This window comes from Schistocerca serialis, chromosome 6, assembly GCF_023864345.2.
Source record: "Schistocerca serialis cubense isolate TAMUIC-IGC-003099 chromosome 6, iqSchSeri2.2, whole genome shotgun sequence".
Classification (NCBI taxonomy): domain Eukaryota; kingdom Metazoa; phylum Arthropoda; class Insecta; order Orthoptera; family Acrididae; genus Schistocerca; species Schistocerca serialis.
In genome coordinates, this window is record NC_064643.1 from 762,371,926 (window position 1) to 762,948,641 (window position 576,716).

The 576,716-nt window shown below is 41.8% G+C and overlaps 2 non-coding genes across 2 annotated transcripts; both read left to right on the forward strand.

Moving 5' to 3' along the window:
- Positions 1-236,936: 236,936 nt before the first annotated feature.
- On the forward strand, positions 236,937-237,011 carry Trnar-gcg (transfer RNA arginine (anticodon GCG)). Its single transcript has one exon. It is a non-coding gene; the product is annotated as a tRNA-Arg (tRNA).
- Positions 237,012-420,137: 183,126 nt separating this feature from the next.
- On the forward strand, positions 420,138-420,212 carry Trnai-uau (transfer RNA isoleucine (anticodon UAU)). Its single transcript has one exon. It is a non-coding gene; the product is annotated as a tRNA-Ile (tRNA).
- Positions 420,213-576,716: the final 156,504 nt, after the last annotated feature.

Consider the following 576,716-nt stretch of genomic DNA (forward strand, 5'->3'; position numbering starts at 1 on the left):
TACCCCATCCCACTGGTGCACAAGAGCAGTGTGGAAGCCGAAATAAGTAGGATGCTGGAGCAGGGTATAATAGAGCGAGCTAGGAGTTCATACAACTCGCCATTACTCGTTGTGCCAAAGCGGGACAAGTCCGTGCGTTTGGTGTTGGACTCGCGGCAAATAAATACGGTAATCATGTCTGAGACAGATAGGCCAGAAGGATTGGAGGAACTGCTGCAAAGGTTTCATGGCGTGAAAGTTTTGTCATCCGTTGACCTCCGTAACAGCTATTGGCAAATTATGCTCGATTCGTCTTGCAGGCAATACACTGCCTTCCTCTGCTATGGGAGCTGCTACCAGTTTAAACGTCTCCCTTTCGGGTTGAATGTTTCTTCAGCCGCCTTCATAAGAGGCCTGAATAGCATACTACCTGACGACCTAAGAGCGCGCGTAACTGTGTATGTGGACGACATTCTAATTGCAGAGAAGTCATGGGAGGAACAACCGGGTTCTAAATCGATTGCTCGAAGTATTCGAGAAAGCGGGGGTGACCGTGAATCTGGACAAATCCCAGTTCGGGCGTGAAAGCATAAAGTTTCTGGGTCATATTGTGTCGGCGGATGGAATTCATCCGGATCCCGAAAAAATTTCAGCAATTGCGGAGTGCGCAACGCCCACGTCAAAGCGTCAGCTCAGGGGTTATTTGGGGCTTTGCAATTTCTACAAGAGATTTATAAATCTCAATGTGTTGTCCACCCCTCGTTTATGTGCACTGACGGGTAAGAACACCGTTTGGATGTGGGACGAACAAGCACAGAGCGAATTTGACGAATTAAAGAATGCACTCGTTAACGCTCCATTGCTCGCCCATCCGGATTTGAATCAGGAGTTTTGCCTGATGACAGATAGTTCGCTGACGGGGCTGGGAGCGGTGTTGTTCCAGACGGATGGTGGACAGGACCCGTCCACCTGGAAAACTATCTCGTTCGCCAGCCGTGTGCTCTCGCGGAGTGAACGGAACTACTCTGTCACGGAGCTTGAAGCCCTGGCGATTGTCTGGGCATTCAAGAAATTCCGTTACTATTTGTTCGGGCGCACGACCAGGGTGTACAGTGACCACCGAGCACTACAATTCCTAATGAGCGCCAAAATCAATCACGGTAGACTCGGACGGTGGACGGTGTTCCTCCAGGAATACCACTTCACGATAGAGTACATTCCGGGGCACAAGAACATCATTGCTGATGCTCTATCTCGGATGCTTATCGGGCTCACCCATGCTGAGGATAACGCTATTGATGAAACAATTTCAGTGTGTTATACCTTCAAAATGTGGCATTCGAGAACTATGTCACTACGTCACTAGGCAATATCGGGGCGGAACAAGACAAGGACGAAGTCTTGCGTGACATCAAAGAGAAATGGCATGCTAAATCCCACGCGGCCATCAGGCAGTATTATATTATCCGGAATGGCATCCTATTTAAGAGGCGAGCTCTGGATGACTCCAGGTGGCTGTTAGCGATTCCGGAGGAACTGGTGAACAAGCTCGTGTGGTACGTGCATTTGAGCTACGGTCACTTTGGTGCGAGGAAATGCTTGGAGAAGCTGCGGGAAACCTGTTACTTTAATAATATGCTTCGGCGTATACGTAAAGTAATTAGGGTATGCAAGCCCTGTCAGCAAGCCAAGCCGCCCACTGTGTCGTTTGCCGCACCAATACACCCGATCGTTCCCAATAAACTCAGGGATCTCGCAGCAGTAGATCTATTCGGTCCGCTAGTGCGTTCTAGGAACGGATTTGCGTACATTTTTGTGGCAGTAGAGCTGACGTCAAAATTCGTCTGCCTCACCCCGCTGCGTAGGGCCACCGGGAAGGCAGTAGCTGCCGCATTCGCAAATCACTTCTTACGGGAGGTTGGCACTGTGAAGCGTGTGATTTCGGACAACGGGCCACAATTCAGGTCACGTCACTGGGAGTATATGCTTCGGAGAAAGCGAGTGAAACCGATCTTTATCTCCCTATTCTGCCCTTCAGCAAATCCTTGTGAAAGGTGGATGAAGGAGATTGGAAAATTGTGTAGGTTATACTGCCACCGTGACCACCGGACGTGGGACACGAAACTAGCCGGTTTCCAGAACATACTAAATGAGTTGCCAAATTCCACGACGACATTGCCACCGATTCTGGTCCTGAAAAACAAGGAGCCTCCGAGTAAAATAAAAGAGGTGGTTACCTGGCCAGTAGAACCCAGGTTACGAAGATCTGCAATTGTGGAGCTTGCCCTGAAAAATATAAAGAGTGCCGCCGAGGCTCGGATAAGAACCTACAAAAAGAAGGTGCGGAATATAACTTTTCACGTGGGCCAGAAAGTACTTGTACGCTCGCACAAGCTCTCTAATAAACGGGCTGGGTTGTCTTCTTATTCAACGGGCCGTACAGAATCAAGCGGATTCCACATCCGAATGCGCTTGAAGTAGAAACACTCCGCTCTCGAAAGTCGAAGGGCCTGCACCACATCTCCAACGTAAAACCTTACATTGAATAAGAAGCAGAAGATCTTGCCCCTCGGAGGTCGGAATGACGTATTGCCCATATGCTTTTTCGCACTCATTCTTTTGTGAGTAAAATTACAGTGCATATTTTCCAATGTTTTGATTCACACTGGTGTGATTAAAATTAAAGTGTATATTTTCTGTGTATTGTAAAGGGTCCCCCAATATGTGTGTAGTTATTTCTTCTTGTCAGCAGAAAGGAGTAGTGTTGTGCAGTTTCAAAACATCTGAATGTGAATGATTATGAGGCTCATATGAAGCGTTTCCTATTACAGTAAGATGGCTTTCGTTCTTTGATGACTAAAAAGGTATCGGGTGTGTTGGCGTGGCGAGTCAATGGTCGTAAGGTAATTCTTGATAATAAATTGCAGTTTTAGTGTTCTTCTTCCCCTTAGGTGAGCATGATTCAGTGAGATTTTTCAAATGTACTGCGATGTTGATGAAGCGACTTGGTGACTTGTAGGTGAAGGATTTGTGTATGAAAGGAGATTAATAGTGTTTGATTTTCAGAGGTGCCATCTTATAAGACATTTGGAAAGTGTAACTTGCCGCCACATACTACTAGGTACGGTTGAGGGCACCAGGATGTGAAACCCCAGAAGATGTATATGGAAACAGCTTATAAACTCAAGCAGCTTGATATTTAATAGAGAATCAATGCGACTACCTCCAAGCTAAAATAACATGACGGTAGGTGAGGACCCCTGGGGACATGTGGTGAGTAAGTGTGTAATCATTATGAGTATCTTATGATAGCAGTAAGTTGGGTACTCATGGCCCTGGACAATGGATTTCTTTTGACAGTATTTTTTTAGGTACTTATAGGACGAAGTGTTTATGTGTTTGCTAATAGGATAGGATGATTTTTATTTTCATTTTTATGCCCACTGACCTTTTGCATTAGTCTGATGAATAGATGTTGAAACATTTACCATGCCAGATGTGACTTGAATGAACCTTCTGTGTCTCATTAATCATAACTTTTATTATGCAATGTCCATAGAAAAGAAGTCACGGAAATTTTTCACAGATCAGCAAACATGTTCTGCAAACCTTGGAGGAGCAGTCAATGAACAACGATGTGGGTATTGGTGTTGAAAGGAATATTTTGTTTATATGTGGGAATTGTAGTCGGGCTATATGGTGATGGTGACTAGTACGAGCTGTGTAGATTGTGTGTGAGAGCGTAGTTAGGAGCAGGTAGAGTTTTGTGTCTGTAGCTAGCAGCGGCGCCAAATCCTATCCAAATCCTGACCAAACCTTGTACAAGATCTACCCTGAATGATTGACAGCAGATGTAATGCTGGAACTATATTTTATAAAAAGGATTTTTTGTTTGTTTGAATATTGGTTATTTAATTTTCTTCATTGTTTTTTTTATTAGTAATGTTAAGAAGGCCCTTTTTGTCAAGTTAATTTTGGGCACTACTCCATGTATTGATCAGGAGCGAGAAACTCCGAAGATTTTGTGGTAATCTGTACACATGATATTTTGTAACCATCCCTGTGAGCGCAGTTCTTAAGTGGGTGCAAGGCCGCCTAGGGAGCCTCCGCATCAGAAAGCACAGGGCTTGGTCCACCGGCAGGCGTTGCCGAACCCTGGTATCAACGGCGAAGCAGTGATGCGGCGAGCGGTCGCAGCTGTTTCCCCGTCAGAGGGGAGGGGATGCTGGTTTTCCCCCAGGCGCAGGCTCACACCGGAGCCCGCAGGCGTGTCACCACGGCAACGCCAGCTGATGGCCGGCGTTCCACCCCATGCGCTAGTCATCTGACAAGCGAAAGGGAAAGTACGACGCACACCAGGCGAGGCCGCCGATCCCTGAGCGCCGCTAGTCCAGACGGCTGATGCGGTGAGGTAACGCCCACTGCCCGGAGGGACGCGGGTCCCACCACTGACGCATCAGCTGAGACGGTGCAAAGAGGTGATAAGCGGGTCTCAAGCCCGACACCCGCACGAGTTTACGTCGACCTCGATGCGACGCAGAAGAGCGTGTGTCTCCCCATTGACACGACAGGAGACGGGGGCGTGTGTCGGTAAAACACATTCCTCCACAACACACGGACGACGACCGCCAAGCCGCCTTCTCGATGATGAGGCAGGGCCCACAAGTGGCGATGTCCTGCAAATCTGCAACGCCGAACCATCCCAAAGTATGGACGCAGAGGGTGGAAACGGGCACGAGGCAACGTCGCGGGGTGCTGTCTAGGATGAACAACCTGGGTTACAACGGACGTTACAATCAACGCCGCTGCGAACTCCCCAGTTCAGTGTTGTGGTCCCCTAGTAGCTTATCCTCCAAGTCGCCTTTAGAAGAGACGCCCACCCCAGCACCTAAAGCGAATACCCAGTGAAACAACCATGTGGCGAAACTGAAAAATGACAGCGTGTCAACGAGTTGATTTCTGGATGTGTTTTTGTACTCATGTCTTATTTTCCATAGGTGATTATTTACCAGCTGTCATACCATTGGGTTCATTAATGATTTTGTATCACTGTATTTGTTGTGAATATTGTATTTTCCACTTTCACTTGCATGTTTTTATATATGTCAGCACCAGATGCTGCTGCTTTGGTTCGTGATAATGATTTTGCATCATTGTATTTGTTTATATATTTATATATATTATGTACCTGTTAACCTATGTCTCTATGTTAACTTTTGATAGTTGGTTAAAGCAATTTTAAAATAATATCTCATGGTTGTGGTCGTAGTAGGTCAGATGACATGATGTTAGCGTAGTATAGCCCGCTTAATTTAATTTGTTCTGTTTGCTTTGCGGACCGCATGACGTCACAATTATTGACTAAGGTCAGATAAAGCTCACTTGGATATAAGAGATTAATCAACTCCTTTGTGCTGCTGTTTACTGTTGCAATTGTTACTCGTTAGGGTATGTTTGTTTCGAAGACTGTTGGCGAATCTCCTAGCATGGCGAGAAAATTCGCGGCACAGTCTTCTCCGGGACGTTTTGGGTGATGAAAGGGTCCTGTAGCCACCTTTCATTGCCAACTCTCGTAGTGGTCAAGTCGGCAAAGAGGTTTCCGCTACTTGTGAGAAATCCACCTGCGTTAGGTTGGTGGCGGAAATGGCATCCTGGGGTTTTCCGGTCCACGCGGAGCGTGGAAGAGGCTGGAGAAGCGGGAGGCAGTCTGCCGCCGGTACGGGAAGCGTACACAGCTGTGCTCCAGTTGAAGAAGGGTGAGTTGGACTGACCGCGTGGCGCGTTGTCACATAGAGAGGGGAGCTTTTAGCTTTTGGTCTCGAATTTCGTCTTATAAAGATTTACTTGCTGGGTTGCAGCAGGGAATGCAAGGCTTTTGTAGACTTTCAGTTTGATTCCCAATGCAGTCTTGACTTTGATCCGTGAGAGGAACACAGCACAAAGGAGTTGCATATGTTGAAGTGCCCTCGGTTCAGTGTGAATGTTTATGTGCCTACAACTGTGTGTGTATGCTTCTAATCTTTTCCGGATCTTGGTAATTTTTGTGTATTTGTGAATTTTCTTTGTCTCATGTGATTAAAATTTGGCCACGGTCCATAGAAATTGTCTCCGCGGACCGAGTGGGCACGCGAGTCTGTTATGAAACGTATAGTATTTCACAAGCAATTGTACATAGTTAGCATGCAACAGCAGTCTATAGATGCACTACATCAATGTTTTAAGTAATAAATAATTTTGCCTTCAATCTTATCTTGTGTACCGATGTTACGTCGCCGTTACCTTCGCCATTTACCTTGTAGTTTTCCTTGTTGGCCCACCTATAGCGTTTCCATGTGCACAGGTGTAGTGATTACTGTCCCTTTTTTTATGTGAAACAAATGCTCTGGAATAGATCGTGTTTTCACGAATCTTGCTGCAGGCTGCACTTACGCATGGTGTTCACGACCTATTTACTTTACTCAATATTTGATTCACGGGAAGAATGCCTGGATCATATTAATAACTACATCCCATTCTCTATCAATGACTTTACAATGAATGTTCTTTTGTGAGTTTTTCTTATTAATAAATTAAGTAATTTTCCGACTCAGTGCTACTTCTTCTTTGTCGTGTGGCTAGAGTTGGTGGCGACCCTATCTTTTATATTGATTTCAGTGTCAAGTAGTTTTCTTATTCTAAGTGCGCGTGGCTCTTTTAGCTATCAGGATACATTCAAAGGGCGCTTCATGCTTCTTGCACATAGCGTCCTTTTATCCACGCTACTTACAAGCTTTATTCGCACTATCGCCTCGACCGTGGTACGCCGGTCTTCGAGCACCATAGCCTCCTGTCTTCATGCGATTCCCGGTTCTTCGTTCCTCGTTATTCAGACTTTTATTACTACACTGGAAGCGACTGCGGCACCTAAACACTGGGGTATTATTGAACGGCACTTCCAAACTCAGTATGGATAGTTGCAGCTTTGCAGCCTTTAAAGGCCTAGAGAAAATACACTCTAGGACTCCCCCCCCTCCTCGCCACCCCAAAAAGAACAGCTACACAGCACGAAGGAATTATCCGAATGCGATGCAAATCGATAGATGTGATGAAGATTTACGGACTTTTTCAAAAAAGCTGGATGATTCAGTCAACAGAAAAGCCTTCACAAACTGATTAAGTCAATAACATTGTAGTTCACCTGTGGGCCTCATGCAAGCAGTTATTCGGCTTGGCACTCATTGACAGAGTTGTTGCATGTCCACCTGAGGGATACCGTACTACATTCTGTTCAATTGGTGCGTTAGATCGTCAAAGTACCGAGGTGCTCGGAGGGCCCTGCCCATAATGCTCCAAATATTCTCAGTTGGGGAAAGATTCGGCAAAAGTTACTGGCAAAGACAGTGTTTGGAAAGTGGGAAGGAAATCAGTAGAAAATCTTGCCGTGTATGGGAGGGAATCAGTAAGCCTGGCGGGCTACAGTCAGATTGGAAAGCCACTGCTGTCCGGTGCATCTCCATAGACATCTGTGGCCTGGAATCTCATTGACTTGATTAGCATTGTGTTCAGGGTTGAGCCCCGCTTCGAACTAAGTCCCGATGACCAACGAAGACGCGTTCGGAAACGCCCCAGACAACGGTGGAGTACGTACCTGACTGCCGGCCGCAGGAGTGACGGTCTGGGATGAAAATCACAGCAGAACACCTTTGGTCGTCATCCGCGACACACCTCACAGCGGTACGTCGACAAAATTCTAGGCCTCTTTTTGCTGGCCTTCATGGCAAGCCGTCCTGGGTTTGCATTTCAGCAATATAATGCCCGACTGCACACGACAAGAGTTTCTGCTGCTTGTCTTCATGCTTGCCAAACCGTACGTTAGCCAGCGAGGTGTCCAGGTATCTCTCGAACGTTTGGAGCATTGTGGGCGGGGCCCAACAACCAGCTGGGGATTTTGAGGATCTAACGGGACAATTTGACAGAATTCGGCGCGATGTACCTCAGTAGGACAGCCAACAAATCTCTTAATGAGTACCAAGCCGAGTAATTGCTTGCTCAACGGCTAGGCGTGGACCAATGCATTATTGACTTGCTCAATTTGTGAAGATCATTGTCTTGAATAAAATCACCCATTTTTTTCCGCAATTGTAGTCATTTGTTTATCTGCACATGTACATCATGTCTACCAATTTCCGTCCAATTCGAACAATTCCTTCGTGGTGCATTGTTTCTTTTGACCTGTAGCGTAAATATACTCTACTTTATTAATAGACTGTTGTACTTTATTTTGGCTCATATAGCAGCGTCCTATGGCATTGAATCATAAGGATTTCACTGTGTAGCCGCACTACAAACATGCTTGTAACACAAAAAAACACTGTGGTTTGTAGTTTCACTCAAATTAGGTAGTTTAATAACCTGATTATTCTTGTAACACATGACTTCCTACAACATACATTATTTGGTTAGCAAGGCGTAGAAACAGCGGAAGCGACTACTACAGAAAAACTGATGAGCACCTATTACGCAAAATGTATGTAGTGTGTGTCTGTAAGGGCTATTACAAACATTTCTCTGAGAATAGTGCAGAGCAGTGTTTATACTGATGGTGTTGCTTTTGAGTGTCAGATGAGTTAGTGCGCTATCTTTACGTAACAGCCGACACACAAGCAACGTCGACGAAGTATGCAGGCTGCGCCGTTTCGTTCTACCTGTGGCAAAAGTGGGGGCCAAGCCGGCAATCATTTGGAACACTTGCGGCCCGAATATCAATTTAAAATACATGTGAAACACTTAGCACTGAATGCGGCGTGATAAAATCGACGGTAAAGCAGGGGGTCTGGGGTGCTTAAAAATGATTTACGGTAATTATCCCGGGTGCCGGGTCCGCCGGCTGCGCAGGTGGGGGGCAGCGGCGGCGGCAGAGGCAGAGGCAGGCGCAGGCAGGAGCGCGCTGCCGGCTCCCGGCGGGCCGCATTCCTCACTGCCGCAGCGGCGACGCGCGCTCAAACTAGGAAATTCAATTTGCGGCCTAAAATGAAAAAGGAAGGCGGGGCGCGCATTCCTCGGCCTCTGCCCCTGCCTCGTGCCGGCCTATCCACTGCTGCCGCGCTGTTTTGTATTCAGCGTCGTTTATACGGCGTCGCCGTCCCCGGGTCGGCTCGCGTCGTGACGCCGGCTGCTGTCGGCCGATACATCGAACAGGCGGCGCGCGCGGCCGCGGAGAGACGGTGCGGCTGTAAGTCCAGTTTAGGAACGATCCGGGGAGCGACGCCGTCTGTTTGCAGCGTTTCCGCCCACGGCTGAGCCTCTAGGCGGCTCGTATTTCAGCCAGAACCTCTGCATTTCGCTCTCCCTGCTCCTGACGTCACTGCCGGTGTTCGTCTAGAGCAGAATAAACGTCCCACGTCTGGCTAGAGAGAGTGAAAACTGGTGGCGTCCCGGTGAGACCATTCGCGTGTATTTGCTGGCGGCCTATCAGAAACCGTTATCTATTGGGACAAGGTAAACATACACTGAAGTGCCGAAAACATTGGTATAGGCACGCATATTAGTAAACAGAGATATGTAAACAGGCAGAATACGGCGCTGCGGTCGGCAACGACTATGTGAGACAGCAAGTGTCTGGTGCAGTTCTTAGATCGGCTACTGCTGCTGTAATGGCAGTTTGTCAGGATTCAAGTGAGTTTCAAAGTGGTGTTGTACTCGGCGCACGAGCGATGGGACACAGAATACCCGAGGTGGCCGATGAAGTCGGGATTTTCCCGTACGATCATTTCACGAGTGTACTTTGAATATCAGGAATCCAGTCAAACATCAAATCTCTGACATCGCTGCGGCTGGAAAAAGAACAGACCATCGACGACTGAAGAGAATCGTTCAAAGTGACACAAGTGCAAACCTCCCGCAAATTGCTGTAGATTTCAATGTTGGGACAACAACAAGAGTCAGCGTGCGAACCATTCAACGAAACGTCATCTATAGGGGCCTTCGGAGCGAAGGCCCAGTCGTGCACCTTCGATGGCTCTAAGACACAAAGATTTACGCCTCGCTTGGGCCCGTCAACACCGAATTTGCACTGTTGATGACTGTAAACGTGTTACCTGGCCGGACGGGTCTACGTTCAAATTGTATCGAGCGGATGGACGTGTACGGGTACGGAGATAACCTCACGAAACCAATGACCCTGCGTATCAGCAGGGGGCTGTTCAAGCTGGTGGAGGCTTGTGTGGGGCGTGTGCAGTTGGAGTCATATGGAAGCTCTGATACGTCTAGGTACCATTCTGACAGGTTACACGTACGTAAGCATCCTGTCTTATCACCGGCATCCATTCATGTCCTTTGATTATTCCGACGGACTTACGTACTTCCAGCGGGACAATGCGATACCCCACACGTCCAGAATTGCTATAGAATGGCTCCAGGAACACTTTCGCTGCCATAAAACTCACCAGACATAAACATTATTGAGCATATCTAGGATGCCTTGCAACGTGCTGTTCAGAAGAGATGTCCACCCCCTCCTACTCTTACGGATTTACGGACAGCCCTGCATGATTGATGTTGTCAATTCCCTCCAGCACTAATTCGGGCATTACTGGAGTCCATGCCACGTCGTGTTGCGGCACTTCTGCGTGCTCGTGGGGACCTACACGATATCAGGCAAATGCACCAGTTTCCTTGGCTCTTTAGTGTACCTCTGCCCCAAACAGAAACACCTTTTGTAGCCATGATGTTTTCTCGTTTGTGTTCATACGAATAGTTCAGCTGACGTAATGCAACTGCCATCGTTATCTGCGGAATATTTTGATTTTACCATATTTTGAAATGTCATTTGGTTTTATGTAGGTGTTTGAATCCTTACTTCAGTGCGTTATTAGATTTTTTATTCAATTTTCTTTCAGTGCATGAATATGAGTCGAGGTTTCAATACTAGAATGTGTACAAATCAGGCATTTAGGGCGACTTTTGCTTGTTTCTAGTGACTGCTTGTGTAGTCGACCGTTGGGCCACGTGTAATGCTTATACGGATAGCTCTTATTGTAAGAAACAGCTCTCAGCTCCTTAGAATAATTAACGCAAGCTAACGCGCTTCACGCTGAAGTTAAACAGTCAGACTCTTCATGGATTTGTACGATTGCTGGGCAAAGTGTAACACAGTCTAATTACACTGCATGAGGATAAAACACTAGAAAAGTTTTTGTTTATTCAAATCGTATATACAGTGCGAACTATTGTGTACTTTCTATCAGGGTTTATTCGTTTCCTCAGATAATCTGCCGGCATCCACAATACCAGCTGTGGAATAGGATCTTCTATCGTGAGTAACAATTAATCGTATGCAATAGTAGGAGATGTTTAAACTCGCCGTTTTCTGAGACATAACAGTTTTCGGGAACTTACAACTTACTTCTGCTGGTGTGGTAGTGTTTCTCTGCCCTCGTGTCGTAGTATCGCATGCCAACGAACTAGAATGAAGTGAGTGTGCCGAATGGCTCAATAAATACACGTGCCTGTGTCCAATTTTTCGTATGCTCATTGTACCGGTACCCCGACAACGGTCGCGGAACTCACCGAGTTCATGTACAGAATTCATAACGTGTTCCTTTCACATACGCGACTTTGTGTTACGGTTAATTACAGGCGACGACCAGTTTTGTTTTGTTTAATGCGTGTATTAATGGGCTAATGCATTCTGTCGATTCAAGAATGGATGAACCCCAGGTATGGGTTCACAATAAGCTTTGAACTCTAATTCACAATTTTCCAATCCAGTCACTATCCCAGTTTAGTAATTTAAGTATGGACCTCCAGGTCATTTGAATACATTTGATTTTGCTACAGTAAAGCTGATGTATTCATACCGACAATCATCCAAGTGAATTCTCAGTGAGCAGCCTTCGGAAACCATGAGGTAGTACGGACCATTTCCATTGTAGGCCTCACTCAAATCCCCATCCTCGATTGCCTGCTCAAGCAGTCCTCTCGTCCATATGCAATAGAAAGTAACTTAAATGGAAACTGAAATACATGTGCAGCTATAGTACGTCCCCCTCTCACTAAACATGGCCGTATTTTCTGCTTGGCCTTTTTTTTTTTTTTTTTTGCTGTCTTGATGATGTAGAATACGTCCACCGGGACGAATGAGGCTTGGCTTCAATGCCGTTTCGCTAATTCCTTTGAAACAAGTTGGTCAATTAGAGTCTGTCAGTCAACTGACTGACTGGTTTCATATTATGCTTCTTACGCTGATAGAGAAACAATGAGAACAGTCATGAGAAATGACAGAAGCAGTTGCACTAGGTCGATGAATAGTTCCTTACAGCATCCCATTTACCATGTAGTTTAGACACATCTCTGCGGAGCAGTGGTTGAGAAAATGTAATCGTTCATAAAGTAAACAGTTTATTGCTCTCATGTAACATTTTCGTATGGTCACTTCCTGACTGTGTGGAGCCGCTTTCCTTCTTTTCAGACCAGTCGAAAACAGTGTGTGTGTGTGTGTGGGGGGGGGGGGGGGGGCGCTTTGCCTCCTGTGCACGAAAGATTGGTTACGCCTCCAGGCTTGAGGGACTGACGCTATAGAAATACGACGACTTTCGCGGCGGGTGCGGCGAGTCGGCGCCACGATGGCGCGAGAAACGTCTTCCCGTTCGTTATGTCTGCCCGGGAACAAGTCAGCTACAAATCTAGGAGCCGCTTTTGTAATACAGCCAGAGAGACGTGCTTGCTTGGGCTCGCGCTGATCGGAAGAGCAGGAAATGTGGCTCTTGTTCTCTGGGTAAACCTGTTCTTCACGACCTATTTATCAGAATGTCACCCTGGCGCCGACCAGATTCCAACCACACCTCCACAAGCAACGGCCTTGCGGTGCGACGTAGCCGGTAGTCACATTCCTTTGTTCTCATAATAGTCACTTCCGTGAAAGACTGGTCCATACAGTTCGGTTATAAACAAACTTTTCCTCTAGTTGTTGTTTTTGTGGTCGTCAGTCCACAGACTGGTTTGATGCTGCTCTCCATCCTACTCCATCCTGTGTAAGCCTCTTCATCTACGAGTAACTACTGTGACCTACACCCTTCGGAATCTGCTTAGTGTATTCATCTCTTAGTCTCCCTCTACGAATCTTACTCTCCATGCTTCCCTCAAATACTAAATTGGTGATCCCTTGATGCCTTGGAACGTGTCCTACCAACCGATCCCTTCCTCTAGTCAAGTTGTGCCACAAATTCCTCTTCGCCACAGTTCTATTCAGTACCTCTTCACTAGTTACTTGATTTATCCATCTGATCTTCAGCATTCTTTCGTAGCACCACATTTCGAAAGCTTCTATTCTCTTCTTGTCTAAACTATTTATCGTCTATGTTTCACCTCCATATATGGCTACAGTCCATATAAATATTTTCACAAATGACTTCCTGACACTTAAATCTATAGTCGGTGTTAACAAATTTGTGCCGGCCGGAGTGGCTGTGCGGTTCTAGGCGCTACAGTCTGGAACCGAGCGACCGCTACGGTCGCAGGTTCGAATCTTGCCTCGGGCATGGATGTGTGTGATGTCCTTAGGTTAGTTAGGTTTAATTAGTTCCAAGTTCTAGGCGACTGATGACCTCAGAAGTTAAGTCGCATAGTGCTCAGAGCCATTTGAGCCAACAAATTTGTCTTCTTCAGAAAAGCTTTTCTTGCCATTGCCAGTCTCTCTACTTCGACCACCATCCATTATTTTGCTTCTCAAAATAGTGAAACTCATTTACTACATTAAGTGTCTTATTTACTAATCTGATTCTATCAGCATCATATGATTTAATTCGACTATATTCCATTATCCTTGTTTCGCTTTTGTTGATGTTCATCTTACAACTTCCTTTCAAGACACTGTCCATTCCATTCAACTCATGTTCTAAATCTTTTGCTGTCACTGACAGTACTCAATGTCGTCGGCAAACCTCAAAGTCTTTATTTCTTCTCCCTGGATTTTAATTTCTTCCAAATTATTTATTTTCCTTTACTTGTTGCTCAGTATAAAAACTGAATAACATTGGGATAAGCTGCAACCCTGTCTCACTCCCTTCTCAACCACTGCTTCCTTTTCATGCCCCTCAACTCTTATAACTGTTACGTGGTTTCTGTAAAAGTTGTAAATAGCTTTTCGCTCCATGTATTTTACCTCTGCCACCTTCAGAATTTGAAAGACTATTCCAGTCAACGTAGTGAAAAACTTTCTCCAAGTCTACAAATGCAAGAAACGTACGTTTGTCTTTCCTTAATCTATCTTCCAAGGTAAGTAGTAAGGTCAGTATTATCTCGCGTGTTCCAACATTTCTACGGAATCCCAACTGATCTTCCTCGAGGTCAGCTACTACCAGCTATTCCATTCGTCTGTAAAGAATTCGTGTTAGTATTTTGCAGTCGTGGCTTATTAAACTGATAGTTAGGTAATTTTCACAGCTGTCAACATCTGCTTTCTTTGAGATTGGAATTACTACACTCTTCTTGAAGTATGAGGGTATTTCCCCTGTCTCATACATCTTGCTCACCATATCTATTGTGATACTTATGAGAAATATTAAATAATTTAATGTATCCGAGGCGTACAGTTGCTATTAAGTAGTTAAAATGAGAAAAAAGACCGCTTTCACCATGTTTCATCGGCTGTTTCGATACGTACGATCGGTAGGTGCGCTCGAAAACTTCATTAACTTTTATTCTTCGTAATTTTGTTCGAAATTCAATAATTTTGGAATAAATTTTGCTGCGGCAGGTTTAATACCCAAAAACATTCGAAAAAAATTCACGGGCTAAGCCAGTATGTACGTCAAAATCACCAGCGTCTTCACCGATCGTGATTTGGTGACCGTTTACGATCATTTCTCCCACTTTTTCTACGATTTCATAGGTTGATCCTGTGCTAGGGCATCTTCAGCGTCTTCACGACCTTCTTCGAAACTCTTATACTGTTGGGAACCACTTCATTTTCTCTTAATACAATAATGAAAAGCAATATTTAGTATTTTTAAACTTTCTGAATTTTATACCGTTGTTACAGCAAAATTTAACACAAATTCTCTGAGCAATTTTTACGCAAAAGCCTCTTCCACTTTTGTCTGTCCATAGGCAGTCTTTTCATTTCTGAATATCTGTCTCCTTTTATACCATCCAGCATTTGACATCTTCTTTTTCCTCTTCCCCTTTTTCCCTCCACCATTCCTTCTATTCCTTCCTTCAATAAGCGGTCCCTCCTCGAACAATGTCCAATCCAGTTTCGTTTTCTCTTTCTGATAACTTTAAGCATGTTTCTTTCTTCTCCAGCTCTTCTTAATATTTCATTCCTTACTCGGTCTTCCCATTTCACTTTTTCCATTCTTCTCCATACGCACATTTCTAGTGCCTCGAATCTTCTATCGTCTTCCTTCCTCAATGTCCAGGTCTCCGTAGCATACAGTGCAGCGCTCCAGATGTAACACTTGGCAAGTCTTTTCCTCAGATCTTTGTTTAGTGGACCACAAAGTAATTTCTGTTTCCTATTGATCTTTCTTTTGCCACTGCAATACTTTTCCTAATTTCTGTTGAGCAATACATTTCATCCGTTATTACACTTCCCAAGTAACTGAAGTTATTCACTTGGGCTATTTCCTCTCCCCCTATTTTCGTACGGCATTTTCTCCCCTTTCCTCCAATTACCATGCTTTTCGTTTTCTTCTTATTAATCTTCATTCCATGTTTTTCTAATTTTGTGTTTAGACCATCTAACGTTTGTTCCATCTCTCTTGCACTCTTTGCCATCACAACCATGTCCTCTGCAAGTCTTATACACTCCACTCCACTCCACTCTCCACTCTTTAGTTGCCCGGTTAAGTGTTGCTGTGTATGTTTAAATCTATCAGACTTGATTGCTGTTTCTTGTTCGGCCTTGTATCGGCAGTGGTTGACGCGTTGCTGTTCTGCTGGTCCAGGATAGCGACGCGTTTTCCATCCGCTTCGGCGGCTTTCCCGTCGTCGCACGAGTCCTACTTGTTGGCAGGTCATACGCAGTTCTGCGGATCTCCCGTTCCAGCCTCAAATTGAGTAGTATACTGTCATTCGTTTGGTGTCGTGCCGCGGCGGGCGATTCGCCGGATTAGGATTTAGCTTAATGATTTTGGGGAAGTAATTGCCCCAGTGTTTCTATTATTGTAAGGTCCTAGTGGCGTGTGATGAAATCATTTGGGCAAACTGAGCACTGAGTTTCTTGATTTCTCTAAAAAAAGGTTTGTCATTACCATTTGAACAATGTTTTAGGGGCCCGGTAATTTATTTATGTACCTAACTTGATTTAAGTGTAACAGTCTTGTGGCTAATCAGTGAAGTATTACTGTTTGCTTAGCATTTGGCCAGGTTGGCCGTTCCTTGTCTATGTGGAAGAACAATAACATTCTTATGACACCAAATTATCGTTATTTGTCTTACGCTCCCTAGTATTGTTAATGAAAGGAACATTTAGCGTGACTGTGTACCTACTAATGGAGAAGTGGCTAATGGACTTTGGATACCTACATTATATGTACTTGGGCGTAATTTCTGCCCAGGAGTATGCCTGGAGCTTATTGTTGCGGTGGAGATGTATGCATTTCAATGTCGTTTATTTAACATCTGTTCAACTTACATTGAAGTCCTTGTGGGGTTACCCCACAGTTGTCATGCTAGTCGCGCGGGCAGACTGCCGCCGCAGGTTTATTTAATCAATTAACTGTTTGTAATCAGGTCACCATTGTACTGCACAGTCGACATGTTCTTCGGGCACCATTTGTAATTTTATGTATAGTGGAAACGTCCTTATTCGTTGTGGTATTAATTTAAAAACTTTAACTATTTGTATGAATTTGTCAAGAATCTTGATAACTGTAAGTTGCCTTATGATAACATTGTTATTAATAAAAAATATTGGTTTGCGAATGGTAAATGGCTCTGAGCACTATGCGACTTAATTTATGAGATCATCAGTCGCCTAGAACTTAGAACTAATTAAACCTAGCTAACCTAAGGACATCACACACATCCATGCCCGAGACAGGATTCGAACCTGCGACCGTCGCGGCCGCCCGGTTCCAGACTGTAGCGCCTAGAACCGCACGGGCACTCCGGCCGGCGAATGGCAAATGACGGATCAAGTTGGGCCACCCTTTCACGTGTTTTCCTTATATTAACACCGATCCTTGTGGAGGATCTTACATAGTTGTGACATAGCAGTCACGTTCTGTGACTACGTACACTGTCCCGGCGCATTAAACGAAAATATTCTTCCAGGGCGTGCAGCCGGATCGCGTAATCACCTGAACACAATATTTCGCGATCCACCTTGCCGCCATCTTCAAGTGAGAATGCTGTATTCTAAAGTTCCGGCTAGATTAGCATACAGCGTTCTCAGCTGAAGTCGCGGCCGGTCGGCCCTCGAAAATTTTGTGATCAGATGACTGCGCGATCCGGCTGCAGACCCGATGAGAATATCATTAGTTACGCTCTCTTTAAACAGTGTATTGCCTGTGAGCACCTGAATCACGACCCGCTTTCATATTGACTCTCTGCTTTCAGGACTCTGCCGCTCGGTGGTAGCAACAGTGCCATGGTTATTTCTTGATCTTCAAAGAGCCTCCGACAAGACAGGAAGTTCAGATAAATGTTATTTAAAATTGAAATATACTACCAGTGTTTCAGCGACTTTTTTTTTTAAATTTACCTATCACCAAGCTCCTTCCTCCACTTTCCTAATCCACATGGGTACTCGTCCTAACAGGACACTGGACATCTGCTGACAGAGTTGTTGGACATGTATAAGCCTATATCTTGATGGGCGTGTGGTTCGATTCTCAACAGACGACACGTAATAAATGGAATCTGGCAGAAAACGCAACAGTTAAGTGAATGCTGACTCGAGCCATGCTGCTTCGAGATAGTAGGTCCCCTGCTGTACAGTATTGTGGAAAATTTGGAATTTTTAAATTTTGTGCGTCTTAGTTGCGTGAATATACCATGTAATGCCACAGTGGTTACCGGTTTCATTCTGACTCTACATCTACATCTACATCTATACTCCGCGAGCCACCTTACGGTGTGTGGCGGAGGGTACTTATTGTACCACTATCTAATCCCCCCTTCCCTGTTCCATTCACGAATTGTGCGTGGGAAGAACGACTGCTTGTAAGTCTCCGTATTTGCTCTAATTTCTCGGATCTTTTCGTTGTGATCATTACGCGAGATATATGTGGGCGGTAGTAATATGTTGCCCATCTCTTCCCGGAATGTGCTCTCTCGTAATTTCGATAATAAACCTCTCCGTATTGCGTAACGCCTTTCTTGAAGTGTCCGCCACTGGAGCTTGTTCAGCATCTCCGTAACGCTCTCGCGCTGACTAAATGTCCCCATGACGAATCGCGCTGCTTTTCGCTGGATCATGTCTATCTCTTCTATTAATCCAACCTGGTACGGGTCCCATACTGATGAGCAATACTCAAGAATCGGACGAACAAGCGTTTTGTAAGCTACTTCTTTCGTCGATGAGTCACATTTTCTTAGAATTCTTCCTATGAATCTCAACCTGGCGCCTGCTTTTCCCACTATTTGTTTTATGTGATCATTCCACTTCAGATCGCTCCGGATAGTAACTCCTAAGTATTTTACGGTCGTTACCGCTTCCAATGATTTACCACCTATGGCATAATCGTACTGGAATGGATTTCTGCCCCTATGTATGCGCATTATATTACATTTATCTACGTTTAGGGAAAGCTGCCAGCTGTCGCACCATGCATTAATCCTCTGCAGGTCCTCCTGGAGTACGTACGAGTCTTCTGATGTTGCTACTTTCTTGTAGACAACCGTGTCATCTGCAAATAGCCTCACGGAGCTACCGATGTTGTCAACTAAGTCATTTATGTATATTGTAAACAATAAAGGTCCTATCACGCTTCCCTGCGGTACTCCCGAAATTACCTCTACATCTGCAGATTTTGAACCGTTAAGAATGACATGTTGTGTTCTTTCTTCTAGGAAATCCTGAATCCAATCACAAACCTGGTCCGATATTCCGTAAGCTCGTATTTTTTTCACTAAACGTAAGTGCGGAACCGTATCAAATGCCTTCCTGAAGTCCAGGAATACGGCATCAATCTGCTCGCCAGTGTCTACGGCACTGTGAATTTCTTGGGCAAATAGGGCGAGCTGAGTTTCACATGATCTCTGTTTGCGGAATCCATGTTGGTTATGATGAAGGAGATTTGTATTATCTAAGAACGTCATAATACGAGAACACAAAACATGTTCCATTATTCTACAACAGATTGACGTAAGCGAAATAGGCCTATAATTATTCGCATCTGATTTATGACCCTTCTTGAAAATGGGAACGATCTGTGCTTTCTTCCAGTCGCTAGGTACTTTACGTTCTTCCAGCGATCTACGATAAATTGCTGTTAGAAAGGGGGCAAGTTCTTTAGCATAATCACTGTAGAATCTTAAGGGTATCTCGTCTGGTCCGGATGCTTTTCCGCTACTAAGTGATAGCAGTTGTTTTTCAATTCCGATATCGTTTATTTCAATATTTTCCATTTTGGCGTCCGTGCGACGGCTGAAGTCAGGGACCGTGTTACGATTTTCCGCAGTGAAACAGTTTCGGAACACTGAATTCAGTATTTCTGCCTTTCTTCGGTCGTCCTCTGTTTCGGTGCCATCGTGGTCAACGAGTGACTGAATAGGGGATTTAGATCCGCTTACCGATTTTACATATGACCAAAACTTTTTAGGGTTCTTGTTTAGATTGTTTGCCAATGTTTTATGTTCGAATTCGTTGAATGCTTCTCTCATTGCTCTCTTTACGCTCTTTTTCGCTTCGTTCAGCTTTTCCTTATCAGCCATGATTCGACTACTCTTAAACCTATGATGAAGCTTTCTTTGTTTCCGTAGTACCTTTCGTACATGATTGTTATACCACGGTGGATCTTTCCCCTCGCTTTGGACCTTAGTCGGTACGAACTTATCTAAGGCGTACTGGACGATGTTTCTGAATTTTTTCCATTTTTGTTCCACATCCTCTTCCTCAGAAATGAACGTTTGATGGTGGTCACTCGCCCATTCTCAAACGCCACACCCGTAAAAATTACGAAGTACACGTCGTACAGAAATATTTACATACAATATGAGTATGTGTAGGCCTTTTACAAGTACTCATACGATTACAGACATACATGGTTTTCTACTGTAACTAGTTATACTCGTACATCACGGTGCCGAAAGGCACGAGTAGCTTTGTGCAGGGAAGTCAGACTGCGAACAACAAATACTCTCGTGATAAGACAGCCTATGCATCAACTGTTATACGAGAACGACACAACCAGTCTGAGAAATAGAATTTTTAGTCGTGGACAGTGCGCCTTAGCAGGTATCGGCCTCGCACATATGCACATGCCCACATGGCTACCTATTACTTTGCTATGCTGCTGTTACACCAACTGTCTTTTACTGATAACGTTTGTGTAACATAGGAAACTATCAGTCTTTTCATTACAAGAAATTTAACAATTTTATTTGAAAAATGACGTATCGCCTAAATTAAATATACAAAAATAGAAGGTGACGTCTATCGCGTGCTCCCTTATACGACCCTGTATTTTCATTGCAAGGTTCAATATTTCTACCAATCTCTTGAGATAATAACACAGTATCAAAAACTGCTACTTCCACACAGGAAGCCAGTGATAAAAAGTTATGTTATTCATACATGTGTTTCTCCGGACAGTATATGAATAAGATGTAATTTTTAGCATTTAATTGCTGTATGGAATGTCGAAATTTTTGAAACTGTATTGTTATGAACTATGGACCTTGCCGTTGATGGGGAGGCTTGCGTGCCTCAACGATACAGATAGCCGTACCGTAGGTGCAACCACAACGGAGGGGTATCTGTTGAGAGGCCAGACAAACATGTGGTTCCTGAAGAGGGGCAGCAGCCTTTTTAGTAGTTGCAGGGGCAACAGTCTGGATGATTGACTGAAGTGGGCTTGTAACATCATCTAAAGCAGCATTGCTGTGCTGCTACTGCGAACGGCTGAAAGCAAGGGAAAACTGTAGCCGAATTTTTCCCGAGGGCACGCAGCTTTACTTTATGGGTAAATAATGATGGCGGTCTCTTGGGTAAAATATTTCGGAGGTAAAATGATCCCCCATTCGGAACTTTGGACGGGGGCTACTCAAGTGGACGTCGTTATCAGGAGAAACAAAACTGGTGTTCTGCGATTCGGAGTGTGGAACGTCAGATTCCTTTATCGGGTAGATTGGTAAGAAAATGTAAATAGGGACATGCATAGGATGAACTTATATGTAGTGGGAATTAGTGAAGTTCAGTGGCAGGAGGAATAGGACTTCTGGTAAGACGAATACAGAGTTATAAATACAAAATCAAACAGGACTAATGCAGGAGCAGGTTCAATAATGAATACAAAAAATAGGAACACGGATATATTACTACGATTAGCATAGTCAACGCACTATTATAGCCAAGATGAAGCCCACGCCTAGCACGATGGTACAAGTCTATATACCAACTAACTCCACAAATGACAAAGAGATTGAAGAAATGTACGATGAGATTAAAAAAAAAATATTCAGGTAGTTAAGGGAGACGAAACTTTAATAGCCATGGGGGACTGGAATTCGATAGTAGGAAGAGGAAGAGAAGGAAATGTAATAGGAGAATACATAATGGGGGTAAGGAATGAAAGAGGAAGCACTTGACTTAAGAATCATGAAAGAATGCTACATACATGGAAGAATCCTGGAGACACCGAAAGGTATCAGCTTATATAAGGGTGAGACAGATTAAGGAATGAGGTTTCAGGGGCAGATGTGGCCTCCATCCAGTTTATTGGTTATGAACTGTAGAATAAAAAGGCGCTTCAGTCTGGAGCCAAGTGACCGCTCCGGTCGCAGGTTCGAATCCTGCCTCGGGCATGGATGTGTGTGATGTTCTTAGGTTAGTTAGGTTTAATTAGTTATAAGTTCTAGGCAACAGATGACCTCAGAAGTTAAGTCGCATAGTGCTCAGAGCCATTTGAACCATTTGTAGAATAAAATTGAAGAAACTGCAAAAAGTTAAGAATTTAAGGAGAAGAAGCTTGGATAAACTGAAAGAAACAGAGGTAGTAGATCGTTTCAGAGGGAGCACTAGGGAATCATTGACTAGAACAGGGGGAAAGAATACAGGGAACGATTTCCAAGAACTGGGTAAAGAAATACAGTAGAAGAAGAATGGGTAGCTCTGTGAGATGAAATAGTGAAGGCAGCAGAGGATCATTTAAGTAAGAAGACGAGGGCTAATAGAAATCCATGGGTAACACAAGATATATAGAATATGAAACGAGAAAATATAAAAATACAGTAAATGAATCAGTTGAAAAGGAATACAATCATCTCAAAAATAAGATCGACGGGAAGTGCAAAATGGCTAAGCAGGAATGGCTAGAGGACAAACGTAAGGATGTAGAAGCACATATCACTAGGAGTATGATAGATGCTACCTATAGCAAAATTAAAGAGAGCTTTGGAGGAAAGAGAACCACCTGCACGAATATCGATTCCTCAGACGGAAAACCAGTCCTAAGCAAGTAAGAGACGGCAGAAATGTGGAAGGAGTATATAGAGGGTCTGTACGACGACGACGTACTTGAGGCCAATATTATGCAAGTGGAAGAGGAAGTAGAATTAAGATGAGAAAGGAGGTATGGCACTGCGTGATGAATTTGGCAGAGCACTGAAAGACCTAAGTTGAAGCAAGTACCCGGGAGTAGACAACATGCTGTTATAACTACTGTAAATTCTGGGAGAGCCAGTCATGATAGAACTCTTCCTTCTGATGAGGAAGTGTGCTGACAGGTGTGAATTACCGAACTGTCAGTTTAATGAGTCACCGTTGCAGACTACTAACATGAATTCTTTACGGGCGATTGAGAAAAGTGGTAGAAGCCGACGCTGGGGAAGATCAATTTGGATTCCTTAGAAATTAAGGACCACGTGAGGCAGTACTAATCCTATGATTTGTCTTAGAAGATAGGTTAAGGAAAGGCAAACCTACGTTTATAGCACATGTAGACTTAGAGAACGCTTTTGACGATGTTGACTGGAATGCTCTCTTTCAAATTCTGAAGATGGCAGGGGTAAAATACAGGGAGCGAAAGGGTATTTACGATTTGTTCATAAACCAGATGACAGTTATAAGTGTCGAGGGGCACGAAAGGGAAGCAGTGGTTGCGAAGGGAATGAGACAGTGTTGCATCCTATCCCCGATGTTACTGGATCTATATATTGAGCAAGCAGAAAAGGAAACGAAAGAAAAATTTGGAGTAGGAATTAAAATCCAGGGAGTAGAAATAAAAACGATAAGATTTGCCGATGGTATTATAATTCTATCAGAGGCAGCAAAGGGCTTGGAAGAGCAGTTGAACGGAATGAACAGTGTTTTGAAAATATAGGATATAAGATTAACAATAAAAGCGGAACGACGGTAATGGAATGTAGGTGATGCTGAGGGAATTAGATTCGGAAATGAGACGCTTAAAATAGTAGATGAGATTTGCTATTTGGGCAGCAAAATGACTGACGATGATGAAGTAGAGAGGATGTAAAATGTAGACTGGCAATGGCAAGGAAAGCTTTTCTAAAGTAGAGAAATTTATTAACATCGAGTATAGGTTTAAGTGTCGGGAAGTCTTTTTTAGAAGTATTTGTATGGAGTGTGGCCATGTATGGAACTGAAACGTGGACGATAGACAGTTTATACAGGAAAAGCGTGGAAGAGTTTGAATTTGCAGCTATAGAAGAATGCTAAGGATTAGGTGGGTAGAGCACGTAACTATTGAGGGGGTACTGAGTGGAACTGGGGAGAGGAGGAATTTGTGGCAGAACTTTACTAGAAGAAGGGATCGGTTTGTAGGACACATTCTGAGGCATCAAGGAATCGCCAGTTTAGTATTGGTGGGAAGCATGGAAGGCAGAGGGAGACCAAGGGATGAATGCAGTAAGCAGATTCAGAACGATGTAGGTTGCAGCAGTTACTCGGAGATGAAGATGCTTGCACAGGATAGAATAGCATCTAGAGCTGCATCAAACCAGTCTCAGGACTGAAGACCACAACAACAACAACAACAACAACAACATTATTATTATTTTAGATTTTAATACTAACTTGATATATGGAGTGTAGCTATTTCTGGTACTGTGTTATCTCAAGGGATAGGTAGAAAAATTGTACCTTACAATGAAAATACATGGTTGTGTACGGGAGGATGCTCTAGTTGTCACATCATGGCTTTGTATGTTTAGTTTAGATGCTACTTTATTTTTAAAACAAAATAGCTAAAATTTCATATAATGAAGATAATTGGAAATTGCCCACAAACAATTGCTTTGGAGCATATAAAGTAGGGATATGCATGATATCGTGGGGGACAGCACTAAGATCTTCCAGTTTCCTGATGATCTAATTATTTATGCAACAGGACATATCTAATAGTTTTTTCATAATGTGGGGCCAGTCATAATATATTTCTTTAAAGTCAGTACCGCCATTAGACTGTTTTTTATTTGCAGTGTTACATTTACAAGATCATGATCCCGGCTTCAAAGTGCCATTATCAAGTGTTTTAAATATAAAAAAAACCAGTGTAATGGCGGTACTTACTTTATAGAAGGACAAACATTAAATCAGTGCAATTATAAATTAGGGCAATTAATGGCGAATTTCTGATCTTGGCTGCTAAACAATTCCTTTGAAACATCTGCTAGTGAGACCTCGGTTTGCGTATTCTCTAGACACAGATGTGCAGGCATGAATCCAATAAAACGAGGTCCATAACCCTTTCATTCACGAAAACTGTCAAGTGATTATGCTTGGAAAATTACCAAAAACTGACATGAAGCCAACATATTGGAAGAATAACACAAAAATGTGAAATAGCAATAAACATTCTACGAGCAGTTACGGAAATAGTATGCGGAAGCAGACCCGAATGTTGATGTAAGCATTTATTGAGCAGCTATTCCTCCCTCTCTGTACTATGCCTGCGTCTGCTATGGATCTAGAAGCAAGTCCACCATATTTAAACTGGACAAGAAACTGTGTAATGCGCTAGACGTCTGAGTCGGTGTGATGAAACCGACGCCAAAAGATGCATAGTTATGGGAGACATTAGGACCACTACTACATCTCCGACGGCATTATCTCGCATCGAACATCATGCTAAAACATAGTTACGAGGTCGCTGGTTACGCAGAATATCCTGGCGGTGGCGACTGGCTTTCTTTCCGGACGCTAATGGATCAACAAACAGTCGCCCACATATGTTCCAGATCACTTTGAAATAGGGCAACTCCAGCACAGAGTGATGTGCGACACATCTCTGCTGTGTTACGGCAACTGGTATCACGTGTGCCTCACACAAAGCAAAGTGAACTATCTGAATCGTACCGACAATAAACCCTTCACAGTATGTGATGACGATAGAACAAATCTTAGAACATATAACGGGTGACAAAATATTGTATGCAGACGTTGCCAAAAATGGAAATGGGATCGGATGTGCATAGAATAGTCAACTCATACTTGGGGATAATTACCTATAGAAATGTCTACTATGGTAGCAGAGCTAGTAGTCATTTTAAAAGAACTTAAGTACGCAGGAAACTGCAGTGTGGGCAAAACAGACTCCTAGAGAGGACATATGAGCTTGAAAAACCATTATACACAGCGACACAAGAACCAATTGCTTACGAAACTATGTAGTAAGGCCGTAGGCCCACATGATCTTGAAAAACCATTATACACAGCGACACAACAACCAATTGCTTACGAAACTATGTAGAAAGGCCGTAGGCTATGAAATTAACAAAAAAGTCACATCAGTATGGGTCAGAGCCCACAGCGGCATATGTGGCTGCGAACAGACCGAGAAATTACCTAAACAAGGCGCAGCTTCAGGAGCGCCATGTCAAAAATGGCTGTAATGGCTCCGAACACTATGGGACTTAACACCTGAGGTAATCAGTCCCCTAGAACTTAGAACTACTTAAACCTAACTAACCTAAGGACATCACACAAATCCATACCCGAGGCAGGATTCGAACCTGCGACCGTAGCGGTCGTGCGGTTCCAGTCTGAAGCGCATAAAACCGCTCGGCCTCAGCGGCCGGCAGTGCTGTACCAATTCTTACACTACGTGTCCGTTGCTCGTTTCAGTCGGCATTGTTGTTAACATAGGACTGATCGCTTCTCCCATTTTCTATAATAACGCAGTATTTCAGAGCAATGCATATGTTACGAATAAAACTTACATGTTCTTTAAAACGAAAAAAATTTAGCCCTGCTGCTATGGCTAATCGATATTTTTTTTTTTTACCGGGTTATTGGTAAAAAAGAAAAACACCTTTTATGACCGATACCAAACAAATCCCGATTATTCAGAACTAAATTGCCGGTATCGTTTTTATGCGGCCTGTTTTTCCCACCCCTGGTGCAACGGCCCTCTACGTTACCACTCTTTTGGGAACAACAGTCGTTAGGGTATATTAACTTCTATACACAACTCTCAGGCAATGACGGTGTCCGTATAACCACCCAAGTCAGAACCCAAATTCTGCGAGTACGGCAGTGAGGCAGCGGTAACACGATTCCATACACGAGACCCCACTTCGAGGGGCAGAGGACAAACGGAGTGAATTGCGTGGAGAATATACCACAGTTACCCACTACATTAGCAACTAAACGGTACACATGAAGAGAAGTGTATTTCTATACATTTATTTATTTACCAATAGTACGTCTTTTGTTGTAACTAACTTGGATTTAAATTTAGTACATAGCTAAGCGTATTTTACGCATACATATTTTATAAAAATTACACTTCTTGTAGTATGAATGGATTTAAATTTGGACATAGGTAATAGGTAAAACAGACAGTTGTTACTGATATGTACATACTATGGTTGCTTATATGGTCATAAAACCAAAGGTTAATAAATAAACAATAAGATACACAGTACTGCAAAATAATTACGTTTTGGAAGACTTCTTGTTCTCTAGCAACGTTTTTAAAGCAATAAACATGGTCCGCTGTTTAGGTGGCTATATTGGTTTATAGCTGTACCACTGCTTAAATGGAATGAAGAGAAGGGTGGAAGCTATGTGTATCTCACGCTGTCTTCACTCCATAGCTACAGCGCAGAGAGAAGTTCGCGCCCTTGATTCAAATCCTGAAAGTCTCTCCTAGACAGCCGTTTCGTAACGTTCCTGTTGACTTTTTATTTGCAGCTCATCTGTCAAGAATGGAAGCACTGAAGACAGGAAACTCATAATGGGGTTTGAATTTTTCATCTTTTGTCCATCTGCACATCTACCACCCGTCGGAAACTTTCGGCATTTAACTTTCAATTAAATGCGTAGGAGACGTGACAGTTATTCCACAAAGACAGTTTACAATTCTGACAGCTCGCTGCCGGCAGGGGACAGCAGGAACTGACAGGCGATGTTCCCTTAAAACGACTCCTGCCGCTAGGGACGCAGTGCGCGCGAAGCACTGGTTCTGACGAGAGCTTTTTGTATTCTGTGCTTCTTTGTTCCTGCGTGCTGAGCTTTACAGTGAACAGAACGTACAGTTATTTTATTGGCGACGTTCATGGGAGTGCGCGAAACTTCACCGAGGAATGGGCGAGTTTCAAAAACTGCCATTCTTTGTATTACTGATTCGATGTGTCTGAGAACAAATAGTCCTCCAACAGCTAAATTTGACAGTAATTATGCCAACTTATTTTACTTCAGATGACCTACAGGCATCCACACAACATTTGTAGGAAAAATGCTTTGACACCGTACTACTAACAATATTTAGTTAGTACATTCGAAATACACATTTATACTATTAATAGGAACATAAAATTCATCAGTTTGATTCAAAGATCTGTAAGTGAGTCCTTATCCTTAAATTCTGTGTATTCAACTGGTTAATTATTAGAAAACTTGTAATTCATAAGCCAATAACGTCAGTTTTTCACTGTAAATTAAAACAAAGAAATAGATAAAATTCACTACAATAGAGAAAATACTGTTGGGTAGCAACGAAAACTATCAGGAAGGTATAGCAGATAAGTACTCCTCAAAGTGGAAAAACAAAAACAATCTTTTAAAAAACGACACTATTTCCCATTGTGCTCGGCAATGCTAAATCAGCGACAGTCATTGCTAAAAACAATTGAGAATTTTTCAGTAAATACACAGGTATTGCGCAACACTTAAGGAAGAAAATAACTTTCGCATGGTGTGTCGCTGCCAAGTAAAATATCTCGATGAAATTTGGACGATACGTAGCAAGAAGTGTAGCAGTAAAGTACAGAACAGTAGAGTAGGTGACGGAAAGAAGTACGCAATGACAAAAACAGAAATAACACTTTAATTGAAAGACAGTAATTACGCTGAAGTCACAGTAATTCATGACAGTCTTCTGGAGGTTACGAAAAGCGGGAAATGTAATAATTCTAATTCCAAAGAAAGTAGGTGCTGCCAGGTGTAAATATTACCCAACTACCAGTTTGATAAGTCATGTTTGCAAAATTATGACACGAACGTTGTACTGAAGAATGGAAAACTAGTAGAAGCCTACCACAGTAAAGCTCAGTTTGGATTCGGGATCAATGTTGGGATATGCGAAGCAATACTGACCACACAGTTTCTCTTAGAAGGTACATTAAGGAAAGAAAAACATTCGTTTATAGTATTTACTGATTTAGAGAAAGCTTTTGACAGTCTTGTTTGGAAAGCATTCTTTCGCATTCTGAGGGTAGGAGGGGTAAAAAAAAGGGAGCAAAAAGGTTATTTATAACTTGTGTAGAAACCCGAGTGCAGATATAAGAGGGAAAGAACATGAAAAGGAACAAGTTGTTGACAAGGTAGTGTGACGGGTTTGTAGCTTATCCACGATGTTAGTTACTCTGAACGTTGAGTAAGCTGAGAATGCAAGCAAGGAAAAAAAAAAATGGTTCAAATGGCTCTGAGCACTATGGGACTCAACTGCTGAGGTCATAAGGCCCGTAGAACTTAGAACTACTTGAACCTAACTAACCTAAGGACAACACACACATCCATGCCCGAGGCAGGATTAGAACCTGCGACCGTAGCGGTCGCGCGGTTCCAGACTGTAGCGCCAGAACCGCTCGGCCACCGGCAGCCGGTCAAGCAAGGAAAAATTTGAAAAGGGAATTAAAGTTCATGGAGAAGAAATCGAACCTTTGAGATTTGCAGATGACACAGCAGTTCTGGCAGAGACAGCAAAGGACTTGGAACAGCAGTTGAAAGGAATCGATAGTCTCGAAAGGGGGATGTTAGATGAACGATAGAAAAGCGAAACACGGATGATGGAATGTAAGCGAAATAAATCAGACGATGCTGAGGAATGGGACACTAAAGGTGGTATATGAGTTCTGATATTTGCTCTATAAAATAACTTACCATGGCCGAAGTAAAGACGATATGGGACGTAGAGTGGCAGTGGCAAAAAAAGCATTTCTGAAGAAGAGAAATTTGTAGACATAGAATACAAATTTAAGAGTTAGGAAGTCTTTTCTGAATTGTAGAGATCGCCCCCCCCCTGCCCACTATAAAATTCTTCCACCTGAAATGAAGCACTTCATTTAGACATGCCTTAGTTTCACTTTAAGATCCTAATCGGGTTATCACTCACTATTACGGGACCAGTTAATTTGGCAATTAATGGTGCTGCACGATAAGGTGCCTATCTTAAAAGCTACTGACAATGGTTGGTTTCTGGGTCTGGCTGGTGGGTGATGGCATTTTGCTGATCGTAATATAGTTTGCTGGAAATAGCCGTGGGTCGAACATAGGTATTTTGCCTCACTATGGGGAGAAAAGTATTTAAAAACCCCTAGAGCAGGTGGCGGAGCTTCTGCAGCCAGGTTCTGGAACGCCGTAGACCGCACATTCTAAAAGCAGCAGGATTGCGAGCACGCCTCTACGTCTGGCACAGTATGAGGACTGCATTAGCATCGTGTGAAGTTATTCTGTTCTGCTGGAAGGAGTTTGTCAAACTGAGCCTGAGACGTCGGCAGAGAGTCGGTTGTGAAATTTCATGCTCTGAACATACGGTGAACACGCCAGAAGTGAAACTGCGACGTCAAGTCCCATGTCTTTAGCTGGGCGACTGCTAATGAGAAAAAAAAATCTCTGCTAAAAGAAAAGTGAATGCAGGTTAGAGAGCTCTGTGGCGTCCGCCGTGGGAACTGTCTGCTAGAAGAATGTTTAGGATACCTTCGGCTCACGCCAGCGTCTCTCTGAAAAAATACAGACGGGACGCCTGCGATTGGGTACGCACTATGCTATGTTAGAAACGATGCTTCAAAATTTTATGGAGGAGGATTTTCTGAAGACAGACTGCGCGCAATTGGCTCACAGATGCGGAACAACGCTCGCATTGGTGTTCTAAAATATTTTTCTGACTGCTCCAAATTTACGGAGCGAGCATGGAGCACGGACACTTCGCCTGTGGGCGCGCGCATTAAAGGCAGTACGGCCATGGGGCATGGAGAGTGAGGACTTGGCCCGTGGGCAACATAGAAAAAGGGGACTTCCATCAGCAGACACGTCGACTACAGATGCTGCCTACTGGAGGATACTTGGGCAGGTTCCGGAACAGCCGGCTGTCCGTTCGAGATTACTTCAGAGACAACGTACCGCCCATTGTATCAGCTATTTTCCAGCTTGACTTGGGTGCAGGTGAGGTCCTCGCAGCTTAAGAGGATTAATTTCACACGGGAGTTAGTTCACGCATATGGTTGAGCCGTTTTAACACCGAGAGCCGTAGAACCTGAAAGTTCAGCGGCCACCAACCAGTCAGGTTCAATAATTTTCACTTTTGCATTAATTCGTTAGATTCCATTATCTGTCCAGTTCATTAACGGGAAGACACGGCAATAATACCTCCACCTCCTCCACTTTGCCAATCCTAATTAATTTTACTCAGTGTATGCTTGTTAATTTCATCAATCAATATACTTGTCACAACCCAAACTTGTCTTGGATTCGAAATAAAGATTTTTGTGGTCCTTCGTGCGGTCTATAATTCAATTTGACAGTATCGTCGTATTATTCTTTTTGAGATGTCATGTTGTCGGGGTAAATAATTTGATTTATTTAATAATTAGAAATAGGAGAGAGATGTAAAGTAATCCAATCAGCGTGCCTGGTCATATAAAAATTTGCATTTAATTCCATTGCGTGGAGATTACAGGTCATTGTTTGGAGGTTGTTTTTTTGTGCCGATGTAAATTCCGGGGTAGAAATTTATAGTACGTACCCAATGCCCCATTTTAAACACCACACATCGACACCTTTCATCTTTCCCTTCTTTGCTTAGTACTGGTTTGCCACCTGAGCTTATTTATCCAAACGACTCTTTATATTTTACTGTAGTCTGTATCAATCTTTCACCTAATTATGTATGCTTCTATAGATTTACATTTGTCTTCTAGCCACTCCTGCTTAACAGTTTTTCACTTCCCGTCAATCTCATTTGAGACTTTTGTATTCCCGTTTGCCTGCTTCATTTGGTGTATTTTTATATTTCTTCCTTTCGTCAATTAAATTCACCATCTCCTGTGATATGCTAGAACCTATACAAGGCCTTGTATTTTTACTTGTTTGAGATTCTGTTGCCTTCATCTCTCAAACGTATCTATTCGTCTCTTACTGTGTTCCCTTCTCGTGTTTCACTCAATCATTGCCTAATGCTCCCTTTGAACGACTCTGGTTCTTTCAACTCCTCCAGGTCCTATCTCCTTAATTGCCTTTATTTTTGCAAATTCTTTAATCTTAATGAGTTCACACACTTCCAACAAGCTGGATGGCAAAAGGCAGCAACTCACTACGTTTAAGTGAAATTAAGACAGTCCAATGCTGCATGCAGTAAAGCCACGTAGCATTGGACTGCAGTGCGCAAATAGTACCTCGCGGTTAGCCAGTGATAAAAGCAATGTGGCCAGCGTACATACAGTGTGGTAGCACTTACGTGGAAGGCTTGATAATGGACTGAGGTTCCCATTTAAATAGAAAGAAACTCCTGTGCAACCTTGACGGTTTCGTAATTTCTCTGAATCAACATCTCATAATGAATACATTATTGTCAGACTCTACATCTGCCCCTAGAAATGTTTTACAGTTTAAAATCTGGTTCAAAAATCGCTGTCTTACAGTCATATAATCATTCCAGTGTCTCAGGTCTCTTCCATATCCACAGCCTTGTTTCATGTTCCTTAAACCATGCGTTAGAGATGATTAAATTATGCACTATGTAGTAGTCTTCCTTTTTAATTAATTTCCGCCCCGTCCACATTTTTCTACCGCTCCTCCGCTTCATCTTTCTACTACAGAATTCCAGGCGCGCATGTCAATTTTTCTTCAGCTTTAAACATCTGAATAATTTCTTGTATCTCATCACACATTCTATTAGTCTCTTCAGTATCTGCGGATCTAGTTGACACATAAACTTGTACTGTTGTGGTGGATGTTGGCTTTGTGTCTGTATTGTGTATGGTAATACGTTGGCTGTGCTACTCGTAGTAGCTCAGCCGCTTTGTTATTTTCTCACTCATTGTTAGACCTACTGCAGCACTGCCTCTATTTGATTTTGTATTTCTAATCCCGCCCATGAACCATGCACCTAGCTATCGGTGGGTGGCTCATTGATAGAAACAGCCGTACCGTAGGTGCAACAACAACTGAGGGGCATCTGTTGAGAGTCCCGACAAACTCGTGGTTTCGAGAGGGGCAGCAGCCTTTTCAGTAGTTGCAGGGGCAACAGTATGGATGATTGACTGATCTGGCCTTGTAACATCAACCGAAAAGCCCTTGCTATGCTGGTACTGCGATCGGCGGAAGGCAAGGGGAAACTACAGCCGTAGTTTTTCCCGAAGACATGCAGCTGTACTGTATGGTTAAACGGTGATGGTTTCCTCTTAGGTAAAATGTTCCGGAGGTAAAATAGTCCCGCATTCGGATCTCTGGGCGGGGACTACTCAGGAGGGCTTCATCATCAGGAGAAACAAGACAGGCATTCTACAAGAATGACACTCTACAGGTCGGCGCATGGGATGTTGGATCCCTTAATCTGGTAAGTAGGTTAGACAATTGAAATGGATAGGTTGAAGTTAGATATAGTGGGTATTAGTGGACTTCGGTGGCAGGAGGAACAGGACTTCTGATCAGATTAATACAGGGTTATAAGTACTGATCAGGTGAACACAGGGTTACGAGTACAAACCATATAGGGGTAATGCAGGGGTGGGTTTAAGCATGAATAAAAAAACAGGAATGCGGGTATGCTACTGTGAATAGCATCGTGAATGCATTATCGTTGCCGAAATAGACACAAGGCCGATGCCTACCACAGTGGTACAAGTCTACATGTCAAATAACTCCGCAGGTGATGAAGAGATCGAAAAAATGTATGATGAGACAAAATAAATTATGTAGAAAGTTAAAGGAGTCAAATTTAGTTGTGATGGGGGACAAACTCGATAGTGGGAAAAGGAAGAGGAGGAAAAAGAGTAGCTAAAAGGAATGAAAAAGGCAGCCACCTGTTAGAATTTTGCGCAGAGCGTAACTTAATCATCGCTAATACTTGGTTTAAGAATCGTAAAAGAAGGTTGTGTAAGTGGAAGAGACTTGGAGACACTGGAAGGGTGCAGATTGATTGTGTACTCGTAAGACAGAGATTTAGGAACCGGATTATAAATTGTAAGACATTTGCAGTGGTAGATGTGAACTCTGAACACGATTTTTTCGTTGTGAACTGTAGATTAGAATTTAAGAAACTCGAAAAAGGCAGGAAATCAAGGAGATTGGATTTGGGCAAGTTGACAGAACCAGAGGTTATTGTGAGTTTCAGAGGGAGATTAGACAACGGTTGACTAGAACAAGGGAAGGAATACAGTAGAAGACGGATGGGTAATTTAATAGATGAAATAGTGAAGGCATCACAGCTATTAAAATGGTTCAAATAGCTCTGAGCACTATAGGACTTAACATCTGAGGTCATCAGGGAGATTTAGAACTATTTAAACCTAACTAACCTAAGGACAGCACACACATCCATGCCCGAGACAGGATTCGAACCTGCGACCGTAGCAGCAGCGCGGTTCCGGACTGAAGCGCCTAGAACCGCTCGGCCATAACGGCCGGCCAGGATCAAATAGATAGAAATGCTTGGAAACACAAGAAGCATTGAATTTAATTAATGAAAGGAGAAAATATAAAATTGGAGGAAATGGAGCAAGCGAAAGGGAATACAAACGTTTTAGAAATGAGACTGTCAGGAAGTGCAAAATGGCTAAGCAGGAACTGCTAGAGGACAAACGTGAGGATTCAGAAGCATATTTTACTACGGGAAATGTAGGTAACACTTACATGAAATAAAAGAAGCCTTTGGGAAAAGAGAAGATGGTGTATGAAAATCAAGGGCTCATATGGGAAGCAACTACTAACAAAAGAAGGGAAAGCTAAACGTGGAAGTAGTATAGAGGATCTATACAAAGGAGATAAACTAGAAGGTAAGAATATAGTAATGGAAGTGGGCATAGATGAAGATGGGAATAGAGATATGATACTGCAAGAAGAATTTAACAGTGCTCTGAGAGACGTAAGTCGAAACAAGGCCCCGCGAGTAGACAACATACCGTTAGACCTACTGATAGCCTTAGGAGAGCCGCCCATGACAAATGTTTTCCATCTGGTGTGCTAGATGTATGTGAAAGGCGAAATACCCTCAGATTTCAAGAACAATGTAGTAAATCCAATTGAAAAGAGACCAGTGGATGACAGGTGTGAAAATTACAGAACTGTCAGTTTAATAAGTCGTGGTTGCAAAGCACTTACACGAACTCCCTGAAGAAGAATTGAAAACTGGTAGGAGTCGCCCTCGGGGAATATCAGTTTGGATTCCGAAGAAATGCAGGAACGCACGAGGCAATACTGACTCTGGGACTTATCTTAGGAAATATGTTAACGAAAGGCAAACCTACGTTTATAGGATTTGTAGACACAGAGAAAGCTTTTGACACCATCGACTGGAAAACTATCTTTGAAATTCTGATGGTAGCAGAGGTAAAATACTAGGAGCGAAAGACTATTTACGGTATGTATAGAAACCAAGAATCAAGGGGCGTGAAGGGGAAGCAGTAGTTGAGAAGGGAATGAGACAGGGTTGTAGCCTATCTTAGATGTTATTCAGTCTGTACACTGAAGAAGCGTTAAAGGGCAGCAAAGAAAAATTTGGTGTGGGAATTCAAGTTCAGGGAAAAGAAATAAAAACCCTGAAGTTTGCCGATGGCGTTGCAGTTCTGTCAGAGACAGCAAAGGACCTGGAAGAGCAGTACAACGGAATGGACATTGTCTTGAAAGGAGGATGTAAGATGAACAACAACGAAAGCTAAACAAGGATAATTGAATATCGTCCAATTAAATCAGGCGATGCTAAGGGAATTAGATCAGGAAACGAGTCACTGAAAATAGTAACCGTGTTTTGCTATTTAAGCATCAAAATAACTGATGATGTCCCAGGTATAGAGGATATAATGTTTAGATTGGCAATGGCAAGAAAAAAATTTCTGAAGAAGAGAAATGTGTTAAAATCGAATATTGATTTAAGTGTTAGGAAGTTTTTCCTGAAATAATTTGTCTGGAGTGTAGCCCTGTATGGAAGTGAAACATGGACGATAAACAGTTTAGACAAAATGAGAACAGAAGCTTTCGAAATGTGGCGCTACAGAAGAATGTTGAAGACCAGATGGGTAGACCACGTGACTAATGAGGAGGTACTGAACAGAATTGGCGAGACAAGAAATTTGTTATACAACTTGACCAAAGGAAGGGATCGGTTGATGGGACACTTTCTGAGACACCAAACGATCACCAATTTAATTTGGAGGGAAGTGTGTGTGTGTGTGTGTGTGTGTGTGTTGTGTTTGGGGGGGGGGGAGGGGTAAAAATCGTAGAGGGAGTCCAAGAGATGAATACAGCGAGCAGATGCAGAAAAGATGTAGGCTGCAGTAGTTATTGTGAGATGAGTCTCGCTCAGGATAGAAAAGAATGGAGAGCTGCATCAAACCAATCTTAGGACTGCAGACCACAGGAACAACAAAATTTACAGTCTTGTACTCGTCTGACCAGAAGTTCTGCTCATCCTGCCACCGAACTCTACTGATCCCCACTATAGCTAAATTCAACCTATCGATCTCCCTTCACAAATTTTCTAACCTATACTCTAGATTATGGAATTTAATATTTTATCCTCTCGTCCACTGAATGCCTGTTTTGATTTCCCTTACGATGACAACCTCCTGAGTATTCCCCACACGGTGATCTGAATGGATGACTAATTACCAATTTATTTCTGGAATATTTTATCCAACATGTTGCTACCATTCTTAAGCCCTATAATAGAGCTAAATGTCTCCGGGAAAAGAAATGGCTGTATTTTTCTCCTATTTTCAGCTGTTACAGTACGAGCACAGCAAGGTCAGATTAGTAAATCATCCTGATAGTTGCTCCTGCAACTGATCAGGAGGCACATGTCTGTCTGACCTCTTCAGAGATGCGTCTCTTTTGTTGTTGCACCTACGATATGGCTGTCAGTATCATTGAGGCACGAATGCCATACCACGTCGGGAATGTCAGTGGTTCATGGGATGCTGATCAGAAATAAGATAAGACAGAAACTGATAAATGTGGAGGGAACTTCCATGACAACAGCCAGTGAAATTCGTCTACGATGGATTCCAGAAGACAAGGAAAGACCGAGACAAAAATCCGATGATGCAAGGTGGAGAGACGACACTAGGAAACGTGCGGTAGCGCATGGAAGAGAGTGGAGGACGCCCTTACCTCGTCCACGGGCGTAAGGTGGTTGGTGTTGACACAGAAGGCGTCAACTGAAAATGATTATAAGGCACATATTTTGGTAAATTTCATCTTTAAAGGAGTACAAAGAAATGATTGTTTAAGTGGATCATAGGGCGACAGAGTTAGACAGTGGGAACAGATAAGGACACGCGCCAAGCTAATTTGCAAATTATACTGTAAATACAAGGTGTAGAACTTTGCTTCCGCCGTTTGCCCATAGGTGGCGATAACGGCAAGTAGCGGTCGAGAGAAACGGATCGCAGACGTCAGGCATTTAGCTTGGACCTCGGTCAACACAACCTCATTCAAACATTAGTTGATTTGTGTCCTCATCATAAAGTTGTTCTTGATTGAAAATGTCGGTTTACGAGCCTAATTCTCGTCATTTGCCGAAAGTGTTATTGTTTTGTTTCAATACGAAAAAAACATCGGTTGAATCTCATCGAATGCTCTCAGTTACGTATGGTAAGGACGCTATTCGTAAAAGAACGTGTCGTGAGTGGTTTCAAAGCTTCAAGAACGGTGATTTTAATGTCGTAGACCGGCATAGTCGTGGAAGAGAGAATGTTTACAAGATGCAGAATTGAAGACATTGCTGAGTCGAAACTCGCGTCAAATCAAGACGAATTGGCAAGATTAGTGGGAGTGACACAGCAAGCCATTTCAAAACATCTCAAGGCTATGGGCATGGTTCAGAAAGAAGGAACTTGGGTCCCGTGTGAGCTGAAACCAAGACACGTTGAACGGTGTTTGTGAACAGTTGCTTCAGAGCCAAAAACGGAAGGGATTTCCGCATAGCATTGTGACAGGGGAGGAAAAATGGATTCATTACGATAACCCTAAACGCAAAAAATCATGGGGATATCCCGGCCATGCTTCCAAACCGAGTATTCACGGCACCAAGCTCAAGCTCTGCATTTGGTGGGACCAGCTCGGCGTCGTGTACTACGAGGTGTTGAAACCAAGTGGAACAATCACAGGCGCTCGTTACCGAACGCAGTTAATGCGTTTGAGCAGAGCATTAAAAGACAAACGGCCGCAATACAGCGAGAGGCTCGATAAAGTGGTTTTGCAGCACGACAACGCTCGACCCCAGGTTGCAAAACAGGTCAAAACGTACTTGGAAACGTTAAAATGGGAAGTCCTACCCCACCCGCCGTATTCTCCAGACATTGGTCCCTCTGACTATCACCTGTTTAGATCAATGGCGCATGACCTGGCTGACCAACACTTACGATCTCATGAAGAAGTCACAGATTGGATCGATTCGTGGATCGCTTCAAAAGATGAAAAATTTTTTCGACGCGGGATTCGTACACTGCCCGAAAGATGAGAGAAAGTAGTGGCCAGCGATGGAAAATACTTTGAATGATACATGTGTAACCAATTTGTTTCCTTAAAGTCTCAAATGTCGGGGAAAACACGGTGTAAGCAAAGTTGTACACCTTGTACTTTCAGACATTGTTCCTCAGTTCCTGCTTCAGTGATATTTATAATGTAGATAATAAAATTATCTCTTCTTTTCAACATAATTTTTATTATTCTTTTAACAAACTTGTTCAACCTAATCGTATCAGGGATATTCAATGCTGTACAAGGAAGCTAAGGAAATGATTGTTTAACTACTAATATTTTGTTTCGAGTTATATAGTGCTCTCTGGCGGCACATTTATGTCATCTTAATATTTAGACTATTTAGTAATACAGGAATGTGTTTTAGCACTTAATGTTGTATCTCTAAGATTTTTTGCGCTACCTCTTAGCGGTTGAGTAACACTCAAGCAGATTAACAAAATGTTAAATGCATGTCACGATTTCACATTTCACCTTGGTGATTGTGCACTACGTTTGGACAAGACAAGCTGATACGTTAACAGAGCGACCTTGTGAACAGTAGAGAGTATCACTGGACTGGAATTATGTGAGCGAGAGTGGAGGATGTGTAGGTGGTATGGTAGTGAAATTACGGTTCTATTCGTGTGTGTTTCTTATTTGTGATTGTTCAATTTGACTTTTTTCTTTTTAATTTCGATCACTGAGCATATTTTCATTTGTATTTATGTTCTACGTAGAGTACACCACCTAGAGAGTGAGCATTCCCATTCTCTGTGGTGAGACCAGCGTGTCGGTCTCCAGCTGAGATTAATTAATTGCACATGGCTCGTTGATTACTTCGACCGACTATGCCTGTGTGAGTAGTTGAAATAAATGGGTAAATCACGCCTCTGAAAGCGGAACCGTTCACGTGAATCGCAATAGAGCTGCTCTGGGTCGGATAACATCAGTTCGGTTGTTCTTGCAAGGATGGGCAGCAATAATGTGAGCATTCCAGAACTGCATGATGGCTGGCGGCAGCTGTACACAATTAATTCTTTGGGCTGATCATACAAAAGAATTTAAGAGCGCAGGAATCCCAGAAAAAACTACATATATTCTTAATGACTTTGAATGCAGAGTTTACGATGAGAAGAGCGGAGAATAATCCATTATGGGTGGGAGAAATCAAATGTATAATTTCACCAGGGTTTTTCTACGCACAGAGAGTTCATCTGCGTACTGCGACGTGATTTGCTGGGGAGACCGCTCCAGATGGAAAGCAGAGGCCCTTCCTTCACGGAGTCGACCGTGTGGCGCGTTCCCTCTCTAACACTGTCCGTCCAGAGGCGACCTTCTGGCGAACCGTGGAAACCAGAGGCCTCTCACAGGTTCATGGCTTCAGTAAGTCTCCCGCACGTGTTCCTTGCGTGTTGCCAACCCAATTAGTCTTACAGTGATGATCCTCCAACAGAAAAGATAGAAGCATAAGTCTCTGTTAAGTTTACAGGTACGGCCAGTTTTGCACGAAGCCTGTGACTGACATTATCTTAGCATTCTCCTCCAAATTTGAAAGTAACGGTCTCGACTGTATGGATAAATATATATTATTGGCTCATTAGGTTTGCGCTAACGAACCAAAATGTCCATATTACTATCTTTTATTGTTATTACTACCCTATCTGTATTCATGCTAGGTGTGGTGGCGATTGTCTCATTTAATCTGTTCTGAATATGCGGAGGCCTTATACTCGATCTTCAGTTGCCTCGTGTGTGTGTTGTGTCCAATATTAGAGTCATTCGAATAATTTTGGCGTAGCTGCTGTCACAAATTAATTTATATACGCAAGAGCTATTATACTTTTCTGTTTCTTTCCCCACTGCATCTGGTTTATTTTGAACTGAGCTGTTTGCCTTCGAAATTATTTTAATTTAGGAATATACATGACATTGTCAGAATTGGAGAAAGTGATCGTAAGCACGTAATTAAATGAGAAACTATAGATAATTTAAAACTTTGTATAAAACTTTCTATAGTCTGAATCGCACTCGATATTAACATATTTTTTACAGAGTGACCAGATTCTGTATTTTAACTACCATCTTCAAGTGAGGGAAACGACAAACCTGAAGAAAAATTACCTTAAGTAACAAAGGTATATAAAATTGCTGTTGCTTACTTTCAAAAAAATTACTGGGAACTAATATACCACATGTAGTATTGAAACGTCCCCTTTGAAAAATTGTACATGACTGTGCTTAAACTGACACACAATATTTTTTAGCGCAACGCAATCTGACTTTCAAAAATCCCTACAAAGGAATGGCCCTGACTAACATTAACCTATACCTTTCAAAAATCACTTACCTCACAAAAATCTTCGTTACTCGAACTACTGCAATACAGCGAGCGCCACTACTGCCAGCTAAATAAAAGATTCAAACTACAGAAGGCACTAACTACTGATAGGCATAGTTAGCAAATGAAAGATTTTAATAGAGAACAAAGAATGTATTTACCTTAATAGTCATAATATATATAGCAGTTCATGATATCCAGTCTTACAAATTTCAAATCTCCGCCATCTCTCTCCCCATATCTTTCACTGCTGGCGGCTCACCTCCAACTACGCAATGCTACACCAACAGCCCAACACTACAATGGCAGACAACAATGCAAACTAGCCACAGACTGCACACAGCACAGCCAGTGATTCTCATACAGAGCGCTACGTAACGTTGCCAATAAGAAAACATAAACAGCCTACTTACATAGCCCCCATGACCCCACAAAAAAATTTACAAATTGTTTTGGGCAGTGGCCAATAATGATTTGATAAAATTTTTCATAATCACAATAACAAAGATATCAAATGCACACACTTATTGATACAATGTTGGTTAAAACTAAAATTTTCTCAGAGTCCATAAAGACAGTCCTGATCATTCATTACAGTAAAATTGCAGTGTTTTTTTTCTCAAAGTCTGAGCAGTAAAAGAGAATGCACACGGTAGTAGTGTATTTCCATGCAGTCTTGAAGAAGTAGTGTTGTCCTTCCAACGGTAAGACAGTGCTGACTCTTGACATGCAGACAGGTAATGGGCCACAACAGAGCAAACCCACAGCAGAGTCAGTCGAAGTTTTGAAGAATATTGGTAGGTAGGTCATCACAGAGCAGACCACTGTAGTCTTGTTAGAGATTACAGTATTGGTGGGCCACCAGAGGTGCAGACCCACTGCAGTACTTGTAGAAATAATGGTATTGGTGGGCCATCAAAGACGCAGACCCACTGTAGTCCTTGTAGAAATAATGGTATTGGTGGGTCATCAAAGGTGCAGACCCACTGTAGTCCTTGTAGAGACGGCCAGCAGCCATCTGTCGCAACTTTGCAGGTGCACAATCACCATCAAAGAGTCTTGCGGACAGTATAGCAAGTCCATAAACCACCACTTGTGCACAAAGTTTTTAGAATTGTCCTTTGAACCAGCAATGCTGTTATCCAGTCCCCTGCTGAATTATTAACACACGTGCAAACACCAGCAGTCCCTACTTCTCACATATTGTCCATATACTATGACCAACAGAAACGTGTGCAGTGAAATGGAACTTACAAGTTAATAATATGATGAACTGGTGTCAATTACAATTTTATAACATAAGAATGCAATTACAAAGGTACAAAATACATCATTAAAGAACATAACAATACAGATAACATTTGTAGTACAAGCTTTACAAAAGAATAGAAATAAACATATACATCAGTTTTACTGGAATTATGACATAAGTAAATACATAAAAGATCAGAATAACTTTTGAAACATCAACTTCACACATAAGCATTAAAACAAAACAGAATAAATAATGTCTAAGCACCTTTACAAAGAAAATAACGTATTATTAGAAAAAATTCCACAACATAACTCATATCAGCTAAACACATAAAGACAGGAAAAACACAAATATACAAGAGTACACAAACACATAGCAGAATAATACAAAAGGAAAGACATGGTTCGTTTTCAGTGTAACATTTGGTACAGCAGTCCAACCCTAAACTTCATTCCATAGATCTTTTCTCTTATTTCAACATTTGTTTCCACCAAAAAAATCCTATCCAAGCATGCTTTCTGTATTTATATGTTCACATATTTCTTACCTCACTATTTTTTTTCCATTATCTTACCTCATCATTTATTTCCAAGAAAATCCTACCTAAACCTGTTGTCCTTAAACCTTACTTTTTTGTTCATATCCTCTTTCAAAATACTTTTTGGTGAAACCATTTTTTTATAGCTTCTCAATGCATTTCTTCCAATTCATCACAACTTGTTCTCTTATGTAGCCTACCTCATCTTAAGCTAACTTAAATCTACTGAGCTCAGATGCTAAACAAAGGGACGAGGCAATGCAGCTGCACAAAACATTTAACACAAACAGCAATGACAAACAATTCAAATTGGCAAAGCAAGCAGCAATATTACAACTAATATAAGGCAATGAGCAGCAAACAAGAAAAATAAATCAGTAGTAAAACTGGCTTAACAGAGTAATACAAAGTGACGTTCAGTAGCACTATGCATGGCAAACAGCAGCAGCAAATGCTATAACTAATACCTAAGCATGGCATAGCTCAAACAGAAAAAATATTACAGTAAAAATGGCCAAGTTTAATACCTATGTCACATCTTAACACTAGAGTGATGCATCACAAAAACTTACTCTGCAAGAAAGTTACCAAGTCATTAAAAAAATTATTTATGCAATTCCTGTGAAGGGAAATGTCTATTTGTGCTCTCTTTTCTAGGAAAGTACATCATAAACACATTCTTTACTGGGTCTGTAGACAGAAAATAGTGATATTAGTACATCTATTAAATTTTATAATAATCAATGCTGAGTGCAGCTAGAAACTAGATATTAAAGAAAATGAGCAAATATGTACAAAAGAAGGCACGAAACATCATTCATTAGCTATATGGCATTTCATAAGGTAGTAAAAAAATCTCTCAACTAGAAAGACAGTAGTCATAATCAGGTGTATAGACATAAAAATATTTCTCGTCATTTCATTAGGCATTTCAGTAAATATCATAAATTAAGAGCTCCACAGTGTTATTATTTGTTTTCAAGTTTGAGCATGTCGTATTTGCAATGCTTTCTACAAAGGAATGTCAATAGCGAGGATAATGGCCCCCTTTTTTTTTTCTCCATCTGTGCCTCTGAAAGGCACACACTAATGGCTTTTTTTCCAGGTGACTGTCGCACAGCTGGGTGCCCACGACTCATTACGTGAAGGTGGTCACTTAACTTTCTTACTGAAATATTTATGACACCAGTTTGCATTACAGTGACAGTCTCATATAAAAAAATTTCACAGGTCGAGAATTTGCGTTGCAAATGTGTAGAAACAAAATCCTATGAATATAACAGTGTTCAAAAAGTTTTCGTCGGCATTGTGATACATTCGCACATTTACACACATTTCATAACTCTTAAAGTACGATTCATGGTTTCCAACATCCTTTTCCACAAATCAGAATCCCTAACCACTACTCATTATTCATATACGTATTCGTCGACACTTCTTCAATATTTCATCAAAATAAATACGTAGCATAAACAAATTCCTCATTTACAGTAGCATCATCTTATTGATCATAAACGTACCTCAACAGCATAATACACATCGACGTCGTAAAAATAACATCATAACACCTCAGTCAGATCTCGAAAACGTCGTAGCTTTCTGCAATAATGTCAAAATCTAAAAAAAAAATTCTCTGCTCATTTCAATAGTGTCATCTACCTCAAACGTACTTTAAAATCATGCTCCCTTACCAAATACATCATTCAAAGCTCTCATAGTATCACAATGATTCCGAAAAAATATGAACAGTTCACAAAGTACAGACAAAATACAATTTCATAAGTGTGAAGTTACCCAACTGTGTAATTGCGTAAACATGTGTCACTGATGTAGTAAAAAAAAATGTTCATATCTCAGTTAAATGATCAGATAGCTGTGTAATTTGTGTGTTAGAGAAATATGGTACCAATGTGTAAAGTTGTATAAGCAAATACCATATTAGCTAGGGCTCCTTGTGCTTGCCAAACACATGGTACACAAAGTAAGCGTGTACCCCCCTGAGGATTAATGTAATTATACCCTCAGGTGTTACAGATTACAGCAATGGAATGAAATGTATCATGGAAAACTTTCTTTGTAATTCAAAAATCTTTAAAAGTAAATGTTTTAAGTACAAAATTAATCACTCAAATGCGTGTCCTGTAGCGCTAAACTGTGCTCTTGTTGTAAGATAATCTCTGTGCAAGTGTTGTAGTTATCGTCCTCTGAAAGCTATATTCTGCAGAAGTCAATGTACTTACCTCATGATAAACAAAAGCGAAATGCTTTGCGTATAGATATCGTAGTTATTACGTACCTTACCGTGATCAAGAAAGTACTATAATGTAACGTATTGTTGTGCTACAGAAAAGGCTGTCTCATTGTAGCTATACCACAAAAGTTACTACTAAAACATGTTTTACTTTCCAGAATAATTCAGAAAAACTGTGCAGATGTAAAACAGAAACACCGCAAAAGCAACATTGTAAATTGTCACTCATTAGAAGCATCGTTATAAAACCGTGTAGCTGTCACATAAGCTAACCACTGTGTCATCTGGTATCTCACAGAAAGTACTTTAAATCCAGAAAGTATTTTCAAGTAAACCAAAATGTTGCATTAAAATCTCATTAGCAGTACTGGTAAATGTTCTAAGTATGTGAGCCATATAGTCGTTACATAATCGTGCAACTAACAATCAAGAATGTACACACACAATAACACTGTGTCGTCTGTTCACAATAACAATGCATTCATAATTTCTGTTTAAATAAGTTCTCTTGGTTCTTGACTGGATATTCAACTTCAAACACTGTTGCATGTTAACTGATTCTAAGTCTGACAAAGCATACTAGTAATGTAAAGTGCAAAATTTTATAGCAAAGACCAAGTTAAAAAAGCAGATTATCTCTCAATAAACGGTTTTACATGTGAAATGTGGTGCAATCCTTTACTCTTCGTAGTACTCAGAGTTTCAACTTGAACACAATTATCATGCGGTATACGTCGGTAAAGAATATTGGAATTTTTCTCAAGGTTAGCGTCTATGTTATTTTTCTCTGAGCCAGCCGGCGCACGTGGCTGCCTGCTGTGCAAGTCATTGTCTGTCTCTTCGTTGGCGCGCGTCGTTATTGGGATTTGGAGACCCAATTTCTACAAATTCACCTTGTCGAGAGTGCCCTACTCTGTTTGAATCCCGCCAGTTCTGATAAAATTCAGGTCTGTCGTTACGATCATATCGTCTGTAGTCATGTCGGTAATTTCTGTAATTAATTTCTTGTCAGTCACGTGGAGGAGAATTTCTCCCTGAATTATCACTGCACGGTGGACTGTTGTGTCTGAAGTTATTTTGTCTCCCGTAATAATAATTATTTTGGTTCCCATATTGTCTGTTTCTATGGTAATCTCTGTCACATTCATTACTATGGAAATGCGATCTTTCTCTGTAACTATTATTATTCTGCCAGTGGTTGTCATATGGGTGGTGTCTGTTTTGGTTACGATTAGTGTTGTGAGAATAGCCTTGTCGTGTCCAGTTATTATTTCTGTCATTGCGGAATTGTGACGTATGTGACCTGTAATTGTTGTGCTTCTGTTGTCGCGTTCCGCGATTCTCAGTGTCAATTTCTAATTGTTGTAACAGTCCCTGAAAGGCTTCAATGTGGTCTTTGCAGCGTCATGCTAAAATAATATGTTGTAAATGTTCAGGCAATTTGATTAGACAAATGCGGATGAGATCTGAGGGGCTGTATGGGTTTGAAAGATACTGATTCTTATGCAACATGTCTTCAAAATATTTCATAAGACTGAAAAATTCAAATTGTTCGAAACATTTCATCATTACAATGCTATGTTTTACTCGGTCTTGTGTAGCTTGAGACCAATACGCTGAGAGGAAGGCATGATAAAATTCTCCTTCACTGTGACAATCGTGAATGACCGATCGCATTCTTACAGCAGGTTCATTCTCTAAGTAGCCACACATAAATTCTAATCTGAGCTCTAATGTCCAACTGGGAGGAAAACAATGAGAGAATTGATGAAGCCATGATTGTGGATGAATGTCGTTGTCAGAATTCTTAAATGTTTTGAATTTACGTGTAGTAACGAACAGCTTACAGTCAAAATCATCGTGTCGGCGAGTCGCACATCGCTCATTGTTACTTCGTTTCGGCGGATCCATCTCAAAATCCAATGCGGCTTGCCAATTTCTTTCATAATTTCCGAAGTGTCCTGTGTTATTATTTTGTGGTTGTTCCGTATTTCTATGTCCCTCTCCCCGTATTGGAGCGTGAGTGTCCTCTGAAATATGTAACTCTTGTATTACTTGTGCCAACTGATCTTGTACTTCCCGGATTTCTCTTTTGTACTGTGTATTGATTTGATTTTGATTTTGTTTGAATTTTCAAATTTCTTCATACTCTTCAGTGTCCGTGAAGGCTACAGGTCTTGTGTTATTCAGATCATCATCTACCTTTGTAAATAAGTTAGTGAACTGATCTGAAAGTTCGGCTACTTTATCAGTTAGTGAAATTATTTCCTCTGTGTGTTTTTCTGAACCAAGTTTCAGAGTGTCCATTTGTGTAAAAATCGTATCTACTGTGTCCTTTAAGTTTTCCTGAGTTTTTGCAAGTTGCGTAACCAAATTGGTAGATGCAACTGAGTCAATTTTAGCTTGCAAGGTGTTGTGATTTTCATGAACAATAGTTTGCAGTTCTTTTATGGTTGCTTTGTGATTCTGTAATGCATTTTCATGACGCGAAAAAATAGGCTGGAAATGCTCACAAATTTGTGTTTTTACATCATTACAGACTTTTTGACATTTCGATTCAATGTTATGTAACTCAGAAGTTAAATCTTCACGTGTTTGTTCAAGTGTGGTGTCTAACTTCCGAAGATTTTGTTCCATTGTGTGTAACTTTTGCAGCTTTTGTCCCATTTGTTGCATTAATTGTAATAACAATGCACTGGTGTCTGAAACATGTTGGTCAGTGCTTTTCGGCAGTGAATTTGTACCGGCAACATTCACATTTTGACAAGTGGAAAATGCGTCTTGACTCATTTGAGAAAACGGTGAGAACCCAAAACCTGAGTCTACATTATTTGCAATGTTGTGTTCTGTCATTCCCGATTCCTGAGGCGAGCTGTTGCCGACCGATCGACCGATAATGCTTCCCTGTTCACTACCTGTTTCACTGTCTACACCATTATTTGACGCCCGCTCCATTTCCCTATGCACAGTTACCAAATTACTACTTTGAATGTCTGTTAATTCATTACACAGTGGTGTTGGTAAGCTATGCTGGCCATCACTGTTATTTCTCAGTTTGCTTTGGAGCCTAGTGTTACGTTTTTCACATGCCATTATTGTCACAATATTTCACACAATAACACAGAAAAGCACAATTTGAAGAGCAAAAATAAGAGAACACATTAACATAGCGCTGAAAATAATATCTAGTTAATTGAAAGCGCAGCTGCGAAATACTTGGTGCAAATCTACATGCATGCCACAACTGTTTTACTGTACAACAGTGAAAGACTGCAACTACAAAGGAGATTCTCTCTACAATTACACACTAGCAATAAACAAAAGCTACACTAATTACACAAACTACAAGAAAAAAATCAGAAGATTCCAGTGAGGTATCCTGGCAGGGTCGCCATATGAAACGTCCCCTTTAAAAAATTATACATGACTGTGCTTAAACTGACACACAATATTTTTTAGCGCAACGCAATCTGACTTTCAATAATCCCTACAAAAGAATGGCCCTGACTAACACTAACCTATACCTTTCATAAATCACTTACCTCACAAAAATCTTCGTTACTCGAACTACTGCAATACAGCGAGTGCCACTACTGCCAGCTAAATAAAAGATTCAAACTACGGAAGGCACTAACTACTGATAGGCATAGTTAGCAAATGAAAGATTTTAATAGAGAACAAAGAATGTATTTACCTTAATCGTCATAATATATATAGCAGTTCATGACATCCAGTCTTACAAATTTCAAAACTCCGCCATCTCTCTCCCCATATCCACCACTGCTGGCGGCTCACCTCCAACTACGTAATGCTACACCAACAGCCCAACACTACAATGGCAGACAACAATGCAAACTAGCCACAGACTGCACACAGCACAGCCAGTGATTCTCATACAGAGCGCTACGTAACGTTGCCAATAAGAAAACCTAAACAGCCTACTTACAGTATTATAAATGCTCTGGCAGTGTGCAACACTGCTGCATTGAGCACGATGTTCTTATATTGAATCTTCAGGTAAAATGTGCTATGTACAGCAACGTAAGGGCAAATGTGCTGATAATCTAATAGCAAGAGTTACGTAATTATTTAGAGGCAAGTCTAGTCCGTTGAACATACCACACTATCTGTGACAGCCGGCACGGTAGCTCAGCGTGTTCGGTCAGCGGGCTGTGTGATCTCTGTAATAAAAATAACTGAGTCAAGGAATCAACGATCAACTTAAACGGATGTCTTGTGACGTCCGCCTAGACCAAACGCAACGAACTATATCGAACAAAATGCACAAAAAAAAGAACAACCCTGTACAGCGTCATAAAAATTTTTATACAGTGAAACGTCCATATAATTATTTTCGTTACAGTTAGTTACTGCAAGCAGTTGCCTATGAAAAGGAAGAGGCAAGTCACGAATGTTTGCTTTTAGTTAACAGGGCATAAGTGATATAACTCAAAATAGTGAAGTACTCGTAGTGAAACGTATCATGTAAGCTGTATATGAAGTTAAAAGTAAAACATAAAATATTTATACGAAATCGTCACACTGTGTAACTTGTCCGAACAGTAAAGATTTATGTACAGCAAGGGACATTCAAAGTTATAGCAAAACCTAAAATTTTGTTAATCCGCAAAACACAATTTACCAATTACAGAAACTGCTGGTAGATGTCGTTTTGGTATATGAGCGATAAATGTTAAAAAAATATTTTTCTTTTCCTTTTATTTTAATTTAGTCCAATGGCATTTATAATCTTGCTAAAACGCAAAGTTTGTAAAGCAGTTTCAATTTATTTATCTATTGTAATATACATTAACATAATTTTATTTTAATTACTTTCGGGTTTTAAAAAAGATTGGAAATAAAAATATTTTCCCATATTTATCGCTTATACAGCAAAACGTTAACTATCAACACTCTCTATAATTCTTAACTTGTCTTTGCATGTAAAAGCAACGTTCGGTATTGCCGTAACTTTGAGAAGGTGGGGTTCTATGTCCCTGCTGTCATATCTTTACTGTTGAGGAAAGTTACCCAATGTGACGAAATTTTTTTCATGTTTTACTCTTGACTTCAAGTACAGCTTACGTAGTATATTTTACTACTAATATTTTACTGTTTTAAATAATCGTATTACTTTTATGCACTGTTAGGTAAAAGCAGACATTTGTAACCTGCCCCTTCTTTTCATAGACAAATCTCAGCTTGCAGTTACTGACAGGTCTTTTCTGTAAATAATTGTTTCTTATTCTTATTAATTTACCCTTATGTTCGTTTGAGGCTGTACATAACACAATTTACCTGAAGATTTAAAATAAGAATGTTATGAACGATGCAACTGTGTTGTACGAGTGGTAACTTTTTCATTTAAATGGTTCTATGACGGAGCCGTGCGCGGCTGGTGTTCATGCCGTTTCTTGCTTGACAGCTTCGCTTTACGGAACTGTCGCCTCGTTTCTTATTCCATTTACTGGCGTCACTAAGTTTCTGGCTTGCCTGCCCGTGAGTGCCAGCAGCAGCGCGTATCGAGAAGAGCACTGTCGTATTATGTTTGAAGCGACCGCTAGTATTTCCAGCTCGTCGTGTGTCGGGGGTTCAGTCGGGACGGAGCGCCAGTGAGGTCTGGACAGCCAGTACTCGCCGACCGCTTGCGACACACACACACACTGTCCGCCGGAAGGAGACCGCAGCGGGAACGACCGTCGGTTGGTCGTTCGGGCGGTCGTCTCATCAGTCGACGTGTATTTGGTCTTTTCACCGTTTCTGGGCCTCGTCAGTTGGTCATCTTGCCGGACGTGAGTCGGTTCCTTCCTGTGCAGAGATGTCGGGTGGCTAATGGGCAAGATTTACCTCTGCATGGTTGGGTCCTAGCCAATGTTCCCAGGTCGCCGTGTCTCCGAGTTCCGAACGGACAGCAGTTGAGTCGGGATGGAGCTGCAGTGAGGTCCGGACAGACAAAACTCGCCCCACTGTTGCTGACACATGACTTGAGTGGGATAACCGCAGCCATGGTCTCCGAGCTGGTAGTCCATGCTGCTCCAAACGTCGTCGAACTGTTCGTGCAGATGGTTGTTGTCTTGCAAACGTCCCCATCTGTTGACTCAGGAATCGAGACATGTCTGCACGATCCGTTACAGCCATGCGGATAAGATGCCTGTCATCTCGACTGCTAGTGATACGAGGCCGTTTGGATCCAGCACGGCGTTCCGTATTACCCTCCTGAACCCACCGATTCCATATTCAGCTAACAGTCAATGGCTCTCGACCAACGCGAGCAGCAATGTCGCGATACGATAAACCGCAATCGCGATAGGCTACAATCCGACCTCTATCAAAGCCGGAAACGTGATGGTACGCATTTCTCCTCCTTACACGAGGCATCACAACAACGTTTTACCAGGCAACGCCGGTCAACTGCTGTTTGTGTATGAGAAATCGGTTGGAAACTTTCCTCATGTCAGCACATTGTAGGTGTCGCCACCGGCGCCAACCTTGTGTGAATGCTCTGAAAAGCTAATCATTTGCATATCACAGCATCTTCTTCCTGTCGGTTAAATTTCGCGTCTGTAGCAAGTCATCTTCGTGGTGTAGCAATTTTAATGTCCACTAGTGTAGTGCTGCTGGTATCTTCGTCCTCGCTGATATTTTCCGTTGTCGGGCCGTTGGTCGGCTGGAAGGGAATTGTTTAGGTTGTTGGTCGGTCGTTCAGCCGTCCCTGGGTCGGGTTGCCACCCGATTATTTAATCTTACATTTGGCTGCCTGTCTCACCTAAACTTATGTTAGAGTTACCTCCTCAGGCCGACCCTTGGAACACTTCTGAGCACCACTGTTCCGTTGTTTTTAGATTCTGATTTTGTCTTAAGTACTCTGCGAGGCCTTCAGCCGTCTATTAATTTAGTCTTTTTTAAATTTTAAAGTAAGGCCTTCAGTCGACTTAAATTAAGGTTTCAAGATTGAATTGTTTAAAACTTATTTTAAAAAAGGAGATTTTTCTCTATTTCTAATCTTTCTCATTCAGGCGTTAAGCCTTCAGTTCTTTAATGTTCAGTATGTGGCCTTCAGCCGAGCTTTTATGTAAAATTTTTTGTAACGAAGGCCTTCAGCCATGTGTATTCCTTAAGGCAATTTTAATAAATGATAAATCGACACTCTAGCTGCAAACAGAAGCTGATATACATCATTGCGGACATGTTGAAAATGTGTGCGCCGACCGGGACTCAAACCCGGGATCTCCTGCTTACATCTATTGGGCGCACTACGAATGTAGTGGTGTGGACATGTTGAGAATGTGGGTCCCACGAGGAGAGTGCAAGGGATAAGTCCCTGCAGGCACACTGCCCTCTGTGCCCTCGGTGATTCAGATGGGAGCCGGCACGGTAGTTCAGCGTGTTCGGCCAGAGAGCTGGTTGGCCTCTGTAATAAAAAACTGAGTGGAAGGATCAACAAACGAACTTGATTGGATGTCATGTGACGTCCACAACGACCAAATAACGATCAACAATGAACAAAATGGAAAAAAGAGGATAGATCGTCTGCCATGTAAACAGGAGATCCCGGGTTCGAGTTCCGGTCGGGGCACACATTTTCAACGTCCCCAATCATGTATATCAACGCCTGTTTGCAGCTGGGGCGTCGATTTAATTATTTCATTTTAGAGAAGCTGCACGGTCATCAATGGTATCTGTTCTTTCGGGAACAGAGACTACCTTCATATACACAATTTTAATAAGTTGTGTTCGGGCCTTCAGCCGTATTGTTTTGAACGACTAAGTGTTTTTAGGAAAATAAAGTTGTGTGTGTTTTGTGCAACTAACGGTAACTGATTTTGGCCCTTTTCCACAACCACAACCTGATCTGCTCTGACCTGCGGAACCCTGATTTAAATGATTGTAATTTTAATTTTGGATTGGAGTGCATTTATAACACTATATGTGGTACGTCAATTCCCAGTAAATTCTTTAAAGGTAAACCAATAGCAATTTTCACATAACTTTGCTGGTTAAGTGAATTTTTTTTGTTTACCTGTTCTCAGATCTGAAGATGATATTTAAGCTACCGAAACTGGTCATCACTCTGTAAAAAGATTTGTGATGTTCAGTGGAAAATTTCTGAAAGTTTTAAAAGATTTATGGAAAATTTTTGAAACTTTTTATGTTACATTTGATTATTTTAATTTCATATCTTTTTCTGAAGACGTTGATAATTATGGGTGAGCATAGCGTAAAAATAGAAGAGGGACTTAAGTTAGAACTACTATACTACAGTACAATTGTCCTCTTCTATCATGTTTAACTCTCAGTCACTGTGACTGTTTTGTAGCTTTGCTACTGCACTCGATGACAGTTTCTCTGCACCTGGTACCAACAGCTATTCAGTTATCCGAACAATTATTCAGATAAAATAACTTATTATTTGTAATGTAAAAGAAGGAAATATTTCAGATCACCTAGCTACAGATGAAATACTTTGTGACATTGGAAACTGCTAATAATAAAACTTACCATCTACAAAGTAGATTCATATAAAATAACGTTTTGAGAACTTGTTTGTTCAACAAATGTCAGAGAGTTGCCAGCTAAATGTAGTACGATGTGTATACAATCTCCCATCAGGAAAGTGTCTCAAGAGGGTCGACTGACGAACTGAACGAGGCAGCCTGCTTTCTTTACCCAGATATGTCTGATATAAATCAGTTAGTTACAAAAATATGCGGAAATTACCATAAGCAGTATTAGAGGAAAGTGAGTAATTTTTTTTATCATCTTACACACCACCAATAATGGAGGTTTCAAAGAGGAGTAAATAACTTAAGTAATGAATTATGAACCCAACGATAATCAGACAGTTACCGCAGCTAGATTAATACTTTTTGGGTTTCCCTCACTTGCAATCATTCTCACATATAACCTTTAGGTCACAGCATCCAGTACTTATTTGTCCCGAGATAGAGAGGAAAAGTAGGTGGGTGGCACACAGTAAACGAGTGAGAAAACGTGCAGCTCTACAAAGAAGCTGGAACTGTTCCAGTGGCTTACAGTAATCTCATAAGGGGTGTTGAAGGCGCGGCAGAAAATACCACTCCAGTAAAGAAACATTTGTGCTTCACTAGAAGAGCCGTTGACCCGTGGCATTTCCACACGGTACAACGGTCTGTCCAGCTGAAAAACTGAGTACATTGACGGGACTTTAAGTACTAATCTGTATCAAATTTTCAAAGTAACTATTAACCACAACTGTGGGACGCCTTTCTTAACAGAAAAAAAATGGGCAGAAATGAACATTTGGCAATATTTGAAAAAATAAAATAAAATAAAAGATATATCACTAAACACACAATACGGTAATGACTGTACAGGCCATTTCGATGGAAATGTCACTGCTTAATAGACCGTGACACAGGGGATCAGTACCTTACTAAAGAGTGACGTTACACAGTGGATTGGGTAGTGTATTCAAGAATGACTTGACCCAGTGGATCGGGTTGGTTACCAGAGTTCAGAAGACTCAAATAAGAAACATGACAAAAGTTTGATCTATAGACAAGATTTACGATCTGCATTGTGATTTAGCTTTTTCATCTGTAATTAATCCAATTTTCCAAGTAATTCGTAAATGAAGTTAGTGATAAGACTCTGTATTGTTTAGAGAGGCAGAAGTATCGTTATTTTTGACGTATGTGGATAGAAAGAAATATAACCTATTTAGTAATACCTAGATATGAAATTAGAAATTTTATTATTTCTATATTGAAAGCCAAATTATGAAAATAATATGATCCATTACAGTTACCTAGTTAGCCAAAATATAACTGTAAAGATGAAGTTAACAATGTCACACTTTAAATAAAGAAACTGATTTAAAAACCACTTATCGTAAAGGAATAATAGAGTTATGTAGGGGGTATCTAAATGTTATAGAGCAACCTAATATTCAAACATTATACTGTATTCAATGTTTTTGGTTTTGGCACGAACATTGGTTGGGCACATGTTTTTACAATGTAATGCTGGTGTTGACACTAATGTGAGTTGTGTGAGCGTGTGGGTGTTATTCTGTCATTCTGCACAACGGTTTAATCTGAGATGTACCCTTTACCTGTGGCTCCTGCAAGATGCAATTTCCACCCCCACACTACTACAGAAGTCAGGCAGACGCTCCTAACGTTCTAAAGAGAAATGCCTGAAAAACTTCCAGCAATAAATAACTTCTGGAGTCGTCCGCTGTAAGGAAATGACACAAAAATTCACAAAATTTCTTACGTAACTAGTGGGATGCTTGGGTACTGGAGTAGTACTAGTTAGTGTAAGAAAAACATGAAACTATCGAAAATTATTATTTTTTTTTGCAAAAATTCTGAGAAATCACAATGGCACTTTTAGTTATGAACTGAACAAGTTATTTCCGGGTTCTTTTCAGAATGTGAAGTTGCCTCTTAAGGACAGGATTCGCTAATGAAATTCATATACAAAGTTTAAGATTGTTATTGATTTGGCAGAATGGCTGAGAGCTGCGCCAACTCAATTTGAATAATTATCCGTTAGAATGTTGCTAGGTACGGTCGAGGCTGTCGCGTGTGAAATTCAGTGAAATATACTGATGTGGAGGAAATATGGGGCTCGCAAGAGCTGTAGCGCACAATACCGTAAGCTGCGATGACTGCTGTCTGCACCGCTCGCTGCTGACAAATAAGATAACTCTCGTTCTATCTGGATTGACCTTCGCCAATCAAACTCTCCCTATGCCTTGATGAAGTCAAGGACTGCTATTCGCGCCTGGTGTCTAACTATTGGCGTGGTACACCGGTCAGATAACCAGACCACTGCGATGCCACTCAAAAATTCCCTCGCAGGCGTTTAACTATAACTCTGTCCATTCACACCGCACAATGAGTGTGGTGGCCAACACAGTGAACAACGCTTAATCGCAAGGACTCAATATAGAGTCGCACTCTGATTCGCTCTCGAGAGAGGTGCTCTCCCAGTGAAGTACTGAGGAGAGACTTGTTCCTTGCTCTTTGAGTACACATACGAGCGCATACGCTCTCATTACGTGTTCTCACTCCAAGAGCGACAACAGAACAGCCCCTTTCCACCCCAGACGTGAAGGGGTATATCTTTCATTCTCTCCTTCAGCTCAAGACGTCAGGAATATCGTCTGCCAATCAGCATTGCTCTTCTAAAACGGGAGAATGACGTTTCGTTTAAGGCGACCAATCCGTAAATCTGTAGCATCGGCGTTTGGCGTGTGCTGTCTCCCTGTGAAAACCTCTGAAACTGCGTGCTATGTTTGTAAAGAATGCGTAGGGTGGGCGCTCCCACACAATGTAGCGGAATTTGCTTTTAAGCCAAACACGTGGTCATTCTTCCTTTCACTTGGGCAAACGCTGTCTGCTCTACGGGTGGTCGCTGGCCAATATAGATAGGTTGTCTCGTCATCTGAAGGGGCCGGCCACCAGAGTGCGGTTTGCCTCTTCCAAACTAAAAGCCCCTGCGACCGTCGTCTCTTGAATGTTTGTGTGTACGCCAGCCTCGAGTATTTCAATCTCGGTGTGCACTTTCGATTTACTAGTTAATTGCACATCGTTTACATGAATTCATACAATGTTGACTTTATCTTATCGAGTTTGGGTTCGAATGAAGCGTCTTGATGTGCAGAATATGATTGTGAGTGTGGAATATGTAAGGAATGAAGGTCAGGAGACCACGATGTCTTCCAGTTGTTTTGAAGGGAGGTATCTGCCGCATGTCAAGTCATGTTGGTCATAGCAAAGACTAATAGTCTGAAAAGCTTATTCACTGAACATTTGTCTGGAATATCTATGAGAGATGAATATGTATTAGAAATATTAATGTGGCATGGAAACCAAGATGGACACCGAATCTATTTCAGCATCAAGATTTGTTACACCATGGAAAGCTCAACATACACTGTGGGAATACTGCACGTATTACAAGCTAAATATTCCATCTTCGAATAATTTCTCTTACCAATATAGGTGATACAATTTGTATTCATATGTGGTTTTATGCTCGCGTTTGCTGCAGGGAAAAAAATCTAGTTCCTTTGAAAACTTGGAACCCTCAGTAAATAGCACTGATATTATTTTGAACTAAAACGATGCGATCCAATTTCGAGGATATGCCTGGGCTACAATGAACTCCTGAGGTAGCGCCGTCTTTCCTGCCACATTGTAATGCTGCAGCTGAGTATGTGTGTTATGTGAAGGTTCATGATGAGTGGTGGTAAAGTGTAATATGAATGACTTTAGTAATTAAGAGTAGATCTTCTTGAATGAAATTTTCACTCTGCAGGGGAGTGTTATGAAACTTCCTGGCAGATTAAAACTGTGTGCCGGACCGAGACTCGAACTCGGGACCTGTGCCTTCCGCGGGGAAGTGCTGTACCATCTGAGCTACCCAAGCATGACTCACTAACCGTCCTCACAGCTTCACTTCCACTAGTACCTCGTCTCCTACATTCCAAACTTCACGGCAGCTCTCCTGCGAACCCCGCAGAAGCAAAACTCCTGGAAGAAACTTAGCCACAGCCAAGGGAATATTTTCAGCAATGGTCCCGAGTTCGAGTCTCGGTCTGGCACACAGTTTTAGTCTGCTAGGAAGTTTCAGTGAACCTTCTTGTTGCCGGGAAGTCTGCTGCCGACAAAGACCATCAAAGAGTCTGTCGAGCAGAACATTTTCGTCTTACAGGGGGATCGTCATGATTACTGTCACATGACCTCACTCCATATGACACTGCGGAGTGATTTGGGCATCAATCTGGAATAGCGAACAGTGAATAATTCTTAACGAAAATATATTCCACCTGAATTCGAGCTGACTGTCTCTGGGTCTGGCAGCTAGCTTTGTGTCAGCATATAATGAAATCAGGTCTGAAGATGCTAAACTATCCAATTAAACATTTAACTCAGAACCATATTGAAGCAACATTTATGCACTCAAGAACTGAAAAACCCGTTATTGTAAAAGTCACGATCACAATTCGTAAGTGAAACCCAGAAAAATACCATGAACACGTTTATAAGAAACAAGCGAATACTGTCCATGAATTCTAAAAGTTGGGAAACGGCTGTCAGATCTAAAATTCCCGCCATGTTTAGACCCTGCACCAGTTAGAAAGAAGCTACCTCATTCAGACGAATTGAAACAAATGAGCCCTTGGTCACAATTTTTTAGTCTTATTTACCAGGTTTCAACACTTCTGAAAGTGCCTTCATCAGAATTTAAAGTGGTCTATCACATAATTACAAATTTATGGGAAGAGAAAAAATTTTTTATTATAAAAAGTGTAAGTACTGACTAACAATAGAAGAGGGAGACAGTACTTACATGTCACGTATAAAATAAATAACAGGCCAGAAGGGCTTTACTCACAAAATATTTAACAGGAATGTGTGAAGACGAGCCTCTAAGGGCTGCTCATACCTGTACAGCCACAGGTTGCAGCGGACTGAGGCGCCCGCGTTATCAAGCGCGGCAGGTGAACATGACATTGCAGCGAGAGCGCCATCTAGAAGCCGCGGGTACAACTCGGCTACTTAACATTCAAATGTACACAGGAGAAAATTATAATGAATATTGTTCAGTACATAATGTAAAAGGCATTTTGTTTAACAGTGCAGATAAAGTAACATTTTGTCTACGTCAGATCTTAGAAGTACAGTTTGAAGCACAAAAACGTCATTATAGAAAAGACAGAAAGGGATGAATGACAAAGCCTGTAGAAAACGATATAACATGAAATACAGCCAATATACCTTTTAATAAACGAGAAATTATGAGATGACTTAGATGGAAAAAGACATTTCTGTGAACTGCACGAGGAGACCCGAAATCAAATGTCAAGTAACGGCTTTACAAAAATGGTTCAAATGGCTCTGAGCACTATGGGACTTAACATCTATGGTCATCAGTCCCCTAGAACTTAGAACTACTTAAACCTAACTAACCTAAGGACATCACACAACACCCAGTCATCACGAGGCAGAGAAAATCCCTGACCCCGCCGGGAATCGAACCCGGGAACCCGGGCGCGGGAAGCGAGAACGCTACCACACGCGGCTTTACACCGTTGAAGAATTTTTTCTTAAGCAACTGCAGCTGATCATTGAAAATGAGGCTAATTTCGAGAAATATGTTTAAAAATCTCTAATTCTTCAATAAAATATAGTCTACGCTCTTTCTCCTCGGTGTGCAAGATGTTGATATCGGAAATAGCTTTAGGCGCATGGCCTGTAAGGTCAGAAGGTGGTCGGAAAAAGACGAATTTTGAGGGCTAGTGCCGCTTTTTCTTAAAAGGTGTTCTTTATATCTGATTGTAAAGGTACGTCCTGTTTGTCCTATGTAGCAGGTATCGCAGAAAATTCTATAGATGCCAGAACTTTCTAAAGGGGAACGAATCGATTTTAAATTATGAATGTTCTTTTTTTTTTTCAAGTTACTATTGGTAGAAAAGGCAACATGCAGTTGTATTTATTACGCAGAAGACGTTGGATCTGATAGGAAATGGGCCCCAAGAACGGAACAGAAAAATATTTTTTTGGGTTAGATTCAGTGAAAGAGATGCTGAGGGTAGTAACTCTTTTCACAGTTTTCTTTCCGAGGATGACATCTATGATGCCAGGTTCTACTCGTTATTAACTGCTATCGTTTTGAGTAAATTGATTTCGTCGTTGAACTTTTATTTCGAAAGTGGAATGGAAGTAGCTCGGCGAATAGCAGAGTGAAAGAAGGCGTTTTTATATGAGACTGTAGATGTATAGAAGACGCAGGAACGATCTGATCAGTGTATGTCTCTTTACGAAAAACATTGAATCAGATTTGATTTTTTTCTGTTGTACGCGTCAAGTCAAGACTGTTTAATTGGCGGGGCTCGTTTTCATGTTCGTTCGTGAAAGGTATTTTCTCATGACGTTCGTTGAAGAGATTATAAATACCGTCAGTGCCATCAGCAGATCCCTTGTAGATGACTAAAATATAATCAACGTATCTTAGACAGGAGAAAATTCCTTGTTATGTAGCTGAAAAAAAGTTAAAAAACTTTTCTTCTAGAGAGTTGATGAAAATATCGGCAAGAATACCAGCTAAGTGATTTCCCTTAGCAAGACCGTCGGATTGCTGGTACAATTGTTCATTAAATTCAAAGTAGCTGTACTTGACTACGACTGTGATGAGATTCATGCAGTGATTTGTTCGTCTGACAAATCTTTTTTGAAATGACGTAAATTTTTCTCTAAGATTGTAAGCGTCTCCTGTACACGGACATTAGTATAAAGATTTATGATGTCTTATGAAAACAACTTAGTGTCTGAACTATAATCTAATTCTTTTATGGACTAAGGCGTGACTATTGGGAATGGAATAATTGTTCTCCAAAGCGAATGTTTTTTTCAGAGTTTCATGTGGAAATTTGGCCAAATCATGGTACGCGCTATTCATACTATTAGATATCGGGCGTATCGGATGCTTAGGTTTATGGATTTTAAATTGAGACCGCAGTTTTGGGGGCTGAGGGTTGATGTTAATAAGCATTTTCTTCTGAAAAGGTTTGATTAGGAATTTTGCGTTATTGATAGCTGACCTGACTTCTTTTTGTAATCGAGGAGTCGGATCCTGATGCAGTTCCGAAAAATTATTTTCGCTAAGAAAATTTAAGGTTTGGGAAATATTGCTTACAATTCTGAATATATTTTCAAAATTTTTCTGAAGAGGGATGGATACACATTGCATTCTGAAAAGTTTGACAGCTTGTTTTTTTACATCAAAGATCATAGTCTAGTAAAGAATATACGTAATTCAACTCATTTTTGTAATTTGTGGGATATACTGAAACGTTTCACTGCACCCCCATTTATTCACATTTGGTTGTGCTCATGTGTTCGATAAACAAAAACTATTTGCAATATAACAACTAACTATGGCACCAGCAGCAGCGAGTACTGTTTGTATAAAGCGTTTTTGTACTTATTTGCTGCGCTTAGCTTTTAAATAGTTTTTCTGGAAAAACCTAGCGTAGTTTTCGCGTCTCGTATTTCAGTGAGTGTTTCTTGATTATCAGAGTAGCTCATCAGAAGATTATCTTGGGAATTTGTCACCGTATGGAGTAGGGTAAACATAGTCATGTGTAGGGACTGTGGTTGTTGTGAGCGGACGCAAGGAGAATTGGCCACTCTTCGGGGGCAGGTGGAGGCTTTGTCTGTTAGGCTCATCGAGCTCGAGGCGCAGGCGTCGGCTCGTAGTGGCGTTGGGGCAACTGTGGTGAGACCTATGCCTACTTCGGTGGCCTTGGAATCACATGGAACCCCTGATGTCGCTGCGTCTTCCGGCAGTGAGCATCTTACCGGTCAGCCATCACTCCAGGGTGAATGGCGGACAGTGGTGGGCTCGCGCGTGCCTGGCCGAAAGGCGAAGGTGGGATCTGGCCGCGTGGCAGCTGCCTTACCCCTTTCCAACAGGTACGGGGTGCTTCCTAGTGGTGATGACATCGTTTCCGAGCCACCACAGGATGCCTCGCCTGTTGGGCCAGTGGCCGATTCTCCGGCAAGGTCCCGACAGTCACAGAGGGCGGGCCTATTAGTTATAGGGAGCTCCAACGTTAGGCGGGTTATGGAGTCCCTCAGGAAAATAGCGGGTAGGTCGGGGAAGAATGCCAGTGTGCTCTCGGTGTGCTTGCCGGGGGGTCTCGTCCGTAATGTGGAGGAGGCCCTTCCGGCAGCTATTGAACGCACTGGGTGTGACCGGCTGCAGATAGTAGCACATGTCGGAACGAATGACGCCTGCCGCTTGGGTTCTGAGGCCATCCTTGGTTCCTTCCTGCGGCTGGCTGATTTGGTGAAGACAACCAGCATCGCACGCGGAGTGCAAGCTGAGCTTAATATCTGCAGCATAGTGCCCAGAGTCGATCGCGGTCCTCTGGTTTGGAGCCGTGTGGAGGGTCTAAACCAGAGGCTCAGACGACTCTGCGACTATAATGGTTGCAAATTCATCGACCTCCGTTATTGGGTGGAGAACTGTAGGGCCCCCCTAGACAGGTCAGGCGTGCACTACACACCGGAAGCAGCTACTAGGGTAGCAGAGTACGTGTGGCGTGCACACGGGGGTTTTTTAGGTTAGAGGGACCCCCCCTTGGGCGAAACGATAAAATACCTGACGGCTTACCAGAGAGGACATTATCATCGTTGATAAAGAACGTCCGTCCTCAGAGACCAAAAGCAGGAAAAGTTAACGTAATATTGGTAAACTGCAGGAGTATCCAGGGCAAGGTTCCTGAATTAGTATCTCTTATTGAAGGAAATAGTGCGCATATAGTATTAGGAACGGAAAGTTGGTTAAAACCGGAAGTGAACAGTAACGAAATCCTAGACACAGAATGGAATATATACCGCAAGGATAGGATAAACGCCAATGGTGGAGGAGTATTTATAGCAGTAAATAATTCAATAATATCCAGTGAAGTTATTAGCGAATGCGAATGTGAAATAATCTGGGTTAAGTTAAATATCAAAGGTGGGTCAGATATGATAGTCGGATGGTTCTATAGACCACCTGCATCAGCAACCGTAGTAGTTGAGCGCCTCAGAGAGAACCTGCAGAACGTCGTGAAGAAGTTTCGTGATCATACTGTTGTAATAGGGGGAGACTTCAATCTACCAGGTATAGAATGGGATAGTCACACAATCAGAACTGGAGCCAGGGACAGAGACTCTTGTGACATTATCCTGACTGCCTTGTCCGAGAATTACTTCGAGCAGATAGTTAGAGAACCAACTCGTGAAGCTAACGTTTTAGACCTCATAGCAACAAATAGACCGGAACTTTTCGACTCCGTGAATGTAGAAGAGGGTATCAGTGATCATAAGTCAGTGGTTGCATCAATGACTACAAGTGTAATAAGAAATGCCAAGAAAGGAAGGAAAATATATTTGCTTAACAAGAGTGATAGGGCACAAATCGCAGAATATCTGAGTGACCACCATCAAACGTTCATTTCTGAGGAAGAGGATGTGGAACAAAAATGGAAAAAATTCAGAAACATCGTCCAGTACGCCTTAGATAAGTTCGTACCGACTAAGGTCCAAAGCGAGGGGAAAGATCCACCGTGGTATAACAATCGTGTACGAAAGGTACTACGGAAACAAAGAAAGCTTCATCATAGGTTTAAGAGTAGTCGAATCATAGCTGATAAGGAAAAGCTGAACGAAGCGAAAAAGAGCGTAAAGAGAGCAATGAGAGAAGCATTCAACGAATTCGAACATAAAACATTGGCAAACAATCTAAACAAGAACCCTAAAAGGTTTTGGTCATATGTAAAATCGGTAAGCGGATCTAAATCCCCTATTCAGTCACTCGTTGACCACGATGGCACCGAAACAGAGGACGACCGAAGAAAGGCAGAAATACTGAATTCAGTGTTCCGAAACTGTTTCACTGCGGAAAATCGTAACACGGTCCCTGACTTCAGCCGTCGCACGGACGCCAAAATGGAAAATATTGAAATAAACGATATCGGAATTGAAAAACAACTGCTATCACTTAGTAGCGGAAAAGCATCCGGACCAGACGAGATACCCTTAAGATTCTACAGTGATTATGCTAAAGAACTTGCCCCCTTTCTATCAGCAATTTATCGTAGATCGCTGGAAGAACGTAAAGTACCTAGCGACTGGAAGAAAGCGCAGGTCGTTCCCATTTTCAAGAAGGGTCATAAATCAGATGCGAATAATTATAGGCCTATTTCGCTTACGTCAATCTGTTGTAGAATAATGGAACATGTTTTGTGTTCTCGTATTATGACGTTCTTAGATAATACAAATCTCCTTCATCATAACCAACATGGATTCCGCAAACAGAGATCATGTGAAACTCAGCTCGCCCTATTTGCCCAAGAAATTCACAGTGCCGTAGACACTGGCGAGCAGATTGATGCCGTATTCCTGGACTTCAGGAAGGCATTTGATACGGTTCCGCACTTACGTTTAGTGAAAAAAATACGAGCTTACGGAATATCGGACCAGGTTTGTGATTGGATTCAGGATTTCCTAGAAGAAAGAACACAACATGTCATTCTTAACGGTTCAAAATCTGCAGATGTAGAGGTAATTTCGGGAGTACCGCAGGGAAGCGTGATAGGACCTTTATTGTTTACAATATACATAAATGACTTAGTTGACAACATCGGTAGCTCAGTGAGGCTATTTGCAGATGACACGGTTGTCTACAAGAAAGTAGCAACATCAGAAGACTCGTACGTACTCCAGGAGGACCTGCAGAGGATTAATGCATGGTGCGACAGCTGGCAGCTTTCCCTAAACGTAGATAAATGTAATATAATGCGCATACATAGGGGCAGAAATCCATTCCAGTACGATTATGCCATAGGTGGTAAATCATTGGAAGCGGTAACGACCGTAAAATACTTAGGAGTTACTATCCGGAGCGATCTGAAGTGGAATGATCACATAAAACAAATAGTGGGAAAAGCAGGCGCCAGGTTGAGATTCATAGGAAGAATTCTAAGAAAATGTGACTCATCGACGAAAGAAGTAGCTTACAAAACGCTTGTTCATCCGATTCTTGAGTATTGCTCATCAGTATGGGACCCTTACCAGGTTGGATTAATAGAAGAGATAGACATGATCCAGCGAAAAGCAGCGCGATTCGTCATGGGGACATTTAGTCAGCGCGAGAGCGTTACGGAGATGCTGAACAAGCTCCAGTGGCGGACACTTCAAGAAAGGCGTTACGCAATACGGAGAGGTTTATTATCGAAATTACGAGAGAGCACATTCCGGGAAGAGATGGGCAACATATTACTACCGCCCACATATATCTCGCGTAATGATCACAACGAAAAGATCCGAGAAATTAGAGCAAATACGGAGACTTACAAGCAGTCGTTCTTCCCACGCACAATTCGTGAATGGAACAGGGAAGGGGGGATCAGATAGTGGTACAATAAGTACCCTCCGCCACACACCGTAAGGTGGCTCGCGGAGTATAGATGTAGATGTAGATGTAGATGTAGATTAATGCTACTTACCGTGTTTGTATTTGACGTAATGTTGTTCTCGGATATATAACACAATATTCTATCATACCACCAGGAAAATTGCACAGGCGAAGACATTAATAAACGTCAAAATTTACTTTCCATTGCTAAAACAAATACTCTGATACAATGAAGGTGCGCTATGGCAGCCAATTACAAACTGGATCAACAGCAGCTAAATGTCTCCAGTCTTCGTCACGTGGAGCGCCACTAGTTAAGTCTCGATATTAAGAAAAGAAAAAATGGTCTTGTTTCTCTGTGTCCCATGTTTGACTATGGCCCATCTTCCACTACATGTAAAATAGATTGTAGTAGTTGCGAAGTGTAGTATGTGGACCTGAAAATGTTTGCGAGAAACAGAAAGAGGTGGAACACAACATCAAGTTAGTCGTAGCACTGACTGTGTTTCTGTTTGAATGATTCATTACCTTGAAGGTGAAAGCGAAGCAGCAGAGATACACGAAGATATTGAAGCAGCTCCGGCCTTACGTCAACTGATAAAATATGGCTAGGGTGGTCACTGGTATTACTCAAAGCTGATGGGGTTAGGACCATGTTTATGGATATGTTTCGACAATGCAGCAATCGATTTTACAATTCTGACTGAGTCAGTGGTACTCATTTGGACAACCAATGGGAGTTTCTGTGAGAGACTAAAAGGGTTTTCAGTGGTTCTTAGAGTGTTTTTGAAGTTAGCATACAATTTTATAATTATAGACTGAGTGTTTGAACTAAGGCTCTGACGAATTCGATTAAATTCTTTAATACACTGAGACCTATTCCAGTTACTGCTGAGTTTATACTTTCAGCGATTCTATATAAAATGAGACAATGACTTGGAAATTTGGCACTCTTTATCACGAACCACAAAATTCTGCTGTTTGGTTACTGATGGAGAAAGAACGATTACTAATTGGTTTGGCTGGAAAAGAACATTTCCTTTGTTCCTTATTTCTGAAGTTCAGTATATTCATTTTGTGTGTGTTTCTGGAAAAGGGGAGGGGAATAGGGTTATGTACTTTCGAGCACATCATGAAGTTGTTGATGAGGTTTTTGGTGAACGAAGACCTCGGAGAACAACATTATTTACTTACAGTAAACATTTGCGAATCACTCCTGGTTATCATCCAAATCTAAGAGATCAGTACAAGAGAATTAGGAGATCAGTAAAAAGCAATGAGAATTGTTGACGAGAGTCAGTTTGTGCAAGTATGGAATTCTGTGCGTTAAACTCCTGTACAGAAAACGGAAACTATAAAGATTCTATATAGTATAAAGGTCATTAGTAAACTAGATAATGCATTTTAAACGTATGCTACAACGAAGTGCAAAAATGTGAATACATTTTTTTGCCAGATATTATTGACACACTGTAGCTCTAAATTTTTCTCCCTGATGTACCCAGGAGTGAAGGGTGATGATTTAAGCAGTGAACAGCAAAGTACATTCTTCTGCCCTTTGCTTTTTTGTTTCAATTAATTTGAATATTTGGCTATTTCGTTAATCGTAAACTCATGGAACATGTCAGCATTTTTGAAAATATTGCACATTTTCTCGTTGAAAATGTGAATGCATGTGGACCAGTTACATAATTGGGTTTTTAAACTTAATCTACTCTCTAATTATACTTTCCTTGATAGTGACAATCTTGGGACAAGGTATTTTATATCAGTGTACACCGCTCTGAGGGAACGCAAGTGTGTGTTGCATTGCTACATTGATCTTAGCCGTCCTAAAAATTTCGACGAGCGTTCTAACGCTGAGTGGGACTAAATTTAATACGCAACGTAGGAATTTTATTGGGTTCGTTTTTAGCCTGCAGAGATATTTTGACGTACGTCGCAAGTGTACTGGCACGATACTATTATAAATCGACGAGGTCAGGTCCCGCTTACAACTTTCATTGCGACGCAGGTGGTGAATAAATTCCTCTGTGTGTATACATATTTGCAATTTTCAAGCGTGTGTATACACAGCAAACGGTCCAGACCAGTATAAAGTCGATATATCGGTCGACTCTAATTGAAAACAAACTTTACCCACAAAAGCAAAACCAGACACGAGCGTAAAAAGCGGAAAAAGGAAGTCTACTGCTTGTATTTGTCTATTTGTACACTTTCAGATTAATTGACGGGTTTCGATGGATATTTTCACGTCGCTGCAGAGACTCTGAGGCTCCAAAGCGGCTGTTAATCGTTGGTTTTAGATGCTATGTAACATTAATGGAAACATTTACATGTCCAAAATTATCAGCAGAGATATTACGAACTTCTATTAAAATTCGTGCAGTATAATCCCGCATATTAAGAGCACGCTACATATGAGAAGAAATAAAAGACAGTAGAATAAAAAGCAACAAAGTAATTCCAAGAGTAAAATAATATGCAACTGGCCAATATCCATCCATCTCTTGCAGAGATCGAACACAGTAGAGAGGTACGCTATGATTGTTATCGTTCGTGATTACTGTGTATGTTAACAGTGTGATTAAAAGTGAGAGTGACGAGGATTTAGTTACTACGAATGCAGATCTATGGGGCACAAAAACGTGCCAGAGCTCTTAATGAACGTCCACTGTTAAACAGAGATTTAACGCTCTGTTTACAGATTGGAATGATATGAGCTTCAGCGCTCTGTGGCGCTGTCCACATCTGAGAATAAAATACTCCATTGATATCAGCGAACAGTTATTGTGAATAAAAATTTAGAAAACAGTGATTTATTTAAATGATAGACATATTGACTAACTGGCTTCACCGTTTGTTAACTATACAACAAACTTACTGAAAACCAAAACCAAAAGCAGAAATCTTTCATTTCTAAATTGAAGACAAAGTAACGCCAAACTTCTGAATTGTATCTTATGATATGCTGTAAGGTACTGAAGTCAATAGAATTAATAAGTTATCAACTGAAAAATGTATGGAAGAAAAGTAGCTAATCCTGTTTAAAAGAACGTGTTTACACGACACACATACGCCCGATAGCAACTGACTCGAATAATGATAGCTAAAGGCACTAATTAACGTCATCATCAATCATCAGTACTCCGTCTTTCAAGTCTTCGAATCCGGGTCCCACTAGTTCAGCCATGAAGACTTCCCATAACATATTCTCCATGGATGTTGAATAGAAGTGGTGATAGGTTGCACCCCTGACAAAGTAGTCACAACAACGAAGGGAAATGTTAATGTGACGAATGCAGTTGTAGTACTACAGTCTCAACGTAATTTTAACTAATTGTGGAAGGTGCAAAACGGTATAATTAAACTGACCATCCGCTGCATGGTAGATACTTAGAATGGAAATTTAATTTTCGATAATTCAAGTTCTATGCGCCGTTAAGCTATGGAAACATCTCTTCGGCTGTAATACTGCAGAAAAATACTGCTCGCTAAGTGCATTACTAAATATGTTGAGAAAGACAAATATGAGTTACTAACAGTGCAGAAAGTTCTATTAACACCGGGTCTTCCAGTTACCAACTGGACGCAGTGAAAATCTCTGTCAATTGTATATCTCTGGCTTCCACTACCACGAAATAAATGGGTGTGAAGTTTTATAATTATGGGAAAATTTCACTTGCACATTAGATTTGACCTTCAAAATCTGTTAAGTAAATACATCGCACAGAAAGCTAATACCGCTGTGTGTCTTCTTTCAATTATACGACATACTTTAGTATGTGATAATGTAATTCAGAAAACCAGCAACCGGAATAAACGGTGTCGAGTGGAGAACGGCACTTCAAAAAGTAATGAGAAACTGAGTTTACACTTGCTCTGCGGAAAAGCCCAGAACTCGTGCACAAACAAAAGCCCTTCTTTCCTAGAATCTCTGAATGGCTACTCAATAGCAGATAGTTTCTTCAAGGAAGCCATCTGAGAGGTTTGTTTCAAAGCTTGCACGATGTGTTCCAGTAAATGAAGTTTCATAGCTGAGGAGTGTACTGAATATATCGAAGAAGTGAAGCAGAGTACCTCGAAGGAGTCCTGTCTTAACATTTACACGACAGAATTCGTACATCTGGAATACATTAGTTAAACAGTGACCACCTTTTTTTAAAAAAATAAGCACACAATTGTAACAGAGGTGATAGAAGTTTAAACTATCGGTTATTCGGTCGCAAAGTGGAAAAAAGGTTCAAATGGTTCAAATGGCTCTGAGCACTATGGGAGATAGCATCTGAGGTCATCAGTCCCCTCGAACTTAGAACTACTTAAACCTAACTAACCTAAGAACATCACACACATCCATGCCCGAGGCAGGATTCGTACCTGCGACCGTAGCGGTCGGCGGTTCCAGACTGAAGCGCCTAGAACCGCTCGGCCACACCGGCCGGCCTGAAAGTGGAGGAGTGATGTTTAAGGACTATGATCACAAAAGTATGCTTTCACTTCATCTATCCACTGTGTGTGATGAATTGTAAATGTGATTTAAACAAGCGGAGGAAGTTGATGTCATACGCAACAACTCGATTTTGAATTTCGTAAATTTGTTTTTGAGTCCTCAATCTTCTGTATGGTTTTATGCGGCCCGCCATGAAGGAATTGGGGTAAAGTGGATTCGAGTGCACTTTTGATATCATATTCATTTGCTAATTAATTCAATAGATTAATTAAACAATCCCCTCCCATCCTCCTGCCTTAATCTGTTGTACTGTCAAGTGGTTTATGCCTTTTGGCTTGATGTATGACTCCCTGGAAATGATCTGTCCTTCTGGAAACCGCCAACCCTCCCCCTCCACCTCCTCCTGTCCCACCTCTCTGAGCAAAGGGACACACTGTTTTATCGCCACTCCCCAGTTCAGCTCTGAGCCGCTTTTCCCCTGCTGGGAAATTCCCCTACTCTCCTGTCCATTTCCCACTTCCCCCCCTCCCCACACCCATCCTGAAATTAGCAGGAAAAGGGTTAGTCTGTGCTGAGCTGCTAGAGGGGAAGGATCTCACGACACGAAATTGGTATCAGTGTCAATTGAGATAATAATATAGTGTTCAGTTCAATTTACATATTCTTTATTTAATCAGTTTGCAGGAGAGAGTGCTCCTGCCTGGTGGGAAACAGCTCAATTGCGGCATCTTCACTCTTATTTCACCTCACATCCTGTTCGTGGATACAGGTTCAGTTAGGTAAAAATCCTTGCTGCATCGATCCCACAACCCTGCGGTTCCCCAGAAATATTACGGCACTTTTGATTAATCACTACAGCTCGTTTGCATATTTGGCGGGAAATATCTCATCCAATTGAAGGATTGTGAGGAATATTGAATTTTTGGGAAAAGAGCTTGCGTAAAACACTCACCATCACCCATATCAGGCAAAAAAAAAAAGAAAAAAATCTATGAAATACGCCTTTCGCCAACTACAGGTGTGCCAAGAACCGCTCAATCCGGGCATCACTTCTTCGTGCAGACGCTAGTGTGCAGCGTGCACATGTGCTGACCCTCCTGATATTTGCCTGTCCATCTATCATAAGCTCTTTGCAAGACCACCGCTTGCCAGGAGTTGTTTGAACGCAGCATTCTTCTCTATCAGTCTAAGGACGTTATCCTACAGCACCTGACATACGCCCTGCAAGTTTCTCTCCGACACACTATAGCGACAAACTTCAGGGTGATAAAGCGATTACGTCGAAAACGAAAGAAAACACCAGTTCTATGATACGAGGCATTGCTGTGTGTCGCTAGTCCACAATACCACTTGTAACTGTCTTACAACCGATGCTGTAAGAATTTTCTGGAAAACTGAACTGACAGTTACACTACAGCCCCGGTGCTTCAAATACGCACAGATCATGGTTCAACGCACACTACCGCAAGTATCAGAAAATACATTTTTTCTTCCCAATTTCTGTAACTGCCGTTTTCAGAGACGTCCATTCCTCTTCAACTCAACTGACTGCTGAGTTATTCACTATCGCAGTATCAATAGCCTCAGAGAACTTCAAGCTTCCTGTTCATTCCTTAGTACTTCCGTATCGCACTTCTTTGCGAATTTATTCTTCCTGAGTAGTCTCTTAAACTTCAGCCTACTTTCCACCATTAGTAAATTTTGATATGAGGCTATAATTGCTGCTAGGTATGCCTTACAATCCAACATCTGACTGCGGAATCTCCGTTTGATCGTTATGTAAACTAACCGGAATCTTCCCGTATCTCCCGGCCTTTTCCAAGTGTACCTCCTCCTCTTGTGATTCTTGAGTAGAGTATTCGCTGTTACTAGCTGAAATTTATTGCAGAACTCAACTAGTCTTTCCTCTCTCTCGTTCCTAGTACCAAGCTCATAATCTCCCGCAATCCCTTCTTCTACTCCTTCCCCTACAACAGAATTCCAATCCTGCATGACTATCAGATTTTCTTAGATTCTCTTCTCCCTTTACGTACTGAATTACCCGTTCGATATCCTCACATACGTTCTCTATCTGTTCATCTTTCGCTTTTGGCGTCGGTGTGTATGCCTAACTATTGTTTTCGATGTTCGTTTGCTATCGATTCTGATGAGGACAACCCTGTTACTTAACTTCTCACATAACTTACTCCCTGTCCTACCTTCCTGTCCACTACGAATCCTTCTCGAGTAACATTTTATTCTGGTGTTAATATTTCCCTGTACTCTTCTGACCAGAAATCCCTGCCTTTTATTCCCATTTCACTTCACTGACACCCACTGTACCTAGATTGAGTTTTGCATTTTCCTTTCCAGATTTTCTGGCTTCCCTACTACGGTCAAACTTCGGGCGTTCCACGATGTGACTCCTAGAACGTTACCTTTTCGTTGATTATTCAATCTTTATCTCATGTTTACGTTCCCCTTGGCAGTCCCATCACGGAAATTCGAAGGGGGTATTAGTACGGAATCTTTTGCGAACGGAGAGATCATCCTATCTCTTTTCAGCTTCAGACTACATGTCTGATGGATACACATTGTTTCTTTAATGCAGTGCTTCACATTGCTTTCTACGTCCCCATGCTATTTTTCATTGCTAATTCTTTTGCCTTTTAGGGGTAGTTTCCCACCCCAGGGGAAAGAACCTGTGTCCGCTCCTCCAGCCTCTGTTGGCAGAACAGGGGTGACTTTTCCATTGGAAGTCCTCGGCCACACCATTGATGATGAATTTTATTCAAAATCTGAGCTGTGGCGAGGTTCGAATGCATGACCAAGAACGTTTTGTTTACTAGTCGGAGACACAACTCTTAGACCACTGGTAAGAAGCCACGATTTACCATTGACGTAGTTTTCATGTCACTAGCCTTATCATCAGATCTTAGTTCTGTACACCACGTGCAGCTAGACGAAAGGCGTGTGATCCCGATACAAATGACTGATATTTAAGGAAATGTGTATTATGAGACGAAAACAGCAGTATGTTTTGAGATATACTTACATTTTACTGTGTTGTGTGAACAAATTCCTTACGGTAATGTATATCTGTTGTGGGTACCACGAGATAGTGCAATGTACAGAGGTTGGACCAAAATATAGAAACACCTCTCGAAATGCATGCTTGAACATAAATAAAGATACCAGCTAAGTCCGCAGGTTGAGCTGCCGTAGTTGTCCACGAACGGCCCTTGTACAGAGTCCTCACTATGTTTTAAGTGTCATTCGTGGTTGAGACAGTGTTCTGTGTAAATGTGAGTGCATTATGTAAGAGCTAAGATTTATACCGCATCCAGGGATAATAGAAAAATATCATCCACTAAGTCACAACGCGGACGAAAGTGTGTGTTGAGTGATCGCGACAGAGGGTCGTTGAAGGGGATTGTGACCAAAACTAAACGCACGTCAGCTCCGGAAGTCACTGCTCAACTGAATGCCGCCCTCGCGGACCCTGTCAGCAGCAAAACAACACGAATGGAGCTCCATAAGCAGGGCGAGCTGGAAATCCAAAACCATGCAACTGCCCGTTACAAGAAAACGTGGTGCCGATGCCATACAACCTGGACTATACAGATACCTAAGAAAATTATTTGGTCTTATGAGTCTTGCTTCTCACTGTTTCCAACTTCTCGCCGAGTTGATGTTCCAAGAGTGAAACATGGCGAGATGTCGGTGATGTTTTGGACAGCCATATCGTGATATTCCATGGGCAGTACTGCCAAGTATTATGTGACCATTCTGGGTGATCAAGCCTATTGCGAGGTACAAAGTTTATTCCCCAGTGGTGATACTAGGTTCCAAGGCGACGGAGCACCTGTTGACACTGCTCCATCGTCCAGGACTGGTTTTGCGAACTCAAAGATGAATTGTCGCATCTCCCCATGCCAGAAAAGTCTCACTGTTATTGAGCCTTAGTCGTCTCCTTTGGAGAGAAAGATGTGTGATCGCTGTCCATTTCCATCATAGTTACCAGAACGTGCTAATATTATACAGGAACAACGGTATGAAAAGCATGCAGGACGTGTATTTATGCTGAGGAGTGGAAGCTGTTTTAGGTCTCAGAGTATTCCCTACATAGCATCACGCACGGTAATGTGTTGTGTTAGGTGTTATCATATTTTTGAGGAACTGCTGTAAATGTCTTAAAACCTTTTAAACATTTTCGTTTCGTAAGCTTTTCGTTAACTACACTACCTGACCAAAAAAGTCAAGAATCCAGAAGACACGGTTGAGTGTCACTGAAGTTCGTGCACGCACGCACCACGGCTGGTGACTAAACGATAGCAGTTGCAGTTATCTGCGACAGATAGGACAATCACCAGAGTTTATTAACGTTGTTCGTATTTAGTGTTGTTACCAGTCCTGTTAGGTTGTATAAAAGGAGAGAACGGCGTCAGAAGTTGAGTGACCACTGTGAAGGACAAGGGGCTGCAGCGTACTCGCGGAAGACAGCGTTGTAAGTACACACATCAAAAAAAGTTTTGCATCACCTCGGTTAAGAGAGTTCCATAACCCGTACAGAAAACTGGAATAGAGAAAAATATAAACATCACTTCCGGCCTGTTTATTGCCCATCAAAACAACACATTACATGTTCTACCATCATACAGCGAGACCTTGAAAAGTGGTGGTCCAAAATGGCTCTGAGCACTATGCGACTTAACTTCTGAGGTCATCAGTCGCCTACAACTTAGAACTAGTTAAACCTAACTAACCTAAGGACATCACACACATCCATGCCCGAGGGTGGTGGTCCAGATTGCTGTACACACCGGTACCTCTATTACCCAACAGCACGTCCTCCTGCATTGATGCATGCCTGTATTCGTCGTGGTGTACTATCCACAAGTTCATCAAGGCAATGTTGGTCCAGATTGTCCCACTGCTCAATGGTGATTTGGCGTAGGTCTCTCAGAGTGATCGGTGGGCCACGCTGTCCATAAACAGCCCTTTTCAAACCACCCCAGGAATGTTCGATAGGGTTCATGTCTGCGGACATGCTTGGCACACTAATAGAGCGATATCGTCATCCTGAATGGCGTCATTCACAAGATGTGCACGATAGGGGCGCGAATTGTCGTCCATGATGTCGAATGCCTTGCCAATATTCTTATGCTGCCGATATGGTTGCTCTATCGTTCGGAGGATGGCATTCACGTATCGTACAGCCGTTATGGTGCCTTCCAGAATCACCAGCGGTGTACGTCGGCCCACCGCAAAACATCAGGGAACCTCCACCTTGCTGCTCCCACTGCACAGTATGTCTAACGCGTTCAGCCTGATCGGGTTGCCTCCAAACACGTCTCCGACGATACGACACTCATAGGTGAAGAGAACGTGATGCCAATCCTGAGCGGTCCATTCGGCATGTTGTTGGGCCCATCTGTACCACGCAGCATGGTGTCGTAGCTGCAAAGATGGACCTCGCCATGGACGTCGCGAGTGAAGGTGGGCATCGTGTAGCCTATTCCGCACAGTTTGACTCGTAACACGGCGTCCTGTGGCTGCACAGAAAGCATTATTCAACATGGTGGCGCTGCTGTGAGGCTTCCTCCGAGCCATAGTCCGTAGGTAGCGGTCACCCACTGCAGTAGTAGCCCCTGGGCGGCCTGAGCGAGGCACGTCATCGACAGTTTCTGTCTCTCTGTATCTCCTCCATGTCCGAACAACTTCACTTTGGTTCACTCCGAGACGCCTGGACATTTCCCTTGTGGAGAGCCCTTCCTAGGACAAAAGAACCGCTGTACTGATCGTCTAGGCATGGTTGACCTACAGACAACACGAGGCGTGTACCTCCTTCCTGGTGGAATGACTGGAACAGATGGCTGTCGGATTCCCTCCGTCTATTAGGCGTTGCTCATGCATTGTTGTTTACATCTTTGGGCCGGTTTAGTGACATCTCTGAACAGTCAAAGGGACTGTGTCTGTGATACAATATCCACAGTCGACTTCTGTCTTCAGGAGTTCTGGGAACCGGGGTGATGCAAAACTTTCTTTGATATGTGTACATTGCAGGAGTTGGATGGGGCCTTATTATGAGTCTCAATTTGAACGGGTGGTTTAATCGTCTACGTCCAGATTTGCGGGGATTTCGAATGTGACTGTGGGCCGATGTTGGACTGCATGAGATGATATATTTGTCGTCAAGGATCCAGCCTACCACGTCTGAGAAACATAAGCGACGATCGCCGTACTGTGGGCCAAACACGGCGAAAGTATTTCACACTGGAGAACAAGTAATGGCCATGCTGCTGTCACAACGCAGCTCTGGTCGGGGGCTGGCAGCAGCGGCACCAGGGACTACGGTCACATGCGCAGGCTGCCGTTAACAGACGGCTGCGTTTGAGGGGGTGCCATGGCTGGCAAGCATGGACTACTGAGCAATGGCGTCGCTTTGCGTCGAGCACCGAGTCGCGGCTCTGCACTTACACTGGTTGTCGACAAATTTGGCCGCGACCTATGGAAAGGTCCCATTCTTCCCAAGTTCTAGATAGATACAGCGGTGCTACTCCTAGCGCCATGGCATCGGGAGCCATCTGGTATGATTTCAGGTCATAGCTGTTAGTGATCGAGGTATCTCTGACGGTACCGACGTACGTCTCGGACGTGCTGTGTCCTTGTGGGTTACCAGTAGCATGGTGTCATTCTTGTATTGAAGAATACCCGTCCGCACGTGGCACGTATCTCTATGAACGGTCTGTGTGATGTTGAGGTTCTCCAACGGCCTGACAGATCGGCATACCTTCCCCCGATGGAGCGTGTTTGAGATCTGCCGGGCGTCACCTTCATTCCAGTGCCTGCACAAAGGCTGTCACTACCCAGTCGTGGACCAGCCTGTCTCAGGATACAACGGCTGTATGACACGCTTCACAACTGAATCAGTGTGCATTCGTCGAGGTAGAGAGGGTACAAGGTCATACTGATAACCGGTTGACTGTACTAAGTACATGGAAGATTTGACTCTATGATGTAATCACACACATCGTATATCATCTCAACTCCTGAAGTTCCGTTTCGTTTCCTGCTCCCCTTTCAAGTGCTTCACTGTCTAGTCAGGCATTGTACGAGGGTTGGAACATTAATAGTACCAACTATTTATTTATAACGCGTAGAAAATAGAAACGCGTTTCAAAGTTTTACTGACCTTCCAGTGATGTGGAAGTCGTAGGACACTCTTAGCAGTGCTAGTAGTGTTGACAGTTCGAGCGGCGCGGTCTATTGCCCGACGAATTTGTAGCAGTTCTGAAGCGAATGCCGTGAAGTGTTTCCTTCAGTTTAGAAATCTAGTTGAACTTACGAAGGCCTAAGTCTGGGGAGTGCAGTAGGTGGTATAGCACTTAGCAGCCCCATCAGTGAAAAAAATCAGTATCAGCTTGCACTGTACGTGCTTGAGCATTGTCCTGCAAAATGATGGCCAGGTCCTGCAGAAAGTGTCATCACTTCTGTCTATGCTGTTCATTTTTGGAATATAACGAACGACCAGCTAGGAGTATCTTACAACTTCCACATCGCTGGCAACGGCCTATACACAATGCTTGTGACTACTTTGAAGGTCAGTATAACTATGAAACACGTATCTAATTTGTACGAGCTGTAAATAAATAGGTGCCACCATTAAAGTTCCAACCCTGGTATATGACCAACTTGTACACAAATCAGGGAAATCAGCTGAGTGATGTGATGCAACGCAAAGAATCTGTGGCAGCCAGTGGGTTTTAACGAAATTTTGGCTTTGTTTAATGTCTTTCTCTACCTTTATGTGTGTTTATCGTTTAGGCACGTCTGTGTTGCTAACCGAAAATATAAGGTAACAAAAGTCATTGAAACAGGTATAGGTAACGTTAATTGCTGATAAATATTGTATGAAGACGACGTACACCTTAAGAGTGGTTAGCTGATTTCACATCCTTCTATCCAAATTAAAAATTTAACTACGAAAGGATAGATAACAAATAAACATACAGTTTTCTTCACGCGCCGAAACTTAAACTCTCTACTATTTCTTATCGCGATGATAGTGTTCCATAGCCAATTACCAATATTATTTGGTTTTAATCATTGCTTAGTCCTGTACACATAAAATGACTTTTAATCATTAATTTATTCGAATGCCCATGCCTCCTTTTAGCTGCGCGGCAGACAGTATTTCATGCGTTACTTGCTGGTTCACTGTTCTTGTTACTGATGGAACGTGCATAAAATTATGTCATTAGATGGAAAGTGATCTTTTCCAAGAATAAGCATAAAATGACAGTTGACTTGGAACGAAGAAACTTGACAAATAATAAGCCATAGATTCGAAGAGCCATGATGTCGTGCGAAAACCTATGGAAAGTTGCGTATATGCAGCATGCCCTGCTTGATGGGGTGGGGGGGGGGTGGGGGGGGGGGAAATAATTCGGTCAGACTTTCAGTCTGTAGAGTGCTTGTAAGTGCGTCAATTGCTGGTACAGAGTCTACAGAAGTAGGCCTTCATAGAAACGTTCTGAAGCACACCTAATATGGGATACTTATCCAAAGATTAAGGGGATGATATTTTCTCCAAATTCACTATTAGTGTAGCATAAAGTTTTCCCTCTGACTTTATGTGATGGGTACTGACCAATACTTTGTTAAGTTAGATGCTGGACACTAACTACAAAGTGATCAATGGCTGTAGACCGTGCTGAACCTGTCACACAGTTCTACTGAACTCGGCATTTTCATAAATGTAAGATCGACACCATGCGCCTGTAAAAGTCAGAAATCCAGCTTGTTGCTCTCAGCACGCATTTTGACAGTCTTAAAAGTGTTCGCGCCTATCTATAGGTGCTTTCGTAAGAAGACGTCACTCAACTGCGGAACTGTGAAACTGCGCAGTAAGACAGTTGCGGCAGTGCGCCTCCATGAGGGCTCCGTCACCTGTGCTAGCACAGGAACGATCTGGCACGCGACACATCGTGCGCAACTGGGAAAACGAAACGACGGAGCGAGCAAGATGAGGGGCGAGCCTCGACTGTTACCGAGCAGCCCAGCGGGACGCATTTGACAAGACTTGTGGTAGCCGTGGTCTAGTCGGCAGTCAATAAGAAGGGCGTGCTGTCGGAAGTGTGGAAGTACGGCATGCCTGGCTCTGATCGCTATAGAGCAGACTGTTCTTGACGGTTCCTGGAAAGCACGAATTGGGGCAGCGTCTTGAGCCATGCGAGTGTATTGTCATACAGCTCTTCCGTCGTTCTCGCGCAAGTTTTCGGTTAGATTTTTCCCTTATATGACGAGGATCATGTTTGTAGAAAGAGCGGGCTGTGTTACTGGCGTGTACGTAAGTTATTAGTTTGTGCATGGGTGACTATTATTGTGTGGCTGTTAAGCAGTTTTACAGTCGATTAGCCCTAATTCTAGTGTTGCTGAATTATAGGTCTTGTTCCTTTTACGATGAGTGAGTTATGAACCTTACGTTTTCTTGTTAATGTTGTTGCCCATGACGTCGATTTTGAGTACAAGGCCTGGCAGTATTTCGGTAACTTATTTCGGACCTTTTTCTTATGTTGTTGCAATTTTGAATTGTAACGAAATTTGTTATTTCTTGTTTCATTTTTTATCTCTTGTCACTGTGTTATTTGCAGAGATACGTCACCTGATAATTGAATGTCAAATAATGACAGGGCTAGAAACATTAACACAACTATTAACTGTATTGGTTAAAAACAGTCTTGGTTGCAATTTTAGTTTTTTACTTTTCAACGATGCGTTTCGCCTTATTTAGGCATCTTCAGGTCATCTTTTCTAGATGGACGCGAGAGGCACCAAGATCTGCATCACGCGTTCCCGTTCACAGAGCGGGTAACATCTAGAAGAGATAGCCTGAAGATGCCTAAATAAGGCGAAACGCATCTTTGAAAAATAAAAAACTAAAATTGTAACCAAGACTGTTTTTAACCAATCCTGTTAAGCACTGGTTTGCTGTATGCCACATATGGATTGGAAGAATTCCCAGCTATTAACTGTCCAAGTAGTCTCCTACCACTGACAACTGAGTGCACTGGCATGGAGCTAGTCTGACTCGAGAACGTTTGCATACGAAGGAGAAGATGCAAGAAGAGAGTGGACGAGACCTCGCTGGCAGCGGACCGACGTATTCGTATTTGTTGGCTGGGGCACTGGCTGCGGGCGACAGTGGCGCGTTTGCTTGGCGCTCCGCTGCTGTCGCACAGATATACTGTAGTGGTTGATTGCATGTGGGCGTCAATACGTCCCTTCCCTCTGCGGAGCCGCTACCACAGGCGCTAGCACTCAGGAAAGAGGACCACGTCCGTCAAATTGCTGCTGGCGTGTTGACACGAGCAAGGAAGCTATCCAATCCGCCAAGGAGACCCGACGACGACTACAGCGGTGCAGTAATGGCCGTGGCGGAACAGCAGCTGCACGGACACAGGATTGGCTTCTATCGGCTCATCCACATGCGAAGATCCATCGCCCTCACAGAGAGTGGCCGTCAGCTGCCTCCAGCCTGCGGGGATGTTCAGGCGGAAGTGGCCCAGACGGTGGGGCCTCTGTGGACCATGCAGCTGCAAGACAGGGCGACGTCCACCCCAGGTGGCGCCTGGGCAGCCTCCGTCAGACGGGCAAGGGCGGGTATCGATTCCATCTCGATATCGTCGACGTCCGCCGGCACATCAAGGGAAGGAGCCTCCACAGTGCCTGGTGTCTGGGAGGGGCAGGGCCTGCAGGATGGCCCTCCAACGGCGTCCGCTGTGGCTGCAGCGGATCATCGCTCCACAGTGGGCGTAAATGACTCAGATGGCATCAAGTGTGATTCCCTGAATTGTAGCTGTGGTACAGAACGGAGCAGATGTAGCAGCGTCCGCTTGTCGGCCATGAAACCTGAGCTGGGCTATGGCTATTCATCAGGGTGGTCCTGTAGGTTCTTAGGGTCAATATCTTATCAGTTGGGGAGTCCATCAAGCACTATGCTGACTGTGTCTTAAATGTATGCACCATGTGCTGCATCTCCGCATTTGACTTGGGTGAAATGGTGCTGACATGAAATCAGTGACATCATTTCGCATGCAGAAATCGCGACACAATGCCGAGGAAAACTGTGGGCCGTTGTTGGAGACAATTGTCCATGGCAATACTTTGATTGCAAAAATCTGCATTGGAGTCTCAGTTTCTCTTGAGTTGGAGCGCATGCACGTGACATATGGGTAGATCGATAGTGCATTCACCACAACTTACCAAATGAAACTATGGAAAGACCCACAGAATCGATATGGACGCGGTTCCACCTGTTATTGGGAGTGGGCCTTGCAGCAAACAGTCCTGAGGGTGCTCCCTGATGCTTGGCACACTGTTTGCACCTGCAGGCAAGCTTCTCAATGACCAAATCAACGCTGGGTCAGTAGACAAATGCCTGACAAGCATTTTCATGCAGGTTATGCCCCAGTGGAAGCCGAGAGCAAGAATCCAGGATTACAAGTACTGTGGCATGACACTGGAGACTTCTTCCTAATCCATACTACCGAGTAGTGTTTCATCAAGCACCTCCAACTGATTGCGGTGAAGGAAAACATTTGTGGAGGAGGCCTGACTCCTTAGAGGGTACCCATTTGGGCCTCCCTTTAGACACGAAATGAGATACCTGATTTAGCACTGGATCCTGTAGAGGGGCTAGCTCTATGAACTTTGCTGTGACTGGGAGCATATGCAACGCGTACTGCAGATGACCATCGATATGGAAACACACAACTTCTGTTTTGTCGAATATTGGCTCAGGGCCAGTGGGTAAACGTGAGAGCGCATCTGCATTGGCATGATAAGCAGTGGAATGATAACGAGTGTCATACTAATACGAACTCAAAAGGAGAGCCCATCACTGAAGTGTTTGTTGGGTTCTGTCAGGAAGTCGAGAAAGGGGGACGAAAAGCACACAAGTTATTAACGGTCGACGATGAGACGGAATTTGTTTCCATCCAAGGAAATGTCGAACTTGCGGCCTGTGGAGACGACTGCCAACGCTTCCTGCTCTATTTGTGAATAATTACATTGAGCAGCTGGTTGGTTGGTTGTGTCGGGGAAGGAGACCAGACAGCGAGGTCATCGGTCTCATCGGATTAGGGAAGGACGGGGAAGGAAGTCGGCCGTGCCCTTTGAAAGGAACCATCCCGGCATTTGCCTGGAGCGATTTAGGGAAATCACGGAAAACCTAAATCTGGATGGCCGGACGCGGGATTGAACCGTCGTCCTCCCGAATGCGAGTCCAGTGTCTAACCACTGCGCCACCTCGCTCGGTCCATTGAGCAGCTGTCAACGTCTTTGTGGCACATAGCAGAGATTGTTCAGCTCCATCAGTGTCCCTGTGAAACAAAACCATCCCAATTCCATGCTGGGAAATGTTGTTACAAGAAGCAGCTGTTTACACAGTGTTAAGGTACTGAAGCATAGTGAAGAAATTAGCAACAATCTGATATGGGCGAACAATTTGTCGCAGTCTACCGGCCAAATAAAGGGAACACTTTTCTTCCATAAGTTGTTTAAAGGACGAATGACATCTGCCACACTGGGGATGTATTTTGAATCGTAACTGACTTTTCCCTAAAATCCTTGGAGTTCTTTCGGGTTTCGTCACTTACGGTTGGCAGTACCTGCTAGATGATGCTGCTTAGGAGGTACGACATACGTCGAAAGAAAATTACCCAATGTTCTTCTTCTGCTTGAAAAAACCTTGACTTCCCAAGTTGAACTTAAGGCCTGTCTGTTGCACTTTAGTGAAAAGAGTCTAAAAGTTACCAAGACGGTAGTGTCGTGAGGACCCGTGGACGATAATGTCATGAAGATGATTTGCACAACAAGACATTGAATGTTAACTGTTCTAAGAATCGGTAAAAAATGTCGGGGCACTTGTGATGTCAAACGGCAAGTGCGTGTAACAGTGTAATCAGAGTGGGGTGTTGATAACCATAATCTCGTGTTAAGCAGAATCCAGATGAAGCTGTAGATATACCTCCGCCATATCAATTTTCTAAAAATATTCCCCTCCCACCAGTCTTGCGAGGATTTCGTCGGTCCATGGAATCGTATAATAATCCGCTACCAACTCAGCATAATGGTGGATTTGAAATCTTCACAAAAACGAAGCGCCCCTGAAGGTTTGCGAATTACAACGAATGACATGATCCATTGGCTGAGGTGACCATTTCAGTGATACAGAGGCCCTGAAACCTGTCAGGTTCCTCCTTGACTGCCGATCTCAGGATGAAGAGGAGTGGCCGATCACGACAAAATTTAGGTATGGCCATTGGGTTCAAAAATGGCTCTGAGCACTATGGGACTTAACATCTGCGGTCATCAGTCCCCTAGAACTTAGAACTACTTAAACCTAACTAACGTACGGACATCACACACACCCATGCCCGAAGCAGGATTCGAACCTGCGACCGTAGCGGTCACGCGGTTCCAGACTGAAGCGCCTAGAACCGCACGGCCACACCGGCTGGCTATGGCCATTGGGTTGAGGATAATGTGTGCCTCGAAATCATTTGCCATCCCCACACCTGGCGAAAACAGGGTACCAAACACGTGTTGGGTGTCATTTCCTGGAATGGAACAGAGTCGGAAACAAGATATGCTCGTCCTGGATTTGAAACTCGAAGACTGCGATGCACCAAGAGCAAAAATGCTCTCCACCGTCGCACTGTCTACTGCGAGAAACGCGATCGCCCTCATGACGAGTAGTTAGTCGAAGTGCCGGCCGGAGTGGCCGAGCGGTTCTAGGCGCTACAGTCCGGAACCGCGCGACCGCCACGGTCGCAGGTTCGAATCCTGCCTCCGGCATGGATGTGTGTGATGTCCTTGGGTTAGTTAGGTTTAAGTAGTTCTAAGTTCTGGGGGACTGATGACCTCAGACGTTAAGTCCCACAGTGCTCAGAGCCATTTGAACCATTTTTTTAGTCGAAGTCGATCGTGAACTCTCCTTGAACAGGAATGAACTGCTTTGCATAACCGACCAAACGACTATTTGTGGATGACTGGTCAGGTCGTCACAGACGACAATATATTTGCAGGTTCATGAAGGAAACAGAGAATCCAATGTCGATCTGGAAAGGGATCGTTTACTGCTGAATCAATGGCGTAATGTAAATCTTGCTCGGGAGACGAGCTCGTGGCCATAGACTAGCGTAACAATATGCCCCTTTGTGAACTGCACAGCCGTGTCTAAGGCCCGGCTGCGCGGTAACCTAAGACAGGCCGTGGCCACATGACCTCGTTTAACGCAAGCTACACGCACGGTTCGCAGCGCTGTGAATGTACAGGGAAACGGTCAGGAAACGACGGGAATCCGCGGCAGGAATCAGCGACATGCGATAGCGACCCCAATGAATTAGAGGAACAAATCGAGGGCGTCAGGGAATGCCGCCGATGTTCCTGATGCGACGTCCATTACATCCTAAAACACTTCAGATGCCGTTTGTGATACTTCGTAAGCCTTAGCGACAGCCAAAACTCCTGCAACCTTTGAATCTTCTTGATATGGCGTAAAGTCAAGCGCCGGCACGGCAGTCGGGAACGACAGAGTAGAGAAGACTGTGAGAAGGGGTCAGCCAATCACACGCTGACCGACCCCATTCAGGACGACAATGCGACAGCAGCGGCCCCCATGTGAAGAGGAAATAAGCGCCGCGACCGAATGGTGGTGACCCAGTTCGATAGCAGCTTCAAGATTAGACACTTGGATAGCAGCATCAACGTTAGGCACTTCGTAGCAGTTCAGGAACGACTTTTGCCAGAGATCAGCAGCCACTGCAAAGGCAGATTATTTCGTACGTCGCCCTTTGTTTTCAACCCATCTGTGAAACTGCCAAAGTATTGTATCTTTCCTTATTGTAATGAAACTCATTAATCCGAGTTGTTTGATTGTTTGTCTAGCCAACCGAGTATGCAGGCTTCCTAGACGCTACAAGATTGACGACGAGACTGAGCAAAACACTTCTAAACGTAACGCACCCCGAAGAACTCTCTGTCTGGGGTAGAAGCAACAATGACATTGCGAACCAGAGTGTACATAAATTTACACTTCCTACTTAGCCCACAGAGATTGGCTATCCATCCTTGATAGGAACAGCCTGGTTGCTTCTGCTGCTGATGAACTCAGCACAGCAAACCATCACGTGAGTTTTATTAAGATAATAATCTCTAAGTAAGTCATACGTTTCAGAATATTTCAATGCCAATGGGTCTTTCAAAGGTGCAAGTTTTCGGAACAGATGAAATTATTCAAATGTAATCCATGGGAATAAACAAGCTTTACGCAATGACTGATACTTTAACTCAAATGCTGCTGCAGATGTCGCACAAGGAGGGGGGGGGGGGGCAGCAGTGGCTGAGTGTGGGCAGGTGCTACCAGGGAATTTGTAAATAACTCACAAAACAGGTCTAACTGCAGCTGCTCAACGTGCTGCTGCTGTTGCTGTAGGAACTGAGCCAATGCTGAATCCATTTCACTGACAAAAGACACGTGCAGAGCGAACTGCCTCATCCACACTCTTCATTAACGATCACTATATATGCAAAAATTACGAGGCGTATTCGGAAAGTAAGGTCCGATAAGGCACGGGATGGAAACCACTGTGAGAAACCGATGGAACTTCGCACAGATGTGTTGGGCAGTGTCTTTAGTGGGCCTTCCGATCGCTTCACATCGCTCTTTTCAGTTCAGAGTGCAAAGTGATCACGTAGAAATGCCTAAAACAACAGTGTCTCCCGCCAAGTGTGTGGGATCTGCTGAGACACTTCGCCTGAAGCTATGCAGCCCACATAACACAGATGTCACGCATTTCTTACTTCAAGACAATTTTCAGCCGCATTCTGCAGGGGCGATGAAGATGCTCCTGCAGCGTTTTCGATGGTGTGTGTTCGATCACCCACAATACAGCCCTTAATTGATTCCTTCCATAGTTCATTTCTTCTCACATAAACTGCTGGCTACGAAGACAACATTTTGGCACAAACAACGAAGGGCAGACCAGCTTAGAGAATTGGCGGAAAGCACAGGTGGGTGCTTTCTGAGATGACGGTACTGGAAAGTTTGTACAACGCTACGACAAATGTCTAAGTGGGAGCGGAGATTATTTAGAGAGATAGCTGGAAGGTGTGGCTAACTGCTGCGAATAAAAAGTTTTTGAATTTCATTGCGGTTTTCGTTTCGCGCCCGATCGTATCTTATATTCAGAATTGCCCTCGTACATTGGCTGATAACAGGACGCCGAATAATGATAAGGTTAGAGAAACATAAACACAATTATTCACTGTCCGAGTACAGAGTCCTGTCAGTGATAACTGAATGCACACCAGCAAGGAGCTTGACTGACTGGAGAACGTTTGCATATGGCGGGGAAAATGCAAGTGGACGAGGCCCAGCTGGATGGCAGCGGACCGACGTTTCCGCACGTGCCGGCTGGGGCGCTGCCTGCGGCCGACGGTGGCGCTCTTGCTTCGCGCGACTGCCGCCGGCGCCAGAGACAATCACTGCAGTGGCGGGCTGGATGGACACACCACCATAGCTTTGTCTTCCCCAGCCACTTGTGCTAAGGTTATGCTTTAGAGTTATAATCCCATGTCCGTTTGTGAATGGTTCCTTTCAGTATATCTGTGCGTATTTCTTATCTTCGAAGATACTAAACGTAATTGAATGAATTTTATCCATAGTGGATGCTGTTGAACACCGTGACTATTCCTTTACAGGGTGTAGAAAAATTTCCGCTACCAGTCACAATAAAAGGTTAATTATTTGTCACACGACAGGTTTCGGGCTTATATCCATTTTCAGGTGTTTATACATTTGTGTACATGTTTATATGCTGGCTATCAATAAAGCTGAAGCAAAATTATTATGTGGAAAAACGGTCACCACAGCGTAACTATAACAATGATGCTTCAGCTTTATTGATTTCCAGCATATAAACATGTACACGAATGTATAAACACCTGAAGATGGGCATAAGCCCGAAACCGGTCGTGTGACAAATAAATAACCTTTTATTGTGACTGGTAGCGGAAATTTTTCTACACCCTAAATGTAATTGTTATAGCAACCATTTGCTTTCCATTCATAGCTAGAAAATTCTTCCTCCCATTAATATATCTGAGTGTTGTGGTACCCATTATTTCATGCTTAATTGGGCTATCGCTATTAAAACTGGTTTAAATAAGACGTTTCTCTTGTATGTCAGTGTCTTTGTGTTAAATTAATTTGCATGATCATTTGTGGTGATTCTTCACTTTCTTTGTCACCAGAGTTTGGTCTCCGGAGCCAGGATTCCGAACGCTGACAGTTTTGTGACACACGTAAATATCTTTTGAGCACGAAACGAGGATAATTGCCAGTAAAACTCAGCGCCGGCCAGTGCGACGCTGTCGGTGTTGGACTACTGGTTATTCTTCGAGTTTTACTGTACCTGTTAATACATACTGAATTGATATTATTCCATTTCCTAATTTTAAAAGAGATACGTCTTGATAAAACGAATATCACACTAGAGTAATTTGGGACCTGTCCAAAAGAACAGGAACGATTCGTGATCCTGCAATCTTACATATACATGATGAAATGAAATGGAATAATTTCTGACTCGGTTCTATCGAATGGGCACTTAAAATTCCGCTTTAAAAATCATTCTGTTCGTAACTGCAAACAAACCAACGATTTCAGTCGATACGGCGTCGGACGAAAAATTTGACGAGGAGTATTTCTTTGAGAATACTCCAACTATACACTGCAAAAACTAAATATCAAGTACCTGCTGTTACACCAGAGAGAATGCGCGTGTCGTTTAGTAGTCATCTAGTAGGAGGGACACAGTGTATGTGTGTGCGTGTGTGTGTGTGTGTGTGTGTATGTGTGTGTGTGTGTGTGTGTGTGCGCGTGTGTGTCCTCTCTTGCGTAGCAACTCTAACGACATTTGGCAGCATGTTCTGGGTTCGTATGTCCACTAATACCCATTTCGTCCGTATGAATATGCCCTAAGCTACCACATGATGAAAATTCGCGAAAGAGCGAAAATAGCAGAAGAAACTGTCGGCCACCGAGTCATGAAACAGTAATGCTCCATGAAAATGATTACGACTGACAAACGGCTTTGTTGTAACTTAACTGTTATACTACATGCAACTTATAGCTATTCTTGAAAGGCACAAGAACGTGATTTCTCAAATGAGATCCAACTATTACATTTTTTCCACCAGCAACTGCTTTGAGACCACGTCATTGTAATCTGAAGTAATATTAAAATAGTTATTATTACTTGCAAATAGTTGTGAGACTGACGCGGACTTTCGTCCTCTTGCGCTGCCATAAGTGGAGAATTATAGCCCCATTCCTTGTGGCCAGCGACACTTTTCTGGTTTCTGGGCCTCTGCAGACGGAGGCCGCATTCTTGGCAAATACTTCACATCGCTTCGTGCCGATTGTTATTGCCCCGCCATCGCTTCGAACGAATTCCGACTGCGGATGTGGCCTCACAGATGGCTGAGAAACCATCCGATTGAACGAAGGTACAAGGAGCAGGAAAGGGGAACTAAAAGGGGCAGTTCCATAATCATTTCTGTGATTATAACACGGTTTCTAAGACTTTCTTACATCAATGAGTTCGTAGAAAATGGAGCCATCGGAAAGTGAAATTGCATTACGAAATCAGATTCCTGTCTTCTTTTTTGTGATCGATTGCTCACTCTACGACTCTGAACTACAGAATATTCTAACCACTTTAGTAATTAACGTTGTAGCTGAGTGGGAACCAGTAAAATCCGAAAACGTATTAAGAGAACGGAATGTTTTTGTCTTCTGAAGCATGTTAACTAAGGCACATCCAATTAACTGTGAAGTTGGTATCGATTATATGCTTTTATTTAATTATTCCCTATTAAGTTATCCACTAAAATGCTATGACATATTTGTCTTCCTGCTGTTGCCATATGACAGGCAATTTCTGTTGTTGAAAGACAAGGTAAAAAAATCTCGCAAATGAATACTATTCATCTACATCTAAATAGACACCCCACAAGCCACCGTACGGTGGATGGTGGAGGGTAACATGTACCACTATTAGTTATATTCTTTCCTGTACCATTCGCAAATAGAGCGAGGAAAAATGACCGTCTATTTGCCTCCGTATGAGCCCTAGTTTCTCGTATCTTATCTTCGTGGTCCTTACGCACAACGTATGTTGGTTTCAGTTGAATCGTTCGCCAGTCAGCTTCAAATTCCGGTTCTCTAAATTTTCTCGGTAGTGTTTCTCGAAAAGAACGTCGCATTCCCTCAACGGATTCTCATTTGAGTTGCCGAAGCATGTCCGTAGCATTTATGTTTTGTTCGAACCTACCGGTAACAAATCTAGCAGCCCGCCTCTGAATTTCCCCGACCTCTTCCTTCAATCAGACCTGGTACGGATCCAAGCACTCGAGCAGTACTCAAGAATAGGTCGCACCAGCGTCCTATATGCGGTGTCCTTTACAGGTGAACCACTCTTTCCTAAAATTCTCCCGATAAACAGACCATTCGCCCTCCCTATCACAGTTATCATATGCTCGTTCCACCTTATAGACTATAGCTTTGCAACGTTACGCCCAGACATTTAAACGACTTGACTGTGTCAAGCTTGACACTAGTAATACAGTATCCGAACATTATGTGTTTCTTCTTCCTACTCATCCGCATAAACTTCCATTTTTCCACATTTAGGGCTAGCCGCTATTCATCACATCAACTGAAAATTCTGTCTAAGCCGTCTTGTGTCTTCCTACAGTAACTCAACTTCGACACCTTACTGTGCACCACAGCATCATCAGCAAACAACCGCAGACTGCTGCTCACCATGTCCGCCAAATCACTTATGTATGCAGAGAACAACAGCGGGCCAGTCACACTTCCCTGGCGCACTCCTGACGATACCCTTGTCTCTGATGAACACTCGCCGTCGAGGACAGCATACTACTGGGATCTATTATTTAAGAAGTGTTCGAGCCACTCACATATCTGTGAACTTATTACATAACCTCGTACTTTAGTTAATAGCCTGCAAAGAGGCATCTTGTCACACGATTTTCAGAAATCTGAAATATGGAATCTGCCTGTTGGTTAAAATGGTTCAAATGGTTCTGAGCACTATGGGACTTAACATCTGTGGTCATCAATCCCCTAGAACTTAGAACTACTTAAACCTAACTAACCTAAGGACATCACACACATCCATGCCCGAGGCAGGATTCGAACCTCACTTATCGACCTTAATGACAGTGAAAAATTAAACCGCGTGTACCTAATGGAAATTTGGGAAAATCAATCGTCACCGAAGTTAACCTGTCGGTAAAGAGGAAGGAAAGGGTTACATCTCAATGAAAGGAAGAATGCAAATGAAACTGGTGGAAATTAATTTTGAAAAGTGGTAAAGTTAATAAAGAAAGTAAATGTGCGGCTGTTACGTTAACAATTAACTAGTGGTAATTAGATATTTGAGATTTGGGGGAAATTACGGTCGCCAGTCCTGTGGACAATCACTATAGTAACTGAAAAAGGAAGGTTATTACACATATAATTAGCACTAGAAGCGTGGCAACTGAAGGTTGACACGTGTAGTGTGAAAACTGAATGTTTGTCAGAAGTAATAAATTTCGCTACACTCTGACTTAATTTAGCAAAAGAATTAATAAAACCGGAAAATTGAAAGTTAGTTTAGTGACTGAAATTAATAGTGAACTTTGTTTCTGAAGCACATCGAAATTCAGTAAAATACGGTTGGTCTTGAGCTACCTCAACAATCATTTCAAAAGCTACTTGAATCTACCCAATTTTGAAATAAGAGATTTAACTTTGAACTTGAATTAAATGACTCTGAACAATTAACAATAGTAAAATTTAGTACGTACCAAGCTGAGCTGCAGTCACAGGTAAGCTAAAATACGGTAACAAAACTCGCACTCTTAATTTGTGCTTGTGTAATCTAAATATCGTAGCCAGCTATGAATACCTTAACTGAACTTTGAAATTAAAGCAGTGAAATCGAATGATATTACTTTAATGCTGGCATTTGAATTTCAACATCACTCGGGTTCATTCCGGAAAAGGAAGAGACCCTGCTTGGTAATGCAAATGGGACAACGAGCAACAAAGGTTCATGCTATGTTGCTGTAATTTAGTGAGAAAAATTTAACAGTTTGAAAAGCTGAGGTCTGCCATACAGTTCTAAAACTTTACGTGCTACAAGTCTTCCTTGTTGGTTGATTGAAGGTTTGAAGTCGTCGATCGAGGAGGTGGCGACAGTCACTCATTGTCGGCCGTCGATGTTGCAGAAGCTGGATGTTGGCGCGCCTTCTTCTCGACACAGTCACCAGGTGAAACGGGCTCTTGATGTGTGCAAGCTAACGCTCCCGTCCGCAACACCATGTCAGAAACTGAACCACTGCCCTCCTCCAGCCAGACTCTCTCTGCTCTGCCCGCGCTCAACGCGGCAGAGTTAACACTACCAAAGATCCTAAACACTTTGGTTCTCCACACGACCTATCGATGTATTCGTTCGATAGCATAGTTTTCCCTAGGCAAGACCCAGCGTAAAATACAAATAATATTTACAAAACAAACCAATTATACATCGACATAAATGCATAAATATACAAATAGTAAAACAATTACAATATATAAAGACACAGAAATGTCATATATTCAGGTAACAAAATAAGGAAAAAATTTATAGTACAATAGATGGAAATAGGAGGATATGCATTTCCGGCGTTACACGGTATATTTGTACAATTCTCCTACGAGAACGATTTCTTAAACGTGAAATTTAAAACGCCGGCTTTCGTTTTGCTGTCTTCAAGTGCCACACCTGACTAACCAACAAAGGACTGACTGGAAGTCTTGAACCCGCTTAGCGATTTTACATACCACCAAAATTTTCTCGGGTCCTCTGCCAGATCTTTTGCTAATGCTTGGCACATAGATTTTCACAGACGCACAAGTCTCTATTAACCTTCACTTGCAGTCTCTTATGCGTTCCCTTTTGAATCTGGAGTGTAACAGCCTCTGCTTTCTCAGAATCCACCAAGTTTCGTTATTAAACCACGGTGGATATTTTCCTTCCTTTATCCACTTACTAGGCACGTAACTCTCCCTACCACGATTTACAGTTTGCTTAAACTTTGCCCATAATTCCTCTAAACTTATATTACTGGAACTAATTTGATGCCAATTCACTGTCTAAGTAAGGTGTTAATAACTGCTTATCTTCTCCGTCTAACAGAAACACTCTTCTAGCCCTCTGGATTAATTTATAAACTGTCGTTCAAAATGGTTCAAATGGCTCTGAGCACTATGGGACTTAACTTCTGAGGTCATCAGTGCCCTAGAACTTAGATCTACTTAAACCAATCAAACCTAAGGACATCACACACATCCATGGGCGAGGCAGGATTCGAACCTGCGACCGTAGTGGTCGCGCGGTTCCAGGCTGTAGCGCCTAGAACCGGTCGGCCACATGGGCCGGCTTAACTGTCGTAATCGTCGTTGCTAGTAATGGCGCCATGATCGTCAATCCCATGAATTCTGCCCCCTATTTCCTCGCCATGTCCATTTCCGTCATTCCTCTGATTCCATGCTATCCTGTCATTCTGATAGTTTCTGCCGTTCCTATCCTCGGCTCTGTCTGACCCATGAGTCGTATCTCCATTCACGATGTTGCTCTCATTACCCAGTTCCTGTAACAAGTGCTGAAATGACCCAGAATCGTCTAAGTCTCTGCCTGCTATCGCTATATCTCTGCGCAATTTCACTGTCAACTTCGTTTTACAGATCCTAATGACCCCCACAGGTTCGTATGGCACATCCAAATACTGATTTCGTCTCAGCGTTTCCTGATAGCACGCCACTGGATCTCTTGTACCAACTTCGTTACAATTTGGTATCCTCAATATGCTTTGCTTAACCTGGTCCTGCTTACTTTTCGACCAGAATTCATTTAAAAACTTGTCATAAAATATCTTGTAGCTACTACAGTCTTTAATAACTTCCTGGAAAGAGGAAACAGCACTACTGCGGCTCGGGGCCCTGTGCACGCTACGGCACATATTCATCGAAGTGTAATGAATCCCCTGAGGTCAATTACACGCTACAAATAAATTTTAGTTTCTGCGTTACAGGCAATGCCAGTGAAAATTCGAAAGCAAATTGTTGTATCCATGCCAATTCTGGTTTCTGCACTACAGGCCAAGCTGATGAAAATAAAAAAAAAATAAATTGTCGTATCCATTCGAAAGAGTGAATCTGTGTTCTGTCATTATTAAATACTTTAAATTTTCTCACTGATAGAAAGTGCTTGTAATCAAAATTATCGTCTCTGTATGTCTGAACAGGTTCAGGATTGTATGAGAATCTAACTCACGTACTCTTTGTAAATTACCTAAATTATACTGGCTGTGTAAGTCTGACAAATGTTCGCAAAGTGGCGTATGCTGTGATGTGTTAAAGGCTGAAATATTTTTCATCTCTGTCACTTCGTGCTGTAAAGATGACAATTTTCTACGTAATATATTATTGGACGAACCTATCTCACTGATCGTCTGCTGTAAATTTTGGAATTCAGGTGTTTGATTAAACAAAATCGGTGAAGTATCGTCCGATTTGCAGTCATTATTACTTTCGATAACGTCAATACGACTGGCCGATTCATCATATTTTTCAGTCAGTATTTTCACCTGATCATCGTTTTTAGTATCGCAAGCATTAATTTGTTCTTGTATTTTACGTGTGGTTTTGTTTAATTTCTTAACGTCTGCTTTGATGGCATCGGGATCCTGAATTAGTTCTAATTGTTCAAGTCTGTCGGTCACTGTCTGAAAGTCTACTGTGTGTGTGTCTGTTTTTGCTTTGAGATCGGAGATCATCATGCAATTCGGTGTTCAACTGTTTGATAGTATTAATTTCGTCTCATACTGTACCAATATTGTTGTCTACGTATGTTTTTGCTTTCATAAACAATTTACGTTTATCTTCCTGTCTCTGTGCAGTAATTGTTTCCATGACTTGTCGCTTTACTTTATTCTGTTCCTGTATAAATGTACGATAACGCGTTTCACTGTTTTGTAGGTGGTGATGAAAACGTTCGTCAATTTGACTGTTCTGTTGGTCAAATTTCGCGTCTACTTTTGCATCCAGTGTGCGTGAAAGTTCTGCTGACATTAATTTAAACTCGTCGCGTATCTGTGTTGCGTTTTCAGAGCATTGTTTAGCGACTGCACTAATTTCGTCTCTAAGTAATTCAGTTGTGGCTGCATGTGTATTACTTAATTCTTGAGCCACAGATCTAATTTCTTCACTACTGCTCCTAGCACAAGCCTTAATTTCCTCACGTAATTGTTCTTTAGTATCATGACATTGCTCGGCAACGGCTGTAATCTGTTCATTAAGTAGTTTGAAATTGTTGTCTTGTTTTTCATTGTTTTCAGTAAGTTGTTGTTTGATATTTTCACTAAGTTGTTTGTTTGATTCATTAATTTGTTGTTTGAAATTGTCGTCTTGTTCTTTCTTCGACTGTTTGAAATTTTCATTAAGTTGTAGCAATAATGCCATAACTTGATCCATGCCAATACTACCTACTCTATTCTCTGTGTTGTTTAGTAGCGTACCTGCAATTGTCACGTTTTGTGTAACCATTTGGTCATTCTTGAAAAGGTTTGCCAATCGGACGTGCACTGTTGGTCACTACACCGGAATCAAATAAATCTGACATATTCTGACTACACTGTTCATTTTCGTTAAAAACATTTATCTGTTCGTAATTCAAATTTTGCAAACCGGGTGTGTCAAACTGGGCAGCGTTCATTGTATCAGAACGTGCCGCGTCATCAATTGTCGTTAAATTAACAGAGCACACAACTGAATTCGTTTGCTCATCATTAGCATTAAAATCATTACTAGTGGTCGGTACGCACTGATTGTCTGTAAATGGAGGATTATCATTATTACACTGAGTGTCGCAAGTATTATCGGTCAAATTATTCGAGCCGGATATTTCACTCATTGCACATCGCGATGTACTGTTAACAGTTTTTCGCGGCATTTTTCACAAATCAAAATTAAGCACAAAAATGAAACAAAGTCAAAGCAAAAATGGAACAAACACAATTACAACAAAGAGCAATAAATTGCCGATGATCTGTGAAAGAAAGAGTGACAAATTAGTAAATGCGTTGCGCCAGATGCATACTACATTTAAGTAAATAAGAGCAGATATATGACTACCACTCAGAGATTCACAAAGAAATACGATCCTGGCCGGATGTCGCCAAGTGTAACCTCCCCACAAAAAATTGTAATTTAAATATTATTTGGTTAATGATTCTAATTTTTGTGTAACCTCAGAACAAAACTGGTTCCCATTCAATGTACCCACAACATTCTTTTCTCATTTAATACAAGCTCGAAACAGAAAAATTCCTGAACCTCGTAATAAAAAATAAATTCAGTAACCTGATAAAATTTGGACGACAGCAGTGCTGCGTCATGGCCTTGTAAGATCATTCTGAATAAAAAACAAAAATTCTCACCACGATAAAGTCGGCAACTATCTGCTCTTACAATAGCTCTTTTCCGGCACAGCTCTATGCAATGCTGGCCTATACATTTGATATTTATGAAAGGAAGTAAATGATTTTTCTTTTGCAGCAATCGGAATGATCGTGCATTGAAAAAAAATATCAAATTCTTTAAATTTAAATGAATCATTGTTATTATTAGGACATTTTTAAAAGATATAAATGGGAGTTTACATAATATTACTAGATATGCGCGAGGCTGCTTTTTTTGCCTTATACAATAATACACAGGGTCCGGCATCGCTGCACCGCGACCGGCCCAGCCAACATGATACACCAGACCAGACCAGACCAGACACACACACTAACAACAACTTATTGCTACTGCTACACAGTTCGTACAGTCATCACTGCTCTCTGGTCAGCGATTCTCTTATACCTTGCATATCGCAGGCAGCGCATGAGCAATACATCATCTGCTCGGACCTCTTACATAAAATTACATCTGAATTGCATCTGCTCGGACCTCTTACAATATGACAAAAAATACGTACATACACCACTCTGTCGACTCCTGTTCATGACTCATTCGACCAGTCTATTCCGTCATACTTCCTGACATCCTACCTGAAAATTCTTATGTTCGTTTTGACCCTGCACAACGTTACACGCCACAAAGAAATACACTGACTATCTACCATAACTTGCCTACTTTCAATCTATCCTTAACTTTTCCATAATTTGATGTTAGAAATGTGATGAAGCCCACGCGATCGTTTTCCCTTGATCGCCTCAGTCAGTACAGCATTTTTATGGACAATCCGTTTCACTCTGAATGGTTCACTGTACACAGTAAAGAATTTGCTAGTTAGGGATCTGTGCTCACATGAAAATTAAATATGTGCAGAGAATATACAAGCTGGGAGAGATGGGACATCCCAAGTGTTAGAAACTTTGGTGCTAGTGGCCTCTTTCCCTAACACCAGATTCCGAACAATCATACACAGCACTTCATTATAACTGTCACCACGACTATGACATACTATAAATCAGATGGCATCTAATTTAAAAACTTCGATCACATTACTGATGTTACCTGTAACAGCAGTATAAATGTACCCCATGCCATACAGATCACAATGTTGACTTTTTACATTACGCGTTAAGTACCTGCAATAGTCAAATCGCACTAATTAAACTGGACTCATTGGCATTATTGCATAATATTTTTAGCAACTGGTTTGTTTTGAGGAAATAGTCCTTTTACTTTAGTGTTCGAAATAAAAATTTGCAGACTTTGCTCTGAGAGACCAGCCTAACAGATGCCATTACTGGTGCTTTATTCTCTGATCAGAAGTATGGTATTTGCATTCCTACATACCAGCAGAGTATGTCTGCTACACAGACAATTTTCAGTGCCAGCGGCATGTATTTTAAGGCAAGATGCTAAGGGCCGATTTGTTGGATTAGTTTCTCCTACCCATCTATCTACTACGACAAGAAAGAAATGCCAGGATTCCATGCTCTCCTGTCATTCTGATAGTTTCTGCCGTTCCTATCCTCGACACTATCTGACCTATGAGTCGTGTCGCCGTTCACGATGTTGCTCTCATTACCCAATTCTTGTAACAAGTGCTGAAATGACGCAGAATCGTCTAAGCCTCTGCCTGCTATCGCTATATCTCTGCGCAATTTCACTGTCAACTTCGTTATACAGATCCTAATGAGCTCCCCAGGTTCGTATGGCACATCCAAATACTGATTTCGTCTCAGCGTTTCCTGATAGCACGCCACTGGATCTCTTGTACCAACTTCGTTACAATTTGGTATCCTCAATATGCTTTGCTTAACCTGGTCCTGCTTACTTTTCGACCAGAATTCATTTAAAAACTTGTCATAAAATATCTTGTAGCTACTACAGTCTTTAATAACTTCCTGCATTTTCACTCTAGCCTCGTCCCTCAAATGGTTACACACAAACTTCATTTTGAGAAGCGGTCCCCACGATGAAGGTAATGAATCTTGAAATTGAGACAGCCACAGGCATGGATGTTGGTAGTTATCAGGATCCAGAAACAAGTGTACGTTTGTACCGACACGAAGTGCCTCCTACATTTTTCTTCCGCAATGTTTTCCGACCTTGGACTATACCCAGTTGGGTTTGCCACTTGTTTATCCGACACAACCGTTCTTCTAACTCTCTGAGTTCGTCTTCCTGTTTCTGCCTATTTTCTTTTTTCGAATTTATCTCTCTCCCTCCGCAATCTACCTGGTACTGTGTCACCTTCGCTACTGCACGCTAACTGCAACTGTGCTAGTTCTTCCTTATCGTTCCTACTTATTCCTAATTGCCCCTCTTTAAGCTGTAATGGTGATTGTATCTCCTCCTGGTCGGCATAAACCTCTCGCTGCGCACTGTCAGAGCCTGTCTCGTCTCTTATACTGATCTTATTCATTCTGACCAATACCTCCGCAACTTCATTCCTGTGTTTATTTAGCACCACTTCCTGCCGGGTGACTTGAGCTTCCACGCTGTCTAATGCCCTTTGTTTAACTGCAAGCAAGTCCTCCACTACCTCTTCGATTCGCTCATCCAGCAACACGTCCCTAGGTTCTGTAATATCACTCTCTATCGCAGTTATTCGAACCTCCAAATTATTGGTTTTTTCTTTCACGGCGTCACATACTTGCTTCAACGCATCCAGGTTCTTCTCCCCCTCATCTAACCGATTATTACCTGTGGGCAGACGCTCATCGATAACTGAGAGTAGCTTCCTCATTGCCTGTTTATTTCCCTTATCCATTGCCTCCAATCTTTCCTTACTATCTTTATCCATCGCTTCCAATCTTTCCTTATTTGCTTGCAATCTTTCCTTAGTCTCCCTATCTCTTTCCTTATTATCTTTATCCATCGCTTCCAATCTTTCCGTATTATCTCTATCCATCGCTTCCAATCTTTCCTTATTATCTCTATTCATCCTCTGTAAAAACTGCAGTTGCACATTGTCATTTGCTACTTTCGGTGCACTCACCTCGTTCGCCTGAGAAACCATAGCATCGCTAAGGGTAGCTACACTTTCACTGCATATCTGACCTAGTCCCGGCTCGCCCGCGTCGTCGGGAAAAGCCACAGTTTGTGGACAAAGCCCGCCGCCTAACGAATCACCTAGCCGTGGTCCGCTGACCATTTCAGCCCCTTCTGAATGTTCGCTGTTCTCGCTCATCAACCCAAGGTCGACAACTACTTCCTGCTCCACTATGCTGCCTGCTACATTCACCCCAGAATCACCCTTCTCCATGGTGACTACACTTTTCGACTGCGACCTAGTTACTACGGACATTACACAAAAAAAAATTATACAACGATCTTCCATCCTTGGACGATATAGCAATTAATTACATAACAAGATAAAAGATCTTCACCAATCCAGAAAGAAATTGCAAACAAAAAATTTTACTTCTTAGCGCTATCACAATATACGTAAAAATCTTGGCAAATCCCATCAAACAAATAAAAAGAAAAAATTTTAACAGCAATCTCTAACAGCACAATCCTGGCAGGGTCGAAATTATGAGAGGCACCTGCATGCCTTTACTCATACTGTGGCATCAAGCAGTTAGGCCTGCAAGATGAGTGGTCTGCCAAGCGAGTGGACTCATTCTTATTTATCGAGTAACATGAACTCTAGTACTCACGATTAAGCTACAAGTTATTCTCCTGTTTGAATATTATGCAACGGAAACGGAAACGCATTTCTGACTATTAGCAATTTACACAACTCTGACAGTTGACTATGCACTGACAATACCACATTTTATTTCTTATTTAACGGCTTTGATCAACACGTGGCCATCACACTGAATATGAATGACACACACATTATAAATTCTGGATATCATGACAACATACTACTCGAAGGAAAAGACCACCAAACTTTTTCTTTTCACCATCTTTTTTATTCCGATAAATTCTATAACCTAAACACACAATTACATTTTCTACAACAATTGCATATGAGAAACTCCACCCAGTGGGCATGGCTTTACATTGGTGATTCCCTATCTTATGGTCTAGTAGTTATCTAATACTACAGTGCACTTTCTGGATAGGATGGTGTATGTTTTGCTATATCTCACACTTCGACTCTCACACACCCATTATTACGAAAATTTCCTCCAGACCGAGGGGTACAAAAAGGAACATGCATAACCGACTGCCTCTGAACCTATCTTGCTACTCTCCCATGCAAACCACACATACTTATATTACATGAAATACATCACACTGGCAACATACAATACAACACCAAGAATAGTCACAACGTTATAACCACATCACTTTCAGCTTTCCCACTTCAATTAATATTTATCCCCGTTTCACACGACACTGCCCACTTCGTAACTTTTCTTTCCTACTATGAACTCTGGAGGATATTTGCACGTCTTCCTGTGCAATGGAAGCCAAGTGGCGTTGCTGGATAGACGGCTGACTCACTTTGCTTCACTCTCAGAGTATTATAGTTTGAATCAATCGTCACACGGAAACATAACACGCAAAGTAATATTAAGAACATATTCGTCACACACGTGAGTCCTCAACTGATATCATGGACGAGTACTTCTCTTTATCCTTTACCTCACACACAGATTGAGACTCACACAGTACTCACCACGTGGAAGTACTCGTCTCTAGTTTCAAGTCCTGCACACGCCATTTCTTAAATATTTCCAAATTATAGTACACATGCCAGTAATTCAGCTTAACTTTAACACTCGGAAGTATTTCAACTTATTGCTACATGTGGTTTCATTGTGACCGTTGGTCACTTCTGAAGATTACTACGATCCCCTTAGTATTACCTGCCTGACGTTTAATTCTCCCCACAAAAGTTCCTGAAATAGAGAAATTATTATTCTAACCTACTCTTAAGTATTCCACATGTCTCCACTCTTTTGTCCTTACGGAGCACGCCTAAGACAGGCCTTACCAACACTAGATCCAGCAGCAGAGTGCTGAAACATGGCCGTTCTTCAGGTCATCTAGCACCTCTGCCGAAGTGGGGGAGCACCTTGCTACTGAATTGGTCAGCCACATTTCAGGCGCTCAAAGCTCCGGTAAATTTCATCTCTTTGGTTCCACCAAAGGTGACCAAAGGACCGCCTCAAAGATGATCATATATTCACATTCACTATCTGTGGTTAGCAGACGACCATACATTCATTCATTTCACAGATCTCACCAAATTGGATGTAGGGATTTATTTTGTGGGAGTGCACGTGTGATCATTTAAATAAATAAATTATCCTTCTTTCCTACACTGGTATCCGGCTTCGGTGTATTAAGTGAAATTGAGTAATTATTACAAAAAAATATTTTGTTATGACAAGAATAACGATGAATATTGTACTTATTTTCAATGTCGGGCCGTACTGTACCCTTTCACAATAATACTACCAAACATAAAACAGGTGGGCCTTCATGAGGGGATAGGGTTGTTTGGGGGAGGAGACCAAACTGCGCAGTCATCGATCGCCTTTTCAAAGGAACCATCCCGGGATTTACCTGAAGCGATTTAGGGAAATCACGGAAAACCTAAAGCAGGATGGCTGGATGCAGGATTGAACCGTCATCCTCTCGAATGTGAGTCCAGTGTCCTAAACACAGCGCCACCTACCTCGGTGGCCTTCATGAGTAACTGCTTCAAATGAGTAAACTAGAGTTTGAATTTCCTCCTCGCAAGAGGTGCATCAGAAGGCTTATACGCAAGGAACACAAGATTACATCATATAGGAAGACCAGAAAAGGTACAAGACCCAAGGCCCTTTTTTGTTGGGTACAGACCGGATAAAGAAATATTAACTCGGAAGGCTTAATTACGTGAAGGCAACAATAACTATTCAAACGATATATCCGCGCCACTTCAAGATACCGCCTCTACAACGACGGCGAAACGCCCAAAAGAAAACTAGGCTGTCCAACCCAATTACACAGCCGCAGAAATTGCAAATTTTGAGATCCAGACACCTCCTAAGTCAATATAATTAACAGAGCGATGACGTCTGCAATAACCGAAGTTATCTCGAAACCGGCACCTGGCCGTATTGCGGGAGAAAGGTACTTATCTGGTATTCGAAGACGTTTTGCATGGAGGTCAGCTAAAACCCAACTACCTAGGTGTTGTGTGATGTCAGGGGATTCCGGCCACAGCATAGAAGAAACACATTATCGATCCGGGTCAAGAAATACCATCCGCTGAAATGGTTCAAATGGCTCTAAGCACTATGGGACTTAACAGCTGAGGTCATGTCCCCTAGACTTAGAACTACTTAACCCTAACTAAACTAAGAACATCACGCACATCCATGCCCGGGGCAGGATTCGAACCTGCGACCGTAGCAGCAGTGCGGTTCCGGACTGAAGCGCCTAGAACCACTCAGCATCACGGTCGACTACCATCAACTCACACACTTTAAGATATCCTGTTAGCAAACAACCAAGACCAGTATCGGCTCAGGAAAGGCAAACAGTAGCCGCAATTCAAGGAACCAATTGTTGGTGAAATAGAGTAGCTAAGAAATTTCAATGGTCGCAGTAGACCTATAGGTATCTTTAAGACTTCAAAATCCAAAACAACTAAGTTCATGAGTCGAAGCTGAAGCTTGCCGTTTGAAAAGGCAGCCCAGAATTGAGCACAGCGGAACTGGCTTCAACTCTCTCATCGGCGTGCCACGTCCCAGAGCTGGCTGGCCAGGCCACGCACGAAAACAACACTCGAAGTCAGCCACGGATTCAAATCGGCCCACAAATATGCCCGGCAGCCACTCACCGGACTCCGTGCCCAAGACGCTCGCACAGGTGCTTGTCTTACTCGCCGGGCGGGCCTCTCACACCAGACCTCGCTCCAGTACAACTCCCCAACTCGGCACGCCACAACATGCCCTGTCGCCATCAACAACCTCGAGCTAAGACCTTAGTGGCCTCAGACTAGAGGGACATCTCGTGACAGATCGAGCTAGTGGCGCCAGGAATTAGAGAGGCAACGCCAGCAACCCAGCTACCGTTCAACCTGCCCCCCCCCCTCCCTGCTCAAACCAACGAACCCTGTATCATCCGACAGAAAAAGTGGGATGGAGGTTAATTAATGGGCTTACGTTGATTAAGATACACTCTGAGGATTTTACCAGTGGCCCAGAGTTTTGATGATAGATCATGGGCCTGTGAAACGAGGAGTGAACTTCCCGAGCTTGACACCACCCACACCCGACCGGCACAGTTTTTCGCGAAAATATCTCCTACGTTGTCTGGAAAGGGGCGTCTATTCCTATTATATCGTCATCCCTGGAGGCGGTGGGCTAACCTAATGTTATTCCTGGCCCGCTTCCAATTTTCCCTAAGATCTTCCGGAGTAACGGACGGAGGCAGGAGGTCGTTGATATTCCACAAGTTGGATAGAGGGGAACTGATGGGATATGCAAACGAGAGAAGGGCAGGAACTGCCTTGGATTCTTTGTGCTGCCCAGTTTAAATGCAAAATTGATCCAAAGTAAGATGGTATCCTACTTATTCGGAGGCTTATGATGGTAAATGATCAAAGCCGACTTAAGGTTGCTATCCACTCTCCTGGCAAAAGATGGCTGGGTATAATATGACGTTGTGGTCAGTTGCTTATGAAGGTAAAATAGCTTAAACCGTTCGGAAACAAACGCCGTAGCCTTGTCGCCAACAAGAGCCTTAGGAGGTCCAAACCAGCTGAAGATGTTGGCCAGATGTGTAATAGTAATGAGCACCGTGACCTCATGATTATGGGTTAACCATACAAATATAGAAAACGCGCCAACAACCACCACTGGGGAACTTCAGCTGAAACCGTACACACAACCGGGTGACACTCACTGACGCCCTCATCGTCGACAGCACCCTCCTCCTGAAGCATGCGACAGGACGTTGCCGACTTGGTTGTCAGATCCTTTTATGTGTCGCACCTTGAAATGAAACGCGGAGATGCGGACTGCCCGCCAGGCAATCCTACCAGTTTTCCTGGGTCGAGCCAACACCCATTTGGGTAGTCCTCGAAACCCTCACGCCATGAAAAATAAGAATCGTGACAGAATAGTGCAGTGAGCGTCTGAGACACTGCACTGACGATCAACAGCCGCATTCAGTTAAAAATGAGCTCACGAACTGCGATTATTGGTCCCGCATGAGCTTTAGAATATTTTCGAAGAAATGAAAATTCGTACTGGACCGGGACTCGAATCCGGATTTCCCACCTGTCGCCAGTGTTCGTCTTAATAACTTTTTTTTGCAGAGGGAGGGGGGGGGGGGAATTGAATCAAAAAATTTTTGTTTGTTTGATAGAAAAATTAATTCAGTTTACTTTCACACATGCCATTTCAAGGGAAGGACATCTTTCAAATGATTTTACTGAAACTAGAGGCAGAGATTTTTCTCATATGCAAGAAATTTCATTTTCCTTCTTCTGATAGTTACATCAACATTTAAACATGAATAAAAGAAAATAAGAGGCTCCTTTATGCTGCAGTGTACAGAATGAGATTAACAATTAATTTCTCTGAAAAGTTACCAGTGCAACAAATAACGAGACTGACATGAAATTAACATTGTAATGAATTAGTATACGTACTTTGAAAGAAACCTCAGAAATCTAAAAACACAAAGAAAGTTTCCAAAGAAAAAAAATTACGTGCCCAACTACACTTAAAATTTTAATGAATATCTTTCACGTATCATACTAAAAAATTAAATCAAATTCAGTTACGCGGATAACAGTTAAGTAAACTTAAATTTCAGTAACAACCCCTTCATTGTCCTACTACAAATAATACTTCCGTATTACTTGAAAGATATACTAACTTGAGACTATCATCGCATAACATTAGAAAAAAAAAACACGCAGCATAATGAAGAATCTCATTTACAATCCCCCGCAGCTGTATCTTACAGGTATTTCTTCTCGTATGTGAATGACAATCACCGAGTCTTATTTTCCGTTCATTCTTTCATCGCAGTGATAATTAACTTCTCCTAACCTGGAAGTTCCAGCTACTTGGGGGGGGGGGGGGTTTAAATTTATTCCGTAAAAAGTTACAGAAATACTGTCGGTATTTCGGATTTAACACGATGTTCATATGACGTTCCTGTAAAAAGGTGCAAAAGTCCAGCAAGTTCTTCGGGCGATCTCTGAACAAAAAGAGCACCATCTGCCCCGAATTCACATTACTACATTCGTTTCAGTACGGGGTAGTACGTCCCGTCCAGGAAGTATGCAGTCCCTAGTCCAATGTCGTGTTCCATTCGAAGGAAGAAAGCGATCGTTTGTGTCATCAAGCGCCGCCGATAAGCAGTAACATCAAGTCCAGCAAAACACTTAAGATTAGGTACACTAATTGCACCACTATGCACCCTGACAAAATCTCCTGTAAAACAACCATTACCATGAGTGTAATATTTAGACTAAAATTCAAACTACTACCAACAAAAAGAGATAGATCATCAAGTACAACATCTGCAGCCACTCATTCAATAGGTATTTTATTCTTCTTATCGCCATATGTGGTAGTCAGCTCAGTATTGCCTATAGACTTTTACGCTGTATGCCTTGAACGACGACGAAATCTTCTCCGAGGAGGCGTGTTGGCATTCAGTTGCAGTTGCCCGATTCAATATTGAGCTGACTATTACACCCTCAAACAACTTAAAATGGTAGCTCGAACACTCTGACAGTTCTTAATTAAAGCCCCACATGGTCAATAGTTTCCGGTCCGACACGGCGGTCAGAAGGCTTAAATTTAAGTCCTTATTTGTTGTCGCCCGCGATCTTGTCACATACAATGTCATTGATATGTCTGACATAGACCACACTGCTTGTGATAAAGAAGTGGATTCCAGTCATATCCTGAGGTTAAATTTTAATCTGTTCTCGTGTAACTCGTTCAACTTCAAATACCCTTGGTAGTGCAAGTTCATTATTAAAGCTGATCTTGACGGTAAACTGTCAGTACGAATGAGTCATTGTAGCTCTAAGCACTATCGAAGACTACCAGGAAGTAGACGAAGCTCTGCTGCAGGGGAGTAAACAGGCGTCTGTGTCACCCCACTGCCGAAAGCAGACTTGGCCACTTCGGCTAGCCGAGCAATCTTCTACCAGCGACGGAAATCTGCATTTGTACTGGTCTGTACACTACAGAATAAACGCGCTTTTTCTTGGTGCTGGAAACTATACACAGACCTCACTTACGTCTAATCTGGCCATTTCCCTTCGTCGTGTGCTCACGTGCATAACTCAACCAGGAGCGCCGAATCGCGTCTTGTCTATGACTAGCCCTGTACCAGCCTACACAGGTTACGTGTTGCAATCAACTAGGAAACTGTACCGTGTACTGTCACAGTATTCCAAGAATCCCACGAAGAGGAGTGTCTCGGACTTGGAAAGAAGCCACTGATGAGGATATTATCTAGATGATTTAATGCCGGCCGCGGTGGTCTAGCGGTTCAGGCGCTGCAGTCCGGAACCGCGGGACTGCTACGGTCGCAGGTTCGAATCCTGCCTCGGGCATTGGTGTGTGTGATGTCCTTAGGTTAGTTAGGTTTAAGTAGTTCTAAGTTCTAGGGGACTTATGACCTAAGATGTTGAGTCCCATAGTGCTCAGAGCCATTTTTTGATGATTTAAAATTATTAAATGGTAAATTACTTAACTGATAATATGAATTTTATTTTAATCAATCCCTTTACTTTCAAACCGTTGAAGACGCGCTTCAGTGGAACTTAAGGAGGTGGCCAGGAGGAATTTTTTTCTTCGCTTTCAAGGTACAGAATGTTTTCCAAAAATCTCTCTCTGAAATACAAGCATAAACGGTCTGTTAAACATGCACGTTTTTTTTAGAGGAGTTGCGAAGGAATTTATTGAAGTTTTCACGATATATTTTCGTTAAAGCTTTAGGGCTGCAAGGCTTTGGTCGATGCATAAAACTATTCGCTAAAGTTTCGTCCCTATTTTCGGACATTTTTAGAGATGAAGCTTTGGATACTGCACACCGGCGACTGTGAAACTCTATATTGAATACAACATATGCTGTATAGTTAGCAGTTTATGGCTGAGTTTCATAAAAACGTTGATATACAATAGATGTAGTTCTACAATGCTTTTATCTTTCTCGCAATTCCTCTAAATATACTGTTCGAAATACATTTCTGCACTGCAACCGACTTGTTGGTGGCGATGTGTTATCTCTGCGTTACCTCATGGGATAGGAACATCTGCGGAATGAGCACAGTGTACTGTTCATATCACTGTCATGAAATCGGAACTGTCACGTGACTTCAGTATAACACTGTTCTCGTTTTCAGTTCAGATGGAGTTCTAAATAATACAATTGCCTGCCTGCCTATTCATTTATTAGTAACAGTAATGATGAATTATTGTTGATATGAAAGATGAAAAATGGAATACTTCAACGGTGAAAAGGTTACTTTTACTTCTTACTACCACTAACACTAGGAAGACGCGCTTTACGTGCTGGAAAATATTGAGATGCAGTTGAAAATGACATAAGTGGTAATTTAGTGAGTGTATGATCATATTGTTTGTTAGATAAATTCGTTTGTGTGTGTGTGTGTGTGTGTGTGTGTGTGTGTGTGTGTGTGTGTGTGTGTGTGTGTGGGTGTGTGTTGGAAAAGGGGGAGGGGGGAGCTGCCGGTCAATCCGCTCAGTGGTCACGTGGTCAGCGTACACACTTCGAGCAGTTTTCATTTCCGGGTCATATGGGTCTCCAAACCGTTCTGCTTATTGGAAACAAGGCGCAAGGGGAAATCGTAGGACTAGTACGTAAACAACAGAGGGTCTGTGTATAATAGCGATTTAATGACATTCAAAACCTGCAGAGCGCTTATGGGAACGCCTTACGCTGTTCTTTAACCAGCTGATCTTGGGGGCAATCTATGCTGCGACTGTGAAAGCTCACTCCGTAGATATTCTTACTCTATGAGTTATCCTCGAAGATCATGGTGTGAAATATACCTTTCTCCTTCCGGATGTAATATTTTCTAGTGCTACGGCCCCATTCCGTGCTCGCACTGTGTATTCCAGTACGCTATCCGCTCTTCCCTGCATGATATCCTTTTGTGTCACTGGCTTCCCCCATTCGCTTCACTGTCATAGTAGCGTTTAATAAAACTTCAATTTTTTTTTAAAGGAGTCTCGATTGCAAAATGGTTTTTTATTAATGCCTATTACGTCTTTAGCCCTTTTGTCGCATGATCAACTTATCTGAAGAGAATAGAATAAATTTTTTTTATTGTAACAAACGGTAACGTAATGAAGCATGATTCTAAATTGTGCAGCCTTGGGTACATGGATAATAAAATATTAATAATTTTTTTGTGGGGGTCCACAGCCTCAACGTGTTACGGGAATGAAAACACGGTACAAGTAGGCTGTAGTCTGTCAATTATCAGTGCAATTTGCCAGTGTCAACCGAGGGTCATTTTGAAGAAAGTATTTTAAGCTTTGTGCTTCGATTCACACATTTTACTACATCGCTGGTACAAATGGACAAATGGCTCTGAGCACTATGGGACTTAACTGCTGTGGTCATCAGTCCCCTAGAATGTAGAACTACTTATACCTAACTAACCTAAGAACATCACACACATCCATGCCCGAGGCAGGATTCGAACCTGCGACCGTAGCTGTCGCGGGGTTCCAGACTGTAGCGCCTAGAACCGCTCGGCCACTCCGGCCGTAACAAGCGGACAGATTTGCATCGTATTTCTGTGTGTATGTGTCGGCTAATGGATGCAATGAAGTACAATACTGTACTGTTCAAATAACTAACGGGTTTGCTGTCGGGTGGCGTCGAACACCGCCGATATTTCGACAGGAGCACACCCTGCACTTCTCAAGGCACAAATGCAAGGAAGAAGAAATGCGCAAGCAAATTTAATACCTCAGTTCACAGAGGAGAAACAAGGAAGACACCACACACAGAACAAGTGTCAACACAAACAAAGATAACCAACATCAGAAATATCGATAGTTACAATTAATCAACAGGTGAGGTAGCACTAATTCTGTCCCTCTGTTTTTTGATGGGAGACAGAGCTGGATTCCAAGCAGCAGTTAAACAAAATCCACCATCTCTGTTAATAAGGTTGCTTGATAGTCTGATTTCAACAGCTTCCTTAATAACACTATCCCAATAGCTGGACGTGCAAGCCAGAATCTCCGCGCTGTTGTATTCCATAGGATGGCCGGTGTCAAGGCAATGTTACGCAATAGCAGATTTGCTTGGCTGTTGTAAGCGTGTGTGACTCTTATGTTCAATACACCGGTCTTCCACAGTCCTGATTGTCTGACCAATATATGACATGCCACAACTGCAAGGAATACCATACACCACCACCTTACGCAAACCAAGATCATCTTTTACGGACGCCAACAGGGCCTTAATCTAAGGTGGTCGAAAAACACATTTCACATCATAGTTCCGCAATATACGGCCAATCCTGTTGGAAATGCTTCCTGCGTAAGGCAAAAAGGCCGTAGACTTAGGTGCCACTTCGTTGCTATCGTCACTGACCCGTTGCACAAAAGGCTGATGGCGCAACGCACGTTTGATCTGCCTCTCACTATAACCATTCTGACTTCGAGATGTGCTAGCTCAGCTGCCAAACTTTCAGAGTCTGAGGTAACGTGGGCCCTGTGAACCAAAGTGTGAAGTACTCTTTCACGCTGAGCTGGATGGTGACAACAATCAGCTCGCAGATACAAGTCAGTGTGGGTAGGATTCCTATAAACAGAATGTCCCAAGTTACCATCAGTCTTTCTCTTGACCAACACATCAAGGAAGGGAAGGCATCATTTCTTTTCCACCTCCATAGTGAACTGAATATTAGGGCGGACTGAATTGAGGTGTTCCAAAAACCGATTTAAATTCTCACTGCCATGAGGCCAAACAACAAAAGTATCGTCTATATATCTGAAAAAACACTAAGGTTTCAAAGTCGCTGACTCCAAAGCACGTTCCTCAAAGTCGTCCATAAACAGTCACAATAGATGAATTAGTAGACTATGAACGCGGATTGGTAGCTGGAGCTACTCGCATGGGATATTCCATTTCGGAAATTATCATGGAATTCAACATTCCGAGAGCCACAGTATCACGAGTGTGTCGAGAATACCAAATTTCCGGCATTACCTCTCACCACGGACAACGCACTGACGGACGGCCTTCACTTAATGACGCAGAGCAGCGGCGTTTGAGTAGAGTTCTCAGTGCTAAGCAGACAAGCAGCACTGCGATAAGTAACTGCTGAAATCAATTGGGACGTATCTGTTAGGACAGTGCGGTGAACTTTGGCTTTAATGGTCTACGGCAGCAGACGACCGACGCGATTGCCTTTGCTAACAGCACATTTCCTGCAGTGCCTGTCTGGGCTCGTGACCCTACCTGTTGGACCCTGAACGACTGGAAAAAAGTGCCCTGATCAGATCAGTCCCGATTTCAGTTGATGATAGATGATGGTAGGATTAGAGTGTGGCGTAGATCCCACGAAGCTATGGACCTAAATTGTAAACAAGGCATCGTGCATACTGGTAGTGGCTATGTAATAGTGCCGGCTGTGTTTACATGGAGTGGATCAGGTCCTCTGGTTAAACTGAACCGATCGTTGACTGGAAATGGTTATTTTAGGCTACGGGGAGACCTTCTGTATCCATGAATGGACTTCATGTTCCGAACCAAAGACGGAATATTTATGGATGACAATGCACCACAAACCTCTGCATTTTCAGTTAATCATGTCCGCCTTATAGCATCTTTTCTTCAATATCGACCTACATATGTCACAATCAACCGTGGCTGCTCCCGCATATTTCACTCCGGTGCAAGAATGCCTCAAGGCTCTGTGCTTTTACCTCACTATTGCATCCTGTACACTGCAGACATTCCCGAATCGCCTCCCACAACGTACCTCCTGAAATATGCTGACGATACCGCTTACCTAGCCATTCATCACACTCTTCAGCTCTCCCGTGCGTCGCTGCAACGCCACGTGAATCTCCTAGTCGATTGGTGTAATGCATAGAAACTTCAAGTGAGTCCACAGAAAAGCCAAGGCAACATCTTTGTCACACAACTCAGTGTTGCCGTCGTTTAGATTTCCATCTCTCCATGTGCAACTAACCCATTCCCCTGACTAACATAATTATTTACGACTAACTCTCAACAGAAAACTAACATGGAACACACATCTCCTTACAATCCGACAGAGCCCGAAACCGACTAAAACTACTGGTAGGCTGTATCTACCGTCTACATTCTTCTACCGTTATCCTCACCTATAAATCACTCATCCTCCCTATCCTAACCTATGATAGCGTTGCCTGGATCTCTGCTTCATCTAAATTCTATAAATCCCTTGAAATCCTGAAAGACATGGACTTCTCATCGCCTTCCGCATCCACCTACCTTTCCCAATTCGCATCCTATATCAACTCATCCAGTTCCCACACCTTCATCTCTTCCTAGAGCACTTTCGGATCCGATACATTGATCGCAAAACCCAGTCCCACCACCGAGTTTCACACCCACTAATTACCAATATCGGTACCCTACTGCGACCCTATATCCATATCCCACCTTCCATGCACTTCTATGCCTTATCCATCCTCTCCCGCCAGTATTTCAACCAACTCCCACTACCCAACGATGAAATCCGTCCCGAGACATGCGTCTCTTTCCAGCCCTAATCACAACGCTCTAGCTCACACCATCCTTCAATTTACTCTGCTCCCTTCATACAGCTTGTTGAGAGCTATTTGCTACGTGCCTTTCTACAGGGCCCCATACTCATACTTATCCTACCTCCATCAATTGTTACCTAGCATCAAAAAAAAAATGGTTCAAATGGCTCTGAGCACTATGGGACTCAACTGCTGCGGTCATTAGTCCCCTAGAACTTAGAACTAGTTAAACCTAACTAACCTAAGAACATCACAAACATCCATGCCCGAGGCAGGATTCGAACCTGCGACCGTAGCGGTCTTGCGGTTCCAGACTGCAGTGCCTTTAACCGCACGGCCACTTCGGCCGGCTACCTAGCATCACCATTATACCATGGCATCATACACGTTCTTCAGTGACTTTATTTTAACTGTTATATAAAATAGTCAAACTAGTTTTAAAACTATCACTATTTTCTATCTACGTGTATTTTAGAAAATCCTCATATACTGTAATATGTGTATATGTAAAAACTGTCGATATCGTCCACCTATGTACTTTTTACAAAATCATCTTTTGTATTTTGTGCAGGTTTAAAAATATTTTTGTGACGTTTGGCTGAAGAGCGGTCTTATCCGCCGCTAGCCAGCCCTTGTGAAAAAAAAAGAGACGTCCACTACAATCAGGCTTAGGCCCTGACGACGATGACAGAGGCAGTCACAGAAAGCTTGGTGCTTTATCCAGTTCTGACGCGGCTGGGAACCGGAAAAATTTTTGTGGAATTATTCATTCGGTTTCGTGCTACGTTTATTAAAGCACTGACCAACATAGCAGGCCGAGGGTAAAAAGTTACTGATTTATCCAAACATCGAAACAGAGACCGGCAACAGGCGGTATAGTGTGTCCAACAAACTGTTGCCACACAAAGGACGATTTCTCGGAGTACACGCCCGATGCTAGGGATGGCGCTGCAAGCAACGCTGGATAGAGAGCGCCAACAAAATCTGTCGACGTAATGGGAGCCACCTCAGTAAGCGCCATTTCAGTGCTTTCATCATGAAGTAATCCAGCCAATCAGACGTCGTCGTCTGGGTATAAATGTGGGAGCCTCGGCAGTTCACGACTCTCAACGCAACTTCAACCAAATCCCTCTGCTGGAGAGTGAGATCCGCTATGATATTAATCCCTCCTACCAACTTTAACTCTTCCTCACGTATCCCACACCACATCAGGAAACTTCTCTCCTTTTCTCTCTGCATCCATCCCTAACGCTTTCCTCTTGGAACCTTACCATCCCCACACTACACTGCTCCTCACCTAACCTTCGCCGCGAGGGTTTGGCCGAGCGGTCTAAGGCGCTACAGTCGTGGACTGTGCGGCTAGTCCCGGCGGAGGTTCGAGGCCTCCCTCGGGCATGGGTGTGTGTGTTTGTCCTTAGGATAATTTAGGTTAAGTAGTGTGTAAGCTTAGGGACTGATTACCTTAGCAGTTAAGTCCCATAAGATTTCACACACATTTGAACATTTTGAACCTAACCTTCCCACTGCTTGCATTGCTAACTGTCCTCTCCATCGTTTCCCTACCTAAGTAGCCCCTATCTCTTTACCCACACTCTTCATCCCTATAGAACATATTCTCTCCTCCGACAATACTTCTCACCGAGTGCAGGTCGTTCAGATTTTACACGAAATTGTACTTCTTCAGTTTTTTTTCTATCAGAAGAGTTTCACCTTTCTCTGATGTGTAAGAAAGCCTGCAAAACAAAAGGTTTATTGCCCAGATAGCAGTTGATAAGTATCATGGTTATCAATTTCGGCAAAGCTATACTTCTACTTCAGCTCATAGGATACGTGAATCATAAAGCCACTACATGTGGTACATTGCCATCTATGGCAAAGTCACAGAAAAGACACTCCCGTGCAACAATAAGTACAGTAAAATAAAAGCCGTAACTATATCAGCAAGGCACTGAGATATCAGATACGTCAAACACAGCACATAAACTGCTGTCAGATGTGTACATGTTGACAACCGGCTCCGTAAGTGGTAGCTAAGAATTTAAGGCTTGGGCACTTGTGTTAAAAAGAGAAACCTTCTCCCGCCTCCTTGAAACACATACACACGAAACTTAGCAAAAAATGGTTCAAATGGCTTTGAGCACTATGGGACTTAACATCTGAGGTCATCAGTCCCCTAGATCTTAGAACTACTTAAACCTAACTAACCTAAGGACATCACACACATCCATGCCCGAGGCAGGATTCGAACCTGCGACCGTAGCGGTCGCGCGGTTCCAGAATAAAGCCCCTACAACCGCTCGGCCACACCGGCCGCCGAAACTTAGCAGAACTGTCAATAAAAACCCAATGAAATCCATTAAAAATAACTGTAAGATTTTTCTACGGTACCCCCTCTGAAATAGAATCCTTTCTTCAGCATGTTTACTGTCGTTTTATCTTCCACGTATTGACATTTCGACACAACTGTTGCGTGTAACTGATTTAATCAGGGCAAGCTGATTTGCTTAGAATCGGCGCTGGTGTGAAAGCTTATTGCTGCTCATCTCGGAACGACTTGAAGCAGCGTCTCGAGATAACCGAGGATCGCTTCGAGCACTTGGCTGGAATCCACGGCGCGCTGTGACCGATCCCGTTAATGGAAAACTGGAGTCAGCTCCTCGCGGCCTGTTGCAGTCGGCGGCGCATTCAATATGCGCGAGCTGGAAAAGCGCCAGACCGTCCCAAGTTGCAGAGCCCGGCCCGGCGCCGAGCAGCGCAGCCAGCCGGTTTAATACTGCGGGAGGCGCGGCGCGGCTGTGTGTCGGGAGCGCGAGCAAACACGACGCCCGCCGCTCGCCTGCAGACTTGGCAGCGGTCGAGCGAGCCTCCCCTGCCGCATCTGCCACTCGCCTCACAGCCGTGCTCTCTGGGTGGCCCGGCAGCAGGCACAAGTGCTTGTACGGAGAGGGTCGCATTGTCATATGTGGCGTTTCCTTCTTTTATATCTGCATACGTTCTGTGCAAGCCACTGTGTAATGCATAGTGAAGAGTACCTGACCTTCCTCTATTGCGAATGGACCTCGGTAAAAGACTACCCCATACGCCAAATTTTATGTGTTTTTATAGGGCTTGTAAAGTAAGGAGGATATCCTAGTTTTAATAACACTAACTACGCCCTATAAAATACGGTCAATATGTGATTTATGCAACAAATATAATAAATTTGTACCCTGTTCACGTAAACGAGCAAAAGTATCACAACAAATTTGTAATGATGTTGTTGATGTAATATCTTCAGTCAGACTGGTTTGATGCATAATTGATAAATATTCGAAATAATATACGCATGCTATACTTATTCAGACTGATGAAAATGAAACACAATGAAAGAGCCTGAAACCAATCAAATTTGCAACAAATGGTGAAAGAATTTTGGACTTCTTTAGCTACGTTTTTGACACACTGTTGGCTCATTCATAAACTGGAAAATGATGACAACAGTTCTTTTTCAGAATTATTGTGGAATACTGCCCTAGCTAAGAGTCGCATCTAATGTGTAAAGAGCTATACGTTAAAGAAGTTTCGGATATCGAGATCAACTATCTATTGCCACATCTACATGCATACCTTGTTTTCATCTTTGCTACATAGTCTCTGTTATTCCTCACTTTTTGCTTGAAGTGCACTACGTCCTTGTCTGATTTTAGGGAGTCAAACCACAAATTTTAAAGTTTCACCTTCAAAGCATTAAGAAGACGACCGTTAATTCAGATTTAGCAAAACGTCACAATCTATGGGTGCAGTATGAAAGGTCTACGATTCTAGTGCCCAAAACGATTTAACCTGTTGGTACAAATCACCTGCGCGGACTGGGTGACAGCGTTTAGGCGTTCATTGATCAAGGCAGAACAGATCTTAGTACTCGTCTCTTTAGTTTAATTTCGCTTCCGAAATTATTTGACACTATAATTTAGATGTTATTGACGTTCTTATTTACGGTGTTCGTTGGAACTTGTGTTACTCACATTTCATTAGGGTTTGGTCAGTTTGACTGACACTACTGCATGGACATTCGTGAAAGAAATTCATCCTTTATAACCAATGGAAATATAGTCTCTTTTGAGATGGGGAAACTAATCACTGGCAGTAATACATAAGCAAGGGGATTGTTTATTTTCACAAACATTTTAATTCGCTCTAACACGAAGAGTGGGCGACAACAACATGAAGTACTTGGGGTACTAGCACATGGAGGATCTACACAAGCGAAGAGGTCGTTGCGGCAGTGTAGCGTACATTGACTGACCAAGATAAATGGCAGCACCATGAAGGAGTTACCAGAGAAGACAGGCATAGCCGAAGTAAGGTTCCAAACTAACGCCAGTTACAGAAAAAAAATCGACTAGCAACTGAAAAATCAATAGAATAAAAAGTGTTGATTAAAATGTATGTGAAGTGTAACAGAAAACGTATCTTTTAGCTTTGTTGTTTCGAAAATAATGTCAGTTGCTTTGAAAAACTCTCTCTTCATTTCTGTACAACATCGATGATCGTGGACTTTGTCTCTCTTGGTAAGCTCTGTGGTTGCCTGTCGGATATATTATTGAGGTTTTCAGTATCAGATTTTACGGTACACCGGAACAGTAGTCACAAGACGATAAATAAAGGAAGTGAAGGAGGATTTTCTTTGAGAGGAAAAATGGGGGATAAACGTGTTACAATGCCGTAACTGCGTCTTACTTATCCATAGCCTTCATATTTAGGAAAGCAAAGTAGGCACATTCCGAGAAAATTTCAGCAGTCTACCGCAATTCCAACGTAATTATGAAAACAACTACAGTTGTACATGTTAACTGCTACACTGATAAGGAAATTATCAAGAAAATACTTTTTACGTTCGCTTTATCACCACCAGCTGTCTCAAGATCCTACCCATTGATTAAAATCTTTATCGGTAAAAAAAAGTGTTTACCATATTATGACTCGTAACTTGAATACGACGCTACTCCAGAGCTACAAACATTTTGTGTCAGTGTGACAGAGTAAGAGTTTTAGAAGAGAAAATTATTCAGCATAAAAGTGATCTTCATTCGACAATCATTCCATGCAAATTAAAGGGAATAAATCGATGGATGCAGCAACACATGAACTAACGAATATGTGTTTATAGGGTACAGTTTAATGTGCCTAACGCTTTCTGTTGATGGGAAAACAAACATAATGTTATGTAGCCCGCAGGTTTTACGTCGAACTATCGAATCTGAGATATGTTTGACATTATTTGGGATATTAGTTACCGTTATGACTATATTTTACAAAACTGCTGTTGTTGTGGACAAAAACGCGACCTCAAACTTTGTTCTCATGGCTCGCTTTAAGTCAGATGGAGCCGGCCGCGGACCATCACTTTCGAGCCAAAAATCTTTAACATAAAAATACTCATCGAACCTTCAAATAGTAGATACAAAACGTTAGCCAACTGCAATAAAATTACAAATAAAATTTTTAACAAAAATGGGTGGGGTAATAATGTAGGCTGAACCAGTCAGTTAAAAGTTCAGTTCCAATGAACATTTGTAAAATGAATATGCACGTTTACGTGAGTGGTGGCCTCACATACATTTATGGGTCAAAAAATGATAAAGCAGTTGAACAATAATTAACTAAATAGTAAAAACTGTAGTTGTGTAGTACAAGCAGAAGATTTAAACAGAGTAGCATGTTCGAATAAAATCCATACAACAGTACATTAATTTTCGAAAATAAACAGCAACTGCTTAAGTTTCGACATCACAAAAATCTAGCTACGAAAAGTAAAGCTTGTTAATCTCAATCACTATGACAACAAAACTTCTAGGATATTGCTCGCACTGTTATAAGTAATAAGTCTAAAGAAATGTTACATTCACAGCTGTGTGAAATTGTTCTAAGTCCAGTCAGGATATAGAGTCCGATTCCCACACTCACAAAATTATTCATTTAGCATCTTCAAGACATTTCTAAGGTTCAAGGCACTCTGCCCACACAGGAGCTCACCAACCTCCCATAGCAAGTGATTTCAACAAAAGACACTGCATGCTAACCGTTGCAAATATCTGCAGTATACTATAGTCTAGACATGATTTGTGACATTTAAAGATCGACACGGCAGCACTCCTGCCGCTTGTTCAATTGTCATTACGGCCAAATCAAATGAAAAAGCAAAGGATACGCCTAAAAGATTGATGACACCAGTTGATTTTAGGTGAAACTTTTGGGAATGTGACATATGTAGCATGTAGGTGAGTGATCACCATTACACACGATGCACCTAACACACAGCTCCACATGCAGTCATCAGAAAAGTTTACTTCGCAAAAAATGGATTGAGCGTCATAAATGTCTTGATTGTATTTTCCAGCAGCGAAGTCTAAATCACTCAGGTTGCCATTAACGAGTGGTGTGGACAGTTCATCTATCTGTGATTCATCTGAACTATCTTCTTGTTTTATCGTCCATTTCCATTTGAATTTTTTTTCCTGACCCTTCACTTTCTTGAATGAAATTTCACACACTTTCTGAAACAACATTTTATTTCTGACAGCCTTTCGTCTGGGAAGGTCAACACAAATTCTTTCTTCAGTAGCACCCTTTTGTAGCACTGTTTCGCAAGGTGGATCTGTTTGGTTGAGGTTAACGAATTAAAGGAGCTGACACGACGGATACTTCCAACGTCGGACTGTTCGAAGTGGATGAAGTCTCTTGAGAACGTTGTCCCAATTAATTTTATCTGCTGACTGCTTAATTACCTTGCTGATATCTGTTTCATTCCATTTCTTTCTTTTCCACTGCAGAATATATTTTGGCTTCAGAACGAAGAATCTTGCTTTGTTCTCGGCATTCTAGAACGAAAACGCCACAGGGTATATGGAGAAAATCGTCCAAAATCTGGGTATAGACAAAGTTCAGACCAAACGTAACAGTTTTAGACCATTACCACTAACTAAGTTTTAAGATACTAGCAAAACAAGGACAAATAGTAGTTACTAAAATTATAGGTATTCTGAAAGCTGTAATTCCCCTTAACGTGTTATACTAGAGAGGAGGCTGTTCGTAAACGCAGAAGTCTGCGTGTAAAATAATGAGTGCACACCTTATAATGCCACAACGAAGCATAGCCAAGGCGCAGCAGTTGAATAAGTGAACGCTCATGAAATCTGTTGGAAAGTCGTGCAAACAAAAGCACAGGTGCTTCTGCCTGGCGGCAGTCAAATGAAATAGCGCTACGAGTAAGACAGTATCTGAATAATGCTGCGCTTGGATGACGAAATAAAGAAGCGTTAAACTAGGATAATATTATTACATATAGTAAAAATATTAATTTAATATTAGTTTTATATATATATATATATATATATATATATATATATATATAAAATGACTAATTGAATATGGTAATGTTATGGTATGTCCGTTTGTAAATAGAGAACTTGGCATAGAGTAAATTAATGTTTAAATGTGAGGGAAATCCCCGAGAACGCGGACAATGCAGGTTGGCACGTGAATTTGGCAGTAGAGAGAGATGTGTTATGGAACTGTTCAGATGCAGAACAGAGATTACGCGGCGCGAAAGTGACGGTTTTAGTACGGTATGGTAACGTTGCTTATAGACAGTTAAAAGTGAGCTTACAACAAACACGAACTGGATTTATGGTGTGTCAGCAAGTCAAATGGACAATAAGGCTTGCAGGATGCAACATTTCGACGGAAACGGCTTGTGAGCGATATAGTTGCTGTTCCCGCTCAAAAAGCACATGGCACGCCTTGTGGAAGTCTGCGTAATTTACGACGGACTGCAGCGACCAGCAGCAAGGTATGAAGTGACCAGTGTGTGCAGCTAATGTTGCAATGTGATCTTACTACCATATGAGATCCATTGATGAGCCCACGCCAGCCCAAGCAACGAACTAATAGTTATCGTACGACAATGTTTTTATGAACAGTGCCTTTTATACCACCGCCATAGCAAGTACATTTATCCGTAGCGAACCAGTTTATGTATTTATCAAGTCAAGTTCTCTACAGTGTAATGTCTGAGTGAAACAATAAGTTTGTGATTCAAAGTGCATTCCACGAGTGTCATCAATTATTTACAGAAAATAGTTCATTATTATCCCTAATCCATCACTGTATGTGCAGCAATACCAGTAAAACGGCTATATTACGTGAGTATCGGCGTATTAATGCAACGAGAGGATATAATCGGAGTTAACGCCTAAAATTTCCAACAAACGCCGGGTTATACAACTGGCAGAAGACGCCAGGTACTGTGCCACGCTAATTACAGTTCAACTCGATGTGGTGGCTTTTCAGTACATTATCAACGTAAAAACTCATTGAGTTTCATCAGAACAAAATGATTCTAAAGTAATGTTTTTAACATCTCTAGTAAGCATCAGTTCTACAGTGTTCATTGATTATTCAATTAAAGTATTTATTGCCACCACAGTACTCATTGTACCTTCAGTACAATGCAAATTCAGTAACACTAAAACCATTACTAACAGTTGGTGTGGATCAATCTAACTTACAGCAAGGTCAAGTGTTTATCATATGTGTGTGTATATTGTGTTACATAAATGTCGTTCGCCTGCTAGGCGTGATTAACGTACACCAGTTAGTGCATTCTGTTCAGTCACTTCAAAGAGGCACTTCCGTGTAGTAGTCTGAACTACATAGCAATGCTATTCAGGCTTATTGCACGCGATAGCCGCTTTCCAGACGTCCGATGCCGCATGGTCTAAAAATATTACAGTACGTTCGGATAGTGGCATCGCAACATGCAGAAGTTTTGTGATTGTGTTGACTACAATCGCATGCGATAATGGACAATCGTGGCAGCTTTACAGAATAACTGAAGCAGCCTAAAGCTATGATTTACATTCTTTTCGCTAGGCTACAGAATATGCCATATTTAGACATTGCGATCATACGTTAGTCACTTAGATCTGGGCAACAAGAGAATGGAAACAAAAGGTATTATCTCCAGGAATCGTGTCTGAATCTGCTTTTACCAAATGCAGAAATGACTATATAGAATACGCTGTGAGAGGCGATCTAATCAGGTCTTCAAGGGAACTAAGATAATTCAGTCGCAAGTCACGAAAGCATAAAACTAAGGACACCTTTAAAATAGCACTTATCAAATTAAATGGCACTGTGAAGACTTTAAAATCAGTCGATGCCTCGTCCATCAACAGCCTTCGACGTTCGGTTCAAACCAAACCCCGAGGCGAAGCTGCGCTTACCGTCCACATTGAGCTGTGTCCGGGAAGGCAGGCTGTTGAGCACCAGGATCTCCGCCATTCCGCTGTGGAGAGTCTGCATCTCTCCCGTTTGACCATACAGTAGCGTGTCTGAATTTTTGTCCGGTCTTCCTAGAGTGCCGAATAACTTTGCTTTCTCTTCCTGCTGGCGTCCCCGTGAACAAAAATGCGCGCCTTACCCTCACACCAGCCAATCACAGACGTGTCTAGTTGTTGCCCTATGAAACCAGAAAAAATTCTACATCTAAATCAACATCTATACGCTGCAAACCGCCGTGAAGTGCATGGCAGATGATACGTCCCACTGTACCAGTTAAAACGGTTATTTTCAGTACCATTCACATATGGAGCGATGGGAGAACGATGGTCTGAATGCCTCTGTGCGTGCAGTAATTATTCTAATCTTGTCCGGATGATCCCAATGTGAGCGATAGTGGGTTGTAGTATATTTATAGAGTCATCATTTAAAACGGTTCTTGAAACTTTGGTGATAGACTTTCTCAGGATGGTTTATGTCTGTCTTCAAAAGTCTTACAGTTCAGTTCCTTCAGTATCTCAGTGATACGCTCCCACAGGTAAACCCAACCAGTGATCGTTCGTACTGCCCTTCTCTGTACACGTTCAGTATCCCCTGTTACTTCTATATGGTTACGGGTCCCACACACTTGAGCAATATTTTAGAACCGAACGCACCAGTTCACATCCCTACAAAGTGTTACACCCAGTTATTTGTATGAGTTGGCTGATCCAAACAGTGATTCACTGATATTAAAGTCATAGGACATTACGTTTTTTCGTTGTGTGAAATACACATTTTACGTTTCTGAACACATAAACCAAGTTGCCAATCTTTGCACCACTTTGAAATCTTATCAATAACTGCCTGAATTTTTATGCAGTTTCTTCTCTCAGATAACATCTCCAAAAAGTTCTGAGGTTACTATAAATATTTCCTGTATGGTCTTTAATACGCAGCATGAACACACTTCCGTAGGGCACACCTGAAATTTCTTCTACATCTGACGACGACTCTCCATTGAAGATAACACGCTGTGTCCTCCGTACCAAAAAGTCCTCAGTCTTGTCACAAGTTTCACTGCATCTACCTGAGTGCCTTGATCCAAAGCTTTCACCATATCTTGTGAGAAAAGTGCGAATTGTGTTTCACATGATCAATGTTTTCGGAACCCATGTTGGTTGGCACTGAGGAGGTCATTCGATTCAAGATACCCCATTACGTTTGAGCTCAGAATATGTTATAAGCTTCTACAACAAGATTCTACAGCAGATCGATGTGAGGGACACTGGATGGTAGTTTTGTGGATCATTTCTACTACCCTTTCTGTAGAGGGGTGTGAACTGTGGTTCTTTCCAAGAACTGGGCACAGTTTTTTGTTCGCGGAATCTACGATAGATTATAATTAGAAGAGGAGTAAATTCAGCCGCAAATTCAATATAGAATACAACACGAACTCCATCGCATCGTGGAGATTTCTTCGATTTTAAAAATTTCGGCTGTTTCTCAACTCCACTGACACCAATACATTTTTCATTCATCTTTTCGATGGTAAGAGAATTAAAGTGGGCAATTCTCCTGGGTGTTTTTTGTAAAGGAACACTTGAAAGCAGAGTAAAGCATTTCAGCCTTTGGTTTGCTACCCTCAGTTTCAGTTCCTGTCTCATTCGCTAAGGGCTGGACACTAACTGTGGTGCCACTAACAGCCTTTACATACGGCAATAACTTCTTTGGGTTTTGTGGAATATCATTTGATAATATTCTACTGCGGCAGTAACTGAAGCAACGCGCATTGCTCTCTTGTCAGCCAAACGCCTTTCATTAAGCACCTCTCTGTGTACAGACCAAAGCTTTGTTTTACACCTTTTATGCAGTAATCTCTGTTTCTTTAGAAATATCTTTACAGGGACTGTATACCTTGGACGTTCCCTCCCATTATGAATTATTTAACTGGCTACACATCGATCCAATGCATGGTCCAACAATTCTTTTAAACTTGAGCCATAGTTCCTTTACATGCTCCTTCCCTGTGCCGAAAGTTTCAGTTTCCTCATTGAGATTTGACACTACTGATTTTTTTTATCTAATTTACATAGTTTACAGAAGATGATCCCAGAAGACTGGAAGAAGGCATTATTTGTCCCGATCTTTAAGAAGGGAAATAGAAAATGGTGCAAGAATTATCGGGGGGATAACATTGATGAGTCACTGTGCAAAGATTATTGAGAAAATTTTGGAAGCACGAATTCGTGCAAAATTAGAAGGAAGAATGAGGGACGAGCAACATGGCTTTATAACAGGAAGGTCAACGGTGGATCTAATTTTTGAGAGTCAACGAATATATTGCTTCCTGCTACGCAGATCTCGTGAAAACACTGCGAAGGTAGAGTAGGAAAGTTTCGAGCATACACGGAGACTTACCAGCAATCGTTCTTCTCGCTGACTACTCGCGACTCCAGCAGGGAAAGAGGGAATTAACAGTGGAACGCAGATTACCCCCCGTCACACACGGTAAGTTGCCTTATGGATTATATATGTAGATTCTGAGCAGATGTGGACAGCTTTCATAACGCATAAAATGAGAAAAAACTATTTATTGTTTAACTGTGGCTTATTCCGCGACTGATTTGTTGTGTAAAATGTTTTCACTGAACTCGGTGCTTCACTTGCACAAAAATTCCATGATTGAAACAGCCCTCGATTGTATCGGTTGCTGTGTCATTGGTCTCATCACGACGTAAAATACAATGCATACCATTATGCAGTTCTCTCGTTATCAAGAATCTACTTCAACGAACCGATCAATGCGTAGGCTGGATGTCTATTCAACCTCTTAATGTGAATTGTAATTTCCACAGCCTCTTCGGGAAGCCAGGTCCAAAGTATTTTCAGAGAAGATAGTCAGCTTATAAGAAAGGCTGTCGACTGGCACAGTAGAATTTTCTAGAAGGTATTGACGAATTTTTCAACCTCTCAAAAATAATAATGATGCTATTAGTTCTTTTCATCCTCGAGATCTGCTGAAAGAAGTATTTTTACGGGTCCTGCACTGTAAACATTGAATATCTTTGTTAAAATTTCAGTTCTGATAATGTATAGAATGGCCCTATAAAAGTCTGTGACCTAAATATCACTATTCGTTTTTAATCATAGACGGTCTTGGATTTTCTCCGGCTCCTAGCACAGGTAAGTATCGAGAAAACAGCTAATATGCCGTTCATGTTAGAGAACAAATTTTAAATGTAGCTTTCCGTATATTTTCTCCAGCAAACAGTCTGAATGGAAACCGTGACAGTCACTGTGCTTCTCTTTCCATTTTACAATATTAGATTCAAGTTCTCAGAATCTCTAGTTAAAGCGCAAAGTTGTTACGCTGACGCAATCTTCCTATTGTCAAGAAGCTCTGACGAAGTAGTTTTGAATTTACATTTATATAACAGAGCTACCGCCCTGGGACTGACGGGGCATGCTTCACACGAGTGCTCTCCATTTGTCACGCAGCTTACTTGCTTATTTTCCTCAGCGTTACAATTTCATTCCTTTTGCTATTGCCTTCTGTCTGAAAAGTAAACGTAGGAACACAGGTGTATCTCTGTACAGCCGAATAAAACCACGTATTTGAAAAACAAACTGTGTCCTTCATGAAGAACTCAAAACATTTTGATTATAAAGTTATTTTGACGCTGTCTTATCAAACATATTTCATAACGCAGACGAGTCGTCACAAATAACACAACTTCTTTTTGTTGCCTTAAGGCAAATACGGTAAGCGATGAATTTACTTTTAGAAGATATAGTAATCATGCATTTGCTTCGCCGACTGAAAAAATGAAACTGTTTCTCAACGATCACCCTAACAGAATATCACCTGCTATAGTGACTTAATCGCGAAACAACAACCAATAGCTTACAAATGTCTAGAGATTGACCACGTAGGCTAGTGAAACTGGCTCACGTAAATAAATTGCGTTAAAGAATGGTATTCATATTCATCTGGAGGTGATTATTCTTCATGCAAGTTCTTTCTTTTTTCTGCTGATGTTTGTTTTAAGAATAAGTGCGCTTTGAAAAAATTTTCTACAGAAAAACAATTTCTTCTTTTTACATCCGTACTATGTGTTTCGGTGATAATTCGCCATTTCCAGTAGATTTCATTTCATTTTTATGTCGGAAAACAGTTGAACGTTACATGGGAGTATATAAAGTTTTGGCATTGTGGTCATTACATCCAAAAATTTTGAACAAAATACTTTGTCGAGTCGCATTAACATGACCGATTGTTAAAAGCCTGAGTATCCTCCACCTTCTCCATCGCAGACTGCCGCGAGACGTGCAAGAACGGAGTGAATGAGCTCTGGAAAGTACCGACAAAGATGTGCAACCCTGGGGACACGAGCGCCGTGGCCAGGTGCGCTAGGTTCCTCGGTTGTGGATCCGTAGCGCGAACAGACCACCGCGCGGAGTGGCCGCGCTGTTTGAGGCGCCATGTAGTGGATTGCGCGTCACCTCCTGCCGGAGGTTCGAGTCCTCCCTCGGCCATGGGTGTGTGTGTCGTTCTTAGCGTACGTTATTTTAAGCAGTGTGTAAGTCTAGGGACCGATGACCTCACCTTTTGGTCCCCTAGCAATTCACACATATTTGATCATTGGCGTATACAGGGTGTTACAAAAAGGTACGGCCAAACTTTCAGGAAACATTCCTCACACACAAATAAAGAAAAGATGTTATGTGGACATGTGTCCGGAAACGCTTAATTTCCATGTTAGAGCTCATTTTAGTTTCGTCAGTATGTACTGTATTTCCTCGATTCACCACCAGTTGCCCCAATTGAAGGAAGTGTTGACATGCGACTCATTGCTCTACAGTACTAGCATCAAGCACATCAGTACGTAGCATCAACAGGTTAGTATTCATCACGAACGTGGTTTTGCAGTCAGTGCAATGATCACAAATGCGGAGTTGGCAGATGCCCATTTGATGTATGGATTAGCACGGGGCAATAGCCGTGGCGCGGTACGTTTGTATCGAGACAGATTTCCAGAACGAAGGTGTCCCGACAGGAAGACGTTCGAAGCAATTGATCGGCGTCTTAGAGAGCACGGAACATTCCAGCCTATGACTCGCGACTGGGGAAGACCAAGAACGACGAGGACACCTGCAATGGACGAGGCAATTCTTCGTGCAGTTGACGATATCCCTAATGTCAGCGTCAGAGAAGTTGCTGCTGTACAAGGTAACGTTGACCACGTCACTGTGTGGAGAGAGCTACGGGAGAACCAGATATTTCCGTACCATGTACAGCGTGTGCAGGCACTAGCAGCAGCTGATTGGCCTCCACGGGTGCACTACTGCGAATGGTTCATCCAATAATGTCTCAATCCTCATTTCAGTGCAAATGTTCTCTTTACGGATGAGGCTTCATTCCAACGTGATCAAATAGTAAATTTTCACAGTCAACATGTGTGGGCTGAGGAGAATCCGCACGCAATTGTGCAATCATGTCGTCAACACAGATTTTCTGTGAACGTTTGGGCAGGCGTTGTTGGTGATGTCTCGATTGGGCCCCATGTTCTTCCACCTACGCTCAATGGAGCACATTATAATGACTTCATGCGGGACACTCTACCTGTGCTGCTAGAACATGTGCCTTTACAAGTACGATACAACATGTGGTTCATGCACGATGGATCTCCTGCACATTTCAGTCGAAGTGTTCGTACGCTTCTCAACAACAGATTCGGTGACCGATGGATTGGTAGAGGCGGACCAATTCCGTGGCCTCCACGCTCTCCTGACCTCAACCCTCTTGACTTTCATTAATGGGGACATTTGAAAGCTCTTGTCTACGCAACCCCGGTACCAAATGTAGAGACTCTTCGTGCTCGTATTGTGGACGGCTGTGATACAATACGCCATTCTCCGGGGCTGCATCAGCGCATCAGGGATTCCATGCGACGGAGAGTGGATGAATGTATCCTCGCTAAAGGAGGACATTTTGAACATTTCCTGTAACAAAGTGTTTGAAGTCACTCTGGTACGTTCTGTCGCTGTGTGTTTCCATTCCATGATTAATGTGATTTGAAGAGAAGTAATAAAATGAGCTCTAACATTGAAAGTAAGCGTTTCCGGACATATGTCCACATAACATATTTTCTTTATTTGTGTGTGAGGAATGTTTCCTGAAAGTTTGGCCATACCTTTTTGTAACACCCTGTAGATCGATCGAGATGGTCTCACAAATTCTCGATTGGGCTTAAATCCGGAAAGTTTGGTGGCCAGGAGGTTACGCTAAACTCATCCTAGTGCTCTTAGAATGATGCACGTACACAATGATCTGTGTGACGGTTCGCATTGTTCTGCTGGTAGATGCCATTGCATCGATGAGAAACTGTAGTAGACAAGCTTACCAAGGCTGAAGGCACTCTTTTGCTGATCCACTGTGTCTTCAGAATGACGGCGTTACCTAGGGAATCCAGGAAAACATTCCCCAGACCATAACGCTCTTCACGATTGTTGCAGGGTGTTTGCTTTCAGACGTTTCACGGCGAACACGCCAAAGGCCAGCTTCCTGAAGGCCCATAAAACGAGATTCATCTGAAAAGGTTACTTGTCTTCGCCAAGTGGCCGTCCAGTTGCGGTACTGGCGTGCAAATCCCAGCCTTCGTCGTCGATGGACAGCAGTGAGCGTGGGCGCACGAACCAGCCGCCTGCTGTGGAGGCCAATACGCAGCAGCTTTCGCCAAACGGTCGTTGAGGACACGCTGTTGGTAGCCCCTTGGCTCAACTGGGCGGTCAGTTGCTCAACTGTTGCATGTCTGTTCGCGCGTACACATCTCCGCAGCCTTCTTTTTTTTCTTTTTCTTTATTGTTGTTTTAAACACCTTGTACAAAGGTGGGCTGTCAGCAGCATAGTAGGCTGCTCTTCAGCCGCGAGTGGTACAATATAAGACATAAAGGAGGTACATATGATACAATACAAATGGCGGGTAAAAAACTGTAGACACGGAAAACAATACACACGAAGCCGTTCACGCTGGACAAGAAGAAACACTAAAACCTGTTGACACGGCGCACAAAACACGGACGACTGCGACGGCACAGGTGAACGGTGGGGCGTGACGGCGAAAGAACACTAAACATAAACACGAAGGTACACACACGAGACACAGATGGCGATGATCTCCGTCGCGCGAATGTCCACTGAGCGTGTACGAGTCCGGGGACCTGCCAAGAGAGGAGGAGGGGGGGGGGGGGGGTTCCGCAGCCTTCGTTCAGCCCCGTCTTTTATGTCTCGTGGTGCACCACAGCTACGTCGGCGCTCGTTTTGGATAACGCCGTTTCGACATTAGTGCTGCAAGCGAGCTATTTACGAACTTGGCCATTTCGGTAATACTTCCACCAAGGCCAATTATCATTGCCTTTGCGCTTCAGATAAATCGCTACGTTTCCACATAACAACAACGACTGCACTGTTTTCCGCGTCCCCATGACTCGCCTTTATACCCTCCTCTGCTAGTGCTGCCACCTGCGGTCTGCGAGTACTTAGTGCCCGTTGACGTCGAACATACGCAGCGGTCACGTTAATGTGACTGAACGGTGTATTTGGGACTGCACTGCAGTTTCGGCATTTACTTTACAGCCAATGGAAACCTCCACAAAACCTCGGTCTAATCCAGAGAACAAGAATTATTTTAATTGCAATTTTTGGACAATGTGTCACAAAGTAAAAATGTGAAACCCTAGTGTGACGCTAGACACCAATTCCTGTTGCATCGAAGTGAAAGGGCGGAGGAAAGGTCGGGCTGAACGTCATCCGCGAAACTGATATCAAAACAGCATTTATTAATGCCGGAAGGCATATAGTATAGTAGATTAATAGCCAATATATGATGGTCGGCTGAAACAGATAAACATTTACTCGAAGGTGAAACATGAAAATAATTTAATTGGACAGTTTAAGGAAGTTCATTTCAAAAGTATCATCTTACTGCTTATTAAAACATAAAATTGGTTTGAAACATTAATAACATTTAGTTACATCCAAAATGTAAGATCCAGTCATCTCAGCAGAGGGTTCTAAAATAACATTGACGAACTTCACCCAAGTTATATATTAGAAAGACAAGGTGTCCAGAGCTTAAATTTAACGAATCCTGGTCAATAGAATTTGAACAACTCCAGTTGGATTGACAATACGAGATACTTAGCCCACAGTGCTCGCCACCACTGGCCCAAATTCAGGAGTTAACAAATCGGAGGCCTCAGAATACCGGCTCTCGCCTCTTAAAACGCACCAAGAAGACACATGTGGCTACGCAGATACATAATATAATTTACAATTACACAGGTTGAAATCAGTGGGAGGGAAAGACAGGGGAGGCTGTGTCAGAAAGCACTAAAAGTCTCAAGGCAACTATGACGGGAGACTGACATGATAACTGCAAATTTAGAAAATTTACCCGTTTTAGAATCGTGGCAAGGAACTATCTGTGAACACCACCAAGATTAATAATAATAAATAAATAAAGGACAGCGATGCACTTAGAGTAATTTCTAATAAGAAACTATGCAACCGAGGTAACGAATCTAGCAGATAAGATCCTGCAGACCGAAATAAGTTCTGATGCCAAATGTTAATCAAGTACTGCATCCTTGGCTCCCTTGTCACGGTACCGGAACAAATCCACGTGACGGCACGCAGAACAGCCTTAACTCGCGCGCTTAAAAACTACCGAAAGACTGTGTGATAGAACTTGCTCCTAGCTGCGACAGAAAGCTTTTAAGGCGGGCGGTAGTAATTAGTGGTTCACCAAACTACTATATAATGCCTCGAGATTTATTGCCACATGTCACTCCCGTCTGAGAATCATACCAAGAATTCAATAGTAATACATTACACTTCAGTAAACGGGAAGGAATAAAAATAGCTTGTCAGACTTCAAGGCAAATGAGACGCTAGTGTGGCCCACCGGAAGGCGGATAGAAGCGACGGGCGTGGTAACGCGGACCGGACCGTTGCTATCAAATCTGGAGACAGTCCGTGGGCGGCCACCACTCAGTTTTAAACCAGGAGGCTGAGCTGAAGCAAGAACCGGAAGGCAACGCACCTCGGCATCTCAAGTCACAGAGCAGAAAGCAAAACAGAGTCTCTTAATGCAACAGGGACACTAATAGCACCAAACACTGAGACACGGGCACCACTGAGAAATAACCCCTGCTTCTTTAAAATTAGCCCCGACAAATACCAGGCTTCACAATCGTGCTCGCCGCGAAGATCTTGCGAGATGTCAGCAGATAGATAACTCTTGGTGTCGCCCAAAGCTGGGGTGTTGCAGCAAACAGCCTCCTCCCGCTTGGTCCCCTCAGAGATCCCCTGGGTTGCCTTCCACGTCTTCCTCAGAAACACGCCAGGCCTGTTTAGGAGACAAATCAGCGACGAACCGAGAACCCGCAACACGTGGCTCCACCACCAGCACACGCGCCGAACTCAAATCTGACTCTTCTGCCGCGCCTCGTTGCGAGCTCAGTTCTCGCCACCCAATACGAGTCGCTCGCCTCGTGGCTTCGCCTTCCGCGCGGCCCGCACTCCAACGATAAGCCTGTACGGGACGTAGCGTGATCTATCGATTCGCACAACGTTTCACGTAGCGTATACGTCAGTATATTTGTTTCTGTGCAGCTGGTTTGCAAGACGTGGGCGGTGTAGGTACGTCGCTGCTGATCCTCATACAAAGGGAACCTTTATGGAGTGGGCATGTCGCAAACATGAAATGGTAGATGTTACCTGACTTTGTATTTTGAACCAAGAGCTGAACTTTAGTATTAATACTGCATGAGCAGTTTTATGCATTTATTTCTTTAGTGAATGATTGTTGCTACTACGGATGCCACCCGAAGTATGGGAAAACAGAAGGGTTTGTCACTTTTCGTAGGAAAGTACTTTAGTATCCAACAGTGACTCAGATTTCTCGTCCAGGACAGAATAGGTATATTCGGGCTACGTACTCCGACCGCAGGGGTTGCTGCCGCAGCGATGGGAGTTTCACCTGTGACCGTTCACTGACGCAAGAGTGCCGATGAATACCGCAGCCACACGCTTATCAGTTACCTCTCACTGTCCTATGTAGCCCTCGATTCGTATCATTACTAGTACAGTGATTTATCTTGCCTGTGTTACGTTTTCATTCGGACGATTCCCTGGGATATTTGTGCCCGCTTACAACTACATTCGCTACGTTCTGGATTTCGACACCTAGGGTACTTTACTTTTATCGACAATAGGAGCCACCCGCTCTTTCCACCGGTCACCGATATTTCAGTCACTGCCAGCACAAATTACCGCACTATGCTCTTCCTATGCGTGGGATACAAAAAAGTTTGACTGACACACGGCCTAGGAAGTAATGCGTTCTGTTCTGAGCATCTGCATGCTCCCTCCATAGATGTCTCTGCTGTAAGCTGATTGCAGACAGTGAACATCCCCTTTGGAAAATTATAAATTACTGTCCTGGTAAACCCCTTACGTTATTTGATTTTCAAACAGCTGGGTAAAACTCAACGTACTCAAACAGTTTTCTCTCTTTACTTATTCTGATCATCACTAAACTGACACACAATATTTTTAGCGCAACGCAATCTGACTTTTAATAATCCCTACAAAAGAACGGCCCTGACTAACAATAACCTATACCTTTCATGAATCACTTACCCCACAAAAAATCTTCGTTACTCGAACTACTGCAATACAGCGAGCGCCAATACTGCCAGCTAAATAAAAGATTCTAACTACTGAAGGCACTAACTACCGATAGGCATAGTTAGCAAATGAAAGATTTTGATAGAGAACAAACAATGTATTTACCTTAATAATGTTCAAAAGTCATCATATATATATCGTCCGCTCTCAAAACTGCTGGCGGCTCACCTCCAACTGCACAATCCTACGCGCAGTTCACACCAAACTGCCCAACACTACAATAGTGAATATTCCAACAATGCCATCCAGCCACAGACTGCACGCATCACAATCAGTGATTTTCATACAGAGCGCTACGTGGCGTTACCAACATAAATACCTAAACAGCCTTCTTACAACAGTTCAGAGTCTCAAAGAAGTGATGTCATGCAGTTACAGACATTCGGGAGGTCCGGGATTCAGATCGCCATTCGGTCATCCAGACGCAGGTCCTCTTCCTTAAATCGATTAACGAGAATATCCAAATGAATCCTCCAACGGTCTTGTTCTCTCTGAACTTCGTCTCTAATATCTTCACCATCTACAGGACGTTAAACCCTGATCTTTTTTCTTCCAATCTCGCCACATCTTGGCGGAAAAATTCTAAGCATACATAGAGGTAGAGAACAGATGTATGTGAAATAAAATGTATGACAGTATTGAAAAAAACTAAAATGTAAATGTTAATGAAATGTATTCTGTTATGGTAACCTTTCGGAATCGAACTTTTTGCTTCAGTTGAATGTTACTGTCACCTGACCAAGTATTCATCTTATCCATCGGACACCAAGCGTACGCCTGGAGTTCGGTTCACATTCGAAGTCAACGGAACGGGACATGCCGAAAATTCATTTATCTGTCGTCTCCTGTAGCAGAAGACTCTTGAAAAAAACACCCAAGTTGTCGTGAGACGTCTGCAGTGGGCCGCAACAACAAAGGGAAATAATAAAATAAAGACTAAAGACTAAAAAGGCAAACAAAGCACTGAATCCACTGTTGCAACGTGAGTGAGTGTGCTGAAAATTGTTCAGCTTCCGATGTTAGCAGGCGGCCACTCCATCTTCTCCCCCCCCCCCCCCCCCTCCCTCTCCAACAAAAGCCAAAACTTTCTTGCTGAGAGTTCTTCTCGCCGACGTCCCGTCCGTCAAATGTGAATCGACTTAATAAGTTCGCTCACAACGCACTGGTTGTTCCGCGTATTCGCTATTATTTTGTACGTTTTGTTTCTTAAAAGTTTCATTCTGGCCTGAATGTCACGTCATTGTCACAAAGTTTGCGAGATACTTTCATGGTGTCGTAACTTGACAAACAGTCAACTCTACGGAGATAGTTTAAATTTCAAATTAGTGTATACTGCTCCGACAGTTTACTCCAAAAGAATAGCCCATTCTCCAGAAATCACCACTTGCTTAATTTCTGTTTTCAAGTTTTATTTTGTGAGTCACTTACAGATACTGAGAACACAGGCTTCATATTTTAATATGCTTGGAAGTTCCAAAATAGTGCTCGCTATGCTGCAAAGTGAAAGATTCATTCTAGAGACACATTTATTTGAAAGGGTTCTGGGGAAATGCAGTGAATTTTTTTAAGGAAAATGCAATACAATGCTGGGGCTGTTCCAGGGTTTGCGGACCTTGCTAAGAAGGCATGACAACAGGTATCGAATTCAGAGACATGCTTCTGAGATCGTAACAGCTCAGCTTAGCCCGTTCCAAATTCTAACAGAAATGCATGGGGAGCTTAAATGGGAATCCTTGGAAGGAAAGTGACTTACTTCTTGTGAAACCCTGTTTGGTAAATTTAGAAAATCTCTATTCCATTAGGAATAATGGGATCATTCTGCTGCCGCTGACATATATCTAGACTAGGAAAGGATAAAGTAAGAGAGATTAGAGTGCTTACCTAAACGTATAAGCAGCCATTTTACCTTCACTCAGCACGCGAATGGATTAGGACAGAAATAGCTAATATGGATATTATCCACTGCACAATGACTTACAGAGTATGTTTGCAGGTTTAAAAATACATAATATATATCTTTCCGTGATTCCTCTCTTCGCCCTCTCTCTCTCTCTCTCTCTCTCTCTCTCTCTCTCTCTCTCTCTCTCCTCAGCTACTAACCCTACTTACTCCATTTTCAGATGCAGAAACGACTGTCGGTATGCCTCCACGTGGCCAGAATTTACTGAATTTACCGTCGTAGTCGTTACGACACGTGCATTTGCAGAGGCATAATGTGTTTATTGACTTGATTGCTCTCAGGATTTTGAGTGTAGCCTTTTTTGTGATACGCAAAGTCTGCACGTTTATGCGTTCAACTCTTCTGCGATGCTCTCACATTAACTAGCAAGCTCGTCACGAGCCACGTATCGCTGTTCCACTATTTATTTCTTACTTTAACTGGGCTATTAACGATTCTAGACTGGTGAAATGTTCAAGAATTCGTTGATATCCTGTTTTTTAAGCTACTTGTTTCGAAACTAAACTTTATTTGCATTCTTGAAATAACTCAGCGTATGGCATATTGCTGTTCAACTTAAATAACACGACGAAATAACATTAATGATTTTTTGACATTTGTTTGACGAATTAATTTCATGTCTGGATGACGGCTAACAATGATATTCTTAATATTTTTCTGTCCACATATTGTGCTTAGGATAAATTGTGTAATAGATACACTGTTGACAGCCGCCATTAATGAATTTCCAATTCAACTAAAGTTCTGGGAATTACCACGACGCTATCGTCGACAGAATTTATCCGATTTGTGTCAGAAAGTTTAATGCTTATTTCAGAATACAGTCTGATTAAAAGGTATGTAGTGGTTTTATTTGGCGAGACACAACTTCGTCATTACGATGTCCTACTGCATCTCATCTAATAGATCTTACGGACTGATGCAGAATAGATCTATAGTCAGAACCTACACCCACGGTCACAAGTCTTTCGAGAAGTACTAGCATTCTCTTACGAGCTCTTTTATATCTACGCCCACGTATTGGACACCATAATTCACTTTTCATCAAGATATCTGTAGTTGCACACGAAGGGATTCCAGGCGATCTACGGAGATCAGTTAATAACTTCTTCAGAAATTCCGGCTTCTGAGGTTACTTGCAACATCATCGCCTAGTAGACTAGCAGATTCTACAGAAAGCTGTGCGACGAACACAAGCAAACTGCTAGTGTTGGTACACTGAGATAGGCTGTAAAAATAATAACAAACTGTGCTAGCCGTACAAACGGAACGTATCTACCCGAGGATTAGTTTCAAGTCTCAAGTAAAGAACCTTTCCAAGATTGAACCGTAAATAACATTTTAATTTACTAATTAATCTGCAGAGTCTTTCCAAATCAAACCTGCAGAGTTATAGATTTTAGCAGACTCTTTTTTCCTTTGACTTCAAATAAGACCTGTATTAATTAGTCACTTTGGTAGAGAGATGTATTGTAAAACAAAATATAAATGTCGATGAACTACTTTCAATAGCTACACAGCAACAATTCTAAATAAATGCGGATTGTGAGTAATTCCATTCGTTATAAGGAGACGGTTTATTCAAACAAAGTCGGTCTTTTCACTTACTTACGCCGACTACATTATATTTCCTTAATGCAGTTTCGAGGAAACTATATTCCATTCTACTTCTAAAAGATTGTTAGTTTAGTTACACATCCAGTTAAATATACCTCAGTTATGTTCGTAAGATATTTTCAGTATTCATATAGGCATCTGATAGCGTCTGTCGAACAAAGGTCTGGGAAGCACGAGAAAAGAAAGGAATGGAAAAGAGGCAATAGGCAGAGTGATGGACATGTACTGTGGAAGTCTGAGTTACGTGAAAGCAGCATATAAAAGGACGGATTGCTTCCAGAAAAAAAAGAAAAAAAAACCATGGCAGTGCATTGTCACCTCCCCTCTTCATTGTGGTCTTGGATGGATAAGATAATGTTGAAGGTGGCAGGAAAACTGGAGAAGACGATATGAAGTCAATGATGTTTGGAGATGACCTGATTATCTGGGGAAAAGGGAAGGAGGAGATTGAGGAACAGCAGGATGCTTGGGAAGTAACTGTGAGACAGAATGTCATGAAAGTGAATGTAAAAAGAAAGTGAGATCCTGATTACAACTAGAAAGAAAAATAGACCAACTGGCGGAATAAGGACTGGAGGTGAATAACTGAAGAAGATGGAATGTGGTAAGTATTTGGGACGTGTGATAGAGGAAAATGGTAAAAATAAGGAAGAAATAAGTGAACATGGCAGATATGCGGAGGCATTCCTGCAGAGTGTTAGGAACCTGGTTTCGAACAGAGACTTCCCCAAAACAGCAAAGGAGTCATGGACAGAAGTAACTGTGGTGTCACCGCCAGACACCACACTTGCTAGGTGGTAGCTTAAATCGGCCGCGGTCCATTTAGTACATGTCGGACCCGCGTGTCACCACTGTGTGATCGCAGACCGAGCGCCACCACAAGGCAGGTCTCGAGATACGATATAGCACTCGCCCCAGTTGTACGACGACTTTGCTAGCGACTACACGGACGAAGCCTTGCTCTCATTTGCCGAGAGACAGTTAGAATAGCCTTCAGCTAAGTCCATGGCTACGACCTAGCAAGGCGCCATTAGCCTTACATAGTTTGATATCGTATGAAATGTCTCATCAAGAACGTTGTAAACCAAAGGACGATATAAAAGTTAAGTATAGCAGCTACGTACTTTTCTTACTACCATTCACTACTTATCCTGTTCCAGAATTCACGCCCGTCTGCGTTAGATAGCGTGCATTTCGGCCTCCTCTATCTACAAGGTGTTGGCACATTTGCCAACACATCAGTAACCACATCCCAATATTAACCTATGCATCTGAAACATGTGTAATGACGAAAAGAGATGTAAACAGATTACAGGCATGTGAAATGAAGTTCCTTAGAAGTAGGATAGGAGTAAAAAGAGATAGCTGGGAATGAAAGCGTAAGGGAAATAGTGAAAGAGGAACCTTTGCAAAGTGGGATACAAACATGAAGGCTAAGATGATGTGAACACCTAAAGAGAATGGAAAACAAGAGGATTCCCAAGAAGATACACGAAATGGAGATGAGAAGGAAACGACAAAGAGGAAGACCAAGGGTTCCAAACACACCTAGCCCGGGGCTGGATCTGTTCAAGATGATGATATAGTTATAAGTAACGATTTACGTGAAACTGGAGCTAGTGGCACGTAGGCTTGCCTGTTCAGCAAAGAATTAGATAGGTAAAAAGTTAAGGATTGTGGCACGGACAGCGACTAAAGAAATGAATGGAGAGTTAATGCGCGACCTTGTGCGATCCCTCCGGGAAGATGGCGACTGCTGCGCGAGGGAGATAAAGCACAGCTCGACGAGAGCAGGCAGGCCATCAGCTTCCAGCTTCGGGACGGCGTTCCGCCTGACTGAGGCAGCGGGGGAAGGAGAGCGACCGCCTGACACTGCGCCTGCTCTAAGTCCAGTCGCCGAGGCCGGCAGACCTGGCGCGCTTAACTTCCAGTTAGGTATTCCGTCTGTCCCGGGAGCACTGCCCCTGGCAGAGCGGCAGCCTCACGCACAAGGCCACAGCGTTTGCAGGCAGCGTTAAACTGTTCGCTCGCAAATGCCGTGTTGATGCTTCGTCCTTGTTCATGTACGCTGCGCTATCCAGGCCCGTGATCTTTTCTTCTTTGCTGTTATATCTACATCTACATCTACATCTACATTTATACTCCGCAAGCCACCCAACAGTATGTGGCGGAGGGCAGTTAACGTGCCACTGTCATTACCTCCCTTTTCTGTTCCAGTCGCGTATGGTTCGCGGGAAGAACGACTGCCGGAAAGCCTCCGTGCGTGCTCGAATCTCTCTAATTTTACATTCGTGATCTCCTTGGTAGGTATAAGTAGGGGGAAGCAATATATTCGATACCTCATCCAGAAAAGCACCCTCTCGAAACCTGGCGAGCAAGCTACACCGCGATGCAGAGCGCCTCTCTTGCAGAGTCTGCCACTTTGAGTTTGCTAATCATATTCATAACGCTATCACGGTTACCAAATAACACTGTGACGAAAAGCGCCGCTCTTCTTTGGATCTTCTCTATCTCCTCCGTCAACCCGATGTGGTACGGATCCCAAACTGACGAGCAATACTCAAGTATAGGTCGAACGAGTGTTGTGTAAGCCACCTCCTTTGTTGATGGACTACATTTTCTAAGGACTCTCCCAATGAATCTCAACCTGGTACCCGCCTTACCAACAGTTAATTTTATATGATTATTCCACACGCATACTCCCAGATATTTTACAGAAGTAACTGCTACCAGTGTTTGTTCCGCTATCATATAATCATACAATAAAGGATCCTTCTTTCTATGTATTCGCAATACATTACATTTGTCTATGCTAAGGGTCAGTTGCCACTCCCTGCACCAAGTGCCTATCCTCTGCAGATCTTCCTGCATTTCGCTACAATTTTCTAATGCTGCAGCTTCTCTGTATACTACAGCATCATCCGCGAAAACCGCATGGAACTTCCGACACTATCTACTTGGTAATTTACATATATTGTGAAAAGCAATGGTCCCGTAACACTCCCCTGTGGCACGCCAGAGGTTACTTTAACGTCTGTAGACGTCTCTCCATTGATAACACCATGCCGCTCGCACCATAAGGGCCGGAGATTGCCTACCAGCGGAACAACATCCCACTCTTCCGCCAAAAGCTTTAAAATATACACAGAGACGTTACAGACATAACTGAACCGGTGAATGTTAAAGGGCAGTAGTCCACTAGGGCCAACTTGCAGCAAAATGAACAAAACTGTCTCATTCCGGAAATACTGGCAAATTGATCTATTAGGAGGTAGTGTCTATGGAACCAACATTTGGGAGAGATACTTGATGCGAAATATAATTTTAATTCAGGTACTCTACATTAGACCCGTTTTCAAGGGTCGGGGACTACTGCCACGAAGAAATAAAAACAATTTTCTTTGGTTTTTCCGATGAATTATGGAAAAGCAAAGGTTTTTATGACAAATCAACATTTCTCTAGTGAAATGGGCGTTTATTATGTGAAAAGACAACTGAAAGTATGACAGAGAGAGCTCAAGACAAACATAAAAGTTCAATAAACAGCATCATTGTTTTGGCCTAAAGTGGGCCATCGAAAGGCGATTTCCTCAGATAGTTCTCTGTCTTCCTCTGTGATGTACTCCAGGATTTTTATAAATCTTCATCAGGGTGTATACGACCTGGGACAACCGGGAAATCCGGGAAAAACCCGGGAATTTTTTCATCCAGGAGAAAACCGGGAAAAACCCGGGAATTTTTCGGAATTCTGGGAATTTTTCATTGTTTTAACTTTCAGTTAAATTTTTGTAATTTTGACTGCGGAGTTGATTCTCTAGCGAAGAATGTTATTGTATCCTGCTACTGGAGAATGATACTGCAGCAATAAAATATAAACGAGAGGGAAAAAAATAAAACTTTAGTTGCAAAGGAAATGTGCAATTTACGACAACAAAACACCGTGCACGCACAAGCGTCTGCAGATAGTAAAAATATGTCAAAGGCCGTAGGGCGCAGACTGTAATTCTTCGTAACGATAAACTGCTTGCTATGAGCATGACGTCGCAACTGTTCACATTATGTTCGTTTGACCAATTGCCAGCGGTCTGTTGCGCATGCGCATGTGACTCGTGTATAAGCAGTACCTTCTCCCGCTACTTGAAGTTTGGCTATTAGCTGTGTCGGTAGTAGCAGCAAGCAGCCAGATGCAAACGACAAAAATTTTTCTCGCGCGCCCTAGCTGCCAGATTCACGCTTGCACAGAGTTGAGGGGAGGGGTTAACCTCCACGTGACCCGGGTTTACGTTAAGTGATTTCGCTGCTTGCATTCGTGTACAGCTCCCACGTCAAATGAAAACAAAACGGATTTCTGTGGCCGGGAGCTATCAAGTGAATTAAAATACATTCACATAATTACGGACGGGAAAAATATATTTTAAATTTCAGTTTTCTGATTTTATTTTATTTCCAAGTTAGTAGCAGTCAAGCATTAATCGCCCTGCAGAACAGTGAAGTTATTTTTGCAAGTTTGCTAAAGAAAATTGGCTTTGTTAATCTTATCGCCGAGGCAATCATTTTATTTGAAACTAAGTGTTTCATTCTACAGTATTGGCTAGTTCCAACTGTTCGCTGAATTTCAAGTTCACGTTATCATCTTCTGCCATATATGGCATTATGCCGTAATAAAGAACCAAAAATGAGATCGTAGAGTACTGGTACTCCAAGAAAATTTATATCCCAAAAACCACACTGAAAAGCTTAATATCAGATGGGACCTACTTCATTGTGAATCTGAAAAAAGCCAATTTGCACTTCAAGCTGAATTATGCATTTTAGTATGGTTTACGAAGTTCCTATGCTCTTTGGAGTATCCTCTGATGCCCTGTTTCTTTTATGGTGTAATGTAAACTCTCTTAGTGCTTTATACACACGAACATACGGGCTTCCTACACCACTGCAGTTGCACAGGCACAATAATGGCTGTTTTTCTGGCGCTCTCTGGCAACTGGTAAATCGAACCTATTTCTAACAGTCTCCGGATAGTATTGAGAACGGTGGTTAGAAAAGTGTTACTTTCAAAGTAAATTTGTTTTTGCGCAAGACGAATTATGTTACGTGTGAGAAAGTGGAATGGATATCTAAATCACAGAGCGTTCGAAACTGAACAGTTTGAGGACCAGCCCCTTATAAGAGTTTCGAGGCGAGACATTTATGTCATAATTTTAAATTTACTGGCACATTTATGTTATGTGTCTTAAAGTATGACACACGTAGAAAAGATCAATATTACATGTGAAAGCTTAGCCTCTGTTGTAGCGTGTTAATCTTAGAGACTAATATTATATGTGAAAGCTTAGCTTTTCTTGTAGATATACGGTACTGTGTACATTAATATAAACCGTTAACTTTTCCTCTTGCGTGATCGCGCTATGTAACCAGTGATCTTGATATTGGCTGATTATAACACGTGTCCTATGCTCTGAATAGCTGCTGTCATCAGCTTACGAGATCTCATGGCTTGAGATATGACTCGCTTACAAAAGGACATCGCAACCTCGGTTTCAACGCTCCGGAAACTGACGCGCTGTGTTTGGTGCAATTCGAATTTATACTTTCGTAATACGAAAATTTGGAGCGTATATGTTGCTGCAAATCAAAGGTCTTTCCAAAACTTCTCTCCTTTTTTTTTTAATTAAAAGTCTCTCCAAAACTTCTTTGCCCCGTCTTTTCTTTCTTTTTCCGGGAAGTTCTACGCGATTGTATGAAACGTTAACCATTCAAAGGATTGATAAGTTTTACAGTTCCGAGGGAAAATCTAACGAAAACCTACTGTCACTTAGCACAGAAAAAGTGTATTTTCGCCCGGGAAAAAGCATATTTTTTAAACGGGATATCCGGGAGAAATCCGAGAATAATCCGTGAATTTATTTTCCTTGTCCCCGTATACACCCTGTTCATGTATTTATGTGTTTATCGGGACTTTTCCAGTGGGGTGTGCTACACCAGTAGGTAAGATGATCGATGTGGTTGCTGGGAGTCTTTTTGGTGAGGATGAAGTTGTGTTTTCATATGAATACGGATTTGAAGGCTTCAGAAAACACTTTCTTAGTTAGCCCTTCCTGTGGCTACAGACTGTCGAACTGAACGTCAAATAACTTTGACTCTGGAGAGGAGCGCATGAGGTACGTACTAGCTAGAGACAAATGAAGTCTGCACAAACATGCAACGACCTCTAGGAGTTCATGAACTGACGTACTGCCAGGTGACCGCGTCGTCTCTCGGTGTGTCAAAGGGGCGTTGTCCAAGCTACTGTACTTTTAACTTGCTAACCTCGGAAACTCGTACTTATTAGCCACCGCTACGTCTAAAAAAAGTGACAGGCAATGGTCCTTTCAGCACGAAACGACGCAGCTGCCCATGTCAAACCCTAAAATGCAAACAAATGAAAATCTTATAAACGTGGGCTATTGCCCTGTTAACAACCACCAATTCAATTTAAGTATGAAAAATTAAGAAAAAGTTTTTAAAATGTACATAAAACATAAATTTTTAATGTTATTTACATAAAACTACCCTGCCGTTCTTTGTTAAAATTTAAAATTAAAAAAAAGTTAAGGATAAAAATAAATTTTAAAATACGTTGAAAAACTGGTGAAATTCCTTGAAGAGGAGTACTACAGTTTCTCAAAAAAGTTGGATCAGAACTGGAAAAAAGTGGTTTTGGGTAAGGGAAACATTTGGTGTTCTGTCGCTTGAGAACTGGGATATAAATATAGGGATCCATTTGGTGATACATGTGGGAATGAAGACAGGTGTCGGGGTGAACATTGAAGAAGACAAAAAGGGAGACGGAATTTATCGATAAATTCATGTGTGTATTAAAAACTTATCACTGTGAAATCATCGCACTTATAATGCTTCGTTGTCGTATGATGACAACACTGGATTTTTATCTATCACAGAAACATGGAAAATGTAGTAAAGACCTGTAAAACGCATTTTATGAATGACGCTTTCTTAGAGGCACATTAGTTTTTTTTTAAAATGGTAGTGGAAGATTCAACTCATTAACGTTTAAAAACAAAGGTTTTCACAATTTTAATATTTGTGTATTCGAACAAGGGCATGAAAGCTAAGAATGTCAGTGATGCAGTGACCAGGGAGGGAAGAGCGCTAGAGCCTACACGAGGTGATATGTCTTTCTAACTGTGCGACTATGTAGAAGCATTATTCAATCGCTTAAGGAAATGTTTGGCTTAGCTATAAAAGTATACGTCACATTGCTTTTCACTTCAAATTCGGCGTTTCAAGATGTTCGTCTTGCAGTTCACTAACTGACAATATTATTTACGTCTTACACCACTCTGAATCGCCAATGTATAGATCTACAGCACTGACTCTAGTTAATACAATGACTGCTATCCTCAAACAATGAGGTATTTCTTTACTTCCACTGCATTTACTCGTATGTAAGGTTTAATTGCATCCGTTTCTATAAACGTTAATATTCTGGAAGTCTTCAGAAATTGATACTGTGCTCCAAGTTATTTGCTGTAAGTAAAAGATAGGAAACAACCAAAATTCCTGCATCCTGCAAGTCGTACCTGTTCATTTAAATGGCGGAGGTTCAACATACACTCCTGGAAATGGAAAAAAGAACACATTGACACCGGTGTGTCAGACCCACCATACTTGCTCCGGACACTGCGAGAGGGCTGTACAAGCAATGATCACACGCACGGCACAGCGGACACACCAGGAACCGCGGTGTTGGCCGTCGAATGGCGCTAGCTGCGCAGCATTTGTGCACCGCCGCCGTCAGTGTCAGCCAGTTTGCCGTGGCATACGGAGCTCCATCGCAGTCTTTAACACTGGTAGCATGCCGCGACAGCGTGGACGTGAACCGTATGCGCAGTTGACGGACTTTGAGCGAGGGCGTATAGTGGGCATGCGGGAGGCCGGGTGGACGTACCGCCGAATTGCTCAACACGTGGGGCGTGAGGTCTCCACAGTACATCGATGTTGTCGCCAGTGGTCGGCGGAAGGTGCACGTGCCCGTCGACCTGGGACCGGACCGCAGCGACGCACGGATGCACGCCAAGACCGTAGGATCCTACGCAGTGCCGTAGGGGACCGCACCGCCACTTCCCAGCAAATTAGGGACACTGTTGCTCCTGGGGTATCGGCGAGGACCATTCGCAACCGTCTCCATGAAGCTGGGCTACGGTCCCGCACACCGTTAGGCCGTCTTCCGCTCACGCCCCAACATCGTGCAGCCCGCCTCCAGTGGTGTCGCGACAGGCGTGAATGGAGGGACGAATGGAGACGTGTCGTCTTCAGCGATGAGAGTCGCTTCTGCCTTGGTGCCAATGATGGTCGTATGCGTGTTTGGCGCCGTGCAGGTGAGCGCCACAATCAGGACTGCATACGACCGAGGCACACAGGGCCAACACCCGGCATCATGGTGTGGGGAGCGATCTCCTACACTGGCCGTACACCACTGGTGATCGTCGAGGGGACACTGAATAGTGCGCGGTACATCCAAACCGTCATCGAACCCATCGTTCTACCATTCCTAGACCGGCAAGGGAACTTGCTGTTCCAACAGGACAATGCACGTCCGCATGTATCCCGTGCCACCCAACGTGCTCTAGAATGTGTAAGTCAACTACCTTGGCCAGCAAGATCTCCGGATCTGTCCCCCATTGAGCATGTTTGGGACTGGATGAAGCGTCGTCTCACGCGGTCTGCACGTCCAGCACGAACGCTGGTCCAACTGAGGCGCCAGGGGGAAATGGCATGGCAAGCCGTTCCACAGAACTACATCCAGCATCTCTACGATCGTCTCCATGGGAGAATAGCAGCCTGCATTGCTGCGAAAGGTGGATATACACTGTACTAGTGCCGACATTGTGCATGCTCTGTTGCCTGTGTCTATGTGCCTGTGGTTCTGTCAGTGTGATCATGTGACGTATCTGACCCCAGGAATGTGTCAATAAAGTTTCCCCTTCCTGGGACAATGAATTCACGGTGTTCTTATTTCAATTTCCAGGAGTGTAGTTCCATCGGTAATTCCGTGCCACTGCGGATGCACTATTCAGTAAATACGAATTAGAACAGACTATCACTTAATTCGTGTTTTTATTTCTATGTAATAGGCGAACCATATGTTCTCCTGTTGGTCAAGAGTGCAACAAGGATTATTACATTGACTGCACCAGTATTCGACAACATGTCCACAAATATGGACACAGAAAAGTAGTGTCATGTAGCTGGAAAAGATCTGGGACTAACAGACCACTTCTAGCAAATAACACTAAAACTCATATGGAAAAAAATCCTAAAAAGATAAAATATAAGATTTTTCAAGAGAACTAGCAAAGCACATTTGGGAGGAAGTGTATAGAGAAACAAACGTCAGTGTCAAATTTTCTAAATACTTATTATTTAAACTGAACTTCGAAAAAGTATTTCCAATAGTGCCAAAATCAGGATCGAAATCTCACAAAAATAAATGAATAACAACAGGAAAGAAGTCTTCCCAAACCCATAAATACCTCAGTTGTATGCAAAAGAGTCATAATGAGCCAGAGTCCTTAAATCTCCGTCATAGGTACAAAAAGATTTAGAGGAAGGTACTGCCTGCTGGAAAAGTCATTTAATGACAAAATAACAAAAAATGCAGCGAACAAAAGCAAAACTATCTGGGAAGTCATCAGAAAGGAAACAAAGAGACAAATAAAGGCTCAATAATATACTGATAGGGAAGGGGGATAAAGTAATAAATTATCCATACCACCTAGCAAACTGCATGAAAGTGAATTTTTTCAAGTATTGAAGAGAAATGACAAAAAAAATTCCAAAAACCAACGTATCACCTGCAAATAATTACACAACAAGTACAGCCATGCTACTAACAATCTCAGAGCATGAAATCAGTAGAAAATAACAAGTCAGTGCACTTAGATGAAGCACCAAAGTGAGTGCTTAAACAATGTGTATAGTGTATAAAAAGCTCTCTTAAAAGAAAATATAGTAAATAAATCATTTATGTCAGAGAAATTTCCAGAGTTATTTAAACAGGCAACAGCTATACTTCTGCTTAAGAGAGGTAATGCAAAGACATAAAAATACGACCGACCCATTTCCATGTTGTTAGCATTCTAAAAAATAATGGAATCAATTATGAAACAAAGATTAATGAATTACTTGAATAAATAGCACTTTCAAGCAAATCATAGTTTGGTTTCTGAAGTGGTAGAAGCACAGAATCAGCTATAGTGGAGTACAGAAAAGTGGTACTTGCTGCCCTTGACAAAGACGATTGTTTCATAGGCAGGTTTTTATATCTTTTCGAGGCTTTTGATACTACTGCCCAGAAGATTCTACTAAAAAAGCTAGTAGCATTAAGAATATGAGATATAATTAATTACTGATTCTGATAATACCTAACAGACAGGGAACAAAAGCATAAACATGCAGGTATCTCAAATAAGACTTATCTCTTAATAGAACACTAATCAGAACTAACATACGTTAGTACAGCACTAATTCAGGGCATCAGTTTGGGGTTAATATTGTTTCTGATATACATCAATGATTTCCTTAATAGTGTTAGTCATGGAGAGAAAATTCTCTTGGCTGATAAGAGCAATATTTTAGCTATTCAGAAAACAAGACGACTTGTTCTGAAGAAAACAAATCAAGTCCTCACAGAAGTTTACAATTAGTGAATATGCAATAAAATGACATTTAACACAAAGAAAACCAATGCCATTAATTTCATTTTGAAGAAAGGAAAATGGGGATGTTAAATTGAATATAGATGACATCTGTATGGAATCGTAACAAACAAAAAATTTTAAGGATGAATATTGATTCTCAGTTGATGTAGTATAAACACTGAATGATACTTGTTAACATGTGGTTGTCAGCATGCTATGCCCGTAGTGTTTTGTCATCAGTGTGTAACAGCTAGTGGATTTTCGTTACTTACGATTCATATGTAGATTCAGTTCTTAGCTATGGAATCCCATTTGAAGACCAAATGCACAAAACATGAATACAGTGTTCAAACTACTGAAAATGAACTTCAGAATAATAATCAAAAATAGCAGTCGCGCTTATTGTAATAAACTGCTGGAAATGCTGGGGATTTTAGTTACATCATGGAGTTCACTTGTCAGATGTTGTACACATAAAAAATAACATGGATAATAACTGCATAAACAGCTCTGTCCATTACACTGGATCAAGAGCTAGATTGGAATTATATTTATGAAGAAATAAATTATTAAGTTTCAAGTTATGTGGAGCATTTTGCATGGTAAATTTTAATGATGTAGAACGACTCATCTTATACTCAGATCGCAAAATGGTGGGTGAAGACGGCAACATACTCGAAAATTTATGTTTTCTCTTTCATTTTTTATTAAGTATATATATGTCAGTTAGTTATTACTTTATTCACATTACAATAATAGAAATGTTCCTATGGAATAGAAGGCGCTGTCAAGGAGAAAAGCTTTCAGTTTGTTTTCAGACTGTAGTATACCGCCTGTCAGACATAAGACTTTTTATAGTAGTAGAAGTAGTAACTGTATTCATCCATTGATTTTTTTTACAAGGATGTAGGACATGTTAAAGTATTTACAAGTTTAGACCAATTAAAAATAAGGTAATTCGTATATACATAGATTTACAGACTTATAGTTACAGACAATCATTAGATTTACTCCTGGTATACAATACTTTTTTATAAATAACTTATTAAATCATGTAGTGCCACAGTATTCACTCATTCTCACTATCAGTCACTGCAAACACTATACACACATTGTTTCATAACCTTATACCCACCCACCCACCCACCCACCCACACACACACACACACACACACACACACACACACACACACACACACACACGTGATCTCTGGACAATTTTCTGTACCACAACTTCCCATCCGCTATCCTGAAAAACTGAGTCAGCATCCCTCTATAATGAGTGAGATGTTGAACTCAGAAAGAGGAAGATGTGTTAGTACTCTGCTGTGCATAGCTTGGGGGTAAGTATTTCTAGAAAAGGAAAAAAGAAGGAAAAAAATAGTGTGAAGGTGTTATGTGGAATGTTGGATGTTTTAATTCATCATTATTATTTATTTATTTATACATTTCTTTTACCAAACCCCTACTCTGTTTCATCTAAGTAATCCTTCAATGTATAAAATATATTGCATTACAGGTACTTTGTAGCTGCATTTTTAAATAAGTGTATTTTTGTAATTTCTTTAATCTCTTTTGGTAATTTATTGTACAATTTTATTCCTTGGTAGAAAATGTTGTTTTGAGTTTGATGTTTATTTTTTCTTGGTAAATGTAAGTTGAGTCTAGCTCTTGTTCTGTGGTCATGGACAGAGCTGTTTGTGCAGTAATTACCAATGTTATTTGTCACGTGTACAACTGGCTGGTAAATGTATTCACATGTAGTAGTTAAAATCCGTAGTGTTTTGAACAGATCTTTACAATGAGCTCGACTACTATTTTTGGTTATTATTCTTATGGCTCTGTTCATATTTTGTGCATTTGTTCCCCAAAAAAGAATGCCATAGCTAAGAATGGAGTGCACATATGAGTAGTATGTAACTAAAAGACACTGCATGTTACACACTAATGATAGGATACTAAGGGCATAACGTGCTGATGACATTCTGTTTGCAAGTACCTTTGTTTGCTCACGCCACTTCAACTAAGTATCAATATTCATTCCTAGAAATTTGACATTTGTTACAGAGTATGTAGAGGTGCTATCTTACATTTAATTTTAAATTGTCATTTTTATTTTCTTCAAACAGAAATTCATGGCTTTAGTTTTCTTTGTGTTCAATGTCACTTTATTGAATATTGACCAATCAAACTTCCTTTAGAGTTTCATTTGCTTTCTCTGCAAGGAGTTCTCGTGTTTTCTCAGTGACTATAATATTGCTGTCATCAGCAAAGAAAATTTTTTCACCATGAGTAACACTTCTGGGAGAATCATTGACGTATATCAGGAATAGTATTGGTATTAATATGCTACCATGTATTGATGTATTTTGGTTCTGATAAGTGATCTAGTAAATGTTTAGATCTATTTGAAGTATGTGTTATCTTTATTCTTTGTACCCTATGTGCTAGGTATGATGGAAACCAGTCATTAGCTACTCCTCTTATTCCTAATGCTTCTAATTTATTTAATAGAATCTTGCGGTCGACTGTATCAAAGGCCTTAGAAAGATCCAAAAATATGCCTGTGACTCACTCATATTTATCAAGAACATCAAGTACAACTTTTGTGGATTCTACTATGGCTGAATCTGTATTTTTGTCACTTTGGAAACCAAACTGTGGTTTGCTTAAAAGACTGTATTTATTCAGGTAATTCATTAATCTGTCTTTCATAATTGCTTCTATTATTTTTGAGAATGGTGACAGCAGGGAACTGGGCTGGTAAGTTTCTTCTGCATTACCTTTCTTAAGCAAAGGTACAACCCTTGCCTGTTTTAACTGCTCTGGAAATGACCCTGATGTGAAGGATTCATTTATTATATTTGTTAAGGGGCCTTGTATAATCCCTATGAATTGTTTCAGTACGCAGATCTAAGCCTACTGAGTTTTTATGTTTTAGTTTTTGAACAGTTTTATTGACTTCATTCTCTGTGTATTTAGTGCAACATTACTTACAGGTGTTGTATTTGTTTTGGGGAATTGTTTTCTTAACTTCTCTGCAATACTTGAAAAATGCTCATTTACATAGTTTTCTAAGTGTTGTGGATCATTTATTACCTTATCCCCCTCCCTTAGCAATATGTTATTCTGTGTTTGTTGCCTCTCCCTGCTTTCTTTTTTATAACATCCCAGATTGCTTTGCTTTTATTCTCTGAATTATATATTATTTTGTCATTAAATTACTTTTTAGGAGCAATCAGCACCTTCCTATAGATATTTTTGTATCTATGATAGAAATTTAAGAATTCTGGATCATTGTGACTCTTTTTCATGGGACTTGTAAGGGATCTATGATCCCACGAACGTAGATGCTAGTATCTGACGCCCAGGTCGATAGCAGACAGGAGTCGATTGTCGAGCGCTGCAGTAGGCAGTGAGACTAGTGTTGAGTGCGGAGTAGTACTGTAAAGTGTCAAGTGAGAAGTGGTGCTGGAGAGACAGGCAAGAATGGCGGTCGAGTAAATTCGCCGGAGTATGACGAGTGAGCACGTCCCCCTGACCGTCGTTGGGTTGACCCTCACTAATACCGATTCGCGAGTGATATGAAACCAGAAAGTGACTGACAAGTGCCGAATTACGTGTTTCGCGTCAACCGCGTCAGCCAGCAACAACCATGGATTGCAGTGAGGATTGTTGTGAATGTTAACCATCAGCATTGCATGTGACGAAGTACTGAAAATCAGCGATCAATAAAAAGATATAACCGTGATTAGACGTGTAAGGCGAAGGTAGCAACTGCCTCAGAATTTGTGTGTTCGTAGAAAATACAATACAGTTTGTACATCGGAACCTTTGTGGTCCTTAATAATAGACAAACTTTCAATCATTCCACTATTCAGTCTTAGAACAGCCGCACTCGGTTGAAATACCCCCGAAACCAAAGCAGAAAAACCGATAGCCTTTCATCCATTAAGCACACGGTCATATAATCATAATAATTAACTGTTTGGCGGCTTCGATAAATTACACAAAACCTAATAAAGAAATTTTAATCGGGGGTGTTACATCTTAGCTCCCGTGAAAATATTCGGATCCGAACAATGGTTTAGTAAGCACCATTTTTGATTTCAGTGGAAAGACATTTGCAATTATCGGACGATTTTAGTGCAACAATAATTCGGTATTGTCGTTACTGTGACAAAAATTATGGTATTCCAGCTAGAAACAGTGTAATGCAGCGTATTTATGGTGAAATCAGAAATCGCGGGAACGAAGCACATTATTTAGAGAATACAGTGCAAAAGTGACTGAGAAACAGTAAACAGTTTGTTTCTACGAGTCGGAATGACAAGAGAAGTGTTAATAAATAATGTATTGAAGTATGGACACGAAGACCTGCGTGAATTACTATAAAATTCATACTCTATGAAAAGGCGCGTTTGTGCATACGAAAGTATCAGGAACATGTTTTCAAGTGGCTTTGTATCCGAAATTGTTTTTTGAACAGGGTAAATCGCTCAATTTGATGTGGACCCATAAACTGTTACCACATTCGCGAGTGTTGTCTTTGGCGTAATTGTTGGATGACGTCACCCAGAGTGTGAGCGGCTAACGAAAGCATCTGAAGCAGTGAAGAGGTTCCACACGCCGCAACATCAAGGATTTAGATAGTGGAGATGTACCACACTGACCAGTGACTACAGCGGATCCAAGTGGCTGAAGTAGAAATAACGACGACGCGGAGTTCGACATTTAGTGGCGTACCCCGGAAGTATACGATGCCTGCGCCACCTACCCGCCGATCAACGAAATACGTGACATCAGTTCCATCCTGTCGCCAACCACCGAACTACGAGACTGTGTCAGCGCGATTTGCCGCGAGCTTCGCTTTGCACACGGGACCACACACCAGCTACAGCAACGCATCGCCTGACAGCCGCCGCGCCGGAGGAGCCAACGCCAACAAGACTAGTTGCGCGACTTCAAACGTCAAAACATCGCGACTTCGACGAGCGTCGAGGGGTGAGTGAGGACGATTTGCTGGCACGGGACTAATTAATATTGCGCTATCTTCAGAGCGCGGAAAGAACTTCAAATTAAATTTGACAATTGCAGAAATTATAAGAACAATATTTTTTAATAATTTTTTTGCAAATTTTCTCTGAAGCCTGGTATGCTAATATGCGCATGTGTTCATGCTGTACAGTGCTGAATAGTGCCTCATTTGAGTTATTTATTGTAAACTACATATTTATATGTCTTCTAAGTTGTGTGTATGTTACTTCGAGATTTTGTGTATAAATGCCGTCATTGATGTTTGATATGGATAGGCTTCTGCAATTTATGGTGTTCAATGGAGAGGTCTATTTTGCCAGTCTGCGTTAACCTAATACAGTGAAGGATTATTTCGTTTTTAGCTAATTAATGAGTGTCTGCGTTACTAGGAGGTTATTTTTATTTATTTATTTATTTTTCCTTACCTGTGCATAGTGAATAGTTAAGAATGGGTCCTGAATTGAAAGAGAAGGTTGTGGAGGAGGTAATTAGAAAAATGGATATAGTTCAGGAGGACAGGGATGAGTCAGGAATTGGTAGTAGTGCAATGTCAATGGACAGCCCATTGGGTCATTCAACCAGTTACCCTGAGACACTGATAAAACCAATTGGAAAGAAAAGGAGTCCAGAGGATGGAGAATCACAGTCAACAATATTTAAAATACTCCAAGAAATCAACAAGCTTTCTGAAGTGATGCCCAAAGGAAAGAAAGAAATCATCATGCGTTTAGAAGAGATGTCCAAAGGAAATAAAGAAATCAACAAGCATTCAGAAGAGATGTCTGAAGAAAATGAAGAAATCAACAAGTGTATAGAAGAGATGTCGAAAGGAAATGAAGAAATCAAGGAAGAAAACAAAGAAATGCTAGATAGGCATCAGATAGAACCAATTGCAATCTCAAGAAATAGACTGGCCTCCAATGCGGCCAAACGATCAAAGAAGGAATTAAATCGTTTCTATAGGACATACTGTCACAGGAAGGATGGGTCATGGAAGGAGTACCTGGGAGAATTTGAATGTATCAGGAATCATCTCCCACATGACTCTATGGGATTTGCACCATGTGAGATCTTACTTAACCAAGAACTTGATAGTGTGTTTCGTGAGCTACTGTATTATCCACCTGGAAATGATGTAACATGGGAGGAAAAAATTAGAATTAGTGGAACTGCGCATGAAAGAGAAAGCAAACAGGAGACAGGAGAGACATGATAATTTGGTAAAGCCAATAACGTATCGAGTGGAGGATCAGGTGCTAGTAAAAGTGCACGCCAAATCGAAGAAAATGAATTCTGAGATACATAAATTTAACCATGTTTATAAAGGACCTTATAGGATCATAAGAATTGGTCACCCAAACATGTTGAGAATATAAAAAGATACTAGCCACGTAAAGATAAGGGCAACCCAGGTGATAGAGTCAGAGTAGATGTAGGGAGCCAGCAACTCTTTTGCTGGTATACCAATTGGCGACTGGTACACTCCCAGCTGGGTGAGACTTTATTTCTTATTTCAAGTTTCACTCCTCTACCATCTTTCTCTGTCCTAAGGTTAAGAAAGTTAGTATATAGTACTTAGAATAGGTAGTGGTCATCCAAATAATCCAGTCAGGAACCATGCAACAAATTTATAGTTGACTTATAATGAGGACAGGTAGTTATTGTTGATGTAGAGTGTGAGATGTCAAAGAATCAATAAGTTAAAAATCAGTTTAGTGTCAGTACATTACAAAATTAATAGTGCCAGAAGTAATAAAATGAGAACCAGATCAGAAATTTAATGTTTATAAAACGTGATGGGAAGCTAATTGGGCAAACAAGAGTTTGTGTAATCTTACAGAGTTGTTTTGTGAGGTATAAAAAGGTCAAGCAATTGTAAGAGAATTGAAGTAATGTATCAGCTTGTAAGTAGATGAACATATAAAGAAACAAATACATGAGGGGATAGTTGTTCGAATAAATGATCTGAAATACGATGAGCGGAGAGGCCAAGGAGCCTGGAGTAGTATTTTTATGTAGTTATTGCAGCGAATATGGAGGGTTTATGTAGTTTGAAGATGTATATTTATTTGCAGTTGAAGTTGCTGTTAAGTTGAGGGAGTTATGTGTAATGATGTGTATTGAGTATGAGATGTTTGAAGTATTGAAGTATGTCATTTAGCACATGAGCAACATTTGTTTGCAAGTTATTTGTAGGTATACTTGTTGATCTAAAGTATGCTGATAAAACAGAAAGTGCAACTCATGAGTAATGAGTAATTCATGTATCCAATTAGCTATCAGGGTCAAACATGGTTATACTTAGGTCAAGCTTTAGAAGCAGAATTCTGGCACTGTGTAATGAAGCAGATTTGAATGAATGTCAGTTCAATAGGAAATGTTGTACCTCTCATCTGAGCATTAGTGATAACAATTCACATATAGCAGTATAAATTGGGTGACCACATTAGTTATGGCGATGCAAATGGTTATGTGAGACATATTTAGTGATATAATGGAGCATTTAATATTATTGAATGAGGGATTGTAAAATAATTGCATAAGTCAAGGTGTAAATGCTATATTTTGTTTTGATATTCAATTTTGCTTGTGTTCAAGACTCAAATGAAGAAAATGTGAATTTCTTCCTTAAGTTTGATGGGTGTTGGCCAAGTGAGTTATAAGATAGAGTGATAGTAGTATGGACGGCAGGAACCCCACTGAAAGGACGGCATACCAAAGCGGTAGCTGGCATTCAACTAGCTTGTTTTCTTGTCTTTGCTGTAGCAAGTTATAATAGGATTAACCAGTAACAAATCTGTAGTTAACGGCCCATACAAACCTTTAAAAGTGAAGATTTTTGATAATTGAATGTAAAATAAGTTTATAAAAATATTTACTTAGGATAGATTAATGTTGTATGATGCTTCTGTAGAGCAGTTTGCTATCGGAGCCAATAGGGTATTATTTGTGATACGATGTAATTTTCAGTATTTGAACCAGAACTTATGTTCCTCATTTTCATCTATATACTACGTGATAACTTTTTCCTATTGTTCTTTTTCGCCTGTGGCTACAAAGAAGGTTTTTAGGGCAGGGATGTAAGGGATCTATGATCCCACGAACATAGATGCTAGTATCCGACGCCTGGGTCGATAGCAGACAGGAGTCGATTGTCGAGCGCTGCAGTAGGCAGTGAGACTAGTGTTGAGTGCGGAGTAGTACTGTAGAGTGTCAAGTGAGAAGTGGTGCTGGAGAGACAGGCAAGAATGGCGGTCGAGTAAATTCCCCGGAGTATGGCGAGTGAGCACGTCCCCCTGATCGTCGTGGGGTTGACCCTCACTAATATCGATTCGCGAGTGATATGAAACCAGAAAGTGACAAGTGCCAAATTACGTGTTTTGCGTCAACCGCGTCGGCCAGCAACAACCATGGATTGCAGTGAGGATTGCTGTGAATGTTAACCATCAGTATTGCATGTGACGAAGTACTGAAAATCAGCAATCAATAAAAAGATATAACCGTAATTAGACGTGTAAGGTGAAGGTAGCAACTGCCTCAGCATTTGTGTGTTCGTAGAAAATACAATACAGTTTGTACATCGCAACCTTTGTGGACCTTAATAGTAGACAAACTGTCAATCATTCCACTACTCAGTCTCAGAACAGCCGCACTCGGTTGAAATATCCCCGAAACCACAGCAGAAAAACCGATAGCCTTTCATCCATTAAGCACACGGTCATATAATCATAATAATTAACTGTTTGGCGGCTTCGATAAATTACACAAAACCTAATAAAGGAATTTTATTCGGGGGTGTTTCAGACTGAGGTTTTGAAGTGTTTGGGAGGGCTTCTTAATGCCTGCTGTTATCTATCTGTTTTTGTGCGATGTTGATATAGACATAAATACTTTTGGGAATGCCTTTTCAAAGTTCAATTTAAATAATGTGGAGAACTTATAGAATTTCATATTCACATTGGTTTCCTTATACTCTTCATCCCAGATTTGTTTTGCTAGTTCTTTTGAAAAATCTTTTATTTTGATTTACGCTAGATATCGTTTGTAGACTTGCAGTTTAGGGAACAATTCAATGCCTGATTTTACAGTTGTTATTTGACAGATGTGGCCTCATAGTGCGAAATCTTTTACAACTACACCACATTTTTCCCTGTCCATATTTGTGGCCACATGGTCAATTACTGATACAGTCATTATAGTAACCCCTTGTTGCACTTTTGCCAATAAGGAGATGCCAAAACTTTGAAGGATATTTATCAGGTGCTGCTGGATTCATTTATGATATTTGTGTTGATGTTAATGTTCCCACACAGAATTATTTTGAACCTTTGTACTTGAGACTTTATCAAGAACTTCCATTAATTTAATTAAACAAGCGTCCACACCACCTCTGGGAGATCTATACACACACAAAATAATTAATTTCTTGGTGATATCAAGCCCTGTTAATTCAATAGCTGATATCTCAAAGTGTTTGTCTTCACTTAGTGTAAAGAGGCCATGTCTTGATTTGAACTGCGTTGCTTTTCTGATATAGATGCATGATCCTCCACCCCTTGAAGCAGTTCTGCAGCAAGAGTTTGCCCTTTCATACAGTGATAATACTACATGTTGGATTTCTGTTTCTCTACACCAGTGTTCAGTAACACAAACTACTGTGCAGTTCAAAGATTGGAGCTCAACTTATAATAGCTGAATTTTACGTTTTACTGACTGCATGTTTTGATGGAGGATTGCTAAGTCAGTGAAGTATATATAATTATTATAATATGTATAATATATAAAATAATATATCAATATCTATACATATTACTTGGTAATTGATAAAAAACTTCCAGTTGCAGCATTGTGCACCGCTTTTTGCACTAAAGACAACCTTAATGTGGAGTAAACAATCATTCTTCACTTTGAGCTGCAGTGGCTTATTTACAACGAACTCCTTAAAAAGATGTCTACAAGATGATCATGAGTGAATACCACATATTACTTTTAACAGCACATTTTTCAGCAATGAAAACTTTCTGTCTTAAAGATGAGCTTCCCTGGGACATTATTGTATACGACATTATTGAATGAAATAACGCGAAATACGTCAAGCTACTAATTTTCCTCTCCCCAAGACTTAAGATGTTACTAAGTGCAAATATACCTGAACTAAGTTGATTTAGGAGTTCCAAAATGTGCGCTTTCCAGTTTAAATTCTCATCAATATGGACACCCAAAAATTCCGAAGTTCCCACTCTATTTAATATTTCCTCAGCATGTTTCACACTTATCATTGGTGTAGGGCCTATATGTGTGTAGAGCTGAACATACTGTGTCTTTAAAATGGAAGGTGAGACCATTCGCAGAAAACCAGCAATTGATGCATTGAGGATATTGTTTGCCATCTTTTCTGTTTATGTATTTATGCTTGGATTGATTACAGTGGTAGTGCCATCTTGTAACCTCCTCCCTCCTAATCAGCCTACTGGATCTCAATATAACTGACCATGACCACATATGCCTAATGAAATTGTACAGTGAGTAAGGTTATCGTTAATGAAAGAAAGTAAGACCGGTTAGTAGGAGCAAAGTGTACAACAGATTGTTCTGAAGGAAGAATCTATTATTAACTTAAACTAAATACTGGCGATAATTTTGAAATGGATGGATTACAGTCAAATCGCTCATGAACCACACAGGGGTAAAGGGTACCATGTAAAATTTACTACAAAAATTACTTATACTACAAAGAAAACACTGATTACATAAAAAGAGCATAATTTAACGGCCGCCAGCCCGCTAGAGCAATGAATATCTAGAATCTTAAGAAAGGGAATGGCAAAGAAATTTAAGAAAATAATGACTGGCATGGCAATAGAATGTTCTCACGCTTTTCCACAGCACAACAGTTCACAAGAAAACAAATGAATCAGAAAGCACTGAATTTACACTTATTTATTCTAAAATACTAAATTTTGAAAATAAAATTAAATGGAGTTACTGGTTAAATAAATGAATAGCTTAACTTAAACTTTGCTGTGTAAAAGTAGAAAATAATTTGCAGTAACCTCGATGTAACGTAATTCAAAATTTGGAAAAAGACGAGCAATTTGCTGTTGATTATTGAAAAACTGAATTGAATTTACTTTGAACAAACAGGCAACTGATTTTACTTTTAATATAACAGCAATAACATACATATCAAGCAAGTAGAAGTCACATAATAAATGAAATTTGGCACTCCTACTTTGTCCTACATCTGTAGTTATTAGTTTTGCTAGCGAAATTTTACTTTCACTTAAGTGAATGATGTTAATACTAAAATTTGAAAATTAGTTTAGTCTCTGTTATGCAATACAAAAATTAACAGTTACTGAGGCAGAAAATATAGACTTAAACTGCTTATGGGCAAACACACAAAACTGTCAGTAAATAGTTAATCAGTTTTCATATTCTTACTACACGTCTGCAGCCTGTTGTGTCAGTTGGCCCATGCCATGCGAAACTGACTGGAGCCGCTGCAAGCTATCCTCGGGCTGCGTTGACACAGTAAAGTCAAGTTCAGCAGAGCATTGGACACATTGACTCGATTACTGTAAACACTTTGTTGGGAGTACGGTTGCGATGTTTAAGAATCTCAGCCCATATTCCTTTATGAATAAGGTTTTGAATAATGAAATCACGAAGCATTTCGTTTTGAATTGAGGCTACACAAGGGCAATTGAATTTATAGCTTCCTGTCATGCCCTTGATTTTAATGATCCATTACCCGTAAGCTTCCCCAAGCTCGGCTTCTACTAGCTTTTCCATTCGAAGCTCAGTTTGGATTCCATAGAAATATTAGAACACGTGAGGCAATACTGACCCTACGGCGTATCTTAGAAGCTAGATTAAGGGAAGGCAAACCTTCGTTTCTAGCATTTGTAGACTTAGAGAAAGCTTTTGACAATGTTGACTGGAAATTCTGAAGGTGGCAGGGGTAAATTACAGGGAGCGAAAGGCTATTTACAATTTGTATAGAAACCAAATGGCAGTTATAAGAGTTGAGGAACATGCAAGGTAAGCAGTGGTTGGGAAGGGAGTAAGACAGGGTTGTAGCCTCTCCCCGATGTTATTCAATCTCTATATTGAGCAAGCAGTAAAGGAAACAAAAGAAAAATTTGGAGTAGGTATTAAAATCCATGGAGAAGAAATAAGAACTTTGAGGTTCGCCGATGACATTGTAATTCTGTCAGAGACAGCAAAGGACTTGGAAGAGCAGTTGAACGGAATGGATGGTGTCTTGAAGGGAGGATATAAGATGAACATCAACAAAAGCAAAACGAGGATAATGGAATGTAGTCGAATTAAGTCGGGTGATGCTGAGGGTATTAGATTAGGAAATGACGCACTTAAAGTAGTAAAGGTGTTTTGCTATTTGGGGAGCAAAGTAACTGATGATGGACGAAGTAGAGAGGATATAAAATGTAGACTGGCAATGGCAAGGAAAGTGTTTGTGAAGATGAGAAATTAGTTAACATCGAGTATAGATTTAAGAGTCAGGAAGTTATGTCTGAAAGTATTTGTATGGAGTGTAGCCATGTATGGAAGTGAAACATGGACGGTAAATAGTTTGGACAAGAAGAGAATAGAAGCTTTTGAAATGTGGTGCTACAGAAGAATGCTGAAGATTAGATGGGTAGATCACATAACTAATGAGGAGGTGTTGAATAGTATTGGGGAGAAGAGAAGTTTGTGGCACAACTTGACTAGAAGAAGGGATCGGTTGGTAGGACATGTTCTGAGGCATCAAGGGATCACCAATTTAGTATTGGAGGGCAGCGTGGAGGGTAAAAGTCGTAGAGGGAGACCAAGAGATGAGTACACTAAGCAGATTCAGAAGGATGTAGGTTGCAGTAGGTACTGGGAGATGAAGAAGCTTGCACAGGATAGAGTAGCATGGAGAGCTGCATCAAACCAGTCTCAGGACTGAAGACCACAACAACAACATACCTGTAAGAAGGATTAAATTCTGAAATGTGTGGGAGCTACATGAACTTGCGCTTCGAAGAGGTTGTCTCAGTTTGTGACAAATGGCTTCATACGGTAGGGTGTAGGGCTGTAAATGAACTAACAAATTCTTGCACAACCTAGAAATAGACACTCCTAGCCACGAAAAGGAAGAAAGACCGTCGTGATCCACGTGATGTGTTGTACGTCGCGAACCGCTATTCCAGCTGCAGGTGGCACTCAGTCCAGTCCTGACCACTGGAATTCTGTGATTCATTCGTTGATGTTTGCTGGGATTGTTGTGCGCCCGTCAGTCAGACAACAGCTGTGAGCCATGACTTGATATATTGGCTCTGAAACCGATAAGTGCTGTGAGTGATTGCTCTCCAGAAGTCGGCATTGCATACACATATTATATATTCCAATATATTCCACACAAAAACTATGAAAAGTTTTACGGATTTCCAACAGCTGCCACATTTAAGCATCAGAGTTACTGCCAGTGGATGTCTGATGTTTCCACAGTTGCGGTGGTCAATAAGAGACAATCGTATTCTACAAAACGGTAAGACATTTCTATGTTTGTTTACAATATGTACACTTAACAAGTGAGATATGCATAACTTTGTGGTGCAGTAAGATCCTTATGGGTGCTGTGTTATATACAAGCTGAGAAACGTCCTCGATAGAGGCAGAAAGTCTTGAATGCTAATAAAACCACTATGTCACTGACACCTAGTTACGCTTAGTAGCGTTGGACTACGCGATATAATTTTCTCACTACAGTTTTTTCTAATAATGTTGATAAGTCAGGGGCGGAGTTATGAATGCGGCTATTTAAAAACAAACACTGGCTAATCAGAGCCACAGGCATTAAGGCAATGTGAATTTAGTGCCCTCTGGTGTCGTGTATTCGTGTCACTCCCCCCCCCCCCTCCCCCACCTCCACTGGAGACAGTGAGTGATACGGAAGTGTGAGCTCGGCGGAAGTGTGCTGGCAGGATGTGCAGATGTGCCGTCTCCTTCGTAGCTGCGTGGAACACGTGGTTTGCCAGGTGCAGTCGACGAAGATGCTGTCAATACTGCAATAGTAATGAAAGTAAAATGTTTCATTCCACATACCACTTTCACACAATTTCCTCTTTTTTTTTCTTTCCCGGAAAAACTTACTCCCTAAGTTATGCAGTCTGTAGTACTGACATCTTTATCCTCTTTCTGAGTTCAACATCTCACTCCCTAAATTACTTCAGGCAAATGCCAGGATGGGCCGTACTATAAGGCCACGATCGGCTACCTGTCCCACGATTCTCAAACTACACCTGCAAGTATGTAACTATCTGTATATGTGATTTACATTACTTTAGCTGTTCTTTAACCCTGACATGGTCAATATCCATGCAAACTGATCTACAGATGAATAAAACTACTACCAGTAGTATTAGCCTGAAACATTCCATAGAGCAGCTCATGTGCAAAATGCAATTTACACTTACATCTAATTATGTTATGTCCTAAATGTTAAACGCAGTCGGACTTCGAGGATTTATGGTTTATATTGTGTGATGTCCTAAATGTTGAACGCAGTCGGACTTCGAGGATTTATTGTTTGTATTACACACTTGAGTGAATTACTGGAGTGGTTTCTGCAGCCAGATCATGAGCTAGTTCCATTAGGAACATACATTTACGAGGTACTACACTAAGCAGTGGCATCATGGATGAGTACCGACGACACCGTGGAGCCGGTTGTTTACGGGAGTTTATGGCGGAGTCTGTTGAAGTCTGTCTTGGCCGCCTCGGTAGCTGTACAAGCAGTGTGGCAGACTGCTGACGGTAGGGCTCAGGTTACATTCCCACCCGGGTCGGAGATTTTCTCGGCTCAGAGACTGGGTGTTGTGCTGTCCTTACGTACGTATCGTCGTAACTGACAAGAAAATAATTTCCAACACAATTTCGACCGTCTTTTCGTTAGTGAGATGGCTGATTGAGCACGACCCGAAAGCCAATAAATTGAAATAACAATTAAAAACATCGCTCTGGCACCAATGCCACTGCAAATATTGTTTCTGAAACCTGTCTGCTTATGAATTTCAAAGAAAAATCGTAGCCATCTGCTGAATCTTCTTCGCCTATAAAAGGAACTGGGAGGGAGAGAGAGAGAGAGAGAGAGAGAGAGAGAGAGAGAGAGAGAGAGAGGAGGGGGCATCATAGCTTTATGTCATAGTCATCAGCGTTTCCATGTCTTACATCTCACGTGGCTACAGCCTGTGTCCTGGTACTATCATTCAGTAGGACAACGACCGCCTGCACTTACAGGGTTAGTCTTTGAATTCCGTCCTTGATGTTGAAGTTCTCCAACGTGTTGCATGATCCCCCAGTCTTTTCACAACAGAACTTGTGGGACACCAACATACACGTCACTACCATCCCAGTACCAATACCCCATAACTATATGAATGCGTGATGTCTGTTCTTTCTGATATGTCCGAAGGAATGGATACCATGCAGTCGTATAACTATTCCGCCTTGATGGGCAATGAATCCACAGTTTTCAGTGTGGATGTAAATTTCGTTTGACCTTCATTGGGTATTGAACCGTGAATTTAAACTTTCAAAATCTTCTCTTAAGGTATTTACTTTATTTACTAGCGATTCATCAAGAACATTAACACATTTAATCACACTATCTGAGCGTGGAAGTAGTTACCAATAGGTAACTGATGAAATAGATTAAAAAAAATTCAATAAATGGAAACTTTATTCCTAAAAGCCCTTTTTTAAACAGATTTAAAATTATAATCAGAAAGCATCCTGTAAATATCAAGTTACAATTTATTCAGAAGGAAAAATGATTTTTTTTGGATGGTATGAGCTTTCGGGCTGAGAACCTTGCCGCTCCCTGTCAACACGGCAGTAGTCACGACCGCTCACAACAACCTCTGAAAGACTACACTGGTGCAAATCTGCAACACAGCAGATTACTTTAAACTAAAAATTTTAACAACTCACACAAACATATAAACTGTGCACCCCATAAGAGGGATGGAGATGGTACAAAACACTCACTTTAAAAATTATTTGCCACCGAAAGTACAACTTGTTTTTAAAAGAACTCTTACGGTGGAAGGGTGGCAACTTTGTATACTAAAATGACCATTTAAATAAAATCCATGAAATGCAGTCTTACATAAAATGTACCAACATGCTCTACATTACACATATACCACCTCGCAAGATGATAGGCAAGAGAAAAACATATTTCAGGAATTCCGCCTTAACACCTTCAGCAATAAATTCGTTAACACCGAATCCGACAAACATGACAGAGGCAGCTATTACAGCTATTAACGTACGGCAGACCGACCGACAGGCAGACAAACAGACACTAACTGCCTAACAAATGCAGACGAGAGACAAACGAGCAAGCTGGGGACGAAAGACTGACCAAGAAAACAAGTAGAATTTAACAAGTAACTGAAACAACATATCACGAATCACTTAACCTCCAATAACTGCCATTTCTGGCGAAGACTTGGCGCAGCACCCCCAGAACGCTCTGCCGAACCGTCCGCTGCCAGCCGCTGCAACGGACGCAAGAAAGCGCACCGATCTCCCGTCACACGGCGTCGCAATTCGCCCTGGCCAGACGGACGTCGTGGGTTGACTCCTGTTGCTCTCGTGTCGGCCGCGAAGCGACTATCCCTCGCTATACGGCGCGGCCCACTGGACTCATGTGGCGACCTCACATGCGCCGATGCTCAAGGCGGACAAGTCATCTCGTGTCTCAGTGCGCGACCGACCAACCGATCGATCGATCCAACCGCCAATGACCGTTGCCCGAGTAACTCGAGCAGACTGGCGGCCTAACACATAGTAGCATTCCGGACGACAGACAGACACTGACTGCCCCCACACTGACCCGGCTGACCAACTGACCAGACTCGCTGAGACTGACAGACTGACCCTCTGTCGAGCTCATAGGGCCCCCTAAATGCACGTGAACGTGCTAGCTTTCCCCTTTCCCACCAGAGGGAGACACCAAATCTGCGATTGCCACAGCGGCGCCACCGTCAGAAACGGAGGGCGACTGCTTTACACTACGCGCTGCGGCGCGCTCTTCAAAACAGCAATTTTTACCACGGCCCAGGTATCTGGAAATAGCGAGAGTGGATATGGACGGGGGCTGCGGGTAGGTGGCGCTAGGTGGGAGTGTGACTCGGCAGGGGAGCGTGCCGAGAGAGTCCGTGTAGTGGCGCTAAACTGTTATGTCCGAATGGCTCAGTGGTAGTTCAGCGTGTCCAGTCAGAGGGCAGATTCTCCTCTGTTAAAAAGAAAGAGTAAAGAATTCAACGATCAACTCGAACGGATGTCATGTGACTTCTGCCCAGACCAAACGAAACGAACAATACCGAACAAAATTATATATATAAAAAAGTGGTTAACGCAACTGCCTCGTAAGCAGGAGGTCCTGGGTTCGAGTGTCGATGCGATACACATTTTCATTCGTCGGCGCTGATTCCGCACAAAGACCCGATGCAGCTGATACCATTAATTCCTTACCTCTGCTTCCTCCCCTTCCCCCCTCCATCTTCAATTACATTTTAAATAAGCAGAACGTAGATGGGCAGTTATAACAGTTGTAAAACAACTTGCCTCAAGAACATGAGAATTCCTGTAATGTCACCATTCCTAAGCAAATCCGTGCATACTTTTGGGTCGTAGGGACCGACGAGGGCGAGGTGCGTGTACCGAAACTTTGCCATCCATTTACCTTGACTTTCTATTCACTGAAATAAAAACGATTTAACCTCTCAACACTTGAAGTATCATTTCACCGTTGGAAGTTGCGCAGTGGTAAGGCAATGTACAGGCATTCGACTGGATGGTCATTGAAATCTACATCAGATCATACAGATTTAGATTCTTGGACAACATGGTTGTGGAGATGAAGCAGCGATTAGTATGATTAATCAATTATTCAAAAACAGACTTAATCGCATTTATTATCATTATACCGTCAACCGGTTTCAACCCGACGTAGGGGTCATCTTCTGGGCGTTTACACCATTGCTCGACTGCTGGTGGTGTCACTCCTGTCTACTACCATAGTTTCCTGCCGTTATGTAGACAGGAGTGACACCACCAGCAGTCGAGCAATGGTGTAAACGCCCAGAAGATGACCCCTACGTCGGGTTGAAACCGGTTGACGGTATAATGATAATAAATGCGATTAAGTCTGTTTTTGAATAATTGATACAGATTTAGTTTTTGTGTGGTTTCCTTCAACGGAGTAAGGCGGATGCCAGGATGGTTTGTTTACAAAGAACACAGTCCGTATCCTCCCTCTATCCGAGCTTGTACTCAAATATTTTTATTTATTAGTTTTTCAAGAAACTCTCCAGTTCGTCCTCTCCTTCTAGGTGCTCAACTCTATCAGTGGAAGTGCTTCTCTACACTCCACCTGTTACTGCCCCCGCCACCTCAGCCTGCTCCGCGAACCGCAGTTTCCCAGCGGCACAGTGGCTGGCTCCGCCAGAGCCGCCGCCACAGCCGAGCTGGCCGGTCGCCGTATCGACGCAAACTCGGCTATCGAGCGAGGCCGGCGGGTCGGCGCGCTCGCAGTCTAATAACAAGCATTAACCGGGGGACGCTGCATACCAATTACCGGCTGTCGGCTCCGTTACAATGAGGGCGCTGCCCGGCCCGAAACACTAGCCGTAAATGGAATGTAAACATATGGCGGCGCTCGGCGCGCGGTCGTCCGCGCTACGAGGCCCCCGCGTCAGCGGCCACGACGTACGCTGCAAATAACTAACGGCGGCGGCGCCCTTCCTCTCAGGAGCGCCGCTAAGGAATCCGGCCGTCTGCATTCCTACTGGCTCAGACCTGCGACTGCGCGGGGTGCCGTACAGCTGCGGTAGTGCCAGCGTAGTATTTCTACAGCGGAGCTCTTGTCCCTGATATAGGTCAGCGGAAACGGTATTACTCGCAGGCAGCGGTCGGTCTTGTAAAGGGACAAGCTTTATGTCCGATTTCGAGAAGCAGTTATTCCGTTTATTGCACATCGAGAAACTTCTGACTAGTGCGTTATATTCACTGTATTGCAACCTACCCGAACACGAAGGCTTCATAGGGCAATTGCGAAGATGTTAAGCTATTACCTCAACTCACAGCCTAATAATTCGGAAATTCTACTTGCATATCTCACGGGAGCGTACAGTTCAAAAATCGACGAGAGCGCTGGGTTGTCCCCGTATGAACTTGGTTTTAGTCAGAAGATGCCGTCTCCTTTTGAGTTTTTTAAGTGTCCTCGAGCAGGTCATATTTCGGCAGTGAAAAATTTCTCTGAAATGTTTGAAGGTATTTGGCGACTGATGAAAAAGAACAGCGAAGTTTTGCAACGACAAGACAAAGAATAAGAAAGCAGTGTTACTCCTAAATACCATGTGGAACAATGGGTTATGAAGAACAATGCGCATGTACCAAAGCCGGCCGGAGTGGCCGTGCGGTTCTAGGCGCTACAGTCTGGTACCAAGCGACCGCTACGGTGGCAGGTTCAAATCCTACCTCGGGCATGGATGTGTGTGATGTCCTTAGGTTAGGTAGGTTTAATTAATTCTAAGTTCTAGGCGACTGATGACCTCAGAAGTTAAGTCGCATAGTGCTCAGAACCATTTGAACCATGTATCGCCGGCCGCGGTGGTCTAGCGGTTCTAGGCGCTCAGTCCGGATCCGCGCGACTGCTACGGTCGCGGGTTCGAATCCTGCCCCGGGCATGGATGTGTGTGATGTCCTTAGGTTAGTTAGGTTTAAGTAGTTCTAAGTTCTAGGGGACTGATGACCAAAGAAGTTGAGTCCCGTAGTGCTCAGAGCCATTTGAACCATTTTTGTAAGTTCTTGATTGAACGAATTTTGGGTGAAACTATACTTTCAGTATTAGTGATAGTACTGAAACTTTGGTTTTTAGGTTAAGAGGAAAAACACAAACGTGTGTAGTTCGATAAGTCAATTATTTAGCGAAGACTGCACGTTTAGCTGATGAGAAAGTAGCTGTTTACTCCAATCTGACTTGATCAGCAGTTAGAGTGTCACTAGGGACGAGTGTGTATTTGTATACGTGACTGTCGTAGACCTTTAGCTTTATGAGGAATCATTTTTTCTTACTCAGTTTATTTATGTAAGAAGAAGGTTAACAATAGACATTTCGACCCAGTATGTAAACATACACTTATTTACGTACCTGATATACCCTGGGAATTTTACCCACGGAAAACTTAACCTTCCTAAACAACACGTTAGACCCGACCCCGCTTGCCTCCCTGGATCGAATGTTAGCCACATAGCATGGCCGCATGTTAAAGGAAAGCATGTTGGAGCACATAAGTATCGCAGTGGACACCAGTAGCGACTAGTACTTATAGGATATTCCACCTTAGCTGTCTGTATAATTTTCAGAGTAATTAGAGTCATATACTACCAATGAAATCGGAAAGGAACCCAAATTACGTCTCTGCCAGCCATAGAACTATTGATTGAAACTAGTCACGACGGCAACGACTATAAGCAAAATGACGCGGGGCAAAGTGCACCATGAACAAAGACGTCTATGTTGAGGTAATTGCAAGTGAAGCTGGACAAATAATGTACATTTTGATACCTTGAATGGAAAAACAAATGCGAAATGTAAGTAAGAGTAAATAAAAAATGTCAGTAAAACTCGAGGGCGAATTTTTTTCATGGCAGGGAGGAACGCAAAGGAATATAGTGAAACATCCCCTTTGAAAAATTAAGAATGACAGTGCTGGAAAACTTCAGTTATTTGACTTTCAAACAGCTCAGCAAAACCGAATGTACTCAGACATGACTCTCTTTACTTATTCTGATCATCACTAAACTGACACACAATATCTTTAGCGCAACGCAATTTGCCTTTCAATAATCCCTACAAAAGAATGGCCCTGACCAACAATAACGTACTCCTTTCACAAATCACTTATCTCACAAAAATCTTTGTTACTCGAACTACTGCAATACAGTGAGCGCCAATACTGTCAGCTAAATAAAAGATTCTAACTACTGAAGGCACTAACTACTGATAGGCATAGTTAGCAAATGAAAGATTTTGATATAGAACAAACAATATATTTACCTTAATAGCGTTCAAAAGTCATTACGACATCCAATCAAACAAGTTTCCTTTTTGTGACGGACACCCGTCCAGATCTTCCGTTCTCAAAACTGTGGCATCTCTCTCCCCACATCCACCACTGCTGGCGGCTCACCTCCAACTGCCCAACGCTCCGCGCTGTTCACATCCAACTGCCCAACACTACACAAGCGAGTATTCCTACAATGAGTCCAACCAGCCACAGACTGCACAGAGCACAGTCAGTGATTTTCAGACAGAGCGCTACGTGGCGTTACCGACATAAAAACCTAAACAGCCCACTTACAAAAGTTATAAAACTGGACTTGGAACCAGCAGAAGGCCGTCATGATGATACCAGGACACCGCGAAGTCGGTCGCACTTGGCGAGGGAACTGTGCGTCAGGGACTTCGCAGCGCGTCTGTGACGACAGAACACACTTGCTCCCGACGCGTGACGCAGCCTCCAAGAGTATTGCAACTCTATTACGACAGCCCGGGGGGTCAATAGCACGTTCCAGATATTCAGCCGCGGGGGTTACTTGCGCGATCTAAGGCGTCTTATCTCGGTCCGCGTGGCTCCCTCCCCCCCCCCCCCCACCCCCCGTCGGATATTCGAGTCCTCCCTTGGGCATCGGTGTATGTGTTGTCCTTAGCGTAAGTTAGTCTAAGTTAGATCAAGTAGTGTGTAAACTCAGGGACCGATGACCTCAGCAGCTTGCTCCGATACGACCTTACCACACATTTCCAGTTTTCCAGACGATTCAGTGAGTTCCTTCTCTAGATTGTCGCACAGATGACAAAATGGTAGTTATCGAAATAGACGACAGAGGGATAGAGAAACAATTAAAATCGCTCAAAAGAGGAAAGGCCTCTGGACCTGATGGGATACCAGTTTAATTTTACACAGAGTACGCGAAGGAACTTGCCCCCCTTCTTGCAGTGGTGTACCGTAGATCTCTAGAAGAGCGTAGCGTTCCAAAGGATTGGAAAAGGGCACAGGTCATCCCCGTTTTCAAGAAGGGACGTCGAGCAGATGTGCAGAACTATAGACCTATATCTCTAACGTCGATCAGTTGTAGAATTTTGGAACACGTATTGTGTTCGAGTATAATGACTTTTCTGGAGACTAGAAATCTACTCTGTAGGAATCAGCATGGGTTTCGAAAAAGACGGTCATGTGAAACCCAGCTCGCGCTATTCGTCCACGAGACTCAGAGGGCCATAGACACGGGTTCACAGGTAGATGCCATGTTTCTTGACTTCCGCAAGGCGTTCGATACAGTTCCCCACAGTCGTTTAATGAACAAAGTAAGAGCATATGGACTATCAGACCAATTGTGTGATTGGATTGAGGAGTTCCTAGATAACAGGACGCAGCATGTCATTCTCAATGGAGAGAAGTCTTCCGAAGTAAGTGATTTCAGGTGTGCCGCAGGGGAGTGTCATAGGACCGTTGCTATTCACAATATACATAAATTACCTTGTGGATGACATCGGAAGTTCACTGAGGCTTTTTGCAGATGATGCTGTGGTGTATCGAGAGGTTGTAACAATGGAAAATTGTACTGAAATGCAGGAGGATCTGCAGCGAATTGACGCATGGTGCAGGGAATGGCAATTGAATCTCAATGTAGACAAGTGTAATGTGCTGCGAATACACACAAAGATAGATCCTTTATCATTTAGCTACAAAATAGCAAGTCAGCAACTGGAAGCAGTTAATAGCATAAATTATCTGGGAGTACGCATTAGGAGTGATTTAAAATGGAATGATCATATAATGTTGATCGTCGGCAAAGCAGATGCCAGACTGAGATTCATTGGAAGAATCCTAAGGAAATGCAATCCGAAAACAAAGGAAGTAGGTTACAGTACGCTTGTTCGCCCACTGCTTGAATACTGCTCTGCAGTGTGGGATCCGTACCAGATAGGGTTGATAGAAGATATAGAGAAGATCCAACGGAGAGCAGCGCGCTTCGTTACAGGATCATTTAGTAATCGCGAAAGCGTTACGGAGATGATAGATAAACTCCAGTGGAAGACTCTGCAGGAGAGACGCTCAGTAGCTCGGTACGGGCTTTTGTCGAAGTTTCGAGAACATACCTTCACCGAAGAGTGAAGCAGTATATTGCTCCCTCCTACGTATATCTCGCGAAGAGACCATGAGGATAAGATCAGAGAGATTAGAGCCCACACAGAGGCATACCGACAATCCTTCTTTCCACGAACAATACGAGACTGGAATAGAAGGGAGAACCGATAGAGGTACTCAAGGTACCCTCCGCCACACACCGTCAGGTGGCTTGCGGAGTATGGATGTAGATGTAGATGTAGATAATCAGCACGGAGAAGGACGCACTAACCAGCCCGTCATCGTCGAACAGTTGGACAGCGATGTGACGTGGAGCGTGTGTTACTCTGCGCCGCGCCGACGACGCGCGTGCACCTGCTTCAACCAGGACACGGGACACCAGGCGCTGCCTGCTGCCTAAGCCTCTGGACGGCAGGGGCAGCTCCACACTTGGTCGCCATCCCGGAAGTACGACGGGAGATTCCAACGGCCTCTGCCCTCGCTGGAGTACCTCCAGGAGACGCCCGAAGCCAGCAACGTGGCGCGGCCCTATGTCGCTGCAGCCGCAGCCACCAGCCGCACTCACTGCGGCTAGGAAACACGGGGAGCGCAGCACCAACCGTCCAGCAACGGAGGGCGCCCACTAATGACTGCAACCAAGCCTCAATAAAGAAATCATTCTAATTATCAACGGGCCTTCTTTGGCTCCCCAACAACCTCCCACAGCAGAAAATCCTAGCCCACACAAAGCTATTAAAGCCGTCCTTATACAGTCTGTTCAGAGCAGGAGCACGGGGGCAATAACATGAGTAGTGTCCAGCGAAGAGTTTTCCCAAAAGAAAGAAAATGGAAATTAAAATAATACACGCTGTAGATGAGATCTTAGCGCAGTTCCAGAATGAACTAAAACAAAAAGGTCGTCAACCACAATGACATCGCAGGTTAGAGACAAAATTTGGGTACTCGCACTGGATCAATCCTGGCTTTATGGACAAAATGAAGAGCTCAGAACGGAAAAACCATACTCAGAAAGGAACTAGCGGTTGCAAACGCACCCGATGCCCAGGAATGTATTCCGCGCCTGCAGCAAGAAGTAGCGTAACTCAAATCCGAAAGTCAGAAACTAAAGTCAGAGAATGAATTGCTCTCACTTTCATTTGCAGCGGTTGCGCCTGCTGGTCCGATTGCAAAACCTAAAAGCAAAGTACAGGAAGGCATTCAACAAACAAAAGCTAAACAGTCCACCACACTTTTCTTTAAATCAGAAGCCAACCAAGATGCGAGACCCATTAAAGAAACTGTTACTAAAACAATTAACCCCAAGAAAGATAAATTACAAATAAAATCAATCGGCGCAACAGCAAACACTGTAATAATTGAAACAGAATCACAAGTAGACAAGGAAAAGGTAATAGAAAAACAGCACAGCTTAGGGACATTAGGTGTGAAGAACCCGAGAAGTTCAGACCCCTGCTGGTGGTGCACCAAGTCTCAGCATAATTAACTGACCAGGAACTCTTAGACGAGCTCTACGAAAGAAACTTGAGTGAACAAATTACTAAAGACGAGTTCGACTGTGAGGTTAAAATAAAATTTAAAAATGGGCGGAAGGACATTAAACAATATTTTAGAAGTGTCGCAAAGAATACGACTACTGCTGCTTCAAAAAGAAAGAGTTTTTATTCAGTTAGAATCTTTGTATATCAAGGACTTTGATGCTGTACAAAATTTTTTAACTGTTGGGGCTTCGGTCACCCATCAAAGCGTTGCGACAAGGACCAAGTATGTGGGAGATGTGCAAACCTGGACACAAAATGTCGGAATGCAGGGAGGAGAATCCTATAGGCTGTATACCACGCAAACACAGAAGTAGAACATGCGGTGAGACAGGGGGGCCAGACTGTCATACACGAAAGACAAATGAAGTGCACCGATTACCACGTTCTGGGCAGCTTCCATTAATAAGGAGTGTTACCATAATTCTCAGAAATCCCCTTCCCCCCCCCCCCAGCCCCTCACAAACACAGGAACAGACGTAACTAATAACGCAAACAGCAATGGTACAAATCGACTACGATGAGAGGCTGAAGGCGAACTATTGCCTGGCGGCAACACAGGGGTTATTACAGCCCTCAAATGTAGATATTAATACTACTGTAACACCAACGTCCTTACTACAGTGGTAACACCGGTTCCCTTCAGATAACCGAAGTTAAGCGCCGTCGGGCTGGGCTAGCACTTGGATGGGTTACCGTCCGGTCTGCCGAGCGCTGTTGGCAAGCGGGGTGCACTCAGCCCTTGTGAGGCAAACTGAGGAGCTACTTGATTGAGAAGTAGCGGCTCCGGTCTCTGAAACTGACATACGGTCGGGAGAGCGGTATGCTGACCACATGCCCCTCCATATCCGCATCCAGTGACGCCTGCAGGTTGAGGATGACACAGCGGTCGGTCGGTACCGTACGACCTTTATGTCCTGTTCTAGAGGAGTTTAGTTTTAATACTAATGTAATGATTCAGTTCTGGGAGACAATACAATTTAGGTATTTCAGCGTTACCGACTGTATAGACGATATGTGCATGCAGGGTGAAAATGAATATGAAGTAGCCAGACACCTGAATCATTACATGTTTGACTGGGCGATCTTCCAGGCCGGTCTCCTTTTACGAGTTGACGAACTCAAAGACGAAATGCGATTAGACAGTACACAGAAATGTAACGACGGCCTTGAGCGTCCGTCCTGGAAATGAAGATGTCACAGAGTTCAGCACAACAGCCAAACTCAAACAAAGTCAATTACACACTACCCGCACAACAAGCAGTAAATGATTTCAAACAAATGTAGACCCCGTATTACACCAATTCGCTATGTCTACGGAGGTAGCACACACTGTCACTATGAAAAACAAATCAGTAAGGTAACTGAACAGAAAGACACATCCCGCACCGGTACAACGTCAGACACAACCACCCCAGAAACGGACATACAACAGTCAGCTTTCACGAACAAGTCCCAGGTAGAGATAAAACAAGAACTAAATGGCGCAAATGGCTCTGAGCACTATGGGACTCAACTGCTGAGGTCATAAGTCCCCTAGAACTTAGAACTACTTAAACTTAACTAACCTAAGGACAACACACACATCCATGCCCGAGGCAGGAGTCGAACCTGCGACCGTAGCGGTCGCGCGGTTCCAGACTGTAGCGCCAGAACCACTCGGCCACCAGCGGCCGGCCAAAACAAGAACTCATTATCAGGGGAAATGCTCAGCGAAAACACACCAAACTCCACACCACCAGAAAATAAGAAGCAGGGAAAACATGCTACACTACAAAATTACTCGAAATCGGAGCAACAAACGAACAACCAAGAACACCAATCAGACACAACCAAGGACCACAAGCAGAATACCGCTAATCACGTGAACTACGAAATCTCAGAAGCTAACCTACGGCTGACCATACTAGAAAACAAGGGTATATTTCAAAAAGCTCCTCATATGTAATTCTAACTAAGTATGAAGTCGGGGATAAAATCTGCTTCCCAACTACAGGAAAAACAGACAAGATGATCCTAACAGTTGAAAATCTCCCAACGAACCCAAAGAACTATGTAAGCTCTTAGGGGAGGCAAGTGCGCGAAGAGGAGAGCGCCGAAACCTAGGGAAGGAATACAAGGACTTCGCGAGGGCACATGGGCGTGTGTTTCTGCATTTTAAACAAACCACACCGAAGAGTTTTTCCTTCACTAGATAGGCTTTTTGAAGGTAATACAACTAAATTTCCAGGACAGTACCCTAGTAAACATGGAATTAGCTAGGCATTTAGCTGAAACAAAAGCAGACATCGCCTGCGGTCAGGAACCCTTTCTGCGAGTCGGGAAGATCTCAGGGCCCCCTTACATTACATCACAATAGCAGGAACGCCAAACCCGAAAGCCGCTATAACAGTAGTTAATAAAAACATCATAGTAACACACATCACCCAATTTTACTGTGACCACATCGCCACAGCAGAAATATCAGACGGACAGGATGTATGGCTCATGTCGTCTATATACGCTCATTAATCGTATGATATAAAATCATTCTTAGACAAAAAAAAAAAGACATTGCACAACACTCAGAAAGAAAATGGCTGCTCATTCTAGCCGATAACAACGCAAAATTTCCCTTGTGGAACTCAGATAGGACTGACGACAGAGGACAAGTAGTGGTTGACGTGGTAAATGAATGGAGCCTCTTCACACTGAATAGGGAGGGTCAGTCACCTACCTACCGCGGAGACGCCGGTGACGTAGGTAACAGAGATCTTTATCTAGGGGACGCAAAATCTGTTCCACTAGTCAACACGTGGAGGGTATTATATAGAGCCACACAGAGCGTCCACAACGCAATCGCTTAACCACTAACATAGATGTCAATACACATAACATAGACCATGAACTCGTAGGATGGGCCGACCTGCAAAAAGTTCGGGTTATTGTTGAGGCGTCCTCACAACACACTGTTCAAGGCAATATAGATTACAAAACGCATGTACTGGCAAAGGTCCTACAAAGAGCACAGGAAGCAGCTATACCACAGGCAAAAACTGGCTGGGGACAGAAACAAAAGTAGTCGAGAGAACTGGCAAGATTAAGGAAGGATTCACGGGACAACAGAAAGTACTACCAGCAAGCAAAGACAGCTCCTGAAAGACAGATAAGACTCTGCCTTTATCGTTACGCTAAACAGAAATACCAATGACAACTAAAAAAGACAACAAGGCAAGACTACTGGATCATTTTCGTCAAAACCCAGCTGCAGAACGACATCTGAGGACAACCATTCAAGACAGAAACAGAACGAGTTAAGACACCGACAGTTCTGTCAGCACTAAAACAAGCTGACGGCACAATGACCAGAGGATCGAGAAGCACAGCAGATTATCTCCTCAACAGGCTCCTCCCAGATGACTAGCCCACACAAGATGAGCGACACCATGTTGACCGAAGAGAGATAATGAGGCAAACATACATCAGTGATAGTGTATCCATCCCATTCTCACAGGGAGAAATCACGACGTCAATTAGCAGGCTTAAAAACCGAAAAGCACCAGACCCAGATAAAATACTTACAGAAACATTAAGACAAAAGCAACACAAATCACAGCTTTTTTTTTACTAATATCTTCAACGAGACACTTCTAACAAGCAGAATTCCAAATCTCTGGAAAACTGATAATGTGGTAATAATCAGGAAAAAAAAATGGCTCTGAGCACTATGCGACTTAACTTCTGAGGTCATCAGTCGCCTAGAACTTAGAACTAATTAAACCTAACTAACCTAAGGACATCACACGCATCCATGCCCGAGGCAGGATTCGAACCTGCGACCGTAGCTGCCGCTCGGTTCCAGACTGTAGCGCCTAGAACCGCACGGCCACTCCGGCCGGCTAATAATCAGGAAATCACAAGACAAAGAGCCAACGCACCCCAAAACGTACCGACCGATCTGCCTCTTAAACACTCTCGACAAGGTACAGGAAAGCCTCCTTTGTGACACCTTACGATCGCACAGAAGCCTCGTCCGCCTAACGCTCCGTCAGTTCGGCTTCAGGGAAGCTAGATCAATAGAAGACGCCGTCAACCAAGCACTGACAGTTACAATTAGCATCAGCCACAAATACGTGGCCGCCGTATTAATCGACATAACCGGAGCTTTTGACAACCCGTAGTTGCTTTCCATCTTCACCAGGCTAAGACAAATTAGGCTATCACCTTCCCTCTACAATAGCCTCCTCGACTACTGCAGATGTGGAGTGGCCGAGTGGAGGGTTGGTACACGCATTGTTGTCAAGGAAATACCAAAGGGAAATCCTTAGGGCTCGATCTGCGGAAAAGTATTTTGGGATATAGCAGTTGAGCCTCTGGTGAACACCTTGGATGGTGTGGACAGGGTAAGTGGTGAGGTGGCGTATGCAGATGACCTGCTCGTAGTAGCGTCAGCCAACTCGAGAGTAGCACTAGAGACAAACGGCACGCAACTGCTTCAGAAAACGAACATCTGGTGCAAATGAAGTAAACCAAAAATAGAGGGTGTAAAACATAGACTTGCTGTACAAAGAAAATCTATTTTGAAAGGGAGAAATAAGTTAGCATCGAATTAAAATTAAAGTTTTATACACTCGTTTTTGCAGACATTTGTCTAAAGTGCAGCCTTATATGGGAGTGAAACATGGACGATAAACAGCTCAGTCAAGAAGAGAACAGAAGCTTCTTAAATGTGGTGCTAGAATATAACGTCGAATACTGAACGGGTACGTCGGATGACTGACGAGGATGTACTGTATCGAGTTTTAGAGACAGATTAATTAATAAGTTACATGTTAAATACATCATTAGAATGATTTTTTTATCGAAATGAAGTGCACTGAAGAGACAAAGAAACCTGCCTAATATCGTGTAGGGCCCCCGCGAGCACGCGGAAGACCCGCATCACGAAGTGGCATGGACGCGACTAATGTCTGAAGTAGTGCTGGAGGGAACTGACACCATGAATCCTGCAGAACTGTCCATAAATCCGTAAGAGTACGACGGGATGAAGATCTCTTCTGTAGAACACGTTGCAAGGCATCCCAGATGTGCTCAATAATGTCCTTGTCTGGGGAATTTGGTGGCCAGCCGAAGGGTTTAGACTCAGACGAGTGTTCCTGGAGCCAATCTGTAGCAGTTCTGGACGTGTGGGGTGTCGCATTGTCTGCTGGAATTGCACAAGTCCGTCGGAATACACAATGTACATGAATGGATGCAGGTGTTCAGACAGGATGCTTACGTACGTGTCATCTGTCAGAGAGGTATCTAGACGTATCAGGGGTCCCATATCACTCCATCTGCACACGCCCCGCACCATTAAAGAGCCTCCACCAGTTTGAGCTGATATATAAGGTCTATACATTCATGAGGTTGTCTCCATACCAGTACGCGTCCATCGTCTCGATACCATCTGAAACGAGACTCGTCCGACCAGGCAACATGTTTCCAGTCATCAACAGTCCATTGTCGGTGTCGACGGGCTCAGGCGTAGCATAAAGCTTTGTGTTGTGCAATCGTCAAGGGTACACTAGTGGGCCTTCAACTCCGAAAACCTATTTCAGTGATGTTTTGTTGAATGGTTCGGACTGAAATCTGCAGAAAATTGCGGAAGGGTTGCATTTCTGTCACGATGAACGATTTTCTTCAGTCGTGGTTGGTCCCGTTCTTGCAGGATCTTATTCCAGCCGGAGCGACGTCGGATATCTGAAGTTTTACCGGATTTCTTATATTCACAATACATTCGTGAAATGGTCATACGGGAAAATCCTACTTTCTCGCTACCTCGGAGATGCTGTGTCCCATCGCTCTTGCGCCGACTATAACTCCAGCTCAAACCCATTTAAATCTTGATAACCTGCCACTGTAGCAGCAGTAACCGATCTGACAACTGTGCGAGACACTTATTTATCTTACATAGGCGTTGGCGACCGCAGTACCGTATTCGGCCTATCTCTGTATCTGAATGTATACCAATTCCTTTGGCGCTTCAGCATAGATCGAGTTAGTTTGCACGATTGATTCATTTTTAATTGTAACATTGATGAACACATTAGGACATAGTCCTATTCAAGCAGTTTCACTAAAAATCTAGCTTTCTTTACATGCCACCAGTTTTTAAATAAAATTTCATCTATAGAATAGAAGTTGTCTAGAAGAAATGATTGTAGTTTATATTTAAAACTTACTTTGCTACCAAACATTTCATATCAATGAGAAAATTATTAAAGGCTTTCTCTGATGCATACTGAACTCGTTTCTGAGCCACTGACTCCTGGAATTATGGATAATAAACCTCCTTGAATGGGTACCTACAAGAAGATTGCAGGTGAACAGCACATATTATCATATAATCCTTACTGTACCTTTTTCGCCATCAATACATTCTCAGTAACCTGCACATGCAGTTTGAGTTTAAACCAACATGTCCACCCAAAAATTTATAACATTTTTCATTTTACTGCCTCCTACTCATGTGCCAGATCGGTTATTGGTATGACTGCTTTTGTTGCTCATAACTTAATACAAATTTAGGGAGAGTCATTTTTCAGAGAAGCATGTAGCATTCTTTTGAAAACACCGTTAACAGTTTCTGTTGTTCCATTCTCTCTAACGAGATTAATCGTAACACTAGTATCAGCCGCAAACATTACCAAATCTGTCTGATGAATTTTAAGTGGCAGACCATTCACACTTAGAGGGTGATTCCGTGACGTCGTTACAACCTTTCAAGGATGTTGGAGGAGGGTAAATGTATCAATTTGAGGTAAAGGAGCCTAGTCCGGAAACGACCGCCTCGAAAGGCATAAGCAAAAATATACTCGAATTCCTCGTTAGCCTCGTGCAGCGCTCAAACTTTGGCTCCCTTCTTCCGAGCCTTGATCGTAACGTACAGGGGTCCAGCTGAATACTCCAAATACCCTCAGATAATTTCCCCAGTTGATGCGCTAGTAATGGTGCATGTAACTTGATATTAGACAGACCGACAATCGTAAGTCTACGTTACAGCAATAATGAATCCCATTTACTTGCACAAGTCTCTCAAGACGACATTTATAGTAGTTGTTCAAAATGGCGCCTTCCAGCGTCAATGCACGAAAGGAATCGTGACGAGATGTTCTCTTATACCCGTTCCAATATCTCTGGCGTCATTTGAACAGTGCTGCAGGAAGCCATAATTCTTGCGAGCGTATCGTCTCGACAGCTGTCTCGTATACAACACATTTCACGTGGACCACAAGAAGAAATTAAGTGGGGTAAGGTCAGGCGAACGTACTGGCCATAAAACAGGACCTCCTCTGTCTACCCACTGTTCAGGAAATACCTGGTCCTGCTATTCACGAACTCTCAGTCTCAAGTGAGGTCTGGCTCCATCATGTTGAAACCATGTACGATGACCAGTAACAGGTGCAATATGTACCAGAAACCTGGATAACACATCTCTGATCATCACTATGTACAATGGTGCCTTTAAGAGGGAAGGAAGAAGAAACTGGACTAGTAAGTAATTATTGACTATACCTGCTCACACAAGTGTAGCATGGGGGTTCTCATGGGCCCAAACGTGACTGTATACTGAGACTATTTAGCATTCCGTCTCTGGTGAAACAAGCGTCATCCATCAAAAATACATGGATAGGAATGTGAGAATCGACTTTAAGATACCATCAGATCCATTACCTGAAAGCAACATGAGGTCAGATGTCAGAAAGAGGGGATAGTAGGGGTGTGGCTGCATTTGCCATATTACTCACCACACAGCATTCTGTGAAACATTCTTTCACGTCCAAGTGATAGAGTGCTGATTGAAAACTCCTCATCCATTCGAGAGAGCACTACATCTTGCGGTCATGAGTCTACATAGTTGGTCGTTCTCTTCAATCATTGTTCTGTGATACCAACTGCCCTGTTTCACATAATCGCTGGAAAAATCTTGAAAACAAGATGTGATCCTGGTATCTTATACGCGGATATTTGGTGCCGTACAAACGTTCCACTATTCTGCTCCTTCAATTTTCTTGCTCATACACAAAAATCATGGCTGCAAGTTCCGTCGCTGGGTACAACACTATTTCGTTAGGCGTGACTGACTTTAGTACTTCAATCTGTAAACACAGACTGCAGTGCAAACATTGTACACTGGGATATCTCATGTCAGTACACACTACACAATCTGCATTGGAGTAATAATCCCAATCTTTACACCTGCCTACTTCTTGAGACTGCCTAACTTAAAATCTTAGCAACAACAAGACTATAACATTTATTCCACTGCCAGAGGTAATCACCATGTACAAGGAACAGTATTGGAACCAAGATTTAGCCCTGTGTACACCTTCGTGATGCCTCCCAAGTCACTAAAATTTTCTCTCCTTCCACTATTGTTTGACATATTCAGCACAACTTTCAGTATTCTGTTTGTTCGCTATGATTAACACTACTTGTGTGTAATGCCACTTATTCTGTATCAATTAAGTTTCCCCAAGAGACAACCATGGTTTACACAATCAAACGTCTTTGAAATAATAAAATAAATAACATCCGCCTATACCTAATTTTTTATACTTGCATATATGGTGAGGGAATTTCAGTCAAGAAACTCATCTGCAGTCCAAAGTGTGGTGTCATAAGAAAATAGTTTCTTCTTAAATGTGGGATTATTCATGGACACCTTTCTTCCACTCTTTTTGAATACCCAAGAAAATGATGTCAGTAAGGATTCTGGACGATAATTACTTAAGCCTTTCTTGTAAACTTTCTTATAAAGAGGTTTAAAACCGTCATATTTTAATCTGTCTGGAAATTCCTTGTGCCAGTGGTGCATTACATATATCACTAAGGATATTACTTATCAAGTTATGGCAACGTTTCAAAATTCTGTTTCAAATTCCATCAGCACCATATAAGCTTTCGTTTTTCTAAAATTTTTATAATTTTATTAATTACAGTGAAGGATGTTGGTACTACTTTTCATTGATTAAAGTTTTGTGGAATGATATTTTTAACACATTCTCTTCCTTCCTCAACTGAACCACTTGGCGATATATTTCTGCTCTATTTGGAAAGTCTCTATCAAAATTACTTATAATTTGTAAATTCATACTTGAAGAAGAATATAATAATCCCAATTCCAAATAAAACAGTTGCTGACAGGTGTGAAAATTACCAGACTATCTCTTTAAAAAGCCACAGCTGTACGATATTAAAACGATTCCTTTCAGAAGAATGGAAAAATGGTAGAAACTGACCTCAGGGAAGATCAGTTTTCATTCCAGAAAATTTTACGAACTTGCGAGGCAATACTGCCCCTAAGACTTCTCACAGAAGATGGGTTAAGGAAAGGCAAACCCACATTTATAGCATTTATAGACTTAGAAAAAGCTTTTGATAATGTTGACTGGAGCAGTCTGTTTCAATTCTAAGAGACTGGTTTGATGCAGCTCTCCATGCTACTCTATACTGTGCAAGGTTCTTCATCTCCCGTACCTGCTGCAAGCTACATTCTTCTGAATCTGTTTAGTGTATTCATCTCTTGGTCTCCCTCTGCGATTTTTACCCTCCACGCTGCCCTCCAATACTAAATTAGTGATCCCTTGATGCCTCAGAACATGTACTACCAACCGTTCCCTTCTTCTAGTCAAGTTGTGCCACAAACTCCAGTTCTCCCCAGTTTTATTCAACACCTCCTCATTAGTTATGTGATCTACCCGTGTGATCCTCAGCATTCTTCTGTAGCACCACATTTCGAAAGCTTGTATTCTCTTCTTGTCTAAACTATTTATCGTCCATGTTTCACTTCCATACATGGCTACACTCCTTACAAATACTTTCAGAAACGACTTCCTGACACTTAAATCTATACTCGATGTTAACAAATTTCTCTTCTTCAGAAATGCTTTCCTTGCCATTGCCAGTCCACATTTTATATCCTTTCTACTTCTACCATCATCAGTTTTTTTGCTCCCCAAATAGCAATACTCATTTACTACTTTAAGTGTCTTATTTCCTAATCTAATTCCCGCAGCATCACCCGATTTGACTACATTCCATTATTCTCGTTTTGCTTTTGCTGATGTTCATCTTATATCCTCCTTTCAAGACCATGTCCATTCCGTTCAGCTGCTCTTCCAGGTCCTTTGCTGTCTCTGACAGAGTTACAATGTCACCGGCGAACCTCAAAGTTTTTATCTCTTCTCCGTGGATTTTAATTCCTACTCCAAACTTTTCTTTTGTTTCCTTTACTGCTTGCTCAATATCCAGATTGAGTAACATTGGGGAGAGGCTACAACCCTGTCTCACTCCCTTCCCAACCGCTGCTTCCCTTTCATGTCCCTCGACTCTTATAACTGCCATCTGATTTATGTACAAAATGTAAACAGCCTTTCGCTCTCTGTATTTTACCCCTGCCACCTTCAGAATTTGAAAGAGAGTATTCCGGTCAACATTGTCAAAAGCTTTCTCAAGCGCTAGACAGACGCTTTCCAGTTCGTTTGTTGTTCCACTTCTCCGGTAGCATTACCAATCTTTATCTGTTTTATGTTTTTTATGTTTATCACTTTTGATGGTGTATAAAAAGGATGATGATATGTCACATGCTATAATAATTGAGAAGATTTCCCTCCTCTTCACAATGTACAAGTTCCTGGAAAAAATCTTTTGTCATCTATTATTTACAGGTAAAGTTTTTTCTTGAAAATTAAATTTTTAGATATCACAATTTTAGTAGCCAATGCATCTTTTGTAATTGCTTTCTACAACTCATTTGGAAGGTGTCGTTGGCAAACATAGCACCACTCAGGACAACGAAGCGAGCCATGTTGTTGTCGGTTTGTCACATTCTTCGTTATATGGTTACTGAGGCATTTCAGGTTATCCAGTTCGTCTGTGAACTACTTCAGAGAAAGAAGATATTTAGACTCTTATCTAGACTAGAATTCACAGCGCACACAAGAGAGAGTACTAAATTTTCCCTGCCGCTAGTAGCTGTGTGGTTAGCTTCACCGATCGCTGAGAAATTGGGGGAACATTTAACTGATGGAAAATAAGCACGTGTGTGCTCTACAGATTATTCATGTACGGGCTTTGCATTGTTTATAGCTAATTTTACATTCGGTCAGCAATTGCCTGGAAAGAATAACTCAATATTTAGCTCTCATGAATAATTACTGCGAAGTAATCACCGTTATGTTTACTTCGTATATAGCTGTTTACCTCGCATAAGCTGTAAATTAGACAAATAAATGAAGCCTCGTACCATAGCTGACTAAATTGTTCTCCCATTATATTTCATTTTTCACTCTATTCTGATAATTTCCAGTAATTACACACGGCGAAAGGGAATTGTCGATTCTTGCGTAATTGTAACGAAAGTTAAATGGAACACGAAAGCTTGCTAGTTGGAGAACAGTTTATTTGGCAACGCCAATTAATTTATGATTAGCGAACTGCTTTATTTCTTTTTTTTTGGAGTAGGGTTATTAATGGACAAAGAGAGACATACAGTATGTGATCAAAAGTATACGGACACCCCCAAAAACATACGTTTTTCATATTAGGTGCATTGTGGTGCCACCTACTGCCAGGTACTTCATATCAGCGACCTTAGTAGTCATTAAACACCGTGAGGGAGCAGAATGGGGCGCTCGATGGAACTCAGGGACCTTGAACGTGGCCAGGCGACAGGGTGTCACTTGTGTCATACGTCTGTACGCGAGGTTTCCACACTGCTAAACATCCCTAGGTCCACTGTTTCCGATTTGGTAGTGAAGTGGAAACGTGAAGGGACACGTACAGCACAAAAGCGTACAGGCCGACCTCGTCTGTTGTCTGACAGAGACCGCCGACAGTTGAAGAGAGTCGTAATACGTAATAGGCAGACATCTACCCAGACCATCACACAGGAATTCCAAACTGCATCAGGATCCACCGCAAGTACTATGACAGCTAGGCGGGAGGTGAGAAAACTTGGATTTCATGGTCGAGCGGCTGCTCATAAGCCACACATCACGCCGGTAAACGCCAAACGACGCCTTGCTTGGTGTAAGGAGCTTAAACATTGGACAATTGAAAAGTGGAAAAACGTTGTATGGAGTGACGATTCAATAGTGCCAACAGTAAAATTCTGAGGCGGTCGTGTTATGGTGTGATCGTGTTTTTCATGGAGGGGGCCTGCACCCCTTGTTTTGAGTTGCACTATCACAGCGCAGGCCTCAATTGGTGTTGTAAGCACCTTCTTGCTTCCCACTGTTGCAGAGGGATTCGGGGATGGCGATTGCATCTTTCAACACGATCGAGCAGCTGTTCATAATGCACGGCCTGTGGCGGAGTGGTTACACGACAATGACATCTATGTAATGAACTGGCCTGCACAGAGTCCTGACCTGAATCCTATAGAACACCTTTGAGATGCTTTGGAACGCCGACTTCGTGCCAGGCCTCACTGACCGACATTGATACCTCTCCTCAATGCAGCACTCCGTGACGAATGGGCTCCCATTCCCCAAGAAACCTTCCAGCACTTGGTTGAACGTATGCCTGCGAGAGTGGAAGCTGTCATTAAGGCTAAGCGTGGGCCAACGCCATATTGAATTCCAACATTACCGATGGAAGGCACCACGAACTTGTAAGTCATTTTCAGCCAGGTATCCGAATACTTTTGATCACATAGTGTATGTTTTGTGGATCATAGCTTCGTTCTCATGAACCAAAGCTTTTCTATATTTTGGTGTGGTATCACATGATCTAATTTATTTCTAATCTTTACAAAGACATTACAGAAAATTTTTTATACTTCTGTAGTCGTAACGAGGACTCAAAAAAAAAAAAACATAGACATACTTTAATCAGTGATATCTACATCATAACTTTGGAAAAAAAGTCCTACAAAGGAGTTTTGTTATGGAAATTAGAATCTCTAGATTCTTAGGCCAAGTCATGTTCCTCTTCGATTTCTTCATACACAAACAACGTTTCGACTGCATTTCTGGGATATTATTCACGATCTTCTGGTGTTCCCTGTTTGCTTAACACTGTCAGTGTCGCATTCACTTACAAAAGGGAGTTTTCCACTCTCTTTCAATAGAAGCAGAGTTATTGGGTGGAATTCTTCCCATTACTACTGATGGACCATCGTCATTGGATAGAATGCGAAATGGAAAGAGTGAGGAGGACGAGTGAATATTTATGAAACCACAATCGTAGTGCCACAGAGGTGACTTTCTAGTCGTTGTTTGTATTCGTCGAGCAACCGTGGCTGCGTATTCACTTCTTTGGCTGGGGAAAATCATGAAGCTGAAAGCCTATAATTGTCTTCCTTATTGAAGTTTTATTTCGTTGGTGGGAAATTCAACCATCTGTTCGATTTCCCTCCCATAAAGGTGTCTTTCCTTGACTGTCTCGGAAATCATCTGTGTCGCGTGTGTTCGCTCGTGTATCCCTACGTGAGAATCATCCGCGTTCATCACGAAGTGACTCAAGCGATGCGGTATTATCACCGCTCAAACAAAAACAGATGAAACCTTCCTGTCTCCTCTATACCTCTTTTGTTATTGATAACCTTCCCTTTTACAATAACCTATGTAACCTTTCCTTAGGATTTCTATCTCTTGCTTAATAATAACAAATGAAATCTCCCCTTTGAAATTTATTCTCTTTCTCTATCTTCGCATACAAATTTAATTGCTTCTTATTAAAAGTGATTTTCTGATTATTTCGAGGAAACATAGAATGTGTCGTCGTCGTGGCCCTCAGTCGTTATCTGCAATAACCCAAAACTGTCCCTTACCTTTTTTACTGTTACTGAATCGCCATCTGACTGCTACATCGAACTGCGACATGAATATACTCTCTTTTACTATACTCTATTAGCTGCTGTTGGGCTGTCACAATAAGTGGCTGTATTTATTACCAAAGCTGACGTTATTCTTTAATAGCAAAGCTGACGTTATTCTTTAACTAATTTGACTGAAGTTACGTAGTTCACAGTTAAACTTTTTCTTGACAACAAATAAATTTTGCAAAGTTTTACGTTGTAGGTTTTTGGGATGGATTATAATTAGAAATGCAATATTGCTGGCAAAAGTTAATTATATTCTGAATGAAATGATTTTACAAACGTTCAAATGGGACTTACTTTTTACAATAATCTTACAACTAGCAATGCGCAAACATACCTTCAGTAGTCTTGGGTTTCTCAAAAAATTAATTCAATAATATTAGTTCCTCTTATTATAATAGTTAGCTGATGTCTCTGTACATCCGTTTATAATCTCTTGTAAATCATAGCTAGTGGCTGGCAGGCACACCACTCCTCTCAACCTCTCACTTCAGACCTGCTACCGACTCGCTTCACATCTCGCTTACTACTGACTTCCTACGAACGCTAAAGTGCGATCTCTCCTGTCAACAATGCTTTCTGGTGCAGACAATCCCTGCTACCATTACAAAATGTATCAATGCGCGGTCTTTCCCGCTCTTTTCTTAAAATGTATCCATACGCGGTCTCTCCCGCCCTTTTTAAAATTATATCAATTTGCGGTCTCTCTTGTCAACAATACTTTGGTGCAGACATTCCCTGCTACCACAATTATTTCCAACATGACGAACATTAATTATTCCTACTTAATCTTATTAATAAAATATAAACATCTTTCATAAATTGTGATTTGACAATAAACAATAGAAATATACACGTCTTACACAGAGAAGTAACTGTTTTTGTGTATGTGCGGAAATCAAACGTAAAGTGTGAAAACATATCCTTCGTGGATCACGTGACACTATCAATGTGAACAATATCGTAACAACAGTCCGCCTCCGGTAGCTGAGTGGTCAGCGCGACAGAATGTCAACCCTAAGGGCCAGGGTTCGATTTCCGGCTGGGTCGGAGATTTTCTCCGCTCAGGGACTGGGTGTTGTGTTGTCCTAATCATCATCATTTCATCCCAATCGATTTGCACCCGGCGAACGGTCTACCCGACGGGAGGCCCTAGTCACACGACATTTACATTATAGTATCAACAGTTGGACGAGTTTGATATGAAACCCAGTAACTGGTGCACAAATCAATCCTGCTATAAAAAGATGTGAGCGACAGACTCTCCTTGTCACCTCTGCATCCCTTATTTTATTGAATCCGTTGACTGGGAACCACACGCAACGGAAACTCATCACAGTGAAGCAACGTGGAAGCAACGCCTCTGTAGTTGTACAGTGCAGTTCTGAACAAAACGCTAGGAACGGGAGAGTTTCGTGGACCACGACCTTATATCCCGAAAGGCCTACCAGCAGTAATGTTATCCGCACGTCAAAGCCTTCATGTTATCTAACGAATAACTGATAATAAGGGTACAGAACAACTGTCTTACAAAATGCAGTAAACATAAGTAAAACGACCATAACCATTGTGGGACTTGCACCTAGCTGAAAGACCACAGGAGGAAAACATCCAACGGATGTTTCACTTGCATAAGCCTGCCAAGATCGCTCTTGCAAAAATATTTCATCCTCCCGTTACCGTACCTGTAACTCGGCCCTTTTAAAAATTCATTAAGGATCCACGTCTGCTTTGACTCTCTCCAATATTTATTCAAAAAAACACTTTTCGAACTCTTCGTAAGATTCGCACGAACTACATTTAACATTTGCCCAAGACTGTGGGGCTCCCTCCAAATGCCGTTTAACGTATATTATTTTCGCTTCGACCGACATGCCGTGAACAAAAGCGTCCCTACACACAGCCAAGAAATTTACTGGATGATATCTTCCGTGATCTGTGTAACATTTCACAGATCCGGTATTTGCCCAAGGGATATTTATAACCACCGTGGCCTGTTGGAAGGCTAAGGAATTTTAATCACTTTTTATCTGTTGCATTTGTTTTTTTTTAAATTCATTTTCACTAGTGATGCTGGACTCTGTTTTCTCTTTAATTTTGCCCACTTCTTTCTTCTCCCCACTCACCTTCACGATTGGCAATGTCACTAATAGCTAAATTTATGTCGCTTTTATGAGCATCTTGCGCTTTTATACAATCGCTTACCTTGCCCCCAAGCTCTGCCTGTATCTTATCCATTTTTCCCCAAGATATTTTTCTACTCTTTCTATTTTAGATTTTAATATTACAGTTTCGTCTAATTTTCCCAATATCCACTTGTACACATTTTATCATCAATTGCTTTCTCAAGGTTACCCATAATTTCTTCAACTTCCTCATTCACAGCGGAACCTATTTCAGTTCGCATTGTACCCATATCAGTCCGAATTATATCCGTAACTGTTTGCAATTTGCCCGTACCTGTTTGCAATGTAACCTATCTGTTCGAACTGCACTGATATTATTTGTCCTTCCCTGGATCGTTTGCATTAGCTGAGACATCATATCTCCCCCACATTCATTCCCCTTGCCTGAATTCCCACTAGTTACACTTTTGCGCTCTGATTTCTGACCAACCGGCTCACTTCGGTTTTCAGAATTACACATACTAGGTGACTTTTATATTCGCAAGATCTATAAGTGGGGCTTGAACTTCAGAGTCAAACACTATCTCACTATTTGCGCAGGCACTTATCTGATCTGAGACGGTTCCCTCTGCCCTGGCGATGCCGTCGGTTGTAGTGGAAGTCGACACTGAAGGATGCCCTGGAGTACTCGAAGACGCTGCCACGGTACCGCTGTTGAACTGCGTCCGCCTCTGAAGAAGCCGCCTGATGCAGTTGTAGCTGCTGCTGGTTACCATGTGGTCCAGCTGTCTCCGATACCACTGTCTGTTAAACATGCTAACTGCCACTGTTCCCTGCACTCAACTTACTTAGACTCTGAGACCCCACGCAAATTGCCTTTAACGTGTCAAATTAGGACCTCTATCGATAGCATGTGTTAATTGTAAAAATTACTGCGTAATTTTACTATTTCCAGAAACCTACTTGCGGAAAAAAACCGATCTCTACTGGTTTTGCAGAGGCTTTTACACTTCGCATAGTACGCTGAATAACAGAGAGCAAAGGAATTACCACTTTGCAGGACACAAATCGAAGACGAGACCCCAATTGCTGGCTTTAAAAAATGAATGATGTGGTGGTGTGGCCCTTAACTGTGTACCCTCAAACTCAGAGTTGAAATATTAAAGGTTTTGGCTGGTTTTGTTGTCTAGGGGCTGGGATACGTAGTTGCCGCATTACATTACAAGCCAAATACTGCTGAGTCTGCAGTATAGAATATGAATATACACAAGAATAGAATGGTCGAAGGTTCCTATCACTCGGCAGTTGCGAATTATGAATGTTATGTAGAAATTTATAAATGGAAGATTGCAATTAAATTAAATCTGTAGGCACTATTTTAAAGCCTTTAAATGACGAGTATAGCTGAAGTACCTTTAAGAATGCCCTTTATTACTGTAAAACACTTATTGGTGTCGGCGGTCCAGCAATTAAATAAAATATAAGTTGAATGACAGGGAAACAATAGATTCCTGCTTCACGTAATTAGTCAACATAGCTCGGGAGATATTCACTCCTAGACGCATACTAAGTCTTCACTGCAGAAGCCACTGAAGTCTCACAGCTGCACAAGTCGGCACTACGAAATATTTCTATCTCCCGCAAACTGCTCCACTCTCCAAGTCTTTCCCGCGACTGTGCGTCAGTCACGCTTTACTGTCCTGGGCTCTCTTGTGTCCTCTCCCTCGTGCTGCACCGTTCAGAACTGCCCCCTCCCCCACTTCCATACAGTCTCTCCACGTGTCCTTTTTGGAAACGATCGCTGTGATTGGCTAGAGCGCTCCCACACTGTCTCCAAGCCAACACACACTCACAAAAATAATGAATCACATTCGAAATACTGGATTTACATTTAAACAACTTGAAATTAAATAAATATTGCTATGGCTGGACCATAAACATGCTCTAAGACACATTATTAAATCCATAAACAAATTCAATAAACATATATCAAAGGAGTAGAACAGAAGTCTTGCCGACTCAGCGGAGCAGCGCCTCTGAAAAAGTCCAGCGCAGTTCTGGACGAAACGTAAGGAGCAGAAAAGTTCTTGGACCACGATCTCACATCCCGGAAAGTATATCAACAGCCATAGGAAGAATGACCTGGAAGTCTTGCTCGGTTCTTTCAATTTCACATCTGTAAATAATTTTCCTACTCGGGTGGTAAAGGTCAGCAGCACAGTGATAGATAACACTTTTGTAGACCAAGATAGGTTTAAAAATATAAATTTTTGTCCTGCTGAGAATGGGCTTTCTGATCATGATGCTCAGCTAGTTACAGTATATGACATAGCTCCATTCAGTAATTCAGAACTACCTTCCAAAGTTGTGCGTTCAATTAATGATTCAACAATTAGAAATTTCAGAAAAAATCTTCAGCAGTTAGACTGGGATGAGGTGTACCAGGAACCCGATGCTAATTTAAAATATAACTTATTTCATGATACACTTGTAAGAGAATTTGAAAACTGTTTCCCCAAGAAAGTAGTTAAATCCAATTATAAGAAACTATGCAAAAAAACCTTGGCTTACTAAAGGAATAAAAATATCTTGTAACCTCAAAAGGGAGCTGTATCTAAGAACAAGAAAGAGTAATGACCCAGAAACAGCCAAATATTATAAAAACTACTGTGCTACATTAAGAAAGGTTATTAAAAAGTCCAGAAGCATGTGAATCATGTCTGAGATTAATACCTCTGATAACAAAATGAAAACAATTTGGAATATTATTACAAGGGAGACAGGACAACGAAGAGTACGGGATGACGGCATCACCATCAAAGCAAATGGAAACTTGATAAACAACAAGCTGGAAGTCGAAAACATTTTGAATAATCATTTTTTAAATGTTGTAGAGAAAATAGGATCTAAATGTTCATTAGAAGAAGCAAGGCAGTTAATGGAAGAGGCCTTACTCACACCATTTGATACAATTGAAATTCCACCCACCTCTCCATCTGAAATTAGGAAGATAATAAACTCTCTCAAACATAAAAGCTCACATGGGATTGATGGCATTTCCAGTAGGATAAAAAAAGCTTGTTCCCAAGAAATAAGTGGGATTCTTAGCCACATATGTAATAGCTCTCTGAAGCAGGGTATTTTCCCAGATAGACAGAAGTATGACATTGTTATACCACTGCATAAAAAAGGGGATACGTCTGATGTCAACAACTATCGCCGAATCTCTCTTCTGACTGCCTTATCCAAAATTCTTGCAAAAGTAATGTATTGTAGAGTAGCTTCACACCTTTGTAAAAATAAAGTTTTAACAAAATGTCAGTTTGGATTCCAGAAGGGATTTTCAACGGAAAATGTTATATATACTTTCACTAATGAAATATTAAATGCTCTGAGTAACCGGAAGTCACCCGTTGGGATTTTTGTGATCTATCAAAGGCTTTTTATCGTGTAAATCATGGAATACTTCTAGATATGCTCAAGTACTGTGGTATGAATGGGACAGTGCTCAAATGGTTTAAATCATACCTAACTGGAAGAGTGCAGAAAGTTGAAATAAACAGTTCACATAATATGCAAAAAACTGGTGATTTCTCAAACTGGGGATCAATCAAGAATGGGGTGCTGCAAGGTTCGGTCTTGGGTCCTCTGCTGTTCTTAATATATATTAATGACTTGCCATTCTATACTCACGAAGATGCAAAGCTGGTACTTTTTGCTAATGATACAAGTACAGCTATCACACCCGACAGACAAGAATTAACTGGTGAAATTGTAAACGATGTTTTTCAGAAAATCATTAAGTGGTTCTCTGCAAATAGCCTCTCATTAAACTTTAACAAAACACAGTATATACAGTTCCACACAGTAAATGGAATGACCCCATTAATAAATATAGACTTCGATCAGAAATCGGTAGCTAAGGTAGAATATTCAAAATTTCTAGGTGCGTGCATTGATGAGGGGTTGAACTGGAAAAAACACACTGAGGATCTGCTGAAATGTTTGAGTTCAGCTACTTATGCTATTAGGGTCATTGCAAAAAAAATTGTTCAAATGGCTCTGAGCACTATGGGACTTAACTTCTGAGGTCATCAGTCCCCTAGAACTTAGAACTTAAACCTAACTAACCTAAGGACATCACACACATCCAAGCCCGAGGCAGGATTCGAACCTGCGACCGTAGCGGTCGCGCGGTTCGAGACTGCAGCGCCTAGAACCGCTCGGCCACTCTGGCCGGCGGTCACTGCAAATTTTGGCGATATACATCTGAGTAAATTAGCTTACCACGCCTATTTTCATTCTCTGCTTTCGTATGGCATCATATTCTGGGGTAACTCATCATTGAGTAAAAGAGTGTACATTGCAAAAAAGCGTGTAATCAGAATAATTGCTGGAGCTCATCCAAGATCATCCTGCAGAAACTTATTTAAAGAGCTAGAAATCTTCACTGTAGCCTTACAATATATATATTTACTTATGAAATTTGTTATTAACAATCTGAACGAATTCAGATGTAATAGCAGTGTACATGGCTACAACATTAGGAGAAAGGATGATCTTCACTACTCAAGGTTAAATCTAACTTTGGCTCAGAAGGGGGAAAATTATGCTGCCACAAAAGTCTTTGGTCACTTACCTAATAGCATCAGAAGACTGACAGATAGCCATATAGCATTTAAAAGGATTGTTGGTTGGTTGGTTGTTTCGGGGAAGGAGACCAGACAGCGAGGTCATCGGTCTCATCGGATTAGGGAAGGCCGGGGAAGGAAATCGGCCGTGCCCTTTGAAAGGAACCATCCCGGCATTTGCCTGGAGCAATTTAGGGAAATCACGGAAAACCTAAATCAGGATGGCCGGACGCGGGATTGAACCGTCGTCCTCCCGAATGCGAGTCCATTTAAAAGGAAATTAAAAGAATTTCTTAATGGCAACTCCTTCTATTCATTAGCTGAATTTTTGGATATAGTAAGTAGGTAATTTCAGAATCTCCACAAAAAAAAAAAAAAAAATTATTGAGTGTCATGTAACATTTTGTCTAATGTAATATCTTGTATAGACACCTTTTATTAACCTGACACGTTCCACATCATTACGAAGTGTCGTATTCATGATCTATGGAACAAGTACTAATCTAATCTAATCTCTCATGTACTGTTTGTTCATTTCAGCCTGTTCATGTTTTGATGTTCTTTAAATACTGTAATAATTATCGGAAGCATTTCCTTCCTTAAACTTTTGTAAAGTATTCTCGGTGTAGGATTTGTTCTGTGACACAGGTGTAAGGTTTTGAATATAAATTATATACGATACTGTGCTTTAAAAGGAATTTATTTTCTCAGTTTGTACTACATCAGACGACAATTTTGTGATATGAGGGAGAAATTTGAGGGGCGAACCCATGGAAATAGTCTTAAGTGACCCCCTTTAAAAATAAAAATTTGTGTGACACTGAAAGACGTGACACTGTAGGCACCGAAAATTTATATATATATAAAATTATATGTCACATTGTATAATTTATCATCAGATACTAAACTTTAAGCTGATAAAGATATTGAAAAATCTGATTACACCATCAGAATTGTCGTGCAAATAATGGTAATGTACATGTTTCTTTTTGAGGTATCATGATTCATCTGGCTACTATTAATTTCTTAACGAACTGTGAAATGTCTGCCATTAACGTTTCACAAAGTCAGCCATCTTTGACACCCCCGGCATGTCTCCTTCATCGACACAGCGTCGCCACGGTATTCCCAGCCATGTGTCAGCTTAACCAAGTGCTAGGGCTACCCCTCTTGCTCAGCTAACATTTGGCACCACGTGGCTGCTGCCAGGCCCCAGCTTGCTGAGTGGCCCGTGCGGTCACGCCAACTCCGAACTTAGAAAATTTTCAGTGTGCCACAACTCGCCCCTTACCTCACATACTGCAGAAATGACCTCTCTTCCACATTTTCTTTTTATGGGACTTGTTCGAGTTCAGTACTGTGTCTAACCATCCCTTAATCCCAAATATATTCAGATCAAATATTGGAAGTTTTATACAAAATAGGGATCTGTAATATAACTTCAGAGTGTGATTGTTGAAAAATTTGAGAAAATATTTAAAATTGTCATATTTTAATTTACAGATCACCATGTGTATCTTTCACTTTTTCGTCTCCAGTCAAAGATATACATATTACTGACACGAAAAAGATAATATTTATTTAATCCTCATCATCTTCCCCACTCCAGTCAGTCCTACTCTGGTCACACTCATGTAGAATGACAAGTTGTACCGGCTGACTAATATTCCTTCCTTTCGTATTTTGAAGAATTAAGGTTCACACTATTCCATATATCCTTTGTCTTCTATCAATAATGCGGGCTCGACTCTCTGCCATCCCCCAAGGGTACAATGTCTCAAACTCGACATTTAACAGGTTTTCTTACAAGATACTGGATCTCATGAAAGGTCCTGAGCTCAAACAGATATTCCTTTTTTCATTCCCTCATGAAGTAATTTTGCAGCTTTTCTCGTTGCCGGCCGCGGTGGCCGAGCAATTCTAGGCGCTTCAGTCCGTAGCCGCGCGACTGCTACGGTCGCAGGTTCGAATCCTGCCTAGGGCATGGATGTGTGTGATGTCCTTAGGTTAGTTAGATTTAAGTGGTTCTAAGTTCTAGGGGACTGATGACCTCAGATGTTAAGTCCCATAGTGCTCAGAGCCATTCTCGTTGCTTCGCCTCCTTCTGTACACTCTGTTCAGGACCGCTGAGCACTGCGTGGTCTCGAGTTGATGTCGGTTTCTCGTTCCTCCAAAAAGTCGCGTCTCCTCATCTACTAGAAATTTTCCCAAAACCATACTCAAGAAGGTTTTCGTTGTTCCTACAAGACGCTCCTACCAGTCTCCTTACCAAACCGCTAGTGGTCCAACAAACTTCCGAGAAACACCATGGTGAGCGAAGTGCTGGTTGATCCTCGTGTTCTCAAAGAAATGAATGAGGTCTTTTAGTTCTATGTTCGCAGCTTGAAATAGTTTTGTATTATCCGAATAAATAGTGTTTCGCAGCCCTCTTCTGACAGTATATCTTCTGAATGCCATCAAAAATATATCTGTGATGGTATTTGATACTAGTTCAAAGTGAAGGGCTCTTGTAGCAGATGCGAGAAGTTAGATGTAGCACTTCCGTATGTAGTTACCGAGCTTGACGAAAAGTGGACCTGCGAAATCTACGCCAGCTGCAGCAAGCGGCGGTGAGGTGGTAGAGCAGCTTCTATCTCGCATCCCCCGACACATCTGATATCTTTTTTCAAGGAAGGCTCGTTTGTATATTGCCGTTCTTACTGTTTGTCTTCTCTTCAAGACCCAAAATTCATTTCGTAATTCTGACAGTACTATGGCAGTTCCTGGATGGTGTAAATGTATGTGTCTCTGTCAAACGAGCATTTTTGTGAATGAGTGGGAACTCTCTGACAGTACTAGGTGCTTTTCTTGTACATTCTGTTCTGCAGAGCGAAGTCATCCTTATAATCGTATAAGTCCACTCTGAAGGGACGGGATGTAACGTTCAATTTTAGATTTCATTGGAAACTCGCTCTTGTTTCTAAGCGCGTGGTATTCTGCAGGGAATCTTTCCTGATGGGCCATTCGCATGGAACTGCTTCGTGCCTATTCTAACTCATGGCAATGAATCTGCACCTGATCTTCTCTGAAAGTCTAAAGTCATGGGTGAAACGCAAAATCCATCTCATTATGTGCGACATTTTACAGTAAGAACTATATAAAGGCGGAGGAGCGGATGGAGGTTCACGACGCTCTCTTGCTCTTGCGGTGGGAAATCACCCCTAAGAGCGGAAGAATCAGCAATTATCAACGGCCTGAGGATGCAGAGAGGCGATGGAAACCAACGCGTTAAAGACGCATAACTTATATGTACAGGAATGTCACCTGTAATTGAAAAAGTGTCATGATGATCTCTCCATTCGCAAAATTATTCTGGCGTATTCTCCCATTCGGATCTTCGGAAAGGGAGAGCCTTGTGGAAGAGCCTATGAGAAAAAGAATGAACAACCAAAGAAAGAATAATGATCTACGAGTCGGGTTGTGGAATGTCTGAAGTTTGAACGTAGTAGGAAAACTAGAACATCTGAAAAGAGAAATAGTAATGCTCACCAGTGAAGTAAAATGGAAAGAAGACAAGGGTTTCTGGACAGATGGCTGTAGGGTAATATCAACAGCAGAAGCAAATGGTGTAACGGGAGTAGGACTCGTTATGAACATGAAGGTAGGGCAGTCAGTGAATTACTATGGAACGTTCAGTGATAGGATTGTTCTCATCAAAATCGACAGCTTCTGGGAAGCTAAGGCGAAAGGGCTGCATGAAAAACGTGAAGAAATCGAAAATTGTTATCGGAAGAACTAACTCAGCATGTAGAAAAGACAAAACAACTTTCAGTGAAATTAAATGGAAGGGTGGTACATTAAGAATGCAATGGGAATTTCACTGTTAAATGCAGAAGAAAGAGCGGATAGGCTAAAACGAAATATTGAAGGCCCACTATGAGGGGGAAACCTTGTCTGCTAATGTGATATAAGAAGGAACTGGAGTCGATGCAGAAGAGGTAGGGGATCCAGTACCAGCGTCAAAATTTATAAGAGCTTTCTAAGACTTCAGATCGAATTAGGCAGAAGCGATAGATAACATTCCACCAGAATCTCTAAAATCATTGGGGAGTATTGCAACAAAACGACTTTTCACGTTGGTGTGTGGAATATATGAGTCTGGCGGTATACCATCTCTCTTTCGGCAAAACGTCATCCACACAATTACGAAGATTGCAGGAGCTGAGAACTGAGAGAATTATCTCACAATCAGCTTAACAGCTTATGCATCCAAGTTGCTGACAAGGATAACACACAGGAGCCTGGGAAAAAAAGAGAATGTGTTGATGACGATTAGTGTGGTTTTATGATAGAGAAAGGTACGAGAGAGCCAGATGTAACGTTGCTGCTGATAATGGAAGAAAGACTAATGAAAAATCAAGACATGTTCATAGGATTTGTCGACCTGTTAAATGGCGCAAGGTGTTAGAGATTCTAAGAAAAATACTGGTAAGCTACAGGGGAAGGCCAGTAATATAAATATGTACAAGAGCCAAGATGGAACAAAAAGATTCGAAGACGAAGACCGAAGTGCTACCATTAAAAAGAGCGTAAGACACGGATGCAATCTTTCGCCGCTTCTGTTCAGTCTTTATATAGATGAAGCAATGACGGATATAAAAGGAAGGGTCAAGAGTGGAATTAAAATTCAAGGTGAAATGATATCAGTGATAATAATCGCTGTTGTCATTGCTATCCAAAGTGAAAGTGAAGGAGGATTAGAGAATCAGCCGAATGGAATGAACCGTCTAATAAGTACAGAATATAGATTGAGAGTGAATTGACGAAAGACGAAAGTAATGAGGAGTAGCAGAAATGAGAACAGTGAGAAACTTTGATGACAAAGCAGATGAAGCGAAGGAATTCTGCTACCTAGGCAACAAAACAATACAGATATATTTAAGAAATTCTGCTAACTTGTCAGCAAAATAACGCATGACGGACGCAGCAAGGAGACATCAAAAGCAGGCTAGCACTGGAAAAAGGGCATTCCTGGCCAAGAAAAGTCTTTTAGTATCAAACAAAGAGTTTAATTCGAGGAATAAGTTTCTGAGAATGTACGTTTGGAGCACAGCATTATGTGGCAGTGAAACATGGACTGTGGGAGTACTAGAACAGAAGAGAATCGAAGCATTTGAGATGTGGCGCTACAGAAGAATGTTATAAATTAGGTACACTGATAAGATAAGGTTCTCAGCAGAATTTGGCAGAAAAGGAATATATGTAGGTAAGAAGGGACAGTCTTGTAGGACGGCCATTAAGACATCGCGGAATAGCTTCCACGGTGCTAGATGGAGTTGTAGAGAGTAAAAACTGTAGAGGAAGACAGAGGCTGGAATACATCCAGAAAATAATTGAGGACGTAGGTTGTAGGTGCTACTCTGAAAATGGTTCATATGGCTCTGAGCACTATGAGACCTAACATCTGAGGTCATCAGTCCCCTAGAACTTAGAACTACTTAAACGTAACTAACCTAACGACATCACACACGTCCATGCCCGAGGCAGGATTCAAACCTTCTACTCTGAGATGAAGATATTGGCAGAGGAGAGGAATTCGTAGTTGACCGCATCAAACTAATTAGAAGACTGAAGAACGCCCCCTCTCCCCCCCCCCCCCTCCCCTTAAAAAACTATGTTTTGATGCGTCATTGGCACGCATCCATGCATTAACAGTCAATGTATCTGTCGTGTCTCAGGAAGAGAATTGTCTGATTTCTTGTTAAGTCCAAGTGTCAGTTGGCTGAGCTGAAAGCCCATTCCACTGCAGCATGGAAGACTGTAATTTCTACACTGAAGTTCCACAGGATACCAAATACGCTGGATTCGTTGTGCGGCAGTGTCGCCACTGCCATGGTGTCCGAATATCTTGCATTTCAGTTACTCTATTACAAATTAGCATCACTTAGTATTCAGTCCAGTGTCTCCATGGAATCGCTCAACATTTTCGCCTTTGCGACGTCAAATCCTGTGGAATAGCAGAAATACCACAGAAGCCGCGAACCTAGTAAGGCAGCTAAAACTCAAGCCGCGGATTCGTCACCGTTTTGATAGAGGGTACTCTCCTTCTGCCGACGACCAAACGAGCTACCTTGTTTTAGTCCCGGATGTTCTGATGTACAACTGCATTCCGACGCCCTTACACAGGCACCACAAAATGTATGAACTGTGAAGCTTGTGGAGTGCGACTGTGCAGTCCCACCCATCAGAGTTTTCTAAAGGACTCCATATCGGTGCGTTGTGAGGTCCAAATTCTCTGTTTGGAATCCAAGTTTGGAGGCAGAAATTCGTCCCGTTGTATACCTCTACACATGTATCCTAAAAAGAATTTTTCCTTCCGTTCATGTCGGTGAAAGATGCCAGGAGGATCATAGAATTTCGCTGTCATGTGCGGTAACTGGCATTCAGTAGAAGAATGAATCTGATTTCGTATCACAGTCGATGCATAAGACTAAGGATGTTCCGTAACTGACTGCCCTTCCTTTTTCCATTCGCGCGTTAGTATAGTATAGTTCGTAACCCATTCTGCCATTGGAAGTCTACGAAGGGGTGTCAATAAGCAATATGACGAATTTTGTTCCTTGGACAACTTAGGTTGAAAAAATCAAGAATCTGTTGTGCGGCCTGGTACAAAATTTTTGCTTTAGCCCCTGTAGTTTCATGAAGTCCCAGTAGGTGGCGGGGCTGTATGTAGCCTGTGAAAATGGCGGTAACGGAGGAGCACTTACAACCTACGTCCTCAATTATTTTCTGGATGTATTCCAGCCTCTGTCTTCCTCTACAGTTTTTACCCTCTACAACTCCAACTAGCGCCGTGGAAGCTATTCCGCGATGTCTTAATGGCCGTCCTACAAGACTGTCCCTTCTTACCTACATATATTCCTTTTCTTTTGGCGGAGAAACATAGTTTCGCAATCATTCATAGGCGCTTGCGGAATGGCTATGGAGACATGAGAGTGAACAAAAGCACGGCAAGTCGTTGGGCGAGGCGACTGTGTCATCGCAGTAAGGTCGCGTAAACCTGTTCGATCTCCCACGTGCATGCCGGCTGCATACAGCTGTGACTCCTGCAATGTTGGAACATGCGAATACTCTTATTCGAGGTGACCGACGGCTCACAAACACCTCACTGCTCAACTGGACATCTGTGATGGTAGTGCTGACACATTTGTCCACCAGAGGCGTACTCAACGTTGTGTTCCTGTTTATTTTCTCGCCGCCTAACAGAAGGTCATAAAGAGCAACGAAGGAGCGTAGAAGGATGCACACCGTGGGAAGAAGTACTTGGATCAGGGGTAGGTTGTTGATGCAGCAAGACGATGGCTCCGACGTAGACCAGTGGAGTGGTACTGTAACGTTCAAATGGCTCTGACCACTATGGGACTCAACATCTGACGTCATCAGTCCCCTAGAACTCAGAACTACTTAAACCTAACTAACCTAAGGACAACACACACATCCATGCCCAAGGCAGGATTCGAACCTGCGACCGTAGCCGTCGCGTGGTTCCAAACTGAAGCGCCTAGAACCACATGGCCACACCGGCCGGCTGCACTATAAGGGCATACAGGGCCAATATAGGCGCTCATAGCAACGTAGCGTAAGGGTGTCGCATTGAACGGAGATTATGGCTAAAAACAGGGTTTTTAGCTGAAAGAGCGAGGAGTAATACGGCGTATTGGAATCCTGAATAAAAATAACTTGCTTTCAGAAAGAGACGTGTTGCATCAATTATTGAACGCCCCTCTTAGTACTATCCGTCTTAAGGACCGGAGGTAGCGGCTGTTTAGCTAATCGCTAAAAATATTTTAGCATACAACCACTAATAAAGATAGTCCACAGCAACACGTTTCTGGAGCCTATTTCGCATCATCTGGCTGTCTAAGTTAATTCTACGTAAAACTGTTTTTATTTAGGATTAACCTAGAGAGTCAGATGATGAGAGATAGACTCCGAAAACGTATTACTGTGGATTACGTTCCTAATTTTAGCGATTGCATAACGACTGCTGTTGGAGGTTTTATCTGTTGAAACAAGCCTGTCAGCTGACAGTATATGGATACCATGTTACTGTCGTCCTCGCAACTGGTGGTAAACGTTGTCCATGAAAGTGCATTTATCGAGATCTGTTGCAGTAGTATATATTCTCCTATATCTCGTAGCCAACTGCCGCAAAATTGCACTAGGGAGAAATTGACTGGATGTGAGCCCAAATGGTAAACCTGAAAATGATGGCGTCATTCGTAGTTTACCAAATTTTAGCTTCTTTCTTCTCGACACGAAACCAAGAATACGAAACATCATACATCGTTAAACCTGTACTTTACGTTTAACAACCATTGTAAAAATACTTGAATATAATCTCCAACAATTTCCTCCTGGAACATCCTGAAACGAATTAATGTTAACAGAATTTATAGCAACAGACTGGATATTCAGTCTGTCTCCATCTATGAAAATCTTAATAAGGCACTGATGTACTTCGTCCTTGGGATCACCAAGCTGTAGCTTCTGGATATTAATATCTTCGGGGACAGGTGGAAGATCAGACGTCAACGTGTTATTTGTCCAGACTCCTGTTAACTTGAAATGTACAAGTCTGCAATTTGTTGACGTAGAATGTAACTCAAATCCTGTAACAGACAATGGGTGCTGGGTTGTGACCTGTAGTTGCAAGTTGTTCACTAATTCCATGCTGAAGAACCTGCATTCCCTTGAAACGTCGAGTGAACAGCGTGTACGTTTCTTCAGTCTCGTCGGACCTGTTATTCAAACGCAGGCAGTTCGAAGATACCTCAGGAGAGGTAGTTGAACATCAGTCTTCCCAACTGAGACTCGCTGTTCTTCATTGCAGATAGATACGTGGTGGGACTTCTTGCGTCTAGAACGGGCCATTTTATAAAACACCGACGAGAATTCTTCAACTTGTCAATGCTATTTTTGATGCTTTATATCTTCGTACAGTCTTGCGCTCAGTTAAGACCTGAGTCAAAAACCAGACGATATTTTGGTTGTTTCCTATTTGTCTTTCTTCTTGATTTCTCTCCTCTTGCATTCAATTATAGAGTGGCAGCTGTGGATGCGAATGGATCTGAAACGTTACTATCTCTAATTTTATAGGTTATCATAGCGCCTTCCACTTCTTTATTAAAAAATGGCATTAGCTCCATTTCATGACTCCCAGCGATCTCTTCTCGTCTAGCGAAAATTATCTAGCGTCGCCCTGTATCTTCAGCAAAGGCACGCAAAATTCTGGGCGCCAACATACGACCATAATCGTCCACGTTCTCTCCCTGGGACCCTAAGGCTTGTATGTGTTAATAAAATTCGATAAATGTAACATTCATGTATGTGTTGTTGCATGTGGTATCGGGTTCATAGTTTCAAGACAGTGGATATGAACCTGAATTATACGGTTTTTGTCTCCATATGGAGAAACCAATATTCGTTTCGTTTCTCCTACAAATCTGCAGTTATTGTTAATTATTTCAGCCAGGATTTTTGGCTTATCCAAATACCCTCGGAGGAAGACGTACTTACTTTATCCCTTTCGGCTGGCGAACACAGCAGATGTTTTCGTAAATTACACTGTAGGAATACTGTAACCAGTCACAAGCTCTTTCGAAATGATTTTAATGTACTATTACTAGTTCCGGTTCTGAGTCCATCGTCAGATGGTAGCATTGAAATCTTTGCAAGTTTTATGTTTGTATCCTAAAATATAACAAAGTTTGGTGCTGAATAGTCTACAAAAAAGTTTTATATTTACGTCCTAAAATATAACAAAGTTTTTGTTATTACATGGTTTTCACTTATGTATGCTCTATATGTCGTACTTACTTCCTGAAAGCCCTCCTTTACATATTGTAAGACAGAGGTTTGAGTTTCTGTTACAGTCCATACTGACCAATGAACTAAACTAAATAGAAGATGGCAGATACATTTGTTCACATCGGCTGCTGATTTGATGTGCCAAGGAACGTGTTATGTGTACAGATATGGCGCACTTCTTGAGGTAGGTACTTTAAAGATACTTGTCCTAAATACAAGGTGATTATATTAAAAGTTAAACTTTCAAAACTCTGTAAGAATAACACAACTAGTCAGAATGACGTTAAATTGCAACGGAATATTATCGGAGAAGAGAGAATACATAAGACAGAAGAAAAAAATAGTGCGAAAATTGATCAATAGACGGCGCTGTATGTGTCAGAATACGTAAATGAAAAGACGTGTCATGCGACGAACCATTGAAGATGGTACAAACACGCCGAGTGTAAGGTTTTTCCTCCTTTCGCGTCTGCGACGTTCGCCATGACTGTCTCAATGCAGAATCGCGCTCTGCTTGTAAAGCTCTATTACACGAATGATGACAGTGCACACGTCGCTCTGCAGAAGCTCCGGACACTGAAGGGTTTGATAAAGGGCGTTGGGCCGATGACTGCCGTGGGTCTGGAGAAAATGATTCGGATATTCGAAAAGACAGATTTCTTTTGGTGTGCAACGTGATAGAGTAAGGAAACAAATTGATTCGACGTCAGTGGAAGCAGTGGCCACAGCAATGCAGGGGGAGACGATTGGTGGTGTGCAATCGTGCAGTGCACGGAGAATTGCCCCAACATTGGACATTCCCGTGAGCACGGTGCGTAAAATCCTGCGAAACATCCTTCTTTGCAATCCATTCAATATTACCCATGTGCACTAGTTGCTTCCTGTTGACCCGCCAGCAAGCGAGACCTTGACTTTAGAATTTCTTGCTCGCATGGAAGTGGACAATGATTGCCGTGGAAGATTTTGTGGACAGACGAAGCCCACTTTTATCTGACAGTATACGTCAATACGCAGCACTGTCGAATATGGGCAACGGAAAATCCACACGCAAGTCAACCAGTACCACTTCATTCTGAAAAGGTCGCTGTGTGGTGCGAGTTTACGGCACCCTTTATCATAGGGTCATATTTTTTTCGAAGAAACAGGCGCTTCTTGTCCTGTTACCTGTACCGTCACTGGTAGGCGCTACGAGTGTCTTTTGCATAACCACTTCGTTCCAGCTCTCCAACAGCGTGGATGTGTGGATGGGATCATTTTTATGCAACACGGCGCACCTCCGCACATTGCAAATCCAGTTAAGCAGCTGCTGAAGCGCCATTTCAGAAATACTACAATTTTCAGCCGCCATTTACCTACAGCTTGGACGTTTCCATCACCTGATCTTAATCCGTGTGACTTCTGGATGTGGCGCTATCTGAAAGATGTTGTGTTCAGTGTTCCGTTTGCGAACTTAGCTGCTTTGGAGGCAGGCAGGCACTGCGCGACACATTCTGAACGTGACCCCTGAAACATTTCGATCAGTTGTGGAACATGCTATTTCTCGATTTCAACTTGTTGCACAGAACGGTGGACAACATATTGAATATGGTTTGCGCCAGTCACATGGAAAATAATAATCCGATTTGATTTCGACTGATGCTTTTTTTGCGGTTTTTGGCCTCAGAACAATTAAAAACAGATTTTTCCCATCCGATGTGATATGACCTTGCCGTGCTGGATGGGCTTACGTAACTAACAGTATCACAGCTGCACACCCATGCACACTGAGTTGTACAGTTTGTTTAACCTCAGACGTGCACCTTAGGCATTGTTGTACGATTCATTTGTCATTTGTAGTCGACCACTATTAAATTATGATGCTTACAGCGCCGTCTATTGCTACATACGTTTTCCCCCTTCTTCGATAATATTTCGTTGCAATTTGACGTCATTCTGACCAGTGGTGTTATTTCTACAGCGGTCTGAAAGTTAAAGTTTAATTATAATCACTCCGTAGATGTCTAACTGTATAAAGTCATCTGTACTGTGGAGGAGGGTTTTTCAGGCAGTAAGTACAATTTATAGGGCATATGTAAGTGTAAAACTGTGTAATCACAAAAACTGTGTTATATTTTAGCACGAAAACGTAGAACCTTTTGTAAATTACGCATCACGAGGACTTCGTTACATTTTAGGACACAAATTTAAAACTTGCAAAGAAGTCAACGCTACGATCTGACTACGAGCTCAGGCCCGAAATTAGTACTGGTACAACAAAATCTTTTTTAAAAAAAGAAAAGAAAACTTGTGGCTGGTTGCAATATTCCCTACAGTGTAATTTAAGAAGACGCGCTTGTCTGTAGCAGAAACTGAAGTATTGCTGTACAAAGATAAATGACGTTGTTCACAAAATCGGGACCACTTCTCTGTTTCCCAAATACGGGCAGCTGTGATCTAATGACTGGGAGTTTGACAATGTGTATCACAGTTGCAGGAGATGCTATCGTAGCTGAATCTGGCGTAAGTGTGAGGTTAGCAACCGATGAGAGCAAACTGTCTGCAGTCGTTCTTGTTGTCTGTAGAATTCCCTTCCTAGCAATTTCAGTATTTACATCACATTTCATGTCGTCAATGTCATAGTCTGTGACGGAAAATGGATCCTCAACTGCATCGTCAAGCGCTCTCAAAAAGTTCTACTGTATCTGCAGTCGCATCCGAAAGTTCTTAAACCTATAATTTTCCTTGTATCTCCTTCATCAAGCGTCGTACTGAACGGTGTTCAGTCCTTTGTTTCCTCTGTACATTTCGCAAACGTATTTCTGTATCCGTCTTCGTCATCGCTCTTTGAACCGGCGTTGCACGCGAACGGTCAAAGAATATAGTACAAGGCCCTGTCAATAGATTGCACTGTCTCAGACTGACGGGTAATGCTCGTTTAGGAACAATTCTCACCTTCGAAAGGCGCCACATGTTCGCAAATAAAGAGCCAAATATTTGTGAGAAGGAAGAAAATGAATTGTTGCTCGTTTCAGTCATAGAAATTTAAGCTGTCCTCTTAGGTTTCTGGCTAATCACACACTCGGAAATCGCTAAATATTTATTTCATCCTTCGTCCTCAGATCAGACTGAATGTAAATAACATCCAATATTGCATAACATCCTTGTATCACATTCAAAAGAAGGTAACAAAACGTGTTAACAGCGCTAACATAAAAACAGTTGTATGTAACGGAATGCGAACCCACAACTTTCGATTGCAGAAACCAAGACGTTATTCATTACGATAGTACTTCATCACGGGATGTTTGGCTCTGGTCTTGGTTATCATATTCTATCTTGAAGGCTCGTATCGTTGATGCGTTAATAAGTGACATTTAATGGTAACGGTGATGCGTTTTTGATAAATTTTCAGTGCTCCGTTACGTTGAAAAGGGATACTGCAAATTATAAAAAAGTGTTTTTCATTCTTAATTTGTAAATTATTGACGATAATCACTAACTACTAAGAGAACACTCTTATATGAAGGCTTTAATCGTCGATAAATCATTACGTGACATGTCATTATAGCAATAATTATAATAAATCATTATTGTAAATCTCCGATACGTGCGCATGAATTCATGTGAGAGGCTCATTTCAAATGCTAACGGAAGTCGATCGCCGATCATGCGGTCGTCGATATTGTGTGTGTGACGTCAAAATGACGTCACATTTACGGGAACAGTTGTGAAACGAGCATTACCTCAGATTTCCGCTCCGTGGGAACAGTCAAAGAATATCGCAGTGTAAAGAAACAATAGAAAGCTCTGCTTGCGGTTTAATATTTTATGATTAAAATGTTCTTACTCTGTCCGTTTATAAACCTTACAGTATTTGTAGAGTTTACGTAATATGCGTTTAGCAGAACAGAACAGCGTGCTAATTAATTGCTACGCTGAGGCTGTGTGATTACAAGCTGTACTGCTATATGCTGTCTCCACTCTTACCTCGATTTGAGGACGTGAAACAAGCGGACGCCGTTTTCCATCTTGCTATTGGACTCCCACTCCACTGCAGTATTCCACCAGACACGCGTTCTTGGATTTCAGCACCATATTTTCCATCCTGCGTTAACTGACTGAAAGTAGCGTTTACCGCTTTACTTTCGTATCCAGTCTAAGATGTGCGTATTATAGATATGAATAACAGAGTATTTATTTAATACTCAACAAAAACCATAGACAACATTCGACGAGGACGCTGTAAGTGTTTGTCACACGAACTGTTGGGTTCACCTTGTCACAAGGAAATAGATCGGGTTGGAGAAAGTACCTCCGTATGCTGAATGAATACGTATAATGTCAAGGGATCCCTGTTTCAACTGTTCTCGTAACAAGTGAATGATACAAGAGTATGATTGTGGTTCACCTACATATTTTTATTTGGCAGAGCTCTTGCTGACATTAGTGTTCAGCAAAAGTGTATGTGTCCTAGGATTCTGCAACAGACGGACGTAAGCGAAATTGCTCTGCAATTCTGTGCATCCCATCTTTTACTGTTTTAGTAAGCAGTAGTAACCTGAGATTTCCTTCCAGTCAGGAGGGAATTTTTGCTGCGCAGTGTATTTTCGATAAATATTTGCTGGGAAAGGCGCTAATTTCTCAGCGTATTCAATGCCAATTCAAGCTGGAACTCCAGCACGGCTTGGTGCATTGCTCGCTTTGAGTAGTCTTAATTGAGTTTTAATACCGAGGTTTCAGATATCGGTATCCCTCATTCGTAAATACATTTTTAAATGCGCAACTTAAATATTTCCGCATTGTCTCTCGCCTTCAGCTTCATCACCAAACTGATACACTGAATTTTATGATTAGATTTACCTAGGATTTTCTAATACATCTTTTGCCAGTACTTAAGTGTGGACATATAACTGGCATCTTTCATTGCTCTTCCCACGTACGCATGAGTTGTCATTAACTCACCTCTATCAATGTCCCTTGTTTTGTCGACAATGTAATATTCTCTATTCCCAACACATTCTCCGAATAGGTAATTAAATGTAGGTGATTCTTCTCCGTCTTTTATGACTTTACATTTGGGTGCCTATTTACTTAGAGTGCGTTTTGTAATGTCTTTGAAGTTTAACCACGACTGTTCTGAGTTCGTCGGATTCGAACTAAATGATCTCTGTGCGTCTGTTAAGGAGTTTTTTTGTGAATGCTCATTGGTTCATACAAAACAATATTATTCTAGCTTTCTTTATGAGCATTTGTCTTCGGTGACAATCCATGAAATGATTTTCAAGGGTTTTCAGTACAGAGAATAATGGAGAGTGATGGGGCAAGTGTAGCAAGAAAAACAGAGGGAATTCTTTCAGATGCTGGGAGCTATAGGAGCTCACGGCTGTATTGTGTTGTAACCCGAACACCGTATTAATTCCTTTGGTAACTATTGCTGTATCTAGATCTGATTGTTGTATGTTTATGCATTAGAACTTTGTAACGAGGAGTTCGGAGGTAGTGTCTATGCTTTGCCGAATGTAGGGATACTTGCAGAAATGGAAATTGGGCTTGTCAAAGATAGTGGTCATGGCGGGATCCTAAGAATTTTGGCCAAGTAATATTATTATTTTACTCTATTAGGAAGTAGTTGATTGTTGTGATGCTGCTTGTAAGTTGATTTTTTACGTGTCTTTCGCCTAACGTGGAGCCTCTTTTCCATTATGAGGTTACTGATTGGCGATGTGGTTGCAAGAATAATTAACTGGCCTATATGAAAAAATCTGTGTACTCTCCTGCCCGTCCATCACAACAATCAGCCACTTCCGAACAGCTCACTTGTTATAGACATCGCTTAAGCGAAATATAAAAGTCAGACGAATGTCTAAAATACCCATACATATAAAGAGACTTTAAATATCTGACTTATGCACCAAGATTGTCGCTAGCAGCTGGGCCCTGTACACTCAAGTTTACCGTATTGCATGACTCATTCAAATGACTACCTACTGTTAGCATGACCTTGTATCAGCCTTTATTAATCAAGTGTAATCATTGCCTATGTAACTACAAGTTTTTCAACCTGACAAAGAAAAGAAAAGCAGCTCTCTAAACAACACAATGGGAGACGACGCGAAATATACAACTTTAAACAATAAGGCTACAGATAACATTTTAAAACAGGAAATGTGTACCTGCATAACACTTGGAATATTTCATTATTCAACTTTTACAGCTCACTGGAGGCCTTTATATCCGTTACAACCAGTTTTTCAACCGTTCTGAATAGCTGTCTTTCACTAGCAGCCTATGATCATGTAAATACTAGCAAATTTATTGTGGATAAGCACACAAGTTTCTCCGAACAGCTGCCCACGTTAACAAAGGCTCACACGCAGACCCACATTCCGCCTCGATCCAGAGGTATTTGGTCGGCAACCACGTGACATTACTAAGTGGTTGTACAGGTGTTCAGGTCAGAGTGAGATAGCCTGATGTATCCGGCGTGGCATGTTTGTATTCAACCTGCTGCTTACTATACTGGTCTGCAAAACTTAAGCCGGCCGCTGTGGCCGAGCGGTTCTAGGCGCTTCAGTCCGGAACCACGCTGCTGCTACTGTCGCAGGTTCGAATCCTGCCTCGGGCATGGATGTGTGTGATGTCCTTAGGTTAGTTAGGTTTAAGTAGTTCCAAGTCTAGGGGACTGATGACCTCAGATGTTAAGTCTCATAGTGGTCGGAGCAATTTGAACAATTTTTTGCAAAACTGAAGAAAGAAAGTGACTTTCGCTTAATGCGTCATGTAACATTATGTGATTGCCTTATCATTTTAAATCATTCACTAATCGAGCAGTCGCTCGGCAACAGCTACAGTTAGCAAATAATGTTGCGAGAATGTAAAAGGTGAACGACCTGTGACGTAACTCGTTTATTGTCGAAGCGCCGTCAGAGATACAGTGAGTTACTGACTTTGAAAACCGCGGCGCGAAAAACGGACAGAAGAAAAACGCTTTTACACATTTTTTTTTGATGTACGAGATATTCTCGATTAACAGTTACTCATTTTTTCTTCTCTTGCAACTTGTGTCGGACGCGCATATCTTGCCGCCGTATTATTATTGTTAAAAATAATATTATTTTAGTGTAAAGTAAAAGTGCAATACTAAAAGTGCAATACTGCATAGCAGTAGATTTACTGTGCGATGTGTATGTGAAAATGTCAAAGGAATTATTTTCATTACGAGAAGAGAAGTGTCAGTCAAAACGGCATCCATGTTAAATCCTTCATTGCAGTGTAAGTTCATCTATTAATTGCCATAAAAAGAGTTAAATGGAACTGGTGTATGGACTATTTATTTAGTATAGAATCTATGTCTCACTCCTTCATGAAGTTATTTAATTTTCTTTATGTTTCTGCCAAATAGAGAGGTCACAGTCACGAATTCTTTCGTCGAAATCGGACTGAAGTTGCATTTGGCGAAATATTTTCTCCGCGCCATATTCTACTGGTAAATGCACGATAAACTACGGTCCCTTAGGAAATTCATGTTGAGGTATCCAAAAATAATTGTATTTTGAATAGGCATTTACTCTCCTCTGCAATGCAACTTCCGACTGATGAGACGATCCAACAAGAAACAGCCGCACACGGTCGGCGTTCGCAAATATATTTCCGCCGCTGATTATAGCTATATGTTACGGCACAAAAGTAAACATATTGTTATAATTAGTGACTACGAACGGAGACATTTATAACTGTATGTTTATGTATACACATTACGTAAACATATCGTTATAGTCACTGACAGGTAACGTAGCTCGAGGAAACATGGACCACACATAGAAGAAACCTACAGTATAGTACAGTCTGTAACAGGGAGCAATACGGAAGGAGAGGAACAGAAATGACAATTTCTTCGAAGATAGTAAGTAAACTGAAGTCACTGCGATTTATGATGTTCCCCTGGACGTTAACAACGGCGATTCGTGGTTCTTAATTGGGTATGTGTCCACGGCAGACAGCAATGGATGCTCTGCAACCTGACACGATGGCCACAAGGTTGGTTGGGAGTTCTTGTAGTGGGGCGTTGCATTCCTCCACCAGCACGACCAACAACTACTGGATGGTCGATGGTACACGTGGACGTGCTCCAATATGTTTTCCACGTGGTCGGTGGGATTTAGGTCCAGAGAACGGGCAGGCCAGTCCATTCGCCGAAGTTCCTCTCGTTCCAAGAGCTCCTCCAACTGCACAGCTCGATACGATCGCGCACTGAAACCCATCAAAATGGTCGTGACCCTGTGCACCACTGAAAAGGTACACCTAGTTAAGGCGTTGACCAGTGAGTGTACCTTGTTCAGAGACTTGGAGGTCAGCACGCTCATGCTACATCATGTCTCCCCACGCAAAACACCTGGACCAGAGAAACGGTTATACAGGGTGGTCCATCTGAGGTTTCGGATGAGATTATCTCGAAAACTATACATCGGGTAAAAAGAGTGGGTAAGACAAGTTCGTAAGCCCCCGCTCGCTTGGGTACAAAAACATTAAAATTGGGGAAGAACTCCGATTTATTTAGAATAATCCTAGAAGGACGCATCAAATCGTTACAAAATGTGCACCAATTCTTTCATTACGCCAAATTAAGCTTTTTTTTTGTTTTTTTACGAAATGTATCCTACCCGCCACAGTTTTTGATGGAGGCTGGCGAAATGGTATTAAAATCTCGTTAGGGAACACTTCACAATTGCATTACTCACCCGACTGTGGCGCTACCGTGGCCAAACTGCGAACTATGGCTCAGTACACAGGTCGGTGCAATGCGATCAGACGTCACTTCACTTTCAGATTGTGAACCGTGAACATCAAGTGACGAAAGTAAATAATTCTTTAGCGAAACATGGCTCACTATTGCTCTTACAGAGATTGTTGATATGATGTTAATTTTAGGTGAATGCCATAACAATTACGCTACAGCTGCGCTATTGTTTGCGGATTGTTTCCCAAACAGACGACATCCAAGCGAAAAGATTATTCGAAATTGCACTCAACGATCTCGAAATGGATACGTCCACCGTCCACCACGTCATCACGAATACAATGAAAATGACGCTCGTACCCATACCGTTCTCGCGTTTGTTAAACTGGATCCCGAAATTAGTACTCATACGATTCAGAGACAAACTGGAATACCGAAATCAATTGTTCTGATGATTTTGAAGGCACATAAATATCACGCCTATCATATCACACTGACACACGCATTATCGCTGAAAGATATGCAAATACGCGTGGATTTCTGCCAATGGGCCTTGGAAATGACAAGAGGTGACAATGATTTTACGTTATGTTCACCGATGAAGCCACATTCAAAAACAATGGCGAAGTAAATCGTCATGATTGTCATTAATGGTGCTTTGTCAATCCACACTGGCACAAACCCGTTGACAATCAACGAAAATGGCCTGGTGTGGAATTTTAAACGGTTACCTGATAGGACCGTATTTTTTTGACCGAAACCGTACTGGGGAATCTTATTTACAACTTCTCCGCGACGATTTGTTGGAGCTAATGGAAGATGTTGATTTAGAAACTAGGCAGCGAATGTGGTTCCAACAAGACGGAGCAGCTCCCCATTATGCTAAAAATGTGCGGAACGTTTTAAATTTGCAGTATCCTGGTCGGTGGATAGGACGCGGCGGACCAACTCTGTGGACCCCACGTTCACCAGACCTAACATCTCATGATTTTTTCTTGTGGGGTTATTTAAAAAATATTGTTTATAAAAGACAGCCCCCAACCCGATACGATATGGAGTAACGCATTCGAAGAGCGTGTGCAGCCATACTACGGGATGTGCTGCTCAAAACTGTGGACAACTATTGCACACGATTGACTTTATGCACTGAAGCAAATGGGTATAATTTTGAATATTTTCTTCGTGGCTAATTTAATTAATTAAGCACCCAAAATTGTGAGAGGCAAGGGGACTCACATTAATGAAGCACCCCAACATGTGAGTGGCAAGGGGACTCACACTAATGAAGCACCCCATGAGAACATCATTCTAATACGTCCATGCCGTTGTTCCTGGGTAACGCTAAAAGTAGCATACAGTACCTTTTGTACAAAAATAGCTAAATTTCGCGTAACGAAAAAATTGGAGCACATTTTTATCGATTTGATGTGTCTTTATGGGGTAATTCTAACTAAATCAGAGTTCTTCTCCAATTTTACTTTTTTCTCGATTTCAGCGCCATCTGTAAATGGTTTAAAAATGTTTCAGACAAAATTGATTACTTTTTTTATGGAGAATCCGAATTTGCAATTAAAATGGGTGTTTCCATTTAAGATTTAAAAGTTGCCCCCCACCCCACCGAAGGAGGTGGGGGCTGGAGGTCACTTGTAATATCATTTGATGTCCCCCTTTGAACTTACGAACTTGTCTTACCCAGTATTTTTACCCGATGTATAGTCTTCGAATTAATCTCATCCGTAACTTCAGATGGACCACCCTGTATTCGGCAATGTTCCTGGGTGCAATACTTGTTCCCACCGCTCGTCCTACGAGCTCACGTCCAGAATCACTGCGCAGACTGAATGACCTCGAAGTCAAGAGGAGCACGCCCCCGCACTCCTCGTCGTTACAGTCCCAATACTTTTCGTACCAATGCAAACCTTTGAACACTGTACGCTCACCGGTCACTGTTACTTTGACACGGTACTTCTTCCCCATGTGCATCTATTCAGGGGAGCGTCGGCCTCCGACTACATTTTTGTGGATGACAATGCGTGACCGTATCGAACAGCGCAAGTGGACGAGCTTTTGGAACAAAATATTCGGCGAATGGACAGGCCGGCCGGTTACCGCGGCTTAGATCTCGTCGGGCACGCATTGGGGAGACGCACTGCAGCTCGTACGCATGCACCAACGACCATCCATCAGTCGTCAACCGCGCTGGTGGAGTAATGGACCCGCCGGGGGTTCGAGTCCTCCCTCGGGCATGGGTGTTTGTGTTGTTCTTAGCGTAAGTTAGTTTAAGTAGTGTATAAGTCTAGGGACCGATGACATCAGCAGTTTGGTCCCATAGGAATTCGCACACATTTGCACATTTGGAGGAATGGAACGCCCTACCACGAGGACTGGCCACCAATCCGGTGGCAAGAATGGGATCACACTGTAGAACATGCATTGCCGTCCGTGTCTTTCACACGCGCTGTTAAGAACCAGGTCTCCCCGTTTGTAAGGTCCATGGGACCACGCTATAAGGCGTCGACTTCTGCGTAATTAATATCCTCGAATAGAACTATCATTTCTGTTCGTCTCAATGCGTGTTTATTTCAGTTACCTTTTGTAGTATACTGTAGCAATTCTCTTTATCTATCTATGCCGGGTCCAAGTTTCATGGAGCTGTATTACTTGTCAGTGACACATCTTGAGAAAGTAGCTTTCGTCAAGGTCTTGCACACCAATGAATCTCCGAGTCGACTTCATCCTATCGCGGCGTCAGCTGTCTAGGACTCTTCGCTGCTACCACCCCCAAATTGAGAGCAGGAGTGTAAGGAAATTGAAGTATTGGACGATTCCAGATCGTGTGTTTCCTTCATTAACACGAAGTGGAAGTGGAAACTGACATAAGATTCCGTTGTATGAAGCAAATTCGCGAAAGTGAAATCCAAGTGATGAGTTCGAGCGTTCATGATAACGTCCGTGTACAGAAACTTGCTGTTTCTGTAGGTAGTCGTCTATGGTACATTCTCTCCTGCATAGAAAGAGATTGTTCTGGTTGTTAAAGGTATTGAAATGTCTAAAAGTTTTGGAGGGACCTGAGCACTGCCTTAAGGTTTCAGCCTCAAGGAAGGAAAAATCCTGATATCTGTGGGCAGCACCAAGGGCGGCTGAAATAGAGGGGGACCAAGCAATCTCAAGATAAACAGTCACCCTCCTGTCGAATGATAGCGGACAGTCGGACACACAGCGGACACAAGTCAGGGAAGCATAATGAAGCTGGTTAACGGACTGGAAAAGGAAACAGGAAACTGGTCCATTAAAACAGCAAGAGTAACAATGTGGCACATTTATTTTACGCTCAGCCATTATGCTATCATTAGGGTTGAAGACAGAAAGAGGAAGATGATGGGTACTTACATATAATAATTGTTGTCACATACAAAACCTTCGATTTATATCGAGCTTTGTGGCCCGTCTTTTTGTAGTTACAATTCGGACATATAGATGATGATTCTTTTGTTTTGGAACAGAGTGTGACATGCATGTGGCCCGATCATTTGATCTTTGAAATAAAAAACTCTATGATTTCTTGACATATAAGTGATGTCTGTTAATCCAAGAACAAATAGTTTGGAAAATGTGCAACACAAAAAAGAAAAAAAGAACTTTTACACAAATGTTCTGAGAACACTTTTGAATGATACTAAATTATACTGTGTTCCAATTAGAAATTCTGAAGCAGAGTCGTAGTGTTCATTTTCCAGCAGCTTTCAGACCATGCAAGTTCACAGCCCTATTCGGTCTTACTGTTTGCATAAAACACATTTCGCGGGACAAAGATCAGCTGCACTGTGCCTGCAGGGCAGCATTTGAAGCCACAACGAGTCACTGCATAGACGAGACAAAACACTGTGACCGCCTGTTTAATTGCGTATTTGTCCATCTTTGGAACACAATACATCACGTTTTCGTCTAACGTTCACAGTAGCTTCTGTTCTGATGGTCTGTCCCCAAGAAACAGAAGGCACCTTGGTTCTGTGATGAATAACATTATATTTACTAGATATTTTTGCACCTTGCGTCAGGTCTGGTTCTCCAACTCAAGAAAGATCGCTTGTTAGGCTAAAAAGAAAAAAAAACAGGCTTGCACTACGCCCAGAAAACCGGATGGTGCCATTCTTGCAGGGCAGCGGTGTCTTCGCAGGTATCCTACTGCACATCTTAACGTTCGGAACTGGCAGCCATATTCCCACACCACCTTATCTGGAGGCTTCTCGACAGCCATGCACCCCTTTCTAGGAATTACGTGCAAACGCTTTCCTCATCGTCTTATTCAAACTTTATTAAAGCGAATGTGCATTAGATCGTAAAAGCAGTTCTTCAATAATAAATGAATAAGGCAGAATGGAGAGTGGACCCCATCTCAGTGTTATATTACAAGTTATCCTGATGGAAGACGCCATCACCGTTGGAGAAGACGTCCGGCGTGAAGGAATGCAGATGGTTCGAAACACTCGTAATATTCACGCAGTACACGGCTACCACGGTGCCTTCGGTTGCTACCGCCAGGTCCCAGAGAAGCCTAGGTGAATGTTCCACAAAGCTTAACACTTTGCCATCCTCACGTCTCGTACAAATCTATTAGCTTGGCGACGGCAGGGCTAATTTGGATTACTTCGCTTGTCGCCGGCCTTTCTTGATATTATCGGGAGATTATAAATTGTTAAGTTTTACTATCTCATCCTTAGTTCTCACAAGTTCTCAACCCTGTTCCCCTACTTTCATAACATTTTGGAGATATACACATGTAAATAAATGTAAAACTTTTTTGTTACATATATTTGTTAATTTGCATTCTCTTTGGTACTTAGCATTTCTCATTCATATGATATGCAGCAAAACAGTCTCCAAGATATAACGCAACTCAAGACTTGAACATTTGCTTTGTTGTTCTTTTTTTTGTTTTCGGAACATACATGGCAGTTTCTTCGTGTTTGTTTATTCGTTTCGGAAATAAGTATTAGTTGGTGTTGCTTTATGTGACCGGAAAATCTGTCAACCCGATCATGATGAGACGCGACATAGTGGCAGCCTCCAAGTTTTGCTCAAAAGCAGGTACCTGGTCACGAATCAGACACTTTCAATAGAAAATCGCGGAATCGGAGACTCTTCTGTTCGGTGTTGAAATATTGGCATGTACGAAAGGCATTAAATAATGAACAATTAAAGAGGTACATGTATATCTTTTTTGACCATTTTATATTTTTTTGTATAGAGGGAAATAATTCAAATATTGGTCTGCCTGATCCACTTCTTTCATGTATTTGTTGTAGTCTAATTCCCTTTCAGGTTTTTTAATTGTGTAATTGGTTTTCCCACATTTTCTTTGAGTGTCAGTCAAAGTGGCATTATGTATTGTAGAGATCATTCGTATCATTTTAGTTTTCGATCTCCATACCTGTGCGAGTACTTCACCTTTCCGTTGTCGGTAAGCTTCAGACATAATGAATTTTGCGCGCTTTAGTTTTTCTGGAAATCGTCTGTTTTGCCGTACAGTTCCACAAATTCGAATTTTCTTTTCAAGTACCTTCTCTGCAATTTCTACGCTGTTATAATAATTATCTATGTAGTGGTGGTGATGCCACTTTCCATAAGAAGGTGTCAATAGATCCGTCACTGTTTTTGCTAAAGGCTATTTAGCGCCGGAATATATCTTGAATGAGGAAATGTATCCCGTACTCGTATTACACAACATCCGTACTGTATCATTCTTTCATCAATTAAGATGTTTTGACTTAGATTAAAATTTCTTTAAACTTTTTGGAAAAGCAGTCAGTTACGAATTAGACTTTGAAAAGCCAGTCGGCATTATCTGGTTTATTGTTGTTGTAGGAAAAATGTAAAAATGATAATATTTGTCTGAATCGGCAGCGGGACATCGTTCCGCGAAATATCGATGTGTCTGTGAATGGATTCGTTGACCAATAATCATCGAACCTTGCTTTTCTTACAATTCCCATAAGGATAGTAAGCCCAAACCATTTTCTAAGTTTAGGTCCCGTAACGTCGACAAATTTGGCAGTTTTGCTATCTAGTTTCCTTCTATTGCAATTTTAACTGTAGTACTTGTTGATTTCGTTGCTAAAATATTCAAATAGATCGTTCCCAATATATAATTCTACGATATCCTCGATGCTCTGTATATCTTTGGGAAATATGTCTGGACCCAGAGATCCTTCAAATTTATTGTTGGTCCTCGGTAAATCAAATTCTGACCACTGTGCACTGTCTTCTTCGTCTGATTCATCCGAATCAGTCTGCAACCGTAGCGTTCGCCGAATTCTTCTTGGACGAATTTCTGCCGACGATTCTGCTTCACTTTCTTCATTTTTACATCCAATGTCTTCTTCCCAATCGGCCAAGTCGTCCGGAACGTCAGGTATGAAGTCCACGCATTCATCGTAGATAATCGTATCCTCTGCCATGATGAAAGGGCACAATTACTTATAAAACCCAAAACTTCTTGACGTTTATAACTTTTGTTGCCTCAGAAAAACACCAACAGAATGCAAAAGATACTGAAGTGCTATCGCCGGCCACTGCGCGATACCATGCACACTGCCCGCAGTGGTCTGGGACAGTGGCGTGCATGTTTTGAATAGCCGTTTGAGTGAATGATGGCTTAACTGGGAACGACCATCGATTTTATGTAACAAGAAACTTGATTCATCCGGCCAGGCGACATGATTCCGTTGATCCGGTCCAGTCTTGAAGATCCTGTGGCCATTACGATCGGAAATGACGGTTTGTTGGGTCAACATGGGAACACGTGAGGAGCCCCATATCCAACTATGTGACCGAGTGGTGTGGGGGGCGTTGTACCTGCAGTGTCTTCAGTGACCGCACTGTGGCGCACAGTGTTTCGCGGCTATGAATCAGACGGCCTTCAGCCGACGGCCGATAGCCGCGGCACAACAGCCGTTTAACAGCGCAGGCGTGACCGCACCCAAGCCGCTTCTGTGGCAAGCCCCGCAGCGCCAGCCGGCGTACGTAGGGAAAACAGCAACCTGCCGACTATGGGCCAATCGTGTCGTGCCAGCCCACCGCAGACTCACCAGCGGCCTCTGTACGCCTGCGTGCCCAGACCAGCTAAAAGTGCACGTCCCGCCACGGCTGGCAGTGCGATGTCGGCCTGCAGTCTAGTGAAGAATTTGGACCCATCGCTTGTAACTACGGACATACACAGACTTGAAATGACAGCGTTGTATGATTGTGACAGGGTCTCAGTGTACAATTCCGTCTGAAAGCGTTTGTTTTCATCTCTTATGTAAACTTCAGTTGAGAGATTAAACTTGTTTTTCCATTCGCGCCTCCAGTCTTTTGTGTTACTCACTTCCCCGATACAACAGTACCCTCCTCAAACGTCCGTAGGCTCCTTTGCAGAGCAGGAAGCCACCATCTCCACGTTCTGTGATGAGACTTGGACGTCCAAGACCCTGTCAGTTACTTGTGGTTTCTCTGTCCCACAGCCTGTTTCCATGAACTGTCACGAACGCAGAAGACAAACAATCGACCAGACTCCCAGTTTCCAAGATACTGGGGAACTGTTTCGTAATGGAATTATGAATCTCTTTTATCGGTTCCAACATAATTTTAAGTGGAGATTTTAACTGTGTATTGGGAAAAGAGCGCTACCAAATTTTAATGTTTCTGAACAGTTACAAGTTTTAACGGATGGTTTAAGTTTGAGAGATACATACGCTTACTTGTCTTCGGTCACTCGTATGTCAGCAGCATATCTACCAGCGGACTGGATAGATTCTGCGTCACCAGAGACATTCTGCCCAGTTTTGTTAACTGCGAGATTTGCCCTCTGTGCGTACCTTTTAATGGTCCGTCACATTCCACGGGAAAGCTGCTCGGGACATGGGCCACCGCAACCACATGTATCGTTGCTAGACGATGGTGTACTGAAGGAAGAGATCAACGGCTCCCACGATACCCTGAGAGCGTAATGTGGTGGATTCAGTACTCCAAACCTCGAATCCAGAAACGCATTACTCAACACGCTCGGAACCAAGCTGGAGATGGAACACACTGGAATATTACTTTACCCGGCTGCCCGTTGCATAGGCAAACCGGCATAGCTAACAGACAACATCCCGACGGCGAAACGTATTAAAACCAAGATCACTGCCTTAGTTCGGGATTCGCTAAACGGCAAGCGAGTACTTTCGCGAAGAAAGTAAGCGTGGTAGGCAGAAAGTCATCACCAATTTTAGAGACGAACATGGCAACGACTCTTCTGAGGAACAGGAGATAAAAAGAAACTACCTTGTCCAATACTGTACCTACCTCTACTCAGAATCGACAATAAACTGGACAGCTAAAGATGATTTTCTACACAATATCTTCGCTACAGTCGCTCAGGATAACAATTCAGGAGTTTTTAGAGGGTTTTGCCGACGAAGAAAAAAAAACTGACGATCACAGAGACCCCTGTCAAATATCGGCAGTCTTGATGACTTGGCGGTTGAATTTAATGCAAAATCCTGATGTATGATAGGTGAAGAACTCACTCATATGTACAATGAACTGTTGTCAAGTACTTCTTTCCTAGTTCCCTTTACCGAAGCCAAGGTTGTACTGCGTCTCAGCCGGCCGGTGTGGCCGTGCGGTTCTAGGCGCTTCAGTCTGGAACCGCGTGACCGCTACGGTCGCAGGTTCGAATCCTGCCTCGGGCATGGATGTGTGTGGTGTCCTTAGGTTAGTTAGGTTTAAGTAGTTCTAAGTTCTAGGGGACTGATGACCACAGATGTTAAGTCCCATAGCGCTCAGAGCCATTTGGACCATTTTACTGCGTCTCAAAAAGCCGCGAAGGACAATGCTGCAGGAACTTGCCTTTTCCAACGCCGACTTTAAAATCCTAAAGCCTATCATTACCAATAGAATGAAGGCTATCCTCAAGAAAGTAAGTGCAGCGTATCAAGCCCGTGTAGTTCCGTCAATGACGAAACTTTTTGAGATTATAGAGACATCGTGCGTTTAAACTGGATATGCGAAATTCGACCTGCGTTTCTGTATCTGGGCCGCAATAATGAAGAGTTTCTTCTGGGTACAAGACGACAAATGGGTTTTGATGAAAAATTCACGCAACTGAAACAAAACTGCATAGGTAGCAAGCAATCTAAGATTAAAATCAATGGGCAGTTAACGACTCCTGTATTAAACAGTCAGTGCTGTAAGGGGACCTCTGTCCACGACACTATATGCGACTGATGTTGAACCGCTACTGTCAAAGTTATATACGACATTATAAGGGGGTGAACATATTCAACACAAAAACAGTGTGCCACACTTATGCTGACGTCGTTAGTGTCAGCGTTGATAACAAGACGGAGACTGATGACGTACGACGAATCATCATGAATCACAGAGACTCACTAAAATCCACAATACTGCCTTTAGGGCCTTTTGCCGTGTATATGGAAACCTCGTGGCTAGAAAAAGCGGACGTGATGACGAGGGTATGATAATTACGCGAAACCACGTGAAACATTTACCCTAAATTGAAATAAGTAGCTCGATACTGTACGAGTTACGATGGGAGATCATAATGTAAGGTCCTTGGACTGCACAGAGTATTGCTCGTCAGTGTTTTGTCATCAGCAAAAACTACCTTGTTACTGTGTTGCTACCAAGACACTCGTACTTTATACCGTACACTTACAAAAGTCCACACCAGAAACACCCCAATAAAACCTGGGTTAAGATACGGCAAAATATCAGCCATCCAAATTCGCAATGTAAAGTAACTTCTCTTTGCTACAACGTGTTATTGAGAAGGCCATAGCTGGTGACAAAGTATACAAAGTATACCTGAGGCCTACTCTATATTGCGATTACTGTTAACTGGCGAAGGTTTAGACCAAGCCCTCACCTACAGCAACAAGAGTCTGATCCGGGCCGGCCACTGTGGCCGAGTGGTTCTAGGCGCTTCAGTCTGGAACCGCGCTGCTTCTACGGTAGCAGATTCGAGTACACTAAACCAGGATACAGCTTCTTAAATGCGTATTTTTTTTTATTTCACCCTTGCAAGTAATTAATATTTTTTGATTTCACGAATTGCCTCTCACCTAGCTGCTGCTTGAATTTGGATTAAAAATCATCAGCTGTGGCGGCCGAAGACTTCCATCCTAAGAAGTGGCCCTCGTTCTGTCTCGTCAAAGTAGGCGGAGGAGCGGACAGAGCTTCAAAACACTCATTTGCCCTTGGAAACTGTCTCCAAAAGGCAGAGGGGCAGCATGAGGCTCCAAAAGGCAATGAAAACCACTGCATGCACACAGGACATGTTTTCTGTGTCTCTCCACTGGCAAAGGACCCCCAGTTCGAATCTCTGGGCTAGGACGGCCAAGGGGGAGGTGACCATGAGAGAAAGACTGAGTAAACAACGGAAGGGTAACGTCCTACGGATCGGGGCGTTGAATACGAGAAGTTCAAGGTGGTAGGGAAGCTAGAAAATCTGAAAAGGGAAATACGAACTCTCACTCAAGATGTAGTGGAGATTAGTGGAGGTAAGTCGAAATAAGACAAGGATTTCAGGTCCGATGAGTGCAGGGTAATATCAACAGCAGCAGAAAATGGTATAACAGGTGTAGGATTAGTTACTAGTAAGAAGCTAGGACAGAGGGTTGTTGCTATGAACATTTCAGCGACAGGGTTGTTCTCACCAAAACTAACAGCAAGAAAACGCCGATAACAATAGTTCAGGTATATTTGCCAACGTCGAAAGTTGAAGATGAGGAGACAGAGGAAGTGTGTGAGGGTATTGAACGGGTAACCCAGTACGTAAATGCAGACGGAAATGTAGAAGTCTTGTAGGTTTGGAATGCGGTTTAGGGGAAGGAGTAGGAGAAAGGGTTACGGAAGAATACGGTGTTCAACAATCACAAGAGAAGGAGGCTTACTTGGAGAAGGCCAGGAGATTTGGGAAGATTCCAGTTAGATTACATCATTGTCAGGCTGAGATTCCGAAGTCAGACATTGGATTGTACGGCGTACACATGAGCAGATACAGACCCATCGCAATTTACTACTGATAAAGAGTAGGATGAAGTTTAAGAGATACAAGTCAAGAAGAATCAGTGCGGCAAGAAGTGAGAAACCGAAGTACTAAGGAGTGAAGAGATACGCCTGAAGTTCTCTGAGGCTGTAGATACTGCTATAATAAATAGCTCAGCAGGCACTGCAGTTGAAGAGGAATGGACAACTCTAAAAAGAGCAATCAGAGAAGTTGGAAAGACAAACATAGGTACCAGAAAGGCAGTTGTGAAGGAACCACGGGTAACAGAAGTTCAACTGATCCATGAAAGAAGGAAGTACAAAAATGCTCGGCGAAATTCGGGAATGCAGAAATAAAGTCACTTAGGAATGAAATAAATACGAATTGAGCGAAGCTAAAGGGCAACGGACATATGAAAACTGTGAAGGAAGCGATCAAGAACTGACTGTCGGACGGACAGACTCAGCGTATAGAAAAATCAAAGTTTGGTGAAATTAAAAGTAATGGCTCTAACATCAATAGTGCATTGGGAATTTCACTTTTAAATGCAGAGAAGAAAGCGGATAAGTGAAAAAGGTAGGTTCTGGACCTCAATGAGGGGGAGAACTTGTCTGATGGTGTGATAGAAGAAGAAACAGGAGTTAACAGGGAAGAGACGAGACATCCAGCATTAGAATCAGAATTAAAAAGAATGTTGTACGACTAAAGAGAAAGTAAGGCAGAAGGGATAGGTAACATTGTGTTAAGTGACTGTTCACGTTGGTGCATAGAAAGTATGAGTCTGGCGATGCAGCATCTTGTGTTCAGAAAAACATCATCCACACAATTCCAAAGATGGCAAGAGCTGACAAGTGCGAGTATTATAGCACAGTCAGCTTAACGACTCATGTATCCAAGTTTCTAACAAGAATAATATAAAGGAGAATGGAAAAAAAAACCTGAGAATCTGTTAAATGAGAATCAGTTTTGCTTTAGGAAAGGTAAAGGCACGGAAGAGAGGATGTTGACTTCGTGGTTGATAATGGAGGTATGAAAGAAAAAAAATCAAGACACATTCATAGGGCTTGTAAACCTGGATAAAGCACTCGACAACGTAAAAAGTGAAAGATCTTCGAAATCCCGAGGTAAGGGTAAGCTATAGTCAATATACAATATGTAGAAGAATCAAGAGGGAACAATAAGACTGCAGACTAAGAAAGAACTGCTCGTTTTAAAAGGGGAGTAAGGCAGGGATGTAGTCGTTTTCCCCTAATGTTCTGTCTACACATCGAAGAAGGAATGACAGAATTAAAAGAAAGGTTCAAGAGTTGAAGCAAAATTCGGGTTAAAGGATATCAGTGATAACATTCGCTGGTGGTTTTGACTATCCTGAATGAAAGTGAAGACGAATTACAGGATCTGTTGAACGGAATGGCGTGTCTAATAAGTACAGAATATAGTTAGAGAGTTGACTGAAGAAAGACGAAAGTAATGAGAAGTAGCAGAAATGAGAACAGAGAGGAACTTAACATCACGATTGATGATCACGAAGTAGATGAAGTTAAGGAATTCTGCTACGTAGGCAGCAAAATAACCAATGATTCACGGAGCAAGAAGGACATATAAAGCAGCCTAGCACTGGCAAAGAGGGGCATTCCTCACGAAGAAAAGTCTACTAGTACGAAACATAGGCCTCAATTCGAGGAAGAATTTTCTGAGAATGTACGTTCTGAGCACAACATTATATGTTAGTGGAACATGGACTGTGAGAAAACCGGAAAAGTATTGAAGCATATGAGATATGGTGCTGCAGAAAAATGTTGAAAATTAGGTGGACTGAGAAGGTTAGGAATTAGGGTGTTCTCATGATAGTCAGCGTGGAGAGGAATATATGGAAATCACTGACAAGAAAAAGGACATGATGGTAGGACATCTGTTCAGACATCATGGTACTAGTAAGAGCAGTAGAGGGTGAAAACTTCAGAGGATAACAGAGATTGGTATACATCCAGGAAATAATTGAGGACGTAACCAATCAGCCAGAACATTATGATCACCGACCTGATATCGACATGAACGTGTCCAGGCGATTCCAATGTCACCTGGCAAGTAGTGAGTGCTTGTCAGACACACTCACGGTGCATCTACTATCAGTGAGTGTGCTGTCCGTGTGTGGAATGGAGAAGGTGAGTTTGACTGAGGGCACGTTGTGATGGCCCAGAGGCTGGGCACGAGCATTTCGGAAATTGTACAACTTTTCGGTATTCGAGAACTGCTATGGTCAGTGTCTTCAACACGCGGTGAAACCATGGTGATACCACGTCCAGACCTCGCGGGTTGGGCGGCTACACCTTAATACAGATGTAGGACGTCATAGGCTGAGCAGACTGGTAAAACAGGACAGACGATTAGATTAGATTAGATTAGATTAATACTTGTTCCATAGATCATGAATACGACACTTCGTAATGATGTGGAACGTGTCAGGTTAATAAAAAATGTCTGTACAAGATATTACATTACACAAAATATTGCATGACACTAATGTTTAAGTTTTTTTTGTTTTTTTTTCCCCTTAATTTATGTCTAAAAATTCAGCCAATGAGTAGAAGGAGTTGTCATCTAGAAATTCTTTTAATTTATTTTTAAATGTTTGTTGGCTATCTGTCAGGCTTTTGATGCTGTTTGGTAGGTGACCAAAGACTTTCGTGACAGCATAATTTACCCCTTTCTGTGCCAAAGTCAGATTTAACCCCGAATAGTGAAGATCATCCTTTCTCCTGGTGTTATAGCTATGCACACTGCTATTACTTTTGAATTGGGTTGGATTATTAACAACAAATTTCACAAGTGAATATATATACTGTGAGGTTACTGTGAGGATCCCTAGATCCTTTAATAGATGTCTGCAGGATGACCGTGGGTGGGCTCCAGCAATTATTATGATTACACGTTTTTGAGCAATGAATACTTTTCTACTCAACGATGAATTACCCCAGAATATGATGCCATACGAAAGCAGTGAATGAAAGTATGCGTAGTAAGCTAATTTACTGAGATTCGTATCACCAAAATTTGCAATAACCCTAATAGCAGACCATCAATGTGTTGCTTCCAGTTTAACCTCTCATCAATGGACACACCTAAAAATTTTGAAAATTCTACCTTAGCTACAGACTTCTGCTCAAAGTCTATATTTATTACTGGAGTTGTGCCATTTACTGTACGGAACTGTATATACTGTGTTTTATCAAAATTTAAAGAGAGTCCGTTTGCTGAGAACCACTTAATAATTTTGTGAAAAACATCATTTACAATTACATCACTTAGATCTTGGTTTTTGGATGTTATTACTATACTTGAATCATCAACAAAAAGAATTAACTTTGCATCTTCATCAATGTGGAATGGTAAGTCATTAATGTATATCAAGAACAGTAAAGGACCTAAGATCGAACCCTGTGGGACCCCGTACTTGATAGCCCCCCAGTTTGAGAAATCAGCTTTTATTTTAACATTACATGAACCACTTATTTCAACTTTCTGCATTCTTCGAGTTAAGTACGAATTAAACCATTTGTGCACTGCCCCCCTCAAACCATAATGATTTAGCTTATCTAAAAGAATTCCATGATTTACACAATCAAAGGCTTACATCAGACTTTAATGCTGAACGGAGTACAAGCGTGCCTGAACACACAGTGCACCAAACACTCCCAACGATGGGACTCCGCAGCCGAAGACCCGTGCATGTGCCAATGTTAACACCACATCATCAGCAACTACGACCAAAATGTGCAAGTGACCATCGGCACCAGCCCGTTGGCTCAGTGGCAGAGCGTTAAATGGTCTGATGAATGCCGATCTCATCATCATGCCGATGGAAGGGCGCGAATCCGTCGTCTTCCAGAGGAACAGGTGCATAGACCTGCACTGTGGGACGGCGACAAGCTGGCGCCGACTCAGTTATGTTCTGGGAAACATTCATGTAGTTATCCATGGGCCAGATGGAGCTCTTGCAAGACACTGTGATGGCCGAGGAGTAGCGTACACTGCTTGCAGACCACGTACACCCCTTCACGCCGATGACGTTTCCCGACGGCAGTGTCATTTTTCATCAAGATAATGCGCTATGTCACAAGGCCAGGGGTGTGATGCAGTGGCTCGAGGACCACAATGGCGAGTCCTGTTGATGTGTTGGCCGCCCAGCTCGGCAGATCTGAGCCAGATAGAACACATCTGGTGGGGGATGCAACTGAACGTAGCGTCAGAGCTCACCGCCCCCCTCCCCGGTATTTACGGGAAGTAGGTGACTTGTGTGTGCATATGTGATGGCAGTTCCCTCCCTCATTGCTTCCATGCTACGGCACGTCGCCGCTGTTATTAATACCAAAGGTGGACATACCGGCTTTTAGGTATGTAGTCATAATGTTGTGGCTGATCGTTGCAGATTGCAAGTGCTACTCTGAGATTAAAAGGTTGGCACAGGAGATGACTTTGTGAAGGACCACATAAAATTAGTCAGAAGACGGATTATCAAAAAAATATAGAAGCACGATGCACAGAACGGCAATTTCATAAAGGAAATTAACACAAAACGTTTCGGTGTTGCATGATAATGAGAAACGCGATGAAGCGATGTACTTTAGAACATGAACTTGTCTATTTCCCTTGTTGCTGACAAGGTGTCAGGTGAATACTTCAAAAAATGGTCTAAGGGTTTTTACTTTCGATTTATACTCGTGCTTGCAGCTCATGCCTTTGTCCTTATATTTATTTCTCTTTTCTGTCGTCGATGTGAGTACAAACTAAAAATATCCTCAGTGACATAGGTAATAACTGCTAATTTCTCTAGATCAAGATCACAGGGGGGAGAGCTGTAGCTTCAGCTTATTAGTGCAGGTGAATAGCTCTAAGAGAGCTACAGACTAGAGAGATTGCGCCCAGAGGCTTAGACATAAAACGCTGGCACGACAGGCGGCGTTTTACGCGCAGTGCTTGCTGTGGATAGAGCTGCATAAAACTCTGTAATCCGCGCCGGAACCGACGTTGCGCTACGCTAGACTGCACATCTGCCAGCAGAGCCCCCAGAGTTTACGAGAAGGGTGCGCGGCTGCTCCTGCAAGTCGGGTGCGCCGCCGTGATTCTTGTTTATGCCTCACGCGCCTGCGTCCGGCACTCTGGCCTCCCTTTGTTAAGGCTTCTTTATATGTGCAAAACCCAACAGCAGCTGCTGACAGGAGATGTCTCTTGTTGAGCACTTTGCCTTTATATGGTGTCGTTTCTGCAGATAAAGGCTCTCGAAACGGCAAAACCGTACACGAAAAACGAAACTATCTTGGTAACCTTAGAAATCGTATACGGCCAACTTTGGCTAGTCACCCAATACCCTTATTGATGTACCATAGATCTGCTGTTATTGTTGGAGTCTCCAGTACAAGTTTGATGCAGCTGTCCATGTTAGCACACTTTGTGCAAGTCCCTACTTCTCTGAAAAACTGATGCACTATACAACCATTTGAAGCTGCTTATTCTATTCAAGCCCCATTCCACTTCAACAGTTTTAACCCCAACCTTTCACTTCATTACCAGACTGACGATTCCTTGATACCTGAGGTTATTTCTTACCAACCTATCCCCTGTATTAGACATTTTGTCATAGACTTCTTTCCTCCTCAATTCGACTACGTAAATCGTTATTAGTTATCCGATCTACCTGCCTCATGTTCAGAATTCTTCTGTAGAACAATATTTCCCAAGATTCCATTTTCCTCCCGCCCGAACTGTTAATCCTCTGTGTTTCACTTCCGTACAAGGCCGCAGTCCAGAAAAATTAGTTCGGAGAAGACTTTCTAACATTTCAATTTATGTACACTAAGGTGGAAAGTTACGCGATAGCGATATGCAAATATGCAGATAACGGTAGTGTCCCCTACCCAATATATAAAAGGACATAGTGCACTGGCGCAGCTGTATTTTGTACTCAGATGATTCGTGTGAAAAGGTTTCCGAAGTGATTATGGCCGTAAAACGGGAATTAACAGTCTCTGAACAAGGAATGGTAGTTGGAGTTAGACGCATGGGCCATTATGTTTCGGAAATATTTAGGAAATTCAATATTCCGAGATCCACAGAGTCAAAAGTGTTGCCAGAATACAAAATTTCGGGCATTTCCTCTCACCACGAACAACGTTGTGTCAGACTGCCATCAACTAACGAGCGTAAGCAGCTGCTTCTCCGTAGAGTTGTCGGTGCTAAAGGACAAGCAACACTGCTTGGAATAATCGCAGAAAACAATTTGAGACGTACGACGCAAGTATCCGTTAGGACAGTGTCGCGAGATCTGGCATTAATGGGCAGCGGCAGCAGACAGCCGACACGAGTGCCTTCCCTAACAACACGACACCGCCTGCAGCGCCTCTCCTCGGCTCGTTACCCTAGACCTCTCGAAAATCGTGGCCTGCTCAGATGAGTCTCGATTCCAGTTGGTAAGAGCTAATGGTAGGTTCCGAGAGAGGTGCAGGCCCCTCGAAGCCATCTGTACAAGTTGCCAATAAGGCACTGTTACGCTAGTGGTGGCCTCATAATGGTTTGGGCTGTGTTTATATCAAATGGACTGGATTCTCTGGTCAAACTGAACCGATCATTGACTGGAAATGGTTATGTTTGGCTACTTGGAGACCATTTGCAGCCAATATCGTATCCGTGGCATTCTCTTCCCTATTTCGTGATAGTAAAAAACGAGCAGCCCTTCTTCGAACTTTCTCGATTACCTCCAGTTAGTCCTATGTGATATGGAATCGGAATAAGATAGAAAACGGTGGTACAGACAGCTTCTTTACTAGATCTGTAGCATTTTCTAAGTGTTTCGTCAATAAATCTCAGTCTTTGGTTCGCTTTCCCGACGATGTTATTAAAGTTATTCGTGATACTAATCTCTCATGATTTAGCCGAATTTACAGTGTTTAGATTTGTGGTACTTATCGACCAACTGAAATTTGGCAGATTCCTTCTGGTACTCATGTGAATGGGTTCAAACTTCTCACTATTTAGAGTCAACTGATACTCTTCGCACCATACAAACATCTTGTAGAAATGAATTAGTGGTTGGTTTTGATCATCTGATGCCTTTACAAGATCACAGTATCATCTGCAAACAATCTAAGAGGGCTGTTCGGATTGTCTAGTACATTGTTTATGCAGATCAGCAACAGCAGAGGGCATGTAACACTTCACAACAATGACCTTGGCCCCACTAGCCTCGTCCATGTTTTTACTGAATCCATCTCCACTATCAGCTTCTCTTTAAACAGACGGTCAGCCATTGTGGCCAAACGGTTCTAGGTGCTTAAGTCTGGAACCGCGCGACCGCTACAGTCGCAGGTTCGAATCCTGTCTCGGGCATGGATGTGTGTGATGTCCTTAGGTGAGTTAGGTTTAAGTAGTTCTAAGTTCTAGGCGACTGATGACCTCCGATATTAAGTCCCATAGTGCTCAGAGCCATTAAACAGACAGCCCCAATACACCACCACCACAAGGTCGAACCTTCTAAACCCTATCCTCAGTCTTACTACCACTGTCAAAAGTGTCTCTGTTATAATGATGACCTAATTGCTTATTGTAAAACCAACCCATTTGTCTACACTGCAAAGCCACCCTTTTTTTTTAAAAATAGTACCCTAACCTTACTTCCCCTCGTACCTGCAAAGCCTGTTGACTCCCGCCTCACCTATCCCACGAAATGCTAACTTAAGCCTTAACCTGCCCAACCTAAATTCACTATTCTGGTATGTCCCATTGATACTCCATTTATCCCAACAATTCTCTTTGCCTAGCTCCCACTTCTGAAGACATCATCAAATATGTGACTGTCACCCTCCAAATCATCCACTCACCCCAAAGTCCACATGCCCTTCAACAAATCTCCCTTGCTGCCACTCTGTCTTGCATCTCAACACCCAAACCGTCTACTTCTACAACCAGGTCCACTTCATCTTCACTTGCCTTGTCACTCTGGCCTAAAGTCCCTCTAGTCCTCACCCACACAAACCACTCTTGTCCCTTGCAATGGGCCAACAGACCTACAACATCCTGTACCACAGCATGAACTCACTACCCGCCAAAAAGCATCTTTTCATATGAGTACATACCCCGTCCCATCACAGTGTCCATATCTTTGTCTTTAATGAAACGTTCCTCCAACCACATCACACTACCTGAACCTCTCCCTATATCCTCTGAACAGAGACAGAGTTGCAATTGGCCTGCACAAGAACATTCCTGTTTGGTGGCAGCTGTTACTCGATACTCCTACTGCACCCCCTACTGATACATCCTTCCTCACAACCCTACTGTCTGTGCCACTCTCTACATCTGACGTTTTACTCAATACTCCCACCAAGCCCCTTTCCCATACCCTCTTCTTCAAGACCCTAACCACTGTCTGTGGCTCTCTCTTCACCTGACCCAATCACTCCATCACCTATAACTCCATCACTGACATTGACCATACTTTTTCCATCTACGTTATTGCCACTAACCTCAGCATCCATAACAGACACCTGTAGAATTCCAACGTTAGGGCCAGTTATAGACCGCTTGCAAATTAACAATGTCGCAATCCCACATCACATCCATCCGTAAAAGTGGCTACACCCCAGATGTCGCCTGAGCATCTCCCAAGCTCCTTAGATGCCTCACTCCAGAAGTAGTAAGTTCGATTGAAAGTGACCACATTTCTCCTCAATATCCCTACACACTACCTCATCCTCATGTACCCCGTCTCAACCTCTGTCCAAGAGCTGTCCAACACTACTCCTGTACCAACTGGAATGCATACTGGGAATACATGAAAACCCAGAATGAAAGCCAATACCTGACATTCCAGCAACCTTAAGATATCCCTCATACCACATTCTTCCTGCAGCAGACCTTCTCAGGCCCTATATCTAACAACATCCCTAGCAAGATTATATTTCACCATCATCCCCCCCCCCCTCCCCCATGACACAGAACTTAAAGTTTCTTCAAGAATCTCGTCACTTGTACCGTTTCTTCTTGTGGACACATGATCAGGATAAATTCACATGTCATCGGAAAATACAGAGAAACACCAGGAATTCATTAAATACAAAAAACTCTGGGACAGGTGCCACACTTGCACCAAACTCAATAATAGATGCTAATACTCAATAATACATGCTCTTTCTAATAATGGGAAGCACTCCACTGGCTCACTGGTAGTTATTTCATCCCACACTACCTGCTCATTCACAACAACCATCCCTTACCTGACAACCTCAGCATATTTCCAGAATGAGATTTTCACTCTGCAGCGGAGTGTGCGCTGATATGAAACTTCCTGGCAGATTAAAACTGTGTGCCCGACTGAGACTCGAACTCCGGACCTTTGCCTTTCGCGGGCAAGTGCTCTACCATCTGAGCTACCGAAGCACGACTCACGCCCCGTACTCACAGCTTTACTTCTGCCAGTACCTCGTCTCCTACCTTCCAAACTTTACAGAAGCTCTCCTGCGAACCTTGCAGAACTAGCACTCCTGAAAGAAAGGATATTGCGGAGACATGGCTTAGCCACAGCCTGGGGGATGTTTCCAGAATGAGATTTTCACTCTGCCCGCGAAAGGCAAAGGTCCGGAGTTCGAGTCTCGGTCGGGCACACAGTTTTAATCTGCCAGGAAGTTTCAACCTGAGCATAGCTGACCACTTTGCATCCTGTCTCTCTCTGACGTCTTCTCTCTTCCTGATGACCCTAATTTTGATTACTCCCTGCTCCCTGCCATCCATGAACACACAAATACCGCTGTCCCACGCTGGAAAACCTCCAAAATACCACTTTTCCTCAAACTGCAGAAACTCCCCACTGACACCTCTTCCTACCGTCCCTTATCCTTGCCTCAGTGTTTAGCAGAGTCCTCGTTTCCATCCTCTCCCAATGCCTCCATCAACACCTAAACCGACGCCAACTACTCCCCATCAAATAGCGTGGCTTCTGTCCCAATTTCTCCCCTGATGTCCAAGTCCTGCACCTCATCCATGTCCTATCCCACTATCTTACCTACCATACATGTGCTATTTTTGTCTCCCTGCACCTAAAAATGCCTATGTTTATACATGTCATTCTGGTCTCCTTTTCAAACTCTAGGCATATGCATTTCCAATTACCTATGTCCACCTTATTGTATCCATTCTATCTAGTCATCTATCCTTCGTCCCTATTAAGAGTGCCTATCTCCGTACCTTCCCCATCCCAGTGCAGGACTCATGTCGCCGAACGCATAATGGTGTGCCGCCCTGACCAGCAGGCGTGTAAAGTATTCGCTGCTATGGCGTAGGGCCACCTTCTCTTTCCTTTCCCTCATTTCCTCTGCACTGGTGATATGCCGAAACCTCCTTCGCCAGCCCACCTCCTTCACTATCCTGACATAACCTCCCTTGCTCTCTACCCCACATTCCAGAAAACTCAACGATGCTTACAAATCACTCACTTTATCTCTTGGTGTAACTAGTGGTCCTTCAAGGTCAATTCCTCCAAAACCCAGGAAATAATTATAGGATCAACCACGTGCTCCTTCTGGCTCTATGACATTTATCTTACCATGTACGATAGTCCTATATAGTTAACAAATACGTGAAAATACCTTGAGGGAACCATCGACTTGTACTAAGATGGAAACATCACGTACTAAACATCCAATAGAAAGCCCGCAGTAGACTAAAACTACCTTCATTCCGTAGTTTTCCTGTCTGACAGATCCCTACCTTGTCCTACCAATTACCCCAAACCTATGGTACATATGATCTCCACTCAAAATCCTTGTCTACCAATGCAGTCATTCAGATTTTAAGTAAGTGTAGTGGAGAGCTTATTTGTAGAAGTATTTCACTTTTCTGCAGTATATTTTTAAAAGTAGGTATTTTCGATTTTTAACTGTTAGCGTTTCGATTTTTAATTTAAAAATGAATACAGTATTATACTTTTCAATGTAGGTACCAACAAAATTTATACTGTATGAATGCAGAGCCTCGCGGCGATAAATAAATAAAATGTTCTCGGGTTTCCAACCGCATCAGTTGCTTAAAACTACACGAGCTTTCGGCCAAGTACTCCTTGGCCATTGTCAAGCGGTATGACTGCCAGTGGGCCGTTGCTGCACCCTTATACACGCTAGCTGCCGGCTGTGACGCCACTTGTGTCCGTGACATTGCCATAAACGAGCATGTTTTGAGTCGGCTTTCGATGTGCCCTCTTCAACCGATGGATCCCACGCAGCGCTGAGCTGCAAGCCACCGTCTCTATTCAGAGTGTTTGCGGTAATTTTTATTTCAATAGCTTCCTTTATTAAACTGTCCTAGAAGCCGTTAGTGCGAGCCACGACAGAGGTATCGTCAAATTTTGTGTGGTGATCGTTTTCTAATGCATGCTCAGCTAACGCAGATTTCTCTGGATAGCGTAGGCGATAATACCTCTCATGTTCTTTCCTGCATTGTTCCACAGTGCACACTGTTTGTCAGTCGTACTTATGGCCACACTCACAAGGTATTTCGTAGACCCCAGGTGTTCTGAGACCTACTGCGTCTTTTACTGGTCTCAGTAACTGACGGATTTTCGTTGGAGGCCTGAAGATTGATTTGATCTTGTGCCTGTGCACAGAAGAGCACAGTATTACAAACATTGATGCATCGTGCAAGAGTAATATCAGACGACGATAACCTGCCCCATGAAATAACGGCTACAGCGCCCATCAAGTGAAAGAAGTGATTTCTGGGAAAGATCAGGATAAGACCACCGACGAAGAGCAGGAAAAGAAACTTGCTTTGCTGCCATTCTGTGGCTCTGTGTCGGGCAGGATAAGCTGCCTGTTGAAAAGACACAAGATCAAATCAATCTTCGCGTTGGAAACCCGAGAACATTTTATTCAAAATTTACACCGTTTGTTGTTTCTAAAATCATGTTTAATGTTTCTCCTTTAATAACATTTGTTATCGTCATTGTTATGTTTTTAAAAGAAGCTCTTGGCCAAAGAGTTGAGTATTGTGCTACTGACAGCCCCTCACCCCCACGTGGGGTAAGGGGTGATGAAATAATAAAAGAAAAATAACTGGTGACTGTGCTGTGCACACACACGCAGGGCACACGACTCTTTGATGAGGCGAGAACGATGTATCCGCATCTGTTGCTACATGCAATTACTATGTTTGTGTAACGTTATATCCAATATAGTACTATGGTTTTTGAGGCTGTAACTGTCTTATTTCGTTATGGTGTGTTGTTACTTTCTTAGATGCACTCAAGAATTGGGCATGTCCAAAATGGGTAGTCCAGAATAAAGTAATATGTTATACAGCCCGGTGGAACAATGTCCTTCTTCAAATTTTCCTTTTTGGTTGCAAGTCGAGTAAGGAATAGTCTACTTAGGAGTATTGCTGGCTCAACAATCAGCACCCATTCACAAGACGTTACCTCTGGTTGTGTCAGGATCTTTGACGACGTTGCAACACCTCTCCTCTTTACCAGGTGTGCCCCAGTATACAGTTGTAGCAGACTAACCGAACACGTGAGGGTCGTCGTCGTAAACGTAGTGCATTAGGTAAACCTCACAGATTTTTCTATAGACCTCACTTTGCTTTTAGTAAAGAAGACCCTCTCGCTGTAGCAGATACTCGCGATACTCGGTGGTGGCTTCGTTTATAAAGTTGTGCTGTAAATGTGAAGATTTCACGAAAATATGAGACTACCTTTCTGCAAATAGTACTTAAAATTTGTTTCCTTGGATGACTTTTTTATTTCTTGCTGTGCCTCTAGACAGACCATGTTAACATTACACAGGAGGTAGGAGGATAGTTTCAAAAATTCACGGAAACGCTCGAGACAGAATCTCTCTTGTGGGAACAGGCGGAGTCGGGTATGGAAATGGAAGAGGATGCAGATGAAGATGAAATGGGAGATACGATACTGCGTGAAGAGTTTGACAGAACACTGAAAGACCTGAGTCGAAACAAGGCCCCCGGAGTAGACAACATTCCATTGGAACTACTGACGGCCTTGGGAGAGCCAGTCCTGACAAAACTCTATCATCTGGTGAGCAAGATGTATGGAACACGCGAAATACCCTCAGACTTCAAGAAGAATATAATAATTCCAATCCCAAAGAAATCAGGTGTTGACAGATGTGAAAATTACCGAACTATCAGTTTAATAAGTCACAGCTGCAAAATACTAACACGAATTCTTTGCAGACGAATGGAAAAACTAGTAGAAGCCAACCTCGGGGAAGATCAGTTTGGATTCCGTAGAAACACTGGAACACGTGAGGCAATACTGACCTTACGACTTATCTTAGAAGAAAGATTAAGGAAAGGCAAACCTACGTTTCTAGCATTTGTAGACTTAGAGAAAGCTTTTGACAATGTTGACTGGAATACTCTCTTTCAAATTCTGAAGGTGGCAGGGGTAAAATACAGGGAGCGAAAGGCTATTTACAATTTGTACAGAAACCAGATGGCAGTTATAAGAGTCGAGGGACATGAAAGGGAAGCAGTGGTTGGGAAGGGAGTAAGACAGGGTTGTAGCCTCTCCCCGATGTTGTTCAATCTGTATATTGAGCAAGCAGTAAAGGAAACAAAAGAAAAATTCGGAGTAGGTATTAAAATCCATGGAGAAGAAATAAAAACTTTGAGGTTCGCCGATGACATTGTAATTCTGTCAGAGACAGCAAAGGATTCGGAAGAGCAGTTGAATGGAATGGACAGTGTCTTGAAAGGAGGATATAAGATGAATATCAACAAAAGCAAAACGAGGATAATGGAATGTAGTCGAATTAAGTCGGGTGATGCTGAGGGAATTAGATTAGGAAATGAGACACTTAAAGTAGTAAAGGAGTTTTGCTACTTGGGGAACAAAATAACTGATGATGGTGGAAGTAGAGAGGATATAAAATGTAGACTGGCAATGGCAAGGAAAGCGTTTCTGAAGAAGAGAAATTTGTTAACATCGAGTATAGATGTAAGTGTCAGGAAGTCATTTCTGAAAGTATTTGTATGGAGTGTAGCCATGTATGCAAGTGAAACATGGACGATAAATAGTTTGGACAAGAAGAGAATAGAAGCTTTCGAAATGTGGTGCTACAGAAGAATGTTGAAGATTAGATGGGTAGATCACATAACTAATGAGGAAGTATTGAATAGGATTGGGGAGAAGAGACGTTTGTGCCACAACTTGACTAGAAGACGGGATCGGTTGATAGGACATGTTCTGAGGCATCAAGGGATCACCAATTTAGTATTGGAGGGCAGCGTGGAGGGTAAAAATCGTAGAGGGAGACCAAGAGATGAATACACTAAGCAGATTCAGAAGGATGTAGGTTGCAGTAGGTACTGGGAGATGAAGAAGCTTGCACAGGATAGAGTAGCATGGAGAGCTGCATCAAACCAGTCTCAGGACTGAAGACCACAACAACAACAACAATTATATCAATATGAAGTTTAGTGGACGACATTGTTCCCCTAGCCTGTAGCAAGAATCCGACTTCCCTTGCAGTTCGACTCGTCAACGAACCAAGACACCACAATAGAGTTGAAACAAGAATAGCAATCGGCTAAAAATATGTTGCTGTTATTGTCTTCAGTCCACAAACTGATTTCATGTACCTCGTAGAACTAGTCCATCCTGCCCATGTCTCTTCCTCTTCTAATAACGATTGAAGCCTACATTCACTATAGCCTGCATACTGTGGACCAGCTTCGGTCTCCCCCTATAACTTTTTCTCCTCACACTTCCTTCCTTGACAACACTATTACTTGTTGCCTCAAAGTGTCTTATCAACCGCTCACTTTTTTTACTCAAGTTGCGCCGCAAATTTCCTTACTCCCTGATTCAGTACCTCTTCTTAGTTATCCAGAACCCATCTAATCTTCAGCAGCCTTTCCAAAATCTTCTCTTCTTGTCTGAGGTATTTATCGTCCACATTTCATTTCCAAACAAGGCTACATACCCTCACAAACACATCCTAATACTCAGATTAATATTAAATGTTAAAGTGTATTTGTTAGAAAAGCCCTTCTTGCTGTTGACTGCCTGAGTTTTATATCTGCTCTACTTAAGACGTCGTCAGTTATCTTGCTTTCCAGATAACGGAATTCATCTTCTGCTTTCATTGGCGTATTCAGCATTATACTGCCGTTAGTATCATCTGAATTAAATCTACTACATTCCTTTCCACTTGTTTCGTTGTTGAGGACTTTCACCTTATAACTTCTTTTCCAATACACTATTCAATCTATTGAACTGTTAAAGTTCTTTGATGACTCTAAAATCAAGAAGAAGTGCGAAAACAGAAATTGATGGAACTCACCTACTCTCACACATTGAGACAATGTGTAGGCGGTACTGCGTTGTGAAAACTAAGATGTACAAGTAAATAGCGATAAAGCTACAATAATACCTTTTACTCGTAGCAGCCAAGATCCAAGAGACACTAAAGATCTCGTAGATCACAACTCTGTTGTTGCTACCAGAAAGATGAGTCAGAGTGTTTGTATCCATGCGCCATCCATTGTGGAGAATTTTCCTCATTGAGTTTAAATAGAATAACGACATTATGTTAAGAATTATTGAAGTTAACATTGAAAACCACAATAATTAGTTATATAATACAAAAATGTTTGAAAATTGTAAATATGATTGTCATTTATGTAGGGACTACTTTGTGTGTTGGGACTTCGGTACAAGCAGCAGACGTTACAGGGGTCAATGTACTTGTTGCTTCCGTTGGAGCGATGCTGTCTGCAGTCGTTATGATCGGAACAAAACGAAATAGGTCTCTGAACAGTGAAATTTCATCTAGGTGCATACATTTAAAAAAAAGTTATGATGTAACTCAGCAACAGGCACTGCTAACTGGCTAAGAACTGAACATTAAACCATTCCATAGACAGCCAAATAATGTGTGACGTTTTACGTGAACACTTCGTAGCCAACATTTTCGGAAACTTTTTTAAGCGAGAGAAGGAGAGGCAGCGAAGCTGCTTACAAAATATGGTTCTACAGAAGTGTTTTTATTATTTTACGTATTAAAGAGATGTTAAAAGAAACAGTCAAAAATAGAAGAAAGTAATGACTTCCGATCTCATGGAAAAGCATTGATTTAGAATTCGGTAGGGCACTGCCAACTTGCTAACATGCGAACGACATGAAACAAAAGATGTAAGATGTAAGTATGGGATGAATGGGTACAAACCGACGGTAGCGACCATAAATTAAGCGCAAGATCATAAACGAATAGCATATTTCTCAATTTGGAATGTCTATACCACGAAGTGATATTGTCACTAACAAGGAACGTAATAGTTTACACCTAGAGCTGATAATACATACATCTTTGTTTCGACACTTTCAGACCTCAGACCATCATTAGAATTTGGTAAGACTTTAAAAAAGGTTACGTGGAGATACAAAACCTACGGCGCTAATTAGCATAAAATACATGTCACCAGTACTAAATTACATTAAATAATCAATAACATACAGTACCAAACACTCAGTCTTCTGTATACGAGACTGTATATGCTAATTGATGGCATATGTTTTATATAGCCATGTAAGATGTTTTAAATGTCTTATGATAGCAAATGACAGTCTGGGGACAGAAGCTGGCCGTAAAAGGGAAGTATTTAACGTCAGTTTTTGAAGGCGAACTCCGACTTTTTCTTTAAGTATATACTACCAGCGGGGAAAACGTTTCAACCATTATCTGTATATTAAATGGCAGGTAAGATAACTATACTAGGCCATGAAACTTCCTGGCAGATTAAAACTCGAATTCGGGAACTTTGCCTTTTGCAGGCAAGTGCTCTACCAACTGAGCTACCCAAGCACGACTGACGACCCCTACTCACAGCTTCAATTCTGCCAGTACCTCGTCTCCGACCTTCCATATTTCACAGAAGCCCTTCGGCGAACCTGTAGAACTAGTACTGCTGGGAGAAAGGATATTGCAGAGACGTGACTTAGCCACAGCCTGGGGGATGCTTCCAGAATGAGATTTTCATTCTGCAGTGGAGCGTGCGCTGACATGAAACTTCCTTCCAGGAGTGCTAGTTCTGCTAGGTTCGCAGAACAGCTTCTTACGCTAGGTCTGGATGGTAGGAGACGAGGAACTGGCAGAAGTAAAGCTGTGAGGAGGTGTCCTGAGTCGTGCTTGGGTAGTTCAGTTGGTAGAACACTTGCCTGCGAAACGCAAAGGTCCCGAGTTCGAGTCTCGGTCCGGCATATAGTTTTAATCAGCCAGGAAGTTTCATATCAATGCACACTCCGTTGCAGAGTGAAAATCTCATTCTGGAAACATCCCTTAAGCTGTGGCTAAGCAATGTCTTCGCAAAATCCTTTCTTCCAGGAGTGCTTGTTCTGAAAGGTTCGCAGAAGAGCTTCTGTGAAGTTTGCAAGGTAGGAGACGAGAATGGAAGCTGTGAGGACGGATCATCAGTCGTGCTTGGGTAGCTCGGATGGTAGAGCACTTGCCCGCTAAAGGCAAGGGTCCCGAGTTCGAGTCTCGGTCCAGCACACAGTTTTAATCTGCCAGGGTGTTTCATATCAGCGCACACTCCGCTGCAGAGTGAAATCTCATTCTGTATACTAGGTTATAGACAAAGCAATAAAACATTTTGCGGAATGACGTTCCATTATGAGGGAGCTTAAATAAGTGATTAAACGATTTTTGCTTTCGCAGTGATACAAAAGGCACCAAGATAAGTGAAATATTAAATCTGGACAACAAATGCCCTTTAATGGTATCATTGACTGGAAAAGAGACATATGTATCATGTCCGTGTTTTATTAATAGATCAAAGAGCCAAAGCGATGAAGGGCCTTAATTTACAGGTCATTCGTTATTGTCTATCAATTTATTTCACTTTCCTTGCTGACATAGATTGCGAAACAATTTCGTTGACGTGGTAATAAAACTGACAGTGAAATATTTTGGGGATAACAGATGGAGTCAAATCACTCTCTCTGGCGTTGCCTTTCTTACCGGTTATATGTTATTGTCCTCAGTGTTCTCTGCACACTACTGTCATTTTCATTAAATTGCAATCACGTGAGTGTTTGTTGAACGTAATGCTGTTTGCCTGGCCTACAACCCAAAGTGGTCTCAGATAGCATATTTATTTTTAGACTTTTAAAAACTGTTCTTTCTCTCATCGCTAAAGCAGTGAGTACCCTACTTCCACATTTCCCATTACCGACAGTGGTATCATACGTCAGTAACTGTGAAATACAGAATTACAGGATTGTTGTTGTTGTTGTTGTGGTCTTCAGTCCAGAGACTGGTTTGATGCAGCTCTTCATGCTATTCTGTTCTGTGCAAGCTTCTTCATCTCCCAGTACCTACTGTAACCTACATCCTTCTGCATCTGTTTAGTGTATTTATCTCTTGGTCTCCCTCTACGATTTTTACCCTCCACGCTGCCCTCCAATACTAAATTGGTGATCTCTTGATGTCTCAGAATATGTCCTACCAACCGATCGCTTCTCCTAGTCAAGTCGTGTCACAAATGTCTCTTCTCCCAATTCTCTTCAATACCTCCTCATTAGTTATGTGATCTACCCATCTAATCTTCAGCATTCTTCTGTAGCACCACATTTCGAAAGCTTCTATTCTCTTCTTGTCTAAACTATTTATCGTCCATGTATCACTTGCATACATGGCTACACTCCATACAAATACTTTCAGAAACGACTTCCTGACACTTAAATCTATACTCGATGTTAACAAATTTCTCTTCTTCAGAAACGCTTTCCTTGCCATTTCCAGTCTACATTTTGTATCGTCTCTACTTCGACCATCATCAGTTATTTTGTTCCCCAAGTAGCAAAACTCCTTTACTACGTTAAGCGTCACATTTCATAATCTAATTCCCTCAGCATCAACCGATTTAATTCTACTACATTCCATTATTCTCGTTTTGCTTTTGCTGATGTTCACCTTACATCCTCCTTTCAAGACACTGTCCATTCCGTTCAGCTGCACTTCCAGTCCTTTGCTGTCTCTGACAGAATTACAATGTCATCGACGAATCTCAAAATTTTTATTTCTTCTCCACGGATTTTAATTTCTACTCCGAATTTTATTTTTCCTTTATTGCTTGCTCAATATACAGATTGAATAACATTCGGGATAGGCTACAACCCTGTCTCACTCCCTTCCTAACCACTGCATCCATTTCATGCCCCTCGACTCTTATAACTGCGATGTGGTTTCTGTACAAATTGTAAATAGCCTTTCGCTCCCTGTGTTTTACCCCTGCCACCTTCAGCATTTGAATGAGAGTATTCTAGTCGACATTGTCAAAAGCTTTATCTAAGTCTAAGAATGCTTGAAACTTAGGTTTGTCTTTCCTTAATCTATTTTCTAAGATAAGTCGTAGGGTCAGTATTGCCTCACGTGTTCCAACATTTCTACGAAATTAGTGTTTCGATAAATATTTTACAGATTTTGTGTGTTCCGTTGTCCATAAGTGATATGAACCACAGCGAACATGTAAGCAGAGGTTGCATGCGAAGTGAATCAGACTTCCTGTTATGTCATATGTATTCATTTTAGTGACAACAGTCACCTTGTAGCAACGTTTACGACCAACGTAGCAACCAAATATAAAGTGGATTTTTCAACGGTGTATACGAGAGAATGAGCGTAAATGTTACGTTACGATACACTTTTAATTTACACAGTTATGGAAAAGGGACTTGTATTACGGTTTACTTTTAAAGTGTTTCAGAAAAAGAAAATGCCCAGTTTATTCCTCAGTAATAACGTCTTCTCCACTTGAAGTAGAAGTGTTTACAATACGCACATGGTGGTTGGCGGGACGCGTAGAGTTGTTTAATAGTCGTAGCCCTATTGGAGGTGGTAAGCCCCCGCCTTTTTCGGGGTAGAAAAATAAATTGTTGTTATAATTATTTCTTTTGTTCAGGACGAAATCGACCAAGCAATTATAATGCTTCTACAAAATATAAGGGGCGATCAGAAACGTTCCATTTCAGGGCGTTACTGCAACGTATGTGAAACCCAGAGCGACTTCGATGCCGGTAAACCCAGAGCTACTTCGATGCCGGTGTATAAACACCGACAAGGGGGCAAAGGGTTAATGTGGCTTTCATGTCTTTTTGACGTGCGTGCGGCAAATGTGGAAACGTGCACTCTGTCAACGTCATTACCAGATGCGTCCAAACAGAGCCAACGTGCTGCTGTTCTTTCCTTTGCTTCCGGAGGACAATAACCGTTACACATTTATCGGAGAATGAAGAATGGGTACGGGACAGCATGTCTGTCGAAGACCACTGTTGTGGAATGGTGCGCCAAGTTCCGTTCTGCTCACGGTTCGATACAAGGCGCGAGTCGATCTGAGAGGCCAGCTTCATCCATTAGGGCAGCAGTAGAAGCGATTAGGGAGGCCTCGCGCGTAACCGTTCTTGCGCTGTCAGAGGAGCTCGACATGAGCTTCGGTATCACGCAATATATTATCTGGCAGGAGTTAGGCTACCGCAAGGTCTGCAGCCAACGGATACCCCATTCATTGAATGCCGAACAAACGGCAAACCGGATAGCTATTTGCTTGAAGCACCTGATGCGTTTAGATGTTGAAGGCAACGCGTTCCCTGAGTACGATGTTGCAGGCGACGAAAGCTGGTACCACTGCTGGTAACCGGAGTCGAAGGCGGTCACTCATTGTGTCACCTATGGTCCCATCGTCCCAATGAGACCAAGAGCCAGCCACCTGCTGGAAAGATGAAGCTCACCCTGTTCTTTGATCACCGGTGCCCATTGCTTACTGATATCAAGAAACTTCATCTCCCCATCACTGGGGAACGGTACTGCGCAACGACGGAGAAATTACGGCGTGCGATTGAGGTGAAACGTCCGGCAAACTGCGACAACAGATGGAACAGCTACATGATAACGCACGGCCCCATGTCGCACATGCAGCAACGCACGAGTTATGCCAACTTAAGAGGGAGATACTCAGTCTCCCGCCCCATGTCCTGATCTCTCCCTATCCGATTTCCACGTCTTCAGTTCGTTATCAAAGGTCTTGAAGAGACGACGATTACTGTCGGATGAGGATATGCAGCAGGCTGTTACCGCCTCTTAAAATTCATGGTCAAACCTTCAGCTGTCACTTATTTTTGCGCAATTTTCTGCTAGTTTCCCTAGATGACCATTATCAACCTTAGCTGGGATAAATAGCAGGAAAGCCTGAAAATGGTCGTTCACCGAAACTGGTAGTGAATTGTACGAAATCAGTGACAGCTGAAGGTTTCACCATGAATTTTAACAATTATTTGGCGGCTGAATGGCGCACCTAAAGATATACATAAAGTTATCGACTGGACACGGTGTTTTACCATTGCATGTCTTCAAGCTGGTGAGACGGTAGGATTATTGCCTTTGTGTCACGGCGATTTTGCCTAGTTGGCATACCGATTCCGGATCTAACGGCCTTGGAACGGAAATCCTTATTGCCACTTAGAAAATACACAGCTGTGAATCCAAACCAACCATCCACCAAGTGGCAATGCATCAAGATATGTCAGAATTAATAGCAGAATCTACCATGGCTGAAAATATGCAGCAATAGAAGCAAAAAAGATCGAGTAAACATAGGTGAACAAAGGTACCGTTCGCTAGATAACATCCACTTAGACACTTTTGTTGCGCCGATTACAAGTGCTCGCATTCATCACCACTTGACAAATGAATGTGGGCGCTTGTAATCGGCGCAATAATATCTGTGTACTTAGCTTTTATTTTTAAGACTGACATGCCGACTTCTAGTATAGCTTACGATACCAACATGGTCATACATAATACAGCACAACTTACTGTACTGGAGGAGAAGAGTATGTAATGATTTAAACATAGATCTGAAGATGGTAACAGAGAATTGTCAAAACCAATCTTCTACACGAATGAATGAATTTAGCAATCTTTTCAGCTGAAAACTTGTACAGATCCTTCATGCTGTCACAGTCACTTTTGTCAACTGAAGTGGATTTCAGATTTCCAGTCATTTTAAATTACAATTCATTATCGTTACTCTTAACGCCACTAAGGACACAAGAATTATTTTGGCTCCGAAATTCATTATCGTTGCTTTTAAAGCCACTTGGGCACAAAAATCTTTTGGGTAGTGAAATTTGTTTTTAGTACTGGAATTATATAGTTAACGGCTAAACTTGTGTGTGTCTGTCTGTGTGTGTGTGTGTGTGTGTGTGTGTGTGTGTGTGTGTGTGTGTGTGTGCGTAACTCTCTGGTTGTGATCACTGTCGTTGTTCTGGGCGAACTGGACTGTCTTATGTAATTATGTAATGTTTGTAATACAGCTCAGTAATTAGTTGGAATTTGAGTGCTGATACTCTGATGGAAACATTATTTAGTTTAGAATGTAAAGGACTGCGTGTGTGTGTCACTAAGAATGCTGCTGTCCTGGTATGTTTACCTCACTCAGCCCCCCACTTCAGAGCCATAAGTCCTGCTCCTTGCGTCGCTCCTTTTATTATTTAATTTAAACTGACACTTTTAAATTGCGATTCACTTGTTAAAGTTAGTTTAGCGGATCGCTGGTACTGCTCACAACAGTGTTTTCACTTCTTGTGAATACAGTTATAGTAAGTGCTCAAAATACCTCCCTCCTGCGCTGCAGCATGCCTAAAATCTGCATAGCTGACTGACTCCCGCAGTCTCTCTTATCGATTGCAGGTATGAGCGAACAATCTCATAAGCCAGGGCTTCCCAACGTGTGGTCCGCGGACCCCTTAGGGGTCCGCCGGCTCTTTCTAGGGGGTCCGCGGCCACCTTTCACCAAATCGTGTAAAATTATTGAATAAAAATGTGAATATCAAATCCATCACTATTTTTTTTTCTTGTGAAAAACATGTGTACTTTTACTTCAGGTCATATTCCCAAACAGCCTTTGCGGTTCCTAAGTGAGAACGCATTCACAGCTCAGTGCCAGAGAATGCGGCTTCTCTGATCGACTGCTTCGCAACAATATGGGGGTCGTTTGTGTGCCGGCTCACGGCGCTAGATGCGCTGAAACCTTTTACGCATGCGCGGAGCGAGCTTTGTCGACCAATCACAGCGCTCGCTGGCACGTATGCGGCCCCAGGCATCATTAAATGTTAAACTTGCTTTGTCAGTGCACTACCTATTTCATTAGTTGATTTTTGACCAGTTTATTACTTCTAACATGGATCGGTGGCTGAAGTCAAGATCATTGAAGAAGGGTGCATTTCTCCTTCGCCTTCACAACAAGGAAGTTGCCAGTTGAAATGAATGAGAAGGGAGGACGACCAAAGGAAGAACAATAAAAAGAAGCTCCACAGCCGGATTTATTATGTGAAAACACTGCAAGTACTCCATTGGTTGCAATATCCTGTGGAAGTGGTGTAACCAAGAAGTGTAAGTACAACGAAAGCTATTTAGAAATGGGCTTTATGGAGACAAAGCAAGGTAAAGCTCAGTGTGTAATTTGTGCGCGACTCCTTCCGAACAGTTCAATGGTCCCAGTTAAATTGTGCCGTCATTTTGAAGGTATTCACCCGGATTTGCAGGCTAACGACATCGATTTTTTCAAAAGGAAGAGTGCTGAACTAGCTGCTTCTCAGCATTGCATGAAAACTCATGCAAAAACAATTAATGAAACTTCTTGCATGCTACACGAAAAGGTAGTAAAGCTTGTATCTTTGGTGCTGTTATCAAACAATACTGTCACAAGACGCATTGTTGACATGTCCAATGATGTGAAAGACACTCTTGTTTCTCGCATCCAAAACAATTCATTTTCTCTGCAGATAGATGAATCCACTGATGTTGCAGGATTAGCGATTTTATTGGCTTTTGTCCGTTATGAATATTCTGGATGTTTTGAGGAGGACCTCTTATTATGCAGACCACTACCTGCCAACACAACAGGTGCTGAAGTATTCCGTCTATTGGATGATTTTTTAAAGACTAACGAAGTTTCATGGTCAAATTGCATAGATGTGTGCACAGATTGTGCAAAAGCTATGACGGGTCCTACAGTCGAGGCAATAACGAAAATAAAAGAAAACGCCAAGAATTGCAGCAGTAGTCATTGTGCCCTCCATAGATACGCTTCAGTTATGAAACAAATGCCTGTTTCGTTCAAGGAAGTTTTAGACGAATCCATTCAAATCATTAACTACATAAAATCAAGGCCGTTGAAGTCAAGACTTTTCACAATACTGTGTGAAGATATGGGAGGCCTTCATTGTTCCCTGCTTCTCCACACAGAAGTGAGGTGGCTCTCACGTGGGGATGCACCCTCTCGGTTGTACAAATTAAGATTGGAAATCTTAGCTTTCCTTTTGTAGCATAACACCAAATTAGCAGACCTTATTAATGACGAAACTTGGAAGTGTATACCTGCCTATTTGTCAGATATTTTCCCCAAAATGAACTAAATGAATATTTCACTCTAAGGGCAAAGTGAAACAAAGGTCACTGCTATAGACAATGTTCGAGGATTCAAGAGGAAAATCAGTTTTTGGGCAGAGAGTGTCGAGGAGGAGGAGGTCGAGTGTTTTCCTGTTCTCAAGGAGTTTTTGAAAAACAAAACATTGGCGCTTGGGAAGAATTTGTTTCATCAAATCCTTGAACATCTCCGAAGTTTGATGTTATTGTTGGAGCATTATTTCCCAACAGCTGAAGATGAGGAGCTGCAGAAATACGAATGGGTGGTCATCCCCTTCACTGTATTCAAAAAGCCGAACATTCTATCGTCAAATGAGTATGAGTTGTTGATGAAAATTGCCGCAGACCCTACCTTGAAATCAAGTTTTGACATTGACGGTTACTCACACTTTTGGATCCGTTTGGATAACAAGAAATACTACCCCCTTGTTGAAAAGGCAAAACGTGTACTTCTTCCGTCTGCCACAACACACATGTGTGAATCTGGATTTTCGATCTATGCCGCCCACAAAACCTAGTACCGAAGCTGTCTAAATGCGGAACCAGACATCCCTCTCCAGTTGTCAAGAATTGAACCCAACTTTTCAAGATTGTGTCAGTAGAAGCATCCTCAACCATGACATTAGGATTCCATTATTATTCCTACAGACTCATCTATAGTAAAGAAGAAAGCATTTTTCTTCGTAGATGCTCAGTGTACGTACCTGAACTATAACTCTGTAGGAATGTTGTTTCTGTCTTCAATAATTTACAAAATAATTATTAATTGAATTTTGTTGGCATTGATATTTTTGTTACGAAAATGAAAATGATCTCTAAAGCTAAGTTCTTTTCTTTATAATATATTCTGTCCTCTCAGTTAAAAATATGTCCTGCCTGTACTTCAATTACAATTACTTGCTATTACTCTGACACTATATTGTGGCAACTGGCTGCGAGCATAAACAAATGAGGACTTTTCATGTGCCACTTTGTAAAAGGTAAACATCCTCTGCCAGAATTGTTTCCTTTGAGAAAAAAAGTCTTACGTTCTGTGAAATGCTTTGTCTTCTTATATAGAAATAAGAGAGTCTGTTTGTTTGTTTTCCTAATTTGTTTACAGTCAATGCTGACTGCCACAATATAGCGTCCACGTAGTAGTTGATGTTGTCAGCTGTGACTAAACTGTTGCCACGCCGCCTGCCAGTTGCCAGCTACGAACTGACAATACACTGTTGCAACGCCGTCTGCCAGCTGCCGGCTATGGACTGACAGCTGCCGTTCAGTAGATACGCATAGTCGTAAAAATCGATTGTGGAACTGGAAAACGGATTTATAAAAGCAGATTTCCAGAATCGATTTTGAAATGTTTACCTGACCAACCAAAAGCGAAACTGGGACGTCGGCTTATGAAATCCGGTTTTGGAAACGCATGTAAACTGAGTGAATGTATTCCCACACGTTGCACAACAGATGTCACAATAGTCCTTTAAAGGCAATTCCTTGGCCTCTTTTCTTTCGTGATGTGATTGTATCCCGAATCATGGGTCTGCCTCTTTTCTTCACAGCCGCACGGAATGGCCGCACAGTCTAGGGCGCCATGTCGTCGTGGATTGCGCGGCCGCTCCTGCCGGAGGTTCGAGTCCTCCCTCGGGCATGTCTGTGTGTGTGTTGTCCTTAGCGGAAGTTAAACTTAGGTTAATAGTTTGTAAGTCTAGGGACTGATGACCTCAGCAGTTAAGTCCCATAGGCTTTACATACATTTCAACATTTTTCTTCGGATTTCACGAAAAACCACACACACACACACACACACACACACGACTGTTACGAAATAGGCATACTCCTTACTCAACAGTAGCCAAACAGTGGAAGTGAACAGACCACAAGCGGCAGCTTGTCAACAAGGAACAGTTTGTACGTGACGTTGATTTCTCTTGGAGGAAGGCAGCTCCAACGTGTGAAATGTCAATTACCAAGTAATTGCAATCAGGCTATAGTGTGTTGAACAAAGGTAATAAATCCACTAGTAAGTGTCTGGATACAGGGGGAATTCAAAGTTGATTGTTAATTTCAAGTTGTTTTCATTCATCTCTAAACCAAGGACTATTGATACTTCGTGGGGGGGGGGGGAGGGGGGGGGGGGAACGGGGGGGGGGGAGGAGGGTCACTGGGAACATGGCACTTGCATTAAGAAGCTTTCAGTTCCCATGGGTTTCGCTCTGAAATTTAAAGTTACTGTGCTCTTGACTGACTAGGGGTCCGCCATGGATTTTCGACTGAAAAAGGGGTCTGCCGACAGAAAAGGTTGGGAAGCCCTTTCATAAGCTATATGTAGCCCCACCACTAGGTCATCTACTGACTCCACCTGGGTTATGTACAATGCATTCTTCAGTTGGCCACACAGAAAGAAGTCCAGAGGGTTGAGGTCCGACGACTGAGACTACCACGATACAGGTCCACATCGACCTATCGAACGACCCCGATACATTCTGTCTGATGTGGGTTTTGGCGATTTGACTGTAGTGTGGGGGTGCCCCATCGTGCTGGAACCAAATATGTCAACGGACTGCTAGTGGCACCTCCTAAAATTCTGCTAGCACTTCCCTGATGAAAGCCATGTAGTTGTTGTCTTTGATTTGGGGTGCAGTCAAATATTTGTGGACCACATCAGCCAGTATATTCATGTTGATCTTTTCCTCATGACCTTCCAGAACACTCGAATGTTTTATGTAAGAGTGTGCACCTCTGTAGTTAATTCAAGTGTTGCCTCAGCATGCATATCAATTACTGGAACCATAAGTCCAATAACAGGAACATTTCACACACACCTGTCATGTTCTTATCTATATACTCCCTCATAGTGCATAGATAGTTTCACTCATCCCATGAATACTGCACATTAGCACTGAACATTGTCCATTGCCATCCTCTGTAATTACTTTAAAGTCATCGTCAGGTGCTAGGCTGACATTTATACATTTAGAACCACGGACAGTTAAATTATACGTATTGGTGAAAAGCAGCACTCTACAAGAGAGTTTTAGGCTGCCACTGTGGCTGTGCTATGGCATTTTCAGATGACACCAGGTTGGAAAGACATCCTGCAAACCACAGCTGCTGTGCTGCAGTGCGGAATGGCTGCATGCTCTTGTCTGGCACTGGATCATAGTTTATAATAATAATAACAAAAATGCTAAGTATAATGAAGCATACAAATTTAATGACCATAATAATACTTATTATTATTGGTGATGAATGAGCAAAGTACCTATCAATAGTCGTCTCCTTCTTCTATGCAGCTGAACACTGTTGCTACTGCTGGCGTCTCTTCTCGCCAGATAGCAATTGATGATGTACCCAGAATCACATTATTATAAAAAAAACTTTGTTCGAAAATAGAGGAATTTAATATGGGTGCAGAAAGCTGGGGGACATAGACTCTGCCTCTCTCCATCCAGAGCCTGGGCACATATCAACAGAATTTCACATGCAATTTTTGTCAGGTTATCTTGCAAAGTAGTTGGGTGACCTGGAAAATTAGTAGAAACTAGGTAGCCAAAAGTATAGTGGTGCCCTTTTCTTACCTAAACTAAAGTCAATGTCTCCATGATAGTAAAGCTGAGAATTTGGAGATCAGCTATACATCAAGATATTAATGTATATGCATGTCAAAGCATCCACATCTCCATACTCATCAGGAAATGTACAAACTGTATGTGTATCAAGATGTAAACATATGTCATAGATAGCTGCCTCCATCAACATCTCAAGCCTTACAAATTACACTGCATCTACAACTACACTGATCACATGACCAGCTAATGTTGATGAGAAGTGGATGGAGTTACAGTAAAAATCATGATGTGTTTATGTAATATATCACTTTAGTGTATGTTGTAACATTTGTTTGACATTTATAGCAATTCAATTTAAGGCGGTCATACATTGGTTTGCTTACAGAGAATATCTTGTATTAGCTGGCAGGCAGTATGTGTTAGGCATAATGTATTAGGTGTTATGCATTAGTCATTAGGTGTTAGGCATCAGATGTTAAGCGTTTGCTGTTAGGCATTTAACATTAGTCAGTACATGTATTTAGTGCCTCATGCTTGCAAGAAGAATAATACTGTCCTATATGTAAGGTTTCATACACCTTGCAAGTACTATGAGGGATCAAGTACTCATAATGGCTAATGCCAAATACCCAGTGCCTAATACCTAATGTCTGATGCCTAACACCTAATGGCTAATGAATAGTGTCCAACTCCTAACAGAAGATGTACTCTGTAAGCACACAGAGAATGACCATCTTCCATTACTATATAAAACAAATGACACAATGGGTGTACCAAACTGTCATACAGCATAAACAGTTATGATTTTTTTTCAGTAAGCACATCTACCTCCCATTGCTATTTGCAGATCACATCATCAACATAGTGGTAGATACACTGTAGTTTGTAAGACTTGAGATCTATATGCAGGCATCAATCTGTAACCAGTGTTTATACCAAAATACCCATGTGGTCTGTAGTTTCCTTAATGAATATGGAAGTAGGGATGCTTTGAACCCATATATATTAATGCCTTGTCATACAGCTGATCTCTGAATTCTCAGATGATGGAGACAATGACTTTCGTGTAGGTAAGAGAAGTTATCGCTTCTCTTTCAGTTACCTAGTTTCGCCTTATTTTTCAGTTCACCCAACTGCCCACTGCTCTGCAAGATAACCTGCCAAAAATTGCATGTGGAATTCTATCCACATGTGCCAAGGCCATAGCATGGGGAGAGGGAGAGCCCCCCCCCCCCCCACCCTTACCCAGTCAATTTTAAGTAAGTTCAGCCTCCTATTTTTTTAATATAATAATGTGATAGTGTGTACAGCAGTGGCAGCAATCACCTAGGCAGAAGAAGTAGAAGTCTATTGGTAGGTACTTCACCCATTCACCACTAACTATTATTATTATTTTTAAGTGTGTAAACTTTGTTATACACAATACTGTTTTCAATGCTGGACAATAGCACATAGCCATTCCATGCAGCACCTCCACAGGATATCTTCCTGACCTGGCGTTATCTATCAATGCTGTAGCACAGCCACAACAGTATCACAACAGTATCACAGAATACTGCTGTTCACTAACACATACAGTTTAACTGCCAGTGGTTTTAAATGTGTAAATGTCTACCTAGCAACTGACAATGACTTTGAATTATTTATAGAGGTAGGAGATGAATGTGTTGGTGCTAAAGTGTAGTATTCGTGGAATGAGATGGATTGTCTATGAACTATGAGGGAGTACATAGATAACAAAATGACAGACAAGTATGATCCATCTCATACTCCTATTGATGTTCAAATAGTTGATATGCATGGTGATGCAATGCTTGAATTACCTTCAGGGGAAACACACACACACAACATTCTAGTGTTTTGCATGAATAACTTGTAATGTGCACTAGTATTTGTGGTAGATAGACTAACAAGCTGACATCCACATGTGAAAGGGACATAGTATTACTTTCTTGAGTACTTGCATAGCCATAGAACAACTATAGATCAAGTGGAGCTATGCATCAATATCTGTATTCCCCCAGTACCGAAAAGTGTAAACGTGAAGCCCATCAAGTCCATAGAGGCCGACTTTATGAATGATATTCTAATGTATGTGTTCACACCTATTGGGCTCGATGTAATACAGGCTGAATTTAAGGTTTAGAGAAGGAGCATGTTTGCAAAATACTGTACTACATCATAGTGATTGTAAATAGACCATTGTTGTTATTTACTTCCACCCAGCTTTGTTATTTATTAGTAAAGCTATGTGTAAGCAGTTAAAACGTTAACTTCTGAGTAATTGGTAGCAAGGCAAACACACTCTTAAACATACACTGTTACTGTTCATCAATGTTGGAGTATGCTTTATAGTTTGCCCTGTCACATGCAGTTAATTGGCACAGAGTATGGTGAGGAGACTTAAAAAAACTGTTGTTGTTGGCATTTAGATATGTGTAGTTAGGTTACAGTACTCGAATTACATGACCTTTCTTGGGTCACCTACATAAGCAGTAAAAATATGGAAGTGAATTTGTGTCTTTTCTGCAATGCCTAGCAAATCATAGGTGGTGGTGGTGGTGGTGGTGGTGGGGAGGGGGGGGGAATGCTCCACCTATATGGAGCAAGTGGCGTTTGGTCTGTTCCTGAATAGAGCACTGATGTAACAAGTTTTGTAGCTATAAATCGCATTGGTCTTAGTCTGAGTGCCAATGGCATCAGCATCAGCAGTAATCTTTACTAGTAGAGAACTTTTTATTTAGTTTCGAAAGCACATAAAATTCTTCACAGAAAACGATATTAGACTTATTTGATGCATAAGGTACCCCAAGTAGGTGTGGTGGAGGTCACTGGTGTGGACAGTACCAAAGGAGGTGGGGATAGGGTGGGGAAGGATTATCGGCACACACACACATAGACACTCACACACACACACACACACACACACACACACACACACACACACATATATATATATATATATATATATATATATATATATATATATATATATATCACCTACCACGAACCTACTACGGTGTCGTAGCAGGCGGAGAGGTGATACTCCGACGTGGCGCGTCCCAGGTGGCGGATAGGGGGGTCCTCACCGGCTTGCCGGCGGACTTGAGCGAAATAAAATAGCTCTCGCGGACCAAACACACAACATCAAGAAATCCATTAGTGTATGTTCTGGTATCCAGCGACTAGTGGTCTGCGTCTGTTTACCTAGTGAAATATGGCTTGATCTCAAAAATCAAGTCTGCAATTACCGTGATCTTGTTGAAGGTCACCACAACCAACTTCAACTTGAAGTAATCATGATGGAACAAATGGAAAGAAATCCGCTACCCCAGGCCCCAGTCAACGGACTGGACTTTCCTGGTCATCGGATTCTGGGGGACCAGGAACATCATGAGGAGAAGAGTCGGAGCTTCTCAAAACCTCTTCGCAAGCACTACCTTGGCACTCTCAATGCAAACACTCTGTTCAAACTTGGAAAACTAAAACAACTGACAGACATGCTAGATAAATTTCACATCAAAATTCTTGCCATCCAAGAGACGCGCTTCGTAGATGAAAACCATTTCGACACAGAACATTACAGGATTTACAAAGGTAAACCTGCTGTCAGAAGAGGAACACCATTATTGTTTGGTACAGGGTTTGCAGTACACAAATCAGTCATGGATAACATCATAGACTTCAATTCAATATCAGAACGTATCTCGACACTGTCCTTCAAATCAGGTAATAAAGCATACACAATTATCAACGCACATGCACCTACAAATGACCATAACAGAAAGAAGCCACAAGAAATTGAAGACTTCTGGGAAGACATGGAGGAAGTAACTAACAACGTACCAGAAAGACATGTGAAAATTGTAATGGGTGATTTCAATGCGCAGCTTGGTAAGGAGAGAAAATTCAGAGAAATAACAGGCCCATACTCAGCGCATATTCGCACGAACAGAAATGGGGAACACCTCATAAAATATTGTCAAAACTTTAACCTCAAAATCATGTCAACACAATTTCAAAAACCAAGACGAAAACTTACAACATGGAAAGCACCCAACACAGTGTGGGGAGAATTTCAGATTGATCATGTGGCCATATACAAGAAAAATTCGCGGGAAATTCTAAATGTCAGAACCCGTAAAGGAGTCTTCGAGTCTCATCGTTATTTGCTACAAGTTAAGATTAGGCCAATCCCAAGACTGAAACAGACAGCGCAAAACAAAATAGTCAAACCTGATCCGGAATACTTGAAGATAAACAGGGATAAAATCGTTGAAGAAATTAATAGGCACTCAATAGACACATGGACAGATCTGGCGAAGGCAGTTCAGAAGACTATGTGCTGGGGACAACCACCTAGAAAACGCAAACATAGGTGGTGGAACGCAAAGTGTGATGAAGCCATTGAGAGAAGAAATCAAGCATGGGACAAGTTCAGTAGCTACAGAAATTCAGAAACATGGAAAGAATTTCACGAAGTTCAGAAACTAGCATCGAAGGAAATCAGAAGGGAAAAACGAGCATATGACAATAACAGACTAAAAGAAATTGAGGAAGATTTCAAAAGAAATAACACAAGAAATTTTTACAGAACTTTCAAAGAAAATATTAAGGGCTATCAACCCCCTAGCCTCTGCTTCCGAAGAACAGATGGATCCCTGGAAACAAACACAAAAGAAAACTGTAAAATTCTCAAACATTACTTTGATAAACTTCTTAATTGCAAAAAAACCTACAGGAAAATTAACATTCCAAAAGACCACATCTAATACCGATTCTGATCCACCCACAATAGAAGAGATAGAGGAAATCATAAAACAAATGAAAAGTAACAGAGCTGCCGGAGAAGATGGTATTATCGCCGAGATCTGGAAACTCCAAGATGAAAACATCACCAAAAAAATCCATAAGATTATCTCCGAAATATGGATCACAGAGAAAGTGCCAGAGGAATGGAAATGTGCATTGATCCATCCGTTACATGAAAAGGGTGATAAGTCAGATCCAAACAATTACAGAGGCATTTCGCTAGTACCAGTTACATACAAAATTTTCTCTAAGGTGCTATTAAACAGACTAGAACCACAAGCAGATCTGCAAATTGGGGAATACCAGGCAGGCTTCAGAAAAGGGAGATCATGCATCGAACAGATCTGGAACTTGAGAACACTTTTGAAAGTCAGACAGGCAAGAAACACTGTAGTTACCTTTGTGGACTTTAAAAAAGCATATGATTCCATAGACAGACAGACACTCTTTGACGTACTGGAAGAATATGGTATCGACAGAAAAACCAGGGCACTTATACAACAGACGCTTACAGACACTACCTCCAAGATTAAGTTCATGGGAGAAATTTCGGAACCCTTCCACATACACACAGGTGTCCGACAAGGAGACGGGCTCTCACCAATCCTGTTCAACATGGTGTTAGACAAAATTATCAAGCAGTGGGAGGAACAAGTTAAAGGAATACAGCTGGGAAGAACACGTGAAACCAAAACAATCATAAAATGTCTGGCATTTGCAGATGATATAGCCATACTCAGCAATAATACACAGGAGGCAAAGGAAGCACTGGAATGCTTGCACGAAATAGCTGCCAAAACAGGTCTGCAGGTATCTTACGAGAAGACACAATATATGGAACGACAGACCAACAATGTACACACCATGCATACGGTATATGGATCCGTAGAAAGAGTCGAAAAATTTAAGTATTTAGGGGAGTACATACAAATGGGAGGATCAAACAAGGCGGCTAACATGGAACGAACGAAGAAACTCCAGAAGGCATACAAACTCACATGGTCACATTATAATAAGAAAAGCATATCGAGGCAGGCCAAACTTAGGCACTACAAAACAGTTGTATTACCAGAAGCATTGTACGCGTCAAAAACAACCACAACTGGAGCATCAGGCATCATAGACACAGAAAAAATAGAACGCAAAATTCTCAGAAAAATATTTGGACCAATTCACAGAGATGGCATATGGATGAAGCGACCTACCAAAGAGCTGTACCAGCACACTGACAGACTAACAGACGCGATCAGAAAACGCAGATTAACTTTCTATGGGCACATACAGAGAATGGACAACAACCGACTTACAAAGAAAATTTTTGATGTAGTAAACAGCTCAAACAAGAAAACAAATTGGTATAATGAAATAGACGAAGACTTAAGGCAGATAGGGATCAACAGGCAAATGATAGGAGACAGGAAATACTTCAGAAACAAAGTTAGGAATGCAAAATTTATTGTAAAGGAGAGAAAGAAGAAAGGAACATTATGGACAGAGCAAAGGAAACAGGAGCACAGCCAAAGGATGAAGAGATTTTGGGAAGAGAAGAGGAAGAAAGGAAAGAAGTGAAAATTGTGTCATCATGTGATTTTCGAGTTCAAACACTGTCCATAAGGGCAACAATGAAATGAATGAATGAATATATATCACCTAGTGATTATTGTGAAAGACTACTGTACACTGAGAACCGATTAACCAATGAGTTGGGGGCCAGGCAATGTCAATTACTAGCCCACCTAGTGATTATTGCAATGTTAATGATCAAATGGGTCAAATGGCTCTAAGCACTATGGGACTTAACATCTTAACATCTGAGGTCATCAGTCCTCTAGACTTAGAACTACTTAAAACTAACTAACCTAAGGACACCACACACATCTATGACTGAGGCAGGATTCGAACCTGCGACTGTAGCGGTCACGCGGTTCCAGACTGAAGCGCCTAGAACCACTTGGCCACATCGGCCTTCAATGTTAATGTTCACAGGAACATTTTATGTGAGCGATGTGAAAGAGTGTTGTACACTGAGAGCCAATTAACCAATGTGCTGGGGGCCAGGCAATGTCAACATCAACATCAATGTTTTCACCAGCAGTGAGAATTAGTACCTCAACAGTAAGTGTTTTCAGCGGCACATCACTTAACCTGTTGTATTGTATGACAACATATTATGTAGTAAAAACAAAAGTATTCAAAATTATTGGAAGCATTCATGTGCTATGTGAACCAGTAAGTTTTGCTGCCAAGTAATTTCATCCATAAACCGATGATGTGAAGAATGTGTTTGATGGCATTGTGTAAGGTATCATAAAACATTACCTGTGTGTTTGCTCTCATTTAATTTATTTCATAGCAACCCACTTGCAGAATTACATACATAGTGAATTTAGCATGCATAAAAGAAAATTCTTCAGTGAATATTACAACATGGTAAGTGGCTTTGACCAAAGGGAAAACAATGAACATTTATTGAGAAAAGTCTATGCACATGAAAAATGCGTCAAATTATTATTATTTTTTAAAAGAACTGTAATATGTGTACAATTTTCTTCACTTCTTCACTTAAAAAGAATGTCGTTTTTAACCTGTGATTTACAACTAAGGAATGCATTGGCCATGTCTGAATCTGTGGAGAGTGGTCTAAATGTATATGTATATGATATGAAGTTGTATACATATCAATGTTTTTCTGTAAGTTAAAACATGTATGTTTCATTCCATTATAAATATTATTATGTTTCCCTTGGAGAACATGTATTTTGCTTTCTGCAGTACAAATAATAAACTGATGGAAATTCTACAAAAATGGTCTTACTGTAGCTGAAACATATCTCTGGAACACATCACACTAACTTATTATATACTTTAAAGATTCAAGTTGATGATGTACTCAGTTATGTGATAATGACAGAAATAGTCTTGCAGTTGTTATCGAATGTGTTGCACTACATTCTTACTGTTAACAGAGTTCACCATATCTCAATCTGATTCTCCACTACTTGTAATCATGCGAGGACCCCACAGGTACCTTAAGCCAGGAACATCTGCATCAAAAGCAACTATTCTATAAACAATCTCCTCACTTACTTTTACATCACTCAAACCGTAAATTAATGATGTTAAGACATTTTCCGAAAGCTCGCCGTAGTGTGACCACCTTCTATTACTATGAATGATAAACAGATACTGCAATAGTATCTCTGATACCGTTCAACTATATACATGTTACATAACTGCAGTCGTTTAGTCAGTGTGAAAAAATACTATGTTTTTGTAGACAAAGGTCCCTACAGCACGAACCATATAATAAGTGGGACAGTAACTATGAAGAATACTCATGGCTTTTTGCCTATGACACAGCATGGAATAATAATCTTGTTCCCCACCGCCAGTGGCACAGTCTGTCTATCCCAATTTGGCACTCTGTCGTATACACATCACGGAATTTACCATTCAATTATTCCGTTATGTTAGTATTCGCCACCATTTTGATGAATCAGTTTATACATTCTGCATCTGGGATTCACAGTATGTACTATTGTGCCTCACAAAATTACACTATATACCAACTTTAACGGATCTGATGAAGTATTTATGGTTATCCACTGCCATGCTGCAGTCATAGGAACCAGCCTGCATTGGCCGTTGTATAAAGTTCCCTAAGTGCGGCACGATGTTCATTTGCAGGTGACATTTAGCATATAAAAAGACACATAGGGTTATATGGTACGACAGATAGGGTTGACTATTTACGGAAGATGACCTCAAATTCTAGAGTAAACTTATAAGAGTAAATTTATAGAGTAAATTTATAAGTCAAATCACAAGCCCAGCCGTGGGCAACATTATTGGTAACCACCTTACAGATTTTATAAATTGACTAGTCGTGCACGTACGGGAAACCTTTGTCTTCCTTGGGAAAGACCAAGGTATTACGAGCTTGGAGACCATTACAGAATGGGTCGTGTTTTATTCCTGTGCAAGACTGCATGTTACGTACACAATTACTTGTACCTTTATTTACCACTACTCTGTTATGGAATATACACTGGTATACCAGAACGTTACGGCCACTGCCCAGCATGAGAGTGGATGCCGCCTTGTGACGTTGTGGGCACGTGACACACTATGAAAAGTATGTTAGAGCATCAGAGGTGGATGGGGGACTACCCTAGAGAACAAATGGGCCACAAATGAGGAAATCCACTGAGCTAAGCGTCTTGTCAAAGGATAAATTATTACTATGCAAATTACTTCGTCAATTACAATCACAATGGTGTTGGGACCATCGAAATTCTACTGTCAGTCCATGGAAACCTGTCGGCTCTTCGGGTGAATCACATTTTTGCTACATCAGGTAGATGGTCGTCTCCACAAATGCTGTCATCGAGGTGAATGGCGCCACAGGTGCAGACTGGTGGGAGCAGTATTATGCTATGGGAAACATTAGCCTGTGCTTCCGTGGACCTGTGCTAGTAAGCGAAGACACGCTGACAGCTGCAAACCACCACGTGCATCCCTTCATGCTTGATGTCTTCCCCGACGGCGATGTCACCTTTCAGCAGCAAAATTGTCCATGTCTCGGAGCCAGAACTGTACTACAGTGGTTTGAGGGGCATTGTAGTGAACTCACGTTGATGTCTCGGCGACCAAACTCGTCTGATGTTGAACCGTGGCCGGCTCGTGCTGACGTCGTTTTTTTTCTTTTTGGCATTTTCTCACCATCGAGTGGCGCCTTATTATTCCCTCAGTTACTACCTAAAGGAGTTGCTCACTAGCCTCTGCCAGTGGCAGCAGCAGCGTTTATCAATATTAGTACTGCTGTACCACCTTTGGTGTGACCGCTATATTTCTGTGTGGTGGTCTGTGTGGATAGTCGGTCGGTTGCGACAGAGCAGCGAGGAAGTCTCCGCGGTATATATGGTCAGGCCGAGGCCGCTGGCGGCGTGCACGCGTGGTCGGAGTTGTGAGGCAGTAGTTGCGAGAGCTGCAAAGTTCGTCGCCCACCGAACCTCGATACTGGAGTTGAGTAATCAGTTATCCTGTTACGAAACCTCAATTTCTGTCAAATCTCTTCTTTCAGTGCCAGTTGTTGCTTCCTGGGCCGTTCCTGCAAGCAGCTACCTTATGTGTGCTGGAGTCGGAAAATTTTGCAGCCGTCCTCCTGTATGGTGTTTAACTGTTGAAATGATTGTAACTTATTAGTGAAGAGCACCAGCGGTATCTTCTGCCTTGTGGCCGTTAACGTTCCGGTTACCTGCCCTGGTCGTTAACGTGGTTTTCCGGCAGTGTCTTTTCCTCACTGTGTTGATGCAGTTCGGCACGGCGTATAGTTTGAGAGCTTGATGTTGTTCTCCTTTTTTTTTTTTTTTTTTTTTTTTTGAGTGATTATTGTGCCTTGACTGTGTTTAGATGCCAATTATCAAGACGTAGTCCTGCTGCGATCTTCGTCCTTGCTGATATTTTCGGTTGTCGTGCCGTTGGTTGGTTGGAGAGGAATTGATTAGGTTGTAGGTTGGGTCTTCAGCCGTTCCTAGGTCGAGCTGCTACCCGATTATTTAGTGCTACGCTTAGCTGCCTGTCTCACCTAACCTGTTGTTAGAGTTTCCTCCCAAGACCGAACCTTGGAAAACTTCTGAGCACCACTCTTCTGTTGTTTGGGATTGCGATTTTCTTTTGTCTCAAGTACTATGCGAAGCCTTCATTCGTTTTAATGTTCAGCATGTGGCCTTCAGCCGAACCTTACGTGAAATATTTTAAGATGCGGCCTTCAACCATCTGAAGTAAAAAAAAGAAAATCATCATTTGAAAATTTTCTCTCTATCTTAATTTATTATCCAGGCCTCAAGCCTTGAGTTGTTCTATGTTCAGTATATGGCCTTCAGCCGAACCTTATGTGAAATATTTTAACATTAGGCCTTCAGCCTACTTAAATTAAAATTTGAAAGGTCTTTGTCCAAAACCTTTTAAAATTTCCTTACTGGAGTTCTTGTTATCCAGGCCTTAAGCCCTCAGTTCTTCTATTTTGTAACTAAGGTCTTCAGCCGAGTGTATTCCTTAACGCAATTTTAAGAACTTGTGTTGTGGCCTTTAGCCGCATTGTATCTGATTCTTTTAGGGGCATCTGTGATTAAGTGCTTTTAGCAAATAAAGTTGGTATGTTTGTGCAACTAGCAGCAACTGATTTGGGCCCCTTTCCACAACCTGATCAGCTCTGTCCCGCGAACCAGTTTTCAGATGTAATCCTATGGAACCCATCTGGGTCGGTATTGGGCGCCATCCCTGCGTACACAAACCAGCGGCCCATTATTTATGTTAATCGTATGACCTTTACATAGACGTATGTCATATACCTCCAGAAACCTGTCGTCAAACTGCCAGATCCTTGATAAGCGAAATCAGTAACGTATTACGTTCCAAACACGGACAAACAAGCTGTTAAGCAGCTGGTCATAATATTTTGGCTCATCAGTGTAATTACATTACTTCAACAATTACATGTAATTCCCCAACACTATCAACGCTGTAGTTACATTATTTCGTCTGTTTTCTGTGTATTACGACGTCGATATCATCGTCTATGAAAACTGGCAATTCCATGCTGTCACACTACAGTGTTGAAGAACCATGCATTGTAAGGTGATCTGAGCATGAATAATGTGGTTGAGGACTTCATATTGAGCATGTGTTATAGCTGTGACACAATCAAGGGCTAGTAGGATCTCTAACATAATTTCCACTTGTGACTCACTACAGTTTAGAACACAACTACTTCCATATTTATCTGTATGTTATAGAGAAAAACATCACTTTAAGACATGCTGCGGTATTTGTATAGCATTTATAGCAATAGAAAGTGATCGTACAATGTCTTGCATAAGGCATTAGGTACATCTGATACCTCACTGTGCCTACAACGAGTCGAAATCTTAAATTCTCTGGCAACGTCACATCTCTCGCTGTTATCATCTTTGATCGGTGTCTTGTGAGTGTGTGTTTTTAAGCAGTTCCTTTCGTTCTGTGGCATATAGTAAAAAGCACCTTATTCGTTCCTTTTCTAATCAGACCATTATGTTGAGCATGCGTGTGTGGTATAGGTGGTTACAGGTTTTATTTTCGTGAGCTTTTGTTTCTCAAAATGCAGCTGCGCAGATTGAATGCACACTTCACGTATTTAGATAGTGCTGAAATGTAAACATTGTTTTCCGACGATTTTTTAGAATATTGTGACATTATAGATTGGTAATGTCACTGGCTTGGATCTTACAGCTTTTTTTCTTGTACTTAACCTCAAATAGGTCCTAGAGAATCAACTTAACATCAGACTTTTCGTGTTTACAGGATATTTAGCGGACTTTTAGAATATCCTGACATCATAGTTGTGGTGAATAATACAGTCTATAAAGCTTTTTGGGAGCCATGGCACATAGTTTATGTAGCAAACTTTTGTGAAAGTAGGCCTGTGTCATATGAAATAATAGCAATAACTAGCAATCAGCATCATCGATTATGTTTTTTTTACTGAATATCGTGAAGCATTAACTGTGTCCCTTTTGAAATGGTGCTTGAGAAGAATGTAAATATGGAAACATTTAATTTGAGGGTATATTGTGAATTGGTATAAATTGTAGGCCTAATTAATTACATTCAGTCTATTTGCAAGTGCGCCTACCTGCTTAATTTAGTATTTTACTAGTGTAATATTTTAGCTAAAACATGTTTTTGGCGTCAGATCAATTTTACGATATCGCTTTCATAAGACTAACTCCTAAAAGTGTGAACTGTTATTAGTCATCGAAAATTTGTATTGAGCGCTTACTTTTGAATTCTGGATACTAATTTGGCGGCTACGTGGAAATTAACTTGCCCTTTTTTTAACACTGCAAACATTTAAAACCATTATGACACTTGACAAGGAGCACTGTTGTGGAGAATGGCTGAAAACACCACTGTTGCATGTGAAGATCATCACGGATGTGGAAAATAATTAATTTATGATTCTGTTGCGTCTTAAGTGAAGTGTTATACATAAAACGAACATTTATCATTTTTGTAGGTGTGATGCAAATTTTCTACAGTTTTTCTATCTATGGATACAGTGAGAACAACTCGTGGTACAAAGAAATGGCTCGTTTCTGTAGCAGAGCAATTTTTTGATGACAGTAAGTAACTGAGATTTAAAACAGGACTTGATTTTATTTCGCATTGTTAGGATTTGCAGGATAGTATTAAGGTAAAACTCATATTCGACAACAACACATTTCTAATTCGTTTTTTGTATTTTATGGAGAAAAATGTTATTTATTTGTTTCAATATTCCATGGCGACTGATATACAGCTTCAAATGTATTTTACCAAAGTGACTGGTCAGCCAGTAGTTCCACAAAGTTTTCGAAGCCAGTAATGCAAATGTAGTCAGCAAAATTTTCAATAAATTACGCAATTCAGATACTTTCTTTTACTATCGAGATGAGCCATTAGGGACTGCGTGGTAACAACCAATTTAATTTTAGTGTCTAGCTTTTGTTCTTGTTCCAGCTTTGACTTCCTGCCAGTACCTTCTGAGCCCACCAAAAAGTGCCTGTTTATGCTCTTTGGATAATGGTCCTCTCCGTGTTCTGGACGTTGATGCCATTTTAAAACCTTCGTAATTTTTCACCAATCTTCTAAATTTGTTTGTCAGGAATTTCTCTCTCTGACATAATAATCTGCCTAGGGTCTTTTTCACATTCTTCGAAGCATCTTGGGTTGTTTTCTTAGATTGGATGAAACTCCATATTCTTTTTGTTAGTCGGTCACGGTCCTTCCTCATGAGATGACCGTAAAATAACAATCGTCTCTTCTTAATGGATGCTGTGATAGGTTCTATCTTGCTGTACAAGTCCTCACTTGCTCTCATTCGCCATTGTCCATCAACCTATCTATTACCTCGGATTTTCCTTAATGTCCTACGCTCTGGCTATTCCAGCCGCTCAGCTTGACCTTGTCTATTCATGGCAAAATTTTCGGACACATATAAGCCCTCTGGTTTTAGAAATGTATTATAATGTCGGAACTTGGCCCCTATACTCATAGACTTTTTGTTATAGGTATTCTTTGTCTGTTGGTATGCTTGGTTTATCTTCCTCATCCTGACATTAATTGCTTCTTCTTCTTCTAATCCATTCTCCTGGATGACTTCACCGAGATACCTGAAATTATTAACTCCACCGATTTTTCCCACATCGGTGATCATCCAATGAGGTCCATCACAGATGTTCGTCATACATTTTCTTTTGAATAGAGATCTGGAGTCCAACTTTTACAGTAATTTCTGACCCGCCTATTGATCTTGTTGACTGGTGACTTTATGCTGTGAGCAAAAATGGCCAATACTTTATCACATCTGACGTAATATATTTAAGGGGCTCCGGAAAGGCTCAAAATCATGAAAAGTTCAATTTTTACTTTTTTTCGTTTTCTGAATCTGCAGACTATTAACTTTTAATAGATGTATAATTTATTCAATAGCGAAGACTACAACTATTTTTAATTTATTTTTGAAATGTGTTCTACATGGGCGTGACCCACTGTGTCGCTGTTAAACTGCTGTCAAATGGTGTTATTATTAACGTCCGTGTTCATCAGGTACATTTTAGTGATGTGAGATAAAGTATGTGTTGTGGCTAACCTGTGATGGTTCAATATATATCGTTGGTGTGATTGTCGATTGTTTCATGTTTATTTACTCTGTCGTTATCTCGAAAATATTCGTAATTAATTCTGTTTCTTGAGTCTCTGTTTTGTTGAAGTATAATAATGAGTAAAAGTAAAGATATTAGAAATCCTCTGAAGGCTTTTAAGAAAAGGAGAAATGTTGGAAAGCCAAAGGTATGTGTTATTACTGTAAACAATAAAGACGATAACCAAGTGAGTGAACCTAACCTCTCAAGTACACCTGCCCATAGCAGTCAAAGTGGGAAAGAAAATACTTCACAGAAGAAGCTTGGTTCAATGAATGAAAACTATGAATGTTTTATGGGCGAATCGGATGTGAATAAAATACTTGATATGTCGGTTCTCAAAGGAATTTTTTCAAACTGTGTAAGATCTGTTCATTGTAGTGAAGTTGGTCTGGAACTCTCCATAATAAAGCACGTAGGACTTGCTAGTGAAATACAGCGGAAATGTGATAAGTGTTCATACATGACCCCCTTTTGGAACAGTGTTGCAGTAACTGCAACTGAAGAAAATGGTAGCAAAATCTACGAACACAACAACGAGCGATGCTTGCTTTAGACAAGGAACGCCTTCGGGCTGCAGACAGGGCTGTAAAGAGTCTAGAAATACAAGCAAGAGTAAACAGGAGGAGGAACAAGAGGAAGCTGGAGGAGGAGTTTGCAGAGGATGAAGATAATCCATCCTATGGACCTGGAATGCACTAAAAAGTTAATCCAATCTTTGTCGCTCGATTCCCAAAACTTTTATTTTCTCATACTAATTACATGTTTTCTAAGGATCTTCCAAACATATTTGTTTCAAACTTTCAGTAAATGTTACACAGTACCTTCTGCATAATTTAACACAGCCTTTTTCCAAAAAACTGTATATTTTTGAATATATAAATAAAAAATTGCAAAAAATGTTGTGAATTTTCATTACAATTGAAAAAAAATCATCTTTAATAACTGAACTAAAATTTTGTAAAATCCCTGTGTTAAGTTGTAGCCCATATTCCAATAAATAATCTGTAAAAAGTTCAACTTCCTACCTCAAATACTTTGTGAGGAAAGATGTAATTTATAAGCGTTATTTTAACATTGCAAGTATAGGGCGTTCCGGAGCCCCTTAATTATTATTGTGAGATCATCAGACCACAGCATCTCTACCCCATTGCATGCAGTTGACTGCCAGGTGGAGGCACAGGCATGGCTGCTGGAACGTGTGTGCTGGAGATGGAATCCAATGATGATGTGGAGCAGGGGTGTCACTGGGTGTGGGCAGTGGCCCCTCCTTCTCCATAGTCTTGGAACACGGCTGGATGCTATGATTTGTAGTACGTCCTAGGAGATAAGGAAGAGCTGATGATGATATCAGCATAATGCAAGAATTGCCTCAGTTATAATGCGACACCCCGGTTAAGAAAGCGCTGAAGCTGATGTCAGTACTTTGGGCTAGAAACCACTGTGACCCACTACCCTCAACGTATTAAACTGATTTTGTTATGGTATTGCATATCTACCTGAGCAATAAGGTGTTTAACGTATGTTAGGCCTAATGGCTGTTCTGATTAATTCACAGTGCATAGTTCATCAGGGCTGTGGGCCCACGTACAACTATCAACATATTACCAAGGCTATATATATTTGGTTCCCTGCTTTCGTTTGCATTCACCGTAATTGTGTAAGTTTATTTTCTTGTCTTAATATTTTAATTACAACTCTTTGGCATATTTTTATAGTGTAATTTTGTTAGGCTCTGTTTCTTTTTTAAACAGTGTAAGTTCATTATCTGATATTAATGTTTATGATTATTATTGATTTTGTTATTTGGGGTTGTGCAATCACTGTGATTAAATTATTCGTTATTATGTTTCGCATTTGGCTGCTATTGAGGAAGCGTTATCTTGTCAGTGAAGTCTTGTTGTGGTCTTGGTTACCAAAGCAATTGATTCAAAATATAAACGGTTGTCGTGAAATTTTGTAAACTGAGATTTTGGGTGGTTACTAAATAAGTCGTTAAAAGTATACGTTCACTCACAGCTCAATCCAGTCCCACCACTCCCATTACCAACATTACGTATATTGTGATGAGCGACGACCCAAAGAAAGCACCTTGGGACACGGCCATTGATACTTTGACGTCTGAGGATATCTCTCTGTTAAGAATGACAAGTTGCTTTTTTATTGCGTTTGATGTCTTCAGCCGAATTGTATTACGGTGGTCTGAGAAGAATGACTACGACTTCATTTGTCGCCCCCCACCCTCAGCGGACGGAGTATTAAAAACAGCCGCAAGCCCTCAAACTAAAGCAGGAAGTCAAAGTGCTCCTCAGAGTGGGTATCGCGGCGCAGTGATTCTCGCTGCGTAATCAGCCTACTTAGGGATACGAGGGAACGAAGGACGCTGGAGTACATTTGTGTACAGATAGGGCCAGCTGGGGCAATTTAGGCTGACAGTGCGGCAGGCTGCTACCTCAGTGCTCGTCCCCGGCCGCTAATGAGGCCCTCGCTTTCCGCTCCCCCCCCCCCCCCCCCCTCTTCCCGATCAGAGACTGTTGGCCAGTCCGCCTCCCCCTGCTACCCCCCCGCGCACCCCCACCCCCTCTGCTTCCACCCTCACCCAGCAAGTTCCGCAATTAGAGCCGCGAAGCGGCTGCGAAATACGCTGCCCGCGCACCCAGTTTCCTTAGATTATTCTTCCGAGATTTTCCTAGCAATTGAACGTAATGGCGTCGTATTTCAAAGTTTACGGCTGTACTGTTTGTGCCTTTTAACGGTTATTGTTCGCGTTAAAGTAACTGCTCTCTCGCTAAAATCTAGAAAATTGCAACCTGAATTTCCTACTTTTCCTCCTAGGAGGGCCGTAGGAGTGAAGGCGTGGGGCGGACCACTCAGGAAAATGTCAGCTCATTTCAACCACTGCTTAGCTGGCTTTTCTGAAGGCGTTCTGCAGAGGTTAAAGAAACACTGGGAATACAAATAATGGCTATATCTCCTCTACGTGCTTATTTCTAGAAGTAGCAGGTCCGTTACGTTTACATAACTAACCTGCCGTTTTCGTTGCTTTTCGCAGCAAAATATATGTCTTAACAACAACATATTATATCGAATCAGCCGCCATTGTTGCACACTGTTTCTAATGCAGAAAGAGGGCATGTTCGCCGCTTCTAGAAGACCTCTTTTCGATGTAGTTCCTAGTAGACAAATTATTTGCTTACATAATATCGATCCAGGTGGGCAGTTGGACTGAAGACTTCCTAGCAAGTTGGTAAGTCTGAATCAGAAACAAAAGCATCGTTCCTCCTAACCCAAGGAACTGTGACAGGCCTGTTGTACTTAACGTCGGTGTTTCTTTGTGAAAGTTCGTCGATCATAGTTCTGTATGTTGGGAGGTCACGTCCTCAAAAACCTATGAGGAAGCCTGGAAGTTTTGCAAATCAACAACATTTTATGCAAACGTTAGTGATTGTTCCAATATAAAAATATAATGCATGTACTTCTGTCACAAGAATGGGGAACATGTTTTTTAAAACCTAGTTTCCTTGGACATTAAGAATATGTACCACTCAGTACCCGTGGACGATGTTATAAATATTCCAAACAACCACTTACGTTTTTTAGTAATCGTCCTACCGAAAAAATTGATGAAGTAATCCAATTACTTAAGGTAGTTTCCAAATTTAATTATTTCTGGTCTGTGGACAACTTTTTCTTACAAAACCACCGCTTAGCCATGGGCTACTCGTTGTCTTATTACCTAGCAAACATATTCGTTACCAAACTAGAAAACGATATATTTAATCGGATTAGAACATTTACGACTTAAGTGGTTGCCAGGTGGAAGCCAGTTCACTATTCAATATTGTGTACACGGCTCACTGCAATATTTGGATTTATTTACAGGAAGCCGACAACAATAGACGTGGAGTTTCATCAGTGTTCGAATGACATAATTAACTATGAAAGAGCAGCATTCAGACCACTCGTGTGTAGATTATATACGGTTCCACTTTCAGACATAGCTTTGAATCGAGAAATGAACGTAATGAAACACATTGATCATGTTAATGGGTACAACCCAGATTTTGTTGATAATTTTAACAGGACGATTGCAAGAAAATATGCAAGTGAAAGGGTAGACGCCCTTTCACTTGCACAGCAATCAAATAACTTTATCATCAAAAGCCAAATTACCAAAAGCCTTATTACCATAGCATACCAAATTACACTATAATTTCCACCAAAGTAGCAAAAAATCTGAATGATTAAGATGTTTCACAAGGATTTTTTATGCCAAGAGCCACTGGATTTCAAATTCACTACAATGAACGAATAAATTACAACAAATTCGATTCAGCGGGTATTTGTTCTACTTATTCCTAGTTTTCGTATCCGTTTCAAAGAACGTGACGAATTCAAAATCCGCAATTTCCAACAATATGCATGATGCCGGACATAATGTTACGGATCCAGGAACCAACTTAAAGATCTTATGTTACCGAAGCAAGGCCAATACTCTCAACATTCTCGAAGACATCCATATCAGGGACTTCCTAAGGCTACACTCAAACCAAACACTGAACGGTCAGCTGGACCTGAGACACAAAGCCACGCTCTCGAATTAAAATTGCTTGTTCCCTCCTTTGCAAGTAGTCCCTTCACAGTAGCGACTGTAGTATCTCATATTCACTGTGTTTTGACTTTCAATTCTCATACACCCAATTTTACAATAAACTGTGTTTTGTGATTCACTTGTAAAGTTTAGCTATTTTCTTAATATACCTTGTAATCGTAAGAATTAATCTAGCTTAAACTATTTGTTGTTGGGACCGAAATCCAATCTTATTAACTCATGTTTTAATCAGTTTTAAGTTTTAATAAGTGGGATTTGTAAAAAAGATAAAATACCAAGCATTCTACCCAGAATATTTTAGCTGCTTTAGAAGTGTTAGTAATGTTGCCAACAACAAGCATCACCTTCAGTTGTCAATTTCATTTGAAATGACTCCAAACCTTCGAATAGTAGTGTATCACGACATTACACACTTTCTTACTAGCGGCTGCATCTGCACGCGATGACGTCATTTCCTCATCGCAGCCGAAATTGCTGTTTTTCTATCAGGAATTCAACACAGGTAAGTTGCTACTGGAGTATACTTACGGAGTTTTGATACCACGCTTCCGTGTTCTTCCGCTTATCCGCTCTATTTTTTCGGTCTAAACCAGTACGTGACTCAACGATGACCCGTAATTATCCAAGGTTATTGATGGATCTTCCCAAAATCCAGTGCATTTGATGTTGCCGAGTTTTGTGCGTTGTTAATGTTGGGAGATCGTACCGGTTTAACAGCATAATGTGATACAGCTAGGTGAGCACTTTTCTATCTCTTCATAGTAGGCACTATTTGTAGTCTTGCACTTAACGGCCCCTAATTCGTATATAAAGTACATTATTTTAGGTTAACCTGAAGATGCGATTCAATGTCGCGAAACCTGTGGCACCTTGATCTCACCTTATCAGCTGCAAGAGGACTTTACAATCTTTTAAAAGATTTTATCCTCAGATTTTTTAGGCGACCTTTAAACATGCATGAATCAAACAGTGGTCGACCAATTATGAAGACTAGATGTTGAGCCAAGATAGATGTGAATGTGGCGGAATCTACAAAAGTCTGTAACCAATGACGTTTATTACACAAGCAATTTAAAGTGTTGAACATGGATGATGTTTTAATGGGAGAATGTACAAAAAACCTGACGGGCTAGCAGTGGGAAATCGATTGGCAGGCATCCTAGGAGACATCTTCGTTAATACACTGGAGGGAAAATTTTACAAAACATATCCAGCAGCTAATCTAGGTATTCTGCCGTTTTCTAGATACACAGTCGACCATTCACAACAGACGTAATAACGAAACTGATCGTCTGTTTAGGATTTTCAATGAACTTAATGAAAAATTTAACTTCATCTGTGAACTAGAAAAAGAGAATCGTCAACTTAATTATTTACACGTTACTCTAAATGTAATTAACGATAAAATCCCTTTTGACATTTTTCGGAAGAATGATAGTACAGATAAAACTTTACACTCTAGCTTAACGCATCCTAAATCTCATTAAAAAAATCTTTTGTCGTTCAGCCGTTGATTGAGCTGTTGCAACACCTTTGTCTCCAGAAAAACGTAAAGTTGAAAAGCTAAATAAAAACTATAGTAGTTAATAAGGGTTATGAGTCTTCATTAGTCGATAAAATTTTCAAACCAAAAACCAACAACAGAATCACTACTTTAGGCAATATTACTAGAAATGATAGTGACGAAAGCATACAATTTTCTTCAGTGCTGTATTTAGAGACCATATCCCGCAGAATTCATCGTCTGCTAGAAAAGGATGCAAAGTGACCTTTCCACTAATAACAGTTTGCAGAAAAATCTAATTAACAATTTGAAATATTCGATTACTCTTTTGCGTAATTCAGGCTTGTATAAAATAACCTGTAACACTTGTCCAGCTTATTACGTAGGAAGAACTGGAAGAGCCATTAATATCTGATGTAAACAGCATTAATTAGGAAGAAAAGGTAGTAATATGCATAATTCCTCCTTCGTGGATCATTTGTTTAATACAGGCTACAAACCGAGGGGAGTTGATGAAGTTAGTATCATCCGTGAAGAAAAGAACAAGAATTGGAAATTTATAAGCACATATCAGTGAATGATGGTCTCATTCTTAACGAACAGTTCCATTTCAGTAATTTCATTAACGGCTTCAAACCGCTATGAGCAAGTTTTTGACATACTGTCGTTCTTTGGCTGAAGATCTTTACATGAAGTTCTCAAACATAGTTTTCCTCCTCTGTTAATTGCCTTTATTGTATTTCTTGGCGGTTATTTCTACTACGTTAATTCTGTTCATGTCGAGCACTTTAATGCTTTCTGCACTCGACAAATTGCGTGCGTCAACTGCTGCTTCAGTTCGCAGCATTTCCTGTCTTTCTCATTTTTTATCTATTTTTATACGTCTGTTAATAAGCTTGGTCTCTTGTAATAACTATTTTCATTTATTAGACAGCTGTATTGTTAATTCGTGCCGCTATACGCTATTGGCACCCTGTAGGTGGCGCACATTACGCTGTTTCCACGCAGCGGCGTAATCAGTTCAGAAACCTTAGCGTCTGTTATCAGCCCTAGCGGTTTGCCATGCTTGTGGTTTTAATGTTGACTTTAAATGATAACGTTTACTTGTTTGACTTGAGCACTTCCGCTCAATTGTTTTTATTATCTACTCACGCAATGTGACCCTAAGTTCTGCTTTTAATACATGTCGTGCTACTTAAGGTTTTTAAATGTTTTTATACTCCTATGTTGATAAAAATTTTTTTTAGGTAACTATAGCTTATTCTAAAGAAGACACCCTTAGTCCCAATCGAAAGTGGGTTAATGCAACGAAGTTTGTGCAGCTGGTTGGCTGTTTTGTCCATCATTAAAACTAATAATTGTGTTTTAGTTAATGAACTAAACGCAGTGTAAGATCACAGGACACTTGTTTCATCTTTTATTTTGGCCTTGAGATTTTAAAAATGTTGGTTCTTGACTGGGATTAGAACTCGGATCTTCCATTCAAAGGACACTATTTCGTTATTTGCGCAAGATTTAAAACTCGTCAAGGCCTCCACGTAAGATGCATGTCTGGATTCGGATCTTGGTCGGACACAAAAGTTTTCGACATCTATTTTCAAGCTGCAGCATGAGCACGCGTAACTGCAGATGGAAAAAAAGTTTTGATTTCTAACGTCTCCCTATTCGCTGTCAACAACAGGGATATTTCCATCAGATCGTTTCATATTCAAATATCCCTCTCCTAGCTAATGGTGATAGAGAGTTCGATAGTTAATATCTGTTCGTGTTAGTCAAAGTCCATATGTGAGCGGTTCGATTCCCAGTCGGCACTAAACTCTTCGACACGTTATTTCTAGTTCAAGCATGCCCACATCTCTCTACTGGTGAAAGAAACCTATATGTAATGTCCATTTTCCGCTAGAAAACAATGGCAAGAAGACAGAATCATTGATTTGTATCGTCATTTCAGTTTCAGACATCTCGCTACCGCTTAGAAAATTTGGCATCTGAATATAGATTGTGCTTTGTTTACAATCAGTTTAGGTGCTGGTCAGAAACCCTGTCCAACAGAACTTTATGTTGCGTCATTTCAAGTTTGTTCCTTTAAATGAAACCATATGTAACAAACATATTTCGCGGTTAGTTAATCGGTAGCAGTATAGGAGCCCTAGTCCATAAGAAAAGTTTTCGTCATCTAGTACAAAATTTAGATTTGCTAACTGATAACTGCTAAAATGAGTTGTATGAAATGTCTTTAAGACTTTTGAGCAATGAGAATCACTCCTGTATTCAAAACTTTGAAGGTTGAGTTGGGTTGTTTGGGGAAGGAGATCAGACAGCGATATCATAGGTCTCATCGGATTAGGGAAGGACGGGGAAGGAAGTCAGCAATGTATTTTCAAAGAAACCATCCCGGCATTTGTCCTACAGCGATTTAGGGAAATCACAGAAAACCTAAATCAGGATGGCCGGACTCGGGATTGAACCGTCGTCCTCCCGAATGCAAGTCCAGTGTGCTAGCCACTGCAACACCTCGCTAAGTACGAAAACTCTGGTTGGTTAACATTGCTTATAGGTGCCGAGTTATAATACATGCCCAGAGTATGTCAGTTTAGGTTCAGTCACATACAAAACTACCTTCTCGTGATTAGCGTAGCTTTTTAATATCACTTTGTGTTAGATAACAAGGGCTATTGGTGACTTTTGAACGGCACAGAGCCACGTGCCATCATGAATACCATTAAATTACTGGTAACACGTTGTTGATGGTGATAATAGATAGCTTCATACTGTTAATCATTGTTTTTGTAGTTGGTTAGCTAAGTAAACAGCTTTCACAGAACCGCTTGCCAAGTGAGTGACGATTAATAGGAGTTTGGAGACCAAGTTAGAAAGCCAAAATATTTCGAATTATCATTGAATTTTTATTCAGACGTTCTTCAAAAATCTGTTAATGTCAAATGAAATCAGGTTTCATTCAGGATTACAGAATGATTTATGTGGTAGAGATACAGGTGTTAGTTGTCACAGATATTAATGAGACTAGTTACATTTTAAAAATTGAGTTTAAAAGCGTTAAGGACTGTCCCACATCTAATAAGGCTCTTCTTGGTATTTATAGTTTCGTGTTCTTTGTCTACACACAGTGCATTATTCTGTAGTAGTCTCTTATGGTATTACTCGGGCGCCATATCGCGGCAGTTGTCCGTGAGCGTAAACAAATGAGGACTACGGTCATAGGGGTTAGAAGAGAGGCTCGGGGGAAGAATACCCCGCCCCCCTCTCGCAGGGCAGCCAGCCTGCACCCATGTTTCGCGCTTCAGTGAAAGCGGATCTGAAACATGGGGATAGTGAATGACGAAACCAGTGAAGAGATCTATCGCTACCAAGTGCGTAACAGTTAATAAAAATTACACACATTACAGGCAAAAACACAATTTATGATATAAAACCAATGTAATCAGTATATGCAGCATTTACATACTGCGTGAAACAGTTTGACGACTTAGTATAGTCACTTTCACGGGCTCTCTCGGCCGTATCGGTATGTGAAGTCTCATTATCTGCTGTGTTCTTGCAGGATGATCTCTAACGTTGTTCCGCTGTGTCAGCGTTAGACGAGTCCTCACTGGGTCATTGGCAGCTAGTACAATGTCGTCTATTGCAATTTCCATAACGCCACCTCGCCTCCTGTAATCGTGCTCCACCTCTTGCACTTTTCTTCGATACCCTTCCGAGCCGTTTGGAGTTGTAGAATTGGAGGCACTGTATGTCAGTTTTTTGGGACTAGCTGCAGGTCTGTCGCCAGAGACATTGTGTTACCTCACGTGCTGTTTAATTTTCGCCCATGGAAGTTCACTTGCGTTCGGGTCGCCATTGTAAGGCGGGAATTGATCCATGGTGTAACATGCACTCTTAGCAAGTACGTCTACTACATAATTTACGAGAAGCATATAGCTCAGCCTTTGTCGTTTTGTCATTGCATTTAACTTTCCTTTTCGCAGCTATTCTGTCATCGCCACCATTGGATAGCATATTGATGGTGTTTTGTCCACTTGTGTATAATGATACGACGCATTGTTCAGAACAATGACAGAATTTGGCGGAAGATTTGGGAGCACCATATCCGAAAACCACTTCTCGAAATTCTCAGAGTTCATGATAATCTCCTTTAGTCGATTTCGTTCACAAACCCGATTTTGGAGCCAACACTTGGCACTGTCATCCTTATGGAGGCACTTTTCCACCCCATAACACCCACTACATCTTGTGGCCTCTGGCAGCATTTGCCACATGTCAGACTGCTATCAGTCCACTACTCATCAAGATGAAAAATATTTTGTTGAGCTTTCCTAATGCTCCTCATGTGTGCAAGGAAACGGGATCAGCAAAGAATAATATCATCACATTCTAGGAAGAGATTTCGTTTGTTCACTACAGATTTCCACACGATCCCATCGACTTAAGTAAAGTTTTTTATGAGGTACTGCCCCATCTCCAATTTATCTTCTCACGCAACACTGGAAGAAGTTTTACCACGCTAGGTACTACTTCCTGTTGTGTGTAGAACTCAACAATAGTATTTCTTATAAGTGCTTTAGTGAAGTCGTCCACTTCTCTCTGAATATCATTTCGTATCTTCCTAAGTAAAACAAAATACAAATGAAGTAATTTCAACCTAGCACCTGCCTAGTTGGGACCAAAGGCTTTGCCGCAGTGGTAACATCGGTTCTCGTCAGATCACCGAAGTTGAGCGCTGTCAGGCTTGGCTAGCACTTGGATGGGTGACCGTCAGGTGTGGTGAGCGCTGTCGGCAAGCGGGGTGCATTCAGCCCGTGTGAGGCAAATTGAGGAGCCACTTGACTGAGAAGTAGCGGCTCCGGTCACGAACACTGACAACGGCCGGGAGAGTGGTATGCTGAACCACATGCCCATCCATATCCGCATCCAGTGACGCCTACATGATGAGGATGACACGGCGGTCGGCCAGTGTCATTAGGGTCTTCTGAGACCTGTTCAGACGGAGTTTAGATTTTTAGCTGCTAGTTGGAAGCAGTGTCGAATATAAACTGCTTAACAGTTGCGCAGTACAAATTAGGACTAAAGCTGACCTTTTCTTTCCTGGAGTACCAGGCGATTAACCTCGATGAGAGCTTGCAGTCTTTCTAATCCTATCTAATGTTCGTACACTTTTGCCGGTGTAGGTGGCAGCTCTATTACGGGACTGAGTGATAGGATTAGGAGCTCCCTGATTTCATTTTCCTCGTCCCAGCATTCCAGCACATTGTGCATAATTTTACGAGCACCACTTCGTACCACAAATCTCCCTTTCCTTTTTAGGGGTTCCGAGAGTCGTGCTCGAACTCTTTGATGGAGCTGAAGCAGCGTCTTTACTCTTTTTAAAATACGACACGAGCAACAAGTAACGCACAACACAAATCAAAACAAAGCGGAGAATACACGAAAAATTCGGTGTTGGTTGGCAGTGCTGTAAAAGCGGTGGGACAGGCCAGACCTCTACTGGAAACTTCAGCGACCATAGATCAAAACAACCGCGAGCAATAACCATTTTATACAGTCAGACGACAGGTATGTGGATTGCATGCAAATCATGTGGAACGTGGTTTAGGCCCCTGGATACTTTTGAGCATGAAAGTGCATTCAGCACTGGCTATGCATCAGGATGCAAGGTATTATGGGAACTCTTGCCCTATAATACAGAATCTTTGCTGAAGCTGAAATTGACCTATCAAAAGAAATGGTTTGTTATGTGAACCATTATATACCTAGGTGAGATTCTTTCTACCTTCTTCATTTTCATGAATCAGGACTGATTTTACTGATCACGGTCGTGAATCCCTAAAATTCTGGGCCATGGTCTTCCATAACCCTCAGATCATTGATACGCAGAAGCTGATCATTCAGTCACAAAAAAGTTAATACCCAAGCGGCAATTAGAAAGTCATTTCACATTTCATCCTACAACAAAACCTTTTCATCTCTTATGCTTTGTGGCCACACTACCTGATCCACTAATCGATTGTGTCTGTATCACATTTTTATCTTTCACTTTCTTCTTAATAACTTCGCCCTTATCTGTCGTGTCGAATAACTACGTTTAATGGAAATTCTAGCAAGGACAGAACGGTTGATGTTCATTGACGATGTCTTAGGCTTTTCTCCTGTCGCATCTCCTATTTTACATCGAACAATAATTTTAGGTTACACTAAATGACTAAGTCAACGAGAGAAGAAACTTTTGTCTTTCTTACCTTACGTTGTAGCTTCACATTTAACAAGTGTTTGTCCATCTTTGAAGTTAATTTTTGTGTCTGAGTTATGTTTCTACTATCACAAAAATTTAATTTAAGGGAAGGTATCACACGAGCTTTTCTTATCGGGAATGGAATTAAAATTCAGGATGAAGGCATATCAGTGATAAGACTCGCCGAATAGGTTGCTATCCAAAAAGAGAGTGAGGAAGAGTAACAGGACCTATAAAGCGGAATAAATGGTCTGATGAGCACAGATGGTAGACTGCAAGTAAACAGGAGGAGGACTGAAGTACTGAGGAGCAGCGATGAACTTGACATTAAAGTTGGGGAGCATGTCGAAAATATGTGGAAAACATTGACAAGAAGAAGGGATAGGGTGATAAAACAGGAATACAACTGAAGTGAGTACTGGGAACTGCACAATCCACTAGCGTGTGAAAAACGGTGTAATACTATTCTCAGGCTGACCGAGTAGGATAACACTGACACACGCCAACGTCAGTTCAAATCCTAATCTAGTTAGCTAGGTTTATACTTTCCGTGACTCCCCGAAACCACTGAAGGTAAATGCTGAGATGTCTCCCTAGAGAAAGGCACCGATAATTTCGCCGGCCGGTGTGGCCGTGCAGTTCTAGGCGCTTCAGTCTGGAACCGCGTGACCGCTACGGTCGCAGGTTCGAATACTGCCTCAGGCATGGATGTGTGTGAGGTTAGTTACGTTTAAGTAGTTCTAAGTTCTAGGGAACTGATGACCACAGATGTTAAGTCTCATAGTGCTCAGAGCCATTTGAACGAAGCACCGGTAATTTCCTTCTGGACCCATTTCATTCGAAGTTGATGTCGCAGTTTAGTCTCCCTCTGTCTACAGAGGGTTCAGTCTTAATCTTCCTTCCCTCTTTACTCTCAGTTTGGTCTCTGTGCCACACGAACTATCGCTGATTAATTAATCAGCGCCTGGGTCACATCCCTGTCCAAGCTTGCGTTCTAGATGTTACGTTATACAAACAATTCACTCAATGCAACAACATGTATTTCTTTTAAATGCTTTTAAACTAAATTAAGCCTCACACTACACGAACGATTAGTGGGAACATTGGGGAGAGAGAATTGCAAACGGAATCAGAAAGTTGCTAGGAGGTTTTGATGTTTTTTGGAGACTAAAAATCACACACATTCTTTCGAATAAGGACATAGATAAATTTACATGGTCAGCAAGGGGATATAGATCTATCATAGATTATGTAACAATCAGTAGCACACTAGAGGGAATAGTAGTAGTCGGGCACTATAGGTTGAGGCAGAGAATGTGCTGACAATAGCGTAAGCGCATTCTTATCTGTGGTGTTAAATTACAGCTGAGACAACTCATGTCATATTGAGCTGACAGTAGCATCAGCACTTCCTTATCTCCAAGTACACTTCTGGAATCAAGACATCTTGTGTGCCGACGCCCCCATCCCCCCTGCACTCCTACGAGTTGTGTGTGAAGCACCCCCGCCCCACGCACCTGCGCTTCCGAGCGCCTTGTGCCTCTGCGCCTGTAGCATCATCTTACTATAACTGATATGTACGAAGTGTAAGCGTGTAAGTATTGTCATAGCTATAATCGTCATTGTATTTTGTTACTCAGCAGGTTGCAGGTTAAATGTAAACGCACAGCACTCTATCAACGCATTTGCTTGTTGGCAATGACAACAACTGATGAAGATGTCGACTGTGATGATGAAGATATTGAAGCAATTTGCTATTGTTAGGTGGCGTAGGTGATAAGAGTCTGAAACCCAGAGGTAGGGCACCAATTGCTCTTCACAAAATTGCTGAATATATTCTCATTTCAATTTCTAGAATACCACAGCATTTCAGAAATTTTAACGAAAATGTTGTCAGTAATAACGTAAATAGCAATTGGCCCCCACCTCTGGGTCTGAGACCTTTATCACCTACGCCCCCTAATTGTCCTAAGCATACAAGCATAGACACACATAAGATAATAGTAGAGGTGGCGAAAAATATACTTACAGCGATCGAGAAATAGTTCACACACTTATGAAAGGAACGTCAAATGGTAAGAATGTCAAGGCACACTATATCAACACTTCTTGTTGCGAGGCAATGTAGTATTAGCGCTGATAGTGATGAACAGGAGTGGGAAAAAAAGGAATAAGCTTACCTAATAATGTGTTTTTTCCTTGCAAGTGAGATGCAGTCGTTACAGAAACAGACGCCTGACGTGAACATAATGGTGTTCAACCAAACCTACTGCTTCAATGCCAGTGGGTGTAAGCTTGTCAGTGGCGGTAAGCTATAGAATAGGCAGTTCTACCCAATGGTATTATTTGAAAGGCCTCGATTTAGTGACGTAAAAGTAAAATGGTTCATGGATGAATGACATCGACTATGTGTTGTGTCAGTGCAGATTTTGAACTTGTTCCACGGTTTCAATCTCTTCCCTAGTACAGTTAAAATAATTAACAAGAGAGAGTGCGTACGTCTACAGGAGCAGACTATTAAGAGTCTAGTGAATGCCAGCTGTGTAATAAAGCTTGAGCTAGGATGTCGACAAAGTGGCACTCGTACGTCTTCCGGTTGTATGAGACATTATAGAGTAATTTACTGGAGTTAGCTTTCCAACCCGTCCACCCATTGGAAGAAACCATCGCTCAACTCTACCATGCATGCTGTGCATCAATGAAGGTACAAGCCTCTCATACAACATTACCAGATGTGGGTACTTTACTGCTATCTTATTTAAAATTGTTTATATACCTAGCTGTATGTATGATTTTATAAAAAAAACTTCATTCCAATGTAAACGAACAATTACTACCATGAGTAGACGAAACAACCTACCCACAACGGTCCTGTAGTGAGTAACTGGTCCTGCAGTGATTAAGTTAGAAACCAGAAGAACGAGACGAATGGATCAATACTTCCTGGTATTACACATGCTTTGGCTATTGGACCTTCTGGTTGTGGGAAAACTGGTCTGGTTCTAACACTGTAAGACCATCCTGAGCGAGACCACTTCTAGCATGTGTATATTTCTTGAAAAACTATGTTTCAGCCAAAACATCAGCTATTACAGCAGATTTTGCATAGCACTGAGGCAGTAACATGCGAGACGTTCAGTGAAAGCAGTGATACTCCATAACCTGAGAAATTAAAACCAAACAGCGTATTCATATTTCACGATGTCGCAATGGAAAATCACGATTCGCAGATATTTCTGCTTTAGTCACCATATGTAAATCAGTATATTTTATTAGAGTCAGACATACACAAGGATCTCTAAGCAGTTGGTCCGGGAAAATGCGAACTTTATTATCGGTTTCAAACAGGAGAATCTGAATTTAAAGAATATTTACCAAGCACATATAGGAACTGTCATTCAATTCATGTCATTCAATGAATTCGTTACAATAAATCGGAATTTCTAGAATAAATCACAGTATGCCTTTCTGATTATAGATAAAACCAGGAAACTGCATGAGGGCTGATACAGACGAAACTTCACTGAGATAATGCATAAAAAGCGGTGTATCAGAATGTAACCGTATCAGTATACTGTAGACTACGGACCAATCTGCTTGTGTGGCACACTCGTTCAGAAGTTACAAAGCACAAGTGCCTATTTGAGGGAAAAATCGGGGCAATCAAAACTATATTAATAGAATTGGAAAGTCTTACCGAGGTGGGTCTATAAACGTTGAGGTGTTGAATGCTAGAATACAGCAATGTAAACTATACGTCAACGAGAAAATTGAAGAAGTCATCGCAGAAGTGGAAGATATGCATTGATGTATAACGACGAGAGCTGAGAGATTTGTCCCCCATCATCACCAGTAACCTCAAAATATAAATAAGTCTTCGAATACCTTAATGCGAACCTCTATACAAGGGCGATATACTGGAGGGCAATATTATGGAAATGGAAGAGGACGTAAGCGAAGATGAAATGGGAGGTATGGCACAGCGTGAAGAGTTTGACAGAGCACTGAAAGACCTGAGTCGAAACAAAGCCCCGGGAGTAGACAACATTCCATTCGAACTACTGATAGCCTTGGCTGAGCCTGCCCTGACAAAACACTAGCATTTTGTGAGCAAGATGTATGAGACAGGCGAAATACCCTCAGACTTCAAGAAGAATATAATAATTCCAATCCAAAAGAAAGCACGTGTTGACAGGTGTGAAAATTGCCGAAGTATCAGCTTAATAAGTGACGGATACAAAATACTGACATGAATTCTTTACAGACGAATGGAAAAACTGGTGGAAGCCGACCTCGGAGAAAATCAGCTTGGATTCTGTAGAAATGTTGGAAAACGTGAGGCAATACTGATCCTGCGACTTACCTTAGAGAACAGGTTTAGGAAAGGCAAACCTTCATTTCTAGCAGTTTTAGTCTTAGAGAAGCTTTTGACAATGTTGACTGGAATGCTCTCAAATTCTGAAACTGGCAGGTGTCAAATACAAGCAGCGAAAGGCTATTTATACTTTGTACAGAAACCAGATGGCAGTTATAAGAGTCGATGGGCATGAAGCGGAAGCAGCGGTTGGGAAGGGAGTGAGACAGGGTTGTAGCCTCTCCCCGATGCTATTCAATCTGTGTATTGAGAAAGCAGTAAAGGAAACAAAAGAAAACTTTTGGAGTAGGTACTAAAATCCATGGCGAAGATAAAAAATTAGAGGTTTGTCGATGACATTTTAATCTTATCATAAACGGCGAAAGACTTGGAAGAGCAGCTGAACGAAATGGACAGTGTCTTGAAAGGAGGATATAAGATAAACATCAACAAAAGCAAAACGAGGATATTGGAATGTAATCTAATTAAATCATGTGATGCTGAGGGAATTAGATCAGGAAATGAGACATTTAACGTAATAGAAGGGTTTTGCTATTTGGGGAGCGAAATAACCATTGCTGGTCGAAATAGATAGGATATAAAATGTAGACTGGCAATGGCAAGAAAAGCGTTTCCGAAGAAGAGAAATTTGTTAACATCGATTATAGATTTAAGTGTTAGGAACTCTTTTCTAAAAGTATTTGTATGGAGTGTAGTGGGACATGGACGATAAATAGTTTAGACGAGAAGAGATTAGGAGCTTTCGAAATGTGGTGCTACAGAAGAATGCTGAAGATTAGATGGGTAGATCACGTAACTAATGAGGAGGTATTGAATAGAGTTGGGGAGAAGAGGAGTTTGTGGCACAACTTGGAAAGAAGAAGGGACCGGTTGGTAGGACATGTTCTGAGGCATCAAGGGATCACAAATTTAGCATTGGAGGGCAGCGTGGAGGGTAAAAATCGTAGAGGGAGACCAAGAGATGAATACACTAAGCAGATTCAGAAGGGTGTAAGTTGCAGTAATTACTGGGAGATGAAGAAGCTTGCACAGGATAGAGTAGCATGGAGAGCTGCATCAAACCAGTCTCTGGATTGAAGACCACAACAACAATACAAACTACCTCAAAAACGGGTTATTGTACAGCAGCATGTCGTCGACAAAGTATAAAGTCATCGAGGAGCAGGAAGCTATTATCATTATTAAAGGTAGGGTAGTTCCAATGAGGTCTGCATCTCTCGGAAAAATTTAAGCCAGTACCCGACAGTCTAAAAGAACTGACGTGCACTGTGGAAGAGGGCAGAAAAGAAGAAGGAGAAGAAAGAGAAGATGAAGGAGTAAATGCTAATATTGATTTCATCAAAAGTAACATTAATGTTCAAAACAGAACATACGGAGTCAGCAGGACGAAACCATATGTACTGGATAAGCATCCAGTACATATAGCTGAGAATACAATAAGTGTAGGGGATATGAAATCTGAAAGAATGCCTCGTTTATTGGAGCCATTTGGAAACGCCGAACATCAGAAAGTATACCACGAAAAATATAAATCCGTCTGGTCAAATATTACGCATGGCCAGTCTACCTAGGACTCCAAATGAACGAATAAAAGACTCAAAGAGAGACAAATTTAAGATTATAATGAAACCAGAGATAGCGACTGCACATATCGTAGGTGAAAGTTTTGAACTTTAGCATAAAAGGCTGAACAATCTACCTCTCCTTCCGAACAGGCCTTGGAAGGCCCAACGATCATTCTCAGCCCACAGGCGTCACTGGATGCGGATATGGAGGGGTCAGCAAAAAAATGGTTCAAATGGCTCTGAGCACTATGGGACTTAACTTCTGAGGTCATCAGTCCCCTAGGACCTAATTAAGCTAAGGACATTACACACATCCATGCCCGAGGCAGGATTCTAACCTGCGACCGTAGCGGTCGCGCGGGTCCAGACTGAAGCGCCTAGAACCGCTCGGCCACAACGGCCGGCAGGGGTCGGCACACCTCTTTTCCGGCCGTATGTCAGTTTACGAGACCGGAACCACTACTTTTCAATCAAGTAGCTCCTCCGTTTGTCTCACAAGGTTGAATGCACCCTGCATACGAACAGCGCTCAGCAGACCGGATGGCCCAGCCCGACAGCGCTAAACTTCGGTTATCTGACGGGGACAGGTGTTACCACTACGGCAGGGCCGCTGGCAACCTACCTCTGGAGTATTTAAATTACGATGGCCCAAAAGAAATCATAGATAGATTACGACTACTTCCAGCAACAGTTGCAGCAGCGAATTCAGGTTACACGTACGAAACATTGTCAACCGCACCTGAGCTTCGAGAAAGACACGTAATTGAGTATTCATGGGGACAGTTTTTCATGACCTTCATAGAGCTACACTCAGAAAATTTCTGTGCAGACATGTGATAATACGACGATTGAATGATTTATCGGAGGCTGATCTCGTAGATATGCAAGCCTACTCATGGTCGAATAACGAAGTACATTCTAATGGTCGTAGACAAACATTCCGTTCTCTTGGGCTCTTCCTGTGAAGGTAAAAACAAATAAGGAGGTTTCTAAGGTTTTTGGTTAATTGTTGTGACTGGAGCGAATCGGTGTCCCAAAACCTTCAGACCGATGTCCCAAAACCTTCAAAGTTACCTTGGAGGTGAATTTTACAATAGAAATTTCAAAGCAGTAATGGAACTTTCTCCCGTTTGAAATCTTGAATTGTTGAACGGTTGAACAGGACGATCAAAAACTGGATGAGAAATCAATTTCCTCTCTAAGGTGCGTGCAAATGGCTAAACATCCTACCACAAATTACTGGCGAGTATAATGGTACTACTCATCGTACAATTAAGTGGAGACCTGTTGATGTCCGCGATAGTGGACTTCTAAATACAGTTTACAACCGTATTAAGATGGTGGATCCCCGCAAGCAGAAGTTCAACGTAGTTGATTGGTACGCATTTGAAAACACAAAGCCGCCTTTCAGAAACCCTATCTATCAAACTGGTCAACAGATTTGTTTACCGTTCCCGAGGTGCAGCACTCGAGTCTGAGAAAATACACCTCCAAAAACATTGATGGTGAAGAAACTGCAGGAAATGTTCGTACGGAGGAAATACAGAAAAGCCCTGAACCGAACGTTAGTGCAGTTCTCCCCCGGGATGTATTGTTGTTATTGATTCATAATGAGTGAAGCTATTATTCCTTACAGTAATAGGAAATTCTTTTTTACTTTATGACATTTTAAAGAATACTGTGTAATGCATATTACCATTAGTTACGGCGATACTCCTCGCTGTTTACAATATGCTGATCCTGCTCCACCTAAGGTACTGCATTTATTTTGCCCACATCTTTTTTCATTGATGACCTCGTAACCCACAGCATTAGTTTTTAGCCTTACTGACGATTCATTTGTGTGGTACACCTTTTCTATATAGAGCCTGATACTAAAAAGTTTCCAATATGTCCGGTTTTGATATTATCATCTGATGTTCTCCCGTTAACGAATGACTATAGGTATTTTGGTAAGGCAACTTCAGGCTGTAGCCATTACATGTAGCCTCCTATTTCGCACCGAATTCATCAGTTACTTCTTATTTGTGGATTCAGCTACAGTTTACGAGTTATCTATATTCATAAAATCTGACATGCTTCTCTTTTACTTGCACTTGGTTCATATTTTTACACTTTCATGCACTGAGTCTATTCTCATGGTTCGTAGCACTAATGCCTATTTGATTGAACTTTTCATGTTTTGTAGTACTGAAATCTTTGCTTTACGACCTTTGTCGGTAGTTAGACTTCACATTTATTTTTCAAATACGATTATTAATTTGTAACATTATTTATAATATGTTTATGGGCTGTTACAATTTTGTGTTAGGGATCTGGCGCAATTTTTTGTGTTTCTATTACGTAATAAATTACCCTCAAATAAATGGATAGGACTGATGTTTGCGTCACATTGACATTACTGTTTTGTAGTTATTTCTGTTCGGTGACTGATGTTGTTGCTTTATGCATGCGTATCATGTTCTCCAGTCAAAGTACACTCCTGGAAATTGAAATAAGAACACCGTGAATTCATTGTCCCAGGAAGGGGAAACTTTATTGACACATTCCTGGGGTCAGATACATCACATGATCACACTGACAGAACCACAGACACATAGACACAGGCAACAGAGCATGCACAATGTCGGCACTAGTACAGTGTATATCCACCTTTCGCAGCAATGCAGGCTGCTATTCTCCCATGGAGACGATCGTAGAGATGCTGGATGTAGTCCTGTGGAACGGCTTGCCATGCCATTTCCGCCTGGCGCCTCAGTTGGACCAGCGTTCGTGCTGGACGTGCAGACCGCGTGAAACGACGCTTCATCCAGTCCCAAACATGCTCAATGGGGGACAGATCTGGAGATCTTGCTGGCCAGGGTAGTTGACTTACACCTTCTAGAGCACGTTGGGTGGCACGGGATACATGCGGACGTGCATTGTCCTGTTGGAACAGCAAGTTCCCTTGCCGCTCTAGGAATGGTAGAACGATGGGTTCGATGACGGTTTGGATGTACCGTGTACTATTCAGTGTCCCCTCGACGATCACCAGTGGTGTACGGCCAGTGTAGGAGATCGCTCCCCACACCATGATGCCGGGTGTTGGCCCTGTGTGCCTCGGTCGTATGCAGTCCTGATTGTGGCGCTCACCTGCACGGCGCCAAACACGCATACGACCATCATTGGCACCAAGGCAGAAGCGACTCTCATCGCTGAAGACGACACGTCTCCATTCGTCCCTCCATTCACGCCTGTCGCGACACCACTGGAGGCGGGCTTCACGATGTTGGGGCGTGAGCGGAAGACGGCCTAACGGTGTGCGGGACCGTAGCCCAGCTTCATGGAGACGGTTGCGAATGGTCCTCGCCGATACCCCAGGAGCAACAGTGTCCCTAATTTGCTGGGAAGTGGCGGTGTGGTCCCCTACGGCACTGCGTAGGATCCTACGGTCTTGGCGTGCATCCGTGCGTCGCTGCGGTCCGGTCCCATGTCGACGGGCACGTGCACCTTCCGCCGACCACTGGCGACAACATCGATGTACTGTGGAGACCTCACGCCCCACGTGTTGAGCAATTCGGCGGTACGTCCACCCGGCCTCCCGCATACCCACTATACGCCCTCGCTCAAAGTCCGTCAACTGCACATACGGTTCACGTCCACGCTGTCGCGGCATGCTACCAGTGTTAAAGACTGCGATGGAGCTCCGTATGCCACGGCAAACTGGCTGACACTGACGGCGGCGGTGCACAAATGCTGCGCAGCTAGCGCCATTCGACGGCCAACACCGCGGTTCCTGGTGTGTCCGCTGTGCCGTGCGTGTGATCATTGCTTGTACAGCCCTCTCGCAGTGTCCGGAGCAAGTATGGTGGGTCTGACACACCGGTGTCAATGTGTTCTTTTTTCCATTTCCAGGAGTATATATCTTTCATTATTACCCGAATATTTGGGTACGTTACTTCATTGCTGGTTTCTTTCTCTTATATACATTGATATGTGCCATTTGTTTCGTTCAGTAATTCTATGTGTGACATCCTGTTATGTGTGTATCTGTTGAATTGTACTGAATTGTACCTTTTTTGTATAGGCCTGAATATGAAATGATTGGATCGTTGATACCGTTGTATAATAAAACACTATCAAAATAACGTATGCTGGTGCAGTATTAATACAGTTCATCGAGCAGCCGCTGCTTGCGCTCCTGATCCCAAGATGGAGTTACATTTTAGTCGTAAAGGTTCATTACGATCGCTAGTATATTTCTAGGGAGCACAAGTACTGGAGCGTAATGGTGATGAAATTTATGAGTTGAATCAGCATGTGGGAATAGTTCCAATCAGTATGATTCGTGTAGGGTGTAATATCGCGACGAATTCATACCTTAATGACAGATTAGTCCACACTATATATGCATGCTTTGCTACATTCGGCTGTGGTTATAGAACGGTACAGCTTTCCAGTAATCCAGTATATCTTCCTCTGACTGTTCAGGCATTAGACCATCTCGAGATGAATATCGCAGATCAGAAAGCGAATCAAGTTGACTTTCGCTGTGAGGAAATTACAGTACGTCTTCATCTGAAGAAAAATTATTGATGTACTTAAGTATAAATATGACTTAACTAGTCATCAGAAGACCACTTCGCAGTGGAAGCAGAATGTGATAACAAGCGAGATTTACGGGTATCTTATAAACGTTGAGCTGAAACCTCACAATGAAGACTCTCGAAGTAATGACTCCAGTTCAATACAAGGAGCGTTTCAATACGGAGGGATATTATTCCCAGTAAACATTTGCCTCAGTAGCGTTTAATAATAATGATGCAGTGCGAATTGTTATTGAGCGTCCAGGTGGACTGAAACTTCCAAGCAAGAAATACCCATTTTGTAGGGAGTATTTACACCTAAAAAAGCTGCAGCGCGATCAGTAACGTCTCGTCTTGCATGTAATGCATTTGCCTTTCTGTTTCAAGAAATAAGATTCGAGATTAATGGAGTTGAAACCCATCGCGCACCAGAAACGTGGTGGTCATATCTACACTCAAGACACACATATTTGCATCAACATCAGATCTGCATGCTCCACAAAACGCAGGATGGTTCACAGGCGGATCGATAGGTAAGTCCTTTTGTACGTAGATTCCGCTCAAAATGTTAGTGGGCTTCTTTGAAGAGAGCAGTCGAATTTTCATGTATGCTAAGCAGGAGATGGTTTTAGTTCGAAGCGCTATCGATGGCAGTTTGAAGATTCGAAGGAAAGAAGAAGAAGAACTTAAAATTGTGCTGGATAAGCTGATATGGAAAGTACTACACCTTCTGATATCAGTCGAGGAGAACCTGAAACATTTATGTGTTCTGAATTCATAAGTGCCTTTAACTCTCTGTTCATAGGAGTTATCCGAATATCCAGTCGTTGTCACGCATCCCGCCAAACATGGACTTTTAAGACTTCTATCCAGTTAGAAACATCTCGCTTTTTTATTTTAGTACTGCAAACAGGCAGACACGGGGCTACTGAAAAGGTTTCAAACGTATTCGACGACAGGAATCTGACTTATGTAAGAGTGTCTCTTAAGTCCCAGTATTTTCCATACGATAATTTGCAACTCAAGTGTAACAGAAACGATTATAGGCTACAATATAACAAGTATGCAAGATTTTATACCTCATATTTTGAGACTGTCGTTGATTTTGGATGCTCACTTAGCCTGCAGAAGTTTAAGGAATTACCACCTATATAGGAGATAATTATTCAAAACAACACGAAATGGTGAACAATGGAACTGTGGATGTGTGTACTCAGTTTGAATCGTCCAGAAACTTTCCTGTGAGCGCTAAAGCATATGCATTAATACTATACGACCGTATCATGAACTATTTGCTACTAACAGGAATTTTACAACATGCGATATAAATGTAGTGACATTATACAACAAACAATCCACTATACAATGATGCCTCACAGAGCAAAAATATTTGAAACCACACAGTGGTTTTATGACGAGTCCGGACGATTGGTGTTTAAAGATGTGGCGTTCCTTGCATTCTCAGATACCAGAAAGTACTAACGAGGTATTCAACAGGCGTTGCGTCACCCAAACCGTGTAACTCAGTGCGGTGTCCTAAAACTAGTGAAACGGCAGCACAGTAGACTCTATTTTGCCACTGAGACAATGAAGGGATGGTCTATAATGATATGGTGTCATTTCTCGGAGCGTATGATCCTAGAGACAGCATAGTTTACTTCAAAAGCTATGAGAAGATTTCCTGATTTCAAGAAATTTATAAATGTGCATCGATCCAGAATCTAGAAACAGAAGGATGTCCTGCCTTCAAACAGTTGAAGAAGTGCCACGGATAACATAGGTTTACAAATGCTTAGTTGGCTTACGGATAAACAGACTGTTTCTTCAAAAAATTTCTACTTGTTTATTCACAGCCTGTTTCCTACCTCCTCAGTTACAGGTTTTTGGTGAGTAACTTATACTTCCCCACGCCCCTCCTCGTAAAATGAAGCACCAGGGGGCTTTGCGAGAAGCTGCGTCGTAGTTGTACTAATAAGCAGGAACTGACATACAAGAGCTGGTCACACGACCTTGGTTAGGTTATGCTGGGACATTATCGCAGTAACGCGTATGCACCACATGCAGAGGCACGGGATTACAAGTACCTAGCAGCACATGCAGATATGAGCTGCAAGTGTGTCCCTCACTCCCATAAAGAGCGCGAACGTCAGTGCTGTGCTGGATTCGCATAAATGCAGAAGTCTGCTTCTCTCAGTATATACGTACCTGCATCCAAGATTGCACGCTGCCTGTACATAAATCATCACTGAACAGCTCCTTCCTATTTCAGTCTGATCAGCGATGAAGTGCTCTACACAAGCTGATATGATGAAGGCGCTGGTAAATGTGCTCCTTCGTCAGATGATGACAGCTTGATTTCAAGCACATCACAATCTTTCGATGATGAGGGTATGGTGTTTCTCATTAATGATTCATGTGAAGGCTAGTGTAAGAACTTTTTATATAAGCATGTCATTTTTTCCATGTTTGCACATTATCCTTACGTGTTCATGTTTTTTTTTTCTGCTGCAGGTGATTTGATCGTTATTGATTTTTCACAGCAGGTACCTATGATGGCATTTATCTCTGAGAATTCACGAGTGATGACACCAGTCGTTGAGAGGCAGATATGTCAGCACCAGTGTTACTTCTTTATCGACCAATAATAGTAAAAATTTTCTTATTGTTACACAAAATTTTTTTCTTGATTCACTTGTTGCTGATACTTCTTTATCGACCAATAATAGTAAAAATTTTCTTATTGTTACACACAATTTTTTTCTTGATTCACTTGTTGCTGATACTGCAAGGGAAGTGGACTATGGAAGTGTCAGAATTTAATTATTGTTGGTGAATATACGTGTCTGTTACTTCTTCCTGTGTGTCATACTAATCAATTTAGCTTCTTCTTCCATTGCAAAAGGAAGTGGGCTCACAGCACCGCACCAGACCTTTAATTGATGTGAGCATCGACGTCTGCATCACCTTGGCCTAGGAGTACTGGGGCGGTGCCGTCGACGTCTGATCACATCAACTGGGGCTGCAGCCTACCACCCCCAGACAAGCCGTAGCGAAGCAGTGCCATTGGTATCATCACCGTCACCTCATCTGGGGCACCAGGGTACTGCCCCCAACCCAGCAGTACCAGAGTAGTGCCATCGATGTGTATGTCGTCTCAGCTGGGGCCGTTCCTGCCAATTGGTCCGGCCTAGCGGTAACAGAACAGTGCCGTTGACGTCATCGACGTCACCTCGTCGAGGGTCTAGCAGTAGCAGCCCCACAGCCCGTCTTGTTCACCAACAGCAAGTAAAACACGCAACCACTTTTAAGACGACTCCGTTGTTGCTGTGGCTCTCAGGAACAGGATTTTACGGTCTCTCATTGATAACATCATTGCTGGATTTCGTTATGCAGCTACTTCCTTCATGCATGTCGAGCAGTGTTGGAAAGGGAGATCCCTGAAATCATCAATGCCCAAGGGTATTTCACCATCAGCTGCAAAGCGGTTCTCTGCTGTCAGCTGTTGCACGTTCCCTAAAGAAGGTAACAGTGATGCTGCAGAGACAAGTATCGTCAAACTATGGGGGAAGGATGGCGTGACATCACAGAACATGTCAACTGCAGAACGGTATGGAATTTTTACCAAGTGTCATACTAAGCCATTTTCGTGATATAAAGGGAAGAGGGTCCCAGTTTCAGTCCTCTCTCAAGTGATATTTTCGCTAAAATGTCATGTATAAATGTCCAGAATCTACATGAGATAGATGAATACTGCTTCACATGGTCGCTTTTCGCTCACGATAAAAATTGCCTGAAAGATACGTGTCATACAGATATGTACAAGACATGTAAAGGCTGCAGCTTTGAAGGCATTTCAGTCTCTATCACAATCCTAGGCCTGCCAAAGTCGAGAAGCAGAATCCTAATTACTGAGTTCGCATTTACACTCCGTGTACATATGAGAAGGAAAGCGAACCAGGAGATGTGAAACGTAAGACAGTCCGACTCTTCTAATTTCCCGAAATAGCCTGTCAGCGTCCGAAACAGGCAGATTTATTGCTAATCTCCAAAGGCGAGACGGAACACTGCGTTTGGATCAAAAACATGTCCCACTTACTTTCCGCCCAACTGAGGGGAAGACACTTTTGCCACAGATGCCTCAGTTCTTTTACTAAGCGTCAGATGGTCAGATGAGTCCGTATTTCAGTTGGTAACAGCTGATGGTAGGCTTCGAGTGTGACACAGACACCTCGAAGCCTTGGACCTAGGTTGTGAAGAAGGCAGTATGCAAGCTGGTCGTGGCTGTATAATAATGTGGACTGTGTTTACATGGAACGGACTGGGTTGTAGGGTCCAACTGAACCGGTCATTGTTCATCTATCTAGTCCGTTAATAGACTTTATGCTCCCAAACAGCGATGTAATGTCACTGGGCCAGTAGTTGAAGTATACTCTGGGCAACTGGAGCGAATGATTTGGCCAACCAGATCTTCAGACATGAAGCCCATCGAACATTTATTAGACATAATGTTCGTGCACAACATGCTTCACCGGCAACACTTTCGCAATTATGGGAGGTTGTAGAGGCAGCACGGCTCAATATTTCTGCAGGGGCTTCGAGCGACTTGTTGAGTCCACTCCACTTCGAATTTCTGCACTACGCCAGACAAAAGGAGGTCCCTATACGATGTTAGGAGGCATCCCATGAGTTTAACCACCTCAATGTACTGCAGTGTTGGTTAGAGAAGGAAGTGTGGGCAGTGTCCCGACGCACAACACTCTCTCCAACTTCAGAAACAAGACACAAGAAATAAGTTTTATAAAGGAATAGCCGTCTACACAGTACTGAAGTGAGACGTGGGTCATTTACAATCACTAAGAATATAAGAGCCAGACAGCTGAAACGATATGCTTTAGAGCTGTAAAAGTATGTACCAAGGTTGACAGATCAAGAAACGGAGACACAAGGAAGGAACTAAACATATACGGTATGGCCAGAAAAAGTTTGAAAAGCCTGTAAGGGTGTCGCAGGGTAGGTTGAGCTGAGAAACAATTGATTTAAAAAATGCCGTAGTCCTCTGAGTTAGTAAGTACTGACATTATCCAATCAGTCCTTCGGGTGTAAATTGAAGTGGCCCGCCAGATACAGTTAGTGTCACAGTTTTTGTCATAGCGTAGGTGACAGCTCACGACAGTGCCCTTTTTTTGACTCCGGTTAGATCATCACTCTCGTCCCATATCCAATTTTTGCATCGCTCTCTTGTTGGGCTTTAGGAAACCAAACGAAGAACACATTTGGTGACACCGTCTGATTGGCTAACTTCAATGCTAATTAACTCGGAAATTGTGGGAAGTATCGAACATTTTCTTATCAGTTTTTCTCATCGCAACCTATCCTGCAACACCCTTACAAATTTTTCGCACTGTTTCTAATCATCCCGTAGAACGTAAGAAATAAAACTGACGGCAGTAGAAGGAAATGCAGTAAATCATCTCGACAGAAATAACAGCGGCGGACTACTGTAAAATATGCTATAGTCCGAAGAAGTCTGAGAAGGCCAAGGAAGAGATGGACACCGTATCGGGAATATTCCTCGAACTTGAAGTGTAGAAGAAGAATCGTCCGAATGGTATTCGTGGTCTATCTTTCCTTAAATTAAAATTTCGCTGTGGCATTAAAAATAGAGGTGACACTCATTTTCTAAAGTAGTCGGTCGGAGTGTTATCAGATGGAGGTACGAGGTTTTCGAGATACTGGATTGTCAGGCGTGCCCAGGAGCGAAACAACTGTGATCACAATTAAGTAATGATGAAGAGTAGGTTGAAATTTAGGAGACTAGTCCGGAAGCATCAGTCTACAAAGAAGTTGGATATGGAAATTATAAGAAATGACGAGATGTGACTGAAGTTCTCTAAGACTGTAGATACAGCGACAACAAACAACCTAGCAAGCAGTTCAGTTGAAAGAGAGTGGACATCTCTAAAACAAGCTCTCACAGATGTTCGAAAGAAAAACACATTTCATAGGAATTTATAAAATCACTGGGGGTTGTGGCAACAGCACGATCATTAACGTTGGTGTGTAGAGTGTATGTGACTGGCGACATACCATCAGATTTAGGGAAAAACATTATCCACGCAATTCCGAAGATTGCAAGAGCCGACAAGTGCAAGAATTATCGCACAACCACCTTACGAGCTCATGCATCCAAGTTGCCGACACGAATAATGTATAGAAAAATAGAAAAGAAGAATGAGCATTTGTCAGATGACGATCAGTTTGACTTTATGAACAATGAAGGCAACAAGAGGAACTGCTGTCGTTACGGAATGGAAAGACTGAAGAAAAAACAAGACACGTTAATTTGTCGACCTGGGAAAAGCGTTCGACATAGTAAAACAGTGCTACATTTTTGAAATTCTGAGAAAAACTGGAATAAGCTATAGGGTAAGACGGGTAATATACAAAATGCACAAGAAACAAGAGGGAAGCATAAGACTGTAAGATCGACAAGGAGTGCTCGGATTGTGAGTGCTGTATGAGAGGGATGTAGTCTTTCGCACCTACTGTTTATACGTCGAAGAAGTAATGTGAAAATAGAAGTGGGGTTAAAATTCAAAAAGATATCAATGGTAGGATTCACTGATTACATTCGTACCCTGAGTGAAAGTGAAGAAAAATTACAGAATCTTTTGAATTGGATGAGCTGCCTAAGTACAGAATATGGACCGAGAGAAAAAAGAAAGGCGAAAGAAATGAGAAGTAGAAGAGATGAGAAAAGCTGGAAATTTGACGTCAGATTTGGTGATCACGAAGTGCATGAAGTTAAGGAATTCTGCTATCTAGGCACCAAAGGACGGGGCAAGGAGGACATAAAAGCCAGGCTAGCACTGGCAAAAAGGGCATTCTTTGCTAAGAGAAGTCTACTAGTATCAAACATAGGCCTTAATTTGATGAAGACGTTACTGAGAATGTGCTTTTGGAGCACAACATTGAATGTTAGCGGAACTATGGGAAAAATGGTACAGAAGAGACTCTGTGCATTTGATATGTGGTGCTACAGAACAATGTTGAAAATTAGTTGGACTGGCAAGGTAATAAATGAGGAGGTTCTCCGCCGAATCGGTGTGGAAACGAATACATGGGAAACACTGTCAAGAAAAAGGGACAGGATGATAGAACATCTCTTAATACATCAGAGAATAACTTCCATGGGACTAGTGGTAGCTCTAGAGGGGAAAAACTATAGTGGAAGACAGAGGGCGGAAAACATCTCGCAGATAATTGAGGACATAGGTTGCAAATTCTACTGTCAGATGAAAAGGTTGGCACGGGAGAGGAATTCGTGGCGAGTCGTATCTGACAAGCCACAAGACCAATCACTGAAAACAACATTCGTTTACATTAAATTAAAACTAAAATATTTTCTTCGTTCTGTACAGTTTCGTCATTAGTATCGTGTTCTGAAGTTTTCTAGGTTGCTTCCAAAAGTGACCAGAAACACTCGTACTAAGAAGCAATTATGGTACCCAAAAGCCGATAAGAGGCTATTAAACCCCTTGTATAAGGGCTCCAGAATCAGTTCAGTGAAAAATGTACCCACGCCAGTGTTCGAAGCGGAATGTATACTTTTCAATGAAAATGTTGTTGATGTACTCTAAGAACATTTTTTGGGGGGAATGTCATTTTAATATTTTAATGCTCAAAAATAATCTGGAATAACGAATAATAAGAATTCGGAGCATAATTAATGAATATATTTCTGATTCGCCTACCGGTTTAAAGTTTTCATTTGTTTGAACGCTGTGAAATAAGTCCGTTGAAAGTGACTTGTTTGCGTTTTTCAAGTCTGTCCACTCAACTTGAACTTTCTATGCGATCAGAATTTTAAAACATGTAACTTAGGTCATTGTTCGTTACTTGATACAGAGTCTCCATAGAAAAAAGTCTCCATAGTAAAACTTCAAAGAAAGTGAGGTAGAACAATCCGCTACTATTCCGATAAATTTTTCAGTTGAATACCTTGTACTCTCCCAATGAACCATCATTAGCAATTGTCGTAAGTTACTGTTTTTTGGGATTTCAGTGATCACTACATTCAACTATTCACATATCGATCATGATAATAATAACCGTCATTTACTGCAAGAGTGCCCACTTCATTACTCACAAGCAGAATTGCGTAAGGATGCGAACTGTCCAGTTTCAAGACGAAATAATAAATCAGCGTCTCCTTGGCCTTAAAGTTTGATTGTAAACGTCAGTAGCTGGTGAGCTACCGTGATGGGAATCTTAAAAGAGCTACTGCGTCTTGAAAGTCGCAGAAGACTGTCAGTACGAAATGTGTCATATCTTTTCAATCATGTATATGGATAAGTGCGCTACATGAGAGTTTCTTGTCAGCTGCACAGTTTTGCTGCTAGATTTAAAATTAACGTAGATCTCTCATTTCTGTTCTTAGTTACACTTAGCAGTTTCTTTTTTGCACGCTTAATATATTTTTAGTATTTTTGTATAACTGCTTAAGGACAGTCTGCATGAAATTAGACGGAAAACAGCATCGATTATAGTTTCTTACTTTTTCATCACTGTAATTCATTTGAAAACAGGCACTACGCCACGATATACATTTTCACCTGATTTAATCCGATCTCTGCCCAGGGAGTGAGGCGTGTGTAAGTAGACTTGGTATCACTTACATTGAGCCATAGTTCGTTGCTGGATGAACGCGTGGAGAGGCGCTGAAATAGCTCCACACGGCTCCAATGGTCTTCAGTTGTCCGCTTGCAGTTTTCCAGAGAAGCAACTCGTATTTCTTCGCTATTTCCTCAGGAACGTCAATGAGCCCTCTGTCTACATTTTTTGGTTGTAAATCCAACAGCATGCGTTGAATTCAATATTGTTCTTTACTATGGGTTACTAAATTTCATGCACAACGAAAATATAAGTTTGCTTGCTTCAAAATGCATGTAGGCAATCGGCTGCAATGAAGCAATGTTCTGTTAGTTCTGTGTATTGATTTCACTTTTTATTATTTATTTCAAATGGTTCAAATTGCTCTAAGCGCTATGGGACTTAACATCTGAGGTCATCAGTCCCCTAGACTTAGAACTAATTAAACATAACTATCCTAAGAACTTCACACACAGCCATGCCCAAGGCAGGATTCGAACCTACGACCGTAGCAGCAGCGCGGTTCCAGGCTGAAACACCTAGAACCGCTCGGCCACAGAGGCCGGCTGTAATTTAGTATGATGACCTGTAAGTAAACGATGATTTTAGCAGAATCCAGAGATGGTATTCTAGAAGGCTGTGGAATTCTCATTTTTGCATTCTTTAATTAACATGCAACATTTATAAACTAATATATCATTTTAGCTCGATAATCTTGGCCCTTGTAGTCTATATTTCTAAATTATACTTTCGAATCACCATTTATAAATGTAGAGTATAAGCTTCTGAATTACGTAGACTTTGTTCTTCTTTGTTTTAGGTAGTGTGGGAGAGGAGGGAGGTCGATTTGGAGCAGAGAAGTCTAGACGCCCCGTATTTGTCAGTGTTTCGAACCACAGCTCGCAGTGAGTTTTACTCCAGTGACTGAACTTGTGCTCTCCTACACACAAATATTTGAGGTTTTGTTGATAAACTAAGCGTGATGTCGCAGAGTTAACGACATTAGAATTATATTCAGTAGTAATGGGCTTAACACCTACATTCGGGTCCCCTAATTTAGTTTTACCAAGTTTAACAACGTAGTTTACGGTGTATGCATGTTGGTTCTAAGTCACTTTAAAGGTGAATAAGAGAATGGTAATCCCCACAACAGCGCAACAGTTTTCTGCCTCGTATCTGTCAATCCAAAATTCTTGTAATTGATTCATGAGTTCAAAATCGAGAAGATTCTCAATGCATTCTTTCCATTTGTTTACAAATCAAAGGTATTGATGATACCTCAGCATTGTCTAAATTTTGATTCACCCAAAAGAAGATTACTGCCACAGGTAACAGATGATTAAGATATGCAGTAAAGCGGAGATAGAGTTTCTTGTCCAGTTGACACCAGTGTCTTAGAAAGAAGCACAAACGCAGATGGAAAAGGGCAGGAAACTGTCTATCGCTTTTTTGAGGGAACCGTGAGCTTTAAATTAAAACTGCAGTAAATCTAAATCAGGCTGGATAATTTAAGACACACATATTTTATAATTCATTTTGTAACATCTGTAAATGATGTAACCCCATGTGGTCGTTTTCATATGAAGAACTATTTCAGAACTGCACTGGGCATGATCAAATGATCCAGAAAGAGCCAAAATGGTTTGCTGTCATATAATTACAATGACGTAGATGGGGATGTACTTTCGATGTAAATGATTCTACCCAACAAAACTGCGAAATATGCAGAGTAAGGGTTTACAAGATTTAGAAGGCCAATTTTAAATGTTGAACATCGTTGTCAACAATGACATATTCAGCGGATCCTGAAACCAGTGCTTTCATTACGTATGCAACAAGCAACAGAAACGAAATAAGGAAATTGGTTTTCAGTGTCACCGATGTCAAAGTTGTTAGAGATGAATCAAAATAAACTACCATAATGTTATTCAAGTAAAATTCCCCTCTGTTCTCACGAAGCACTTCAGAGAAAATACATGAAACCTAAACTGGTAATTCAGAATTGAGATCTCTACCCCCTTCCATTCCCCCCTCCTTCCCCACCATCCGAGACCTCTTCTTTTGTAGGTGTTCAATAGGCGCACCATTGCATCGTCACCCTCTGTTCGGGCAACAGGACACAGATATTTACTTAGCACTGTTCTTTTAAGCCTCGTACAACGTTGGAACATATTAAATAATTTCCTTATAATATGCCAGACGCGTATTTTCCTGCTTTGACTACAAAAGTATCTACCCTTACATATTGTGGTACAATATTAACCATATCCAAACTTCTACATAAGTCTTGACAAAGTTTATATGTTATATCATCAATACCGAGTCAGAAAACTAACGCGTGACATGCTGAAGTGTTTTCTTTAATACTGAAGTAATACCCTTTCAACTACTCTGACTTAGGATACACGTCGTGTCCCTAATTCAGCTCACCTCCCTTTGGTCCAAGGAGACTGCAGCTTCCACATCCTCATCCAGGTGAAGAAGCTGTCCGGCTCTACCCACGTCGGTGTCATCGGGTTAACTCTACTCACTTACCCTACACGCAAAATCCTGGATCCATACTGGAGAAGAGCAGATATTCGGCTAAATGAATCCTCGGACAGGATGAAGTCTGCACCTAGGCATTGGTTCGCTTGGACGCGGGCAACGTCCACCTTATATCACTCTATCTCAAACAGGTATTTGTTGAACACCCATCGTTTGGAGTGTGAGCGGCTGTGGAATTTCTCTAAACAGCGATCCTTGTTAATGGAGCTCCGTAAGGCGGATGATTGCGTCGTTGTGCATCGGAGGTTCTACCAAGCAAGACAGTGTTTGTCGCAAACTGAATTTCCGGAGAGTAAGCAACCCTTTGTACTGCGTCGCTCCGTGTTAGTGAAGTACGTAACGAAATCAAAGAGGTTGACAGCGCGCTCGCTCGGTTTATGGGTTCCAGGCGGCTGTCGCTGCCTCGCCGGCGGGCATCCTTCGGCGGACGTACGGGCGGACGGCCGCTACACAGGAGGTACCGCAGCAGCCGGCAAGTTTGCAGCCCAGGAGCCCTGCGGCCCTTCCGCAACTCCTGGGCGCCGCCCTTTGTAGCACGCTCTAGTACGCCCAACTGCGTCCGCGTAGACCACAAAGAAACAACTCAGGATTCACATAAGCACGTGCGCCTCAGTGTAGCGTATACAATTATTGTCCAGTGGGCATGGATTGTATGAATGCTGTTCCAGAGACTTTCTGTGCAGTCTTTCAATTTCGACACGTTTACGAAGACCTTCACCAAAGTAAATGTATTTCCTATCTTCTTGTACTAACAAGTCAGAGGTATTGTCTCCATTACTAGCGTAAAATTAAAGGCAAAATTTTTACTGCAATTAGTCGGAAATGGTTTCCAGTAACGATCTGATCTATAGTGGAAGGCCAATATATTGATTTTGGTGTTCCGAAATAGTTTCACAGCCGAAGGTCGAAGTATCATCACTCGCTTCAATCTTCGTACGAACCTCGAAAAAGAAGTTATTGAGATAGCTGCTTTTAAAAAAGAAAGAAAAAAACAGCAAGTTATCATACGTTGTGCAGCGACTGGAAGAAGCGCACGTCATTCCCGTTTTCAACATAGGTCGTAGGGTAGATGCACATAATTATATGCATGTATCGTCGTCAATCAGTTACATGATTATGGAATATTTGTTATGATGTTTTTGGAGAACGAAAATGTCGTCTGTAAAAATCAACATCGGTTCCACAAACAGAGAAGCTCATCTCAGTCCGTTCCTCCATGAAAACCACAGCCCTGTTAACATCGGCACTGAGGATGGTGCCATTTTCCTCGACTTCACGAACGTATCTGACAATGTCCCACTCTGTCTTTAATGAAAGAAATACGAGCCTACCGAATATCAGACCTGATTTGCGTCTGGATTCAAGACTTCTTTGTAGACAGAACTCAGCACGACGCTCTTAACTCAATAAAATCGACTGATGTAAAGATAATTTCTGGAGTACCCCAAGGAAGACTGATAGGTCTGTTACTGTTTACAATGTATATAAATGATCTGGTAGAAAGCGTCGGAAGCTCTTTAAGACTGTACGCAAATTATGCGGTTGCCTATGTCCTCAATTATCTGCGAGATGTATTCCGCTCTCTGTCATCCTCTATAGTTTTTCCCCTCTAGAGTTCCCTCTAGTCCCATGGAAGTTATTCTCTGATGTATTAACAGATTTTCTATCATCCTGTCCCTTTCTCTTGACAGTGTTTCCTATATATTCCTTTCCTCACCGATTCGGCGGAGAACTTCCTCATTTCTTACCTTGCCAGTCCAAATAATTTTCAATTTTGTTCTGTAGCACCACATATCAAATGCACAGAGTCTCTTCTGAACCATTTTTACCATAGTTCCGCAACATTCAATGCTGTGCTCCAAAAGTACATTCTCAGAAACGTCTTCATGCAAATTAAGGCCTATGTTTGATACTAGTAGACTTCTCTTAGCAAAGAAAGCCCTTTTTGCGAGTGTTAGTCTGGCTTTTATGTCCTCCTTTCCCCGTCCTTTGCTGCCTAGATAGCGGAATTCTTTAACTTCATGCACTTTGTGATCATCAAATCTGACGTCAAATTTCCAGCTTTTCTCATCTCTTCTACTTCTCATTTCTTTCGCCTTTCTTTTTTCTCTCGGTCCATATTCTGTACTTAGGCAGCTCATCCAATTCAAAAAATTCTGTAATTTTTCTTCACTTTCACTCAGGGTACGAATGTCATCAGTGAATCTTACCATTGATATCTTTTTGAATTTTAACCCCACTTCTATTTCCACATTACTTCTTCGACGTATAAACAGTAGGTACGAAAGACTACATCCCTCTCATACAGCACTCATAATCCGAGCACTCCTTGTCGATCTTCCAGTGTTATGCTTCTGTTTATTTCTTGTGCGTATTGTATATTACCCGTCTTACCCTATAGCTTATTCCAGTTTTTCTCAGAATTTCAAAAATGTAGCACTGTTTTATGATGTCGAACGCTTTTCCCATGTCGACAAATTAACGTGTCTTGGTTTTTCTTCAGTCTTTCTTCCATTCCGCAACGAAAGCAGTTCCTCTTGTACTGTAACCATCAGTGGATGCTTTAATCATCCAACAATAAATTGGGAAAATTAGTTTTGTTAATGGTGGGCGTGATAAGACAACCTGTGAAACTTTACTAAATATCTACTGGGAAAACTATCTACAAAAGCTAGTTAGGAACCGTACTCATGCCTTCTGGGAAAACTATCTACAAAAGATAGTTAGGAACCGTACTCATGGTGGAAATATATTTTTGGGGATGTCCACACTGAATCTGGTATCTGTGACAGTGATGCGGTTGTGGCAACAATGATTACCAAAGTACAAAAGACAACTAAAACAAGATTAAAGATATACTTTTCAGCAAACTAGATAAAAAATACGTAGTGTCATATCTCAAAGAGGAACTTGAAATTTTCAGCACAGGGCAGGAGCTCAAGTTTTACAAAAATAGTTGAGTGTGCACTGGACAGACATGTACCTAGTAGAACATGTTCATAATGGGAGAGAACCTCCCAGGTATCCAATCACTGTAAAGAAACACCTAAAGAAACAGAGATTACTGCATAATAGGTGCTAAACAAAGCGCAGGGCTACAGATAGAGATATGCTGAATGAAACGGGTTTAGATGTCGAGAGAGCTACAGATGATGCCTTGAATGACTACCATATCAGAACAGTGTCAAATGATATTTCACAAAACGGAAAGGAATTCTGGTCGTATGTTAAAGCTGTTAGTGGCTCAAAAGTTAGTGTCCTGTTGCTAGCGAATAAAACACGAACCGAAATTGAGGTTAGAAAAGAAAAATCAGAAATGCATTACTATGTTTTTCAGTATTCCTTTACAAAGGAAGCCCCAGAAGAATTGCCTCAGTTTAATCCTCGTACAACTGGAAAGGAGAATGAAATAAGTATTACTGTCAGTAGTGTTGAGAAACAGTTTCAATGGTTAAAATTGAACAAAACTTCAGGGTTCTATGGAAGTCTGTAAGATTTTATGCTGAATTTGCTGCTGAGTTAGCCTCTCTCCTAACTATAATCTAGGTTAGACGCTTCGAAAAAAAAGTGCAAAATTCTTGGAAAGAAGCATAAATATACGAGTGTGATATTAGGATAACACTTTCCTACCGTAATATGAAACTTCTTTGCGGATTAAAACTGTGTGTCGGACCGCGACTCGAAATCTGGATCTTTCGCGGGCAAGTGCTCTGCCGACTGAGCTACTCAAACACTACTCCCGACCCCTCCCCACAGCTTCAATTCCGCCAGTACCTCGCCTCCTACCTTCCAAACTTCACAGAAACTATCCGGCGAAACCATATTCCTATGGTAATATAGCTTTCTCGTCTCGAAACTATGGGAAATATTCATTACGAAGGCTTTCAGGCACCCATTATTTATATTACATTCTGTTTTGAAAATGCCCCGAAGGTCCTTCCTCTCCTTGTTACTACATAAGCTGCGAATTCCGCTGTTACTGGAAGACATAAAGCAATATTTCCCATATTTTCGAAAAAATCATCTTTTTTGGTATTCTCCACGTAATTTAAGCTATAGGCATCAGAGATTTCAGATATTTGAAAATACGCATACTCATCGTGAGTAGCAAAGCTATGCCTTTAATAAAAATTACAATGACGGAAACATTGTCTCAAAATATGGTAGAAAGCCCAAAGAGATTCTGGTCGTATGTAAAGTACACCAGTGACAAGAAACAGTCAATACCGTCATTGCGCGATAGCGATGGAGATGTTACCGATGATGGTGACACTAAAGCGGAGTTACTAAATACAGTTTTTCATAATTCTTTCACGAAAGAAGACGAAGTAAATATTCCAGAATTCGGAACCAGAACAGCTGTTAGCATGAGTGACTTAAAAGTAGATACCTTAGGTGCTGCGAAACGTCTCAAATCAAATAAGAAAGGCAAGTCTTCCGGGCCAGATGGTATACCAATCAGGTTTCTTTCAGAGTACGCAGACATAATGGCGCCTTTCTTAGCAACCACATACAACCGCTCACTTGATGAAAGGTCTGTTCCTAAAGACTGGAACGTAGGACAGGTCACGCCAATATTAAAGAAAGGAAATAGGAGTAACCCATTGAATTACAGACCCATATCACTGACCTCAATTTGCAGTAGGATTTTGGAGCATATACTGTACTCAGACATTATGAATCACCTTGAAGGAAATTACTTATTGACACATAACCAACACGGATTCCGAAAATATCGTTCTTGTGCAACGCAGCTAGCTCTTTATTCCCATGAAGTAATGAGTGCTGTCGACAAGGGATCTCAGGTCGATTCCATATTCCTAGATTTAGAGAAGGCTTTTGATACCGTTCCTCAAAAGCGACTATTAATCAAATTGCGTGCATTTGGAATATCGTGTCAGTTGCCTGACTGGATTCGTAATTTCCCCTCAGAGAGGTCACAGTTCGTAGTGATAGACAGTAAATCATCGAGTAGAACAGAAGTGATATCTGGCGTTCCGAAAGTTAGTGTTATAGGCTCTCTGCTCTTTCTGATTTACATCAATCATCTAGGTGATAACCTGAGCAGCTCCATTAGATTGTTTGCAGATGACGCTGTAATTTACCGTCTAGTAAAGTCATCAGACGATCAGTTCCAATTACAAAATGATCTAGAGAGAATTTCTGTATGGTGCGAAAAGTGGCAATCGGCACAAAACAAGGAAAAGTGCGAGGTCACCCACATGGGTATTAAAAGAAATCCGATAAATTTTGGGTATACAATAAATCGCACAAATCTAACGGCTGTCAATCCGACTAAATACCTAGGAATTACAATTACGAGCAACTTAAATTGGAGAGACCACATATATAATATTCTGGGGAAGGCGAAACAAAGACTGAGTTTTGTTGGCAGAACACTTAGAAGATGCGACAAACCCAGGTAGGTTTGACGGAGGATATCGTAAAAGTGAAAAAAAAGGGCAGCTCGTTTCGTGTTATCGCACAATAGGTGTGAGAGTGTCACTGATATGATACGCGAGTTGGGGTGGCAGTCACTGAAACAAAGGCGGTTTTCTTTGCGGCGAGATCTATTTACGAAATTTCAGTCAGCAACTTTCTCTTCCGAATGGGAAAATATTTTGTTGACACCCACCTACGTAGGGAGAAAACGATCATCATAATAAAATAAGAGAAATCAGATCTCAAACAGAAAGATTTAGGTGTTCCTTTCTCCCACGCGCCATTCAAGAGTGGAATGGTAGAGAAGTAGTAAGAAAATGGTTCGGTGAACCCTCTGCCTGGCACTTAAGTGTGAATTGCAGAGCAACCATGTAGATGTAGATGTAGAAAGTAATCGAAGTATCGAGAAGGAACTCTGCGACATGAACGGAAGTTGGTATTTGTGTTTCTACATCTGAAAATGACGTCCATTCAGATTTCGTGCCATTCGCACAAGACTGGCGCCAGTAGCGTCACTAAGAGGATGCTTCATCTACATCTACATCTACATCTACATTTATACTCCGCAAGCCACCCAACGGTGTGGGGCGGAGGGCACTTTACGTGCCACTGTCATTACCTCCCTTTCCTGTTCCAGTCGCGTATGGTTCGCGGGAAGAACGACTGTCTGAAAGCCTCCGTGCGCGCTCTAATCTCTCTAATTTTACATTCGTGATCTCCTCGGGAGGTATAAGTAGGGGGAAGCAATATATTCGATACCTCATTCGGAAACGCACCCTCTCGAAACCTGGCGAGCAAGCTACACCGCGATGCAGAGCACCTCTCTTGCAGAGTCTGCCACTTGAGTTTGTTAAACATCTCCGTAACGCTATCACGGTTACCAAATAACCCTGTGACGAAACGCGCCGCTCTTCTTTGGATCTTCTCTATCTCCTCCGTCAACCTGATCTGGTACGGATCCCACACTGATGAGCAATACTCAAGTATAGGTCGAACGAGTGTTTTGTAAGCCGCCTCCTTTGTTGATGGACTACATTTTCTAAGGACTCTCCCAATGAATGTCAACCTGGTACCCGCCTTACCAACAATTATTTTTATATTATCGTTCTACTTCAAATCGTTCCGCACGCATACTCCCAGATATTTTGCAGAAGTAACTGCTATCAGTGTTTGTTCTGCTATCATATAAGTATACAATAAAGGATCCTTCTTTCTATGTATTCGCAATACATTACATTTGTCTATGTTAAGGGTCAGTTGCCACTCCCTGCACTATGTGCCTATCCGCTGCAGATCTTCCTGCATTTCGCTACAATTTTCTAATGCTGCAACTTCTCTGTATACTACAGCATCATCCGCGAAAAGCCGCATGGGACTTCCGACACTATCTACTAGGTCATTTATATATATATTGTGAAAAGCAAAGGTCCCATAACACTCCCCTGTGGCACGCCAGAGGTTACTTTAACGTCTGTAGACGTCTCTCCATTGATAACAACACGCTGCACCGGCGTGGGCGTTAGTTACCTTTGAGTTTGCACGCAGTGAGCTGGTGTTAGTCAAGAATAGCTGTAAGATAAAAAACACACATTACCAACACCTCGCTGAGTTTGAACGAGGTCGAGTAATAGGGCTACGAGGAGCTGAATGTTCCGTGATGCTGCAGAAACACTTGGCAGGAGTGTCCACTGTACACGATTCGTGGCAGTAGTGGCCACGGAACATACGGTCACAAGAAGCCGGGCTCCGGACGACGACGTGGCGCTACCGGCGCACAGCTCTGGCGCAGCGCACTACATCTGCAGCAGCAATTTGAACAGCAGTTGGTACAATGATGTCACAACAAACTGGTACAAATTGGTTACTTCAAGGACGCTTCCAATCCAGACGTCCTGTAGCGAGCATTCCACTGACGACAGACCATTTGGGACTTCAGTGGTCCCGTATCATTTAGCTACAATATAGCAGGTCAGCAACTAGAAGCAGTTAATTTCATAAATTATCTGGGAGTAGGTATTAGGAGTGATTTAAAATGGTATGATCATATAAAGTTGATCGTCGGTAAAGCAGATGCCAGACTGAGATTCATTGGAAGAATCCTAAGGAAATGCAATCCGAAAACAAAGGAAGTAGGTTACAGTACACTTGTTCGCCCACTGCTTGAATATTGCTCGCCGGTGTGGGATGCATACCAGATAGGGTTGATAGAAGAGATAGAGAAGATCGGAGAGCAGCGCGCTTCGTTACAGGATCATTTAATTATCGCGAAAGCGTTACGGAGATGGTAGATAAACTCCAGTGGAAGACTCTGCAGGAGAGACGCTCAGTAGCTCGGTACGGGCTTTTGTTAAAGTTTCGAGAACGTACCTTTACCGAGGAGTCAAGCAGTATATTGATCCCTCCTACGTATATCTCGCGAAGTGACCACGAAGATAAAATCAGAGAGATTAGAGCCCACACAGAGACGTACCGACAACTTTCTTTTCACGAACAGTACGAGACGAATAGAAGAGAGAACCGATAGAGGTACTCAGGGTACCCTCCGCCACACACCGTCATGTGGCTTGCGGAGTATGGATGTAGATGTAGAAGCGCGAGAGCTCATCGACGAGCAGGGTGCAAGTCTGCTGTTGTCTTGTGACAGCCAGAGCGAGAGCACCAGCAGCAGCGAGTACTGTTTGTATAAAGCGTTTATTTTGCATTTTGTTTACGACCTTCCACTAAGGAAGGGATTCTATTTGTGTTTATCTGCTCTGCATAGTAACTAACAGTTCTTGATAAAACTTTACGTAGTTTTCGTGTTAGATTTCTTAGTGTTTTCTTGATCATTTAGAACAGAAAGCGCCCTAAAACCGTCTTTTGTTTGTTTCGCGGCCGTTAGCCACTAGTCACTTGAATCAGCAGTTGTCTTGTGACAGCCAGAGCGAGAGCACCAGCAGCAGCGAGTACTGTTTGTATAAAGCGTTTTTGTACTTATTTGCTGCGCTTAGCTTTTAAATAGTTTTTCTGGGAAAACCTAGCGTAGTTTTCGCGTCTCGTATTTCAGTGAGTGTTTCTTGATTATCAGAGTAGCTCATCAGAAGATTATCTTGGGAATTTGTCACCGTATAGAGTAGGGTAAACATAGTCATGTGTAGGGACTGTGGTTGTTGTGAGCGGACGCAAGGAGAATTGGCCACTCTTCGGGGGCAGGTGGAGGCTTTGTCTGTTAGGCTCATCGAGCTCGAGGCGCAGGCGTCGGCTCGTAGTGGCGTTGGGGCAACTGTGGTGAGACCTATGCCTACTTCGGTGGCCTTGGAATCACATGGAACCCCTGATGTCGCTGCGTCTTCCGGCAGTGAGCATCTTACCGGTCAGCCATCACTCCAGGGTGAATGGCGGACAGTGGTGGGCTCGCGCGTGCCTGGCCGAAAGGCAAAGGTGGGATCTGGCCGCGTGGCAGCTGCCTTACCCCTTTCCAACAGGTACGGGGTGCTTCCTAGTGGTGATGACATCGTTTCCGAGCCACCACAGGATGTCTCGCCTGTTGGGCCAGTGGCCGATTCTCCGGCAAGGTCCCGACAGTCACAGAGGGCGGGCCTATTAGTTATAGGGAGCTCCAACGTTAGGCGGGTTATGGAGCCCCTCAGGAAAATAGCGGGTAGGTCGGGGAAGAATGCCAGTGTGCACTCGGTGTGCTTGCCGGGGGGTCTCGTCCGTAATGTGGAGGAGGCCCTTCCGGCAGCTATTGAACGCACTGGGTGTGACCGACTGCAGATAGTAGCACATGTCGGAACGAATGACGCCTGCCGCTTGGGTTCTGAGGCCATCCTTGGTTCCTTCCGGCGGCTGGCTGATTTGGTGAAGACAACCAGCATCGCACGCGGAGTGCAAGCTGAGCTTAATATCTGCAGCATAGTGCCCAGAGTCGATCGCGGTCCTCTGGTTTGGAGCCGTGTGGAGGGTCTAAACCAGAGGCTCAGACGACTCTGCGACTATAATGGTTGCAAATTCATCGACCTCCGTTATTGGGTGGAGAACTGTAGGGCCCCCCTAGACAGGTCAGGCGTGCACTACACACCGGAAGCAGCTACTAGGGTAGCAGAGTACGTGTGGCGTGCACACGGGGGTTTTTTAGGTTAGAGGGACCCCCCCCCCCCCCCCACTTGGGCGAAACGATAAAATACCTGACGGCTTACCAGAGAGGACATTATCATCGTTGATAAAGAACGTCCGGCCTCAGAGACCAAAAACAGGAAAAGTTAACGTAATATTGGTAAACTGCAGGAGTATCCAGGGCAAGGTTCCTGAATTAGTATCTCTTATTGAAGGAAATAGTGCGCATATAGTATTAGGAACGGAAAGTTGGTTAAAACCGGAAGTGAACAGTAACGAAATCCTAGACACAGAATGGAATATATACCGCAAGGATAGGATAAACGCCAATGGTGGAGGAGTATTTATAGCAGTAAAGAATTCAATAATATCCAGTGAAGTTATTAGCGAATGCGAATGTGAAATAATCTGGGTTAAGTTAAGTATCAAAGGTGGGACAGATATGATAGTCGGATGCTTCTATAGACCACCTGCATCAGCAACCGTAGTAGTTGAGCGCCTCAGAGAGAACCTGCAGAACGTCGTGAAGAAGTTTCGTGATCATACTATTGTAATAGGGGGAGACTTCAATCTACCAGGTATAGAATGGGATAGTCACACAATCAGAACTGGAGCCAGGGACGGAGACTCTTGTGACATTATCCTGACTGCCTTGTCCGAGAATTACTTCGAGCAGATAGTTAGAGAACCAACTCGTGAAGCTAACGTTTTAGACCTCATAGCAACAAATAGACCGGAACTTTTCGACTCCGTGAAAGTAGAAGAGGGTATCAGTGATCATAAGTCAGTGGTTGCATCAATGACTACAAGTGTAATAAGAAATGCCAAGAAAGGAAGGAAAATATATTTGCTTAACAAGAGTGATAGGGCACAAATCGCAGAATATCTGAGTGACCACCATCAAACGTTCATTTCTGAGGAAGAGGATGTGGAACAAAAATGGAAAAAATTCAGAAACATCGTCCAGTACGCCTTAGATAAGTTCGTACCGACTAAGGTCCAAAGCGAGGGGAAAGATCCACCGTGGTATAACAATCATGTACGAAAGGTACTACGGAAACAAAGAAAGCTTCATCATAGGTTTAAGAGTAGTCGAATCATAGCTGATAAGGAAAAGCTGAACGAAGCGAAAAAGAGCGTAAAGAGAGCAATGAGAGAAGCATTCAACGAATTCGAACATAAAACATTGGCAAACAATCTAAACAAGAACCCTAAAAAGTTTTGGTCATATGTAAAATCGGTAAGCGGATCTAAATCCCCTATTCAGTCACTCGTTGACCACGATGGCACCGAAACAGAGGACGACCGAAGAAAGGCAGAAATACTGAATTCAGTGTTCCGAAACTGTTTCACTGCGGAAAATCGTAACACGGTCCCTGACTTCAGCCGTCGCACGGACGCCAAAATGGAAAATATTGAAATAAACGATATCGGAATTGAAAAACAACTGCTATCACTTAGTAGCGGAAAAGCATCCGGACCAGACGAGATACCCTTAAGATTCTACAGTGATTATGCTGAAGAACTTGCCCCCTTTCTATCAGCAATTTATCGTAGATCGCTGGAAGAACGTAAAGTACCTAGCGACTGGAAGAAAGCGCAGGTCGTTCCCATTTTCAAGAAGGGTCATAAATCAGGTGCGAATAATTATAGGGCTATTTCGCTTACGTCAATCTGCTGTAGAATAATGGAACATGTTTTGTGTTCTCGTATTATGACGTTCTTAGATAATACAAATCTCCTTCATCATAACCAACATGGATTCCGCAAGCAGAGATCATGTGAAACTCAGCTCGCCCTATTTGCCCAAGAAATTCACAGTGCCGTAGACACTGGCGAGCAGATTGATGCCGTATTCCTGGACTTCAGGAAGGCATTTGATACGGTTCCGCACTTACGTTTAGTGAAAAAAATACGAGCTTACGGAATATCGGACCAGGTTTGTGATTGGATTCAGGATTTCCTAGAAGAAAGAACACAACATGTCATTCTTAACGGTTCAAAATCTGCAGATGCAGAGGTAATTTCGGGAGTACCGCAGGGAAGCGTGATAGGACCTTTATTGTTTACAATATACATAAATGACTTAGTTGACAACATCGGTAGCTCCGTGAGGCTATTTGCAGATGACACGGTTGTCTACAAGAAAGTAGCAACATCAGAAGACTCGTACGTACTCCAGGAGGACCTGCAGAGGATTAATGCATGGTGCGACAGCTGGCAGCTTTCCCTAAACGTAGATAAATGTAATATAATGCGCATACATAGGGGCAGAAATCCATTCCAGTACGATTATGCCATAGGTGGTAAATCATTGGAAGCGGTAACGACCGTAAAATACTTAGGAGTTACTATCCGGAGCGATCTGAAGTGGAATGATCACATAAAACAAATAGTGGGAAAAGCAGGCGCCAGGTTGAGATTCATAGGAAGAATTCTAAGAAAATGTGACTCATCGACGAAAGAAGTAGCTTACAAAACGCTTGTTCGTCCGATTCTTGAGTATTGCTCATCAGTATGGGACCCTTACCAGGTTGGATTAATAGAAGAGATAGACATGATCCAGCGAAAAGCAGCGCGATTCGTCATGGGGACATTTAGTCAGCGCGAGAGCGTTACGGAGATGCTGAACAAGCTCCAGTGGCGGACACTTCAAGAAAGGCGTTACGCAATACGGAGAGGTTTATTATCGAAATTACGAGAGAGCACATTCCGGGAAGAGATGGGCAACATATTACTACCGCCCACATATATCTCGCGTAATGATCACAACGAAAAGATCCGAGAAATTAGAGCAAATACGGAGACTTACAAGCAGTCGTTCTTCCCACGCACAATTCGTGAATGGAACAGGGAAGGGGGGATCAGATAGTGGTACAATAAGTACCCTCCGCCACACACCGTAAGGTGGCTCGCGGAGTATAGATGTAGATGTAGATGTAGATTTTCTGATGAAAGCTGGTTCCGCTTCGGTGCCAGTGTTGGCCATGTGTTGGTTAGAAGGAGGGGAGTTGAGAGCCTGCAGCCAACCTGTTTGCGTGCCTGACACACTGCTACTACACGTGGAGTTATGGTCTGGGGTGTAGCTCAGTATAGCAGAGGAGCACGCTCGTGGCAATCCCATGTACTCTGACTGCAAATATGCACTTAATTCCGATGATTCGACCTATTTTGCTGCCATTCATGAAAGTATTCCAGAGGGCGTTTTCCAAAAGTATAACGCTTGTCCCCAAACCGTTCTTGTAACTCAACATGCTCTACAGAGTGTCGACATGCTGCCTTGGGCTGCTAGATCACCAGATCTGACTCCAGTCCAGTACATACTGAACTTCATCAGCGTCATCCACAGACAGCATTAACCATCCCTGTACTGACCGACCAAGTGCATTGCATAAAATGACAAACTGACATCCGACACCCGTAAAACACAGTGCTTGCACGTTTTCATCTTTGTATGCAACATTCTGGCGTCTGCAACAGTTATTAATGTACCAGCATATCGCATTTGCAATGGCTTGTCTCACTCTTACATTAACCTGTGATTTTGCAACATTAATCACTTAATTTTATCCATTGTTCTTCAGTGTTTCGACCGCGACTGTTTTACTTTCGTAAAATGAAGAACAAACCGCCTTCAGTCACAAGTTACGTTTATTTACTGCACTATGCATTTCGAGCCCTGGAGGCTCATCTTCAGGTGCTCTTTACCGATTTACATCAGGTTTTTTAGTTGTTTGCAAACAAATGCATAGTGCAGTAAATAAACGCAACTTGTGACTGAAGGCGGTTTGTTTTTCATATTAATCACTTAAATGTGTCATCTAGAGATATATATTCCCGGAATGTCATTACTATATATAAATAATTTTTTGGTGTTGCGACATATATACTTGTTATTCCTTCGGCCATCATCCGTTACCACATACACCTACAGGACACTCCACTCATCGGTTCCGGCCTTTGTATGTTCAACTCCTCAAATCTTCATGTTAGTGTTGGAGCCGCCATGTTAGGGCAAAAAGAAACTAATCACATTACGAACTCTGTAAAACTACTGCTTCAGCAAAAGTAAAGGGAAATAATTTTCATGATAGGCCGTGCGCCATTAAACGAAGAAAAATCTACTGTACAGGTGATTACTAACGCAATGTTCGATCAGAGAAAGGTAAATTTCAGTTTGTTCACGCACCAAATCCTGGACACGAATGCTGCAGCAAGGCAATGCGCTTTATCGTGTTTCGAGAATTTCACGTCCAATTAAGCGTACACCGTGCGGCGACTCGAGGCGTGGAGCTGACAGTCCGTCGGAAGGAGGCACAGGTTTTCGGCGAACATTCAGCGGCCTGCAGCAGCTGCAGTAATTACGGCCGCCTCGGCGTCACATCAAAGGCCAGACCGGGGCGGCGCCGGTTCTAAGGCCTCGGTCTCCCCCACCCCCTCCCCTTTCCCACCCCCACCAGCACCACTCCAGCATCCGCCACGTTTCGCCGCGCCTAACAAAAGGCATCATGGTGGCAGCAGCATTTGCTGTCGTCTTGGTTGCAACGTGGAACCAAAACATTCGGTGGAGATATTCACTGTCAGACCAAACCAGCGGAGAAGCAGCTCGTACCAACTGCTGTGTGCATGTGTTTGACTTAAGGATAAAACAGCACGCTGTTATCACATAAGCACCCACTTATTTAGACATCAAGAGATGTAACGCATGATTGAAGTAGTTAAAATTCTGTTGCTTTCTGTTCTAAGATTACGTTTGATCTAGTCATCAATATTTCATATTAATCTGTAGTGGTTCCAGAATTGTACACACGTCGACTATCAAGTTACCTAGACTTTATAACTGAACCCGCCAGTTTCATATGTGATCTATACGGTAAATTTTTACAAAACAGGTCGCGTGGAATCTTTCGTTATTCGGACTGTAAATTTTAATCACTAAAAATAACAAGTGTGAGCTAGTTTGTATTAACTACAGTTATTTGCAACATAGTTTAAATTAGATTCACAATCCAACTGTTAACATTTGGAGAGCACAGTCCAGTTTGCTGGTTGTTACGTACCAAGTGACAGACCGATCGTCCGTTTTCGTCCATGGGTGGCCTGTTCGTAGATTGTCAGCACATGTGTAGCCACAAAAAATCACCGTTCACGACGCATACTGTTTCCAAGAATGCTAATGCGTTTGCTCACTCAGCTGAGTATTAGCGTTTATTCCGCATTTTGCAAACATTTTATTGATCGCACTTCAAATACTTTTTATTAATTTTGATCATGTGGAGCCTTGCTGAAATTTACTGTATTGTTAAGGCAGTCACAAAATATTGCTAACTTCTTTCCATTGTGTGATGAAGATAAGAAGTACGATCTATAAGTTCTGAAATTAACCTCATTGTTAAGGCAATTAGAAACTATTACTAACATATTTCCATAGTGCGATGAAGATAAGGGATATGATTTATAAGTTTGACACACATGTAAATGACACTCCACTTCACCGTCTACCTGAGTTGTCTTTCTTATAGGTTGATTTTATTCTCTTCTCCGCAGTATGTGGTTTGAAAACTATTGCCTTTCTGTATGACAATCCTTCAATAAAAAATTGTTATTCTACAGAGACTTCGATCTCCAGCTCTGAAGCAGCAATTTAGCTTCAACATTTGACGACCATTGTTGCTATAACTGAAATTACGTTAGCTATATTTTGCCACATTGACTTTTACTTATAGACAAGATGCACGCAGACTGTGAAGTTAATACTAGCAAGATGACTAAAATCTTTAATGTTCTTGTATTATGTAATTATTGAAATTAATTATTTAAAAACTGTGCAATTATTTACAAGTTAAATTAAACATCAGCATGTTATCAAAGGGACCACAATACTTAATTGAAACAATAACAGCTCCTTAAGCCATAACACAGCCAAATTTATTTTAAACTAGAATTTGCGAGAAACTTTCTTCCCCTTAATACTTGATTTCTGATACAGCGTTTTTGATCGTATAAATTTGCACACAAACATTTAAAATATTTCTGATCAGAAACTGTGTAATTAGGAGAATGAGTTTAAGAAGCACTTTGAATACCTACCTATATTCAAAGATTGCTCATTGTTAACTGACTGTAATATTTTCAACAGTTCTAAGTGGAGTTAAATTTACAAAAACGTTCCTACATTAATTGTTGAAGATGTGTTATTGACATCACAGATTTTTTATGGCTGGTAATTGCTCATGCAGTTCACGTCTTACAGCAGATGCAATAATACGTGGTCAACAGCGTTGTCTGCAGGTGCCGTAGTTCTTGCAGGTGCTGTAGCTCAAAATTCCACCTTTGATTCTGACTGGAAAATCTTGCATCTTGCACTCTGCGACCCATAATTTTGACAGGCGACTTTGTACCACGTATGCAACAGCCACATGAGGCTCAGTTTAAGCTTTTATTTGATATATCCCAATATTTCATTGAACTCCAAGATGTATGAGACAGGCGGGGAGACTTCAAGAAAAATGTAGTGATTCCAATTCCAAAGAAACTACTTGCTGTCAGGGGTGTGAAAATTACCGTACGTTCAGTTTAATAGGCCATGGTTGCAAGATACTAACATGTATTTCTTACAGAAGAATGGAAAAACAGGCAGAACCCAACATTGGGAAGTTCAGTTTCCATTCTGGAGAAATGAAGGAACATATGATGCTACATTGACTCTTCGACTTATCTTATAACATAGGTTAAAGAGAGAGCAAACCTACGTTTTTATCATTTGTAGATTTAGACAAAGCTTTTGACAATGTCGGCTGGAATACTCTCTCTGAAATTCTGAAGGTATTCAAGGGTAAGAGGGGTAAAATGCAGGGAGCGAAAGGCTGTTTACAACGTGTATAGGAACCAGACGGCAGTTGTAAGAGTTGAGGCGCATGAAAGGGAAGCAGCAGTTGAGAAGGGAGTGAGACAGGGTTATAGCCTATCCCTATTCAACCTGTACATTGAACAAGCAGTGAAAGAAGCCAAAGAAAAATGTGTAATGGGAATTAAAATTCAGTGAGAAGAAATAAAAACTTCGAGTCTTGCAGAAAACATTCCAATGCTGTCAGAGACAGAAGAGGACTTCAAAGACCACTTGAATGGAATGAACAGTGTCTTGAAAGGAAAATGTAAGATGAACATCAACAAAAGCAAGAGAAGGATAACGGAATGTAGTCGAATAAAATCAAGTGATGGTAAGGAGTTAGATTAGGAAACGAGACACGTAAAGTAGTAGATGAGTTTTGCTATTTGGGCAGCAAAATTACTGATGATGGCTGAAGTAGAGAGGATGTAGACTGGCAATGGCAAGAGAAGAACTTAAGAATAACATAAATTTGTTAACATCGAAAATGGATTTAAGTGTTAGGATGTCTTTTCGGAAGGTATTTGCCAGTAGTGTAGCCATGAATGGAAGTGAAACATGTATGATAAACAGTTTAAACAAAAAGAGAGAAGACGCTTTCGAAATATGGCGCTACAGAAGAATGTTGAAGATTAGGTGGATTGCTGACGTAACTTGTGAAGAGGTACTGAATAGAACTGGGGAGACAAGAAATTTGTGGCACAACTTGATCATTTGATAGAACATATTCTGAGACATCAAGGAATCTCCAGTTTAGTACTGGGGGGGAAGTGTGTGGCGGAGGAGGGAAATCGTAAAGGACGGGCAAGAGTTGAATACAGTAAGTAGATTCAGAGGTATACAAGTTGCAGTAGTTATCCAGAGATAAAGAGGCTCACACAAGATAGAGTAGCACGGAGAGTTGCATCAAACGCGTATTTGGACAGAAGACCACAACAACATCGCAGCACAATAATTCCGAGGAAATGCACTGCTACATAAATTAACTCCAGTTGAATCAACGTACATATCAAGTGATATCAAATAGGCGAACTCATAGGCACACCACAAATCATTTCCTACAAAAAAAAAAAAAAAAAAAAAAAAAAAAAGAAAAAACACACAATCTCGAAAATATTGTTAAGGCAATGAGCCATAGAAAGTATTTTGCTCACAACATATTTTGCACCTTCTCTCATTCTGGTGAATCAACTAAGTCTGCTCAGTATTCTGAACGTCCTTCATAACATTGCTTTGTGAATCCCCTGTTACAAACTTCCTAGTTTCTCATTTCTTTTTCACGGCTTTCTTTAAAGCATAGTCCTTCAATTTTCATGTCCCATCAAACTATATTGTCCTTTTCGTTAAACCTTATGATACACAAGTTTTACCTGAAATTTGAATTCACTATGTTTTGTACTCAATAGTCACTTTCCAGACAGGGAACTGCAAATAGTATGCATTTTCGTGAGGTATATTTACTATTTTACATGGTCGATTACAAATAAATTTAAATTTGTTTGTTTCATGATTACTTTCACTTGATTTCTTGTGAGTCTTAATGAGATCCAAATCATGATTCTGAATTTTGCTAACTTCAAATTCCCATCATGTCAATGAATCCTAGCTTCAGCTCTTCCCTGTACCTTAACTTTAAGTAACTATTTTTTGTCATTTATCTTACTTTAATTATGTTGAGGAAATTGAGGTAAATCTTCCACTAGAGTTTTTGATCTTTTATTTCTTACATCTGTGCTAGGGCAAAACAGTTACCTTCATAGTGTAATGTGTTCAGATGTCTGTATGTATCTTTCAGCCAGGTTGCTTGAGGGATGGTAAGTGGATATATTAATGATCCATACTTAGTCCACTGCCATTCCATTTGTCTGTTGCTTGAAGCAAAATTGCGTGCTAGTATTTGATAACACTATGTTAGTTTTACCTATGTTCACAAAGTAATCCAGGGTCATTTGTATGTTTACTGTTCTGGCATCCACTTTTCGCAACAGTACGGCTTTATAAATTTGCAAAAAGGCTCCACAACTACTGAAATGTATTTAAAGTTGGGCGAAATCTTAAGTAATGGACTGCAAATGTCCAAGGTGACCAAATCAATAATGTCATCTGGCCTGATTGTTTGCATAGTCCCTCTACAGGTAGCATTTATCACTTTCGTATTTGACATGTGTTACTCATCTAAATCTGTGAGCTGCTCTTCTTATTAAAGTTAAAAGTTATGCACTCTGGAATTTTTTCAACTCCTTTTTGGCACCATCATGACCATTGCGAAATGAAAGCGAAAATAGTTTGTAATTTCACTAAGAGACTGGAAAGGCCAACTAACTTTTCACTTTATAGGATGATTTGCTCTCTTTGAATACAAACCCCCTTTTTATATTTCATAGGATCCTCGAATATTGGCGGCATCTGCATCATCAAATTTGACTGTTACCTATTTCTGATCAACTGCATTCTAATATCTCCTTATATTATGACAAATTTCCATTATTATTCTGCAAATTTAAACTAACTCAGCTGGAAAGTAATGCTGTGTCCCTCAACCGTATTTGTAGCTTCAGCGTTTACTGGTAATCTCTGTAATGCATCAGATACATAAATTTTGCACCTTTGATTTATCTAATATCCTTGTCAGACTGTTGAAGAAGCAGTGCTCTGTGCAGCAGCTGACAATCCTATAAGAAAGTCAAAGCGCTGAAGTCAGTCTGTATGAACGTGTTATGTCCCTATAAATAATTCCTGCATTTTATGAATCTACAGATAATGGTTAAAGTCTCTTTCTCGGCCGTCATACGGCTCTTACAGTATTTGCTGAGGATACGACTAGTGCAGTTAGTCTGTTTTATACATTATATCTCCATCTCTTTCTTGTTGCTGAAATACAGACAGCCCTAATCTATAATCTGAACTCTCTGTACCTATGTGAAACAGTTCACTTAAATTTGATGGAATTACTGAATACTCTTAGTCAGATTGTTGAGAGCTGTGTCATAATCATGAGTTCATATGAACACACTGTTCTTTTGATTGTATTTTTCACCCTGGGTTGTTTACGTATTTGTGATAAAACACACGTATGGCTAGAAATGTCTCTAATTCCTTTCGAGTTTTTGATCATGAACAATTTTGTGTAGCTTTCGCCATCTGATGATTTTTTTTGATACATTCTAAGATAACAGTGAGCCCCAGGACGTCATCTCTTTCTTTACAAAATCGCACAATTTTAACCTTAGTGTCATTTCCCCTTTAATTAGAGCTTGACACACCATATCTAACTGTATTAAGTGCTCTTTTCATGATTTCATCATCATGCATTGAATATGAGAGTTTTTTCACTACGTAATATTTTATCCTGGGGTCTACTGAACTCAGAAACAGATGTATTCAACCCAAATGGTACTACTTCAGAGTGGCATCATTTGCCCGTAAAAAGGAACACGGTATATGAGTACTTGCGTGATTCGGCTGCCAAGGACACCTGCCAGCAACTTCCTGTTGAATCCAAACTGCTCAAATTTCGAAATTCTTAAATTTTTAAAGTAATTCATTTACATTTCCTGGATGATCAGTTTCTCTTTATACTATTTTCCTTAGTGCTTAAGGATCAGTCACTAAACATACAATTCCGTGTCTCTTTCTTACATTCAGTAATGGGTTATTGCATTGACTGTTAGTATGACCAATCATTCAATCTTTCGATCGATTTCTTTCTGGACTTCACTCACATTGGCTAAAGGGATTATATAAGGTGGTCTGAAAAATGGCTCTTGCTCAGTTACATTCAAGTGACGTTCATATTCCACCATCTTCTCTGGTTTGTTCGAGAATACCTTTCTACCACTGATTAATGCTTGGAGTAATTCATATTTATGTTCACTACTTATCCTAAGTGATGTTCATCATCATACTTTCACACATCGTACCTTTCAGAATTGTTTTCTAACACATTACTTTCTTTTGTGCTCCTAAACTTTAAACGCTTCAGTGGACACTATTCTATACGTACTACTGGCTGTTTCAAAAGGAATTTTTAGTAGTACTGGCTGCTTCAAAGGAATTTAAAACACTTTACCTTCTTTTTGACCGTAATCATTTCTCGATCACAGTCTACAATAACACGTTGTTTATTCAGCGAATTTGCGTCTAATATTATTTCAGCACTTAATTATGGTACTACTAGGAACGTGTAGCTGAATGACTGTTCTTGTTAATTACGGAATGTATGTATAGCCACCTCAGCTGCATAAAATTGTTGTCAAATTGACCATGGTTTCGACAGCATTAAGGCGGTCTTCATCAGAATAAAAATTACATAGAATTACCTAGAAATATAATGATATGGCTCAAAAATACAATATACTTAATGGGATTACTTCCATAAAATGTACAAACAGTGTACATACACGTAATCACATCATAAGTGAAATACACGTGAGCAAAAATGCACTTGTCAAATTGAAATTATCACAAGAATAAAAATTAAACTGTAGAAATATAACATGTATGTCAATTGGAATAAAATGTTCCATCGAAATACAATGGCAGTCGCTAGGTCACTTAGGGGCAAGAACTGCATCAAACCACCGCTACCGTCACACTAAACGGCTAACAGGCCAAGGACGCCACGGGTTGGGCATGAAAACAGATTCGCACCGTCTAGGAAGAAGTGACCGAATTACAGACATGAGCAAATGAGGCACTGCATAGACAATTTGACATTACAGGCAACAACAGGAACCAGTGCATGAAAGTTGTAACATACCGTAACGGTCTTATTTCACAAAAAAATAGTTCAAAAAATGTACGAGGGCAGTTCAATAAGTAATGCAACACATTTTTTTTCTGAAACAGGGGTTGATTTATTCAGCATTGAAATACACCAGGTTATTCCCCAATCTTTTAGCTTCACAACACTATTTTTCAACGTAATCTCCATTCAATGCTACGGCCTTACGCCACCTTGAAATGAGGGCCTGTATGCCTGCACGGTACCATTCCACTGGTCGATGTCGGAGCCAACGTCGTACTGCATCAATAACTTCTTCTTCATCCGCGTAGTGCCTCCCACGGATTGCGTCCTTCATTGGGCCAAACATATGGAAATCCGACGGTGCGAGATCGGGGCTGTAGGGTGCATGAGGAAGAACAGTCCACTGAAGTTTTGTGAGCTCCTCTCGGGTGCGAAGACTTGTGTGAGGTCTTGCGTTGTCATGAAGAAGGAGAAGTTCGTTCAGATTTTTGTGCCTACGAACATGCTGAAATCGTTTCTTCAATTTCTGAAGAGTAGCACAATACACTTCAGAGTTGATCGTTTGACCATGGGGAAGGACATCGAAAAGAATAACCCCTTCAGCGTCCCAGAAGACTGTAACCATGACTTTACCGGCTGAGGGTATGGCTTTAAACTTTTTCTTGGTAGAGGAGTGGGTGTGGCGCCACTCCATTGATTGGCGTTTTGTTTCAGGTTCGAAGTGATGAACCCATGTTTCATCGCCTGTAACAATCTTTGACAAGAAATTGTCACCCTCAGCCACATGACGAGCAAGCAATTCCGCACAGATGGTTCTCCTTTGCTCTTTATGGTGTTCGGTTAGACAACGAGGGACCCAGCGGGAACAAACCTTTGAATATCCCAGCACTACCAACAGAGATGTCAAGTTGAGCACTGAGTTGTTTGATGGTGATCCGTCGATCATCTCGAACGAGTGTGTTCGCACGCTCCGCCATTGCAGGAGTCACAGCTGTGCACGGCCGGCCTGCATGCGGGAGATCAGACAGTCTTGCTTGACCTTGCGGCGATGATGACACACGCTTTGCCCAACGACTCACCGTGCTTTTGTCCACTGCCAGATCACCGTAGACATTCTGCAAGCGCCTATGAATATCTGAGATGCCCTGGTTTTCCGCCAAAAGAAACTCGATCACTGCCCGTTGTTTGCAACGCACATCCGTTACAGACGCCATTTTAACAGCTCCGTAGAGCACTGCCACCTGTCGGAAGTCAATGAAACTATACGAGACGAAGCGGGAATGTTTGAAAATATTCCACAAGAAATTTCCGGTTTTTTCAACCAAAATTGGCCTATAAAAAAAATGTGTTGCATTACTTATTGAACTGCCCTCGTATATATAAAATATACAAATGGAAAAGAAAACGATGTTTTAGAGTCCACATTGAGGAGAGTATCGCCATTCAGACCATTTTTAATTAGCGCCTCTATACCCTGAAAAAAGTTTTTGTTGCGTAATTGCAACTGTTCGTTAAGAATGAAACCGTCCTTCAGAGATAGATGTTTAAGAAATTCTAGCTCTTCTTAAATGTTAATCCTAAAGCCTTTTTTCTCCGAGAGCAAGACCTGGACGTCTTTTACATCTTTAGGATTATGTCGTGTGATTAACAAATGGTCATCGAAAGTTGATTTGTGAAATTTAGATTAAAGTTCAGTCTTGATCACGTTATGTCTGTTTTAATGAGTAACCGGTTTCGGTTTTTTCTATAAAACCATCATCAGACCTGTGAATAAATTTTAAGAAATACTAGATACCAATTTTTAAATGAATGAAAAAGTCTAATGATGTCAAAATTTTTAACAAAATAAAATAAAATTAGTTATACCCATTGGTCCCTTGGGTTGGTAGGTGGAGCTCTCCTTGCTGCTGTGCAGTCAACTGATGGTTATGAGTGCTGAGCACGAGCTTAAATATGCAGAGGCTCCGCCTACTTCCTGTCACACTACTTCATAACTGCCAATCAGCGTTCATAATATGACGCCATCGTCAAAATATAAAAGTAGGAAATACACTAATAACATAAAATTGATTCATTTAAATATCTGATTAACATATAATAGTTGTGTCTACAACTTATTTCTATTTTGGATAAAAACAGTGAATTACGATGTGTGATAGCTGTGCCCTCTATGGACAACCTTAGTGTTATTACAGTGCCAGTTACATCAAAGATGTAAAATCCTTGGCGTTGTGGTATATATCGATTCTACCAAGTCGCCTACATCACAATTGCATCTTTGTTGGATGCTGCAGAATCGTCTTGTTTTAACTGTAGTTTTTATGGCAATGTTCTTTATAGCATTAGGTTAGCAGCCAATAGTACGTTCCACATTATGTATATCTGAATAACTGATGAGACTGCTGATGCAGCATATTTTACATACATTACTTTTGCCATGGGTATAACTAATCTTATATTTTTTTTAAAAACAAAAGAGTAGATGCTTTTATTATAAAATTTCGTCAAAAAGGTCGTAATAATATTTTTCGCGAAAATCTAATTGTTCATTGAGCAGCATTGATGATTTGGTTTTCAAATGAGCATATATCTCGATTTCTTCTAGGATATTCATAAGTAAGCCTTTATTTGCATAATGAAGAACTTGTAAATTCTGTTGTACAGTCCCCTCAGCATGATTATTGAACGTTATATGATGACCAAAAACAGACTTTGTTCGTGAGGTACCTGACGTATGTTCTTTGTACCTTACTGCAAAATTTCGACCTGTTTGGCCGATATATATTTTCTCACAGTCTCTACATTGGATCTTTTATACTCCTGATCTGGTAGATTTTCCATTATCTTTATTTACGGTATGTCTTAATTTTTGTTGTAAGGTATATTATGAACGCTGATTGGCAGTTATGAAGTAGTGTGACAGGAAGTAGGCGGAGCCTCTGCATATTTAAGCTCGTGCTCAGCACTCATAACCATCAGTTGACTGCACAGCAGCAAGGAGAGCTCCACCTACCAACCCAAGGGACCAATGGGTATAACTAATTTTATTTTATTTTGTTAAAAATTTTGACATCATTAGACTTTTTCATTCATTTAAAAATTGGTATCTAGTATTTCTTAAAATTTATTCACAGGTCTGATGATGGTTTTATAGAAAAAACCGAAACCGGTTACTCATTAAAACAGACATAACGTGATCAAGACTGAACTTTAATCTAAATATAACAATTTATTGATCACTGCATTCCAAAAATGTTTACCAAAATTGATTTGTGAACATTGGTGCCCTTTTTGCCGAGGAGGTGTTAGTACAGTCGAAACCATGGTCAATTTGAAAATAATTTTTTGCAGCCGAGTTGGCTATACATGCATTCTATAATTAAGGTAACGCACGGTTGCTGGACTTCAGCCAATAACAATGTTTAAAATTTAAATTGCTCCTGTAATTTACAATCAATTAGTATTTGATATTTGATTGTCGCTTTCTCAGTGGCTACTATTACTGTTAGTATTTTTACAGGCATGACTTCCTTACCTGGTTGTTTTTTGATCATCTAAAACAAAGCATTGGAAATAGTGCTCGGCTCACTTCTGTATCTAATAAGTCATTCCGACCATTTCCATCAATTGCGATAGGTATTATGATTGGAGTTCACTTCATTTTCCCACGCCAAATCCTTTTCTGTATCTAAGTCTTGACAATAAATCCATCCTACTTTTATGTCTATGCCACATAGGGTCCACAAAATGTTTGTCAAATTGACTGCACTAGGACAATCTTCATCAGATTAAAAAGTTACAAGGATTACATGTAATTACACCATGGGTGAAAAACTTCTGAGCAAACGTGCTCTTGTCAAATAGAAAATGTCACAAGAATAAAAACTAAAATATATCAATGAAACAAGTTTGCCAAGTGGATAAAATATTCCATGAAAATACAATGGCACCGCAAGGATGCTTAGGGCCAATAGCCACTACCGTCAGACAGTATATTTTTACATTTTATTTTTTATTCTTGTGGCATTTTCCATTTGACGAAAGCACTTTTGCTCAGACGTTTTCCACCCATGGTGTGATTACATGTAATCCACATCACTTTTTATTCTGATATAGATTGCCCTAGTGCAGTTGAAACCATGGTCAATTTGACAAAAATTTTATGCAACTGATGAGGCTATCTATACATCCTGTAACTTAAATACTGTACGGTCGCTGGCTCTCAGCCAGTAAAAAGGTACACTCTCCACTTCCAGTTGCATTAATTCTAGATTCTCTGGTGTTTCGGTAACTTTGCTAATGATGTCTTCCAACACGATTTTTCATGTTTTTGGCTAGTTCTCGTTCTCTCTTGCACTACTGTCTGATCGACTCAAGTTATTTCTAATTTCACTATTCACAGCTTGGAGAGAAAATATAAAATCCTCATCACCTTGTTCACTTTTAGTAAATAGTTTGTAGTAATTCACACTTCCACTAAGTGTGAATAATGTAATAATTTTTATCTGTGTTTTCCTATCTTCACTATTTGCATACCATACAAGTTTCTCCAAATGATGTAATGTGTTACAATGTATTTTGCTTAGTAATGGATACATTCACATGATTTTGGGAAGAGTGTTTTGGTATCCTTATGTATCCAACAACGTTAGTTGCAGTACATGTGGAATTTGTATTTTTGCAGGCTTTCTGTTAAAAACATATGATATTAAGTTCCACATAGTTTATGTTTCACTGTTATTCTTACTTGCATGCAGCATCATGTCCTACACATAGAATGTATCTCAGTTGTGAAACCATCAGCTGTATAGAGGAATGAGGACAGTGAAAATTTTTTTACCGCACTGGGTCTTCAACCTGTATTTCATAAGTTATGTGAGTAGTCACATTAACCATTCTGACTGTCTCTGGATGACCCATGAGCAGATAAAAAGTTCCATATGTGGGCGTTTCTGTGTCACGACCTGTATCCCAACAATTACATAATTCCCTTACAGGTGAAGACATTTTGCTTTGAAAGCACTGCCTGGCATCGGTGGATAAATAAAATATAAAGTGTCTGTGTTGTTAAGAAGAATGATGCAAAGTTCCTTCAGACACGCATGCAGTCAGCAAGGGGCGAGGTAGATCTCCATAGTGACAGGGGCAGTAGTGGTTTAAGATACATGATTGGCAGTGATGCACATGCACAACATTGGTACCTTCGCCAGCTATAACTGCTGGTCATTTTTGTTACAGAATTCTTCTGAGTCATGCACCCCCGCCAGAACTAACGGACTGTAGCAAATGAGGATACCACATGGAGCTGTCAGGAGAGCTCAACAGTTTGAGGTCATTTCAGAACAACAGCTCTGTGTATTAAGTCTCTAACTAGCCACAGGATGGCTGACTACAACATATCATCTGCCCTCGAGGCAGCATCTCATCTCCCACACACACTAGCCACCATCCACCACTGGTGGATGGCCATCTCAGTGTGCTGGACATCCCACACTGTGACGCAACTCAACGGCTCCAGTGATTATAGCAGCCACAAAAGCATCGAGTTTGCACGCCACTGGCATGGAGTCCATGCATCCAGCTTACATAATGGGGCGAACAGGGCGTTGTAGTACTATGTTAGCAATGAGGCTTTTGCAGGGAGTCAGCGCCGCAGAATTCAGCAGCTAGCGGCCACTGACACAGTGTATCAAGTAGCACACACGCACCGATGAAAGAACTTGTTATATTTGCAGCTGCCTTTCTCTGGAGTCCCTAGGTTCGCACTTTGCCTCCACCACCTGCTTGCACCATCCTATTTCATAACTGTCTCACCCTGCACTAGGGGTTTCAGAATTTGGGTCGTCGTCTTGACAAAGCATACAGCCTCAATCACAGCCTACAGAATGCATATGTTGGGGTTAGTGCTGAATTATTTGGTTATGCTTTTGAGGGTGGAATAGACTGCGGTCAATATCCTTTTTAAATTGAAGGATGCCCTGTTTTGGCAGGAAAAGCCAATTATCTCACATGAGTTTAAAGGTATGGGTAACGGTAAAGGGCAGCCTTTCTTTCTGTCTGTGAGGTAAACACAGCGTAAATTACTTGGGTATTTTGAACCATGCAAACAGTCAGTGCCTTTAACTTTTTATACATGTTGTCAATATACTCGTATTGTAAGGCAGATGCCACGCAGTCTAGATGGCACATGATACGACATAAAGAGTAATTTGCAGTGGAATTTTGGAATTGCAGTTAATTTTATTTTGTTGTTGTATTATTGTGTGTAATGGAGATAAGATTGTTGCTATGTCAAAATCAGGCACGAAAGATGTGTCTGAGCTGGAAGCAGTACACATATTGCTGGAAACAGTAGAGCAGCTGAAAGTGGATAATACGAAGCTACCTCGGCAGGTGGCTGTTAAAAACGAACAGTTAGCAGTGCTTCAGGCATCACAGAATGAGTTGGATCCAGCTGCTGGATGACTGATTGTTGATTTTTCTGGGAAACCCACTGAGGAATTATGATTGTTTGTAGAAGACCTTAAAATGAGGGCAGAGATGGGTGACTGGTCTGATAGTCATTTGTTGTGGGCAGCAAAATTGCGAATAGTGGGAGAACCAAAAATGTATGTTAGGTGTATGGAATCATTAAAGAATACAGCAAGATTCGAACAGTTAGAGTGAAGACGTCTGCAAAGGTATGAGAAACAGAATAGTTGAGGTACTTTCAGAAAGTTGACCACTGCTGTGAAGTAGCATGGACAATTTGCAGAAAATCTTGCAGATAAGATAAGGAAATGTAATGAACATGCACAGAAGTTAGGGCAGAGTGATGCAGCAAATGCAGTCATGTTACAAGAAGCTGAGGAAAGGGCGCTCAAAGTTTTCTCAGGGCATTGCCATGGGACTGGACAAGGAATGTGCATACAGGTGCATGAGACGTTCTGTATTCTACTGTTAGGATAGCAAGGGAGCGCAAAGAAGTTGATATGTCAACAGCATCATGGGATAGACGTTAGGTGAACATGAAATGCTGCAGGTATGGGGATTTACAGACATTGTGTCGCAAGCTAGTGTAGCAGAGGAAATGGAAGATACCAGCAGCTGACTTTTGGAAATGGATATAAGTGTGGACAAGGAGCTGATAAGCAGTCATTAAATGGAAGGGGAAGCTCAAAGTCGACATAAAGGGCTACTCTTAAAATTAGTGGCGAAAATTACATACGCAGAGGTGGAGTGTGCACTAAGAGGAGTTGTAGGAGTTATAAGTTTTTGTTGGACACAGGGACGCATGTGTCAGTTGTAAGTAGAGACATAGTATGTCAAAGATGATGGAGTATATGAGGTCGAGGATATGTGAAGTCGAGGATATCAACGTGAGATCTTTGGGATCAGTGGACACAGATTTTCGTATATGGTGTGTTTGATTTAAGCAGGCTGTAGAGGTAGTGCGGCGTGTGAACGAGGTCTACAGCATAATATTTGGGTCAGACTTCACTGTGCTAAAGCTGACCTTTAGCTATGAACAGTGGAACTTAATGGAATGCCATTCCATCTAGGGGAAACAGTCACTAGTGGAGAACTGCCCCAAGGGTCGTTTAGTGTACTGGACAAATTGAATCAAATACAATTAAACTTAGGCTTGAATCCCATGTACTGTATGGAAGGGGCACTGAGAAGTTATTTTGGGTGAATGTGGAGACAGGTCAACCTGTGAGTATGGTTTTTTTTTTGTTGTGGAGCCTCTGGAAGAGGACAATGTTCTGGTCACAACAATTTGTTTTACTAAGAGAAGTGTTGAACTGGAGAGATATAGTGGGAGTGTGCTACCTGTAAATATAGATAACTGTGGTGCCAAGGTAGTGAAGTTAAGGAAGGGGATGTTACCCACGAGTTTAGACATTCTGGATGAGGGTGAGTGTGCACGAGGAGTGTGAAACACAATTAACTGAAGCTACCATTAAGGCTGCCTTACATAGGAAAGCGTAGCATTATCATGTGAATCGATGGAGAATCTCGATGGAAGAATTACTTCTGAAATTTAAGGATTTATTTTTTCCATGGGATCTATTGCCGACTCTGTCCATGACCCAAAACTGAATACCAACAGGGAACAAACCATCAGTGTTTAAGATACCATATGGCATTCCTAGTTATTTACAGCTGATTATGGAAGATGTTACTAACCAGCAGCTAGCTGATGGGATAATAGAAAGTAGTCTTTGGGGTGCAGGAATTGTGGACGTAATAAACAAATCTATGGATGGATCTAGACAGTACAGAGTATGCTGTGATAACCATCACCTGAACAGCATGACGGTAACAGATACATATCCCACTGCAAACATTACTGAGACCATAGGTAAGTTGGAGCAATGTTAGTAATTCTTGAGCTTGGATTTCAGAGTGGTTAACGTCAACTGGAGGTTGTTCCTGTTGACTGGCTGAAGACAGCCTTTTCTGTACCATGGTGACAATAAGAGTTCAAGAGAATACTGTTTGAATTAAAAAGTGCGCCTGCAACGTTTCAGAGGTTGTTGGACAGAGCGTTGAGGGGTTCGAAACCACATCAATGCCCAGTTTACTTGGATAATATTGTTTCGGCAAATGTCATAGAGCAGTGTAGACACTGTCTCAAGTAAATGGTTAAGAAATTGAGGGTTACATGTTTGGCACTGAACACAGAGAAGTGCGATTCTGCATTCGAAGATGTAGGGAATTTAACCCATTTAATTAGTAAATATAGGGTGAGGACAGACGTGATGCTACTACAAGCTGTACTGGAATTCCCAGCCCCTAAGTCAATGAAGGAACTGGAATCTTTTTTGGGGATCTTGGTTTACTAGAAAAATTTTTTGGAAGCGGCTACTGACATAGCATGACCCTTCACACAGTCGCTGAGGAAAGGTATGATATTCACATGGTCAGACGTCGGTATGCATTTGAAGAACAAAAGAGAGTTTTGATATTCAGCCCAGTTCTTGTTATTTTTAGATATTTAGAGGGAGTTTAACCTTTCATGTGATGCATCTGATCAGGCTTTGGGATTTATTTGAAGCCAGGTTATTTCGATTCTTTGAGACAGCTGAATACAGTGGAGGAGAAATTTCAACGACAGATAAGATTATGTTTGAGCCTCATTTACAGGAAGGAGCAGCTTTGAAAATTCTGGGTCATGGTCTTGGAGAGAGGCAGGCAGCAAAGTGTCCACTGACAGCGGCTGTAAACAGTATTCGCTGTTTAGCACATGTGACAGAGTGTTGTGCAAGGAAATGAAGCGAGAGCAATGGATATTATTACCAGTGAAGTTTAAGGAGGAAATCTGAAAGGAAACACATGATCTCGTGTTATCTTTCCATGGAGGGTGCAGAGTGACAAACCAGAGAGTAGCCTAGAGATAATGGTGGATAGGGAGGAAAGTGGATGTGAATCAGTATGCGAGGAATTGTGTATAATGTGCAAAGAGATCTGACTTGATTCATAAGCGAGTACCATTGCTGGGATTTGGGTTTGATGCGTTAGGACCGTTCAGTCATAAACCAGCAGGAAACCAATTCGTATTAGTCATAACAGACTATTTTTTTCGGTACCCAGAAGGGAAATATGAAGGTGATGGAGAAGCAGGAGGAATCAGTGAGACTGTGGGGCGGCGGGTAAAAATTATTAATACCATCCTACTCACACGAGTGTGGCAACAAATTTTGTGGTCAGCCAGAAAGCGAAGGGAAACATACTGACCTTAGTTTCCAGTCTGCACGACCACATTCTGGTTCAGCTCACTGAAAGGAAAGTTTCTATTCTCCTATTTCTTTGCGGGATCAGGACTATGATCTTAAATAAAAGTATTATATTCCAGTCAAAATTTATATTATGTAAAGTTTCTTGCACACAACACTTATAAATTCACTGTTCTCAATTGAAAGCAAGTCTTTCTATTCTAACAGCACATTTAGCAGTTCAGAGGTGACCTCTATGGTATGTTCCTACCAGACTGTCTTTCGCCCTGACTAAAATCACTCAATGAAAGCTTGCAATAAATGTTCCAAATTAATGCTCGCCGTAAAAGTGGAAATAAAGTCACGACTTGCCACGCGGAACTGTAATTCTCCCGGACGGCACACTAACAGCTACTTTGGCGAATTCTAAGCGATCCAGGACGGTGTACAGTCCTCGTGAGTTCACTATCCCTTTTTACCACAAAATACACGCTTTGACACAGTTCGGCTCTGTCGTCATCTGAGGCAGAGCGAGATCTGTCGTTTGACAGACGTGGATCTTACAGTGGCTGAGTGTGAAGTGAATCTTACTACTGGCTGTCGGGCTGTATTTATATAGGTGCCGGAGCAGATGGCTGAGGGAAAATCTGTTGTCTACAGATATCTGCATACTGAAGCAGCCTCCGAACGACCGCTTTCTTGGGCACATAAACCTTAATATAGTAGTTACAGATTACTTAAGAACCTCATAATTTTTATTTTTATTCAGGTAAGTTGTTTGAAATCACCAAAAAAGTCTCAGTTCGCTGGAATCTTTTCCTTCTAGAATTTTTATAGTGGAACTAACGGTAGATCGTTTCTCTGAACCATATATTTACTAGAACTTATGTCGGCATTTATTAATACTACAACTCTTAAATTTGGTATAGCTCTATTATTTGATATGTCAAGCACTTTATCAGCTGGTGGAGATTACTTTGTCAGTCAACATGAAGTTCCAATTACTAACAAGAAGAACAATAGAAGATGTTTGGTGTCCAAGATGTTCTCGAGATAGTCCGGAGACAATTGCAGGAGTGTCAAGGATGGGACCGTGAAGAATGGAACGAAAAGGAGTCGGAAGAAAAGACAATAAGATGTGGCTGAGGCTGTACATGAAGTGCTGTATTCATTAACGTCAGGAAAATGATGGGTGTTTGGGAGGGATTCTCTTTTTTATACCTTTGCGATGTACAGGATTGTACTGAATAAGTTACATTAATATAGAGATTTTTTGCTATTAGTTTTTTGTTTGTGTGTAGACTTTCTACTGGAGACAGCCTCCTCAGGAGGGAGGAAGGGTGATATTGGCCTCTGCCCTTAGATATCGATATGTCGAGGGCTAGAATGGAATGAATATGTATCATAGAAAATGGAATTTCGTGGCCTGGATCAGGTAGGAGGCATTACAGAACGATCACATGAAAGGAGGAGAGCTCTTCTCGAGACAAGAGGAGGTGACAGTCACTAGCCATCGGTGGGCACTGACGTTGACTTGTAAGGCATGGGGAACGTGGGAAGAGGTGAGGAGGTTGGAAGAGTGATTTGATGAACTTCACAGTAACCCCAAGAGCATCGGGGAACTGAAGGAAGTGTCAGGAGAGTGTGATAAACTGCACTGATCCAAATAGTAAGCACGAGAATAAATGAGACAAGTTGTGGAAGCTGTGACACATACAAGGTCGAACTGAGTATGATGGGATGCGGGTGGTAAAATTTTGAAATCGTGTTTCGGACTGCAGATGAGGGTGATATTAGCGAATTAAACAAGACTATAGAAACAGTAAGAAATTGGTGGAGGGAGGTAAGGTGTCAAAAGAATGTCACGATACACAGATAGCCAATTTGGGGGATCAATTGCTTAATAGCACGCAGTTGTGACGGAAGTTAATAAGTGAAGTAATGGATTACGCTAGAGCATCGGAGGACCTGGTGAATATGAATCTGAGAGTGCTGCAAGCACAGGTAGAAGTATTGTACAAAGGAATTGCTGTGACAAGGCTGTTGCACACACACCAAGGGAAGCAGTTCTTGGGAAATGAGGTTCTGCAGGGTATTACAGGGACAAATGATTGAAGCGATTTCACAGCTCTACAATAACTTTATTATTTTAGATATTTTCACAATGCCTTGCACACACATACAAAAACTCAAAAAGTTTTTTAGGCATTCACAAATGTTCGATATGTGCCCCTTTAGTGATACGGCAGACATCAAGCCGATAATCAAGTTTCTCCCACACTCGGCGCAGCATTTCCCCATCAATGAGTTCGAAAGCATCGTTGATTCGAGCTCGCAGTTCTGGCACGTTTCTTGGTAGAGGAGGTTTAAACACTGAATCTTTCACATAACCCCCCCGGAAAGAAATCGCATGGGGTTAAGTCGGGAGAGCGTGGAGGCCGTGACATGAATTGTTGATCATGATCTCCACCACGACCGATCCATCGGTTTTCCAATCTACTGTTTAAGAAATGCTTCTGCTTTAGTTTTTTCCGTATGATTTTCCAAACCGTCAGCTGTGGTACGTTTAGCTCCCTGCTTGCTTTATTCGTCGACTTCCGCGGGCTACGCGTGAAACTTGCCCGCACGCGTTCAACCGTTTCTTCGCTCACTGCAGGCCGACCCGTTGATTTCCCCTTACAGAGGCATCCAGAAGCTTTAAACTGCGCATACCATCACCGAATGGAGTTAGCAGTTGGTGGATCTTTGTTGAACTTCGTCCTGAAGTGTCGTTGCACTGTTATGATTGACTGATGTGAGTGCATTTGAAGCACGAAATACGCTTTCCCGGCTAATGTCTCCATTTTGTCTCACTGCGCTCTCTAGCGCTCTGGCGGCAGAAACCTGAAGTGCGGCTTCAGCCGAACAAAACTTTATGAATTTTTCTACGTATCTGTAGTGTGTCGTGACCATATGTCAATGAATGGAGCTACAGTGAATTTATGAAATCGCTTCAATCATTTGTAATAGCCCTGTATTAAATTCGGGAGATAGTAGTAGACATGCAGTACTAGTGGAGAAGTTGCAGTATTGTCGAAGAGGGAAGGCCACGGTGTGTCTGGCCAGGATAATACAAATCAGCCAGAGAGCATGTGTAGTTCATTTGTTCATAGCCAGACAGGAGGACTAGAATGTCTGCGGGATATCGCGCAACACAGACTGCATTTCCAGCAAGCAGGTTTTCATTGGATTTCTTCCACTTATTACGACTTAGTGATAGTGGCAAGTTGTTATGACCTGGGGAAACTCACAGAGACGTGGGTTATTGTTAAATGAGACTACATGCATCGTAAGGGTGCCAACCATGTGTCTGTCAGCCATGGGAAGCACTCATGCAGGCATCTCACAACTACTGTTGCACTGGCCAGATGCAACTTTGGAGCTATTGCCAGCAACAAATGTAACAATTCTAAAACAGACATAAAAAACTGACCTAATCAATTCCCTGGATCAGTTCAATGCTGCACACGAGGGGCACATTTCAGCTGAGCTGTTAACGTTACACATAAAGCAGTTCAGAGAAGGGCGACGATGTTCAACATTGATGCTGCATGCTGCAAAACCAAGTTCCATCGTGACTCTAGCCCTGATATTCGTCTCTTTTATTCTTTTGAGGTAGACAGATAATCAGACAATCATCAGCAGGAACCACCACTAGTCCAGGTTCCAGTAGGCTAGATTAATACAGCATAGGAGAGTGAAATGAAGTCTTGTTGTGTTAATGCAGAGTAGATGAAAATGGAAGGCTAAGAGGAAGGTAAACAACGGGACATACACTGAATACTAAATATCCAGAAGCGCAAAAACAAGATGTAGACCCTTAAGTAAATAACAATGAGCAGCATAGTAAGAAGGATTGGATGTCTTATATCACCCATTAGATCAAGTCGCAATAAATTCTGTGTTCTGTGCAGACATGTACTCTGATATAAACTGGTTTTAACGTCGGACCAAGGGGACAGGCCTCCATCATAGAGAGGGGTAATGCAGGGTCAGGAATATATTTGGCCATATTCCAGTGAACCTGAGCAATGTACTGCTGCAGTGCTGAAGCCAGATGAGCGAGGATGTTGTCACTTGTCACTGTAATAATTCAATTAGTCCAGTGCAGTGTTACGAAGCAGGTTACCTTGCTGAAACAGCGGACTGAAATTAGCTCTGCTGAAACAGCGGACTCGATGATACTGCACCACCTAGTGCAGGAATGGGCAAGACAGATTTCCACAGTGACAATGGCAGTAGTGTTTTAAGGCATGAGAGTGACAGTGGTACATATGCACAATAAGCGCACCTGGTAATTTTTGTAATTCTTCTGAGTATCACAGCCCATTCAGGACGATGAGGTTGTTGCCAGTCAAGGACGCCACATGGAGCGCCCTGCAGAGGTCACCAGTTTGAAGCCATAACAAGGCACCAGGTCTGTGAATCAAGTCCATCCCAAGACTTAGTGGCACAGCATGGCTGACCACACCAGATGGTGTGATGCACACAACGCGTCCTGGGGTTATAACAGCTACAGGAGTATCAAGTTCACATTCCTAACCTTCCAGCTTGTCTCCACCACCCGCGCTCCATCCTGACTAGTAGCAGCCGCACCCCACACCAGAGGCCATATAGTATTTTTAAAAAGTGGTTCTGAATGCAACTTTGATTGAAACCTTGTTTCTTTTATTCAGTACTCTGTAGTAGTTCATTCTTTATGTGATGTATGTCGTGGAATTATTTCCCCATGAGGTACCTTAACTTTCCTACTTGATTCCGATGTGTACTATTTATTTTCTTAATGTAGGATGCATATACATGACTCTAAGAAGATTCTGCTGATTCATCAGTGGTACTTTAAATTTAAATTTTTTATGAAATTTGTACTTTCATGGATTTCTCTTCTGTGTACCATGCCAGTAGTTTGGTCTCTGTGTCTGTGTGTGTAAGCTTCAGGAACTGATGACCTACAGTATATTGCAATCATTAAGTCAGGCACAGTTTCATCTTTCAGTATTTAATGAAATTTTTACATATTTCATATATTACTTTTAATGTACAGTGTAACATATTTTATTACATATGTCCTTAAGTTCGGTCACTGACTATCTGCCATACATCAACTAAGTTTGGTATGCCAGCAATATATGTAATGCGCACCTTAACATTTTCTGTCGATATTTCTATAATGTTTGGATGTATGTGTATCTTTGACGACATTAGTTGTCAAGCTGCCATACGTAGAGCACACTTACCTGTATTTGATGTACGATTAATGGTGTAGGTTGAATCCTAATATAATTATGGAATATGGCATCTGGTTTTCTATGTGTGAAAAGAAAGAATTAAACAGTTACAATATGCAGTATGTCACACCATACATGTAAGTATAATTATTTCGCTGTAATGTGATATGTTTACGTGAATTGTGTAATGTGTTGTTTATAAACCTCGATGTAAGTCTACAAAGCTAAGCCTTTCCAAGCTGGTTATTTCAGGTGCTTGAAAATTACTTATGCTCGAAATTACCTAATCGCACGATTTAAAAAAGGACGTTAACATTATAGCATACAACAGACCGTGTTTTCTTTTATAAAGTATTTAGAGACAAGGGATCTATATAGAAAGAAAGGAGGATAACTATCTCTTGTAAAACTGAATTTTACTTATACAGTGTGAGCGTGCGGGTGCTATTCTGTCATTCTGCGCAACGGATTAATCTGAGATGTACCCGTTACCCTGTGGCTCCTGCAAGAGGCAATTTTCGCCCCCACACTACTACAGAAGTCAGACAGACGCTCCTAACATTCTAAAGAGAAATGCCTGTAAAACTTTCAGCAATAAACATCTTCTGGAGTCGTCCGCTGTAGGGAAATGACACAAAAATTCACAAAATTTCTTATGTCACTAGTGGGATACTTGGGTACTGGAGTAGTGCTAGTTAGTGAAAGAAAAACATGAAACTAACGAAAATTATTATTTATTTTGCAAAAATTCTGAGAAATCACAATGGCACTTTTAGTTATGAACTGAACAAGCTATTTCCAGGTTCTTTTCAGAATGTGAAGTAACCTCTCAAGGATAGGATTCGCTAATGAAATTTCTATATGAAGTTTAAGATTGTTATTGACCTGGCAGAATGGCTGAGAGCCGCGCCTACTCAACTTGAATAATTATCCGTTAGAATGTTGCTAGGTACGGTCGAGACTGTCACGTGTGAAATGCAGTGAAGTGTACTGTTGTGGAGGAAATATGGGGCTCGCAAGAGGTGTAGCGCACAATACTGTAAGCTGCGATGACTGCTGTCTGCGCCGCTCGTGGCTGACAAATAACATAACTCTTGTTCTATATGGATTGACCTTTGTCAATCAAACTCTCCCTACGCCTTGAAGAAGTCAAGGACTCCTATTCGCCCCTAGTCTAACTATTGGAGTGGTACAACTGTCAGATAACCAGTCCACCGCAATGCCACTCAAAAATTCGTTCGCAGGCGTTTAACTATAACTCTGTCCATTCACACCGCACAATAAGTGTGGCGGCCAACACAGTGAACAATGCTTAATCGCAAAGACTCAGTATAGAGTTGCACCCTGATTCGCTCTCGACGGAGGTGCTCTCCCAGTGAAGTACTGAGGAGAGACTTGTTCCTCGCTCTTTGAGTACACGTACGAGCGCACATGCTCTCGTTAAGTGTTCTCGCTCCAAGAGCGACAACGGTACACCCGCTCTCCACACCACATGTGAAGGGGTATATCTTTCGGTCTCTTCCATTACTCCTTCAGCTCAAGGCATCAGAAATATCGTCTGCCAATCAGCATTGCTCTTCTAAAATGGGAAAATGACGTTTCGTTTAAGGCGACCAATCCAGAAATCTGTAGCATCGGCGTTTAGCGTTTGCTGTCTCCCTGTGAAAATCTCTGAAACTGTGTGCTATGTTTGTAAGGAATGCGTAGGCTGGGCACTCCAACACAATGTAGCGGAATTTGCTTTTAAGCCGAACACGGGGTCGTTCTCCCCTTTCACTCGCGCACATGCTGTCCGCTCCACGGGCGGTCGCCGTCCGACGTAGATAGGCTGAATCGTCCTCTGAAGGGACTGGCCTCTCGGCATGCAGTCCACCTCTCCCAAACTAAAAGCTCTTGTGACAGTCGTGTCTTGAATGTGCGTGTGTACGCCATCCTCGAGTACCTCAACCCCGGTGTGCACTTGTTATTTGCGTATCGTTTACATGAATTCATACAACATTGACTTTATCTTATGGAGTTTGGGTTCGAATGAAGTGTCTTGATGTGCGGGATATGATTGTGAGGGCGGAATACGTAAGCAACGAAGGTCAGGAGACCACGATGTCTTAAAAAAGAAGATGGATGCGAACTGTGGAAGTTATACGAAGCACAATGGCCACCATCTTCAAGGCTGCTGGGTTATGTAATTATTTAAAATAATCACTTAAAACTGTGAAGTTATTTAAAGTAAAGGAAATCAGCTATACGTTATCACAGCAGCCACTATAATTAGTTGAAACAATAATAGCTGTGTGAGACATAGCACAGCAATACTTAAATTTAAGTAGAATTTATGGCAAACACTTATTGTGGTAATACATGGATCCTGATAGGACGTTTTAGATCGTACAAATTTACACAGCTACATTTACAATAAATTTATGAGTTGGGAACAGAATTAAGTGGCATTAGGTGAATGAATTTAAGAAGCGTTTTTGCGTATCTGCCTATATACAGAAATTGTACATTGTTAAATGACCGTAATATCTGAACAGTTCAAGCACAATTAAGTTAACAAAAACGTTATTGCCCTGATTTTTGAAGATGTTGTGCTATCATAGAGTTTTGGTAGCGGTTAATTGGTCAAGCTCTTCACATCTCAATGATGATGGAATAATATGCGGCGAACAAAGTTGGCTACTGGAGCCACCGGTCTTGAAGCCACCATGGCTCGAAATCCATATTACTTTTTTTTTTTTAGGTCATCAGTCTTCCCACTGGTTTGACGCTGTCCGCCACGAATTCGTCTCCAATGCCAACCTCTGCATCTCAGAGTAGCACTTGCAACCTACGTCCTCAATTATTTGCTAGATGTATTCCAGTCTTTGTCTTCCTCTACAGTTTTTGCCCTCTACAGCTCCCTCTAGTACCATGGAAGTCATTTCCTGATGACGTAACATACGTCCTATCATCATGTCCCTTCTCCTTGTCAGCCTTTGCCCCATATTTATTTCCTCTATGATTCTGCGCAGAGCCTCCTCATTCCTTATCTTCTCAGTCAACCAAATTTTCAACATTCGCCTGTAGCATCACACCTCAAATGCTTAGATTTTCTTCTGTTCCCGGTTTTCCACAATGCATGCTTCACTACCATACAATGCTGTGCACCAGATGTACATTATCAAAAATTTCTTCCTCAAATGTTTGATACTAGTAGACTTCTCTTGGCCAGGAACGCCCTTTTCGTGTGTGCTAGCCTTCTTTTGATGTCCTCGTTGCTCCGTCCGTCATCGGTTATTTTACTGTGTAGGTAGCAGATTTCGTGACTATCAATCCTGACGTTAAGTTTCTCGTTGCTCTCATTTCTGCTACTTCTCATTATTTTCGTCTTTCTTGGACTTACTCTCAGTCCATAACCTGTACTCACTAGATCGTTCATTTCATTCAGCATATCTTCTTCTTCACTTTCAGTCAGGATAGCAATGTCATCAGCAAATCGTTTTATTGATATCCTTTCACCTCGAATTTTAGTTCCACTCCTGAACCTTTCTTCTATTTCCATCACTGCTTCTTCGAGGTATGGATTGAACAGAAGGGGGAAAGACTGCATCCCTGTCTTAAACCAATTTGAACCTGAGCGCTTCGTTCTTGGTCGTCCACATTTATTCTTCGCTCTTGGCTTTTGATGTATCTGTCTCTCACTATAGCTTACCCCTATTTTTCAGAGAATTTCGAACACCTTGCACCGTTTTACATTGTCGAGCGATTTTTCCTATGAACGTGTCTTGATTTTTCTTTAGTCTTGTTTCCATTATCAATAGCAACGTCAGCATTGCCTCTCTGGTGTCTTTACCTTAGCCAAACTGATCGTCATCTAGCGCATCCTTTACTTCCTTTACCATTATTTTGTATATTATTCTTGTCCGTAAATTGGATGCGTGAGCTGTTAAGCTGATTTTCAGATAATTCTCGCACCTCTCAGCTCTTGCGGTCTTCGGAATTGTGTGGATGTTTTTCCGAAAATCAGATGGTATGTAGCCTGACTAATACATTCTACACACCACCGTGAATAGTCGTTTTTTTACCACTTCCTCCAACGATTTTAGAAATTATGATAGAATTTTATCTATAAATTCTGCTTTATTGACCTTCAGATTCTAATACTGGAGCACCTATCTCATCTAATTAATCGACTCCTGTTTCTTCTTCTATCACATAAGCCAAATCCTCCCTCTCATGGAGGCCTTCAATGTACTCTTTCCACCTACCCGCTCTCTCCCCTACATTTATCAGTTGAATTCCCATTGCACTCTAAATGTTACCACCCTTGCTTTTAATATCACCGAAGATTTTTTTGACTTTCCTATATGCTAAGTCAGTCATTCCGACAATCACTTATTTTTAGATTTTTTCACATTTTTCATGCAGCCATTTCGTCTTAGCTTCCCCTGCACTTACTGTTTATTTAATTCCTCAGCGAATTCTATTTCTGTATTCCTCAATTTCCCTGATCACTTTTGTACATCCTTCTTCCATCGATAAACTAATGTATTTCTTCTGTTACCCATGGTTTTTTCGCTGTTCCTTTCTCTGTACCTATAGATAGATGTATGATATGAAAAGTGACGTTTGACTCCAATACTGAAAACTTTGAGGTCATCCACGTGCATAAAATAACAAGAATTAGAGCTTGCACGGAAATATTTAAATGTGTGTTTTTTCCCTCGCGCTGTTCGAGAGTGGAACGGTAGCTTAAAGGTAGTTCGTTGAACCCTCTGCCAGGCACTTAATTGTGAACTGCAGAGTAATCATGTAGATATAGATGTAGACATCACCTACGCGACGGTGCGTGAGTAACTATTTGTAAACATCTGTCATATATAATTGCGAAGGCTTCCGCGGCCACAGTCTGTCGACATGAAAGTTTTCTGGGTATGGTAGCGCGTCATAATGTTTGAAACTACTGCTGCTGTTGGAAAAAATCAACGTTTCGGCCACGGTTGCAGCGGCCTTCTTCTGGGTCTTCTGGTGACTATTATACGAGTATAATGATCCTGAAGGCTCTCTGTAGTTAACACGGCTATAATATTGTTAGGCCACTAATAATACACTGTGTGATCAAACGTAACCGGACACCCCCAAATACATACGTTTTCTGTAGTCATTAGACATCGTGAGAGAGCAGAATGGGGTGCTCCGCGGAATTCACGGACTTCGAACGTGGTCAGGTGATTGGGTCTGGTGTCATACGTCTGTAGGCGAAATTTCCACACTCCTAAACCTCCATAGGTCCACTCTTTCCGATGTGATAATAAAGTGGAAACGTCAAGGGACACGTGCAGCACAAAAGAGTGCAGACTGATCTCGTCTGTGGACTGACAGAGCCCGCCGACAGTGAAGAGGGTCGTAATGTGTAATGGGCAGACATCTATCCAGACCATCACACTGGAATCCCAAACTGCATCAGGATCCACTGCATGTACTATGACAGTTAGGCGGGTGGTAAGAAACTTCAATTTCATAGTCGAGCTGCTGCTCATAAGCCACACATCACGCCTGTAAATGCCAAACGACGCCTCGCTTCGTGTAAGGAGCGCAAACGCTGGACCATTGAACAGTGGTAAAACGTTGTGTGGAGTGACGAATCACGGTAAACAATGTGGCGATCCGATGACAGGGTGTGGGTATGGAGAGTGCCCAGTGAACATCATCTACCAGCATGTGTAGAGCCAACAGTAAAATTCGGAGGCGGTGGTGTTCTGGTGTGGTCGCGTTTTTCATCGAGGGTGCTTGCACCAATTGTTGTTTTGCGTGCCACTATCACAGCACAGTCCTACATTGATGTTATAAGCACCTTCTTACTTCCCACTGTTGAAAAGCAGTTCGGGGATGACGATTGCATCTTTCAACACGAAATAACATCCCTGTAATGAACTGGCCTGCGCAGAGTCCTGACCTGAATGCTACAGAACACATTTGGAAAGTTTTGGAACGCCGACTTCCTGCCAGGCCTCACCGACCGACATCGATACCTCTCGTCAGTGCAGGACTCCGTGAATTATGGGCTGCCACTGCCCAAGAAACCTTCCGATACCTAATTGAACGTATGCTTGCGAGAGTGGAAGCTGTCATCAAGGCTAAGGGTGGGCCAACACCATACTGAATTTGAAGATTACCGATGGAGGCCCCACGAACTTTTAAGTCATTTTCAGCCAGGTGTCAGGATACTCTTAATGACGTATATACTATTATTATTTATGTTTTTCAGACAGAACGTATATTAATTAACTGGATCTTTTCTGCTTCGTTAGTCCTAACGTTGTATCTGCTCTGTTTCTTGACTACTGGGTCTGCATTGAAACGTACAATATACAATATACAGTACATCATGCTTACAATACTCAACCCTTTGTTTGACCATGCTATTGAACAGCTGATCTATGCTACTGTCACTAAAATCTTTCGCTATTTTCCTATTAATTCCCTGTTGCACTCTAAAAACTTGTTTCCTCGGTAGGTTCTTCTTAAATAGCGTGCAACTGTGCGGTCACTGTGTACTCGTTACACAGAAACAATGTTGACCCATCTTGTGATTTCTTCGTCAGGTGTTCGGCCCACACGCCTTCCCTGTTGATAATTAGTAATGTTTCTCTACTGGAAAAGCTGTTGTAGAACCAGTAGCATTATACGAATCCAACGGGTGCAGACTATGTACTCATATTTCCCAACCATGTTAACTGAACGATTGATTGAAATTTCCAGAATGGTAGAGCACTTGCCCGCGAAAGGCAAAGGTCCCGAGTTCGAGTCTCGGTCGGGCACGCAGTTTTAATCTGCCAGGAAGTTTCATATCAGCGCACACTCCGCTGCAGAGTGAAAATCTCATTCTGGAAACATCCCCCAGCCTGTGGCTAAGCCATGTCTCCGCAATATCCTTTCTTTCAGGAGTGCTAGTTCTGCAAGGTTCGCAGGAGAGCTTCTGTAAAGTTTGGAAGGTAGGAGGCGAGGAACTGGCAGAAGTAAAGCTGTGAGTACCGGGCGTGAGTCGTGCTTCGGTAGCTCAAAAAAAAAAGTTGGAAAAAAAAAAAAAGTTGGTAGAGCACTTGCCCGCGAAAGGCAAAGGTCCCGAGTTCGAGTCTCGGTCGGGCACGCAGTTTTAATCTGCCAGGAAGTTTCATATCAGCGCACACTCCGCTGCAGAGTGAAAATCTCATTCTGGAAACATCCCCCAGGCTGTGGCTAAGCCATGTCTCCGCAATATCCTTTCTTTCAGGAGTGCTAGTTCTGCAAGGTTCGCAGGAGAGCTTCTGTAAAGTTTGGAAGGTAGGAGGCGAGGAACTGGCAGAAGTAAAGCTGTGAGTACCGGGCGTGAGTCGTGCTTCGGTAGCTCAGTTGGTAGAGCACTTGCCCGCGAAAGGCAAAGGTCTCGAGTTCGAGTCTCGGTCGGGCACGCAGTTTTAATCTGCCAGGAAGTTTCCTTGATTGAAATTTAGTTTGTGAGTGAAAGCTTGGGCAAATTGGCTCTTGTTTGATACAAAAGCCTGCGCTAATCGTAAGTTCTAGTTTCAACACTAACATTCAATCACAGTCAGTCATCAGACCCAACTTGTGGTAAGCAACCATACCCGTTATCAAAAGCATTACTGAACGTATTAACTGTGACAGAATAGTCGGTAAAATATTACGTAGTTTGTCCACTACAAATGCTCAGTTTGTAGTCACAGTTTCTGTATCATGCCACATGAATTTCGTTTATTCAAAAGACACAGTTTACATTTTAACATCGGAATTACACGTGTTCGTTTCTCTCACACGTTCGCATCCGCTTTGCGGTACTCCAGGGCCATAGTTTAATCATCTGTTCATATCTCCTTATATCCGTATCGAAACATGACGATGGCTGAGCTCCAAACTGAACCTTAGACTTCAGAAAGCAGTTATTCAGCCCACAAAATACGCGCGAACGCACTGTCCTCTGATTGGCTGATACAGATTATAGCCAATCTGATGTTACTATTAGGCCGCTTACACACTGGCGATTTGGTCGCGCGTCTTGCCTGCCCTGCGTAGCCGCGTTCTTCATTTAACACGCAGTTCCCTTAAGGCCTTACACACTGACGAATTGACTGCGCGACCCGCCGTACGCCCCCCCCCCCCCCCCTCTCGTTACCACGACTGATCGCGACGTCTCAGCCTCGTCTGACACATCCACACCTGGCGATCTAGCAGCGCGGCTACGGAAGGATGGGAGACGAAGGGCTTAACAGTTGACCCCTCGCTAGGCTGTGCTGAGTTTGACGTTTCCTAGTGCTCTGCGAATCAAGTGCATTTTCTGTGTCATGTTAGAGAATTCTGTGTTCTTTCCTGCTGCAAAAATGACTTTCGATATGAGGCTTTTATCACCGAAGTCCAATGTCGTCCTGTAATTTGGGATTCAGGTAATGAGAATGACAGCAACAAGATAGAAAAATGTAATGCTTGATGCATGGGAAGAGATGTGCAAAAAAACAAAAAAACAAAAAAAAAATTGTTCCTGAGTCTGAAAATAAAACTGTATCGGAGAGATGGTTGCCTCAAATGGCTCTGAGCACTATGGGACTTAACATCTGAGGTCATCAGTTCCCTAGAACGTAGAACTGCTTAAACCTAACTAAGGACATCACACACATCCATGTCAGAGGCAGAATTCGAACCTGCGGTCGTAGCAGTCGCGGGGTTCCAGACTGTAGCGCCTAGAACCGCTCGGCCACCGCGGCCGGTTGTATCGGAGAGAAAAGAATGTGCCACGTAATGTTTTCTTATTTACTTGTTAGAATACTTATTATATCTTGTTCATTTGCGAAGTAACAGAACCTTCAGTGCTAAGAAAATAATCTGCGAAACTGTCTCGTAAACTCACGATATAGCGGCTTCTTGTAGGTGTGGTGTTCTCGGTACGTCTTCGAAATCACTTACTTCTAAATTTTCATCCTCCTTGAATCCATATATTTTGCGAACAAAGTTGCGCAGATCGCAGAATTCTCTAATTAATACTGTGCAAAAGGGCTCCTTCACATTTAAAGGGCGAAGAAATATTCGCCGTTTGTTGGATAAGGTTCCATTAGCGGCACGCCCTCAATAACTTATCATTATAAACTTTTCTTTCCTCTGTAAAATTTTTTCCATTGTACGGAAGTTGCATGTTATCTCCAAGAGCAAATATTTCATCTCCAACAAAGGAAAATGTTGGCGGCTGACTTGAGTCAGACAGAGATAAAGGTCTTGGCATATTTAAATTATTACCTTTCGTTCCTTTATAAAGGTCACCATTTTTATAAATTTGTGAGTCACAATTTTTCCCACATGAACGTACGTCTACGAATGTAAAGTAATATCCAACGTCTCAAAATGCTAGTAACATTATTCAAAAACAATGTTTGTACTTGTGATAAGGGATAATAGCCTTCAGGTTTAACATTTATTACGTGTCTCCCCTCAATTGCACCACCAAAACATTTAGGGAAATCAGTTCAATCTTTACTGCCGTATTAATCCAGCTTTCCTCCTGTGCCGGTGGTATGCATATGCTTTGTGGGTTGCCCCATATTTCCGCGGAAGTGCGTCGCAAGCTTTTGGATGTAGTGGAATTACCACATTTGAAAAATAGTGCAGCTCTGTAACTGTACTACCTGTAGCAGGGTACCTCAAATAAGAGGCTTCTTTTTTAATGCAGCCACACAGCTGCGGAAGTGGAAGAACTTTCGTGACCGTTAGACAAGAACTTTGATATGCTAACTTTCGTATCACCTGTAATGGCCCCTAAACAAGGAGACTAGGAACAAGCCGTTCCTCATACTGATGTGACAAATGACTCTGACGTACAAGATGGCGTTGCCTCCAATTCTCTTAAGAAACGAAGGATGGCAGACGAGTAGAAACTGTTTCAGGTACTTGCAGCAAACATCAAGGACGACATCCATCAAACCCTGACGCAGATAACCCTGACAAACTTTTTCTACTGTCATTATTAGATGAGTAGTCCGCAGCTCGTGGTCTTGGGGTAGCGTTCTCGCTTCCCACGCACGTGGTCCCGGGTTCGATTCCCGGCGGGGTCAGGGATTTCCTCTGCCACGTGATGAGTGGGTGTTGTGTGTCTTTCATCATCATTTCATCATCATTGACTCGCAAGTCGCCGAATTGGCGCCAACTAAAAACTACTTGCAATACGGCGGCCGAACTTCCCCGCAAGGGGCCTTCCGGCCAACAATGCCATACGATCATTTCATTTCATTAGATGACTTGAAATCAGTGTCACAGCAATCGAAGATGGACACTAAATTTGAAATGTCCCTTTTGAGGAAGTACAGCAGGTCGTACAGTTAACTAGAAAATTGTAATTTTGAGATCACTTCACAATCATTACCTGTATATTCATATACCTCCATAGCTGTTCTTGCACCAAATCCAGGTCCAAGTATATCAAATCTCGGTGACAGCCTTTCACCTACATCATCTAATTCTCTGGGAAGCGTAAATTATAAAAAGTGGTTCATTGTATTTTAATATTATCGATACAAACTACTGTCAAACATACCTTAGAAATAAATGTATAAAGAAAACAAGCGTTATTTACCTTAAAGTAATCATTAGCATTTCCTCTGGTAATATACTATTCCCCATTTGCTTACTTTCTTTTGTTGGATTAGCCCTCGGTGCAGCACATAATTCATCAAAAGGCGTCAAAGACGTTCTGAAGCAGTTAACAAATTTTGTAGGGTTCTGTATAAATCTCTTATAAATTGTAGAAAACGTCCGTTTCCCTCCAGTAGTTTCATTGACGTCGCCCACGTCTGTATTCTGTTTTCAATAACAGAGCGAAAAACAACACCACCTCGTCAGAATCCATTTCGTAATTGGCTCACAGAAGCACACAGACAGCTCTTGGCACAGAGCTTTTGCCGCGTACACATTGTTCACTGAAGACAGTTGGCTGAGCGATCAGTGCACATTTTCCTTGCGTTTCCATTTGAGGCACTGAGAACCATAAGGGCCCAAAGCAGAGACACAAAGTTTTTAGAAAAATAGATGTTTGTGAAAATCTAATTTGTAGGTAAACCACGGCTTTCATAGGTCTGACTTGTTTTTTGTCCAATCAGCATCCAATTTTGATTTAGTAGTGGGTTCGGTAACACTCTTCAAGGTTCTGAAATCCTCAGAGTCCATTTTACTGACTGGAATGCTGAAACCATGGAACGTGAAGTTACTCTGGAGGATTCCTTAACGAGATTCCAGGTTTTATGAAGAAATGGGCGTCAGCGTAAACAGAGCGCGTTCCTACAGCAATGATAATTTGTGCTTTAGGCTCTTGTGGAATCGAGTATCAGGGGAATCGGTGAGAGCTTATCGAAAATGTTCATACATGCAGCGAACGGCAACAGCGCTGATCAAGTTGGTTCACCGTAGGATCAATAGTAAATAGGCACGTGATATAATCTCAGAATCGACGTCCGCGTACTTCCGGCACTAACCGTTCTCAGCCTCTCGTTAGTTTACTACCAGCTTCAGCAACTGGGTAACTTAGGTTAACCTCGGGCGCGTGAGTTGCGTGCAAGTACAGGAGCATTAAAATCATTTATTTTACATTTCTAATGAGGTCATATGTACGTGAGTGATACAGTCTAATACGTTTACTAACATCTGTTGAGCAGAGGGAGTGAATTATCATATAAATAACATAGAACACTGCCCAAAAAAGACGCACTGCGTTTCATGCCTTCATAGGAAACAAAGTTACAAGAAACGTGATTCACTTGCACGACTGGCGATTCAACCGCGCGCCTCAAGGGCGCGACAGTAGAGCGTGCCAGCGGTTGAACTGCGCGGATGAATCACCACGACAAGTCACCTTTGTAAAAGCAGCCTTAAACAACGGAATCTCGCATCTTTTAAATTTGACCAGTATGAACTTAATAGCTTTTATGAACGATTTGTTAAGTGAACACATTTAGAAACACCACAAATGTCAACATAACTCCCTCTTTAGATAACAGGATCATCGTAAAACATTTCTTGTTTTCCCAGTCCCATAAACTGGCTAGTGTCACACTAGAAAATTTCCTCCAGAGTACAATTCCCTTTCTATGAATAATCAGTCCTCAGACTATCGTGTACTCAGGTAATGGGCAGAGCACTTGCGGGCTTTCAAATAGAAAATGATGGTGTTGGGTGGCCCTCAACTACATACCTTCTGACTCAGAGTTGAAATATTAAATTTTTGGCTGGTTTTGTTGTTTAGGTGCTGGGATACGTACTTGCAGCATTACAGGCCAAATACTGCTCAGTCTACAGCATACAATATGAATATGCACATGAATCGAATGGTCGAAGGGTCCTATCACTCGGCAATTGCGAATGTAACGTAGAAATTTATAAATAAAAGATTGCAACAAATAAAATCTGCAGGTACTATCATAACGACTTTAAATGATGAGTACGATAGTAGAAGTACTTTTGAGAATGTGGCATAATTCTGCAAAACACTTATTGGTGTCGATGGTCCAGCAATTAAATAAAAAAAATAAGTTGAGTAACAGGGAAACAATAGATTCCTAGTGCACCTAATTAGTTATGAACGACAACATAGCTCGCTAGATATTCACTTCTAAACGCATACTACGCCTTCACTGTAGAAACCTCGGAAATCTCACAAGTTCGCACTCCGAAGTATGTCTATCTCTCGCGACCACGCTCAAACCCGCTCCACACTCCCAAGTCTCTCTCGCTACCGTGGGTCCCTCGTACTGTCACGTCCAGCAGTGTCGTGTCCCGTGCGACTGTCCCTAGCGCCACCCTGTCCCGTACTCTTCTCACTTCCATACAGTCTCTCCACGTGTCCTTTTTGGAACGACCGCTGTGACTGGCTAGAGAGCTCCCACCCTATCTTCAAGCCAACGCACACGCACAAACATATTGAAACACATTCTAACTACTGGATTTTCATTTAAATAACTGGAAATTAAACACATATTCCCACGGCTGGACCTTAAACACGCTCTAACACACATTATTAAATATATAAACATATTAAATAAACATATATCAAAGGAATAGCTACAAAAGGTTGGCCAGTAGTTTTGTGCCTCTGTGCTTTCTAAAACACAGTAAATATTTAACCAATTTCTTCATGAATAGTATATACTGCATATAAACAAAGACATAGATGAATAAATATGTTTATAAGCATGCTGCTACCGATTTTTCGTGTAACTGTGGAGTACTTGTGGCCTGACCGATTATAGTAATCAGCCACTTTGACCTCAAATAACTCATGTACTATTCAAGTTACATGCCTGTAATTTATACCAATTTAAGTTTACCACTAATAGCTTTCTAAAGACACGTCGATCGACAAAATCGGATGAACCGTTTACAGTTTGTAAATTCGTTGCTGGGTGTTACTTGTACAATTTACAGTCAGATACTAAACATTAAACTAATAAAGATATTGAAAATTTAATTACACCATCAAAATCATCTTGCAATTAATGGTAATGTACATGTTTCTTTTTGTGGTATCATGATTCATCTGGCTACTATTAATTTCTATACGAAGTGTGAAATGTCTGCCATTAAGGTTTCACAACGTCCGCCATCTTTGGCCCTGCCTCCATGTCTCCTTCATCGTCACAACGTCACCATGTAATTCCCAGCTACGTGACTGCTCCACGGGCTGGGGCTCTCCTCAAGCTCAGCTGACGTTCGGCACCACGTGTTTGCTGCCGGGCCGCGGCCCGCCGAGAACCCCCGCGCCGCCACACCGACACCGAACTCAGACTATTTCCAGGGCGCCACAACCTGCCCATTACCTCACACACTATTCATTTAATATCTGACTTTCCTTTCACACCATCATTCACATTAATTAACAACTTAGCAATAATTAATGACAGTCTTAATCAAAGTAACGTAACTGTTGTCTCCTAATTTTGTTTTAAGTGTCTTGTAATTTCATAGTACGCAAGGAGGTGACATCTTTCGGTCACAGTCGTAACTACTTGTAGCTAGCTACTGGATCAGAGCGCATCTATCATGCGATAACCATCACTTATTATCCGCCCGCTACCGTCTCTTCCTTAAGTAAGGCGCGATGTGAAAGCACAGACTGTACACATTCATAATCTCATTAATACACGCAAAGCACTCTACAAGGACATCACACAAACTATTTGTACACCGTACTCAAAGAACAACATCGGCAGTAAAAAATATTTGAACGGATAAGCAAACAAGATTATGGTGTTTGGTTTCTTTTACATAAGAATGTGATATTAATTGAACCGGTTTTGTAGTCGTGATTTGCTATAATGCACTCATTATACTAAAATTAAGCAACAAAACCTTCACCATTTATCATTGAATTGTACTTCTCCAAAAGAAAGTTTCAGTATTCTGACGAGCAGTGTTCAGGTAATCCTTAAACAAGTTTAACTTTAAAATTCTCCTCCCGGGCTGCTGCTAATTACGTAATGCAGTTTCAGAAGTCCTACCCTTCCTAGGAAACTTTGTTTGCACTGAATTAGATCAAACTTTCCGCTAAGAGCTGTTGTAATACTTTAATCTATAAAGCTTCTTTTAAGAATTAAATGACCATGTTAAAATATTTCTGGTAAAATACGGTAAATGCAGTATCTCTAATAGATTAGTCGTACTCGTCACTAGGTGTCTTAACGTCGAAGTCTTTAAGGCAACTGGTCGACTGCCACATGCGATGAAGCTGCTTATGTTTTCTCCGTTACCAGCGAAGTAGTGTATAAGCTCATTAACTGTACCGGAGGATGAAGTAAAAAATAATGGATTCTCTGGCACTCTTCGGTTACATCTGCTATAGGTCGTTGTAGTTGCAAATAAGGCCCCGCATCAGCCATTTTAAAATAAACTGCATCGGAAATATAAATCTGCAAAAATTAAGGAGCTATGTCGTCATCAGATGCAAATAAAAAATTTTATATCGCATGAAAGGAATTTCTGAAAGGCTACGGCCCGTAGACTTTACAAAAGTCAGAAATTTATTGTCAACAGTGCACCGCAAAACTGAATTTAATTTGCTTGCACATGCACATTCATTAAGAGTTTTTATTATTTTCAACTCCTGCTAGCCCGAACAGTTATTTGATAGCTCAACATTAACTAACCAATTTGTATGTCTATATGTTACTTCTTTTCCGCTAACCTGCGCAGACGCTGTTCCTATACACGATAGTTCCTCTTTCAGCAAGTTTAATAACATACGATGCTAACAGTTTCTTCACACCTCATTTCAAAAATAGTTCAAATGGCTCTGAGCAATATGGGACTTAACTTCTGACGTCATCAGTCCCCTAGAACTTAGAACTACTTAAACCTAACTAACCTAAGGACATCGCACACGTCACTTCCTCGCATCTCTTACCACAATGTTCATCAACCACAAGGCTTCTCGAATTTCACCTAGACGCTATTTGCCACTAAAGTTCTTACAAATATCTTCTAATCTTTTTTCTGGATCGTGAATCTTCGTTATGAAACACCACTGTCCACTCTTTATTTCTTGTTCCTCCAGTCAGGCTTGTTTTAATACGTCTACCTACGCGATATTCTATAAATTTCTCGAAGTTCCATGTAATGCTAACTAAACAGGACTACAGCACTGATATTGTTCACCTACATTACAAAAATTTAGATACTGGAACAGTTTCTCTCAAAGTGTGTTTCAAGTCGCACGATATCGACATATTTTTCCTTTAATGTTCCCTTCACCAACAATGTCCAAATAACTGTTTCTCGACGTTTTCGTTTATGACTTTCCTAATACTTCCAACATTCGTGCAATTCCATTACAACTTAGGATCCGCTACCGGTCTCAAATCTCAGTTGTTTTCTTCTTCTGTTTTTACTACATACATTGCATTTATTCTAACTGGGCAGAGCACTTAATACTCTCATTTACAATAAATGATAATATTTTACAATTTTCATATAACATTTTTACGGCTAACACATTACATAATGAAATGCACTTATATTTGAAACAGAACAGTAAGTTAACAGGTGTTCACCAGCTACTCGGAACGTACTTTCATGTAGACAAGATTTCTTTTACAAGACGCTTCATCCAGTATTGATTTCAAAATTGTGCTGTCAGGCTCAAAAGTCTGTGTAATGATAACTGATGACGTCTTCATGCTCTGCTTACGGCATCTCGGGCAGTATAGCAAATCGTCCTGGGAAGTTGGAAAATGAAATTATTGGAAAGCATCGTTATTGGAACTAAAACATCACAATAGAAAAACTAAGGTCTGTGTGGCTCACTCTAGCGGCACTCCCCGCAAAAGTTGGTGGAACCTAAAAGTGAACAAGTGGATGCCACTGGGGATATTTTTCTGACGAGAAAGAGTTATGTTAATACTTGGTACAAATGTAGCAAATTTTGAAATAATACCAATGCTGGATCTTGGTACCACGATCTCTCAAACAGCAACAAGTACTGCAGAGAGACGGAGAAGTCCCCATTATTTAACTTGGGGCTGATTAGTGGTGCTATCTAACGCTACAACTTCGACTGGAAAGAGAAATCAGTGTTGTCAGGCAATTGGGTATCGTTACGCAGCAAAAAATAATATCTTCATTAAACGCGGTGTGAACGTATTTACAATTGAGTCATGCTTTTGTTAATGTGTGGTCCAGTTTTACTTTCACACTTCACTAAATGGTAGTTTGGGCATGGCTGTTGCATAGTTACAGCTGTATTCCTGCCTGGAATATTTTCCCGTGGAAACCATGGGCGGGAAAACGCGTCTGCAGGAAGCAGAGTTGATAGTTCAGTCCTTTCTAGGAACCTGAATCCATTGCTTCTGTTCCCACGATGTCCTTTGCTACCCCCCTCGCTTACTTCTTTCGCAATAACAGGCTAGAATAGATGATTTGCTGTTTGTGAATATCACGACCTCGTTGTCAAACAAAAACGAAAGCCACAGACGGCCATTTATTTATTCAAATGAGACTTATACAATAGGGTACGACGTGCTAAATCAGAGCTGGCAGAACGACGGTACAAATGTTAATGCCAAATATTTCTGCAAATATTTTATCTGCCTTCTCCTCTGTTTCTTTCAAGCAAAGTTTTAGAACAAGTATTGGATTAACCCTCTGTGGCAGTCGCATGCTGTGTTTTAATGATTTCTTGCTGCTAATAAGTTTGTGGAACTCGCAAATATTTTCGGGGCTTATGGTGCTCAACTATATGATAAAAACCGCGAGTTCTGACAGGTATGGAAACGTCAACTGGAAGTTGTACAGGTAGTTTGCAGATGAGCGTTAATTGTTTTGTTTGGCCATGGGCTTAGTCAACAAGTGACGCGTATTCTTTAAGGTACGGCCTGTGGAAATAAACTGTGACCAAAGGGAAGCCATACTCGAATGACGCAACAAGCTTCCAGGTTCGTGTTGGTAAAAAGTGACAGATGTATACAGGGAAAAGTATGTCTCATTCAGTCGACGGCAATCGCCAGTTAGCTTTCCCGGCTAAATCTGGAGGAAGTAGGCTACGTTTTACAGGAGACACCATTCACAGTATATTGTAACCAACGCGCTCAAAATTCCAATGGCTCTATGGTACTTAACATCTGAGGCCATCAGTCCCCTAAACTTAGAACTACTTAAACCTAACTAACCTAAGGACATCACACACATCCATGCCCGAGGCAGGATTCGAACCTGCGACAGTAGCAGCAGTGCGGTCCCGGACTGAAGCGCCTAGAACAGCTCGGCCACAGCGGCCGGCCCACCGCGCTCCATTAAGACGAAGCAGCCCTATGAAATCTTATGATGTGGCCTTTTTTATGTGTGATTCGTTTGTTTTATGTTCATTCGACTTGTCATTTGAGAACAGAAGAAAAGTAGTAATAGCTTCATGAATATTGGTTTGCTTGGAAAGTAATTCGTACCTTTTAGATTACTTTCAGCATTATTCATACGACATTTGATTTTCCGTCCACAGCGAAAAGCTACTATTCATTCAGAGTGTCTCATTTATCGTGACCACACCGAATAACTTTTGTCCAGAAGGAAAATAAAAAGAACTATAAAGCAAATGATGTTTAGATAGCAGGGGGCGCTAACCAGTTTGACAGCGTTTCTTGTAACATTGTTTCCTATGAAGGCATGAAAGGCAGTGCGTCTTTTTTGACTAGTGTTCTATATCATTTGTATGATAATTCACTTTCTCTGCTAAACAGACAATCACAAACGTATCAGACTGTATCACTCACGTACATATGACCTCATTAGAAATGTAAAATAAGTGATATTGGTGCCATTGTACTTGTACACAATTCAAACTAATAAGAGGCTGAGAACCGTTGGTGCCGAAAGCACACGAATTTAGATTCTGAGATTATATCATCTGTCTACTGACTATGTATCCTATGGTGAGCCAACTTGATCAGTGCTGTTCCCGTTCGCTGGATGTATGAACATCTGCGATAAACTCTCCCGATTTCTCTGATACTCGCTTCCACAAGAGCCTAAAACAGAAATCACCATTGCTGTAGGAACGCACACTGTTTACGCTGACGCCCATTTCTTGATAAGAGCTGAAATCACGTTAAGGAATGCTCCAGAGTAACTTCACGTTCCATGGTTTCAGCATTCCAGTCAGTAAAATGGACGCTGAGGATTTCAGAACCATGAAGAGTGTTACCGACCTCACTACTAAACCAAAAGGTGATGCTGATTGGATAAAAAACAAGTCAGACCTATGAGAGCCGTGGTTTACCTACAAATTAGATTTTCACAAACATCTATTTTTCTAAAAACTTTGTTTCTCTGCTTTGCGCCCTTACGGTTCACAGCGCCTCAAAAAGGAACGCAAGGAAAATGTGCACTGATCGTTTAGTCAACTGACTTCAGTAAACAATTTGTGTGAGTACAATGTACAGCAACGAAGCGAAATTAGAACTGGTACTCAGCCAAGGAGAGTATGTTGGCAAAGCAGTTATAACAGGTGTGCCTTTCACTTACCTGTATATCGTCACCTCCAGCAAGGGGACGACTTACGTTATCCCACCTACCTGACCGGCGTGGTAGTAAAGGAGTCTAACTCAGTTTTGAGTTACGTTTTTAATAACAGCATGTTTACACAAATGGTACGTTGACACACGTTTCTGAACATGTCTTCAGGAGAAGATATGGATTACCAGCTAAAAACTGGGGTGGTATTTAAAAAAGACATACTGTTGTTCATATCTTCGTAACGAAGAATGTTACAAGAAAGGCCATGGTGTTGGTTAATGTCCACCTGGTAGCTAAACAACATTTACCTGATAGTTTTAAATATGGCTCGCTCCAAGCAACCGTATGTAAGTTTCAGCATAGGAATCACACAGCCAAACGATTACAAACAACTGTTTGGTACATTGACCTATGTTTCAATACCTCTGAGGATGTCTTCATCAGAATGAAATTTTAAAAAACCCTATAAAACAACACAAAGAAAATTAAGTTTGACAAAATTATTAAGCAAGATGACAATTGTCATGGTATACAAAGGTTACTTACGTAATATTACATTGCGAGAAAGCAATATTCAAAGCTTCGAGCAAATGAACTGAAGTCGGAAATTAAAATTAAACACGTTCAGGCACGTATGTCTTGCTGGGAACATCGTCAGACTGATGGACAAGTGGCTTACCTTGCTGGCATGAAAACAAGTCGCACCGCCTATCAGACGTGATCAGCGACATGTACCCATTTGAGATATTATACCACAAATAACTGAATTAAACAACAGTTAATTATGGAAACAAAATAAAAAGGAACAGAGCTTAACGTACATTTGAAAACACAAAAAAGTCAGCAAATGAAGTATAATAGAGCCATTATGTAAAACACAGGATATTAAAGAATAATCATACAAACAGCTGGACAATCCAAAAAAAGTCTTCAGTAGTATACATCTATGAGATTCGAAGAAAAAGATGTTTCGGAACTAGAGGCAGAAAAATGTAGTAAAAAAATCAAGAAATTATTGTTAGGTCCTTGTAACTCTTCATTGAGGATGAGAGCATCATTCATAGAAATACGTGATACTTTTTTACCCTCCTTCTGTGGAAAAGTTATTTCGTTTGTTCAAGATAAATGGGACTCACTGTATATTCTGATTAGAAAGAAAGATACTTTTTAAAGATTGCTAGCACACGATGGAGCAGTTCACACTTCGGCTCGGTTGCAGACACACCCACAGCGGACTAGTCTCTGCTACTGGGTAAACGGCCTTTCTCGTTTTTCTACAGATACACGGGGCACTTTGTGCTTCCACAGCGGTGCCCGGAAACAAGGCGTGCTGCGGTCGCCGCGTGACGTCATGAGGAGAGACCGCGTGCTATTGGCTGGTGCCCGACGCAAAGTTGTGAAGAGCAATTACGCCGGCGGCGGCGGCGGCGGCGGCGCGGCAGAGAGATTTACGGCGACTCGCACCGCTTTGCAAATAAACACGTCGCTCGCTCTCTGCTCCCCGCCAGCTGGAGGGCGCGCCTGGCTGCTGGCACGGCCTCTTAACTTAATAAAGTAGCCGCCGCTCGCGGGAGCGAAATTCCACCGGGCAGCGAGACGAGACGTCACTCCGGCGCACGCGCCCCCGGGGCTAGCGTCGGTATCGGCAGCGTCACTCTTGAGTTAGCTGCGGTGCAGGTAGAGCTTTCAGTGGTTGTCGCTTTAATGGTGCTTGTGAGGGACTAATTTGTAGGGAAATCCAAAGCGCTTTTTTCGAACAGCAACAGCACAGTTGGAAAACTATTATAACTAGCGTTAAAGATACACGTACACAATCGAGTCACATAATCAAGACTATGTGCTAGTATTCAATACATTGGCTGGTAATCCCTTACACTGGAAGAAGACTACAAGGAAGTTGCTCATCGAGGCTGATGGATTGTGACGAAAAAGTTCTCTATATTGATAATTCTATAACTTAGGAAGACACTTCTATTCGCCAATGTCACTGACCAGTGTAGTACTGTGATACGGCTTAATGGTAAAAATTACTAGAGGTGTTCAATAAGAAATGGAACAATTCTTTTCTAGGACACTTTCAATTGAAAGAATGCAGAATTTGTTGTGAGACATCGTGGAGTATTCCTGTTCCAGCGCCTATAGATACATGAACTTCTGATAAGTGACGGTGCTGTACCTACCATTGAAAATTGAGTCTGTAACAGAGCTGTTTTCAGAGCACAGTCATTGAGTTTCTTTTGGTGGAAAACTAAGGCATCACAGCTATTAACAGGCACTTGTACAATGTCTACGGTGATCTGACAGTGAACAAAAGCCCACTGTCTCGTTGGGCGAGACCTCTGTCAACATCCCAAAAAGGTCGCGAAAGCCTATCCGATTTCGTTCATGCCGGCCGGATGTAGACAGCCGGTTGGCAGTGTTGGAATGGGCAGACACTCTCATCTGAGATGATCGACGGATCACTATCAAACATCTCGCTGTGCAACTGGATGTGTTTGTTGGTAGTGGTGACACCCTCGTCCACTAGTCGGGATACTCAAAGAAATCTGCTGATGGGCTCCTCAACAGAAGGTCGTAAAGAGCAATGAAGGTCCATCTGCGTGGAACTGATTGCGTGTTACCAGGCTGATCGTGATAATTCTTTATCAAAATTCTTCCAATCCATATGAGACACACACCAATCAGTGCTTAACAGTATTGGTTAAAAACAGTCTTGGTTGCAATTTTAGTTTTTTTATTTTTCAACGACGCGTTTGGCCCCATTTAGGGATCTTCAGGTTATCTTTTCAGCGTCTACCTAAAAAGATAACCTGAAGATGCCTAAATAAGACGAAACGCGTCGTTGAAAAATAAAAAAACTAAATTTACAACCAAGACTGTTTTTAACCAATAATTCCTTATCAAACATCGTCACAGGCGATGAAACACGACTTCATCACTTCGAACTGGAAACAAAGCTGGAGTCCATGGAGTGGTGCCAGACCACCTCTTGTCCAAAGAAAAAATTCAAAGCGGCTCCTTCAGCCGGTAAAGTTATGGCGACGTTTTTCTGGGACTATGAAGGGATTGTTCTGTTTGATGTCCCCTCTCGCAGCGCAGCGATCAACTCTGAAATACATTGCGCTACCCTCGAGAAATAGAAGAAAGAACTTCAGCGTGTTCTGCACCACAAAATTGCGAACGAACTTCTCCTTCTCCATGACAACACAAGGCCTCACAGAAGACTACGCACCCGAGAGAAACTCACAAAATTTGTTGAGACTTTTATTCTTCATTCACCCAACAGCCCGGATCTCAACCTTCCGACTTTATCTGTTTGGCCCAATGAACGATGCTCTCTGCGGGAAGCAATACTTGCATGAGGGGGAGGTTATTGATGCAGCAAGACGTCGGCTCAGATGTAAACCAGTAGGGTGTACCAAGCAGGCATACAGACCCTGCCAGTAAGGTGGCGTCAGATCGTCCAGTTGACCAGAGATTACATTAAAAAATAGTGTTTGTAGACAAAATGGTGCATAATAACATGGTGTACTTAAATCCTGAATAAATCAACCTTGCTTTTTTTTGTTTTAAAAAAAGTGTTACATTATATATTGAACGATCCTGGTAATTTTATGGGCTCAGTGTTTGGTACAGTGCCTGTGATGCTGATTATTAGTAGATAAAGATAAAATAACTAAACTGTTAATAAGTGTGGGCATTAAGAACATCACGAAGATGTGATGTGAGAAATGCCCAACTAACATGGATATTGGAATTGTCAGCGTTTCAGTGCAGCCACACCAAGAAACAGGCGTAACACCATCTTAATTCTCTGTATGCGGCGAGTTCCTCATTCGGTCCTGGTCCTCTGTACTGCATCACAGTGGATGTATCTGTGTGTGGAGGCTCGGAGGAGAATGAAGCTGGCCAAATTACATTCATCATCATCATCCTATGGGGCCACCAGCTGAAATGATTGTACATGCTGTGGCGTTCGCTGTGTTATTCAGTGGTTTGGTATTTAACTAATTTGTAAATGAAAATGATAATCTTATTTTATTACATTGAGTAATTACTATATTATTTTTCTCCCGGCTAAAGATTTGATCTAGTTGCTAAAGAACTCCAAGTTGACGTCGTGTTAAAGTGTTGTCTGTAAGTTGTGTAAGTGTCACTAAATCACAGTTCATACAACAGAGTCTATACAACTACTGATTAAGATGGAAGCAGTTATCTTCAGCAAAATGATCATTAAAACCACCGAATATCAGCCGCGCACAACACTGACGTATGTTACCTGAAAAAATAGTCTTCGCAACTCGTGCGTAATTAATTTCGGCTCCATACATCAGCTAGAAAAGTTTGTTATAAAGTTCGTGCTATGAGCACTGTTTTTTTAAGAACCAATCTGATTCGAATTATTTTCATTAAAATGAGTTCGGAACCACCGATGCACATTTATTTTTACACATTTGTATAACGTTCGGCATTTATGTCTACAGAGTTGCGTAATTTGAATTTGCCGCTGAGATAATTGTTCAGATGGCGGCAGACAATTGATAGAGACTTTCTATCGTTAGACCAAATAAGTACGTATTTGAAATGATTATTAAATTCTATAAACTATATTTTCGTATTGTGCACTATTTAGACTTCATCAAGCAAACATTTGATTTGTTTCTAATGAAAACACAGACAAACACGCGATACAAATCGCTATCATCAATGGCTGCGCTCGTTGCAGCGGAAAGAAATAATTAACACAGATAATGCTTACTGAGAGAGGAATTAAAGTTACAAATAATTATTCACTCATGTTTATAATAATAATGAACTCTATTTTCAAGTAATAATTAACAAATAATTACAATTTCTTAACAGACCTCAGTTCGATATGCGTCCGGAACCTACAAAAGCCATCCAACAAAAGGTAAAAACAAAGGAAGACAAACACAGATCATAAAAGGAATTTACAATTATCATTGTCTTTGTATGATACACATTTATATGTCTAATTACATCATAGAATATTATATAAATAATTAATATTTATAAGTTTTCACTGTTTTTTCATACGTCGAATACATAATGTTTATAACTGTTAGGGGCATAATTTCCTCTCGTCGCACTGTAGCCAAAAATTTATCTGGTGGATGTTACAATGCTGCCACTAAATACACAACGCAATATCTCTGGCTCATTAGTACGGTAATATGCACAGCAGCCATTACATTTTTGACATGTTAAGACCGGTGGCCAGAAATGGAAGTGACTGATGTGGGAATCTCAGATGTCAACAGTTTCCAAAAATATAGCATTTTCGGCGCTGGCTGGGCGATCCATGAGCCATTTGTGTTACCATAGGTGACAGATAGCGGTTGGAGCAGCGGAAACTGTAAAAAACTGTAATCTGATGGTCGTGACATCGACTAGCAATGAAATTTTTCATTTACTTTTTATTTCCAACTTTTACGTTTCTTACACAGCAAATAAACCATAATAATTCTCAGTATTTATTAATGTAGGTTAATTCTTACAACGAAGAAAACAGCCACCAGCCATTATTAATACTGCTATTTATTTAGTTAAATAGCGCCGTTACCGGTTTCGAACTGGCAAGTTCATCATCAGACGGTTGTTCACACGATTTTCAAGATACACTTTACATTATCGTCCATTTCCAATTTTTATTATTCCACTGTGGCGTAGTATTTTTGCTGTGTTGTTGCCACAGGGTAGAAAAACAGTGTTAGAAGCGCCCTATGTGAAAATAACTAACCTCCAAACGACGAAATACAGCGTAAATAAATCTGTGTGGTTAAGTGGTTATGGTACTTACGTCGAAAATTCCGCGCGATTTTGTTGCGAAGTTGCAGGATTTTATTTTTTGCATATTCCTAAATATATCCAGCACTTACGTAACTTGTACATCACCGTATTGTGCAAAGCACCACACACACACACACACACACACACACACCAAAAAGAATTTGCCACATGTGAAGTTAGCACAGAGATTGCAGATTTACAAATTACAACAGTGTCAGAGATGTTCTCTCTCAGATCTCAGAGACATCACAATATACAGGTTGCTTTGATTTTACAGAATGACTGGTTTTAAAGAATAACATAACGTAATGAAAATTAAAACTCAATGATAAACCTTACATTATGAGCGTATAATATTACAAATGAAGTTGACAGATGTAGTAACCAGCTTGTGTGAATGATACTTATATGGTATTATGCAAATACTCTTCTTTTTACAAGGACTACATAGAGGTGAGATAAAATGAATAATATCACAGTAACAATTGTATTAACATCTATCTATGTGCACTGAAATTTTGAATCAAGTATAGTAGCAGTAATTTTTTTTCAAGAATCAACGTAGCATTTAGTATTTATATTACAAAGCCCCCCCCCTCATGAACCATGGACCTTACGGTTGGTGGGGAGGCTTGCGTGCCTCAGCGATACAGATACCCGTACCGTAGGTGCAACCACAACGGAGGGGTATCTGTTGAGAGGCCAGACAAAAGTGTGGTTCCTGAAGAGGGGCAGCAGCCTTTTCAGTAGTTGCAAGGGCAACAGTCTGGATGATTGACCGATCTGGCCTTGTAACACTAACCAAAACAGCATTGCTGTGCTGGTACTGCGAACGGCTGAAAGCAAGGGGAAACTACGGCCGTAATTTTTCCCGAGGGCATGCAGCTTTACTGTATGGTTAAATGATGATGGCGTCCTCTTGGGTAAAATATTCCGGAGGTAAAATAGTCCCCCATTCGGATCTCCAGGCGGGAATTACTCAAGAGGATGTCGTTATCAGGAGAAACAAAACTGGAGTTCTATGGATCGGAGCGTGGAATGTCAGATCCCTTATTCGGGCAGGTAGGTTAGAAAATTTAAAAAGGGAACTGGATAGGTTAAAGTTAGATACAGTGGGAATTAGTGAAGTTCGGTGGAAGGAGAAACAAGACTTCTGGTCAGGTGACTACAGGGTTATAAACACAAAATCAAATAGGGGTAATGCAGGAGTAGGTTTAAAAATGAATAGGAAAATAGGAATGCTGGTAAGCTACTACAAACAGCATAGTGGATGTATTATTTTGGCCAAGATAGATACGAAGCGCACGCCTACTACAGTAGTACAAGTTTATATGCCAACTAGCTCTGCAGATGACGAAGAAATTTAAGAAATGTATGATGAAATAAAAGAAATTATTCAGATTGTGAAGGGAGACGAAAATTTAATAGTCATGGGTGACTGGAATTCGGCAGTTGGAAAAGGGAGAGGAGGAAACATAGTAGGTGAATATGGATTGGGGGTAAGAAATGAAAGAGGAAGCCGCCTGGTAGAATTTTGCACAGAGCACAACTTAATCATAGCTAACACTTGGTTCAAGAAACATGAAAGAAGGTTGTATACGTGGAAGAAGCCTGGAGATACTGCAAGGTTTCAGATAGATTATATAATGGTAAGACAGAGATTTAGGAACCAGGTTTTAAATTGTAAGACATTTCCAGGGGCAGATGTGGACTCTGACCACAATCTATTGGTTATGACCTGTAGATTAAAATTGAGGAAACTGCATAAAGGTGGGAATTTAAGGAGATGGGACCTGGATAAACTGAAAGAACCAGAGGTTGTAGAGAGTTTCAGGGAGAGCATAAGGGAACAATTGACAGGAATGTGGGAAAGAAATACATTAGAAGAAGAATGGGAAGCTTTGAGGGATGAAATAGTGAAGGCAGCAGAGGATCAAGTAGGTAAAAAGACGAGGGCTAGTAGAAATCCTTGGGTGACAGAAGAAATACTGAATTTAATTGATGAAAGGAGAAAATATAAAAATGCAGTAAATGAATCAGGCAAAAAGGAATACAAACGTCTCAAAAATGAGATCGACAGGAAGTGCAAAATGGCTAAGATAGTTACAGCCTACAGGAAAATTAAAGAGACCTTTGGAGAAAAGGGAACCACTTGTATGAACATCAAGAGCTCAGATGGAAACCCAGTTCTAAGCAAAGAAGGGAAAGCAGAAAGGTGGAAGGAGTATATAGAGGGTCTATACAAGGGCGATGTGCTTGAGGACAATATTATGGAAATGGAAGAGGATGTAGATGAAAATGAAATGGGATATATAGTACTGCGTGAAGAGTTTGACAGAGCACTGAAAGACCTGAGTTGAAACAAGGCCCCGGGAGTAGAAAACATTCCATTACAACTACTGACAGCCTTGAGAGAGCCAGCCAGTCCTGACGAAACTCTACCATCTGGTGAGCAAGATGTATGAAACAGGCGAAATACCCTCAGACTTCAAGAAGAATATAATGATTCAAATTTCAAAGAAAGCAGGTGTTGACAAATGTGAAAATTACCGAACTATCAGTTTAATAAGCCACAGCTGCAAAATACTAACACGAATTCTTTACAGACGAATGGAAAAACTAGTAGAAGCCGACCTCGGGGAAGATCAGTTTGGATTCCGTAGAAATTCTGGAACACGTGAGGCAATACTGACCTTACAACTTATCTTAGAAAAAAGATTAAGGAAAGGCAAACCTACGTTTCTAGCATTTGTAGACTTAGAGAAAGCTTTTGACAATGTTGACTGGAATACTCTCTTTCAAATTCTGAAGGTGGCAGGGGTAAAGTAGAGGGAGCGAGAGGCTATTTACAATTTGTACAGAAACCAGATGGCAGTTATAAGAGTCGAGGGGCATGAAAGGGAAGCAGTGGTTGGGAAGGGAGTAAGACAGGGTTGTAGCTTCTCCCCGATGGTATTCAATCTGTATATTGAGCAAGCAGTAAAGGAAACAAAAGAAAAATTCGGAGTAGGTATTAAAACCCATGGAGAAGAAATAAAAACTTTGAGGTTCGCCGATGACATTGTAATCCTGTCAGAGACAGCAAAGGACTTGGAAGAGCAGTTGAACGGAATGGATGGTGTCTTGAAGGGAGGATATAAGATGAACATCAACAAAAGCAAAACGAGGATAATGGAATGTAGTCAAATTAAATCCGGTGACGCTGAGGGAATTTGATTAGGAAATGAGACACGTAAAGTAGTAAAGGAATTTTGCTCTTTGGGGAGCAAAATAACTGATGATAGTCGAAGTAGAGAGGATATAAAATGTAGACTGGCAATGGCAAGGAAAGCGTTTCTGAAGAAGAGAAATTTGTTAACATCGAGTATAGATTTAAGTGTCAGGAAGTCATTTCTGAAAGTATTTGTATGGAGTGTAGCCATGTATGGAAGTGAAACATGGACGGTAAATAGTTTGGACAAGAAGAGGATAGAAGCTTTCGAAATGTGGTGCTACAGAAGATGGGTAGATCACATAACTAATGAGGAGGTACTGAATAGGATTGTGGAGAAGAGGAGTTTGTGGCACAACTTAACCAGAAGAAGGGATCGATTGGTAGGACATGTTCTGAGGCATCAAGGGATCACCAATTTAGTATTGGAGGGCAGCGTGGAGGGTAAAAATCGTAGGGGGAGACCAAGAGATGAATACACTAAGCAGATTCAGAAGGATGCAGGTTGCAGTAGGTACTGGGAGATGAAGAAGCTTGCACAGGATAGAGTAGCTTGGAGAGCTGCATCAAACCAGTCTCAGGACTGAAGACCACAATAACAACAACAACAATGTTCTCCATCGCTTTATGGCTGACAGCAAAAATAGTTTTCAGGTTCTTGCAAAAGACGGCGACAAAAGCTGTATTCATATTTTTAAAATCCACCCACTGCCCCACAAGGTGGCCTGGATGACCAGCTAATCCCTCAGACAGACTGACCGCTGCTAACACCTCTGTCAGACGTAAATATGGCGTAAATATACTCCAAGGTTCGGCCGGCTATATAGGCAGTTGCCATCTTGTTGGAAGTAAATGTAAGTCTTTTCCTTCCCCTTTAATGCTGTCACAAACGGTTTCAAAACGTTGGCATTGTAACATACCTAAGTCAGTGTCTGATGAAAAAAGATGGAACTAACGACGCTGCTTAAAGACACTGCACGCCAAAGCCCAACTTTCTGATCGTGCAGTGGTGTTTCGTGGAAGTTTTGCAGATTTTCCGCTGGCCAGAACCTATGATTCTGTGAGTGACATAACCAGTCAGGTGAAACCAGAGTTCAATAGACATAAAGAACAGATCCATGTCCAAGCCATTCATTGTTGTCTCAGTGAATAGACACTCACGAAACTGGAGGCGCTGAGGAGCATCTGCTGGTTTTAATGCAAGAATACCACACAATTGTTAGTCCATAGTGGACCGTGGGACGACGGTTGGCATGTATTTCTTGATGCAATGATTTACCAACAGTCCTACGTATTGTAGAAATTTATTTTATAAACTTCTTATATGCTACCAGTTTCGGCATTACATTGATGCCATCTTCAGGCCCCTGTACATGAGTAGAACATATGTACTATTATAAAAAATATAAAACAAGTTACATTTAGTTTTAATGACATACAATATGTCTTTTTGAGCCACTTACATAGTTAACATGATACCTGCCAATTGTTAACGTATGTTTCATATTTTTTATAATAGTATATTTGTATTAAACCAGTGCTACTCAATCCTGTGCAAGGCTCTTCATTTCCGAATAGCTAGTGCAACTTATATACTTCTGAATCTTACTGTATTCATGTCTTGGTCTCCCTCTATAATTTGTACAACCCACACTTCCCTCCAGTACTAAATTGGTGATCCCCTGATGTCTGAGAAAACCTCATATCAACTGGTCCTTTCTTACAGTCACTTTGTGCCACAAATTTCTTTTCTGCCCAATTATATTCAGCACCTTCTCATTAGTTACACGACCTACACACGAAATCTTCAGCATTCTTCTGCAGGGCAACATTTCAAAAGTTTTTATTCTCTTCTTGTCCAAATTGTTTATAGTCCCTGTTTCACTTCCATTCATGGCTACCCTCCACAAAAATACTTTCAGAAAAGACTTCCTAACACTGAAATCTGCATTCGCTGTTGACCAATTTCTTTTCTTCAGAAAGGGTTTTCTTGCCACTGCCAGTCTACATTTTATACCCTCTCTGCTTCGGCCATCATCAGTTATTTTGTTTCCCAAATAGCAAAGCCCATCTACTTTAAGTGTCTCGTTTCCTAATATAAGGCCCTCAGAATTACCTCTTGTAATACGTCTACATTCCATTGCGCTTTCTTTGCTTTTGTTAATTTTCATCTTTTATCGGCCTTTCATGATGTTCATTCCGTTGAACTGCTCTTCCACGTTCTCTTCTGCCTCTGTCAGTACAGTAATCACATTAAAATGTCGAAAAAACGAAAGGAAGATATACTAAACATCAAATAACAGAATGACCAATTTAAGTTCCAAATGTATCTAAAAGGTAATAAAGAGATTTAAAAAAAAAAAACAGCATAAATGTCTCGAATGTGATATACAAATCAAAGGAATTGGATAACATAAAATTTCTACCGTGGAGGAACAATTCCAGTCAGTCAAGTACTAACAAAAATGCCCAAAATACACACGAACTTTTACCACAATGCAGTTCCCAGAAAAATGAACAAAAGCTAATCTGAGGGCACAGTGTGGGAGGACAAGAAGCGTCAAATAACAAGTGAGGAACGTGTAAGTGTAATCAGTGACACTTATGAAACTAAATTATAAAGAAAATGATTTGATATACTTGTAGTACACGCCAATAATATCAATTCATTGTGCGTACAAAAGAAGTTAACTAGGGAAGCTGTTCACGCACAAGTACTAGTCAAAGATGTAAGAAGGACAACGATAACTAATGGCACATATAATTAATTACAAATGTACAAAGAAACAAACATCTATTCGAAGCTGAAAGGGCTTGCCATGCAAGGGCTGTTTATAGACCACCTTAAATCACAAATTCGGTGTTATTGGCCATGAAAACATCACTGAAAACAATACACTTGTCAGGTAGTACAATAAAAATAATCAAAAATAATACAATTAGTAATATAAACATCGCAATATAATAAAGAGGAGGCACTAAGTTTGATGACATGCGAGCAAATTACACTCATTTTCAGATGAAGCCTAAATCATTCTATATTTATACTTTACAGTTGACTGTTCCCTTACAGTAAGCGATGGGAAAGTGTTGCTGGAGCTCTTGGAGGGCAATTGATCGAATAGGTGACTTGGAGAATAATTCAGGAGGATTTTGAGGCAGTATCTCGGTATAGATAGACCGTTAGTCTGCAATCACACCAATCAGCTCGGCCCCCACGTTGTTCATCATGCCATCTCCACAAGCCAGCTCGCCTCGTCCATCACTGAGCAAGTGATAGCAGTGTGTCCAAATGGACTGTACGTCAGCAAACACACGTGACATAATAGCAGCTATTTTCCCTGCTCAATAATGCCTGTGACAGGTAGCATGAAGAAATCTCCTCTTCGCTATCAGATTAACTTTGCTCAATATTGGCAGAATGGAGCATTCTTAATCCGCAATGTTCATGTCAGAAGACGGTCACTGCCTCGTCGTATGACTGAGAATGTACCACTGCAACTCTGTACAGAACTCACATCGCCGCAGCTTACCGACTGTTTGATATGGACGCCAAGACGTGACGATTAGCAGCCCAGAAGTCGTGCGTGGACGACAGCTTTATCCCTTAATGATGTGTTTCACGGGTTAAAAGGTTGTCACGCATATCGGCGCCTACCTGTGACATGTGCTCTGCAACTAGCAATGAAGCAGTAATTTTCGGATGAGTGTCTGTTTCGGGCCCGGTCTGTTACAGTTGTTAGGCGTCGTGGTTCTGTTGGAGAGACCCACGTGGAAACAACAGCCAGCTAAATGCACCGCCACTGGAAGTGTGAGGTCAGCGGTGGTGGCGGCGCTTTTGCTGTCCATTCATTCGCTGTCGCTACTGCAAGCATCCCTCGCATCACCCATCGTGCCCAGACGGGTAACAAGTCGCCGTACACAGCCGCCCTGGAGGACGCTGACTGCCTGCATAGTCAGAGAGAAAGACATTCTCAACTCGCCCCTTACGCTCCTTCATGTTATTCAGCTTCACTTTGCCATAGTTCATATGAAAGAACAATACTAAAGATATAGACATGAATGTACAAAAATACTGTTTTCCTTATCATTAAATTTTCCCAGATCACTTTATAAAAATTTGGGGATCTATTTTAATCTGCAACGATCTAACATTAACTTGAGAAAAATAATACCAAGGCAAAATTTTAGAAGATAAGAACGGTACCTAGCAATGCATTTAGCATGAGTCACATCCAGTGTAGACAGGTGGTATGGGAAAGAATTGCACACATCATCTACTCAGATATCTTATACGGCTCGTATTTTACCTCGATTTCGTTATCTCTCTGTCACCCCTGTTGTCTAGTACTCTACAGCATCCAAGCATTCATTGTTATTCTGACCGAACGTCATACAATTTCCCCAACTAAATACCACATCTTCAGAACAAGCACTTTCTTCGCTATACAGAAATCATTTGCACACACAAAAAATCAACTGTTAATTTGTGCCAGAATATCATCTTAAGGAAAGTAAAATCAACTTCTACATTTTTTTCTTGTCCATTCCTCAGGAATTAAACTCATAGAACCTACATTATCATCCTTCCTTCATTTTCTGCTTTGAGGAGGATAATCTTTTTCACTCTCATCCCGCCCTCATTATTATTAATTACATTTCAGTTTACAATTCCCATCTCCTCCTGTTTCCTGTAACTTGAAGAAGCTCATTAGCATACGAACTTTTTCTTGAGTCATCAGTCACTCGACTGGTTTGATGCAGTCCGCCACGAATTCCTTACTTGTGGCAACCTCTTCATATCAGAGTAGCAATTGCAGCCTACGTCGTCAATTATTTGCTGGTTGATTTCCAATTCCTGTTTTTTTCTACAGTTTTACCCTCTATAGCTCCCTTTAGTACGATGGAAGTTATTCTGTGATGTCTTAACAGGTATGCTATCATTTTGTCCCTGCTTCTTGCAGGTGTTTTTCATTTATTCCTTTCCTCGCCGGTTCTCCAGAGAACCTCCAATTCCTTACCTTATCAGACCACCTAATTTTCAACATTCCTCTGTACCACCACATCTGAAATGCTTCAGTTCTCTTCAGTCCCGGTTTCCGTACAGTCCACGTTTTACTACCATACAATGCTGTGTTCCAAACGTGCGTTCTCAATTTCTTCCTCAAATTAAGGCCTATGTTTGATACGAGTAGACTTCTCTTGGCAAGGAATGCCCTTTTTGCCAGTGCTAGTCAGCTTTTTATATCCTCCAAGCTCCATCTGTCATGTTTTTTTTTTTTTTTTTGCTCTATAGATAGGAGAATCCGTCTACTTCATGAGCCCCCTATTGTAATGTTAAGTTTTTCGCGGTCCTTATTCGTGCTACTTCTCATTACTTTCGTCTTCCTTCGATTTACTCTCAGTCCATATTCTGTACACGTTAGGCTGTTCATTCCATTCAACAAGTCCTACAATCCTCCTCCACTTTTACTGAGGACAGCAGTGTCATTAGCGAATCGTATCCTTGATATTCTTTCACCTTGAGTTTTAATTCCATTCTTGAAGCTCCCTTTCATTTCCGCCACTGCTTTTTATATGTATAGATTTAACTGTAAGGATGCGGCTTTAAACTATCGTACTCTCGAATGCGAATCCAGTGTGGTAACCACCGTTCCACCCCTCTCGGTGATCAGCTGAAGTATTTCTTCTGCTACCCATAGATTCTTCGCAGTTACTTTCTTTCTACCTATGTTTTCCTTTTCATCTTCTGTGGTTGCCCTATTTAGAGATGTCAATTCCTCTTCAACAGAACTGGCTACTGAGCTATTCTTCATCGCATTATCTATAGCCTCAGAGAACTTCTCTTCATTCCTTAGCACTTCTGTATGTCACTTCTTTACACAATGATTCTTCCTGAAAAAGTATCTTGAACTTCAGCCTACTGTCCATCACTACTCAGTTGTGGTCTAAATCTATATCTGCTCCAGGGTAAGCCTTACAATCCAGTTGTAAGAGGCCCATGATTAAGGAATTTGTTGCTAGCGCACTGGAGCAGATGTGATTTCGATGGATTGCTCACGCGCTGCCTGCGATATGTAAACTATAAGAGAATCTCAGACCAGAGAGCAGTGTTGTCAGTAGTAAGAGCAGTGTCTGTAACAGTTGTAGTAGTAGTAGTAGTAGCTAGCAGTCTGGTACATCGAGTTGGCTGGGCCAGTCGTGTGGAGCGATGGCGGTGCCTGAGCGTTGTAGTATAAGGTAAAAGCAGCCATGCGGATATGTAGTATTGTTATATCAAGTCCCATGCAAATGGGTTTAAAAAAGAAATCTCTTAATAATAATCTTTCTTACAACATTAGGTTTTGACTATCATTCAACCCAATTTAAGGATTTTACTAATTTCTCCAATCCATGGTCATCCTGATTATTGTAAAGACAAATCAGTTGTTTGCTTTTATACATGACAAATCTATCGGCCAGAATTGCACTGAACTGTGACAGAAAAATTTCTTATAGGAGCAGATGTATATGCGTTATCCGGCGACCTTATTGAGGTAAGAATTTTCAATTTATTCAGAATGATCTTTCAGGGCCATGACGCAGCACTGCTGACGTCCAAAATTTACCAGTTTAAATTCGCAGTCAATGATAGAAAGGTTATAAGTGAGTCACAATTTTACTGAGAAATTAGTTACATTTTATTATTGATTTTGATTATAAGCACTTTCTATCCATGAGAAAATTTAAGGTACTTAAGAATGACAGAACACAGATTCACCCCTTGAACTGGATACAACAATTTAGCTTTGCTTTTCCACTAACTTGGCCTGCAACACACAAACTTGAATTTATTCGCAGTTTTTTGGAATGCTAACCGGCAACTCGTATGAGACCGATCGCAAGACAATGCTACTCCGTGGAAGAATTTCAGAATGCTTTTCTGTCAGCGTATTGGTCGAAGACGACACAGCGTGGAATCAAGGATCAATTAATTAGCTTACCGAATTATGAGAACTCTAATTTTCTCACTGTCACGCAATTTTTTGAACACACGGTCCAACAAAACCAGTACTTAAGTGAGCCATACAGTGAATCAGCACTTATCCAATTATGTATTTCCAAATTACCAGTATCGTTAAGAGTATCACTTTTAACAGGACAGCAGAAAGAAAATATTTTGGCATTTAGAGATCTGCTACAGCTTTTGGAAGTTCAGCAATCAGACTATTCTTTCATAAACAAAAATTTTTCACATCATAACCAAGGCCAACAAGCATACAGTAATTAGGACCAGCCACACTATTTTATTATCAAAGATGATAGACGATCCAGGAATGACAATCACCAGACTTTTAATAACAGACAAAGTTTTAATTATCAGTACCGTCAAATTTATCAGCAACAGCAAACACATTTTGGTAAGAAGAGAGGCTTCTCCCCACAGCAACAAAAAAACCAGCCGGTTGGTATACATAACCAAAAATATAATGTACAAGGTCAACGAAGCTTTAATGTTTCGTCGCCTACACATATGACGTCGACTCCACCAAATAGTAACGCACAGCAACAAGGAAATCACTACGTACAGAAGACGCATCATTTCAACTCTTATCGCAACGCGCCGTATAGTAATGACTACCATGACAGACGTAAAAGTAATGAGCACAGTTTTCAGCATAACAGTCGGTCTTACCAGCAGCAGAATCATCCACAACAACAGATTATAATGAATGAACCAGACAGTCGGTGTCATCTCGAACCTAATACGTCAGGAAGAAGTAACAGAACAGTACAAATAGTCGAAATGCCACCACATCCTCCCGCAAATAACAGCACGTCAGAAAGAAGTTGACTAGATACAGTACAAGTTGCATCTTCCAACAACGTAAGCACTACTTTTGACACGAAAAATGTTGTTCACGAAAATGCTGTTACTTTTGACGACATCCGAGACACACTTTTGCATGAAAAACCAGTTATTCAAAAAACCATTTCCCACCCTGTCATTGAAGTAAAGATTGGATCATCCACATTTTCACCAGTAATCGATTCTGGATCACCTACGTCAGTTATAAATGAAGAAACCTTTGTAAGTAGGCTGTGGGGAGAGAAAATGCGGAGTTTTGAAATTTGTAAGACTGGATGTCATGAATTGCTATGTATATTATGATTTTTCAACACTATTAAGGTAAATACATTGTTTGTTCTCTATTAAAATCTTTCATTTGCTAACTATGCCTATCAGTAGTTAGTGCCTTCCGTAGTTTGAATCTTTTATTTAGCTGGCAGTAGTGGTGCTAGCTGTATTGCAGTAGTTCGAGTAACCAAGATTTTTGTGAAATGCATAGGTTAATGTTAGTCAGGGCCATTCTTTTGTAGGGATTATTGAAAGTCAGATTGCGTTGCGCAAAAAGTATTGTGTGTCACTTTAGTGAATGTTTGAGTACGTTCAGTTTTGCTCAGCTGTTTGAAAAGCAAACAATGTAAGAGGTTTATCAGCACAGTAATTCATAAATTTTTCTAAGGGGACGTTTCATATGTCGACCCTTAGCCGAAGATACCTCACTGGAGTCTTCTGATTTTTTCTTGTAGTTTGTGTAATTAGTGTAGCTATTGTTTATTGCTAGCGCGTAATTGTAGAGAGAATCTCCTTTGTAGTTGCAGTCTTTCATTGTTGTACAGTAAAACAATTGTGGCATGCATGTAGATTTGCACCAAGTATTTCGCATTTGCTCTTGCGATTAACTAGAAATTATTTTCAGTGCTATGTTAATGTGTTTTCTTATTTTTGCTCTTCAAATTGTGCTTTTCTGTGTTATCGTGTGAAATATTGTGACAATTATGGCGTGTGAAAAACGTAATACTAGGCTCCAAAGTAAATTGAGAAATGACAGTGTAGACGAAAGCAGTGTGTTAGCGCCACTGTGTAATGAATTAACTAATGTTCAACATAGTAATTTGGTAATTGTGCATAGGGAAATGGAGTGGGCTGCAAATAATGGTGTAGGCAGTGAAACAATTAGTGAACAGGGAAGCATTATCGATCGATCGGTCGGCAACAGGTCGCCCCAGGAATCCGAAATGACAGGACACAATCTTGCAAATACTGTAGACTGAGGTTTTGGGTCCTCACAGTTTTCTCAAATAAGTCAAGACACATTTTCTGCTTGTCAAAATGTGAATATTGCCGGTGCAACTTCACTGCCAAAAAGCACTGAGGAACATGTTTCAGACACCAGTGCATTGTTATTACAGTTAATGCAACAAATGGGACAAAGGCTACAAAGTTAGACACAATGCTTGAACAAAATCAGAAACAAATGGGACCAAATCTTCAAAACTTAGACACAATGGAACAGAATCTTCAAAAGTTAGACACAATGGAAGAAAATCTTCAAAAGTTAGACACAATGGAAGAAAATTTTCAGAAGTTAGACACAATGGAACAACAAAAGAGACAAACACAGAAACAGTTAGATGCAATGGAACAAAAGCTTCAAAGTTAGACTCAGTGGTACATAAGCTTGAACAAACACGTGAAGATTTAACTACTGAGTTACATAACATTGAATCGAAATGTCAAAAAGTCTGTAATGACTTAAAAACACAAATTTGTGAGCATTTTCAACCTCTTTTTCGCGGCATAAAAATGCATTACAGGATCACGAAGCAGGCATAAAAGAACTGCAAACTATTGTTCGTGAAAATCATGAGACCTTGCAAGCTAAAATTGACTCAGTTGCATCTACCGATTCGGTTACGCAACTTGCAAAAACTCGGGAAAACTTAAAGGACACAGTACATACTCTGAAAATTGGTTCAGAAAGACACATGGAGGAAATTAGTTCATTATCAGAGAAAGTAGTTGAAGTTTAGAATCAGCTAAATAATTTATCTACGAAGGTAGATGATAATCTGAATGACACAAAACCGGTAGTCTTTAATGACACAGAAGAGTGCCAACAAATTAGAAAACTTAAACAAAATCAGAATCAAGTTAATACGCAACACCAAAGGGAAATCCGGGAAGTACAAGATCAGCTGACACAGGTAATACAAGAATTACGTATTTCAGAGGACATTCGCGCCCCAATACGGGAAGAGGGACATAGAAATACGGAACAGCCACAAAATAATAACACAGCGCATTTCGGAAATTATGAAAGAAATTAGCAAGGTGCACCGAATTTTGAAATGGAACCGCTGAAACGACGTAACAATGACCGATATGCGACTCGCCGACATGATGATTTTGACTATAAGCTGTTCATTACTACACGTAAATTTAAAACATTTAAGAATTCTGGCAACGACATTCATCCACAAGCGTGGCTCCATCAATTCTCTCATTGTTTTCCTCCCAACTGGTCATTGCAGCACAGATTAGAATTTATGTGTGGCTATTTAGAGAATGAACCAGCTGTAAGAATGCGATCGGTCATTCACGATTGTCACAGTGAAGGAGAGTTTTACCATGCATTCCTCTCAGAATATTGGTCTCAAACTACACAAGACCGAGTAAAACATAGCATCATAATGATGAAACACTTCGAACAATCTGAATTTTCCAGTCTTTTGAAATATTTTGAAGACATGTTGCACAAGAATCAGTACCTGTCAAACCCATACAGCCCCTCAGAACTCATCCGCATTTGCTTAATCAAATTACCTGAACATTTACGACATATTATTTTGGCAGGACGTTGCAAAGACGACATTGAAGCTTTTCAGGAACTCTTACAAGAATTAGAAATTGTCACTGACAATCGCGGAACGCGAAAACAGGAACACAACAATTACAGGTCACATCCGTCGCAATTCCGCGATGAAAGAAATAATAACTGGACACGACAAGGCTATTCTCACAACACAAATCGTGACCAAAACAGACACCACCCGTATGACAACCGTTGGCAGAGTAGTAATAATTACAGGGAAAGATCATGTCTCCGCGGTGGTGACTATCGCAGAGACAATCAGAGAAACAGACAATATGGGAACCAAAATAATTATTATCAAGGGAGACAGAATAACTTTAGACGCAACGGTCCAGCGCACAGTTACGATTCAGGGAGAAATTCTCCACCACGTGACCGACAAGAAAGAAACTATGGAATCTACCGACATGACGACAGACGATATGATCGTAAGGACAGAGCTGAATTGCATCAGAACTGGCGGGATTCAAACAGAGCAGGGCCCCCTCGACAAGGTGAATTTGTAGAAGTTAGGTCTCCAAATCCCAATAACGACGCGCGCCAACAAAGAGACAATAGGCAATGACTCACACCGCTGGCAGCCACAAAACGTACTTATGAAACTGACGACGCAGCTGCCGTAGCTAGTAATTACGTAAAAATGGAAGACATTAGGGACATCTTACTCCAGGAACACGACGTAAAACATAACAACATTGCATATCCTGTAATTCACATTACAGTAAATGACGTAAAATTTACGGCAGTACTTGGCTCTGGCAGTCCCATTTCAGTAATTAGTGAAACAGCCTTTAGCAAATGCAACAAATCGAACGATTGTCCCACACTTCCGTTACGTAAGATTAAATTACAAGCTGCAATCTTTGGAAAAAGTGTAGATGTACGCCAACAAAACCAACTTAGGATTCTTTTGTCAAAGCCACAGCTTCTCTATGAACTTTCTTATTGTTCCATTATTGCCGATGGAAATTATATTGGAAGTAGACTTTTTGAATGAATACAAAGCAATCTTAAACTTTCACGATGCTGAAATAAGTTTAGAGAAAGAAGATAAGTCAATAGCTTTGAAATTTGAAGATTGGCTCTCAAACCATGACGAAGAAATTAATCAGCTTTACCTCTTAGACAACAATTCGGAATTTTCGACGGAACTTGACACTAACAATCACTCTGCAAGTACTGACAGGGATGGTATGGACGGCGCATTTGATACTAATGAGTTAATTCACAACAAAATTCAAGCAATTGGAATTTTAATGACAGTGATAGGCAAGACGTTTTTGAGATTTTACAAGCACATTCCACAGTTTTTACTCACAAAACAGGAACAATCAAGGGATTTCAATACCAATTTCGTGTTCGTGAGCATACTAAATTTTGTGTTAGACCATGCGTAATTCCAGCACATTATAGAGACCGTATTAGAACAGAAATACAATCTATGCTTGACGAGGGCATTATTGAGCCTGCAGTAAGCTCATACAACAATCCATTACATGTTGTTGAGAAGAAAAATGGATCGATCAGGCTTGTCTTAGATTGGAGACAAATCATTACTATCATCATTCCTGAAACAGACAGGCCGCAAACGTTAGAAGAACTTTTTCAAAATTTCAATGGTGTAAAAGTGTTGTCTTCTATTGGTCTCGGATCCAGCTTTTATCACATCGAACTTAATCCAGAATGTAGAAAATACACAGCTTTCCTTTGTTTCGGCGTTTGTTATCAGTTTCGGAAACTTCCTTTTGGTTTGAACATTTCTTCGGCAGCATTCATTCGCGGGCTAAATTCCATATTACCTGAGTTCTTAAAACGTCATATCACCTTATATGTGGCCGATATTCTGATAGCAGAAGCCTCAAGGGAACAACACAATCGCATCCTCAACAGCGTGTTACATATTTTTGCAGAATCTGGAATTACAGTTAACTTGGAAAAGTCTGAATTCGGTAGGACAAAGGTGAAGTTTTTGGGACATATTATTTCTTCTGAAGGCATTCAGCCGGATCCTGAAAAGCTAGAAGCAATCAGAGTCATTCCAGTTCCATCCACAAAAAAACAAGTCCGCAGTTTTCTAGGTCTCGTAAATTTTTACCGTCGTTTTCTGAATATGCAAATTCTAGTTACACCAAAACTTTGTTCTCTCACTGGAAAAAATATTATTTGGAACTGGGGCGAACAAGCACAGTTGGAATTCAATTCTTTGAAAGAATCGCTACTTAACGCGCCAATACTAGCTCATCCAGATCTGTCACAAGATTTCAGCCTTAGCACGGATTCTTCTAAATAATAATTTTGAAAGAAATATGAATAGAATACAGAAAGCAGGTATAGATAGGACTTTTTGGGAATAATGATGAATGAAGGGAGATCTCCAAGAAGTAAAGAAAGTTTTGTTTGCAAAATACTGCAGTAAAACAAACCCTGTCCTTTCCTTTTGTATTATTCCGCTATATGTTTGTGTACCCTTGTGTATTTGTGTTCATCCTGTCTTTATGTGTTTATCTGATACGATTTATGTTGTAGAATTTTTCTAATACTCAACTACATTCACTATGATGAGGAATACTGTTATCCTCAAATATAATTTGCATTAATAATATGTTATTTATTTTGTAAAGATGTTTAGACATTATTTATCTGTTCTGTTTTGTTGCTCATGTGTGCAGTTGATGTTGCAAAAGTTATTCTGAAAATTTATGTAGGTACTTATAATTCCTGTAACACTGATGTATATGTTATTTCGATTCTTTTGTAAAGCCTGTATTACTACAAATGCTATCTGTATTATTATGTTTTAATGATGTTTTCTGTATCTTTGTAATTGTATTCTCATGTTGTAAAATTGTAATTGTCACCAGTTCATCATATTATTAACTTTTAAGTTACATTTCACTGCACACGTTTCTGTTGGTCATAATATATGGACAATATGTGAGAAGTAGGGACTGTTAGTGTTTGCATGTGTGTTAATAATTCAGCAAGGGACTGGTTAACAGCATTGCTGGTTCTAAGGACAATTCCCAAAACTTTGTGAGTGCACAAGTGGTGGTTATGGACTTGCTATATTACCCGCAAGACTCTTCAATGGTGATTGTGCACCTGCACAGCCACAACAGATGGCTGCTGGCCATCTCTACAAGGACTACAGTTGGTCTGCATCTTTGATGACCCACCAATACCATTATTTCTACAAGGACTACAGTGGGTCTACACCTTTGCTGACTTACCAGTACCATTATTTCTACAAGGACTGCAGTGGGTCTGCACCTCTGGTGGCCCACCAATACCACAATCTCTACCAGGACTACAGTGGGTCTGCACCTCTTGTGGCCCACCAATACCGTAATCTCTACCAGGACTACAGTGGGTCTACTCTGTGATGACCTTCCTACCAATATTCTTCAAAACTTCAAATGACTCTGCTGTAGGTTTGCTCTGTTATGGCCCATTAACTGTCTGCATGTCGAGAGTCAGTACTGTCTTTACGTTGGAAGGACAACACTACATCTTCAAGACTGCATGGAAATCCACTACTTCCATGTGCATTTTGTTTTACTGCTCAGACTTTGAGAAAAACACTGCAATTTTACTGTGATGAATGATCAGGACTGTCTTTATGGACTGTGAGAAAATTTTAGCTTTTGACCAACATTGTATCAATAAGTGTGTGCATTTGATATCTTTGTTATTGTAACTATGATAAATTTTTTCAAATCTGTATTGGCCACTGCCCAAAACAATTTGTAAATTTTTTTGTGCAAAGCATGGGGGCTATGTAAGTAGGCTGTTTATGTTTTCTTATTGGCAACGTTACGTAGCGCTCTGTATGAAAATCACTGGCTGTGCTGTGTGCGGTCTGTGGCTAGTTTGCATTGTTGTCTGCCATTGTAGTGTTGGGCAGCTGGATGTGAACAGCGTGGAGCGTTGAGCAGTTGGAGGTGAGCCGTCAACAGTGGTGGATGTGGGGAGAGAAATGGCGGAGTTTTGAAATTTGTAAGACTGGATGTCATGAACTGCTATGAATATTATGATTTTTCAACACTATTAAGGTAAATACATTGTTTGTTCTCTGTTAAAATCTTTCATTTGCTAACTATGCCTATCAGTAGTTAGTGCCTTCCGTAGTTTGAATCTTTTATTTAGCTGGCAGTAGTGGTGCTCGCTGTATTGCAGTAGTTCGAGTAACGAAGATTTTTGTGAGGTAAGTGATTTGTGAAAGGTATAGGTTAATGTTAGTCAGGGCCATTCTTTTGTAGTGATTATTGAAAGTCATACTGCGTTGCACTAAAAAATATTGTGTGTCAGTTTAAACACAGTCATGTATAATTTTTCTAAGGGGACGTTTCACCTTCAACGAATGTAATAAAAGAGAATATTTATCCTACCTTACCATTAGGCAAAACTAAAGTAAAAGGAGCAGTATCTAGTAAAGGAGTAGATGTAAAGTTACAGACACACTTATCATATTGTATTGCAGGTCATACGTTCCACTCAAATTTTTGGATTGTTCCCTCATTGACAACAGATGTTATTTTAAGTTCAAATTTTCTGGTACAATATGACGCAATTATTGACTTTCAAAATTCCTATTCAATGTTAAAGAATGAGAATGTACAACTGGCATTAGAATTTCAGCACGCTTTATCTGCAGATGAACAGGCAATTAATCGAACAGAGGTCTTTTCTACATCGCGTAACACGGACTGTCATTCCGCATTGGTCACAGATACGTACGTACACAGCTGTAATACACCAGACGAAGCCGATTATGACGTTATGCAAATGATTTCTGATAAAGTAAAACAAAGCTGTGCAAATACAGACGACGAACGTACGCAACTACGTAAAATTCTTTTACAGCAAGCTCCAGTTTTTGACAACATCCCTCGTACTATGTCCGGTTTTATGTATGAATTTCATGTTTAACAGCACGACACATTTAAAGCCAAACATTATCCTATTCCTTATATTCACAGAGAACAAGTTAAGAAAGAATTACAAGCTATGCTAGACCAAGGAATTATTGAACCGGCAGTTAGTCCATACATAAACCCGCTCCATATTGTTAAGAAAAAGGATGGCTCACTTCGCCTCGTACTTGATTCGCGTCATGTCAACGACATTATTATTAATGAAACAGATCGCCCACAGTCACTAGAAGAATTTCTACAGAAATGTCATGGTACTTCTTTTTATTCCACATTAGATTTGAAATCGGAATTTTGGAAAATTCAGTTCCATCCGAACTGCAGGAAGTAAAAAGCATTTCTCTGCTTTGGTGATTGTTATCAATTTTGCAAATTACCGTTTGGTTTAACAATTTCTTCAGCAGCATTTATTCACGGTTTGAATACAATACTTCCAACAGAACTTAGAGACAGAATCACAACGTATGTAGACGACATTCTTATTGCAGAAGCTAACTGGTCTGAACAGAATCTGATTCTGGAACAACTGTTGCAAACTTTTCGTGCACAAGGACTCACAGTTAATCTTAGCAAATCTCACTTTGGGAAAACTTCCATAAAATTTCTTGGACATGTAATTTCAGCAGAAGGCATTACGCCTGACCCGGAAAAACTTCAAGCTTTACGTGACATTACTGTTCCAACGACGAAGAAACAACTACGCAGCTTTCTGAGATTAATTAACTTTTTCTGTAAACTTTTTCATTACTCTGCTTTAGACACCCCTAGATTATGCCAGTTGACGGGTAAGAACGCTATTTGGTCCTGGGATAGCCAAGCACAGTCTGAATTTGTTAACCTGAAACATGCCTTGTTAAATGCACCACTTCTATCACACCCAGATCCTACCAGAAATTTTTCCATTGCCACAGGCAGTTCTAACACCGCTTTAGGCATATACATTTTTCAGGAAATTGAAGAAGATGGCACTACAGTAATTAAAAACATCGCCTTTGCAAGTCGCATTCTGTCACCTGCTGAAAGCAATTATTCTGTTACAGAGCTTGAAACATTAGGTGTTGTATAGGCATTTACCAGATTTAGGCATTTTCTTTATGGAAGACATACTACCGTTTACACAGATCATAAAGCTATACAGTTTTTACTTTCTGCTAAATTTACACATGACAGATTAAGCAGATGGAAACTTGATTTACAAGAATTTAATTTTACAATTGTTCACATTCCCGGTACACAATGTTGTAGCAGACGCACTATCCCGTTCTCTCACCAACAATCAGCAAGACATCGCAACCAACTTCTGCCAAGCAAATTTTAGCGTCATGTATATTCAACAAGTTGCATTTCAAAATTTCATTTCGTCGTCATTACGAGACATAGCACAGGATCAGAGCAAAGACAACGTATGGAAAGAAATTAAACACCTTTGGCAAGATAAGAATAACGATACCATTAGAAACCATTATACTGTACGCAATAATATTCTGTTTCACCGCTCTCACCCTGACAGCAACAACAGGTTATTATATATCCCTGACGAGCTTGTTAGCAAATTAATTTGGTATACTCATTTAAGTTACTCACATTACACATCCAGAAAATGTTTTCTTATACTGAGACAGAACTGTTATTTTGCTAACGTGGAGAAACGTATTCGACGAGTTTTAGCGTCATGCAAAATCTGTCACAAAGCTAAATCAGATACGAATATACATATTCCTCCGTTACATCCCATTGTACCCGTTAAATTGAGACACATGGCCGGTGTAGACATTTTTGGTCCGATTCCCAGATCTAGTAGAGGTTTTTGCTACATCTTTGTCGCTGTTGAACTCACTTCGAAATGTGTTACCTTCACTCCGTTACGCAAAGCTACTGTTAAATCTATTTCGAATGCATGTGTAAAACATTTTTTATTCCATGTAGGGCATGTATTGAAAGTAATTTCCGACAATGGACCACAATTTTGATCTGTAATATGGGCACGAGCTAGTAACATTTCTCCGATCTATATATCCAAGTATTACGCTTCTTCGAACCCTTGTGAACGACTAATGAAAGAAATTGGTAAACTATGCAGAATATACTGCCATAAAAAACATATTGATTGGGATACACACACACTCTCATTCCAGGATGTAATTAACGCCATACCAAATGAATCTACTATGCTATCTCCGACTGTTATATTGAAAAATGTTGAACCACCCAACAAAATTAAAGAATTAGTATCTTCTCCTACATCTCGTCGACTACTCCACCATCAAATAATTGACTTTGAGCTCAACAACATCAAACGTGCCCCAGAACGCCGGAGAAGGCAGCAAAAACAGGTTCGTACATGCTGTGACTTTCACATTGGACAGAAGATATTAGTACACACACATTATTTATGTAACAGAGGAAAGAGTAGATGCAGTAAATTTGAGCTTCTATGTGCAGGTCCATATAGAATTAGCAGTATTCCTCATCCCAATGTAGTACATGTCGAAACTTTGAGAACCAGAAAAAGCAAGGGCAATCACCATATTTCCAATATTAAACCCATAATTGAATGAACATACTTTATGATTTATCACACTGTAATGCCATTTCCAGATATTTATATGACCACTTACCGATGATGATCGTATTTTTTCTTGACAAGTGTGCAGCAAGGTTAGGTTAGCAGGTCGCTTTTCTTGTCGTTATATATCCGACCATGCACATTTTCTATTTTTTTGTGTATGTATAATTGTTTTCCTATCGAAAGTAGAATTTGTGTCTGTACGCACTATGAAATTTCTAAGATATAACAAACACCAGTTGACTTTGACATTTTTCCTTATGATATCTCAATATCTTGACTATTCTACATTTTTTGCTACTACATTATGATATTGTGTGTACATTTTTGCACTTCACAATTGACTATGGTTTTGACCTAATATGTTTTCTATCGTGCTATACTGTATGCTTAGTTATATAACTAGAAGCAAGTTTTGATTTAATGGGTATATGATTTAAATGCAAGATATTAATCCTTATTCATCATTTTCAAAAAGCAATACCATGTAAAGGAAATAAATTATACAAGCACAGTGGTTTAATATGAAATGGAAATTTTACCATCAGAATGAAAGAAAGAAAATGCAGTACCTTGTCATGAAGAGTAAATGGATCAGAATAACAAGCATTAACAAGAATATACTATACACACTTAATAATAGCTGTCTTAACTAATTAATTTTCTTTCAGAATATGAGGCGATTTATGCAAGCTGTCAGGCAGAACTACACGTGTTAATTTTAGTGATGAAATACGCTAGAAGTAAGAAACTCTATACTATGAATATTTATATGAAGTAAATGGTAATATGAATAATGAATAATGAAGTGTCTATTTTTTTGCAGATGATGATAAATGGTGATGGATAGTTATATGAAGAACATGGTAATATGTTTTTCTTTGCAGATGATGATAATGATGTAGTTTATATATTTTCTGTTAGTTAAGAAATGCTATGTAGTTATTTAAATATTTCTTGCAGTTCCATTTGATGGTATGTCTTATGTCGCATAGTATAATGACTACATGTTTTGAGAAAGACCACTGGAGTACATACATATTAAGTCAACGTTTCATTACTTGTTAATTTGAAGTTTACTACTTTTCAGGATAATACACATTTTTTCTTTCAGCTCAATAATCCATTTTGTAATTTTTCCAGGAGAAGCTTTTCATGATATTAATATGCTATAATCAGTTAGTTATCAAACCTGTGCTAGTACTTGCATTTTTTACCCAGTTGTGCCTATCGTTTATGAATGTGATCACATATACTCTACTTGTTTCATAACCTTGCTACAGCTGACTCATGATGAATGATGTATTTAACCTTATTTCCACCAATAAGTCAAAAGCAAATATTTTCATACCCCAGCAATTAATTATCGATCCCACTGCAATGCATTTATTACCAGTCCCAACTATTACCAGTATATAATTAAATAATGCTACCAGTTTAAGATATATTTGTAGTCCTAAATATACTGCAAATTGCTCTGATGTATTGAATCCATTATATCTACATATTATTGGACTATAGACCTTGAGCAGTAGATACAATGTCTTACATTTTAAATATGTCTTATGTCACTTGCATGATATCACATATAAACACTAGCAGCTTGATGCTACATGCAATAACTCTTGTTTTGAATGATGACTTCTGAATAATACTGATAATTACTGTAATGAGATGACTTATGCATAACTGAATGCCAATGATTACTGGAATGAGATGACATGATGCCAATAATTACTGTAGTGAGATGGGTTATGAATTATGTTTTGTAATACTGCATAAATGGTATGCCAATGATTATTATAATGAGATGACTTACGCAGAAATGTTATAGCAAAGATTACTGTAATGAGATGACTTATGCCAATAATTACTGTAATGAGAAGACTTATGATGCCAATAATTACTGTAATTAGATGACTTATGAATAATGTTCTGTAATAATTACTGTAATGAGATGACATGCATAAATGCTATGCCAATAACTTCTGTAAATAATATTTTGTTATACTCTATAAATGCTATGCCAATGATTACTGTAACTAGATGACTTATGCATAAATGCTATGCCAATAATTACTGTAATAAGATGAATTATTATTAATGTTCTGTAATACTCCATACATAGTACATAAATGTTTAGTAACTAGCCAATGAGTGCCAATAATTATTCAAATCGGTTGATACACTAGTGTAATTCTGAATGATGACTACCATAAGACTTAATGTCCTTCACCTTCTGTCCTAATTACCAGCAATTACTGCAATATCCGTATGTCCTGTCCATCCTCATTTTCATGGAGCACTATATATGGTTTTTGCACTAATTCTACATTGATGTAAGAGTATGGATTCTACCAGAATGTGGTGTTGACACCAAACTGTCCACCACTCTGACTGAAGGAGATGTCAATATGGTCCTACTGTTTGGTGTACCTGATGTACTACCAAAATGATAACATACAATATTAATACAACATTTCAGTGTCTTGGCTACACTGATAAATACTTCAGGGAAGAGAACTTGAGAAAGATATGGACTTCCAGTGCAGCTACATGCAACCTACTGTGCTACAACCTTGATGCTATCCTTCTCATTTCTTTCCTAGTTCTTGTATAAATGATAAAGACCTTTAGAGTGCGCGTGCACTTTATTTATTGTCTTAATGTATTCTGTTTTTGTAAAAATGCTAAAGACATATACAGTGTGAGTGAACTTCATTTCATTTGTTAATGTGATCAGTTCATGTAAAAATGCTGAAGACTTATACAGTATGTGTGCACTTTATATCATTTGTTACTAAATTTTGTACTCATTGCATATACATTTTGTCATTTCTTAATATGTTCTGAACTCAGTGCGTGTGCACTATATTTCATTTCTTAATATGTTCTGCACTTATCAATAATGTATATACTCTGTGACTGTAGACATTGTAACTAAACAGATTATAGAAAAATTTGTTGCTCATGGCAAGTCCAATTGACTCACCATCGCTGCCAAATTTTTGCCCCACCCCCTCCCTCCAGTGGAGGGTTATGTAAGACATCCATGATTAAGGAATTTGCTGCTAGCGCACTCGAACAGATGTAATTTCGATGGATTGCTCACTCGCTGCCTGCGATATGTAAGCTGCAATAGAATCTCAGACCAGAGAGCAGTGTTGTCAGCAGTAAGAGCAGTGTCTGTAGCAGTTGTAGTAGTAGTAGCTAGCAGTCTGGTATATTGAGTTGGCTGGGCCGGTCGTATGGAGCGATGGTGTTGCCTGAGCGTTGTAGTATAAGGTAAAAGCAGCCTCGCGCATATGTAGTATTGTTATATCAAGTCCCATGTAAATGGTTTTAAAAAAGAAATCTCTTAATAATAATCTTTCTTATAAAAAATAAGTTCTGACAATCATTTAACCCAATTTAAGGATTTTACTAATTTCTCCAATCCATGGTCATCCTGATTATTGTGAAGTTAAATCAGTTGTTTGCATGACAAATCTATCGGCCAGCATTGCACTGAGCCTTGCCAGAAAAATTTCTTATAGGAGCAGATGTATATGCGTTATCCGGCGACCTTATTGAGGTAAGAATTTTCAATTTATTCAGAATGATCTTTCAGGGCCATGATGCAGCACTCCTGACGTCCAAAATTTACCAGTTCAAATTCACAGTCAATGATTGAAAGGCTAAAAGTGAGCTATCATTCTATTGAGAGACTAGTCACATTTTATTATTGATAGGTTACGCAATTTGTCTGTATGGTAGGTTACGCTAAAATGTGAATGCAATATACATTGTATTTTTTATCCGTGGGGAGGTTACACAGTATCTGATTTCGGATTCTACATAACCTATTGTGAAATCCATCCAGGAGTCAAAGAAATCATCCGACACGTACCAATTACGATGCCAATATTTCACACATAAGAAAAACATAACATGATACCTTTTTAAGTAATCTGAGGTATATTTACAATCACCATCTACATTAATTGTTTAGGGATAATCCTTTCCCTGGCTCACTTTATTATTCTGCACACACGCACACACGCACACACACACACACACACACACACACACACACACACACACACACACACACACAAGGTGCAGGGTCTTACATATTTGATGTCTAAAGTTACTTTCAATTTCGCACTGAACAAAAGTCAAATCAAGGTCATCTACATTTCCTGTCAACAAGTAATCACTTATCTTCCACTGTACTATGGCGAATACCCAACAACATTCTATAGTGACTCAAAGCATATCATAAAAATACTTCAATCACGTTTCGGCCACTTCACCTTCGAATGGGTCTCATATTGATTACTGATCCAACAATCTTTAAGTTGGAAGATGATAACAGCATAGCCACACCTGTAGCCCACTAGCCTTTATATTTTGGTCTCCATAGTAATCAACATACTAAGCTTGTGTTGGTACAAGTCGCCTCTTGTATCACATGCTTCAATAAAAGAATTATAATCTGAAACTGAGAAGTTAATAATATCCACTCATTTACCAGTGCGTAACGATCAAAATTTTATGAAAGTCTCTGTGAACTAGTGGGTTTCTTCAATCGTTTTCGAGGCTACCATTTCCCTTCTCATATCCTCACTGAGGAATATTCTATAAAATACTCAATAATGCCCACAGTTCTCTCATTCCAGGTAGGCAAAACTAATCATCCACAATCTGACACAGACCTCTCGTTTCAGGCACTAATTACTACACAGCACTTCTTACAATAATCTCTAGAAGTACAGGTCCAGTATAGTCATTGCTGACTACTGCCCAACTATATCTATTAACAGCAGTTCGGAAAATGTTTCACAATTACCTCTACATGCAAATGAGTTAATAAACTCAAATCAAACTCAATCATTAGAACGTCAACATATCCACCAAAAACAGTAATGTCATACTTGTAAAGAGGGAATCATTAAAAGCACAAAATTCACATATAAATACCACCTCGTAAACAACTATTCAGTATCACCACAGCTTGCATGGAATTGCACATACCAGATACGAAAAACTTCACTGAAAAAGACCACCTGGTCACGTCATGTTAATCATCCTTTCCCTGACAACTCACTATGAAACCAAACAACATGACATGTGAAACTGATTCATCCCTCAGATTTCTCAATCAGTTAAATAAATACATGAAGAAACCCAAATGTCTGGAACATTCTGAACACAGACATGGACATACATTTCGTTACAAGACGACTAACTTCACACCAGTCTCACATCAGGGACACCAAAGGTAAAAGACCCACCCACACCCAAACATAGGACAGAACGAGGAAAGGAAACGACACAGAAAAATTACAGTTAAGTATATGCCACTTCAAATGAGGTTCATGGTTTTAGCCACGCATGTGGCATATTCAGATCTAATGCTCCATGAGGGTTTTATTCACAGGTGACAAATCTTACATTACTTTGACTTCAAAGAAATGAATACCCAAAGATTCGCACTCTCACAGATATATGACAGAATAAGAATAGCAAACAGCACAGAAAATAAAAATGAAATATGCACAGTTCCGACTATGGACCCTAGACTTTCTACGCCCTCCACATGTAAGACACAGACATCCGCTTGATGGGTACATCCACTAACAGAAAATGTTACACCACGCTCTTCGAAAAGCTATCCACAGAGTTATGTCGTCACTGATGCAATAGAGGAACAGTTATCAACAAAATCGCCTCACTTACATAGATTACGCGGATCAATAAAGACGCTGCAAATGCAAAATCAGACTGATTATCCAAGTGTAGATTAACAGACCCACTCAGAACAGAAAAATCTAGCAAATATCTAGCAAAACTTCCACTTCACTCATTTCATTTGCAGACTGTGCTTCCTACACACAAAAAAATAGTAGCCTACTCGATCAGAAACACCAAGGAAAAAAATCGACCACTGTGTCTATTCCTCTTATAAGTACATATATTTAACCTCATTTATAGAAAAAGTCGCAATCTGGAGAATTACCTTACTAAGAGACATAGGAGAAAAAGCATATGAAAGAGCAACTGACTTCCAGAGCCTAATAATACAGAGAAAACTGTTACACAATACAAAGGCAAAATCATCAAAAGCTGCTCCATAAAAGATACAAATTAAATAGAATAAACAAAGAAAAAACAATTTACTCACGATGACTTTCAATCTCACAGTTAACCCAAACACTATCTGTGTCACTCTCTCCCTGTTAGTCGACCCAAAGATTTAAGGGCGAAATATAACGCAACCCGCTTACCTTGTGCATGTGTATTGTTTCAATGTCGACAGTATGAAGGTGGGGGATCCTCTGCATTCTGCATGGACAATTAAACATCTTGAAAAATCTCTGAGACAATGCATTGCGTTTGTTACATAGTCGTTGGGTGTCTACTAAAGCTTTCTGCCCAACACGAAACTCAATTTGCCTTACGCATTTGCGTCCATACCTGGTTCTATGCTCCACCACACATATCAAATTTTGCAACGCAGTCTCTGTGTTTACATGGCGATGGAGTCAGCACTGCTTTGGCCGTGGTACCATTTCCTTTATGTCGTTAGGGAGCTCTTGATTCTTCAGAACGAGGACTTTGGAAAGCAACGCCGATTCATAGGGAAGCTCACTTAGGATATCCAGAATGACCAAAGATGCGTCTCCCACATGCATTACTGTCTGGAGCAGTGGAGTCTACACAGTTTTCTGAGTTCCATGATGACTCTCTCTGCCAGATTAGACGGCTCATCATATGTAGCCAGTGTGAGTATCTAAACTGTTTCCGAGTGTCGTCTTACTGGTCTCACTCGCTCTGGAAGTTTTCTGCTGACAGTCCCTCGAGTCACAAAACTGGCGTTGTTCTAGTCGGGTACACACCCATAGCACACCTGCCATTTTGGTATGACTGCAGATCATTAACAATTGGCTGCGGAATATTGTGTATCGGATACGTTCCATGCGACATGTGCTGCCTCTTTCTGAATACATATACTGTAAATGATATCCGGTATTCTGGCGTTTGCGACTTATTATGACTAACCCTCGAACATTAACTCGACAGTTCCCAATTACAGTTCAGTACCAACGTCACGGCAGAATGAATCTTCTTATCACTACATGCCCGTCGTTTTCTCAGTGGCACACCACGGTACTCCGAGCTGCCATTTCATAGCGTGGAACAACTTCCCAACCAGCAGTTATCACAATCAGCAGCAAAACTACCACCGCTGATGGAAAAAAATCGTTAACACTAAGAAGGACTAGTGGGACATAAACGAAAGTTGGTAGGCGTGTTACTACATGCGATGGTTATTCATTCACATAAGAGTGGATCTAGTAGCGCCACTACGGGCATGGAAATCGGTTTTGCTTTAAATACACGCCGTAACGGTCGAGAGCATTAGTTATCTTTGTGATTGGACATGGTGAGTTGCTGTCAGTCGGGATTTAAATACACGCTGTAACGGTCGAGAGCATTAGTTATCTTTGTGATTGGACATGGTGAGTTGCTGTCAGTCGGGATTTAAATACACGCTGTAACGGTCGAGAGCTTTAGTTATCTTTGTGATTGGACATGGTGAGTTGCTGTCAGTCGGGATTTAAATACACGCTGTAACGGTCGAGAGCATTAGTTATCTTTGTGATTGGACATGGTGAGTTGCTGTCAGTCGGGATTTAAATACACGCTGTAACGGTCGAGAACATTAGTTATCTTTGTGGTTGGACATGGTGAGTTGCTGTCAGTCGGGAATGCCTTTAAGGCGACAAAGACGCCGTTATCAACACCTCACTAGATTTGAACGAGGTCGTCTAATGAAGCTTCGAGAGGCCGGAAGTTCCTTCTGCGATATTGTAGGAAGCCTTGGGAAGAACGCAGCTACTATACATGATTGCTGGCAGCGGTCGTCAAGGAAATGTACGGTCGCAAGGAGGTCGGGCTCCAGACGGCCACGTGAAACTACAGAGAGGGAAGAACACAGTGTTCGGCCTGGGGCTGTGGCGCGTCGTACTGCATCTGCAGCAGCAATTTAAGCAGCTGCTAAAACTCGGTTACTTGACGACAGCTCCGCGACGGACACCCTAGAGCACGAGTTCCACTGACTGTAAACTGCGCGACTTGGGTGGTATAAAGCGAAAACTCGTTGCAGGGAAGGATGGAAGTCTGTTGCGTTTTCTGATGGAAGATGGTTCTGCCTCAGTGTTAGTGATGGCCATGTATTGGTTAGGAGGAGGGGGTCGCATGTTGCATACACATACACCTGGAGTCTGGGGTGCGATTTTGTTTGACAGCTGGATCACTCTCGTGGTTACCCCTCCCACCCTGACTGCAAATTTGTGCCTCAATATGGTGATTCGGCCTATAGTGCTGTCAGTCAAGAGCAGTATTCGAGGAGGTGTTTTCCAATAGGATAACGTTAGTCCACATAGCGCATTGTAGACCAACATGCTCTACAGAGCGTCGACATCTTGGACTGTTCGATCACCAGACCTGTCTCCATCGAGCAATGTGGCACATCATCGGGTGACAACTCCAGCGTCATCCACAAACAGCGTTAACCGTCCCTGTATATATGGTGAAGATGAAGTCCGAGAACACACTCAATTATTTATTGCACAAGAACTAGACAGTGTACAGATGTAATACATATTAAATTTTGCATTTTGAACAGAAACTCTGACTTTTTTTTACATATGTTGGAACCCTGAGTGCCCCTGCAGACGTCAATACGATAACCGAATTCTTTCCATACCCGACCGAGCATGGCATCGTCGACTGTGGCAGTCGCTTCCCGTATTCTCTCCCAGAGCTCTGCTACATCACGTGGTAGTTCTTTGGTTTGTGCCCAAAAAAAATGGCTCTGAGCACTATGGGACTCAACTGCTGTGGTCATAAGTCCCCTAGAACTTAGAACTACTTAAACCTAACTAACCTAAGGACATCACACACATCCATGCCCGAGGCTGGATTCGAACCTGCGACCGTAGTGGTCGTGCGGTTCCAGACTGTAGCGCCTTTAACCGCTCGGCCACTCTGGCCGGCGTTTGTGCCCACAGAAATTAGGCACACGGAGTGAGATCTGGTGATCGAGGAGTCCATTTCATGAAACAGCTGTCTCCTTCTGTAGCCCGGCCACTCCATGGATGCGGCAGCTCCGTGCTCCGGTTCTCATGAAGTTCACAATGAAAATGGGGTGGGGACCCGTCCTGGTGAAAGATGAATGGAGAGTCCGATTGCATTTCAGACGTCAGCCATTGCTGCAACATGTCCAAGTAGGAATACCCAGTGACAGTGCTCTCGGCGAATAAGAATGGCCGATACAATTTTCGACGTGACAAGGCACAGAAAACATTTACCTTTGGGGAATCTCGCACAAATTCAGTGCATTCGTGTGCATGCTTTGTTGTTCTACAACTATGCCTGTTCACTTTCCCGTTACTGTGAAAAGTGGCTTCGTCGCTAAAAATTAAGCGGTCAACAATGCCAACCCCGTCTTCATTCAGTTGTTGCAACTGCGAACAAAACTCAAAACGCTTGTCTTTGTCGTCGTCATTGAGCTTCTGACATTGGAGACATTCAGAGTTCACAGGTTGCACTACGCACCGATTTCTTTGGACTCCTTATTAATGGCTCTCGTACGCGCTCCGCATTCACTTCACTTACACTGGGACCTTCGCTTATCTTTGCCGGGCACAAGCAACCAGTTGCAGCGCATTTGTTGTGCCAGTGGTAAATGGCCCTCCTTGTTGATGGTTTCTTACCGTACTTGGTTCTAAACATCGGTTGAACAGCTGTAGCACACTTGTTTTTGTCGAACTCCAACATACAGAAAGCTCGCTCAGCACCTGAACTCGCCATGTTTGCGACTAGCGCTGACTATCGGCAAATTACCAAACTACGCTGTGGCGGTATACATAAAAAACTTTCAGGGTTTCTTTTCAAAATGACATATGTATGATATCTCTACAATGTTTGGTTCTTGTGCAATAAATAATTGAATATGTTGCCGCACTTTATGTACACGATATATATAGTACTCCCTCTGCTTTACATTCAATGTGAGCGAAATAGTGTAACCCCTCTGCGTTTCATTCAGTGTGAGCCAACCTTATTTTTGTTCATTCCAGACGTATGAAGTTGGTGTGGCTCTGAATGTCCCTACGTAAATTTCACCAGGAAGCATTCGCATAGTAGTAGACCCGGTGATACATTTGAAAAAAAAAAGCACATTTAATTCTGGGACTACCGTAGATACGGGAAAAGGTACACGCCAAACTGGAGAGAGGACCGCTCCTCCCACACCTCCCCCCTACCCCCTTTGGGGAATTGTCACGCCACTATGACATTTCAAATGGGCATTAAAGAAACATTCCTCTTATTTGAACGGCATCAGTGGATTTAGTAAAACTGATTGCTGCGGTGATACAGCTGAATAAAAGCAATTATGATACGGTATCTGCTTTACTGATATTGATATCGTAAATGAGGGGGTAGAAGCCATTCGGTAATTTTTCATAGTCCACCATCCGCCAACTAACAGGAATTATTCGTGAAAGTACAACAAAAGTTTTGAGTCAAGTAGGTGGCTTAAACACCGATCTTCCACCTTTCGGGATTGTCTGAGGCATTGTGACAATTTCTGACACCTTTTGTCGCAAGCTAGGTGTGCTTACAAGCGTAATGTTAGTACATAAAGTGAATGATTGATACAGCGTAGCTTCTTGAGACTTCAAAAATTTTTTTCTGGGATTGCCGAATTCGGACACGTAAACCGTGCAGAGTAAATACTGTTATTGTGAGAGGACTTGTCGATATGGAGAAGGCGTTAGACAGTGTCAAATGGTGCAAGATGTTCAAAATTCTAAGGAAAATAGGTGTAAGCTGCAGTGAAAGACGGGTAGTATTCAATACGCACAAGAGCTAAGTAGGAGCAGTAACAGTGGAAGACGAAAAACGAAGTGCTAGAATTGAAAGGGTGTAAGACAGCGATATAGTCTTTCATTCCTACCCTCCAGTCTATACATCGAAAACCAATGACGGAAAGAAAAAAGGTTCAAGAGTAGAATTAAAATTCGTGATAAAAGGATATAAAAGACCAGATTCGCTGATCACATTGTTGTTCAGTGAAAGTGAGGAAGAATTACAGGATCTGCCGAATGGAATGCACAGTCTGATGAATACAGAATATGGGTTGAGAGTAAATCGGAGACAGCCTACATACCATACGCGGGCAACATATCTGGCAAAATAGGCAGGATTCTAGGACGTCATAACATCAAGTGCGTCTACCACCCGGCGCCAAAGATCAAGTCCCTTGTAGGGACAGTGAAGGACGATTTAGGACTCCGGAAATCTGGAGTTTATTTCATACCGTGCGAGTGTGGGAAAGCATATGTGGGGCAAACCATTCGCACGATCGAGGAAAGGTGTACTGAACACAAACGGCACACCGATCTCCAACAGCCTACAAAATCTCCAATCGCAGAACATTGCCTCGAGACAAATCATCGTACGGAATACGAGAACACAGAAGTCCTGCACAACACATCCCGCTTTTGGGATTGTGTGTACAAGGAAGCAATCGAAATCCGGCTGCACGAGAACCTTATTAACATGTACATCGGATTTCAACTCAGCCAAGCGTGGAATCCAGCAATAAACGTTCTGCAGGAGCAGCGGAAACGGGGCACCACACCCGTCGAAGGCGGCATGCCTACTGACGCCCATCAGTCATCTCGTCAGCGCGAGCTACCCCCACCACCGCGGCCTGCATGTCCCTCGGTCCATACGCGGAGTCAGTGGAGGGGAGAGGCGACAGGTATATATACCACACCACCCGCCGGCCTAGGACGTCAGCAGGTGAAGCTAAGTAATTCTGCTACCTGAGCAGCAAAATAATCCAGGGCGGACGGAGCAAGCAGGACATAAAAACCAAACTAGCACTGGCAAAAAGGGTAATCTTGGCCAAGAAAAGTCAACTAGTATCAAACATAGGCGTTCACTTGAGGAGAAAATTTCTGAGAATGTACGTTTGGAGCGCATCACTGCACGGTAATTAAACATTGATTGTGGGAAAGCCTGAAAAGCAGAGAATAAAGGCATTAGAAATGTGGTGCTACAGAAGAATGTTGAAAATTATATGAACTGATAAGATAAGGTATGGGGAGGTCCTCTGTAGAACAGGCGAGGAAAGGAGTGTATGGAAACATTGTCAAGAAGAAGGGACGGGGTGGTAGGATATCTGTTAAGACATCAGGAATATAGACCAGAAGAAGATAGAAACTTGGATACATCCAGCAAATAATAGAGGGCGTAGGTTGCAAGTGCTCTGAGGTGATTGGCACAAGAGAGGAATTCGTGGCGGCTTGAATGAGATATACTTGCTACCGCATCCATGTAATGTGTGTTGTTAAGTTTCATTCGCGTAATAAACAGAATATTTTCACCTGTGTTGGCTGTGTCATTCCGGTAAGCTTGGAAGTGGAAGTAAAATGTAGTAGTAAAATGTGTTGCTAAAGATCTGGAATTAAACTGAAGCCAACCTTCCCCCCACACACCCAAAAAAGAAGGAAAGTAACATTGACAACAGTGAATTGCTGCTTGTTTATGTGTCATTGTATACTATATTTTTTATGCTAGTGCCTCTTATAAGCATTCTTTCATTCATTTGGACGGTTGGCGCCAAAAATTTCTTACACGTGAGTCGAATTTCGGACTTATAACAGTTTCTGTTACTAATCACCGTCTTTCATAATGTTTATTGTCACATTTACGTTACTAAAATAACATAGCCTGCATGTTGTTTCCCAGTTCTCGTGATAAGCTTTTAGAATTGTCCCAGTAGTTACGACTTCGACTGGAAAGCATGTCAGAAAAACAAAGAACCCGTCTCTTTTCTATGGGCGCATTCATGCAAGAAAATGTTATCTACTTCCCCACGTCTCATCCGCACAAGAGTAATAACAATTCACAGCGAATATAGAAACTACGCCGCGCGACACAATTAAAAGATAACATTTTTTGTTACCCCGTAATTTTCACCCATTGTGCTGTAAAAGTTTGAAATTTGTTTCAAAGACACCTAAAATATTTCTCTGTAATGGTGCAAAACCGTGGCGCCGTGGCGCGGCAACGTTTCAAACAGCAAGGTGCCGATGGATGCGAAAGAAAAGGGCCAGAAGTTTATGTGAGGTGTGAAGTGGGTTAATGACGTCACATTGGCACCAGATTTCGCCATAATTCTGCTCAGTGCCACCGTGGACGTATTACACGGTGCGAAGCGCGTCACAAGGCCTCAGAACCACATTTCACTCTTTCTTTTGACGCCTTCGCGATGGAGGTCGTAGCGACGGTGCTCAACGTAGAAACCGCGCCGTTTCCTTATGGCTGGCCGAGGAAAACATTTCATACACATCGTATCTCAGGAGTTGGTATAAATGGCGTCAATGAAGTCTCCCCATCCTTTGTGGTATTGTTTCCTACACATTTTGCTGTCGAAAACGAGTGTTTGCAGTGCGATGAGTAACAAAATAACGTTCTCTATGATGTTCCACGCTGCTAACAACCGAATGGTTCGATCCTTTTATAAGGACATCGTTGGGTTGCGGGTTCATTGATCTGACCCCTTTGGAGCCTGGCGCGACCGCAGTCTTTACTCTGATGTATCGGGTGGTACTATTAGGGACCGTATAAAACCATTCGGCGAAATCTGAACAGGATCCGAAGCAACGGAGGCTATTTATGCTTTTCAGCCTTCCAGGTTCGCATTGTACTGTGGTGGTTAATGTTTGCAACATTGACTTAAGCTTGAATAAAACGGCAAAGGATTCCTCTAAGAAGCCCCAGTTAGGCACTCTTGGTGCTGCTCTAGCGCCTGAGTGCAGACAACCCCTTTGACATTCCTTACATTCCGCGTGCATTCATGCAGGCTTCAGAGCAGCAGCAAATTATCAGTCAGCTGAACGGGTGTCGAAGTCTCTGTACAGGTACATGCATAAAGCGTTAAACACTGGGCGCAGGTAGCACCAAGAGTTTCGTCGAACTGTGGAACTTAGAGAGCTCCTTCGTTGTTCACACATGTGTCAATGTTGTCCCTTCTCCCTCCCCCCATCCCCTGCCCTCTACCTGCTCCCCGTGTTCACATCACAGAAGAGGCTGAGGAAGTATAAACACCATTTTCTTCTTTGGATCACTTTCATATATCTTCGAATGTCTCTAGTGATTCCGTCCTGTGCACCAGAGTGGAAATTTCGGTCACGCTCAGTCCAAAGGGGTCAGACCATGCTCAAGGTGGTTGCAACCCCACGATGTTCTTAGAAAAGGGTCGCATCGTCCGTGAAGTGTGAGCAGTGCCGAATATTGTCAAATCCGGTGTTCTACTGCTTATCTCAGTGAGAACTGGCGATTTCGACCGTGTAATGTCTGCGAATCAACTCCCCAGGGAAAGAGGTGGTCGCACCGACGCCGTTTATGCCACCCCAGGGGTCTTCTCGTGCCGATTATGTTTGGCGGTGAGTATGGAATGTTTTCCTCTGCCACCTGTGAGACAACCGCGGCTCTGACCTCTATCGCAGAGACGTCAGAAAGAGTGTTAAATGTAGGTAATAGGGGCTGTTATGATCTTCTCATCGTGTGGCACGTCGACGGTGGTGTTGTGCAGAATTTCTGTCAAATTTGGCGCTAATGTGACTTTATTAACCCACCTTACACCTCACAAAACCTCTGAGCTCTTATCTTTTTTCCTCATGTGCCAACACCTTGCTGATTCTAGCATCACCGAGATAGAGGGTAACATCGCAGGCCACCACGATTCTGTACCATCACAGGAGGAGATTGTAGGCAGCTTTGAGACAAATTTCAAACTTCTGCACAACAGTGGAAGACAATTCGGTAATTTCGAAATGAATGATGGTTGGATTGTATTGACCAGTGTATTAACAGATTCGTTAATATGAAAAATTAGACGAGTTTCGGCATTACATATCAACGAACTTGCTAATCATCTTCGATAAATTTGTAGAAGTTATGCTGTCATACGTGTGGTGTAACGTATTACAACGCCTTTCTTGTCCAATAGCAAAGAGAAAAATTTTCGAAATTACTTAATCACAAATCTAAAATCCGACTTTGATTCATACACATACTTTCTACTAACTCACCGCAATTCTGTAACTGGAAACCCGTTTCATGTGAAGAGCAACACGACGGATAGTTGTAGGAATCGGAGCAAACCGAAAGCAGGCGAGCAGCAGCGTCCACGTGAGAAGACGGATGACGAGCCTGAAAGAGATGGAACGGGCCGAAGATGGATCTGGCGGCCAGATTGATGGCCCACCAACGCACTTATTCTCGCCGCGGGCCGCGGGCGTCGCAAACGCATCGTCCTGGCGAGCAGGCTGGAGCCCTACACGAATATTACAGATTCACAGGTGTCCCGATACTCCACTCTGAAAGTAGTGTCAATCCCGCGGTCCCAGCACTGACTTTGAAAAAATCTAATAGGATCACGTAGTCACTTGTTTGTAATTTTTATTCCGAAAAACTATCATTGTGAAAACAGAAAACATTGTACGAAGATAACAAAAAACAACATTTACGAAATTTATTACAATGGCGATAACAGTACAAAATTTTTAATGTCATCGTTTCTCAACATAATCACCCTGATTTCCTGTGTAGTTAGTCCACCGCTGTACAAACATCTACATACATACTCCGCAATCCACCATACGGTGCGTGGCGGAGGGTACCTCATACCACAAATAGCATCTTCTATCCCTGTTCCACTCCCAAACAGAACGAGGGAAAAATGACTGCCTATATGCCTCTGTACGAGCCCTAATCTCTCATATCTTATCTTTATGGTCTTTCCATGAAATATAAGTTGGCGGCAGTAAAATTGTACTGCAGTCAGCCTTAAATGCTGGTTCTCTAAATTTCCTCAGTAGCAATTCACGAAAAGACAGCTAGAGAAAGCAGTCGGAATTGCCATTGCTCTGGTTTATTTTGATATGGTTCATGTTCAAGAAGTCTGCCCTGATGCCACCCACTCTGATCAAGGCCTCTCTCCATGGGCGCCAGCCAGCCACAGCAATGGTAATCAGGCATGACGGGTGTTGGCAGGAGCATTGATGTGCCAGGAATACGACCATATACTCATTGGTATGCTTCGGAAGTAGCACATCAAGCAACACCAGTGTGATCCCATGTTGTCAGGGGACTCTACTAACAGGGTACATAATGACCCCACCACATCGAATTGGCTACCATGTAGACTTTTATGTGGAATTACTGTGCACAGATGATCTTTAACACTGTATGCAGTAGGCACTACTTTAAGGCCTTCTTGCCCAGCTGCCTCACAGTACAGAAATATGTTTTGAGAGTGAAGGTCAGACCCAGAATGGGACCAAAATTTACATCAGCCAAAAGGTATTGTAAAGTAAATGAATGAATATGTGAAAAAGGAAACCAGAACCTAGGGGACAGCCAGGCCAACAGCAAAAGGGTGCCATCATTAGAAAGTAAGAGAATGGAGGATAGTTGGAGATTGCAGTACAAGAAAGGTAGTAGGTGCTGCAATAGGTTGGGGCTCCGTGCTCACAATGCATATACTCATGAGACAGCCTGAGTGCCCCAAGGAATTGTGCAAGCATGTGGTCAGTTTTACACATAATTTATTAAACACAAAATATTCTTCTTGACAACAGAAAAATAATATAAAAACAGAACTTAATTTACAGCCAGATACAGTTCTTGAAGGGACCCATCAGGTTAGCCGAGAGTACTAACGCACTACTTCCTGGACTCGGGTAGGCGCGCCGGCCACGGGTGAAATCTGCCTGGCGGATTAACGACGAGGGCCGATGTGCCGGCCAGCCTGCATGTGGCCTTTAGGTGGCTTTCCACATCCTGTAGGGTGAATACTGGGCTGGTCCCCACATCCCGCCTCAGTTACACGCTTCACAGACATTTGAAAAACGTTCGCACTCTTTCATGGTTTACACTAGATGCAGACAGCTTGAGGTACACTACTTCCATCCTGGCGGTTATGGGGTGGTGGCAGGAAGGGCATCCAGCCACCCCTTCAAAATTAACCAAGCCAAATCCAGCCTTAACAATGCCAACCCTGTGCAAAAATGCGGGACAAGGTGCTAGCAAAAAAAAGATACAGTTTTTGAAGACAGGGCTCAACAAGCGAACAACATAAAATATCTTTAGTGCAATGAAAACAAATTTCAAAAGACATAACCCCAGCAGAAAGAATCGGGTTAGCAACTATTATAGTTTACAATATATGGCTTATATAGACAGAAAATTACAGTAAAATTAGGTTCTGCAATTAACTGTAAAACAATAAACTAGAATACTGCTTTCTGACTTAATTAAGATTGCTTACATTAGTACTCACATTTTATAGATCTATGACCACTAAAGCAGAACTACTTTCAACCACTTATAGGAGTGTGCAAATTTCTCAATGCAATTTCCCATACAGTATGACATATAATATACTTCACTCTCACATGGTAAAATAGCAAGATAGCTTTTGGTAAAATGGCATAACACTACCTATATACTCACAATGTAGTAACAACAAAATCAATACGGCTTTCACTTTTAAAGAAAACATCCACACAACCAGCGAATGACACAACAACCATAACATACTGCATTGTATCAATAGATCTTTCGTGTATACTATTACTGATCACCTGACACTCACTGCACACTGTACACTTTGTTGTACCACTCAGCCCAACAAGATACTGTGTCAGCCATTAACACACACAATTAATGCTCCTCTTGTAATATGGATGCCCCTGTCTGCATCTCCACTGAAATCACCATCCTCTCATCTGGGAACACATGCCAATCACCCCACAGGGTTGTTTCTGTCCACACAGTGGCTACACCCTGTGCTGATTGTTTGCAAGGTTCAGCAGACAGCTCCTTGGTGTACCAGCTCAGAAAAGCCTTCCTGTTCTTGGCTCTGCACCTGCACCTACTGCTGTTGTCCACACCTCTTAATCCTGTAGCTGCATCTACAGCCACTGCAGCAGCTTTGCCTGCTATGCTGATTGAGATGAGTGAGACCGACACCCTAGTAATGGCCTGGCACCTGACCATCAGTCATCAACAGGAGGTGCCATGGCTTTTGGCAGAGTCTCAGGTTGTTGTCACCACACCTCCTACTCCACTGTCTGCACCTCCAATTGTAACCTGCTCCAGCAACCTCAGGTGCCATATCAACTTGGTCACGCCCCTCAATGACAGCCAGCAAAGCTGCAGGCTTTCCAATCACTGCCCCATGGTCACAACTCTTGCTTCCAGGAGATCTGTCCACTCTAATAGCAGAACAGATGACTGACAAACTTTCCAATACTCGCGGAAAAATAATTTTTCGGGTGAGCAGCGGAGAGGCGTATGCACCACTTCCCTCAGCTCTTCGTAGAAGGTGAATCGAAGGCTTCTTAGACCATCTTTAAGTGCACCAAACAAGTGGAAATCCGGGCGGGTGAGACTCTATCTAGGATGCTCCAATCCCTCGAAATGCACATTCTGAATGAAATGTGTGGGCGGCGATATGTTGACGTGCATTTCAATGCAAAATAGAACGTCGACTGCTGATTGATTTAACTACCAAGTACTGATTCATTTTAACACAGCTCTAGGAATCTGCAGAATGTTACTTTACATTTGGGGTCTGATCACTGAATGGTAAAGTGATAAAGAGAAACTTTTTTCTCTAGGTTATAACAAGTTGAAAAATTTACGTAAAGGAGGAGAAATAAGTCTCATAAGAAGCAAATTGATTTTGGAACCATTTTCGTCATAAAGTCCGTCATTTGCGACTAGACACATTAACGTTGGATACGAGGGTGAGCAAGGATTTCAGCTTCTGGTACAGCTTCGCAGTCGCAAGAAACTTCAGAAATCAATAGGAGATTTTCAGTGGAATACAGAGATAATGTTTTATTAAAGGAAAGTGTTTACCAGTGTAATGAGCAATTTAACAGCAGCCTCATAGAAGGGGTCAACAGTAAACAGTTAACGAGCTGAGGCCTGCAATTCGAAACAAACGCCGAGGTACAGTGTCAGAAATCAGACAGGAACAATTGTCATCGGCAAAAACAATTTCTGGAGTATCGCTGCCGTCGACTTCTACATGGTTTCGGCACTGTTAAACTTGTGCTATGTTCCTCATTTCATAACATTCCCTACAGATCTTTTGCTGACATGAATTGTCTGTACGTTATCAACGTAGACATTTCCTGAAAGTAATCTGCGACGAACTTTCACGTGGTGTCTATGCAGTGAAATGCCTGTAATTCAAACTATTTAATATCGTACATCTTTCGACTAAATCTTTCTATTACTGAATGTTCCTCAAACAGACAGAGGGACTTCAGCTGCTTTTAGTATCTGAAGCAGTTGATGGAAGGAAATGCTAAATCTCAAAAATGGTTCCAATGGCTCTAAGCATTATGGGACGTAACATCTGAAGACATCAGTCCCCTAGACTTAGTACTACTTAAACGTAACTAACCTAAGGACATCACACACATCCATGCCGGAGACATGATTCGAACCTGCGACCGTAGCAGCAGCGCGGTTCCGGCCTGAAGCGCCTAGAACCGCTCGGCCACAACGGCCGATGCTAAATCACATTTGCGTATTTTGATTTATTGGCTGTTACGTGTAAGATTATGTTCAAAGGAAAGAATATAAACACAAAGAAATTGCGTAATAGCTCTTTATAGCGCTACATTTGGGAAAAATTGGCACATCTCGTACACTGGAAAACACTCAGCTTTCTCGATGTATGCGGATATGGCCCATGCTTACCACTCTAGTGATGCATGAGTGCAGAGGATGGCTGAAGCAATGGCTGACAATTCTGAGTCAGCCCCAGAATGTGCGATCAACTGTAAGTTGTTGACACCTCGCTCTGCAGCTCTAAAAAAAGAAAAAAAAAGGTTCAAATGGCTCTGAGCACTATGGGACTCAACTGCTGAGGTCATTAGTCCCCTAGAACTTAGAACTAGTTAAACCTAACTAACCTAAGGACATCACAAACATCCATGCTCGAGGCAGGATTCGAACCTGCAGCTCTAAGATGAAGCGTACTGGGTGAAGCCCTGTGGAGAAGTCTCCTCTATAACGCCCTGAGGAGAGGTGTTCGCTGCGGGGCCGGTGAGCACATGCTCGCTGTGATGCCTGTGGAGCAATCGTTCTCATTCTGTCCTCTACAATATTAGTTCTGTCAGCACTGGAACCTTGCTAGCCAACTGCAACAGACCTTGTGAGTTCCGACCAATTATAATTTAGTAAACATGCTAACTAATTCGCTACTAATATGGATTCTACTGTGGTTAGCCAGTGATTTACATTGGAGGTTTGGTACAAGGCAGAAACCCCGCCACTGTGTGACAGGTTTCTGGTTACAGCCAATGGGAAGGTGCGCATGTACATACATATATGTGGATTCTCTCCCTCGCAAGTAAAATAACTGCTATGAGCCAGTAATGGACTTCAGTATTAAATTCTTAGTAGAAGTTCTAGCTGGCTTCGTTTGGGTTCTCTCCTTCTGGTATTATTTTTGCTGAAAGGCATTCTTTACTCTTTGCCCGCAAAGAAACTTTGCAGCAGGCTTGGCCACCTTCGGCTGTCCCCCACTCCCCCTGTGTTCGGCCGGCAGATCACATTTCTCAGTGTGAACCTGGTCAAGACAGGGCTTACAACAGAAGCATTTTAGGACCTGTGCGATTCCCCTTTTGAGTCTCTCCTGTTGTCATCCAGCTAAAAGCTCCCTGCTGCGGGATACTGCAAGAATACGTCACTGTATCAAGAGGAAAAGTGACATAGCTAATTGGATCCGCAAACATTGCATTTTGTTATAATTGCTTGCAGCTTTCATGCAGGATTAGTGATTTGATTTGGCATACCAGTCAAATCTGCATACTGAATTATCAAGCAGATTACGGGACAGTTTTAGAGAAAACTGCGACGTAACACTACATGGTATATTGCCCTGAGTAATGCATTCGTCACGCACTACAAACGAAGCGTTTCAGAATATATTTTGATATCATAGTCTGAAGATGCAGCTGCTAAACTTATTTATAATATCGTAATTATCTCTATTGTCCCTTGTGAAGAGGTGCTGCTATGGAGATCAACTTACAGTACGCTCCAACTTCACGTCAGGAATTAAAACATTTCCAGTGACACCGATATTGCAAAGACATCAGCTTGCAGAAGCTGTGTGTTGAGCATAGTCATAAGGGATTATGTCATCGAACACAGTAGTTTAAAAGCTACATCTTTTGTAAGATAAATTCAAAACGTCCAAATTTTATGTAGTTTATGCAAAGACGTTTCAGTCCTGATTACATGATGTTCCAAAACGCACTGCTCAACAAAATTAAACGCCGAGTCACACGTAGCTAATAGTATGAACATATGGGCCTGTCTCACATCTGCTTAGGTAAACGTCACTATTAATGTGCTTTGTCTCAGGTACTTTTAACGTCTGTAACCAACTAACCAATTTTTAGCGCTGTTGAAATAATCACACATACGAGCCACCAGTGGAAGAAAAACACCGAGAGTTTGATGCGTCACGCCAATACTGAGTACTTTGTGTGTACCTCAGGCTTAGCCAACTGTATCACGTTTGTTAATCACCAGAGTAATAATAAATCACTACCGCTCTTCCACCCAGCACGTGTGGGAGAGAAAACCACGTTGTTTTTGTTTCCTTTTTATTACAAAATCGTAACGGTTGGTGTTCGGAGGTGGACTCCAAGTCTAATTCCTTTTCCACTCCTCACCCTCGGCACAGCTTAACTGTGTGTAAGAAACATCCTGTGCACTTTAGGAATACAAGCAAGTCAATAATCTTCGTGGCGAAGTCGAGTGCTGTGAAACATTTACGTCCTTACGGAACATCTGTTAAGCGAGAATTGTAAGATGAGTATCGAAAACAGTCGATAAAAAATCGTCCCTGATCAGAGGCCGTCTACAAATCCTGGACAGGGACATTGATTTTAATAATATGGGTTAGAGAGGGAAATTTTACAAAGAGAAATAAGGACAATGCTTTTAGCTTATTACGAACACCGCATTTTAAGCACTGCGACTAGTGTGCAATGTTCTTTCCGTTTTATACTTTTCTGTGTAACTTTATCGGCACAATACTGCAGCTTTACATTCAAGAATAATTTAATTTACTGTGATGATGGCAGTAACGTCTCAGTGAAACACTGGAAGACTCCAGCAGCTATCTTGATACGTATTCATTTTCAGCCTTGACTAACCAAGACTGGTTCAAAATGGTTCTGATGCAGCTGAGCACTATGGTACTTAACATCTGAGGTCATCGGTCCCCCAAACTAATTAAACCTAAATAATCTAAGGACATCACACACATCCATGCCCGAGGAAGGATTCGAACCTAACCAAGACTAGTGAGATATGGGTTTAAGGTGTACAAGTCTTGGTGGATCGCAGCCCTGGTGTGTTTGGCGGGGTTCAGATCTGGTGACCTGGATGGCCAATCATCTTCCCCTCAGCTGACATGAAAGTACATGTGAGAAGCACATTAGCAGCCAGCCGCATTTACTTCAAATTCTCCCTCTGTTTGATGTGTATTTTCTATAACCGGCGCGGACAACTTGCCTGCATTTGATGAACGTCCAGAGCTTCTGGTCGTGCCAATGGCGCTGACGCTTCCGAGCGAAACTACATATGTGATCAAAAGTATTCTGACACCTGGCTGAAAATGACCTACAAGTTCCTGGCGCCCTCAATCGGTAATGCTGGAATTCAATTTGGTGTTGGCCCACCCTTAGCCTAGATGATAGCTTAGACTCTCAAAATCAGATGCTGGAAGGTTTCCTGGGGAATGGTAGCTCATTCTTCACGGAGTGCTGCACTGAGGAGACGTATCAATGTCGGTCGGTGAGGCCTGGCACGAAGTCGGCATTCCAAAACACCTCAAAGGTGTCCTATACGATTCAGGTCAGGACTATGTGCAGGCCAGTCCATTACAGGGATGTTATTGTCGTGTAACCAGTCCGCCACAGGACGTGCATTATGAACAGGTGCTCGATCGTGCTGAAAGATGCAATCGCTATCCCCGAATTGCTCTTCGACAATGGGAAGCAAGAATGTGCTTAAAACATCAATGTAGGTTTCTGTTGTGATAGTGCCACGCAAAAGAACAAGGGGTGCAAGACCCCGCCATGAAAAACAAGACCATACCATAACGCCACCGCCTCCTCACCCTGCCATCGGATCGCTACATTGTGTACCGTTATTCGTCACTCCACACAACGTTTTTCCACTGTTCAATCGCCCAATGTTTACGCTCCTTACACCAAGCGAGCCGTCGTTTGGCATTTCCAGGCGTAATGTGTGGCTTATGAGCAGCCGATCGACCACGAAATCCAAGTTTACTCACCTCCCGCCTAACTGTCGTAGTACTTGCAGTGGATCCTGATGCAGTTTGGATTCCTGTGTGTTGGTCTTGATATATGTCTGCCTATTACACATTACGACCCTCTTCAAATGTCGGTGGTCTCTGTCAGTCAACAGACAAGGTCGGCCTGTACTCTTTTGTGCTGCACGTGTCCCTTGACGTTTCCACTTCACGATCACATAGGAAAGAGTGGACCTAGGCATGTTTAGGAGTGTGGAAATCTAGCGTACAGGCGTATGATACAAGTGACACCCAATCAGCTGACCACGTTCGAAGTCCGTGAGTTCCGCGGAGCGCCCCGTTGTGCTTTCTCACAATGTATAATGACTACTGAGGTTGCTGATACGGAGTACCTGGCAGTAGGTGGCAGCACAATGCACCTAATATGAAAAACGTATGTTTTTGGGGATGTCCGGATACTTTTTGTCACATAGTATATGTGTCACTCGGAACTTGTGCTCGTTCAGTTTACAATAAAGATAAGTTTTTGACAGACTGCGATTAATTCAATTCCTTATCCGTCCCATAACGCTCCCCAACTTACACATAATAATATCGCAGCTGCTCCCAGCTATGTCTTCGTGCATCCTCAAAGCTATTAAGTATATTTCGATATTGTGAGGAAGACAAACATAGATTGAACTAGCTATATGGTATTTGCAACCAGTTTACCTCGTACTTTCATTCGTGTCTCCCTTCGCTATGTTCTTAGTAACCATTATATGTATTTCAAAATCTTGTTTATTTTCAATGCCCCTTCTAAACTGTGTGTCTCGGCGATCTCGGTCGTCAGCTGCCCCATTTGTCACTAATTTCGTTCTTCCAGATGCTTAGTTCTTCGTTTCATTTCTCTTTTACGGTGGTTTGGATATGTACACAGTCCTTTCCGTATAACTGGTGCGAATTCATCATATGCATTTTCACTTATCAATACGAACTCAGCAAGTCACTGTACTGTAGAGGCACATAAGGGCCAAATAATTGATTTCCTTCTTTTCTGTTCACGGATGTACACGCTTAGTGATAGAGGAGGGAAGCGCATTGAGGGTGACACAAATGAAATATGTATGTTTTTGAAATAAAATGTTTCACAGCAGTAGTTCCATTATTTTATAGCCACTAGCTACTTCTCGCACGGGCGAATATATCTAATTTTCTCCCTTTTGTCATTTACGGGGTATAAATTCGATAAGATAATATATTTCTTGAATCACATAGGAATTTGGGCTATGGGAGTTTGGGGATCCATGCTCTAAGCGACGAACAGGTCGCTTCAAGTACAGTCACCCGTTCAAGTTTGTTAAGCGTTTCTGTGGCGTTCTTGCACTAAATGAAAAGCTATAATGAGTCCAAAAGAACTTTCAAGAGGTAGCCTAGAATTATTTCCATATTAAGTTGTAGAATTAGATTGTCTAGCATTATTGTCTTTTACCTTTCGAATGTATTTAATGGTAGAGCACTTGCCCGCGAAAGGCAAAGGTCTCGAGTTCGAGTCTCGGTGCGGCACACAGTTTTAATCTGCCAGGAAGATTCATATCAGCGCACACTCCGCTGCAGAGTGAAAATCTCATTCTGGAAACATCCCCCGGACTGTGGCTAAGCCATGTCTCCGCAATATCCTTTCTTTCAGGAGTGCTAATTCTGCAAGGTTCGCACGAGAGCTTCTGTAAAGTTTGGAAGGTAGGAGACGAGCTACTGGCAGAAGTAATGCTGTGGGGACGGGGCGTGAGTCGTCCTTGGGTAGCTCAGTTGGAAGAGCACTTGCTCGCGAAAGGCGAAGGTCCCGAGTTCGAGTCTCGGTCCGGCACACAGTTTTAATCTGCCAGGAAGTTTCATATCAGCGCACACTCCGCTGCAGAGTGGAGATTTCATTCTGGATATTTAATGTATTTATAGGGGAAGAAATGAAATATAATGTTTCCACGAAGAGCATATCCTAGTTTCGTAACTGTAAATAATTTATAAGAGGAAAAGTAAGAAAGAAGCGAACCAACAAAATTTCAATTACTCGCTCACATTATTCACTGAGAGCTAATTACTTTCTATATTTAACAATGAAATCCTTTTACAAAGTACAATGGCACGAAAACTGTTCGTTATAAAAGTACACATTCAACATTGCCATAGGTAGTTACAGACATAGTGGTAATTAAACGCAAGTCGTCAACATCAGATACAATTCTTTTTATTTTGATTGATTTAGGTGTCATTATTAACGAAGATCCTTAAAGGAAGCTTAATATTGCGCTTCTGAACGCTCAATACGTAAACTTCGACAGATCGTTGCTGTCCGCTGTATAATGCACTTCTTCCCTTGGTTTATAAGTCATCCATAATTACAGATAGGTTTGCTTCCTGATTCACAGCTATACTCACCACAGATACAAAAAAAAGCAAGCCACCTCAGTGCGACGAAATCCGAGGAAATGCTGTTCCCGCGTCGCCGTGTGGCTAGCGCTGCTGCAGGATGCTGTGAGCGGTGGATCGTTATTGTTCGATTAGCGACCCCCGTTCAGCGTACATATTTGGGTGCCTTTGTTACCGTGTGTTTGCCGGAGCAGATCGCCTTGTCGCATCAAAGGGCTCTCAAGCAGATGGCTGACATAATGGAGAGTGACGTTGCTGCCGCAGGTCCTCTAATCTGAGGACAGCGCGTCGTGTACGCCCAGCGGTTTGCGTTCAGAACGGGAAGCCCTCCATCACTCGTCGTCTGTCACGGCGAAATTTGTGCGTCTGTCACAGTGATGTATGGTCTTCATGATTTACTTTTTCTCGCTGCAGTAGTCTACGGTCATGAAGATTCAGACTGCCGTTGCGCTCCGCAGACTTCACTTGTCGATAACTGTGTTCGAATTTTGGACTAGACAGTGTAGTACTCTTGAAACAAGAAGTTTATTAATAACAGGAACGCTGGCAACCGTACTGTTTTCATTTGGTTGAAAATAAAGGTAACACACTGTTGAATCCTCACATAAGACTTCAACTAACATCTATAAAGAGATCGTGAAACAGTTCCTCTGCAACGACAATATGACGTATTAATAATTAAGTATCATAAGGCAAGAAAATTGCAAGAATCTCGAAGATATACAATGAAGCACTCCAACTTCTTTATTTGTTTTACTTCACACGGTAGTAAGATGTTTCTCTATAACAAACGCTTTACCTTATGTTACTGTGCATTGCATTTAAAATACAATGTATTATATTCATTACGAGCAATACAAAAGTGGCAACAGATTATAAACGGTAAATTTAATGCAAATCGCAACAGTAATGTGGATTTGATAACATACTGCCGTTTCAGTCGAGCAGGTCTTTAGTTCTTCAACACTGGTCATTTCTTCAGTGAAATATTTGTAAGTTTGATCCATAAAAACATAATCATTTAATAGTTTTAAACATTGCTGTTTTTCAGCAACCGTATGCCATTTTGAAACATATGAATTATACAGTAAACCTGTTGCAAACAACTGTTTGATACAATTGATCTGTGTTTCGACGCCTACTAAGAGTATCTTCATCAGAATGAAATTTTGAGAACTCTACAAAACAATACATAGAAATTAAGTAAGACAAAAGATACCTTAACCAAAGTGACAAATGTCGTGAAGTACAAAGGTTACTTACATAAGACTACCCTATAAAATAATACATGGAAAATTATGTATGATAAAAATCACATTAACCAAAATCACAATTGTCATGCCATACGAAGGTTACTTACGTAAAATTACATTGCGAAAAAGCAATGGTCAGAATTTAGAGCAGCTACGCTCAAGTGAAAAATGAAATAAAATACGTCCCAGCCTTATCACGTATGCCAGGCTAGGAACAACATCAGACTGATCGGCCCAGAGGCTTACATTGCAGCCAGGGGAACAATACAAGTAGCGGACAGTGACATATCCCCGTTTGAAACATTATACACACACCAAAAAAGTTTTGCATCACCTCGGTTCCAATAGTTTCGGAACCTGGGCTGAAAATTGGAATAGAGATCAACATAAACATCATTTCCGCCCTTTCTATTGCTCATGAAATCCACACTATGCATGTGGTACCACCATTCAGCGAGACCTTCTGAGGTGGTGGTCCAGACTGCTGTACACACCGGTACTTCTAATACCCAATATCTCGTCCCCTTGCATTGATGTATTCGTCGTGGCGTACTGTCCACAAGTTCATCGAGGCACTGTTCGTCCAGATTGTCCCACTCCTCAACGGAGATTCAGCGTAGATCCCTCGGAGTGGTTGGTGGGTCACGTCGTCCACAAACAGCCCTTTTCAGTCTATCCCAGGCATGTTCGATAGCGTTCATGTCTAGAGAACATGCTGGCCACTCTAGTCGACCGGTGTCATTATCCTGAAGGATGTCATTCACAAGATGTGCACGATGGGGTTGCGAATTGTCTTTCATGAAGGCGAATGCCTCGCCAATATGCTCCGATATGGTTCCACTATCGGAGGATGGCATTCACGTATCGTACAGCCGTTACGGCGCCTTCCATGACCACCAGCGGTGTACGTCGGACCCAAATAATGCCACTCCAAAACAGCAGGGAACCTCCACATTGCTGAACTCGCTGGACAGTGTGTCTAAGGCGTTCAGCCTGACCGGGTTGCCTCCAAACACGTCTCCAACGATTGTCTGGTTGAAGGCATATGCGACACTCACCGGTGAAGAGAACGCGATGCCAATCCCGAGAGGTCCATCCAGCACCCTGTTGGGCCCATCTTTACCGCGCTGCACGGTGACGTGGTTGCAAAGATGGACCTCGCCGTGGACGTCGGGTGTGAAGTTGCGCATCATGCAGTCTATGGTGCACAGTTTGAGTCGTAACATGACGTTCTACGGCTGCACGAAAAGCATTATTCAACATGGTGGCGTTGCTGTCAGGGTTCCTACGAGCCATAATCCGTAGGTATCGGACATCCACTGCAGTAGTAGCCCTTGGGTGGACTGAGCGAGGCATGTAATTGACAGTTCCTGTCTCTCTGTATCTCCTCCATGTCCGAAAAACATTGCTTTGGTTCACTCCGAGACGCCTGGACATTTCTCTTGTTGAGAGCCCTTCCTGGCACAAAGTAAAAATACGGACGCGATCGAACCGTGGTATTGACCGTCTAGGCCTGATTCAACTACACGAGACGTGTACCTCCTTCCTGGTGGAATGACTGGAACTGATCGGCTGTCTGACCCACTTCGTCTAATGGTTCAAATTGCTCTGATCACTATAGGACTTAACATCTCAGGTCATCAGTCCCCTAGAACTTGGAACTACTTAAACCTAACTAACCTAAGGACATCACACACATACATGCCCGAAGCAGTATTCGAACCTGCGACCGTAGCGGTGGCGCGGTTCCAGACTGAAGCGTCTAGAACCGCTCGGCCACAGCGGCCAGCGCTCCGTCTAGTAGGCACTGCTCATGCATGGTTGTTTACGTTTTTGTTTGGGGGGGGGGGGGGGGGTTTAACTGACATCTCTGAACAGTTAAATGGACTGTGTCTGCGATACAATATCCACATTCAACGTCTACCATCAGGAGTTCTGGGAACCGGGGTGATGCAAAAATTTTTTTAATGTGTGTGATAGAAATAACTGAAAAAACGACAATTAATTGTAAAACCAAACTACTGCGGAAGAGGGCTTCAAGAATTTTAGAAATTACACAGTAGTAAAACACATGAAGTACAAGATCGATGTATTAGGTTTTACAAAAATTATTATTACTTAAAGGAGAGAGTAATATAGAAAATTTTAACTTTGAAGATCTTGTCAACCATCGAGGGATCATAGAAGTTGTTAACTGCAGTGATGTTTATTATATTCATCTCTTTATCCAGCTTGCCAGGTGACAAAGATACAGAAGCTGCACGGTGAATGGCTGAATGGAAACATGCTGTTTCAAGGGAATGAGGGTGCACTGAACTAGCGGGGCACAATTTGATCTCTATTTGTGGATTTTCGAAAAATACCGAAAGAAAGTCTGTCGTTGTCAATATAACAGAGGTCTAAGTAATTAATCTGACGAACTTAATGTTCTAATTCACAAGTGGAACTGACTTTTTCATGAAGACTATTGAAAATTTCAAACAAATGCTGAATTCCGAACCACTGTATATGATCAAAATGTCGTCCACGTACCGAGCATAAGACAAAATACCCTGATCAGCAGCAGAAAAATTTTTGAAGAAATTCTCTTCCAGCGAATTGATTAAAATATCAGCTAACATACCTGCCACTGGGTTACCCATTGTATACAAAGGTATAGTTTGCCACCGAAACAAAATAATTTTATCTTCTACTTTTCATACCAAACGAATTACGTCAATTATTTGCGCGACAGAAATATCTTTTTTAAAAGTGCGTAGGTTTTTTTCAACGAGGTCAGAGGCTGTTTAAACAGGTACGTTGGTGATCATCTGTTAAATTTTGTCACAAACCCAAAGCGTCGAAGGAATTTCCGTTTTACACAGAGAAAAGGAAGTTCATAGACTTACGTACTCGAAGAACTGGAGATTTTCAATCATAGTTCTTAGAATGATTGCCTCATCCTCAATGAACAGTTACAGTCTTATAACAAAATTTTTTCCAATGGTTTTAATCCACTACTCGCTGAATTTTTATTCCTCTATTTTTTACTATATTTTTCTGCCTCTAGTTCCAAAACATTTTCTTCGAATCTCACAAATGTGTACTACTATGGTTACCTTCACGTAGATTTTTTTGGATTGTACAGCTCTTTGCATAAATTTTCTATATTATTCTGTCCTTTATGTAATGGTAACTTCTGTAAAGCCCGATACATGGTTCTCGTACTTCATATGTTTGACTACTATGTAATTACGAAAATTCAGTAGGCTCTATTCCATTTGGTTTTATAATTAATTGTCGTTTTTTCAATTATTTCTATTATGATGTTTCAAATGGGCACATGTCAATAGGCGGAGTTACTTGTATTGTTTTCGTGGCAGCAATGTAAGCCACTGGGCCGATCAGTCAGATGCTGTTCCTAGCTAGGCATACGTGACAAGGCTGGAACGTATTTTATTTATTTTTTGCCTTTAGCGTAAGTGTTCTAAATTCTGACCATCGCTTTTCTGCAGTGTAACGTAACGTAAGTAACATTTGTACGTCATGGCAATGTCAGTGGTTGTTTGAATAGGTACGTTACTGATCATGTATTAATTTCCGGTCACAAACCGAAAAGCGTCGAAGGAATTTCTGTTTTACGTAGAGAAAAGAAAGGTGTTTTTTGTCGTACTTAATTTTCTGTGTATTACTTCATAGGGTTCTTAAAATTTAATTCTGATGAAGACACCCTTAGTTAGTGTCGACTGGCTGCATGATTCCTATGTTTGATAGTGGTTTGATTTTGAGGTACGGTGAATACGGAATCGGTAGCACATATGAGAGAGGAAATATTTACCTTGAGTTCTGAAATTGAATTTAAGCTGGTAATAATAGATATATCGTTTAAGTATCAAAAGAGGAAGAGGTTACTCGGAAAAGGCCTGGAGATACGAAGTGAATGACGCCATGGTGAGTCAGAGGATCCGAAATCAGACATCGTATAATAATGCGTACCCGGGAACCGATATAGACTTAGTTCAGAATTTACTCATGGCGAAGAATGCGCTGACCTTTAAGAGATTCATCATGAAGAATCAGTTATGTAAAGAAAAGAAATAAGGAGGAAAGACAATGTGCGTTTTGGGATACGACAGTCATTTCTTGTCGAAATAAATCTCGGGTGAACAGCCTGGTATGAGTGTGCATAGGACACAATACTTCGGCAATCGACCACGTTGCCATCATCAGGTGCGCTGATGTACTGTGATTCTTCAATTTCTCCAGGCGTATTTTATGACGAAATAAATCTCGGGTGAACAGCCTGGCATTAGTGTGCATAGGGCACAATATTTAGGCAGTCGACCACGTTGCCATTATCAGGTGCGCTGATTTCTTGTCAGTTGGAGAGAGAAATTTGATCGCGAGGGCGATCGGTGGGGCGGGCTCAGCCAGCAGTGGACGAGAGCGGGATGGAAGACGGTGGCGAGCGAGTGGTCAGCGGCGGACCGCTCCATGTGGACCTGTCAGTTTCAAGCGGCTGGCGGTTACGTGACCTCACGAGGGCTTACCACTTTCCAGCACACGACCTTAAGACAACGTTTTACCCACGTTTGCGTTGATTAGAAGCAAAGGTAAATTAGAATGACAAAGTACGATATGGCAAATGAAGGAGGAATTTGAGTCGAATCAGCCGAGATGCTGGTACTATTTGGACGAATTTTATATCAAAAGATATTAAGTAAACAAATCTGCAATACGTGAAGTTAACTGAATAGTGTATAACTTTTGAATCAATGCAGGTAAAGAGCGAGTGCTCATTTTAAAGGTCACGTTTAAACGCATTGACAGACACATTTGTATAATTTGCAGCATTAATATTTCACTGTTAAAACACAAATTTCATTAATTTGTTTCTAATAATTGATTAAAACAAATAACACAAGACGGATACACGAAGAGCAATGGAATGTACGATAGCGGGTATAGTTATGTACATTTCAAAATGATTAGTTTGTGATTTTTGTATTTGTTATGATATGTTGTCTTTGTTTATTAATAGTTTTTCAATAGTTTTGACTACATTTGTTCAACCTTTGTAAATGTGTAAATTCTTATGAGCGCATCAGAAAGAGCACTTCAAATGCGTATGGAAAGTGTTGCCTTATAAATAACTCTAATGTTATTTAGTGTCACAAATGGACAAAAACTGTTTTTGCACTTTGCAAAAATGATTGCAAAAAATTAAGGCATTAACCCTGGGCAAACTGTTGCAGCTACAAATTTATCTAATACATGTTATTTGATGAGAATTTGAGTCCGCATGTTATGCTGCAAACAGAATTGAGATTGCTCCTCTATGCAAAAAGTTATGCAAAGAAGTGGTGGTCAATGGAAAGCAGTTACGTGACGTAGCTTGAGGAATTTCGCATCGAGGGTATTTAAGCGGTGCCGACACAAAGCTCCATGTCAAAGTTCTGCTTGCCCTCGCCGACGCCGGATCTGTTTCGCTCGACGCGACACTTGGGTGATAGTTTTTGCAGTACCAGAAGTGTTGAACATAGCCGAATTTCGCGTGTGTGCGCAAACGGAAGATAGGATTTTTTGCGAAGAATCCGGATTTAGGATATTTTCGGTGAGGAGCACACTAGGGATTTGTGTTTTTCAAGTATTGTGCCTGTTGGTGAACGTTTATGTAAGCAAACAAGACTTCAAAATCGTAGCTGCCGGACTCTGTTTTCATTCGAGAGCCACCACACTTAGCCGCTGAAGCGCTGCTGTGTTTTGGGATACCAGTGGGATTTTAAATTTCACAATGGGACTTAGTTTCTAGAATGGAGTCTGATTCTGGAACAGCGCCACTGGGCTTTAACTATGAATATTTTGTGGAAACCGACAACTAGGAATTCGCGCTAATGTTGAGTGAAGTTTTGTTCATGGGTATTAGGTCGTGTTTTAACGAACCAATCGATTTTCTAAATATCAATCGACGTTGTTCAACATTCAGCAACTTTAATTAAAATTTATAATGCGTTCAGTATCGCCATTCGCTGGTCGTGCAATAGTTAAAACGGCACGTAACGTTTTGGGAGATACCACCAGTGAACTGCATTTAGTTTTGAATAAATACTCATGAATTTTAAGGAACTTAGCACAGGCATTCAATTCGACATTCGATGTCAGCGTCCTAGGCTGTACCCTGGTTGAAATTTGTACTTGTCGGTCAGCAGCATCGAGAGTATTTTACTCATGCAGTTTAACAGGTGTTAAGCACACGTGTCTGGCGGCAGGAAGGGTAGGAGATCACCCCAAGTTAGACGGCGAGAGCCAGCGAGCAGAATCGTTTGCCTTGAAGTTTTAAATAAACGAAGGCAAGCACTAAATCTACTGGTACCGATGAGTATTGAGTAACCGTTCAGTAATGAGTTATATTTTCAGTGGCAGCAAAAGGCACGAAGTAGAGAAAGCGGAAATGTGCTAGGAAAGAGAGACTTAGAGAAGGAAAATTGGAACTTCTGACAGTGGTAGTAAGCACGTTAGGGCATTGTTGCTTAAAGGACACATTGCCATATTTGCTATGGGTCCACATCAGCTAGGTTCCAAGCAGATGAACAGCGTCACTCATGCTTGTGCTGTAGCACCTCAAGCTCGAAACTTCTCAAAAAATGTGGAACTAAATAAGTGGACTCAGGTACGTGAACGTCATATCATTTCAGATTTTAATACCGACACAGTTGCCGCACCCGGGATTGCCTTAACATAAAAAAGAACAAACAGGAATTCACATGAAATTCAGCACCAAATACAGATTGTAATACTATCGAGATTGTAACACTATCGACGTTTTGAGAATCGAGAGACTTCGCACTAATGAAGCAAAGAATGAGAATTGTGCAGTATATAGTGTATAAGAGTGTCTGCAGAAGACAATATTCTATGACTATATGAAGTTTAATGTTTATATGTAATTAACAAATGTTTATAGTGTTATGTAAGTAACAATAACTATCTTTTATTTAACTATGTATAGTTGTTTGTAAAGTGAAGTCAACAACAGCTCAGGAATAGAGTTAAATATAGGTGAAAACCAGTAGGGATCTAACGACGTTGTGGAACGTCGAAAAAGGTGGATTTTTTTTGCTGCTAACGGAAGCAGGGCGGAGAGGGGAGAAGTGGAGCGGGTCAGACTGGCGCGAGACACTGCGGAGGCAGGTGGCGAAAGCTGATGGCGCGCTGTACTCCGCAGTGTTGTTCAAACAAAGGCAGAAGTTCAACTGCCTAATACACGTGAGTGAAGGCGAAGTGCTAAGGTACGGGTTTGCAACGCTTTAGAGGAGATATAAAATTACGTCTTGTAATGGCACTTTAATTACGTAACCATTACGGCACCTCACCTCAACCTCTCGATACCAGCAATATTCTACTGTGTTTCTGTAAAGTAGTTAACATATTTCTGTGACAACATTCACATTTGATTTCATTAATGTAGAGGTACTTCGATACATCGATGTGTATATATTGCAATCATATTATTCTTATGTGTATTCTTTCTTTTGTCACTATGATCATTGACGTACTTGTAACTCTGATTTTTGGACGCGTAAGCGGATATTGGAGAGTCAAGCTTTGGTCGTCATGTTAAAAAGACGCAAATTGAAGTCAGTTTATGAAATGTGAATTTTAACAATGAGGAAGATATTTTTAAGTATGTTTCATATTGTGAAGTGATGTTTTGGGACGAGTTACGTGATATTGCAACAAAAGTAATAAAAAAGAAGTGTAACTTAAATTCGGAGTGCTGATTAGTTTTTTTACACCACCATTGTCCTAACTTGCAAAAGTTTAATCTTCAAGAACGGTTTGTGAAACACATCTATAAAATTTTTGAATAACGCAGAATAACACCTAGGCCTCTTTGCATCCGAGCTTGGAATCATCACTACCTAGATTTTCGACGATTGAGCCATGGGTTCACAACGAGACCAGCGTGGGAAACACGAAAAGATGAGTGCCTAGTTTATCCATTATTTCAAGAAATGACTTTATTAACTGTGCTCTAATGACACTTGTCACATAACATAACTTTGTTGTTGCCCGAAAACGCAATATTTAGCAGCGCGAGCAAGACTACAATCGTAATTAATTTTTGACCTTTCTTGTGGTGGGGTTTCTAGAGTCTGCAACGAGTGTTGGTTCCTGAGTGGGGAAGGTCTAAGGCATCCATTACTTAGACCGACGCAGATCCCCAGGAAAACCAAACTCATAATAGCGCTGGTATAAGTTGCATAATTCGACTCTACAAAGACAATAATAATCTCCGTCGCTGCAAAACGGTACGTGCCTTCTAAGCACCTAAATCTCCAGCAACTGTGCTCACGACGATAATACTGTAATTAACCGGCCATAGTTTTGTATAACAGATGTTCAAAACTGTCTCTAAGCACTGTGGGATTAACATCTGAGGTCATCAGTCCCCTAGAATTAGAACTACTTAAACCTAACCAACCCTAAGGACATCACACACATCCATGCCCGAGGCAGGATTCGAACTTGCGACCGTAGCAGCAGCGCGGTTCCGAACTGAAGCGCCTAGTACCGCTCGGCCACAGCGGCCGGCCTATACTAGCTGTGTTAACAAGTTTTTGTGTCTTCTATTCAATAATCATTTAATTGTATTTTAAACGCAAAACGACTCTTTTAACCTAAAGTGTTCCAAGTAGGAATCCTTTCATATACTCAAGAGAAATAAACCGAGAATCCACTGGTGTGAAATGTTACTGCTTAACTGAGTGATTTCTTGCAAAGTAAATTTAAATTATCACTCAAGTGCAGCAGTAAAGTAAATGTGGACGGTTGTCGATTGCATTGAAAGTACGTAAAGTAAGTAACAATTCTACCTAGTGTGTGAACTTGGTTATTGAGACCTACTGTCCAAGAAATTACGTAAAGTAACTATTTCTATAAAACTGAGAAAAAACAAGTATAAAACCTTTTCCAATCATTTCGATACTTACAAAAGTATAGTAAAATATTTCTTCTGTATGATACATGTTTTCAGAGGCAGCGTTGTAGATCTTACCTTCAGAAACGTAAGTAGGTATTATTGTCCTTCCGGCGTTATTTCCAAGGACTAAAACTTTGTAAGTGTGTGCGTGTTACGTATTCTGAAAGCAGTCATTATTCAGCTATCTACGTGCATTAGCCTGTTCCTTCAGTGAAGGAAATTATTAAAAGATAAAAAGTTTTAAAATGAACCGAAATATAGTAAAGACAAAATTTGGTGAATTTGTTGAATAACGTCAATCGATTCGTCATTTTGGCTGGCGACCGTGTTTTTTAGTATTATTATCACTCGCAAGAAGTAATTTGACGTAATAGAAAAGCTGCAACCAAGACTATACAATAACTACACATTTGACCGAGCTTTATCCATTACGCGGCATCTGAGGTCTCTAGTAGTTCTTAAGGAGGTAGTTGTGTTTAAGTACTTCAGTTACCGAAGCTAGAATAACATCTGAAGTGTAGATGTAATTGCAAGACTAGAAATCGTGGGTGTTGTAAGTGGCCTTTAGAAGGTGACAGAACAGCACCTACATCGCCGTACTACCGTTATAAGACCAATAAATTTTGTTCCCCCTCTTCCTCGCCGGGAAGGTAACAAACAACTTGCACTCTTGACGTTGTGCTTGTTAAAAGTTTCTTCGCAAAGAAGTTTTTAAACTATCAAAGGAGCATCGCGCTATCAATCATTAGCAGTCCATTCTAAGTTATATTTTGTGCTGTCGTTCTTCAGGCGGACAGTGACGCTTTCTCATTCAAATCCTACACAATGTTCTGCCAAGTGCTAACATACAGTACTTAAAAAAAGTAAAAAACAGTAATTTCAAATAAATTGTAGTAACTTTTTTCAAGGTGTGGACTATTTGAAATGAGGATGAGCTTTCCGTTCCTGACATTGTTTCAGATTTAACTGAAGCTGCCGGAAGGTGTGGCCGAACGGTTCTAGGCGCTACAGTCTGGAACCACGCGACCGCTACGGTCTCAGGTTCGATTCCTGCCTCGGGCATGGATGTGTGTGATGTCCTTAGGGTTGTATAGGTTTAAGTAGTTCTAATTCTAGGGGACTGATGACCTCAGGTGTTAAGTCCCATAGTGCTCAGAGACATTTGAACCATTAACTGACGCTCTGGAGAAGATGGAGAAATTATTTCGGAAGTAATTCGTAGACTACAGGCTTGCGAGTGCTTGGCAACCTATTACGAATAGGCGCCTATCTTTGGGGTGAGCTTTTCCTTGCTGTTAATTTCGGATATACAACGGTAGTTCATCTTTTTTATATTGTTCTTTCACTTCTTAACAAAGTGGGAATTTGGGGGTGGGAGTAGACTGAAAGCAGAATGTACATTTTCTTTAGGCAGAGAGTTTTAAAAAATACAATGTTGTTAAAAGAAAACTTTAAAACATGCCAGCTATGTTATTAAAACACAGGATCTTGATATGATGAACATTTCCATGACAAAGGTTGTGGCGCTGATGTTATTGTGGACGTAATGTTGGCGCCCATTGGCTGTTCAGGGCTTGATGATCACCTCTGATTCAATGGGTGAATGGAGTAAGATCACGAGGAACGATTAACAGGAGTTAGAACGGAAAAAAATATTTTTTAAATTTTAGGGTTTTTATCTCATTACAAAATTTGCAATTTTCTGAATGAAATTATATATATCACTCATAAACTCACATGGGAAGTATTTTATTTTATTTTTTAGATATAATCTACACCTGTTGAAAATGTTAAAATTTTTACGTGCGTTTCTTCAAGATCTAATAAAATCGGTAGTTTTTAATACAGAAGGCTATAGATTGTTGTGTTAAAAAGGTTAAATTACGTGTTTGTATCGGCAGCACCGTCAAAAACAGTATCGTATCGTTCCATAGTACAAACATGCGTCGTAAGTCTACGTGCTAACGTTTTTCCGTGGAAAAGTGACGAATAAATTGGGAAATGAACTACAGCAGTATTATGGGATGGCTATGAGCAATAGTACTGAGAATTTGTTGAAAATGAAGTAGGCAGTACGTGCTACTTTCTTCCACAGACTATCAACTGATGGAAAACAAGTACACCGCCTTTGCCCTCCTGGACCTGATTCATGGTGCAATTACCACAATGACCAGTACTCAAACAGTTCATACAGCCATAAACATTCCATCCAGCAGCAGTTCTGGATATCATAAAATCTAGTGAAAGAGAAATGGAAAATCCTGATTTATTGAAGTGTCTGCATGGTCAGACTCAAAATCCCAATGAGTCGTTCAATAATCTTATATGGACCCGCTTACCAAAAATGTTTTTGTTGGAATGAAGACACTAAAGTTGGGGATCTGTGATGCTGGTATTGCTTTTAATGATGGCAAAATTGGTAGGGTCATAGTGCTACAGCATATGGGAATTAATCTCAGAGCAAACTATGTCAGAGAACTTGAACAGATGGACAAAGTTCGTATTGATAAAGGAGAGTATGCAGCACAGTTGGTGACTAAGGAGTCGAGAAAGAAGAAAAGAAGGAAAAACTTGGGAAAAAGATCAAGAGTATGATATACAGTATGGTACAGGGTGCTTCTGAGTGACTAAAAATAAAGAATTAAGTATATATTAAGTGGTTTACAGTCTTTTGAAATTTTAGAAGCCATTGCTCAAAATTTACATTTTCTGTTGCATTTTTCTCTAAATCTCAGAAACCACTTCGAGTAGAGTATTCAAATTTTCAGGGAGAAATAACATTCATGTCCTGAGTCTACTGAACTAAAAGAAGAACGTAATGTTATGTATAATTAAATTTTTTTAGGATAACCTGCAAATAAAGTACAGAAAATTGTAACCATGTAATTAAAAAACTGTATTTCCGAAAGCAATGGCTGAAATGCAGTTATTTAGTTTAGACCTAAGTGAAATAAGAAAGTGGGAATGATGATAAGACGGGCGGCGGCCTCTGGATAACTGATTGGTTACAGGTTCTGACGTCACTTTTGCAGAAGACGGACTGTGTCCTTAACAGCGGGAGCAGGCCATGTAAGTGGTGTATCGATGATGCAGATAGCGGCAGTAATTTCATTTTTTTCTAGGGCTTTTGTCTACACTAGTAGTAACTGGTAGTGTGGAATGGATTCCAGGTATGATATTCGGGCGGAGATTACTGATTGAAACGTTGTTTTATGAGGTGCTTCACGTGCAATGGGATTAAGGTAGGGAGAATTTAGCTTTGTTAAATTAGGTGACCACAGTAATAAATAATTTTCTTGGAAACTACATACTAACCGTGAATGTCGTGTGACTAAACATTCACATTTCTTTATGTACTACACGAACATGTAATAAAAAATAGGGGTTCCTATTTAAAAAATTGCCGTTGATATCCGTTAGACCTACGGCAGCGCCATCTAGCGGGCTAACCATAGCGCCATCTGGTTTCCCCGTTGAAGCTAGACGAGTTTCGTTCGTTGTAGTTTTTTCGTTTGATGCTTATTTCATGAGATATTTGGCTCGGCCACTATCAATGGACCACCCTGTATACTAATCCCTAGTATTAGGATACTAACACGCGAATACCTCTACGTGATATCTACCATGGTAACCGAGGATGCTATGGGTAACCAAGCGATCAGAGTAATGGAAGACAGCAAAATTATGGATGTGGAGGGCTTTTCGGATCTGGGATTTCGGATTGGAGTTGGGTTTTTCAGCTGTGAACTAAGGGTCTAACTCCTTGATCACAGCTATGAGGGTTGGTGAGAGCTGAGGTTGTGTGGGACGTAGGGGATCGAGAGAGAGAGAGAGAGAGAGAGAGAGAGTACAGTTAAATGGGGACCGAAAGTTGTTAATGGGTACGTAGTTGACGTAGAAACTGAGAAATCTGTTTTCACGGAATCTTCGTACGACATAGATTTAAGAAGACACTTGTCATTTTAAGTTCAGAAAATAGAATCAGTTGTTTAAGAAATATCTGATTAAGTTCGGATAGAACAAAGAAAGGGATTTTACGATTCCTGACGAAATATAAATGGGCTCTCGACAAAATATTATGTAAGTAGAAACAGGGGAAGGTCACTGAAATCGTAGCAAGACGCCGATCTAGTTATTTTACAGTATAAAGAAATTCTGAATGTGGCAGGTTTGAATAAAGACAGCGACAGATTATTTACAATTTTTACAAATATCAGACACCAGAATTATGGGTCGAATGGCACGAAATGGAAGGAGTACTTGAGTAGACACTACACCCTGTGTTATTCAATCTGTACATTTAACAAACAGCAAAGGAAACCAAGAAAAAGTTTTGAGAAGGAATTAAAGTTCAGGGGACAGAAAGAAAAATTTTGGGGTTTGCCGATGACATAGTAATCCTGTCAGGCACACCAAAGGAGCTGGAAGGGCAGTTGAATGGAATGGACGTTGTGTTCAAACTAGGATATAAAACGAATATCACCAAAAGCAAAACAAGGATAATGGAATGTAGCCGAATTCAATTAGGTGATGGTATGTAACTTAGATATGGAAATAAGACACTAAAAGTATTAGATTAATTTTGCTATTTGCACAGAAAAGTAACTATGATGGTCGAAGCAGAGAGTAATAAGATGTACACTGGCAATGACGACAAGAAAAGTGTTTCTGAAGAAGAGAAATTTGTTAATATCACATATAAATTTAAATGTTAGGGAGATTTTTCTGAAGGTATATGACTGGAGTGTAGTGTTGTACGGTTGCGAATGGTGAATGAGAAGCAGTTCACACAAGAAGAGAATAAAAGCTTTTGAAATGAGGTGCTGCAGAAGAATGCTGAAGATTAGGTGGGTAGATAGCGAAACTAACGAGTTACTGAATCGAATTGAGGAGACAATAAACTTGGAGCACAGCTTGCTTAAAAGAAGGGATCGGTTGACATGACACATGTTTTCAACATGTCCCCAATGAAGTGTATCAACGCCTGCTTGCAGCTAGGGTGTCTATTTAATTATCATTTCATTTCTACCAAAGCTGCATGGTCATCCACGGTAACTGTTCTTTCGGGAACAGATACTACCGTCATATATAGTTAAAAATATGGGTTCCCGGCCTTTGACCTTCTTGTGCGAACGCACACGCTATGCCCGAACTCGTACGGGACTTGGTAGATTAATCTGCCACGAGTAATGAGTATGATGGGCAAACATCTATTAGGCGCACTACGACTGTAGTGTTGTGGACATGTTGGGAATGTGGATCTCACGGGGAGCGTGCAAGGGATATGTCCCTGCAGACGCACTATCCTCTGTGCCCGCGGTGGCTCAGATGGATAGAGCGTCTGCCATATAAGCAGGAGATCCCGGGTTCGAGTCCCGGTCGGGGCACACATTTTCAACATGTCCCCAATGAAGTGTATCAACGCCTGCTTGCAGCTAGGGTGTCTATTTAATTATCATTTCACGCTCTGGAATATCAGAGGATCATTAATTTAGTGTTGGCGTGAAGTGTTCGGGGTAAAACGTGGATAGTGGGACAAATAGTAGAATACAGTAAGCAGGCTCAAACGGATTTAGGTTGCAGTAGTTATTGGGTGATGAAGAGGGTGGTAAAAGATAGAGTAGCATGGAGAGGCGCATCGAACAAATCTTTGGACTGAATCCTAAAGAATAACGGCATGACGCGGTACCATAGCAAGATTATGTTTATATTATAATTGGCAAGACTTGACTGTACCTGTCTGTTAAGAGCACAATTTTATTCTCCTGAAAACACCGCGTGAAGTTTGCGGAGTGGTTGTTTCTCTGGCAGAGAATAGGTATTGGTTATGTGCTTTGTACTGTAAGGTTTACATTTCTGAGCTGATTAGAATGCCAGTACTGTGCTGTGGGGATTTCATTATGGTAAGATTTTAGAGGGACTTTATTGCTCAGTGGGATGCGATTTATCAACAGTGGATTTCTTGCGTTGAGTGTCATCATGTAGATAATTTAATGATGGAGACGCAGAGCAGCCTGTTGGCACTATAGCAGCTTTAGATCAGATTAGTATGGCGACGATAAAACTTGTGGTACTGTTACTGTTGATATTGTTGCCTGCTGAATTTGAAGTGGTGTTGGAGGTGGAACTGGAATTGTGGCGCATGTTGGCTTAGTGGGAGCTGCAAAGAAAATGTACAAAAAATTCGATGTTCTTGATAAGATGATGGAGTGCAAAAGGGGACGTACAGGCTGAAATGTCATGCTGGTGGTGGCATAATTGATAAACTTGGGAAGAATAAATGTGATAAAGTTTGGGGGTGTAGGTTTACGTGGTATTATGAGTGCAAAGAAGATGGATGTTGGTTGAGGTAGGAAGCTCATTGGCTAGCGGAGAGAGAGAAAGCGACTCGAGAGAGGCAAATGACCCACGAAAGAAAGATCAGGAGACGGAGATGGTAAACGGTGACAGGGGGGGCAGTCAGGGTGACAGTGATGAAAGGAAGTACGATCCTGGAAATGGCGAGTAGCAAAGCGAAAGACAGTCTCGGTGATAACAGGAAAGCACTTGAGCCTCCTGACATTTTATAAAGCATACACATAGCGGTGGAGTTTTTATATCGTTGACTTGTTGCTCCCCTTCAATCACATAGCGATGGAGTTTTTCTATCGTTGAGTTGTTGCTCCCCTTCAATCACAGAGCTCTTCTTTACATTTGCTAACGGGCCTACCAGTTTCCCTACGTAGGTGACGCTGCAGACAAAATTTATCTCATTCACGTCATATTATAAATCATCCTTGATGTAACTTGTGGTACTCTATCCACAGGAAATTGCCCCATGGTTACATGACGAGGTACACTGCTTATTCTCTCACTGTTACCCTTGACACAACGTAACTGTGCCACCGGAAGCTTTTTTTCTTAGCTTCTTTTCTCTAGCACTGTTCGTGCTTGACCCGGCTACTCCAGCGCCTGTCAGTTGTACAATGGGAACGCGCAGGTAGTATAAGTCTTAGATTCCAAAGATGAACAGAAATATAAATGACTACTCATTCAGTGGTCACAGCCTGCTTTGCTGTCGTATTTACGTCATACACATTTCGTATACACTCTAAGTAAGCAAGACGGTGTATTAGAACAAAGAAAGTTGAAAACAATAATGTTGGCAACAACGGAAAATCATATAAGAATACATATATAGGGTGTTTCGTAATTCATGTTACATCCTTCCAGAGGTTGTAGAGGCGACTTAGGAGATAAAATTTTACTTAGGAACCCATGTCCGGAAAAGTCATCCAATGGCGCTACTGAGCATCGAAGTTATAGGGGCCGGCGACTGTAAATGTATGTGCATACAGGGCGATTACGTGATGATGTTACAGACTTTCAAGAGTGATGGAGAAGAACAAATGTATCAATTTGAAGTAAGAGTACCTGTGCCGGAAATGAATGAATCGAAAGTTATAAGTGGAAACCGTTCTGATACCTCTGACAGTGAAATGCTTGTACCAGTACTGTTGTCAATAAGACTGTATTGTATGTAACTTTCAGAGGCGGTAGTATGGACCAAGACAAGAAAAAATGTGTAGTATACATGGCTCTAAACAGCATGCCTGAGGAGCTATAAGCACTTATTCGTCTTCGATAGTGTGAAACAAATCCCCTCTAATTTTTATTATTATTTTTATTTACACGTCAAGATCCGTAAGACCATATTGAGGAACAAATATGCAAGGTCATGGAACGTGTCAATACAGGAAATTACAACATAAAAGTAATTACAGATAAGAATAAAATGTTTATGAACCCGAAAAAAGTCAATCCATGTGTTTGAGTAAACGTAATTGACAAAACAAGAATCAGCTTACTTTTTCAGGGAACTCCTCGACAGAATAGAAGGAGTGACCCATGAGGAAACTCTTCAGTTTCGATTTGAAAGCGTGTGGATTACTGCTAAGATTTTGGAATTCGAGTGGTAGCTTATTGAAAATGGATGCAGCAGTATACTGCACACCTTTCTGTACAAGAGTTAAGGAAATCTGATCCAAATACAGGTTTGATTTCTGCCGGGTATTAACTGAGTGACAGCTGCTTATTTTTACGAATAAGCTAATATTGTTAACAAGAAATGACAGTAAGGAATAGATATATTGTGAGACCAATCTCAAAATACCCAGACTCGTGAACAGGGGTCGGCAAGAGGTTCGTGGACTTACATCACTTATTACACGAACCGCTCGTGCCTGAGCAAAAAATATCCTTTTAGAATGGGAAGAGTTACCCAAGAATATAATACCATATGACATAAGCGAATGAAAATAAGCAAAGTAAAAATGGTAGCATTAAGTCTTTGAACAAGATCCTGAACGTGGCTTTCCACGACATTTTACTTCACACCTAAAATTTGAACTGTTCACTTTCACTAATCATATGCCTATTCTGTGAAATTAACACGTCAGGTTTTGTTGAACTGTGTGTTAGAAACTGCAAAAACTGAGACTTACCGTGATTTAGGGTTGGTTTATGTTCTACAAGCCATGAACTTAGGTGATGAACTGCACTATTTGAAACCGAGCCAATGTTGCACACAACATCCTTTACTGCCAAGCTAGTGTCATCAGCAAACAGAAATATTTTGGTGATACCCCTAATACTCGAGGGCATATCATTTATACAAATAAGGAACGGGAGTGGCCCCAACAATGATCCCTGGGGAACCCCTCCCCCATTTGACCATACCCCACTCAGACCCCAAATCACATCCATTCTCAACTTTGCGAATAATGAGCTTTTGCTGTCTGTTGCTAAAGTAAGAGGTGAACCAATTGCGAGCTACTTCCCATATTCCTTAATGGTCCAACTTCTGGAGCAATATTTTGTGATCAACACAATAAAATGCCTTAGTTAAATCAAAAAATATGCCTAGCGTAAGAAACCTTTTGCTTAACCCATCCAGTACATCACAGAGAAAAGAAAATAAACCATTTTCAGCTGTTATGCGACTTCTAAAGCCGAACTGTATATTTGATAGCAAATCGTGTGATATAAAATGATCAATTATCCTTGCATACACAGCCATTTCAATAACTTTAGCAAACAGTGACGACAAAGAAATAGGTCTAAAACTTCCTACATTACCCCTTTTTCCCTTTTTATAAAACGGCTTTACTATTGAGTACTTTAATCGTTCAGGTCACTGACCATTCCTTAAGGAAAAATTACAAATATGGCTAAATACAGGGCTAACATGTGTAGCACAGTACTTTAATATGCTGCTAGGCACTCCATCATAACCATGTGAGTCCTTAGTCCTCAGCGATTTAATTATTGACTCAATCTCCCGCTTGTCTATATCGCAGAGGAGTATTTCAAACATCAATCTCGAAAAGGCGCTTGCGAAGAGAGTTATATGATTCCCTGTAGAAGCAAAATTTTTATTTAATTCACCAGCAATGCTCAGAAAATAATTGTTAATTACTATACATATATCTGATTTATCAGAAACAGAAATATTTTTACTGCGAACTGACTTTACACCCTCGACCTTGTGCTGCTGACCAGACACTTCCTTCACAACTGACCATATCGTTTTAATTTTATCCTGAGAACTGGGTATTGTATTTGCATACCATATACTGTTTTACCTTCCTAATAACATTTTTAAGCACCTTACAATACTGTTTGCAATGGGCTACTGCAGCTTGATTGTGACTACTTCTAACATTTTGATATAATTCTCGCTTTGTTCCACTTGATATTCTTATCCCACTAGTCAGCCACCCAGGGTGCCTATTGTAATATTAGTAATTTTCGCCTCACAAACATTAATATACGCTCAATAGTAAATGCCTGATGGCCTAAAGTTATCGAACAATTGTAAAGTAAAAGAAATGAACCATCGCATGGCAGCGACAGAGTCTATTATTCTTTATCTTTGCCGTTCTTGCGCGGTGCCTGTAAATCTCTATGTACATGTATCGATTAATGGTATAAAAAAGAATTCTGTTGTTTCAAGACAAATGAGGCTTTTGGCGCCTCACCTTTTACTGTTTGTATTCTATGAAAGGCGGACGCGGACTTGCTGCGTTCCGCAACTGTATTTTATATTCTATTTGAAAATATTGAGTGAATATGCTAAACATATTTTTTTTTCAATCAGAAAACATGTAGTTCCTTGTAACTGATTACGAACAGACAGCATCAAGAGGACATTTTGACTGTTATGTATAAAGTATTTAACCACAATGGTCATCTACTGTAATTTAATATGAAAAGGTACGTAGCATTAAAAAAAAGGTGTGTTACGGATAAGTGTGCTTATTTTAGTAAATTAACCTTGATGATTTCCATCTCCTCATTTACTTGAATAATAATTATTTTGTGTTAGTTCATCACCAGAAATTACGATCATGCTGATGGGCCGAACGCAGCATGAGGCAGAAGGAACATTATCGTTTTCCTATTATTTCTGAGCCAATTTTTTTTATTGTGTAGTGTTGCATTTCTTTTAAAATCTATTAATGTTCTGGTCCCTTAGTGTTGTTCCGGGTATGACTACATCGCGACTATAAAAATGAACAGAAATGATAATGTTTCTTCCGAACGATCTCAAATATATATATCAATATGCTGCTCTTATTCAGGTATTTAATGCTCAACGTATGTTATTATAATAGTGTAATCAATCCCTGATTCTGTTGCCAAGTGGCCCACCAAAATATTCACTTTTTCGACATTTCTCAAAAAAATAATATAAAATAACGATTCTTTTTCTTTTCGTCCATCAAGAGCAACGCTACAATATTACTGCTAGTACCCCGTTTAGAACGTTCTAATGAAGAACAACTCTCAAAGAGCATGACAAATGTGTTAAGGAAAGCATTATATTTATCATCTATGTTATCCGCACTATAAGCATCCTGCCACTCTAGGTCCTTGACAAGGATGAAAAAAGTCTCTGTTGCTGTTGGATTAACTTCCCTAGATAGATGGTAATTACATGTGACATTTGTTTGAGTACAAAAGCCGTTTAGTGTTAAAATTTGTGCATCATGGTCTGAAAGGCCATTCATGCTTTTACTAACTGAATGTTCATCTAGTAATGAAGCATGAATGAAAATATTGTCTATGGTTGTGCTACTGTCCCCTGCACCCTGGTTGAAAAAAAACAAAAAACAAAAAACCAGTCTGCATCACGTGATATGAATTTAGGAGATCTACCATCATCCTCTTTCTTGCACCATCATACACAAAATTTATACTGAAGTCACCAGCGATAAATATTTTCTGGTACTTCCTACAAAGTTAATCAAGAGCCCTCTCTAGCTTGAACAGAAATGCTATGAAGTCAGAGTTATGGGACCTATACACAATAACAATTAGAAATTAAGTTTCACTAAATTCAGCTGCCCAACATCCAAATATCTGTTCACTGCAGTGCCGTGATAGGTCTATGGACTCAAATGCAATACCGTTTCTTACGTACATAGCCACTGCCGCACTTCGCAAGGAACTCCTTGAAAAACAGCCAGCTAATCTGTATCCTGGTAATGGAAGCCTATGAATTGTCAAATTATTTAAGTGGTGATCTGATATACCAATAGTTTCAGAGTCAACATCTATAAGCAGTTCACTAACTTTATTCTAATACCTCTTATATTTTGATGAAATATGCTAATTCCTTCTCTACTTGAAAACATTACATCCTCCGTAGGAGAGCCATTAGTTAGAGGGATTTCCTTTAAGCAGGTATACCTGTCAGTTGACTTAAGTGCTCGCAGATTTTAAGGTACGCCTTTTAGATCCCATGTTTAATGGACCTTTTTCCTTGTTTTGGTCCATACTACCACCTCTTAAAGTTTCATACCCTATCTTCTTAGTAACAACAGTACCGGTACACGTGTCCCACTGTTAGAGGTATGACAACGGTTTTCATTTACAACTTACGCCTCCTTCGTTTCCACTACAGGGACTTCAAAATGATTCACCTATCCTTTTCCATTATCCTTGAAAATCTGCAACATCATCACAGAACTAGCTTGTATATACATACATTTGCAGGCGCCGCCGCCTATAACGTTGACGCTCTGTAGTGTCGTTGGATGACGTTCCTACGTAAAACTTCATCCACAAAGTCCCTCTGCAACCTCTAGAACCCTCTAGCATGCATTGTGGAACACTCTTTATATACGGGATGAACATTAATAAAACCGACAAACGGCAGGTACGGATTCCTGACTGAAGATAAAGAAAAAAGATGTATGAACACGTGTCCGGAAATCCATCGTTGCCTCGGTAGTTGGCGCTGACGAGTAACAGTTCCACTGGCCACGTGCATTGTGTTCCTTGTGTGTTACAGGCTGTGCGATTGATGTAGCATACTGTAAGCAGCAGACATGATCCGGCCTTCATGTCGGAAACAAGCCAAGCTAATGGAAACGGTAAAGAGGCAGCACGCCTATACCAAAACAAGTACCCTTACAGAGATCAACCACATAACACAACGTTTCGAGCCGTTTCTGGGTATACTGTGCGTACACCTGCTTTGGAAGACTGGGTTCTATAGGATATTGGGACTAGCACAAGTTTAAGCTCCACGAAAGTGGCCCGCCAACATGGTGTATGCCAATGTATGATTATATGTAAGCTGCATGACAACTACTACTATCGCTAGCAGCAGCAACAAGGATTAACAACAGTGGATCTCCCTCTACAGGAAGGATTTTGTCGTTGGAATTTGCATTACAATTATGGGATAGCTGTTTACTGGCAAAGTGTCCCTCTCCAGAATTGGCATCATCGGTCCACATAATCGTCATCTTGGCCTACAGACAATCCTCAGGAGTGGCTGAAGCGTCTCTGAGTATCGGTTCAGCATCAGAGTGTGGGGAGGGATTTGCTGTGACCACATACTTGGACCGGTTATTACTCCATAACACCTCGACAGACGAACCTACCAGACTTCCAGCGACTACTGTGCATGGGCTGCTTGATAATGTGCCTTTGGCAATACGACAGGCTATGTGGTTTCTGCATGACGGAGTACCACCCAACTTCCGCATTAAAGATCGACGACACCTCAACATCGTCCCCGGACGTTGAATAGGACGCGGAGTTCTTGTAACATGGCCTGCTAGGTTACTGAACTTAAATCCTCTAACTTTTCACCTCCGGGGCTATCTGAAAAGCATTGTATATGCTAGACCGGTTCCTTATGTGCAGATCCTTCAACAGCGTCTTCACGATGCCTGTGATACTATTCGGAGAGAGGCCAGAACGTGCGAAAGAGTGCGGCAGTCCATGATGCGACACGTAAACGCGTGCATTGCAAACCATGTAGACCACTTTGGATATCTATTGTGACGTGGATGCGATGCAAGTCTGTATTGTGTTTTGGGATGATATGTTGTCGCTGCGCGCACACCGTCTATTTCCTGACGCATATTCAGAGGACCTTTTTTCCTCCATTTCCAGTCAAGTATCTGAAATTTCCAGGCAGATTAAAACTATGTGCCGGACCGAGACTCAAACCCGGGTCTTTTGCCATTAGCGGGCAAGTGCTCTACCAACCACGACTCACGACCCGTCAGCACAGCTTCAGTTCTGTCTTGTCTTCTGCCTTCCAGACTTCACAGAACCCCTTCCGCTAAGGGAGCACTTGCCCGTAAAAGGCAAAGGTCCCGAATTCGAATGTCGGTTCGGTACACAGTTTTAATCTGCCAGGAAGTTTCATATAAGCGCACACTCCACTGCAGAGTGAAAATTTCATTCAGTCAGGTATCTGTCCCTGCAGTTTGTTGGTATTGTTGATCTTCAGTGTGCCCGCGCCCGTATGTGTGTGTGTGTGTGTGTGTGTGTGTGTGTGTGTGTGTGCGTGTGTGGGGGGGGGGGTGTATGTGTGTAGGTGTGAGGGAATGTTACTAATAGCAGTGGACTATAGCTCCATTTGGTATTTGTAAGAGCAACTGCAAAGCTTGAACTAAAACGTTCACATTATAACACGTGTGTGTTATATAATACACGTATGTGTTCTATCAGTTGCCATCGAATGAGTGAATTTTCATTTTGATTTCTGTTTTAGAAATCATGGTGAACGTTGCTCACATTTATTGGCAGCAAGAACCGACTCCTATTCGCAGTGAGTTAATAGGTTTTGTGGAGGATAGCTTCCAAGAACTAAAATCACCAAGATAGATACGAAGTAAGCTACATTCCTTAATTTTGAGATATTTCTTAATAACAGCATTCGAAGTAACAAAACTGTCTCAATTAAAGCAGGTGGTCAATATACATATAGCTTTGTACTCCATACAACATACTAATTAATGTCAATTATAGATTATTATTATTATTATTATTATTATTATGTGCAATTAGGCCCTGTTTGATAACGCAAAGCTTCTTGTTTCTTTTACCTTTTTATTCATACTGCTCCCATTTCTTCTGATGGGCTCTCTTCCTTTCCTCTGTCCATTTTGTTCCTGCTTTCTTCGGAGCTTGCTTCTCTAACCTAACTTCCCATGATGCAACTTTCTGCTTAAATACCTTTGTGTCCAAAATACCTGAATAATTTATCTCAGCTTTTTGTAGATCCTTTTTGACCTCTTGTATCCAAGGTATAGCTTTAAGTCTTTCTATGTATTTAAGAGTTTTGTGTGTAAGTCTTGTTTTGGGAAGCCTAGAGACGTGCCCATAAAATTTTAGTCACCTTTTTCTAATGTCTGCTGCAAGGTTGGACAATTCTCAGATGTCTGACGAGATTGTAGTGTATAGCGGTCTTCTGTTTTCTTTTGCCCTAGTATCTTTCAGATGATTTTACCTTCTTCCTTTAATAAGTTTTGTGGGTCAACTTTTATGTGGGCTGTCAGGGTTTCACTGGCATACAGGACTTCAAGTTTTCCTACATTATTGTAGTGCTTAATTCTAGTGTTTTTGGACAAGCATTTCTTATTGTACACCTTGTAGGTTCTTCCATAGGCTCTCTTTAGTTTTTGGAGGCGAATGTTTTATGCTGTTTTCTATCGCCCCATAGGTTCAAGCACTTTACGTAAGTATTTAAAATATGGGCCTCTTTGATATGACCGTACTTTGTCAAGTTTTGGGTGTCAGTTTTCGTGACGATGAGCTCAGACTTTAGGAAAGATATTTGCAGACTTACTTTCTCCGCACATTCTTTAAGGGTTTCAACTGGTTCGATTCCTGTTATCTCATCATCCGCTAGTAAGGCTAAGTCTTCAGCAAAGGCTAAACATGATATTCTTATGTCATCCTCGCCCCATCTGTAAAGGTTTCCAGAAGTTTTTATTCTTTATAGTTTATTACATAAATAAGAAAAAATGTCTTTAGCAACTGAATGTTTTGTTTGTACCGATCACATCTGATACGCCTATTCATGTGTACCAGTAAAGATGTTTGGTAGACAAAATCTATATTGGCCAGAACAAATGCTATCGTTTGATATAACATGTTTACATCGTTTAAATTTGATTTTGGTACATTTAGCTTTTTCTGTCTTTAACACTTCCATCCCCACGGCAACCTGTCTCAGTCTTTGCGTTATAACATGACTTGAATGCATATAGAGCCGGCATTCAGCGAAGCCCTCGCGTTTTCATTTTGTTGCAGTGGACGATAGCCTTCATTTGAAATAAGCGAAATGTGAAGTACGAATTGAATTAATTGTAAAGTAGTCATTCTGACGCACGGCTAATTTGATAAAAAAAGGTCGTTAAGGAGCCGTTAGTTAATCAGAAGCTGCGTCATTTGAAGGAGGACAGTGTTTGGCAGCTATAGGCAGAGGCACTATGTATGGTACACCAGTCCGTAGTCTAGTGGGTCCAACTGCCAAATACTGTGTGCAATAATTCGATATCAGCCTTATGAGAATACCATATTTTATGTTTGTGTCATAAACTTTTCAGTTTCGGAAGAAGAGTTCTCCTTTCAATCCAACATACACTCCTGGAAATTGAAATAAGAACACCGTGAATTCATTGTCCCATGAAGGGGAAACTTTATTGACACATTCCTGGGGTCAGATACATCACATGATCACACTGACAGAACCACAGGCACATAGACACGGGCAACAGAGCATGTACAATTTCGGCACTAGTACAGTATATATCCACCTTTCGCAGCAATGCAGGCTGCTATTCTCCCATGGAGACGATCGTAGAGATGCTGGATGTAGTCCTGTGGCACGGCTTGCCATGCCATTTCCACCTGGCGCCTCAGTTGGACCAGCGTTCGTGCTGGACGTGCAGACCGCGTGAGACGACGCTTCATCCAGTCCCAAACATGCTCAATGGGGGACAGATCCGGAGATCTTGCTGGCTAGGGTAGTTGACTTACACCTTCTAGAGCACGTTGGGTGGCACGGGATACATGCGGACGTGCATTGTCCTGTTGGAACAGCAAGTTCCCTTGCCGGTCTAGGAATGGTAGAACGATGGGTTCGATGACGGTTTGGATGTACCGTGCACTTATCAGTGTCCCCTCGACGATCACCAGTGGTGTACGGCCAGTGTAGGAGATCGCTCCCCACACCATGATGCCGGGTGTTGGCACTGTGTGCCTCGGTCGTATGCAGTCCTGATTGTGGCGCTCACCTGCACGGCGCCAAACATGCATACGACCATCATTGGCACCCAGGCAGAAGCGACTCTCATCGCTGAAGACGACACGTCTCCATTCGTCCCTCCATTCACGCCTGTAGCGACACCACTGGAGGCGGGCTGCACGATGTTGGGGCGTGAGCGGAAGACCGCCTAACGGTGTGCGGGACCGTAGCCCAGCTTCATGGAGACGGTTGCGAATGGTCCTTGCCGATACCCCAGGAGCAACAGTGTCCCTAATTTGCTGGGAAGTGGCGGTGCGGTCCCCTACGGCACTGCGTAGGATCCTACGGTCTTGGCGTGCATCCGTGAGTCGCTGCGGTCCGGTCCCAGGTCGACGGGCACGTGCACCTTCCGCCGACCACTGGCGACAACATCGATGTACTGTGGAGACCTCACGCCCCACGTGTTGAGCAATTCGGCGGTACGTCCACCCGGCTTCCCGCATGCCCACTATACGCCCTCGCTCAAAGTCCGTCAACTGCACATACGGTTCACGTCCACGCTGTCGCGGCATGCTACCAGTGTTAAAGACTGCGATGGAGCTCCGTATGCCACGGCAAACTGGCTGACACTGACGGCGGCGGTGCACAAATGCTGCGCAGCTAGCGCCATTCGACGGCCAACACCGCAGTTCCTGGTGTGTCCGCTGTGCCGTGCGTGTGATCATTGCTTGTACAGCCCTCTCGCAGTGTCCGGAGCAAGTATGGTGGGTCTGACACACCGGTGTCAATGTGTTCTTTTTTCCATTTCCAGGAGTGTATGACTAAGGAACCCCGAGCGAGGTGGCGCAGTGGTTAGCACACTGGACTCGCATTCGGGAGGACGACGGTTCAGTCCCGTCTCCGGCCATCCTGATTTACGTTTTCCGTCATTTCCCTAAATCGTTTCAGGCAAATGCCGGGATGGTTCCTTTGAAAGGGCACGGCCGATTTCCTTCCCAATCCTTCCCTAACCCGAGCTTGCGCTCCGTCTCTAATGTCTCTAATGACCTCGTTGTCGACGGGACGTTAAACACTAACCACCGCCACCACCACCACCACCACCACCACCACCACTAAGGAATAACCACTGAATCTGCAAACAAACCTCTAGATCCAGAAGATTTAGCGAGCTGAGAGATTGGTTTGTATATCCGCGAAAGTCGTTGATTTGCGGTTCTACTTATGTACATTTGTGAGCGCACGGCATACTTGCAAGTAGTTGTCAGGTAGGTGACAAGTGACGCCGCATGCACCAGACTGGCCGGCGTGCCTCGCTGGCCGCGGGCCGGTCTCTGGTCGGCGGGTGAGTATCCTGTCCCCTGCTGTTGCCACGTGGAAACACCCCCACTGGGATCGTCGCTCGATTCAGAGGTAGATACAACAAGTACTACACTTCTCAGAATCATCGGTCGGTCTGAAATTGTATTTTGTTTAAAGGCGAATGGTTAACACAACGTTGAAATGTAGATTCAAACACATTTCACAGTGAAAAAGCACTAGAACTGATGCGTTCCGAAGGAGAAAGAGAATATCATCTTAATTACTTCACACGAATCTTATTAGTGCCATAAAAACATTAAAAATTCGTGATTACTTAGTTTGTAACTACGTCTTCTTAAAACCTGATTTAATATCAATTGTCCAACTGGTGAAATAAAATAAATCGGTGTATGCAGTGTGCGAATATAGTCAGTGTCACAGAGATAGCTGTTGCGTGCCCCGCCCACATCGTCCATGAAAGACAGACGAACACACACACACACATAAACACACACACACACACACACACACACACACACACACACACACACACACACACACACACATACTACTTCGTATGCATAGTGAGGAAAACAAAGACACTCTCACTAATGATCAAAGGTATTGCACACCCCCACGGAGATACGAGTCACCACTGAATGTCAACACTGTTATCATAATTAAAGCATCTAACCACAGACGTACATTATAACAGATCCACAGAATTTTTAAAAAAAGTTTATTCGCGTGTCCTATAATTTGTTCATTTAATTTATTCTCATTTTTTTCTGCTATGTATTGTAATCCTTAACTGTTCCGGAAAATGCAGTTTCCTACCCTTATCCGGTAACTGCAAAATAGTGTAATCTTTTACAGTACCCAACAGAGCATGGACAGTTTCCTGGATGTGCATCGCTACGTAACAGCGTAAACGTAAAAGCGTCTCTGTATTCGTTATACCTCGACTCAAAGGGCACACCAGTTTGACTGAGGCCGGCCGGGGTGGCCGTGCGGTTCTAGGCGCTACAGTTTGGAATCGTGTGACCGCTACGGTCGCAGGTTCAAATCCTGCCTCGGGCATGGATGTGTGTGATGTCCTTAGGTTGGTTAGGTTTAAGTAGTTCTAAGTTATAGGGGACTGATGAGCTTAGAAGTTAAGTCCCATAGCGCTCAGAGCCATTTTTTGAGTTTGACTGACGTATTTCGCATTATGACAGTTGCACTTGTGAGGGGTCGTTTAAGCAATTTAGCAGATCCCTGAAATCCTACAGAATCTATCTTTAGTGGCTGACAGTAATAGGTAAGTACCCATAAGACCATGAAGCTTAAAAGCACACTGCCACCCCATGGATAACAAAAAAATGGTTCAAATGGTTCTGAGGACTATGGGACTTAACATCTATGGTCATCAATCCCCTAGAACTTAGAACTACTTTAACCTAGCTAACCTAAGGACATCACACAACACCCAGCCATCACGGGGCAGAGAAAATCCCCGACCCCGCCGGGAATCGAACCCGGGAACCCAAGCGCGGGAAGCGAGAACGCTACCGCACGACCACGAGCTGCGGACCCATGGATAACAGCTTCCCTAATTACATTACCAGGGATAACCCAATAAAGCGAGAAAACATGAGTACCGCACCACATCCAGATATACTGTTCAGCGTTAGTGCTGCGAAATTTTCGTCTGTCTTTTTGAAACGCTCTTCCCTCTTTTTGTACTGCTCTCCTGAACTTTTGTGGTGTCTGTCGAACTGTTCCGATTTTACAACGACATTTCTATAGGCAAGGATTGGTGATCAAAAGGTGGTTGCGGCGGCGGAGGAATTGGTGCATTATCTGTAACACGTAGTGTCACTACGTCGTTTTCAGCAGCTGCTGAGACTTGCGTTGCCTGCGAGTTCGTCACATTCTCACATTCTCGTGAAAAAACGACTCAACTTCGAACTTGATTAAATTTTCTCATGCGCAGAAATCAGAAAGAGCCATGTGTCTTACTCAGTAAAGCCAAGATCATATGAATATTTCTTTATTTACAAAAACCGGTTTCGACAGACTTTGCTGTCATCTTTAGGTCTCCGAAAATTTTTGTTATAAAACGTGTTCATTTCCAGTTGGAACCCCTCTCCAAGATATCATGTTAGTGGCTAGAACGTAGCCATTATACAAAGGTTTGTCATAAATAAGACGCTCAAAATCAGAAGGCACCTTGTGCACGTGGCCATGTCCATATATGTAGCGCTCATAGATGATTGTTAGGTAATAAAAACCATAGTACATAATAAAATACATAAGCACCTCTGTTTACGTTAACTGCACATGTTCTTATCAATAAAGATCCGCCGTAGAGGACGTATAAGGTACAACTCTTATAAAAGTGACTGTGTAAATAAGTGGACAGCCAGGGATCAGAAAAATCCTGGCCCAGAGTCGACAAATTCCTATCTGTTGACCTGCAAATGTGACTGGGTAAATCAGATGATCGCGGGTTTTCGAAGATTTATCCTGGCAAGGTCACCATATTCGTAAATGGGGTATCAGTTGAGCAATTTAGCATAAGCCTTAGATGCTACGGAATCTATCTCGGTGACACACTGTGATAGATAACTCTTAATAAGATCGTACAACTTAAAAGAAAACAATGTCTTACAATGGATAATGGATTTTCAAACAAATTATTGAGTTATGAAGTGAACAAAGGATTGTAAACGGGTATGACATGTAGACGGATATGCGCCAGAAAATGTATAAAATTGTGTTATTGGTATGGCAAAAATTTTCAGAATGAGTTAATGAGTTAAAGAAAGGTCCCAGAAAAGCAGGAACAAACATCAGTATCCTCAGCTAAGTACATAGTGGGTGTAGCTAGCTGGCTGTGAAAATTAGATCAACACAACGAAGCCCTGATGCGAGACAAATGATTTCTCATTCGCATCATCTCGTTGAATGCAAACGTAGCCCATACTTAGCACACTACAGATGCACGAGGGCCGAAGATGACTGCAGCAGTGGCTGAGAATTCTCAATTCAGCTCCAGCATTTGAGTTCTGTTCTAAGTTGGAGACATCTCACTCTACAGCTCTAAGATGGACCGAAGTGCATTAAGCCCTGTGGAAATTTACTCTATGATGTCCGCAACAGCAGAGATTTCTTGCTTTTTTGTACAAAACTTAGCTAGTTTTGATAGCATCGGGATTTCGATGGCTGATTTCAAGAGTCCTTGTGAGTTTCTGCCGATGATAATTTAATAAACAGCCTAACAAATTCACCACTCTGACACATTTTTCTGTGGTTAACCGGTGAAATGGCTCAAATGGCTGTGAGCACTATGAGACTTAACATCTGTGGTCAACAGTCCCCTAGAACTTAGAACTACTCAAACCTAACTAACCTAAGGACATCACACACATCCATGCCCGAGGCAGGATTCGAACCTGCGACCGTAGCGGTCACGCGGTTCCAAACAAGCGTCTAGAACCGCACGGCCACACCGGCCGGCGGTTAACCAGTGAAGTATGTTTCTCCCTTGGACTGGGGTAGAAGGCATATCATCACCCACACTACACACCAGATTTCTAGTTACAGGCAGTAACAAGGCTTTTATGTACACACTCTCGCTACCGAAATAATCATTATGAGCCAATCGGAGATCATCTTACTAAATTCTTAACAAACATTCTAGCTGGCCTCCTTCAGGCCTAATGGATGGTGCCGCACTAGCAGCGTTGTGTTTTCTCCTGTCCCGTTTCCTTCTGTCCTTCAGACATTTATCTTTGCTAAAAGGGGTTTCTTTTTTCTTCACGTACAATGAAGCTTCATGGTGGGCTGGCTGCCCTGCCTAGTCGCTCCTGCTGTATTTGGTTCGTAGACTGCTCTTCACTGCATTTTCCTGGACGAGACTTTGACTTTCAGCAGAAACATTTTTATGACGCACGTGGTTCCCGCTAGTGACCCTCGTCTTTCGCCAGCAAGCTAAAACCTCCAGACTGCAGTAATTACAATACTCCTTCAATGTACCAAAAGCAAAAGAGACAGAGTTGATTAGAATTGCAATCATTGACATATGTTGTTATTGTTTGTCGCTTTCAGGCAACATAATTATATGATTTAATAGTCAGATACGCATACTGGGTTATGAAACAGGTTATAGAACAATATGGAAAAATCTGCCACGTACCATATTAAGTTTTGTGCATATTAGGTTTATTATATTTATCGAACTTGTGTTTCCAATTAACTGCATGGACTGACTTATTTTATTGTATTGATCTTGCAAATGATGTTGAAGCACAGTTTAGGTACACACGGGTTCAAACTACGTGACCACGAATTTTTACTCTCTTTACTCAAACCTCTTTCTTTGTCGCATTTATAAGATTCTTGTAAAGTAGTTCTTATAGTCTTCCTCCTTCGAAGCACAATTCTAGTGCATTTACATTTTGAAAGATGGCTGAGCCTATATTTTAACACAGAGTTTGACAACCATGACATGGATAAAGTCGAAGGTTTAGGCCTTTCTTTATAGAACTCGGGGAAATAAACTTCCAGAGAGAAAAAACAATTGCCTGATATACAAATGTTGCCGATATAATGCGTTCTGACACTGTTTTTCTAAATTTTCTAAGTCGGTTGAGTTATGTATCGTATGTACACATAAATCATCCGCTTTATTTGAGAAAAAAACTTGAACCACGATAAAAGATTCGGTATGGCCATGAAGAAACGAATCTTTAATATCGCATCAAAGATTTCATTTTCTGGAATTGTATGCACACACATTCATTAACATGTTGTCAAAATATTTCTACCGGCATAATAAACAATGATTGATATGTTATTTGTTTTCCCCAAAGGCATACAGCGCTTACCTCTTGGGTAAAATACTGTATCGTCCCCCCCCCCCCCCCCCCAGTCCCCCCCGCTATTGAATTGAGATCTCCAGGCGGAGGCTACTCAGGAGTATATCCTCATCAGGAGAAACAAAACCCATTCTATGTGCCGGAACGTGGTATGCAAGATCCCTTAATCAGGCAGATAATTTAAAAAGTGTAATAGGGTAATGGGTAGTTTGAAATTAGATATAATGGGAATAAGTGAAGTATGGTGGGAGAAAGAACAGAACTTCTGGTCATTAGAGTACAGGATTATCAACACGAAATGAAATAGGATAATGTGGAAGACTTAAAAATAGGGGACCACTGTATTTTTGAAGAGGAGCACCACACACAAATTAGCGATGAAGAAGGAAAACTGATTGTAGTGAGTAAGGAAATATGATGCTGGTAATCTACTATCAACAGCGTAGTGAACGCTTCCTCGTAAGATAGACATGAACCCGAGGCACATCACTGTAGTGCAAGCTTACATGCGAACTAGTTCCTTAGATGACGAAGAGATTCAAGGAATAAATTATGAGATGAAGGAAATTGTTCAAATAGTTAACAGGGACGAAAATTTAATTTTGGTAGGTCATTGGCAGTCGATAATAGGAAAAGTAAAAGAAGGAAAAATTGTAGGAGAAAATGGATAAGGAAAATGTATGAGAGAGGAACCTATCTGGTAGAACTTTGCACAGAGCATAATTCAAGCATTGCTCGCACTTGATTTAAGAATCATGATTGAAGATGGTTTAGGTGGAAGAGACCTAGGGACACTGGAAGGTTTCAGTTTTTTATGTAATCAAATTTTTATGTAATCAAATTGCCACGCCGCCGCAACTCAGCAGCGATTGTATGCATTAACAGTTGACTTAGTTACATTTGCTTGGAAATGGACACGATGCATACAAGCGAGCAGTAATTTTAAACAATTGAAACTATGATAGGGAACCTATCTTCATAAATTCATATATACTTTCTCAGGAGAAACCAAACTGGCATTCTAGGGATCGGTTAGTGGAATGTGAGATCCGTTAATCGTGCAGGTAGTTTACAAAACTTAAAAAGGTAAACGGATAGGTTAGAGTTAGATACAGTGGAAATCACTGACGTTCGGTAGCAGGAGGAACAGAACTTCTGGTCTGGTGAATATAGGGTTACAAATACAAAATTAAATAGGGTTAATGCAGGAGTACGTATAATAGTGAATAAACAATAGGAACGCGAATAAGCTACTACGAACAGCAGAGTGTACGCATTATTGTAGCCAAGATAGACACGAAGCCCACGCCTACCACAGTAGTACATGAAACTTCCTGGCAGATTAAAACTGTGTGCCCCGACCTAGACGCGAACTCGGGACCTTTGCCTTTCGCGGGCAAAAGGCAAAGGTCCCGAGTTCGAGTCTCGGTCGGGGCACACAGTTTTAATCTGCCAGGAGGTTTCATATCAGCGCACACTCCGCTGCAGAGTGAAAATCTCATTCTGGAAACATCCCCCAGGCTGTGGCTAAGCCATGTCTCCGCAATATCCTTTCTTTCAGGAGTGCTTGTTCTGCAAGGTTCGCAGGAGAGCTTCTGTAAAGTTTGGAAGGTAGGAGACAAGGTACTGGCAGAAGTAAAGCTGTGAGTACCGGACGCGAGTCGTGCTTCGGTAGCTCAGAACAGTCTGCGTTCGGCAGGGCAGCAGTGCGCACCGCGCTCGGCCGTCCACGCCGCTGCGCGCGCGGAGTGTTTTGTTTACTTTCTCGTCACAACGCTTCTCAGTCGAACAAGCTGTAATGGCCAACTCTTACAGGAAGAACACTCTTAAGTACACCTTCTCAAACGAATACGCACGACCCAAAGCACTGGCCGTCGAACGCTTCCTACGCGAAGACGTGAAGATCCCGCGTGACGAACTCATCGGCATACACCTATCGATCATTAGCAGCGTCGTTTATGTTAAGATGACTTCGGACGCTGCCTGCAACGAGATCATTCAAAGGACGCGACATGGACTAAAATTTCGGCACTCCGACGGAAACGTCGGGCCTGTGGATGTCGACCATGCAGGACTTGGCCTTCGGACGATCCGTGTATTCGAACTGCCTTTCGAGGTGGCTGAAGATGAAGTCATCGCGGCGCTAAGTCCGTTCGGAAAAGTCCAGAGCCACGTAGCCGAGACATGGGCACAGTTTACGACGTATCCGGTGCTTAATGGTGTGAGACAAGTCCGAATCGATCTCAAACGGCACGTTCCATCGTACATTTCTATCGGCGGCTGCCGTGCGGTGGTCATTTACGACGGACAACCTCGAACATGCTCCGGTTGTGGCCAAGAAGGCCACGTCCGTAATGAATGCCTGCAACGCCGCATCACACAACTAAGGCCCGACGATACGAACACCGACAGAACCGTGACCACCCTTCCAGTCACCTATGCGGCGACACTGCACGTCCAGCCCTCACAAGGGACCGTTCACGAGCGTCTCTCTGGTCCGATACACCCGGAGGCGTCCCAGCACCTTGACACCGGCGATGCCGCCCGTGAACATGTCCAACAGCCGGACACACCCACGCTAGAAGATCACAAGGATGCCAATGAGAGTGTTCTGGAGAATGACGACCGCATCATAGCACCCGCGGCTTTTGTACCGGAACGACGTGAATCTCTTCCTTCCTCAGACACCGAAACTCATTGCCGAAAGCAGAAGTCGCCCAAACGACGAAAAAAACGCCGCAAGACATCAGAATCGACCATTGAGCCCCCTCCGCAGGACGAAGAGATGGCACATCACTCCGACGGAGAACACGATAACACTTTCTCCTCTGCCACGGAGACGCGTCATCCACAAGACGGTGAACCGTCCGACAGAGATCGTGCGCAAGCCCCGCGCCCAGAAGCCATGGAACATAGCACGCCTGTTGTCACTGACGCCATTGAGCCGACTCGGCCAGCGCTGCCACCTCTCGCCGATGTCAAACCTGTCGGACACCTTTCATGGCCGGATGACACGGATTTCCCACCTCCATCTGATGCGGAAATGAGATCTGTTTCTCCGTTAGACCAAAACTAAAATGGGGGAAGTTTCTACGGCGAATCCTGCGACTTCTATGGACTTCCAGCATCCACAACAACAATCTTCACCAGCTACGACCCTATCAACAGCACGGATCTCCCATCAGGAGTACCGAATAGCTACTATCAATACTAATAATATCGGCTCCCATGCTAAACTTCAACTGCTCCGTGACACGCTAAGAGCAGCGGACATCGACATCGCCCTGTTACAAGAACTGAGGACAGCGACTTGGACTGGGTGTTATGGATATGAGACGTACGCCGCCCCTGCAGCTATGGAACACACAGGCGCAGCCATCCTCCTCCGAGAAGGAATTGCAGTTTTTATGTCGCATACCTCCCAACAGCGCGAGGGGTGGCCATAACAGTCGAAGGACTCAAAATCATAAATCTCTACGCCCCATCGGGCACTGATAAACGGAGGGATCGTTCCCAGTTCTACGCAGAAGATATCACGCCTTTATTCCTCGGTCGATACGATCATCTCATCGTAGGTGGAGATTTCAACTGTGTTCTCGAGCGCACAGACCAATACCCCCATTTCACCACATGTCCCGAACTTCGCTTCCTCGTCCGCCGCCTTCGTCTCCTCGACACTTGGCGAGTGATACACGGCGACCGCCCGGGGTATACACACATCACGAGCCACTCCGCCAGCCGACTTGATAGAATATACATCTCTAACGCTCTAAAATCAGTACTCCTCGACGCGGAACGTTGGCCGTCTGCCTTTTCGGATCATGACATCTATATCTGTACCATGAACCTACGTCGACAATCTATATGGCGCAGTGCAGGACCCTGGAAACTCAATGTCGCGCTACTGCGGGACCCTGAATGTCAACAACAGGTCACCGACACGTGGCACACCTGTGTTCAACGCATTATGCGTTACGAGACCACACTGCAGTGGTGGTTGCTCTGCGCCAAACCGGCCATCCGACGCACATTGACACACTATGGCAGAGCAAAAGCCAGGTGGAATCACCATACAACTGATTTCTACTATAGCGCTCTACGTGAACTCATGGATCATCCTCCATCCCCGGATCGCCTCAAAGAAGCTCAACGCATCAAGGCAAAGATTCTATCCTTGACCAGATGCCGTCTAGAGGGAGCCATTGTACGAGCCCGCAGCCAAGACAGGATTAATGGTGAAGAACCTTCTATGCATCATATTGTTCAAAACGTTCGTCGACGCCGACAGGCTTTAATGACAACTTTAGACTTACCTGATGGACGACGGCTGACTTCGCAAGCTACCATTGCGGATGCATTCACAACGCACTATAGACTTTTCTATCAAGAAGTACCTGCCGGTGCAGAGGCCATTGCTGAGGTTGCCCATGAGACACTTGGTACTCTAAACGCAGCAGCTGCAACCCTCCTGACTGCTGAAGTGACCACCGACGACGTCCAAGGCGCTGTGGCCAAGGGGTCTCTGAATCGATCTCCCGGCCCGGACGGTTTACCTCTCGAATTTTACAGAACCTTCCAAGATTTGATGATGCCACGATGGAGGGACATGTACTGGGAACTTTTGTTCGGCGCGGCGAACCCGCCACCAATGTTCATGGAAGGCTTACTTGTACCAGTCCCGAAACCCGCAGGAGGAACACGACTCGACAGTTATCGGCCGATCACGTTACTCAATTCGGACTTCAAGATTTTCACACGCCTTCTGGCAGTGCGACTCAAACATGTATTACGGGACATTGTCTCCCACGAACAAACATCCTTAGGCGGCGATCGTAATATACAGACGGCCCTCAGTGAATATCGAGATGTGATCGCTGTGGCAACACACTCGTGACTGCCAGGCGCTTTAATCTCCATCGACTTCAAACAAGCGTTTGACCGCGTCAATCATGCATTCCTCAACGCAGTGATGGACCGAATGGCAATTCCCCCGACGTTCACGCACGTGATTATGCGGCTCCTTCGTGGAGCAACGTCCAGACTTCTCGTCAACGGCAGACTTACAGAACCCATACGGATTGAACGCTCAGTACGGCAGGGTTGCCCTTTGTCGACGGTACTTTATGCCATTGCGATGGAACCACTCATTTGCGGATTACGGCGACGTTTGACAGGTATTCCACTCCGGGATCATATGTTCCGCTGCCGAGCTTACGCGGACGACTTGGCCCTCGTCGTACGTTCAGCGGCTGAAGTACAAGCTGCGATGCAGTGGATTTACCCGTTACAGTGCAGGGGCAGGGAGCGCTATGAACGTGGCAAAATCATGCGCCATGAAGATCGGCCGCGGCCTTCCCGCAGACAGCGTGGTTCCATTTCAACTGGTAGACACCATTCGTTGTCTCGGATTGGTGTACACGCGAGACATTCGCCGCACCTCGGCGATCAATTTTCGTGCGCTGCTGCAACGCATCCGGGCCAACATACAAAATCACATACTACGCCCGCTGAATATGTGCCAGAGAGTCACCTTCGTCAATACCCATCTGGCAGCTCGGATACCCCATATAGCGCAGATTCTGCCCATCACTGCGACAATGGCGGCCAGGTTACAGGCGGCATTCGGCTATTTCATTTGTTCTGGACACATCTTCAAAGTCCAGTATGAAGCTCTCATCTTACCGAAGCGGGACGGTGGCCTCGATCTGGTTAATGTGAGAGCCAGGACAACGGCACTTTACACCAATACTATGCTCCGGTTATGGAAAAGCCAAAATGCTAGTTTTACTGGAATGTTGACTACCGAGCTCGCGCCTGTTTCGAGACGCCCACCGACGTCTTTGGCACACATCCCACCTCCGATGTCACATATCGGCCGTTTCTTTTTGGAGTACAGCTACATATGCACCGAGCTCCCCAGGACCAGGAAGACGACCACCCGCGACATCTACCGCCTTCTCCGAAAGTCTCCACCCCGCAACCCCGTCGAAACACGTCACCCCCAGGTTTCATGGCCTACAGTTCGGAAAACGATCCACCAACCATATCACACCACTGACACCACCTCTATGTGGTACCTTCTCGTCAACGGCAAGTATACTACAAGACAGAAACTACATCGCATCGCACTGGTGGACTCACCCCTGTGCCTCAAGTGCAATGTCGAAGATACAGATTTACATCGTTTTGAGCGTGGGCCAGCAGCAGCTGTCTGGACCCTCGTACAGAAGATTGTGGCTTTCTACCTCCGAGTACCACCACATCACGTTTCTCCCACTATGATGATATATCCCGACACGACCTACTTTCCATCGGCTAAGTGGCACGCCATCACATGGATCAGTGGCATGGCTGTCGAATACCTCTTCCGAGACGACATCGTCGATCCGGCGGACTTTTGGACACGCCTCCAAGTGTATCACCACACCCTTCGCCGGTATCGACACTATCGGGCCACTTTCGCTAACTATTTACAGAGCATTTTCAGCAACCCGCCTCAAAGCTGGAATCTCAACGAACCGTGCCAGCCAAGGCTGTACGATCCCACGTTCCCCTTCAATGGTCAATGATAGAATGCATTTTGTTCTGCTGGCGCGCCAAAGTGGAGCATGGCGCGGAAAGTATTCCTATTTTATTTCAGTTCTCTTTTCTCCTGCTCTTCTAAGTTTTTTTTGCTCCTTACACATGTTTATGCCTTTCATACATAGCTCTCTATCTGCAGCCTATTTGTTTTCTTTCTCTTGTGCTCAAAAAAAAAAAAAAAAAGAAATGCTGCTAATGGTGAGACTGTACACTCATTTATGTTAAAAAAAAAAAAAAAAAAAAAAAAAAAAAAAAAAAAAAAAAAAAGGGTGGTAGAGCACTTGCCCTCGAAAGGCAAAGGTCCCGAGTTCGAGTCTCGGTCGGGGCACACAGTTTTAATCTGCCAGGAAGTTTCATATCAGCGCACATTCCGCTGCAGAGTGAAAATCTCATTCTGGAAATAGTAGTATGATGAGATAAAAAAAAATTATTCAGATAGTTAAGGGACATGAAAATTTAACAGTCATGATGGAATGGAATTCGATAATAGGAAAAGAAAGAGACGGAAAATTAGTAGGTTAACATGGACTGGGGGTAAGGAATGAAAGAAGAAGCCACTTGGTAGAATTTTGCACAGAGCATAACTTAATTACATCTAACACTTGGTTTAAGAATAACGAAAGAAGGCTGTACAAGCGGAACAGACGAGGAGAAACCGGAAGGTTTCGGATTGATTGTGTAATGGTAAGACAGAGTTTTAGGAACGAGGTTTTAAATTGTAAGGCATTTCCAGGGGCAGACGTGGACTCTAACCACAATTTATTCGTTGTGAACTGTAGATTAAAACTGAAGGAACTGCAAAAAGCTAGGAATTTAAGGAGATGGGATCTGAATAAACTGAGAGAACCAGAGGCTATAGAGAGTTTCGTAGGGCGTATTATTGAACGATTGCCAAGAACTGGGGAAAAAATACAGTAGAAGAAGAATGGGTAGCTTTGAGAGATGAAATAGCGAAGGCAGCAGAGGATCAAGAAGATAAAAAGACGAGGGCTAGTAGAAACCATTGGGTAACACAAGAGATATTGAATTTAACTGATGCAAGGAGAAAATATGAAAATGCAGAAAATGAAGCAGACGCAAAAGAACACAAACGTCTCAAAAATGAGATCACAGGAAGTGCAAAATGGCTAAGTAGAAATAGCTAGTGGAAAAATGTAAGAATGTAGAAACATAGATCACAAGGGATAAGATTGCTGCCTACAGGAATGTTAAAGACATCTTTGAAGGAAAGGGAACCACCTGTTTGAATATCGAGAGCTCAGAGGGAAAACCAGTCCTAGGCAAAGAAGGGAAAGCAGAAAGCTGGAAGGAGTACATAGAGGTTCTATACAAGGGCGATGTACTTGAGGACAATATTATGGAAATGGAAGAGAACGTAGATGAAGATGAGATGGAGATAAGATACTGCGTGAAGAGGAATGTAAGACGTGAGTCGAAACAAGGCCTCGGGAGTGGACACCATTCCGTTAGAACTCTTGATAGCCCTGGGAGGGATAATGACGAAACTCTTCCATCTGGGGAGCAAGACGTACGAGGTAGGCGAAATACCCTCATACTTAAAGACGAACATAATACTTCCAATAGCAAAGAAAGCAGGTACTGATAGATGTGAGAATTACCGAACTATCAGTTTAATAAGTCACGGCTGCAAAATACTAACACGAATTCTGTACAGACGAATAGAAAAACTGGTAGAAGTCGATCTTGGGGAACATCACTTTGGATTCCATATAAATGTAGAAACTCGCGAGGCAGTACTTACCCTGCGACATATTTTAAAAGACAGTTTAAGGAAAGATACACCTACGCATATAGCATTTGTAGACTTAGAGAAAGCGTTTGACGATGTTGACTGGAACATCCTCTTTCAAACTCTGAAGGTAGCAAAGGGAAAATACAGGGAGCGAAAGGCTATTTACAATTTGGACAGAAACCAGATGGCAATTATAAGAGCCGAATGACACGAAAAGGAATCTTGGTTGGGAAGGGAGTGAGACAGAGTTTAGCCTATCCCCGATGTCATTTAATCTGTATATTGAGCAAGCAGTAAAGGAAACAAAAGAAAAATCTGGAGAGGAATTAAAATCCAGGGAGATGAAATAAAAATTTTGAGCTTTGTGGATGATATTGTAATTCAGTCAGGGACAGCATAGGGCTTGGAAGAGCAGTTGAACGGAATGGATAGTGTCTTGAAAGGACGATATAAGATAAACATCAACGAAAGAAAAGCAACGATAATGGAATGTAGTCGAATTAAATCAGGTGATGCTGAGGTTATCAGCTTAGAGAATGAGACACTTAAACTAGTAGAGAACTTCTGCTATGTGAGCAGCAAAATAACTGATGGCGGTCGAAGTGAAAAGGATATCAAATGTAGACCGTCGAAGGAAAGCATTGCTGAAGAAGAGAAATTTGTTATCATCTAGTATAGGTATAAGGGTCAGGAAGTCTTTTCTGAAAGCATTTGTATGGAGTGTAGCCATTTATGGAAGTGAAACATGGACGATAAACAGTTTAGACAAAGAATGGTTCAAATGGCTCTGAGCACTATGGCGCTTAACATCTGAGGTCATCAGTCCCCTAGAACTTAGAACAACTTAAAGTCGAAATCTGAATTTGTGTAATAAAATCTGAAAAAGGACGACTGATTGCTGCACTCTATAATTTATAAGTGATAGAACGTTACTTAATGTTAATAGCTTTGTCATATTATATTAATGGTCAATTTCTCTGTAAAAGTACCGGTGACAGAAAAAGGGATGAGAAACTCATAACTTGTTCTTGCAATATAAATTCTGATGAGTTTTTGTACTCAAAATTTTTTAAGATTCTACCTTAGTTACGTACTTTTATCCCTGCTTCAACATGGTGACGTATGATTGGCCTCCGGCTGCGGGTAGCAGAGTCTCACGCCTATCGCCGTGTGTCTGGCCTGGTTTGGTCGTGGAACAGCCGTCAGTAAAAGGGTGCAGCAGTCAACGTGTTAAATGTATTACTAGAGCGAATCCTCCCGCGGTCAGAAAAATGGTACCGAATCCTCTCAAGTCAGCAAGGGTCTAGCTTTTGTTTACAAAGAATCATCTGTGGATATTGTGTAAGTATGGTAGATGTGATATGATTCTACCTTTTGCTATTTATAATTGAAAGAGATTTTCTTTGATAGATTTAATGTACAATTTACTTAAGGTGTTTATTCCTCTTTTTAACATGTTCTGAAGTCCATTGCTTTTTTTGTTGTTGTTGTTAGCGAAGGTTGAAATCAAAAAGTATTGGTTCCTCATTCACCTTTCGCGATTTTTCTGCTTTTAAGTATGCGCTTATTATTTTGCTTCATTTATCTTTTGAACTTCACACTTAAAAAAATCCTTAAAAATTGTGTTTACTGATGTTAACTGTAGTTTTCCTTATTCCGACTGAGCTCAGTGTTTTTTGCGTTCATTGATATTCCTGTAGATTGCGAGTACTGTCAAACTCGTGAACGATTTGCTCTCTACACTTTTGTATTCATGAGAAAATTTGTGTGTCTCTCTCTTTCTCTCTTACCCTGTTGTTTATAAATTATGCTGTCGTTTTATAGTGTACTCGTAAATTGTCTGTGTGTGTAAATGTGAATGAATGATTTGGTCATAGTGTATTTGTAACGTGTTGTATGAAACTGTCTCTTAAATAGATAATGGTTAATTATTTTTATCACGGATCTTCTTACAGTCTTTTGAACTGCAAGAATTTTATCACTTCGGCGTGCTAAATGATTGATTGTAATTACTTCCTTTTATTGAAGTTATGTTAGCGTACAGATACGTTATTGCACACCAAAACAAGAACAACAAATGAAAAGCACATCTTTTGGTCTCAGGGTTTTGAACTATAGTGTTATATATGTATATTTATTTGTAACACATTGGTTTGTTAATTTCAACTGAATAAAGCATATTTAGTTATAGCTCTGTCTGTAATAGTGCCTACGTGAAAAGTAACGTACTCGACATTAGTAGCCCACTACGTCAAAATTTACATCAGGAAATGAAAATAATGTCGGAGATACTTCACTACTTTCATAAAGGCATAATGAATCAGTATTCTCAATAATACGTGCGCTACAAGAGCCGTAATTTGCAGAAATAGTTGTACCGACGGTAGTGGCGAACAACAATAGGGTAAGATCGTTACTAATAAAATTGTCAATAACTGTAGCAAAGGACACAGTTTCTCCTATAAATAAAAGATTGTTTCAATAGTAACAAATAACATTTTCTATCCTGAAAACGATTTAGATAAATTAAAAGTTATAACACTTATTACAGACCTGAAACTTCCTGGCAGATTAAAACTGTGCGCCCGACCGAGACTCGAACTCGGGACCTTTGCCTTTCGCGGGCAAGTGCTCTACCATATGAGCTACCGAAGCACGACTCACGGCCGGTACTCACAGCTTTACTTCTGCTAGTATCTCGTCTCCTACCTTCCAAACTTTACAGAAGCTCTCCTGCGAACCTTGCAGAACTAGCACTCCTGAAAGAAAGGATACCGCGGAGACATGGCTTAGCCACAGCCTAGGGGATGTTTCCAGAATGAGATGGTAGAGCACTTGCCCGCGAAAGGCAAAGGTCCCGAGTTCGAGTCTCGGTCGGGCACACAGTTTTAATCTGCCAGGAAGTTTCATATCAGCGCACACTCCGCTGCAGAGTGGTAATCTCATTCTGTATTACAGACCTCTTATTATGGAACGTAGGAAGAGTACGTCTTGTTAGGTCAGCAGTACACTTCGAAAAGTTACAATTTCTTCTTTTTTATCAGACAAATGAAAGTTAACAGAGTATATATTTTTTCTTTCATCAATGTCTACACAGATAATGAATCGTGGTTATTGACTTTGTTCTTGTCACTCGATGCTCTTCACATGAAAAAAGTCAATGTTTTTCATATATTACAGAAAAATAGTAAGTCCTTTTCTTAAATACATTCACATGGAAAAATACGCCAGGACATGGCAGAGTTTACACTCATCACACGATTGAAGCGAATTTCAAAATGATGGAGACAGCATACCTGTATGAAAAAAAAAAAAAATTGTCAGTTGCTCCTAGTCAATAAAAATGTTTGAGGTCTTTCACATGAGTTCTCAGAACATTCGTTAAATTTCTGTAACATGATAGATCACATAAATTTACAGGTTATCGATTTAACCAAATACATAGGGATTTCAAATACGTATAACTTAAACCGGAACCATCACATGAAAAACGTAGCCAAGAAGCCGAACCGAAGACTCCGTTTTCTGGGCAGAGTACTTACAAAGGAAACTCCTCATTGCAGCCCCCTGAAATTTAGTGGTAAGAGTGCCCAGTGGACAGCCCGTCAAAAACTGAACACAGATGAAGCACGAAAACAGGAAGGAGGTGTACTGAAGTGTGAAAACTAACCATAATAGAAACAGTGAACGGTCCCAGAACAAGAACTGCAAATAGTGCAGCCTGCCAGAGCAATGACATCGTGGTAAAACGCCGGCACGGTACCTCAGCGTGGTCGGCCAGGGTGTTAGCTGCCCTTTGTAAAAAGAAAAAAAACCTTTGTGAGCGGATCAACGATGAACTTTAAGAGGTGTCATGGGACGTCCATCCCGGACAAAATGCAACGACCATTAACGAAAAATGTGAGATCATAAAGAAAAGGTGGACGAAGGGGGAGAGCCGTGTTCGAAACTCCAACTCCATGGCATCCTTTTTTTCCCACAACATTATGAACTGTCCATCCGGGCACTGAAATGTTTATTCTCTTTCTGTAGTCTTGGCAGTTGTCATACATCCTATGCATTGGTTATAGAATATGAGTCGTATGATAAGAATATGTTACCGTTGCAAGTAAACGTGATAAATAGTGAGAACAGGTGAGATACCACATAGACGTCTCACAGACGTGAAAACAATAAATAAACGTGTGTGAACTACGTTGCAACAAAGGAGTTCAAGAGTAAAAACTTCCAAAACGGGGCGAAACTTCAAAAACGTTAAAAACATTTGTTTCGACAGAGCACAGATTGCGAAACTGTTGCGTTTATTTGTTGCAGCTCATGTGACAAACTATTACGTTTTCATCATTTCCTACGGAGTGATCACATTCACATTCATACGAACACCTAAATCGGGCAAGGAGGCATGTCTCAATCACTTACCAGGCATATAAATTACATGCGTTGGTAAGACATTCCTATCATAGGACACACGTACTGTCACTATTGCCGTGTATGACACACCAGACGTGTTTTCCGGTGGAGGATTCGGTTGGCTTGTCAAAATGGTTCAAATGGCTCTGAGCACTATGGGACTTAACATCTATGGTCATCAGTCCCCTAGAACTTAGAACTACTTAAACCTAACTAACCTAAGGACAGCACACAACACCCAGCCATCACGAGGCAGAGAAAATCCCTGACCCCGCCGGGAATCGAACCCGGGAACCCGGGCGTGGGAAGCGAGAACGCTACCGCACGACTACGAGATGCGGGCTGGTTGGCTTGTCGTCTTGTCATCAAACGTTTGTGGTATCCATTCGGAAGCCACTTCCTTTCGACTGCTAATAGACTAGTTGTGCAGAATCAACTTTCATCATAGGCCCCTTTCGTGTACCTCGCTGTTGCAAGCGGAGGTTACACCACAACGCAGACACAAATTTGAATACAGTGAACGCGGTTCGCCTTCTTTATTGTCCAACACCGTGACCACTTATCCACGACGCCGCTGCTGCTTCGCGCTACTCTATATTGCAGTTCTTGTTGTTGGCCGAACACTGTTTCTATTTTGCGCCCTTTTTTCTCACTTCAGTACCCCTACTTCCTGTTGTTTTCGTGTGTTCACCATTGGGCCGTCTTACCACTAAATCTGAGGGAGATGCGATGAGGAGTTTCCGTTGTTAGAAGATACAACAAATCGACTAAAGAGAGTGCCTACACTGCCATTGTCTCACTTCTTGTGGAGTATTGCAGCGCGGTAAGTAGTCCTTGTCAGACAAGACAGACGCTAGTCACCAAAGAAGTTCAGAGAGGACGAACTCGTTTGGTATTATCGTGAAATAGGAGAGAAAGAGTCACGTATACGACACGCGAATTGGGTTGGCAATCGTTGAAACAAAGGCATTTTCATTGTGGGCAGAGCTTTTCACTAAATATCAGTAATCATCTTTCTTCTCTGAATGTGAAAGTTGACTCTCACTGTGTAATATCTCTTTATATTCGATGAATTATTCTGATACAATTCTACCCTAGAACGACGTTTACTAATTTTTACCTTCATACTCGCAGAATCCATGCGCAAAGTAGTATCATACAATAGATATGCCATGAGCGCATAATTATTCTTTGTATTACTCTCTCTGGTGGTTGTTAAAAAAAAGCTTCCGAGATTGTCTTCGTGCCGGTTAGCCTGAGCATTGTTTGAAGAATTGTAATCTGAATATTGAGATTTATGACAGAAGATAACTGATACGAACTGTACGATTAAAAGGGATATATATATTGCTCCTTCGTACAAAAGGTTGTAACAATTTACATTATTTGACATTTGAGAATTAATGATATTCATCGATATATTGCAGAAGACTGGATACGAACCTGCATTTAATAATCCAAGAGCTCCATTACTTCTTCGGAAGGTTAAACCTTATCAAAGCCAAATATCCGCTTGATCTGAGGTTTCCCGACTGATTATACAACGCTCCCAAAATTACGAGGCATTTTATTTGTACAGATTAGCAGACTGCCGCAAAGCACGATCCTGCAGAGAAGGAAGAATCATCGCCTGATTTCATTCTACCAAGTAAAATTTCTGAATGATTTTGAGCGACTGAGTTATGACTGTGTTTCCTATTATGAATGATTGATTGCTCGAACGAATTTAGAACTACATAACTACACAGTTACATAGATACGAGGAAAAATTACAGCTGACATCGTCTACTCCCACTGCCATCACAACTTGCACGGAAAGATTTATTCATTCATTTTACCCACAGGCGGTTCGAGAATGAAAAGATAGGAAAACAGCCTGAAAGATGTTCTCTGTCAAGGACTGATTTGCAGAGATGTTATGCAGATGTAAATGGACATAAAATGGTGCCTTAGAAAATCAATTTAGTACCTGATGTGCATTCTCTCTAACTGTGCCTCCGTTAGCGGCATGATAAAATGGCAGTGAGCTCTCGAGGGTCTATCATCTGCCCTGCGCCATACTCGGGACGACACACAGCGTTTTGCTGCCTCGGCTAGTGGGCAGCGCGCTGCAGTGCCGTCGGCTGCTCTTCGCGGCGCAGTTAATTTCCGCGGAGCCCGCCAGCGGCGCCACTTGCGGTCACCTGCAGGCCTCTGGCGGAAGTAAGTTATAATTGGTACTGAATATTGCAGCGCTCCCATGAAGAACTCTGTGATGAATAGCACCTCGCGAATAAAGCGGCGACTTGTCTTTGCTAGGAGTCTGCATAACGTGTTAGTAAAAATTACGTTCCCAGACATAACTCTGCATCAGTTGCCGCATCAAAGCAATGTAACCTACAGGGGATTACGAACCACTGGAGCCCCTAGACTAACAATACCTACGCTCTCGTATGAGAGCACTTTATACGTCACTAATGTCGTCATTATTCACTATTTATGCCACCGTCATTAGCAATTTTTTACCGAGAATCCAGCCCATCTGCGTGTTACCATGTTTATGTAGTTTCATCCTCACTGATTTTTACCGCCACCACCACTTTCTCAAGCCACCCGTTTGTCATCACCTTGCTGCCTACCTGCTTACCTGCCGTCTACTACAGTTGTCTGTCCCAAAAGACTAATTTTGTGAACTGATGTGTTAACTCTCCGCTGTATCAACCACAATGCCCAGCAAGATATCATATCAGCCACATAGCCCTCCCAATCAACTCTGTCGCATACATCTCTTCGTCTCTGGATCCTACAATGATAACCTGTAGTCAAATATCACTAAGAATACTGTTCTCCCCCACATTTCTTGTTTGTGGATAGCCTACTGTGGTCACATGGAACAGCCATCTGCGCCAGAGACAGCAACATCATGACCATCACTGGTTATGCAGCAGCCTTTAAGGAAAGCGTCTTCTTATAGCGGCAGTAGTATCAAGACAGGTATAAACTGACGCATCTGTATCAGCAATCACAAACGTATCGCGAAACGTTTTCGTTAGCCACAGTATGGGTCACTGGCAGCTTTCATTTCAACTCGTAACAGCTGAAGGTACTCACAAACACGACGCTAGCTGACGTTCGCAATTTTCTAAACATATTTCTTCAGACCAAAATTCAAGAAAGGGGTTCCATCATTTAGACAGCTCACGCAACATAAAGAGACTACACTAAAAGATAACAAACGACAAACCGATAAAATGTGATTGCAGGCCGCCTACGCACAATATACTCACCAGCATCATCATAAATTCGAACACTACTCCTAACCTGGAAGTATCTACAATCAAAATCTGTATGTGCATACAAAATAGCTTCTCGCTGAGGTCCTGTTTTTCAGAATATTGTAAATTATCTTCATGAACATTCAGAATTTATCAAAATTTAACTCCCTTGTTTCTATTCTCACGTCCTGCTGCATAAATAACCTAGATCGATTTCGATCCCCCTGTTTCCTTCACGCTCCTGGAAAGCTGCTTCCAAGGCCACTCAGCAAGGCATTACATTACGTTACAAATACAAGGAAGCTAGAGCCGAACGGGTACATGGAAGCAATGACATGGTACAGTGCAGTGTATTAATTATTGACTTTCACATCGTCACCCAAAAGATTAACGTTTTCTCACGGTCTGAAACGACCCACCCATCCGCAGCAATTCAGGCCTTCCTCTCTTACGCAGTTAATTTAGAGAGTGGTGTGCTACTGGCCACCCTTTGAAAAACAGTGCCTTCATACTATCGTAGGCCCCAGTCAAGGCATCGAAAGCATTTCCACAAGCATTGTTACTACTATGATACTTGATCTATAACCACTAACTGATAGAATTTCAAACACGCGGTTCATCTCCACACAGCAAAGAACATCACCTCTGAAAGCAATGCCTAAACCTTTATTAAATCCCTCCTGATATGCATGTTGCATCTTATCTTTTCACATACATTTAGATCATAATAATCAGCAAATATAATTTAACTCAGAATACGCATACACCGCTAAATAAAACCTTTGACTCAAATAACGCCATCCAACATCCAGCCATGGATGAAGACATTATTAAAGGTAAGTGATTAGGGTCATATCAACAGCGACTGGAAATGCTATAACGAGAGCAAGATTAGTTATGAATAAGATGGCAGGGAAGATAGTGAGTTGCTGTGAACAGTTTAGGGAAAGGGTGTTTCCCGTCAGACACGAAAGCAAATTAGTCACGTCAACAATGTATCAGGTATACATATCGACTTCACAAGCAGAAACCGAAAACATGAAGAAAATGTACTAGGATACTGAACGGGTAATTCAGTACATAAAGAGAAATGAATATCCATTGCTCAAGGGGACCTGGAACTCAGTAGTAGGGTAAGGAATAGAAGAAAAAGAGTTATGGGAAAAACGAGTTTGGCTGTAGGAATGAGAGAGAGGAAAGACTAATTGAGTTCTGTTCAAAAATCACAAGAAAAGAAGGTATACTTGGAAAATGTCCATAGACACAGGAAGATTACAGGTTCATTACATTATGGCTGGCAAGCAGATATGGGATTGTAAGGCGCACTCATGAACTGATACAGAATAGATCACAATTCAGTAATGATGAAGAGTAGACTGAAGTTTAAGTGAATCATCCATAAGAATCAATGTGGATAGAAGTTGGGTGCTGAACCACTAGCGAACGATTATGTGCTTTTTAAATTCCCTAAGGATGTAGATACTGCGATAATGAATACCACAATAAGTAGTTTATTTGAAGAGGAATCTACATCTCTAAAAAGGGTAATCACGTAAGTTGGACACACAAGCATAGGTCCAAGAAATATAACTGAGAAGAAGCCTTGGGTGGCAGAAGAAACACTGTAGTTAAGTAACGAATGGTTGAAGTGCAAAAATGTATATGGGAAAGTAGAAATATAACGTTGTAAGTCCCATAGAAACGAAATAAATAGGAGGTGCAGGAAAGCCAAAGGGAAGTCACTACAGGAAAGTGTGAAAAAATCGAGAAACAAATGGTCGCCGTCAGGACTGATACAGCATAGAGAAAAGTCAAAACAGCCTCCATTGAAATTAAAAGCAAAGACGTCAGTGTTCAGAGTGTAGTGAGAGTACCAATGTTAAATGCAGATGAAAAAGCATGGAGATGGAAAGAATACATTGAAGGTCTCTACGAGGGAGAGGAGTTGTGTAACGACGTGAATGAGGACGGAATTTGAGTCGATGTGGAAGACGTTGAGAGTCCAGCGATATAGTTTGAGAGACCTTTGCAAGACTTGCAATCGAATAAGGCAGAGGGGATGCATAGCGTAATTTTGGAATTTATAAAAGCATTGGGGTGAGTGGTAAATGACTATTGAAATTGATATGTAGAATCTATCAGACTGGAGACGTACCATCAGACCCAAAAAATATCTTCCACACATCTGTGTAGATAGCAAGAGCACTTGGACTGTTATCGTGAGAGCAGCTTAATGACACATGGAGCCAAGTTGGACTGGAAAACTAACGTTCTGTTAGGACAACAAGATAGGACGATCAAGAACTTAGTGCTCTGATTAAACAGAGAGTAAGAAAATAATAAAGTCTTTCGCTCCTACTTGGAACATATTAATAGTTTGGTTTTAGAAAGTAATAAGTAATTGGCCCCTTTTCGTGCTAATCAGAACAAAATACATTTAGAAAATGTAAATGCAAGGTCGTAATCAACAATGTAGTATAGAACTAACTGTCTGCCCCATGATGTGGGAGCCTAAAAAAGGTGCATGACTGAGTTGCACTTCAGTCAATGCATTTTCTCCAAAAGTCGGTCCAGATTACTGCTTCATTTCAACTCCTGATTTAAATTAAGCCTCTTCAGGGATGATTCACTCATTATTACATGAAGTTATACAGCAGTGATTATTGTAAAAAACCAATGGGACACTCATGAAGGCTCATATCTAATGGTGAATGTAGATGCGTTGCCTGTACATTTCCGATTCATAATATTATTTACATCGGAGATTTATTTAAGCTAGAGATGATTTATCATATATTCTGTCATCTTGCGGCTAAGGGTCCGTAAGGGATATTCAAGTACAATTTTTATCATCACATTCCTGCAGTAGTACGGAGAGTTTGTGACATGTTTCAATATCAAGAGGGTAGGATGTCCGACAGGCTACCGAATAGACATTTGAAATTCTAAGAAAAATAGGTGAATTTTGTATTGAAATCAGTGACTTTTTACCGAGAGCAACAAAGTTTGTGTCAGAATTGGTTAACATAACAGAGTCTAAAGAGTTTGCTATAATATTCTTGGTTAAAGACAAGCAAACAAAACTGTGACAATTTACTCTAGATATCACTATCTTACAGCAAAACCACTGTAATAAACTTGTCTGCAGTCAGCATTAAAGAGCTTGGCGTACGATTCACAGACTATTTCTCGAACATTCCTGTCCTGAATAGCACATTGGGAAAACAATGAACAAAGAACGTATGAAATACGTAAGCGTTTCCATTATAGCTGGTTAAATCTGTCGATTTCATTCACTTATTGGAGTTCCTTCTACTAAGGGGCTGCTGAATCCAGTCACAAATCCGACCTTAGCCTCATATGTTTGCTCGCTAGCGGCGCAGTGCAATCACGTAAATCATCAACTGAATGGTATGTAGGTTTGCACAGAGAGAAACAAAGGTCTGATTTCTCTAGTGTAATGGTCATTTGCCCTTATCCAGATGGGGGCTCATCAATATATTCTCACATGATTTTACTGATTGTCACCGAATAACACTCTCCCTCCTGTATGTACAGTAATATTTACGCAAGAGAAGGTTTCTTATGACAATACACAAGTATGAATATAGATCACTGATTGCAAACAGATAATAGATTTAATCTATGTACCAAAGTAAAGAATGCTACTCCCACATTTCAACTGTCTACATTATTTTGCCGCAAAAACTAGCCTTAATTCTGATAAAACTGTTATCAGAGTCATCCATATAGTGCAGTGGCACCCGCCGTCCCACCCCATGCGAGGGGAACTTCTGTGGTTGACAGATGGTTGAAACTGCTATTTTTTGAGCTTTGGTTGCTCTGTACAGTTGCTTACGAGTCATGTAATATTCACTTGGAAGTGACATCTTGCATCAAAAGGACATCAAGAAACACCACTAAATTTCCTGTCCTCATAACTGATGTTTAAGTTATGCACAGTAACACTGTGTGTACAAAAACCACAAGCTTGTTGCTTGCTTTCCTATATCATAAAATTCCCTGATATAACACTCTTGACTAGGGAACATGACACGAAGCTGCTATTCACAACGTCATAGTGGTGCTAGGCATTTCTCACTGTAAGGAACAGTATTTTTACCGTGTACCCACGCCAGACACTGCTATTTTGGCGTAAACTGATGAACAGTGTTCTGCAGTCTACTAAGCTATTCATTTGCTAAAGTGGTGACAACTTTAGTTATCTGTCTATAGTTTTAATTAAGCTGCTGAATAGACTACATCACTATTTTTTGTCACTGGGTCTGGTTATTGACACTGAATGTAATGTAGTGCACATAAATTGTCGTAGAAATCGAGTACTGTACATTTGTGTTACATAAAACAGAATGTAGGAAAAACAGATGCCAGGCTCAGGGTCATTGGAAGAATCTTAAGAGAACGTACTCGTAATTTACCCATGAAAGAAGCGGCTGACGAAACACTTGTTCGAGCGATTTTTGAGTAATGCTCCTCGGTATCGAAACGTAACCAGCGCACATTAGAGAAGAGGTAGAAAAGACGCAACATAGAATGCCACATATGTGATCATTTAGATGGCCTGAGAGCTGTTGCACCGTAGAATGGTAAGTAAATGCAGGAATAAAACTCTGAGACTGATAATTGGCATGTGCCTGTCAGCTTATACATTGGTGTCAGAACCGAACATCAATATGAGAGGCCCGAAGTACAAATAAACTAGGAGCTCGTTTCATTAGGCTATGCGAGACGGAAGCCGAGAACAACTGATTCAGCATTTGGACAACAGCGCCGATCAAACAAAACACTTTACGATAGCAAGGTTAAATGTAGTAAGTTAAAGGCGTCATAAGAAAGCCTTTCACGACCCAAACTTCGCGTAAAGGAACGCTCTGAAGTCGTGAAGTTAAAAAACTAGAGCAGTCGAGCGCGCTGATCACTCAGAAAACGAGAGCACATTGTGAGTAGCGTTTACTTGTGTCTGTCTTATCGTAAATACAAACGTGGGAATGTGAACTGACAATCTAAATGTGCTACTGAGTGTCACTTACATGAAACTGGAACGAATGCTGTTAGTGTGAAAACCGATCTTATTCATAAGCAAATAATAAACAAATCAATAATTTCTAGCTCTGTAGATTTGGTCAGTGCAAAACTTTTAAAATAAGAAACGTAACTGCATAAAATAACTGTAACGTCGACCTGTATAAGAATATAACCTGCAAAACACGGCCCGCATCTCGTGGTCGTGCGGTAGCGTTCTCGCTTCCCACGCCCGGGTTCCCGGGTTCGATTCCCGGCGGGGTCAGGGATTTTCTCTGCCTCGTGATGGCTGGGTGTTGTGTGATGTCTTTAGGTTAGTTAGGTTTAAGTAGTTCTAAGTTCTAGGGGACTGATGACCATAGACGTTAAGTCCCATAGTGCTCAGAGCCATTTGAACCATTTGCAAAACACGAAAATTTCTGCACTGACGTATGTCCCTGATAAAATAAAGAAATTGACAGAGCCTAGATTGCGCAAAGGAAACGAAACAATCGCGTATTATGAATCTCACCTGGAAAACGCAATATTGGCAGAAACAGCAACACAGCAAGACTTAGCAATAGCTAAAAAAAATACTGCTGAAAGCTAACTACAATTGATCCATGGAAATTGAGTTCATAATCTTGACACCAAATGCTAATGAAACACATGACTCAACCCTTAAGTTCTGAAATTTCAGTTAGGAAGGAATTTATCGAAAAAGTTATAGACTCAAATATGAAAATTCATTTAATCTAATAACTTCCATCTTACAGTAAATTAACTCACAAGATAAATCAATAGAACAATTATCAAAACTCGACTGTGATGAAGGTGAAGAGGACCAACAATAAAACTGTACAAAAATAAAAATAAACTTTTTACCTCATCAAGTAATACCTTGTTCCTCATTTCGAAACCCTTTTTATGCCCATATGCTATCCAGCCATTGTTCTGAGTCATCATTCCTCCTCGCAATAAATCTGCAGCTCACATAATTCCAAAAGTGCGTCCATCATGCCTTACACTGTACACTCGACGAACCCCCGCCTGCTGCACACCGCAGCTATCTACTATTGACCGTCAAAAACCCTATGACTCCACAGGGCTGCCACAGCAGACACAGATACTGTTGCCTACCGTCTGTTTCTTTGACCACAGTTCTTCAAATATATTATTTTCTTTTACATATATTAACACATCCAATAACGTCTTGAAAAAATAGTCGTGTTACAACATTCGCTCAACATTTTGGGAGAATAACACCATCACATCCTATATAACCTCCACCCTCATAAAGTTCATCCTCAACGAGAGACCATTCCGTCGCATCACAGGTGCTGATTGAAAACTAGATATGTTAAGTTGCGGGATGCCCTCATGAATCAAACAACTGTCTGAGTAGTATTCAATGAACTGTGGATGAAGCCCGACCAACAGGCATTACATGCATTGATCAGAAATGATAGTGCATTGAGAATGGCTACTTTCTACTTTCTAGCTGAAATCTGGATCTGCCAATAAAAATTTAAAGAGGACGACTGATAGCTGAAATCTATTATTTACAAGTCAATATAACAGTTGATAAGTGCAACAGCCTTCTGAATGGAAGGTAACCTGATGAACTGTCTACAAGCTGCCGCCAACATAGAGTCCACTGCTACCAATCCACAGCCATCCAGCAGCGGAGGAGACTTTACATCTGCAGGCTGCAGTCCTGTCGGTCACTGCAGTGAATGACAGCGTGAGGACTGGTGCCATCTTCCATGGATAAAGAACCAATCTGCCCATCTGCAGGCTGTTCAATATAGGAGCTGCGTTCACATGTCACAGCTAGTGGGGCAGTGCAAGTACCACCTTGTAGGTTGTATGCTGGGACCACCACTTGAGCTGTTCTTCACGTTACTGCTGGGTTTTCCACCTACACACCATGTTTACAACCGATAACAGGGAAATGCTCATTTCTGGAGCCGAGTGTAAGTCCAGCTTCGCTCATCGAGAGCACTAAGGTCTGATAGAAGTCCACAGCCACGTCAGGCTACGGAAAGCCGTGGCTGCTGCCTGCCTCTGTGACTGTCCCTTAGCACTGACCACGGGCAAGTTCATCGCTGGGCCCTCACGTGCCACCTTGCGCTATCAAGCAGAGTGGACTCAGAAGAGGCGCTGGGAAGAAGGCTGAATGATTGTAAAACTGTCACTAGCGAATGATTGTTAATTGAATGATGTTTTATTAGTGCCCCGGTGCTCTACTGAATCACTCGTCCCTGTTCTTCACTTGATCTCTTGATGACAGAGCGACCTCAGATCAGATATTACGGAGAACTACGGGGGCGCTAAAAATAATTCCGTTGGTAGATAAGGAGGGCGTTGTGCATCACTGAGGGTTATTGTGGCATATCAGAGAGTACATTCTGTTACTTCTCCCCACATACATCTTGCAGAATGACTACCATGAGAATTTCGGCCGAATTAGAGGTGACACATAGGTTTGCTGGTAATCAGTCCTCCCAGCACCATTCTCGAATGGAACAGGGATGGTGGTTAAGTTATAGAAGTGTCAGAAGTTCCTTCTTCGGAAAGAAATGTAAGTAATGGTTTTTTTTTTATAAAATTACTTTTCTCTACTGCCAGTCACGATTTTCTTTGGTAAATATGGACTATATAGCAGTAGTAGAAGCATGTTCTTTTAAACTAAATACGTCTTGGTCACCTCTTTCCCATTTTTTTAAAAAAGAAAAATAGCGGAGTGACGCAGATAAACTACTTTCAGGTGGGCAGTCCTCGATAAACATTAAAGTAGGATCAGTTTTTACCTCGATTAGTGATAATAGAACCCGATGTAAGCGCTATTCCCACTGGACATTTAGCAGCCAATTGTTCCAAAGGAGTTCTCATGCAGTTGTGCAGTTATTATCGTTATTATTATTATTATTATTATTATTATTATTTCTATTGTCACTAACATAACTATCTGAGAAACCAGGCATTGCCCAGGTATTTATTTATAACTGTGCCTGCATGGAATTTATTTTTTACTTAAAAAGCTTCTTGTATTCAATATTTGAAGTCAATCAATGGGCGGCGCTATGAATACACCTAAAGATACTACAGTTCGCAGTGTAGTCGAAATGGCCTGGAAATCGGTCCAATTGGACGAAAGCGTGGTCGGGAAACACTGCAACATGCTCTGTACAACCCGGATTTTTCAAGGTGTGACTTTCACATCTTTGGCAACATGAAGAAAGACCTGCTCGGACGTCGGTTTCAGTCGACAAGGAAGTGCAAGAGTGGCTGCATTTGTGGATTCGTTCTGCGAAACAGGAACTGATCGTCTCGCCTCCCTGTTGGATATATGTCTTAACGTGTCGCGATTACATTCGAAGGAACCATTGCACAGTCCGGTTGTTGCAGGTCTTCAGTTTTCATCTGATTCCCGTTTATGACTTACAACAGCAGGATGTCAGCGTTGCGTTACGTGAGTGCATAGGTGCCACGCTATTAAGGCAGACTACACGCCAACTACAATCTTATTGGTTGTAGGCTGCCAGAAAAAACAAGACTGAAATTATAAAGAACCATCAATTGAACTGAGAGGTGCACTGTCTTCTGTGATACTGCATGTAACATTATCAATGGACTGATAAGTACAGTCTTGATTGTCACTTATTGTTTGTGAAGAGAGCACCTACTGCTGTGTCAGCAGTGATGGGAGTGTTCCATCGACCGGTCTGAGGGCTAAAGACACAGCAAACTTGCCAAAGTGCGACACATAACACCATTATGCGGCGAGGTTCTCGTAATGACTGATGTGGCAGCAGCGCTGCATTCCCTCACTGCCAAGGGTCTGTCAGCAGGGAGTGATTTTTAAAGGCATTGTCTGAGCCTCAAGGGAGAGATTCTAGCTGGCAGCTGTGTTGCTGGACAGCTTCAGCGTCTGCTGGATAGCCATTGTTGTCATCAGCCGGGCACCTGCACTCTGGAGTTTGGGGTGCCAAATTGCACTGCCTCTGTGCTGCTCCCCAGCACCACGGACTTTCGCGGCCATCACCATCTGGGCCTGAAGGCCTTGGCCGCCCGACACAAACTGAACTGCTGAAGCACCAACGAGACATCAAGCTGCCGCCGAGACAACACAACGCGCCCTTGCACTGGTTTGCCATGGGCTGTGTGATCGATACCTGACCTCACTCTTGGAACACAGATGTCATGGTTTGATGCCGGCTAATGCCGCTGGGTGAGCGTGGGCACCTGCAACTGCTGTAGCCTGTTCGAGCAATAAACGGTTTACATGCATTCTGTCTATCTTGCTGCGGTGTACTCCTGTACCTGTAGCCAATCCATCGATCCCATAATGCCCAGGTGGGTGTAGAAAATCCCAGCTTTTAACACTTCTACAGAGTGGTCCATTGATCGTCATCGGCTCAAATATCTTCCGAAATAAGCGTCAAACGAAAAAACTACAAAGAACGAAACTTGTCTAGCTTGAAGGGAGAAACAAGATGGCGCTATGGTTGGCCCGCTAGATGGTGTTACCATAGGTAAAACGGATATAAGGGTGCGTTTTTTTAATTGGAACCCCCATTTTTTAAATACATATTCATGTAGTTCGTAAAGAAATATGAATGTTTTAGTTGGACCACTTTTTTCGCTTTGTGATTGTTGGCGCTGTAATAGTCACAAACATATGGCTCACAATTTTAGACGAACAGTTGGTAACAGGTAGGTTTTTTAAATTAAAATACAGAACGTAGGTACGTTTGAACATTTTATTTCGGTTGTTCCAATGTGATACATGTACCTTTGTGAACTTATCATTTCTGATAACGCATGCTGTTGCAGCGTGATTACCTGAAATACCACATGAATGCAATGAATGTTCAAAATGATGTCCGTCAATCTCAATGCATTTGGCAATCGTTTAACGACATTCGTCTCAACAGCGAGTAGCTCGCCTTCTGTAATGTACGCACATGCATTGACAATGCGCTGACGCATGTTGTCAGGCGTTGTCGGTGGATCACGATAGCAAATATCCTTCAACTTTCTCCACAGAAAGAAATTCGGGGATGTCAGATCTGGTGAACGTGCGCGCCATGGTATGGTGCTTCGACGACCAATCCACCTGACATGAAATATGCTATTCAATACCGCTTCAACCACGCGCGAGCTATGTGCCGGATATCCATCATGTTGGAAGTACATCTCCATTCAGTCATGCAGTGAAACATCTTGTAGTAACATCGGTAGAACATTACGTAGGAAATCAGCATACATTGCTTCATTTAGGTTACCATTATCCTTCCTCACATAATGCCGCACCATACATTAACCCGCCAAGGTCGCTGATGTTCCACTTGTCGCAGCCATCGTCGATTTTCCGTTGCCCAATAGTGCATATTATGCCGGTTTACGTTACCACTGTTGGTGAATGACACGTCGTCGCTAAATAGAACGCGTGCAAAAAATCTGTCATCGTACCGTAATTTCTCTTGTGCCCAGCGGCATAACTGTACACGACGTTCAAAGTCGTCGCCATATAATTATTGGTGCATAGAAATATGGTACAGGCATAATCGGTGTTGATGTAGCATTCTCAACACCGACGTTTTTTAGATCCCGGATCTCGCGCAGTTTGTCTGCTACTGATGTGTGGATTATCCGCGACAGCACCTAAAACACCTACTTGGGCATTATCATTTGTTGCAGGTCGTGGTTGACGTTTCACACGTGGCTGAACACTTCCCGTTTCCTTAAATAACGTAACTATCCGGGGAACGGTCCGGACACTTGGATGATGACGTGCAGGATACCGAGCAGCATACGTGGCACACGCCCGTTGGGCATTTTGATCACAATAGGCCCGACATGACGCCTCCTGAGACGCGGCAAGGTAGGAGCAGGCAGAATGCAACAGGGAGTAACAATATTAATGTGCTAATAGTAAACTGCAGGAGTGTCTATAGAAAGGTCCCAGAACTGCTCTCATTAATAAACGGTCACAATGCCCATATAGTACTAGGGACGGAAAGTTGGCTGAAAACAGACGTAAACAGTAATGAAATCCTAAACTCAGATTGGAATGTATACCGCAGAGACAGGCTGGACAGTGAAGGGGGAGGCGTGTTTATAGCGATAAGAAGTGCAATAGTATCGAAGGAAATTGACGGATATCCGAAATGTGAAATGATTTGGGTGAAGGTCACGGTTAAAGCAGGCTCAGACATTGTAATTGGATGTCTCTATAGGCCCAATGCCTCAGCAGCTGTTGTGGATGAGCACCTGAAGGATAATTTGGAAAATATTTCGAGTAGATTTCCCCACCATGTTATAGTTCTGGGTGGAGATTTTAATTTTCCGGATATAGACTGGGAGACTCAAACGTTCATAACTGGTGACAGGGACAAAGAATCCAGCGAAATTTTTTTAAGTGCTTTATCTGAAAACTACCTTGAGCAGTTAAACAGAGAACCGACTCGTGGCAATAACATATTAGACCTTCTGGTGACAAACAGAGCCGAACTATTTGAAACCGTTAACGCAGAACAGGGAATCAGCGATCATAAAGCGGTTGCTGCATCGATGATTTCAGCCGTAAATAGAAATATTAAAAAAGGTAGGAAGATTTTTCTGTTTAGCAAAAGTGACAAAAAGCAGATTTCAGAGTACTTGACGGCTCAACAGAAAAGTTTTGCCTCAAGTACAGATAGTGTTGAAGATCAGTGGACAAAGTTTAAATCCATGGTACAATATGCGTTAGATGAGTATGTGCCAAGCAAGACCGTAAGAGATGGAAAAGAGCCACCGTGGTACAACAACCGAGTTAGAAAACTGCTGCGGAAGCAAAGGGAACATCACAGAAAACATAAATATAGCCAAAGCCTTGCAGACAAACAAAAATTACGCGAAGCGAAATGTAGTGTGAGGAGGGCTATGCGAGAGGCGTTCAATGAATTCGAAAGTAAAGTTCTATGTACTGACTTGGCAGAAAATCCTAAGAAATTTTGGTCTATGTCAAAGCGGTAGGTAGATCAAAACAAAATACCCAGACACTCTGTGACCAAAATGGTACTGAAACAGAGGATGACAGACTAAAGGCCGAAATACTAAATACCTTTTTCCAAAGCTGTTTCACAGAGGAAGACTGCACTGTAGTTCCCTCTCTAGATTGTCGCACAGATGACAAAATGGTAGATAACGAAATAGACGACAGAGGGATAGAGAAACAATTAAAATCGCTCAAAAGAGGAAAGGCCGCTGGACCTGATGGGATACCAGTTCGATTTTACACAGAGTACGCGAAGGAACTTGCCCCCCTTCTTGCAGCGGTGTACCGTAGGTCTCTAGAAGAGCGTAGCGTTCCAAAAGATTGGGAAAAGGGACAGGTCATTCCCGTTTTCAAGAAGGGACGTCGAACAGATGTGCAGAACTATAGACCTATATCTCTAACGTCGATCAGTTTTAGAATTTTGGAACACGTATTATGTTCGAGTATAATGACTTTTCTGGAGACTAGAAATCTACTCTGTAGGAATCAGCATGGGTTTCGAAAAAGAAGGTCGTGTGAAACCCAGCTCGCGCTATTCGTCCACGAGACTCAGAGGGCCACAGACACGGGTTCACAGGTAGATGCCGTGTTTCTTGACTTCCGCAAGGCGTTCGATACAGTTCCCCACAGTCGTTTAATGAACAAAGTAAGAGCATATGGACTATCAGACCAACTCTGTGATTGGATTGGAGAGTTCCTAGATAACAGAACGCAGCATGTCATTCTCAATGGAAAGAAGTCTTCCGAAGGAAGAGTGATTTCAGGTGTGCCGGAGGGGAGTGTCATAGGACCGTTGCTATTCACAATATACATAAATGACCTTGTGGATGATTTAAAATGGAATGATCATATAAAGTTGATTGTCGGTAAAGCAGATGCCAGACTGAGATTCATTGGATAAATCCTAAGGAAACGCAATCCGAAAACAAAGGAAGTAGGTCACAGTACGCTTGTTCGCCCACTGCTTGAATACTGCTCAGCAGTGTGGGATCCGTACCAGATAGGGTTGACAGAAGAGATAGAGAAGATCCAACGGAGAGCAGCGTGCTTCGTTACAGGATCATTTAGTAATCGCGAAAGCGTTACGGAGTTGATACATAAACTGCAGTGGAAGACTGCAGGAGAGACGCTCATTAGCTCGGTGCGGGCTTTTGTTAAAGTTTCGAGAACATACCTTCACCGAAGAGTCAAGCAGTATATTGCTCCCTCCTACGTATATCTCGCGAAGAGACCATGCGGATAAAATCAGAGAGATTAAAGCCCACACAGAATCATACCGACAATCCTCCTTTCCACGAACAATAAGAGACTAGAATAGAAGGGAGAACCGATAGAGGTACTCAAGGTACCCTCCGCCACACACTGTGAGGTGGCTTGCGGAGTATGGATGTAGATGTAGATGTAGATAGTCATACTTCTATACCATATCGACCTTTCCCGCAATTGGTAAACGGTCCATTTTAACACGGGTAATGTATCACGAAGGAAATACCGTCCGCACTTGCGGGATGTTACGTGATACCACGTACTTATACGTTTGTGACTATTACAGCGCCATCTATCACAAAGCGAAAAAAGTGGTCCAACTAAAACATTCATTTTTCTTTACGTAGTACACGAATGTGTAATAAAAAATGGGGGTTATTATTTTATGGCAGCGCCATCTAGCGGGCCAACCATAGCGTCATCTGGTTTCCCCCTTCGAGCTAGACAAGTTTCGGGCTTTGTAGTTTCTTCGTTTGAAGCTTATTTCGTGAGATATTTGGCCTGGTCACTATCAATGGACCACCCTGTATAAGAAACACACGAGCATGTGGTACATCCTCTATATTTATACAATCCATCGAACCCATAATGCCCAGGTGGGTGTAGAGTATCCCAGTTTTTAACACTTCTACACATGGTACATCCTCTATATTTGAGAACCCGATGAGGTTAACACAAATAGTCTCCATTGACTGTCAAAAGAAAATCGTAACCAACTTTGTAACTCTGTCCCAACAGGGAAATAAGTTCTCAACTATCAGCAAGTACTGGGTGATCAAAAAGTCAGTATAAATTTGAAAACTGAATAAATCACGGAATAATGTAGATAGAGAGGTACAAATTGACACACATGCTTGGAATGACATGGGGTTTTATTAGAACCAAAAAAATACAAAAGTTCAAAAAATGTCCGACAAATCGCGCTTCATCTGATCAGAATAGCAATAATTAGCATAACAAAGTAAGACAAAGCAAAGATGATGTTCTTTACAGGAAATGCTCAATAAGTCCACCATCATTCCTCAACAATAGCTGTAGTCGAGTAATAACGTTGTGAACAGCACTGTAAAGCATGTCTGGAGTTATGGTGAGGCATTGGTGTCGGATGTTGTCTTTCAGCATCCCTAGAGATGTCGGTCGGTTGAGATACACTTGCGACTTCGGGTAACCCCAAAGCCAATAATCGCACGGACTGAGGTCTGGGGGCCTGGGAGGCCAAGCATGACGAAAGGGGGGGCTGAGCACACGATCACCATCAAACGACGCGCGCAAGAGATCTTTCACGCGTCTAGTAATATGGGGTGGAGCGCCATCCTGTATGAACATCGTACGTTCCAGCAGGTGTTTATCAGCCAGGCTGGGGATGATGTGAATCTTTAACATATCGAACGTACCTCTCACACGTCACGGTAGCATTTACAAAACCAGAATCACGCATTTCCTCGCAGAAAAAAGGCCCGATAACGGTAGATGTGGTAAATCCAACCCATACCGTGACTTTCTCGTCGTGCGATGGAGTTTCCACGACAGTTATAGGATTTTCGGTAGCCCAAATTTTGCAGTTGTGGGCGTTGACAGACCCTCGGAGCATGAAATGAGGTTCGTCGGTCCACAACACGTTACTCAACCAATCGTCATCTTCCGCCATCTTTTGAATCGCCCACACCGCAAATGCCCTCCGCCTCACTAAATCGCCAGGTAACAGTTCATGATGCCGATGGATTTTGTACGGATAGTATCGGAGGGTACGCCTCAGTGCCAACCAAACAGTAGTGTATGGAATGCCGGTGCGACGTGCGCCTGCACGAGCGCTGACTTCTCCGTGCATAGACGATCCCGCTACAGTCTCCATTTCTTCCAGAACTGTCTCAGCAGCATCACGCCTTGTGCTCGGTCGGCCGCTACGGGGTCTATCGTCCAAACAACCCATGGCTTCGAACTTCGAAATCATTCTCGCCACAGCGGCATTTGTCAACGGACCTTTACCTGTTCGAATCCCCTTCCTATGGTGATAGGATCGTGGCGCTGAACTAGCACATTCCCCATTCTGATAATACAGCTTCACTTTTGAGGTAACGTCAACATGCTGCGACTGCTATCGCATCTGATTCTCTCTCTCTTTTTTTTTCTTTATTGTTATTTTTAAACCCGCTTACAGGCAGGCCAGCAGCAGCATACTACGCCGCTCTTTGGCCATAGAGAAACACAAAAGTTACAAATGAAGACAATCAGAGAAAAAATACGGTGGACATATAAACGGAGACAAACACTTTTTAAAGTACATGGTGCCGTTCACGGGCGTAGAGTCCAAGATAAAATTTGTTTAGACACTTGGACACACACATAGACGAAAATTGTCACACGCGAACGTAGGTGCACAAAACAAATAGCACTGAACCACTTAAACACAAACGACGGCACACACAGAAACACGAGACGTTGATCTCCAGCGCGTGAATGTTCACTATGCGTGTACGAGTCCGGGGATCTGCCAAGAGAGGAGGAGGGGCGGTGAGAGAGGGAGCGGGAAGAGCAGAGATGCCACGGGCAGGGGAGATAGGGGGGAGGGAGGAAGGGGTGGGGAGGCCCAGGGGAAGAGGGGTGGAGGAAGGGGGGGAAGGAGAGAGAAGGGAGGGAGGGTGCCTGAAGGGAAAGACACAGGATGTGGGAGGGGAGGATCAAAGTTGATAGGAGGGGTAGATGGAGGGGAGGAGTGCATCATCAGGGAGGGGGAGCTGGCGGAAGCCACCTTGGGAGAGGGTAAGGAGGGTGGAGAGATGGAGACCGGGTGGGACATGGGAATACAGGCACGGCAGCAGGCAGGGGTGGGAGAGGATGGGTGAGACAAGTGGGTGAGGAGGATCGAGTTTATGGGTGGTGTAGAGGATCCGTATCCTTTCAAGGAAAAGGAGGAGGTGGGGGAACGGAATGAGGTCATACAGGATCCGCGTGTGGAGGGGAGATGGATGCGATAGGCGAGGCAGAGAGCATGGCGTTCAAGGATCTGAAGGGATTTGTAAAAGGTAGGGGGGGGGGGAGAACCAGGCCGGATGGGCGTAACAAAGGACAGGGCGGATGAGGGATTTATAGGTGTGGAGGATGGTGGAGGGGTCCAGACCCCACGTACGGCCGGAGAGGAGCTTGAGGAGACTGAGTCGGGAGCGTGCCTTGGCTTGGATTGTCTGGAGATGTTGGGTCCAGGAGAGGCGACGGTCGAGGGTGACGCCAAGGTACTTAAGTGTGGGGATGAGGGCGATAGGATGGCCATAGATGGTTAGATAGAAATCGAGGAGGCGGAAGGAAGGGGTGGTTTTGCCTACAATGATCGCCTGGGTTTTGGAGGGATTGACCTTGAGCAACCACTGGTTGCACCAAGCGGTGAACTGGTCAAGATGGGATTGGAGAAGGTGTTGGGAGCGCTGCAGGGTGGGGGCAAGGGCAAGGAAGGCGGTGACATCGGCAAACTGGAGAAAGTAGACGGGGGGGTGACGGCGGCGGCATGTCCGCCGTGTACAAAAGGTACAGAAGGGGGGAGAGGACGGAGCCTTGGGGCACACCGACGGAGGGAAATTCTCTCTCTCTTACAGCTGCTTTTATGCACGATTGTCATGCGCAGTCACTGACGTTTTGCTGTCCAGCGCCATCTGTCAGACATTTTGTGAACTTTTTTTTTGTTCTAATAAAACCCCATCTCATTCCAAGCATGTGTGCCAATTTTTACCTTTCTATCTACATTATTCCGTGGTTTATTACGTTTTTAAATTTATACTGACTTTTTGATCACCCAGTACTTGGAAAAACGAAAGGAAGGTTTTCACAGTCAGAGTTCGTTCTCTACTGATTGACTATCAAATGTTCAGAGCACGTTGGAACAGATCAAAACTTAAGTCGCAATTATGAATGGGTAGAGAGGCTGCAAGGCTCAGTATCTCTGCGGGTAACTTCAGACGACGTGTTGACTGCTTTCCTAGTCTACTGCAGTATGCCGAGCGGTAGGACGTCCAACACAAAGTTAGGAGGTATCTCATGGCATTTGTCAGCTCGTTGCTCTTTGCACCTATTAGTATCCAGACACCATCTTTGTTTACAAAGTGTGGCAGTTTACAAGTGATGTATTACTATAGAGAAAGGAGACTGACAACGGTGCAGGTATTCTGTTTTTGTTGTTTTATTTTCATGTTTACATTTAAGGTTAGTTTTGGGCTAAAGACCTTCACAGATACATGTTGCGAGATAGTGTTTCTGTTTCTTCACTAGATAGTGCCGCAGTTTACCCCAAAGTCATAACACAGCACACACTCGTCGTGTTAAGACATACAAATCCACCTCATGAGGTGCAACGTTTGACAAGCTTTGTGAATACGTTTAAATAAACAGTGACTGGTAAGCGTCTGGCGGTTTATTAGTCCTACTCATGGAATTAAAGGTTTCAAAAAATGGTTCATATGGCTCTGAGCACTATGGGACTTAACATCTGAGGTCATCGGTCTCCTACAACTTAGAACTACTCAAACCTAACTAACCCAAGGACATCACACACATCCATGCCCGAGGCAGGATTCGAACATGCGACGTAGCGGCAGCGTGGTTCCAGACTTAAACGCCTAGAACCGCTCGGCTACAACGGCCGGCAATTAAAGGTTTCGTTAATTAGTATTATTTCGGTACTCTCTGTAAAACCAAATTGGGATTTCATTCGAACTCGGTGACTTGTTAGTTTTCAACCCTTTCAGTTGCTTCTCAATGTCAGGAATGGCTGTTTCTATATACACTCCTGGAAATTGAAATAAGAACACCGTGAATTCATTGTCCCAGGAAGGGGAAACTTTATTGACACATTCCTGGGGTCAGATACATCACATGATCACACTGACAGAACCACAGGCACATAGCCACAAGCAACAGAGCATGCACAATGTCGGCACTAGTACAGTGTATATCCACCTTTCGCAGCAATGCAGGCTGCTATTCTCCCATGGAGACGATCGTAGAGATGCTGGATGTAGTCCTGTGGAACGGCTTGCCATGCCATTTCCACCTGGCGCCTCAGTTGGACCAGCGTTCGTGCTGGACGTGCAGACCGCGTGAGACGACGCTTCATCCAGTCCCAAACATGCTCAATGGGGGACAGATCCGGAGATCTTGCTGGCCAGGGTAGTTGACTTACACCTTCTAGAGCACGTTGGGTGGCACGGGATACATGCGGACGTGCATTGTCCTGTTGGAACAGCAAGTTCCCTTGGCGGTCTAGGAATGGTAGAACGATGGGTTCGATGACGGTTTGGATGTACCGTGCACTATTCAGTGTCCCCTCGACGATCACCAGTGGTGTACGGCCAGTGTAGGAGATCGCTCCCCACACCATGATGCCAGGTGTTGGCCCTGTTTGCCTCGGTCGTATGCAGTCCTGATTGTGGCGCTGACCTGCACGGCGCCAAACACGCATACGACAATCATTGGTACCAAGGCAGAAGCGACTCTCATCGCTGAAGACGACACGTCTCCATTCGTCCCTCCATTCACGCCTGTCGCGACACCACTGGAGGCGGGCTGCACGATGTTGGGGCGTGAGCGGAAGACGGCCTAACGGTGTGCGGGACCGTAGCCCAGCTTCATGGAGACGGTTGCGAATGGTCCTCGCCGATACCCCAGGAGCAACAGTGTCCCTAATTTGCTGGGAAGTGGCGGTGCGGTCCCCTACGGCACTGCGTAGGATCCTACGGTCTTGGCGTGCATCCGTGCGTCGCTGCGGTCCGGTCCCAGGTCGACGGGCACGTGCACCTTCCGCCGACCACTGGCGACAACATCGATGTACTGTGGAGACCTCACGCCCCACGTGTTGAGCAATTCGGCGGTACGTCCACCCGGCCTCCCGCATGCCCACTATACGCCCTCGCTCAAAGTCCGTCAACTGCACATACGGTTCACGTCCACGCTGTCGCGGCATGCTACCAGTGTTAAAGACTGCGATGGAGCTCCGTATGCCACGGCAAACTGGCTGACACTGACGGCGGCGGTGCACAAATGCTGCGCAGCTAGCGCCATTCGATGGCCAACACCGCGGTTCCTGGTGTGTCCGCTGTGCCGTGCGTGTGATCATTGCTTGTACAGCCCTCTCGCAGTGTCCGGAGCAAGTATGGTGGGTCTGACACACCGGTGTCAATGTGTTCTTTTTTCCATTTCCAGGAGTGTACTACATGCAAGAGACAGTGCGATGGTAAGACATTTGTCCGCTCTTCCTGTGCGAAATTTCTTTCAAATACAGAAATTAAAACATTGGTTAAATGAAACCTATGTTTCTATTCTCTATTCTATTGGCACACCAGGTAGGTCGATTACTGACTGAATAGAAGTTTCCGAAGTGCATAGAGATTTTGTATAAGCCCATAATTTTGTCATGTTCTCGGAAGGTTCTCTGCAAATGTATGACAGTGGAAATCGTTGTTATCTTCGCCAATCAATCTTTTATAGACATACGAATTTATAGTACATTTTACTACCTACATTTCTACGTTCTTTTCGGAACCGTTTCCGCTGCACGTTCCGATTTTTGTTAATAAACAACGGTTGGTTTACGCTGTCCTTAAACCGTTTATTCGGTACAGATTTCTTCAGAGCGCGATTTACAATCACTTTAAACATTGCCCGTAATTCCACTAAATCCATCATATTTGAACTAAATGATATTTGTTCATTGTATGAGTTATATCTGCTCTTTCTAGTATAAGAGCTCCTCTAGCCCTCTTGATGGTTGTATTAACTTCAATATCCAGTGTCACAATGACAGCATCATGATTACTAATCGCTTTGTCTGCACTGATTGTGTTGTATTGTATTGAACTGGGGACCTAGAAACGACGGAGAGGCTTCATCCCCGCCGTAGCCCTCAGTGGTTCACAACAGGCTGCAGCAGTCCACTCACTCCTCCGCCGCCCCACACCGAACCCAGGGTTATTGTGTGGTTCGGCCCCCCACTGGACCCCCCGGGAACGTCTCGCACCAGATAAGTGGAACCCCAAATGTTTGTGTGGTAGAGTAATTATGGTGTGGTTCGGCGTGGGGCGGCGGTGGGGTGAGTGGACTGCTGTAGCCTGTTGTGGGGTTGTGAACCACTGAAGCAGAGACGAAGCCTCTCCGTCGTTTCTAGGTCCCCAGTTCAATACAATACAATACAATGCAATTATGGTGTACGCGTATGTGGAGACAATGTTTGCGCAGCAATCACCGACATAGTGTAACTGAGGCGGAATAAGGGGAACCAGCCCGGATTCGCCGACGCAGATGGAAAACCGCTTTGAAAACCATCCACAGACTGGCCGGTGCACCGGACCTCGACACCAATCCGCCGGGCGGATTCATGACAGGAACCGGCATGCTTTCCCGCCCGGAAGGCAGTCCGTTAGACCGCACAGCTAACTGGGCGGGCTTGTCTATACTGATACTGTCGGTAAGATCAGGTCAAAACTTTTCGAAGAATGTGTGCATAACTGCTGCGCAAGACTGTCTGTCCGTACCACTTACAATAAACCCAGCGACTGTCGGCCTATATTCTTGTTGGTTTTCATACCGTCTTCTGCGGTGTTCTTCACGTACGTTTAAAGGGTATTTCAGGCATATTAACGAATGCTTTTTAGCAGTAATTACGAAATATTTTATACATGCTTTCCTACACTTTACGTCTCATATAATTACGGTTTTGGTTTTCACTTTTGAGTATAGTATATTATGTCCAGTTTTCATCGTAGTTCGGTATAATCTGATGGTGCCCTACCTGGGTTCAACTCGTCGTTTTTGATTACAATACGAGATCGCTGTACTATTGCACCACAATGGGCTGGAGTAAATTTTAGCAGTCAGGCTCAACGGACAAGATATTTTTATCGATTTCAATGAACACTCCCCATCTTATGAGGTCTAAACTGTCTGTTATACATACATTACATGCCTAGTTAGACATATCAGAGATTTTTACTTTGTATTTCATCCAGTTCTCGATACCAACTATAATTTGAGCGCTGGAAGGCGGTAAATTCACAGACTCTGTTACAAATTCTTTGGCTGTTTACCGCTAAAGTCTTGGAATTCGGTCTGTGCATTGTACGCAATTTCATTTTAATCGCTACATGTGGAGAAGCAAGCATTCATTAGAAGACATACTTTGGAGCTCGCGCAGCTGCTTGCTGTATGTAGTAGGAGAATTGAAGCTGTGAGGAGGGAGGGAATTGAGAGTGGCGCTTAGATAACCTAGTAAATGAGGCAATAGCTTTCCAAAACTACGGCTCAGAATTTGAATCCCGGTTCGACACAGATTTAGTCAGTCAGAAAACTGAAACAAAGTCCTTCATAATAAACAGAGCAATATAAATAACAACATAAATAAGTTTTCGACATAGGTTACTCTGCCTGTCTTATAACACTTACGTTTCTCTGCCTGTCGCTTAACACTGTCGAAAGAGAAAGAACGACACATACTGAGTGAAAGGGGCATAGTCCAAGAGATTTCTGTACCATGCTTTGAAAGTACGAGTAAATAATTTTCTAGAGCTGCTTGAATTCTTACTTTAATCATGAGAATGACGTAATGTGTTGTCCATAAATATATAAATAACCGAGAAAATTGACTGAGTGACGAGCAATAATTATAATTTTGTTCAAATCAGACACTACTGTGCATTAATCTGACAACTGCAGTAACTGAAAATAGCGACGAGAGGGAATTCACATCAGTTCAGAAGACAAGGGAGAAGTAAGAACAATGGCATGAATGAGATGTAGGGGAGAGTATATTGGGGATGTTGACAGCAGTGAGAAATGAATCATTCAGGAGGTCTGTACCGACTGGAGTTGCGTATTTAGGGGCAGGAAAGTTCAGAAATGCGATTCTGAGAGTAAACAGGGGAACTCTGCGAGGAAGACAATCAAGAACGCTGGAACTGTGTTCACCCTGGTCTTGAATTGAAGAGTTAGCAAAGACAGTATAATGCGACAGGAAATAATAGAGTGGCCAGTAGTTTGAGAATAGACTATTAAAAACCCATGTAAGAGAGCATGCTGAGAAGTAGCGCCTCCGAATTTTTTTATTTGAAACCTCAAAGCTTTCTAAATAAAAAAGTTATTAACATTACACGTATTTATTCTTCGTGTCTACATATTTGTAGCCCTCTGCCGTTAGAGTGACCCGAAAAGTAGCGTGCAACATGGCAGTACCCAACGTAACTACGTCGGAAAGCGAAAAACAGCGTCCCGTAATCGAGTTTAGAATTCGAAAAGCTCGTCTACACATGCAGGACCGTCTCCTTTAACATGACAATGACAGATCGCTGCGACATGAGTAACAGTTCGACGCTCTGGGTTCACTGTCATATACAGAGTGCCGAGTTAGCGACATACAATTTCCGTCTGTTTCCAAAACTTAGAGAACCCCTTCGAGGACTTCACTTTGATGGTGATGAAGCAGTGCAAGCAGAAGCGAGGTTTGTGACTCCATCAACAAAGTCAAATGTTCTACAGTGACGATATCAACAAATTGCACTCTCTTTGGGAGAAATATTGTCGTTGCTAAGATGACTATTTTGGGAAATAATTATATAGAGGTGAAGAATGAAGATGTAGAATGTTAAAGACGTTCGTTTCGTAAAAAAGCTTCAAGAGCTTTCACATAAAAATGCAGAGACATTACTTTCCGGCACAACATTGCAGAAGCTAATTTCCGAGATAAGGAACTGAGTACCGTGAAAAATGTACTCAACAATAGAAAATACCTTAATCCTTTTTGCAGTGATCTGCGCACTTGGTATGTCACCCAAATGGTCATGATTCTGATGATAGCTTTTTCAACTAGTGATAAATTGTGATACGTCATAGCGTGGAATTCTTATGATGTAAGGAAACTGCTGCCGTCATAAAGATAGCTGTATGTTAATTTATGTGAAAACAATCTACTCCAGTCATATAATAAGACATGAATCTACATTCCCAACTAAAGAAACACATATAAAAAGTGAACTATTCCCAGGGGAAAGCTTTGAAACGTCCACTGTTTCGAAATCTTAAAGTATATTTCAGTGTTCCGGTTACACTTTACCACGAAGATCATTTCTCGCGGGGCTGACGTCTCTTCTTTGTGTCAACAATAGAAATGTTAGTGTTTTGGTTCCATCTTTATCGAAGTCGCAGCAGAGCACAGACGTAATGAGGTAAGTACAACATAATAGTCTCCTCCATGACAACCAGCGAGCATTACGAAAACATCGGTCGTGCGAACCCAAAATCGCAATTTTTTTCACAGAGTGTCGTGAGAGGCAGTCAGGTACATGCAATATTTATTTGTTTACGAATGGCAATTGACTCTCTACTAAACCAACGCTTACTAACGAAATTACGGTCATGTGTGTGACTGGACGGAGAATTTCTTCGTTGAGAAGGTGCCGCTTCTTACCTTGGGTTGAAAGTCATCGATATAGGTAAAATTAACCTCAGGCATGCAATAGGGATGGGTGTGAAGACTCTTCGTGTTCCTGTTATATGATGTTGTTGTTACTGGTGCTGTAGTCTTCAGTCCTGAGACTGGTTTAATGCAGCTCTCCATGCTCTTCTATCCTGCGCCAGCCTTTTCATCTCCGCGTAACTACTGCAATCCCTCTGAATCTGCTTACTACATTCAGCTCTTGCTCTCCCTCCACGATTTTTACCCCACATCCTTCCCTCCAGTACTAAATTGGTGATGGCTTGATGCCACAGGATGTGTTCTATCAACTTATTCCTTTTTTCGGTCTGGTTGTACCACAAATTTCTCTTCTTCCCAATTCTATTCAGTACCTCCTCATTAGTTACATGATTTGCCCATCTAATCCTCAGCATTATTCTGTAGCACCATATTTCAAAAGCTTCTATTGTTTATCGGCCATGTTTCACTGCCATACATGGCTACACTTCATACAAATACTTTCAGAAAGACCTCCTGGCACTTCAATCCATACTCGATGTTAACAAATGTCTCTTCTTCAGAAACGCTTTTCTTGACATTGGCAGTCTTCGTTTTATAACCTCCCTACTTCGACCATTATCAGTTGTTTTGCTTCCCAAATAGCAAAACTCATTTCATACTTTAATTCTCTCATTTCCTAATCTATTTCACTCAGCATCACCCGATCTAATTCGACTTCATTCCAATATCCACTTTGTGCTTTTGGTAATGTTCGTCTTATATCCTCCTTTCAAGATACTGTCCATTCCGTTCAACTGCTCTTCCAAGTGCTTTGGTGTCTCTGACAAAACTGCAATGTCATCTTCAGACCTCAAAGTTTTTATTTTTCTCCCTGGACTATAATTCCCAATCCAAATTTTTCATTTGTTTCTTTTATTACTTCCATATACAGGGTGATCAAAAAGTCAGTATAAATTTGAAAACTGAATAAATCACAGAATAATGTAGATAGAGGGGTACAAATTGACACACATGCTTAGAATGACATGTGGTTTTATTAAAACCGAAAAATGTCCGACAGATGGCGCTTTATCTGATTAGAAAAGCAATAATTAGCATAACAAAGTAAGACAAAGCAAAGATGATGTTCTTTACAGGAAATGCTCAATATGTCCACCATCATTCCTCAACAATAGCTGTAGTCGAGTAATAATGTTGTGAACAGCACTGTAAAGCATGTCCGGAGTTATGGTGAGGCATTGGCGTCGGATGTTGTCTTTCAGCATCCCTAGAGATGTCGGTCGGTTGAGATACACTTGCGACTTCGGGTAACCCCAAAGCCAATAACCGCACGGACTGAGGTCTGGGGACCTGGGAGGCCAAGCATGACGAAAGTGGCGGCTGAGCACACGATCATCACCAAACGACGCGCGCAAGAGATCTTTCACGCGTCTAGCAATATGGGGTGGTTCTAATAAAACACCATCTCATTCCAAGCATGTGTGTCAATTTTTACCTCTCTATCTACATTATTCCGTGGTTTATTAAGTTTTCAAATTTATACTGACTTTTTGATCACCCGGTACTTATTGAATAACATCAGTGAGAGGCTGCAACCCTGTCTCACTCCCTCGTCAGTCACTGTTTCCCTGTCATGCCCTCGACTCTTACAACTGACATCTGGCTCTGTACAAACTTTAAATAGCCTTTCGCTCCCTGTATTTTGCCCCTGACACATTTAGAATTTGAGAGAGAGTATTCCGGTCAACACTGTCAAAGGCTTTCTGTAAGTCCACAAATGCTATAAACGTAGGTTTGCCTTTCCTTAGCCTATGTTCTATGAGAAGCCGTGGGGTCAGTACTGCCTCGCTTGTTCCTTCTTTTCTCCAGGATCCAAACTGATCTTTCCCGAGGTCGACTTCTACGAGTTTTTCCATACTTCTGTAAAAGATTCGTGTTAGTATTTTGCAACGGCGACTTATTAAACTGGTAGTTCGATAATTTTCACACTTGTCAGCACCTGCTTTCTTTGGAATTGGACTATTATATTCTTCTTGAAGTCTGAGGTATTTCACCTGCCTCACACTTCTTGCTCACCGGATGGAAGAGTTTTGTCATAGTTGGCTTTCCCAAGGCTATCAGTAGCTCTAATGGAGTGTTGTCCACTTACGTTACGCGCAGCTCGTGCGGTATCTGCCCCTGAAACTTTGAAGGGTTGTAGCTCCCAAACTAAAAGTGATACGAATGTAGTTTAAGTTGATGTACAGACAGCTGGTGTTACTGATTCCAATGCATGACAGAAACAACTGTTGTTCAATTTAAAAAATTGTATCTTTTTGTTGTAACTCTTTGGACAATAACACAATAAACTATGTTCATAGCTGCGCAGACAATGCAACGTTTCTTATGGTGAGCTACCGCAATAAATATTTCCGTCGCCTATTACTTCGTAACTTACAGAGGCAAACACATTTAGTGAAACACCCTATGTATAAAGAAAATAGTGTAGCATAGGATTTTGGTAGAGTGGGGTCAGCGATGAGATAGTGCAGGCGTGGGAAGAAAAATCACAATTAAAGAGAACTCAACATGAAGTCTATTATAATTCTTGAAACCAAGGCCAACAAGAGAATAACAACCAAACTGTCTTTAACAAAATGAAACAGAATTCAATGAATCGGAGTTAAAATCAACTTTGACCCAAGACACAAACTTTGGGGACAACAACAAAATTACATTATGTGGTCCATAGGCTCAGACAGGAAAAGATTATAAATATAGCTTCTGCAATCAACCATAGGACACTACGATAATTCTCTGATTTGATTAAGATCACCCACATAGCAAGCGACTGAATATTGGCCTATGACTACCCCCATGCCCATCTAGTCACTAGGACGAGATACTGTTGTCTACAGGACTATCTACTCACACAAGTCAGTACTATCCTTTATTCTGTAAAATAAGTAAATGAATCACTCTCACAGAGTAAAATAACGAGGTAACTGTGTTTGTACGAAGGGCGTAAACAAAATCAGCCACCTTCACAGTGCAATAAATACAGATCACGTTCTTTTACAGTAAAATATAGAAATCAGTCTTGGTCGTGAGGTGAAATTAACAAAATCAAAATGACTCTCACATTATAGAAAATATTCCCACGCCTAGTGTGCCAGCACATAACAACCGTAAGCATCGAAAAAAATGGCTCCGAGCACTATGGGACTTAACTGCTGTGTTCATCAGTCCCCTAGAACTTAGAACTACTTAAACCTAACTTAACCTAAGGACATTAAACACATCCATGCCCAAGGCAGGATTCGAATCTGCGACCGCAGTGGTCGCGCGGTTCCAGACTGAAGCGCCTAGAACCGCCTGGGGACCTCGGCCGGCACCGTAAGCATCGTATTGGGCATTCTGTGGATAATATTTCTAATTAATCAATGCACTCAATTAATTGTTTGTACTCTGCACTGTACACTATAATGGATAACTTAACAATGATGCAGCTGTCGCCTACTAAAGCTCGCAAGTACTGCAACTCTTGAAATGCAGAAGCCACTTTCTCCTCTTTCGCTGGAATTGCCATCTTCTGGGACAGGGAAAGACACCATTGACTCTACTGCATTATCAGCATCCACACAGCGGCCACACCGTCAGCTGACCATAGAGATGTCCCAGCTCCTTCGTGTTCGAGCTTGGAAAGCAACAACTGACTTCCACTCATCTGTCACCACTCCACCTCGGCCCCAGCGGTGCTCGTAGCATTTAGATGCACGTCTGCCCCATTCTTTCATGGCACTAATACGAAACGCCACCATGCATGGCTCTCTGACTATCAGAAAGGTGTGTGTGCTGTTCAACACGGCACAATCCCACCCCCCTGAAACTTCTACCTCATCCACTGGCAGTAAAAAAAAAAAAAAACCAGTACCACGACTCTAATATAATAAATCCAATAAATAACCTGTGGCATCATCCAGAACCATTCATATAATAAAATGATCAGCAGTGGAAGCTGGATTAAACAGAGAGGTATGTGCCATGCACCTCTTAGTTGTAGAAAAATCCTTCGTTTTTGCAACAATTATGTCGCCTCAAAGTTGAGTTCTCCACGAGTGGACCTCTCTTGTCAGCTTATCCCCATTCAGCTTGCCGAAATTCCCAACGCATACCAAATCTTGCACTCTAGAGGGATTTAGGTCTCTCCCCTTGTTGTAAGTCTGAATTCCTTGCTCGCGAGTAACAAATATATTTTTCAGGGCACAACGCTGTCTTCTATTATTTCTTTATGGGATATCTTGATGGATAACAAATTATTGATCAACCACGACTTAGTGAATAGAGAATGAGTTTTACTTGCTACCATTAATGTCGTCAGGGTATTCTTATGGATCTCGTGCCTAGCTGTACTAACAAGTCATTCCAGAGTTTCGTCCCACTTAAAGTGGTAGAAGTGGTGATAACCATTAAGCCTGCCTTTAAGTTATGGTTCAGTCTCTCCTCGAACTGCGGATAATGCAATGTAGTAACAGAATGTCTCATTCCAATCTCAATATCGAACCTCCTGAAGAGTTTGCAGGCAAATGCAGCGGCATTAGCAGAAACTAACGCTGGGCAAGGACGAAAATTGCCGAAAATGTTCTTCAGTAAGTCTATCACAAATTGTGTTATTGCTGATCTACAGAGAAACAATCAAGACAACGTCAAGAAGGCGTTCACGCATACCAGAGCCTACTTATTTCCTTCCAGTTATATGGAAAATGGACCTGAAAATTCGATAAATATCTTCTCCGTCGGACGTTCTACACATTTAGAAGCCAGCGTACCATGCTTAGTATCCTGTGGAGGTATGTTATAGAACAGGTCTTGCGTACTTGGGCCGTAGTCCTAGCATTTCCACCCACAACCTCCCATGCGAACGCTTAGCAGATCTTGGGACGTAGTTTGAGAAGACTTGTGGTAACAGGCGAATGACATAGGTACAGCTTTCGTACACTACCTCAAGTATTACAGCTAAAAATACGATTCTTTACAGAATACAGACACTTCCCCTTTTTCGTATTTCATTTTTAATTGCGCTCAAGGACTCTCTCCTTCCTTATACTTGGAAATGTCCTAAGAAAAAGGCAGGAAAATTCCCCAAAAATGATTAACTCCCTGTATATTGCAGTCCTCATCTGGTTCACTAATCTCAGAATTACCTTGAAACATTTGCTGAACCAGTCCACACTGACACAGTTCGTCCCCACTACAGGCCTTACTTCAAACTGAAGAGCCGGAATTCGCGTAGCCCACCTGGCGATGCAGCCCGTGCACCTTGATTGCACCGTCACCCAACTCGGAGCCATATTCTCAGTATAGTCACAGGAAGGGCCTGTGTTCTAAACAGAACCTGAATTTTTTTATCTCTGTTGGTTCATCATGAGGAGGGGACATCGTCTGGTTAAGTAACTGTCAATGTCAATGAAATTCAAGTCTCGAATGAAGCACTAGAGTACCGACTGAATTCACGATAGCCAGAAATTTATAGCTCTATAGGACATTGTCGTTTATTTGGAGAGATGCATATGGGGCCTGAAGATAGCACAGTGAAATGCTGAAACTAGCAGCCTTCAAAATAAAATAAAATATCATCTTAAGTTCAAACATAGGTTTCAGATAGATTATATAATGGTAAGACAGAGATTTAGGAATCAGGTTTTAAATTGTAAGACATTTCCAGGGGCAGATGTGGACTCTGACCACAATCTATTGGCTATGAACTGTAGATTAAAACTGAGGAAACTGCAAAAAGGTGGGACTTTAAGGAGATGGGACTTGTATAAACTGAAAGAACCAGAGGTTGTACAGAGTTTCAGGGAGAGCATAAGGGAACAATTGACAGGAATGGGGGAAAGAAGTAGAGTAGAAGAAGAATGGGTAGCTTTCAGGGATGAAATATTGAAGGCAGCAGAGGATCAAGCAGGTAAAAAGACGAGGCCTAGTAGAAATCCTTAGGTAACAGAAGAGATACTGCATTTAAATGATGAAAGGAGAAAATACAAAAGTGCAGTAAATGAAGCAGGCAAAAAGGAATACAAACGCCTCAAGAATGAGATCGACAGGAAGTGCAAAATGGCTAAGCAGGGATGGCTAGTGGACAAATGTAAGGAAGTAGAGGCTTATCTCACGAGGGGTTAGATAGATACAGCCTAGAGGAAAATTAAAGAGACCTTTGGAGGAAAGAGAACCACTTGCATGAATATCAAGAGCTCAGATGGAAACCCAATTCTAAGCAAAGAAGGGAAAGCAGAAAGGTGGAAGGAGTATATAGAGGGTCTATACAGGGGCGATGTTCTTGAGGACAATATTATGGAAATGGAAGAGAATGAAGATGAAATGGGAGATATGATAATGCGTGAAGAGTTTGACAGAGCACTGAAAGACCAAAGTCGAAATAAGGCCCGGGAGTAGACAACATTCCATTAGAACTAGACAGCCTTGGGTGAGCCAGTCCTGACAAAACTCTACCATCTGGTGAGCAAGATCTATGAGACACGCGAAATACGCTCAGACTTCAAGTAGAATATAATAATTCCAATCCCAAAGAAAGCAGGTGTGGACAGATGCGTAAATTACCGAAGTATCAGTTTAATAAGTCGCGGCTGCAAAATACTAACGCGAATTCCTTACAGACGAATGGAAAAACTGGTAGAAGGAGACCTCGGGGAAGATCGGCTTGGATTCCGTAGAAATGTTGGAACACGTGAGGCAATACTGACCCTACGACTTATCTTAGAAGAAAGATTAAGGAAAGGCAAACCTACGTTTCTAGCATTTGTAGACTTAGAGAAAGCTTTTTACAATCTTGACTGGAATACTCTCTTTCAAATTCTGAAGGTGGCAGGGGTAACATTCAGGGAGCAAAAGACTATTTACAATTTGTACAGAAAGCAGATGACAGTGGTTGGGAAGGGAGTGAGACAGGGTTGTAGCCTCTCCCCGATGCTATTCAATCTGTATATTGAGCAAGCAGTAAAGGAAACAAAAGAAAAGTCTGGAGTAGGTGTTAAAATCCATGGAGAAGAAATAAAAATTTTGAGGTTCGCCGATGACATTGTAATTCCGTCAGACACAGCAAATGACTTGGAAGAGCAGTTGAACGGAATGGACAGCGTCTTAAAAGGACGGTATAAGATGAACATCAACAAAAGCAAAACAAGGGTAATGGAATGTAGTCGAATTAAATAGGGAATGCTGAGGGAATTAAATTAGGAAATGAGACACTTAAAGTAGTAAAGGAGTTTTGCTATTTGGGGAGCAAAATAACTGATGATGGTCGAAATAGAGAGGAGATAACATGTAGACTGTCAATGGCAAGGAAAGCGTTTCTGAAGAAGAGAAATTTATTAACATCGAGTATAGAATTAAGTATCAGGAAGTCGTTTCTGAAAGTATTTGTATGGAGTGTGGCCACGTATGGAAGTGAAAGATGGACGATAAATAGTTTAGACAGAAAAGAATAGACGCTTTCTAAATGTGGTGCTACAGAAGAATGCTGAAGATTAGATGGGTAGATCACATAAGTAATGAGGAGATACTGAGTAGAATCGGGGAGAAGAGGATTTTGTGGCACAACTTGACTAGAAGAAGGGATCGGTTGGTAGGACATGTTCTGAGGCATCAAGGGGTCACAAATTTAGTATTGGAGGGCAGCGTGGAGGGTAAGAATCGTAGAGGGAGACTAAGAGATGAATACACCAAGCAGATTCAGAAGGATGTAGGTTGCAGTAGGTACTGGGAGATGAAGAACCTTGCATAGGATAGAGTAGCATGGAGAGCTGCATCAAACCAGTCTCAGGACTGAAGACCACAACAACAACAAATTCAAACATAACTGCTAATGCCTCAAGTTCGTAGTCCTGCAGTAGCATGCACCGATCAGCCAGAACACTATGACCACCGACCTACTACCAACATGTGTCTGCCCAGGCCATACCAGCGTCACCTGGGGAAGAGTGACTGTTGGTCAGACACATGCACAGTGCATGTAGTATCAATGGTGTCTGTGTTTAGAATGGGGAAGGTGGGCGATTTATCTTAGTTTGAACGAGTGGAAGCAGATTATGAATGCCCGGAAGCTCGGGTCGAGCATGTCGGAAACTGCACGACTTGTCAGACATTCGTGGAGTGCTGTGGTGATTGTCTTCAACACGTGTCGTGGCGAAACCAAGATGCAATCACGTCCAGAAGTCGGGGGGTTGTACGACCACTCTTCGTAATGGATGTCGGACGCCTTATGATGGGCAGACTGGTGAAATAGGACAGGTAGAGAACTGTGACGGAACTAACATCAGAATTTAGTGCTGGATAGAGTACAAGTGTGTCTGAGCACATAGTGCACCGAACACTCTTAACGAAGAATCACCGCAACCGACGACCTACATATGTACCAATGATAACACCACATCGGCAGTTACGGTTGCAATGGGGGCTTGACAATCGGCACTGCACGTTGGCGCAGTGGCAGAGCATTGCATGGTGTGATAAATCCCGATACCTTCTCCATCGTTCCGATGGGAGGGCGCGAAACGGTCGTCTTCCCGGGGAACAGCTTCTACTGCAGGGCGGAGACAAGCTATCGGCAGCTCCATTTTGGCCTGGGTAACATTCACGTTGGCACCCAAGGGTCCAGTGGGCCTCTTGTAAGGCACCAAGTAGCATCGTACATTGTTTGAAGACAACGTACACCTCTTCGCGACGATCATGTTTCCCGACGGCAGAGGCATTTTTCAAGAAGATAACGCACCATGAAACAAGGCCAGGGGTGTGATGGAGTGGATCGAGGAGCACAGTGGCGAGTTCCAATTAATGTTCTGGCCCCCAAAATCGCCAGATCTGAATCCAATTGAACACATCTGGGACGTGATTGAATATGGCGTCAAAGCTCATCGCCTCGTTATGCGGAATTTGCGGGAATTAGGTGACTTGTGTTTGAAGATGTGGAGCCAACCCTCTCCAACGATCTACCAGGGCCTCATTACTTCCATCCCACGACGCGTCGCCGCCGTTACTCGCGCCAAAGGTGGACGTACCGGCTATTAGTTAGGTGGTCATAATGTTCCGGCTATTTAGTGTATTGCGAAGATTCTACTAATTATTATGAAGGAAATTTTTTTGTTTTTCTTTCATTCTTCTGCTTCATTTATTCTGTACAAATATCTCTGATGGCTTAGATCACTTGTTGTTTTGTTCTGTAGTACGAATCGATGGAGTGGAGAAGAAGACCTATTTCTTATTACGTTCTCTGTAATCAACTAATGGTCTCGATTTACCAGACAGTTCGCGCACAGAAACATGGGAGCTGAACAAGGTGATTTGTAAGGGTAAACAACTTCTTGCTGCAACATCTCTCCCTCTGGACCTTTCATTTCCTTCATGCGTGGAGCCGACAGATGTTTGGCGGCCTCCTTACGGGCACATTATTAGTTAAATAGATATGGCACTAAATTAGATTAGTCAACTCTAACCAGTATAACAATTCGTTTTACAGCTGCTGTACTAGCTTTTTGCTCTCAGTGGGAGGTGATCTAATTGTACTGCATCACCTCTGCCTTCACATTGTTGTACCACCGCTACCGGTGCAGCAACAAGAAGGAAAAACGAAAATGTCCTTTTTTTGCAAAACTAGAAAATAAAATATCTTGAACCAAATTCAGGATCAATACACTTCTCTTAGTGATATCCTACCCCCGAATCAGTTCAGTAGACAGTCTCTCTGACACCATGAACTTGATTTTCCACGTAACGCCTTCTGTGGACAAAACCATACATCAGTCACTCAACAGTAACCTACCGTAACATCTGGAAAGTACTAGAATTGTCCGTCACATTCGGGGTGTCGTGCAAATTCAAATTCGACCCCTCACACAACGCCTTGTGTGGACAAAACCATACATCAGTTACTACCTTCACTGAGCTACTGGTGTCCATTAGCCCACATATTGATTCATTATTAATTTCACAGCAGAAAAACGATGCATTGTGCCGCAGATGCGCAAAACGTAGCCTTAATCCCTACAGGGACAGTGACAGAATTGGAATGCTTCACTGTTCCCGTAGGACACCGTCAATTGTTGCTACGCAACTCCTCCTGTGATGTGAGCAATCTCTCCGAATATGTCCCACTGTCTAACAGAGGAAACAACCGTTACGTTTATACTACCCTCTCGCAACACTCTTTCCTCTTTCAGACTTGCTTAGGTTCCGCACTCCAGAATTTAAACCTTCCATTTGATATGCTTGTTCTTCTAAATGCTTGACTGTACAAGAGGGCTGGGCGAACATCACCTGCAAACCATCAACTTGTTTAATGCCTTCAGTGATATTTCTGACTGTCTCAGCTTCAATTGCCGGAACACAAAATGTGCGTGCGGCTGTGCAAACGCTGCCAACATGATCTGCAAACTGCTTGTTTATAAATCTATCAATTTCCAACTTGCCTACGCAGGAACTATTCTCTTACATAACAATGGGTGAAAATATGCCCCCTCAGTTACGGCCCTTGCTGTCCAGATTACCAATCTACCTCTGTCTTGAGGATACGTCAGCCGCAAAACATCCAGAACGCAAACACTTCTTCGGTTCCGTCAGTAATACCATAGTGTACAAACACCTCGCAGTTTGTGATACTGAATCTATCAAGAACTCTTGTTACTGAACATGATGGGTGCATAATTCTAGAAAACTGCGTTTTTCACGATTTACTCTACCTATCTGGCAGTTCAATCTTACCCTTTTACATCCCTCGTCTTTCAATACTACAAAGAGGAGGCCACGATTTTGAAATCACGGATTTACTTCAAACTTTGTACACCGTTAATAGGTCACTGAAACAACATACTCTGTAAGTGGTAAGGTGTACTACTCTGGCAATTCAAAGAAAATCATGACAGAAGTTTTACGAGTCTATTACGTAACTGATATAACCGTGCGAAGGGGCTGGTAGTAGAAAGTCATAATTGTCTTTAGGGTTCGCACTTTGCAAGAGAGGCATAGCCAAAGCGACGGTTTGAATACTGCTAACGTTAATGTATATCTTTTCATCACTGGTCACATTATTTAATTTATTTGACGTTTGAGAGGTGATATACTGAAAAAACCCACGAGCATTTTCATGAAGTTACAGTGAATTTCATGTTATTTGACTATTTACTATTGAACCATGGACCTTGCCGTTGGTGGGGACGCTTGCGTGCCTCAGCGATACAGATGTCCGTACCGTAGGTGCAACCACAACGGAGGGGTATCTGTTGAGAGGCCAGACAAACATGTGGTTCCTGAAGAGGGGCAGCAGCCTTTTCAGTAGTTGCAGGGGCAACAGTCTGGATGATTGACTGATCTGGCCTTGTAACATTAACCAAAACGGCCTTGCTGTGCTGGTACTGCGAACGGCTGAAAGCAAGCCGTAATTTTTCCCGAGGAAATGCAGCTTTACTGTATGATTAAATGATAATGGCGTCCTCTTGGGTAAAATATTCCGGAGGTAAAATAGTCCCCCATTCGGATCTCCGGGCGGGGACTACTCAAGAGGACGTCGTTATCAGGAGAAAGAGAACTGGTGTTCTACGGATCGGAGCGTGGAATGTCAGATCCCTTAATCGGGCAGGTAGGTTAGAAAATTTAAAAAGGGAAATGGATAGGTTAAAGTTAGATATAGTGGGAATTAGTGAAGTTCGGTGGCAGGAGGAACAAGACTTTTGGTCAGGTGATTACAGGGTTATAAATACAAAATCAAATAGGGGTAATGCAGGAGTAGGTTTAATAATGAATAAGAAAATAGGAGTGCGCGTTAGCTACTACAAACAGCATAGTGAACGCATTATTGTGGCCAAGATAGACACAAAGCCCATGCCTACTACAGTAGTACAAGTTTATATGCCAACTAGCTCTGCAGATGATGAAGAAATAGATGAAATGTATGACGAGATAAAAGAAATTATTCAGGTAGTGAAGGGAGACGAAAATTTAATAGTCATGGGTGACTGGAATTCGTCTGTAGGAAAAGGGAGAGAAGGAAACGTAGTAGGTGAATATGGATTGGGGGGAAGAAATGAAAGAGGAAGCCGCCTTGTAGAATTTTGCGCAGAGCATGACTTAATCATAGCTAACACTTGGTTCAAGAATCATAAAAGAAGGTTGTATACCTGGAAGAATCCTGGAGATACTAAGATGTATCATATAGATTATATAATGGTAAGACAGAGATTTAGGAACCAGGTTTTAAATTGTAAGACATTTCCAGGGGCAGATGTGGATTCTGACCACAATCTATTGGTTATGGACTGCAGATTGAAAGTGAAGAAACTGCAAAAAGGTGGGAATTTAAGGAGATGGGACCTGGATAAACTGAAAGAACCAGAGGTTGTAGAGAGTTTCAGGGAGAGCATAAGGGAACAATTGACAAGAATGGGCGAAAGAAATACAGTAGAAGAAGAATTGGTAGATTTGAGGGATGAAATAGTGAAGGCAGCAGACGATCAAGTAGGTAAAAAGACGAGGGCTAATAGAAATCCTTGGGTAACAGAAGAAATATTGAATTTAATTGATAAAAGGAGAAAATATAAAAATGCAGTAAATGAAGCAGGCAAAAAGGAATACAAACGTCTCAAAAATGAGATCGACAGGAAGTGCAAAATGGCTAAGCGGGGATGGCTGGAGGACAAATGTAAGGATGTAGAGGCTTGTCTCACTAGGGGTAAGATAGATACTGCCTACAGGAAAATTAAAGAGACCTTTGGAGAGAAGAGAACCACTTGTATGAATATCAAGAACTCAGATGGCAACCCAGTTCTAAGCAAGGAAGGGAAGGCAGAAAGGTGGAAGGAGTATATAGAGGGTTTATACAAGGGCGATGTGCTTAAGGACAATATTATGGAAATGGAAGAGGATGTAGATGAAGACGAAATGGGAGATAAGATACTGCGTGAAGAGTTTGACAGAGCACTGAAAGACCTGAGTCGAAACAAGGCCCCGGGAGTAGACGACATTCCATTAGATCTACTGATGGCCTTCGGAGAGCCAGTCATCACAAAACTCTACCATCTGGTGAGCAAGATGTATGAGACAGGCGAAATACCCTCAGACTTCAAGAAGAATATAATAATGCCAATCCCAAAGAAAGCAGGTGTTGACAGATGTGAAAATTACCGAACTATCAGTTTAATAAGTCACAGCTGCAAAATACTAACGCGAATTCTTTGCAGACGAATGGAAAAACTGGTAGAAGCGGACCTCGGGGAAGATCAGTTTGGATTCCGTAGAAATGTTGGAACACGTGAGGCAATACTAACCTTACGACTTATCTTAGGAGAAAGATTAAGAAAAGGCAGACCTACGTTTCTAGCATTAGTAGACTTAGAGAAAGCTTTTGACAATGTTAACTGGAATACTCTCTTTCAAATTCTGAAGGTGGCAGGGGTAAAATACAGGGAGCGACAGGCTATTTACAATTTGTACAGAAACCGGATGGCAGTTATAAGAGTCGAGGGGCATGAAAGGGAAGCAGTGGTTGGGAAAGGAGTGAGACAGGGTTGTAGCCTCTCCCCGATGTTATTCAATCTATATATTGAGCAAGCAGTAAAGGAAACAAAAGAAAAACTCGGAGTAGGTATTAAAATTCATGGAGAAGAAGTAAAAACTTTGAGGTTCGCCGATGGCATTGTAATTCTGTCAGAGACAGCAAAGGACTTGGAAGAGCAGTTGAACGGAATGGACAGTGTCTTGAAAGGAGGATATAAGATGAACATCAACAAAAGCAAAACGAGGGTAATGGAATATAGTCAAATTAAATCGGGTGATGCTGAGGGAATTAGATTATGAAATGAGACACTTAAAGTAGTAAAGGAGTTTTGCTATTTAGGGAGTAAAATAACTGATGATGGTCGAAGTAGGGAGGATATAAAATGTAGACTGGCAATGGCAAGGAAATCGTTTCTGAAGAAGAGAAATTTGTTAACGTCGAGTATAGATTTAAGTGTCAGGAAGTCGTTTCTGAAAGTATTTGTATGGAGTGTAGCCATGTATGGAAGTGAAACATGGACGATAACTAGTTTGGAAAAGAAGAGAATAGAAGCTTTCGAAATGTGGCGCTACAGAAGAATGCTGAAGATAAGGTGGGTAGATCACGTAACTAATGAGGAGGTATTGAATAGGATTGGGGTGAAGAGAAGTTTGTGGCACAACTTGACTAGAAGAAGGGATCGGTTGGTAGGACATGTTTTGAGGCATCAAGGGATCACAAATTTAGCATTGGAGGGCAGCGTGGAGGGTAAAAAGTAGTAGGTGGAGACCAAGAGATGAACACACTAAGCAGATTCAGAAGGATGTAGGTTGCAGTAGGCACTGCGAGATAAAGAAGCTTGCACAGGATAGAGTAGCATGGAGAGCTGCATCAAACCAGTCTCAGGACTGAAGACCACAACAACAACAACTATTTTTAATTAAATTTTCAAGGACGAGGTACAGGCTTGGAAAGCCCAAGTCAAACCTCAATAAATAATGATGCTAACAACGTTATTCAGTAATATAGTAAGTCACAATCTGCCACACCACATGAGTAACGTACAATTACTCATCGGGTGTGTTCTCGACACCACACGTTACAGGATGGTATTTGTCATACAGACAAGGAAACCATAAATTAAAACGGGGTCTACTGCATCGAATGAATGCCGTTTTCTAGCATTTATAGGGAATGTTCAGAGCTTCTAAGGGAAAATTCACCTCGTTGGCATGTTGTAATATCTCTTTCTTCCGATACTACAAAAAAATGGCTCTGAGCACTATGGGACTTAACATCTATGGTCATCAGTCCCCTAGAACGTAGAACTACTTAAACCTAACTAACCTAAGGACATCACACAACACCCAGTCATCACGAGGTAGAGAAAATCCGTGACCCCGCCGGGAATCGAACCCGGGAAGCCGGGCGCGGGAAGGAGAACGCTACCGCACGACCACGAGCTGCGGACCCGATACTACAAATTAAAAATTGAGCTTAAGCGGTAGACGAACCGTGGCCACAGATACGTTCGTCTTACAAAGTTAAAACACTACAAACTTGATTGCCATGACCTCCAATGTCCATCACCTACTCACAGATAGGTATGCCACATAATAGACGCTTGAACGTTATGTCTTTTTAATGGCCTACTAAAGGTGTACAAAGTTTGGAGTAAATCTCTGATTACAAAGTCATGGCCTCCACTTGAAAGCCTGAATCCGCCTGGCTACCTCGCTTGGAAACTGCTGTTAACAATACATCAATGATTACTTCTAGTCTGGCCATCCTCTGATGTAACTGTGCTTGATCTCTCCAACTACTACCAACAAATCATTAATTATATTCCTATAATCCATAGCCCTTGCTAGTAACACAGCTGGTCCCATGAAGGCGACTCACATTTCTAGAAGTGCGCTGCTTATTCAGACTCTGTCCTTGTGGCGTCCTCCAGCCACTTCACTGGTTCACCCACGACCTGCCAGAGCTGCTAGGGTATCTGTGTCAATGTGCTCTGGCTGCGTACCATCAGCTCATAAGGCAGCTCCTCCTTGTGGAGCTATGCTGTACTCGGTACGTCGCCAGCACCTATGACTGCAAAAGTACACTTACAAGCCAGACACAATCTTTTACCTTTATTCAGATTATTTGTAATTCACTCCTGATCTATGATGGAAGTTCTACTTTTCTCTACTCCATAGCGCAGGTACAGAAATCTGCAGCCTACACCATCACACAATCAACGCGGCCTTTGGATGGGATCCACCACTCGGCTCCAGTCCAAAGAATCTGATGAATTCTGGGACCGTTGCTGCAAATTTGAGTTCTACTTATGCCTACAAGTGAGGCCATCAGTCTTCAGCACCTATGCCCCAGGTCGTTCGCCTTCGTTAGGTTCCCAAACAACGTCCGGAAGACAGTTGATACTGGCCAAAGGCGTCTTCAGCTATTGGTGCACTGCAGACAGCTCCTCCTGCCTCTGCACACAGCATACACAGATCCTGTGCATCCTAATACTACTGACTTGAGAATTAAATACAAAGGCGCACACAGAGAGATTAATATGTAACTAGCTACCGTCCTGATGTGTCACCAACGGAGGCTGACGCCTTGCTTAGCAGTGCAGCTGGCCTTTCGAAAGAAATGGCAACTTTGCTACAGACTGCGCGAATTTACAGTTTACAGTTAATGAAACGCGAGGTTACACCTCTTAAATACAAAACACTTAAGAAATACAAGAATTAAACCAATTAAACGAAGCAAGTAAGTAAACCAAGTAACCAAGAAAAAGCTAAATATGTAACGGTTTGTTCTGCTGGTGTCACAGGCGGCAACTGGAATCCCAGAATGCTGAGACAGCCGGTCACTGGCCGCTCAGATTATTATTTTGTTCGATCATAATTATCGCAATTGTGGCTTATATACTATTGCAAAGGCAAATTTTGTTAAATTCACATCACCCATTGATTGTTTGTCAGTAAATACAAAATCACCACATATTCGCAATTATAGCTCAATATGAACACATTCCAGAGGTAAAATAGTCCCCCATTCGGATCTCCGGGCGGGGACTACTCAAGAGGATGTCGTTATCAGGAGAAAGAAAACTGGCGTTCTACGGATCGGAGCGTGGAATGTCAGATCCCTCAATCGGGCAGGTATGTTAGAAAATTTAAAAAGGGAAATGGATAGGTTAAAGTTAGATATAGTGGGAATCAGTGAAGTTCGGTGGCAAGAGGAACAAGACTTCTGGTCAGGTGACTACAGGGTTATAAACACAAAATCAAATAGGGGTAATGCAGGAGTAGGTTTAATAATGAATAGGAAAATAGGAATGCGGTTAAGCTACTACAAACAGCATAGTGAACGCATTATTGTGGCCAAGATAGATACGAAGCCCACACCTACTACAGTAGTACAAGTTTATATGCCAACTAGCTCTGCAGATGACGAAGAAATTGAAGAAATGTATGATGAAATAAAAGAAATTATTCAGATAGTGAAGGGAGATGAAAATTTAATAGTCATGGGTGACTGGAATTCGAGTGTAGGAAAAGGGAGAGAAGGAAACGTAGTAGGTGAATATGGATTGGGGCTAAGAAATGAAAGAGGAAGCCGCCTGGTAGAATTTTGCACAGAGCACAACATAATCATAGCTAACACTTGGTTTAAGAACCATGAAAGAAAGTTGTATACATGGAAGAATCCTGGAGATACTAAAAGGTATCAGATAGATTATATAATGGTAAGACAGATTTAGGAACCAAGTTTTAAATTGTAAGACATTTCCAGGGGCAGATGTGGACTTTGACCACAATCTATTGGTTATGACCTGTAGATTAAAACTGAAGAAACTGCAAAAAGGTGGGAATTTAAGGAGATGGGACCTGGATAAACTGAAAGAACCAGAGATTGCACAGAGCTTCAGGGAGAGCATAAGGGAACAATTGACAGGAATGGAGGAAAGAAATACAGTAGAAGAAGAATGGGTAGCTTTGAGGGATGAAGTAGTGAAGGCAGCAGAGGATCAAGTAGGTAAAAAGACGAGGCCTAGTAGAAAACCTTGGGTAACAGAAGAAATATTGAATTTAATTGATGAAAGGAGAAAACATACAAATGCAGTAAATGAAGCAGGCAAAAAGGAATACAAACGTCTCAAAAATGAGATCGACAGGAAGTGGAAAATGGCCAATTAGGGATGGCTAGCGGACAAATGTAAGGATGTAGAGACTTATCTCACTAGGGGTAAGATAGATACTGCCTACAGGAAAATTAAAGAGACCTTTGGAGAGAAGAGAACCACTTGTATGAATATCAAGAGCTCAGATGGAAACCCAGTTCTAAGCAAAGAAGGGAAAGCAGAAAGGTGGAAGGAGTATATAGAGGGTCTATACAAGGGCGATGTACTTGAGAACAATATTATTGAAATGGAACAGGACGTAGATGAAGATGAAATGGAAGATACGATACTGCGTGAAGAGTTTGACAGAGCTCTGAAAGACATGAAACAAGGCCCCGGGAGTAGACAACATTCCATTGGAACTACTGACGGCCTTGGGAGAGCCAGTCCTGACAAAACTCTACCATCTGGTGAGCAAGATGTATGAAACAGGCGAAATACCCTCAGACTTCAAGAAGAATATAATAATTCCAATCCCAAAGAAAGCAGGTGTTGACAGATGTGAAAATTACCGAACAATCAGTTTAATAAGCCACAGCTGCAAAATACTATCACGAATTCTTTACAGACGAATGGAAAAACTAGTAGAAGCTGACCTCGGGGAAGATCAGTTGGGATTCCGTAGAAACACTGGAACACGTGAGGCAATACTGACCTTAGGACTTATCTTAGAAGAAAGATTAGGGAAAGGCAAATCTACATTTCCAGCATTTGTAGACTTAGAGAAAGCTTTTGAGAATGTTGACTGGAATACTCTCTTTCAAACTCTAAAGGTGGCAGGGGCAAAATACAGGGAGTGGCAGGCTATTTACAATTTGTACAGAATCCAGATGGCAGTTATAAGAGTCGAGGGACATGAAAGGGAAGCTGTGGTTGGGAAGGGAGTAAGACAGGGTTGTAGTCTCTCCCCGATGTTATTCAATCTGTATATTGAGCAAGCAGTAAAGGAAACAAAAGAAAAAATTCGGAGTAGGTATTAAAATCCATGGAGAAGAAATAAAAACTTTGAGGTTCGCCGATGACATTGTAATTCTGTCAGAGACAGCAAAGGACTTGGAAGAGCAGTTGAATGGAATGGACAGTGTCTTGAAAGGAGGATATAAGATGAACATCAACAAAAGCAAAACGAAGATAATGGAATGTAGTCGAATTAAGTTGGGTGATGCTGAGGGAATTAGATTAGGAAATGAGACACTTAAAGTAGTAAAGGAGTTTTGCTATTTGGGGAGCAAAATAACTGATGATGGTCGAAGTAGAGAGGATATAAAATGTAGACTGGCAATGGCAAGGAAATCGTTTCTGAAGAAGAGAAATTTGTTAACATCGAGTATAGATTTAAGTGTCAGGAAGTCAGTTATGAAAGTATTCGTATGGAGTGTAGCCATGTATGGAAGTGAAACATGGACGATAAATAGTTTGGACAAGAAGAGAATAGAAGCTTTCGAAATGTGGTACTACAGAAGAATGCTGAACATTAGATGGGTATACCACATAACTAATGACTAAGTATTGAATAGGATTGGGGAGAAGATTAGTTTGTGGCACAACTTGACCAGAAGAAGGGATCGGTTGGTAGGACATGTTCTGAGGCATCAAGGGATCACCAATTTAGTATTGGAGGGCAGCGTGGAGGGTAAAAATCGTAGAGGGAGACCAAGAGATGAATACACTAAGCAGATTCAGAAGGATGTAGGTTGCAGTAGGTACTGGGAGATGAAGAGGCTTGCACAGGACAGAGTAGCATGGAGAGCTGCATCAAACGAGCCTCAGGACTGAAGACCACAACAACAGCAACAACATGAACACAAAGCTCTTGGCTTGTTAATAACTGAAGCCTGAAGCTTTGCGTTGTTACTCTCAAATAGTTACATTCAGATGCTCAATATAGATGCGAACCAGTAACTAGTAGAGCGAGGGTAATACATTATTACGCTGTGAAATGAACAGATATCAAGTTTTCAGTATCTGGTTACCTTTCAGATCTTAGAAGCATACTGAAGTAAAGATTACACGTGGGAAATTTGTATACTAGTAAATTTGCAGGCTGTAGCGATACTGTCCTGAAATCACTTTTAGGAAAGTAAATAGGCATGGAAAATTATTTGAAAACAACTACTCTCTTTTCCTAACCTCATGCTGTGCATGCCAGCAACATTCTACTCTTATTCTTACATCTTGCTTACGAGAGACATCAATTTGACTCTCTCCACTCTCCACTGTGGGCGCTCGTCCTTAATGTGGTATTCACTGCAGTAATTGTCTCCACTACCACTTTCCATAACTATTAATTGTTTTTCTCGTTTTGTTGTTTTCTCCGTTGCCACACAATTTACGCTTCAGATAAAACACTTCCCGAATCTCTTAATTCTATCTAAATTCTTTTTGCTATCAACAAAGCATTCACCTTCTCAGAAGCTAACTCACTTCTTATTTTCTCCGCACATGTTCAGCTTTATGTCACTGCACTTGCTATGTACCTAAAAGCCTTTCCTTCCAATGCCATTTCGGCAGAAACTTCATGTTTGCTGATTCTCATCATTGTGGGTTTTCTTATATACATCTTCATTCCATATTCTTTTTCCCGTTTCGACGACCTTCTCCGTCAAACATAATAGTTCCTGCTCTTACTCAGCTAAAACTTTTTGATAATCTACATACTTAAACGTGTTTATCCTTACTCGTCCAATTATTGCGTCTCTTGCATTTATTAATACCTTGTCAGTTAGTTTCTCAGCGATATTGATAAGCGGTGATGGCAGATAAGAATCCTTTCTATCACATCCTCGAACACCAGTCTTATTTATTTACTCATCGTCAATCTACATTACCACTTTCTGTGTTTAGAGTTTCCTCATATACCTTGTCCATACCAACCCCTTTAAAGTTCTGCGGAGGATATTCCAGCCCATTCTGTCAAACACATTTTCCGGACCAATATAATAAATGCAAATAATCTTATTAGCTATTAACGCTCTTTGTTCTGTTATTCCCATATAGTAATGCTCAAAAGTATTTTGCAGTAGCGGTGTAATATTGTTTGTACTGTTTGCATGTAGTCACGACAGAGCAATACACGTAACTTTCACTCCATCAAACGCTTCACGCCGCTGTGATTAATATCTAGTAACCAAAGAAGCTCATGCAATCTAGGTATATATTCCTTTAGCTCAAAAATATTTTGTAATTTGCTTTGGTGGTACTACTGTCGTTAACTGTCACTAATTAGGCATTCAGATAATGTTTGTTTATTTTTAGAGCAACCAGAAGCACGTAAAAATACAAGGAATACTCTGTTGATATGAGAAAAGCTGCTTTTCATGCTTTGAAAAAGAGGAAGTCGCAGTCTAGAGTTGTTAGAGATTATGGCATATCACAACACATAATAAGTGTGTGGAGTCGACAGCAAAAACAGGAAGGAATAGTAACCAACCCCTAAGATCTGATCGTCTTCGAAAAACAAGAAGGTTGGAGGATAGAACAACTTGTAAGTAGTCGGCTGGATGAAAGAAAATCAGCTCGACAGATTAGGGATGATGTGGGCAGCATCGTGGACTGAACCTATGTGTCTCTACTGTAAAACATTTAAATGTAAACTGTTCGCTTTGATCCTGTGCCCATTACACATGTTGTACAAATGGAGATGATATTTTAATTACTGACGACGCCTTTTGACATAATTGTTTTATTATTCTCCAGTGCATGATGTAATTTTAGAAGTTTTACTTCTGATGAAGGTATATTTATATGTCCCGAAACCTTGGTCAAGAATTTTAATAAAAAAATTCTATCCTGCAACTGTTTTTGGCTGCCATCCTTTATTGCGAAGAATTTTAACAGTTGCTGCTGCAGCCATGTTTAAAATCTTGAGATAAGAAAGGAGAGTGTTGTGAACATAGTTCCACGTAGTCAGCGCATACAAAACTTTCCCACTAGAGCGCACCCCACTAAGAACAACAGCGCAGGCGCAGCGCTCGTCCGTCTCCGCTCTACGAGATGGCGCTGCCATAAAGACGGACCAAATTCTGCTTCCGCTGATCCGCGTATTAATATGTAACGCAGCCAATGAGATTGCTGCTAACGTAGTATCTTTTCTCCTCGCGGATCACACTCGCGCAGTGATACCTGAACGCTCGAGGTGTTGTAACGAGTGTACAGACCTCCGATTAGTCAGTCTGCATTAGTCTGTACCAGTCTATAGTCAAGTTTCAGTCTGCGCCTAATAAGATTACCATATTCCTGTACATAGCCATGATAAATGAATAGACACTTTGTCAAGTATCAGAGATATGTGAGAATAAGAGTAGCGTACCAAGACCAAAGGAACTTCAGATTGTCAATTGTAAACAGCATCCAGAATCAAGTTAAGTAATTTCTATGCTTTTTATTATTTTAATAAATATGTGTGAAAGTTAATCAAGTTCTGTTTAAAGTTGGTCACCGTCAATCTGCTACTCTAAGCGTGCAAGTGGCATTTCTATCGTCTGACCTAATGGCAGGAGATAAACACGCCACGATAAGACAACGAGACATATTGCTGACACTCGCCTACTTCGTTAGAGCGACAAGTCAAATAATCTGATGGTGTGTGTACCGAAGGTCTTACAGTACGCACACCACAGAGAGACTTTGAAAATTATAGAAACAATGCTCCAAATAGGGGAGATACGAGATATGAAAATGGTTTCAGAAACAATACACATGAGGGAGAATGGGAGGAGAGATAACAGGAATGATAGAAATAGGTATTGGGGAAGAGAACAAGATAGAAGGGGATTTGTTGAAATTAATGAACAAAACGACAACTACAAACAGACAGACCAAGAGAACCAGCCCGGAAACGGTGGACAGCCCCATAGTTCTGGGGTAGACAATATTATGACAGGACAATACATAATCGAAACCAGAAAAGGAGAGGATACAATGTAAAGAGAAGCTTTCATGAAACTACTGCAGTTGTTAGAATGAATAAATTAGAATTTAATAAAAGTTTTTGGGATACTATGAGTAAAAATGATACAGTTAATAAAAACCGTGTTCAAGCACAGGCAGTTAGTGAAAGTCCAGAAGTTGAAGGTATTGCAGATTTCCATAGTTGGGCTGAAAAAGATATTGGTGTTAATAACGGGTGAGACACACCACAGATAGAATCTATTTTGGAGGGTTTATTTGATAAAAAGGAGGATGATGAGGTGTTTAATGGAGCCAAAGACTCAGTCGCTGAGATTCAGAAACATAAAAGGGAGACTGAAGATGGGGATGTTGTGGAGAAGGAGGAAGAGATAATAGAGGAATATTTAAATAATGATCCTAAGACAAGCGATGTTATTGTTGAGAGTGTGGAGGAAGAAATAAAAGTATTTGTAGAATTGAAGAGTGATGATGAGGTAAAAGTAAGTGATGTGACAAATATGACTAATAATGGGGTTATTTTAATTGAAATACAGGCTAGGGAATCTGTATCTGATGACAAGCTATTGCCTATTGGGAAATATGAAACACAAATCTATGAGAATGGTAATAATAATAATATTAAAGAAAATATAAGGGTAGGGAATGTAAATGTGTGTTTTCAAGAAAAAGGGGAAGAGTTTTTAGAAGTTTTGTGGGACAACTATGGAAACTGTACAAACAAAGATGATTTTTGGAAAGAATTAGCAAAGGTAAGTGCAACATTGTATCCTACATGGTGGCTAAGAATCCGTAGTGGAATTCATAAAAATGGGGAGAAAACAGTAGTTATTAGATGGTAACACAGAGTTAAGAGAAACAGGTGAAAATAATGGTTTATATTTAAATGTCAATGCTTTGCAAGCAGAGAGGGATCTGTCTAAGTGTAGAAAGAGACATTAGACTTAGGAACTAAAGAATTTGAAAGTGATCAATTGTTTGAAAATACAGAAATAGATAAAAATGTTGAGCTAGGTTGTTCATATGTTAAACATTGACAAGTTGGAAAGAAGAGTGTTAATAGACACAGGAAGTCCTGTTTCTGCCATCACTTCTAGACTTAGAGATAAGCTCAGAAATTCTCAACATTTTCCTGAGATGCCAGTTGTTGGACTAAAAGTGAAAGGAGCTACAGGCAGCAGCAACTACTACAATACAATTTAATGACGCCAACCCAATTCTCTACATCAAATGCTAACAAGCTTCGTATATTGGAGTGATATAGTGCGAATATAGGAATATCAACGATTGGGCGACCATTATAAAGTCGCAGCAGTGGAGTGGTGTGTGTGTGTGTGTGTGTGTGTGTGTGTGTGTGTGTGTGTGTGTGTGTGTGTGTTTGTGTTTGAAAGTTTGTTTCATGGAATCAGTGACGTAGAAATTAGACAGGAAGAGAATCAAAAGTGTTTGCAAGCAGAGCATGCTACTCGTAGCCACGCGAGACGGCGTGGAAAAAGAGACCATAAAAAACAATCGAGATTGCAGAAGAATCTCACTCCTTGTCCGTGGAAGTCGGTTTAAAATCCAACAGGAATTGATGCTGTTGATAAATGCATGTCTATCTCAATCTGTTTCCGCGCGAACTTTGCTAAGGGGGACGCATACAATGGACATTTGATGTCAGGTACCTCACAAGAGGCCATTGTCCACAGAAACATAAAAATCTGCACAGCATCAATGGACCAAACTACGTAGGAGCTGATTGGGCCGTGTAATGTGGTTCGACGTCCTTATTTTGTGTATATTCAAATGTTATAAGGCTTCGCGTGCACCGTCGACCCAATGGGGCTTTCAACACAAGATTAGTGAAAAGTTTAGTTCTGGTCGGATGTGGTTCTGTGATGTTTTGTGAGTGGTTTTTGTACAACTAATTCAACCCACTCGTGACGGTTACCATGAACATGACTCAGGACGTTTATTTCAATATTCTCTGTGAGCAGTGATTGCTCTTTTCGTCCAACATATCAAGATAAATACGCTTTTCAAGATGGCAGAAGTTCTACACACATAAGTCACTAGCTTGATGAATACTTGAGTACCCTTTAGCACCTCGAATAGATAATATTTCCTGATGCTTGTGTTCGATAGGTATGATACATTGTAGAAATAACATCATGTAGCCCACTAAGCTGTTATTCAATTTTGTATTTAATACATCCCGGTTTCGGTAAAAGACTACTATCAAACTCCTTGGTGTTGAGCTGAGCGTGCTTCAGTGTCAGTTCCTTATTTAGGCATGGCTTGTTGAATTTTATGATATCGTGACAAGTTATTAAAATGTCACTGAAGCATAAAATGCAAGAAGCAATACGTAGCTAAAGAACTGACACAGACGTACGTCAAAATAAACACCAAGGTGGTGGATAACTTTCACCGAAACCGGTCGCACATTAAGGAATAAATTAAACGGCAGCTTGTGGTGGTACTTGACGTCATTTCTACAACCCATAGAAAATCTCTGGGACTATTTAGAACAGCAGGTGGAATCTGCCGATCAGCATCCTCATTATTTTATAGCTACAAGGGACCTATGAATCTCGTCATCGATGAGTGGATTGAGCAGAATGTGACATTAGTAATGAAACTTTTCGACATTTGCCTCGACAAACTGAGGACATTATCAGTGTTGTATTCGGTGCTACACGCTATTAGCGTGACGTACAAGTCTTCTAATTTTCAACGTGTTTTCGTTACTCAGTGATTTTCTATTTCCTGTTCTGCGCTTTTTCTTCTGCTTTTGAATAAGTCCGAATAACTACTGTTGAGGGTTAAATAAAGGCTCTGTAGTGTATTAATCCTGATGTTATATATCTCTGACTAGTAACGTAAATAAAGCTATAAGAATGGTTTATGTTGTCCTGTCAGTTACTGTACGATACGTTAATGGTCTCGAAACCCAGGATGCTGTGACTGGTCGTGAAGAACCCAACTGCTAGACGGAAAAGAAAAGCAGGAAACGACATATGCTTGTTGATGTCCTCGAAACGAAGTAAGAAAAAAAAAGGTTCAGATGGCTCTAAGTACTATGGGACTCTGAGGCCATCAGTCCCCTAGACTTAGAACTACTTAAACCTAACCTAAGGACATCACACACATCCATGCCCGAGGCAGGATTCGAACCTGCGACCGTAGCAGCAGCGTGGTTCCGGACTCAATTTCCTAGAACCGCTAAGCCACAGCGGTCGGCAAATGAAGTAAGAGCACAGACAAACCTATAGCAGGGCAGCCTGTAATCGCGTTATTTCATTACCCGGATTTGGCTAATGCGTTCTTCCTGGCAGGCTCATATTAATGGACGCACATATTAATTCGTATTCATTAAGAAAGGCTGAATGTTACGCCCAGGGATAATGAGTAGAGGCAGTTTTAACGTTATTTACTGCAGCGCAAACAGCGATGTCTATTGTTTGTTGCACTACAGTCCTTGACTGCTACTCCGTAACGGCAATCTGAGACAGTGCAATATTTACAGTTTCTTGTATAAATGCTTTGGTTGTTTGTGTACCGTGAGCGCAACAAAGATGACACTCGGCGCGGTGGCTGATTGGAGCCACTGCAAAGGCATTTCCCACTTACAGCCGCTACCGTCAGCCAGCCCACTGAGTGTCAACTTTGTTTGGGCGTTTGGTATGACATCAGTTCAAAGTCCGATGACGGAGACAGATAGAAATACGTTTCCGCAGCTTTAGAAGCTAACGAATGACTGAAAGGACACCAGTAACCTGTTTCGGTTTCGGCAATTGATGAAAGAGGTGCACGGGAAGACAGAGGTTTTGAGTACTTTCGGACGTGACTGCAAAAGACGTTAGATCGTTAGAGAATTTTTTTAAAATTTATTTATTTATTGTTCCGTGGGACCAAATTAAGGAGACGTCTCCATGGTCATGGAACGAGTCAATACATGAAATTATAACACGATATTAGAAAAAGATGAAATGAAACATAAAAAAACATATTCAGGTGACAAGTCGTAACTTTAAATAAAGTAAATTAACAATGTAACACTGGAATTTGCTTAATTTTTTAGCTCTTCCAGGAGCTCCTCGACCGAATAGAAGGAGTGAGCCATGAGGAAACTCTTCAGTTTAGACGTAAAAGAGATTGGGCTACTGCTAAGATTTTTGAGTTCTTGTGGTAGCTTATTGAAAATGGATGCAGCAGAACACTGCACTCCCTTCTGCACAAGAGTCAAGAAAGTGCATTCCACATGCAGATTGGATCTCTGCCTAGTATTAACTGAGTGAAAGCTGCTAACTCTTGGGAATAGGCTTATATTGCTAACAACAAACGACATTAAAGAAAATATATACTGTGAGGGCAATGTCAGAATTCCCAGACTATTGAATAGGGGTCGACAAGACGTTCTCGAACTTACACCACATATAGCTCGAACAGCTCGTTTTTGAGCCAAAAATACCCTTTTTGAATCAGAAGAATTACCCCAGAAAATAATACCATACGACATAAGCGTATGATAATATGCGAAGTAGCCTACTTTTCGTGTTGAAGTGTCACTTATTTCAGATACTGTTCTAATGGTAAATAAAGCAGCATTTAGTTTCTGAACAAGATCCTGGACATGGGCTTTCCACAACAGCTTACTATCTATCCGAACGCCTAAGAACTTGAACTGGTCCGTCTCGCTTATAATATGCCAATTCTGTCTGATCAAAATATCGGTTCTTGTTGAATTGTGAGTTAGAAACTGTAAAAAGTGAGTCTTACTGGGATTTAGCATCAAATTATTTTCCACAAGGCACGAACTTATTTCATGAACTACATTATTTGAAACTGTTTCAATATTACACACAAGATCCTTCAATACCAAGCTGGTGTCATCAGCAAACAGAAATATTTTTGAATCACCTGTAATACTAGAAGGCATATCATTTATATAAATAAGAAACAGCAGTGGCCCCAGCACCGACCCTTGGGGAACGCCCCACTTAACAGTGCCCCATTGGGACTGAACATCACTACCACTCTCAATATTGCGGAGAATTACCTTCTGCTTTCTGTTCTTAAAGTAAGAGGCGAACCAATTGTAAGCTACTCCCCTTACTCCATAATGGTCCAACTTCTGCAGTAATATTTTGTGGTCAACACAGTCAAAAGCCTTCGTTTAATCAAAGAAAACACCTAGCGTTCGCAACCTTTTGTTTAATCCGTCCAAAACCTCACAGATAAAAGAGAATATAGCATTTTCAGTTGTTAAACCATTTCTAAAACCAAACTGAACATTTGACAGCAAATTATGTGAATTTAAATGCTCCAATAACCTTGTATATACAACCTTCTCGATAACTTTAGCAAACACCGATGGCATAGAAATAGGTCTAAAATTCTCAACATTATCAATGTCTCCCTTTTTATAATGTGGCTTCACTACCAAGTACTTTAATCGGTCAGGAAACCGACCACTCCTAAAGGCTAAGTACTGGGCTAACATACGTAGAACAATACTTCAGTATTCTGCTAGATATCCCATCATATCCATGAGAGTTCTTGGTCTTTAGTGATCTAATTATTAACTTAATCTCCCTCTTGTCAGTATCATGGAGGAGCATTTCAGGTAACAGTCTCGGAATACTTTTTTCTAAAAGCGCTATATGATTCCCTGTTGGGACTAGGTTTCTATTTAGTTCACCTGCTATATTCAGAAAGTGATTATTAAATACTGTACATATATGCGACTTATCAGTAACATGGACATTCCCACTACGCACTGATTCTATATCCTCGACCTGTCCCTGCAGACCAGCTACTTCCTTTACGACTGACCATATGGTTTTAATTTTATCCTGAGACTTAGCTATTCTATCTGCATACCACATACTTTTTGCCTTCCTAATAACATCTTTAAGCACCTTACAATACTGTTTGTAATGGGCTGCTGCATTTAGGTTTTGACTGTTTCTAACGTTTTGATATAATTGCCACTTTGTTCTACAAGATATTCTTATTCCTCTAGTCAGTCATCCAGGCTGCCTGTTTGTGCTAGTACCCTGTTTTGAACGTTCTAACGGAAAGCAACTTTCAAAAAGCACGAGAAAAGTCTTGAGAAAAGCATTATATTTATCGTCTACTGTACCAGAGCTATAAACATCTTGCCACTCTTGTTCCTTGATAAGGTTTCCAAAGGTCTCTACAGCAACTGGATCAGCTTTCCTAAACAGCTGATGACTATATTTAACACGTGTTGCAGCACAAAAATCTTTCAGAGTTAAAATTTGTGCATCATGATCTGAAAGGCCATTCACCTTTTTGCCAACAGAATGCCCTTCTAGTAATGAGGAATGAACAAAAATGTTGTCTATGGTTGTTCTACTGTTCCCTTGCACTCTCGTTGGAAAGAATACGGTTTGCATAAGATTATATGAACTAAGGAGGTCTTCCAGCATCCTCTTCCTTGCACAATCACTTATACAATTAATATTGAGGTCATCACATATACTAACTTTTTGTATTTCCTATAAATTGAACCAAGAAACTCCTCTAGCTTTAGCAAAAATGTTCTGAAATCGGAGTCTGGGGATATATAAATAACAAAATTTAGAAGTTTAGCTCCATTAAATTTAACCACACCTGCACAACATTCAAACACCTTTACAGTGCAGTACTTTGAAACATCAATTGACTCAAATGGATGCCGTTTTTCACATACATGGCTACTCCCCCACACCGCAAAGAGCTCCTCGAAAAGCTGCCAGCCAACCTGTATCCTGGTAAAGGAAGCCTCTGAATTATCTCCTTATTTAAGAAGTGTTCAGATATACCAATAATTTCAGAGTCAACATCAAAAAGCAGTTCACTAACTTTATCTCTAATACCTTGTATATTTTGATGAAATATACTAATTCCCTCATTACTCGGATATCTAAGCTTTGTCAAAAGTGGTTCCTTTGTTAGAGAGACTTCCCTTAAGCAGGAATACCTATCAGCTGACTTCAATCTAAACAAGGTGCAGCTCTAACACCCACTACTGCAGGAATTTTCCCATGAGTGATCCCACCGACCCCACCTATGCTGTTACCTATAAGCTTTGCTAACCTCCCCTTCCCATACCTGTTGAGGTGCAGGCCATGTCTAGTGAAACCCGTCCTGCTGATAGACTCAACCGACACCACTGAAATGTGACCCATGCTTTCTGTCATCAGCGCACCCCCAAGTCTCATGTTATTACGCCTTATGGCTATTAAGATGAGGCCGATTGTGACGCTGAAACAGTTCCACGAAATGCACATTCGTGTTGCCAGTCTGAGTGGCTATCTTTTCCAGGTCACCATCTATGTCATACTCCCCATCCCTATCAATACTATTACCAGCCCCACCCACAATCACTACCTGATCCTCTTTAGTAAAATCCCTACATAACCCCCCTATGTTAACAGTCACCTGAGCCAATCCTGCATTAGGCTTCACGATGCTGGTGACCTGGTACTCACTCCCCAAGACTTCTTGCAACTGCTGGCCTACACCTCTGCCATGAGAACTACCTAACAGCAGAACCTTCTTCTTCCTCTTCAACTTTGCAACTGTTCTAGCCACCGTAACTATTGAGGTCTGCTGCATACTTCCCAGATCTACAGCTACTAGAGATTCCTCTCCACTAGACTCTGATAGCTGGTCATACCTATTGTAAACACGATGCAATTCAGTACCTGCTTTCCAACACACACTATGATTCCGATGTCAGTTGGTATGAGGAATATGTAGACGTCACTAGAAAGGCTGTTTTGGTGGCATCTAGAGAGCTAAGGTTAGTTTGTCGTCATCAATTACAAATGTGACACCAACTTCAGCTGCGACAACATCTCTGACTCCTGTAACACATACTGTCAAATTTTCTATCATCAAATTTCAGTTATTTTGAGGCGAAATAGAGAAGTGGTCTCGATTTAGGGAACAGTGTCAGTCATCCATCGACAGGAATCCATCGATTTCTGCTAGAGATAATCATGTTTTCCTTCGGGGATATTTAGAAGATGAGCCAAAGAACTTGGTTGTAGGCATTCCCATCAATGCGGATTCGTATTAGGAAATGAAACGTATATTAGTATCTCGCTATCGAGACAAAAACCGTACAATTCAGGCTCATCTCGATTACCCTGAATCTATCAAACCGGTCGCACGCGTCGATAGAAACACTGAACGCGCTACATACGGGGTGAGTCAGTAACTCTTGCCACCTAGAATAACTACGAAAGCATGATAGTAGCTGAAAAGTTTGTGGGACAAATGTTGCATGGGACAAAGGAGCCACAATATGACGTTGGTTTTTTGTTGCTATGTGGGGTCGCGTCAGAGGTAGGAAGGTCAACTTTTTTTTATTTTTTTAATGAGATGCTAGTTTGGAACTTATCTTATGAAAGCGGCTATCGAAACGAATCCAGTGATGTGCAACAGTAAGCTCTTTGAAGGTCAACAAAGGTCGAAAAGGTGGCATGAACGTCCATTTACAGAAGGTGTTCGAAGTGATGACCATTGGTATCAATGCAGTGCTGCAATCTCCTTATCATGGATTGAGTGGTATTTCTTATCACTTCGGCAGTTATCGAAGCACACGCTCTAACAATTCTCTCTCGTATATTGTGTAAATAGTAAATATTCGCCGGATACGGCGTATCTATCTAACGTGCCATTGACATGTAAACACCATTCGACGGTTTCGCAGTACAACACTGATAGGAACGGTAAGACTAGTATCGTCGTATCAAGCGAATGTGAATGATGTATTCCTTCAAAGAACAAGTCGATATGCTTCTCATTTACTGAGAATGCCAATGAAATTTAGTGAGAGCTAGAGACTTATATGCTGAAAGATATCCTCAACGTACTCACCTTACACGTCATACATTTAAATATGTGTATGGTAAATTGAGAACAACTGGAGCTTTAACGCATCGGAAACAAACGCAGCAAAGGAAAGTTACTAACGAGGAACGGAAATTGATACTCTTGCCACTGTGGTTCGAGGTCCTTGAGTTAGTTCGCGTCAAATTGCAAGGGAATCTGGCATGAGCCAGATTAGTGTTGTTCGTGTTCTGCATCGCCATAGATATTTTCCTTACCATATCAGTCTCCACCAAGAATTAACTGTTACGGATTGTATGTGTTGCATCGAATTCTGCCGATGGGCTCAAAAATTTGGAAATTTGTGGTTAGATCTTATGGGACCAAACTGCTCAGGTCATCGGTCAATAAGCTTGCACACTACTTAATCAAACTTACACTAAGGGGACAACACACAAACCCATGCCCGGGGGAGGACTCGAACCTCCGACGGAGGGAGCCGCGGGAACTGTGAAGGACGCCTAACACCGGCCGGCTACTCCGCGCGGTATGGGCTCAACATGAGATTCAGAGGGATGACACATTTATTAATGTAATTTCATTTACTGACGAGGCTACATTCACGAACCATAGATATATTAATTTGTATAACACGCGTTATTGTGCAAGTGAAAATCTATGTTGGCTGCGGCAAGTTGCACACCAGAAACCGTTGTCGATGAATGTATGGTGTGGGATTCTGGAGGACAGAATTATAGGCCCCTATTTCATCGAAGGAGGTCTTAATGGTAGGAGGTACACCACATTCCTGTAAGAAACATTAGGTTTGTTATTGAAGAAATACCTTTAGAAGCAAGGAACAGAATGCGGTATCAATACGATGGGTGTCCGACACATTTCTCGTTGATGGCTAGAAATGAGTTGCAGAGACAATTCCCAGATCGTTGGATTGGACGCGGAGGAGATGTGCCGTGGACGGCTTATTCACCAGACTTGACGCCTCTGGATATTTTCTTGTGGAGATTCGTAAAAGACATTGTTTACAATGGCGTTCCAACTACACCTGAAGATGTGCGAGAGAAAATTGTCCGAGTATGTGCTTCGATAAGTGCCGATGTGATAAGAAATACCACTCAATCTATGATAAGAAGATTGCAGCATTGCACTGATACTAATGGTCATCACTTCGAACACCTTCTGCAAATAGACGTTCATGTAACCGTTGTCACCTTCTTTGACCTTCATCGGATTCATCTCGATAGCCGCTATCAGAAAATATGTACCAAACTATAGCGTCACATTTGAAAACACAAAGTTGACCTTCATATCTCTGACGCGACCCCACCTAGCAACAATCTTTGTCGCAAGCAATCTTTGTCCCACAAACTTCTCAGCTCCTATCATACTTTCGGGATCATTGTTGGGGGCAATAGTTATTGAATCACCCTGCATATCGAATGTAACAAACGCATACAAGCCTTGAGAGCCTTAGGGGTAAATGTAGACAATTATAGCCGCATGTTAGCACCCAAAACTCTGCGTGCGTTTACGGAAGATATAGTCAGACGCTGAGATGTTCACGCTAGAAGAGAGAGGATTCCAGAAAGGCACGTCACGAAGCGTATGTAATTTTTGAACGATGAAGTACAAGGAGCGATCATTACCCACAACATTAGAGGTTGTAGCCTTTTAGATACATTCACATACACAGCTGCGACTTTGCTGGTGAATACAAAAGGCGAGAAACCTGGCAGAAATACGAAAAGAGAACGGTCGAAATACTGTGCGTCTTGTGACTCACATCTTCATCTGGCACAAGAGTGTACAAAGATATCGCACATCAGGGATAGGATCGACAAAATGAAATCCTCCAGTCGATGTTTCTTGTGCATCAAATAAAGCAGCAAGAAAAACAAAGTAGCTTGTTCTTGGTGCAAAGAGTCCCTCATGTATCTATCTGCAATGAAGAAAGGCAAGTCTTAGTGGGAAAGATTGATGTTCAAGAACTTCTCTACACGTATCTTCAAACTGGCTCTGTTTGGATCACAGGTCCGACTGGGAAAACGCACTCGCTGTTTAGTCGACGCTGGGAGCCAATGTAGCTTCATGAGCACGAATTTGGTCAACAGCTGCAACTGCAAGTCATCACCCATTACTCATAGCTGTTTTAGGATTCGAGTCACCACATTTCACGTCGACAAATCGCAGGCTTCTTCACTTCAAGCTGACAGGAGTTTGTACAAAAAATACCATGACATTCTCCACCTTTGAAAGTAGGAACACGTATCCATCACTTCTAGGTGTTCCTCACGATATTGACATCCATAAGCTGCAAATTTGCTGATCCTAAGAACGAAGAGCACCAGTACCCTGCTGCAGTTCTTATAGGTGCAGACTAATGTCGGAAAATAATAAAGGATGGTTCACCAATGTACCTTACTTGTTCGGCAGTTTTTCTTCCTTCTAGATTTGCGTGGATTATAAGTGGCCACAGATCGAGTATTATTATTAGCCGTGTTACTGTTAGTCATCTGCACCTCAACGAAGATTCTGCGTGCTTAGACAAGGACATGCGTCGCTTCTGGAAATAGAATTGATGGGGATAATAGAACAACAAGAAAGATCACTCTCACTGAAACATACCACCGCCTTTCGGAACTTTCATGATACGTTCCACATGGTGGAAGGCAGAAAGGCAGTTTCATAGCTAAGGAAGAAAGACATGATCCTTTTTTCAAATTGTTGCAACGCAGAAATACGCTTTACGTCGTTACAAAGAAAATTTTCCAATAACGTTCAGTTTCGTAAGGTGCATTACTCACATGTTGCTTTATATTCAGAGTGAGCACGTTGAAAGGATCATTATGCAGGGTACTTCGAATGATTGTAGCCCACCTTCCACATCAGACATGGCAAGGGAAAGACTGGGAATTACAAAATGGAGAATCGATCTGATGCTTCATCACGGGAAAATGATTCAGCGTCACTTAATGACACAGGACCAAATTTGTCGCTTATAATACTATCAACTTCAATTCGTTTCAGGATGTATCAAAAGTCCATTCTAGCTTCGTGTCTAGAAGAGAGAAGATGCAATTTGGCAAACTACAAATGGCGTCGTAATTTACCATTTGGTCTCACATGCAGCCCATTTCTCCTATCTGCGACGTTGCTTGAATTGGCTAAAAAGTTTAAGGACACTTATCCTGTTGCAACAGGGCTTTCAGATAAAATCACTTCCATGGACGACTTTGCCACTAGCTGCGAGGACGACAGTATGATCATATTTGTATACTATCGGGTGCCAGGTCTGTTGCAACAAGTAAAACTTCCAATTCTAATACATTAAAGGGTATACGGAAAATGGAAGGGCTATCAGTTAAATAATATACCACAGTCTTAGCCATCGACTGGTATGCGAAATTTTAACGCCATCGCATTGGAGACACTGCCCTACCACTGACAGTCCAGCTGATTTGCTGGAATTTCGATCGAGAGATTACAGTGTTCCATGCCATGGTGGAATGAGCCTTCATGGCTAACTCAGAAACCTGAAACATGGCCTCCACAACAAACCTCTTGTGACCAATCACCAGAGACACCAAAGATATAGGAACAAGTCTTAGCTATCAATGAATGGGTTTGTCGCATTCAAGCATCAAAATACAATTCTTCCTGGAAACTGTTGCACATAATGGCACGGATTCTCCGTTTCATCCCTAATGTTAAACGTCCAGAAAATATAACGGGTAAATTCACTGCAAAACGAAGTTGAATACGGATGGTCCAGCAGGAAAGGTATCCAGTGGACTATCATGCGCTTAAAAACAAGCCCCATTTTCTAGCAAAATCAAAGCCAGAACGTTCAGGATGGGCTTATACAGCTTGGATGACGTGTTCACTTTGCGGACTTGAGAATATTCAAAAAGCATCAGTTACTCTTCAAGGTTCTCATCCATTTACAATTTATTTAACACCCGCACATGTGCTCACATCACCTAGGAACTGCTGTAGTATTCACTCAATTAAGGAATGAACATTCTATTTTAAGAGGAAAAAACACTAAAATGAGTGATACACACGCGTCTCCCTCGTAAGACGTTCAGATGAAAAGCGGTCCTGCGAAATCCTCTGGGATGCGAGTGACAACCTGTTGTACCAACAGACCGCAGTAAATTCACTAAGCCATTTACAGTTTGCAGTAATAGGTTTTGATTTCATTCACACATCAAAGAAAGTTTTGCATCACGTCGGTTCCGAGAGTTCCTGAACCTGTACAGAAAACTGGAACAGAGATCAACATTACCATTTCCGCCGTTTTTATTGCTCATGAAAACCACACTTTGCATGCTGTACCACCATACCGCTAGACCTTCAGAGGTGGTGGTCCAGAGTGCTGTACACACCAATACCTCTAATACCCAGTAGCATGTCCTCCTACATTGATGCATGCCTGTATTCGTCGTAGCATACTATCCACAAGTTTATCAACGCACTGTTGGTCCAGATTGTCCCTCTCTTCAACAGCGATTCGGCGTAGATCCCTCAGAGTGGTTGATGGGTCACTTCGTCCATAAACAGCCCTTTTCAATCTATCGCAGGCATGTTCGATATGTTTCATGTTTGGAGAACATGCTGGCCACTCTATTCGAGCTATGTTGTTATTCTGAAGGAAGTCATTCACAAGCTGTGCACAATGGGGACGCGAATTGTCGTCCATGAAGAAGAATGACTCACCAATGTGCTGCCGATATGGTAGTACTATCGGCTGGAGGATGAGATTCACTTATCGTACAGCCGTTACGGCGTGTTTCATGACCACCAGTGGCGTACGTTGACCCCACATAATGCCATTCCAATACAGCAGGGAACATCCACCTTGCTACATCCGCTGGACAGTATGTCTAAGGCGTTCAGCCTGACCGGGTTGCCTCCAAGCACGTCTCCGACAACTGTCTCGTTGAAGGCATACGCGACACTCATCGGTGAACAGAACGTGATGCCAATCCTGAGCGGTCCATTCGGAATGTTGTTAGGCCCATCTGTACCGCGCTGCATGGTGTGGATGCAACGATGGACCTCGCCATGGATGTCGGGAGCGAATTTGCGCATCATGCATCCTATTGCGCACAGTTTGAGTTGTAACACGACGTCCTGTGGCTGCACGAAAAGCATTATTCAACATGGTGGCGTTGCTGTCAGGGTTCCTCCGAGCCGTAATCCGTAGGTAGCGGTCATCCATTGCAGTAGTAGCCCTTGGGCGGCATCAGTGAGCCATGTCATCGACAGTTCTTGTCTCTCTGTATCTCCTCCATGGCCAAACAACATCGCCTTGGTTCACTCCGAGACTCCTGGACCCTTCCCTTGTTGAACGCCCCTCCTGGAACAAAGTAACAATGCGGACGAGATCGAACCACGGCATTGACCGTTTAGGCAAGATTGAACTGCAGACAACACGAGCCGTGTACCTCCTTACTGGTGGAATGACTGGAAATGATCGGCTGTCGGACCCCTCCGTCTAATAGGCGCTGCTCATGCACGGCTGTTTACATCTTTGGGCGGGTTTAGTGACACCTCTGAACTGTCAAAGGGACTGTGTCAGTGATACAATATCCACAGTCACCTTCTATCTTCAGGAGTTCTGGGAACTGGGGTGATGCAGAACTTTTTTTGATGTGTGTAGTATTTCACAGATCACTTTTCGTCTAACTCGACAACTTGTTACGAAAATGTTACATGTTAGTATTTACATGTGCTACCACAAGTGCTCTCCACCTCGAACTTGAATCAAATATGAGCACAGATAAATTTTTGATGACTTTCAGAAGATATACTGCAAGAAGAGGACTACTAAACACTACTTCTTCGGATAAGGCAAAAATGTATCAAGCAGCAAACGCAGCAAGACACAATGATCAGTCAGCATTTCACTCACAAAGGTGTCTCTTGGAAGCTCATTGTGCTTGGTGGGGAGGCTGGTGGGAACGCGTGGTGGGAACTACGAAATGTTGCTTCCGGAAGATTGTGGGGAAATCATTAGGAGACGAAGAATCACTAAGGACTTTATTAGTAGAAATAGAAGCCGCCATCTACTCACGGCCAGTCAACACGTGGGGAATCAGATGTGCTGATACCAAGCCATTGCTTAACGAGAGAACGGTTAACCCACAGGTCCTGAACCGAGTATACAGAAGACTCTGCGAAGAGAAGCAAATCTGCGAGGAAAATTGAAAAATGAGAAGATGAAATAAAGAATATTTGTTAGAATTAAGAAACTTTCATGAAGTACAGCGTCCTGACAAGAAACAGGTTAAATGTAGGGTGGGAGACATAGTGTTCTTACAAGCTGATAAGCAGCCAAGGCGAATGTGGAAAAGAGCTCTCATTGTGGAAACGAGAGCAGGGAGACATGGAATGGCGCGGACATTAATTCTATGAATCCTGGGTGGAAGAGATATTACTCGGCCAGTGCCACTGGTTATCCCACTGGAGATCGTCCAGAGTGGGGAGGATGTTGAAGGTTAAATTAGAATTCTGTTCTTTTTTTCTTTTTTTTTTGAGTGCATTAATACACTATACACTACTGGCCATTAAAATTGCTACACCAAGAAGAAATGCAGATGATAAACGGGTATTCATTGGACAAATATATTATACTAGAACTGAGACGTGATTACATTTTCACGCAATTTGGGTGCATAGATCCTAAGAAATCAGTACCCAGAACAACCAACTCTGGCCGTAATAACAGCCTCGATACGCCTGGGCATTGAGTCAAACAAAGCTTGGATAGTGTGTACAGGTACAGCTGCCCATGCAGCTTCAACACGATACCACAGTTCATCAAGAGTAGTGACTGGCATATTGTGACGAGATAGTTGCTCGGCCACCATTGACCAGACGTTTTCAGTTGGTGGGAGATCTGGAGAATGTGCTAACCAGGGCAGCAGTCGAACATTTTCTTATCCAGAAAGGCCCGTACAGGACCTGCAGCATGCGACCGTGCATTATCCTGCTGAAATATAGGGTTTTGCAGGGATCGAATAAAGGGTAGAACCACCGGTCGTAACACATATGAAATGTGACGTCCACTGTTCAAAGTGCCGTCAATGCGAAGAAGAGGTGACCGAGACGTGTAACCAATGGCACCCCACACCATCACGCTGGGTGATACGCCAGTATAGCGACGAAGAATACACGCTTCCAATGTGCGTTCACCGCGATGTCGCCAAACACGGATGCGACCATCATGATGCTGTAAACAGAACCTGGATTCATCCGAAAAAATGACGTTTGCCTTTCGTGCACCCAGGTTCGTCGTTGAGTACACTATCGCAGGCGCTCCTGTCTGTGATGCAGCGTCAAGGGTAACCGCAACCATGGTCTCCGAGCTGATAGTCCAAGATGCTGCAAACGTCAAATGGTTCAAATGGCTCTGAGCAGTATGGGACTTAACATCTATGGTCATCAGTCCCCTATAACTTGGAACTACTTAAACCTAACTAAGCTAAGGACATCACACAACACCCAGGCGTCACGAGGCTGCAAACGTTGTCGAAGTATTCGTGCAGATGGTTGTTGTCTTTCAAACGTCCCCTTCTTTTGACTCAGGCATCGAGACGTGGCTGCACGATCCGTTACAGCCATGCGGATAAGATGCCTGACATCTCGACTGCTAGTGATACGAGGCCGTTGGGATCCAGCACGTCGTTCCGTATTACTCTCCCTAACTCACCGATTCCATATTCTGCTAACAGTCATTGGATCTCGACCAACGCGAGCAGCAATGTCGCGATACGATAAACCGCAATCGCGATAGGCTACAATCCGCCCTTGATGGTACGCATTTCTCCTCCTTACACGAGGCATCACAACAACGTTTCACCAGGCAACGCCGGTCAACTGCTGTTTGGGTATGAGAAACCGGTTGGAAGCTTTCCTCATGTCAGCACGTTGTAGGTGTCACCACCGGCGCCAACGTTGTGTGAATGCTCTGAAAAGCTAATCATTTGCATAACACAGCATATTGTTCCTGTCTCTTAAATTTCGCGTCTGTGGCACGTCATCTTCGTGGTGCAGCAATTTTAATGGCCAGTAGTGTATTTGTATTATACATCTCTGACTAGTAACGTAAATAATGCTGTGGTAGTGGTAAGTTTGTTGAGTTTCTACAGGGCCAAACTGCTAAGGTCATCAGTCCCTATGCTTGCACACTACTTAATCTAACTTAAACTAAATTACGCTAAGGACAACACGCATACCCATGCCAGAACAGAGACTCGAACCTCCAACGGGGTGAATAAGTCTGTAAAATCTATATATGTTGTCCTGTCAGTTAGACGATACGTAAAAAGTGCAAAACGTGTGCTACGGTTATTACGTCCAGGCCTCCCGGACCAAAGGCAGAGGTCATCATCTGAGTGGGTTGGGGGTACGCGGTGATAGCCACAAGCTGCGGCCTGCAGCGGAAGTCACAAGTTGGCGGCTGGCGGCCCCCAACACGGCGAGCGCCGGCCTTCATTTCGCGCCTCAGCGGCCGACACACGCCGACAACACACGCCCCGCGCCGCCATCGCGCAACTTGGCCGCTATCTCCGCGGCCGGCCTTCTCCAACCTGGTGGCCACGGCGGTCGCATCGGCGGCGCTCAACTCTCTTGCGCAGACGCGTTCGACGAATGTGCCTGACAAAACAGCCGCACTCTTAGGATTGGAGAACATAGGGAGCCATCAGTGTATTCTTTCATGTGTGAAGTCATACACTGAAGCAGAAAGAAACTGGTATAGGCATGAGTATTCAAATACAGAGGTATGTAAACAGGCAGAATACGGCGCTGCAGTAGGCAACGCCTATATAAGTAAGTGTCTGGCGCAGTTGTTAGATAGGTTACTGCTGCTACAATGGCAAGTTATCAAGATTTAAGCGAGTTTGAACGTGGTGCTATAGTCGGTGCACGAGCGATGGGATACAGCATCTCTGAGGTAGCAACGAAGTGGGGATTTTCCCCTACGACCATTTCACGAGTGTAACGTCAGTATCAGGTATCCGGGAAAACATAAAATCTCCGACGTAGCTGCGGCCGGAAAAAGATCCTTCTATAACGGGACCAACGACGACTGAAGAAAACCGTTTAACGTGACAGAAGTCCAACCCTTCCGGAAATTGCTGCAAATTTCAATTTTGGGCCAACAACAGGCGTCAGCGTGCGAACTATTCAACGAAACATTATCGATATGGGCTTTCAGAGCCGAAGGCCTACTCGTGTACCCTTGATAACTGCACGGCACAAAGCTTTATTTCTCCCCTTGGCCTGTCAACACCGACATTGGACTGTTGATGACAAAACATCTCGACTGGTCGGACGAGTCTCGTTTCAAATTGTATCGAGCAGATGGACGTATACAGGTATGGAGACAACCTCAATAACCAATGGCCCCTTTATATCAGCAGGGGACTGTTCAAGCTGGTGGAGGCTTTGTAAGGGTGTGGGGAGAGTGCAGTTGGAGTGCTATGGGAGTGCTATGGGACCCCTCATACCTACGACTCTGACAGGTGACACGTTCGTACGCATCCTGTCTGACCACCTGCATCCATTCATGTCCACTGTGCAATTCGACGGACTTCGGGAATTCCAGCAGGACAATGCGACACTCCACATTTCCAGAATTGCTACAGAGTGGCCCCAGGAACACTCTTCTGAGATTAACACTTCCGGTGGCTGCCAAATTCCCGAGACATGGACATTATTCAGCATGAGTCGGATGCCTTGCAACGTGCTGTTCAGAAGAGATCTCCATCCCCTCGTACTCTTTCGGATTTATGGACAGCTCTGCAGGATTCGTGATGTCAGTTCCCTCCAGCACTACTTCAGACGTTAGTCGAGTCCATGACACGTCGCGTTGTGGCGCTTCTGCATGCTCGTGGGGGCCCTACACGAAATTAGGCGGGTGTACCAGTTTCTTTCGCTCTTCAGTGTATTTCATTAAATGCGCGTCTACGATGACGTTAACCCTAGGTTCATCGAGTAAAACAGAAATGATTTCTGGCGTTACCAAAGGTAGTGTTATACGCCTCATGCTGCTCCTTATCTATATAAACGGTTTAGCAGACAATCTGAGCAACCGTCTTACATTGTTTACAGATGATGTTGTCGTGTATCGGTTAGTAAAGGTATCAGGAGATCAAAACTAATTGCAGAGCGATATGGATAAGATACCTGTATGGTTTGAAAATTGACCCAAAATAGCGAAAAGCATGAATTTATCCAAATGAGTACTAAATGGAATCCGTTAAATGTCTTTTACACGATAAATAAATCAAATATAAAGGCCGTAAATGCAATTAAATACCTAGGAATTTTTATTACGAACAACTTAAGTTGGAATGAACACACAGAAAACGTCGTGCCGAAGGCGAACTAAAGACTGCGTTTTATTGGCAGAACACTTACACTCTGGCTACACTACGCTTGTCCGGCTTGTACTGCTGCGCGCTCCTTATCAGATATGATTAACGGAGTACATCGACAAAGTTCAAATAAGGGTAGCACATTTTGTATTATCGAGAAATAGGGGAGAGAGTGTCGCTAACATGATACAGGATTTGAGGGTGGACAGTACTGAAACTAAGACTTTTTCGTTGTCGCGGAATCTTCTCACGAAATTTTAATCACCAACTCTCTCCTCCGAATTCTAAGATATGTTGTCGACGCCCATCTACATAGAAAGAAACGATCATCATAATAAAATAAGGGATCACATTGCTCGCAAGGAAATATACAGGCGTTCTTTCTTTGCATACGCTGTTTGAGAGTGATGAGAGAATTAGTCTGAAGGTGGTTCGATGAACCCTCTGCCAGGCTCTTAAGTGTGATTTGAGAGTATCCATGTAGATGTACATGTAGATGAAGATTACTAAACCGTAGAAAAATCTACGACTGCAATGGGATGTGAAAGAGGAATTTTGTACTTAATTTTTGTGTGTAACATACCTTTGGAGATATAATAATTGCAATAACTAATGCATAATCAATAAATTATGACCTCTTTTGAATAAATTTGAAGTAATACAACTTGCCAGGGTTTAGTAGCGTGTAAAATTTTCGTCCCTTCAATGTTCTAAGGTTAATGGGGTATGAATAATTTTCATTGAGTTAACAGCGGGTTCATGTTCTCCAACAAAATGCTGTAGTTACTGTGCGTGGCAGCATAGATCGTGTTACGTGCTTGTATATTAGTGTAGCGGAGATGGCGAGTGTATTGATCACGATACTTCCGTTCTGTTTAGCAATGTTTTTAAAATGACTGCTGATTTTGCAAACTGATCTGCAGAGTAGCCTGAAGACTAGGTTAGATTGGAAGGCGACAGCTTAGTTGTGAGTTGGAAAAAGCCGACGACAGTCTCACTGCAAAAGGCAATTTCTTTTTTAATGAAGATAGTAGCGACACAATGATCTGTTACATGACCCAAGCCTTTGTAATAGCTCGGTTGTGAGTTGATAAAGCCAACGAATACGCCTTGACAATAGGAAAAACATTCTCCATAGACGAGTAGCATTTCTACCTTGTCTTCGTTGGTGTACATTACAATCAAACTAACCTTCAGTTGAGGCCGTTGACTTAACGTCCAATTCGCACTTTTCTTTTGTTTTGATTTTTTTATCATCAACTTCAGGATGTCGACGATTTACGTTACCCCCGTATACATGAACTGCATGCGACTACAGGAGAGACAAAGTCATTTTTGTGTTACGTTTCTTGCAACATCCTGTTTAGGCGAATGGTATACTGTGATACGATTTTTAACAGGTCTTGTAAAAAGAAGACTTACTACTGTTCATATGTTCTCAGCGAACAGTTAGAAGGAAGTCAGCCACGCTAAGTAATATCCATTTGCTAGCTAAACAACATTAGTTTCACAAATTTTTATTTCATATTCCTTGAGAGAAAATTGTTATTAGAGTTGGTCAAGATAAATTTGACATCCCATGTGCAGGGAGAAGTCCAGTGTGAGAGTGGCAGTGAATTTGGACTCACCCAGGAAAAGTATATAAAATTTGGATGGTTGATCAGTTTCAATCTAAGCGACTGAGGCTGGATCTTTTAACTTCCCATTTTACAGCTTTAAACAGACACATATAATAATATGGTTTTAATTGTTTGTTTAAGGGTATTAAAATTATCAAGGGTGAAATATTCCACCAAAATGATGTAACATGATTTATTAATCTTTGTACATAATGTCTCATTTCATGGTTCAAAAGCTTGTACCAGAAAATAACACACAACGCTCATGCAGCAGAACTTTAAATAGGTAAGCAGAATGCTCCAGTCACAACACAATATTGACATACTCTCATCCATAATAAATTGTATGAGAAGTTGTCATAATTGTCAAATAATGTATACTGTAATGGCCAAATTCATTATTGTGAAAAAGTAAGGGGGCATCAAGGAAAGCCGTGAAAAAGCTGGGTTACTTAATCGTCGTTTGGCCTTGAACCTCTAGCTTCAGCCATGTTTACTTACTATATTATGGGACTCCAAGTCCGCCTGTCACGCAACCATCTATTCTTTTTAAATGACGAAAATATGTTTCAGCATCTTTGTGATATCATCAGTGAGCACTTTTATTGAGTTCAAAAAAATACAAACATATTTTAAGTAACAGCACTAACAAAATTGTGTCCAAAAGGCGCAAAGGCGCTGAAACATTTTTTAGCATAAAAAACAGTTTTTGGCATTATAGGCGTACCTAATTTCTTATAATTTAGATAACATTAATAGTAAAATAAGTGGGGAAAATTTTTTATCGTTTCAGAAAAGTTAAAATGCTTTCTCGTTAGATTATGTAAGTCAGGAACATAGGAAGAAGTATTGATAGGTTTGATGTTTTATATCAACCAAGTTTTCAGTAAAATTTGCTACATTCACTCTTAAATTTTGATATTACGACGAATTTAAGTGAAAATTTGCATTATTTGTAGAGTTTCATTCTACATGTTGGACAATATATAAAAACGAATTTGTGGACTATAAAGCAAAGGTCAAACCAGTAATTTATTAGAAATCATTCGTTTTCACTTCAAATTTTTTTAAAAAATAATAATAATCAGTAAATAGATGAGTTGGAACAGACGTGCCATAAAAGTTTAGCAATCAGTTCCTCCTAGCCGCATAGTAAGAAGCAATATGTGACAGTATGAGTAAGTGTTTAGAATGAGAGATTAGTAAGTTGCAGTATGTTTAGACACAGCCATCACTTTTATTCATTCGAGGCGGTAAGGAAGGTTGTCCTTTTTCTTATTTCTTTTCACCTAATGCAACGCAGTCGACTGTAAATACTGGCTATACAGTGGAAGAAGACGGTATAGTATGAGCGTCAATTTTGGAACTTCGCTTTTAGCATTTTTTTAAAAAAACGCTAATTTATACTTCTTACTCTCACGTATATTCGTTTTGAACGTGTGAAATTCCTTGTTATTGTAAAACACCGCACTCATGTAACTTACGCTTTTGAACAGAAAGTTTAACTGTAAATTACAAGTTACAAACTGACTCGTTTAACTTGAAAATGACGATTCATTCAAATTTTAATCGTTTCAAACGTGCGAACTCGAACAATAATGATAAAAATTTGGAGATAAATGGTAAAATATGACTCCTTAGGCCGCGTCACATTCCCCTTCAAACGTCTTCACCGCTCGACGTTTCGATCCCTCTCCTGTAATATTCTTCAGGACTCTATTTGCGTCCCTGCGTGGCAGAACACTGGAGTGGACTCACAAGAGCCATCGGTGGCAAAGGCCATGAAATCCTTTAGCCTTATCTAAAATTTCGGTTGTTATGGAATATGTTCTGAGTATTACTGGCTTGCATAGGGCCACCGGATTTCACGGTCCCCAGGTAAATGCTCAGGAAAAGTATCTGAGCAATCTCGGAATTTTGTCGACGAATTGTATCAGATTACACGAACGTTTTCCCTCATAGATCCGTGGTGAGTGGATCCTCAGGGATATTAGAAATCTTTATCAAACAATAACACATAATGAACATTTAAAGAAAAGACAGATGCTAATATCCGTTACACACATGGTAATTGTACTGATCCTCTTTGTTGTAGAATAAGTGACAACTGGAACAAGTTTTCATCTAGGAGATAACAAGCTTGTTATCAAGGAAGATGAACTTGAACACAGTATTACAAAGGTGGAAAGGACGTAGATGAAAATGTGATGGGAGAGATGATACTGGGAGAGGAATCTGACAGATCATTGAAAGACATAAGTCGGAACAAAGCCCTGGGAGAAGACGACACTCAGTCACAACTACTGACAGCCTTGCTAGAGCCAGCCAGATCAGTCTTCCATCTGGTATCGAAGGATGTCTGAGTCAGGCGAAATATCCTAAGAGTTCAAGGAGAATGTTCTAATTTAAATTTCAAAGAAAGCAGGTGCTGGCAGATGTGAATATTACCGAATTATCAGTATAATAATCCATGATTGCAAAATACTAATACGAATACTTTACAGGAGAATGGAAAAATTGGTAGAAGCCAAGATTGGGGAAGAACAGTAAGGCTTCTGGAGAAATGTAGGAATCCGCGAGGCAGTACTGACCTCATAAATTATCTTAGAAGATTGGTTATGGAAAGACAAACATACTTTTATAGCATTTGTAGACTTAGAGAAAGATTTTGACAATGTGAACTGGAATACACTGTTTGAAATTCTGAAGGTAGCAGGGGTAAAATACAGGGAGCGAAAGGCTATTTACAGCTTGTACAGAAACCAGACGGCAGTTATAAGAGTCGAGGGACATGAAAGGGAAGCAGTGATTGAGAAAAGAGTGAGTTAGGATGGTAGCCTGTCACCCATGTTATTCAATCCACGCACAGAGAAAACTGTAAAGGAAACCAAAGAAAAATTTGGAATGGATAATAAAGTTGAGGAGAATAAATAAAAACTTCGAGGTCTGTCGATGACATTTCAATTGTGTCAGAGACAGCAAATGACTTGAAACAGGGGTTGAACAGAATGAACAGAGTTTTGGAAGGAGGACAAAATATGAACATCAACAAAAGAAAAACAAGGATAATGAAATATGATGCTGAGGGAATTGGAACAGGAATCGAGACACTTAAAGTAGTTGATCAATTTTGTTATTTGGGCAGCAAAATAACTGACGATGGTCGAAGTAGAGATGATATAAAATTCAGGAAGGCAGTGACAAGAAAAACGTTTGTCAAGAAGGGAAATTTGTTAACATGTGTTAGGAAGTCTTCTCTTAAAGCATCTGCATGGAGTGTAGCCATGTATGAAAATGAGTCATGAATGATAAACAGTTTAGACCAGAAGAGAATAGAAGCTTTTGGAACGTGGTACTACAAGAAAATGCTGAAGATTATATGGATGGATAACGTAACTATTGAGGTCGTATTGAAAAGAATTAGGGAGGAAAGATATTTGCGGCCCAAACTGACAAGTAGAAGGGGTCGGTTGATAACACACATTCTGAGACATCAAGGGATCGACAATTTACTATTGGAGGGAAGGGTTCGGGGTAAAGATTGTAGGGGGAGCCCAAGAGATAAATACAGTACACAGATTCAGAATGATGTAAGTTGCATCGGTTATTCGGAGATGAAGAGGGCCGGAAGCACGGCACTCCTATACTTTAAACTTGTACGGAACATTTCAAACTTTGCACAAAGCTACATAAATGGATGAATTCGATACGATTTTATTTATCCAGTAATCTTTATCCGATGTAGAAATACGTTGGTTTAAAGTCGAGTTAAATGTAGCATAGGTTTTTCTGTAAAGTTTGTGAAGCACGCCAATTATATACTTTACACTTATACAATTCGGTTCGAATTTTGATCGAAGGTGGATAGATGAAGAAAGTCAAAAGGAATTTTTTCCCGTGTAATTTTCATCCGTCGTCGAGATACGATGGTTTAATTCCTAGAAAACAGTAACTAGTAAAATTCTTTCTTGCCTGTAATGAATTAGTAGAAATGATTTAATGTGAATCATATCAATGAAAATGCTTTCTTATAATAAAACTGAAAACCCGCTTTCAAAAATCTAGCTTAAAACGTTTTCCATCTTACAGAACAAGCTTTTTGTGAGTTTTGTTGCGCACGCTTGATTTTACGTGCAAAAAAACACGTTTTTTTTGGGAGGATTTGAAAGTGGTCCATCTCTATACTTCAGACGTATACCAATGGGTTCAAACTCTGCACGAAAGTAGGTAAAATAAAGTCAAAATGAAATTCTTGCATCCAGTAATCTTTATCTGTTGCTGAGATACGATGATTTCAATTCGAGCTAAAACTAGCACGTAAGATACGTTCTCACGTGAAATGGATCTGTGGAAACGATTAAGAGTGAATCCAATAAATAAAGAAAATTAAAAACTTACTTTCCAAAATCTTGCTTCATTCGAATTTTACGTGGAGAAAGAAGTTTCTTGGGTTTTGTTTACGCGCACCAAATTTTTCTTGCAAGAAATGTTTCTGTAGGATGCTTTTGAAGCGCGCCTCTTCTATAAGTTAACCTTGTGCGAATCGGCCCTAACGTTGTAAGAAAGTAGATAAATGGATAAAGTCAAAACAATTCTTTTTCATCCGATTATCTTTTTCAGAAGTCGAGATACGATGGATTGAAATCGAGTAAAATGTAGCACGTAAAATTCGTTCTTACATGAATTGAATGCCCGTAAATGGTTTAAAGTGCATCAAATAAATGAAAAATGCTTTCCCAAAATGTAATTGAAAACTCGCTTTCAAAAATCTAGCTATTTTAGTATTTTACGCAAAAAAAAAACACTTTTTGTGAGGTTTTTTTACGCCCCAGATTATTTTTTTTACAAACTTGTGCGAATCGGTTCAAATATACTAAGAAGGTGGACAAATATATGCAAGTGACGGTCGTTTTGTTGTTTTGTAAAAGCTTTATCCACTCCCACAATGTAAGCAACATGGTTTGAAGCAGAAAAAAAAGCTATATCGGAACAGTCGTCGTCCGAGTCAACGTAAATCTACATCTTTGCCAAGCTAAGTCGATCTAATGTCAGAATTATGACATTATGATAGAAGAGTAAAAGTCTGGAACCAGAAAGAAAAATTTTTCTTTCGTAGGACAAAAGAAGTCTAATATGTTCTTGGCAGAGTAAAATAAGGGAACTAGCTTTTCCGCCTATCTGGAAGCTTCAAAGTTATCTAAATCAAAACATCTTGACATACCCGTGCTTTTTTTATGAGTCAACCCTACGCAGTGAGTTCCGTTAGCAAAGTGTTTTTACATTAGCATCTTGCAATTTAGATGCTTAAGTCCTTCATCCTGTGCCCAGAGTCCAGAAGATCCGAATGCCTTAGTAAGCAATATATAATGTCATATGGCTGAAGAACATATAAGTAATCGGTATAATAGTTTTTTTTCGGGGACAAAATTTCCGGGTCTGGATTTGCTCCTGAGCAACCCTAAAATATTTCTTTGATTTCTATGTGTGTGTGTGTGTGTGTGTGTGTTTTTGAGGGGGGGGGGGGTTTGATATTTATCTCCGAGGGTGTTATTTCTCCTTCTACAACCAGAGTTTTTAGAGCCATTGAAATTCATCACTCTAGAACATCAACTTACTTACGTCTCAAATACTCAATTTAAAATATTTGATCTAGTAAAATATAGTGTACGTCAGCTGAGAGACATTAATACTTCCAGGCATACAAACAGATTCAAGTAAACAGCCAAAAGGACAGACACAACACTGCTGTGTTCACATAGCACAAAAGACAATGTTAAGTTTGTTCATTTTACCGGAAATGCATCAGAATTAATCCACGAAAACATATCCGAAATACAATGTAGAAATAATTCAGTGATTGCACAGCCAGTATAACTGGTAAGTCCGACTAGCTCAAAAGAAATCATACCAAGTCATGTTCCGGAGAAAAGGGCATACTTATAGCACGGTGAACAAGAAGTGAGCGGGATGGCTAGTAGCAAAGAGATAAGGCTGGAGTTTGCTAGATTAATCCGGAAGAATCAATACGCAAAGAAGTGGGATACGGAAGTACTAAGGAATCACAAGATACCTTTTACGTTTTCTTCGGTGATAGATACAGCAATAAGGAATAGCTTAGTGGGCAGTACAGTTGAAGAGGAATGGATATCTCTAAAAAGCGCAGTCACAGAGGCTGGAAATAAAAACGTTGGTACAAAAAACGTAACTGCGAAGAAATACTTCAGTTGATCGTTGAAAGAAGGAAGTAAAAAATGTTCAGGGAAATTCAGGAATACAGAAATACAAGTAGCTGGGGAATGAAATAAAGAGGAAGTGTAGGGAAGCTGAGATGAAATGGCTGCAGGAAAAATGTAAAGAAATAGAAAAACAAATGGTTGTCGGTAGGACTGACTCAGCATATAGGAAAATCAAAACAACATTCGGTGAATTTAAACGCATAGGCGGTGACATTAAGAGTACAACAGGAACTCGACTGTTAAATGAATGAAGTTGTTGGTTTTCTTGTGTATAAACGCGGGCTGACGAACTTGTCTACAAGGAATGTCGTAACAGTAACAGCCGTCTGGCAACGCGTAAGAACAGAACTTGAGTAATGATAACAAAACCAGCGGCTGTATTTGAGTCCAACGTCGTTTATTCTCTTTAAAACATGGTACCAGTTTCGACATCAGATGGTGTCATCTTCAGGCCCCGAATGTAACCTTGCCATCAACAACTATTGTCACGTGTAATGGACAGAGTCGTATGAAGCGGGCCAAGATGAACTTGATTCCGTACTTTCCGTGGCAACAAGCCCAGCATGGTCCTCTGCAACGGTTCTGTTTACTGTACATGAAAAGCATTGTGGATGACAGGTTACGTTCGAGGCCTGGAGATGACACCATGTTGTGCCGAAACTGGTAGCATGTTTTAAATGGAATAAACGACGTTACATTCGAATACAGCCGCTAGTTTTGTCATCATTATTCAAGTATCACGTGTCCGGCTGCAGTCCCACTTGATGGATAACCAGAGACGTAAGAACAGTGGTCAGAAAAAGAATATAACTATGAGGGACCAGACAAGAGTGTCGCCTTTCTTAACAGGGATCGATTGCACACCCAACAGGAGTTGCTGCTTCCAGTGAATGTAGGTCCATCTTAACCAGCTTCCGAGTAAACACTGCTAGAAGGTAATTCTTCACACCGGCACATAAAGTTGGACGTCTTCAAACAACGCAGAAACACGACAGCAGCTGGCTGGAAGCGTGTTCAGTGAGACGAGTCGCGGCGCTGCCTCTGTGTCCAACGGCGTTTAGCCTGCAGTGTGTGGAGGGGCACTGTTCAGGCCGGAGGTGGTTCTGTGATGCTCTAGGGTATTTTTTGCATCGTATTTGGATCCACTCATTCAGGTAACCCTGAACGTGAAGCAGAATATCTGTTGCAACGTCCTCGGTGTCTTTTCTTCATGATGAGTATGTTGCGAGCGTTCTCTTCTTGCAGCAGTCGTGTTCGAAAGGCTGCATGCATACGACCCGTATTTGACGAACTCTCAGGCACCCGTCACACACCAATTAGCCCGCCATATCAGCTTTTATTAACCCCACAGAAAATATTTGTGACTGTTTAGAGGAGCGGGTGACATGTAGCAACCATCATCCCCACAATTTGGTAGCTCTACACGATCCAATCGTCAATCAGTGGCTTCAGGTGAATATAGTCTATCTGAAGAAATTTGTGGACACGGTTCCTCTTCGAAATGAGAGCATTATCAAGACTGGAGTAGATGTTACAACACTCTCAAACTGGGCTGGAGTCGATGTTACACGGTCTGATGACACCTGGAAGTGACTGATTACAAGTGTGGTTAGCTGATTTCTGTCACTGGAACCAGTCCGGTACCAGGTCTTATGAAATGGTTAGCACCGATTTTCGGGACTCTTTTTACTAATTTATAGGTTCTGATCTCTTATTCTAATTTTCTAATAATTTTATGTTTCCAATTCCGCGTTCTTCCACTCATTTTTCGACAACTGTAGAACGGACTCTACTACAGTAGTAAACTCAGGCTCTGTTGATCTTTATTGGGTCTTCGATGAGTGACCTCGGCAAATAGGGTAGTTATTACAGCCGGAGCCACTGTTAAGAGTATTAGCTTGATGTAACCTGCGGATGCTAAAAAAATTTTCGTCCTATGTTCACTAAGCTAGTGTTGCGACGAACACGTACATCTAGGGTGCTGCAAACTTCCTTTGCGCGAAGTCTCGCCAGTGCGACCCAGTTCTTGCTTCTGAGCTTTCTAGCTGCTGGCAGTTTCTGTTCCTCACCTCGTATGACGTGCTGCGCTTTTTAGTTGGGAAGCAGAGCAGCGCGAGACTGCAAAGCCGGCGGCCGGCGGGCTGTGCGCGCGGCGCGGCTTACGCTCCTCCGGGCTGCGCCTCGGCTGGCGGCTGACGGCCGGCAGGTAATCCTCCGCGGGAAGGGACCAGACAGCCGGCGGCTCAGCGCGGCGGCGGCGGAGAGGCTGCTGCTGCGGTCTCTCCCCTGTCTGGCCGCGGCTCGCCTCCCGTTCCTCCCTCGCGGCGCAAACGTTTCCGTTTTGCATGTACGGCTGATTGTCGTTAAACCGTAAAGCTGATTTCCTCCAGTTAAAATAAAGGTCAAAGTTGAAACTTGTCGTACGTAGGAAGCCTATACAGCGTGAACTCAAACCTGTAACGATTCAGTTACATACATTTCTCTAATCCATCATAAAATATTAAACTAACACTCGTAAAGAAAGAACATAGATATTAAATCTTTGCAATACATGAGTTTTAAGTGCTAAATGAAAAAGATTTATTGAAAAAAATGTACAGACGTCGAACTCGTTTCATTCGATCCCACATGTATTAATGTCTGGGGAACAAGCACGGAACTCCACTAGCGTGCTAAATGAGCTTTTTCACGAGAACAACACGATCAGCAAGCGAGTTATCAACCATGAAGATGAAATTGTCACCAAAATCTTGGCGATACGGTCCTACTATGTGTTGCAGAATCTCGTCTCTGAATCATAGAGCAGTCAGACTGCCCTCACAAAAGACTAGAAGTGTACTGTGGCCCCACGTAGCGCTACCCCAGAACGTCACTCCATCACCACATTGTTGCACATATGGGACACAGTATTGCAGGGGTTCGGAATTACCGGATTGCCTCCAAACACATTGTCCGCTGTCATCAGCGTACAAAGAGATCCAAGTCTCGTAGATAAACACCCAGCGCCAATCTGTGGCATCCGTTAGGGTGGGCTCTGGCCCATGTGTAACACAGTCCATTGGGTTGCGGTGTACGACGTAGTGCTCGCTATGATCGTAAGGGAAGGAAGGAAGGAAAGGAGATTGGGTTTAACGTCCCGTCGATATAGATGTCGTTAGAGACGGAGCCCGAGCTCGTAATGTGTGAAGGAGGGGGAAGGAAACAGGCCGTGCCCTTTCAAATGTACCATCCCAGGCATTTGCCGAGAGCGATGTAGAGAAATGAGGGGAAACCTGAATTTGGACAGCTAGACGCCGGTTTCAAGCGTCGTCCTCCCTAATGGTCATAAGCAGGGAGATCCGCATCACGACAGTCGTTTCAGGCAAAACATCTTGACATATTCACTCTTTTTATTCCTTGGTATTAGTACCCTCGTCATGTAGTACAATGCGTCATGTAAAGTAAACTAACATGATACATGATGTCATGTCGTATAACGTGACCCATGCCATCATGTCATCCAACATGGCACTGTCATGTCGTGCAGTATGACACAAAAAGTCATTTAAGTTTAAAATGCATGCATCGCCAGTCTGCGATAATTTGTATTGTTGATCCACAACCACTCTTGCATACTAACTATTGCAGATGCATTCCACTCTCTAGACGCACATAAATTTGTGTCCGTTTGTTCTTACGTGCACCCCTCTCCCCACAGGGCGGGGGGGGGGGGGGAGCAGCAGAGAGATCATTAGGGAACGATTGAAGAGAACAGGGGAAAGAAACACAATAGAAGGGGAAAGGGTAGCTCTGAGAGATGAAATAGTAAAGGCAGCAGAAGATCAAGCAGGTAAAAAGACGAGGGCTAGTAGAAATCATTGGATAACAGAAGATATACTGAATTTGATGAAAGGAGAAAATATAAAAATGCAGTAAATGAAGTAGGCCAAAAGGCATACAAACGTCTCCAAAATGAGATCGACAGGAAGTGCAAAATGGTTAAGCAGAGATGGCTAGAGGACAAATGTAAGAATTTAGAGGAATATACACTCCTGGAAATTGAAATAAGAACACCGTGAATTCATTGTCCCAGGAAGGGGAAACTTTATTGACACATTCCTGGGGTCAGATACATCACATGATCACACTGACAGAACCACACGCACATAGACACAGGCAACAGAGCATGCACAATGTCGGCACTAGTACAGTGTATATCCACCTTTCGCAGCAATGCAGGCTGATATTCTCCCATGGAGACGATCGTGGAGATGCTGGATGTAGTCCTGTGGAACGGCTTGCCATGCCATTTCCACCTGGCGCCTCAGTTGGACCAGCGTTCGTGCTGGACGTGCAGACCGCGTGAGACGACGCTTCATCCAGTCCCAAACATGCTCAATGGGGGACAGATCCGGAGATCTTGCTGGCCAGGGTGGTTGACTTACACCTTCTAGAGCACGTTGGGTGGCACGGGATACATGCGGACGTGCGTTGTTCTGTTGGAGCAGCAAGTTCCCTTGCCGGTCTAGGAATGGTAGAACGATGGGTTCGATGACGGTTTGGATGTACCGTGCACTATTCAGTGTCCCCTCGACGATCACCAGTGGTGTACGGCCAGTGTAGGAGATCGCTCCCCACACCATGATGCCGGGTGTTGGCCCTGTGTGCCTCGGTCGTATGCAGTCCTGATTGTGGCGCTCACCTGCACGGCGCCAAACACGCATACGACCATCATTGGCACCAAGGCAGAAGCGACTCTCATCGCTGAAGACGACACGTCTCCATTCGTCCCTCCATTCACGCCTGTCGCGACACCACTGGAGGCGGGCTGCACGATGTTGGGGCGTGAGCGGAAGACGGCGTAACGGTGTGCGGGACCGTAGCCCAGCTTCATGGAGACGGTTGCGAATGGACCTCGCCGAATCCCCAGGAGCAACAGTGTCCCTAATTTGCTGGGAAGTGGCGGTGCGGTCCCCTACGGCACTGCGTAGGATCCTACGGTCTTGGCGTGCATCCGTGCGTCGCTGCGGTCCGGTCCCAGGTCGACGGGCACGTGCACCTTCCGCCGACCACTGGCGACAACATCGATGTACTGTGGAGACCTCACGCCCCACGTGTTGAGCAATTCGGCGGTACGTCCACCCGGCCTCCCGCATGCCCACTATACGCCCTCGCTCAAAGTCCGTCAACTGCACATACGGTTCACGTCCACGCTGTCGCGGCATGCTACCAGTGTTAAAGACTGCGATGGAGCTCCGTATGCCACGGCAAACTGGCTGACACTGACGGCGGCGGTGCACAAATGCTGCGCAGCTAGCGCCATTCGACGGCCAACACCGCGGTTCCTGGTGTGTCCGCTGAGCCGTGCGTGTGATCATTGCTTGTACAGCCCTCTCGCAGTGTCCGGAGCAAGTATGGTGGGTCTGACACACCGGTGTCAATGTGTTCTTTTTTCCATTTCCAGGAGTGTATCAGTAACGGGTAAGATAGATCATGCGTACAGGAAAATTAAAGAGACCTTTGGAAAGAAGAGAACCACTTGTATGAATATCAAGAGCTCAGACGAAAAACCAGTTATAAACAAAGGAGGGAAAGCAGGAAGGTGGAAGGAGTATATAGAGGGTCTGTACAAGGGTGATGTACTCGAGGGCAATATTATGGAAATGGAAGGGGACGTAGGTGAAGATGAAATTGAAGATATGATACTGCGTGAAAAATTTGGCGGAGCACTGAAAGACATAAGTCGAAACAAGGCCCCAGGAGTAGACAACATTCCATTAGATCTACTGATAGCCTTGGGAGAGCCAGCCCTTACAAAACTCTACCATCTGGTGAGCACGATATATGAGATAGAGACACTTCAAGAAGAATACAATAATTCGAATCCCAAAAGCAGATGTTGACAGACGTGAAAATTATCGACCTATCACTTTAATAAGTCACAGCTCCAAAACACGGACACGAATTCTTCACAGACGAATGGAAAAACTAGTAGAAGCCAACCTTGGGGAAGATCAGTTTGGATTTAATAGAAATGATGGAACACTTGAGGCAATACTGACTATATGACTTATCTTAGAAGATAGATTAAGGAGAGGCAAACCTACGTTTCTAGCATTTGCAGACTTAGAGAAAGCTTTTAACAATGTTGACTGGAATACTCTCTTTCAAATTCTGAAGGTATCAGGGTCCAAATACAGGAGCGAAAGGCTATTTACAATTTGTACAGAAACCAGATGATAGTTAAAAGAGTCGAGGGACAAGAAAGGGAAGCAGTGGTTGGGAAGCAAGTGGGACATGGGTTGTAGCCTATCTCCGATGTTATTCAATCTGTATATTGAGCAAAGGAAACAAAAGAAAAAATTTGGTGCAGGAAATAAAATCCATGGAGAAGAAACAAAAACTGAGGATTGCCGATGACATTATAATTCTATCAGAGACAGAAAAGTACCTGGATGAGCAGCTAAACGGAATGGACAGTGTCTTTAAAGCAGGATATAAGATGAACATCAACAAAAGCAAAACGAGGATAGTGGAATGAAGTCGAATTAAATCGGGTGATGCTGAGAGAATTAGATTAGGAAATGAGACACTTAAAGTAGTAAATGAGTTTTGCTATTTGGGGAGCAACGTAACTGGTAACGGTCGAAATAGGATATAAAATGTAGACTGACAATGGTAAGGATAGCGTTTCTGAAGAAGAGAAATTTGTTAACATCGAATATAGATTTAAGTGTCAGAAAATCTTTACTAGAAGTATTTTTTATAGAGTATAGCCATGTATGGATGTGAAACATGGACTATAAATAGTTTAGACAAGAAGAGAATAGAAGCTTTCGAAATGTAGTGCTACAGAAGAATGCTCAATATTAGATGGGTAGATCACATAACCATTGTGGAGGTACTTCATAGAATTTGGGAAAAGAAGAATTTGTGGCACAACGTGACTAGAAGAAGGGATCAGTTCGGAGGACATGTTCTGAGGCATCAAGGGATCACCAAGTTAGTACTGTAGGACAACGTGGTCTGTAAAAATCGTAGAGGGAGACCAAGAGATGAATACACTAAGCAGATTCAGAAGGATGTAGGGTGCAGTAGTTACTTGGAGATGAAGGAGCTTGCACAGGATAGAGTAGTATGGAGAGCTGCATCACACCAGTCTCTGGAATGAAGACCACAACGACAACAACCACCCATATCGTGCAAAATCTATAACTGTTTAGATAGATAATCACCTTCTGCGATCTAACCATGGACCTCATAAATTTTACTGAGGACTTTGTAACTCTACCATCCGTTGGCGCATCAAGCTCTGTGTCGCATGATCACCTCTGGATTGAAAGCACTTATTTCGTGGTCATAGACAGCAGATCAAAATATTCTATGAATAATGAATCCTTATTTCTTTGGGAACCCATGTTACCTGAAGTTCCTCAGTTTACTAAATTCTGTGGGAAAGCTGTGATGTCGAATTCTGTCGCACTGTTGTTCATCCCCGTTTCTTTAGTCTGTATGATTTCATTGTGCTGGGGAATGGTTCTGATATCTTAGAACCTCTATGGGTTGTTACATTGTGTTTATGAAAAGCTTGTTTCTTCTCCCTTTGTCCAAATGCACACCCTTTCCAGTCGCATATCCCATTAGTTCTATTCGTCTTGGCAGAGTGCAATCGTAACACAATGTTAATGGACCATTTTTCTTGTAATAATTGTGTCGTTAAGTTTGATTTGCTTTTATTGTGGTATTCTGATTGTTGTAAAACACATATTTTCGTCGAAAGGCACTACAAATGTTCGAACCCATCACTCACATTTCGGTATCCTACCAAATCCCCTGAATAGTCAATAATTCACGCTTTTCAAGAGGCAATATGAATGATTATCAGAGTTTCCTCACTTTGAATAAAACCTTGATGCATTTCCTATCTCCGTGTGTTCGTACCATGTCCGTATCATCCCTCCCTTACACTAGTTAAATTCAAAGTTTAGTGAAGAATGTATAATACTAGGAACTATTGACACAATATTATACGGCAGATGAGTGTAGTAGGTAAGAAATCCGTAAACTTCCAACTGCCCCTCCCCCCCCCCCCCCCCCACCGCTTTCGAATTCAGGGCGAATAGAAAGTTACGGTTAAACGGCAAAGTGTTTCCTATGCTAAGGAAATAGAAAATTTGACAATTAAGACTGATAGAGGATATACTTGCAGAAACAAAAAGAGGGCTTTTACTTGGTGGTGCCTCTCCACAGTAACAAAAATCAAGAACGAGCAGACTGTTCTTAACACGACGTTTCATATTCGAGCAAGAGAATTCACTACCCCCTGTCTGTGATGCCTGTGGCTTGCGAATCACTACACGCCACTTTTTAACCAGTGGTGCAATGGCAGAAAAAAAATTTGGTGAAGACTTCCCTCTGTTTTAGGTGATGAAGAGGGGAGTGTGGTAAAACTTTTAAAATATTGTGGTGCGCCTGGGATCCAGCCTAAGTTTTAGGCTGCTGGTGGTTGCAGAGTGACTGGCTCATCCTGTTTAGTGTAGCAAGGAATCAGCCACAGTCATCTGTTGCACTATTTCAATTCTTTCCAATGCCTTTTCCTTCTTTTTTTTTTTTTTGTAAGTTTGAAGTGTGACGAAATACGTGAATTTCTTATTTCTCTCTCTCCCTCTCTCTCTCTCTATCTATCTATCAGAGCACGCGCGCGCGCGTATGTGTGTGTGTGTGTGTGTGTGTTTGTGTGTGTGTGTGTGTGTGTGTGTGTGCCTTTTCGTATGGCGTTTCTATATTTCGTGCACTGTTGTTGCAGTTTTATTATTCTCTGAATTGTACCCACACTCATCTGTTAAAATTTTAGTGCAGGGGCTTGGGTACATTGAAGGTGCCTCCCCTCAGCAACAGGTTATACCCTGGGCAATACTGGCATCACAACGGCAAACACTTCAACCACTAGAGCCACCACGCTGTCAAGGTTAGCAACAACTTAAACCGACACTGAAGGATTATCCAATATGAAGAATTTTTGCAGCTGACATGTATGGGAAGTTTGAAATTGACGTTCATGCTGTGCAAAAAAACACATCGCGGCACAAAAGAATAGCAGATTAAAAATTGAAGGGATGAGGCTGGTCGTAGAAAGCCCTCACGATTGACGGGGAGGCGCAGTGTTTGTGTGAGCAGGGAACAATATTAAGTCTGCAAGTTTGGCACTCAGAAAGTACTTCGAATTATCATCAATAGAATTAGTGACCTGCACAGCAACATTAGCCTACAAACCAATAAATTCCGATTTCAGTTTCGATAAACCCGGGAATTTCGATTCGAAGTGTATAAAGATTGTATTGGGAGATTTCAGTTCCAGAAGTACGAGCTGAGACTATGAAACAACAGCCAAGAATGGTGATGAACTGGAAAGCTGGGTGGGAACTCATCACGATCTTAGGCTGTGACAACATTCTGAAAGTGGAAAATGGTGTGAGGGCTACAGTCTAGACGATGTTTTCATCATTTCACAAGCAGTTTAACACGAAGCAAAAAAACAGTTGAGGGACCGATACGAAAAACACAGCATAACCCCACAACTTACCCATAAGTTGGAATTATCATCCCGTTGAAAGACCCCTTTCAACTTCAGTAAGGTACTCTTGGAAGTTCCTCAAAGTAATTGGGGCCCGCGGGATAGCCGCTAGGTCTGAGACGACTTGTCACGGTCGGCGGAGCTCCCCCCGTCGCAGGTTCGAGTCCTCTCTCGGGCATGGATGTGTGTGTTGTGCTTAGCGTAAGGTAGTTTAAGTTAGATTAAGTAGTGTGTTAGTCTAGGGACCGATGACCTCAGCAGTTTGGTCCCATAGGACATTACCACAAATCTCCGTTTTCAGAGTAACTGGACCATTAAGTTGCAAAACTTAAAATGCCTCAAAAACCGTATAACGGTTTCGCAACCTTCGTAAAAAGGTTTTCTCTAAATCTGTCTCGTGTACGCAAACCATAGTACACATCTGGCCTCAAGCTGAGACTCAGTTAAGTTACTTATCGACCAAAATATATGCGAGGGAGACCCCCTAGCTGAAGACACCATTCAAACAGGAGTTGATAACACGTATCGCAGAAGGCAGAAATCGTCAAACCTTATAGGTGATCTAGATAAGACCAGAACAGTAGAAGGGCACAGAAACTAATTAAAAATCTCAGAAACGATCCTAAAAAGACAGCAGAGAATTTCACTTTAGTTACACGAAATGAAATGGCTCACCAACTACTTAAGAACGGTAAGACAGAGAAGTTATCACAAACTAAGAAACTACCACAATACACTCGAGAAAACAACATCCCGAGCTTGCCTTTTATAACAACAGTGTTGGTACGTGCCATAAACCATATGAATAGTTACAGATCTGCTGTCCCTGACGATACAGGAACAGAGCATCTCAAGAATTTGAGACCAGAGGCTATAAAGAGGTTAGTTAAATTACTTAATGAACGTGTCGAATCTGCTCACGTACTTAACATGGGGAGAAAAGCACACGTCGTAACTATTTATTCTTAAGACGGAGGAAGAACCTAGGGATTCAAAGAATTTTCGGCCGATCTCGCTTTTGTGTCATCTAAATAAACGGTTTGAGAGTATGATATTATGGAAGATGGGTGGAAGAAATAAGAAGTCACTGGTGCAAGTCTTATTAACCTCAATGCTGCCTATGACACGATGAACCACAAAAACCTTATCCAAAACCTCTACGAGATAACAATAGAGCACAAGCTAATAAACGTAATCTGAGACGTACTCCAAAGCAGAAGATTCTATGTAACGCTGAAAGGGAAGAGGTGCCGCTAGAGAAACCAAAGTAACGGATTAAATCAAGACAGCATGTTGCCACCGATTCTCGGCAACAACTATACCAATGATCTGTCCGAGCTTACAGCTGTGACGGCCCAGGGGGGGAATTTCGAGGCCTTAGAAGTTAAAATAATCAACGCAATTGAAGGCTTTGGACAGTGTTCTAATGTTACAAATCTCACACCAGTCCGAGTATGTGATTTCCACTTAATAAATAGAATGAATATTAAGTGGAGACGATCGGGCATTGAGCACTGTGAACCCCAAAATATCTGGAAATTACTCAGGATCGCACTCTGTGGTTAAGAACAAAATTTATGCGTTTGGAAGGGAAAATCTTTAGGAGAAACAACTTGAGAAAGCATACGTGGGGAGAAAATCCGCAGCTTCTCCGGCCAACTGCTTTGGGACTCTGTTTAGCTGTGGGAGAGTACGGATCACTAGTTTGGTGAGCGTTGGTCCACACCAGACCTTTGTAAGTGACCTTAAAAGAGCAGTCCGCTTAGCTACAGACCAAACAAACCAAATGGTCTACCCCTCGGCCAGCATAGCATCCCCATCCTTAAGAAGCAGTGAAGCCAGAGAAATAGAACGAAAGATGCAGATCGAAAACCAAATGAAACTTGATGTATAATTGTACACCTGCGGCACGTTGTCTTAAGTACGGGAAGAGCTTTTTACAGCGAATTTTACCATTAGACTCAAGCCAGATGGTTTTTCCCTATGAGAAGAAAGTGATCTTAGCAAGTGGGTTTCATTCGAAGGGAATAAATTAACTGCAGTTACTACCTTCCCCACACTACTTGAAGAACTCTCGACAGATTAATAGCAGGAGTATCAAGTCGTAGAACAAGTTTAGTCTGTTGGGAGTATGGAGCTTTCGAGCAGTTCAGACATCTAATCACCTATTAATACCGAAAACATAGATAAGCCCTGTGCTCCGGATTTTTTTAAGACACTCAGTAAAGGACCTAAAAACTGGAGAGGAAAAATGTGATATTTTTCTCCAGAAAGTAAATAAAGTTTGTAAGCACATCGTTAAAGACATGCCGTCGTGCGCGCAAAAGCAAATCATCATCAGACGGGTTTTACCAGCCTCATAAAGGATGCATACATTGAGAGGGAAAGGGCAGTGTTAAGGCCGCTATTCTACTATTTGGGAGGGATGGTGTTCAAACTCCTGACTGGCTCTACAGATTCTGGTTTCCCCACTTCCCCAGTGCTTTAGATGAAAGATCTGATGTTTTCCCGAGATAATGAATACGTCGTCTTCTGCGCCTAACCTATTTCAATCGAGTGTATGTTAACGATTTAGCTCAATGGGACATTAGACTTTCTTTTTCCCTTTTAAATACATAACAGCGTCTGCATTCAGACTCGTTATGGAGGGCACAGTGACAGATATGTTCACTGGCATCTGTTATGCGATAAACGTGCTGCGTCAACAACTAACACTACAAAATACCTGTTAAATACACACATTAAAAAAGGTTTGCATCACCCCGGTTCCCAGAACTCCAGAACATAGACGTTGACTGTGGATATTGTATCACAGACACAGTCCCTTTGACTGTTCAGAGATGTCACTAAAGCCGCCAAAGATGTAAGCAACCATGTATGATCAACGACTATTAGACGGAGTGGGTCCGACAGACCCTCAGCTCCAGCCATTCCACCAGGATGGAGGTACACGGCTCGTGTTGTCTATAGTTCAACCATGCCTAGACGGTCAGTACCGCTGTTCGATCGCATCCACATTGTTACTTTGTGCCAGGAAGGACTCTCAGCAAGGGACATGGAGGAGATACAGAGAGACAGGAACTGTCGATTACGTGCCTCGCTCAGGCATCCAAAGTGCTACTACTGCAGTGGATGGCCGCTACCTACGGATTATGGCTTGAAGGAACCCTGACAGCAACCCCAACATGTTGAATAATGCTTTTCGTGCAGCCACAGGACGCCGTGTTACGAGTCAAACTGTGCGGAATAGGCTACACGATGCCCAGCTTCACTCGCGACGTCCATGGCGAGGTCCATCTTTGCAGCTGCGACACCACGCTGCGTGGTACAGATGGGCCCAACAACATGCCGAATGGACCGCTCAGGATTGGCATCACGTTCTCTTCACCTATGAGTGTCGTATCGTGGGAGACGTGTTTGGAGGCAACCCGATCAGGCTGAACGCGTTAGACATACTGTGCAGTGAGAGCAGCAAGGTGGAGGTTCCCTGATGTTTTGGGGTGGGCCGACGTACACCGCTGGTGGTTCTGGAAGGCACCATAACGGCTGTACGATACGTGAATGCCATCCTCCGACCGATAGAGCAACCATATCGGCAGCATACTGGCGAGGAATTCGTCTTCATGGACGACAATTTGCGCTCCCATCGTGCACATCTTGTGAAAGACTTACTTCAGGATAACGACATCGCTCGACTAGAGTGGCCAGCATGTTCTCTAGACATGAACCCTATAGAACCTGCCTAGGATTGATTAAAAAGGGCTGTTTATGGATGAGGTGAGCCACCGACCACTCTGCTGTATCGACCCCGTTGACGAGTGGCACAATGTGGATCAACACTACCTTGATGAACTTGTGGGTAGTTTGTGTGCATATAAATGTAAGCCCAAGAGACGAAATATTAGAGCTTTAATAGAACACATTTGTTGCTTTATTGTGGTGTGCGTCAATGCAAAAGGACGTGCTGCTGGGTATTAGCAGTACCGATGTGTACAGGAATATGGACCCCCACCTCCTGTACAACATATAATATGTGGTTTTCATGAGCATTAAAAAGGGCGGAAACGATGTTTATGTTGACCTCTACTCCAGTTTTCTGTAGAGGTTCTGGAACTCTTGGAACTGAGAGAATGCAAAACTTTATTTATGTGTGTATAAACGTAATCCCAAGAGACAAAACATTAGAGCTTTTAAAAGACCACATTTGTTGCATTGGAGTGGTGTGTATGATGTAGAACTAACTTTCATTATTTGTAACTTGTGTCCGTCCATCGCTGACCGAAGTTATGGAAGTGAAGTGAGGTGGTGCGCTCGTGACATTCGGTTGCACGGAATCAGCGCAGTAGCATGGGTGGACGTCGAGTCGTGAAGAATGGTGAAAATGAGGTGTCGTATTTGCAAGTTCCCATGAATTTTGTTGGAAACATGGACTGTAGGAAACCGGAACAGAAGAGAATCGAAGCATTTGAGACGTGATGCAACAGGCGAATGTTGATAATTAGGTGGACTGATAAGGTAAAAAATGGTTCAAATGGCTCTGAGCACTATGGGACTTAACATCTCAGGTCATCAGTCCCCTAGAACTTAGAACTACTTAAACCCAACTAACCTAAGGATATCACACACATCCATGCCCGAGGCAGGACTCGAGCCTGCGACCGTAGCTGTCTCTCGGTTCCAGACTGAAGTGCCTAGAACCGCTCGGTCACAGCGGCCGGCGATAAGGTAAGGAATAAGGAAGTTCTGCGCAGAATCGGAGAGGAAACGAATATGTGGAAAATACTGACAAGGAGAAGGGACAGGATGATAGGACGTCTGTTAAGACATGAGGGAATGACTTTCATGGTCCTCGAGGGCAAAAAATGTAGAGGAAGTCAGAGATTTGAATACATGCAGCAAATAATTCTGTATGTAGTTTGCAACAGCTACTATGAGATGAAGAGGTTGGCACAGGAGAGGGATTCGTTGCAGACCGCATCAAACTAGTGATCAAGACTGATGACTCAAGGGGGAAAAAAAAAAACGGAAAGGCCATGGCTGCAAGAGCACCTTTCTTCCTCTATGGTGGGTGCGGGCCTCTAGCCAACTGCACGGACGGAAAAAGCAGGAAAACTCAGAAACGACAGAGAAAAACTTCAAGAAATATCTTTGGAGTAACTCTAAACACCTGACAACTCTGAACGATGGAAAAGAGACACTCTGACGCACCAGCAGTGTATTTGAAATCTCACTCACTCATAAATTCACACTGACATACACAATTTAGGGACAGTAAGAGAGTTGGAACATGTACTGGTTATCAAAACGAATAAAAGTATAAGTCTGCGTGGTCAAAATTACCAACAAGCACAGAAATATTCGTTTTGTAAATTAAAACCGCCTCTTTCTTGCTGAAATATAGCGTTTCGCCTTTTACTTCAATGCATCTTTAGTGGGGTCGCTATTGGAGCTCTGGCCCTTATCTGCGTTTCTAGTCACCTAGTCACATGCTGAAAGTCACACTATAACTTCACTCACGAAACATAAGCACATTTTCGAGACGCTCCTTATTCACTGTAAGTCCGGAAGAACTTAGGCGGTCCTATGAATGGATTAGTACAAACTGCTGATTATTACAAGTGTGAGACGGCTTCTGACTGTGGTCCGTGAAAAGGAAGCTGCTGAGAATGCAAAGAATAATTTTTTTTTTTTTTTTTTTTTTCATCATTGGTTTGATGCGGCCCGCCACGATTACCTCTCCGGTGCCAACCTCTTCATCTCAGAGTAGCACTTGCAACCTACGCCCTCAATTATTTTCTGGATGTATTCCAATCTCTGTCTTCTTCAACAGTTTTTGCCCTCTAAAGCTCCCTCTAGTACCATGGAAGTCATTCCCTCATGTCAACAGGTCCTATAATCCTGTCCCTTCTCCTTATCAGTGTTTCGCTCATGTTCCTTTCATCTCCGACTCTGCACAGAACGTCCTCATTCCTTAGTTTATCAGTCCACCTAATTTTCAATAATCGTCTGTAGCACCACATCTCAAATGCTTCGATTCTCTTCTGTTCTGGTTTTCCCACAGTCCATGTTTCACTGCCATAAAATGCAAAACTCCAGACGTACATTCTCAGAAGTTTATTCCACAAATTAAGGCAGATATTTGATATTAGCAGACTTCTCTCGGCCAGGAATGCCATTTTTGCCATTGCTAGTCTGCTTTTGATGTCCTCCTTGCTCCGTCCGTCAATGGTTATTTTACTGTCTAGGTAACAGAATTCCTTAACTTCATCTACTTCGTGACCATCAAATCAGATAAGTTTCTCGCTGTTCTCAATTTTTACTACTTCTCATTACCTTCGTCTTTCTTCGATTTATTCTAGATCCACACTCTGTACTCATTAGACTGTTCATTCTGTTCAGCAGATCATGTAATTCTTCTTCACTTTCACTCAAGATAGCAATGTCTTCAGCGAATCGTATCATTGATGTCCTTTCACCTTTAATGTTAATTCCACTCCTGAGACTTTCTTATATTTTCATCATTGCTTCCTCGATGTACAGGTTGAAAAGTAGGGGCGAAAGGCTACTTCCTTGTCTTACACCGTTTTTAATACGAGTACTTCGTACTTGGCCGACTACTCTTATTATTCCATTTTTGGCTGTTTTACGAGGGCTGGAACTTTAATAGTGGCAACTTCTTGTTTACAGCTCGCACAAAATAGATCCGTGTTTCAAAGTTTTACTGACCTTCAGAGTAGTCACCAGCATTGTGTTTAACCGGCTGGCAGCTATATGGAAGTCGTAGGACACTCTTAGCAGTGCCAGTTGTGTTGACAGTTCGAGCGGCGCGGTCTATTGCCCGGCGAATTTGTAGCAGTTTCTGTTGCTGTTAATTTTTGGAACTCAGCCTACGACCAGCTTAGAGACAGAAGTGATGACACTTTCTGCAGGACCTGACGATCATTATGCAGGACAATGCTCAAGCAAGTACAGTGCAAACTATTACTGATTTGTTTGACTGATGGGGCTGCTAAGTGTTATACCACCTACTGCACTCCCATGACTCGATTTCGAAACTGAAGGAGACACTTCACGGCATTCGCTTCAGAATTGCTACAAATTCGTCGGGCAATAGACCGCGCCGCTAGAACTGTCAACCCAAGTGGCACTGCTAAGAGTATCCTACGACTTTCACATCGCTGGCAACGGGCTATACACAATGCTGGTGACTACTTTAAAGATCAGTAAATCTTTGAAATACATATGTATTTTGTTCGAGCTGTAAATAAATATTTGCCACTATAAAAGTTCCAAACCTGGTACATATTGTTTAAGACCTGTCATTCTGTATAGCTTTCCTCTACTTTTCACAGAATTTCGAACATTTTGCAGCATTTTACATTGTCTAACGCATTTTTCAGGTCGACAATTCCTATGAAAGTGTCTTGATTTTTCTTTAGTCTTGCGTCCGTTATTAACCACAACGTCAGAATTGCCTCTCTGGTGCCTTTACCTTTACTAAAGCCAAACTGATCGTAATCTAGCGCATCCTCAAATTTTTTTCCATTTCTCTGTATATCATTCTTGTAAGCATCTTGGATACATGAGCTGTTGAACTGATTGTGCAATAATTACCGCGCTTGTCAGCTCTTGCCGTATTGGGAATTGTGTGGATGATGCTTTTCCGAAAGCCAGATGGTATGTCGCCAGACTCATACATTCTAGACATCAATGTGAATAGTCGTTTTGTTGCCACTTCCGCCAATGATTTTAGAAATTCTGATGGAATGTTATTTATGCCTTCTGCATTATTTGATCTTAAGTCCTCCAAAGCTCTTTTAAATTATGATTCTAATACTGGATCCCCTATCTCTTGTAAATCGGCTCTTGGTTCTTCTTCTTTGGCGTCAGACAAATCTTCCCCCTCATAGAGGGTTTCAATGTATTCTTTCCACCTATCCGCTCTCTCCTCTGCATTCAACAGTGGTATTCCCGTTGCACTCTTAATGTTATCACCTTTGCTTTTAATGTCATCGAAGGTTGTTTTGACTTTCCTGTATGCTGAGTCTGTCCTTCCGACAATCATTTCTCTTTCGAATTCACATTTTTCCTGAAGTCATTTCGTCTTAGCTTCCCTGAACTTCCTATTTATTTCATTCCTCAGCGACTTCTACTTCTGTACTCCTGAGTTTCCCGGAACATTTTTGTACTTTCTTCTTTCACCGATAAATTGAAGTATTTCCTCTTTTACCCATGGTTTCTTCGCAGTTACCTTCTTTGTACGTGTGTTTTCCTTCCCAAATTCTGCGATGGCCCTGTTTAGAGATGTACATTCCTCTTCAACTGTACTGCCTACTGGATTATGCCGCATTTTGCCTTATTCTGAGGTTGTAGTGCTAAGAGTCTGTTTAATTCAGCCACAATGGCCCGACTTTACATTACGTTTCATAGTCTCTGGAATTATCAGTTTAAGGAATGCAACGGATAACACCCAACACACCTCCAACCAACGCATGAAAAAACAATGTTCAAATATGTGTGAAATCTTATGGGACTTAACTGCTAAGGTCATCAGTCCCTAAGCTTACATAATACTTAACGTAAATTATCCTAAGGACAAACACACACACCCATGCCCGAGGGAGGACTCGATCCTCCGCCGGGACGAGCCGAACCAACGCATTCATTGTAGACGTAGGTAACTGCTTGCTTGAAACATAACCATAACCTAGCTGACACTAAATAGAATCAGTGGAATTACGTTAATTATTTGATTTAATTTCATTTAATTTTGTTGCTACTCTTTTCTCTTATGGAGCTTGTCTCTGATTTGCATTATTCAATTAATGAACAGTGGGTTACTAATTGTAATGAACAACATGTCATTAGTATGAATGAATTTCTTTAATTGTATCAAACAATATTGTCTCTGTATCTGAACTACATGAACTTTAATCAACATTATTTCTGAATCAGAGTAACGTAAACTTTAATTACATGTAATTACAAGTAAATGCATTTCTTTTAATCGGTACCTTACCCATGAATTACCCCTTGATCACACTATAAGGAAGGCAAGAGAGAGATAAAAGTACTCAGAACAACAGAACATTTTCCTGCAATTACACTGACAGATACGCACACCGAAAGCAGACCCGCTAATGATAAAACTAACTGCGTTAGCATAAGTCATCCGAAAGCTCTGCGACAAATATGCCTCGAGGTCCATTGTTTAAGTAAGCACATGGTGCGAGTGCGAAAGATCAAATTAATGAGCAAACACATGTTCAAAGGGGAAGCTTTGATTACGATTAATAATAATTGTCAATTGAACTAATGACGTCAGCAGAAAGGGGGCATTATGCACTTTTGGCGGGAACACCATGAACTACTATCACTCAACCAAAATCCACATGAATTTTACCATTTACGTGGCTGGAGATCGTTATAACTCTGATGTCGAAATCTAAAGACGGGAGGGGGAGGAAATGGAAAACTACGGGCGCAGGCACCACTTGGATCTTTGGCAAGCAAACAGCTATCCCTCGCCCACAAACAAATAAAATCAAAAATACGCAAAATTTACACAAAACAAATATCATAATTTTCCAAATTACTTGAAATGCGCATTAATACACTGTGTTATTAGCCGGCTGCCTTGTTCAAGCCTTGTCTACCACTTGCATACACATGGGCAGCACAATGCATCTACCACGAACCACAGAGAGAGTCAACCAAACACTGAATTGAGTAAAATACCGGTGCCGCAATTCGTGCTGTTTCTAAGAATCCGCAATCAAACTTAATCGCCCACCAGTCATGATACTCTGATCGTTACTGCTTTCTTTCGGAAGGAAGTGTCGTGAATGCTTCTAAAGGGTAACTAAAATCAATCTAGCCTATCTTTTAATATCTTTAAAAACTGTTCGCTACCATTGACCGTTTTCAGAACTTTGTATTTTCCGCAGTTAGTTTGCCATAGCAGTAAATGTGTCGCAAACTGGTGGCCAAGACCCCATTAAAAAGAAACCTACTTCAAAATTTACCTCAGTTCCACAAAATTATATTAGCAAAGAAGTATCTTCACACGCTTTCGTAAATACCTTCATTTAACACTCTAGAGCTCGTCCAGTAAGGTGCAAGACTAATGGTGAGCACTAGCACAAAGGCGGTTGCTGCTACCATTCTCTCATCATCTTAAACCACTCCAAAACAATAACTATTACGTCGACAACTGACTGTCCTGTAACCCAAATCAAAATAACACATCGCGAGCCTTATCCACAATGATGTAACTCAAACTTCCTATCACAAACCAGCTCAGCTACAGCACGTCTCTTCATTTCGACTGGAACGTCCCCTTTGAACAATTATACATGACTGTCCTTAAACTGACACACAATGTTTTTAGGGCAACGCAATCTGACTTTCAATAATCCCTACAAAAGAATGGCCCTGAGTAACATTAACCTATACCTTTCACAAATCACTTACCTCGCAAAAATCTTCGTTACTCGAACTACTGCAATATAGCGAGCGCCACTACTGCCAGCTAAATAAAAGATTCTGACCACTGAAGGCACTAACTACTGATAGGCATAGTTAGCAAATGAAAGATTTTGATAGAGAACAAATGATGTATTTACCTTAATAGTCATAATATATATGGCAGTTCATGACATCCAGTCTTACAAATTTCAAAACTCTGCCATCTCTCTCCCCACATCCACCACTGCTGGCGGCCCACTTCCAACTGCGCAACGCTGCGCGCTGTTCACATCCAGCTGCCACTGCCCAAAACTACAATGGCAGACAACAATGCAAACTAGCCACAGACTGCACACAGCACAGCCAGTGATTTTCATACAGAGCGCTACGTAACATTGTCAATAAGAAAACAAACAGCCTACTTACATAGCCCCCATGCTCCCCACAAAAAATTTTACAAATTGTTTTGGGTACTTGCCAATACAGATTTGAAATTTTTTTTTCATAATTACAGTAAGAAAGATATCAAATGCACACACTCATTAAAACAATGTTGGTCAAAAGCTAAAATTTTCTGACAGTCCATAAAGACAGTCCTGATCATTCATCACAGGAAAACTGCGGTTTCTTTTCTCAAAGTCTGAGCAGTAAAAGACAATGCGCACGGAAGTAGTGGATATCCATGCAGTCTTGAAGAAGTAGTGTTGTCCTTCCAACGGAAAGACAGTGCTGACTCTTGACATGCTGACAGGTAATGGGCCATAACAGAGCAAACCCACAGCAGAGTCATTCGACATTTTGAAGAATATTGGTAGGTAAGTCATCACAGAGCAGACCCACTGTAGTCCTGGTAGAGATTATGGTATTGGTGGGTCACCAGAGGTGCAGACCCATTGCAGTCCTTGTAGAAATAATGGTATTGGTGGTTCATCAAAGATGCAGACCCACTGTAGTCCTTGTAGAGACGGCCAGCAGCCATCTGTTGCGACTGTGCAGGTGCACAATCACCATCGATGAGTCTTGCGGAGAATATAGCAAGTCCATAAACCACCACTTGTGCACTCACAAAGTTTTTTTTATCTAATTGTCCTTAGAACCAGCAATGCTGTTAACCAGTCCCTTGCTGAATTATTAACACACGTGCAAACACTATCAGTCCCTACTTCTCACGTATTGTCCATATACTATGACCAACAGAAACATGTGCAGTGAAATGTAACTTACAAGTTACGTAATTTGATGAACTGGTGTCAATTACAATTTTATAACATATGAATACAATTACAAAGGTACAAAATACATCATTAAAGAACATAACAATACAGATAACATTTGTAGTAATACAGGCTTTACAAAAGAATCGAAATAACATATACAACAGTGTTACAGGAATTATGACAAAAGTAAATACATAAAAGATCAGAATAACTTTTGAAACATCAACTTTACATATGAGCATTAAAGCAAAACAGAATAATAATGTCTAAACATCTTTACAAAGAAAATAACATATTATTAAAAAAATTCTACAACATAGCTCTTATTAGCTAAACACATAAATACAGGAAAAACGCAAATATACAAGAGTGCACAAACACATAGGGGGATAACACAATGGAAAGAACAAGGTTCGTTTTCAGTGTAACATTTGGTACTGCAGTCCAACCCAAAACTTCATTCCATAGATCTTTCGTCTTATTTCAACATTTGTTTTCACCAAAACGTCCTATCCAAGCATGCTTTCTGTATTTATATGTTCACATATTTCTTACCTCATTATTTATTTTCCATTATCTTACATAATTTATTTCCAAGAAAATCCTACCTAAACTTGTTGTCTCTAAACCCTACTTTTTTGTTCATATCCTGTTTCAAAATACTTTTTTTGGCCAAACCATATTCTTATAGCTTCTCAATGCATTTCTTCCAATTCATCACAACTCATTCTCTTATATAGCCTACCCCATTTTAAGCTAACTTAAATCTACTGAGCTCAGATATATATACTAAGGAACGAGGCAATGCAGCAGCACAAAACAACACAAACAGCAATGATAAAAAATACAAAAGGCAAAGCAATTGCAATATTACAACTAATATAAGGCACTGTGCAGCAAACAATAAAAATAAATCCGTAGTAAAACTGGCTTAACAGAGTAATACAAAGTGAAATTTAGTAGCACTATGCCTGGCAAACAGCAGCAGCAAACATGACAAAGCTCAAGCAGAAAAAAATATTACACTAAAGACGACAATGCAGACAAGGGAAATGTATATTTACATCGTAATGTCTATGTCATTAAAGTGGTGCACCACAAAAACTAATTCTATAAAAAAGGTACCGAGTACTTGAAAAGAAAATTATATATGCAGTTACTGTTATTAGTCCCTCCTTATTGTTCTTTCCATTCCAAAAGCTCCTTTTTCGAAGAATGTGGATCATAAAGTAATTATTTAATAGATCTGTTGACAGAAAGTGTTCACATTAGCAAACGAATTTTATTTTATTTTATGAAACCAATGCTGCAAGACAGCTGGAAACCAGATATCAAATGAAATAAGCAACTATGTACAAAGTAAGGCATAAAATCATCATTCAATAGTCATGAGGCATTTCATAAGTTAGTAGAACTTCTCTCATTTCTCGTAGATAGACACTTGTCCTAATCAGGTGTGCAGATGTAAGAATGTTTCCAAGTTATGTGCAAGTCGTATTTTCGGTGCTTTCTACAAAGGAATGTCAATAGCGAGGTTAATGGCCTACTTTTTTCTCCACCTGTGCCTCTGAAAGGCACACACTAATGGCTATTTTTCCAGGCAACTGTCACGCGGCTGGGTGCTTATAGTGACCTACCTTCCTTACCAAAATATTTACGACATCAGTTTCCGCTACAGTGACAGTTTGATAGAAATAAGATTTCACAGGTCGAAATATTTGCATTCCAAATCTGTAGAAACAAAATCCTATAAGTATAACAGTGTCCAAAAAATTTTCGCCGGCATTGTGATACATTCACGCATTTACACACATTTCGTAACTCTTAAAGTATGATTCTTGGTTTCCAACATCCTTTTTCCACTACTCATTATTCCTTACCTTATTACACATATACATAGTCATCAACACATCTTCAATATTTCATCATAATGAATACATAGCATAATCAGATTCCTCATATAGCATCATCTCATTGATAATAAACATACCTCAACAACATAATACACATCATCGTCATAATAATATCATAAAACCTCAGTCAAATCTCAAAAACGTCGTAGCTTTCTGCAATAATTTCAAAACCCAAAAAAAGTTCTCTGCTCATTTAAATAGTGTCATCCACTTCAAACGTACTTTAAATATCATGACCCATACCAAATACATAATTGAAAGCTCTCATAGTATCACAATGATTCTGAAAAAATATGAAGAGTTCACAAAGTACATACAAAATACAATTTCATAAATGTGAAGTTACCCAATTGTGTAACTGCATAAACATGTGTCACTGTTGTAGTAAAAAAAAGTTTATCTCTCAGTTAAATGATCAGATAGCTGTGTAATTCTGTCTTAGAGAAATATGGTACCGATGTGTAAAGTTATATAAGCAAATACCATATTAGCTAGGGCTCCTTGTCCTTGCCAAACACATGGTACACAAAGTAAGCGTGTACCCCCCTGAGGATTAATGAATAATACCCTCAGGTGTAACAGATTACAGCAATGGAATGAAATGTATCACGGAAAACCTTTGTATCATTGTACTTCAAATATCTTTAAAAATAAATGTTTTAAGTACAAAATGAATCACTCAAATGCGTCTCCTGTAGCGCTGAATGTGTGTCTTGCTGTAAGATAAATCTGTGGAACTGTCGTAGTTATCGTCCTCTGTAAGCAAAGTTCTGCTGAAGTCAATGTACTTACCTCATCATAAACGAAAGTGAAATGCTTTGCATATAGATATCGTAGTTATTACGTACCTTACTGTGATCAAGAAAGTACTATAATGTAACGTATTGTTGTGATAAGAAAAAGGCTGTCTCATTGTAGTTATACCACAGAAGTTACTACTAAAACATGTTTTATTTTCCAGAAGAAATCAGAAAAACTGTGCAGATATAAAGCAGATACAGCACAAAAGCAACAATGTAAATTGTGTCACACATTAGTAGCGTCGTGATATAATTGTGTAGCTGTCAAAGAAACCAAATGCTAAGTCATCTTTAATCTCACCGAATGTACTTCCAATAAAGAGTATCTTTTCAAGTAAACCAAAATGTTGCATTAATATCTCATTAGCAGTATAAGTTCTAAGTAAGTAAGCCTGATAGTCGTTACATAAACGTGCAACTTATTGCAAGAATGTACACACACAATAACACTGTGTCGTCTGTTCACTATAACAACGCATTCATAATTTCTGTTTAAATAAGTTCTCTTGGTTCTTGATTGGGTATTGAACTTCAAACATTATTGCATATTAACAGATTCTAAGTCTGACAAAGCATACTAGAAATGTGAAGTGAAAAGTTTTATGGCATAGACAAAGTTAAAAAGCAGATTATCTTTCAACAAACGGTTTTGCATGTGAAATGTGGTGTAAAACTTTACTTTTCCTAGTACACAGAGTTTCAACTTCAACGCAATTATCATGTGGTATACGTCGGATTCTGTAAGGTCCATTGTAAACTAGAAAGAATTTGTGACTCAAGGGTTTCTTCTTATGTGACAATGAATGAGCTTTAATGAGAACTTTCTGACCAATATATAATTTCTTTGCATTTGCTTTACCGTGTAGTTTTCTCCTTTTGTCTGCTGCAGATTTTATATTTTTAAGAGCCAAATCAATTATGTCTTTGTGTCGAAGTTTACGTGTACAAGCTCTCTGATTCTGTTCGGTGGTTCTTCATTCTTCAGTACAAGAGTAGGTGGTAAAGCAGTGGAATCATGAGGCATTTCATTCAGCAAATTTTGAAATAAGTGTAAATATCTGTCCCAATGCTGATGTTTTCTATGACAATAAAGTCTGCAAAGCTTATTGATTTCTTTCATAATCCGTTCAGATGGGTTACAATGTGGTGAGTACAATGAAATAAAAACAGGTTTGATTTTATGATTCCGAACTATGCGTGACCAAACAGCAGATCTGAATTGCGGTCCGTTATCTGAAATGACTTTACTAACGTGTCCAACTTCACGTAAGAAATTTTTAACAAAGCGCGTTGGGTACAGACCGTCCAGTGGCTTTATGTAATGATGTGAAAGAAACAAATTTTGAAGTAAGTTCAACAGCGACTAGAACGTACGAAAATCCATTAGATGTTCTAACAAGCGGTCCCAAGAGATCAACAGCAGCAAATTCTTTTAATTTAGAAGGAATGATAGGAAACAGCGGAGCACGATGGGAGATAGTAGATGGTTTCGCCTTTTGACAAAGTTTACAAATAGACAAGACTTTTCGAATTCTCTTTTCCATATTGTTAAAATAACAAGTCGTTCGAAGAATATGATAACATTTTCGTGGGCCAAAATGTGCATAGCTGAAATGAATGTACCAAATGAGCTTATTAACAAAATCGTCAGGAATGCAAAGTACCCATAGCTTGTCATCAACAGTGCAGCGTTTGAACAGTATGTTGTTTCTAACCAGATAATAATGCCGAATCTGTGTGTGTGTCTTTTCATGCCATTTGCTCTTGATGCCTTTCCAAATCGGATCTTTATCTTGTTCATGAGCAATGTCCTTTAAAGATGTGGTGATGAAGTTTTCATAGGCGACTTTCTGAATGTAAAGAAAACTGACATTTTTCTCGAGGTTGCCTTCTGTGTTACTTTTCTCAAGCCCAGCCGGTGCGTGTGACAGTGCGTCCGCAACAATGTTCTCCTTGCCAGGAATGTAGACTGTTGTGAAGTGGAATTCTTGCAGAAACAATGCCCAACGTTTTAACCTGTCATGATTTAATTTTGAAGACATAAGAAATTGTAATGCACGATGATCACTGTATACTTTTACGTGCTTACCAGAAAGAAAGAAACGGAATTTATTAAATGCCCAAACGATAGCTAAAGCTTCTAATTCAGTAACGGAACAATATTTTTCAGATTTTGTTAGCACTCGGCTAGCAAAAACAATGGTTTTCTGAACAGTCATTTTCTATGGCTTCTTGAAATAAATGGGCACCAAGACCGACTTTAGAAGAATCCGTGCTAAGGCAGAAATCTTGTGACAGATCTGGATGAGCTGGTATTGGCGCGTTAAGTAACGCTTCTTTCAAATAATTGAATTCCAACTGTGCTTGTTCGTCCCAGTTCCAAACAGTATTTTTTTCCAGTGAGAGAACAAAGTTTTGGTGTAACTAGAATTTGCATATTCAGAAAACGACGGTAAAAATTTACGAGACCTAGAAAACTGCGGACTTGTTTTTTTGTGGATGGAACTGGAATGGCTCTGATTGCTTCTAACTTTTCAGAATCCGGCTGAATGCCGTCAGAAGAGATAATATGTCCCATAAACCTCACCTTTGACTTACCGAATTCAGACTTTTCCAAGTTAACTGTAATTCCAGATTCTGCAAAGATATGTAACACGCTGTTGAGGATGCGATTGTGTTGTTCCCATGAGGCTTCTGCTATCAGAATATCGTCCACATATAAGGTGATGTGACGTTTTAAGAACTCAGGTAATATGGAATTTAGCCCGCGAATGAATGCTGCCGAAGAAATGTTCAAACCTAAAGGAAGTTTCCGAAACTGATAACAAACGCCGAAACAAAGGAAAGCTGTGTATTATCTACATTCTGGATGAAGTTCGATCTGATAAAAGCTGGATCTGAGATCAATGGAAGACAACACTTTTACTCCATTAAAATTTTGAAGAAGTTCTTCCAACGTTTGCGGCCTGTCTGTTTCAGGAATAATGATAGTATTGATTTGTCTCGAATCTAAGACAAGCCTGATAGATCCATTTTTCTTCTCAACAACATGTAATGGATTGTTGTATGAGCTTACTGCAGGCTCAATAACGCCCTCGTCAAGCATAGATTGTATTTCTGTTCTAACGCGGTCCCTATAATGTGCTGGAATTACGTATGGTCTAACACAAAATTTAGTATGCTCACGAACACGAAATTGGTATTGAAATCCCTTGATTGTTCCTGTTTTGTGAGTAAAAACTGTGGAATGTGCTTGTAAAATCTCAAAAAGGTCCTGCCTATCACTGTCATTACAATTGTCAATTGTTTGAATTTTATTCTGAATTAACTCATTAGTTTCAAATATGCCGTCGATATCATCCCTGTCAGTACTTTCAGAGTGATTGTTAGTGTCTAGTTCCGTAGAAAGAAGGTAAAGCCGATTAATTTCCTCGTCATGGTTTGAGAACCAATCTTCAAATTTCAAAGCTATTGACTTACCTTCTTTCTCTAAACTTATTTCAGCATCGTGAAAGTTTAAGATTACTTTGTATTCATTCAAAAAGTCTACTCCCAATATAATTTCCGTCGACAATAATGGAACAATAAGAAAGTTCATAGATAAGCTGTGGCTTTGACAAAAGAATTCTAAGTTGGTTTGTTGGCGTACATCTACACTTTTTCCAAAGATTGCACCTTGCAATTTAATCTTACGTAACGGAAGTGTGAAGCAATCGTTCGATTTGTTGCATTTGCTAAAGACTGTTTCACTAATTACTGAAATGGGACTGCTAGAGTCAAGTACTGCCGTAAATTGTACGTCATTTACTGTAATGTGAATCACAGGATATGCAATGTTGTTATATTTTACGTCGTGTTCCTGGAGTAAGATGTCCCTAATGTCTTCCATTTTTACGTAATTACTAGCTACGGCAGCTGCGTCGTCAGTTTCATAAGTAGGTTTTGTAGCTGCCAGCGGTATGAGTCATTTCCTATTGTGTCTTCGTTGGCGCGCGTCGTTATTGGGATTTGGAGACCTAACTTCTACAAACTCACCTTGTCGAGAGTGCCCTGCTCTGTTTGAATCACGGCAGTACTGATGGAATTCAGGTCTGTCGTTTTGTCGGTAGTTCACATAGTTTCTTGTTTGTCGGTCATGTGGTGGAGAATTTCTCCCGGAATCGTGACTGCGCGCTGAACTGTTGCGTCTGAAGTTATTCTGTCTCCCTTGATAATAATTGTTCTGGTTGCCATATTGTCTGTTTCTATGATTGTGTCTGTCATATTCATTACTACGGAAATGTGATCTTTCTCTGTAACTATTACTCTGCCAGTGGTTGTCATATGGGTGGTGTCTGTTTTGTTCACGATTTGCGTTGTAAGAATAGACTTGTCGTATCCAGTTATTGTTTCTGTCGTCACGGAATTGTGACGGATGTGACCTGTAGTGATTTTTTTCCTGTTTTCGCATCCCGCGACTGTCTGTGTCAATTTTTAATTCTTGTAAGAGTCCCTGAAAAGCTTCAATGTCGTCTTTGCAACGTCCTGCTAAAATAATATTTCTTAAATGTTCAGGCAATTTCATTAAGCTAATGCGGATGAGTTCTGAAGGGCTGTATGGGTTTGAAAGATATTGATTCTTATGCAACATGTCTTCAAAATATTTGACAAGACTGGAAAATTCAGATTGTTCAAAGTGTTTCATCATCATGATGCTATGTTTTACTCGGTCTTGTGTAGCTTGAGACCAATATGCTGAGAGGAAGGGCATGGTAAAATTCTCCTTCACTGTGGCAATCGTGAATGACCGATCGCATTCTTACAGCTGGTTCACTCTAAATAGCCACATATAAATTCTAATCTGTGCTCTAATGACTAGTTGGGAGGAAAACAATGAGAGAATTGATGGAGCCACGCTTGTGGATGAGTGTCGTTGCCAGAATTCTTAAATGTTTTAAATTTACGTGTAGTAATGAACAGCTTATAGTCAAAATCATCATGTCGGCGAGTCGCATATCGGTCATTGTTACGTCGTTTCAGCGGTTACATTTCAAAATTCGGTGCACCTTGCCAATTTCTTTCATAATTTCCGAAATGCACTGTGTTATTATTTTGTGGCAGTTCCGTATTTCTATGTCCCTCTTCCCGTATTGGGGCGCGAGTGTCCTCTGAAATGCGTAATTCTTGTATTACCTGTGTCAGCCGATCTTGTACTTCCCCGATTTCTCTTTGGTGTTGCGTACCAAGTTTCAGAGTGTCCATTTGTGTTGAAATCGAATCTACTGTGTCCTTTAAATTTTCCTGAGATTTTGCAAGTTGCGTAACCGAATCGGTAGATGCAACTGAGTCAATTTTTGCCCACAAGGTATGATTTTCATGAACAATGGTTTGCAGTTCTTTTATGGCTTCTTCGTGATTCTGTAATGCATTTTCATGCCGCGAAAAAATAGGTTGAAAATGCTCACAAATTTGTGTTTTTACGTCATTACAGACTTTTTGACATTTCGATTCAATGTTATGTAACTCAGTAGTTAAATCTTCACGTGTTTGTTCAAGTGTGGTGTCTAACTTCCGAAGATTTTGTTACATTGTGTCTAACTTTTGAAGATTTTGTTCCGTTGCGTCTAACTTTTGAAGATTATGTTACATTGTGTCTAACTTTTGAAGATTTTGTCCCATTTGTTTCTGATTTTGTTTAAGCGTTGTGTCTAACTTTTGTAGCCTTTGTCCCATTTGTTGCATTAACTGTAATAACAGTGCACTGGTGTCTGAAACATGTTCCTCAGTGCTATTCGGCAGTGCATTTGAACCGGCAATATTCGCATTTTGAAAAGCAGAAAATGTGTCTTGATTTATTTGAGAAAACGGTGAGGACGCAAAACCTAAATCTACAGTATTTGCAAGATTGTGTCCTGTCATTTCGGAATCCTGAGGCGAGCTGTTGCCGACCGATCGATCGATAATGCTTCCCTGTTCACTAATTGTTTCACTGCCTACACCATTATTTGCAGCCCACTCCATTTCCCTATGCACAATTACCAAATTACTGCTTTGAACATTAGTTAATTCATTACTCTGCGGCGCTAACTTACTGCTTTCGTCTTCACTGTCATTTCTCAGTTTACTTTGAAGCCTAGTATTACGTTTTTCACACGCCATTATTGTCACAATATTTCACACGACAACACAGAAAAACACAATTTGAAGAGCAAAAATAAGAGAACACATTAACATAGCACTGAAAATAATATCTAGTTAATTGCAAGCGCAGCAGCGAAATACTTAGTGCAAATCTACATGCATGCCACAACAACAATGAAAGACTGCAACTACAAAGGAGATTCTCTCTACAATTACGTGCTAGCAACAAGCAAAATCTACACTAATTACACAAACTACAAGAAAAAAAATCAGAAGATTCCAGTGGGGTATCCGCGGCTAAGGGTCGACATATGGAACGTCCCCTTTGAACACTTATACATGACTGTCCTTAAACTGACACACAATGTTTTTAGGGCAACGCAATCTGACTTTCAATAATCCCTGCAAAAGAATGGCCCTGAGTAACATTAACCTATACCTTTCACAAATCACTTACCTCACAAAAATCTTCGTTACTCGAACTACTGCAATATAGCGAGCGCCACTACTGCCAGCTAAATAAAAGATTCTAACTATTGAAGGCACTAACTACTGATAGGCATAGTTAGCATATGAAAGATTTTGATAGAGAACAAATGATGTATTTACCTTAATAGTCATAATATATATAGCAGTTCATGACATCCAGTCTTCCAAATTTCAAAACTCCGCCATCTCTCTCCCCACATCCACCACTGCTGGCGGCTCACATCCAACTGCGCAACGCTACGCGCTGTTCACATTCAGCTGCCGCTGCCCAACACTACAATGGCAGACAACAATGCAAAATAGCCGCAGACTGCACACAGCACAGCCAGTGATTTTCATACAGAGCGCTACGTGGCGTTTCCAATAAGAAAACAAACACCCTACTTACACGACCTAACTAGCAGTAGTAGTGCAGGAACATGACTGCTTTTCGGGGAAAACCATCCCTTATTCAAACCACTGGTCTCCCACTGTAAAAATCCGACCTACGCTCTCTACTCCCGTCCGAACCGATCATTCAACTGCCATCTGAGACAAACTCAGAGTTTAGCATTATCATCTTATGCTTTCACAAACCTACTGCTTTCCGTCTATCTTTGGGGGGTTAGTCCTTCGCCTAACTACACCGCTATTATATTCTAATGTCATGACTCTTACACATTAGGAGAGGTACAGAAAGGTCGAGGAAATGTGACGCTCTTTTTTTTTTTTTTGTCATCAATCTACTGACTGTGCTAACCTCTTCATCTCAGAGTAGCACTTGCAATCTACGTCCTCAATTATTTGCTTGACGTATTCCAATCTCTGTCTTCGTCTACAGTTTTTGCCCTCTACAGCTCCCTCTAGTACCATGGAAGTCATTCCCTCATGTCTTAGCAGATGTCCTATCATCCTGTCCCTTCTCCTTATTAGTGTTTTCCACATATTCCTTTCCTCTCCGATTCTGCGTAGAACCTCCTCATTCCTTGCCTTATCAGTCCACCTAATTTTCAACATTCGTCTATCGCACCACATCTCAAATGCTTCGATTCTCTTCTGTTCCGGTTTCCCCACAGTCCATGTTTCACTACCATACGATGCTGTACTCCAGACGGACATCCTCAGAATTTTCTCGTACATCCTCAGAAATTTCTTCCTCAAATTAAGGCCGGTATTTGATATCAGTAGACTTCTCTTGGCCAGAAATGCCTTTTTTGCCATAGCGAGTCTGCTTTTGATGTCCTCCTTGCTCCGTCCGTCATTGGTTGTGTTACTGCCTAGGTAGCAGACTTCCTTAACTTCATTGACTTGGTGACCATCAATCCTGATGTTAAGTTTCTCGCTGTTCTCATTTCTACTACTTCTCATTACCTTCGTCTTTCTCCGATTTGCTCTCAAACCATACTGTGTACTCATTAGACTGTTCATTCCGTTCAGCAGATCATTTAATTCTTCTTCACTTTCACTCAGGATAGCAATGTCATCAGCGAATCGTATCACTGATATCCTTTCACCTTGTATTTTAATTCCACTCCTGAACCTTTCCTTTATTTCCATCATTGCTTCGTTGATGTACAAATTGAAGAGTAGGAGCGAAAGGCTACAGCCTTGTCTTACACACTTCTTAATACGAGCACTTCGTTCTTGATCGTCCACTCTTATTATTCCCTGTTGCTTGTTGTACATTTCGTATATGACCCGTCTCTCCCTATAGCTTACCCCAACTTTTATCAGAATCTCGAACAGCTTGCACCATTTTATATTGTCGAACGCTATTTCCAGGTCGACAAATCCTATGAAAGTGTCTTGATTTTTCTTTAGCCTTGCTTCCATTATTAAGCGTAAGGTCAGAATTGCCCCGTCCGCTCCTTTACTTTTCCTAAAGCCAAACTGATATTCACCTAGCGCATTCTCAATTTTCTTTTCCATTCTTCTGTATATTATTCTTGTAAGCTGCTCTGATGCATGAGCTGTTACGCTGGTTGTGCGATAATTCTCGCACTTGTCAGCTCTTGCCGTCTTCGGAATTGTGTGGATGATGCTCTTCCGAAAGTCAGATGGTATATCGCCAGATTCATATATTCTACACACCAACGTGAATAGTCGTTTTGTTGCCACTTCCCCCAATGATTTTAGAAATTCTGATGGAATGTTATCTATCCCTTCTGCCTTATTTGACCGTAAGTCCTCTAAAGCTCTTTTAAATTCCGATTCTAATACTGGATCCCCTATCTCTTCTAAATCGACTCCTGTTTCTTCTTCTATCACATCAGACAAATCTTCACCGTCATAGAGGCTTTCAATGTGTTCTTTCCACCTATCTGCTCTCTCCTCTGCATTTAACAGTGGAATTCCCGTTGCACTCTTAATGTTACCACCGTTGCTTTTAATGTCACCAAAGGTTGTTTTGACCTTCCTGTATGCTGAGTCTGACCTTCCGACAATCATATCTTTTTCGATGTCTTCACGTTTTTCCTGCAGCCATTTCGTCTTAGCTTCCCTGCACTTCCTATTTATTTCATTCCTCAGCGACTTGTATTTCTGTATTCCTGATTTTCCCGGAACATGTTTGTACTTCCTCCTTTCATCAATCAACTGAAGTATTTCTTCTGTTACCCATGGTTTCTTCGCAGCTACCTTCTTTGTACCTATGTTTTCCTTCCCAACTTCTGTGATGGCCCTTTTTAGAGATGTCCATTCCTCTTCAACTGTACTGCCTACTGCGCTGTTCCTTATTGCTGTATCTATAGCGTTAGAGAACGTCAAACGTATCTCGTCATTCCTTAGCACTTCCGTATCCCACTTCTTTGCGTATTGATTCTTCCTGACTAATGTCTTGAACTTCAGCCTACTCTTCATCACTACTATATTGTGATCTGAGTCTATATCTGCTCCTGGGTACGCCTTACAATTCAGTATGTGATTTCGGAATCTCTGTCTGACCATGATGTAATCCAACTGAAATCTTCCCGTATCTCCCGGCCTTTTCCAAGTATACCTCCTCCTCTTGTGATTCTTGAACAGGGTATTCGCTATTACTAGCTGAAACTTATTACAAAACTCAATTAGTCTTTCTCCTCTTTCATTTCTTTTCCCAAGCCCATATTCTCCTGTAACCTTTTCTTCTACTCCTTCCCCTACAACAGCATTCCAGTCGCCCATGACTATTAGATTTTCGTCCCCCTTTACATACTGCATTACCCTTTCAATATCCTCATACACTTTCTCTATATGTTCATCCTCAGCTTGCGACGTTGGCATGTATACCTGAACTAACGTTGTCGGTGTTGGTCTGCTGTCGATTCTGATTAGAAGAACCCGGTCACTGAACTGTTCACAGTAACACGCCCTCTGCCCTACCTTCCTATTCATAACGAATCCTACACCTGTTATACCATTTTCTGCTGCTGTTGATATTACCCGACACTCATCTGACCAGAAATCCTTGTCTTCCTTCCACTTCACTTCACTGACCCCTACTATATCTAGATTGAGCCTTTGCATTTCCCTTTTCAGATTTTCTAGTTTCCCTACCACGTTCAAGCTTCTGACATTCCATGCCCCGACTCGTAGAACGTTATCCTTTCATTGATTATTCAATCTTTCTCTCATGGTAACCTCCGCCTTGGCAGTCCCCTCCCGGAGATCCGAATGGGGACTATTCCGGAATCTTTTGCCAATGGAGAGATCATCATGACACTTCTTCAATTACAGGCCACATGTCCTGTTCAAATGGTTCAAATGGCTCTGAGCACTATGGGACTTAACATCTATGGTCATCAGTCCCCTAGAAATTAGAACTACTTAAACCTAACTAACCTAAGGACATCACACAACACCCAGCCATCACGACATGTCCTGTGGATACACGTTACGTGTCTTTAATGCAGTTGTTTCCATTGCCTTCTGCATCCTCATGTCGTTGATCATTGCTGATTCTTCCGCCTTTAGGGGCAATTTCCCACCCCTAGGACAAGAGAGTGCCCTGAACCTCTATCCGCTCCTCCGCCCTCTTTGACAAGGCCGTTGGAAGAATGAGGCTGACTTCTTATGCCGGAAGTCTTCGGCCGCCGATGTTGATTATTTATCAAAATTTAGGCAGTGCCGGGGATCGAACCCGGGACCGAATACGTTTTGGTTATGGATTTTTTTTTTTTTTTTTTTTAGATATTGTTCGTTGCGTTTGGTCTGGGCGGATGTCACAAGACATTCGTTTAAATTGATCGTTGATTCCTTGACTCAGTTTTTTTATTACAGAGAGCACGCAGCCCTCTGACCGAACAAGCTGAGCTACCGCACCGGCGTGGATCAAAGGCGCTACCCCTAGACCACGGGTACATGTGACACATAGGAGTCCTTATTGAAATAAAACACAGTGGTGCACATTTGCATGCCCATTGGTGGAGATTTAAATGTGGAGAAGCACCGATGTTATGTCATTCATTATTGTAAACATTACCTTATTTGCATTCTGATATCATTTGCATATCGGCAACGGTAGTGATGCGTACTAGCAGTACCGCTGCAGCATCAGAAACAGAAGATTAGAAAAGGCTCTAACAACCCTACCACAACAAAGTTCAAAAATTAATTATGATTGTAGTGTTGCTCACGCTGCTAAATATTTCATTTTCGGGCAACAACAAAGTTATATTATGTGGCAGGTGTCATTATAGCACAGTTAATAAAGTCATTTCTTGAAATAATGGATAAACTAGGCATTCATCTTTTCGTGTTTCCCACGCTGGTCTCGTGAACTCATTGCTCAATCGTCGAAAATCTAGGTAGTGACGATTCCAAGCTCGGATGCAAAGAAGCCTAGGTGTTATTCTGCGATATTAAAAAGTTGTATAGATGTGTTTCATAAACCATTCTTGAAGATTAAACTTTTGTAAGTCAGGACAACGGTGATGTAAAAAAGTAATCAGCACTCCGAATTTAAGTTACACTTCTTTTTTACTACTTCTGTTGGAATGTCGCGTAACTCGTTCCAAAACATTACTTTACAATATAAAACATACTTGAAAATATCTTCCTCACTGTTAAATTCACATTTCATAAACTGACTACAATTTGCGTCTTTTTAACATAACGACCAAAACATGACTCTCTAATAACCGCTTACGCGCCCAAAAATCAGAGTTACAAGTACGTCAAAGATCATAGTGACAAAAGAAAGAATACGCATAAGAGTAATATCATTGCAATATAAACATATCGATGTATCGAAGTACCTCTACATTAATGAAATCAAATCTGAGTGTTGTCACAGAAATTCGTTAACTATTTTGCAGAAACACAGTAGAATATTGCTGATATCTAGAGGTTAAGGTGAGGTGCCGTAATGGTTACGTAATTCAGATACCATTACAAGGCCGAAATATGAAACTCCTTTTTGTGAAAGTATTTCACTGACGAAGAGTCATGCTGCAGTCGTCACCCGAATGTCAATATGGCAGATATCGAAATAGGTAACCGCGGTGTAGAAAATCAACTAATACCATTCGAAGGAGGAAAGACGACTTGACCTAATGAGATACCTGCCCACATATTATAATCTTTGTGGAGACCGAAACTCTTCTCTCTAGGAATCAATATGTATTCTGCAAACACCGAGCGTATAAAATAAAGCTCGCTCTATTCGACCACGAGACCCAGAGAGCAACAGATACGGGCGCCCCGACTGATGCCGTGTTCCTTGACCTTCTCGAAAATGTTGGATACAGTTCAGTACTGTCGCTTACTCGACGAAATACGTGCATATGGACTAAGAGACGAGCCCGATTTTGAAGAGTTCATAGGAAATGAAACACGGAAAGACTTTCTTAACGATGAGGAATATTCAGACATGGAAATAAGTTCAGGAGTACCTCGAGGCAGTATCATAGGACCGTTAACATCACACAGATTATGCCCAGATGCTCCATGTGGTAGTTCTTGGATGATGCTGTCGTATAGAGAGAAGTCGTAACGCTGGAAAATGGTAGTGCACTTCAGGAAGATTTGCGAAGGATCATCGTTTAGTGCATGGTTTCTCAGCTGATCCTCAATATAAATCTAATATATTGCGCATAGCCAATTGGGAAGACCCTTTTTTGTTTGATTACACAATTCCCAAACAAGCATTTGAAGCACTCATACCCAGTAAATATCTGGTAGTATGAGCACAGAGCGATTTAAATCGGAACGACGATACAGAACTAACTGCAAGTAATGCAGGTGCCACACACATTGAAAGAGTGCTCACGAAGGAGGAAGCTTACGAAACGCTCCGTCGTTCGACGCATGAATATTGCTGTTCAGTCTGGGCTCCGTACCTGCAGAGATTTGTAGAGGAATTTGAGAAGATTCGAAGAACAGCACCGCGTTTCATCACACTTTCGTTTAGTGAGAGTGAACTTGCCATGGAAATTGGCAAGCGTTACAAGAGATGCGTTATGCATCACGGTGTGAATTACTATTCAAATTTCGTGAATGTACTTTCCTAGAAGAGTCAACCAATAAAGTACTTCTTCCTACGTACATCCCGTGGAAAGAAAGTTTCGAGCTGATACAAAAGCTTCTCGATACTTGTCGTCTCTGAGCACCATTCGCGAATGGGCAGGGAAAGGAGAAAGTGACAGTGATGCATTAAATGCCCTCTACAGTATATCATGAGATGGACTATGGAGTATACAGGGTGTTTACTAACTGCGTAAGTTACGAAGTAATGGGCGACGGAAATATTTATTGCTTTAGGTCACCATAAGAAACGTTACACTGTCTGCGGAGCTATGACCATAGTTTATTGTGTTATTACCCCCCCCCCCCCCCCATGAACCATGGACCGTGCCGTTGGTGGGGAGGCTTGCGTACCTCAGCGATACAGATAGCCGTACCGTAGGTGGAACCACAACGGAGGGGTATCTGTTGAGAGGCCAGACAAAGGCGTGGTTCCTGAAGAGGGGCAGCAGCCTTTTCAGTAGTTGCAGGGGCAACAGTCTGGATGACTGACTGATCTGGCCTTGCAACACTAACCAAAACGGCCTTGCTGTGCTGGTACTGCGAACGGCTGAAAGCAAGGGGAAACTACAGCCGTAATTTTTGCCGAGGGCATGCAGGTTTACTGTATGGTTAATGATGATGGTGTCCTCTTGGGTGAAATATTCCGGAGGTAAAATAGTCCCCCATTCGGATCTCCGGGCAGGGACTACTCAAGAGGACGTCGTTATCAGGAGAAAGAAAACTGGCGTTCTACGGATCGGAGCGTGGAATGTCAGATCCCTAAATCGGGCAGGTAGGTTAGAAAATTGAAAAAGGGAAATGGATAGGTTAAAGTTAGATATAGTGGGAATTAGTGAAGTTCGGTGGCAGAAGGAACAAGACTTTTGGTCAGGCGAATACCGGGTTATAAATACAAAGTCACATAGGGGTAATACAGGAGTAGGTTTAATAATGAATAAAAAAATAGGAACGCTGGTAAACTACTACAAGCAGCATAGTGAACGCATTATTGTGGCCAAGATAGACACGAAGCCCACGCCTACTACAGTAGTACAAGTTTATATGCCAACTAGCTCTGCAGATGACGAAGAAATTGAAGAAATGCATGATGAAATAAAAGAAATTATTCAGATAGTGAAGGGAGACGAAAATTTAATAGTCATGGGTGACTGGAATTCGGTAGTAGGAAAAGGGAGAGAAGGAAACGTAGTAGGTGAATATGTATTGGAGGTAAGAAATGAAAGAGGAAGCCGCCTGGTAGAATTTTGCACAGAGCACAACGTAATCATAGCCAACACTTGGTTCAAGAATCATAAAAGAAGGCTGTATACATGGAAGAAGCCTGAAGATACTGACAGATTTCAGATAGATTATATAATGGTAAGACAGAGATTTAGGAACCAGGTTTTAAATTGTAAGACATTTCCAGGGGCAGATGTGGACTCTGACCACAATCTATTGGTTATGAACTGTAGATTAAAACTGAAGAAACTGCAAAAAGGTGGGAATTTAAGGAGATGGGATCTGGATAAAATAACTAAACCAGAGGTTGTACAGAAATTCAGGGAGAGCATTAGGGAACGATTGACAGATATCGGGGAAGGAGATACAGTAGAAGAAGAATGGGTAGCTTTGAGGGATGAAATAATGAAGGCAGCAGAGGATAAAGTAGGTAAAAATGACGAGGACTAGCAGAAATCCTTGGGTAACAGAAGAGATATTGAATTTAATTGATGAAAGAAGAAAATATAAAAATGCAGTAAAAGAAGCAGGCAAATAGCAAAACAAACGTCTCAAAAATGAGACTGACAGGAAGTGCAAAATGGCTAAGCAGGGATCGCTAGAGAAGAAGTGTAAGGATGTAGAGTCGTGTAACACTAGGGGTAAGACAGATACTGCCTCTTTGGAGAAAAGAGAACCACTTGCATGAATATCAAGAGCTCAGATGGAAACCCAGTTCTAAGCAAAGAAGGGAAAGCAGAAAGGTGGAAGGAGTATATAAAGGGTCTATACAAGTTCGATGTTCTTGAGGACAATATTATGGAAATGGAGGAGGTTGTAGATGAAGATGAAATGGGTGAAGAGTTTGACAGAGCACTGAAGGACCTAAGCCGAAACAAGGCCCCAGGAATATCCAACATTCCATTAGAACTCTGATAGCCTTGAGAGAGCCAGCACTGACAAAACTCTACCATCTGGTGAGCAAGATGTATGAGACAGGCGAAATTCCCTCAGACTTCAAGAAGAATATAATAATTCCAATACCAAAGAAAGCAGGGGTAGACAGATGTGAAAATTACCGAATTATCAGTTTAATAAGCCACCCCTGCAAAATACTAACACGAATTCTTTACAGACGAATGGAAAAACCGGTAGAATCCGACCTCGGGGAAGATCAGTTTGGATTCCGTAGAAATGTTGGAACAGGCCAGACAATACCGACCCTACAATTTATCTTAGAAAGAATATTAGGGAAAGGCAAACCCACGTTTCTACCTTTTGTGGACTTAGAGAAAGCTTTTGACAATGTTGACTGGAATCCTCCCTTTCAAATTCTGAAGGTGGCAGGGGTAAAATACAGGGAGCGAAAGGCCATTTACAATTTGTGCAGAAAACAGATGGCAGTTATAAGAGTCGAGGGGCATGAAAGGGAAGCAGTGGTTGGGAAGGGAGTGAGAAAGGGTTGTAGCCTATATCCGATGTTATTCAATCTGTATATTGAGGAAGCAGTAAAGAAAACAACGGAAAAATTCGGAGTAGGAATTAAAATCCATGGAGAAGAAATTTCAACTTTGAGGTTCGCCGATGACATTGTAATTCTGTCAGAGACAGCAAAGGGCCTGGAAGAGCAGCTGAACGGAATGGACAGCGTCTTGAAAGGAGGATATAAGGTGAACATCCACAAAAGCAAAACGAGGATAATGGAATCAGTCGAATTAAATCGGGTGATGCTGAGGGTATTAGATTAGGAAATGAGACGCTTAAAGTAGTAAATGAGTTTTGATATCTGTGGAGCAAAATAACTAATGATGGTCGAAGTAGAGGGAATATAAAATGTAGACTGGCAATGGCAAGGAAAGCGTTTCGGAAGAAGAGAAATTTGTTAACATCGAGTGTAGATTTAAGTGTCCGGAAGTCTTTTCTGATAGTATTTGTATGGAGTGTAGCCATGTATGGAAGTGAAACGTGGACGATAAATAGTTTGGACAAAAAGAGAATAGAAGCTTTCCAAATGTGGTGCTACAGAAGGATGCTGAAGATTAGATGGATAGATGACATAACTAATGAGGAAGTACTGAATAGAGTTGGGGAGAAGAGAACTTTTGCGGCACAACTTGACTATAAGAAGGGATCGGTTGGTAGGATATGTTCTGAGGCATCAAGGGATCACCAATTTAGTATTGGAGGGCAGCGTTTAGGGTAACAATCATAGAGGGAGACTAAGAGATGAGTACACTAAGCAGATTCAGAAGGATGTAGGTTGCAGTAGGTACTGGGAGATGAAGTTTGCACAGGATAGAGTAGCATGGAGAGGTGCATCAAACCAGTCTCTGGACTGAATACCACAACAACACGTATAGGTAAGAATCTGTTAATTTTGTTCCTCATCACAGTAGTCATGGCGATGTATATACAAAGTGATACATGAAAATTTGTTCCAGGAGGTGGGTCCATTTCGGATTTCCCACTTACCTTGAGCTGTGAACTAAAGAATCACTCTATCCAAATACGCCCTCTGGACGAATGGTTTAATCAATACAGGATCTTACCATCTGATCGATTATTAGGGCATCAGAAGCCAAGCATAGGCCGTGTGAAACTAAGATGGGAAGGAAATTGGATCCTGGTTTCTCGCTAGAATCCTTCTGGAATTCGACAGAAGCGAGTTAAGGAAATCAAACAATACGTAAACCTTGGTGGCAAGACGGGGAATTAAAACTTATGCCTCTGAAAGTGACTCCAGCATCTTGTAACTGAGCCGCCTCGCTCGATAAATTCTTCTAGAGTGAGTCACGGAATAGTGGCTTATTGTTTCGTGGTTGTCAGTGAATTTACCCAAAGTTGTTCTAAATATGTTAACTCCTGCGAGTGACGAGGGCGTTCCATCAGTTTTGTGGAGTTTTTTAATATGGTAATACTATAAGATACCAGGTAAAAGGCTAACCAAATCATAGATGTCAAGTTTACAAATTCAGCGTCAGATTTATTTGTAAATGTCATATTTTAATAAAAATTGTTGACACTCATCGTAAATCTAGGATGTTGATTTTTAAGATATGTCTTCAATCTGTTAGGTGTCTTATTGTTTACAGACAAAATTTCAAAGGAAATTACTCACTGTGGACGTTATTCAACGTTGATAATAATATATGAAAAAAGAAAAAAGTGAACAATCTTCACAATATCGTCTCCTCTTCGCAGTTTATTTTCTGCCACTAGCTGAAAGACAGTTACTGTTTTCACTGTTACCATGAGGAGAAATTTGTTTAATGTTAAATGTTCATAGATAGTTCAGTATTCAACAAAACAAATCCACAAAATGTGCCAAAAATGGACAAAACGAACCGAGAATGTTAACAGAAGGCAAACACAATCCAACACGTGTGCTATAGCGAACACATTCACCCCATTCACTCTCTGGCCTCTGTTGTGCTATGATAGTTTAACCACCGCTGTGTCTTTAAAGGTAGTAAAATAAATCGGAATAAAAATTTCAAATATCGGAACATGCTACAAAAAAACAAGTTCTTTAAAAGAAGCGCGTTCATTAATTTAATGTTTGTTTGAGGTATTTCACACAATTTCACTGCCTTTCGTAACAAATCCGGCAAGCAACGGCCTAAAAATTCAGTCTCTATGCCAGCTGTCGAATACACGCATTGTCTGTAGACGAAGAAAAAGAATTTTGTTTGAATTCTGAGATACTTACTTTTATTGCATCTCCGAATGTTAAATACAACATAACAGCTATAAATACTCCCTTCTTACAAAACGTTAAAAATTTCATCACAACATTAACCAAAATTGATGCTTGTTCATTTAAGATTTGTTTTAAGTAATTTTGTGTATATAATTTATGAACCCCTGGAGGAGAATTGCAATTGTGACTCAAATAAACGTCCCCTATCTCCCTTAAGAAGAGCTTCCCTGAAAGAACTTCGTATCATCCGTAGGGGGTGGAGGCCTGCATCGATTCGGTTATTGACGTGCTAGGGAACATATCAGATATTTAATGATGTTATTTACAATACAAAGTTATTATAAATCCAGTAAAAATGAGACTATATTTAACAGTACTTAGGAAGAAAATACCGGATAGCATTTTGTACACTCTCAGAACTAGCTTTTCCATCGACGACAATAACCTCTTCACAATATAAGTTATCATAATGGAATTGCTCTGTTCCCGTGAGTGCATTAAAGGGAATCCGCCTTGTTGGAAGAACAGAGTTTTTGCTAACTTCAGTTACCAAACATGTATCACCACTGCTAGGACATCTTCATTGGGTTGTTTCTTTTATTATCTCTGAAATATATCTGTTAACATTTTGTGTAGCCTAGTAACACTTTAACATCAGATTTTGTTATTCTTTAGATTCCATATGTGATTTACCTATTTTTACATTGTGTGTGCTTGTTGCCACCAAAGATACGTAACATAAACAACAAAAAAATCCAATGTCAAAACATTTCTAACCAACATAATTTTTTATTTATAAATTTCATTTCAGGAACAATAAAAGAACAACCCACTGAAGATGCTACACCTGTTGTGAAACTTATTTAGGCATTACATAAAACAAAAATTGTGCTCTTGCAAGTAGTGGGCCGTCTTTAATCTATTAAAACGTACGTATTTCCACGTCTCCCCCAACAGTAATAAGTCTGTTGTATTCACGTACGAGCAAAAATTTGTCTTCGTTTATCAATTACAGTTGAAGGAATCCGATAAAAGCGGCTGAGAAGTAAGAAACGATGCATTTTTAACAGATAAAAGTCAATTTTCGATTTTCACATATTTCTTCGCTGAGAAATAACTGAAGAAGCCAGTCACAAGAGAAGATTTGCCTCTCACTCCAGATATCTCCTAGCCTTAGTGCGTTACAGTAGTCGTCACAAATTTAGGTTCTGTGAAGGTTATTATACACAGTGAATTTTCTCATAATGAGAACTTGGAGAGGGATTGTGTTTTACTTGCTAAAAAACTTTCTATAGCCAACATCAAATACATTTTTCTTCATTATTGAAAATCGGTTTCGACAAATATAGCTGTCATTTTCCGGTCTTCAAAACATTTTTTGTTGCAAAACGTGTTTATTGTCAGTTAGATCCTCACGTCATGTTGTCATTAAAATGTAGCTCGTTATACAAATGTTTGTCAGAAATAAAACATTTACAATTAAGAAGCAGCTTGTGCATATGGCCATGACCATTTAAGTAGCGCTCACAGACGATCGTTTAGTCTTAAAAATCACAATATATGTGCATTTTACTGTACACTGCGATTTCTAAAACTTAACAAACATCTGTGAGCGCTACGTACACGGACATGGCCATGTGCACAAAGTTGCTAATTAATTGCAAATATTTTATTTCTGATAATATTTGTATAAGGATCTACACTTTACCCACAATATTGATAACAAGGCATAACATTATGATTCACAATGAACGTGTTCTGTAACAAAACATTTTTTGTAGACCGGAAGATGACAGTTCTATGTGTTAAAACCGGTTGTCAAATATAAAGAAGAATTTATGCGATCTTAGCTATAGAATTTTGTTTTTGTGCACAATCATATCTAGATATCAAGTATTGCTCTGGGACTTATTGCTTAAAGAGAGATATTCGACTTGATGCTAAGTTTCTGAATTCTTCATTGTTATCTATCCTTGTCTCAATTATCACCTTATGTGACCTCAAAATACTGAACAAGAGCACAATTCAAAATCAATTAAACCAGATGGTTCTAAGATAGTCTCAGATCTTTTGGGATTATTGTTAATGAATTGATGAAAAATACGTTACAACTATGTGATAGTTACATTACACAGATCGGTATCACTGTGGGCTAAGAAATGTTAAAGTTTGATGAATGTGGGACAACAGAAGATTTTCATGCATTTGTGGATGTATAACTGAATGCGTCATGTAAATGATACAGAAACAGAAACCAGTTCGGTATCTAAGGTCGTCATGCAGATGTTCCACCATCAAAAACGTTTACCACTTCAGACTAACTAAAGTGAATGCTGGGTCTGCTTAAACACCAGAACATTTGAGAGAGACGAGCAAAGAACTTGAGGAATAATGTTCCAGAATATAAACGTTGACGGACGGTGACAGGAACTTTGCCGGCCGAGCGTCGTAATGAACTTCCACGCGAAAGCTTCCCCCAAGTTTGAAGAGTGTGTGTTTAATTAAAAAGTTATGGCCGCTACACAACAGAGGAGGGAGTGCTGATGAATTCTTTGTTAGTCTTTGTTGGCCCTGAAACTGGTAACGCACTGAATAAAGTTTGTGCGTCGTTATAAAGGGTGTGGAGGTTTTATAACTGTGTTTATAGGGGCGCTATCTATTAGAACACCGCCGCGTTTGGTTTTTATGGCCGAGGAAGAAGTTAACGATCGGGATGGCTCACCGCCAGCCATGATGCAGCCCACATTAAACATTAATCATTCACGCCGACACGGCGACCACTGCGCGGGCCGGATCTCAATATTTGCGTTAGATCCACGCAGCAGAAATTCTGCCGTAAACTCAGTTTCTAGATACAGGGTAGCTAGTCCTCCTTCTGATAATCCTGACGATATTTCTCTGAGGATCATGTGTAGAGTCTCACATACATGAATAATTGGAAAATTATTTAAAATTAGTTTCTCATGATATTGATTATCTAATGATAATGATCATACACAGAAGTGGATAGAAAGAAAGTAGAAAATTTGTTCCTTAGGCACGACTTTAAGTGCTGCTAAACGTTTAACCGTGTTTCTATTTCCTAATTTAAAAGAACTTTGGAAAATTTATAAATCTATATTGTAAACGGTTTGAGAGAAAAGTGGGACCGGTTTTTAGAAAAATTTTATCTCACTTCATTCACCTAGATTATCCTCTAAAAATAAATCTTCATAGATCAGGAGTCCACTACTCGTAGGAGGCGGTTACACGGTTAGAACAGGCTATGTGGCGATGACTGGGTGGTTTCTTAGGTTAGAAAGTCTCAGAGAAACACGAAAAGGGCTTCAGTCTGAAATGGTGCAAGTCGAACTCTGGAAGAACGTAGATCCAGGAGCCATCGTTATGACAGTTGTAAATTTCCTACCTGTGTTGGTGTGGAATCCTGCCCACTCATGTCTTATAAGGTGCCTAGGAAACTGTTTTCTCGAATAACTAGACAACATAAAAGGAAATCATATTAATGGAGTTTACTACAGTAATTGAATTGACAATACTCAACTTTCGTTTCTACATGAAAGGTCGCAAGCAATGGGCGACATGCAAATAATCAATGTGCTTTGATAGATACAATTTCCATGCAAGATAATCACACAAGTTCATAGGTCACTGCTGTCATTAATATCACTACTGCTCTTATAGTCCGTATTCTAGTTTATGTCTTCTACTGTCCGGCCGCAGCTAGGAGGCGCGGTGCTTTTATTCTCTACATGTAGATGCCTTTCTGCCGCGGTGACGTCCTAGTCGGCGTGCTATTGGCTAACGTCGTCTCAAAGCCCACTCTGCTGTATCATTCTTGATCTTCGTACTGGCGCTTGTCGCCACGCCGGAACAGTTGGGAAAGTACCAGAGCCCCAAGCGTTAATAGAAAGTGCTAATGCTCAGATCGTTATAGGAACTGAAAGCTTGCAAAAGCTGGAGTTAAGTTCAGACGAAATTTTTGCGAAGAACCTAACGGTGTTCAGAAAGGAAAGACTAAACAGTCAGCGGTGGCGCGTTTGTTGCCATTAGAAGCAGTTTATCTTGTAGCGAAGTTGAAGTAGGTAGATCCTGTGAGTTAATATGGGTAGAGGTCGTTTTTGGCAGGCTGCATAAAATAATAAGTCGATCTTTATACTAACCTCCCAACTCGGATGATAGAACTGCTTTAAGGTTCAAAGAAAGCTTGAGTTTGATTTCAAACATGTACCCGACTCATGAAATTATGATTGCTGGTGACTTCAATTTACTCTCGATATGTTCGCGAAAGTATGTGTTTAAATCCAGAGGTAAGCACAAAACACTGTCCGAAATTGTGCTAAACGCATTCTCTGAAAATTATTTCGAGGACTTAGTGCGTGAGCCCATTCGAATAGTAAACTCTTCTGGAAACATGCCTGACTTCTTAGCAACAAACAATCCTGAGCTAATAACGAGCATCAAACCGGATACAGGGATTAGCGAACACATCGTTGTAGCGAGACTGAATATTTTAACTCCCAAATCTTCGAAAAATAAACAAAAAATTTACTATTAAAAAAGGTGATCAAAGCTCACTTGACGCGTTCCTGAGAGCCAATCTCTACTCCTTCCAAAATAACGTTGAACCGATCAGTGTAGACAAGATGTGGCATGAATTCAAAGACATAGTATTGACAGCAACTGAGAGAATTATACCGAATAAATTAACAAACGACGGAGCTGATCCCCTTTGGTGCACAAAACAGACCAGAACACTGTTGCACCGACAAAGAAAAAAGCATGCCCAATTTCAACGAATGCAAATTCACCGAAACTGGATTTGGAGTTTAGAGTGGACTTCAGTGCGAGATTCTTACAATATTTTCTACAACGAAACTTTATGTCGAAACCTGACAGAATATCCAGAGAGATTATGGTCATATGTGAAGTATGCTACCGGAAAAACACAATCAAAGCCTTCTCTGTGTGACAGCAATGGCATACCATAGATGACAGTTCTGCTAAAGCTCGTTTGCTGAACACAGCCCTCCGAAATTCCTTCAGCAAAGAAGACGAAGTAAATATTCCAGAATTCGAATGAAGAACATCTGCCAACATGAGTACATAAGAATTAGATATCGTCGGAGTAGTGAAGCAACTTAAATTACCTAATAAAAGCATGTCATCCTGTTCAGACCGTATACCAATTAGGTTATTTTCAGAGTACGCTGATGCAATAGCTCCGTACTTAACAATCATATACAACCGCTCGTTCGACGAAATATCTGTACCCAAAGACTAGAAAAATCCACAGGTCACAGTAATATTCCAGAAAGACTGTAAGAGTAATACACTAAATTACACGCTTATATCATTGACGTCGATATGCAGCAGGATTCTGGTACGTATATCGTGTTCGAATATTATGAATTACGTCTAAGAGAACGGTCTAGTGACACGCAGACAACACGGATTTAGAAAGCACTGTTCTTGTGAATCACAACTAGCTCTTTACTCACACGAAGTGTTCAGTGGTATTGACAAGAGATTTCGAGTTGATCCGTATTTCTAGATTTCCAGAAGGTTTTTGACACTGAACCTCAGAAGCAACTTGTAGTCAAATTACGTGCTTATGGATGATTGTCTCAGTTATGTGACTGGATTCGTGATTTCCTCTCAGAGAGATCACAGTTCGTTGTAATTGACGAAAAGTCATCGAGTAAAACAGAAGTGACTTCTGGCGTTCCTAGGTGGTGTTATAGGCCCTCTGCTGTTCCTTATCTATATAAACGATTTACGAGATAATCTGAGCAGCCGTTTTAGGTTGTTTGCAGATGATGCTGTAGTTTATCGTCTAGTAAACTCAGAGGATCAAAGCAAATTGCAAAACGATTTAGAAAATATATCTTTATGGTGCGATAATTGGTAATTGACCCTAAATAATGAAAAGTGTGAAGTCATTCACATGCGTGCTAATAGGAATCCGTTAAACTTCTTTTACGCGATAAATCAGTCAAGCCTAAAGACCGTAAATTCAACCAAAAACCTAGAAATTACAATTAAGAACAACATAAATATGAAAGAACACGTAAAGAATGTTATGGGATGGCGAATCGGAGACTGCGATTTATTGGCAGAAGACTTAGAAGATGCAACAGATCTACTAAAGAAACTGCCTACACTACGCTTGTCCGCCCTCTTTTGGAATACTGTTGAGCTGTGTGGGATCCTTACCAGACAGGATTAACGGAGTACATCGAGAAAGTTCAAAGATGAGCAGAACGTTTTGTATTATCGAGAAATAGGGGAGAGAATGTCACTACATGGTGCAAGATTTGGGGTGGACGTCATTAAAACAAAGTCGCTTTTCGTTGCGGCGGAATATTTTTACGAAATTTCAGTCGTTACAGTCATTTACTTTCTCCTCCGAATGCGAAAATATTTAGTTGACGCTGAAACGATCATCATAATAAAGTAAGGGAAATCAGAGCTCTCACGGAAAGATATAGGTTTTCGTTTTTTCCGCGGCATTTCGAGATTAGAATAATAGAGAATTATTGTGAAGGTTGTTCGAAGAACACTCTGGCAGACACTTAAGTTTGGTTTAAGGAGTATCCATGTAGATGTAGATGTAGATATACTGGCAGCAACTTGTTTCTAGTTTTCGTAATTTCAACTGGAACCGCTAACACTTATTCAGTTATGCACATTAGATGTTGTTAACAGTACTACGCTATCTTGTTGTTTTTGATTTTTGGGCCCAAAGAGAATCACATTTTTTCTTTATAAGAGAGGTTCACCTTTCGGGGCTTTTCTGGCCTCCCAAAACTTGTTCTACCCCTGAAAAACATGTACTTTTGGTATGGAACGTTTCCTTTGGGCTCTGTACAGCTTTTAACATATTTACTAGATTTATCGCAAATTTCAATGCACACCACTGTTCTTAATTTCCGTTTCATTTTTTGTAATGCAGCACTAGAAACTCAACGTCACTTACAATGTTCTTTAGTAAATAATCTATGCAGCAGAATAGGTATTACCTGTAGCTTTGATTAACTTATGTTACATATCAAGGAATTGCTAAATTCATGTGTGCCAAACTCTACAGCGTATCAGAACATTCTTTATGGTAGCATCCTCAAAATTTACAGACTCAACTCTTGTGCTGATCGTAGACAAGTAGATTATACTGAAACTTTTGTTACATATCAAGGAATTACTACATCAGCAGTCTCAGTATTTGCTGATTCATTTCGCGTGCTGATCACACATACAGAGTAAAATGAGACTTGTATTACGTCTCAAAGAGTTACCAGCTTCTAGTACGCTGAAGCCCACAGTGTATCTGCTCAGTCTTAGAGACTGCTTTGTCACAATATTGTCACTCAACTCTTTGATGGCCACACACAAGTCTCAGTTCCGCATGAGAATGCAGATGGTGGAATCTATAGTATTTTTTGGTAAGGTTTGAAGTCTAAGGTAAAATTTCTCTTTAATTTTATATGGTACCTCGAGATGTTTTGAAGGGGGCGTGTTATATTACCATGTTTCTGCGACTTGAAATAAAAGAATCTAGACACAGATGGTGAAATAAACGAGGATCATTTAGATGAAAATATGGATGGGGACGTGTGCTACTGGTTACGTTACATTCGCTGCCTCACATGCCCCCCATTAATAAATGATTAGTAGCACAAAGAATGATGCCCAACAAAGAAGATAATTTATTTTTAACGCAGTGGATAACCCGAGTCCAAACAAGCAAGATAGGGAAGGTAATATAATGA